Source organism: Lonchura striata, chromosome 9, assembly GCF_046129695.1.
Source record: "Lonchura striata isolate bLonStr1 chromosome 9, bLonStr1.mat, whole genome shotgun sequence".
NCBI lineage: Eukaryota > Metazoa > Chordata > Aves > Passeriformes > Estrildidae > Lonchura > Lonchura striata.
In genome coordinates this window covers 2,030,150-2,507,141 of record NC_134611.1, presented here as the reverse complement: position 1 = coordinate 2,507,141, position 476,992 = coordinate 2,030,150, and the positions used below count along the sequence as shown (strand labels likewise).

At 47.0% G+C, this 476,992-nt stretch overlaps 14 protein-coding genes, 1 long non-coding RNA gene and 1 other non-coding gene across 23 annotated transcripts; 9 read left to right on the top strand and 7 right to left on the bottom strand.

Moving 5' to 3' along the window:
- Nucleotides 1-9,292: 9,292 nt before the first annotated feature.
- On the bottom strand, nt 9,293-9,412 carry LOC116183921 (U2 spliceosomal RNA). Its single transcript, XR_004148632.2, has one exon. It is a non-coding gene; the product is annotated as a U2 spliceosomal RNA (small nuclear RNA).
- A 6,196-nt stretch (nt 9,413-15,608) lies between these two features.
- Nucleotides 15,609-21,326, bottom strand: NPHS2 (NPHS2 stomatin family member, podocin). The gene is made up of 8 exons (XM_021545998.3): nt 21,050-21,326; nt 19,394-19,497; nt 18,444-18,516; nt 18,040-18,122; nt 17,566-17,769; nt 17,206-17,261; nt 16,271-16,349; nt 15,609-15,887 (listed from the first exon to the last, which is right to left on the bottom strand). The coding sequence occupies exons 1-8, from the start codon at nt 21,324-21,326 to the stop codon at nt 15,609-15,611; spliced, it is 1,155 nt and encodes a 384-aa protein (XP_021401673.3).
- Nucleotides 21,327-23,927: 2,601 nt separating this feature from the next.
- Nucleotides 23,928-34,092, top strand: TDRD5 (tudor domain containing 5). Its single transcript, XM_077785518.1, has 10 exons — nt 23,928-24,028; nt 24,287-24,525; nt 25,477-25,886; nt 25,947-25,986; nt 26,793-26,923; nt 29,871-30,076; nt 30,748-30,954; nt 31,974-32,040; nt 32,967-33,167; nt 33,937-34,092. Exons 1-10 carry the CDS (start codon nt 23,928-23,930, stop codon nt 34,090-34,092), a joined length of 1,758 nt encoding a protein of 585 aa, XP_077641644.1.
- A 26,092-nt stretch (nt 34,093-60,184) lies between these two features.
- Nucleotides 60,185-63,097, top strand: LOC110478934 (protein FAM163A). The gene is made up of 2 exons (XM_021545862.2): nt 60,185-60,277; nt 61,116-63,097. The coding sequence occupies exons 1-2, from the start codon at nt 60,185-60,187 to the stop codon at nt 61,518-61,520; spliced, it is 498 nt and encodes a 165-aa protein (XP_021401537.2). The 3' UTR covers nt 61,521-63,097.
- A 1,513-nt stretch (nt 63,098-64,610) lies between these two features.
- On the bottom strand, nt 64,611-84,534 carry LOC110478992 (ADAMTS-like protein 2). Its single transcript, XM_077785517.1, is given in 19 exon segments — nt 64,611-64,729; nt 64,842-64,986; nt 65,666-65,842; nt 67,470-67,640; nt 68,020-68,175; nt 68,733-68,946; nt 69,275-69,404; nt 69,587-69,693; nt 70,454-70,862; nt 71,545-71,974; nt 72,218-72,393; nt 72,716-72,796; nt 74,049-74,172; nt 74,398-74,543; nt 75,199-75,301; nt 75,797-75,872; nt 77,975-78,112; nt 84,363-84,508; nt 84,511-84,534. Coding segments are annotated over 19 exon segments (3,072 nt in total).
- Nucleotides 84,535-89,632: 5,098 nt separating this feature from the next.
- On the bottom strand, nt 89,633-97,365 carry TOR1AIP2 (torsin 1A interacting protein 2). 2 transcript variants are annotated; one of them, XM_021545891.2, is made up of 6 exons: nt 97,214-97,365; nt 96,289-96,488; nt 94,345-94,704; nt 93,902-94,216; nt 93,384-93,548; nt 89,633-92,582 (listed from the first exon to the last, which is right to left on the bottom strand). In XM_021545891.2, the coding sequence occupies exons 2-6, from the start codon at nt 96,320-96,322 to the stop codon at nt 91,822-91,824; spliced, it is 1,635 nt and encodes a 544-aa protein (XP_021401566.2). In that variant the 5' UTR covers nt 96,323-96,488; nt 97,214-97,365; the 3' UTR covers nt 89,633-91,821. The 2 variants fall into 2 exon arrangements, with proteins under 2 accessions (XP_021401566.2, XP_021401567.2); XM_021545892.2 differs by having other exon boundaries at nt 93,450-93,548.
- Nucleotides 97,366-100,239: 2,874 nt separating this feature from the next.
- Nucleotides 100,240-111,348, top strand: LOC110478991 (torsin-1A-interacting protein 1). Its single transcript, XM_021545994.2, has 6 exons — nt 100,240-100,612; nt 100,826-100,894; nt 103,722-103,823; nt 105,127-105,186; nt 107,695-107,754; nt 108,785-111,348. Exons 1-6 carry the CDS (start codon nt 100,240-100,242, stop codon nt 109,579-109,581), a joined length of 1,461 nt encoding a protein of 486 aa, XP_021401669.2. The 3' UTR covers nt 109,582-111,348.
- A 4,384-nt stretch (nt 111,349-115,732) lies between these two features.
- On the top strand, nt 115,733-184,659 carry CEP350 (centrosomal protein 350). 5 transcript variants are annotated; one of them, XM_021545951.3, is made up of 39 exons: nt 115,733-115,817; nt 126,165-126,250; nt 127,871-127,914; nt 128,823-128,937; nt 129,552-129,684; nt 130,686-131,272; nt 131,795-131,905; nt 134,306-134,410; nt 137,654-137,797; nt 138,610-139,265; nt 139,612-139,733; nt 141,007-142,058; nt 142,655-142,808; nt 143,948-144,111; nt 145,018-145,207; nt 146,517-146,731; nt 146,887-147,050; nt 147,697-147,807; nt 148,052-148,183; nt 148,711-148,835; nt 149,215-149,334; nt 149,773-149,939; nt 150,413-150,609; nt 151,316-151,500; nt 152,411-152,498; nt 152,851-152,997; nt 153,787-153,944; nt 157,448-157,570; nt 161,096-161,295; nt 163,374-163,585; nt 164,785-164,929; nt 167,549-167,709; nt 168,308-168,447; nt 169,268-169,350; nt 169,981-172,031; nt 172,329-172,730; nt 172,819-172,965; nt 174,077-174,199; nt 180,579-184,659. In XM_021545951.3, exons 2-39 carry the CDS (start codon nt 126,178-126,180, stop codon nt 180,741-180,743), a joined length of 9,411 nt encoding a protein of 3,136 aa, XP_021401626.2. In that variant the 5' UTR covers nt 115,733-115,817; nt 126,165-126,177; the 3' UTR covers nt 180,744-184,659. The 5 variants fall into 5 exon arrangements, with proteins under 5 accessions (XP_021401626.2, XP_021401618.2, XP_021401628.2 ...); XM_021545943.3 differs by having other exon boundaries at nt 130,656-131,272; XM_021545944.3 differs by lacking the exon at nt 115,733-115,817 and adding an exon at nt 115,887-115,998 and having other exon boundaries at nt 130,656-131,272.
- A 7,048-nt stretch (nt 184,660-191,707) lies between these two features.
- QSOX1 (quiescin sulfhydryl oxidase 1) lies at nt 191,708-202,075 on the top strand. Its single transcript, XM_021545788.3, has 12 exons — nt 191,708-191,985; nt 194,094-194,194; nt 195,493-195,541; nt 195,722-195,824; nt 196,592-196,682; nt 196,890-197,035; nt 197,500-197,637; nt 197,752-197,881; nt 199,696-199,818; nt 199,928-200,072; nt 200,301-200,480; nt 200,816-202,075. The coding sequence occupies exons 1-12, from the start codon at nt 191,718-191,720 to the stop codon at nt 201,541-201,543; spliced, it is 2,202 nt and encodes a 733-aa protein (XP_021401463.3). The 5' UTR covers nt 191,708-191,717; the 3' UTR covers nt 201,544-202,075.
- A 5,286-nt stretch (nt 202,076-207,361) lies between these two features.
- LHX4 (LIM homeobox 4) lies at nt 207,362-217,389 on the top strand. Its single transcript, XM_077785237.1, has 6 exons — nt 207,362-207,452; nt 212,658-212,829; nt 215,776-215,978; nt 216,164-216,318; nt 216,730-216,901; nt 216,992-217,389. Exons 1-6 carry the CDS (start codon nt 207,377-207,379, stop codon nt 217,387-217,389), a joined length of 1,176 nt encoding a protein of 391 aa, XP_077641363.1. The 5' UTR covers nt 207,362-207,376.
- Nucleotides 217,390-221,146: 3,757 nt separating this feature from the next.
- Nucleotides 221,147-301,561, bottom strand: ACBD6 (acyl-CoA binding domain containing 6). The gene is made up of 8 exons (XM_021545838.3): nt 301,358-301,561; nt 294,999-295,063; nt 294,392-294,488; nt 276,481-276,566; nt 266,840-266,945; nt 260,382-260,471; nt 225,656-225,686; nt 221,147-221,732 (listed from the first exon to the last, which is right to left on the bottom strand). Exons 1-8 carry the CDS (start codon nt 301,544-301,546, stop codon nt 221,578-221,580), a joined length of 819 nt encoding a protein of 272 aa, XP_021401513.1. The 5' UTR covers nt 301,547-301,561; the 3' UTR covers nt 221,147-221,577.
- An 11,411-nt stretch (nt 301,562-312,972) lies between these two features.
- Nucleotides 312,973-318,937, bottom strand: LOC110478959 (uncharacterized). The gene is made up of 3 exons (XR_002466842.3): nt 318,558-318,937; nt 315,507-315,620; nt 312,973-313,235 (listed from the first exon to the last, which is right to left on the bottom strand). It is a non-coding gene; the product is annotated as an uncharacterized LOC110478959 (long non-coding RNA).
- On the top strand, nt 317,730-431,864 carry XPR1 (xenotropic and polytropic retrovirus receptor 1). The gene is made up of 15 exons (XM_021545923.3): nt 317,730-317,887; nt 324,931-324,982; nt 387,297-387,398; nt 393,606-393,829; nt 398,177-398,326; nt 398,852-398,935; nt 399,412-399,493; nt 402,356-402,543; nt 402,774-402,953; nt 407,727-407,892; nt 409,558-409,749; nt 422,758-422,924; nt 423,196-423,335; nt 424,247-424,468; nt 426,491-431,864. The coding sequence occupies exons 1-15, from the start codon at nt 317,819-317,821 to the stop codon at nt 426,549-426,551; spliced, it is 2,079 nt and encodes a 692-aa protein (XP_021401598.1). The 5' UTR covers nt 317,730-317,818; the 3' UTR covers nt 426,552-431,864.
- A 2,690-nt stretch (nt 431,865-434,554) lies between these two features.
- KIAA1614 (KIAA1614 ortholog) lies at nt 434,555-441,307 on the top strand. The gene is made up of 9 exons (XM_077785286.1): nt 434,555-435,155; nt 435,715-435,778; nt 436,900-437,049; nt 437,641-438,866; nt 438,942-439,071; nt 439,697-439,901; nt 440,246-440,358; nt 440,502-440,686; nt 440,988-441,307. The coding sequence occupies exons 1-9, from the start codon at nt 434,555-434,557 to the stop codon at nt 441,179-441,181; spliced, it is 2,868 nt and encodes a 955-aa protein (XP_077641412.1). The 3' UTR covers nt 441,182-441,307.
- An 800-nt stretch (nt 441,308-442,107) lies between these two features.
- STX6 (syntaxin 6) lies at nt 442,108-455,838 on the bottom strand. 3 transcript variants are annotated; one of them, XR_013340415.1, is made up of 9 exons: nt 455,756-455,838; nt 453,281-453,450; nt 452,628-452,722; nt 450,900-450,962; nt 448,711-448,833; nt 447,383-447,489; nt 445,801-445,895; nt 442,394-444,274; nt 442,108-442,355 (listed from the first exon to the last, which is right to left on the bottom strand). XR_013340415.1 is itself a non-coding variant. In XM_021545859.2 (8 exons), the coding sequence occupies exons 1-8, from the start codon at nt 455,788-455,790 to the stop codon at nt 444,198-444,200; spliced, it is 609 nt and encodes a 202-aa protein (XP_021401534.1). In that variant the 5' UTR covers nt 455,791-455,838; the 3' UTR covers nt 442,108-444,197. The 3 variants fall into 3 exon arrangements, 2 of the variants coding, with proteins under 2 accessions (XP_021401534.1, XP_021401533.1); XM_021545859.2 differs by lacking the exons at nt 450,900-450,962; nt 452,628-452,722 and adding exons at nt 452,280-452,337; nt 452,459-452,470 and having other exon boundaries at nt 442,108-444,274; nt 448,711-448,751; nt 453,267-453,450; XM_021545858.2 differs by having other exon boundaries at nt 442,108-444,274.
- Nucleotides 455,839-467,090: 11,252 nt separating this feature from the next.
- On the top strand, nt 467,091-467,988 carry IER5 (immediate early response 5). Its single transcript, XM_021545991.2, has one exon. The coding sequence runs from the start codon at nt 467,195-467,197 to the stop codon at nt 467,897-467,899; it is 705 nt and encodes a 234-aa protein (XP_021401666.1). The 5' UTR covers nt 467,091-467,194; the 3' UTR covers nt 467,900-467,988.
- Nucleotides 467,989-476,992: the final 9,004 nt, after the last annotated feature.

Sequence of the window (476,992 nt, the reverse complement as noted above, 5' to 3'; positions counted from 1 at the left end):
CCAGCCTCGCCTTGTCCCCTCTCCAAGTGCCCAGCCGTGGTGGCCTGTCCCTGGCTGTGGCAGAGGACACCTCAGCATTAGCCCTGGCGCTGGCACCAGCTGTTCCATGATGTAACCTGTACATGTTCTGTTGCATACAAGAGCTGTTTATAATCTACTGTATTACAGCAGTTAAAAAATATTTTGCTATTAGGGGAGGAAAAGAAATTGCTTTGGCCTGTTTTTTCTCTGAGGTACCTGTTTTGGGGGGAGTTACAAGAGGGCACAGAGGATGGGATTGGGAGCAAAGTAAGATATGTGGGGTTTCTCTCCTGAGAAAGGTGGCTGCTGTGGGGAGATGTTGTAAAGAGCCATGTGGAGGAAGGGAAGGCTGAAGCTGCCTGTGCCCACAGCTGTGACCTGGGTGGGGCTGTAAGTATCTCTTATTTTCCAAGAAGGGGAGGGGGATGGAGACATTCATGCCATAGCAGACCCAGGCTTAGCGGCACCAGGCATGATAATGGGATGGTAGAGGAGAGATCTTGGTTCGATGTGTGGGGAGAAATTTACACAAGCCCTTCTCGAGGTCCTGGAAACCAGTATGAAATGTCCAAGGTAAAACAGGTAAGAAGTGAAGTTGGGGTTTTCTAAACTTTGTATCATCACTGAGAGGGGAAAGTATATCCTTGAGTAGCACAGGGAAGGAGTCAGCTCCAGGAACAGACTAGAGTTTCTCACCTTTCCTGATTTAATACGCATCAAATTGGAGCAGCTGCCAAATGTGTATCATGTTGTTGACTTCTGCCTTTACTTTGGGCCTGAAAAGGGTTTGTGAGCCAAGAACTTAATGTGATCTTTTTCCAGCTGTGTATGTACCACATGCTCCAAAGACCTGTCTGTGTCCTTAAGCTGTAACAGCTACGGAGCAAGGCTATTAATCTTCCCATTCTTTCTGGTGGGAATAACAAGTACTGCCAAAGAGGTACAAGATGGAAAACAAAACTTCTGTAGAGATTTTTTGTATTTTCTTTCCAAGGAACCATTTGCACAGCAAGACAAGCAACTACCTGTCAGGGTTACTCCTAGATTATACCTACACCCACAAACATGTATCTGAAAGCAAAGAAATGTAATTAACATAATTAAAACCCACAGTACAGGATTGAGCTGATAAGGAGAATGCTTTATAGCAGAAGCATTTATAAAAATTTACTTGTTTGGCAAGGTTGGTAGGATAGAAAGGCTTCAGAAGAGAATTCATGGGGATTATGAAACTAATAGAAATATATTTCTTTTTCATTTGTAAGATACACCTCCAAGAAGAAAAAGTGATAAGATTAATAATTGGTGACAAATACCATTGAATCTTGGCCCAGTAAGGTCTATGAAAAAAACAGTTGTCCTTTAGGCAGTTTGGAGGGTACAGCAAAGCACTGGGGGCTCCTGAGCAGAAGCACAGAGTGTCAGGTGTAAGGGGGGTTTCCACTGTAAATAATAGCCAAAAAAATCCCCAAACCCTATGAAGTATAAATGTGGGCTTAATTCTGCTACTGGACCATTTGTTACTACAAATTTTCCTGGCTAAGCATTAAAAAAAAAACATTCACCATGCCTGCAAGTGGAGTTCCTGTTCCTGGACCAAAAGCCAATGGAAGGAAGCTGAGAGGAGCCATATGGTGAGGACTTGTCAGGTCTGAGCTGGAGGCTGTGGGGTTCTACATCTGACACTCCATCCTTCCAGCTTCCCTTTCATAGCAGATCTTTCCCTGAATTACATTCTGCCTTTATGCAATTGCTGGTGTTTTAGGGCACTCCCAACTCTGCAGGAAGCTGACTGCTAGCAGTCCACCAGAAGGAAAATGGCTTTACAGACACACAGACTAAAGTTGACTTAGAACATCCCTTGGTGTCCAGGCACCTGGAGCTTTATCTCCACAGGTAGCAGGTAGCTTGTCCTAGGCTTCACCAAAGATCTAAGAACCACTAAACATGGGATTAGCTGCCTGGTTTAGATGCTGCTTTGGAGTAAGAGACCAGGAATTTTGCCGCAGATTTTCTCAGCCCTAGGTTTTGCTTTCTCTTTTCACCAGCAGAGTAAATGCTGTTAAAATGGTTCTGATATGTTATTCTCCAGAGATGCCCAAGCTGAGGGATACCTCCATCCATGGTGTTTAACCACAAAAGGCTTTTTGTTTCTCCCTGGAGAGTCATTTTGTTCCAGAGGAGGTTTCCAAAGCCTAACCTGTGCCAGTGTTTCTCTCCACAGCCCAGGCAGGGTACTTATAGTCCCCACAAATCCACCAGAGCCTCAGGGGGTTTTGGAGTGAATGTTTCCATCTCCTGTCTTTTTTTCTGTGTAGAATAGTCCTCTCTAGGGCAACTCTTTGTTCCCTGGGCAAAAACTTTGCTGACCTCCTAAGACAAATTTATCCTATATTGCATCACGTTGCTGACTACACCATTTAACTCAGATTTGAAATGCTACCTTCCAGTCCCTGCACACATGCTCAGAAATGCCCTGTGCTGGGGTCAATCCCTTGCTGAGGTTTTGTCCGCTCTGGTTTCTTTAGCCTCAAGAAATAACAACACAGAGCTTGTTTAGATGGTCATCCTGACCTCTCCCACTCCCTGACGTGTTTCTTGCTCAATAGTGACAGCCACGTGTGCCTTGTCTGTGGAGCTGCCTGCAAATGTGAAATCAGCTTTGGCATTATCCTAATTGCTGGAGCAAATTCAGATACCTGACAGACCACCCTGTCAGTTTGATGGGCGCTGGAAGGTAGGCAAAGAAGGGATAAAGAGCCCAGGGCAGTGGAAAGACAGAGCTGAGAGCACACAGCAAGGTCTCTCCCTTGGTCTCTTCTGAGAGGTGGCTGTGCTGTCTGATGTGGCTGGATGAACAGACCAGCTGTCCTGTTAGAGTGTGGGCTAAGAGATCTGAGGGGATGATGTTTTGGGATTAATAAACAAAAGAGTTGCTAAATGAGAACTTCTTAGAACTATCCTTCTTCCAAAGGATGCTAGGCTGGTAGGCATGCTTTGTGATCCATGATTAAGAAAAGAAGCTCTCCTGGCTTTAATTGACTTAGCAGGGAATAGCTTTACACTTCTTTGTACATTAGCGATGCTTGACAGTGCTAGGAAGGGAGGAATGTTTTGGTTTGTAGGCAATAGGGCACTGGCAGCAGACTGAAAAATGGTCTTTGGCCAATCACAGGCAGTGCAAGCTTAATCTGCCTAAAAAACATGATCTCATCCATCTTTCTTGACCCAAGGGAGGGAGCTTTGGCTGTAAGGCTCGGGCTGGGTGTAGACTGATGTGTGGTTTAGGTTTGTAGTAAGGAAGTGCTGGGGTGCTGCAGAGTCACGCTTATTCCCATCAGTGCAGTCATTCAGCTGTTTATCTGGATCTGTCACTAGCTGGGAGAAGGAGCAGCCTCATACATGTGTCCTGGTGTTACCCTGATCCTAAAACTCATCAGCTTCCCTAGCACAGTTCAGCACTGGCTGTTTCCATCTGCTTTCAGATGTGGATTGTTTCTGTCAGGTTCTGAATCATGTAGTGGGAAAGGTAAAAGCAGAGTGAAAAAACACTATATGAGCTTCCCTCTCCTAGCTGGAGGGAAACAGGAGTATGTGCACATCTTTCATGTTTTTCCAAGGGAATGAAGTGATAGGACAAGGGGGAATGGCTTCAAACTGAAAGACAGCAGCTTCAGGTTAGATACTAGAAATAAGTACTTCCCTGTGAGGGTGGTGAGGCACTGGCACAGATTGTCCAGAGAAGCTGTGGCTGCCCCATCCTTGGAAGAGTCCTTGACTACTAACAGTTTTTCCTCAGCTGTCATCCCTTCTTTCCCTCTCCTTTAGCTACTTTCTGATGATGAAAAAACACTGGATGAAATCCTCCAAGACATCAAGGAGTTGATAAATGCAAGATTTTGGGGGTTGAACAATTATCAACAAGTATTTGACCTGTGTTAACTGAGCCCCAGGAGGCATCTAAGTTCATCACCGGTGTGAACAAAACTCAAACCTTTTGTGCTGAAGCTCAAGAGTCTCCACATGAGAAGTTATGATTGACTAATGCCATAGTTCAGGCAGTGCATTAAACTCAGTCCCATTTGAGCACTATCTGATCAAAAGCTCCGGTGACTAATAAATTACATTATCTTTAGAAATGCTCCGAACTGTCACAAGCAGATTTTCACTTTATTGTGCTACCTACTCACTGTGGCATCTTTATGCTCATTGATTCCTCATACTTCTCTTACCTGATTTCCATCACCTTTCTGTCATAGCCAAAGGCTTGTCCAGCTTTTGGGGGCACAGCAGGCTTGTGCTCTTCTTTCAGATGCTAAAAGCAGACCTAGAGCAGTAAGGAGGCATTGTCTCCATGGCAGCCTGCCCTGGAAGGAAAAACCAAAGGGCATGTAAACTACTGGGATTCCAATAGAAGGAAAAGTGGGGGGAATGGTAAGTCATAACCAATTTTGCAGTTCAGTCTTTAATTTGGGATATCAAGGGAGTAACAGATAATAAGGGACCACTTGACCTAATGTGTACTGGCCTTTTCCAAAGCTAAAGTATTTAGCTTTGGAAAAGGCCAGTATGGACCCCCAGATATGTGCTGAGAATCAAGAGCATTCCAGGGATAAACTCCAAGAAACTTGATTTGCAGTCACAGGTAAAAAAAATTCCTGTAATTTTAAATGTGATATAGTGCAAAGAACATGCAGTGCAGATATGACATAGGAAAATCAAATGTTCAGTGGGAGAGTGGGTGGTTTGTTATTATGTGGATGATTTATGGAAAAGAAAATAAAAGGAAAGGATGAACAGTTAAAATGTAGGGTAAACCATCACTTTGAAGATCATTAACCAGATAGCACTCTCTGAGGGTAATATTCTTTACCTTATCAGTAATGCAAAGTTATCTTCATTTAGATTCTGAATTATCCTGATAATAAAGTATGTAAGTAAATGTTTTCTTTGTTGATATCAATTTATCATCTGTTGTGTAAGATAACAAACAATTGTTGAGTAATTTGAACTAACCTTCTCAGCCTTTTCCTCTGCAAGACCTTGACTCGTTCCTGATTTCCAAAATGTTTCATCTTTGCTGGTTTTTTAATAATCTTATTTATTTTATTCAGACTAAAACTAAACTGCACGTGTGTTACTCAGGTTTGCTGAGCTGCTTCTCATATTGTCATCTTATTCCTTCACTCAGGGTTATCCTGTCCTTTTCCCTGCATTAGCTTATGCTACATGCCATATTGCAGCCTAGAAAAGGAGATGACATAGCTAAAGGAAAGAAATAAGTTGTTGTCCTAAGAAAGGGAGAGTGAGATGAAGGAATGGGGCTAGAATTGGCCAGACACCACCATGGTAAAAGGTTAACAGCAGATTGTCACAGTTAGCCATGGTCTGAGCACAGGCACAGTGTGGATATCTGATCCAAAATTTCTTCAGCCAGTAGAGCCCAGAAAAAGAAATCTTAGCTCATTTTCAGACTTTAGGAACTGGGCCACAGGCAAGCTATTCTCTTGATCCATACAAGGCAATGAGTTTTGAATGGCCTGGGTTCATTTTTGCATTGTAATGTAATGAATGGCCTTTCAACAGAAAACACAAGGTATCCTTTCTCTTTACAATGTTTTGGTTTTTTTTCTTTTTTTGTAAGAAACAGTGAAAATGAGAGAGAGATTATAAAGAATAGTTAAGAGACAATACTCAGAACATGGTACTTTTGTCCTGTAAGACAAGGGCCCTCAGTTAACTGAAGTATATATTCTATGATCCAATTACCTGATCTCATGCAGCATGTGACAGAAATACAAATTTTTGATGACGAGGATGAGGGAGGGAGAGAGAACAATGACAGATGAGATTGTTTTAGAAAGGACACATAAGAAAGTGCTTACAGGAAATTTTTAAGGTTTGGCTTGAGGTCTGAGCTTTTATTCAGTCTTCCTCAATCACTTCTTAAAGTTTTCACAGAGTACCTTCATTGTGAGAACAAGGTGTGGTTTTACACTGGAATTTGCACTTGGGACTAGAGTGACCTCTCCAGTGAGCTTCATTTAGGTCTATCTTTTTTTGGGTTTTAATTAAGTGCTAAGATCAATGCAATAACACAAGACAGCCTTCCCAAAGCTAGCTGCTATTTAGTAAGGATAACAAAATACTTGTAAGGGCTAATATGGCCAAACCCCATGGAAGTGCTCCCAAATGACTATTCTCCCTCATCCCATGCCCTCATGGGACCTACTTTATCTTTCCCCTTAAGATGATGCTGCACAGCAGGAAAACTTAAGCAATAATCATTCCTACTGCTTCTTTTTGGCCTCCTGATAATTCAAATCTAATGGCTGGTTGTGGAGCTTCCATTGTGCATTCTAAAAAGCTCCATCCTACAGAAGGTAAATTACTCCATTTCTTACCAATCTGGACATCCCAACTCTGCTTCATTGCACTTCTCCCAAACCAGAAGTTAACCAGCCCTACTGCACAGCTGTGCAGAGGGGAGACCAAGCTATGCATCAAAATCATGCATGGTTCATAAAAATCACTGAAATATAAAAGATCTGTCCTTCCCACTGTGTGCTTTATATGCCAACTTTGCTACAAGATGTTATGGAGACCAAGACCTCCCCAGGATTTTAGCTGAGGTTAAACATTGGCTATCAAGAGCAGGCATTGCTGTTACATCTCAAGCATATTCCCCAAAAAACAGGGGGAATCAGCATGTCTAGATAAGTGAATGGACAAGTAATTTATTACCTTATCCTGGCATTTTTCACATCTGCATCACCTGCTTCTTTGAAGAATGTGATTGTAACTGCAAGGCTCTTTTAAAAAGAATTATATTAAGCCTTTGTGCAATGAAGGAGCCAAATCTGCCAAGACAAGAAATCAGGGCTTTACATCAAACCTACTTTCTTTCAGCTTGCTTTGTATCCAGTGTTTATTAAACAGCTCATTCTCAATCCTGAGTGTAGCCAGTTCCCACATAGGCTGTTCATCCCTCTTGGCATCCCTCACAAAACCCAGTTTTGTTTTTGTTGGCTGAAGGAATTATAATTAAAGGTTGCATTTTCTTCCCCTGCAGGCACAGCTAGATTTTTGACAGCACTGGGTAGAAGTATTGAAGGTGTGAAAGTTGAAGTGAGGTCCTAGCATGCAGGAAGCCAAGCTCCCAGCATTTTATCACAAGATTCTTGCCTGACTGCCCCAGGCAGATGCAGTGAGGAGCTGTACAGGCTCCAGCCTATTGCAGGAAAGCTGAGAGTGATGATAAACCGCTCTTCTTGTAAGATATGGGTGTTAATTGCATCTGGGCTGCAATTAACTAATTAATTAGTTTTTAGAGAAAACTACTCTTGAAAAATGTCCTTTTGTGGGGCCCCTGGTGGAGTGGGATAAATGTGTTCAATTAAAGTGTTAAAGTGATTGGTGACTGCCTTTCATTTGCTTTGGTTTGGCAGCACCTATGGGTACAGCTGGAGATTTCAATATCCTTCCTGCAACACCCCCATCTTCCTCAGAACTGCCACCTGCTTTGGAAATCTTGACATTTGAAAAAAAAAAAAAAACAACACCAAAATGAGTGATTCATATGGAGTCAGATATGTGGGGGCATATTCTTCTCCATGGTGCTCCATTGTCTTTAGTAAACATCATCAAGAAATAAATAATTTGCAGAATACATCCATAATGTGGTTGTGCAAGATTCCTTGTGAATGCCAGGTTTGCCCACAATTAGAGAATTAACAAAAAAGCCTGTATCAGGTTTCCAGCATATGGTGTGCTTAAATATACTTGGGGCTTTTAAGCTGGGAAGCAAAAGATATCTTTGAGACAGGAAATTCTTCAGGTCTGGAGATCACTTTGCTTCTGGATTTGGGGCTTTCTTTGGTGGTACCTTGGGATTTTTTGTCAGATGATCCAGCAATGGGTTCCATTCTTGAATTAGGTTCTTCCTGAAAAAGGAAGCACAAGACTGCAGTTGCTAGGGCTAAGAGATTTCTATCTACCTCTGGCCAGAACACAGTTGTGAAGAGCACTTGTTTCTCTTTTGACTCTTTCCTATTTGAGTTGTGGTTTTTGTCTGCCAGCCAAAGGAGCAGAGGAAAGCTCCTCTAAAAATAGCTGCAAGGTCTCCTGTACAGTGCACAAGCACAAATTTATTGTTTTACCCTTAGTAAGAGTTCCTCTGGAATAACACTGATGTTTACCGTTCAGAGAGCAGTGGGGCCTGCTGGCTCTCTGTGGTTTTACTTCATTCTCCTAAGGCTGTGGATTCACAGAGTCACAGAATAATGAGGTTGGAAGAGACCTCTAAGATGATCAAGTCCCACAATTGCCCTAACACCTCAACTAGACTATAGCACCAAGTGCAATATCCAGTCTTTTTTTAAACACCTCCAGAGATGGTGATTCCACCACCTCCCTGGGAAGACAATTCCAGTACTTTATTATTCTTTTGGTGAAAATTTTTTTCCTAATATCCAGCCTATACCTTCCCTGATGTAGCTTGAGCCTGTGTCCGCTTGTTCTGTCAGTGCTGCCCAGTGGACGTGCTGCCTCCTCTGGACGTGCTCAAGCATCTCAACATCCTTCCCAAACTGAGGGGCCCAGAACTGGACACAGCACTCAAGATGCAGCCTCACCAGTGCTGAGTACAGGGGAAAAATGACCTCCCTGCTCTGCTGGTCACACAATTCCTAATGCAGGCCAGGATGCCACTGGCCTCCTTGGCCACCAAGGCACATTGCTGGCTTGTGTTCAGCTGGCTGTCACCCAGCACCCCCAGGTCCCTTTCTTCCTAAACACTGTCCAGCCACACTGTCCCCAGCTTGTAACCTTGTAGGGGATTTTTGTGGCCAAAATGTAGAACTGGGCACTTAGACTTATTAAACTTCATGCTGTTGGACTCTGCCCATCCATCCAACCGATCTAAGTCTCTCTGCAGAGCCCTTCTTCCTTCCAATAAATCAACACAAGCTCCCAGCTTAGTGTCGTCTGCAAATTTATTAATGAAGGACTTGATGCCCTCATCCATGTCATCTATAAAAATATTAAATAGAACTGGTCCCAGTAAAGACCCCTAAGGGACACCACGGGTGACTGTCCCCCAGCTGGATGCAGCACTGCTCACCATTCACCACCACTCTCTGGGCCAGCCATCCAGCCAGTTCTGAGCTCAGAAAAGAGTGCTTCTCCAGGAGTATGCTGTGGGACACAGGATCAAACGCCTTGCTAAAGTCTAAATAGACAACATTAAAAAAAAACAAAAAACACAAAAAAAGAAAAAACCCACCAAAAAAAATCAGTTTAATATGAAGTCCTCTCATCGAAGACGTATCAGATATTAAACTGATAAGAACAGATGCTACACTTGATCTTAGCCAAAATGCCAAGAACCAAATGAAGAATGAATAATGAATAAAATCCATATAATGAATATGGAAGAAAAAAAACTGTAAAAATAAATGTTTCTGTCATTGGATCAGTTTGCAAATTGAATGAGGTAGGACATTGACCTATGTAAAATACACCAACTTCAGATTACTTGGCAAGACCAGTCATTCATTAGTGGTTTTAAGTTTTCTCTGATGCTCTGTACAGGTGACTGAACTGCACAGAAACCTGGTCCTGTGGCTGGTGGATTTGCTGTGATGTGATAGCAGACTGCTTGTCGTGTGTCTCAGTTCTTTTGCCCTGGTAGATCAGTTCCCCATGGTGCATGATGGCTTTTGCTTCACCCATCGAGGTGCATTTTTGCTGCAATCTTTGTGCTTGTCTTGCCCAGGAGATCAGGTTGAGCTTCTGATTTAATTCCTTATGTGGAAGGATGTTTGAGACTGCCTGTGACAATGAGCTGCATTGTATAGATGGCTGGCCTGGCATTAGTCTGCTTTCGTGAAAAAGCAGGTTATTTACAGACAACAAGGAAATGGACTCAGATTTATTGTCTTGGACAATTTGCTCCCACTGGTTCTGAACTCAATCCCAAGGCAGAGTGATGTTGTTCCAGTGTACAGCCAGTGCTGAAGCACTCATACTGCCTCTCTTTTTCTGGCTGCTGATGTAATGTTAAGTAATTAGCATATTAATTTGTTGTTAATTAGCATATTAATTAGAAATATCTATACCCAGGACTCTCTAGGTGGCTTCAGTTTAAGTCTAGATAGCTGCAGGAGAAAGTCAGAGACTAGCTGGCTTTGCCTAGGTTATTTGGATGGACAAATGGAGTACATTACTAACCTGATTCTGATGGTGCCTTACAGGAATTGCAACTAAAGCTGAAGTTTAGGGACTTTAAGGACTACCATTTCTTCAACTCAAAAAGAGTTTGAAGGTGAAGATGCCAACACCAATAGGAAATCCGTAACAGAGAAAGAAAGATTAGAAGTAAAAGAGAAAGCTGCTATTATGCAGGTGACTGTAGTAGTTGCAATGTGCTACTTTCCAGCAGGACATTTTTATTTATTACTCACAGTGTGTGATGTGACATGTGGCCCTACAACTGCCCTCAATTCCACTAGGCTGGTGGTATCTCCTTGTTTTCTTTTTTCCTTTTCTCTTATTTCCTTTTCTCTCTCAGCAGCAGCCAGGTGCTGGTATGAATTATCTGACCAAGGGCAGCAGTTCTGCATGCCAGTGGAAGATGTAGGAGCATTTCTTTATGGAACTTTGATTTGTTTTACAGAAATAAATCCCTGTAAATCACAATTATCTTCCAAGGCTTAGAGCAGGAGCCTTCCAACAGTTACTTTTATTGAAAAATCATACTTGAAAGCTGATTTATGTCTGTTAAACCCTATAAGGAGCTGGTCCTTTCTGTTCTCCAAATATTTTGTTGTGTGTTTTGGGGTTTCTTTTGCTCCTGGTCAAGCTACAGCCATCTCCAACCTCTGTAACCCAGTGACTGCACCAGCAATCCAAGACTATGAGCCAGTGAGAGTTTCATATCTGCATCAGAAAAGGATCTTTGTCTGTTTTTAATGCCAAGATACATTCAGTGCCTGACCTGGCCTCTGATCTTCCATGTTTTGCTGACACAGAGCTCTTGCCTGGGTTGGGACTGTGAACTGAGACACCAGCATCAAACTCAAACCAGGCACAGTCTGTTTTGATTAAATGTGATTAAATGTGGCACTGTTGGTTTCACAGTCATTTAAAAAAAGGTTTTTTCCTTTCCAGCCAGAGGGAGGTGACTGCCAACAAGTCCTTCACTTCCTTTTCTCTGGAAGATTTTGAAGTCCTGGCAGCACTGGAATGTCTGCAAGTGCAGTTGTTTGAGTACTGGTCCTGTGCTGGAGGCCTGAGCAGGGCAGGGTTTCATTTCAGGCAGGTGTTTCTTTTGTCTGAGAGCTTGCATTAACCAGGGAAACCCCATCTCATTATCCCTGCTAATAGAACTGACTCTGCACTGTTTTTATCCTCTCACAGTGAAGATCAGCATTTCACCCTCTGCTAGCAAACACTCAATTTTATAATCAATTAAATTTGCAAGGTTTACATAGATGTACCATAAAATCCTTTGTAGATCTTTTAACAATGCCCTTCTCTGAAACCATAAGCATGTTTTATAGAGTCAGCCAATCCCACTGGACTCTTCAGCTCTCCACTTCTTTCTCTTGGGTCTCCTGAAAGCAGGTCCTTAGATTTCAGGTTTTTGCAATGACTTTGCCTCTGTGTTCCAAAGTAACAGAGATCCATGCTCAGAATGCAGAGGAAAGATTTGAAGGTATTGAAGAGAAGCAGGAAGAAGCTCTGCAGGGAATCAAGAGGTAGAGTGAGAACTGGAGAAAGATGAGGAAGGCATCCAAGAAGCAATAAACAAGAAAAGGCAGTCAGGACAATGAATATTCTGAACAGTTTTCCAGATTTGGAGACTGAAGCAATTTTTAGGACACCTCACTCATCTCAGAACCCTCCCCTGTTTGACACATCCTGGGGTTTTGTCTCACCTCTGTCAGTGGTCAAGCAAAGCGGCTGTTAACATGATTCTAGGTCAGGGCAGAAAAAACTGCTGAACTAATTTTGATTTTGATATGTAACATAGGGTATATATCTAGGAAATCACTGTAATTGGCATCACGTTCCTTGTGAGCGAGTACTCCCTGTGACAGTCAAGAAGATCTGTTTAGGATCACTGATTTTGGATTAGAAATAAATTCTGTTCCAGAGGCCACAGATCTTTTGTGCTTATAGCATGGGACACTCTTGCTTTCTCTAGGAGGTATTTGAACAATACTTACCTACTGTTCTTGCCCACATGGTGTGGCTGTTCCTTAGGTCACAAGCTTATTAAGTATGAAAGCATTTCCTTGTGTTCTTTCTCAACTAGATCCACAAGATTCAAATGTGGAGAAGGAGAAAGAATGGTAATTAACATTTCTTCCCTTAGTCCTTCAGTGTATCTTGTCCCTTTGACTTCAAAATGGGAGGAGGGGCTAACTTGTTTGTTAAGGATGTGACGCCTTGGGCATATTTTAACTCTGTGGTATTTTTAATGGCTTTGCCTTGATGTTTTTTATTTCTGAAAAATTTCCAAGAAAATATCTCAGAAGTCATAACCTGCTCAAGTCCCAAAGCTTCTACCTCTGGCCAGCCCAAGAGATCCAGAAAAAGCAAACACTGAAGAACAGCAATGGCTGAGTAGTGTCTTAGTACCCATTCCCAGTAGCATTTCACCCTGATCTGCTGCTGTTACTCCTTACCTACTATCCTGACATGTCTCTGCCATTTCAGCATTTATGCTGTTCTTCCTGCCTCTGCCACTTCCACAAGTGTCTTGTTTGACCTCTGCCTCCTCCCACAGTTCTAGCATCTGTACAGTTTGTTATCCTTATAAAACAATTGCTACTTCAACTATCTATGCAACACATCCTCTTGCCTGTGCCCCTCCTGTTTGCACTCATCAATCTCTTCTTGCTGCCTTATTTCCTTCTGTTTCATCCCTGATGGATCATGGAAGCAAGTTGTTTGCACCTCTTCCTTCTCATAACAAGAAGTTTTTACTCAGTGCCAGCATGGCCTGGTAATGTATATGATAGTGGGTACCTTCTTCTACCTCTGAGCTTCAGATGATTCAGCTACCAGCTGTCTCACTGATTAGGAGAAAAATGTACAAGAGTCAGGATGACTCTGCAATTTGAAACATTCTGGAGTTCGTGTTCAGGGGCCAGAGGCCCTGAGTGGGCAACTGCCTCCTGAAATTCTAAACGGTGCAGGATGTAACCCAGGCCAAACCTGCCACCACCTGGAACTTGTGCTGCCCTGACAGTCCCAAACGCATCCTGCAAATTGACATCAGGAACCTGGGCAGGTGACTTTTGTTTCACAGGGAAAAGGGCTGAAGAGCAGGCCGGGAAACTGTCAGCAATCACATAGCTCAGACAACACCTGCCCACTCCCTCAGAGTAAATTCTCTCTTGGAATCTTCTTTTACCACTAATCCTTATGTAAATTTTTAAACTAGGTTTTCCTTCTGCAAGGCTTTTGAGCATACTATCTCCTGGTGGTAAACTGACAAGTTTCTGCTGACTGTATATATAAAAGAGAGAAGATCCTGTTGGAACAAAGCAACTGAAGATGCTCTTAGCTATAATTTGCCTTTCTGTAAGAAAGTTACATATTTGAAAAACCCATGCCTGGCTTCTGCAAATACAAGTGCAAACAGAGTAATGGGTGTGCTCTGACGTAGTGTTGCCTGTCTCCTGACAGTCAGTTCTTGGGCTAGGTGTTGCTCCTTTGAGACTTTATCTGTAAAGCTGTTGGTCCTTCCTGTGCCAATAATCTTGGTGGAGATGGATCATTTTACACAGAGTTAGAAATGCAGCCAAAGAAGTGTTAAGTTAAGGGATCAGCTGCAGCTCTCTCTATAGTATTATGCCCTTTTGCCCTTGTGTCCTTGAGACTGGGAAAGAAGGCCTATTCCAGCAGCATGAGAAATTACTAGAACCAGCTTTAGGGAAGTAACTGCACAGCTCATGTTCCCCAGTGTAAGATGACAGATCTGTTCAACTTCCCAGAGTTTATTTTCCGTGAGCAGATTATTCCTGAGATGTATCACAGACACACCAGCAGGAGATACAGTGATGCTGCTGCCCCCTCCCCTACTGTAACCCTGGGAGGGTTACAGTAGCACACTATAAGTGGGAGGTTACACTTGGAGGTCAGGTGTTTGTGTGGTCACTGCCAAGTTCAGAGGTGGATTTTTCCCACTTCCCAGCCACTTGAAAGAGGGCTGGTTGGCCAGGTGTCCTTGCTGTAAAAATGCTGGCAAATACTTGTAGACTGTGGAGCAGTCATGGGAGCAGTTAGAGCTACCAGCAGGCAAAGAACTGTGAATAAATGAAAATTCAAGAGTGAGCGACTGGCTGAGTATCCCCTGCTAGGCATGGGTATCATGACCAACAATGTGGGGGCAATTAAGAGAAAGGCAACAAAGTGCCCTCTGTCTTGACCTGTGCAGGACACCAACAGCAGAACAGTGGTGCTGGGAATGGCTGTGCAGGGAGATCTGCTTTGAAGCAAGGGGAGATGCTGTAGGTTAAGTAGGGCAGGAGCAGAGATAACGTCAACATAAAGGGCACCAGGATCAGAAAATCTGAGTGCAGGGATATTTCCTTTGACAGTGCTCCAGATTTTTGCCAAGGACTGCAATACCTGTAGGTTCCTGGCCATTTCAAACAGCTGTAGGCAGGAAAGGTACAAAGGAGCTTTGCGGCTTCTAGGATTTTTGAGAACTCTCTCTGCTCATTCTCCGTGTGTGAAAATTACCAAGGCAGCTGCAGGCAAGGCAAAGGTGTTACCATTCCCGAGGCTCCTCAGCCAGTGGCACGGATTCCCCTTGTCAGCCCAGTGGGTGTTGCTTAAACAGGTAACTCTAACATTTTTAAGTGCCCACGAGCTCAGACGTTGTCCTGCCTCACCACCCTGTGGAAGTGAGCAGCAGCACAGCCTTTCCTCTGCACAGCAGATGTGCCCGGCAGGGAAGCACCAAGCTTTTAAAGCTTCCCTCTCCCCTTCTTCCTTTTCCTCCTACTTTGGAACAAGGGCTAAACGCCTTGGTTATGGGGATATATGTGGGTGGTTACTGAAATCCCATATCCAGGACAGCACAAGGACCCAGCTCTTTTCCTCCTTGCAGGACCACCAGGATGCAAGGTGGGAAACCTTTGCATTCTGCATCCTGCCTGTGTGCTGCTCCCCCACAGATTGTTATGCTCCCACTCCCACCTGCCTGGCTGTTTGGTTTGTGGATGGGAGGCATGTAAGGATATAGGGAAGGGTCTGTCCTTCCTTCCAATATGATGGGGCAAGATGGATCAGACCCTGGAAGCCAGGCTGTAACCTGTCAAGGTGCACCTGGCTCTGTGGAGGAGAAGGGATGACACCCCACTTCCCTCAACCCCCTGCTCACACATTTGTCAGGCCTGCCCATTGCACTTATTTTTTCCTTTCCAAAACAAGTAGAGGCTTTTTCCATGTACAATCCACTTTATATTGCAGGCCTGGGCTCCTTTCCCTCCTGCCTCCAGGTCAGAACCTGGTAGTGGGCCAGTCTTCTTGCTCCTTTCTGAGCAGGAGCAATATGGGAACCATTTCTCTCAGAGCATAGGTGAGTCCTTCTTGTCTTTTGGATTTTCTGGGAGCTTTGTGGTGCCCGTAAGAAGGCTGCTCACAGCTGGAGGGCTGTGGGTAGCTGGAGAGACCAGGTTCATGGCATCCAGAGGCAAGGGCAAGATGAAAGCAGCAGGTTTCTCTGTGGTAAGGGAATGCAGTGCATGGAGATAACGGAGCTGAGCAGCAGCTGGAGCACTGGACAGGATCTCAGCTGCCATCCGCAGGGACTCGGAAGCAGCCTTTTCCCCCTCTGCAGCAATCACCTACCAAGCAGGGGAAGAAGGAGGATTCTGTGAGGCTGGGAGTAAGGGGGCACAGATTGTTTGTTACAGAGAAAGGTTGTCATAATGAAATTTTCAGGGTCAGTGTGATTATAACACTCCTGCTACTTGAAGATCACAGCATGTACTAAGCTCTTGGCAGTGCCAGAAGTCTGGAAGCTCATGTCTGGCATGTTTTTACCAGGCCAATCGAGGCTCACAACTGAGCTCCCCTTTATAGCTCAGCTCTTATTCAGGAATTAAAGGAAACATATCAACCCTAAACTGTGTGACTGTGTGACACACACAGGGACCTCAAACCAGAGGTGGGAAAGGGAGGAGGAATGCTTTGCAAGGAGATGAGACGTGTTCAGATGTTGGCATACCCGCACTTTGGCCTGTCTCTGGGCCTCTGCTTCCACAGCCAGGGACTGACGGAGTTCAGCAGGCAGCTGCACGTTGTTGCTGTGGCAGTAAAGACAGACATTAGCTGGGCTCTTGGCTCTCCTAGCGACACTGGATGGCTGTGCAGGGACATCTGCTTCTTTGATCTGCTGCTCAGATGGTCAGTCTGAGGCTTGGGATGGGCTCATGGTCTCTGCAGAGCAGCTCATTTATATTCTTTGCCCCTGGGTGTCCCTCTTTGCATGTCTCACTGTAGCCTTCTACCTCCATTCCCAGACTTCTCTTTCAGCCTGGTTTTTTAGTGACCGGGCATGATCACCAGCCAGCAGGGAGACCTCTTTGTGTCTTTGAGGCTCATAGTTTAAGCTCACTCTTTGTGAGGCAGCAAAGACTCCACTAGGAGACATCTCTCACAACAGGAATGTTCCATTCCCAGATTTACTCATTCACTGCTTGGCTCTCACTTCCATGTTCCTCTGTGTGATCAGCAAGTCCCACCTTTCTGCACAGACTTGAGTGATGAGCCCATCCCTGCCAGTGCTGAGACCCCAGGCCCATTGATATAGAGTGGAACATGGAGAGTTCAGTGCCTTGCTGTGCCTTTTTGGGCTATCAGAATTGGGTGCAAACTCTGCCTGCAGCAGCAGCAGAAAGGTGATGAGATCCCAGCTAAGGATCCTGCTCTGGCTGTCAGGGCAGGAGAAAGAAGTCTTACACTTGGAAATTTTACATGAGACAGAGGCTGAAAAGGGCAGGGAAAATAGGAAGGTGAGAGATGAGGTTCTACCTTGTGCAGAACACCTGCAGGGAGAGAGCCAGAGGCAAAGCAAGAAGAGGAGCAGGAAACAACAAGCAGCATGGGACAAATACTTGCAAAGAGAGAGAGAATTCTCTTCTACCAGCATTTCCTACCTACATTTCTATTCTCTCCACTTTGATCCCCCAGCAGCCTGTGACCGCATCCAAAGCCACCTATGAAGACAAATATTTTTAGAGCATGGGGAGAACAGCAGCCCTTACAGGAAGCAAGACATGGCAGGGACTGTAAGGCAGATTTATCAGGTTCAGTGCTACTGGACAAGGCCTCTCAGAAATAAAATAACTGCCCTCACTTGCCATTTGTGTTAACCTCAGGGGTTTAGTGTAATTTAACTAGAGTCCACACTGATTCCAAGTCTGGAAGCCTTCTTCAAACCAGACTCTGAGGGTCCACCTGAGTTTCTTTTGGAGCCTCAATTCACCCCTTGCTTTGCTGTCTACCTCCCCACAGAAGCACCTTTATCTCCTGGCTGATGTTCTTCCTTTCCAGCAGAAGCTCAGAGAAGGCTTGGTGTGCCAGAAGGCGCTTAGTGGTGGTCTGCACCAGCAGCTGGATGGCACTGGAGATGCTGGTCAGGGTGGTGAGGAGAAGAGAGGCGTTTTCCAACCGGTAGTAGCAGACAGCATCTATCTCCAAAGTAACCATGTCTTTGGTCACCACCTAAATAGAAGACATTAGGGGAGATGGAGCTGGTTCTGGCAACTCTAAGGCAGCACAGAAAAGCACACCATTTAGAAAATGATGAAGACTGGCTGAATGGTTAAGTCTTTGTAGCTTCCACCTCTGCTACTGACTTATCTTGGGCAAACCAGAGGTTACTTTGAGATTTTTTTTTTCAAACTTTTCTTTGCAAGGATGAAGGTTGGAAACATAAGATTTAACATTTTAAAAGATCCCAAAATTAATATAGATGGGGAATGTCAGCCATACCTGATGGAAGGGGATCTCTAGGGTTTTGAGGCGGAGGTCTATCTTGTGATAGGTGTCCAAACAGGGAAGGAAAAAGAAAAGGCCTGCAAGAGGAAAAGAAAGCAGGTTCATCATCAGAACAGTTATCAGGTTCATCATCAGAAATATTACTTCTTCTGTTTTGGGGAATAGAAGAGGGTTCAGCATGCAGAACTACAAAAGAATAGCAATACACAGGCTCAAACTCTCAGGCTGCTTCTGTGATAGAAAAGCCATCAGAAACTACTGGCCCTTAAAAGGAAGGGAACAAAAACCATCAAATCTTCTGTCTGACCATATCTGCTTGGAGGCCAGCAGCATGTGAGTTTTGGGAAGGCATGCAGAAGAGGAGCAGCGGGGCTGGGGGGACCTCAGTAACACCTTACCAGGTCCTTTGGCTCTGCCAGGAAGGAGATGCCCGAGTCGGAAAACAATGGCTCTCTCATACTCCCTCACTACCTGCAGAGGAAAACAAATCTAGGCTGGAGAGGAAGAAGTAGGACTGGGAAAAGCAGCCTCACCAGCACAGGAGGAAGTTTATTCTGGAAAACCACTGCAAAGAAGGATTTCAGTGGTTGTGGCATCACCTTTCACTGAGTCACTTTACCCTTAACCCAGAACTGCTGGCCAGCCTTGAATATGAGCATCCCTGTGACAGAGATTTGGTGAGAGCAGCCCATGTTAGACCCACCTAAGGTTTCCCAGGATGATCCAACATTTTGTTTCCTTATAGCCTGGCCAAACTTAAATAACCCAAGTTAAAATGTTCCACATTGCTTGTTTCCCTCTAAGATAAACGTGTTCATCCTAAGAGCTGAGCTGTAATGCTGACATTCTTGTTGATAGCAAGACAAATGTGAAATTTCCTGAGAAGTGGGAAGCAAAATGCCTACTAGTTCCTACTTGTAGCCATGCTATAAATCTGAATAAAAATGAGAGGAAGAGGGAAAGTCTGCTATTAACTGAAAGATCAATATCATTTAAAATTTTGAATTTAAAGCCTATTTACCCTGCTGCTGTAATGCAGCCATGTCTGGGCTAGTTTGGCTGAAGGATGTGTCTGAAAGTGAACAGACTTAAAATTTGTTTTTAAAAAGAGAAAACTTTGTTCCTTCCTGCTGGTATTTCAGCAGGAGTATTTGACTGGCAATGGTTGGACCCCTGTGCTGTAGCAACATTGGATAAAGGACAAATCAAAATTAATGACAAGTTGAAGAGGTATAAATAGGGGCCTTATACCAAAAAAACCTTTATGCTCATGTCCAACGCATACTGAATCAGTGTGTGACATCCAGATCAGACACCAGATACTGAGAGGTCCCATGGCAATTCTCACCTTCATGCAGAACCAGACAGAAATGGGGAAGGTCATTATGATGAACAGGAAAGACAAGATGGTCAAAAGCCACTCACAGACACCCAGACCAGGAGACTTTACACCTAGGGAGAAATCACACAGGACTGTGTTAGAGGAGGACTGCTCTCAAAATAGTGATAGCCTGACAAGTGCCTGCACACATCAGCTTCACTGTTGTCCTTTGCCTGGCTTCACTGTAAATGAACCACTTGGCTCTCTCTGGAGGTGAGTTAAGGAACACTCCCTGCTTCAGATTGACAGGAGTAGCAAAGATGGATAGATAGATTTTGTCTCTGCTTTACTGACAAAAATTGAGCCATGCTTCTCCATGGTTGCTTGACTAGAGAACAGACTTTATCTTGAAGAATTGGGGCTACAAAGCAGGGTTGAAAGGCTTGGAATGGGCAGCTTTGCTGAGCTGGCATCCCTGATGTTTATCTGGAAAGATGAGCTAAAGACAAAGATTGTAAATAAGAGGGAGCTTTAAACATGCACAGCCTGAAGTGCCCTTCTCTATCAGAGTATTTCAGGTTGTTTTGGAATAGGATTTTAGTTGCATCCCAAATCCCTAATGTAGTGGGATGAAGCCTCTGGTGCCAGTAAAATCTTCCTATGTTTTAAGAAGTCACCCCAAGGTGCTGGAGGCTGACTGGTGTCATCAGCCCAGATTATTATTACTTTCTACATCTCCCCAAAGTGAGTATGGGTCATCTTGCTCTGGCTGCCCTTTGCTGTGCCCCTATCTGAGGGAAAAATCGGCAGGTATGGCATGAAAACAGATGGAGCCAGAGAGTGAATGAGGATTTCCAACAGTGAAGTTAGCATCCCTCCCATTTTTAATCCCTTCCAACCCTTCCATACCTGCCCCTTTGCCTTTCAAATATTTTGCAGAACCACCAGGTCCTGAGGGAGATACCAAGAACCTGTGTAGTCACTAGAGCACCTAAGAACTGCCCAATAGCTGTAATTCCTGTAATGGAGGCAAAAAGATGAAGCTGTGAAAAGCTTGTTCCCAGGGAATCAGGAGCAAGTCTGAACCTTTGTGTCACTCTGGAGCAGCAGAGGTGCTAGCATGGAAAGGCACAAGTGGTGCTGGATACTGTAATAGACATCTGCCATGCCTGTGGTGATGCTGGGTCCAAACAGGTTCAGTTGTACTGCCAAAAGGATCACAATGCTCCCTTCTATTGTAGCAGGCTGGGAGCGTGCCTAGCAAACACGTGGAGAGGAGCTGCTCTTAAAGGTTATCTGAGTGGCAAGTGTGCACCTCAAGGGCAGTTCTTCCTTGCAGTGAGGACCTTTGGGCTATGAACAGGCAGTAAGGCCAGTGCCATCCACCCAGAGGAGGCCAAGCAAGAAAAGGAAGAGACGAGAGCATGAACAGAACTGGAGAGTAGCAAGCTGAAGCATGAAGGATGCTGGGAATGTAACTGCTTGTATCCAGGTTCACTGCTTTGCTGGATGGTGCTAATAAGCCTGCAGAAGCTGTCTGGAGTTTCCTATGTCCTATCCTAAGAATAACTACACCTGTGCAAGGTGGGAGTGATGACACCTTGCAGAGAGCAGAGTCACACTGTGACCCACACAGCACCAAAAAGCCCAGTTTTCCAACCCCTTCCCTTCTTTAAGCCATACCTTCCTCTTGCTGCTCACTATCCAGCAATGCCATTGCCTCCATTTCTTCATCAGACACCACATCATCCACGTCCACCACTGTGGAGGTGTGCACCCTACCATCACTCCCCGCAGTGCTCTTGGTCTCCTTGGCTTTCTCCTGCTTTACATCTCCCTTCCCTTTGCCAGCTTCTCTGCTGCTCTCTCTCTTCCCTCGTTTGCTCTGTGCAGCCGGGGACTCTCTGCGTCTTCTATGGGACTCCCTGGAAGAGCTCCGAGACCTCTTCTCCATCCCCATCTGTGCCAAGGAGCACGCAGCTGCCCGGGGACTAGAATTGAGTACGTGCTCAAATTTATTGCTGCAGGCAGGAGAAGCAGGCAGGGGAGGAGAGAAGGGGAGGTGTCACATCAAGGAGGCTCGTTTCAAGTTCATTACAGGCTTGTCAGGCATAATAGACAGTGAAGTGAAAAAGCTGTTTCCAGCTGCTCTGCTCTCATCATGCACTGCTGTAGAGTTGGGAAGGAAAGTTACACTTGGACAAGGTGGATCCCAGGAGGACATTCTATTTGCATCTTCCTGCTTTTGGAAATTAAATACAATCAGAAGCACTCTGGTGATTTTTAGTAGATAGTTTCTGCAAAGCTGTTGAAAAGCAACCTAAAAATAACTGTCAGGCATGTGGCCCAAAAGATACCAAAAGGTGAGAGTGGCCCCCAATAGACACCAGGGTGAAAAACCTTTGCTGGTGAGGCCAGTGGCTCAGTCGGGAGTGGTTGGAGGGGCTGTTGTGGTGAGTGTCTGGGTAAGACCCTCTCACACTGCTCTGCTCTCCAGAAGCCCTTTGGCTGGCACTGTGAAGGGACATTGGCAGCAAACCCCCTCTCTCAAGGGTCACATTTTAGCAAGCAGGGAAAATAACTGGTCCCAGCTTTCCTGAATGGAAGTTCACATGAGAGCCATCACAGTTAGAGCTGTTGAATCTAAATTGCCAAAAGAGTTTGTGTCTAAATGGCTCCCTAGTTTTTCACAGCAGGAGCAAGGCAGAGCAAATATAGGAGCTTTCTCTTTTCATGCTGCTCAGCCTATGTTGACATCTGCAGAAACCTGTAGAAGAAACACCTTTAAAGTCACCAACTGTATTAAAGAAATCAGCCTCTGGCTAGATATTACACTACAGAAAGACACACCTGGGACATTAAGCAGGGCAGGGCTGAGCTCAGGGATTCCAATCTCTGGTGCGGAGGAGTGGCTGAAGGCAGCTGGGAAGACAGCTGGGGAGGTGCTGATCTTGTTTTTTCACAGATTCCTGTTTTATTGGAGACTTGTGCTCCACCTGGAGTCAGGATATTGCAGGCAGGGAGGGCAGGAGCAACAGCTGCCTGCTTTCTCTGCTGTACCGTGTCAGCAGATCACTAGGGAAGTGATGGATGGAAAGGGCTAAAGGCAGAGAAAAGTTGGGTGTAAATGGGGTGTAATTAATAAATTTATACAGTGTATATTCTTTGGAAGTGCTCCAGAAACCTTTTCCACTTTGTGTTTATCACTTGGCCAACATGGGACTGGCAGAGATAGTCTCCAGCTGCTGAAAAGGCAGGTGGTGTTCTAAGCAGCAGCAGCAAAAGGCAGCTCAGGTCTGGTATTGGATTCCAACTGGTGTCTTGTCAGAAGAATCCTGGCATGTTTAACACCTCCAAACCTGCAACATGCTGTTTTTGACTGATGTTTTATTCAAGCAGTGGGTCCTGACTCCACCATGCCAGGGAGATGTGTTTCATTACTAACTTTTGAAAAGAGGAGATTTTCTGAGAGCACATGCTGATGGGTGTTCCAAAATTCACAAGTTCGGCTCCTGTTTTAGTTTGAAAAATACTCCTGTATGGAAATCAGCTGTGCAGATCAGGGGGTTTCTCAGATATCTGTGAGCTCTTAGGAAACAGCCATTGCACCCCTCTTTAACTTCAGTCTGCTGGAAAGTCAATGTCTCCTCTGTGGATTTTCCTCTCAGATGAGACTGAAAACAATACAAGACTCCTCTTAATAACCACATCTGGTTTTAAATATTGTTACATTGATGGAACTGGTTTTGACTCTTTCCTAATGTGCTTTTTGTGTCTCCACTGTGGATTTTCCTCTTAGATGGGACAAAAAATAAATATATATAAATAAAGGCTCCTTACAATACAAGACTCCTCTTACAAAATACAAGACTCTTCTTAATTACATTAGGACATGGATGCTCTGGAGCAAGTCCGGAGAAGGACAATGGAGGTGGGGAAGGGTCTGGAACACAAGTGTGATGAGGAGTAGCTGGGGGAGCTGTGGGGAGCTCAGTCTGGAGAAAAGGAGGCTCAGGGAGGATTTTACCACCCTCTACACCCACAATTACGGCAGGGTGTACCCAGGCTTTTCACCCAGACAACCAGAGATAGGACAAGAGGACATAGGCTGCAGCTGCACCAGGAGAGGTTTGAGTTGGACTAGGGAGAAATTTCTTCACAGTAAGGAGTGGTTAGATACTGGAACAGGCTACCCAGGGAGGTGGGGACATCACGTGAAGGTGTTTAAGGAAAGCCTGGACATAGCACTCGATGCTCTGGTCTGGCTGACGTCGTGCTGTTGGGTCTTGGGTTGAACTCGATCATCTCAGAGATCTTCCCCCGTTTTTGGTGTTTTTGTTTTTTAAGAAGGCAGGGGCAGCATCTCCCGGCCGGTCCTCCGCAGCCCCGAGGCAGCGGGCAGCTCACCCCACGTCAGCGCTGAGGGCGGTGTCACCCGCTGCCCTCAGCGGCGCAGCAATGGCGGCCCGGCCGCGGTGAGGGGCAGGAGCGGCCCCGCCCCGCCCTCGCGCCCGGGAAAGGCGGGAAAGGCGCCGCGCATGCGCACGGGGCGGCCGGAGCGATGGCGGCGTGCGTGTGGGAGCGCGGGGAGTCCCGGCACGGGGCTGAGGGGAGCGGGGATGTTCGCGGGGGACCTGCGAGGCTGAGGGGCAAACCCCCGCCGTGGGGGTCACGGGGGTTTCTGCGAGGAGCAGCCGTCGGTGGGTGGGGTGTCTTCGGGCAGCAGTATGGACGCGCAGGGTGCCTGCACTGGCAGAGGTTTAAGAGTGCATTAAACTCCAGGGGTGCTGGCAAGTGAATGCAAGGGTTGTTCGCGAGCCTGCTGCCAGCTTTCAGGTGCTAGGTGGGACAAAGCTAGAATTCCATATGGTTAGGAGCAACTGTGGTACAAGTTGTCATCTTGCTTGTGTTCCCCTTTAGCACAGAGGCATCGAGGCAGGCGCAGCTGATGGAGGTGCTGAAGAAGGAGGTGAGGGCCATGCTGATAGCTGCCAAAGCGGGCTTGACGCCAGAGCAGCTGGAGGAGCAGTACATGGCCATGGTCTGCAAACCTCTCCCTCTGCGTGACCTGGGCTTCCAGTCCACCTTGGAGCTGGTGACACAAATGCCTGAAGCTGTCCAAATCTGTTCTTTTAAGAATGGTGCTTTAATACTCAAAGGTGAGGTTTTGTTTCCAAATGGGTGGAGGAGTTGTTTGGAACCTCATAGTGGAGTGAAGCGATGTTGGCGTGTGCAGAACTATGTCACATACCTGTTAATCTGTTTATCATACAACTCTGGTTATTTTTTTGCCTTTTTTTCTTGTATTTTTATCTGTCTTTTAACACTTTTGTGCTCTTCCCTCCTAAAAAAGTCACCCATGCTTCTAGTTATTTTTGTACACTTTTTCATTCTGCACTTGGTTTAGAAACTAACATAACATTTCCTTATGCATATGCCAGAACTGGTAAGTCTCACTTTTCCTGTAAATGCAGACTACAGCAGGAGCCAAAACCAGGGATGGGGCCTCTCGAGAGAAGCTTTGAAGGTTTCTGTACCTGACCACATAGGAAGCTTAGCTTGTATCAAAGAACCTTTTTAATTTTCTTTTTTCTTTGGGGAAGAGTTGTGACAACAAAAGGCAGTTGCAAAGAGTTCATTGGGAAGGGTAAAATGGCTGGGGCCTTTTTGAGTGCTACAGTAACACAAGCAAAAGTTGTTTAGAAGCTTGGAATAGACCTGGGCTGTTCTCCAGGGAGACCTTTGTTGGGCAGGGGGTGCTCTGTACTGAGAGTTTACTGTGATTCTGCTCTCCCAGCAAAACTCTCAGCAGCTTGGTTTTTGTTTGTGATCCTGCATCCAAGAATCTGACCTGCCTTCCTGCCTGGTCTGAATTTCTAGGGATGAGGGTGCAAACTGGTTGCTGGCTTTCAAAAATAGTTCAGTCCAGTTTGCAAAGGGTGAGGTTGCTGGAAATCAGCCATGGTTTAGTGTGATTGTTTTTGAAGGAGATAAATGCTTCTGGAAGGAATGTGGAGAAGAGGAAAGAAAGGAATGAAGATGAGCTTTGCCAGTGTGTAGCTTTTAATGGTTCATTGTTCTGGTTGTCTGTTTATTTCTTTCTGTTGCAGCCATTGCAGATGACTCCACCAAAGATATTGCCAAGCTGGTTGCCAACCAGAAGGTAAAGACACGTAAGGCATCAAAGAAAACTGCTACAAAGGCAAATGCTATTTTTCCCACTAAGAACTCTAAGAATCCACAGAGCTTCCAAACTCTGAGTGCCGGGATTCCTGTCCTGCCAGCAGTGGTGAAGGCTGAGCTGCAGGACCTGCTGAGCTCCTCACCGCTTCTGCTGGCCGACTTGGACAAGGCCTTCCACAGACGCTTTGGCCGGGTGTTCCAGTACAGGCAGTATGGATTTTTGTCCATGTTTGAAGTCCTCAGGAGCATGTCTGATACCATTGTTGTTGAGCAGACAAAGGCAGGTTCCATGCTGGTCCTGAGGAAGTACTTGGCAAGCAATATGGAACAGCAAGAGGTGTCTCAAGGTGAGGCTGAGGAAGAAGAGATGCCTCAGAGTGCAGCTGAGGAGGAAGAGGTGCCTCAAGATGAGGCTCAGGAGGAAGAGGTGCCTCAAGGTGAGGCTCAGGAAGAAGAGATGCTGCAAGGTAAGGTGATGTGTTTAACTGAAAGCACTTACAAGCTCTGTGGCCAAGCAACTGCCTTTCAAGTTTCTGTTGCTGCATTTCCCATTGCTGTAGAAGTCTTAATTCCCCTGGGGTTTGGCACAGGAGGTTGCTGAGTGCTGCAGAAGCAGTTGTCTTGGTAGCAGAGAATTTAACGGGGAGGTTTTTGCCACTGTTTTGTGGTGTAGGTGAAAGAAGGGCTGATTAGCCCATTCAGAGTATGGACTTGCTGAATGTGTGTGCAGGACTGGGAATTTCTAGTCATTCCAGGTAATAGGTGAAAAAACTAGAAGGCAAGAAGGGTCTTCACAATGTGTGCTCTGCAGGCTGGTAAAGCTTTTGCCATACACTTTTTGAGACTGAATATTTAACACTGGCCTGAAAGGTATGGCTACAGTGTTCTACAAAACAGGACTGCAGATGCCCTTATCATTTCCATAAAACCTATGGGACAGGGTGGGTAATTGCATACAGTTCCTGCCAATCTCACAGCTTTTCCAGAGAAAATACATTTTAACGTTTTCTAGCAATTAATTTTAACCTTCAGCTTGCTTACAAGAGCAAGTGATTCTTGTTTTGTTTTCACTTACTGACACAGTAAATACTCATTAATGTGGTGGCTGTGAATGCTACAAGTATTGAGGAAAACAGCACCAATGCTTTCAGACTTCCATTTTTTTAATGTTTTCCCTTTCTGCTTCATATGCAGCACTGTATCGGTCCAACAAAGAATAACAGCCAAATTATGGTCTTTGCAGCAGCGTCTGCAGCTGAGATGCCTCCTTTGGAACCCACCTGTGAGACAAAGAGCTGCTACCAGGAGGCACTTCTGATGGATTCGGAGCCAGAGCAAACACAAGCAGTAGATTTGGGTGATCACTTCAAACAGGTAAGTGGCTGGACAAATGATCTGTAGATTTTTTTGTGTCGATTTCAGGGGGTGATACTCCTTTTACTCTCGTCGTTTCTGTTGAGATTGCATTGTTGAGGCACTGCTGCTTCCAAACACTTTTGTACCTGTTTTAGATGTCTCTAGAGGCAAGCAGGCTCATCCAGCTGGTGGATAGCTTTATGTGCCATGCAAAGCCAGTCTTTTTTCTGGTCTCCTCATCTTCAGGTCTATCAGATCATCCCAGGCCAGTTAAGTGTTATCTTGCTCGCTTAGAAGAGTGGTGATACCTTTTGTTAGAGTTACTTGTAACTGGACTTTGATAACTTTGTTGTGAGACCAATTGTGTGGAATTTCCCCTGCTGCTGTTGACAGGGCTTCAGTGTCAACAGAACAGGACAGAGCTGGGGAATGTTCCTCAGTGACTTTGTTTACTGCAGTCTCAAGTCTGCTATTTGGTAGGAAATGATCATAAATTATCATTATTTTGTTTTCTTTAGCAGTGTGGTTTTAAAAGGGGCTGGAGAATAGTAGTGCAGAGACTTTGAACTGCCAAATCTTTTTGGCAGAATTTTTTTGTCCCTCCTTTTTTTTTTTTTTCTTTTGAGCATCTGTAGGCCTTCTTTTTCTTAGGAAAATCCTCCTGCTTAGAGTTGTTTCCTCTGCCAAGCTTGTCTTGTGGCTATACTCAGCTGTACAATTGGAGCTTAGAAGTAGGGAAGGGATCCCAAGGGTTCTTCCTGACTTTGGTGCTTTGTATACTAATGAGTTTGGAAGCCTGGAACTATGAGTTGAACTTTGTGTAACATTTGATAAGATTGTAGCACTTGAGAATTTTTTGCAGCCTGTTCTAATCCTTTTAAGAGATTTTAGTTTGGTGTGATGAGATCCACAGGGAGTTTCCCTGGGTCAAACCACTAGTCTGTTCTTGTGAAGGCAGTGAAAGAGGGGATATGGTCTAGGTAGCCCCAGATTTTTGTTCCTAGGTATTGGAGAAGGAACACATTTAAAGATCCTGGCAGGACAAAACTTGGAAGATGTTTGTACAACTCCTGTTTGTCATGAAACATGAAGTTTGCTGTTTTGTTTTAAAAAGCTCTAAAGGGGAGGGAAGTAGTTTAGAATGTGTTTGTTTAGGTGTGCAATGGACATTTGTACATCAGGATGCTGCAAGGTTGAGGGGAAGGATGCAACCTGATCCCTGCCCTGCTGCCAGGTATCCTGGAAGTGTTTTCAGGGCCAGGTGGGGCACAAGGGCTGAGTCCATCTGTTTGGTTCCAGGAAGGATAAAAAAGACAGAGCTGCTTCTCTCAGAAGCTTTTTCTTGCTGCCATGACAGAAGAAGTGTCACCCACACCACTCTTGGCAGCTGCCAGTCCAGCTTGGGGAAAGGAGTCAACCTTTCTTGCAAGTCATATCTCTTATAAAGCCTGGTTTTACACTGTGTATTCTTGCTTTATCTTTTTATAACTTTGTTGCATTTTGTGAGCTTCTTTTCAAGTGTACATCCCCTACATCTTTGAAAGAAATCTCTCTTGTCACTAACAATATGTGAGCTAGCATATAAAGCTCATGTGTGCCCTTAATAGTCTGATATGAAGAGCTTTATCAGAGCAAAATTGTCCTTTAGAAATGCCACCATTCATAGGGACTACACAGAGGAAATTTGTGAAATTGTAAGGGGAAATTTGTGAAATATTAAGGGGTTTTTAGAGGTGATGCTGCTGCTCAGGCCAGAATTCCCTCAGTTGCTCCTAGACTCAAAAATGTTAACTCATTGTATAATTCAAATGTTTTAGTCAAAATTTCTAGCTCCAAAACATTGGAGGGCATTAGGCTTTACTCAATCTGCAGAAGGAGGGACCAGGGAAGTGGTCACAGCACCAAGCCTGCCAGAATTCAAGAAACATTTGTGAAATCCTCTCAGGCACATGGTGGGATTCTTGGGGTGGTCCATTGCAGCTCTAGGAACTAGACTTTGGTGATTCTTGTGGGTGCCTTCTATCTCAGAATATTCTATTATCAGCACCTTTACAAAGTGATTAAGAGAGCCACTATTGCAAAACGCCATTGTTTGCAGTTGAATTTAGAAATAAGCAGCAGGGAGTGTGCTGGAATATGAATTGCCCACACCTTGCCTGATGCATGATGCAGTGATAATTTATACTGTGTTCACAATGAGTAAAATTGAAGTGTTTTTGACTTTAATCATTGGAGAAGTGCTGTCTGCTGGCAAAAAAAGAAAGCACTTGAGGCAGTGAAAGTGGCTGATGTTGGATTAAGGCTCTCATCCATACTACTTCAAGTAAAATAATGTTTTCAGCAGTTAGAATAATGAAAGAATGAAAGCTGTGTGAACAGCCTACTTGTACAAATTTGACCAAAGTGAGAAAATAACAGAAATTATAGATTTTGACTTGTTTTGTCTTTGGGAAGTAGCTCTAATGTGAAAGTGGGATGCATTCATGTCTTTTGTGACTTCAGAATCATTTTCAGATAGATTTGCTGGTTCAAATCATGTACTTTTTCATGGTCATGGAATATAGCAGTAATACCTTTTCAGAAAAATCCAGCAAAGAGATGGGTTGCGTCTGGGGCTTGATTTTGTTTTGCTTTTTTAGGCAGTAGTCATTCACTATTTTTGTCTAAATATGTGACCTGACTTGAATTTCTCTCCTTTATTGCTTGCAGGAATATGAGCAAGGTATTTTTGTTGCACCCCTCTTAACACTGGAGGGAAGAAGGAAAGAGTGTGAAAATGATTTTTTCTATCACAGGGAAGGTTTTCATCCAAGTTTACCCAGTCTGTTGGGGTTCACTGATATTCAGTAATTCACAAGTCCCCAGAAAAGCAAGAACTAATTTTTAAATTCATGCAAATGCCAGTTATGTGTGTTCAGTGCACGATGAGACATCTGAGTGCCACCTCCCACTTATTCCTTTGTAGCACCAAGGTTCTGAGCAGTTTCCAGCGACTCCAGAAATCCCTCCAGATGCTGTTCAGGACAGAAGCCTTTGCAGTTTGCCACCTCTGAAGAGAAGATGCTTGGTGGGAGTGATTGTGGAATTTGTCGTCTCTCCTAGCCAGTTCTACATCCACATCTGCAGCACGGAAGCATCCTATAAACTGCAGGATCTGATGTTTGAGATGAGGTGGGAGCATGCTATGGCAGTGCAGTGGGTGTTTGTGCTGAGGGAACAGGGCACCCAGCTCTTGCTGATGGTCACTGCTGGCTGCATGACATGGTACAGAGGTGCTGGTGCTATCCTGCAACACTACTCAAAATGTCCATTCCTTTTAACTGACAAGCAGTAGGTGTGGTCAGCAGCAGGTCCTGTGGTTTGTCTGTGTCCTAGCAGTTCTGAACTTCGTAAGCCTGGAAGGGTTATGGAAAGGAGCTTGGAGGGTTCCTGTGTCTTATCTGTGTAGCTGTTGCTAATGTGTTCAGTTATGGCTTTTATGTCCTCCTCCAACACTGCACCTGGGCCAATACTGCAAAACCTGGTTCATGAGAAATGCTGATATGTCAAGGTAATGGTAAAAAAGTGATTAGGATGACTGTGTTTAGCCTCTGATTAATCTCCATTAATTAACTTTTTGTTGGAACCCAAGAGTATCGTTGAAAGTTTGGGGTTGCAATTTGATTCCCATTTCAGTTTTAAGTGTGGCAGAACAGAGATATAAAGGGTCTATTAAAACAACTCCTGAAAATTCATGTCACGGGGACTTTAAAAAGTCAGGATTCTTTTGATGCCCCGTATATTTCTCCTTGTTCATCTCCTTCATCCTCCTAAGGCTGGTTTCTCACTGTGATCTTTTACAGACACGTTTACTCACACAAAGTTGCTTCTGATAAATACATCATGCCTGAGTCTGCAGTGCGGCCTGGGCAGCTCTGCTGTGTCATGGTCTCCAAGTGGTGGTACCGTGTCATCATCCACCGTGTGATCAATGACCAGGAGGTAGAGGTGTTCTATGCAGACTATGGACACCTCCAGATTGTCCAGAAGTCTTGGCTGAGATTCCTCAAGTAAGTGAATTACACATGGGCAACAGAGTCACAGAACAGCTGAGATTGGACTAGGCTTCTGGAGGTCATCCTGTCCAAGCTCCCTGCTGAAGTGGGGCTGTCTAGAACAGGCTGCCTAGCACCATGCTGAGATGGTTTTTGAATGTTTCCAAGGATGAAGATTCCATGACCTCTCTGGGCAACCCATTCCAGTGCTTGGTCACTCTCCTGGTAAAAATGAATCTTTCCAGTTGGTCCACACTGTGCTGATGCATGATGTTTTTCTCCCCCAAGTGCAGGACTTGGTTGAACTTTGTGAGGTTCCTGTCTGTACATTTCTCTATCCTGTCAAGATCTATCTGGATGGCAACCTGACCCTCTAGGGCATCAGCCTCTCCTGCCAGTTTTGTGTCCTCAGCAGACTGAGGGTAGACTCTCCCCCATCCCCCAGGATGATAATGAAGACATTGAGCAATACTGGACCCAGCACTGGCCCCTGGGGTACACTGCTAAATCCTTTCCTGTGTCTGCCTTCACTCTTCAGTCTGTCCTTTTACTGCTGTCTGTCGCCTTGGGGCAAGCTCCCTAATGCTCCTTCCTGGGTTACATGAATGGATATACACATTCTCCTGAAGGCACATCCCCCAAGTAACACTTGTTTGCAATGTCAGAGGTACTTTTTTCTGCAGTTCAGCAAATTTTCCATATTTGTGTCTTTCCTCTTGTTTGCCTCTCCTCTTGCCTGGCATTCTTTGGTTCAAAAGTCACAGCTCTCTGTAATTTTGTCTTCCATCTTTGATGGGAAGATGCTTGGGCCAGGGAATGCATAAGAGACCACTTGCTACTGCTGGCTTTGCTATGGCTATTCTCTGAATATGGAGTGTTTTCTGAAGTTGCTGTTGGGTTTTAATAATGAGTACGCAATCCAATGTATGCTTCTGCATTCCTAAACTGGTAGTAAAACCCAGAAGAGGAGGATGTTCTGCTCTTCTGCTGATTTATCCCTGCTTTTGTTGTAATGGTTTTGCTTTGTATTTTAGGTGGCACTACTTGAAGCTCCCTGCTCAGGCCATCCCCTGTTCCTTGGCATGGGTAAAACCCGTGGAGGTAGGTGTCCACTTGCAATTTTGTTCATTAACATATGTAGAGGAGTTATCAAGTAGAGGCTATCTATTTCTCCTGCCAAGGGCAAACATTTGGATGAAGTCAAGTGCTGCTGATATTTACAGCAGAATTAGTGCTGTTACATTCCAGCAGAGTGTGCTGGGTGAGTGTCTGCTCTATAAGCAATCACCCTTTCAGTGCTTTCCTTGCCATCAGAACATTCTTGCTTATATTCTTGCACAGCAAACTTGTTCCTCTCCCTGCCAATAGTACCCCAAGGTCCTTTTGAAGCCTTGGTATCTCCAGCCCTCTGTTTTAAAAACTTTGTAACAGAGCTTTAAGTGAGTTGGTTTGATGCAGTTAGCACAGCAGAGTTATTGAGGTCTTAAGAAGGTTTCTCTATGATGGGAAAATTCTTGACTAAGAAGCCTGAGAATACAATCTCTGAAGGAAAGCATGTGAGCAGAGTTGTTGCCTGTGTGTCTTTAAAGGTGTTGCTTTTAAAAAAGTTATTTCCCCTGGTTTTTGAGGGTTAATCAGAGTTTTCCTTGTGGTAAGGCTTAGCAGCATCTTAATAACTTTTGATACTTTTCATGTTTGTGAAGTCTTGTGATTCTAGGAGTTAAAAAAGAAACCCCAACAAACAAACTATTTTAGGCGCTTGGGATAAAATCACTGGTGAATGCCATGGATCTATGTTTGGAAGTAGGTATTTAGGGTGAAAGAGCATTCCCAGTGTAATGAGAATTTCATGCTTTGGGGTAGTTTGGTTAAGTTCCATGCTGGGAAGCTTGTCTGCCTGACTTTCCTGTATTTGTCACTAGCCTGGCCTAGCTCAGTTGGCTTTTGACAAGTGCCCACCACAAGGACAAGTCTCAGGTGGTAGATATTGGTCTGTTTATGGTAACTTTACATTGTTTCCTCTTCAGGGTACGTGGTCCAGTGCAGCAATTCTCCTGTTCAAGCATCTCTGCCGCTTCAAGGAATTTGTGGGCATCGTGGATGAATACGTGGATGGTGTTCTGTACCTCTTCCTGTGTGACACATCCACCAAGAAGGATGTCTACTTCCACTCTGTCTTGAGGGATATGGGATATGCTGATATCTGTGGAGAGAACATCCCTTCCCAGGTCAGGAGGGAGACGAGTGCTGCTGAAAGGAAGGGGAAGGGAAAGATCCCTTCTTGGGTGCCTGTAAATTGAAAGATTCTTACCTTGAAGCAAGTGGTTTTGTGAAGAGCAAAACTGGTATTCCCTGCTTTCCTGTAGCTTTTCATTTTGTGACTGCATCCCAGAGTGTCTAACTCTATGTAGAGAGCTTGCTTTTTGGTTAAGGTAGAATCTGATGATACAGCAATGTTCTGTTTAGTAGAACAAACTGTTTTCAGCCTGAATTCTAGCAAACAGTGCTGGATGGCATAACCATGGTAATTGCCTATTGTCACACCAATTGTAAGCCAGATCATTTGTGCTTTAGGCTTACCTGTTTGTATGTCTCAGCTCAGTTCCAGTGTGGATTACGCAAACCATTGGAAAGGTACTGCCATGATTTTATATTTCAGCAGAAAGCTGAGTATTGCAGCCTGAAGTGCTTCTATCTGTTTTATTCAGCAGATGCAGAATGCATGTTCTGGCAGGATTAGATTCTGTGATGGTATTTTTGCATGTGTAGGCCCAGTTTTATGGGAGAGGGGCATTGCTGAGAAATTTTGTTGCTGGCAAAAGAGGAGTTGATTTTCTTTATAAGGGTATTTGTGCAAGAATTTGGAGCTAACTCTTGGGTGTTGTGCACCTTCATCCATTTGCTGACGTGTCAGAGATTTGCTGCATCCTTTTAGTCTCAGTGGTAGTAACAATGTAGAGGTTTTTTACTGTTCTGGCATGGGTTTTTTTGTTCTAGGAATTTGAAGAACTGAATCCTTCAGCCTTGTATGTTCAGCCCAGTGGAATGCAGGGGAATGCTGAAGTGATGGAGCCAGACCTTCACTTGCAGCAGGAATCTCGAGATTCAAACAGTGGAACAGTGACCTTGAAGCTGAATGGGGCTGAGCTGTGACCAGGTGAGAGTTTGGCACAGCTGTCATTCCATGAAATCAGCTCCAGGGCTCAGCAGATGTGTCTTGTTTTAGTCCAGTGGAAGTTTTCTGTGGAGTTGGTTTTCTGCTTTTATAAAAAGCAAGCAGAAACGTAATATGAAAACTATTGTTTATATGGACCATAAATACCTTTCTAGCTGCCTGTTGTGTGATCCCTTTGCAAACTTCAGAGAGTCTGTGTGCCCTCTGTAACCTCCCATGTGTGCACCATAATTTTTCCATTTGAGAGTGGGCTCTGAGGACCTCAGAGCAGTGCCAGATTTTTGTGATCAGTTTGACTTGACACTTCCATGGTTTTGCACCCCTGGGAGCCAGGAAGTGTGTGTTTTCCTCTTAGATCTCTGGGGTTTGGTGAAGGATGTGTAGTAATTCAAGGTACTAGTCCGTAAATGCAGGGAAAAGACCACAAGTGCTAGTGGTGAATATTTGCAGTAAAGGGTCTTGCTCATCCTAAACTGACCTGAAAGGAAGTGATTTGCAGTCCTGGTTGTTTTTGGGGATAAGGTTCTGTACAACCACAGGTTTGTTAACAAAATAACTCTAAGGGTGAATGTAAAGCATATATATATGCTTTACACCTAGGGTTTCAGAGCATGTTCAAAGAGAAACCCTTGGCTATTTAACAGTTTGATCAGCTGCTGAACAGAGGGCTTAAACAGGGAGGAAACCCCAGGTCTTGAGTGCAGTCTAGAGTACTACCATTAGAAACACCAGGAACAGTTGTCTACAGGTGATTCTCTCCCCTTTTCTGTGTTATTTAAATTGTAGGATTTTTCATTAGACATTTTACTACGAGGACCAAAACAGCTTTCAAGCCAATGTCAATGCCAAGCCAATGTTGAAGTGGGCCTGCTCTGGGGCTGTTTCTGACACTGCTCAGAAAGAAGAGTAAAAACAAGTCTAATGCTAGTAACTTATAAAGTAGTCATTTTCTCTGTTTGGTTTTTTTTTTTTTTTCCTAGCCAAATTAGTTAGGTTTCTGTTCTAGAGAATCTCTGTGTAAGCTGTGTGTCTTGGATATTAATGTCCTTGCTCTGTCAATTTATCAAATGAACTGAAAGACACAAACCGTCATCTTATTGTATGTGTTTGGAAGAAGGTAATGTGGGGAAGAGTGGAAATCTTGAGTTTGTGTTTCAAGTGCAGGAATCTGAAGAGTTCCTTGCCTAGCTGACTAAAGCAAGATTCATAAATGTCAGATATAGGTGATGATTTGAAGACTAGAGGAATGTAAATGCATCCTGTCCCTCAGTGAGAATGGTGTGGGTGGCAAGAAGAGATAAAAATCATCGTTTAGCCTTGTCCTAACACTCAAAATTTTTCCTGCATGTTAAACAGAGGTGTTCAGTGGGCTGCTGGTATCCAGCTGAGTAGTTGGCTAATTGGGCTGTAGTGATGCCTGTCTTGGCATCCTGTCAGCACTGAATTCCTGCTGCCCAGCCATCCTTGCTGCTGCAGGAGTGCCTCACAATCCCCTCATGCCCTGACAACTGAAGCAGCCTAGAGAGCAAGTACCTGGTTTTGAACAGCTGTGGTTGAATTGCTGCTTGTCTGTCATTTCACTGGTTTTCTCCTCCATACTGAGTTAAAAAATACAAACATCAGCTCTCATCTCTGGCTGAGACATGAGTGAACATCCCTGAAATGGAAATTTAATTTGAATTCTTAAGCAAAAATGCAGAGGGGCTTCCTCTGACTCAGCTCCTGCTTCCTTGCAGAAACTCCCTCTGTCATTGCCATCACTGATTCTGCGTGGGGCTGCTGAGAGATGAGACAGCTGTTAATTCTTTGCTAAGATAAGGTGCCTTGTGTCTTGTAATAATCTATGGCTCCTTCCAGTTTGCTGTGGAGGAAAAGCTGCCCTTTGGCCAGGGGGACTGGGGGATTATTGTTGTGTAGTCTTGTTCTGGTTTTTTAATTATCCATTTGCTGACTTTCCACTTCTTTGTAAATTTTGAGAGATAATTAAGATCAGGGCAACTAATGAGCTGAATGTGCACTAATTGCACCTTCTAATTTTTTTTTACATACATTTGCTGGCATCTCATCTCTTGGAGAGTCCTCAGTGCCTGCTGTCTTAGTCAAGTCAGTGGAAGACCTTTACACCTCCTTTATTTACTCCAGGCAGCCAGCAGAAATGAAACAAGATGACCCAGATCAGATAAAAAGTTTTTCAAGCAGGGCCCAACTTCATGAAGCTGTACATCCCACTGTGGGACTCATGGCAGCACCATTCATGCTCTGCCCCCTTGATAGTATGAACAGATTCATCAGTCTGACTTGGCTGGCAGAAAGTTGAGCAGTGTGTTACTGTGCTGTGAGTTTTGCAGCCCCTCTTGTGTATCCTAAGGCTAGTGCTGCTGGAACAGATGGAAATGTTGGTGTTTCTGTTGGGCTGGAGATGCCACAATAATAAATTGCTGGATGCAATGAATCAGGTTGACCTTTGTGCAGCAAAATGGATTTCTAGTTGTTTAATGGGAACAAAATTTGAGGGTTAGTTCTCTCATTGTTGGGTTTTGTTCTCTTTTCTAGAGTTTCTGTTCCTTGCATGCAGAAGTATTTTTTCTCCACTGCAGTGTTCATTTCATACTGAGTTTCCCAGTCTCAACCATAGAGAGCTAAAGCATTTTGTAAACCCTATGAGTTCCTTGTGTGGGTGCTTATCTTCCATCTTCCAAATGATGGAAGAATTTACAACACCCATACAGGAGTTGCTCGATTTACAAGGTGGATTAAGTGACCTGCCAAAGGCAGTGGCTGTTTATGTCTTGGAACTTTCTCTCTAGAGTTCCCTAGACAAAACCTACTGAATTCACATCTGATTTCCCTCCTCTGGGGAAGTGGAGGTGGAGCAGCAGGAGGAGACGGAGTGCGGTCCTTGCATTATACCATGTCAGACTCATCAAACAGGTGTGCATTAGCAAGTCTTCTTTCCATGACCTGGTGAGGTCCAAGCAAAAGGGATTTCAGTCTAAACTGGAGCTCTTGGATTTACTTGTGTAGATTTGATCTTTCTTTTCTGTGTTCCTTTATGCAGATGAAGAAAAGTCCCATGGTTGGCCTCTGCCGTGCTCTGGGCTCTGTGACCAAGGGCCACCTCAGGAACTGTGTCCATCCTGCCCTGCTCTCTGCAGTGTTGGCAGCTGCATGATTGGCCACTTCACATGCCTACTTCCAGTGGCTGCCCAGCCTCAGAAGGAAGGTGTGATAGGAGAGGAGAAGCTGGAGCTGCTGCTGGAGGAGGAGGCTGTCTGGAGCAGCACAGGCTCTCTGTATGACCCTGCTGTCAGTTTTTTTTTGTTCAGAAACGTTTAATTTCTTGAAAAAGCCTGGAGTGTGGTATCTCAGGTGTGCCCAGCATGTGTGATAAATGTTAGTTTTACTTTCAGAAAAGTAGTTTGGTTTTGTTGTACCGGTGGTGTACTGAGTTACTGCTCTTTAATATAATGGTTCAGGAGAACATCCAAGTGTCACATTGTTTTATGTATCCTTTAAGTTTAAGAGAGGGAAATTGGCTGCCTATCCCTCCTTCCTTTAGTGCATGAGCTGTTTTGACATTATGTGGGGATGTGATTTTGGTTTTTAATACAGTGGCTGCTTTACACACTCCTTACTGTGAGGAGAGCCAAAGAAACCTCCTTCCCCAAGAAGAACAGGCTGTGATTTGTTGGATGTTGTGTGTACAAAGTGTCAGGAATCTCATCTTAACGATATGGAATAAAATCTGTAAGGAATCCAGTGAGAGAGCCTGAAGCTTGACTGTGTTTGTGTAGCTCCTTTCCTGTGGCAAGTGATCCTAATGGGTGTTAATGCAGAGAAAATCTGTGAAAACAGAAGTGCCCTGGTTAGGAATGCTGGCATCCAGCTGCTTTTCCTCACATCTTCAGGGGCTTCAAATGCTATTCTGTGCCCACCTGAAACCATGCCAGAGGTATCTTCCTCTGCAAACCAGCAAGAAAAGCTGAATTATACTAGCAGTAATATTGGAATGGGTAAAAGCCCAGCATAAGACATTTGTGGATTGGACTAGTTATCTTTAAAGCTCTCTTCCAACCCAAACCATTGTATTTTTCTTTCACTTTTTCTTTTTTTTTTTTTTTTAATTTCAGCATTTAAGTGTGGTTTGGTGGTTTGGGATGTGAAACAGTTAAAAATCTGTGGCTGGTTACAAAGCAGCTGCTGGGAAAGCTAATAAAGGAGATGGAAGGAGAAAGCTGAGGAGCAGTGGCCTGTCCAGCACTGTGGGGAGCTTCTCTGGTTTCCTGACTTCTCTGGTGCCACATTTGGGTTGGGGCAGTCACTGCACATTTTTGTCATTTATCACTGAGTTTGCTCAGAGCTCAGCCTCTACTGCAGAACCCCCTTTTGGTTTCAGGGAGGTGACAGCTGGGGCCACGGTGGGGTGTCCTGAGAAGATCCCCAGATCCTCTTTTTACTCAGGCTGTCGTGGCAGTGCCAAGTGCCTCCTGCAAACACATCAGCAAAGTGGGGTGGTGACTTGTTTCACAGGGAAGAGGGCTGGTGTTGGTGATCAGGGGCCTGTGGCCCTGAGTGGGCTCATGCCCCTTAAGGCAGTGGCCAAGAGGTGCAGGATGTCTCCCAGAGCCAACCTGCCACCGCCCTGTTATGCCTTGTGAAGGCTGACCTAGAACAGAGACTAGACGAAGCTAAAGAATAAGGTCCATTTGCATATTGGAGTTAATTGTCCAATTACAGCTTTAGCCCGTGAAGTCCCATCTTGTTTTTCTCTCTTCAGTCCACTGTTTGTGCTCTTGGGCCTGAGATCTGGATCATTTGTCCTTGGTTCCCAGCTGGAGAAGGAATTGTTTTGTCTCCCTACTCTGTGAAGAGATCTCACCATCCCCTAATGTGAAGGCCAGACCCACACACTAAAGCAGCCCAGAATCTGAAAAATATAAAAGCTCAAACCTGAGGCTGCAGCAGGGGCCGGAACTTGGAAGAGCTGTCGGTGTGTCCCTGCTGCTGCTGGGTCACTGCTAGGTGGCAGCCGAGGCCAGTGCTCAGCAGCTCAGCTCCCTGCAGCCTCAAACTCCTCCGGGGGCCTGGGAGGGCAAGGGAGGTGAAGAACATCCTGCTCAGTGGGCAGGTCCCTGTGCCCAGCAGGAGCTGCCTCTGTCCTGCTCCCTGCCTGGGGTGCAGCAGGACCCCAGGCTGCTTGGGCATGCAGCTGGGAGTTTTGGGGATGGGTCCCACTGCTGTCCCAGGAAATTGTGACTGGGGAGATGCTATGGGGTCTGGAAGGTGCTGTGGGAGTTTACATGTGCGCAGAAAGGTAGCAGCAAATTTGTGGGAGGGAGCCAGCAAGTTTTAAACCATATCCCTGTGATTTGGGAACTCCCAAACCTGCCAGTTTGAGTATGGAGGGAGCATATTCTGGGCACATCACTCTTTTCCCACCCTGGGTGCCTGTTGAAGATGGGCTACAGAGCCTTGCTGCTATTCCGTGTACCTTTCCTCATGCTGATCAGGATTTCATTTTTCTTTGAGGTTTTGTCATTCACACATTGTCTGCTAGTGCTTGGTTAGTTTTCCATGCACTTTCAATCTAGATAAAAGGTGAAGAAGTGAACCTTAACCCTGAGCCTGGACACCCCCACCCCAGCTGGACACCTGAGGGACAGAAAACCCACCTGGAGCTGCTCCCCTGCTCTGGGTGATGTGAGCTGCTCTTGCCAGCTCTGATGGCATCTCCCTTCCCAGAGCAGTTCAGCTCACATTCCTCATGCCCAGCAGGTCCCTGTTTGCACATTTGTTGCCTAAGGCAGTGGAAAAAAAGACAAAGATGCCTCAGGGACTGGAAAGTGATGCTGTATTCATGTCCTTACTCTTGGGCACTGCTGTGTGCCAGTGCCAGGTGGTGGGGAAGGAGGGGTAGCTGTGCCAGGCACTGGGATAAACCTTGTCAATTTTTGGGGAACCCAGACCCACAGAGGTGTCTGATGGAAGAACAAGGGTGCTCTGCTTTGCCACAGCCCTGTCCCTGTAGATGTCATGTCCCTCTGGAGGGATCTGGAGTTGTCTTCCTTCCTCCTCCTTGTGGAGCATCTCCATGGGGCACTGGGGAGGTGGGTGTGGATGTCCCTCATTCTAGGGTGTGCATGTAAAGGGGTCCTGCTCCTCCAAAGGAGCTTGGGGTGGGGCTGCTTTCCCCTCCTTTGCCCCTGGTTTTCCCCTTCCCCATAGCTGTACTGCCAGCAGAGGTGATTGACTCAGAGTCCCTGGGGAGAGGACCAAAATGTTTAGAGGAAATTAAAAATTGAAAGGCAACGTAGCTCTGCAGCTCTCCCTAAAAGCTGGGGCTAAGCCAAATACCAGCAAGATGTGTGCTCCAGGGATTTGCTAATGGACTCAGGGACGGGAGGGTCTGGGGTCAGCCCTGGCAGGTGGATGGAGCCATGGGCTGGGAGGCTCTTCCCCTGCTGGGCTGGTGGGAAACAGGTGCTGGAAACGTGGTGTTTCTGTGATTGGGGCCACACATGTGAGAGCAGAGCCACACCTGGACCACCTCAAGAAGGACCCAGGTACCCCTGGCACGTGGGTGGGTCTGGGAAGGGTGAGGAGCAGTACTCCAGGCAGGGATTTTTTTTTGAGGGTGTGTTCATGGAAGAGTTTCTCCCGGCTGCCTGGCTGCAGTGGTAATTGGGTACTTTGAGTTTTAAACGGGATGTCAGGAAGGATTTGCCTGGCGAGGAGGATGGGAAGTGACAGCTCGCTTTGGATGAGCAAAGTGCAGCAGAGGTGGCCAAACACCTCTGTCCCTCCCTGCCTCCCTTCCAGCACTGCAGGAGCAGAGCTCGGGGTTCCCAGGCTGCCCTCCGGGAACACGGGTGGTCCTGGGCTGGCCCTGCAGTGGTCACTGTGTCACCCTCAGTGAGGGTGACATTTTCCCAATCGATGCCTCAGCCCATCCCTCCCCACCCCTCTGCACTTTTGAGTCAAGCCATACTTTGCGACGTGGAGTTCAGTTGAGAAAATCATTTGGGCTTGAAAACTAAAATTGAGTGCTTCTGACCCTAAAAAATGTTTGTGTCTTTATTTTTAGATGGGTTTTTTTGAGATGGAAATTAAATCTTTTCCTTGTTTGGGGAGGATAAAAGTGCATCCAACCCTGCATCAGATTGTTTCACTTGACCCACGAGTAAATGCTTTTCTTTCCTCTGACCTGGAAGGCTTTCTTTTTCTTTCCATTTGGCAAGAAAAAGGGAAAAGCCAAATCTTGGTACAGGTCACTGCAAAATAAGGTCTGGAGCTGGAGCTTTTCAGCCTAAGCACTGTGCTGAGACCCATCAGCTCTTCCTGCCAGTCCCTGGAGTAGCTCTCTTTTTCTTGCAGTAAAAAGCCCTGGTTTTGCCTTGCATTTTGACAAAATGACTGCCAGGCAGGAGAGCGGCCTCTGGCTGCTGGGTTTCAGATGAGCAGAGATGGGGATGGTGCTTGTGCCTTGCTGGCCTTTTGGAAGGACATCCCTGGCATGGCTCATGCAAGCTGGCCACCACTGCATCTCTGCAAGGGCCCCTTTGGGTGGCTTCAGGGGAAATGCCAAGAGATTCCTGCTGGTAGGAAGGAAACATGGGAAAGCAATTCTGCTGGAATCCCTCGGTGGGAAATGGGTCAGTGCTGCCTTTTGGTTGGACCAGTGCTGTGCTCTGGGGCTTGGGGCTGGCTGCAAGGGTCTGTGCATACCCTGTCCCACAGAAACAGGGCTGTAGGTGTCCTGAGCACCCGTTGCATCCAAGTGAGGTCTCCTATCTTCTCTCCATCTTGGACCTAGCTGCTCAGGTGTCGTTTCCAGTGTCAGTGGCACCACTCTAAGCACAGCATTCAAAGGAGAGGGAGAAAGGAGGGAGCTCCTCGTGGGATGCTTTGACCTCGCAGGCAGCAAGAAGAAGGGGGGCAGATGTGTGGCCTGTTCTGCATCCAAAGTTTAGGACCACTTGGAATTGGGACTGCTGCTGGTGAAACCCTTTCCTGGTGCTGCTGCAGGAGGGGAAGATTGGCTCCTTCCTACTGACAGTGAGTTGGCAGGGCAAGTGAAGAGGGCTTAGGATGGACGAGGTTCCCCCTGGCCCCTGCTGCCCTCACCCTGCGTGAGCGGGCTCCTCATCCCCTCCCTGCTGCTATGAGGTTTCTTTTCTGATTCAGCTCTTCCAGGGCAGAAGCTGATTGCAGAGGGGTTGTGATCTCACTTGTGCTTTTAATCCCACTGCTGTCAAGCTCCATTAGGAGGTTCGGCATCATCTCACTACCTCTGGGGCTGGGCCGCCTTTTGCCCAGCCTGAAATGAGGACAAGTCTGGGCTACACTGGAGCAAGCAGGGGCTGGGGAGGCAGGGATGCTCTGGGGGCCGTGGCTGCCCCCACTGCTCTCCCCAGCACTTCCAGACATAGGAAGGGGCTGCGAGAAGTGTGAGCCCAGCTCGTTTGGGTGGCCTGGCCACTTTGGGAGCGGGATGGAGAGGAGCTGGGATGGCAGCGAGAGCCACTGCCCAGGCGCTGAAAGTGCTGGGAACCCTCCCGGCGCTGCAGCCTCAGCTCCGGCTGCGTTTGGGTGAGCCGGGGCCGACCTCCCCCCGCTGCCGCCGCACACGTGTGGCCGTGGCCGGGCTGCGTGCGGGGCCGGGCATCCCTCCCCTGCTGCCGCATGCTGCGGGAGGGGAAGCTGATGGGCTGCTGAGCCCCGGGAGCTGGGCTGAGCGTCCTTCCCAGCCTCACAAACCGGCCTGCACGGCTGGCAGTGCGAGGGGAAGGTGCTGTGGCTCCTCTCTGTCCCGGCCACCGCTGCCCCATGAGTAGCTCCGTAGATTTCCAGGCCCATATGCTGCAGGAGGCTGTTCTAGCACCAGCCTGGCGCATCATTGCTCTCCTGGGCTTGTTGTCAACCGTTTTGAAGCTCTGTCTGCCCATGTGCTTGCAGTTACCCCAAAAGGAGCTGACATATGACCAGAACATGAGGGAAGGTGGGAATGCAGAGCCAGAGCCATACAGGCTCCTGGGGGCTGTCTGGGTGGTCACTGGGGTAATGGCTCAATCTTCCCTGATTTCCCTCTCACCTATGCTGAAGAAGAGTAGAACCAGGCTTGTCAGCCCACAGCCAGGAGCAGCCAGTGCCAGGGTTTGGGCAGGCATTGCTATCTTGTGTATGGCCAGAGTGTGACTTTGAAAGGCTCCTGTGCAGCCAGGAAGGTTGGAGAGGGCTCTGCTCCCTAAAGAAAGAGGGGAGAAACCTTCCAGTGGAGGTCTTAGCCCTGCCCTGTGCTGGGGCTTAGGGTTCTGGTTGGAGCTGGGGTAACACCACTGCACCCCTTGCTCCTCACAGATGGCTCCTGAAGCTTGCCTGTACATGAGCCTGACTTCTTCCCTGTGGCTTTGCCCTGTGCTGCCTTGTCACATGGATGGCCAGTGGGTGATCCCTGGGAGGATGCTCCAGCCAAAACATGGAGCTTGTGTTTCCAGGAGCATGGAGGGGTGGTTGGTGTATGTGTGGTAAGGTCACATTTGGCTGCAAGGAGTTAATTTTCTACTCTGTGTTTCCTACTCCACTAAGCATCACCCAAACTCCCCCTTTGGGGTTGGGATGGGCTTTTCCCTGTGCCTGCTGCTGGCCCTGCTTGGAGCCACGTGAACCACAAATCCCGCTGGGCATGTTTTCCCTACCAACCCAGTGCTCTGGCTGTGCCCACAGTGATTGATGGGCCTCTGCCAAGACAAGCAGGGCTGTGGCTTGGCAGGCACAGAGACCCTTCAGCAATCGATGCACCAAGGAAATTCCTGGCTCTCATGAGAGGATCACGTCCCTGCAGCCCATCTCCCCTACCCAGGGGATCACTGGAACTGGGTAAAACCGCCTTGCTGGAGAGCCTTAGGTTGCTCACAAGGTGAAGCTTCCTTCCTGGAGCCAGGAAAAGCAGTTCAGATCCATCAAATATTTAGGCTTTGTGTTTGTGGGTAGGCAAAAGGGAAAGCTGTGTCTCATGCCAGAGCTGTATCCACTAATGATGGAAAGGGCATCAGCACTTTCCTCATGGGATCCCTGTGTTGGCTGGGAAAAACCCTACCTCTTCACATGTGCTGGGCAAGGAGGCTGAAAATCAACAGGTTTTTTAGTTTATCCAAGTTTTCTATGGGCACCATCATTCTTGTAGCTGTCCCAGTGGATACAGCTGGTGGTGCTGTCCCTTCCTCCTTTTTCAGCCCAAACTTGCCCAGAGCCCATGTGAGGAAGCCTGTCCCTTTTGTGTGGCTCACTCTGTGTCTGCTGGGGAGGATGAAACTGGAGGGATGTGTTTACTCAGCTCAGGGCAAGCATCCTAATTTTAGACTTAACAGTCTGAAATGTAATATGGGATATTTTCCCTACATCTGAACTATCTCAAGGTAAGGTAAAGTGCACCCTGGCAGGGTCTAGGAGCACACAGGTAAAGTACCCCATGGGCTACCCAGATTTACCTTCCACAGCTTTAAATCATGTCCCTTGATCCCCCTGGACTTTCTAGCTTTTTCCCATACCCCTGGGAGGGGAAGCCTGAGCCAGCTGAAGAAGGGAAGCACCTCTTGCTCCCAGGCTGATGCTCTGGGAGTGTGAGGGGTTAATACTACCCTGCTGCCTAATCACAGCCCGAAGCTGTAAACCCCCCACCCCGGGGGAACATCATTGCAGCTCTGGATGTAAAATACTCAAGCCTGAGCTCTCATGATATTTATCTTTGAGAAGGAGAAAGCATAACACTTGGCTAATGATATTAGCCAAGCTCATTCTGTCTCTCCTCCAGCACAGATGGATGGGCAGCCCTGTGTGTGTCCTGTGTGTCCTGTGCAGTGTGGACAGCCCTAGTGCTTGACACCGGGGCTGGAGTTCCTAGATAGCTGTAGTGGTGGAAAAAGATTCTTTTTTGGGTGGTGCACCCTCCCTTCAGCAGCTCCTGGGGGAAAGCACCCAAAGCACCCAGCTGCCCATTCCGTGGGTGTGCAGGTGCCACGGCACATCTCTCTCTGGCATGGGGGGTGTCTGCAGTCCCCCACACACATCAGACTGGGGGTGGTGCAGCCACACAGAGACCTTCCTGTGACACTGGTGCCTGGCTATGTGTGATCCCTGGGTGCAGGATGGGCATATCCCTCAGACAAGGGAGATGTCAGGGCTGCTGGGCAGCTCCTGCTGAATGTTCCTTGTGTGGCTGAGCTCATTTTTCAGTGTTTGTGCAGGCCAAAGAGACCCCACTGATGGCTAATGGATGCACATCTGACATGGGAAATGTGCTGTGTAGGGGGAAGCTGTGCATTAGTTCCCCTGAGCTCTCCCCAGCGAGCAGGAAGGCTTGGGAGGCTGTGGCCATGTGCTCCTGGGTGGGGATGAGAGGGATGAAGGTCCAGTGAGGGGTGAGGGTATCCCAGGATTGTGCTGAGACACTGTAACCTATTGCACACACTCACCCCCCCAAGCAGAGACACAGAAACACTCTCTGGCTGGCTCCTGAGAACCTTTCCATGTGCTAATCCCCCTATTTTCAGCCCAGAAGCCCTGATGTTGAGTGCATAAGGCAACTAGGGAGCTCGAAACCTGTGAGGAGCAGGTTAGATGCAGGTGAGGACAGAATTTGGCACTGTCAGGCATTTTTCTGATTGATACAGCAGCCTTGGGCTCTGCTAAAATGAAAATAAAAGCAAGATCTAGCATAGAATGAAATAAATTCTCCTGCCAGCAGCTGCGGGTTCAGCTCCTGAGCATCCTCCAGCATCAGCGTTTTGGGCTGGTGGAAATGCTGGCCTGAACAGGAAGGAAATGATTGATGTGCTGGAGTGCAGGGGGGGTGAGGTGTACCAAGGCAAGGGCACCCAGGAGCAGGACTCTGCAGCAGGGCTGGGGCTCTGTGCACACACCTGGGCATCTCGTGGGGTTTGCATGTGCAGATATTGTGGAAGAAGCACCTAAATTAAAGATTCACTGAGTTACTTACCTGACTGGTCATCCTCATGAATAAGGATGTGGAAAGAGAAGTCTGGGAGATGAGATTTTTTCACAACTGAGAAAAACCCAGAAGGAACCAAAAGTATTTTATGGTTTTGTTTTAAAACTAGTCAGTGAAATCCTTTCCAGCATGGGAAAGATGGAATTTTATAAAACCCATAAGAATTTCCCGTGCTGATACAGGATTAGCTGCAACACTTACAAGGTTTAAGGTCAATTGTGCATGGGGGTACTGCAACATCTGAGGGTAGCAGAGGATGAGAGTCTGGCAGGCTCATGATCCCTCTATTGCTGGGGTACCTGGGGCCTGGCATGCTGAGCTGTTTGTGGTGCCCTGGCAGCAGCTGATCCCGAAATGCCAGTAAGGCAGGATGTTTTGCAGGTGCTTTGTGTTGCTCTTGCCCCAAAACAAACTGAAATAAGAACTTGACAAGTATTTTGTATCAAACTGCTGCTTGATTTGCCAGTTGTGTTAACCTCAAACTCTGAACATGCCAGCTGAGCCTCCCAAACCATGTGTTTTATTTAAAACCACATTGATTGAAAACAAAAACTTTGGCTTTAATTTTCTTCCCCATTGCGGAGCATCTGGCGCTCTTGTTTCTGAGCTTTTCCCAGCCACCACAAAGTGGGAATCCCACCTTCTCTGTTCTGTTTGGTCACCCATGCATAGCTTTAAAAAATAATGTAACAACAATAGGAAAGACAGCTTGAGGGGGAAAAAAATGAGACCGGCATAGGAATCAGGCAAGCTGATAACCTGCTCACTGGAGCGATGCTGCTTCGCATTGGCTTTGTTGTGATCTCCTGCAGTGCCTGCCTGCTTTGGGCCAGAGCCACGGGGTGATGGAGGAGCATCATCTGGATCTGGGCAATCTCAGCTTTGTGTGAGCCAAGTGACTCCTTAAACCCAAAGAAACTCTTTTCCATGTCCAGCCATGGAAACGGCACAATGTCAGTTCCTGAATTAGCTGTAATAATGCCTCCCATGGCCCTGGCAGTGCTTGCTGAGGGGAGAAGTGGCTCTCCCTGCATCCTGGGCTGTCATCACCTCCTTGCATCCTGCCCAGAGCAGCCCAGGAAATGACTTTGTCACTTTTCTAGCCTCCTCCTCCTCCGTGCTCGCCTGGATGTCTCTAATTCCCATCCCTCCAGCCGCTCTGAAGCCCAGCTAACAGGAAAACGCATCTCTCCTACCCTGCTCAGAAATACTCGGCGTGCTCGCTTTTCTCACTCTGAGATCCTCTGTATTTGCTGGCCCTCTGATGTGCTGGAGTGGATGATGTGGATTCCTCTGTCGGCAGGGGGGTAGGGAGGCTGTCCCTGGCTGGGCTGAGTGCGGGTGTTTGCGTGTGCCACGCAGCCCTGCATCCCACAGCAGCCCTGCATCCCACAGCAGCCCTGCATCCCACAGCAGCCCTGCATCCCACAGCCAGCAGGCGCTTGGGTCCTGCAGCACACAGGGTAAGTGCTGTGGCAGGATCCACTTATCTGGCCTTTGCATTTCATAATTCATCCTGCCCTTTTGCTAAAGGCACAGAGCCCTTCACATCCAAACGAGCGTTCATTTCCTCCCAGCTCAGCTCTGCTGCTGGATCCCAGGGAGGAATCAGCGGGTTGGGCTCCTGGCACCACAACGAGCAGCTGCAAGGGCTGGGCTGGAAGAACAGGGAGAGCAATCTGTGCCCAGCAGGATGCCCTGACGGACGGCAAGGTGGCGGAGGAGAAGGTGAGTGGTGTTTTCTGCCCAGCTTTATAGCTTGCTCTGCAGGGAGGAAAAGTATCAGTAGTGTCTTGTCCTTAGAAACTGAAGCACAGGAGAGTTTGACTGCCTCGCTGTAGCAGATGTTCTGCATTGATCCCGCCAAGCTGCACTGCCTTGCCATGGCTTTTGTGCCCTGTTGAGACCAAAATCAGAGCGAAACAGGCAAACACATGTTCTCCTGGCACGGTAATCCTCACACTCTCCGCGGTCAGCTTGTGGTGCACGGCATGAGATTCAATTATCTTTATCATAGCTCGCAGCAGTGAGCAGCTCTCTGCTTCCATAGGTGATGCCAACTGCAAGCTGTACCTTCTCCAGCTTAAACTCCTGCTTGGAAGCTTCAAAACCTCCCAGCAGCTGGAAACTCTTACTGGGGACAATAGCATTTATGTGTGCGTGGATTCCCAGTGCCAGCTTGGGCTTGGGGCACACAGCAATGGGCTGAGTTTGCAGCAAAGCCAGCAGTGCCTCTGGCCTCGCACTGGGGAGCCAGTGTCTGCTAAGAGAGATGTGTTTTACAGGGAGTCGTGGGGAGGGGAGGTTGTTCTGTCTGAAACATGGTGGACAGGCTTGGCATCCCCACCCCTGGGGCTCATCCCTGTGGTGTGTGATGGGTTTTTCTCCTGGCTGTTTGCAGAGGCAGAGTACAAGTAGCTGGGACATGGTGAATGGATCAAGGCAGATCCTCTGGACACAGCCTGGGGCCGAGGCAGTGGTGACATCAGGAGACACTGTTAGGGATGGGAGTGCTCAGGGGACTGCAAGAGTGGCTCTGGGGTGCTGCAGGACCTGGGCATGGGGATGTTGCAGGTTTGACAGTGACTGGGGGTGCTGCAGGGCTTGCCTTTGGGGGTAGCCCTAAGGTACCCAAGAGTTCGAGGGTGCTGTCAGTGTGTGCTCCCCCGGGAGAGGATTAGGCTTTGTGTGTGTTGAATGGGTGTCCCCCCTCCTTCCCCTACCGTGGGGCCGGGGGCGGTGCTGGTGGCGGCAGCTCCGGCCCCGACAAACTCCACCCCCGCGGCCGGACCCGCCTGGGCGCTCCCGCTCCACCGCTCCGCTGATTATTCTTGCTATTATTTATTATTCCCGCTGTAACTGCTTTTGCCCTCCTCCTCTTCCTCCGGCCCTCCTCCGCCGTCCCGGCCCGTCCCCGCCGCCGCCGCGCTCCGGAGCCGCCGCCGCCCGCTCTGCCCGGCCCGGGCGCCCAGGTAGGGCTGGGGCACTCCGCTGCTCGCCTCCCCCGCTCCGCGGCTCGCCAGGGGCGCCGGGGCCAGGGAGAGGCTCTGCCAGGCATTGGGGCTGCCATGGGAAAGGGGGGAGCCCGAGTGGTGGGGAGCGCCGAGCACAACGGGGTGGGATGCTCCCAGCATCATCCTGACCCTGCATCCCGGGGCTGCTCCGGGTCCCTGCGCCACAGCTTCGTCCGGGCAAAAGCTCTGGGGTTGTGGTGCCCTACAAGATCCTGACACGTTTTCTCGGCGTTGTGTGGTCCAAATTAGCTCTGTGCTGGGTTTGTTGAGTCCCCGTGAACTCTGATGGCAGCTCGGGTGGGTAGGAGAGAGTTTTCCTGTCTCTAAATCTACTTCTTTGCAGCCACTTGAAGTTTTGGAAGTCCCAAGCCAGGGGCTTAGCCTCCTGCTCCCTCTCCTGGGGCCCAAAGCTTTGCCATTCATCAAGGACATGTCAGCCCATCAAATCCCCAAGCTCACCACCAAACCTCCCCAGAGAAATGGTGGCTGCCTTTGCTGAAGTGGAGGAAATCAAATCCTTGTGTTTATTCCAAAGGATCTCTGTTTTATCTCTCATTGGGCTGCAGTAATTAAAGGAGACCTGTGCTTGAGCTATTTGCCTGGCTTTTGTTTTCGCTTAAGGTTATCCTGGAGGATTTTATTCCCTCCAAAAGGGCATGTGGAAACATTTAGTGTTTTCAGCTGTATTTCATTTGTGTACTATTGATTGTCTCTCCAGCAGAGAAATTTTCTAAGGGGTGGTGGAATATTCCACCCCGACGGAGGCTTGTGTTTCTGGGGCTGTTTTTTTCCCCCTTCCCCAGCTTTGCCCCTTGCTTCCCTAAACCTCAGAATTCCCTGTGATGCTGTTTGAGGGATACTGTGTGTCCTGGGGCTGCTGGTTGGCATTCAGCTTTCTTCCTGCAGGATACAAAGGGTTCTAATCTGGGCTTTGCCAAGGACTGGGAGAAAAGGCTTTTCTTAGGAAGGACTTTTTCACCTGTTGAAAATCCAAGACAGGAGAGCATCAGTAGGCTGAACATCAGATCAGTGAGTCTGATCCTATTCCAGCACCATCTTTGCTGGGACATGAAATCCTCATCCATCTCTTTCCAAAGTGCTGGATTTCAGCCTGGCCACAGGCCTGAGGGCAGCCAGCTCCAGAGACCTGCTTAAGGAGACACAGCCCAGCCCAGCACTGTTCCAGCCCAAAACACTCTTTGCAGGGTGGAAATCAGGTGTGAAGGATTTTCCACTTGGCAAACCTTCTTCTGTGGAGAAATGCAGAGCATCCTCCACCATTTTGGATGGGGCATTTTGGGTGCGTGGACCAACAAGAGAGCTGGGCAGCTGTGTGTGTCTGCTGGGAAGAGTCAGGATGGAGCGTTGAGCTGCTCCCAGCTGGTGCATGATCCTTCAACTTAGCCATAGGCACAGACAGGAACATAAGGTATGCTCCTATTTCTGGGAGCTGCTTTGTGGTCATGCCTCAAATCCGATAGCCCCCAGAGCAAGTGGCAAACAGAAATAAGGTCAGGTTGTGGAATTCCCTTTGTTCCCTGCCCTGGCTGCCTCCAACTTCTCCCCCTGCATCCTCCCTCCCTGCTGTCCCCTATCCCTCCTGGCATGTCTGCCCTCCTAACCTTCCCTGTTGCTGCTTTCCCACCGAGATGAAATATTTATCGTGGCTCTGTTACCCTTGTTTTCTGGAAAACGAGTTTCACACTTCATTTGCAGGAGACATTTAGAGACTTCACAGTGGGTTTTCCTCCCCACTGGGTGAGTGAGGCAGTGTGTGTGTGACCACCCTGGCTGGCCCCGCTCCTGCCTGATGGGGCTGCTGAGGTGGAGCATCCTGAGTGATGGATGAGTCTGTAGCCCTGCTGTGTGATAAATCAACAAGAAAAAAAAAATATCTGAAATCCAGCAAAGAGGTTAGCTCTGCAGGGCCCAGTTGCATTGTGCCTCCTTGCTCTGTCTGGGATGCAGTGGGTGAAAGGGGTGTGAGTAGCAACTGCAAATGGGCTTTTCCTGTAGCTTTATGGAAAAGTTAGTCCGGGACCTGATCCTGGAATGACTCCACTTGAATTTACCACAAACAGTGTGGTTTGGGTCAGGTGCTGTGCCCTGTGTTTGACCCCAGAGCCATGTGTGGCCCCAGCTTTCCCTGGTGTGTACAGCCATGGGGCTGCGGTCCAGGATCCCAATGGATGGGCCATCTCTGAGAGATGAATTCCTGGTGGCTTGGAAAGCAGAGCTGTGGCTGGGTGACCCTGTCCATCCCACAGGGTGTCTGTTTCCAGATGGGCTGTCCTCCCACAGTACACCATCAGCATCATTGTGGGTACTGTGGTGTCTGAATTGCAGAGCAGGAAAGGGGACCTGTGGCTTTCCCATCTCTGCATGGGGCAACTTTCCAGGAGGAGAGAACCTCAGGTCCATGTCAGTGGCTTCACTCTGGTGAGAAGGGCAGGAGGGGGCTTCCCAGCATGTGTCCTGAGGATGGGGATCTCCGGAGGTCAGAGTGGCTGTAAACTCCTGTTCCCATGGGTGGCATGGCTGTCACTGGGTCTGCATCCCATTGGGAAGGATGAAATATGTGGGCTCCTCGTGGCTGGTGTCAGATTCCCTGGACTGCCAGTGGTGGGGTTTGGGCTGGCTGCCCTCCAGGCTGGCTGGTTTTTAGCATGGCCACTTTGTCGTGCCCTCTGGATGGGAGGAGCAGCTCATCCCTGTGTCATGTCCAGCTCTCTGCCAGGGTGACCTGCAGTGGCTCCTGTGCAAATCCCACCCTGCTCCTGCTATGGGGTCCTTGGAAGCCCAGGGGGAAATTACAAACATTTGTGTTCCCAAGGCTAGGAAATGGTCACCCAGAGGCCCTGGAGATGGGCATCCAATCTCTGGGCAAGTCACATCTCCTCCCTGGAGCTCAGAGATGAGCAGCTGGTGGCAGCTGCCACATCGGGCAGACAGAGGGAAATGAAGAGAAGATCAGAGAGTTTTCTGGGTTATTTTTTTGGATCCAAATCACAAAGCCACACTTCCAGAGCCAGCAGCTGGCCCTGATGTCTGGCCCCAAAAAGAGACAGTCTGTCTGCCTTGTGCTTTCGGGGAGGTTCTGAGAGCCCTCCCGACTGTAGTACTGGTGCACGTGGGAGGCTCCTCTCTCTGTATTGCTGCCTGAATGCAATTAGGCTTTAATGAGTCATTAAAATAAATCTCTGTTTCTACTCCAAGCAAACATGCCGGGGGGATGCTGACAGTCAGAGCAGCAGGTCTTGCATCATGCGGAGGAAGAGGCTGCCCTTCCCTGTGCCCTCCTTCCCAGGGCTGGCACCCTCCATCTCCCTTTCCCTTGGAAAAAAAGCCATTTCCCAAGCACCATGCAGATTAGCAGCTACTGTGAGAGTGGCATTAAAGTATAACCAGCCCTAGGGTTGAGCTTTTTGTTGGAGGAGCTGTGATCTGGGAGGTTATCTGTTCCCTGGTGCCAAAGGGCATCTGGCCAGCTGGAAGTGGGCAGAGATGTACTTGGTTTGTTAGAGATGCTGATGGCCATGTCCTGTTTAACCCTCACCCGGGTCTGGTATGCAGCTGGGAGAGATCTTAGCTGGTCCCATGGCTGGATGGAGATGCTGGTGAGGCAAGGAGCAAAGTGTGAAAGGGAAAGTGCAGTGATTCACCGATAGGCATCCATATAGTTTTCCTAACTGTAATGTAAGTGGGATTTAAAGACCTCCTGAGCCAAGAGGGGTGGTGGTGGCCCCTCACCTTATGGGCAAACACAAGGCTCATCTCTTGTCATTCCCCTTAACTGGTAAATAGTGCAATTACCCCTAATGATGTCAATGCTAATTGAATCCCTCCACAGTGGCTGTCTAGCTGGCACACTTGCAGGCAGGAGGGCAGATGCTGGCAGGACACGGAGGGACATCCCCTGCATGTCCCTGAGGAGCAGCACCCTTCAAACACCTGTCACTGTTTCAGCCACAGTCCCCAGGCTGCGGGAGGGCACGGGTTAAACCCAGGGGGTGAGACAGAGAATTTATTTTGTGTTTTATTTTAGCAAAACACGTAAACTGGGTGACGCTGTGGCACAACGGATCCGCCCCGATGTGCTGTGCCGGGGCACTGCAGCTGATGGGATTACAGAGGCTCCAGCCTCATCCAGAGCTTTTCCCCTGGGCTTTGCTTTCGGGAGCAGAGCTTGCTACTGCATGGAAAGGTTTTGCACAAGTTATGTTTCATGTGTCAGGCTGGGAGGAACTGGAATAGGGCAGTAAGGACAGATCCATGTGGGAACTGGGAAACTGGGGAAAGAGTTTTCATGGGAATGGTGGAAATGAAGTGGGAAGGGTGAGATGTCATCAATGTCCAGGGCAAGAAGGGTGACAATGAAGTGGTGCTTTGGAGGAGAAGTTGTCCTAGGGGTTATTTCACAGAAAGCTACTGAGAAACTTGCTTAATGGAAAAAAAAATCTTTGGAAGGAAACTCACTGCTCTGCTTGGCTGGATCTTGTTGAGGATGCACTGTGGGTTTTCTCTGAACAATGCTTCTGGGATTGAGCCTCTTCTTCCACTCTGTGCCTGGGATGAAGATGTGTTTGGTGACCCTGAGTCCTGGTGGAATTGCACCCACTGGGGAGCAGAGCATGCACCTTCCTGTGGGGAAGGAGCAAGACAATCAAACGGGGAGAAGATTATATATCCACAGAGTGTGTTTGCAGCCCCAAGGGAATTGAGAGATTTGGCTGAGGTCTTCATGTCCTTGGGGAAGAACCCGCTGGTGTGAGAAGTTAAAGGTTTCATCTTGAAGCAATGAGAGTGCTGGAAAGACCTGCCCAGGGCTGGGAATGAACTGTGGAGCATCCTTGGCAGGAGGCTGGCTGATCACACTGCTGGGGAGAGTGCTGGGAATGCTGGCTGGTGCTGGGGAACACCTGTGCTGTGTTGGTGCCTTGCCACGGGGTTAAATCAGTCATGGGGATACCCACAGCAGTGCAAGGCGCAAACATCAAGGGTGGAATCAGGGTGGAAGCAAATAACCTTTCCTGCTCCTTTCCAATCTCACAAGGATCCATCTTTTCCTGGATGTTGTAAGCACCCATTGTGACAGGGGCAACACGGGTGCAAGTAAGATCCAAGCCCTTGCTCTCCAGGTCTGTGTCCTCCAGGGATCCACAGCACAGCAGGATCCAGCCTGGGCTCTGGCTCTCCTCAGGCTGTGGCCATAGGAAGGTCCCAAGCCTTTTGCACACGTGTGTGGGGAAATTCCCCAGCGTTTTGGCCAGGGTCAGTCTCACCTGGGACACACCCAGCACCCCGGCTCGCTGCACTCCCGGCTGCTGCAGCTGCTCCTCACGGGGTGTGTGGGTGCTGGGAGGGACGGTGCCTGCAGCAGGGATGCTGGCCAGGTGCTGCCTGGCTCCGGAGCGCCCGTGGGGATCTGACGTGCGGGATAATCTCAAAAGCCTTTCTCTGTGTGACTTGGCTTCGTGCCACCGGTTTTGTCCCTGGTTATTTTGGGAGCGCGGCGGAGCGGCTCCCCGGCACACGTTCCTGGCCTCGGGCACACGGGGCTTTCGCCAGGTCCTGGCCCGGGAGGAGCCCTGGGCACGGCGGCGGGAGATGAGCCGGGTGGATTTTCGCATCCTGCATCCCGCTGTGACGCCTTCCCTGTGTCCTGGGCTGCTCACCGCCCTTCCCGGGACCGCATCCACCCGAGCTGGGCTGACTGGGAGCCGGCTGGGCGAACACAGCGGGCAGGAGACGTGCGGGGGGATGAGGAGGGAGCTGCCGTTCTCCCGCCCTGGGTTTTAAGCCGCCCTGCAATGAGGAGGAGCTGCAAATGGGGTTGTAATTCTATAGATTTGCCTTGATCCAGGTGTAGCCCTGGCTGAGCCCACGGGATTTGGTGTCTGGGTGTGTTTTTGGGGACAGGGTGGGGTGATTGTCCCTTCTGTGTCCCTCCGTCGTATCCACGGCTGCAGTTAATCCACGCAGGCAGGCGAGATGGGATCTGAATAGTAGCTTAAGGAGATAAAGGGCAGATGAGATGCTCAAGTAACGAGATACCAGGATAATCCGTGCCTGAGACGTCCCAGGCTACAAAGCTGTCCTTCCTCCAGAAGTCTGAGAAGTGCTGGGAGGTCTCCCAGGAGAGGAATGTAGCTGGTCCCAGGATGTGCCAGGGCTTCACACACTTGGACAGAGATGGGAGGGGGATGCTTGGTCCTTTGTGGCTGTAAAGACAAATTGCTGTTGGCAGGGGAGTTCTCCTGGGCTCCCACAGGGCAGGATGAGGCGTGGTGTGGGAGGCAGTGAACCTGGACGGGCAAGAAGGTGGTTTTTGGTCGAGTTTGATGGCCAGGAGAAGGGATCTCTTGGGCTCAGCAGGTCAGGAGCACAGTGTTACAGCAGGAGTGCAGCCCTTCTGCTCACCTGGGAGCTGGGGTCTGCCTGGCACCTTCCACTATTGAGGGTGTTTGATTTCTTTTTTTTAAATTGAGATTAATATTTTGCCTTTTCCACAAAGCTTTTGAAAGAAAAGAGCTGATTTCACATCCTTGTTGGTATTTTGTCTTTCCTATCCCTGGGCTGGGAAGAGGCAGTGAGGAGCCTTGGGGAGCTGGTCCAAGTCAGAGAGGGAAAGCAAGGGCAGATTTGCAGCAGTTCACAGAATTTTTGATTTTGATGACTGCCTGTGACTCACTGGAGCCTCAGCTGGGGGACAGTGTCACCTCTGCGACCTGGCTGCCCTTGTGGTAGCCAGGAGCAGGGTGTTGGCTGCAGCAAAACTGCTGGGAAAAACCCATGTGGCTCAAGGCACCAAAGGCATCACAGCAGGAAAAAGCCTTGGGGAGGAAATGGGTCCCACGAAAAACCATTTCTGCTGGGAAAAACCTTATTTGGAGATCTCTGCAGCAGGCAGAAATAAAAGTTTTCCCAACGGCTGCTGTGATTTCTGTCTGCAGACTGGTCCAGACTCTGGTATAACTCCAGCAGAGCCAGCAGCAGGTTCAGCTGATTTGGCTTCACAGTGACCCAGGGGTTTGCCACCTGGGCAGGAAGCCTGGAGACGAGCACTGGGACCAGAGGGAGGCTCCTGGGGGGCCGCCAGCCGCATCCCACCACATTGCCATTGCTCTGGGTAAAATTTCATTTGGCTCAGCTCGCTTGTGTGGTGGGGTCTCCTTGGCTCTGCCCCTCCATGGTTTGGTTTATCCCCTCATGCTTTGCAGTACAGAGCACCTGACATGCAGGGAGTTTGGGGGACCCCGGCCTTGCCTGAGCACCCATCCTGCCCCATGGCTGGGAGTTTGCAGCAGAGGGTTGATCCCCCTGAATCTCACTGGGCTGGGTCCGTGTGGGGCAGGTCGCAGCTGCCTGGGAGCTGCCCTGTTGCCTGCTGCCATAATCTGTTTTGAAAAGGCAGCCCCTGATGCTGGTTTTTTCCAATTAGGCCCTGGGAGATGACTCTGGTGAGGCAGCGGCTGGGCTAATTTACCAGGCAGACATTTCATTGAATTATCCCATGAGCTGCAGAGCAAAACCAGGAGAGCAGAGCTTAGGTTGGGGCAGGACTTGTGGCAAGGTTTGGCATGATGCTCTTGGTGTATAACCGTGCCCTGCCCCAGCCTAAACCTGCTCCTGAGCTCTGCTGGGAGTGCTTGACCCCTGTCGGGTGGCAGGGATGAGCTGAGGCTGCGGGGACAGCCAGGGTGAGAAAGGACGGCAGCGTCTCAGCTGGGCTGGGAGTGCTGGTGGCTGGCAAAAACCTCGCCATCGACTTGCAAACCGTGCAAATCTGCTATGGACGTCATTGAAGGAGAATAAATATAGAAGGCTGAGATGCCACTCGTTCGCAGAGTCACTTTTCAGGCCCTAACTTGGAGCAATTAAAGAAAATGTATCTCTGCAGCAAGCGGCTCTGCCCGCCTGCCCGGAGGAGTTCGACAGAGCCACGGACCCGCCGGGACCGGGGGACACCGCTCTGATCGCTCCCCGAAAGGCAGGGAGGACGGGAACGCAGCCCTGCTCGTAGAAATCCTGGTTTTATTCGGATGATCCGTGTGCCACAGGGTCCCCGCGGCCACCCGTGGGTTGTTGCCTCTCCCGGGGCACACGGGAGCGGGTGAGCAGCGAGTGCCAAGGCATCTGCTCGGCCTGGGATATTTAAATATTTAAACAACTCTCGACTCCCTTTTTAAGCCAGAAGGTGAAAGGGGGCTATGCCTCCAGGAATTGGATTTGTGCATCCCCCTCTGTGTCCTATCCTGTTCCTCTGTGTCTTATCCTGCTCAGCTCACAGTGCAGCCTAGGCTTTTAGAGGGTCCATAAAAATGTTTGGCCTTTTGTTGGGATGGAGTGGTGGGGCTGCGTGGAGCTGAGCCAGCAGAACCCAAAATCCTCCTTTCCCAGCAGGTGGGGATTTGTTTGGGAAGGGTGGATGGAAAAGGGGCATGGGCTGGTTCCTGGTGGCAGAGATGTGAAAAGGCTGCTGTAGCTGTCCTGCCCCTTTCTGAGCATACTTAATTTGTAATTCCCAAAACCTCAGTTACTGCTGAGACTATGGCTCTTTCTCCTTCCCTGGGAGGTGTTATATTCCCTTCTTCATCCATGCAGAAGAGAGCTGTGGGCTAGAGAAAGCTATTTTATAGTCACAAATGTGGTAGGAAATGAACTTCTGGGCTGCTGGTGGGTTGAGTTTGGGGAAGGGGAGAAGGGCAGGAACTTCCTCCTCTTGAAAAACACCCCCTCCAAAGAGAAGAGGAAAGGTAGCGCTTCTCTTGTGCTTCATTTTCATTTTTGCCTTTGTTTAACATTCACTATTTTAATAAGGAAGAGCTCAGTTCCTGGGCAGGACTAGTGAAATGCTGACCCCAGCATTCCCAGAAATGGTAACACCAGATATGGAGCATGTGGAAGCTCAGCCATCCTCTGAGACACTCAGGTCTCAGAGGTGACCAAATGATCCCCAAGGCTAGTCCCTCCTTGCCCAGGGTCATTCTCCAGGGCTGCCTGCTCACTCCAATCCTCAGGCTAATTGGATGCTGCTTTCTGAGCTCTAAATCAAATCACAGCTCCCATGAAATGAAGTTTTCTGGATGTGAACAGCTGCCTGCATCATCCATCACCGCCCAGCTTGTGGCGTGTCCGTCTTGGGGTCATCAAAGGTCAGCGTTTGCCATTTTCAGCCACACACTGTCACCTTTTCCCTGTTAAGGAAGGCACCTGGGGAGGTGACAACTGCACCAAAGGCTCCCTGTGTGTCCCTTCACACTCCTGGCAGTGGTTCAGGGTACAGTTTGGTAACAGGGAGCAGGAGCTGAGTGTGTTGGTCTCTATTATTAGCTCTGTGCTGGGTCTCCTGATGGATGGTGATATTAGCTGGGTTATGGACATATTGATTTCTTTGAGGTTTTTTTTTCCCTTTGTTTCATGTGCGAGAGCGGCTCAAGGAGGAAATCCAATGCGTGCTCGCCTTTTGGCTTCCTACAGGAACTTCCCATGAGCTGAAAATCAATTTGTGGCAGGGAGGATGTGCAAACCACCGCAGCAGAGTGAGGAGGGTGGGTGAATTTTGGGGACGAAGGTTCCACACCGTGCCTGCTGGGCCAGGGCAGAGTTGGGAAGGTCTCGCCTGGAAGCTGCCACCTCTCTCCGTCAATTAGGGCCGCATGGTGAGCGGGTAATTAGATCTCCTCAGCTGCAACGGGCTGGCACTTGGGCCCTATCAATTATCCCTGCTCTGGAGGAGGCACAGAGGGACGCAGGGGCCAGTAATGAAATGCAGCTGCGCTGCTATCGCCAGGGGGGTGGGGGGTGATGGGGCCATGGCTGCACCCACCTCTTGCTCCAAGTCCTCAGTTTTGGTGAAATGGCAGATTTGGGGCACTGCGTCATCCTTTCCTGGCAGTTTGCTTTACCCACTTTTGCAGCACCCACCTTTCCTGACAGTCTCCCTAAAATAACCGATTTATTTAGCCCCAGTGTGGTGACAGAGGTGGCATTGGTGGGGATGGGGACACTGGGCAGCCCCTTTGGGAAGGGGGATGAGATGACAGTGGAGTTTTTCTCCTTGCTCTCCCTCCCAGGGCTGCCGAGTCTCCCCGTGGCCATGTGGTGCTGCCTGACCCCACCGTCTGGTCCGGGACCAGCGTGACTGCAACATCCTGCCTGTCCTTTTCTGGGTAAGTGTCCATGGGGTGGGGGAGGATGCTGGGCCTTGCCTGTCCTGGAGAGGATGGAGGAGAGATTTCGTTTCCCAGTGGCACCTAAAACATCAGCACAATGATGCATCCGCCTTCCTTGTAACAAATTTTAAAGTGGAAAAGGCCAAGTGCTGACTAAGCCAGGCCTGCGCCCTGTTCCTTTAGAGCTTGGGAAATGCCTCCTTTCCCTGCTTCAAATTAAAGAAAATGACACGGGGGTGAAGCAGGGCTTCACATTGATCCCAAATCAAGGCAAATTTTTGGGAAATGGTGAAAAGCAGGCAGGTGCAAGGGGTGCTGTCAGGCCATGTCTAACCTCTTCCTCCACTTCTTCCAGGTCCAACGCCTCCGTCACTGAACGTGAGTATCCCCTGGATGCCATGGCATGGGGATGGGGCTGGGCGCTGCTTAGCCCTGCTTAGTGACTGACAGGCAGCTGGGGTGCAATTTTTAGGCTCAGGCTGTTGTGGAGTTCAGAGGCTCCCCTTTGGCTTTGCCTGGTGAAAAGTCCACGTTTGTTCCTGAAAATTGGATTTTCTGCCGGGAGGGTGGAAAGCATCCCTTTTGGCTCAGTAAAAGTAAGGTTTTGCCAGTGGGCTGTAGGGTGTTTGACAAAGACCCCAAGTCAGATTATCAGTAACAGTGAAGGCATGTGATGCTGCATCTCAGGTGTCCTCTCACTAAGAGGAGGAGAAGGAGGATAATATTGCTGATACTTTTCCAGCTGGGTAGAGGGTATATGAGAATGTAATATTTTGGGATGGTTTGTGGGGATCACATCCATGATGTGATGACAAAACCAGGCAAAGTGAGTTCTGTGTCCCTGCCTTCCAGAGTTTGATGGAGAATCGGTCGGATGACAGCGGGAACTGTTGTTATCACCGGGGGAATCCTAGCGACGGTGATCCTACTGTGCATCATTGCTGTGCTCTGCTACTGTAGGCTACAGGTGAGTCTCCTCTGCCTTGCCACCCCCACCTTGCACTGGAACGGGCTCCCCAGGGCAGTGGTCACAGCCCCAAGCCTCCCAGAGCTTAAGAAGTGCTTGGACACTGCTCTGAGGCACACGGTATGATTTTTGGGCTGTCCTGTGCAGGGTCAGGAGTTGGACTCTATCCTTCCAGCTTGGGATATTTTAGGATTCTGTGCTCCCCAAGCCAACGTGCTGCTGCAGGAAGGGTCTGGATGGATTTCTTTTTTTTTTTTGCCTGTGATGGCAGGGAGTTGAAACCTTCTATCCCCCCAGGTGCTGCAGTTATGTCCTTCCCTCCCCTAGGTGTGGGGGGTACTGCCCTGAGGCTTTTGAGGCTCTACAGCACTTGCTAATTGAGGTGCAGGCTTGGCTGGGTTTGCAATGCCAGATGGAGATTTTTATATAATTTTTTTCCCCCTTGTAAATTAACCGAGGAGGCTTTCAACAACGGCTAGCTACAAGCTCCTGCTCTTTAAAAGTTAATGTGAGGTCTGTGCCATGCAGCAATGCCCGTGTGATGAAAAGCACAGTGCTTACTTGGAGCAGTTTATCAGCTGGCAGGGTGAAATACCTTCCCCTTGCAAACCTCACAGGGGGATGGGGATGATTTCCCCAGCAGGTGCCTCCTGCAGCACGCTCAGGAACAGCTTTGGTCTGGCTTCTGCCGCTTCCCAGGGCGCAGGAATGATGGAGCAGATCCGTGAGTGGCCCCAGAGGGTTTCTCTGGCAGGGGCATGAGGGGAGTGGGGATGGGGCAGGGCTGCCCCACCAGCTGCTCCGCTTCCCCTCACACAACCCCTTCCCTTTCCCGCAGTACTACTGCTGCAAGCAAAATGACTCCGATGAGGAAGAGGAGGAGGAAGAGGAGGAGGAGGAGGAAGAGCCCGACCTGCCCACGCACTCGCACCTCGCCATGTGCAACGCCTGCAGCTCCCGCATGGTGGACGGGCAGGGCAGCCCCGCGCCGCTGCCCAGCGAGCTCAACCAGCACGGGGCTCGCACCTTCTGCCCGACCTGCTCCCCCTACGGCTCCCCCTTTTACATCCGGACTGCCGACATGGTGCGCAACGGGGGCGAGAGGGTCGCCTACACCCCCGCGTGCTGCAAGGAGATGGGGCCGGCCCTCAACATGGCCTCCCTGCAAAGCCGCACGGTGAGCCGCCACGGCCTCCTCCGCGACAGCTTCCCGAACCCGCGGGCCATCAGCACGGAGGTGTAGTCACCACTGCCGCTAGCACAGGGTGTCCCCAGCTGGCGCCGGCTCCAGGGAAGGGGATTTTCACTTGGCTTTGAGGAGAGGAGCCCGCAGCCCAGCCTGAGGCCACGCGCTCCTGCCGAGGCGCCCGGCACGGCCAAGCCTCGTGGGCCAGAAGGCGAGTGAGACCTCAAAGGGCAGCGTTGAACCGGCCACCTCCGAGCCCATCATAAGTGTCATTATTATCTACTCTCTCTCCCAAAGGGACTTGTCTAACGAGGGCTATGTACAGTACAACCTAATTTCATTTCCCCCGGCTCCCTGAGCCCAGTGAGGCCTTCGGTGTCCCCACGCAGCCAGCCGAGGTGATGCCCGCTGCCTCCGGCACACACAGCAATGGGACGATCGGCCAGGGCCAGCTGCCAGCCCCGGTGAATCCCAGTGCCCAGCAGGGCACGGCAGCGCTCCTCAGCCATGGGGAAGTGAAGAAGGGAAGATCCAGGTCGTCCTGCTCCCCTCGTGCTGCCGCTAGCAGTTAGCTTTTCTGTTCAAGTGTAAGATAGGGCACCATCTCCCACCTGCTTCGGTCTTTGCACGTGCTGAAGAAGTTCAGGACATGAATTTAGGTCACTGCCGGAGGAGGCAAAGTTCCTTGCAAAAATGCTCACCCATGCCAACAGGCACAGGCCAGTCCTTCTGCAGCCAAAGCCCCCACCTCTTCTACTCTTCACAAGCTTTCTTAGGAACAATTTTAACTCGGACCCATGAATATGGCAAGATTTTACTTTTGGGAAGAATTGAATTCCTGAATAAGCAGTTTTGGTCACCTTCAGCTTTCAAAGCCCCACCCTGACAGCTCCGACAGCCAGAGGAAAGTTTGCTTTAGGATGGATTTTGCTTTTGACAGCAACAGTAGAGCCCACTGGCTCATGTCTCCTTTGCAGGGCCCTCCCACTGGAGAGTGATGTTCAGATGGTTGGGGTCCCCCTGCTTTTGCTTCTGGAAGAAGAGGGAGCGAGACCCAATTGTGTCTTGAACATGTTGTGAACGTGGGTTCACAGGCACTGCAGCCAGCAATGACAGCCAATGACTCTGCCTTTCTGCAAAAATGAATGTGGGAAAGTTTCTTCTTCCTCCATAAATCAAATTAGGTGAAAAATTACTAAAGGGACATCTCCATCATTCCCAGGCACTTTGACAGCAACCAGTGCAGGACTGCTCTGCTGAGCACTTCCCATTCATGGCAGGGAGGAGGGACAGGGACAGCAATGATCCCTGCGGATGCTGTTGGAGGCAATGGCAGGAAACCCTTGCCATGCCTTTGCAATATAGGGTGGGACTGCTCAGAAAACGTGAGTGGTGGGATTTTATTTTCACCACTGCAATTTAGAAATCATCTCGCTGCTCACAGAAGGATTTGGACTTGACCTCCCCGTTCACACACAGAAAAAGTAGGTCTCAGCACAGAGACACACATTACCAGGCAAAAGGCTGATGTACACATTGGACCTCCCCATGCCTTGGCACTTCTGATCTGAAGAAAGGAGCCAAAACATCACAAAACATGGTGACGGTCCTTGTAACCAAACACCTTGCCCCAGCCTGCGTTTTACACACACTTCTGAGCAAATGTTATGCACCATCTCCCCCACCTCCAGCCCAAAAAGACATTGCATTTCCATTATCTGGAGACTCGGTCTGGCTGCATCGCTTTGAGAGTCTTTTTCCATTTTCCAAATAGTGATAGCAGGTTTTAATGTCCTCTCACATTAAGGGCAGGCAGGAGGGAAGATGGAAGTTACCAGCAGCAAAGCCCTCTGGATCCCACTGGTCAGCAGTCTGTGGCTCCTACTGCCTCCCATCTAGCCAGTGCTCCTCCCTGAAAAAATGGTCTGTAACTGGAAGAAAATCTTGGCTAACTTCATAAATCTCATTCCTTCCCACTAGAGCATCTGCTCAGCTAGGTCTCATCGTGCTGGGAGCCAGGAGAAGTTAATGTGTCCCAGCATGGTCTCTGCCAGACAGCCCCATGATGCCGTCCCGTGGGGGGCGCAGAGCCAGCACACGGACACGGCGGCTCCTGCCACCCAACTCTACCTCCTGGCACACAAAAAGGCTTTCCATGGCAGCGCTGTGACCTCCAGAGGGTCACCCGTGTGGTTGAAGGAAGGCCACTCCATTGTCATCTTCGTCACAAGCAAATTAAGTGTGACCTGTCATGGGCTAACGAGGCACCAATGCTGGGGAGGCAGTTCCAGAGCAGCCAGATGGCCAAGATGAGGGTTGGCCTTGCAGCAAACACACGCCCTGGGTCTGGCACAGCTACAGGGAAATGGGTGAGTCTGGACAGGCTGAAAACACAGGGATGCAGCTGAGAATTAGAAGGTTTGGGAGCTGGTGGAAGAACAGGATAGGGTAGGGGCAGGGATCCCAGGTTTTTTTCCACTTCAGATTCCTCCTGTTACTATTCTCTGTCTTTGTTGCTCAGCTATGGGTCCAAATTCAATGTCAGAAATAAATGAGGACTTTGAAATACAAACCAGGAGTGGTTTCTGTTCTTTTGGCAGGCAACACCAAAAGGGCTTTATCCAGTGCTGCCTGGAAGCTCTACTGGTGCAAGGATTTTTCCTCCCCACCCTTCCTGCTCCTGCTTTTGCTCCTCTTGTGTCCCCTGCTCCTCCCTGGGCTCTGGCCTAGGCACATGCATCCCAAATCCAGTTTTATAGTTTATCTCTTTATTGTGACTCAATTTTTCCGTGTGTTTTGGCATTTGCCCTTGTAGTAGGAAGCCTGCAGGGCAGAGCAGAGGGATGCTGCTGTCCCTGCCCTGCTGCAGGCTGGCCTCGGTGCCCTCGGAGGCGGTGACAGCAGGGACAGGCTCTCCCAACTCACTCCTCAGTAGCTTTCTAGGCACTGATGGTTTGTCTTGTGTAAAACCCTCTCAGTGGAGAGGGAACAGTGATGACTAAGTCATAAAAATCCTTCCTCACTGAGCAGGCTGCTCTACAGGGACTGGCTCCACAGCCAGGCCAAGTTGGGTGGCTTCAAGTGGAAAGTCTGGGTTGAGGGGGCTGCTGCCCCTGAACTTGGAAGGAAAGTAGGGCCTGGCAGCACTCAGGATGACTTGAGGCGACAGGACCAGCAGCAGGCCTTCCTGTAGTACCAGTGCGAGCACAGCTTCACCTTCAGCACCAGCACGCAGTTGGCCGTCGCTTTGTCTTCACAGGCATCTTCTGAGGAGCAGAAGCACACAGAGAAAGGGTTACAAAGGAATTGTGCTTCCCCAGCATGGACATCACGGACAAAGCCAAGGGCTCCTCCACCTCCCTGCCCTCCCAGACGTACCTGGTGCCTCCGTGGGGCACAGCTGGAGTTGGCACGTCTGCCTGGCCTCTGGTTTGGCAGAGGGGTCACAGCCCTGAGCCAGTGCTTCCCCCTGGTAGCACTTCACCTCCCGCAGTCGCACACCAGCACCACACGTCTTGCTGCACTGTCGGGGTCAAGAAACAGCAGAGAGAGCATGAGAGGCATTTTCTGGTTTTCTATAGCTCCCAAGATCTTTGTGCTGTTGAGGTCTCCCAGTCCCTGCTTTGGATCCCTGTTCTTGAGGAGGTTTGGGTCAAGTGCCACACTGATCTCAAACTTACTCTCCCTTTTTTTTTTTTTTTGCTGGAGGAAAGCATCCCTGAGTTGGGGTTGGGGCAGAATAAGGGAGAGATTGCTTTTCATCTCTTTGCTGCAGCTCAGAAATATTTTTGTTTGGAGCGTTGATGCTGTGACAGAAAATGGAGAAAATGGCTGCTATAAGCCAGACACAGCTCCTCAGCCTTCCCATACCCTAAATGTTCACCGGTTTCCCTCTTAAGGGAAAGAGGGAAAGACAAAACATAGACTTCTGGCAGTGGAGCAGACATGGCTGTATCCTGCATGCCTGGAGTGTGGTGCATGCTCTTCTTGAGGCAATAACCCCCATGCTTCAAGATTTTCTCCAGCCAGCTTGTGCCAGTCTCTCTGCTGCCTGTTCGGCAGAAGAGCAGAACTTGGGGTCTCATCCAGACTTGGCAAATCCTTGACAGAGCAGTCTGCCAGAGAGCCTCAGCACAGATCCTGCTCCACCAACCAGGGCTATGAGGTCTCCCCAGCCCCTTCCCCACCACCCCCAGCCCTACCTGGGACCAGGAGGTGGTGAACCACGTTGAACATGGCCTCCTGAAGCAGACAGCTTGTTCCTCAGGTTTTGGAGAGGTCTCACAGCGTTTCTCAGGGTACTCCCTGTACAGCCCGTTCTCCAGGCCCACGCACAGCACCAGCCGGGTCTTCATCCCTCGCCCACAGCTGGCGTCGCACTGTGAGGGAACAGAGCAGCCTGGTAACACATGATGCTCCAGCTCCAGGCAAGAGGGCATTCTGCTCAGAGGAAGGCTGAATGCCTGTGCTAAAACCAGTCTGACAGAGGGAAGTGCTGCCCAGGCCACAGGAGCAGGGGGTGTCTCCAGATTTCCCAGGAGCAGGGACAGATGCTGGTAATTAGTGTTCAGCTGAGTTCACCTTGGCTGGCCTCGAGAGCAGCTACTGCAGGGTGCCTGGAGCAGCCAAGCTAAGACTGGAAGAGGCTGTTTCTGTCTTATTTTATGTGTATCTCTGCTCTGAAAATCCACATAGCATGTGTATGTAGCAACCTACATAGTGGAGTATGGCCAAGCTTTGTGTGGGCCCAAGGGGCCCGAAGTGGTGCAGTGCAGGTGATGTGCACAGACAGGCACTGCTGAACCCAGAGCTATGCAGGCTGAGCTGGGAGGGCTCTCTCCCTCACAACATCACCAGGAAAAGCAGCAGGAGGCAGGATCTGCTCCCTGATGCCCATGCAGGCAGTTGCCAGTTTGAGATTTCACTGCTTTGCGTCCTTTTTCACCACAGCAGGGCCAGCACAACTGGCTTGCATCCATCCTCTAGTCATCCTGAGAACTCAGTGCTCATCAGTGGAGGGAACACAGCAAAGAAGCTGGCACGGGCAAAGGTGGGGAGCTCTGGTTCTTTCAGAGCTCTGATGAGTTTCACAGCCGGGTCACAGCTGAAAATGGCACTTCAGGACTGTGTGTGACCCACACAGAGGGTCAGAGCAGGGGAGGGCTACAGACTGCCGGTTTAACCAGCCTGTGCTTGTTACTGGTGCTGGAGGAAATTCAGCTGAATGCAGTCAGCAGCTATAAAGGGAGCAAAGTGAGAAGAGAGGCTTAGCCATGACTGGAGGGAAGAGGGCTTGGCTGCTTCCCTTATTTCCTAGAAACCTTCTTCTTTAGTGCTATACAGATCCCTGTTTTGTTCAAGAATTCAGAGAAAAAGCCCAAGCCTCACAACTGACTTAGTGTGTTTCTTTGGATACTCAGGGATTTGGATCAGCATGTATGGGGAAGCATGAAGTCTTTTGGCCTTGAGCAACAAAAACAGAGTAAAAAGATGTGCAGAGATTGAGTGTTGGGTGGAATAGAGCACCTGGACCACATTCACTGGACTGTAATCCCTGAAGCAAGTACTATTATGGTCTGGATGTGACTTTCAGCACAAGGATCTGGGCTGAGGTTCAGGTTTACCTCCAGCTGTTACGAAGCTGGTTTTGTTTAGACTTTCTCTTTACTGGTGGGAAACTCATGTCCTCCGTGGGGGTGAGTGAACAAGGCTCTGCTGAGGAGCCAGGTGAGAGAGCAGTTTCCTCAAGGTATTGCTGCCCTCCCGTGGAGCTCCTTGAGAAGGCAGCAAATGCCACAAACTTTGGGGTTTTCATGGGGTATGGCAGGGACAAGCTGGAATATTCACCACTCCTCCCCTCTTTCTCAAAGGAGCTGGGACAAGGATACAGATTCATGTCTGGAGGGTCACGCTGTACAATTGTGCTCTGCCAAGGGAACCAAGCTCCCACCACATCCTGTGGGATATGGGGTGGAAAGGAGGTGTGAGGGCTGGTTTTGGCTTTACCTGCTCCCACTCCTGCTCCACCCAGTGTGGGGGGCAGTTCTTGTCTCCACACGGGTGGACAGCCAGGGGCTTGGTGGCCGGGTCACACTGCGAGCTGGAGATCACCTTGCCCTCCAGGTTGCGACACGCGACGAAGCGGCTCATGCGCCCCTCGCCGCACGAACCTGAGCACTTGGAGAGCAAAAGGCATTTAGACACATCAGAAAGCAGGGAACTGGAGAGGTCAGGGTTGGTGGTGCCAGCAGGGTTGAGTCTAGCGTCCAGCCCTGACACTGGGACTGTTGCACTGGATCCCAAGGGGCTTTAGAGGTTCGTTTAGTCTGGGGCTTCCATTCTCCAGGCGCAGTGAGCTTCCCAGATTATTGACTAGAGCTCAGCTCACAGTTAACCAAAATAAACAGCGAGGAGAGGCAAAACCAGAGGTTATTTTAGTTTCTGTAGGTAGGGCTCCGCCAGAAGAGAGCCGACAGAGATCTGCAGCGCATCAGCCCCGCTGCTGCCACCCCCCAGCCCAGCGCTGGGTGCGAGGGGCGCAGCCGGGCGGACTCACGGGGCCCCAGTCGGAGGCGGTCCAGCGGCGGTCGCAGGGCGGGCCCGAGCACTCCTTCTGGCCGCTGGGCTTGCGGGACTCGTCGCACAGGGCGGCTTCCACCGAGCAGCGCACCTCGCGCTTCATCGTCCCCGCCGTGCCGCACCGCGCCGAGCACTGCAAGGGCCGCACCGAGTCAGCGCTCAGAGCGCAGCCAGCGGGGGAAGCGGCTGTGCCGCCTCCTGCTTTCCTCCTGCTGCTCTAGGAGAGAGGGGAAGGGCCCCAGCAGGGAGAGGAAAAGGTCTGTCCGCCCCTATCTTTGCTGCTCGTTTATTTTGGGACCTAGAGCTCCAACATATCAATGGGCTGATGCCTAAGCTGCTGTTCCAAGTCACTGGGCCACAACCCTTTGACTGCACTGGGCTTTCAGTTTTTTTGTATCTCCATGGTACTGTTTCCCAATTGCCCCTCAGTTTGTATCCTCCAGAAAAGGAAGCTTCTTGCTGGCAGGGCTTTCGTTTGGTCACTGTCCTGCTTTAGAAGTGACCTTACAAAAAATGTTTTGCAATGGAGTTTGTCTGCTGAGCAGTGCCAGAACAGGGCAGCTGCAGATACGCTCCTTGTTTCCCCAGGGTGCAGTCGGCCAGGGGCTTCCTCAGCACCCAACGCCTGCCAGCCACCTTCCTCCAGGCCCACCCCAGCCCTGGCTGCTCAGCTCCGGGAGCAAAACCTACCTCAGACCACTCAGAGAGCTCCCACTGGGGCCCACAGGCCTTGTTCTTGCAGGCTTTCCTCTCCATGGGCCTGGCCAGCCCTGCTGCCTCACAGAGGTCATCGTAGACGGAGCTGTCGAAGCCCGGCGCCAGCATCTTCCAGCAGCGCACGGTGCGGTACTGGAAGCCCTCGCCGCAGGTCCGGGAGCACTCGCTCCACCGGCTGGTCTCCCACCTCCACGAGCAGAGAAAGCACAAAGGAACACCCAGGTAAGGGGGACCAGGGGCATGGGGTGGCAGGGCTGCACCTGCACACCCTCACCCAGCAGCTGCTGCTGTGGTTCTGCTCATTGCACCTGAGTGAATGCGGTGCTGACCTTGAAACCAGCTTTGCCCTTAGCAGGCAATTCAGGTCCTGAATTTTTCCCCTCTTTTTGCTTGTAAGGGGATATGAGGTCTTCTTAGTTTAAGCATACCTTTCAGCCCAAAAACAGCTGTATGCCTTGAGCGGAAAATGATCCTTAGATATCTCCCTGTGGACAGTGGATGTCACTTCCACTCACCTAGGCTGGCAGTCTCTCCCTGTGCAAAATTCGTGAGTAGGTTCTGGTCGGGTCAGGGCATCACAGTAGGATTCATCCACCTCCACTCCATCGTAGCGCACACACATGGCATAGGAAGTGCTGATACCTGCTGGGCCAGCAACACCCTCAGCCGTGCTCCATCAGATCCAAGAGCCTCCTCCCACCAGCATTAAATAGCTGGAGTGCTCACTGCATCTGAAACTCCCCCTGTCATATAAAGAAATACCAGGATTCTCTCCCTCAATAGCCCAAAAAGACCTCACGTGATCAGTCAGCTTAAGCCAAACCTACCTGAAGTGCAGGTGGAGCTGCAGGGGGCATAAGCTGAGACTTTCCACCGATACATGTCAGCCAAGCTGATGTCGTCGTGGCCCACGGGGCTCACATCAAACTCATTGCTGTGGAAAAAGGAGGTAGTGTGAGCTAAAAATGAAAAAAAAAAAAAATGCTGCAAACATGAAATGTAGGGAAATTCCTCCTTGCTGTCTTTGCAGATGGAAAGAAAGCCAGTGTTCCTGCTTTCCATTTCCCCCACCTTGGGCAACTCAAACCACTGATAAACAGAGAGTGCAAAGCCTTGATCCACCTCCTGAATTCAACTAGCAAGGAGAAAGCATCGCTCATAGTGAGTGTTGTGTATATATCATGGTTTGTCAGCCACAGGGGTGCCCTCAGCCTCAGCTTGTACCTCACCCCTCAAGGCATGATTTGAGTTGGGAAGGGAAGCTCAAGCAAGGTCCCCCTCATATTATATAATGTGGTGGGGAGAGTTCATGTGTGGCTTGCCAGAAATACTTATAAACTGCTCCTCAGTCTCCTACCAGATGTTTACAGAAGCTTCAGAAGCTAATGTGCCCAGAGGAATGGGACAGGAGGGGTGTGACATGGTGGTATATGTGTATATGTGACACGCTATGGATTCCTGGCCTTGTTTACAGCCACACCAGGTCCTTCAGCACCCATTTAAATGGACCCTGAAATATGTTCCAGGAGCTCCGTGTCAGGCCAGTTTTAACAACCAGTCCTTGGAGGAAGCACCTACAGCAGCTTCCATGGATAGACACTGATGAATGGGGACATCAAGGACAGCAGGGGACTGGCTTGGCCCTCCCTCCCCAGCCAACCATGCTCTGTTTTGCCCAGGAAATCAGGGACCACCTTTCCGTGCCAGGGGCTCGCAGAGGCTCTGCCTGGCTGGTGTCGGCGGTCGGGCTGGCCCCGAGCAGAGGGCTCTCCACAGATGCCATCATGCTGCTGTTGGCTGCTTCGCCCTGACTCCCAGCAAACACCTCCACCTTCAAGTCCTCCAGCGAGTTCTTGCGAGCCAGGGCTCTGTGGAGGCCCTGTGGCCAGCGGGGCCGGAGCCCGGCCGTGGAGTTCCTGGGGGCCAGCCGGGCTGCCAGGGGCTGCAGCTCCCTGCAAAAGGCAGCGTTGTGAGGGCCTCGGTGACAGAGGCGCCTGAAGAGACGGAGCCTGGAGGATGTCACGCGGCTGTTCTCCGACAGCTCGGGTCTCCTCATGCTGTAGGGCACAGCTGTGCTGATGGAGATTTGGTTGAACCTGAGAGCTGGAATTAAAATACATGCTTTAACTATATGGGATGGCTTGTACTTCAGCGTGTGGCATTTAACAAGGCAAAAAACATTCAGTGTTCAGCCTAAAAATCAAAAATTTCTACCAGGGAGCATCAGCAGGCTTTAATTACCCTGGCCAACCCCTCACTTTGTCCGCCCACTGCTCTAGAGCCCCATTTAAGCTCCAGTCTGGGCCTTCAGTCCTGGGCTGCACAATGTTGCACATGTTCTTTGATCCTGAACTGTTGTATGGCTCTCCCAGATCGACCTCGGATTTGACTTGTCCCGTTGCTGTCCCCTGATGATCACTGGACTGTTGCTAGGCCCTGTTGCTGTCACTGCCCTGCCTGCCAAGCCCAGGCACCAAGTGAGTGCCCTGCCTAATCCATGTTTCAGGATCACAGAACCACAGAATGAACTGGGTTGGGAAAGACCTTTGATATCATCAAGTCCAACCTATGACCTAACACCTTCTCCCTGTGGCCTCCCCCTCACAGCCTCCCCTTCCCTCACAGAGCTACTGGCCCTTGCTGCTCCCTGACAGTCTCCACCCCACTATTTACCATCCTTCCCTCCTGTTCACCATGATGCTAAAGCCACCTCAGATTTCAAGACCACTGCAGAATGTCCGCTTCCAGTCAATACAACGGGGGAAGGAAGAACAAATCAACCAACCCAACTCTGTCTCTCCACCAACTGCTGCTGCTTCCTCCTCCTCTTCCTCTCCTGCTGTGTTTGCATGATAGACCTGTCTGATCTGAAAGTCGTACTTCTCCTTCTCTTCACTTTGTTCCCAGCCCCAGTCTCGGGTCTCACTGGTAGAGTTCTTCTGGAAGAAGTGCAGAGGACCAAAGTCTAATTCTTCTTGCCCTTCCCTTAGAGGAAGCTGTTCACTGGTGTCATCTGGTGACAGGGAGAGCCACGTGGCATTGAAGTCTGTCTGAGCAGCTCTGGAGTTGGCTGGAATGGGATGGCTCTGGCTGGTCACTGGTAGGTGGTGATAGAGAGGCCTGGCAAGAGCAGGGGCCGCAGTTCGGAGAGGCGGTGTCCGTGGGACAGTGTAGTCATAAGTTATGTGAGGCATTTTCCCATTAAAGTTATAGTACTGGAGGAAACGGGGAAAGAAAACAAAAGTGCTTTTATTTTAAGGGTGTGAATTTTCCAAAAGCGTTTTCTAGGGCATTAAGAGAAGACAGCATGCTCATCAATCCAAAAGGAAAGCCCCCACCCTCCTGTCTGGCTTCCTCAACCCACCTACACTCAGGTCTGGCTTGGGAACCAGGTTATACTCCTCTTATCTGAGGGAGGCAGGCAAGACAGGAAAGCCTAAAGCTGGTTCCTCACATACCATGGCATTCAGAGACTGGTTAGTGGGCCCATGAGCTATGATATACTCCAGCCCATCCGAGTTCAGGCTCGAGGGCCGCCGGTACTTGAAGACAGTGCCAGCCACCCTGAAGTTCTGAGGGTGGTCAATGGCAGAGTTGCCGTTGAAGAAGAAATGCCCGGATTCATCTGCAAGTGCTTGAAAGACAGAGAAAACAGACAAATGGGACATTCTGCAGAACTCTGGCACTGAGAACAGCAAAGAGCCCACGGATGAGGAAAGCCCAGCAGAAATAGAACCCCAGGCCCTGCCCCTAGCAAAGCTGGGTTCCAAGTGTCTCTCCTGGCACTGGAGATGTTGTAGCCTTGGTTTTTGGAGAGATGAAGCACCCACGTAGCTACCCTGGAGGAAATGCTCTCAGTAGCTCTCTCACAGCATAGGTGGGAGTGCACAGAGCCTCCTCCCACCTCCCAGGCAGCTGCACTGGGGTCTCCACAGCCATCCAGCTCTTCTGCTCACCCAGGATGTTTTCTGTTTTCCTGCGCTCAATGATGAGGATGTCTGTGGCACCAGCAGGGATGTTGGTGATGAACACGTAACCTGAGGAACAGAACAGAGCATGAGGAGACCCCAAGGGCAGAATAAAAATGTCTGGGTGGGAAAAGCAGCTCATGGGACAAGTGTCTTTGCAGGGAGACAGCACTGCCCTTCATGAGCAGGGTGCCAAGGACCTAAATACACATTGCACCAGTCTGGGAACTCTCATCCCAGATCTCCTCTGAAATCCCATTAACAGATCACCATTACGGATGTCAGTCTGAGCACTGCTGGGTTTGGAGTCGGGAAGGAACTGCACAATGAAACAGTCTGGCTTTGGGGGTGTGGATGAATGTGCTTTCACACTCTTTCTGGCAAGAGCACAGAAAAAAACGTAGTAGTGATCAGGCCTGATGCTGAACAGAGGGTGGAAAAAGACCATAAGTCCCCTTAGCTCCTGACTCCATGGAATTTGTCTCAGGAGTAACATAAAAATTGACCTTTAAAGGGAGAGGAAATAAGAGGCTTTAAAAGTTGCATGGTCTGGCAGTTTGTCTTTCCCACTGGAAACTGAGATCCTCTATGTTCTGCAAGATATTATGAGGGCTGGAATGGGAAGCCAAAACTGCACCCATACTGCTACAGAGGGTAAGACCATTACCCCTGCCCTGGAAAGGGTCCTGAGTGCTTTTCTAGGCTGCTGTTTGTAGGCAGTGAGGCAAACTAGTGAAACAACAACAGCGTGAAGTTTTGTTCCAAAACATCCTCAAACCACAATTAATTACTAATGAGCATACCACAGTCCATTCCTTCTGTGGCTGGAGGACAGGGCCACCAGGCTGCAGGGAACCTCAGCCTGATTTCAGAGGGGACTGTCCCTCAGCTGTGCCAGCCACAGGACTGGGGAAAGCAGGAGATTAAATGCAGGTTGAAAAAATGCTATGACCCTCATCATAGCTTAAGTTTCAAATGAACACGTAGCACAAATAAAAGAAGATTCATTGATCTCTTCACATTATCTGAGGTGGGCGAGATGCCAGAATCAATAGGAACAAATAGATCCCCAGCTGCTTCCTATTTTAAACAGGTGAAGGGAAACCTTACCAGCCTAATATAGAGCACATCAAACCAATCTCCTCTGATGATTAAGTGAGAAGGACAAAACACAGGCGTTTAAGCAGGAGTGGTGGCACTCCTCAATTCTTTCCACCAAGCAGCTGGCAAAGCTCCTACCCACGTTCAAGCCAGTCCCCCTCCGTGCCAGCTGGTGGTAAGAAGTAGCAGGTGAAGTCTCCAGACTGGTAGCAGGGAGTACCTATCTGTGAGATTGCCTTTCGGAAGGTGCCCGAGACACGGTGGCAAGTGCTGCCGTCCCCTCCACACACCCTGCATCTGTCCATGGTCCGGGGCGAGTACAGGCTCCCATCGCACCCAACTGGCTGCAAAGCACAAAACAAGAGAGGGTTTCCTGGGGCCAGCTTGTCTCCACAGGGTCATTCCCTGTGTGCTTTTTTGGGGAGGTTCTGGGGGATGGTAATGAATGAATCCAATGCAAGGCCTCCGTTTCAATTCCCTGCTGGGACCCCTTGGCTTTGTGATGACCAGGAGGTCCAGCCATGCAATTCAAATCCCAATTTCTCTACTGCTTCCTCCCAGGCCCTCACCTCACACTTCCCATTGATGCAGACCCCTTGATAGGTCCTGTCCTTGCAGGAGGTGCCATCCTGTGCTCGGGCCATCAGCTGCCTCTCTCCACTCCGGGTGGTACACTGGAGGTCACACGGCTTGTTGGAGATACTGGTGTAGTCATCTGCAGGGATAGAGGCACAGGGTCACCGGGCAGCTCAAGGTGCCCAGAGATGTGCAGTGAGGAAAGGGACCTTCCCCTTGTCCCTGCTGGTGGTTTGATGTCACCTTGGATGTTCTTGCTACTTGCGATGACACCCCAGGGCCACGGACTTTACAGCAGTGAAGGGGTCACGGTGTGAGGCTGCACTGGGGACCATGCCCAGCAGAAATACTTCCTGCTGGCAAAGCCTCTTCATTGCCATGCCCTTGTAGTGCCATCACTGTGCCCAACATGGCAATGTGCATCAGCAGATGCCAGGCCACACATAAATGCACAACAGCAAAAAAAAGGCTATAAGAGGGGCTTGGACTGTGTGGGCTGGTGGCCAGCTCTGCCCTGTTCACCTAAGCAGCTGCAGATGTTCCATATCCCCTTGGCAGATAATGGAAAAACAGGTGAGTCCAGAAACAGGGTAATATCTTAGGGGAACTCAGTCTGTGCCTCAAGGGACAACTGGACACCCATGTGAGGTCACTGTGTAGGAAATGGATCAGCATCCTGTTCAGAGCAACACAGAGCAGCCAGGAGCATCCCTCCCTTGTCCCCTAGGACTTTACTTTTCTGTGCCCAAGAAGATCCTGTGGGTGTTTTTCTGTGTGAAGTTGTGAAAACCCACCTGGATAGAGGGGCATCCAGTGGTAATAGTGCTTCCCAAAGGCTTTGGCATTGAAACTGGAGCACTGCTGCTGTTTGAAGCTTGCTGTGTTGGCTGGGCAGGGCTATGGAGGGAATAAATGCAATCAAAAAGCTCCTTATCTCACAGCCATTCTTGTGACAGCTGCTTGTCCCTGCTCCATCCTTGCAGGATGAAAATGCCCTGTCCACCCTGGAAGGAATTGCCTGAGAGGCAGAAAGGCCAGGCCTTTATTGCCCAGGCCCTCTCAAACAGCTGTGTTTAGCAGCCCTGCAAAAATTCCTCCTAGCAATGGGAAAAGCAGCAACAGGAAAAGCTGGAAAAACTTCCTCCCTCCCCTCACCCCACAACAAAAATGCTTTTACATCCTTTTGTTCTATCTCCCAGTGCCAAAGAGCAGAGCCCATCTCCCACATCCTCAAAGGCACATCATCCAGCCCAGGAGAGGATCATATCCTTGTCTCCATCCTCTGAGGGACCAATCCCACCCCCAGTGCTGGTGATTTTGCAGCTCCAAGTAGGACCCCCTGAGTCCCACACCCCCCAGTAAGGACCAGGCAGAATTGGAAGTGGTTCTCACCTGCTGCTGGCATAGTTGGTAGTGCTTGGCTTTACCAACACACATGGTGCTATTTGTTCCCTGAGGCATCTGGAGCCTGAAAAGCAGAACTTTCAGACATGAGCTGGAGGTTTCCCAGGTACTGAGGATGACACAGAAGTCAGGCCTGACTTACGTGGGAGAAACAAGGCAGGTGTTTCATCAGAGCAAAGCTTTCTGGATCTAGACTGGCCAACATCTCCTCTGAAACACATCTTCAGTGCTTTTAGTTGGGCTGTGATTTTAGGCTATTATTGTTTTGGGACGGGTTGAGCAGACAGGGAGCAATTGCAGTATTGGCACCCCTGTGTCCCTTCACCTCTGAGCTCCAAAAGGGCTGATGTGACCAAAAGACAATAGAACCTGGTGATCCATCATTCCTATGGATGTGCCCAGGATTTGCAGTGACTGGGGGAGGTGATTTCAGAATCCACTGTGCAATAGGCAGAGAGATGGTGCCTGTCAGGGGGACTGGCCACCCCAACAGATTATGAGAGAAGGCTTGGTGCAGGTGATGAACCAAAACCATAGGAGTTTCTCAACACTTGAATCTTTCACTCTGGCCAACATGAGCTATTCGGGAGATACTGGGCTGATGCAAAGACAGAAAAAATTCTTGAAGGCTATGAAGATATATGGAGAGTAGCTGAGACCACAGGTAAAGGCAATGCAGTGATTATCTGCAAAATAATTTAGGCAATGTGTAAAGATCTGTGGCAGACAATGGAAACTGAGGATCCAAGGAACAGCATAAGCATATTCAGGCTGGCCTGGCTGGAGGCACTGCAGCTGTGTCTCCAGAGCAATGCTTTACATGACACAGGCAGAGCCTAAATTTGCAGTAAGACTTCAAAAGTACCATGCCTTTCAGAAGCAGAGGCTTCCTGCAGACTCAGGCAGAAATTGCTTTGTGGCCATACCTGGCTCTCACTTAAGCCATTCACCTTAAAGCTGCAGAAACCTTTGGGCTGGGATTTCTCTCTTTTTAATTCAGATTTGATCCCTGGACTAAAACACCACAGCAAACCCTTCCCTCCCCAGCTGTGGAGTCAAGGACAGAGCTGGCATCAAATGGAGAGAAAAATCTCTCTTCTGGAAGCAGTCAAAGGGCAGAAGGACTGCTCTGGCTGTAGGGGTGCAGGACAGCCCCAGGCTCCCTCCCCGTGCTGTTCCCCACTGCTTTCCCAGCTCCGTGCTGGAGCAGAGGAGCAGCAGCAGCAGAGACATCCAGGGAGGGCACAGCCAGAGGGAAGGTCCTACAGCACATCTGGACCTTCACCACGCTGTCAACCAGCTCAGCAAAAAGAAGTTTTCTGCTGCAGGAAGGAGGGCAGGTCGGGGGCCCTGGTCTGAGCTTGCTCTGCTCAGGAGTGCATTCACGCAGAAGGGAAAGCTGTGCTGCAGGCTGCCTGCTCTCATTAACATCCCAGCAGCCTGGAGCAGCAGGTTACAGAGCTGCTGGAGGAGGAGGAGGAGGAGGAAGAGGAGGAGGGGGAATTGGTGGCAAGATAGCCCAGAGAGGAAAGAAGTTCAGGCAGCTGCGGTTCCCCTGCTCTCCCCGCTCCCACAAACTCAATCCGACTGATCCCAGGACTGTAACAGCTGTAGGGGACAAATGCAGATGCTGTCAGGTGACAGCCAGATTAATGACAGAGGGGAAAGAACTTGCCAGCTCTGCAGGGAATAAAGAGAGGAAATTGTCGAGATGTGGCTGAGCTGGCTTCTGCCAGGAGTAAATCAAGTCCCCATAAGGTGCCTGGCAGTATCTGCCCACATCCTGAGCACAGGAACTGGCCCCAAATCAGGGCTGGGCTGCTCAGAGCAGCCATGGCAATGAAGGTTTGTGAGGGAAAGGAGAAGAGGAAAAGAGCCAGCTCATAACCCTGTCATCTTCAGGACCCCAAGAGAAGACCAACCCCTTGCTCCCCATCAGACAAGTCAAGCTGAGTGAGTGACATGTTCAGGGAACCTGTCACCTGCCCACTGCTTCTCCTGTCACCCTTCCCCACCACTGCCCACAGACAAAGCTGCCTTCCTTCCTTCCCCAGAGGCCACAGATGAGGGAATGGCTGCCCCTGCAAACCCAGGAGGTTCAGCCCCAAACACAGGCCTGGGGCACCCCACTGCCCTGGCCAGGGCTCAGGCTGGCCCACAGCTCACCTCTGTCTCAAGCAGTGCCTCTCCTGGGACGTGACACCCCCTCCGCAGGACCGCGAGCACGTGGACCAGGAGCTCCACTCTCCCCACCACTTGGTGACTTCTTCATCCCAGGTGCCAGCTCCATCTGCTGCCTCACTACTGTCCTGACAGAAACAGAGCATTGTTAGCTGGAGAACCTGGCTGCTCACCACCCAAGGCAGCTGTCCTGTCACCTGGATGTCTCCTAAAGGCCCAGCAGTGGGACAAAGGTGCCAGGGTCTGAGCCCTGGGGGGCCACACCAGGATCTCAAAATTAAAGCTTCCCTCCAAGACTGAGTCCTGCATGGGAAGCAGGATTCCTTGGGATCTCATGGGATAGAGAGGGGCTGTAGGGCTGGACATGTGTGGCAGTAAAAGCAGCTGCAGCCTGGCCCCACAGCATCACTCCCAGCCTGGCTCAGGAGAGAAGAGGAAGAGCTGCAAGTTCTTGGCCTTGCAGGGAAGCTGGGAGTACACAGGTGTCAACCCTCAGAGCTGCATTTTCATGAATAACCTTCCCTTTGTGACTAAAGCAGTTCAGATCCAGGCTCCTCATCCCCCAATAATATTCAAGAGAGCTTCAGAACAAGAGCCTCTCCCCACAAACCCCACTATGTCCAGAGGAGGAATGCTCCTTCTCCCAGCACACCTTGCTGGGTCTCAGCCTTTAAATTTGGCAAACCTGAGTTCCTCTGGCCCCAGCAGGGTCCTTGCAGTAGGCTGCTGTTGGCTGTGCCTCCACAATTCCCAGCAGGTAAGCAATTCCATAGTTTAGTTGGGTTTTTTTTTCTTCCTGGCAGTATTTTCCTGTTTAGTGTCTGATGGTCTAAAAGCTCCCAGGGACTTTGGCAAACTTGTCTGTGCAAGAACTAATCTGCTGCTTAGTGAAACACAGCTGTGAGTAGTGTTGAATGCAGCCCTGAGTTTGTCACAGGACAGTGACTGGAAGGGATTTATCCAGCTAAAATGCCAAGTGTTTAAATAGTAATGGACAAAAATGAATACTCTGTGTGTGTCTGTGATGTGTGCTTTCTTAAAGCAAGGGCTCAGGGAAGTTGTGTCAGTGCTACTGTTAGCAAAACATGCTGGTTTTAGTTGGTCTTGTTGTAAACAACCCTCTGCAAAGCAGAACTGATGGATGGGAGAGAAAACTCTGCAGGGTTTGCTCATCACTAAATGTGCTCTGCTCACTACTTGGGCTGACTGTCTCTTGGCTTTATGCTCTTCCACGGTGTAATAAAGCCAAAGTGCTCTTCATTTTGTCGTGTAGTTCCTGCCTGAGAACTTGTGCTTCCTCAGTGCCTGCCAACAGAACAGCCTCTGGGCAGAGGGGATGCAGCTGGTTTATGCAAATGGTTTTAAGTTGTAACTTAAATGGTCAAAATGTGCATAATGCCCCTTTCTGATGGCCAACTCTGCTGCAAAAAAAGCACCATGTTACCTGATGCTTTGCTTTCCAGTGATTGCAATAGTTCATTTCAAAACAAGACAACAAAACTCTTTGTTGTACTTCAGTGTTCTGGCTGGAGCTGACAGGGACCAAATGCTGTGGCCAGCAGCTGAACTGCTCATTAGGAAAAGAAAAAGACATGTTTTTAAAAATACCTTTTACTGTTCTTCCAAACTATTATCTTAAGCAATCTCCTATGAGAATTTTTGTCTCACTGTGTATTATCATGTAAATGGAAATTCTGACTATGCAGCTTCCACATTTACAAAGGAAATAAACCAAAAGTCTCTCACTGCGAGGGATTTTCACCTAAAATCTTTCCCTGACCACTCCTATGCTTCTTTGTGACACATATTTCAAAGCTGGGGTGGAAGAGCTCTTCACAGCTGTCAGGAAGGAGAATCCCAGTGATTTATCTGGTGTCTGAGTGGAGAGCTCAGCACAAAATTGATTCTCCCATAGGTGGGGGGAAAACCAAAGCTGGTGTCTTACCTCTTCCATGAGGCACATGGACTACCTGGAACAGAAGGCACATGGGCCAAAGGCTGCAATATTTGCACAGCTTCTCCCCAAATGGCAATAAAAACTTGTAGCTGTATCCTACAAGGTAGTCCTGCCCTGAGGCTCTTGAGATCCCAGCAGGTGAGAAGGGGCAGGAAGAGAACAGGTGGAGTGAAATAGTCTGCTCTGTTTATTTACCCCAGATACAAAGTTTGTGTATTTGGAGTGGTGAGAAGCTGCAGGCTCCTTTTCAGGGTTCCTGCTCTTGGGGTGTTTTGCCTGGGTGCAAGGAGGTCAGGGATGTGGAGGCACAGCTGAGGTTTGGGTGAGATCAGCATCCCTGCCTTTGTGAGCTCCTTTCTGTGAGAATTAGGATAGGACATATCTCTGCACTGCACCTCACTGACAGGATGAAGAGTTATTGAAAGATGCTATTCAAGGAGATTTGTTCTTTTATCAGAATGTGTTCCCCCATATCCATAATCCCTGTTCCTGCTTCCTCTCTGCTGGAGGAATTAATCACTTTTCAAGCAGATTGATTTGTCTCTCAGGTTTTCCATGACCAAGCTCCCTTGCCAGACCTTCCCTAGGAGGATTTATTTTCTTGTGTAAGCAAGGACAATGCTGAGCTGTCCCCTTGGCCATGGCCCTTATGGCATGACTGCATCCGAGTCCTAGGCCTGGATTAGAAGGGGGAATTTCAGGTACTTAGAGCTGGGGCAGCTGGTTCCAATCTCTGCTGAATTTATTGTATTGTCAGAAATAAGTCTGCATTGACCATGACACAAAAATGGTTCTTGTTTTTAATTGAAGATAGATACATTTTCCAAAAGTCTAAATAATAAATTAAGGACTGTGGGACAGACTCCAGAGTAGATTAACTCCTAGCTTCAGTTTCCCAAGCCTCTCAACAAATCCCAAGAGTGAATTTTGGACAAATGGATCTCCCTACCCACCTACTCCTCACGAGGGAGAAATAAAAGGGGCTGAATTTTGAACTCTTTTGCACTGTGCTGGTTATGGGAGATGCTGCAGCTGTTCTAATGTACACTTTGCTGCAGAATCATGGAAAAGGAGCAGGCTAGAAACACCAGAGCACAGGAGATGCACATGGCTGGCTCTGCCTGTGTTTGGCCAGGAGCTCTTCCTAAAGGACAGATGATTCCTTAGGTGATGAGAATTTCCATCCCTAGAAAAGACAGACCATATTCCAGCTCAGCCAGGTGCTCTCCACAAGAATTTCCCCCGAGGTGCTTGTGGTTTGGCACCTGGTGGTCAGAGAGCTGCAGCTTTTCTTCTCTGAGGCTAACCAAGGAATTCCTTTGCCTCCACACCTGTGCTGGAGGTCATGGGAGGGCTGCCCTCCCGTCCCCTCACTGGGGGAGCAGAGCTGTGCACCCCAACCTGCAGGGAACTTTTCCAGGACTAAATGCCTGCCTCCAGACTTGCCAGTATCAAAGGAACATCACTCTCCAAGCCAGTGCTACTGAAAGCTCTTTCTGCCCAAGCCAAGGCCCAGCAGCTGCTTCCCCTCTCCCCCCTGCCAAACAAAGGCTGCCACAAGCAAAAAATGCTTCAGCCCTGCACAGAAGGGTGGGCCTGGCCTGACATCCTATCGGATTTCCAGGCGGCCTTTCTGAAGTTTAAAGGGATAAAATAAGTTCTCCACTGCCTCTCTGCCATGCCTTGCATCAGCTCAGAGCTGCACTGGGTTTCCCAGAGACCTGGGAATAACTGAAATCACCGTGTCGGTGGCCCAGTCCCCCGTGTTGCTTATTGTTGTGCCTAATCTTGAGATTCATCAGAGACTGGCTCCTGGATAAAAAGCTGTCTGGGAAGAGAGACCACAAACATGCCTCCTTAATAGAGGAGCTGGGGGAAAGGCTCTTTCTGCAGCCTTGAGGGCTGGCCCACCACTGAAGGGCACAGTAGCTGCCGTAAAATGTTCTGCTCAACTCTGTCTGAGCGTAGGACAACTCAAAACAGCAGCAGAAAATGAAATAAATTCTTCCCAGACCTTTTCTGGGGCCGTTAACTGTATGTCCTCTACCAAAAAATTTCCACGGTCCCTTTACTGAAGGGCTTCTCTCTACAGCAAACCACACCACTTACTGAAATACTAAGTAGCTTCAGATGTCTGAATGCCTGGAATGAATGGCAGATTATTATCTGGGAATGAATGACCCTGTTCAACGCCCCTGGTTTGGGTTCCCCATCTCGTTCTCTGACTAAAGCTGTGGTGATACACTCCACCAGAGCCCTGAGAAAAAAAACAATAGCAGTTGCAATTATGCCCCAATGTTTTACAAAAGAAGTGGGGTTTGTATAAAGCTATTTCTCATCCTGTCATTGTTTTGCGCTATTTATGTAGACTCAATAGTCTGTGTGAGAGATTCAATACTGGAAGCATACAGAAACCCAAATTTTCCTTAGAAAAGCTGAAACAAGGTATCTGAGGAGTTTTTCATAAGGGCAGGTATCCTGAGGTAAAACCAGCAACGCAGAATTATTTTTGAGGGATCAGGAAGAACGGTAATCTGTGGGAAAATGGAAGGGGATCCTTGTTAAGGATGTGGAATTGCAGCAGATAATTAACAAAAATCTGGACATATAATGAGGTACAGATGAAAAGCAAATTAGAAAATCAGTGAAGAGAAGTCAGTGGATAAACTACCAAGTTCTGTTCATAATCCTGCCATGACAGAAAGTTCACAGGCAAATGCTGCACATCATTACAAACCACTTCGTCCAGGTCAATTAGGTAATTCCCTGCAAGCAGGATAACACTCTTATCCTGGGGCAAGCTGCTAGAAAAGATGGAAAACTGTGAAGGAGGAGAAGGGAGTGAACATGAGACATGTCTACCACCAGGTTTTGGGGAGGCATTGAATGCAGTTAGGAAGGAAGTTCGTTTGGAAGCTGCTTGCACAAATTATGGATTGAGGTTTTCTGATGCTCTTTTTAAAGTGTTTTATATGGACAACGGGAGGGCAGGAAGAATTCCCCAATGAGCATTTTGTGTGCTGCCTTGCACCAGGTCTGTGATTGGATTGCTCCGTGGGGAGCAGGGGAATCTCAGGGCAGAGCTGGACACAGGGCTGGTGTGTGTTTGTCCTGGGGAGCCCTCCTCCCACCTGGGGATGCCTTTGTCCGAGGTGTTGTGCAAACACAGCTGCTGGGGACAGGGGGAATGGAGCAGCCAAGGCTTGTGCACACGTGTTGATGGAGGAGTCCATCCTGGTTGCTCCCGAATTAAGGACTTCACATCTGTTTAGCTTGACCTGGCTTGCTCTGCCTGAAGCTTCTGACTTAGCCCTGCAGCTCAGGGTAAACAGCACGGGCAGCAGATGTGCAGGAAGGTAAAAACAAAGTAGGAATGAGACACTCGAGCATCAAAATTAAGACAAACCCCAGAACAGGAGACACTGCTGCTCCTCAAAGCTGAGTTATCCCCAGTAAATCTGCAGTGTCTGGTCTTCTCTGTGTCTAAAATGGCTCATGTGGGATTGCTTTATCCCAGCCATGAGTCTGGGGGTGGGTAACACAACCTAAAACCCTCTTCCTTTAGCAGAGCAGAATTCCTTAGGCAGCAGAGAAATCCAGCCAGGCTCCCCTCGAGGAAACGGGAGCGCCGAGGCACAATGCAGGCAGTGACCCGTGGAGGCAGGGGCACTGCAGGCGCCCCACGAAGTTGGGATTTCTGCCGGCCCTGCCACGGGAACGGGGGCGATTCACCCCGGCTGCGCCTCGGGAAGGAGATGGGACGGGCACAGGGGTCTCGGTGCTGCGGTGAAACAAGTGCCACGGGAGGAGGGCCAGGCTGAGGGGTCCTTTGTGGAGGAGAAAGAGATGAGGGGAGCGCGGGGCTCTGATGTCTGGACAGGCACCCCATGGTTAGTGGGGAGAGCAGCTGCTCAAGTCATGCTGGGGGTGGCGCGGGGGGCGACAGGGAAGGGGAAAATCTGTTTGTTTCCAACCCTAAACTTGAGCCAACCTTCTGCTAGGGACGAACGTGGAGGGATGAACGTGGTGGGCAGTTTCGGGCGAACCCCCAGCCAGGGAACGGCGCCGCGCCCCCGCGGTCCCTCCGGTGATGCTGGGACCGCCTCGGTGCATCCTCACACCCCCATCAGCCTTTTGTTAGTGCCAAGCACGGCAAGAGGGCAAAGCCCGATCCTCGGGGTCAGCCTGGGGAAGAGGCAACGAAGCCCCCTTGCCAAGCAGCGCACGAGTGCGGGAGGGAAGCGCGGGGATCCCGCGGCACGGGAACCTGAAACCTGCGGGGACGGGCGAGGGGCCGCGGGTCGGACCCCTCTCCGTGCCTGCCCCACCGCGGCACCCGAGGGGAGGGAGGACGGGAAGGAAGGCAGGAGAGAGGGAGGGAGGGAGGGAGGGAGGCGCGGGGGGAGGCTCGCTTACCTTACCGCCGAGGGGGGCGGCGGCGCGGAGGAGGAGGAGGAGGAGGAGGAGGCGGCGGGGAGCGGCGGCCATGCCGCGCTGCTGCTGCCGCTGCCGCGGAGGAGGAGGCGGCTCGGCGGCCCACCAGCGGCGGCTGCGGGCGCGGCGGGGCCCGCGGAGCGCGGCCCGGCATGGCTGGGGGAGTTAATGACTTTACAACCTGCCGGGTGGCGGGCGGCGACCCGCGGCGCGGCCGCTCGGCGGGGGAGGGATGGGGCTGGGATTGGGATGGGATGGGATGGGATGGGATGGGATGGGATGGGATGGGATGGGATGGGATGGGATGGGATGGGATGGGATGGGATGGGATGGGATGGGATGGGATGGGATGGGATGGGATGGGATGGGATGGGGGCTCCTCGGGCCCCGCCGCGCCCCGCCTGCCCCTCGCACCGCCCTGCTGATCCTTTCCGAGCCCCCGCGGCGGCCCCGGCACCGAGAGGTCCCTGCGGAGCCACCCGCGCTGCCCCTCGCTCTCAAGCGGAGCGCTTCGTTCGTTTCCTCCCGCACAAAAGTCTTTTGCTGCCCGATTCCTCCTTCCTGCCCTCTGTAGGCAAGCTCTGCTTGCCAGGGCATCCCTCTGCCCACGCTGGAGCAGCCTGTGCTCCGTGCTGGGACAGAGCACAGCATCCCTCAGGACGCGGGGAGCTGCTCTTGCTGGGATGGTGGTTGAAACACAGAATCCTAGAATGGTTCGGGTTGGAAGGGACCTTAAGAGACCATCTTGTTCCACCCCCTGCCACGGGCAGAGACACCTTCCAATATCCCAGGTTGCTCCAAGCCCTGTCCAGCCTGGCCTTGGCACTTCCAGGGATGGGGCAGCCACAGTTTCCCTGGGCAACCTGTGCCATTGCCTCCTCACCCTCACAGGGAAGAATTTCTTCCCAATATCCCATCTAACCCAGCCCTCTGGCAGTTTCACGACATTCCCCCTTGTCCTGTCACTCCATGCCCTTAAGGAAACAGCTCTCTTGGAGCCCCTTTGGGCACTGGAAGAGGCTCTCAGATCTCTTGCCCTCTCCTTTCTGGGTTGCTGTGCTGGTGCTCCGAAGGCAGCTTTTGGCAAGATGCTGCCAGTAGCCGTGCTGGCACAGCTCGGCCCTCCCGGGAGCTGCCTGCTGTGATCCGTGGCCACAGGCTGTGCACAAATGGCATCAGGTGTCCCGGGCGGGGCGGGCAGCAGCGGCTCCTGCCTGCCAGATGTGCTGTAGTTAGTGCGGGAGGCGATCCGAGTCCTCATCGCTGCCTCACCGAGGGTTTCGGCCTCAAGGTGGAGGGAGGGAGGGCAGAGGAAGGCCAGGGATGTCAGCAGCGGGATGTCAGCTCCTGATCAAAGCTCTCCGCCGGCAGGGACGGGCAAGGGGAGGAGGGGCCGATCTGCTCCTGACCCAGCCGGAGAAAACGAGGGTGAGAAGCACTGACAAAGGACGCGGTCGTCGTGCCTACAAAAGCAGGGAGGGGAGAAAAGCTTCAGTCCTGCCCGTCCTGCCCTGCTGCAGCCCCGTGTAATGCTCCTCCGGAGCCAGCTCCTGCCCTGCAGATAAGAAAAATCGTGGAGGCGCACGGAGGTGGGGGAGAGGCTGTGCCTGAGAAGAAAAGGGGGCTGGCTGGCTCCAGCTGGGCGAGCTTCAGAGCGTCTGATCTTCTCCAGCCCCTCTCCAAAGCAGCGTCCGAGAGGAGCCCTGGTATCGCTGTCGAGGCAGGACGGGAATGAGAAGACTGACTCAGAAGGCTGCTGAGAGTAAAACTCCCATTTATTCAAATTACACCGCTCTTTTATACAGAGCTTCGCAAGGATCAAATTTGTTGGTTCTAAAGTAAAAACAACCTACACCATTGGTGCAGAGTGCTTGACGCACAGTGATAGAACTTAACTATAAACAATGTGAACAACAAGAGATAAATAATTATTTACATTCTTTCCCAGCTCTTTCTCAGGCTTTTGCCTGGCTAGAAACTCTCAGTTTCTTTCTTTGACTGAATCTGAGACCCACACCCTGGCAGGCAGGAGGAGGCTGTGCAGCAGGATGATTTGGAGAGGGGGATCTGCCTGTGAGGCTCTGCAGGAGCGGGATGGGGCAAATCCAAGTGGCCTCCGATGCTCTCCCCTCCAGGGCCCCTCCGTGCCCCTCTCTCCTGACCCTTTTTGCTAGTCCTGCTTTCATCCCCTCTCATCACTCCTGAGCCTCCTGTGCTCACTGGGGTGATACTAGTGCAGTGTGGAAGGCAGAAGGACGGTGTTTAAAATGCTGCTCTTGTCATTTCACATCCCGAATTCATGCAGTGTGGTTGTTTCCTCGAGGTGCAGAGGAGGTTTTGAATACTCTCAGTCAATGTGGGAACAAGAATATGGGAGAGAAAGGTTCCCTTGTAGTCTTGAGACACCCCCCCCCCCCCAACATTAATCTGTGTCTGGGAAGGTTTGGTAACTCAACTGATTAAATACATCTTAATTATTGTTAACAAAGCCACCACAACTTACTCCCAGCCTCTTAATAATTTCGAATCCAATACTCTCAATTATTTTTTTTTCCTTACTGTCTTTATCCAGACCACAAAGTAAAGCTGCCACTTTCCAGTTGGGCCAGCTGGCTCTGCTGTGGGATAAGTTATGTGTGAGCAGACTGAGCCTGGCATGTGCAGCAGCCCTTTGTGCCCTTGCATTCAGCTCTGCCCTCACAAGGGGCTTTCCCCTTGTTGTTTCCCAGTTTCATGTGTCCTGTTAACAGAGAGCAGGTCTGTACTGCCACCAGGCAGCGTTTAAAGGAATCATGAGTTTGAGGATCTCCCCTGTGGTAATGCCCATGGTTTCATCCCAGCTGTCTCTCCATAGCCAGTGTTTTCCATCATAGGATGCCAATCCTGATTGGGACTGATTCACACTCATCCCCTGCCCTCTGGAAGTTGCCTGGGGTTACTTTAACCTCTTGTTTCATTGAATTTGATTCCATCAGCCAACAGTTTCCCGAAAAATCTTCCAAACACAATCAGGAGGGGGACCACAGGCCTCTGGAATTGAGAAGCTGTGCCTGTGGTTGCTGTTGCATCAGGTCCTGGTGCATTCTGCTCCCAACTCACCTGTCACAGCTGCCTTCTCATGGGGAAAGTCTTGGGATCATCATTATGGAGGTTGAGAGTTAAGAAAAATGCATGTGAGACTGGCCTGGTGTGGAGAGGTCTTGAGGCACCTCTTTATTTCTCTGTGTTCCTGCTGCTGCCCAGCCTGCTGGAGGGAGCCTGGTGCTTGCCCCAGAGCAGGAACAATTGGGCTTTTCTCTCCCTGTGAGAAGGAACCTGTGTGGTCCAGGCACTCTGCAGACACAAGCTTTGCCCAGGACTGTGGCTGATCCTTGTTTCTACCGCTCTGAGCAACCCTAAAGACTCAACTCTGTTTACACAGAAATCAGGGGCTTCCTTCAGCCCAAGCTGTCATTGTCTGGCCAGGTCTGCTCCCCTGTGAACATTGCCATGTCCTGGTTTTTGTGTCCCAGAGGTGTCTGAGTGGTCCCTGGGCTGCTGGGGCAGGGCATGGAGCAGACCTCAAAGGACTGTGAGCTGTGTGGAGGCTGTTTCCATCCCTTGTGCTGTGCTGTCCTGATGCCTCTGCATTGGCTCCGAGAGGATCCTCAGCTCTTGAGTGCCCTCAGGAGGGATCTGCAGAGCCTCTCCTCAGCCTCAGCAGAACTGCACAGTCCAGCTGCAGCAGTGAGGGGCCAGGGGGTGCCTGCCATGGCTTAGCCCCCTCGCTCTGTGGGGAACACACCTTTAAGCTGCATTATTTGAGCCTTTTCATCGCAGGCTCTCGAATCCACATTCCACAGGCTGAGGCCAAGCTCCTTTGTGTGATTCATTGTACAGCTGCTTCCCCTGCAGAGTCTGAGGTGGGAAATAGAAACAGCTTCCAGCTCCCAATATCTGCAAATCTCAATTACAATGGAGGTTTTGTAGGCCAGAAAGTGGCCCCCGAGAGAGCAGCCCTATGCATGGAGCTGCAGGAGGGTCAAGCTGCAGACGAGCTCACAGGGGTTAAAGGAGAAATGTGGCTGAAGTGGGGTCACTCCTTTTGTGTCCTGCCTTCTTCCAGCTCCAGTGCTGGTGCAAAAATGTGAGAAGGGATGTGGCAGGGATGTACCTGTCACAGGGGCAGGGCTGCTGCAGCAGCACAGGCTGAGGTGCCACACCTGGGCAGCACTGCCTGCGCCACTTGGCTTTAAATGCTGAGGCTGACAAAGCTACATCTGCTCCCAGGACAGCAGCATATTCACAGGGTAATCTGATTTTGTGGTGGAGCAGTCCAGGCTGACCTTCCAGGACTGGTTTTGCCCCTCAGTTGTGCTCTTCTGTAATTTTCAAGGTGAATTTTAGGACTGAGTACCTCATGTCAACACATCCTTCCCTGTGGAACTGCTGCTGCAGAGATTGGGACTCAAAAAAACCTCACCAGTGCACCTTCCTGCCTCTGAGGTTGTTCAGCTGCTCCCTTTGCACTCACTTTTGGATTAATTTGCAAGACTTAAAAAAGCAGCCTGGTTTTTGCATCAGAAAACAGTGAGTTTTGCATCAAAAAACAGCATTGCTGTACCTGGGGGCACTGGATTTTCATGTAAATCTTTGATGTAAGACCAAATCTCCTCCTCTGGCATCAAACAGGAGATGGGTGATGTTTACTTCTGGCAATCAATCACATGGATGTCCATGTGAAGGCAGGTGCCATTGTTATGGCTATTGTTGTCAGGGGACTGAAGAAAATCCTTTGGTAAATCTTTTCTTTTCCAGACCTCTTTCTGTTTAGGCTAGAGCTGGGCAAAATAATTCATCACAAAAGTAAAAGTTTGAGTGTGCTGAGGTGGTGAAATATCAAGTGGAACCAATCTGTTGAAATGAGAAATATTTGCTTTTCGTATTTCTGAAACATTTCAGTTGTCAGTGGATTTCAGTTTCATTTGTTATCATTAAGAATTATGCAAACTCCTGTGTCCTTCAGCCTGGGTTGAATCCAGCAGCTCATTGGGGGTTTGTTTTTAATTTTGTCTCAGTTGAAAAAGCTGCAAATATTTGCCCCAAACAACTGAGGAAAATGTTGTTTTGAGTTTTTCCAGGAAAAGCAAATAATCACTTTGTTTGCACAGCTACAGCCCTGACCTCAATAAAACTTTGCCTAATAGGATGATCTCTTTGGCTTAATGAAATTAGCTGAAAAAAAAAGAATGGAATACAGTCAGACTCCAGTCTCACTTTGCTGGCTTCTTTCACAATCTCACCTTTTATTTTTAAATAGAAGTCCTGTTGCAGCAGCAAGCAGATATTTGTCTTTAAAAGGCTACAAAAATATCTCTGTATTGGAAGAACTCAGGTGGGTGACACTTCAGCAATGGGGAGTTGCCTTTGCATACCTGGGCTATGCCTTGTAAACACAGTATGTAAAACAGAAAGAGAGAATATTAAAATACAGATTTCCAACAAAATACTGGCATAGCATGATTAATGCTCTGCTGGTTCTTACATCAACATCCTGCAGAGCAGGACACAGTGTTTTCTCTCACCAAAGTAGTGTACAGCAATAGAAAAGAGGGGGAGGAGGAAGCCACCTGTGTCTTCTATCAAACCATGCCCTGAGCTCCAGCAGGTAGTTCTCATGCTTAGCCCAGGGTTTACCACGGTTAAAACCCCTGTGGTCTTGTCTTCACATCCCCAACCAACCAAAAATCTGTTCTTTGGCCAGAACATGAACAAATAACCCTCCCTCTTCCTTCATTTTGTCCCCTCCTCAAAGTTAAGGGCCACTAATCCCTTGGGACATGTCAAGGCACACGGCAGGGGGAAAGAAGAGACAGGCTGTGGTTTTTAGGGTGGAGGGCTGCCCCTCCCCAAGCCCTTGGTGGGGCAGGTCAGCAAGGCACTGTTGGCAGGAGACCCATCCAACACCAGGGTCCAGCTGCTGTAAGGAACACCCTGATGTGCAGCTGCTAAAAAACACCGTGGTGCTGTGGATTTGTTCTTGCTTGGACACAGAGCCTGGCTCTGCTACAGCTGCTCCTTCTGCACAGGCACCTGGGGCTGGTCCCTGGGGCTGCCCCTTGGGTTATAATAAATGCTGTAACCTGCACCTGCCCCTCCAGGTGTTCCTGAGCTGGCTGCTCTGCCCCACAGCACCTGCAAAAACAGTGTGTGGGGAAACCACAGTGTTTCTAGAAGTTGGATTTCTCTTCCTAGGATGCAGAAGAGAAGGCACGGAAAGAAATTAAACCTGCTTTGTCAAGGATTTTTAGTGTTAATGGCTGAGATTTTGTCTTTACCAGCTAACCCAGCTCTGCTTCTACTTGCTTTGGCAGATGCCAGAGCTCCATCTGCCTGGAAGGGAGGCAAATGTATCCTTGGAGGGCAAGGACCTGGTGTGCTACCCTACATGGTTTGAAATATCAGTGTTAACATCTACATTCATCAATAGAAGTCACCTGGAGAGAGGCTGACAGACAGGCTGCCAGTCCTGCACACAGACCAGAGATCCAGGTGAAGAACAATCTGTTGTGTGAGACCAAAGCATCAGCCAGAGGGGAGAATCACAGCCTTTGTGTGGCAAAGGGATCGAGTGGACTTGTTTTAGAGAGAGGAAGCATTAAATTACATTGTATTATTCATTTTTTAACCTGTGTAATCCCTTGAGGCTTCACACTATTACAGTGACAGCAACTGTTTCATTGCTCTGGCTCTGGAGCTTGTTCTCTGGCACTTGGGATCCCCTCATGGGATCCTTGCCATTAGGGTAGTGTTCAAGTGCTGACAACATGACATTTCTGGTAATTGATGTTCAGGAGGGCTATGAATTGCAAGTTTGTTTGAGGATCTGGGCTTTTTCTGGCATCAATCAGGCTGTGCAAGTGGGACACTACTGGGGCTGACAGGTCACACCCTTGACTGGCAAACTGCTTTTCTTTTTCAAGCATGCCTTCAAAATGGTGGGCTTTGAATAATTTGACCTTTCTGTGTTCCAGCAGCTCCCTGGATAAAGTATATTGTGAGACTGATGAACACAACTTTAGCAAGCTGAGGGGCAGGGAGAGATGAAAGAGCTGCTGAATCCCAGCATCCTTCTGCCATACTAGTTGTGAACATTATTAGTCTATTCCTTGATAGAAATGCTACCTGCCAGGTCCCATTTTCCTTCCTGCCTCCCCACACATTGATGTTCTCCTGTGGAACTCTAAAACACCCCCTGTGCCCATCTGCCAGAAGGAAACGTGTATCACTTCCAGGACTCAGCTTCCAAAATGTCCTAGATCAACATGCACCTGTCAAACTCTTCCCAGGAACCTACAAGAGTCAAATTGAAGAGAAGTAACACCAGTTGTGCCTCTGCCTGTACCAGAGCCAGCCAGGACCATCTTTCCAACCCTCCTCGGGGCTCTGGCCATTTTTGTCCCTAGGGTTTGGCATAGCAGCCGCCCTCCTCGATGGTCTGCACCGGGTGGATGGGTAGGACCAGGTGGGAGATGCGGCTCCACAGCCCGCTCAGCTTGTCAGAGTCCATGCGGTCGTAGGAGCTGGGGTTGCTGGTGCTGGTAAACTTGGCCCAGAGGAAGTCATGGACCTTCTCCTCCACCTGCTGGAGGCTGATGTGCCTCTCCAGCACGTCCTCCTCCAGCAGCACCGTCAGCAGCAGGGCCACGTCCTTGAAGGCGGCGCTCTCGTGGTCGCAGTACTTGTAGAAGATGAGGGTGGCCCCCGCGGGCAGCAGCTCGAAGCGGTGAACCACCGCGGCTCGGCCCCCGGCCTGGAAGGCCGAGCTCAGCTCCGAGTCCACCTCCAGCTTGGCCTGGTCGCTGTGGAGCCTGGCCTTGTCCCTGCCCTCGATCTGCACCGTGCCGCCGTGCAGGGCGGCCGAGTAGGAGTCGGCCAGGCGGGCGCTGAGGCAGCGCAGGGTCCGCTCGCCGCGGCGGGCGGCCGTGAGGATGATGATGGCCGGCTGCGTGGGCTGGGACGCGTTCAGGTGCTTCCGCAGGAACTTGCGCCCGCGGAGCCACAGGTCGGGGCTCTGGCCCGGGAACCTGTGCTGCAGCTGCTCGAACTGGGACAGGAATGCCTCCACCGTGGGGTTCTTGCGGGGCTGCTGCGAGCTGGAGCTCGGGCTGCCGAAGCAGAAGATGCACAAGCCCAGCACTATGAGGCCCACGATGAAAAGCCCTGTACAGCAGGGGAGAGACGAGACGGGGAACAGGAGTCAGTCCCAAGTGACCTGCAGTGACATGCTGGAAAGTACCTACAATGGCTCTTTCTCCCCTCTCAGAGCTTCCCCCCTGCACTAGGAAAGTGGAGCAAGTTGGCCTGGAAAGGTGAAGGGGCTGCTGGCTCTGTTGTGAGAGTCTCACTCCAATGTGCCAGGTGAGGGGGCTGCAGCTCCAGGGATGAGGGCAAGGTTACAGCATTGTGCAAACCCTCCTGAGAAAACTGCAGCTGACCACAAGCTTTCTTCTCTTTCCCCCTCCTCTGTTTTCTTTAGGGTTTATGACTGTTCAGAGCACCACATATGGAAGTGTCTGACCCAGGTAAAATCCTGCTTTCACTGCCCTCCTCCATGCTATGAGTGAACAAAGGCCATCAGTCTTCTGTTCAGAAAACAGAAGGCAGCAAGGTCCAGACACGATGGCTTGTTCCCTCTCCATGGCAAAGCAGAGTCTCCTTCTAACAGGAGAAATGTGTTGGTGCAGATCAGCATCACTGTTCCTGCTTAGAGCCCCATGACAGAGCAGAGCTGGGGAGTGGGACCCTCAGCACAGCAGCCCCCCAGACCTCCCAGGACATCCCAGGGCACTCACAGCATGATGACCACAATATGCCAGCTTTTGAGGCTGAAGAGCTGGAGGGAAAGCTGCCACTATAGGCTCAAACTGAGCCTGTATTTAAGGGGATGTTTTTTCTCTCAAACCCTCAGAAGAGGCTGTGAAAGGTCTCGAGAGAGAAGAGTAATTAAATGTGCTTCATTACTTGCTCCTGGAGGATCAGTGCCTTCTGGTCGATGAGTAACATGCAAGGGAAGCTTCTTTTCCTCACCTTTCCACAGGAGGGACTTTTTGGCCTTCTCCTGCTCTGTGTTTTGGGTAGTGATGTTCTGCAGGGAAGACAGAGTCTCTGGGTTTGGGGCTGTGTCCCCTGCAACAGGAGAAAAGAAATGAGCCACTCACTGCCGAGGGAATAGGTAAATGGAGCTGTAGTAAGCAAATCAGGAGCTCCCAGCTGAGGGAATACTGCTTTGGGTTAATACTGCCCTGAGTCTTGGGCTGGGCAAGGAGAAAGACAATGCAGAGTGCAGTGTGGCTTCATGCCTTTCAAAGCACAACAGGAGCCAAAGGTGAGAGAAGGAGAGAAGCCAATTAATTTCTTATACCTTCTTTGCTGCTTGACTCCAGGAAAAGTGACAATGGCTAAGAGACATCTCACCCAACTATTGCTCTAATGCCTGTGGGAAATGTAGGAAGTGGAAAAGCAGCAGTGCACCAGCTCACCTTTTGGTCTTTTCCTTAATGTGCCTTGGGACTCGCTCTCCTGTGCTTCTTGCTCTCTGAGTGCCTCTGGCTCCCAGTCTGGGAGAGTAGCACTGCTGCTCTTCTCTGCCAAGTGGCCCCTGGGGACATCTTCCACACCAGTCACATCCAAATGTGTCATTTCATTGTCAGAGCTCTGCACCTTGCTTGTTGATGAAGCATCTTTCTCTGCTTTGCAGAGGCTTTCACACTGCCCAGTTGTCTCCTGGTGCTCCCGTGTTTCCTGGTGGACAGGGCTGTCTCCTTTGCTTTCCACATTCTCATGGCCCAGCCCAGCTGTAGGGAATAAAATTCACAGACCTACACTTCATCTCTTAGCCCAAGAACCAAAAACTCTTTCTCCTGCTCTGCCTCCTCTAAGCCAAGGCCCAAATTATCTGACCCAAGGGTGGGGAGACACTCACCTTCATCCAAGTCCTCTTTTTCCACAGGTCTTTCTGAGACACCTTCTCTTGTCTTGTCAGATTCTTCTGGCAATACTTCAGTTTCCTGGGCAGCTTTCTCCTCTGGTGTGGGACCAGCTGAACCCAGGAGTGTTGTCTCTCTGCCATCAGCAGCTGATTCACACGCTGAAGAGCTCTCCTCTGGTTTGCAGGACGTCTCCAGCCACTTGCCTGTCACTTGGTGCCCAAGTGCTTCTTGCGTGGCCTCTTGGTGCACAGGTGTTTCCTGGGTGGCCTTTTGGTGCCCAGGCATTTCCTGGGTGGCCTCTTGGTGCCCAGGACACTCTGCTGTGCTCCCCACCTCACCCTGGGCTGGTCCAGCTGTTGGAATAAGCCCAGTGAGCCACACAAAAATACCAAGTGCTTTACCACCACCTACTCAACTCCCAGTTCTGGCACTGCAGAAGCATTTACCCCCAGTGAGATGGGAGCGAACAGAGTGACCAAGGTGAGAAAACTCTTGGGTTGAGATCCAGACAGCTGAGTGAAGGGAAGGAGGGAATCAGGATGCAAAGCAATCACTCGCCACCTGCTACAAGCAGACTGATGCCAGGCCAGTCATCCAGCAATGGCTACCTTGGAAGCCACCTCCTTCTCCCTTTCTTCCCTTGCCCCAGTTTTTGTTGCTGAGCATGATTTTATATTGTATTCAACAACCCTTTTCCCACCTTGGGTCCCTGCCCAATCTTCTTCCCACCCCAGGGTATTTGCTGGGCAAGGGCAGAAAGCCTTGATTCTGTGCCAGCGCTGGTCAGCAACAGCCATAACCCTGCTCTGTTTTCAACATTTTTTTTCTCTAAACCACAGACCTTACAGCTGCCATGCTAAAGCTAACTCAATCCCAGCTTATGTCCTAGGTGGGATGGGCAGGCAATTCTTTCCTTCAGTAGCAAAATATGTTACCACATCTTCCACAGATAGTGGGATTTCAGAGATAGTGATGGATTTGAAGAATTCCTAAGGCTGTTGTTAAGTACAGCTATGCCAATGCACCTCAAGCATCTGTCTGAATGTGATAGCTCTGCTCATGCTCTCTGTTTCTGTGCTGGAGCTGCTCTCCCAAAGAGCTATGGCAACATTTAATTAGAAACAAACACTGGAGTATAATTCAATAGAGAGATTCTGCAACTGAACAGCGTTTGTGACATATTCTGACTCTCACAGAACCAAAGTGCAGCTCAAATTTCAGGCACTATTTGTGAAAAATTGCTTATGAATGATCAAGCACTACATAAATGATTACGCTATAATTAGAATAAACACTGATAAAAAGGGTGAGGAACTCCCTTCTAATTTGAAAACAGAAACAAGGCTGCACTTATCACTTGTCAGAACGTGATTTTTACATTCTTTGTTGCTGATTATTACAGTGACACTTCTGACTGTCTAGGACAGACCTGAGGTGGTGATGGCATCACTTTATCACTGACATATTCATAGGTACTAGTCATAACAAGGCTCCTACAGAATGTAAGTACAGGGTAGAAACTGAAACATGAGGAACTTGGAGATATCCTGCTGTTCAAGCTGGGCACAAACTATTCCCTGCCCTGCCTCTTCTAGAGTTTTTCCAACCACAGGTGGTGGAAAAATGGCTTATTATTTAAGCATCTGCAGATGGGAAGCACCAGGATGTAGGGAAGAAAGGTCTTCCAGTCTGGATCTCTCTCTTCAGCATTCCTTGTGCTGCCATCTTGGGACACAGCATCTAAACCTGTTGCAGATCAGAAATGAAAACTAAAAGTAACTTTAAAAAATGATGGCAACTTGCTTTCCCTGGCCTGGAAAAGATGGGATTCTTTTACCGATTTTTTTTTAATTCTGCCCAGGTTTCTCATGTCACTGCTGAAAACTGGCAGCAAAGGGATTTTCCTAGCAGATGGAGTAAGCAAAGGATTCACTTACCTCCAAGCAGATCCGCACCTGGATTCTCTTCCATTTTCGTTTCCCCTGGAGCTCTGGCTTCCTCACTGTTTGGTTTCACTTTCTCCGACGTTCACACGGAGCTGTATCTCCCCGCTGCTCCAGAGGCTGACCAAGTCCTGCCCCCGTCGCAGCCACCATCCCGTCCCGGTCCGGCCAATCCCAACTACACGCCCACCAACCTGAGAAGCAGAAACACGGGAGCCGCGATTCAGGGCGGAGGAGGCTCCTCCTCCGTGATTCCCAAGGTGAAAACGGGCGGGTGCCGCCCCTAACCACGACCCTTCAGCCCGTGGGCTGTCAGCTGCTTTGCTTCCCGTGCGCGCAAAGGCAGAGCGGCAAAGCGCATTATCTTGGGACGTGCCAGCGGGGTGAGGCAGCGCTGTCTCATCCCTCAGCTTTGCTCCCGGACGCCAGGCCGGAGTCTGGGGCTGGGCGGGCTGCCTTTGGGCACACGGTAGCTTGCAGCCAGGCCGACACGGAGCAATGGTGCCCTGCTCCTCCTGTGCTCCCCCCGCCTGCCTGCAGCGTGTCGGAGCCGGCAGGAGCGCCCCGCGGGCTCAGCAGCGCCGGGCCGGGGGCTGCGAGCCCGGAGCCGCAGCCTGGCCCCGCACCCTCCAGCCACGACCCCCCGGCCAAAGCACTCGGGGCACAGACCGAGCTGGGCTCACTGAGGCGGATGGAAAACTCCCAGGAAACTTTCCCCGCGGGAGAGCGGTCCGTGCGGTTTCCTATACGTGTCTGCAGCCCAGCCTCCGAAAGCAGCAGCTTTGCGGCACAGGGGTCTCCAAGACACGGTCTGGGGCTGCCCCGCCGCCCCGCGCTCTTCCCTCCCCTCCCTGCTCCCGACGCTGACGCTCCAGCAGGAGAAGGAAGTCGGCAGAACAAAGTGGAGCCGGACGCTTACCCAGGCAGGCAGGTTCGGAGCCGGTCAGGGCGGCGATCAGAAGCAAAGAGGTGGCAAGAGGAGGCCAGCGCTGGCCTTTCCCCTTGCCCTCCGTCCCAGAGGCCCTTTGGTGGCAGGACACCAGCGCACACCCCGAATCCTCCGCTGGAAACGTGACGGTGAACTCTGCCCTTCCCTGGCTGCCTGCTGGGAGCTGTAGTTTTCCTTCCCGCAATCATTCCCGGGAGCCTTCCGGAAACAATAACTTCCTTTTTTTTTTTTGGCCGTGTTTCCGCGACTCTGTGTTTGTGCGCTTTTTTCCAGGCGCTCTGCATGACTGGCGGGTTCCTGCATTCAGTATCGGTGTTGCGGATTGAAGCGAGGAAACCGATAGTGAAAGGAGGGAACTGCTTTGGGAGATGATTTGGGAAAATTGCTACAAGAAAAGTTAACCCAAACACTTCGGCAGCAAAGCGCAGACTCTGGAAATGTCACGTTGCCAGTGCAGGGAGAATGGTGAGGACGGGAAATGGAGGGTCTCCAGCATCAGGCTGCGGAAAGGAATGCAGAGCCCACCCCGTGTTCCCTGAAGTGGGGAGAGAATGCAAAGCAGGGAAAGATCTGAGAGTGTGTCAGCCCTTGGCCTCATTTAGGCAGTGCTTTTCCCAAAAATATCTTCTAACGTGCTACCTGCACAGTGGCATGTATAGGCATGGGTGTGTTCCAACCTATTGCCCCTGCCCAGGACACCTTCCAAGGAAAGGAGCAGATGGAGCACTCCAAGGGAAAAGCAGCAGCACAAGGAGCAGCAGAACAGAGACAGCAATGCCCCTGGAACTCAGCTTCCTGCTTTTTCACCAGCATCCCCAGAGGAACCCAGGCTGAGACAAAACACAGGGAAAGGCAGCTGAAGCAGTGCTGGAAAGGCACTGAGTGTCTGGGACTCCTCAGTCTGGGGAGCAGAGGGCTGAAAGGGGGGATGGGTCTAATATGTTTGGTTTGTTTCAATTTTACTAAATAAAGCCCCCCTACATTGCTGGAGGCACTTTTAAAACAGGTAAGAGGTTGGGTTCAAAAGGGAAGAAAAAAGTACTTTTTTATGCTGTATGGAGGAACACTTACTGGCCCAGGGAGCACAGAGGCAGTGTCAGAGGGCTCAATAAAATGTGTGTGCCATGTTACCCGGGGGTGTCAGCATGTGCACAGGCATCAGTACTGACACTGCTCATGTCAGGAAGGTGATGAGAAGGCGAGGTGTGCTGGCCACTACATAACTACACCTCATTTCTGACAGTGGCTTCCTCTGTCACCCAAAGAGCCTGGGAGGGGACAGTGGCCATGGCAGACTCAGCACATTCCCTTGTCACGATCAACCTCTCACCAGACACAGCAGAGGCTGTAAAACCAGGAGAATGGAAAAGCAGGAAGGAAAAACTCGGCATGGCTGATTCACAGGGGCCAAGGTCACCTTGAGGGCCCTGCTCCTAGCTGCCATCAGCCTCACACCATGACTTGATCTCCCTCAGTAAGGAACAGCCAAGGAGCAGCAGAGAGGAGCTGCAGGTGGCAAGGGCTTCACGAAAATCCAAGTCTTTTCTATCCCTGTGTCTCTAAAACCATCCAGTCCCTTCAACAGAGTGTTTGGGGCTGAGGGGCCACCATTTCTGTGGAAGCACAAGTGTCGCGGAACTGGTGGCAAGTGTGTGACAAAATCAGGGGGTCATTTCAGCCTCTCCAGGTTGAGAACCTGGTTCCCAAAAAGTCATTTGGCAGGAAAATTAACTGTCTGGCCTAGGGCATGAAGTCATCACAAAACAGTTACAAAAAAGGATGTTGCCATTGTTATGGTGATTTTCTTTTCCTGATGTGGTATTTGTTACATCCTCTTTAATTTTTGCTTTAGAACACAATGCTCAATGTGTGTGTTTTGCTTTTAGGACTGAAAAGAATGACAATATTTACTGCTGGTACAGTAGGAGGTATCTCACAAATTATCTCACAAATACGCACTAGCTTTTGGGTGAAACTGCAACATTTATGATGTGTTAGTAAAGAACTTAGGGTATTTTCTATTTTGAAATCTTTGTACAGAGAAGACAGGCACAGGAGTGGAGGCTGAATGAGCTTCCCTCACCCAGCCTTCCGGCTGGATTGTATGGGAGTGCCAGACTCTCCTCAGTGACAGGACAAGGAGCAGTGGCCATAAACTAAAACACAAGAAGTTCCACCTCAACGTGAGGAAGAATTTCTTTACATTGAGGGTGGCAGAGCACTGGGAAAGGCTGCCCAGGGAGGGCGTGGGGTCTCCCTCTCTGGAGATATTCCAAACCGACCTGGACATGTTCCTGCCACCTGCTCCAGGTGACCCTGCCTTGGCAGGACTGGATGATGTTCAGACATCCCCTCCAATCAGAATAATTCTGTGAATTTGTAAAAGGGTCTCTATTTGCTTAGCAACTCATTTCCAAGCTGGTCTTGAGCTGCTAGGGAGGGAGTCTAGAGACCCTGTAGTCCTGTCAAATTGCATCTCCAAAATCTCCAGCCATAGGAATTCTACCACATGCCTGGGCAAAAATGCTTTATCAAGAATACAATCAAATGCATTTAAAAATCCCTATTTACCAGTAATGCATCTGAACAAACAGCTAAGAAAAGTGAAATGCCTAGTGAGATATTCCAGATCGAATTAACCAAAAGATTCCCACACTAAGGAACAAAGTAGTGAAGCGTTATCAGTGCCAGAGGACCTCACATCCCTGGAAGTACCTCGCTGTTTCCCCTCTCTGCTTTCAGCTATTTGTGCTTATTTCACAGGCTTTTCTGGCCTTGTTGCGCTACGACCGGCTCGCACGTGGCAAATACCCCGGCGCGGAGCGGCGGCGCCGGGCCGGGGCCGCCCTCGGGGGCCGCCCCCGCGGGGCCCCGCCGGTCCCGCATTTTTTTCACTGGGGGGCAGCAGCGGGGGGCGGGCGTTCGGCGGGCCGCTCCCGCCGGGCCGGGCCGATCCCGAGCCGCGGCACCGGGGCCGGTGCGGCCGCGCCGGGGCCATGGCGGAGCGGCCGCCATACCACGTGACGCCGCGGCGGCCGCTCCGCGCGCGGGCGGAAGCGGCGGGCGCGGGTCCCGCCCCGCGGGAAGTGAGGCCCGCGGAGCCGCCCCCGCCGCCGCGGGAAGGCGGCAGCTGCAGGCCCGGGCAGGCGGCGGTGGGCGGACGGGGAAGAGGAAGGGGCAGAGGACGAGGTCGGGGAAGGCGGCGCGGCGCGGCAGCGGGCGGCATGGTGGGCAGCGGCGACGATGAGGCGGCCCCGCCGGACGGCCCCGGGTTGAAGCGGCGGCGGAAGAGCCCCCGGCTGTCGGCGGCGCGGCCGGACGAGCCCGGGGACGAGGTGGACAGCGCGGCCCAGCCCGGCGCGCCGCACGGTAAGCGGCGCGGGCGGGCGCAGCGGCGCGCGGTGGATCATGTGGTTGAGGGCGCGGCGGGGCGGGCGGGCGCCGTGCGGGGCTGCCGGGGCGGGAGCGCGGGCTCCCGGCGAGCCCAGGGCTCCCGGTGAGCCCGGTGCTCCCGGTAGGCTGTCAGGCTGGTGGGCTGGAGCTGAGGTGCCGCCTGTGCCCCTCACCCGTTTCTCGTTTCAGGGGACGAGCATCCCTTCGGGACCCCGGACTCCCTGACGCGACCCCCTATAAGAGCGTACCGATCGCCAGGTAGGCTCCAGCTCCCCGAGCTCCCGGAGGGGCTGGCGTGCCCCACGCCCAGGGAAATGTGGTTTTTTTGGGTTCGAGCTCCTTGGCAGGTGTCACCGGGGCACATAGGTGAGGAAATGCCGCCGTGGCTCTTGTCCCCTACACCAGGGATGGAGGAGAAACGATCTCTAAAGGATGGGTGCGTGCAGAGCCCGCTGAAACCTCAGGCGGCTGGTTTTTGGTGGTTGTTTTTTCGTTCTGCATCGCTTGGAACAGTGTTTTACCCCAGCATTCAACTTTTACTAACACTGCTTTGTTTTGAAAGGCAGGGTTTAAACAGGGTTTACTGAGCTGAAGGAATCAATCCCTCACTGGCTGTGCTCCTTACCGGAGCAGCACTGCTTATGAGGAAGTGCATAGCTGGGATTTTTCTTCCTTTGAAACACCAAGGATGCTCCTGGACACTGGGCTGAACAAGCTGCTGTGTTAGGGCTGGGTGGCACCTACTTGTTACTTTAGTTGATTTTCATCAGCTGTGTCTTTCTCAAAACTATAGCAACATGCTAACTCAGTGTAACATAGTCACATGGCTTTAGCTTGCCATTCCACCAGGAAATTGTGAGTAAATTGTACTTCCTTCCTCTTTACTCTGTTTTGGAGTGTGGCAGTGCTCAGGGATGTGTTGGGCTAGCCTGGGACTGTTCTCCATTCCCATCTGTGTTTTTGTCACCAGGAATTGTCTGCCTGTATTCTGCTCCAGAAGCAGAATTTTCAGGAGGCATGGAAGAAGAAAAATCTTATCTTGAGGAAGGTTATGAGTATTTCTTTAGGCAGGTACTGAGGTTTGTCTGGGAAAAAATCTCCTGCTCCCACATGGTGGCTCACAGGGTATAATAGGCTTAGTGTTTTAAACGTGGCTGTGCTGTTCCAGGAGGTCCAGCTGAGGGTTGGATTTTTAATTAGATGGCTCTAAAAATGATGCTCCTCTCCCTCCCACCCTCCCCAGCTCTTAGCAGCTGCATTGGATTATAGGCACAACAGGTGTAAAAGTATGATAACAGACTCCAGTTGTTTATATAGAAGCAGAGGATTGGTTTCCCCCCCATCTATAGATATGCAGTATTGTGCTTTTCCTGCAGAGTTTAGGGGATGGTGAGGCAGGGGAATAAGCAGGCTGGGTTGTTGGGGGAGCATAATTGTCCTGCTCCTGAGAACAGAATGGAAGCAAAACCACACCTTAAGAAACTGGTTCCTGGCTTCTACTAAGAGGTTTTAAATACAGGTTAGGCATCTTGCTTGGGGAGCTGGAAAGCTTTAAGAGCTTTAAGAAGAGCTTGCAGAGTTTTAAGAGCCTAAAAACCCTTGCCCTGAATCAGGGCAGATTCTAAATCAGTGAGCTGAAGATACATGCTAGCAATCTTCATGGAAGTTGTCTTACATTGACTTTAGTACAGCTTCTAGGAAGTCTCTGTAACACAAATAATAGTGATTGATGCCAAGAAGGGAAGAGGAATTAAGAGTAGGGACTGCCTGAGTACCCCTATGTATATTCATAGATCTTTTTGGTCTTCTGGTCACAATTACTAGGGAGATTGTCCTTGTAAAACTTTGGTACCTAGTGAGATACTACAGATGTGTAGTTTGATGTTCCTGAAAATAAATTAATTTGTTGAGTATCTTTGTTCCGAGCTTTGTGGGCCCCATTAAGTTGGTGCAAATACTTAACTGTTACAGCTTTTTCCCTTTTTTTGTGGTTTGGATGGGTCTGGTGGTTTTGTTTTTCTCCTAAGTATGTTTGACATACACTGAAGTGCTGAAACTGCCAGAGCACATTAGAGAAAGGCTGTTTTCTTTGTTGAAGTAAAATTACTAAACACTAGGTGGCAAGCTGTGCATTGCCCTTGGCATGTGGTACAAGAGCTACAGAAACAAATTGAACGCCAGCAGAACCCTGGGCTGTTTAAAGACTAAAAGGGCCCAGAGTGAATGCTAGAAAAAAATTACATATTGTATTCTTCCCTTTGTTTGCTCTGCTGATGCTTGATAGCTGTGCCAAGATCTCTGTACCCAGCTGTAAACAGCTTTTTATTCTATCCTTGACCTTTTTCTTGTCAGCCCCTTGATTCTGGGATTGAACTTTAGCCTCTCCTGCATTTGGTTTCCCAGCCCTGACCTTTGCTCTGTGACCTCTGATATCCTACAGGGTTTACTCTTTATAGTTAGTGCCATTAACTAAGCTGGGTTTCATAGCTGAATGACTCTGTACTTTGGCAAATAGCTGAAAGATGTTGGTTTAGATTCTTCCCAGCTACCTGAGGGGTGAAATTAGGTTGCTGTTACAGATTAGGAGAGAATGAGACCTAACTAAAGGATGGCTTGGACTCCATTAAAAGGGAACTTATTTTCTGTATTTGCTTCTGTCTCTTTCCCCCTCTGCCCAATGCTGCATAAGACAGCACAATTATTGTTTGTAAGTTGAGTGCCCAAAGCTGTGGGAAAAACTCTCTATATTCCCATAGCGTTTACACTGAATCCCTTTAGTGTAAGGAATTTCTTGGCTCCTAATATTCAATGTTTTTAAGCCGAGACTTCCTAAAAAATATTTTTTTTAAAGAAGCATGTGGTGGTGTAGACAGCTGTATTTCTAGTGAACTCAAATTTACTATGAGCATCTCAAGTCTTAGTTGCTTTTTGTTGCATTTTAAGAGAGTAACTTTTGGGAGTTGACAACTTGGAAAATCACTGATTTAGGTCATGGATGTTCTGAAACTACAACTTGGTCCTTATGATTTACGATGTTGCCAATCCTCTTTTTATTTTTTTTTTTTTTTTTTTTTCCTCCTGGCAGGTGGTACTTCAGTTTACTTTGAAGAGAATCCAGTAAAGGAAAATGCAAAGGCTTATGACAGTAACAAAACTGAGAAACCACACATTTCTGCACCATTAAAAGGTAGCAGCTTTTATCAGTGCTTTTTCCATGGTGTAACAAATTATTGCTTAAATGTATTAAAATGACAATCATTCAGTTGTTTTAGAAAAGGTAGAGTTTTTGAGTTGAAATCTGAATAGATGAAAAAGGCTTTATTTTTAAAAAATGGTTTAAGTGTGTACTCCTGCCTGAGCCAAAGTAAAACTGGTTATAATATGATGATAATTTGATTGGGTGAAAAACCTTAAACTCAAGAAAAGGCAGATTTCAACTTCGATAAATACCCAAATGTGTGGTTTTTGAAAAGCAAAACAAAAAGAAGAGTAATATCATACCTGCTTCAAAAAACTTAGGAGAGTGGACCTTTAATTGCACTAGGCAAAGAAAACGAAAACTGTTCTTTTCCTGAAGAGGTGAGCTATCTTTGACTTTAGCATGGGCAATGACTACACCAAGTAATTTCAAGGTGAGGGAGCACTTTGCTCATTGCTCAGAGATTTTTCTCCATGTGCATTGCAGAAGCAATGGGGAGATACAGTGAGGGAAAAAATAGGATAATTTTTAGCCACAGAAAGAAATTATGTGTCTTTTTAAAAGAAGACATAAGAATGATTTGCCATATTGGCAAGAGCCTTGGTGTGAAGGGACATATTAAGCCCTTTCTGATAGATAACAGTAACTTTCTCCATCTCAGAGGGGTCCAAGAGGCTGTGCCTATGCTGCAGGGTTGGTTTGGCAGCTCAGCATATCCTCCTGCCCTAATAAGCTGTGAGGGTTTCACAGAAAGAGCTAGAAGCATGTATGGCTGGTCTGTCCTATTCTGACTTCTGATGTGGTAACTACAAATAATGCTTTTTCTCTTCAAGCTAGGTCTCACAAGCTCTCAGAAATAAGCATTATACCCTTGATAGCTCAGCTACCTCAGGTGGTATAAAAGAAGCAGGATGGCTCCTGTGACAGCGTTGGAAACAAAAAGTTTTAATAGAAGGGAAAATAAAAAAGCTCTTTACAGAGAAAAACCAAGCCAGGGCAAGAGGTTATTGCTCCTGCTAAAACACTTCACAAAAGAGCATTTACTTCTTTTCTTCTCTTCTTTTTTCTAGTGAATTGGTTAGGTGGGACTTTTTGGCTTCTGTTCAATTGGCTATCCTTAAGTTTGAGGTGAAGTCCCCAAGGTCCTATGAGGTGTCTTTTAACCAAATTGAGAAGAGAAACTTCTGGGCTTTTTTCCTTTCTAAGGGGACAAAGGGTAATTTGTTCACTCCATCAACAGGGGGCACATTCCTACAGTAACCGAGTTCTTCCATTTGTGCTTTGCTTTCAGAAATAAAGGCTGACTTCCTTGAGAAAAATCAAGAGTGCTACTCAACTTCTTTACCACAGAGTAAGTTAAACAAGAGAACCTAGTCTTTCCCAGTCATCAGATGAAAAGGACAGAGTTATTTTCCTTTCCTTTGCTTCTGGTTTTTCCTGTACCCTGGGACACTGTCTGGGAAGATGGGCATGTGCTCAGGAGGCAGATTCAAATAGAAACTGGAGAAGGCAGCATATTCCAGTCAGAGCCTTTCTGTGAGGTTATTCAGCTTGCTGACCACAGAAAATGCTTCACTTTCTCTTTTATTTTTCTTTTGGTGTTGACTCATGGGACAGTAAGTGCAGAGCATGGAGTAGAGGCATTGTGGGGTAAGCTGAGGAAAGGAACAAAACCTTCACCTTTTGGTGGCAGTGAATGTTAGTTTGTACACAAACCTTCCCTTTTATCCTTTCCCTGAGAAGTGGTGGCTTGCTGTGATTGAATTAGTTGTTCTATACTCCTGAAAAGGAGCAGCATTTTTCTTTGCTGGCAAAATCCAGTCTGCTCATCTAATGACTAGCTCCCAGTGTTTCAGACTTTTGGGGGCTGTTTTGGTTTTTTGGTTTTTTTTAGGGGGGGGGGTTGTGGTTTTTTTTAGTGTGTTTTTGTTTTGGTTTGGTTTGTGGGTTTTTTTCCTATTGAAAGAGTACTTGAAAGAAAATGTTCTGAATTCTTAGTAAAATCTGGGTCCTTGTTTCTGTGCTCAACAGGTATAGATACAGATAATTGAAGTTTTATAAATCAGATTTCAGTCTGAAGAACCTGCAGGGGTTGCTTTGGTTTTTTGTTTTCTTGTTTGTTTGTTTTTTAAACATGGTGCATTCAGGAAGAGAAGCTCATCTTGTGGTAGCTGCACATCTGTGAAATTCCTTTGAAAAATGAATTGGTGCAGAGAGTTCTATCTTGTCTGGTACTTTTACTTTTCTGTGCTGCTCCAGGTGCTGCAGGAGTGGTTAGTTGTGTGCAGGGTGAAGAACTTGGTAGATCACTTAAAACTTTGAAATCTTTAAGGTGTCTGCAGAAGTTAGACTTTTTGAATTAAGCAAGATAGAATTTACTGGGCCTTTGTACAAATTGTGTTGTAAATAATGCATAATTCTTAGGCAGAGTAAGATCTGGTTTTAGACTGTTTATTGAATTATATTTTCCTTTATTGTGTGAGTTACAGCTGTCACCCAAATATGAAACCTGCTCTGTGCAAACAGAGCTGTGATGTATTACAGAATCAGAGTGATTTTGAGCTGTTAACTCTTAGAAGATTGAGATAAGCTTAGCCAGTGACAAACTCCATGGCTGTGCCCTTTTGGGGTAGGGGGTTGAAATTACAGAATAGAGCAGTTCATTAAGCCAGTTAAGCCCCAGCTTAAACCAGAGCTGCTTTTAGCACCTTCTGCAATTACATTCATACAGAAACAAGGTTATGGAGTTTATTTCAGTGTCTTTAAATAACTACTGCAGGGTATGTTTGTTCAATTTATTCTCAATAGTGCCATTGACAGTGTCCTGATTTGGTTATATATTAAAGAGCCTTCAGCTCTGAACCAGTTGCTGTTCAACAAGGAGACATAAATTCTCCTGTCTTTTTAATTAACTGGCTGAATGTAGAAAACATGCTGACCAAAAATTGCACAGTACATATTCTGTTCTCTTGGGAAAGTTGTTCATAACACTTTATGGATAATGCCTCTTGTACTTTGCTGTCTGAGTCCATTTAAATAGACCAAAAGTATATTTTGAAGTTGAAACCTTGCATTTTGCTTTAAAAGCATAATTCATCCCAAGAAACTGACTGCTGATGAAGCAGATCTCCAACCCAAGCTACATGGAGAGGGAAAAGAAGACTGCATTTAACATATTGCTTTGTTTTTTCTATTTAGGTCTTGCATTATGTTGTTTATCTAGTGTGTCCATTAATTAAGTTTCCATTTTTACACCTCTCAAATTCTTGAGCAAAATCAGGAAGCTTAATTGGGACATGGGATCCTTGTGCAGAAAATAACAGCTTGTTAAATCTCTTCCATTTTATCATCTTGTACTTGAGTTTTATTTGCATAATTCTTCAAGAGTTGAAAATCTTTGGGGGTGATTTGTGGTAGGCTGGGGACTTGTGCTTTCTAGGCAAGATTGTCTGGATGGCTTTTGGCAAAGAGTAGAGATTGAGATTTGCTCTGACAGTTGAGTGAGACTTTCAGGCTGGTAATAGTGGTGAAGGTGTCATTTTCCTTGTTCAAGATGATTCTGTTGAGCATGATAGGGAGAATGATGCAGAAAGAAATTGAAAACCCTGAACTTGACCCAGCCCCACCTGGGATGAGGTGACAGCCTCACCTTTGCTCTGACCTAACAAGGCTGTGTTTGCTTCAGCAGGGTGCTTTGTTACCCTTCCTGTCAGCTTTGTGGAATTTTGCATGTAAAAACATAGCTAAGAACAGCTTTTCCTTGAAAATAATGCAGTTTGGTGATTTCAACTCCCTGCTGAAAGATTGATCATAATTGTCTTAGTGTTCTTCTCATGTTTCCTTCTTAATCTCTTAACAGGCAGAAGTAAATCTCGGTATCAGTCCAGTACAGAGAAGCAGCCACAGCCTTTGGTCAAAAGTAAGACTTCTGCTTTCACTTCTGTTTCATGTTTGTGCAACATTTAACCATTTTTATGCCTTTCTAAGTATTTCAGTTCCTGGGAGTTGGTGTTAAGCTGAGGGTCCTGATTGCTTGCTGGGACATGTCATCAGCATGAAGGAAGGAAGGGTGTTGTATAATGGATAACATTTTCACCTGAATTTGAGGTCTCTTATCTGTAATGTTTACAAGTTTAAAACTGAGGCAGGGCTAGTGGTGGTGTTATTTAACCATTGTTGTGTTGCTGTCCTGATAAAAGTTAGGGTGTAAAGAGGTAACAAAAGGAATGCAGTTCTTCCTGTTTCCACAAACATTGGTGTATTTTGTCACTCATTTTACTGGGAACAGAATTCTTTTCCTTGCAGAGCCTTTTGCTCACAGTGCATGAAATAAGTGTTAATTTAACTGTTCAAATATGAAACCAAATCAAAGTAGCTGATATTTTGTACACTTTGATTTGTGTACTTTGTGAAGCTCACTGATCCAAAGGCCACAACGCTCTCTGATAGTGTTGGCCACCAGTGTTAGAGATGCAAAAATTGCTGCAGGAACTATTTTTATCTTAAGGGAATAGGAAAGAGAAATAACACAGAAACCATTCTGGTGTAGCCAGGCTTTCTATAGGATCTTTTCTCCTGGCAGTAAATGTAGGAGAAGCTTTGACCTTTTTCAGAGCAGTTTTAAGCTCTTAGATTTAATAAAATTGAATGGAATATTGATGAACTTTAAGACTTTTTCAGAAGAAGGTATGATTTAGTCTTAGTCAATCTGGGAACATGTAAAAATGTTGGGTTTTTTAATGTTGTCACTTCACAAAGTGGCTTGAGTTCAAAACTGTGTTTTCTGATTTGTTTTTTTTTTTAACTAGATCATCTTTTCTATGCTTTTCAACTACTGTACCAGTATTGAGAATGAGATGATTTCACTGTTTCCTCTTATTTTCCCTTCACTTGTTGACTTCTGATGCCTTTTAAAACATTGTTTTCTTGTTTGCTCCATCTCTCTATAGATGATGGTGAATCGCATAATGGATTTCACAAGATCTGGACTTTGTTACTGGTTGTTCTGTTAATTTGTGTCCCGTTGCTTTATGTCCTGTGGAGTGGAATTCAAGGTGGAACCTCCTCAAGGAGAGATGCTGAAATTCTGCGAGAGTTTCGAGCCCGGATGGAGAAACTAAAAAATACTTACCAAAGCCAGGACCCCAAACTGTGGAGAAAAGCCCGTGTGTCCCTTGAGAAACGTCTTAACTCTTCCCACGTGCATCTGGAGCCTGCTATCCTGCTGCTCACAGCTGGCCAGGAAGCTGAGAAGGCCCTGAGGTGCCTGAGCAACGAGATTGCCAATGCTTTTGCCTCCTCCCAGAATGCCACCACAATCAGCATCGACGGGGTGGGCAAGGCTGTGCTGGACAGTGATGCTGTCAAGCAGGAGGTGGACACAGAGCTCAGCTCTGGCTTCAGTGAAGGCAAGAAGGTGGCAGTGGTGCATCGATTTGAGTCGCTGCCTGCAGGCTCCACCTTAATCTTTTACAAGTATTGTGACCATGAAAACGCAGCGTTTAAGGACGTGGCCCTTCTGCTGACAGTTCTCCTGGATGAGCAGTCACTGAGAAAGAGCCTCACCTTTCAAGAAGTGGAGGAGAAAGTCCGGGATTTCCTCTGGGCAAAGTTCACCAATTCAGATGTTCCTAGTTCTTACAACAGCATGGACACAGATAAGCTGAGTGGACTGTGGAGCCGGATATCTCATCTTGTGTTGCCTGTTTGGCCTGAAAAGGGCCTCCCTCTAGAGGGATGCACATAAAAGTTGCTGGTGAGCACTTGGGAAAGGAGGAAGACACAAAATGTGTGTTGCAAGGCAGAACAGGGAAGAACTTAAGTGTGGCTGCTGAGCTCAGGCAGCAGCAAACCAGTCCTTTCTGTGCAGAGACTTTCCACAAACTGGCAGGGTTGTTTCTGCCAAAGTAACTGGGACTTCTCTAAGTAAACTACAATGTGTAAGCAAGGGACTTGTTGGTAAATTGTATTCAGTGATTCATTCAGCCTTGTTATCCTGGAGCTGAACATTTCTGTGCCTCAGTTCAGAGTCACTCGTCTGCCTCTGAACCTGTGTTGAAGCACTGTTGGCCTTGCTGTGAGGATCCTTCTCTGGTGGTGCATAAAGCTGGTATCACTTTTGACAAGGTAACAGAATGTAAAACCATCACCTTCATCTCTCAGAATGACTGACTTTACTTCTAACATAAGAAATCAACTGAAAATGATGGTAAAGTGATGTGAGTCTAAGCACAAGCTTCTTCCTGATCCATTGGATCACAACATAGATGTCAGCTATCTCTGGCTACTTGTAGAAGTAGCATAATTGCTTGAAAAATCCGTGGTCTGTAGAGAGCCTTTTAGCAAGCAGTTCTTCTTCAAATGAGCCTGTCCCAAACAGTTCTGGAGAAAGAGGAAAGGTGAGGTACAAAGGTTGCTTAAAGTCAGTAATATTAATGTCAGTTAAATAATTCCTCAGTACCTCTTTGCCTGGCTGCTTGCAGGGGTTCTCTACTCTTCTTCAAAGTTTTTCAAGTTGTAAACTTTGGATGGAAATGATAAAATGTCATCCCCTTGTACACACTATCTCCTTTCCAAACAAAACTTTAGGAAGATATAGGTTATTTCTCCTTTTACTAAGATCATTATTTTTGCATTGAGAGAATTTATTTATTTGTGGTACTTGATATCCTAAAAAAATAACTTCTTGTATCTGTGTACAGCTGGCTGCTTGCTGTATAAATTTCTAGGAAAGAACAGATTTGCAGAGCATGCTTTTAAAATGTTTTTTAGTCTCTCATGTCAAGAGTTTCTCACAAGTACCTGTTTCTCTTGTTAAATACTTTGGGTAAAAAAATAAAGAGAATAGCAGCACTTCCATTTCATTGCTGTTGCTTCATGCTCTGAGCTATTGGTCTGTGTCCATTTGGTTTTGTTGAGTGTGAAGGAATGTGTGAAGATGCTCTCAAATTAATAGGATATTTTCTTGTAGCAGCTGAGAAATTAGGCCCATCTTTCATTCACAAGCCCTTTGAACTGTCCTGTTGCAAAAAAAAAAAAACAATTCATTTTCAACCAAGAAAATCTGTTGAGGAGCTGGAGCTTTTGGCTTCTTTCTGCTAGGCAGGGTTGGGGGTGTTAAGTGGAATTGACCAAAATCACCTGAAGCATACAAAAGAGCAGAGTTTGGGAGACACAGAGCTGTGGTCACTTAAGCCAGAGGTGGATTTGTTTAACTATTGAGATCCAGCAATGGATAATGCTTCCTATTTTAATGGGCAGAAATAAAAACAGTAAGAAGACATGGAAGTGCTGTTGTTCTGGATGTTTAACAGCTCAGGAAGGAAAAGATGGCATTTAAATTTTGAACATTTCACTGGACAAATATTTTTTATTAAAAAAAAAAAACAACTGTGACTTATTTTCAAATTTGTCCTCATAGCATATTTGTATATTATGTAAACTATTTTAGTAATGATTAAAAATAAACTTACTTGTTTGTTTTATAAAGCTGTTTGAAGACTTGCCCACTGAATTTTAAATGGTCAGACTTTTTTTTTTCCCTTGTTTAAATTTCACCTTCGACCAACTACAGATGCCTAAAATACAACCTTTTGCAAAATTCAGAACTTTTAAGAAACTTGAGTGGGGTGGTAGATACTGGGATGCAGATGCATGTATTTCATAATATCAGGGGTTTTGTCTGACAGGGAATGTTCCAGGAAATGGCTATGAATTGTCTTTTACTTGGTGTTCTTGTACTAATTCCCCAGTTCTGATTTCAGCTGGAACTAATGATAAGATATGGTTCACTTGTTTCATTAGCCCAATACAAGAGTCAGCAGCTGACAAAAGGGATGACTTCATCCTTGTTCCACTCCTGGCTGCATGTTCTGTACTTTTGGTGTACAAACCAGTGCACTGTGAACTGACTGGAAGAACAGTTTTACTGAAAAGTAACTTTAAAAAATTATCAGAACGGGCCATCACAAAAAAAAAAAGACAAAGTTGCTATATGAAGACAGGCGGTTGCATGCATATACAAATAAAACATATTTAATACAGGTTGTTTTCTGTTTCTAAAACTTCTCTGCCTTGTAGGTATTAAAGAGCTGTATTCCTGGTTCAGGAGAAAATAGGAAGGTGTCTGGAAACTAAAGACTTAATGTTGTGCTAGCCAAAGGAAAATCTTTTTTTGTTGTTGTGAACTGTAGGGAAAGCTACAAAGGTATATTTCCAAATATGTTGTGCTGCTTAGTCTAAAAAGAATTGAAAACAAGATTATATAGTCAGTTGCCCCTTCCATAGGAGGGGGAAAGGCTCGGAATTAGAGGACTCTTCCTGCTTTGAAGCAGCAAGTCCCTTTGTAGCTGTTTGTGGCTTTGTCCTTAAAAGGCTCTCATTAAATATCCACAGGTACTTAATGCAGATCTCATTAAGCAACTCCTACTCAGCCAGAGGTGAAGAGTAATGTCTGTCTGTGTTCCTCACAGGCAGCTGATTACTATCCTCCTTGTATAATTAGTTCATTGCCTGGGGCAAAAGGAGCCATTTGATGTTTTCCAAACTGCAAAATAGTTTGGCTCCTTCTAGAGAAATCTCACTTGTGAAGTTGAAGTGTCCCTGACTGTCAGCAGATCAGGAAATTAGTTTGTGACAGAAAAAAATGTGGTTTTACAGAGCAAAGACAGCCAATCTGGCCTTGAGACCAAGAAGGGGATTTTCCTTCTTCTGTGGCCTTTGGCAAAAAAACTTTTGAGTAGAACACGATCTTTTGAAGGAAGGATGAATCAGCTATGCACCAGGCTGCAAACAAGATTTCCAGCACTCTGCAAATTGGGCTGGAAATGGTCAAAGTGCTCCTTGGGTTGTGAGCAGACGGAGCTGCAGGTGGGAGGGGGAGTGTGACCCTTCTCCTGCTGTCACTTGTGGGCACCTGCAGGATGGAAATACCTTACTGCCTTCAGAGGTGGCTGTTGTGAAAGGGACCCAGAACAAAGCACTGCCCAGCTGGTGTTACCTTGTCTCTCACACCCTGCTCTGAGTCATGCTGTGCTGAGTGTTGGAGCATGCTAAGCAGGTTTGGAGAGAGGAATTAATATTTTCCCCCTTTTTTTCACATCAACAAAATCATACCCTTTCTGCAAATTAAATTAAAAAGTAAATTGTGGCTTTCATATCCTTGTTTTTGAAAATTATTTTGAATGCAAAGTCTAGCTTAAACTGAATACAAAAGGTAAGGTGAGAGCTCTGTGTTAAGGCAGGCATAAAATTATTTGCTGTACAGGACACAGCTATATGCACCATCTGCAGTGCAATTGCCAGCATGTTGTATTTAGGGAAAAGAAAACTAGTTTTGGAGGGGTGTAATGAAACATAAACAACTTGCCAGATTTTGTGTTAGGACCCTGTGGTACAGTTGGAAAACTGTGGGAAGAAATCTGAAGCGATGCCTTTATTTCATAAGAGAATAATTCTTCATGCATTATTTCTGCTATCAGATGGTCTGCAAAGTCGTAGGAGTACAGAGAAGGGAGGGGGGATGTCCTGTAGTCCTCACAGCTGTCTTGTGTCCTGTTTTATTGTCAGCTCCTGACAGTTGGATTTATAATTGTATGCCTGGAAAATCTCATTCCATGTCCAACAGGTGGAAGCACCCTTCCCCAAATTCCTCCCTGCCTCTTGGGAGCCACGTCAATCAGGGAAAGGGGGGAGGGAGTCTGGGGGCTCTTGGCTGCAGGAGCCAGCTGCCCCTTTCTAATTTTAGAAGGGGTGTGCAAGAGCAGTGTGGAGTGGAAAACTTTCCAAACCTCTTTCTTAAAGCTGCAATAAGCGAGTGAGTGAAAGATGAGAATGTGGCTCTTTGCTCTTCACTTGCTGAGCGCCTCCGTGCAGCGCCGGGGCAGCGCTCGCTGCTGTTCCCTGCCTTGCTTTGCCTTGTAGGGAGCTCGTCCAGCTGCAGTTCCACTCCTCCCGTCCTCCCACCTGGGGCTGTGTGCAGGTAAAAGCTTCCTTTATTTCTGAATTTCACAAGGCGACTGTGTTTTCCACGACAATGTCTTTCTCTTCTCAATGTCGGATGTTTGCCCATCAGAGCTTTCCACTTCGCTGCAAGGGAATCTTTGAAAGTGAAAAAGATTCACTTTCAAACCAGTTAGGTTCCACTGGCAGGTACGGAGAGCAAATAGGAGCAAAACTGGAATACAAACACTGCTTTCTAATTCCATTTAAACCAAATGATTTCCATGTTTCAGAAAATCCTAATGTGATGCCTAGTTTGCCTGGAGATGAGAAGGAGGAGCGTGAAACTAGACTAACTACTTCCAAGCAGAAAAGAGAAACTATGTTTAAAAGCATAATTAAAGAGGCAGTATATTACGAAAGTGCTGAATAATTTAAATAGGCTGCCAGTCCAGCAATATTAAGCAGTAAATTTAAGCAAACACTATGTGATGATGGGGAATGTAATAATTTCATTTGCCCTAGTCTGCAATCTCATACATTGCAGTAATATTGTTTTCATTGACTGAAATTGCCATTATTATTCTTATTACTTTCAGTCTCCTGCATTTGGGAGCAGCAAGTTTGCTCTTTGAGGACTCAGGAGGGAATTAGGCACTACTTGCCACTCTTTCCCACTGGACCAGTGCTTGTCCTTCCATGTTCGGGCATTTTTTTCTTCTCATCTGACAAAACAAAATAATTTCCAGAGGTTTAACCACTGACATCTTGAGTTTACCTCTTCTTTGAAAGGACATATGCTTATGCAGGAAAATGTACTCTGTAATTAGTTTGTATATGTAAAATACCCAAATTAAGGCTAAATTAGTATCCTGTAATTGTGATGTGATTAAATTCTGCATTGCCTCAACTTCATAGCTGTAATCTCTCAGTATTTAGGGTGTTTTCCTATGATGTTCCCATACTGGAATAATTTACATGCAAAATGATGACCATTTACTAGAGGAGGGGCTATGTACAAATAGGTTAATCCTTTCTAGTGAAGTAAAAAACCCAAATAGCTGTGACAGTTACCATGATCCTTTAGTGTTTGGGGTAGATAACTCTCCACCCCCATGCTCCCCCAAGAAATTTGGCACCAAACAATCACACTAATGACTGAAAACCAGACTGGGGAAGTTGCAGACAGGCCCTGAAGGGAACATTCCCAAAATAACTGTACAAAGAAACTCTTTTTTCCTATCCTAATAACTTTCCTTCTTCAGTGGAAATAATTTTGCTATAGCTGGATAATATCTTAGATCTATTTTTGAAGCGTGGGTGGTTTTAATGCATCTTCAGGGTGGAAGCTATGCATTAGAAGTCATGTATGCTAACAAATTCTTCCGTGTCTATAATGAGTGATAAAAGTGAAATGAAGCCCGTGGAACTCAGTCATGTCTCTGAAGTTCTGCGCAAATGTTTATTCAAATTTAAATTCGGGAGAGTGTAATTGGAGACGCTTTCATTTGCAAAAAAAAAAAAAAAAATTAATTATTTTTCTAGAGATTACTTAGCTGTGAACACAAATGACTAAAAAGCGGTGCCCTAGTTTCGGCTGGAGCCGCTTCAGGAATGTCAACATCAGCGCTGGGTTCAGTCAGCATTGCCAAGCCCTGGCCTTGCACCAACACCCAGGGCTGCGAATAGGAAACGCAAGGGCACGGACCCGGCAGGCCAAGCGTGTGGAGCTGCGAGGGGAGAAAGAAAAGCTCCGAGCGAACCCGCGGAGGACGAGGCCGTCCCGCGGCTGAGGGAGGGCAGCGCAGCGCGCCGCGCCCAAGATGGCGGCCGGCGCCATGCCGGGAAGGTCGGCGGCGGGCCGGTTCTCGCGAGAGTTTGCGGCGCGCCGCCGCCGCCGCCGCTCCGTGTCAGTTGCGGGCCGGTAATGGCGGCGCGGAGCGGCCGCTGAGGGGCCGCGCGCCGCGCTCGGGCCGCCCTCCCCGCGCCCGCCCTCCGCGGGATGCGCCGCGTCCTGCCGCCGGCGCAGCGGGCGTCCGCCAGGTGAGGAGGCGGCGGGAGCGGCCCGCGCCGCCGCCCCAGGCCGCGCTCGGCCGGCGGTGCCGCCCCGCCGGGGCGTCGGGCGAGGTGGGGCCGGGGCGGGCCCGGCCCGAGGAGCTGCCGGCTGTCACTTGGCTCGGCCTCTCCGCCCGGCTCCGGCGCCTCCGCGGCATCCGCTTCACCCGTTAAGTCTCTTTCTTTTTCTAGTTTTAATTTGTTTTCCGCTGCTTGTCGTGCCGGGGGGTGGCGGCTGAACGGAGAGGGTTGGGGTGCTCCGTTTCGCTGTTGTCTTTTTCGCTTTTGTCTCTGTGGCCCCGCTGCCCTCGGAGCCACCCCGAGCACGGGGGTGGCGCTTTTAAAGTTTAAATGTGCGCTTTGCTCCATGTGTGCCGGTGCTGTGCCAGGGCGTCCTGCCCCGGCATTGCGGCATCGCTCAAAGTCCTCCTGACATCCCCGGCAGCATCTGCCCCGAGCGCTCTCTGACTTCAGCGTGCCTTTCACTGTGCCTGTTGGAGCCATAGAGGCTTCTATGCGAGTATGACTGGGTTGGTTTGTTGTTTTTTGGGTTTTTTTTTTCACTGTGGATGCAGTTTTGTGTGGTATATTGCCTGCTCTCAGTGTAGTCTTTGTGGGATAGTTAGGGTAGTCAGGCAAGGAATAGGTTGCCCAGGGAGGTGGTGGAGTCATCATCCTCAGAGGTGTTTAAAATGTTTGATGATCTTAATGGTCTCCTCCAACCTTGACATTTGCTGATTCTCTGATTGTTTCTGTCTCTGGGTATAAGCTGTAGCTCAGCAGCTGAGCATCTCCTGGCACGGAGTAAGTGTAAGTTTGCAGGTGGAGGTTTGTCTGTCAAACAGCTTCATTGTGTAGATGAACAATCCACTGTCTTGAAATTGAAAATTTAACACTTGACTGGTCGGTTCTGGCTGGGAGGGGGTGTTTGTCATCTTAAACTGCTGATTTGAAAACTCAAAGTACGGTGACCAAAAGTGTTTGTGGGACAAACATGCAGAGTTGTATGTGATTCACTACTTTGCATGTAAGTTTTCAGTGTTCTGTCGGGCTGTCTGCACTGTCGGGATAAGTTCTGCTGTCTCTTTGCTATAGTTCTGGTTGCTTCAACAGTTTCATTAGGTAATGCTTGAGATAATGAGACACAACTGAGGGTGTGGCCAGGTGAACACTGTAAACTGTTGAAGGCTTCGGTTTCTGTGAGTGACGCTACTTTAAACAGAATATATCCTGCTCCCACTAAGCAGAGCAACTTAATTTATGGAGTATTGGCACATTTCTGCAAGGGGCCAGGGTACGGTGAAAATTAACAGGCATCCAAAGGAGTGAGTGTGGGCAGCATCTTGAGAGAGGTGATTGTGCCCCTCTGGTCCACTCTCATGAGACCTCACCTGGGGTGCTGTGTACAGTTCAGGTGTCCCCAGAAAGGACATGGAGCTGTTGGAACAAGTCCAGAGGAGGCCACAAAGTTGGTAAAAGAACTGGAGCACCTCTCCTGCAAAGACAGGCTGAGAACGTTGTGACTGTTCAGAGCAGGTTGGATGGAGACCTCACGGCATGTTCATTATCTGAAGGGACCTGCAAGCAAACCAGAGACTCTTTGTTGGGAACTATAGAGGTAGGACAAGTGGGAATGGCTTCAAACTGAAAGACTGGGTTTAGCTTAGGCACTGGGAAGAAATTCTTCTCTGTGAGGGTGGTGAGGCTCTCCACAGAGCTCACAGGGCTGTAGCTGCCCCTTCTCAGGAAGTACTCAGGACTAGATTGGATGGGTCTTGGAGCAGTCTGGGATAGTGGAAAGTGTCCATGGCCGGGAGTTGAACTTAATGATCTTTAAAGTCCCTTCCATCCCAAACCATTGTAGGATTCTGTGTTGCTGATTGGCATGGATCATCTTGCAGGCTGCCTAGGCTGGGTGTGATGGTGACTGAAAGAAAGTGATTTTAAAATTATAGAACATCTTGTTTGGGTGGGTTTGTTTTACTAAGCTTTGGTGCATAGCTCAGGTTTGAGCACTGTACTGATAAACCAGTCTCAACGTGGATCATGTCTTCTGTGTCTTGAAATAACTTTATTGGCAATTTCTGTCACCACGGCAAAAGCATCCCTTAAATGGGTAAGAATGTAATCTTGGAGTTGCTACATCTGTACTGAAGGTTTTGTTGACTTGGATGTAATGAACTTTGTGTCTCCTTTCACCCCTCTACCAGACATAGAGCTGCATTCTGCTAAAAAGGTTTCCATGTATCGAGCAGACTTGTGGATAAAGTCATTAATGGGTTTAGTCCCATGGACTGTAGAGTGCTCAGATGAGGCTGCAGTCCTATTAATGTGCTTCCCGTTAGGTTTGAAATCAGGAGTGTCAGTGCACACAGCACTGGATCTATTCTGTGTTACCATCTCTGGGAGGTGAATGAAGCTGCACGACATAACATGAATGGTGTGATGTGCCTGATGCTGCATCTTTCCTCCCAGTTTGCCTGTCCTGGCAACAACATGATAAACTGAAAGAAAAGTCACCATGAAAGAAAAATTGTTAATTTACTGCCAGGTTAGTGAGTTGAACTGGCTCAGGTAAGCATTGCATCTATGACAGAGTGACATGCTAGAGAAGGTAGCAAGGAGTATGTGGATCCCTTCATCACTGCTAAATCTGCTCAACTCCGCCTTGAAAACTTATATCAGAGAGCCACCTTTTTATCAGTACAGCAGAACTGTTTAACTCTGCTATTGATGTACTTAGACTAATTAGTGATATTCAAATCAATATGAGTGTTAATATAAGATCAGGTGTAGTGATACAGTAGTGATAAAAGGAGGACTTTGGTAGTTGAGTGCAGAAAGAAAACTTTCCCAGTGCAGTCAATATATTAAGCGTGTGGCTGGATTACAGCAGAAGTGTAAAATTTATCCATAGATGTAAGTACTTGGAGGATAGATGTGTATCATTGTGCTAATGATATAATAGGCTTTAATGGACTGCTCCATTGAGAATAAAATTACTTGTGTGCCTAAGTCTGAAACCTTTGTCAATATGCTAGAGAAAGAATAGAGCAAATAAATGAACTAATCAATTATACCAGGTCAATTGAAACTTAGTGAATGCTAACAGAAATTCTGGCTGGTTTAGCTTCCTAAGAACACTTCTCACCGATGGCAGAATTTCTCACTAGGTCACATCCATGGCAATGCACCATGTGGAGTTCTCATACTGAAACAGAAAAACTTTTAAAGGGATGGTGTTATTTAAACATGCTACTTTTAGCTAGATCAAGAAAAATTCTTTTAGCAGAGTACCGGTATCTGCCTTTGCAGTGCTGGATCAGAAACAGATCTGGTGGTCACTGCTCAGCTTGTCATGAAGTTTTTTTGTTTGGGGTGTTTTGACACCTTGTGTTGCTATTGAGATGCTCCTTCTAAATACAATTCTGAGGAAAGGCATCAAAGGTGAGAAGGTGGCTTTAGGAACATCTTCCCCAAAGTTTTCATGCACTTTATTCTGCTTTGAAAGAAAACAGTGGTCATCCTGCAGTTGACACAGCTGCAGGTAAAGTTGCTTCTCTGCTTATGGTTCTGTTGAGACATTGAAAGCTGCTGTCTTTGTCAAAATGAACAGGTCTGGTTCTTGTACCTGGCAGAGGGCATTGCCTGTCAGTTCTAAGAAGACTCCCTCACCGTGGAGTGTTCCTTGTGAGATGAGACAGAACCTGAAGAATTTGAGCATATTCTGCTGAATGGATTTATTATGGGCTGCAAGAATTGAAATCTCCTAATGTGCAGTTTCTGGTAACTGGAGGTGGAACCAGTGAATGAAGTCTTGTTTTGAAGGCTGAGGAAAGAAAATGCAGGAGTGTTTTATTGGTTCTAGGAACTGGGGTATTTTCTTCTCTCTCATAAATGCTAAGATCTTTGAAGTCAAAGAAAATACAGAACTTGTGAATGGATAGGCAAAGCCTTGTGTGCATCTCCTTAATAAATGGATGCATTCTCTGTGCCTTTGTACTCTGGTTTCTTCATGAACAATGAATCAAGTTACACTAGCTGTCACAACATTCATTTCAATAGATTTCCTCAGAGTACCTCCTGGCACATGGTGCAGCAGAGGAAGACATTCAATTTCAGTAGAACCACTAATCCCTTTTTAGGACCAGTTTTATTTTTTTATCACTTCTTCATCACTTGTGATGAAGCAGAGACACTTTTGTCTTTTCATAGCAAGAGAATGTGGTAAATGTCCATTCTCAGCATACAGTTGGAAAGAATCAGATACAGAAATGTTTCATTTACAGAGAAATCTGCACTATGGTTTGGATGCAAATTTAGTAGCTGGCTCGTGCCAGTGATTTAATCATAGAACTCAGGAAACATATTTGTATTTTCTACTGGGTTCTTTTGACATTTGATGGATGTGTGTTTATATAATTTATCTTCCTGGTTAAAATCTAGAGGTAGTGGCACATGCTTTGAAATGTTTAAGTGCTCTTCTGTCTGCAAGTGTGTGGTGTATCTTGATTGCTCTTTTTTGGTACTGCCTTAGTATCCTTAAAATTTTCTTGTTATCTAGCTTAAGACAGATCAAATTTAATTTCTTTTACTTATGAAGCTTTTGTTCTGTTTTAATTATTTTCCGAAGTAATGATATTTGGAATGTGAGTTCTTCTGGTATATATACTGCTTGTATTGCAAGACAAAATATTGAATATTATCTAAAATTAGATCACTCAGAGCAGCTAACATTCATGAGCTCCTTGGGCATTGCTGGTGTTCACTTCCTTTACATTTCATTTGCAAGCTTATTGTATAAATGAGCACTGGAAGAAGGTGGAGGGAGGACCTGCCTCATTCTGCAGTGTCAGCTGGAGATTCTGGAGATGTGGAGCTTTTTGGACAAACATGTCATGCATTTGTTTGTTGTGCTGGAATTTGTCCTTAGTCCTGAGGAAGGTCGGTACATTGCCTGCATCTGATAATGTTGAAAGGCAAAGTATGCTCAAAATATGCTCTGGCCAAAGAAAGAATATGTCACTCTTGTATCAAAAAACACTTTAGAAGCCCATATACATAACCAAAACAAGTCTTAGAACAATGTATTATGGTTAATTTTAACTCTCTTTAAGTGAGATAATGCAATATGGTAAGGACTTGGATTCTGGAAAAACGAGTAGGTTAATGTTATTTTTATTCCAGACTCAAGCATATAATAATAAATTGTATTTTGTGGTATTTGAGAAGACATGGGAAGTGTTTCTGGCATCTTTAAATATAATTTCCATCACTTTCAGTGGACTGGCTCAGCAAAGCAATTTGCTTGACTGGGTTTGCCTGTGCCTGTCTACCTGTGTCTGTTACTGCCAGCAGTGCAGAGCTTTAGCTGCACAGACAGGAGCTCCAGAGGGTCTTTTGAGATTCAAAAGTCACCTTTGTATTTATACATGGAAACTTAAAACGTTTTTGCAAACAGGAAAAACCGTCCCAAAAACCCATTATTTGTGTCTGTGTCCATTTCCTCCACAGACAAGTGTGCACTGTGTGATGTGTGGGTGCAGTGGGACACGCTGGCCAGGGTGTCCTTGAGCTCCAGTGCTATCTCCACTGGGGAGAAGAAGGTGAATGGTTCTTGTTTTGCTCAGTCCCACAAGAGCAGCTTGGCACATTTGCTCCTGGGGAGCAGCAGCCAGTACAGGACTGAGACTGATCCAGCTGTTCACCAGTGTTTCCATCCCTTCTCGTTCTGCTGGCATGGAAGGTGTTGCTTCCAGTATGACATAGGTAGAACTAATAAAGCAAAAAGAACAGGCAGAATTCTTTTAGCCTGTACCAGACTTCCAGTTCACTTTGCTTTACCACATAAGCCCATTGACTTTCTGCCTGAATAAGTTAAAGAGAGACCCAGGCATTAGAAAGGAAAAGATTATTTCTTTTATTGGCACTGATGCATTATTTTTGCTTAAACTGTATGAAATGTTGTCCTTGTGCACTGTGTACCCAGTTTGTAGCAAAATCTGCCACTACGTAGATAAAACATTTGAGAATAGCCCATAGAAGTCAATGTTAATAACTTGTTTCATTCCATACTTTTAGCAAACCTTCATATTTTCTTTTGTGGTATCCCTTTCATTTAGTATCCCTTGTATTTTTATAAGAAACAAAGCCTTGAGGAATACTGTTCCCTGTGCATACTCGGTTTTGTTTCTTTTTTCCCTTAACCATGTAATGTTAGTGAAAACAACAGTGGGTGATCTCTTGCTCACATTGTCTTCCTTCTCTGAATCTGCACAATTCAGTTTCCTCCTCCTTGTTCTAGTGCCATGACTTCTGAGTTTCCTCTTTCCTTTTCTTACTAAGTCTGTGCTGCTAAGGAAAAAAAGACTTACCAAGGGTCTTTGAAAAAACTTCCCAATTGGACCAATAAACAAGTTTCTTTTCTTCCTTTTTGCTGCTCTCTATGCCAGTTCTTTAAAAATTCTTTGCATTTCTCTCACCTTCCTAGCTTTCTCATTATCTTCCATTTTATATCCCTGTTGCTTCTCTCACAATTTTCTTTCTCTTTTTCCCAGTCTTGATTTTAATCTCTTAACATTTTTATGTATGTTTGGCAAGCATATTCTGCTTTTGTATCCCCTGCTCTTTTAATAATGCTGTGCTCTTAACTATGTTGACCCCTTGTACCTTTCAGTGCCACCCTGGGTATGTTCAGTATTAAATGTGTGGGTTTCTCATGTTCCTTTTTTACATGGCAGTGGTTTTCTCTTTGTTTCCATTTCCTCTTTTCCGGTGCTTTCTTGTGCATTTTCTGATCTGTCAGTTCTCTTCAGTGTCTTCTTGTAGGAGCAGTGTTTGTAGAAGAGAGTGGTTGTCAGGTCCTGTATCCATCCCCCCATCCAGTTTTTTCCAGGAGTTTGGAATATATTGTTTCCTTTCATGTCTCCTCTTAGATCCTCGTCTGTAGCAGTTCTGCTGTGCCTTCTCTTGTGTACTGGTTTTTTGGTTTTTTTTTTTGGACACGTGAATAAAGAATGAGATGAGCACTTGATGTGACATTGAAACATCAGAACACAATGGTGTTTGTATCTTAATCACTCACCCAAGGAGGGGCTTGGCAAGCCAGCCCTGAATGGACCTGTGTGGGATGTCTGTGTCTCCCAGGGAGCAATCCAATAACCATGAGATTAGTTCTGTTGATTTGTAGTCTTCCACCTTTTTTCCAACAATCTTAAGATTCTCAAAGCTTTATCCAGCCTGCAGATAACCTTTTGCCATCAGTGCTGTCTCCTCAGAAGTTCTTTGGCATTTCATCTTTTGAGTTCAGTCTCTTTGTTTAAGGTCAGTATTAAATAGAGATGGTGATTTAGTGTAGCAGAATGAGATTTCTTTGAAGCAATAATTTCAGAATGTAGTTTTTATGTATTTTATCAAAAAGTTATTCATGGGACTTTGAGACAACTTTGTATTGATGGAAAATGTATCTAAAAATAATTTTAATTTCCTTAATATAATTTTTTGCTTAGTAGTTATTCTCTGATCAGTATTAATTTCAATGTATTTTAGTGTTTAACTGGTTTATTATCCTGCATGCAAGTCCTATAAACAGACATGGTAACTGTGTCTGGATTTTTTTCTTTTTTTATTCCCCACCCCTTTTTGTACTCTTGGTAACATTAAAGAATATTCTCTGTCTACTTGAAATTTTTGCAGAGGCAGGATATTGAATTGTACTTTTTTTTTAATAGAGTGCTGCTTATTCATGTCAGCTGTAGCAACAGAGAGAAGTTATTTTAGTAATATCTAGGAATTCAAAAGCTTATGGGAATCAACACAATTTATCTGTATGTAGGTTTTGAAAAGCTCATCAATTTGCCCCACCCTTCCAAAGAATTGGGAGAGAGACACCTAAACCCCAAAACCTCAGAGTTATGCTTACATCAGGACTGAAAACTGCTGCAGTGTTGCCTTCCTGAAACTGTAGACAGCTCCAGAGTGCTCGGTTCTGGTGTGGCTTTTTTTTTCCCATCAGCAGCAGCCTGAGTTGAACAAAACTGCTCAGTGAATCTCAGGGGCTGCTCTGAAGCCAGTGAGGGTCCAACTTTACACTTGGAGCTGGTTCTGCAGGTGTGCCTTAGGATAAGTACAGCAAGATGCTTTCTGATTTCTTCCCAGCTTGGAGGAGAGCTTGAATGACCTTTTGCTCAGGGGCATGAGAGACTTCTGAAGGAGTTGAGATAGAATTATTGACCACTGGTGATCACCAGCACACACCTTGGGAATAACTCAGTGTCTGGTACACTGTGTATAAGGTGCACTATATAAGATCCTCTCTAAAGTGTTTTCACTGTCTGAATGAGTTCTGTGCTGCGCAGGTGAAGGACTGGCAGTTTTTTGTGTCAGGATGAGAGCTATTAACAAGCAATTTCAGATTGTTTAATCTGGTACTTTTCATATAGATTTAAGGAATACATAGAATGTGTTACAATTCTACATTCACAGGGCGTCCTAAAATAAACTATATATATTTGTACATGTAAAATAAAATGAACAATTGTGGTCCCTGATTAAGTTTTCTTATCTATACCAATACTTCTAATGATAAGAATAAATCCCAAGCAATTACATGAATATGGATATTTAATCCTTTAATAGATGTTTGCTTGTCCAGAAGTTATCCTATGCTAAGTATATATATTGAGTAGGCTTTGTTACCTATGTGTTTGGGCAAGAAACTGATACTCATATGATACAGTATTTTCAGCAGCTCTCAAAATCAGTTCTCTATGGAAAATTCCCTCATTTCTGTTAATATTTATTTTCTACATTTCTAGCCCAACAGCTCTTTTCTCCAATGATGGAGAGGATCAGCTGGATGATTTCCAGTGCAGGGCAGTGCTGTGATTTACAGCATGTATGATGTGAGGCACAAAGTGCTGTTCTGCATGCGTGAACTCTTCAGCACCTGTCCTAGGAGTAGAATTTTCTAACTACACTTGGCTTAATGCCCATAACTATTGGATACTTAAAAACTAACACCAACCCTTCCCTTCTAGAAGTTCTGAATTTTTGTGTTTCTGTACCTACATATATAAACTTACATGCCTTTTCCTTACTCTTTCAAACATTTACTTGAACTCATCAAAGGAAGTTACAACTAAAGGTCTTTTGAAGACTTGTGTTCTTATTATTGATAGCTTTTCCTGGGGCATAAAGCAGTTTTTTGAGACAATTTGCTACTTTAAATACAGGATATATGACTGAATGCAAGACCAAACTTTACTGCTGGTCACTATGAGTATCCTTAAAACCATGTATGATAAGAATCCTTGTCACAAAATATATGGGCAAAAGTCTCTTTCAGTAAGTAGTAGTTAGTGTTAATTTTGGTCTGCTTTTACCAGAAGATTGATCTTTATATTTGATTGCCTTTTTTATGTGGCACACAGTGTAGGGAAGTAAGAGCAAAAGAGATTTTCAGTAATTAAAAAATAAGGAAAATTACATCTGGGAGTTCATGAAAGAAGAGAGAAGAGAATGTGCTTTTATGACTCCTTCAGAGATCTGGAACTTCCTGTTGGAATTCTGTGGTCACTTGATTTTTTTCTTTCCATAGCAGAAGTGTTGTCAGTGTGTTATGAAGACAGCTCAGTAAGCATGTGCCGAGTTTTTGTTGTCTGCTTTTTTCCTTTTCTCCTTTATAAAAACTGCTTTGGTGATAGTGGCTGGGAGCTCACCCTAATTTCAGATTCAGGTGATAGTGGCTGGGAGTTTGCCCTAATTTCAGATTCACTGGGAGTCTTAACTTCAAAGTTCACAGGAAAACAACAGTGGCACCAGCCTTGTCTTTTTTCCTGGCTGTAGTGTCCTGGCACGCAATTCTGCTGTGCCTTTTCCTTTTACAGAGATTGGTGGCACATTCATTCTGTCACTGGTGGAGTTGGGTATTTTCCCCAAGCATTTATAGGTTCAAGACCTGTGCTGCTGTCTGTGTTAGGTCTGGGTGTGCAGTATTCCAGTGTGGACTTCTTCAGACTTGCTGCCATGCTTGTTACTCTGATCTAAATTGCATCGACCTCTGGGCCTCCTTTTATCAAGTTAATGTTTCTTGATGACAGAGAACAAAATCAAACCCTTCTTTATCCATGGAATTACATGGTTTCTGCAGGAAGCTGTGACTACATCTGTGATTTCATGCTGATTATCTGACCTTGTTAATGATGAAGGTTTTAAGTCATCAGAGGAGACAGACATTCATCATAATGATCAAGGTTATGTTCTCCTTAGACTAAGATAGATTTGCTTATACTTTATACCTCTTTGATTCTTACATGACTATTTTTTTTTTTTTAGGTAAATTGACACAATGTGGAGCAACAAATCTAATGAGGTGCCTCTACAAAATCTGAGGCATAACCAAAGCAAGGATTCTACCAGAGGTAAGGGTTTTCTCTGTTCTATTGCCTTGTTTGGGGAGATATTTTGTCATGAGTTGTTTGAAACTTTGGGGAATGGTTCCAGAAAGCATTCTCCTGCCTCAGTTTGGGAGCTAAGAGCATGTGTTCTGTGGCTTCTTTTTTGCAGATAGCAGTTTTGTACTCTGATCTCCAGAGTATTTGCTGATCTGCATTAGCAGTTGCCAGCCTGTGATACGGTTGCCAGGATGGCACAGAGACAGGTTTTTTTAAAGTGCCATAGAGGAGGAGCAGTGCAGGAGCAGAAATTGGGAACTGTTGGCTCTTGAAGGAAGTGAGGAAGAGCCTCTGACAGTTGCTCAGTTTCAGAGTAGTGAAGACATTTGAATAGCAGCACTGCATCTCCACAGTGTTTGACTTTTATAGCAGTTTTGTTTCCCTTAGTTGAAGAAATCGTTTAGCTTTTTACTGTTATGATTACTCTAATTTAGGAAGGGAGGGGGCAGAAAAATTTAAAAATTACAGTACTTCCCTGAAAAAATTTTCCCTGAAAGGAAGAAAGGTCTCCTATGTAGAGCAACTGAGTCGCGTGCTAAGCCTGTGGTTCGAGATCGATCATATGATCTCCAGTGTGACAAAACTGGACTCCAGAAGCTGTTTTGAAAGTAGAGAAAGATTATTATTTTACCTGTCAGAGAACATTATGGTGATTATTTCCTGTGGTATGATCAGTTTCTTTAAAAATTGCCTACTTTTTGAAGCTGTAGTGTTCTGTGGACAAGAAGCACCCATCTCTAGAAGTCAAAGCAAAGTTGTTTCTGTGCTGCTTCCCTAACCCTCTTCCTTTGTGTCGTTGTATCTTGCCTGAAATGAAATTGGCAGGTTTTTTACTATGAGGAAGAGATTATTTTATTCAAATCTGTTACTACTACTCTCCATGGTTCTGACGCGTGGATGTTGTGTTTTATAAACTATTAGATTGTAAGAACCATTAGAAAACAAAAGAGGGGAACTGAGGAAGTAAATATTTATAGAGGAAAACACTACTACATCCTCCTGAGCTCAATTGCTTATAGAATAAGTGCTGTCTGTTTAGATGAAAAGGCTTGGGTTAGTGCCTCCTGCTTGTTCACAAGCATTGTTTCTGTTTTGTTTGTAGGGTGTACAGTTCAGAAAAATTACTGTTCATAATTCTGCTGTTCGGAGCTTGGGTTTTGAGTAGAGTCTTTCAATGACCATGTATTCATGCTTAGTTTACTGGAGAAGAAAATGGAAGGGGGAAAGAAAAGGTAGTTAAACTGTAGTAGAATAGAAAAATAGAAAGTATTTATGTTGGGGTAGATAACCAGCTTCATTTTATCTTCTAAACATCTTCTATTATATGCGGTGGATTTGATTTCCGGTGTCATCATGCATTCAACCTAACTTAGTGAACTCATAATATATTACATTAAATACTTTATAGCTTTGCTAAGATGAGCTTTGACTGGTAGCAGTCTTTCATAGAGGAGATTTACAGGTGGGAACTGTGTTGTGAAAAGAACTTGATTAGCAAGAGCATGAAAATTGTTTTGAAGTAACATTTAATTTCATTGTTTCTCATGTACTAATGAGAAATTAATTCCTTTGTTTCTGCCCTGGAAGAGCTAACTGCAGCATGGGCCTCTTTTTCTCAGACTAAGGCTGCTGTAAGTACTTTTTTTTTTACTTCTTTTTTTTCCTTTGGGGTTGTTCAGTTTGGTTTTTTTAAACTCATTTTCAAATCAGTTAGTGTCTACAAAAGCTTTAACCAAAGCATTATTTTACTCAGTGATTGTTTCTTCAACAAGTTGTGAATAGCACAAAGCTGTTGGAGTATTTAAATGTTGAACATTGTTTTATCTTGGAAAAAGTTTTCTGCACACGAAGAGAAGCTTTTGCCACAGCAAGCTTAATACCTTTTTTATTTAACAAAGTGGCAATGTCATGTTTTTCTGAAAACTTGGAAAAATACCTCCCCCCTCCTCACTCAAACCAGTCAGAAACTGAGGCAACACCAATGTATTTAATAATTTTCCATTCTGAGCACTGGGGTTGCTGTATTTCTGTGGGAATTAACTTAGGTCCATAAGATGATGTAGTAGTTTCTGAAACCTGGCTTCAGTGAGGCCAAGCATTTTGCATTTGCATGGAATTCAGCTCTTTCCCATAGCCTTGTCCCTCTTTTTTCTCAGTAGCTGAGCATCAGTGTGAAATTTTACATGTGCAATTGGTATCATGCTCCATTTGTAAGGGAGTATTGCAGAATTTTTTTCAAGTGGAATTAATATTTTATTCAGGCCAAGCATTAAGTCTCTGAATGGCACATTATTAATTTTTTTCAAAACAGGTTATTTAAGAGAACAAAACCTAATTTAGATAATGTTATTAAACAAAACTTAATAGTAGTTTCTGGCCATAAGACCATACAGTTTTGCAATGTCTGCCTTCTGAAGTTGCTCTTGCCTGCAATTTGATTCATTGTGAGATAGGAAAAATTTGTCATGTTTGGGGGAAATAAAAATATAGCTTAAAACCAGAAAACAGTGTTCTAACTTGCATTATCTTCCTATTCTAGCTACGTCATATAGAGAACAAATTGGAAATAGCTCCCACCAGCACAGCTGTGTTCGATTCAGTCATGGATGCCAAGAAGCCCTCTGCTAGTGCCAGCAGGAAGAGCAGCAGGAAGGGTATGTATTATTGAGGAGAGAATGTGTAAGGCAGCATAAAGCCACTGCATTCTGGGAAAGCTTGGGTTCTCCCTGCCCCCAGCTTTTCTCCTGCCTGTGGTCTTTATTCCTGAGACTCTAATTGCCCAGAAGAAACCAATGTTTCCTTCTCTGAGCTTGGGAAGGAGAGTGTTCTATCCCAGTCTCTTGGTTAGAGAGGGTGACAGGACTTGCCCCACACTGTGAGTGACCAGTGATATCCCACTCTGACAGGAAGTTTGCTAAATCTGGTGCTTCTCTTATCTGACTGAAGGAGAGCATTTGCTTATAGGCAAATATATATAAGCCCTCATTTTATATACTAAGAGCATTCTGGTAGTGTGCTACTGATGAAGAGGCAGATCGACCTCTAGTGGCAACACAGCCAACTTTGCAGATTTAATTACTTATAATTAATCTTCAAGCTTTATTATCTCTCTTCAAGTATGGTCATTGTTTCAAGCCTTGCACCTAGTTGTTGAATCAGCTTGTTGAAAGAGAGAGCTGCTCCAACCCAAGAAAGACTGTCAATGATTCAACCCCAGGAGCTTTCTAGAGTGCCAGATAAATAGAACATTCATTGTTTTCTGCTTCAGGTTCCCGATCCTCCAGCCAAAATAAATCAAGCAAGGAGAAGTCTTCACGCAGCCCTCTTCGAGCAACCACTCTGGAAAGCAATGTGAAAAAATGCAGTCGTGTGGAATTTCGTGAGCCATTGGCTTCGTACAGGTCAGTGCTGGGACAGCTGACTATTGAAGAAAAACATGCTAAGATTAGATTTAAGCTAACAGTGGTGTTTTTGACACCTCCTCAAAAATTGGTTTGCTTCCTCCCACCTACCCACATGACAGCATGTGTTGTTGGACTTACTAGTAAATATTGCAAATTTATTTTTTACTCAGTGAATATGAGTTTAAAGTCAACTGTTTTGAAATGGGCCTGGGTCATCAAGTGGTATGACTGTGGCCTTAGTGACCTGATGGATTTGATAGGTATTTAGTTTCAGTAATAAGAACCAAAAATACTGTTTCCTTACACTTTTCCAGCTTTGTTTCATTAGTTCTTCAGCATATGTTCCCATATGTGTTACCAAGACAGTGTGGAGCAAGAGTAGTACTAGTGTTACTAGAACTAGTACTAAAGTTACATCCCATTTTTGTGAGTGTGAGAAACTCATATAAGAATAGCTTCTCATGGAACAAAAGTGGTACAGAACACAGAACAGGTCATGGAACATGATTATTATCCTGACATCAAAGTTTGGCCTCTTTTTCCACTACTTGAGTCAGCTGTGAGGTGGTCCTCCTTGTTGCATGTGAGACTGATTTGGGTCAATTCTGTTAATTGAGTAGCTCATGTACTAATTATGCTTAAGTTCTATATTTGTTATTTAAGGCTTTTTTAAGTTGAAGGGTGACATTACTGCTTGGTGATTTTCTAGTCTTCAATGTTATATATAGTTCTTTTCAGACAGCATGCAACAAATTGAAATTTTGAACACAAGTCTCTTTCTGTTTCATTAGACTTGCACTATTAAATGTGAGGTGATCAGACTTTAAAAGAACTTGCATTTTAAGTGGAGCCAAGGTAGAGGAAGTAATTTATTTAGTTGATGATTTATTGATGTGCTGATTGCTGAGTTTGAAGGTCCTATATTTATATTTCTGATGGTGAATTTTTTCCCCCTTCTGTTACATCAGGGATTTATATAGTTCTCTGTCTCACCACAGTTCTAGCCAGCTCGAGGCCAAACAACTGCTGTCTAGTTTGGAGCTGAGTGAAGCAGAAGGGAGGAGTGAACTCCCAGCCTGTCTGGCACATGAGCGGGACGAGCGGGATCGGCACAGCAGAGGCTTTGCCAGCCCCTTCCCTTCTGCTGCAGATGGGACCGTCGTGAGGTACCTGAATGACCAACCAACAATCAACGCCTTGCAGAGCAATGAGGCATTTCCTAGAGTTGCAGCACTTTCAAGACTGGAAGAAGAAAAAAGCAGTGGTTCCAGGGGAGATGAAAGTAGCACTAGAGCTTCTCAGAGTATCACGTCCCAGGACAGTGAGCTGAAAGCGTCTTCCTCTTCTGCCACGAGTATTTGCAGTGCTCATAGGCTGGAAATCCTGAAGCAGCGGCAGCACGATGCCAAGTTGGAAAAGCTGAAGGAGAGGATCCGAAAGCAGTGGGAGCATTCTGAGGAGCTCAGTGGCAGAGGGCAGCACTTGGGGTATGCTGAGCAACCTGTTGTGGTCACTAACGTGGAGAACACGGTGACTCCCAAGGTCAGGAAGGTGACAGCTGTGCCTGCTGCTCCATCATACAGAGGTACGGAGGTGCACATCCCCTCCCTGCAGCCTGTTCGGGGTGAGGGAGCAGAGCTCAATCCACTGAGCAACATTTCAAAGTATGGAACTGGCTCATAGCTCTCTTTGGGCAATATGGGGGGTGCATGGTTTGATCGCAGATCACAAGTAAAAAGAAATTCTTGCTAAATTACTGAAGTGCAAATTCCTTTGAGGCTGTTCCTGTCTTTTCTTAGAATTATTATAAAAAGAAGCTCACTGGTGTTTTGGTTGATTGCAATAATTTTTTTAATGGTCTCAGAGCTTAGCAACATTGTATTGACTCAAACAATCTTTCACATTTTTAATTATCTTTTCCTTACCCATTCTGCTGTTTTTCAACTGTGAGCAAGTGTCAGACTGGTATATTGCTTTCTTCTAATTTAGCATTAGAAATTGACATAGTTACTTTTTTTACTTGGCAGTTTCCCATCCCTTCCACTCTGACAAAGCTGTATTTACATTTTATGCAGTTATTTTAAACTCTTGAATCGTTTACGTTCAGGTTTCAATCCTGCTGAAACAAGGATTCGCACTCCAGATGGAAAGATCTGGCGTGCAGATGAGTTTCGTATTAGTCGGGAGCTTTACAGAGATATTGCACGCCAGTTAAAAGGTGAGCCACAAGTGGAATTGATTAAGCCACACAACCTTCTCTAATAGGCAGAGAAATATTTGTACATGTCTACAAAGTCATAGAAACAAAAAATTGAAGCAATGAGTGTTAAATATATTGTAATTCTCTCCACGGGAAGAATAATCTACTGAACACTAAAACAACAACAAAATAAGTTCTTCTCCCAGTTCTCTCATTCAAGTACTTCTAATAAAAAAAAACAGTACTGAAAAGAATGCCAAATAATGGCATTTCTTTGAAACAGGAAAAAGGAAAGTCTCCATTAGAATCACTTTTGTTTAATTTTGTGTCTTTTTTATATGTGTTTGCATGAATGAGTACAATGTACTGGTTTAAAGGCCAAGACCCACTTTTGGTTTCTGTTTTCAAATGTACTGCTCCAAGACACAATCTTTATTCATCTTTCACTCTGAAAAACTGCAGTACCATTGGCAGCTCTTTTTCTCTGGGTAAGCTGGAGGAGGATGCCCAAGTGTGCTTTTTTAATTTGCTAGGCTGGTTACAGTAAAGTGCTGTAAGCTTGAAATGCCTCTGACTGGCTGAGTTGGTGGAAGGGGAAGAGATCAGGTGAATAAAATGGAAGGGAATGGAAAATAAAAACCTCATAGAACCTCTAGTTTTACACTAAGAGCTTACTTATTAAGAATACCTTTTCTCTTTGCTCAAAACATTTAAGACTGAAGGAAAATGCATTGAGATTTAAATAGTAATAAACCAATTTGTCTTTTTTCCTTGTACAACTCGATAACTTACTGAGGACTTTTTATGGAATCACTCATTAAAAATAGATCAGAAAGAAGAGATGCTCCTTTTCAATAAAATTATTTTGCAAATATGCTGTTCAGTTCAGTCTGTGAAATTAATGCCAAATTTCCACAGACTTTTAATCTACACTAGCTTTCTTTTTTATTTTTGGCAAGCATAACAAGCTGTTTATAGAAATTCATTTTTTTTTAAAGCTTTGTTGAAGAGATCCAATTAAAAGGCATTTGGATCATGTGTCCAGTGCCTACAAAAGGAAGGAGCTGTGTGTGTTGATCCACACTTCTGTCCTGATGCCATGTGTAGAACAGCTGTTGTGGAACATGTCTCCTTTCAGAGCTGAAAAGATTATACTGAATGGCTGATTGCTAGTAAACAAATGCTGGTGCTGCACATAATATATACTGTAAATGTATTTTTAGGTTGTCAGATTATCTATCCATGTGTTACTTTTATATTAAATTTACACCATGTGGTGTTTTGGGTGTGTACAGTCAGTTGTATCAGAACTGTTCTTTGCTCTCTAGTGCTGAAATAATCTGTTATATCTCTAATATCTACAGCAGCACTGTTCTTTCCAACAGAAAGATTTTTATGTATGAGCACAGATCATACAGAATGTCTTCATCTTTGTATAGCAGTTAGGCTAAAGTATGGACCCCAAGTTTCCAGAAATTTTGTCTTAAAGATGTTCAGGATTTGCCATACTAGAACAAAATTGCTGTAACAGGAGCAGAGTGGGAAGCAGCCTGTACTTTATTGGAGTCAGGAAAGGGCTGTTTGTTGCTAAAAGAGGAGAGGAGGATGTTAACTTTCTGCAAATGCAATCTGAGGTTTCTGGTACTCAGTGCATTGATTTTTTTTACCTGCTTTTGTTGTCAGCCTTAAAGGCAGCTGGAAAATTTGTAAGGAAAGGGTCCTAAGGGTGAGAAAGACTCCAAAAATTCCATTCCTTCATCTTTGAAATATAACCTGTTCTGCCTCTGATGCTTCCATCAGAGAGTGGATTCACATGAAATTAGGGGCTGTAAATGTTTGCATTGGCATCTAAATAAAGGTTCAATCTATCCATAGAGGGGGTTGTATCTTCATTGTTTGAGGTTGTCTGATCCCGTTCTTTAGAGAGGAGGAACCAGAAAACAGTGGTAACAGTGGCCACAGAGTTCCTCTTGTGCTGAATGTGCTGTCATGTATTAATGTGGAAGCAGCAGCCCCTGTGTTCAGGAACTATATGTCTTTGTGGAACATTAGAGCAGTAAAATGTAATATCTGTAGCAGAAGAGAACCAAGTTGTTGTTTAATATAAACAGTTGTTTATAATTAAACTGCCAGCATTTCTTTTAGAATTTAAAATTAACTTTGTAAATATCTGTTATGGTCTTGCTGTGGCTTCACTGCCTTCCAGGGCATAGGTAAACAGACCTTGATTTAAAATTCCCATGCTGTGAGGATTTTAAAGTGCTGGACTGGAAGTCATTGATCTGGGTGTATAATCTGGGAAAGTCAGCGAATTCTATTGTGTTTCTCTGAGTTCTGGTTTTTCAAATGCTGAAGCAAGCTTGTTGTTCTATGTTCTCCCCTGTGGGATATCACTTAACAGCTTTTGTTTGTTTTTAGAGGATTCAACAGTGAAAGGAAAATCTAGTGAGAGAAACAAAGAGAAGAAAGCTACAAGACCAGTGCGGAAAGTGCAAAAACTGACAAGTCCAGAGTCCAAACAAGGTGACTGTTTTTGCTGTAGGGAGAGGATTGCTACATGTCCTTCAGAGATTAGTTTTGTCTCAAGAAAGAAAAATAGAAGTGTATTGCTTTAAAAGCTTTCTTAGATGTGCAACAGTGCTGTTGTAGTGAGTTTGTGCACTGTGCTGCATTAGGGGTTGTGTATGGTTTTGTTGTTGGTTGGCGGCTGTGTGCACTTTTTTTGTGGTTTAATTTTTTGCCTGTCCACTTGCTGTGTGCACCTTGATGAATCTGCTGTGGAATGTGAGTTTTTTGTGGGGAGAGGTATCCATAGGTATCTGTCAGGGTGATGTAGACAAAAAGAAGCAGTAGCTCTGCCCTGGATCCTGTTGCTCTTTGGCTTGTGATGAAGTTGGTCAAAGCCTGACCCATGGCTCAATCAGCATTGCTGAGACATGATATTAAAATCAGTGCCAGTGGGACTTGCTGAGTTGCTTTCCCATTAAATGTGGAGGGGCTGCAGTCAAAGGTGTTCTCTTGGATGATTTCTCAGTGGGGAAGCAGAGAACAGGATGCTCCTGGTTTTTCTCCTGGTTGTTGTTTTTCCACATTTCAAGTTGTTGCTATTCTGCACCTTCAATTCTGGCTTAACCCACTCCTGACTTTTTCATTTAGTGAAAGAATGTAAACACACATTCCCTGACTAGTCTTCCAAATCTTAGTGTTTTTAAAGAAATGTTTATTTCTTTTACCAACTGATAACTTTTTCCCTCACTGTTCTCTGACAATTCCAGTGATTATTAAATACAGTTTAATTATTTAGAGAAGATTATGCAAGCAGGTTTCTCTAGAAGAAAATAAAATTAAACACATGCGGAATTCTGACAGTTTCTTAGTTTTTCAGTAGTGTGAATCTTTGATACTGACAGCAAAATAATCAAGGTTTCCAGATATGCTTTGTATTTGGTTTTAGTTTTCATACAAAGTGAGTATCTGCAATCACACACACAGCAATTTATTTTCTTTAAATATATGTAAGTTTAGGCACCTTTTGACTCTCTCTTAAGGTTTTTTATTTTTCCTTATGTACAGTGACCCATAATCTGTAAACATTTTGAAGAAAAAAAAAGCAGCTTTAAAAATTACTGCAAAGGATTTTTAGAGAGTGAATATGTGCTTCTGCATGCTGTAAATCCTGCTTGTGAATATTTTGTGGTAAGGAATACTAATACTTGAAGTGATAAGCATGGATTTGCTCCCTCCTGTGCTGATTAATCCTTAGTTAAGGAATTGCACTCAGCTGCCTTATGTATTTATGACAGCTCCAAGTGAGGGAGGAGCTCAGTGCACAGGACAGCCCCAGCAATCCCACCCTGTGCCTGAAAGTGTTGCCCAAACCCTTCTTGAGCTCCGTGAGTCTTGGGACTGTGACCAGTTCCCTGGGGAGCCTGGTCAGTGCCCAAACACCCTCTGAATGAAGAATTTTTTCCTAATAGCCAACCTAACCCTCCCTGACACAACCTCAGGCCATTTCCTCAGGTCCTGTCACTGGTTACCATGGAGAGAAGATCAGTGCCCACGCCTCTACTTTCCCTTGTGAGGAAGCCCTCTATGCCTTCAAGGGAGTCAACAGCTCTAAGCTCCAGCCCTTCCATTATAGAAGAAGCCACCCCCTGTTATAATGAATTAAATCTATGCAAAATGATGGCCTGAAATCCCTGGAAGACACGAACCAGCTCTAAGTGACATGTCCATGCTCGTCCATCCTCCTCCAGTCATTGCAGTAAGAAACTGCTTACTATGGCCAAGGCTATTAATAGCCATGGCTCGTGTTCTGCCCCCTTGGCGTGTTTTAGTTAAACAGCTGACTTGAGATGGAAGATGACACTTTACACTGTCTCTTTAAACACACACAGAACTAATGTGAGAGCAGGGAGTTCTGCAGGAGAACCCCTTTGGCTGATGCTTCTGTTTCAGAGAGGCTTGTAGTGACATGCTTCAAGTGACAGCTCTTTCATAAAATACTTGGATAATTTACAATGCATGCAAGGAGTTCTGCTAGCAAAGGGTTGAGTACTGGGCTGCAGACTTCTAGGTTAAAATAACAACAAGAAAAGGGGTTGGAAACTGAGGACTGGGATTGCCAAAACAATTATTCTGCTGTGCTGGATTTCACTTTGACATTGTTGGTATCCTGTCTTCAAAGTGCTGTTGGGCCCAGTACAGTGCCTTTTTTGTTTGGCTGTGGTGATCTCATGCTGCAGTGGCTGGGTTCCTTTAGGCAGAGCACTTGGAGGTAGAGCCTGAAATGGAATTTTTAAAAGTCAACTGCAAATTATATATTCAAGTTAGGTACTTTTCTGGAAATTAAATACCCTTGAAAGATCTGATTAATTTACAGATCATTAATTATCTGAATTACCTAATTAAATTTTATTTTTTACGCTGTGTTTTTCTCCAAAGCACCTTTAAGGTCATTATTTAAAAAAAATATTAGTATTGGAAGTTAGTGTGTTGAAAGGGAATTGAATAAACCTATTGTTTAATCTACCCAATATTAGGTAAAGAAGCCACCATAACCAATTGTTATAATTTAATTATATGTTGGATGATAAAATAATCCTGTAATATTTTTATCGGGTTTCTGTCACCTGCAAGGTATTTTGTCCTTGAATTGAATATCAACTAATAGGGTATAATCTTAACTGTTTTCAGTGCTGGAACAGAAGTCCCAGCTAAGGGATAGTGAGTTAGCATTGGTGTAAAACATCTGCTGCTTGGTATTTTTAACCTACTCACAAGACGTATCTCGCCAGTTAATTATCTGTAAAAGCCTTTCAAGAAGTTTTTGGGTTTTTTTCCTAGAGTTTTGGCTAATACTATTTTGATAGGAAGGTTAAGGGGTTTTTATATCTCACCTTTATTTTTGTTCCTCTTATTACAACAATTTAGTTACTTTTATGTTTTTATTATTTTCCATATTTGAGTGGTGTTGAACTGCTCTAGAAATATTACTCCTGTCCCTAGTAAGGCTTGTTTGTATATTTTAGACCTGCAAAACCTGTTCTCCTTCTTTAAATCAGTTTTTGTAGGACTTTAATGTGCTGCAGTGTGTTTTGGGTGTTACATGGGGACGTCAGTGTCCTGGCTGTTTGTGTAACTGCAGCTGTACCACTAATGCAGAATTAAATGGTACAGAAATGATGAATGGATGCAATGATACTTCTTTTTGATACCATAGGAAATCCTCTAGAGCTTGACTTTTATTTATTCTTTACTTTGAAGGTGGAAACTATGTGATAAGTGCATCCTCCTGGCGGGAGGGACAAAAGCTGGTCAAAAAGATCCTGGGTCCAGCTCCCAGAATAGAACAGGACAGAAGAGCTGTATCCAGTGACAGAACAGGCCGAGAGAGAGCTGCCAAGTCTGGTAAGTTGTTCTTTTATCACTGAGCTTACTTCATTTTACTTTCTTATATAACACTGCATGTCTGCAGACTATAGCAGACTTCTGAGATAGAATGTTCTGAGATAGGAGTTTCTTACCAGAATTGCTCCTATTTTTAACCTGGAATTTGATGGAGGTCGGGGGAAATTTTGCTCACAGCCATGGCTGGGGTGCATAACCTCTGTTTCTGGGTGCATTATGGACTTTTTGTGGTGCCACAATCCCTGCACATGGGACTTGGGGAGTGGTACATACTGCAAGGGTGCTTGGGATGTCTGGAAAAGATGAGATATAGGCTGCAACCAAAAAAACTGGACCACCTGTGATCTGTCTTTGCCTCTTGAAGCCAGTGGGGAAAGGAATGGCTAGCAGTGATTCACAGGCTAGATGAATTTTGCAAGTGTGCTGTACATAATCGATAAGCTGTGATTGAGTACCCCAGTTTAACAGGAACTGTGGTTCTTCCAGATGCAGTACAATGTCATCCATGTGCATCATAAATATATCATTGATTCCTCCACCAGCCTTTTTCAGAATTTACCCAGAATCTCAGACAGGACAAATAAGGCATGCTGGGAAATGCTGTGCTTCTTATGCCTGTGAGGTGGTGAGGCTGGTAAGGAGTAGAAAGGGTGTGGGCTCAGTCTGAGCAAAGGCTGCCACATTGAGATTGTGACACCAGATGAAGCAATGACATGTTCACAGCAAGATCTGCACTCCTCCCTCATCCTTCTTTTTCCAGCTGTTTCCCAAATTTGATTGTTACCTGATATATTTGATATCTCATTCTTTAGCAGGCTGCATTGGAAGGACAGGTTCTGATTCTAGATTGGATGTTACCCGTAAAAGCTCTTCAAGAAGTTCCGAGAGGTCAAGAAGTAAAGTACGGTCTGATACCAATCTGAGAAAACTGGAAGCTGCTCTTCCAGATGATAACCAAGAAGATCATTCCTCTGTAAACAAGGATTTCCTGCCTGTGGAGATACGTGGAATTCTTGATGACCTGCAGTTGGATTCCATGAGTACAAAGCAAGAGACAGATGTGGAAAAGCAGAATCAAAAATCTGTTTTGCCTCCTCAAAATATGAGGAGCCACAGTCCAACCAAAAGGAAACCGGACAAGGTAGCGGCCAGTGAGGAGCCTCAGGTGATCTCTAAGAAACGCCACTATGACAGTGATGAGGTTCGTCAGTACATCATCAGGCAGCAGGAGGAGAGGAAGAAGAAGCAGAATGAAGAGAAGAAAGCACAAAAGGAGGCAACAGAACAGAAGAACAAAAGGCTCCAAGAGCTCTACAGAAAGCAGAAGGAGGCTGTTACTAAAGTGAAGAATGTGCCTCCTCCTGAGCCTTCAGCAGCCAAAAGGTTACAGGAAACCTATTCCAAACTCTTGCTGGAGCGAACACTTTTAGAAGAGCCACCTCAGCTGCCTACAGTGCAGGAAACACAGGTATAGCTGATTCACTAACTTAATGTCTTGCAGTTGTTTGCAGGAATAGGAGCTCCTATGCTTAGGCAGGTTGTGGCTTGTGCTGTTCTGGTGGTTATCAGTTAAGAAAAAAGAACAAATCAAAATGTAGATTTCCTTAAACATAGTGATTTCAATGTACAGCCTCTTTGCTAGTGGCTGCTTTTTGGCACAGCAAGGCCTATTAGAAAGTTGCCTGAAGATCATCTTCCTATTTTAAATAGAAGCTGAATTCTGGATATTAGTCTTTTCAATGGTAATGAGACAAGAGCTTCTAAACTCTGACAAACTTTAGAAAATGCATTTTTCTGGTTGTCTTCATCTCTAGCCCAGACCTGGTTACCAACCATCTGGGGAATCTGACAAAGAAAACAAGGCTCAAGAGCGTCCTCCGAGTGCATCTTCCAGCAGTGACATGTCCCTTTCAGAACCACCGCTGCCGCTACTGAGGTGAGCAGATGGGGCGTTGGGGGAGAGAGCAAAGTGCTCCTGCTTTCATCTCTGAGAGGAGAAAATAGCCTTGGCTCTTGACTTCCTGTTCCTGTGAGAGTAATTATCTTTAGGTCAATTACAGCATTTTCCTCGCAGTAAAGAGGAAGCTGATGCAGGAAACCATATGAAAATTTTGGCTATGGCTGATTTGTGAGTGTGTAAATAGATAAAGTGAATGGTGGTTGCTGGTAATGTTTTGTTGACATCAGTGGGTTGTGTATTTCATATTGGGACCCTCTTATTTCCTCTGCCATTGCCATTGGGGAAGAGAAGCTGATTGTATGAATGTATTTGTTGATTTTTCTTACTTGATTTGCTCAGTGTTGCTGTTTGATCTATTGTCTCAGATTCAGCCATTAGTTACTGTCTATGAATTACCAAACACCTCTGCTTCTGCTTGAAACTAGCCTTTCCCTATTTCTTTTCATGCAGCTTTCCCAATTTTGAATTTTTCAGTGTATTATCAAAGTTTTCTTACTGCAATTCAAGGTGCCTGCCCAACACTTAGCTGTAAGGAACTAAAAATCCTGAAGTTTCTTGGATATCCTTAATATCCCTCTTCTGCAAGTGTCTTCATTTTTTAACTACATCATGAATGTCTGCTTCTTAAATGTATACTTGCTTCAGTATCTGTACTCTGACTTAGTAAGTGCAATGAGACCCGTTTCCCTTCTGGAAAAGTTCAAGGAAGCTCACTGGGAATGCCATGTATTACTGCGTGTAGAATGAAAAGCTAAACCGTATGGTAAATACTGTTAGTGTAACATCATAAAGAAAACATGTAATTGCTAATAGTAGAGGAGAGATGAGACTCACAGGACTCATAAGGTATTCAGAGACCCCTGCAGTAATGAGAGAAGAAGTTTTTTGGGGGGACTTTTGAGGTGTTTTAGTGTTCTGGACATGGGCAGGTGATAAGGAAAAAGAATTCTCCCTTTTGGAGTCAGGAAGTGTTTGGAAAAGACTTACTGCTGACAGTGAAAAACCTCAGCTTGTTACAACCCTAAAACAAAGAGTACACATCAATGGCATTTCAGATTTGAGAGGTGCTGTGTTGTTTGGTTTGTTGGTTTTTTTACTAAATAACATTGTGTTTACTGTCCCATTCCCTGCCCCTCTGATTCCACCAAAAAGTATTTGGTCCCGAAATTAAATCTGTGACAACAATGCGCTTATCTAATACATCAATATTTATGTAAATCATCAACAGAAATGTTGACTTTCATTTCAGGAGTGATCTGATGGAGCCTCCATGGGTACAGCCAGACAGGTTGAGCCCAAGAGTTCAGCTTCCCCACCCACAAGCTCTCTTGGGCTCAGGTGGAGGCCCTTGTTCCCAGCACTGGAGTCTGGAGCAGATGGACCTTCTGTCAAAGGAGTGTGACGCGATGTTGGCAGGCAGGAGGAGCCATTCTGCCCCTGTGGGGTCCCTGATGCCTCAGTTGTACCTGAATTCATCTGCTGCACAGGAAAACCTCCTAGTAAAACCTTCTGCCAGTCAGTATAAGACCAAATTAGATCGCCTTGAAGCTTTGAAAGCTACAGCTGCTTCCCTTTCTAGCAGGATTGAAACTGAAGCCAAAAAGTTGGCTGGCGCTGGTCTCAACTATGGTACCATGTGGAACTCAGAATTTATGCAAGAAAACCAGGATGAGGGACGGTGGGCAAAGGCTGTGAGTCCTCCTGTGAGGGAGGAAAATGAAAATACTTTTTCAGCCAGAATTCAAAGGATGTTGGATGCCTGCGTGTCTCATACAGCCTTTGATGACAGCCTTCCTGGGGTAGGCAACCTTAGTGAGTTTAAAAAGCTCCCTGAGGCCATCAGACCTCTTACTGATGTAATCAGCCTTGGATTGAGGTCTCCTGCTGCTAACAGGCATGAAGGGATCCTGGGACATTTGTCCAAGAGGCAGATGGACTCCCCGGGGCGTGAGAACCAGGCATATCCTCTGAGCAAAGCTGTTACTCCTCACGAGTCCAGCATTGACTCCATCAGCGAAGGGCCTCTCCTGAGTGATGAAAACCTCTCAGAAGAGGAAGGAGGCCAGCACAAGCAGCTGCCACTGAAGATGTTGGAGACATTAAAAGAGAAGGATTTTTGCATTCGGGAGAGAAATGCTTTTGAGCCCATAAAGGAGTTTCAGAAAGCAGCTGAGAGGTACTCCCCACTTTTCACTCAGACAAGTGACACACACAGCAAGGGGCCTTGGGAGGAACTGGCAAAGGGAAGTCCCCACAGTGTCATCAACATCTTTGCTAAGAATTACCAACTTAATGGAAAAGGTAAAAATGGAAGCATTTCTCAAAGCTCTTGTGAATTGCTATTTTCCCAGTCCCACTGCTCCATGCACTTCATACTTCACTGTTAAGGAATGTGCTTTCAGAGGTCTCAAATATGAATCTGTGTAAATCATGATTTACAGCTGTCTCATGCAGTATGCTTTGTTTCATTTTCATTTTTTTTGTACAAATTTATTCCTCTTTTTTATGAGTACTTGGTCTCTGAGGAGGAACGTTTTCTGAGAAGTTGATTTCTGTCTTGTGTTTTTTCTCAATTCTTTTTACCTTCATATTATTTTCTTTAAAGATGATAGCATGCAATTTTCTGCAGATGACTACTCTAAAGCACTGTGCTCTTCAAGAATGTTTTGGTTAGGATATGTTAATGAAGTAAAGAATCTGATAATTTACAAAAAGAAGAAGACTATGCTTGTTATCTTGTGTTAAAACTGCCATGGAACAACTGTACTGCTGTTCTCCTGATGATTTTTTGTTTGAAAGGAAATCATTGTAACTCATGGTGGGGAGGATTTTAATTCCTATTACCTATATGATGTATGTTTGTATTTATTATAATTTTTGCCCTCTCCACACCTCAGTGTTTGAAGAAAGGCTGAACGGAGGCTCTGCCCTTCTGCGCCCTTTGCTCCCTGCCATGAGCCCTCCAGAGAGTGTGGCTTCTTATGAGGATGACTTTGCCTCATCACAGGGAAGCAGCACTTTAACAGACAAAAAGATTTCACGTGACCTCAGGTAACTGTGTTAGACTTTTTAGAAAAATAAAAATGCAGAATTCAAGAGAAAATAGTTAATACAAGGTTTGTTTCATAATATGCTGGATATCTTTTCTGCTGTGCTGTACTATACTGGTCAAAGTGATTAAGTACTTTCTTAGGCCCTGCAATTAATAGACCAGCCAACATAATGAAGGTGGAGTCCAGTATTTCTGTTCCATGTCTAACTTTTGCTGTTCTTTAGCCTGCACTGGTAGCTTTAGACAAGATTTTTATCCTTTGTAGTCTGGTGAAAATTAGTTCTCTGACTTGTGTGGCTGCAAGAATGCTCAGTTGAGTAATCTTGTAATTCAGAAAAAATATTAAAGATATTTTACGTCCAAAAATTACTTCAGTACTTCAAAACCTTGTGGTAAATATGTAATTGCTTTCAGCAAGCATTTGTCAGTACTTAATTAGTAGAATACATGATCTGTCTGTAAGAATTTCTAAAAGCTTTTGTTCAGATTAAAATTTGAAGACTGTAGATCCTAGACTCTCCATGTCTACTGCATGGGTTCCTGAATTTTCCAAGACCCTCTTTCTTGTATATTTATATCTTTTTGGCACCTTGTGGGAGGCCACAAGTGTGTTTATACCAGTGCTACTTCAGAAGAAAAGAAGTTAAATGGCACTTTGCACACTGAAAATTATTCTTTCTGATTAAAGCTTCTTTCTTCTGCTGGTATTAATTAGTGTATGATGCATTGGCATCTCTTTTTTGCAAGTATTTTGTGATCTTTTATTTAAAATTGCTTGTATTTCTGGCAATTGACATCTGTATGCCCAGAGATTATCTGAAATGCAGTCACAGTTTGAGTCATTCTTTTGTTGTTCAGGTATGGAGTCAAATAGCTCTTTAGAGTTAAAATTGGAAAGCACAATTGTTACCCATCTTATAGTCTTTCATATTATTGGAAGCATGTTTCAGTATGTTCAATATCATATCAAACTTCCCAATGCCTTAGCTGTCACAGTTTTTAATTCCAAAACCAATGCTTTTCTAGAAGGGTTGATTAGTGCAGTTTAGTAATCTGTCTCTAGTTCAAAGTGTGGTAGTTTCCTTGTGGTGCACGGGAGCTGAAAGTCCTTAATCACCAGCAATGTGCTCCTTTCTAGTGTTGGTGGCAGCAGTAATTCAAGCATTCAGGAAGAAATTCCCAGTGGGAAGTCTCCCCTTGAGGCTCGGTCTGTGGAGCTTGGTTCTCAGCACTCATCAGGACCCCGGTCTGCAGCATCTTCCCGCTCATCTGCTTCCTCCAGAAAGAGAGGGAAAAAGGAAAGTAAGTGCAATACTTGGCTGTGGAGGATCCTTTTTTATTAAGGCTTTTCTTGTTAGGAAAATTGCAGTCCTACGGATCTGGAAACTGTAATCTAATACTGATAGAATGATTGATTTATTCTTCCAGTGATTCCGTCTTAGATTGTTTTTGATTTTGGTTATTCTCTGACCTTAAAATACAGTAATTTAAAGTTAAATAAGCAAGAGGTTTTTAACAGCATTGAAAAGTTTCCTTTTCTAAACCAGCCTTCTAATAAATAAGTTAATTTTAACATTGTGTGGGAACTATCCTTAGATTCTATACTGAGAAAATGCCAATAGGTTTCTGAGTTATGGCCATGTTTGTGAAAGTGACAATAAATTTGCTTGAATGCCTTGTCTTTGGGTCACAGTTAGTTTTCACTAGTGCACAAATGAATAAATAGATCGGGTTTTGTGGTAACCTGTCCATTACAAAAGCATGAAGAAAATTGAGACGGTGCACCCATAGTATATAAGCAATGGATAAAAAATAGCTAGGTTTTAAGCCAATGGAAACATGACAAAAATAGGATTAGGCATTCTAAATGATCTCTCTTCCTATTTTTTCAAAGTTCTTTACCTTTCCCCCAAAAAGCTAGGCTGTATTCTGATTATTAGTAGTAAAGAATCAAATATGTATTTTCCTTATTTAAACTGATAGTGTGCTGAAATGAAAGCTGAGTGACAGTTTTGGCAGTGAACACAATATATAGAAGAAAACTTTATTGCCAGTTCTACATTTCTTGCTTGTTGGATCAATAGGCTTCTAACTCAGCGGCTTCTTGTATCAGGGAAAAACTTCTCAATTCATTGTTTTGGAGCTTGTGATAGTAAGGTATTCACATGTAGAACCAAGCAAACTTTTGACACTGTTGTTGCTTCTTAGGGTTGGACACTTTCAATGGAAGCTCTCACCACTTTTCTGTGGAAGAAGATAAAATACTGTCTGAATTAGAGAGGGGATCCCAGCAGGCTAAGAAGTCCTTATTGAGTAGCAGAATTTCTAATAAAGAGCATGAGCAGAACCCAGATACAGACAGCACACTGGAAAACTTGTCTGGACACTCCCTGATGAGGTAACAGGAATGTTATGAGACTTTATGCAAATATATTGATGCTTGGTAATGTTACTGACTGTGTCTTTGGACATGCAAAAGGGAAGTAACAGAAATGGCCAAATGGTAGTAGGATGTGCATCCAGAAAACATTTCTTCCCTGTATTTTAAATATGAAACTTGGTGTCCTGTCATGTTCCCTACCTCAAGCATTGAAATACAGTTTTTGTTTCCTTCTTCTAGAAAAAGCCAGTTAGAAATGTGTCAAGGTTTAATCAACCTGTGCAGTTACCTTTATTTTTTCAGTAGATACACAGACAATTTTGGCTGTACTTGTGTTCAGCTAATACTCACAAAGCCTACCCAGCTCTGTGAGTCGATGCCTTTTGAGAGATGAACCCATCCTTGGAAAAGAGTGCATTAAAAAAAGAAAGAAACATATGTTTTCTGTTGAAACCTCTTTTTGTCTAGCTAATTGTCTGCTAATTGTCCAGTGAAGGTGGTTATGAAACACTCAGTTTTCACTGCACTTTTTTCTAAAAAGCATCAAGCAATATGAGTGATAGCTCATTCTGTATTGGTTTAGGGCAATTCTGAGGTATTTGCTTATGTTGGTGCCTTTTGCTGACTTCTAGGATTGGGTTTGAAAGGTCTTTTGACCTCCTAAGATGTGCCAAGTAATGCAGAATGTTTTCGCAAAGGATTTAAGCAGCCACTGTTAATCCTCTTCAGCCTAATAAAATTGAAATAGTAAATTTAAGAAGCATCTGTATTATTTTCTCTGTTTAAAAAAGAAATGTCTTCTCTCAAAAAGTGTTACCATAGTATCTTAAGAATTGTTCAAGTCAAGTTTTTGCCTCCATTGCATTTTAGGAGAGAGATCGAGACTCAGGGCAGTGGCTTGTCACAATCAGTTGCATGCATGTGCTGATAGTAAATAGTTCAGTTTTTAAATGCACGTGCAGATTGATTGCATCCTGACTTTCTCATGCCAGGCACTGAAACGGCTTGTCTGGTCATGTAGAACATGAAGATACTGTGTTAATTAAAAAAAAAAAAAAAAAGTTTGTGTATGTGCTAACTAGGCTTAATAACTGGGGAAAAATAGAGTGCTCTGGAAACTTAACTCTGAACTGGGATTTAGGGACAAAACCCATCTCATGAGGCCATTTCCGGAAGACAGAGTGGGCATTTGCAAACTGAACAAACTGTGCCCTTTGCATGGATCTGTTTGTGTGTAGGAACAGAAGAACAAGATTATTCCTTTATTTTATCAAATAACTGGACTAGGAGAATTTTTGACTCCTTTTGGTTTTTGTTTCACTGTCAGTTTTTCAGACAAGGGAAGACCTCAGAAGACACCAACTTCTTCCCCATCTTCCAGCTCCCAAAAAATGTTGCAGCTGGATTCTGTAGGCAATACAGCAGAAAGAGTCAAGTCACCTTCTGGCTTTTGTGGAGGTGCAGCCCCAGGGCTGAAGCCAAACGTGGCCTTCCCTGACATGGGTCTGGGTACAAGCAGGGCTGCAGCAGCCTCAGCAAGCGGTGAGTGTTTGTAAAAACCATGCTGATGCTGCAGTGCTTTTCCTTGAGTTTTTGCTGTGGGACAGTGAGGTCTGTGGGGCAGTGAGATCTGTGGGATGGTGAGGTTTGTGGAACAGTGAGGTCTGTGAGGGTGAGCAGTGTTTGCTGTCCTGCAGGGTGCATGCGTTTCTCCCCCGCGGGGCTGCAGCACCGTTTGTCAGCGGAGCTGAACTACCTGAGCGCTATCGAGGAGTCCGTGCGGCAGCTCTCGGATCTGGAGCGGGTACGAGGCATTTCCCTCGCCCAGCAGGAGAGTGTTTCTTTGGCTCAGATTCTCAAGGTAATGGGGAAATATTTCTTTGTCTTAACCTTTGCCTTTTTTTTCTCTTGTATTGTTTGTTTGCAAAAAAATTAATTGAGTTAGGGCAAGTTAAGCTTTTGTTAGCAGTGCAGAGAAATCGTAATGGGCATGAGGAGGCATCTCTGATAATGGCCATTTTTTAGGGTGCATATTTATTACCTTTAAATTGACACCAAGGAAGTAGCTGCTCTGGAATAGGTGTCATTCATATACTCTTAGCTGGAATCACTGTTTTGGTTGTGTTCCTCCGATAAAAGCATGATTGTTTATTGGTATTGATGTTCAGTTCCGGTGCCATGCAGTGTAGTTGTTTGGGCTGGATTAATTGTTTTATTCCACTAAAACAATATTTTTGCCTGAAGTTTCCTTATGTTGACAAGATTGTTTATTCTAGTTTGTTGAATTAATTGATCTCCTAAATTCCTTTCTGCACTGTGGTGGAAGATTATGGGGAATGAGCATTGCCTCAGAGAGGGTCACTGGGTTGAAAATTCTGTTTCAAGCAGAAGAGACACCCCAGCAGAGTAGATCCAGATCTTTAAGAAGGCAGTTGCAACCAATAGCTAAGCAAATCACATCATTATGTTTAAATTGCATGGTTAAAACTTATTTTCCTGATCTTTAGGCACAACAGCAGCGCCATGAACGGGACTTGGCTCTTTGGAAAATCAAGGCTGAACAAGAAGCTTTAGAAAGTCAGAGACAACTGGAAGAGGCAAGGCAGAAGGCAGCTCAGGTAAGGCTGCCCTTCAAAAATATGGAGTGGGTAAGAGACAAAATGTTATAAGTAAATCCATGCCTACAGGTATTCTTAATTTGAATCTGTGAACCTATGAAAGTACCAAAAGGGTTTAATACAGCTAAAAGAAACCCTCAAGGGCCTGTTTCAAACCTTTATCTGCCAGATTTTGAGAAATAAATCTGTAGCTACTATAGCCAGACCATTTTGAAGACCTGAACTGTCTGTGTTTTCTGCACAGGTCCATGCAGAATCACTGCAGCAGCTGGTCCAGTCACGGCAGGAGGCTGGGCAGGAGCCCCCATGCATGGCTGCAGCCAAACAGGCAGAACCTGCACTGCTGTCTCCTGATGCAACTCACCAGCTCCGTGAGGTGAGGCCCCAGGGAGGGAGAAAAGCCATTTTATACTGAATTTTACTATTAAAACTACATTTTACTTTTTTGCCTTTTAAGTTATTTTCTGTTTGGTGTCATTCTTGGTACAACTTCTTCACTTTCATAACATGAAAAATGATAGGACTTCAAAGGAGCTGCTCTGGCATCGTTACTTAGAAGTCAATCAGTAGCTTTAAATCCCTGTTCCATATTCTTATGATCTTCCAGTTAATGAACTATTAAGAAGTTTGTTCTTCCAGGACAGATTGATGACAGTGAACATAGCATCTTCAGTTTGTAAGAGCTGCTCTCCATCAAGAATTGATCCTGTATCTGTTTCACATGCAAATTAAATTAGAAAAGCAAAGAATTGCAATTTTGCTTATTGCTGAAAGTAGAACAACAACAAATAAAATTTAAAAAATAGGAGAAGGGAGAATCTGCAGCCAGAGTGATTATTCTCTCCTCCAGAAGCATTTTGATGCTGATAAGCTGACTGTATCCCTTGTTTTTGCTGTACTCAGATGACAGAGTTAGCACGGGACGCTGTCAGTGCCCCAGCTGCTCCAGTCTCCTCCTTGTTTGACCACCAGCGGCAGCACCATTCAGAGTTCATGAAGCAGCTGAGGGCCCGAGCTGATACAAACAGGTTTGCCTTCATGTTTCACATCTTGGGAATGGGGAAGTAAGATTTGTTAGGCTTTGCTTCACCTATTCTTGCAGAAAATGTTAAGATGTCATCATGAGTAAGTATTTAAGATGAACTTGGATTCTATCTTTATGCCCTTAATAGCATACATACACAAAATGTGACATTAACTTGTTCTGTGAAACTCTACATAAAAAGAGTAGAAAAGGATTATCTAAATGTTTTGTGGGATGATATAACCTAGTTTAAGCCTTAGGAAATCTTTTAGCAGGAATTTTAGCTGTTACTACTTCTAGTAAACTGATGAAAGCTCATGAAAACTCTATTACTCCTATGTTTAAGACAATGCAGATTTATCCCAAATGCTTCTCGTTTCCAGAAAATGTGAGTCTGGTGCTATATCACAAGGTAAAGACGAGACAGGTGACTCAAAACAGACATACTCACCAATGTTTGATAGTTACTCTGAGTCCTCAAGATCAAAGGTTCATGATCAGAGGTAAGAAGCTTTTTGTATCCTCTTCACTTACCTGATCTAGTTAGGTCCCCTGAAGTTTCTCACAGCCCTTCTCTGATTTGAACTGGAAAAATGTTGTCTTCTGTAGTTCTCCTAACTTCTAAAACAGAATTTCTAACTTACTTATTCTTCTAAAATCTCAAAGAAGAGTTGTTTGCATTTGTTTATCATCACTACTCACTACCAGGTAAAGGATGTGCATACCTTCAGACCATATGGATTTTAAGCTAGAATAAAACCAGTAATCAGTAGTTTGATGAAACTTGGAATTTTAAAGTAGCCAAACTGCATTTTAAAACCAAACCCTCTGCATGTTGTTTATTGTTGTGATGTTAATCGTGGTGTGTACAGTAGTAATGTAACGTAAGTATTTTGAAATGTGCAAAGTATTTCTAAAAAAATAATCTCTGGATAACACAGTAGTACCAGCAGCCGCCAGGAGAGCCCTTCAGTTGCATCTTCTAAGGAGAATGAGAAAAAGCTTTCCCGTCGTGAAAAGACAGCCAGCAGTATTGAAGAACAGGTTCAGACTGCTGCAGATGATTCCTTGCCCAGTGACAGTGTTTTGTCCCTGCCAGATGAAAAAGGTTGGCTCTGCTGCTGGTGTGTGATGGGTCTGAAGGTGGTGAGGGGGGAGGGAGGGACGGTGGTGCTGTTTTAGAATGAATAATGAGGGAAAGGGGTGTGAAGAAAGCTGAGCCCCAAGTGAATTGTAGTCTCTTAAAAGGTAACAGAGAATGGCACAGTGAGATGGGAACCTTTGAGATTCTGTTGTGTTAGCTTAGCCACATGCTCACATGCTGAACCTGCAGGCACAACACCAAATGTGTCAGCAACTCCAGATGTGTTTATACCTGTGTACACAAATCTGCTATGTCTCTCAAAGCTGGATAACAGATGTCTTCTAACTCAAAATCATTCTTCCCTAAACACTCATTTTTCTACATTAGTTATCTCTCTGCCTTTCTGAGCCCCCTAACTTTAGTGAGATGAGACAGACTAAAATTTCATTCATGGTGCAAAACTGAGTGGAAAGCAGCTTTCCTGATTTCTTCCACAGATTCCGCTTCTGTTGCAACAGAATATTCCCTGAAATTTGATGAGTCCATGACAGAGGATGAGATTGAAGAAAAATCTTTTCGGTCTTTGCTGCCCTCTGAGAGTCATCGCAGAAATAATCTGGAGAAGAAGAGGGGCAGTCGTGATGATTCTGATGAGGAAGTGTCCCCAGACAAAACAGCTCTGTCATCTATCAAGGTAGATGAGGCAACCATATTTAAGTAAAATTAAATTAACTGATCTTTGGAATGTGTTTTCTCTTGAGACTCCAAACACAGCTGAATAAAACATCCCAAAGCAAGCAGTGCCACGCAAAGGCCACTTGTTCTTGGCTCCTTGGCAGCCTGTTTGCTTGCAGTCATTTGAGAAGCACATCTCCCACCCATGCATGTGTTTGAGTATGATGAAAATATACTTAGACATGGTTAAGCTGATAAGCTTCAAGTGGGCTGTTCTTAGCTGTGTTTGCAGGGTTGAGGGTTCTTTTCCTCCCTGTGGTTCTCTGAGCATCTCAAAACAGAGAGCTGTGTGAATCATGCTGTATGTCACTGTTGTACAAGTGTGATGACTTACGAAACAATCCATCCAGCCTCTACCTTGTGGCTTAGGAGGAGTGGCTTTTTGAGGCAGGTTTTACAAGTGGATTAAGTCCTCCAACTATGCTAACGCACAGCTAGGAAATACAAGAGGATGCTTCATCTCTCTGGCCAAAGTGGGGACCTCCCAAAACTGCCACACCGGGCAAAAATAGCTGGTCTGCACAAAGCTCAGAATAAAAACAGCTTCCCTTCCTGCATCTATTTTTGTGTATCTGTGTATATACACACACAGACGTGCACTTTGTAATTGAAAAAAAGCCATGGCGTTTCTGTGGTTTTGTGCCAACTTTTATCTTTCCTCCTAGGAGCTAAGCATGCCATTCTCAGGGGGGCAAGACAGTTTCTCTAAGTTTACCATGGAGATGGTAAGACAGTACATGAAAGAGGAGGAAATGCGAGCTGCTCATCAGTCCTCACTCCTCCGGCTCCGGGAGAAGGCTCTCAAAGAGAAGACCAAGGCTGAGCTGGCATGGCTGGAACACCAGAAAAAGTAAGGCAGCTCTGAATATACATAACTGCTGACTGACCATTTCCTTCTACTTTTCAAGGTTTTGTTTCCACCTTACAGCTCCTTTACTAAAGTATTAATGGTAGAACTAATCTTCTGACATCAGTATTCTGTACAGTTGTTACTGGGATTTGGAAAGAACAGGACCCAATTTATAAATGTGCTTTGGTATTTACATTGAATAGGATTTGATTAAGAATTTCACTGAAACAGTAGAAGAGCAGATATTTGGAGAAGGTAGTTGCCAGCCATTCCGCTACACATCTTAATTCAGGAAGATATAAAACTGTCAAACAGTTTGACCTTTCTTTGCTTGATGTGTATCTGAAGTAATTTTAGTTGACTTAGGCCACATTTTGTGAATCTGGATACATGCTGTACTTAGTGATTTGTTTCCAGTCTAAGATATGCTTTGTCCTGAAGTCCACTTGAAGTACTCACTGATGCTGGTAAACAGCAGTGGCCAGATTTAATCAGTAATTTTCTCTGCATGAGAGTACTATTGTTCAGCAGATATTTTCTTACCATTTCTTGTAATTGTGGATTTGACAAAATATTATTAGGTAGTGAGCCAAGTGTGCTTCCTTTTGTGTTTCTCAAATGGTGAGTGTGCTACCTCTGCAAAGCTTCTGCCCATTCTTGTGTGACCTCCTATTACCTGCACTGGCCTTTTTACTGTGCCTATTTGACTAAATGTTGCAAAATATTCCACCATAGAGCATGCCAGTGATTAAGGTTTATACCCTTCAGCAGAATAGAAAAAATAAACTTCTTTTTATTTTTCACTTTAAAGAATAAAAAAACCTGTTGTGCACTTTTAAAATATTACTTTATTATTTATTATTATTATTAAGTAATCTTATTACTTTATTTATACTTAATCTGTTTGTAGGCATTTGCGAGACAAGGGAGAGGATGATAAGATGCCTCCTATTCGAAAGAGGCAGCGTGGTCTGCTGCTGAGATTACAGCAGGAAAAGGTAAGGGATGCCCTCTAGGAAAATCCTGTTGAAAGCCACGTGTACCCATTAAAGGTTTCAGACACTGTAAATACAAGAATGGAGAACCAGCAATATTTCTTACCTGTAAGTTTTATTTGCATTTCAGTCACACTCAATATGTTGTTCTCAAGGGTCCTTCTCTAGCTGTAATCTCATGATTGAGACTCTGATTAATTAATCTCTAGTTCTTTGCTACTGAAATTCAGCCAAGTTCCTTCCTCTTGTAACTGCAGCCATGTCAAACCCATAGGAAGGGCACTGTAGCAGCTTTGAGTGTGTCCTTGAGAGAGGTCTGTCAGTGTTCTCATGCTGAACCTTTTCCACCTAAAAGGCAGAAATTAAACGTCTCCAGGAGGCAAACAAGGCTGCTCGGAAGGAGAGGCAGCTCATCCTTAAACAGCAGGCAGAAATCGAGCGAATCCGTCAGACTACAATGAAACTGCAGGAAAAACTGAAATCTGCAGGAGAAAACAAGCTGGTGAGTGTTCAGCATAGGAACTGGTGTCTTCCTTCCCTCTTCACCATGCAGCTTCGTTGTTATAGGAACAGAAGGCTACTAGATTGGACCTATCACTTGGAAGTTTTGTCTGCCTGATGAAAAAGGTTGGCTCTGCCAACCTTTACCTCAGCAATTTATGTTTAGTTTCTTTAGAGCATCATTTAAGGAAATGCCTTTGGAGAAGTTACAAAATAATTTAAATGCACAGTAGATGTGTTTGCTCATTCTCAGAGTGAACTAATGACTTTGGGAATGTGAATTTTTTGCTGCTTAGATCTCTCAGGCTTTGATTTTTGTTTGATTATTTGTCAGGCACAAAGTACTAAATATAAGCACTAACCCCAAAACTTCCTGCTGTGTGTGTTAGGGTAATTATGCTAACTTTCTTGCCCCTACTTGCCTCCTTACAAAATTTTAAAAAAACACAAGTTTAATAGTAGTACTGTAGAAAATATTGATTTCCTGTTTGGGTAACTGAGTTGTGGTGGTTTGTTGCTTTGGGGGGCTGTTTGTTTTGGTTTTGATTTTTTTGTTCTGGGTACAGTTAGGGGAAAACTTAAATTATGGAGAGAAAGGATGTGCTAAGAGCTTTGTGTCAAATAAAAATAAGGTTATGAAGTTAAATCTGCAAGTGGACAGACTTATCTAGAGCAGTATTTCATGCGATCTAGAGATTACAAGCTAAATTAACACAAATTAATACAATTTATAAAGGATTTTGGAATAGTCTTTTAATGGTTCTTTTTTATTTTAACCCTTTAATTGCAGGAGCTTCCCAGTGAGGATGACATCAAGCAGAGCAATGGTTCCAGCCCTCTTCCAACTGATGCAGAAACACGCAGCCCTTCCCCAATCTCCATCTCCAGCAGTGAGACCAGCAGCATTATGCAGAAACTTAAAAAAATGCGCAGCAGAATGGATGAAAAGTAACTATATCTTTTTTTTTCTTTTAAAAAAGTTTGCTATTTTAATGCAACAAGTTGGTTTGGCCCACATCTGCACTAAAAATGGCCATCAGAAATAGTGGTGGTGTTGATATCACACTTTGATCTGAAATGCCTGAAAAACAACTGATTGGAAGCATGTATAAAACTATATTAATCTTTGAACATAATAATTTAAAGGCTACAGTTCTTGCATGATTCAAACATTATGGTGGACCACGTGGTCGGGGTTTTACTGAAGAAGATTTGGTTTAATATTTTTTGTACTTGATTGAGTACTTAACAAGTGTTGGTATTTCTAGGTACAAGGAATATGGACAGGTTGTGACTTCACAGCACATCCTGTCAGAGTTTCTCTTGCAATGAGAGACTTGAAGTCAAATGGTCAAAATGATGCCTGTATTTTGTATCTTCCCTTTAATCTTAAAGAGTAAAAAAATACAGGGAGTGAGACTCTGGAATTACAGTGCCAATTTTTATTTGAGTTGAAATGTAACAGCAATTATCTTATACAAAAACTAGTAACTGAGTTTCAGATCTGGCTCACAGAAAGACACTGAGATTGTCAGGTATGTGAGTTCTATTTAATTATCCAGCTGCTGAATTTTAATTCTGCTTGCATTAAAATCAGGTAGGATGAACTCTTTAAATATTTTCTTTATTAATGGAGGCAATATGTATGTGGCTGAGAATCTATGTGGTTTACAGGTTGGAAAAATATTGAAAATGTTTCTTAGGCTCCAGAGGAAATAACAAAAGCTGTGTGCAGTTCCTATGTCTGAAAACCTAAAATGAATCTCCTGATTTCACATATGAAGTTGCTTCAGATAAAAAATTGTTTCTGCATCCTTTCAGTGTACCAATTGCTTTGTGTGCATGAAATATCCCAAACGTTTTACCTGCTTGTGCTTATTAGTTTGAAGCCCTAAATTCTTATTTGAGACTAATTCATTGAAAGTCTGGCTTCTGCCAGTTGCCACAAGAAAGTCTTTGCTTAAACAATTCTTCTGAGCTTAGAACCAAGACAGTCACTGCACTTCAGTCTGTGTGGGTGATCTTTGGAATGTGTCTTCTCTTGAGACTCCAAACACAGCTGGTTAAAACATCTCAAAGCAAGCAGTGCCACACAAAGGCCAGCTGTCCTTGGCTCCTTGGCAGCCTGTTTGCTTGCAGTCATTTGAGAAGCACATTTCCCACCCATGCATGTATTTGAGTATGATGAAAATAAAACCCAACAGCAGTTAGGGAGGCTTTGGTGTGAATAGGAAAAACTCAAAAAACTTGTTGTAGTTTCATGGCCTTTGTGTCTAGCCTGAGTTGATTGCTGTTTTATTCCGATTCCACTGGTGGCATCTGATAAACTGAACAGCCCAAATCACTGATGATTAAAAGTTTATGAGGTGTCATATTTCTAAAACTAAATTCCTGGGGTTCCAGATTGTATGAAAATCACCCCATCATCATAGTGGTAAATTTTCAAAGTATCTTTTGAGGCTGGTAAATGGCTTAAGATAGGGACTTGAAAAGCATGTGTGTTGTAGACCATGCTGACTTCTAGGGTTTCAAGAAACGAATTTTTTCTTCTAATCTTATTTTTTTCTTAAAAGAGGGTCTTTATCTCTTTTTTCCCCACAAATTCAACAAATTTCATATGGTGATAAAAAACAATCTGCAGCTTACAAATTTTGAGATAGAGTGATTTTGAGATACTAAAAGAGATGACAAACACTTGTCTATTCAAGACTCCTTTGCTATTTTTTATCAGCTAGTGACTTTGTCAGTATTGTTCTTGAAATCTTATTTCTTCAAAGTACATTCATTTCTAAGCAACACTTACAATTGCATAAAGACTTATATATTACAAGGGATAGTAGCAGATAAAAAGTATGTTCTACCTTTAGTGATATTTTAGTCATGAGTTAATTATTATTTTGTGTAGCTGGAAATATTCCTCACCTGGAGAATACTTTTCAAAAGCTGAATACCAAGATTTGAGATGGAACAATTACTTTTAGGCAGAACAAGAGGAAATTTTGTGTGATCTGTGTGGTCATGTGTTTTTGGTTTTATGGTTTTAAAAGTCTTGGATTGTTGTATATGTTCAAAGGAGGAAGTATATTGTGTAAGCATAAATAATCCTCTAAAACTTGATTTCCCTCTTGTACAGCTTTTGCACACGTTTGGCAGGTGTTTTGGTAGTGATAGCAGTCCTTATTGATTGAAAAACAGTGCTGACTCAGTATCTTATTTTTAATGTATTGATTTGTGAAACACAAAAATAGCAATAAGATGTTTGGTTTGGGGGGTAATGATATCAAGCTGCTATTTGAGGGGAAATCAGGATGGGAAATAGGGCTTAAGGGAAGAAGCTGGATGATAAATACAAAGGAGCTAGAGGAAGGAATTGGGAAAGCCTGCTATACTGGATTTGCTGTACTCCACAGGAAGCTGGAAATCCTTTGGCTACCTTACTTAGGAGGCAGCTTTAATATTTGTCTTGTGCTAAAAGGGGAATGAATGAATAGTTCTGTTTTCATTTTTACTGATGAGTCTGTGTAGCCTGCATGTGAACAGGAGCATGCTCTGTCAAAGAGAATTAACCACTTTCCCCTGGCTTTCCTTGCATATGCAGCATTAATGATAATCTGTGCAATAACAAATTAAATGCTTATTTTCATTTGCTTTTCCTTAGTGTGCTTCTTAGCTTGCATTGTAGTTCAAAGAGCTAAGTGGAGCATGGTATTTTTCTGTAAATTTCATAATTCACTAGGAATTAGCTTAAAAGGGTAATACTTTTAAGAAATAACATTTTAAGCAGAGCTGTAAATTATGTAGGTTTTTTTTTTAAATAGGTATTATTTTTCTGCAGTTAGTACTTCAAATGAAATATATGAGTATTCTGAGATCAAGTCTGTACTTTGTTGCAAAAAAATCCCAATTAGCAGCTATAATGTGAATGGCAGGTATATCTGGAATTGTCCATGTTTTGAAAGTAAACTATTTCATCTCTTTTTTCTTTGCTCTTTCACTGGTGTCTACCTTACTGTAGAAATAATTCTACTGAGGTTTCACCAGGTAAAGAAAATGTGTTTAAAGTTTCAGACCAGCAAATTGTTGATACTGCAAAACCAGCATGCTCTTTAATACCAATAACATACTCTTTTGAGAGAATAGCATGAGAAAGGGTCAGGCTGAGATATGTTAACTGGTGCCTGTGGAAATCTGCATCAAAGTAAAAATTTAAAGAAAAATACAGCAGTGTGAAAGTAGTTTGTCTTTCATTAACAGAAAACCAAGTGTTTTAAGTGTATGTTCTATAACCTTCTGCATAACAGTGTATAGTTTTTGTACTGCAGATGTTGGGTATTAACTATACAATGTTAAATGCAATTAATTTTAAAGTTCTTTGCCAGATGCTATCCTTTTCTCATTCTTTCTGCCTTAATTGCTATCTTAGTTTTAAACTCTTCCTCCTTATTTTGTAGACACTGCTCTCCTGTTCACTACTTCTTCTCTGTCTTTACGTCTCACCACTGGGCCTCTCTCAGTGTCTGTTTTCCCAACCTCCACCCCAAATTCCAGCTGTATATCTACAACCAATTGGTCAGGTAACTGTATATTTCTCCAGTGATAGACTCTTTGATAGAGCATGCTCTGTTCAGAACCTAGAGGTTCTTCAGCAGTGGACATGGTTGACACTTGCCTCCCTGTTTGCAGATCTTCATCAATGACATAAGACAGGGGGATCACTCCACCCTCAGCACCAGGCTGAGCAGTGCAGTTGATTTGCTGGAGGGAAAGAATGCCATCCAGAGGGATCTGGACAAGCTTGAGGAGTGGGTCAGCCCTGCACTTGGGTCAGGACAATCCCTGCTGTCAGTTCAGTCTGGGGAGTGAATGGATTGAGAGCAGATCTTCAGAGAAGGACTTGGAGGTGCTGATGGACCAAAAAATTGGGCGTGACTGCAGTGTGCACTTGCAGCCCAGAAAACCAACTCCATTTTGGGCTGCATGGAAAAACAGCAGGTCAAGGGAAGTGGTTCTACCCCTCTATTCCACTCTGGTGAGACTCCACCTGCAGTCCATTGTGCAGCTCTGGGGTCCCCAGTGTGAGAAGGACATGAACCTGTAGGAGCAGGTCCAGAGGAAGCCACGAAAAAAATGAAGGAGAGGGAACACCCTTCCTATGAAGAAAGGCTGAGAAAGTTGGACTTGTTCAGTCTGGAGAAGAGAAGGCTCCAGAGAGACCTTATTGTGCCTTTTTAGCATATACAGTGAGGTTATAAGAAAAATGGAGAGAGACTTACCAGGGCCTGTAGTGATAGGGCAAGGGGTAATGGTTTTAGGCTGAGAGAGGGTAGATCTAGATTAAATATAAGGAAGAAGTTCTTTGCTGTGAGGTTGGTGAAGCACTGGCACAAGTTGCCCAGAGAAACAACCTGTCCCATCCCTGGAAGTGTCCAGGTCAGCAGGGGCTTTGAGCAACCTGATCTAGCAAAAGGAGTCCCTGCCTATGGTAGAGGGGTGAATCTAGGTGATCTTTAATGTCCCTTCTGACCCAAACCATTCCAGGATTCTAATTTCTTATTCCTGCTATGCTCTGAGTGGCAAACAGTTCACTTTGCTCCCACTGTCTGGTTACTACTGCAGAATATTTGCTGAAACCTCATAGTTTGGGCTTATAGTCAATATACCTTAAAATGTGCAAATGCAGTTTAGAGCAGCAGGTTAATACTAATATTTGAAATGCATGGATAAAATGTGTGATGTTAGCATCAGAGAAGTAGATTTGAAGTCATGCTGCTGTAATCTGAGTGCTGCTGCTTCCTCATTGCTCCCCCACATTTCCAACTGCATAGATGCCAGATGTGCTTTTGCAAATTTGTTTTCTGCTTTTGAAGATAAATGTGTACGCTTGGTGTTGCAACTGGAACCCTCTAGAACCCCCTGCAGTAAATATTAAGGCAATGCATCTGCTGTTTTGTGGCTCTGGCCTTTAAAACTCCAGGGTTATGAAAGGGTCTGCATTTTTGGCCATGCTGCTTTGATCCTCCTCTTCTTGTGGGTTTTTTGTTGGAATCCTCTTTCTTTCCCATCACTTCTGTTGGCTTATCTTTCTTATTAAGTAGTTCTTCTGTGGTAATTATTTTCATGGCAATTTCATTAATTCTCCTGTTTGTGGCCTTCTGGGTTAATTCATTTAACATCTGCTTTTAAGGAGTACTGCTCTTTTGAATCCATTTATTTCAGCCTTTCTCATGCATTTATTTCAACTTGACATACCTCTCTCAGGACCCAGTAAACTGCAAAACTTCCTGATGAAATCAAACAGTAGGTGAATAAAGAAGAAAAAGTTGCTTTTTGCATTTAGGTCATTGTAATAATGACCTCTAAAACAAGTTCCACATGCATGAGCTGCTGGAGTAATTGGAACTGGTGTGTGTGTGAGTAAGAGTGGATAGATTTGATAGTGCTGGTGAAAGACACAACATTATCATGACTGTCTCTGTCATGTTTGTAATGCAATTGCTGTTGGTAGTTTGCTGTGTTAATGATACCAGCCTGTCAGTTTTGCATAAGTGTTGATGATGTTTGATGTTCGTCTATAGAAAGTGATGAGTATGCACAAAATCATGGAATCTGTCAGCTTTAAGGTGGCAGATATTCCAGAGATTCTGAGGTGCTTCTGTTTTTCATCTCCTCTTGCTTTGACCAAAAGAAAGGAGATTGTGAGCATTTCTAACTGGCTTCTGAAACTTTTCTCTTCATGTCATAACTTGCTCCCTTTGTCTGAATCTGTCTTAGAGAAGGATTTATCTGAATCTCAACCTTTCTGATCAACTGCCAGCTCACTTTTCCAGGGAACAGAACAAACATTGAGCAAATGAGAAATGTCCCTTAGCAGGCGAAACCTGCACATTAGTCACTTGATCATTCCAGTCTCTGTAAATAAAAGGGTTTTTTGAAACATGAGAGTGAAAAACCACAAATGAGATTATTATCTGCTTTGCAGCTTAAGCACTTTGATGCTAAGTGCTTGGGATGGCTTCAAAATTATAAGGACATTCACAAAAACAAAGTATCACAAGTCTTTGAAGACTGCCTTCTATAGCACAACTTCTGTACCAATGGCAAACTCTCTCTAGCTGGCAGACTATGGACCTTCTACAGAGTGATTCTGTGACATCTTAAAGTTTTCATTGTAGGAGATTAATAGATTGATAGACACTCTTCTCTAGATTTGGCATGCCAGAGGAAGTGTGTGCAATTGATGTTGAACTTGCTTCCAATTTACTGTCTGAAAGGTTAAGTGCTGTGGTTACTTCAGTGCTCAGAAATGAGACAGGAGCTGGCAAAGAGAACAAGTGTGTGTGCACAAACCTGTTCATACCTACCAGATCCTGTGAGAATTTTGTCAATTCTTAGGTTTCATGGATCACTTAAGAGCTCTTTGTCAGAAAGAAAATATCTGCAAATTTTCAGCAGGAGATTTAAATCTTATTTCTTCTTAAACTACCAGCTAGATACATTAGTAGCTGGGAAGAAACATTCTGGCATCATTATTCTCTTGATGCTCTCAGCTCACACTTAACATTCCAAGTGTACCAGTTTATAGAGATAATGCTTAAAGGAAGAAGGATGAAAGCTCCAGGAGGACTATTAATATAGAATCATCTTCTCTTATAATAACGTATTTGAAAAAAACCATGGGGCAGCTGAGGTTACAATTTTTCTGTCGTTGGTATTAGCAAGAAAGAAAAGTTCATTTTCAAATGGTCACGGCTTTCTAGAAGGTTCCAGTTTAATACCACAGGTACATTTCATGTCCTGAAATTGGGAACTTTTTTTCATTTAGTGCAGATGATTTTAATGATTTTGAAGATTTTTTAAAAATATAAACAGCCTCTTTACAGTATGATGTAGACATTACTTCCTGCAGAGAAAAGAACCCTTGTCTATTTGTGTGGTTTTTGCAGCAGCACATCAGAAGTCTGAGAGATAGCAGTTATTGTGGATATTATCCTAGAAAACAAACTGAACAACTGCAATAGTGAGAATGGTGGCAATGGAGCATCTGGGTGTTGGGGGCTGAGTGTGGCTGGTTTGGCATCGTCCTGTGCTCTGCCTGTCAGGTTCCTCACGAAGCGGGAGCAGAAGCTGATGCAGCGCCGGCAGCACGCCGAGGAGCTGCTGGAGTGGAAACGGCGCCTGGATGCAGAGGAGGCAGAAATCCGGAGGATGGAAAAGCAGGCTCTGGCTGCCTGGGACAAAGAGCTGCTCAAAACCAAGATAGCCAAGAAAGAGCTGGGGGATCAGAGTGCTGAGCCCAAAGGTAATGGGAGCTGGGGGGAGGTGACACATGACAAGAGTGAAGCATAATTTGACACAAGGATTGTTTAGGTTTGCAGTTGTTTCCTTTTCTGGTGTTTTGTGCTTTCTGGACACTCTCAGAATCCCAATTTCTGCACTCTGTTGCCTGTTTTACACCATAGTTAAATGTGTATTTCTCCTTTGCCATGTATCCTCCCAAATGAATGGTGCAGCATAAGCCCATCAGTCACTCATATATACAATTTTTAAACTGTATTTCTGTCTTTTGCAGTATGGCATGATTGTAGCAATGGAGCTGAACAACTTAGACTACAAGGTCTAATGGCACCAGCCATTTCACTTGTTACTGTTCTTATCAGGATTTTCTCGGGGCCCTCTGGAATTCACCAAGGTTACTAAGACACAAACTGTGCTAAAATAAGAAAGAAGAAGCTGAGAAATCAAATTCCAAAACCACAAGAACTCGATAACGGGGTGGCAAAGCACCTAGACTGTAACCAATCCCATATTTTGAGAAGTGCATGCAAAACACATGAACAATTTCTTTTAATAAGAAATCCATGATCAGCCTGTGCAGTAGAGTTAGAATGTATAAATAAGTGGATAATGTAAACAGTAAGCAGCTTTTACTTAATCATATTAATTAGTTGTCCAGGAGTCCTGAATTTCCCACACATGATCTTTTGCTGGTAGTCTTCTGAACTTGCTCTGTTAAAACTTATTTTCCCCAGTAGCAAGCAAAGTGTCTCTGCTTGTTAGCTTTAGTAATGCTGGTGAGGATGGCTCCTGTCAAGGGAGCCTGTCTGTGTTTTCAAAAAATGGAAAGAATTTTCTTCTTCCCTTTGTTGTTAATGCCACCTGTTTGAAATGTGTAGCTGTGGTAAAGTATGCTAGGATGTAATTAGTATAAATGATGCTATTATGAGGAAAAATTGAATTCCCAGATGTTGGAAGCTACAGCTTTACAGTTCTGTTTTAAGTGGATCATGCTGAAGCACAGGGAACTGAATTGCAGTGAGAGAAAGTGATTTCAGGGATTGTTCTAAAAACATATCTATTTTCCTTTTTTCCCCCACTTTACTGAAAGTAGGCAGCACATCCTTTGAATGTGTAAAGGGAATTCAGAGTAATGCCCTAGTACACTTGTTACTGAAAGCAGTCATGTGGATTTTAGGCATTGTAAGATATTTTAAAGATTGTATGTGTATGGGTCAGTAAGTTCCAATGAAAAAAATTCACCACAAATGCTGAATTCTTATCAATAAGTGAGAGCTGATTGTACCTACCAGTAAACATTGGAGCACAGCCCTGCTTCAGAAGAAAAAGTCCTTCTCCCCAGCCTTTACTCAAACACTGAATAGTTCTCCATGGCTGCCTCAGTAATGCCATGACTCCTGCAGAATTTAGTAAACAGGAATATTGAAAACCCAAATTATTATTTTCTTTGTTGCCATTTGAGAGACTCATGATGAAATCATAACATTAAAATGTTTTCTGCAACTACTGTAAAGGAAGCAATCAATTCTAAATTCAAGATCTGGCCTGCAGATTATATGCTCCTCCATGACTTCTTCAGACTAATAGTGACTCTTGCTTCTTTATGGTCAACTGGAAGGACAGGTTTCCCTAATAATCTTTTCAGAGTGTGTTGTCTGGAAAATGTTAAAATATCCTGAAAACCTCTTTATTTTAGATAGTCAGCAATCACTAAGAATGTTGGGCAGTTCTCACAGATGCACAGAATCAGTTGGATTGTAAAAATCCTTGTGAGTTCATAAAGTCCAACCTCTTACTGATACCACCTTGTGAACTAGACCATGGCACCAAGTGCCACATCCAGGTGTTTCTTGAACACAAATCATGTTTTAAATCATACTTCTCTGGTAAACAGGCTTGTTCTTGCTAAATACTTCACTGTCAGTGTCTAGGTGAGTGAAATAATGCATGTACAGCTAGCAGTTACTACTTTATCTGCAGACAGCATAGAAAGTTTGCCTTTCAACCTTATGCCTTCAGCTTCTGCATATGAGGTGGTTCTGATGTGCTTTTGTGCTTTTTTTTTCTTTCATTGACTCTCAGAAACAGCTAGTGAGGAGGAGTCTCCAGTGCCTTCTTGCTCTCATCTGAATAGTGAAAGCTCTATCCCAGAAGATCTTGGCAGTCTGGCTGCTGAGTCTGTCCCATCAGAGCCCATGGGCCATGGACAGCCAGAAAGCCCAGATCAGAGTACAATTAATGAAGAAATGGCTTATTCTGAAGATTTCAAGTCCTCTACATCACCTGGCAAACTGGTGAGTGAGCTGTTCTGCCTTAGGTACTCTTACACACTATCAGAGGAGTGGCAAAGACAGCAATCCCAGTTGTCAAAAGTAGAGATTGCACTATTAACTAAATGTGTTTTTTGTGTTTATGATACCATTTCACATTACTGTCAGTAATCATTGTGATCAGACATGTGCTTTGAAGTCTTGAGGAAATATTGTTTCCACATAGAGTTTAGATATTTTTAAAATTGTGGGTAGTCTTGCAAAACGTTTTGCGTATGTCACGCAGGTATGCAGTGCTAAGTGGTAGAATACTGACCCAGTTTAGCAGTGTGAATTAGCTGTAGGCTAGCTTGTTGCCATTGTATAAATTCTTTGAGGCCATGGAAGCTATGCTCTGTTTTTCCACTTTGCCTTATTTGCAAGTAATGTATCCCAAAGTGTAGCTATAGGATGAAGAAGCAGACCTGTAACCTCATGCACAGTCCTTTGGGTTTCAGATTGTGTCTGCTTGCTGCTTAATTCTGCCTTATTGTTCTATTCCAATTGTGATTTCTAGTTGGATGATAATTTTGATGAGTTTCATCCTGATAACTTTGCTCTGTGCTGTAGAAGACAGAAAATTCAGTGTCTGTAGGGTAAAAAACTGCTTATCTAGACAAATTACAAATAGTTTCTTGGCAAATTTGCTGAGGAGATAATAATAAAATGTCTAATGTGGGCCAGAGGTTATGTACAAGGTGTGTTAAAGGTAGGATAATGTTGAAGCATTAAGCAGCATTTTAGAAGAACATTTGCTCTTGGAGGTTTTGCCTGGCCTCAGAAAACTAGTGTTCTGTTGTTTCACTGATTCAGAATATTGTCTTGCACCCTTTACATGAAGTGGTTAGTTTTTATTAGTTTATTTAGTAGGAGTTCCTATTGCTGCAGATGACACAAATGTATTGAACCCATGTGAGTCAGAGCCATGTCAGTTCACTTAGGTGGTAGTAGAGTAGTCTAAGCAAGTTTATTGAAATCTAGGCTCAAAGTAAGCAGACAGCTGTTGCTGCTCTTGGTATTACTGTTTTATTGTCTAGCAAAGATTAAATTCTTCTTAAGATTGTTGTAAAGGTACCACTGTTTGATATGTCCTCTGTCCTGTTCTTTCCTTGTAAGTGGCTCCAGATGACAGTGGTCTTCTACTTTCAAACTGCAATTACTTATTTATCCTTTTCTTCTCTCAGTCTCCTCCCAAAAGCAGCATATCTGTATCAAAGCAAGACTCCAGCAAAGGCAGCCACAGAATTGGAGGACAGCTACATTCACCTGTGAAGTCCCACCAGACATCTCACAACTGGTCTGATGAATCTTTATCTATGACACAGTCAGGTAAGTGTAATACCCACTTGGCTTTATATTGCTTTTTCAAAGCTTTTGCTTTTAGCAAACTTGAAATGCAGACATAGATGTGGAGAGGCAGACAAATTCCTAGAAATCGCCAAGGCTTGGTGTTAGTGGGTGTATTATCCCATTATGTAATTTGATCTCTTCAGCTGAGGATCTTAATATAAGAAGGCTTTATATCCTCTTCTAGAAAGCTGTACAGGTTCTGCAAACACATGTGAAGAAGATAAGAGTCAACAGTTAAGGTGGTCCTAGGATTTAAAAATCCCTCCTTTTGCACCCAGCTCCAGAAGTAGAACAGCTCTGTTACATGGCAATATGGGAGAGACCTTTGGGGTTGCTCTGCCATGTGCAGAATCAGTGGATGCAGAATCAGTGGACATAGGGGTTTATTTTTGGAGGAGGGTTTGGTCTGTTAAAATAGGGCCTAGGGTGGCATTTTGAGCTATAAAATCTCCTGCATGGACTCATTATATCCTTTACCCAGTACCCAAGCTGCCTGCCAGTAAATGCTGAGGGGAGGAATGCTGGAAGTGAAATGGTACAGAGCAGCCCTTGCCCTGCTGTGCTCTCAGTCATGTGGATTGCAGGGGTTCCTGAGCTCCCTCCAGTGGGTCACCATCATCCTCTCTGTTCACCTGGGAAGTCTGTTTTGACTCTTTCCACAATTTTAGTCTCTAGAACATCTTGTTTTCCACAGTGCAATAGACAGAGCACCACAAAATACTTCTTAGCAAATGAGATAGCATTTTTCTTCTTGTTTTTTTTTTTTTTTTTTAATGGTAAGTCTTCAGTGGAAAAGAAATTTGCAGGTTCTCTTTTGTGTACTGTTTGTGGTAACCTACATATTTGCACTGAGTAATCTGTGTTGGGATTCTGTTTGGAGAGCAGTTTCCAACACAGTGAAGCTTTGAGCAGCTTGATAAAGTTATTTTAAAGCTCTGACTCAGCAGTCATGTAAGGAAACCATTATGAAATGTAGAACAGTCAACAGCAATCACAAAAATAAGCTTGTGTAAAACAAAATATTGACAGTCTTTGATTTCAAATTCTAAAGAAAGGTATATGAGGTGGGAAGCCAATCAGGATGGTGCTGGTTTCACAATAAATCATTCCATTGTAAAGAGACAAATGTTCTGGCCTGCTGAGTAACAACGAAGTCATTGCCCTGTCAGTCTGATGTAGGCGTGGACAAGATCGTCAAAGATGAAAGCATGTGCAGATCTTTCCCTTATGAGTTGATCGAGAAATGCTGTAATTACATAGTGGTCACTTACTGTTAGGGAGGAGCTGTTAATTACAGTGGCATCACAACGTGCTCCTGATTGCAAGTGAGATTCCATTCTTTTTGTTTGGGTTTTAGGGTTTTTTTTTTAAATCTTTGAATGGTTAACAACAGTTGTTAATGCAAAAAGAATAAAGGAGTTTGATTGCATTTACTGGCTGTTGTTAAGAATGGAATCCTTCATTATGGTGGTTTGTTATGTTCAGAAAAGAGGTGGATTAGGGAAATGTCAGCTGTTCCTGCTAGCTGACTAAAGCATATTGGTAACTGACTTTCTAAACTACCAAGTAAAGTAATTGGCATTTATGAACATCCAGAAAACACTACAGGTAATACTGAGCATTAGAAAAACAAGCCAGCCAAAACCCTCCTCTTGGGAGCTGCAGCTATAAAGAGGAAGGGGCTCATCAGTTCAAGGAGGAGCCCCCACTAAGGCTATGTCAGGTAATACTTTGAAGAGTTTTTGATAGTTAATCGTGGTAGTAACAATCTGGGACAAGGATCTTGTTTTGCACTATGTTAGTATACATTTAAAGCAAGAAACAATTGGACAAGGTAGGTGGCAAAAACCAACTAATAAGAGACTGAGGCAGTCTCTCTGTAGAGTCTGAGAGTTTAAGAGGAAATAAGGAAAGCTGTTACAGCAGAAATAAGAAAATCATCAGAGTTATTGGTAGAATTGGGTTACCATGCAGAGGTTAGATCTGAGTATCTGTGGAAGTGACAATCTCTGCCTTGTTCATACTGACTTCCCTTCCAGCTGTTGGCCAGTCAGCTCTGTATTTCATAGACGTATTTAGTCTAGGTGACAGAAAATCTGCATGGACCAGAAACTTGTACTTGGTTTGAAGTCCACTGTCCCAAGTGACATTCTCATCAATTAAGTGTATTCTGCAACTTAAAACTCTGTATTATATTGTAATTCTGTGTTTCAGATGTATTTTTGGTGTACAGCTCCGAGTTGTATTTTTAAATATAAAAATGAATTTCTGCAATACCCAACATGACAAGCAGCTAATGTTGAAGAGCATTAACATGTGGTTGGTGTGAATAAGCTTGGTAACAAGTTATTGTATCACAGCCTATCTCTTTTAAATTAAGCAAGATGAAACACCTTTTTATATCTTTCACACATAGTAGTGTTTAGAATCTGAAATCCTACCTTAAGAGTCTTGCTATGTTAAATAATATGTTGACATTACATTCTTTGACATTTTTCTTGCACTGTGTTTTGTAATTACTGAATGACTGTTTATTGCTTGGCTTAGAATTGTTTTGTGAGGTGCAAGTTTGTAAAGACTAAAACGGAACTTTTTCAGAAACCACCTCTGATCAAAGTGATATCGAAGGACGCATCAGGGCCCTGAAGGATGAACTACGGAAAAGGAAATCCGTGGTTTACCAGCTGAAAAAGGAGCAGAAAAAGAGACAAAAGGAGAGACTGAAAGCCCAGGAAGCCAGTTTGATCAAACAGCTGGAGGTCAGGAACAGAAGAAAGAAGGGCAAAGTAACAGATTGTTAGCCTTGGATAAATCTTGATAGTATGGATGTTGTTAGCAAAATACTGTATCAAAAGCTGTGAAATACACATTGTTGTGATAGCAGTGTGACTGTTACACAGAATCACAGAACAGCTGGGTTGGAAAGGACCTTGAAAATACTTTCATTCCAATCCCCCTGCTATGAGCAGGGGACACCTTCCACTAGACCAGGCTGCTCAAAGCCCCATCCAATCCAGCTATTTCACAATTTCCAATCATGAATCAGAGACTTGAGGCTAAAATACCATTCCCTTTTAAAATGTCTATCTGTAATAGGTTGCTTGCAGCATTCTGGGGGTTATGTACCTTTATACTCATTACTATCCTAGCTGGGATTAAAGATTGGTGCTCATGTAATTTGGTTTTGGAAGTAAAGTAATGAAACTTCTAGGACTTGCAGCTGTAGATTTTGGGAAAGTTAAATAGATTGGTTTATAGAGAAACTGAGTGTATTCTTTATTCACTTTATAGGTTTTGATTGTTGAATTGTAGTTGTGGTTCAGTGTATTAACAGCTGGAATTGTTTTCCATGTGCAGTCATATGATGAGTTTATCAAGAAGACTGAAGCAGAGCTGAGCCAAGATCTGGAGGCATCACCAACAGCTAAACCTCAGATTAAAACTCCATCCTCAGCTGCTGCTGAAAAACCTAAGATCAAGGCACCACCACTCCATAGGTAGCTGGGATTTCTCCTTCTTCTTTTTGAGATTATTGTGGAGCTGATTGCTGTTTTAGCCAAAACCATGGATGCAAGAAAAGCTACTAACTGCTGTGCCTTTAAGCACTGGACATTGGCAGTTTCCAATTGACCTATTTGCTGTTGTCACCAGACCCAAACAGATAAGATTTACCATGACTGTAATCTTATGCACCTCACTGTTATCCTGCCCAGCTTTCCAGGCTCTATTTTCAATTTAAAAAAAAAAAAAACAAAACTGTTGTTCAAGAATTCTGCCAGATACAGTGCATGGATTATTAGCCTGAATGCTTTTTTTTCCCATTTTGGTCACTCATTATGTCCACTGCACTGTGTAAGGCAAACCATTCATCTTTGCAACTTACATCTGGTATAGATCTTAGGTTTTAAAAAGTAGAGAATTCAACTGATCTTCTGCACTTCCTACTGTATTTTTAAGCATTAATTTTCTCCAGCAGATGGTGCAATTTTAGTGCATTCAAATTAAAAAAAAAAAAAATAACAGAAACAGCCCAATTTTTTTCTCTCCCTTTTTTTTTCCTGTAAGAGATAAAGTTTGATTAGTCTTTTAACAAAATTACTTTCCAGGACTCTGAAACTCTCCTCTGTCCCCATTCCCATTTTCTAAGGTCACAGTATGTTAACAAAGCAAACTACTTATGTTATAATTATAATGCCACATTGGTGTAGTGTTATAATTATACATGCCTGTATTTCTATTTTTATCTATTAAAAAAAACAACCAAACATCACCCTCTTGTGTAAATGTAATTCATGCAATTTGATTTTTCCAATTTAGGCCTGAGACAGCTAAAAACTGGAAATCACTGACTGAGTCAGAGAGATCCAGAGCATCTTTGGAATCTGTTTCAGAACTTGCAGGTAGGTAACTGGAAGAATCCATACTGCAGGTTAAGATCTTGAACACTGACTGTTTTAAACTTCTTGAACCTTTTCCTTTTTGATTCACAAAGAGGTTTTAAGAGAGGATGGAGACTCATAAAATGATAGTGATGGAGCTGTATTTTTTGCAATTTTATTTAGCAGGATTCTGTTTTTTGCAGAATACCTTGTGTATTCAGTATTTAGTTTACTCTTTTTGAGGTGTTTATGAAACCATAATTAAGGTTTAAGAAACCTTTTTACTTTCTTTTGTTTCTTGTTCCTTTACCACTTGAGTTCAGAAAATTTTGCACTGTTTTGCAGTTGATGATTATCTCATTATCTCCTGTTCTAATCTTTGTTGTATTTGTGGCTTGCAAACAAATAACTGAGTCCTTATCTTGGGATGCTGGTTAAAGGAACAGAAGTAGAAAGAAGGCTTTATAACTCTGGAATTGAAGTTGCTCATGTTCATAGGACAGCCAGAAGTATATGTCTCCAAGGCACCAGTTTGTATCATCTTTTAACACAGAAACCTTGATATTAATTTAGTTGCCTGTGATTGTAGTTTGCAATAAAACAATGTGTCTTATACAATCTGCTGAAATTCACTTTTTATTTTCCTTCAAGATGCTGTGTCATCAAGAACTGAGAGATCTGTGTCTATGCACACCAAGAAGGTGGCTGTGACAGCTGTCCATGCAGGAGAACCTTCTGGAAGGGCTTCCTTGGCTTCAGTGTTACCAAAGAGTTCCAGAGCAGGATCTGGTGATTCCTCAGATAGCTATTCAGCTCGTCCCAAAGATATGAAAGACATTAGCAGGATATCCCTTGAGTCAGTGAACAAAGTGGTAAACGCATCTGGTGTTGGTCCTACCATTAGCCATAAATCTGAGATTACAGAAGATCTGGAATACATAAAGTCAGAGGAATATGAGAGTGGAGGTTCTAATGTAAAGCCTGTGGAGAGTTCTGATGTCTTGCTGACATTAGATGAAGGACGGGAGAGTTCACTGGACCCCTGCTCTGAAAATAGACTCTCTCAGAAGGAACTGTTAGATGTAGCTGTGGAAAGTCTTCATGATACAGAAGAAATCTTTGAACAGAGACAGTCAAATAAAGACGATGTAAGTGGCCCAAGCATAGAGGAAACTTCTCACAAACTCAACAAATCTGCAGAGGAAAAAGGTGATCTGCTTTCTGAGCAGCTCTTGAGTCAAAAAGAGCCATCGTACCCTGAAGACTTTGAAGGATCCTCTTCCAGAAAACAGGCTTCATCTGAAGAAACACTGCCTAGAGAACATGACAGAGATGACTTTGAGGGATCCCTGCTCTCTGCTAACGGGAAGTCCCTGAGGGAGCAGTCCCAGCACAGCCAGGCCAGCCGAAGCAGATCCACCAGCCTGGGCAGCGATGGTGAAATCAGCGAGTGCCTCAGTGACAGGTCTCTCTCTGGCAGCATGCACTCAGAGAGGCTGCTGGAACTTAAGTCCCCAACAGAACTTATGAAAAATGCTGAACGCAGAGATGTGGAGCAAGAACAGGCTCCAGCTTGTTCTCCACTGTGGGCCTCGGCTTCAATCACAGAAGAAACAGATAGTTTGTCCAATTTCAACATTGGAGATAGAGTACTTGTGAGTAAAGTCCAGCCTGGAACATTGCGGTTCAAAGGGCTTACTAAATTTGCAAAAGGATTTTGGGCTGGTGTGGAGTTGGATAAACCTGAAGGGAACAATAATGGAACTTATGATGATATTAAATATTTTGATTGCAGAGAAAAGCATGGTATTTTTGCTCCTCCTCAGAAAATCTCTCACATTACAGAAAGTATCGATAGCCACTTAGACACAAATAAGGATGATGAAGACTCATTCTTTGATGATAGACTGGAGAAACAACACAAAGCTGAGCAGAAAGACAGGGAAAGTTCCAAACCTGGCAAAGAAGCTGAAAGCCAGAGCAGAAACACAACAGAAAACTATTCCCAGGATAAAGCTCCTGTGGACACAGCTGTTTCAGAAGCCTCAGCTGAGGGAAGGGTTGAAGAGGAGTTGTCATCTAAAGCAAACAGCATAAAAGAGATTTCTGTAGCTACTGGTTCATTTGCCCAGGAACAGTCAGTGGTGGATTACCTGAAGGATGCTGTAAAAGAGGAGGCCAGCCACACTCCTTTCACTTCTAGCATTGTGGATGAGGTTTCCACTGTTCAGTTGGATGACGTGTCAGATTTCCTTTCTGAAAAACTGGAGAGGCAGAAGACACTGGGAGAGGAATGTGCTGAAAAGTTAGATGATCTCTCTCCTGGCGTCGTGGAGAAGCCTGCAACCCCCCTGCTGGATTTGCTGACCAAAGAAAAGAACCAGTTAGAAGCACAGCTCAGCCTGCCTCTTAGAGAGGAAGAAAGGTCAAAAGACCAACTGGAAAAGGTCAGTTTGCTGACAGACAGTCTACTAAGAGATTTTGTGAAAGACACAGTCAATCAGTTACAGCAAATAAAGAAGATCAAAAATGAGAAAATCCAGCTCAGCAACCAGGAGCTCTGTGATGTGAAGGAGGAAGCCATTACTCCACCCCAGCAGGTGGAAAAGCAGATTCCAGATGGTCTGAATAACTTCTTCCTAAGTTCTGATTTGGAAGATGACAGAGAAGAGCTTTCCTCTCCAGACATGTGTCCCAGACCGGTGAGTAGCAGACTTCTTGCACTGATTTTAAGAGTTGATTGTGCCTTTGACTGGGGATGATTGAATGAAGAATGTGGTGTGACATCAGTTTTTCTCTCAGGTTCTACTGGATGATGTGGAGATTAACTGTATGCTCTGTATGTGTCTCATATGTTTTTGTGTATCCCAGTGTATGGCTTGTTTTAGTATAGTAACCATTTATCACCAACTACATCAGTAAAGCATTTAAAATGTAAGCTGAGGGACAGAGTGGTGTGACACGGCTTTCACATTTACTCTGTGGCTCTTGATCCACAGGAGAGTCCCGTGTTTGGTGCCAGTGGCCAGGAGGAGCTTGCCAAGAGACTGGCAGAGCTGGAGCTCAACCGGGAGTTCCTGAGTGTGCTGGGAGATGATCAAGACTGGTTTGATGAGGACTATGGCCTGAGTTCCAGTAAGCTGCAGCAGAAGCAAGCTGAGGAACCAGCAGTGCTGCCCCAGGCAGAGCCGCAGAAAGTGCCCACCAAGCCGAGCGAGGAGCCCCTGGCGGTCCCTCACACTGCAGTGGAGGTGGAAGGGATGGTGCACGCAGCAGCTGAGCAACTCTGGAAACTGAAAGAGCTGGGTCATGATCTTCAAAGCTGCAGCCTTAAAGCAGATCTCTGTGGTAACCTCCAAGAGCAGGACACAGATACCATAAACAAGCAGGTTTATAGAAAGGTATGGTCTTCAGACATTCTGGTCTTGCCCTCTGAAAGTTTATCATGGACAAAAGTAAGCCATAACTTTTACTTTTTCCTTTGTTCAGGTGGTATTTGATTTAACAAGAGAGATCTTTGGGGAAATCTTTGCTGAGGATCCTAATCTGAATCAGCCCATTTGGATGAAACCGTGTAGGATCGCGTCTGCTTATTTTCGCCGAGTCAAAGATCCAAATGATCTGGATGAAATCAAGGTAGGAAGAAATCTTTATTGAGCAGGGAAAGTAAGATGAAAAACACTGAACTGGCATTTACCTGAGTGTTAGAAGATCATAAGAGGTGAGCAAGAGATGAGTTCAGAACAGAAAGATTACCAACCTGAAAGAAAATTTGTCAGAATGGTCCATTTTTACTCAACAGATTAGCCTGCCTGTCCTTATGACTGCTACTGGTTGTTTTTAAACCTCAGTCCTCTGTGCAGAACTGCCAGGATGACCTTGATCTTATAAAATTGGTATACTGACAGTCTGCTGCTGTAGCAGATTTCTGTGGAGCTCTGTATGGCTAAATTGGAATGGATCCAACAGTAGGGCTGGGCCAAATGGGATGAACTAGATTTTTCACTCAGACACACACACCTATACCATCGTCTTGAGGACAGCAGGAGTTGCTCAGAGGAACCCAGAATTTGACTGGGAGGGCATTGTTATATTTGGCAAGCCAGAGGAGCCCTCCATGCTGTTGGTGGTAGGGCTTAAGGAAGGAGAAAATCACAGAGCCTGGGGGACAGATGAGAGCCTGACTGGATCTAGGTTAAACTTGCAGGGCTACACATTGGGAAAAAACTTGTCTCCCTTAAAGCCCTCCAAAAAGAACCTTCCATATGGCTCATCAGGACACAATTGAAAACTTCCACCTGCACGGTTTCTTCTGAAATTGAGGGAGTTTACTAAATTTTGATTAACCTGCTGAAGATACAGTTTATTAACTGTCTAGGAAAGCAAAGAAAATAAAGAAATAGTATTATCTAAATCACTCTGTTAGTTGAGAAGACTTTCAAAAACATGTAAGCATGTGGCTGGGGACAAAAGGGACACAGGACAAGGACACCAAATTCCCACCCTGCTTTTCTTTAATATTTTCCCATAAAATAAATTGTCGGAATCCTGTTTGTGTAGTGTTGAAAGTGTCTCTTCTCAAGATTGAAACAGCAGTGGGTGTCTTGTTTCCCCCCCGACTTCTGGGTTTAATAATTGTACTGCAAGCTGATGAATTCTATAGTGTGACTTTTCAGGGGAGCTGCTTTGTGCATGCCTTTAATTTCTTAGCTCAAATGTGATAAATCTCACCTTTACTGTTCTGTAGAACTTCATTGCAGCTGAAGTACTGAAGTTGTTCAGCCTGAGGAAAGAGCCTAACCACAAAACAGACTGGCAGAAGATGATGAAATTTGGGAGGAAGAAACGAGACCGGGTGGATCACATACTGGTAAGTGGATGAAAACAATCTTGTCAGATACTGTCCTCTAGACTGAAGTGTGGCATATGAATGTATTTTCAGTATTCAGTCATGCTGTTTAAAAAATACAAAGTGTACGTGAGGTGTCAGAAGTCCAGTGCCAGTGAGGGAAGGTGACTTGAGTTAATTGTGCCTACTCATTTGACTGCAGTATAAATTCACTCACTCCCAAAATGTTTAAAGTATGTATTTCCAGAAGGAAACAATGACAATTTGAACTATTTGAACTTTTTCTTTGAGATGGGAATATATTTTCCTCTTACTTTAATATAAAATGTTTTTATTTTTAAGTACTATTATTTAATTTGAGACAGTGATACAGAGAATGTAATTAAACTAGTGAATGCAGCTGCCACTGGGGCAGAGACCGTTCAGTGTTAAAACTGCCTAAGATGGAGCATGTCTGGCTGTGTACAGTTTTTGAAAGTTATTTTGTTGTCTTGTATTGCCAGGATGGTTAACATCTTTATTGGCTATAATGATAGTGAAGGTTCTGCTTGGGAATTTGAGTAGTCATTAACACTGCTTCACTTAATTACACCTGGAATTGATTCCATACAACGAGGCATATATGAGTAATTGGGAGTTGTGGGTCGTGTGGTCTTTTAATTGCCCATCACTGGAGGGTTTCCAACACAGGGGTTTAATTGTATGTAAATATAATATCTATTTATAAATCCCAGTACATCCTGATACACTTGATTCTGGGATATAGAGTTTGTTAAAGCACACACAAAGAAGTTCTATATTTAGATCCTCAAGGGAACTAATATTACAGCTATTATGTATGTATACCAACTTCCTAATTTTTTTGCTACATAGCTAGAAAGAAAGATTCCTGACTGGAAACATTTGTTCTAGTTGAAGGCATCCAGAGTGCTTCAGGTGATGTTTGAAGTTCAGACAGTCCAGTCTGTGATTTACATGTAGAGCCAGATATCAAAGATTAATTGAGCTTTGATAAGTTTGGCTTAATAAATAATGTGTTTAATTTTATTTTGTTTTCACAAGAATATGGTAATAAAACTTTAGCTGAAGATTCAGAGTAACTCTGTGAAGGTTGCAGCATGCTGTGCTTTAGGAATAAGGCAGTCTCAGGGGCATTTCTTACAAATGTATACTGTGATGTGAGGCACTGTCAGAGGAACTTTTAACTGAAAACCTAAGGAGATAAGGCAAGAGAAGCTGAACTCTATTTTATTAAAGTCTCTGTGGAACATGAAGTATTGGACAGCTGTCTCTGTCTCCTAGTCAGCCTCAGCCTAAAAAGTCATGTGGTAATACAGACCTGCTGCCCATCCCCAGTAGCTCATGGGGTAGCCCTAAACTGAGAGACCAGGTTTAGGATTCTCCACATTTTGCTGAAAGTGTATTCAAGTAGTACAAAAGAGCAATTTCCTGAAAGAGAAAATGAGATGTTTTTTTGTAGGTTTAGGCACTGTAGAATTGTCTTTGAAAACCACAATTCAAAATCCTTAGTTCCAGTTTGTGTGAAGATGTAGCCAGTATACACCACTGCAGTGTGCAGGGGATGTCATGTAAATACACACATGAGCTGACTGATTCCCCACCTTCCTTTGATGCTTGTAAAGACAATGATTGTTAGAATAAAACATGATCTTTTTAAACCAGAGGTGAATATTCTTAGGCTTCTGTTACTTGAATTTAAACTTACAGCACAGTTTCTTCCCAGTTACTTCATTTCCATTTTAAGTCAAATTAACCTCAAAATGAAAACATCCCTTCACAGTTTTCTGCTGAGACACCTGTGTATTTTAATGATACTTAGAAGCTTGAACACACCTGACTGTCCAGTTCTGTCTGACCCAGGAGCTGGGCATGACTCTTATTTCTTCTATAGGTGCAGAAGCAAATGCCAGGCTGTTTGACTGAACTTGTTCTCTCCCTGATTATACCTGGATGTGCTATTCTGGGTTTATAATATTAAACTTAATTCCCAGTGTAAGGTTCATGCCTGTGGGAAGGGGCACAGCAGGAGAAGCAGCACTGGTGATCTCTGTGACACTGGGACCTCTAGGCTGGCCATCACACCTCCTGGGAACAAAAGGGAGAACAGGATGGATTAATCCTTTGTTTCCTTGCTCTGCCTTGAGCTTTGCAACTTCCTCCAATTGCTGCACTTTTAGTTGCATTTTCACTTTGGTCTGTGCTTTCCCAGCACTGACACCAATGTGGTGAGTCGTTTTAATTCCAGTGACAAAAGAACATCTTCCTCTTCTCCGTTTTGCAGCATTCTTTTTTGTCTTCAATCAGGCATCTCTGTCCTCAGAAAAGAATTTATATTGGGATTCTTCAGGGATCCCTCTGATATGCTAGATATTTCCTCCAGTTACTAACATTGACAGCAAATCTTGGCTTTTAGTAAACATGTACAGGAGTTCACATTTTATGAAAAGCTACTTTGTTTAAAATCAAGTTAAAGGAATGTCTAAGTATTTGCTTTGTTCCCTTTTGTCCTTTCATGTTCTTCCTTTATCACATGTGTGCTGTCTGTTCTTTGTGGAGAATGTCAAATGTACATTTCGGTACACCAGGGCTGCCAGCACCTTTCAAAACCTGTTTTTAAACTACAGCAAGAACCCTCATATCTCCTTATTTAAATTCAGGTGCTGACAATAGATTGTTTCCACTGCTTTTTTTTTTCCTCTTGGCTCTTCAGCCAAAACTCCCTGTGCTGATCTGTTTGCATGGGGCTAGAACAAACTCTGCCATTGCTTTCCCTGCCAGCCCCCCTTCTCTTTTATGTGGAGCTTGAGAAAGCAGAGCTCACATGACACTTCCAAACCTATGTGTTTGGTTTTCACACCTGAGGAGCTTGCCAGCAGAGGCTGCAAAGTGCTTGATCTTCTGACCTGTTGATTTAACAGCCAAAATATTTCTCTCTGTGCAGAAGCTCTACAACAAAGCAGGGCTGTTCCTACCAAGCTGGCTTAATTGGAAAGCTTGAGATGCCACTGCTGCAGCACCCCAGATCTAAACCCAAAGGGAGTACACAGTAAGAAGAGACTGAAAGGCTGTTTGTATGCTGTGTCTTAAGGTTTCCAGGCACTCTGAGAGCAAAGGGCTGTGAGACTGCACCTGCCTGCCTTCCTCCTGCTGGCCTTCTTCCAAGACACTACTTTATACGTGGATGCTTTTTCTTTTCAGTCTCCCAAATAGTCTACTGACTCCTTAAATGTAGTATATTTTAGAGATATTCTTACTTTGAATAGGAATATCGAGAAATCAAAACATGCTAAGTCACTCTCTAAATTTCCTTCTGATTATATTACTTTATGTGGGTTTTTTTAGGTGCTATGACATTTAATAGAGGGCCAGCAAGATCATGTGACCATGTTATCTTCTGGTTTTTCTTTTGTGTGCATGCCTTCCTTCTTTAAATGTTTTTTTTTTAATAAAAAGTGTCCATACAAAAAAAAAAAAAAAAAAAAAGGTACAGAGAAAAAAATACCACACAGCCTTCTGCATTTCATCACTCTTTATGTTTTCATGTAGGGTAGAATTCAGTTTCATTAAAAGTGTAATTTTCCTGACTTCACCCAAATGCAGTTTCTTTCTGGTATAGAGATCTTTCTTCCTGGTATCAAATATGTGACGTTTTACTTTTGTCATAAGAAAGTGCAAAGCCCATTTCCATGCAAGCCATGATAGTTGTCAAATATTAAAGAAACTGTCTCAGTTACTTAGAAGCAGTTTGATCCACAACAAATGGATCAAATCTTTCCCAGACAAAGGAGTTGTAACTGCCTTGGCTCAGATGTGCAGCCAGGGCTGCAAAGCAGCACAGCAGTCTCCACATGTATAAACAAGACTTGCCTGCAGCTGCAAATTGCACATTCTCACAGTTTTCCAAAAATACGCTTGAGGAAGTCCTCCTAATGCCAAAGGAAATTGTGCACTCTGCCTCTGAGAGAGGGAGGAATGATACAGGCAAGAGAAAATTAATCATTGATACTGTTTTTCTTTCTGGTGTTATTAAACATCCAGCCTTTCTCTGCCTGGATCAAGTACCTTCTCCCCTCTTGTTTACTTTTACTTCTTTATCCTGTGTATCTCTTTTCACTGTTAAGCACAGTAAAGAAACTGTCTTATCACACAGTTGTCAGGGAGGCAGAATAAACAGTACCTTAGCGTGGATCTGGACACTGGGGTTTATTCAAGGCCAGTGAGATCAGAGTTTTTAACCTGCTTGATTATTTTACTCACTAGCTTCCCCCACCTTCAGTGTTACCTTCACTAAGTCTTGGCTTCACTTCTCAGCAGTGGAGTGGCCGCTGGCCTGGGAGGGCTGGGCAGAAAATCCAGCCAGTCCTATGGTGCAGCTGCTCCAGGTTACCAGCCTTGGTAGAGGTCCCCTGGCATCCCCTGGCATCCCCTGGCATTTGTCTCCACCCACCTCTTTTGTGTTCAGGATCTTCCCCTATTTCCAGGATTTTTCCTGCAGCAGCCCTTTGAGCCCCCTATTGTTTTTTCTCCAAATCACTTCTGCTTTGAGGGAATCCTTTTTCAACATCACCTCTTCCTTTCATGACCCCTGTCTCTTTCTTTTCCTTATCTAAATAATCTATGAAGCAGATACACAACACGTGATCAGTCTGCAAATTGCTGCTTCTATCTTATGCCTCTTTACTGATGGGAGGACTTGGGACATGCTGCTGTTTATCAGAATTTACAACCAGCACATACAGCTTGCAGGCAGCACATTTTTCTGTGAGAGTTCAGGAGTCTCTTTCAGATATTCACCCCCATACAAACCCACACCCAATTATCTACCACTTGTTAGCCTTCCATTTAAATTATCTTTCACCTACAGCACTCCTTCAAAGTTTGATTGCAAATAGTGTTGCTTCTTCCTTATTAGTAACAAGCCTAATAAAGCCATTAATGCCTTGTCCTTGACAGCTGTGTGGGAAAGAGGCACTTGCTGTAGTAGCACAGATTTGTAAGCAGGCACCGTGACTCTTCCAAAGCTGTTTGCAGGATGAGATCCCTGCCCCTCTCCCTGAGCTCTCTTAAGAGAGGGAGAAAGGAGCTGTCAGCCTGAAGCCCCGTGTCTAACCAGGACCTTATGAATGGCTGCAAACCCTGCAGCAGTGCCAGTTCCCTGGGCTTCCCATAGCAGGCTTTTATTGGGCTTCACACTCTGCTGGGGTTATTGAATCATCATTGTGCCACAGCAGCTGTCAGCTTCAAAACAGACCCGTTTCTGGGAGGTTTAGCTTTAGGCAAAAGGAAGAGCATGTGTTGGGGCTATGGTTCATGTTCTGTCTCAGAAAACAACTCTATTACATACTGACCCTGGGTTAGTGGATTTTTCAGTATGTTTAACCTTAGTTTGGCAGTGTTCAGGTGTCTGCCCCACTTGTACACTGTAAATGTATTTTGAGGTCAGAGTATAAGAGGTTTCTGCTGAAGCTGAGCAGAGACAGAGCCTTTAACAGGTTTTGTTTGTCATTTCAAATACAAGTGATGTTTGCATTCATTCCTTCTTTTCTAAAATGTTTGAGCTCTGTTAAGGTTTGTCTATAATACTGAAATGGTCAGTAAGACAAATTTTTAATAAATTTAATTGAAGATGTCCAATTTTGAGAGACTCTCAATAAGACTTGATTTGCTGGATGAAATTATATATTTCATTCTGATACTAGACCACCTATTTGTCAGTGAGCACTAAAAGGGAATTTTCTTTGTCAGCAATTTAGTAATAGAAGGAAATAAGTGCTCTTTGAATGTACTGTACAAAATTCCATTTGTAGTAATGCTGTCAAATCCAACGAAGCATGGAGTATTCTGTGCAAATGAGTTGTAATACCCTTGCAAGTATTTTGTCTTCCTATGCAGAAACATTGGAAGTTAGTTGTTTCCCTAAAGTTTTCTTATTATATTACAAACTGAAGTGCAGTGAAATGTTTTCTTATCCCCCTTGCCCTGTTCAAGGCCTTTCCATTATTTCTTACTAGTTTAAGCCACATGGAATCAACTTCTTGCAAAAACATAATTAGGAACTAATTAATTAATAGAGCTTCTACTGTTGGCCAAGGCTATCCCATTAGCTGAGTCCTTTCAAGTGAGAAACTTGTGCAGGAATGTGAAAGCCTTTAAAATGGATGCTACAGTGAAAAGTAGGAAACATTCATCCAGTGAAATAGCCTGGTTCAAGCAGATTTGCATTCGTTTTGCTATTCCAAGCGTTTCCTGTAATCTCTTACAAAGACAGATATGTTGTTGACAGACAGACTCTGCTTTGGACTCTTTCTGGAACTTTGCAGGCAATATTACTTTAAAGCAACAGAATTGTAATGTTTCTATTTTCTTTCTACCCTCCAAGGTACAGGAACTCCACGAGGAAGAAGCACAGTGGGTGAACTATGATGAGGATGAATTGTGTGTCAAGATGCAGTTGGCAGATGGGATCTTCGAGGCCTTAATCAGAGACACTGTTGATGTACTGAACCAGATAAACGAGAAACAGCGGAGGCTGCTGCTTGTCTGACAGTGCTGAAGTGAGCTCAGAGCTGCCAACCATGGAGTCACAGCCCTCTCTGACTCCTGACCTGCTCTCCTCCCTGCACGTGCTGCAGCTGAACTTCCACGTGTGGGGTTTCCCAGGCAGTTCAGATGGGATGAAAAGAACCTGAACTGGCTGCCAAGACCTCGCACCAGATTTATTGTTTGTAACAAGCTGATCCCTCACTTGAGGCTGCTTTGAGGAGTGCTCAAGACTGTTCATGTGCCAATGCAGTTATGTCCCATAACTGTCAGCAGTTGCCTGGGGCCCCGGCCTGTGGCTTAGACATGTTCAGCTTGTTCCCTGAAAGGGTTGGGTTAAGTTGGGATATTGGCTGTTTTGCTGGAATGGTGATCAGCCATCAGTACTCAACTTGTCTTTAGAAATGTGAGTAATTTGGAGAAGCAACAGTTTGGTCAGGTTTTTGTCCTAAACAGAGACTTACCATACTGAACAGTGTTATAATCTTAACACATCTTCTCCTGCAGCCCTAACAATGTGCATCAGTTCCTTCTGCTTCAGAGCCTATTTAATTCACTTCTCTGTGAAGCTGGTTTTCATCTTTCTTCTGTGATGTGGTACCAAGCATGGTGCCAGCCCAGTTCAGGGAAATTAGATGATGTTTCTTCCTGCCTACAGAATTCTTGCTGCTTTGCTCTGAGGCGGAGCAAGATAAAGCCTGCCTAAATGTCAAGTGTGAAAGATGAGCCCATGGACAACTTCAACTTCCCTCCTACCGTGTAGCACTTCTCTTCCTGGAGCACTTCTCTTCCTGCTCCCAGATAATGGATACTCAGGATTTCTCAGGCACGAGACATGCAGGAGTGGAAAACATTTCCTGACAAAAATTTGGCCTTCAATCCCTCAGCTTTCTCCCTTACTGTCACCTAATGAATTGGAGAAGCTGTTACTTGAACAATTTAGAGAACAGAGTGTATTCACCAAAGAAAGTGGTGTCTGGTGCTTGACTGTCTGCATGTTTTGTGCTTGTGGGTTTTTTATTTATTTTCAGATAATTTATTAAGTGGATTACAGGAGAGTGTCCAGTGCAGTTGGCTGCACTGTCTTGTGTTTTGAGACAGACAAACATGAGAGAGCATCTGGTTTGGAAACTTCCAGAGCCCTATATTCTTCACACAAAACCTCCAGCTTCATGAGGCAGGTACGAGGGGGTGAAGGTAGGAACAACCAAACCTCAGTGACCAAGGGTGGGACGCAAAGACAAGTCTAGGAGTGGAGCTTGAAAACCAAAGCAGCTGGTTTGGAGACAATGGAGAGTTGATGGGACTGAGCTGTAAAATTGTGTGAAAATTCCCAGCTCTTCCTATTCCCTTCCTTTCCCACAACTTCTGCACCATATTATGTGGTTGATTTTGGTTGATTTGGCTGGATTCATCTGCAGTGTTGTTTTGCTGAGTGCTGGTTCCTGACCTGTTCTTCCCGTTCTTGTGTTTTTCATGGAGGAACATGGACAATCTGGGGTCAAACGATGATGCCTTAATCCCTGTTTGCTAACCTGGGACAAGACCCAGAGGAAAATCAGATTCTCCAGGCACTGGAGTGTAGACAGACACTTTGAAGCCCTCAGAGGTGCCTCAAAGATGCTGCAGCCCACAACAGGCGTGGCAGGGGGCATCTCAATGTTTCATTGATGTGCTTGGTTCTTGGGCTTCCTGTGCTGTGCATACCTCTGCTACTGCTCCAGTTTGGTTTCTGTTTTCCACCTTTTTTTTTTTTTCTTTTTTTTGGGTTGCTTATTGTTTGGGATTTTTTGAAAGCTATCATTGGAATATTTGCATTTTGCACAATGACACACAGCTGGTAATTCTTCAGGGACAGCACTGGGAAATGTTGGATTTGCCAGAGGTCCATACAGATTCTCAGGTGTAGTGTTGCCAGCACCTCACTTGTGAGTTAGTGGTGAGCCATATCCATGGGAGCTCTGTGAGTGGAAGGACAAGGAGGAGGTTATGGTGGACAGGGACATCTCCAGTGGGAGTATGTATGTCTGTCCCTCAGTAGTGGGCCTTTTGGCTGGCTGGAAGTCAAATGGTCTTGGTGGAGCATCCCTCAGCTTTTTTTCTCAAGTGATTCATTTATTCATGTAAAATGTCATGATGCTGAACCAGGAAACCCTTGGATGCTTAAGACAGAAGCAAACTAAAGCTGCTAGATTTAACCAGCATGGTGTCACTGATTGGGTCACCACCTCAGATTCCCTTTCCTGAGTGTATCTCTTTCAATAGCAAGGATTGCTGTTTTTATAGATAGCAGCTGTGGAAAGAGGACAGAAACCTGCAGAGTTGGTTTGTACCTGGAGCATCAGGTCAGGTTCTGTTCTGTAGATTCTGTGGCCAGTGTTGAGAAGGTTGTCCTGCATCCCCAGGGCTTTTTGCTGTTCCGAGGGGCTCATGGGGTGTTTCTGGTCTGTCCAGCAGGAGTGGGGAGGTTGTGCAGTCAGGCCCAACAGGTTATGGGGGCTCGCTGGAGCTTGTGTGCCTGTTGTCTTTTGGCTGTAGTACCCTTCACAGAAGCACTGTTTTTAACAGGTGTTTGGACAGAAGGAAGCTGTGTCTAAGTAATGGCTTTGTTCCTTTGCAGACATCACTGATTTATTTTTGGTAGCAATCCTTGCTAGGAGCAACCCTAAAATGACTTGAACGTACGTGAATTACCTTCTCAATACCTCACGTGTGTTGAGTTGCTTTGAGTTGAGTGTATGTTCAAAACCTCAAGTGGGTTGAGTACTTGTGGACTGATGATTACTGCGATGAAGCAAGGGTCAGGCTGGGTCAGGCTGGTAGTGAGGAGATATGGGGAAGCCTGGGGTCCCACAAACAGGCTGAATTCTCTGCTTCTCTCCCCAACCTTCCCTTTGTAAGAACAAGATGCTATTTCTGCGTCCTGGTTATCTCAGTGCAACCACATAAGAAGATTCAAGGCTGGGACATTTTGCTGAGACCTGTGAGCTGTTTGCAGCTGTCATCACTGGGGACATGCTGCTCCATCTTTGGAAGGATCTCTGAGCCAGTTTGGAAAGCTCAAGCTTGTAGGAGCACTGAGTGTGAGTACCTCTGTAACAGCAGGACGCTCTGTGAGCCAAGCCCTGGAATATCAGTACTTCTGCCTTTCAGAGAAGGCTTGTTGCTCACAAGGTAGAATGAGGGATTGAAAAATCCCATCTTGTTCCTTTTCCTTTCTTGAAAAAGTGGCCTTAGCTTTTTGCAATACTTGAATAAGTGTGTACCTGCAGAAGACCTTCAGTAGCACAGTGAGAGAGACCTTTTAAGTGACTATTCTGCAAGGAACTGTGTGCAGTTCCAACTTTCATATCTCTTTGCTACCTTAAGAATATTAGGAAAACAAAGTACTTTTCAGCAGACAAACAGTTGTATCTTGCAAGGTATTTAGTGCATCTGAAGTGTTTACAAACCAAGTAAAATGGAGAAAAGCAAACTATTGAACTTATTTGTAATTTAAGTGTTAAATGCAAAATTATATACAGATGAAAAAGGAATACTGTAATTAACCTGCATTTACTAGGGTTTTTTTTTTCCTTCATTTTGCAGAGCCTTTTGATACACATTTGCAAAGCCACCTTTTGGGAGGCTTGGTCTCCCTGTGTATTGTGTTGTGGAGATGCTGAAAAGAAACCCATTTACTGTGTATGTGTAAATAACCTGGTAACTTGGGGTTTGGGCCAGTTTCAGCTCATGTTCACATCCACAGCAGCTTTGCACAGTAGAAGACCCAAGGATGTGGAGGGGTTGGGGAGGTTTTTTGTAATTAAGTACTGTAAAATAATCAGGATGGTCCCTGTGTACACCAGTGTAAATATCTTTGGTAACTGAAATGTACTTTAAGAGAACAAAATCTGTAAATAAACTGATTTATAAATTAATCTTGTTTCCTGGATTTTATAAAATGGAGCTTTCTAATTACACAAGCAGTTGCTAATTTTGATGGTGTCCTGGAAATTTGTCCCTTGTACGTTCCCCTTTCAGTCTGATGCTGTACTTGGGATGCCAATCACAGTCTGCAAAATCCCATTAGAGTTGCCTTAATTATAATCATAACTTTATTAAAATTTCCTTATTTTTAAAGCTGACTGTTGATAACACCAGAAGATAGCTTTGAACAATCATTGCTTAAGTTCACTGTGGAAGAAAAACTACTGCTTGCACATATTTATTTAAAATATGTTTTAAAAGCTCATGGTTTAAAACATTTATGTTAAACAACAGTTTTGGAATTAATTTCTTCAGAACCTCAGTCTTGTTTTGTATTCCTAAATTGGTACAGCTCTGTAGAGCAGCTTTTAGCAGCACCAATCCTGTCCTCACCAAAGGTCAAATATTGCTCCCTGGAAACTATGTGTTGGTGGAAATTTTCTAAATCTTTGCTGTTTTCTTTCCAGGACAAGAAAAAACTAAATCACTTTAGCACAGGGAAGGTCCTGGAGCTGTGTAAAAGGACAGCCAAGCACTTGCAGTGCCAAACCACAGGTGTGGGCACTTGGTGATGGAGTGGCAGTGTGAAGGTGTGAGCCAGGGAGCACAGGTGTTTATTGAGCCTCCTCAGTGCCTGCTCCAGTACCTCTGCTGTGTTTTGGTGCCTTTTATTAATGTACAGGCCAGGAGAAAAGGCTTTGCTTTCCATTTGCTGCAGACCCTGTATAAAACCCACCATTGGTCTTTCCAGCTTGGAGGACACTGTGTGGCCATCAACTCCTCACCTGCCTGGGAGGGCTGTTTGCATTAAATGGGGGGGACCTGTATGAGCTAAACCATTGCAGTTATTTGTTCTTTGCTTTTCTTTAGCAGAGGTACCTCATCCTGGAGGAGGATTTGCTGCATTCATGCTTCTATTATGGAGGCAGCTTTGCTGCAGTCCCGCAGTGACAGTGTGCCATAGGGCTGGTCCTTAGTGGAGTGTGCTGGGGACACTGTCACAGCCCTCAGACAGAGAGGAGGACATCACAGCCCTCAGACAGACAGGAAGACGTCACAGCCCTCAGATATCATCACAGCCCTCAGACAGACAGGAGGACGTCACAGCCCTCAGATATCGTCACAGCCCTCAGACACCGTCACAGCCCTCAGACAGGAGGACATCACAGCCCTCAGACACCATCACAGCCCTCAGACACCATCACAGCCCTCAGACAGACAGGAGGATGTCACAGCCCTCTGAGCTCAGTGGTTGAACCAGCCAAATGCAGTGGTGGGTCCTTGGATGTCCAAAGGGCTGAGGCCAAGTGGTGCTGCAGCCTCTGTGTCCTCATTAGTGAGCAGCAGGAGAGCAGTGCCTTTCCTTGCCTTGCAACGATTTTACTCCTTGAGTCCTGTATTTTTGGATAATTGTCTACTTGCATCCATCCCTGGAAGGGGCTCAGAGTGCATTTCATGTTGGAAAAAGAACTTGATCTGTGCTTCTCTGCTGAATAAGAGGCTTCCTTTAAAAACGGCTCAAGCTGTGGGAGTGCTGCCAAGGTGCTCTGGCCAGTGACGCAGCAAACTGCTGCATTGCTCCTGCTGTCCTTGCCCAGGATGCCCAGCAATCTGCATGATGAAGGCTCTCATTTCCTCATTTGCAAGTCTACGTTGCTTCACTTTGTCACTGACTTTCTACCCGTGCTGTTGGTGCAACTCTTCCCAGAATCGTTGGAGCACGCTTACCTTTGACAGCCGTTTCCCCTGTGGACCTGGTGAAACTCCTGGGTTGGGCAATGGCCAGCAGCTGCCTTCTCAATGGCACTCTGGATTGAGTGGGACTGTTTGGTGCCTCCCTTCCCAGGTACAGCCCACTCCCAGGTGCCTCCCTGGGGATGTGGTGCCAGCTGCAGCCATCCCACGTGCTAAAATGCCTGGCAGAGCACTGGAGCAATTGAAATGTTGACTCTGCTCCAGATGTGCTGTGCCCTGCCTAGCACAAGGGCTTCTGCAATGTCTAGGCTCTCATTAACACGGCCCTGAGAAGAAAAGGACTTGGTGGGGAGCCGCTGAACACCAGCAGCTCTTCAGAGTGCAGGAAGGAGAGGAGGGGGGCTGCCCAGCCACTGGCACCCAGCCCAGAGCATGGGCCATTGCCTGGTAGGAATGCAGATGAGATATAATGGAGTTTGAAAGTGTAGGGCACTCTCTGGGATGCCGGTCCTGTGGGGGAGGGAAAGGCATCCTGTGAGACCTGGAAACTGGACCAAACAAAACCCCTAGCCCCAGCTCTGTACCCTCCTGCCTCCTCATGAATAAGGTCTGCAGAAATTTGGGGAAAAGGAGGAAAATAGAGTAGCTCTGTTTAGGAGAGTGATGCTTGGGCAGGTTCAGGGGCATCGAGGAGACTCCTGGAGTACAGATATCTTCATTTGCCTGCCAAGAGTGCTGATGGCCTGGAGCAGGTGTTAGTTCCTGCTCTGAATGTTTCTCTTGGGCCCAGTTTTCCAGCCCTTTGCTCCACCCATACAAGACCTGCTGTGTCCCTTGGGCTCCCTGATGTGGCTTTCCAATGGCTTCCTCTTGAATGAAGTCTAGACTGACTCAAACTCAGATTTTTGTCTGAGAATTTGCTGGAGGTGGAAGTAACACAACTTCTGGGAAGTGTCACAGTTACGATTTGATTTTATTCCAGCAAAATAAAGGAGGCTGCAGGGGATCCCAGTGCTTACATGGCTCGGATTGAGGAGCTCAGCAAGGAGCCTGGTCCAGTGTCTGTGTCTGGCTGTGTTGCTCCGAGGACTGATGGAGCCAGCACTGCTCAGTGAACCTGTGATTGGGCACAGCAGTCCTTGGAAGGTGAGACCTTGCTTACGTTGCAGGACTGCTGTCAGAACAAGAGAGGAGTGCTCCGTTGTCATCCCTGTGGTATTCTCAGTTTCATGCACTGCAATTAAATCACCTGCCAAATAATGATGTGGCAAATCTGGGCGGTGTGGCCTCCTCCGATCTGCTCCTTAAAGCTGGGAACATGAGCTGGGCTGGAAAGCATGTGCTCTGTGCAGCCTGGGTCATGGTAATCATTTATGACTGTTAGCAGATCTGAAATTTGCAGGTAAAACGTTTCCTACCCAGACATACCAACGACAGTGCCAGTTCCTCCTGGTCTCCCTGGATTCTTCTGAAAAGAGCAAGGGCAGTGTGGCTGCTGTCCTTTGGAGCAGGGATGAATCAGCAGAGGGTGAATAGCAGGAGGCTGGTACTGCTGTATTCTCTCTGCAGATGCAAACTACGTGAACACATTCATCACATCCTGAGAATGCACCCCAGATTTGCTTTTGTGCCTCTTGTTATTACAGGCTGGTTGGGCTTGAAAGGTAGAAATCAACGATTTCAGACCAAGCCTGTCTTGTGGAGTCAGCAATTTCCAGCTGCCAGTGGGGGCTTTGAGGGGCCATCCTGGTCTTCACGGGTGTAAGCCTGGCAGAGCCAGTGCAGAGTGTGGGAAGCAGTCGGGATTCGCATCCGCTACGGGTGTCCTTCCCTGTCATGGCAAAGCTGGCAGGTTTGTGGCACAGATGCTGCCAAAGGTCTTGTCTGAAGCCATATCTCAGCTGAGGTGTGACTTGTGCCACCAAAGAAAAAGTGCCACCTGGATTGGAATGTCAGGGAGGTGGCAGGTGGCACAATTTTCCCTTGCTCTCTGAGGGAAGTGAGGCTTTTTATTCACAGAAGGATCACACTTTGAGCAGTGCTGTGCTGCAGATCAAAGAGGACTTTCTTGAGTTCATCATCTTGTGAAGTCTGGAGAAAGGAAAACTGTTGAGCTTCCTTTTCAGCTGGTATTTCCAAGGTGCCAGCAGGGGTGTTGGATGCAAACCTCTCTGCGCAGCCTGCGAAATGCCAGTGACGGGGCTCCGTGATTCTATCATGAGTCTTGCATTGGTTGCGTGTTTTCCTTGGAGTCAGTTCCTGGAATCACACAATTATGTAGGAACGTGTTCTATAATTTTCAAGGAAGAAAGTCCATTTCAGGATCTCCCTGTTGCCCTGAACCTTCACAACTAAAGGGGAATGAGGAGGTCCTGGTCTGCTTGCTTGGCCATTCGGAACATTTTATAGACAGATTTGTGCTTTTAAAAATGGACAATAAAAGCCTTTCTCCATTTTCTGAAACGTAGTCTTTTCCATCACTTCAAGGGCTAAACACATAAAATCTAACCACTCTTTCCTGGTCTCCTCTCTAACCCAGCACAGAGGTGATCTGAGTAGCTTTGTATCTGAAAATGATCCATTTTAGGTGCACGAAACAAGTTCTGCAGGGCTTAAATTATTTTGGCGAGATTGTGGCCGCCTTTTGAGGTTCTCAGCCTGTTGATGTTGCCCACGCCTCACTGACTTCAAGGAGATTCCTGCTGGGTGTTAGTCTGGGAAAGGAGATTTCATGAGCTTAATGAACTAAAGCCACTGCTCAGCTGCTGCAGAGAGAGAGAGAGAGATTGTGCAGCACAGGAATCTCTGTGGTCATCCCATGGCCTTGCTGTAGAATGAAGCACAACTCTCCCCAAAGTTAAAGGTGCCAAGGTAGGCACTGGAGGCTTTGCTGTGAAAACCAAGTAGGTTCCTAAATGTGCAGTGGGAGCCTAAAGCTGACCTTTTAGGACTGGCTGGGGTTCAGCAGGTGGACATCCAGCATCACCCAGCACCTGTGTCCTGGTTTTGCTACCTTGAAGGTTCCATTGGCAGCCAGAGACAACAAAAAGGCGTTTCTGAAACCTCCCCAGACTTCTGCTGGTTCTTGACTGCTATTATTTCATCTTAGTTGCTTTCAAATCCAACTTAAAAAAGAGTTGTTTCAAAGCCTTTGCTTCATCTTTGGCTTCCCATGCCCTGTGTCAGGGTGTTCTGCAGTGAAAATATCCCTCTTCCCAGTCTGAGGTGCAAGAAAAGCTTCACCTCTTGCTTTACAGAAGCATTCAAAGGAAAAAAAAACAAAATGGGCAGGTCTGTGCCTGGAAAACTCCACACCCTGCTACTGAAGGAGGCTATTACCTCGGGAGCCTTGAGGATGGGACGTGCCAGCTGGACAGTAGGGTGGTGGGTAGCAGCCCAGCAGTTCCCAGGGCAGCAGGAAGCAGGAGCATCCCCACCCCAGGGCTCTGGGGGATGAGCAATGGCATGGCTCACCTCCAAAGGAGCCGGAGCCCCGGGGTGTGGGCTCCTGCCTCTCTGCCTTGCTGTTAGATGCTGCTTTTGCATCTAAAAAAGGATTCAAGGAATTTGGGCTGCCTGGGAGGAAGGGGTGAGCTGGATGGGGAGGATGCTGGCAATTACGCTGGCGCTGAGCACCTCTCCTTTGCCTTGATAACCTAATCAAGCTGATGAGCCCTTAAAATAAGGCTTTAACCTAGGGTGAGATAACGGTGGTGATCGCCCTGAACATGGGGATTTTTGCATTTTAATCACCAGCTGGATGAGGACAAGTCCTGGCAAAGTATCTGTCAGTAGTGAGGGACTACGTTTCAGAATAGCCCTGCACAGGTTAGGCTGTGTCTCTCTGCCTCCTGGTTAGACAACAAGGCATGATAATCCCTTAAAGACTTAATTACAGTTGACAGGGCTGGAGCAAACCATTTTTGGCCCCATTCCCATCAGCCGGGACCCACAGAAGATGGGTGGATGGGAGCAATCCTGAGGGTTGTGTCCACCATGCTCTGTCCCCCCGGGCCAGCCTGTGCCAGGGAGCCCCATTTCCCAGAGCCATGCCCCGTGTGGAGCCCCTGCCTTCCACTGCCCTGGCGAGCCTGGGCCCTGGCAGGCTTGTTTTTCTAGCATGGCAAGTCCGCCTAAAATGCCTAGGTGGGGCTCAGCATGGATAATGGCCTTCCTGGGGACAGAGCCAGCAACAAGCCCTCAGCAGCCATGGGCACCCCTATTGCCAGAGGTTCCCTGGCCTCAGGGGCTGGGGAGGGAGTGGAGGGCTGGATTTTGGGGCTGTGTCCACCATGGCTCTGCCCCGGGGCACTGAGCAACGGGGCACCTTCCGTCTGGGTCTGGGAGCTGGTGACGTGTGTGTGTGTGTGTGCGTGAGCAAGGGCACGGCTTGGCCTGGCCGGGAGGATGGAATCTCAGAATCCTGGAATGGAAAGGATTGGAAAGGATCTTAAAGAGCATCTAGTTCCATCATGCTGTCAACCCTTCCACTAGACCAGGTTGCTCCAAGTTCCATCCAGCCTGACCCTGAACATCTCCAGAGATGGGGCATCCACAGCTTCTCTGGGCAGCCTGTGCCAGGGCCTCACCACCCTCACAGGGAAGATTTGGGGTTTTTTTTCTAATATCTAATCTAACCCTCAGTTTGAAGACATTCCAACGAAGGGGCCACTGGGGTTAGAAGGCTGGTTTTTTAGGTGTAGAGGTGGATTTTGTGGATATCCTTGGTGAGTATCGCTGGCTGGTTGGGGGAGAGGGCAGGGATGTCTCCAGGGTCCCCATTGCACGGCGTGTCCCGGTGGTGCCCAGTGACGCTGGCTAACATCAGCGCATCTGACCGGGCACTGCCCTCGGGGTGCCTGTCATGGTGACAGCGTTTTGGGGCTGAATCAGCTGCCTTCGCCACCGCAGAATCACAGGTTCATTTAGGCTGGAAAATACCTAAATCGCCGAGTCCAGCCTGTGACCCACCACCACCACCCTGCCAACCAGACCATGGCACTCAGCGCCAGGTCCACTCTTTCCTTAAAACACCTCCAGGGACCACGACTCCGCCACCTCCCTGGGCGGTCCTCACTTGACCAGAATCGCCTCATTTTATGCCATTTGTCCCCTCGAGGAAGGGAAGGCAGAAAAGGGGGGCGGAGGAGGAGGTGCGGGGGCCGGTGAGGCGGCAGGCCTGGGCCGGCGAGGGGCCGCGGCCGCTGAGGGATCCCCGCCCCGGCCCCGCCCCGGCCCCGCCCCGGGGGCGGCGCCACGGGCGGCTCCGGGCGCTAAAGGCGGCTCCGGGCGGCGCCGCCCGGCCTGGCGGGCGATGTGGCGGCGGCGGGCGCGGGCCGGGGGCCGCGGGGGGCCGGCGGCTCTCCCGCCGCTCCTGCTGCTTTTGCTGCTGCTCCGGGTGCCCGCGGCGCGGCCCGGCCGCCTCTACTCGGCCTCTGACCCCCTGGAGCTGCTGGGGCCGGGGGCGGAGGGGCGGCTGCTGGGCTCCAGCAGCGCCTGGGCCGTCGAGTTCTTCGCCTCCTGGTGCGGGCACTGCATCCACTTCGCGCCCACATGGCGGGCCCTGGCCCACGACATCCGCGGTGAGTCCCCGGCCGCGCTGCCCCCACAACCATCGGCTCCCCGATCCCTCCCTGTGCCCTTGACCTTGTTATCCCGCACCCCTTACCCCTGTGTCTGTTTTCTTCCGTCCGCACCCCGTGTCTCCCTCTGCCCCTGCACTCTCAAATTCCCCCTGCACCTCTGTTCACCTCTGTCTGCTTATCTCAGCACCCCTAAATCCTCCTCCCCCGTGCCCCTGCGCAGGGTGGTCCCGCTTCCCCCAAGACCGCCAGCATCCTGCAAGCCCTCCTGCGTCTTTGCCCCGTCGTCCTCCTCCTCCTCTCCTCTCCGCTCTTAAATCCTCCCTGCATCCCTGGCTCTGCATCCTCGTTCCCGTGAGCATCCCTATATCCTGTGTCCTTCCCACGCCGCCCCTCAGTCCGCTCTGCCCTCCCCTCTGCCAGCTCCCCGCGGTCCCCCTGCGGCCCAGCTCCAGCCTCCCTGGCACGCCAGCCGGCTGGGAAGGCCCAGCTCCCTGCCGGTGTCCGGGTTTCCCTCCCCTCCATACCCAGGCCTGGCTGGGAACCCCCTTTGGCAGGGAGAAGCTCGGGCTGAGCCTGCCCCAGGTATGGGGGATCCCGCTGCCCCCTGACTTTCCTCAGCCTCGCTCCTCCCGGTGCCTGCAGGGACAGGGGCGGCAGGTCGCTGGGCACTGATCCCAGCTGCTTTGTTCCCGACTTTGACCTTGGTGCCCGGCCTGGCCGGTGCCAGCCCCGCCCGGGGACCCGCACACCCCGCTGCCCGGCCCCTCGTCCTGCCGGGACTCGTCCTGCCTCCCCCGGCATCCCGGGGTGCTCGCGGCTTCTCCCTGTTATTGCACTAATTGATGCAGCGCGGTGGCTGCCGCATGAGTCAGGGCCCGGCCGGGCGGGCATCCCGTCCCTCCGAGGGGATGCCGTCCCTCCCTGGGGATGCCGTCAGAGCTGCCCGACGGGCAGGATGTGAGGAATGGGGTGCGTGCCCGGGCCCCGCGGGGCAATGCCGGCTCTCCTGGCCCCTCTCCAAAAGAGGGCTCCCCCAGGCTCTCCGCTCCAGAGGCCGGAGTGCGGACGGTGTGCCCGTGGAGGCAGGACGGGGAAGCCACCCCCGTGCTGCTCAGCATCCTCGCCGCCATTCCCACGGGGGGATTTTCCTAGGAGTGGGCTGGACGGGGAGGATGCTAGGGTGACCTGCAGACACCACGTGCAGATGAGTGTGGGAGCATGCCTGGCTCCCTGCAGCAGGGCTCATCACCAGTCCTCCTGTGCCACGAGTGCCACGGCAGTGGGAAACAGCTCACCTGTCCCGTCACCTGAGACACGGGACACTGTGTCCCTGCCTCCAGCATGCTCCTGCCTAGGCTAACATGGGCTCTATCTGCGTGCCAGCACCATGTCACTCCCTGTCCCACTCGAAGGATAAGGCAGGGCGTTCTCCAGCTTGTGTCCTTCACGTTAAAAAAAAAAAAAAAAAACATTTCAGAGCTTTATTCTCCCATTTTCCTGCTGGTTTTCAGAGGCTGCTGCTTAAAATATCTCCATGCCCCTTTTTGTTCAATTCTTTTACCCCAAGGGCATGCTGGTCTTCACTGGGGAGTCACAAATGAGGAGCGGATGCTCAGCACCTGGGCAGGCTCTGCTGTAGTGCCCTGGCTGCTGGTTTTGGGTGTTCCCTCTTGGTTATCAGCTATGCCCTTGGTCTGGGGTGAGACAAGGTGGAGCCTGTGCTCCTTGCTCTCCCCGAGCTGTGGCTAGCCATCCCTCCCCTTCTCCTGGTGTCCTCTTCCCAGGAGCTGGGGCAGAGGCTGGACAGGCAGAACCAGCCGGGCAGGCAGTGTTGGGTAGAGCTGCCTGTGCAAAGCCAGCTCCCGCCTCACACGGCTTTCCCTGTGTTCCTGCTGCCCGGAAAGTAGGGCACCACACACCAGTACAGAGCACAGCCCTGGTGTTCAGGCTTGGAAACCATCAGTCACTGTGCTGCGAGAGGCAAGCAGTGGTTTTGGGATCTGCCAGTGGATCTCTCCTGTTTCTGCAAGCACTCATGGGGAGGAGGGTGGTTTTTGGGGCTGTGGTGTGCTGAGCTGTGCTGACCTCGTCCTCTGTCCCCACAGAGTGGAGGCCTGCAGTGATCCTGGCCGCCATCGACTGTGCCGATGAGGACAACCAGCAAGTGTGCTCCGATTTCGGGATAACCGGCTTCCCCACCATGAAGGTGAGACTGTGTGTGCCAGCTTCTGGCTGGGCTTCACTGTGCTTTCCCTTCTGGCCTCTTCTCTCTTGCTCAATCTGATTGACACAGGGGTATTGCACCAAAATACTCCCCCTGGGGTTTTGCAGGCTGAAGCTGTTTCACCCTTCCCCAGAACAAAGTTGTGTCTTGGCTGCAGCCAGTGCAACTGCCGAGTGATGGAGCAACAAGGAGGGGGGAAGGCCAAAATGGTGTTTTGTGGTGAAACATAGGGGCTGGATCTCTGTTAAGATGAGGGAGACTCTGGCTTCTGAGTTGGAAACATTTAAGAAAGGGTGCTTGAGGGCAGAGAGAGGTTTCAGGTACAGGTTTTGGAGGAGGGCACAGGGATGCTGCGGGAGGTTGCAACTCCTGGGAGCCTCCTGTGGTGGCTGGCAAGGAGCCATTCCTCCTCCTGGGCCTGTGCCCAGCCCTTTAGCTGTGTCAACACTGCTCTGCAGAGCTTCCCGCTGCAAACGGAGCCTTGCTCCAACACAAGCAGTGAAGCCAAAGGACTCCAGGTGCCACAACCAGCAGTTAAAACCAGGATTGCCTTGAGATGAAATGGGCAGGGATGAAGGTTTTACCAGACATACCCTCACTCCCAGCTTACAGGCTCAGCTCCAGGTAGGGTCAGATTGGGGGTTTTTCTGGCAGGTTGGCTTGGCCCCAGCCCTGCGCTGGGGTCTCACCGAGTGCCCACTGCCCTGGAACACTGATGGAAATGTCTCCTGGGGTAGGGACGAGTGCTGATGTGGCCATGCCAAGACGTCACTTGCTTCACATCATGTGTCCCTGCTGAGCACCTTTTGCAAACAGTCCCAGCTCCCAGCCCAGCCTGCAAAGCAAACACCTGGCTGATGCAACCTAGTGTTGCTGCTCTGGCTCTGCCCTAGGTACTGGAGCCACTGTGGGAAGCCAGGAGTGGGAAAACCCCCTTTTTCCTACCTTCTCAGAGCTCTGGAGCAGGAACACTGGTTTGCAGGACTGGGAAGGTTCTAGCTGCCTCCCTGGGACCCCTGGAGACACTTGCCAGTGTCACCCTTGGCTGGACACGGCTCCCAGCCCATACCTGCATCCCTCCCCCCTGGGGATGCCCCAAAAGATGGGGACATGGCTGGGAGCTTCCTCTGTGCTGGCTGATGTCAATTAGCATGCTGCAGTATTGTGGGGAAACTGAGGCAGAGCTGGTCTGCAGGGAGCCTCAGCCTGCTGGGTTGCACTGCCTCCTGTCCCACTCCAAACACTCACTCCAATTTCCCCTTGTGTTTTTCCCCTTTCAGTTCTTCAGAGCTTTTAGCAATAAGCCAGAGGATGGGATAAGGATTACCAGTGAGTATTCAGAGCCATGGGGTTTTCTACCCTGGGTGTGAATGGCCCTGCTGCCCCCACCTCCCATACACTGCAATATCAGGGAGCTCTGGGGGGCAGCTCCAAGCAGCTTCCCTTGGCTCAGCCCCGCTGGGGTTGGCTTCCCCAGGACTGACCCCTTGGGGTCCTGTCCCCCTGCAGATCCCAGTGCCACTGTCGAGGACCTGCGTCACGCCATCATCACCAACCTTGAGCAGAGCCAGGATGCCTGGCCGCCCGCCTGTCCTCCGCTGGAGCCAGCAAGGTAGGGGCAGCAGGGGGCTGGGATAGCCTCTATCCCATGGGAAGCAGCTTTTGGGGAAATCCTGAGCCCAAAATGAGCAAGGAGCAGCTACTGCATCACCCACATCCCAGGGAGATTACCTGGGCAGTGTAGAACTGTTTCCATGGCCCAGAGGAGATGGACTGTGTTGTCACATCTCCTAACGAACCTGCTCATCAGCCTTACTTAGAGCAAGCAATTCCTGGGCCCCAAATTCTCTGGGTTATGGCAGTGTCATACCATGCTGAGTGAGGCTGTGTTAGAAGCTTTTTCCTGTCCTGAAAAGAGATTTTGTTGGTATCTGAGTAGTCCTTGCTGGATGCAGACAGTTGCTGCATTGTCCTGAGAAGGAACCTTTGGATTTCCCAGAGCAATGGTCGAGCCAGGTACATGCCTCAGGTACTCTGATGCCTCTGTGTCTTAGACAAAAAAAAAGCCAGCCCCGGTTCAAGTTCATTTCTGTTTTTTATCCCTGGACAAGTGTGCAGCTCCCTCCTGCCCTGCCTTGCCTGTGCTTTGTTTTCTACCTCCTTGGCCAAGCCCAGTGGGTTTTTCTCAAAGCCTGTGAACCAGAGCAGAAAACTAGGCTGGAAACTTCAGCAGGAGGAGTTGCCTGTTCATTGGGGCTGATCCTGCACCAGCATTCCCTGCCAAATCCCAGCGGGCAAGGCTGGAGCTCCTTGTGAGGGGGAGGGCAGAGCATCCAGCTGATGCCCAGGCACCTGCTGGCATCCTCCTGTCTCTTGCAGCGCTGAGGAGGTTCACACCTTCTTCCAGAGGAACAAGGACCAGTACTTGGCACTCATCTTTGAGAAGAGCAACTCCTTTGTGGGCAGAGAGGTGGGTATACTGCATTTATCCCCCATTTCTTTTTCCCTGCTGCCTGATAACTCCTGGGTGCCCGTGGCAGGGCAGCTCTCACTAGGAAGCCTCCCTGCCCAGCTTGCACCCAGCTTAGCCAGTGCCAGATGTTACACAGGGCACTAAACAGCTCTGCTGCCTCCCTGGTGGGGCTGTGCCCCCCACATCTGACCCTGGGGCTTGCAGGTGGCCCTGGACATGCTGCAGTACGAGAACATTGCAGTGAGGAGGGTGCTGAGCAGCGAGGAGGAACTCGTGCAGAAGTTTGGTGTCACCTCCTTCCCCTCTGGATACTTGCTCTTCCGCAATGGCTCCTTCTCCCGCCTGCCTGTGTGAGTGTGGGGCACGGCGGGGTGGCTCTGGGGATGTTGCTGGGGTGGCTCTGGGGATGCTCCTGGGGTGCCAGCCTTGTGCCCCGTCTCCCTGTGCTCCTTTGTACCTGTGGGAAGGTGCATTAGGAATGAGATTGGCTGAGTAGAGGAGGCTAGGTGGGAGGTTGTTGGTGGGCTCTGAACTGCACTGCCAACCCTGGCTGGAGCTGGAAGAAGGGAAGATCATGGTGACTGAGCCATTCTCTTCCCACATCTGCCTGGAGGTGGCATGATACGGCTTCCTGGGGCTCAGCTGTGCTCTAGGATGCATGTAAGGCTACCTACCCACTGCTGAGGCAGGTGGAGAGTGTGGAGCACCCCATGTTCCCTCCCCAGACCTGAGCTACCCACTTAGCTAAGCCTTCATCTCCTTGGCTGTCAGGCTTGGGAGGGACAAGGGATTTAGGGCTTCTCTTTCCTGGCAGGCACATAGAGGCGCGCTCCTTCTACACCTACTACCTGCGCACGCTGACGGGCATCGCCCGCGGCTCCTACAAGCTGAACGCCACGGCCAGCACCCTCAACGACACGGACCGCGTGTCACACCCTCTGCGAGCCGACCGGTCAGACCCCACCCCTGCTGGGCACAGGGCCGGGCGGGGGGCTGGGGCCTGGGGAAAGCCCTGGGGTGAGGATTAGCGGGCTGATGGAGCCTCGTGTTGCGCTGCCCTCCCCAGCTCCAAGCTGTACATGGCCGACCTGGAGTCCGCGCTGCACTACTCGCTGCGGGTGGAGGCTGCCCGTGCCTCCTCGCTGTCGGGAGCACAGCTGGCCGCCCTCAAGTGCTACGTGGCCACGCTGGTGAAGGTGAGGAGCTCTGGGTGTCAGGAGAGGAACTGCCTGTGCCTCCATTCGCCTGTTCGTGTAATGCAAACAGTGCGGGCCACCGTGCCCCAGCACTCGGCTAGTGAAGCGTGGCAGTCTGGTGTGGGCCCTGTGTCCTGGTGCTCAGTGTATCCCATGGCAGTCCTTGTCCTTCTGGATCTCCTAACTCAGCCCAGAGTCCCAGTGGGAGTTAAGAGGGGGTGCTGGAGTGTTTCAAACGAGATGTGTGTTGCCAGCTTTGATGGCAGTGGGATCATCATTTGCAGAAGGTGTTGAGGTCTTTTCAGAAGAGAGGCTGTCGCCTGCTGGGGTGTCAGAGATGGTCACAGAGGTTTGTCGCTCTGTTATGGATGCTCAGTTCAAGGAGCCAATCTCTGCAGGCTCCTTTGATAATAGTCCAGGAAAGGAACTCCCACACTGAGTCAGGCTCCAGACAAGTGTAATTTAAGGTCTCCTTTTTACTTCTATGTTGGGCCTGGCACAGCTGAAGTGACTGAGAGCTTTGAGCCAGCGCAAGCAGAGCAGTTTAATTTCCTGCTGTGATGGAGTCCTGCTGCATTTGGCTGGTTCCTCTACTGGGCCTGCAGGAATCCTGTCTCCAGCCCAATCCCTGTCACAGCCCAGGCTACTTGGCAGACTGGGGCTGTGCCTTCCTCCTTTGCTCCCTCTTTTGTCACCCAGGGTCACACACTCAGTTTGGACTTTGCTTGGCCCTCACTGATGTGCAAGACACCCCCTGCTCCCATCCCCATCTGCTCTCCCCCAGGAAAGAACTCCAGACATGTGCCTGAAGTCCTCAGACCTATATGTGGTTCCTCTGCCTGCCTCTGCTTGCCCTCACTCTTTCTCCCTTTAATATGAACTACAGAGATGGGGAAATAAATCCCTGTGGCACCAGCTCCCTGCCCAGGGGTGTAAGTGTGCTGGGGGGCGGGGAGCATCAATGGTTTTATTTTATCCATTTTTATTCTTCCTGCAAACCTTCCCCTCGATGAGCTGTGGCAGTGGGTGGTGGGTGCTGGTGCTTCCCCGGGATGCTGAGCCAGCACTGCCATTGCCCTGCTCATCCACAGGACGGAGCAGCATCCCCAGGATTGCCAGCCCAGGGCTCAGCCTGGGGGAGCTCAGCCAGCAGGTCCCAGCCTTAACTCTTGCGTTCCCAAGAGGTATTAAAGGAAAAGAGAGGGGGAAAAGTCCTAATGGGGGAAAAAGTGGTTCCTGGAGGCAGGAAGCTTCTGTCCAAGGAGTTGGGAGGACACTGTGTTTGCAGCACAACTGTCAGGTCACAGATAATTCCCCTGCAAATTTGGGTCTTTTTGTGTGATTCCTCATGGGCCTGGGAGGAAGAACAGCTCAGACTCAGCAAATTCCTCTTCCTTTTTGCTTCTCCCTCACTTCTCCTGTGTGCTGGTGTCCCCTCCTCCTTGCAGGTCGGTCCCTCTGTCTGTCTGTTGGTGCCAGGCTGCTTCTCTCCCAGGAGTGGTTTTAAAGTGCAGCTGCTAATCGGCTTTGCCAGACTTACGGACAGAGTGGCTTTTTGCCTCCCTCAGTTGGGGCTGGGGTTTGGAGCCTGAACATGCACACAGGGGACTTGCCACCCGGTGTGGGGGGACAAGCTGCAGCTCCCAGCCCCTCAGAGATAGGCACCAAAACCTTGCCAGGACCATGCTGCTCTCCAGCAGAGAGGATGCAGGTGCTGCCCCGTGCCTCTGCTGGTGAGCCAGGGGTGCCTGTGGGCTGCCCTGTTGCTCCCAGGATGAAATCTGTGTTTTCTCACCCCTCTCCCCACTCTGCAGTACTTCCCAGGGCGCCCCTGCGTGCAGACCTACCTGCAGACCCTGGATGCCTGGCTGAAGAACTGGACAGAGCCCGAGCTGCCCCGCACAGTTTTGAAGGAGGCCATGAAGAATAACAGAGATGTAAGATGCCCATGGGGACTCCCAGCCCCTGCTCTCCTTACCCCTGCCCCTTGTCCCCCAGCTGGCACTGCCTGTCAGCCCTGTCACACCGTGTCCATCTGTCCGCCAGGCCTCCCAGCCCTCAGTGCTCCCCACCAACGTGACCTGGGTGGGCTGCCAGGGCAGTGAACGCCACTTCCGTGGCTACCCCTGTGGGCTCTGGACCATCTTCCACCTGCTGACTGTCCAGGCTGCCCAGAATGGCCCTGACAAAGGTACTGGGGGCTCAGGGGCTCAGGGAGGGAATGTCCAGCTGAGCTCTGGCATGGGTAGGGATGCTGCGTGTGGACAAAGGCTTGTTTCCCCCCTCCTTCATCTCATCCAGGGGCAGTTCCCATGGGGACAAGAGACAGAGTTGGGGTGTGGGGTTGCTACCTCAGCCGTGGGACTGTGGTGGTGGCACAGGGAGGTCCAGACTCACCCCTGTGCTCTGCCTCCCCCAGAGTTACCCCTGGAGGTGCTGAGCACCATGCGCTGCTACGTCCGGCACTTCTTCGGCTGCCAGGAGTGCGCCGAGCACTTCGAGGCCATGGCGGCCAAGTCCATGGACAAGGTGGCCAGCAGGGAGGAGGCCGTCCTCTGGCTCTGGTCCCACCACAACGAGGTCAACGCTCGCCTGGCGGGTAAGGGGGGCTGCCACCAGGGGAGGTAAGGTGGAAGAACATCCCTCCTCCTGGATGGGTCTGGTAAATGGGTGTAGCAGTGGGGACATCCCGTTGTTACTGTCCCTGTCCCAGGGGACAGCAGCTGGTCATGCAGCATCAGACTGCCCCGGAGATAGAGTTGGATCTTACACGCTCCTTTCAGGGAGCTTCCCAAAGCTGCTGTTTGTCCTCCTCCGGAGGAGGCTCCTCCAGGTGTCCCCATCCCCAGCTGCTGGACTCTCCGTGGTGTTGATACAGGGGGAGGGTGCGTCACACGTCTCCTCTAACCCCCTTGCCGGCTCCGGTCCCTGCAGGAGGTGACACGGAGGACCCCAAGTTCCCCAAGCTGCAGTGGCCTCCGCCGGACTTGTGTCCCCAGTGCCACAAGGAGGAGCGGGGGGTCCATGCCTGGGAGGAGCCGGCCGTGGTCACGTTCCTCAAGGCACACTTCTCCCCGGCCAACATCTACATGGACTATGCCGAGCCCGACCCCATCCCCGTGGCCAGGGAGGGGACCGGCGCCAGGCTGGACACGGAGGGCTCGCGAGAGGAGAGGGGGAGAGGAGAAGCGGAGGAAAGGGAGACAGAGGGAGAGGCGAGAGTCCCGGGGCACCCGGGCTCCGCCGAGCCGTGGCGCCCCAGCATCGTGCGGCTGAACCCCAAGCTGCGGGAGGGGGGCGAGGACATCATGGACCTGGATTCCTTCAGCGAGCAGCACTTCAAGAGCCAGGCGCTGCGAGCGGCCGCGGGCCGGCGCCGCCGCATCAGCAAGCGGGACACCATGGCCCTGCCCCGCGGTGCCATGGTGGGCAGGGAGCGCCGGCGCGCCCCCGGCGTCCTGCTCCGCCACGAGGAGGAGGCTGGGGACGGCCTGCGGAGCAGCCCCTGGCTGCGGGTGCTCGGATTGGGCTTCTCCCGCCTGGACATCAGCCTCTGCGTGGCCCTCTACTTCCTCTCCTCCATGTGCCTCCTGGGCATGTACACCTTCTTCCGCCTCCGCACCCGCGCCCGGAAAGGCCGCCCTGGCTTCCCCATGGCCTGAGAGGGGTTGAGGGGCCCGGGGGTCTTCCTAGGGTGGGTGAGCTGCTGAGGCAGGACACCCCTGGGACAGCGTTTTGTCCCACGGCGGGCAGGGGTCTGGCACGTCCTGCTCCAGGCAGTTGCCTCACCGGGGGTAGGGGCTGGAAGGGAGGTGTCAGGGCATCCCCCTTTCAATTCACAGTGCCATGTTTTTAGGCGTGTGGGAGCTGGGACACAAAAAGTGGTTTGTGTTTTGGCACCCATCTGCTCTCAGAAGCTCCCTGGCACTGGGCTGGTTTCAAACTGGGAAGCCCAGTGCTGTGCTGGAGAGCAGCCCATTGGGGTCCAACCACTAGTGGGGCCAGGTGGGTGCAGGTTTAGCCCCCCAAAAAGGGGATGCTGCTGGGTGGGGCAGCAGTCATGGGTTCAGATGCATTTTGTGTCCCCCTTCTTTGAGATGTGGCCCAGGGCCTCCCCATCTTTCCCTGCCCCCTCCCCACGCTGTTGTTTGTTCTCTGCTTGTCTTAGTGGAATAAATTATTTTTGCCAATGCCTGCCCTGCTGTGTCGGCTGGTCCCTGCCACGTGGGCACGCTGGACTACCACGCCCCATTCCTGATGTCCCTGCTCCTGCCTCCACCTCACCCCAGGAAGAGCACTTGGTTTAAAAATCTGTTCAATGTTTTTAAATACTATTGTATGTTTTCTCCTGCCTTTCGCTTGGGGATAATGCACCTTTGGGCGGCTGCCCCCTGTACAGCTGGTGCATCCCCAGGGCTGGGGTGGCTCCTGGTTTCTCCTCAAGCAGGGGGAGGCAGAGGAAGTATGTGGGGGCCACAAAGCTGCTGGAAAAAAAAGTTGGAATGAGCTGTGTAGCTGCAGTTCAGTACTGACCATGCCCGTGGTCTGGAGCAAGGAGACACACGGCAGCATCCCTGGGGACCAGGACTTCCTTGGGTGTGGGCCCCCTGCGCCTGTCCCCGATTCTCTCTGCCCTTTTATCCTTGTTAGGAATCATTAAGGAAAATGGTTGTTTTTGAGAGCCAGGGCCGGGGCCATCTGCTCTCCCAGCGCTGTCTAAATCTCCCTGTAACAAATTCATTGGGATTACGCTGCCCTCCCCTAATCCTGGCCCATCCCCCCGCGTGGGGGATTTAAAAGGATTAGAGCCCGGCCGATAATAAACTTTATTAAGGGGGAGGGGGGGTGTCAATCCGATTTGGAGCCTTTTTCTTGATATCTTCACTTTGCCCAGGTGGGAGGTGAGGGCTGGCGGGATGGGGATGAGCTCCACCGCTGCCCTGGCTCGGGGAACTCTGGCTCCCCCAGCCCTTCCTCCCTCACCTGCCCGTGAAATCAGTTGTCTCCCTCTACCTTTCCTTTAATGTTCGCGCGTGGTCACGCTTCCAGGCGTTGTGGGGCTGGCACCCCTGTCCTCAACCTCTGCCGCACTCCCTGGAGCGGGTGCTCAGGGCCCCGTCCCAGCACGGAGCGGGGCTGGCTCCCCCGAGCCGGGTGCCGGCCCTGCCCACCGCCGGGTGATGGATGGGGAAGGTCTCATCGCTGCAGCCCTGCTGCCTTCTTCTCCTTGATTTCCCTGGGGGGTTCACCCCCAACATCAATAACCCCCCCCTCGCCAGCTGCTCCCCTGTGTGGGACCGAGGGATCGCGATGTGGGGCTGCCCGTGGTCACCTCAGCCCCAAAATATGCCGGTGGGGTGGGCAGGGGGTGCAGCAGGTGGAGGGAGAGGGGATTAGGGCTGGGGAGGTGGGCGCTGCCGGAAGGGGGTTAGCGGGATGCCCAGATTAGCATCTCCGCCGGGCCCGCAGCCTAAAGCCGCTGTGCGCGCAGGAAACAGAGAGTCTCGTAAATAGACTTTCCGTAATCCTGTTTGGTGGAGTCGCAATCCGCCCGGCCCCGGCTCTCCCGACCTGTGGCACCGGGGTGTCCCCCTGCAACACCTGGGGAGCCCCAGTGCAGGGCACAGCGGGGCTGCTGCAGGGCTCGGAGTGTCCCCCACGCTCTGTCCCCATCTCGGGATGATTTGGGGACAGGTCCCCCCTGAGCCCTGCAGAGCGGGAGCAGCAAGCTGCTGTGGCCACACTCGCAGGTGGCACAGGCTGTCCTGGGGACCCAGCCCAAGCCCCCGAGCTGCCCTCCCTGATGGACCCTGATGGGGTCACCCCTTCCCGGCACTGCCACGAGCCTGGGGGTCCCTGGGGCTAATTACCCAAATGGCCGCAGGCTGCCGCGGGGCGGCCGCTATTCCCTAATACAATTTACCCTCAAGTGCAATTTAATTTTCCTCCAGGCCGGTGGCCAGCCCCCCGCACACCCAGCCACCTTCCCACCCCTTCAGTGCTCGCTCCTTCCAGCCCTGCCCGACTTCCCTTTCCCTGCTCGGCACAGGGAAGAGCCTTTCTCCACCGGCATCCCGTCTCCACACGCGCCGCAGCCATAAAATCACCGGGGGTCCGCTGAGCGCCGATTAATTTTCAATTACAATTAGCAACGCCCCTGCCTGCGAGGGGAGAGGCTTTCCCTGGCTGCTGGTGAGTACCCGGCTCTCTCTCGATGTGCTTGTCCTCGCTCCAGGCCGGTCCTGCAGTAGGGATGGAAACGGGAGGGGGTAATTATTGGGATAATTCAGATTATTTATCTGGGGGGGCTCGGGGTACTACGGCCGATGCTGCCCAGGGGGGAGGTGGCCTCATGCCAAAAGGGCATGAAGCTGTGGCAGCTTTGGACTTGCAAGGATGTCCCCACTTTGGTCTGGAGGAGCAGGTTTTGTCACATGAGGGGACTCGGAGCTGGGCTGGCACCGGGCAAACTCTCTGCATGAGTGGCACAAAGCCTCAGCTCCCTGGCACCTCCAAATCTGTTTGGGGTTTGCTGACTGGGACAGAACTGCACTCGCAGCCCCCAGGCATGAGTCAGGACCTTATAGTTTCCAGTTTTCCTTATATTTCCTTATATTGCTTTACATCTCCCCAGTTCTGCCTAGAAACCCCCTTGTTGCACCAGGGGACAATGCACTGATGTCCCCCTCGGTGCCACAGTGTCCAAACCAACCCTAATTCTAATGTGCCCAGGGCTGGGGCACACACGGGGAGGCTGGCTCTGTGTTTTGTCACAGGCTCTGGGATTTACCTGCATTTTATTAACGATGAATCCCAGCAGGGAAGGTGTGGGAGCAGCATCCCTGCTCGTCTGTGGGTTTTGCATCATCTCCTCACGCTGCTCGTGTCTTCCTCTGGCTGCAGGGCCGGAGGGCTCCAGGCAATGCCAAGGAAGGAGCAGGGCATCTGTGTGGGGCCAGAGCCCCCCAAAAGTGCCCCAGAAATGCAACCTGATGAAAATCGACATTCACCCTTCTGCAGGATGGTCACCATGAGCCATAGCTCTGATTTAGCTCTGGGTGGAGGAGAAAGCCTGGAGGGGGAACATTTCACACCCACCACATATAACCCACTCTCTCTGGGCACCACCAGCACCCAGCAGCGTTTTGAGTGGCACAGAGAGGATTTACTGGGCAAGAACCTCATGCCCATCTGAACCGCCCTCTCCTTCCTGTGACATGGGAAAAACAAACTCAAAAGAGACCAGGAAGCCCAAAGTGATCTAAAAAATCCCTAAAGAGACCAAGAGATCTCCACCAACATAAGGAACAGATGGACAGCAGGAAGGATGGAGGGGAACAAAGCCGTGCTACCAAGGAGAGGAAGGGATGAAGGCGCTGCTGGGAAGATGTGTGAGCGAGCACAGGAAGATGCTGGTGGGGTGGTTTTTTTGGTGGTGGCAGCCCCCCGAATCCCTGCCTCTCCCCCGGCTTCCCCAAGGTGAAGGCTCGGTGCTGGGTGGCTCCTTTTGCCCGCTCACCACTTCCATGAGTGATCCAGTGCAGGGCAGAGGGGGCTGGATCAATCTGGCAAAGCAGAAAAATGAATGAAAATTGAATTCTCCGAGGAGAAGGGGGTGGAGGGAGCTGTTATCCCGGCTGAGAGATAAATCAGAGCGTGCCAGAGAGCTGGGAGAGCGCGGTGACTCCCAGCAGCGCTGGAATAATTAGGGAAATAGGTTGGAAATGCAAAGCAGCAGGACAGGGCAGCGATGGGGCAGGGTCCGTCTGTCCCTCTGTCCGCTCGTCCGGCTAAACTTCTCCCGTAAATCTGCCTTAGGGACCTGCCTTTCTGTGCGCTGGGGCCCCGCTGTGGCTGGCTGGCGACTGGGGGGGCACGGGGGCCCCCTCCCCAAGGGGCTGCGGAGCGCAGGTGGCCGGGGGCGACGGGGGTCTGGCCGTGCTTAATGCACTTAAGAGCTGCAGCGTGATTTAGGGGATGGGACGGGATGGGATGGGAGGGGTTGGGATTCACCTCCCTGTGATGGGAAGCAGATTATGGCGTTCGGTGAGCTGCAGGGTGGAGCTCACTCCGGTATGAGCGCACACCGGTCTCTGCACAGAGCTGCCATGTGAGGAGGACGGGGGTTTGCTGGTAAAAATGGAGCTTTGAGGGGGTCAAACCCCAGCATCTCATAGAAAAACTTAATTTTTTTCCTAAGGAACCATCAGTCTTAATACATTTTTTAGGGTTTATTGCTTTTATTTTTAAACATTTTTTTTCCAGATGCTGGCTTGTCCCATCTGCACATTTTCTGACGGAGCAGGGTTTCAGGATTTTTCAGGTGGGAAAATCCTCTTCCTAGCAGTGTAGAAACGAAGGCTTGGCATGGGAGCACCTGAGCTGAGGGTGGCCATGCTCTTGGCTGGGTGAGCATCTTCCCTCACCTGCCAGAAGCTGCCGTGTGCCACCTCGGGAGCCTCCCCCTGCTCTCTAAGCAGAGCGGGATGGCCCAGCACGTCGGGGCTGTTTGGTACCGCTGTCCCCGAGCTGGTGACACGGTGACCATCGGGAAGGTTGATGCTGGGGGCACCCCCCCTAACTTCAGCTCCATTTCGGTGAGTTTCCTTGCTCGGCCCGTGGCCGCCAGGTACAGCCACATCAGTGGCGGGGGCTGCGTTGTCTCAGGGCTTTCCCTCAGCAGAGCCCCACGGGGATGCTCATGGAGGCCGTAGCCACCTTTGCGCTGTGACTTCAGCATTGCCACCTTGTGCCACCGCGGCCCGGGGCTGTCGGGCTGGGCACGCCGCAGCGCTGCCGACTCGGTGTGTCCCCGGGGAGGCACCATGGGATGGGCCCAGGGATGTGTTACACGCCCTGTGGAAGCAGAGCGTGTCACGGCGGGGTGACAGCAGCTGGGCGACAGCTCGTGTTGGTGCGGGATGTGCCGCTGTCCTGCGGAGCCGGGGAAGCGGCCCTTGGCTAAGGCTCCATTCCCGGCGGCAGGAGGGACAGGGCAGGGGCTGTGCCTGAGGCCAGCGCCTTCCACGGAGCGGGAGAAGGGCCCTGAGTCCCGGGAGCGGAGCGGCCTTGGGGCCGTCCCTCCCTGTCCCCCTGTCCCCCTGTCCCCCTGTCCCCCTGTCCCTCCCTGTCCCCCTGTCCCCCTGTCCCCCTGTCCCCAGCGCCACCGCCGGCCCGGCCCCGCCCCTTCCGCGCAGGCCCCGCCCCCTCGGCCCAGGCCCCGCCCCCGGCGGCGCGGAGCGGGCGCTGATTGGCTGCGGGGGGCCCGGCCCGCCCCCGCCCCCCTGCGGGCGGTGACGTCAGGCGCGCTCCCCGCAGGGGAATGAATGGGAGGCGGGCGGCACCGGCGGGCACCGGCACCGGGACACGGCACCGGGACTCGGCACCGGGACACGGCACCGGGACACGGCACCTCCCGCCGCCGGCCTCCGCCGGCCCGGCCCGCGGCTCTCCCGCCCCTCTTCTCTCCCCTCCGCCGCCCCCCGGGCCAATAAAATGATGCAAAGCTCTGCGCTCGCTGCCGAAGGGGCTGTCAAGGGGCTTCCCGAGATCCTCGGTGTGCCGGTGCAACGTAAGGACGCTTTTCTCTTCTCCCTCCTTCGCTCCCTGCCGCAAAGGCGGCCCCGGGCCGGCGGGGCAGCGCCCTGCGGGTGGGCAGGTGCCTCCGCTCCCGTTCGCTCCCGGTTCTGCACTTTGTGTTTATTTTCCCCGGCGTGTAGCGCCGGTCACGGACGCGAAAATGCGGCGGGTGCGGAAGGGAGAGAGGTGCCCCGGGGCGGGCGGGTAGCGGAGCGATGCGGGCCTGGCCCCGACGGGGAGGACGGCGCGGCTCCGGCTGTGCGTGTGTGAGCGTGAATTCGAGTGTGAGAGTGTGTGTGTGTGAGTGTGTGTGTGTGTGTGTGTGTGTGTGTGTGTGTGTGTGTGTGTGTGCGGCCCCGGCCCCCGCCCGCCCCGCGCATCGCCGACCCGCAGCGCACGACTCCGCGCTTATATCGTTTATCGCGACAGGCGGCGAGCGGCGGCGGTGGGAAGGGGCTCAGGGCCGTGCGTGAGCGGTACCGGGATGGAGAGCCCGGCCGGGCGCCGCGCTGCCCCCGGAGCGATGCCGCGTCTGTCCAAAAATCACCTGCGTGTCTGTGTGCGCGTCTGTGGCCCTGCAGCTACAGGTAGCGTGTCCGTGGGGGTGCGCACAGGCACGGCGTGGGGGTGCGGGCACGGGTGGATGGAGCCCGCTGGGGATGGTGCACCCCGAGGGGGGATGCTGGCCCCGAGCTGTGAGTGAGCCACAGGGGCTGCCAGCCCCTCACAGGGCCGAGCCCCGCGCGGGGGCATCCCGTGGGCACTACGGATGCCCCCTTTGGATGGTGGGGCACGGCCGTGCCCCGGTGCGCCCTGCGGGGGGGCCTCCGCGGCGGCCACCTGCGCGGGTGTTGCTGCTGTTGTTATTCTCGTTGATATTTTTGTTATTATTATCATTTCTTCCGTTTGCAAACCGTTCCCGAGACCGGGGCGTCGCCGCGCTCCCGGAATGGGGGGGACCCCACCGGGGCCAAGAGGGCGATGCTCGACCCCCCCACAGCGGCGCCGAGAAAGTTGAGAGGAGGGGCGCGACGGGCCCGAGGTGCGGGACAGCCCGGCCGGGGTCCGGCCGCACGGGGGGACACGGGGGGCACGGGGTGTCCGCTCCGGGACAGGTTTCCCCCGCCTCCGGCCGCCGCCCCGCGGAGCCCCCGCGCCGTTCCGTGCCCCGCACGGGGCCCCGGCCCCCCGGGCGGCTGGGATTCGTTTTCCCTGGGTTTTTCGGTGGTGCCTCTTCCCGCGGCTCTTTGGGGGATCTGTCGCCGTTATCCCTCGGTTCGATCCCTTTGCCGAGCTGCGGGAGGGTTGAACAGGAGGACCCCGTTTAACCAATTTCACCGCAACAAGGGGGGAAATAAAATCGCGGTCAGGAGCACAGAGCCGGTGCAGGGACAGGGACCGGGACACGTGGGGTTTGTCCCAGTACCGTATCCCGAGTCACGCCGCCGATTCCGGGTCGCTGGGTCACTCCTATGGCCTCGGAATCCCTCGATTTAGGAAAAAAAATGAGATGCCCAAACCACCGTGGAGCAGCATTGCCCCAGCATAGTTCCCTGATCTGGCCCTCCTCGGGCTACCAAATTCCCTTGCCCCTGACATTGTCATGCGTGTACTGACTGATGGATATCAAGAATTAGCAGGAAATAATCAACGAGATTAAATTATTATTATTATTATTATTATTATTATTATTATTATTATTATTGCTATTTGTTTTTCTATTAATGCTATTATTATTAATAATTATTATTATTATCACTATTATACTTATTTATGCACAAATAAAATGGCAGAAAGAAAATAGATGAGGCTGGGCTGCTGAAAATCATCCTTCTGTGGTTTCCCCGCTGCCCCAGCCTGAGCCCTGAGGCCGCTGCCAGCTCCCAATCACCTGCTTTCATGTCGTGATAGATCTGGGGCCTGATCCTGCCTCAGTGACACAAAACTCAGCCCCCTTCGAGCCAAAGGAAACTGTCCCTGGGCAGGGAACCCCTTCCCAAGAAGGATCCAGGGTCTCCCCCCAGCCCCCAGCAGCACCTCGATATTTCATCGTGTGTGAGAGGAAAATCCGTGGCATTTTAATTTTTAATCGCTATTAAATCGCATTTTTTCCTCTCCCTTTAGCCACCAGCCTCATTATTTTAGCAGCGGCTGTGTCCTACAGCATCTTTTTCTGCAGGATTTTGGGGAGGTGAGAAGTCTCCCTCCACCATCCTCCCTCCCCCCCACCCGAAAGGCCTTGCTTAGCCTTGCAGACGGGATTGTTAAAAATAAAATTCCGAATATTATTTATGAATATTGTTTTGCAAATCTCACCGGAGTCAAAACTTGTGCCAAAGCCTGCGGGAACAGTGCCCGGCTGCCGGCAGGCGCTGGCCAAGGGGCTGGAGCTGGGGCAGTGATTAATCGCCGCCGAGAAAGTCGTTTGCCCGCAGCAGAGAAATGAATCGGAAGGTTTTTGCATGCGAAGGAATGAGGTTTCCTCCCCGCAGCAAGACTTCGGGAGGAATCCCCGGAGCGGTGCTTTGCTCGGGCTCGGTGCAGGCTCCGGTCCGGCGGCCCGGCCCGCCTCGGTGCTCCGCTTTCCCCCCGCACTCCCGGGCCCGATCCCGCCTCGGTGCTCCGCTTTCCCCCCGCACTCCCGGGCCCGATCCCGCCTCGGTGCTCCGCTTTCCCCCCGCACTCCCGGGCCCCGATCCCGCAGCACCGGGGGCTCCGTCCCCTCCCCGAGCAGGAGCCGAGCGCAGCCCCGGGGCCGGGGGTGTTCGTGCCCCGCGGGGCCCGGCGGGGAGCGCATCCCCCCGGCGCTGCCCCCGCATCTCCCCCCGCTCCTTTCCGAGGGGTTTTTGCGCTCTGAGCGATTCCTGAGGCCACCGGCCAGTTTGTTTCGTTTCGATCGATATTTCTTTAATTTTTCCCGTCGGGGAGAGAGGCGGGGAGGGGGGAATGGGAAGACGGACCCGCCGCTAATAAATCACGGTAGCGGCGGGGGCCCGTCGCTCGGTCCCCGTGCGTGGGAGGGTCCGCGGGGAGGCGGGGGGATTGCGGATCTGCCCACGGCCAAATCCCGCCTGGGGTGCTCATGGGCCATCCCCTCCCGGGCACATCACCCCGGAGCAGGGGGGACCCCCAAACTTCCCCCCTGCCCCGCAGAGAGGCTGGCACGGAGGCTGCACGGCCGGGGTGGTCCCCGGGCAAAGAGGGGTGACCCCGCGGCTGTGTCCCCCCGAGGACCACCCAAACCACCCTGTGCGCACAAACAGGGAGTGCTGGTGGGCACACGCAGCCTGGCAGCGCCTCGTTCCTGACGTACCGATTGTTCCCATTAACTTTATTCCTGTTCTATAAAATAATTCAGGTAAAACGAGCGCAATAAATGCGAGGCAGGGAGGAAGCCGCCTCTGTGGCAAAGCACAAAGCAGGGTGCAGGGCTTGAATTTAAGATATTTTCTCCCTGCAAACCAGAGGGACATCTCCTGGTTCCCCTGGCAGCTCTCCCTTTTGTTATTGTTGATATTATTTTATTATTATTATTATTATTATTATCATCCCCGTGTGTGCACACAGGCATCGTAGCACACGCAGGCACCTGTGCGTGCAGTTGGTGCCTTGCATCTACAGCGAAATCGGAAGGAAAATCTGTCTCCTCTTAAAAAAAAAATAGTTTTCTTTGGAAATTTGAAGGGAGATATCGTATCCTCGGCTGCGCTTGTTTTCTTGTTGAAATGGAGCTGCGTCGCTGCTTTTAGGAAGGGGAAAGCTCTTTGTTGGCTTGTGAGAGTGCATGTAAACACACAGGTGTTTACATAAACAATCATTTAGACACAGAACGTGCTTCCTGAAGATGCACACGCGTTTATGAAGCGGCCGAGAAGGATTTCCCGGTGCCAGCGGCGGTCGCGCTGCCCTCGAACGCTTTGAACAAACCCAGCGCGGAAAACGCGGGGCTGGAGGGAAGGCAGCGGAGCGTCCAGGTGTTCCCAAAACAAGAAGGGATAGAGGGACCTCTAGAAGCCGTAGAGCTATTCATTTTTAATTAATTGTGCGGTTAATGAGGCAGAGGCTTGGACGGCAGCAGCAGCCGCGCTCCGAGGGGCGCCCCGGGCAGGGGGGAATCAGCTGCCTTCGCGTGAGGTACGTGGCAGGACCCCGAAGCATCTTGAAATAATGTTGTGTGAGGCTGTAACAATATGAGATTTTCCTCTGCTCGTTTCCTCCTTCCCCCTCCTCTCTCTTTCCTCCTTTACCCGTTCGTTCCTCTTCCCCTCGCCCTTCTCTTCTTCCCCCTCTTTTTATTAATTTATTTCTTCTTTTTTACCCTTTCTCTTCCTGTACCCCCTTTTCCTTTTTTTCTTTTCCTTCCTTGTACCATTCCTTTCCTCTCTTCTCTCACGTTTTTTTTTTTTTTTTGTTTCTCCTCCTTTTGCTTTTCCTTTTTTTTCCTGTTTTATTTTCTCATTTTTCCTGTTTTGTTTTCGAATCTTTCCTTCCTTTTCCTTTAAAAAAAAAATTTCCTTCTTGTGAATTTTTTTCCTTCTTAAATATGTTTTCCTTTAAGAAATATTTTCCCTTTTCTATCTTCCTCGCTTTTAATGTATTTTAATTTTTTTTTCCTTTTTAAAAACCTATTTCATTCTATACCTTTTTCCTTTTTAAAAAAAGTTTTTCCTTTTTCATAATTTTCCTTTTTATTCCTATTTTTATCTTTTTTTTGTATTTTTAAATATATTTTTTCCTTTAAAAATTTTTTCTTCCCTTTTAAAATTTTCATTTTTTCCCCCTTGGTATTTTGTTTGTTTTAATATTTTTTCTTTTAAAGCCTTTTTCCTTTTTCTTTTTTTTTTTTTTTTTCCCCCAAATTCATCTACTTCCATATATGTGTGAGTCAATGGGGATCAACAAACGGTGTCCCTGCTTGGTGGCTGTGCCATTCCGGAGGGAAGGAGAGGCAGGCAGGGAAAACGCGTGACAGAGAGGAAAACACGGCCTGAAAAACGGGGTGCGGGAAGGGAAAGCGCCGCGTTTGCGTTTGTCCCAGCGCAGCCCTGGCTCGAGGTTTGCAGAGGGAGATGTTCCCGGAGCTGAGGGGTGGCATCTCCAAAAACCGCAGCGCGTGGCCGGGCAGGGTTTTGGGAGCCACGAGGGGGTTGCGGTGGCTGATTCCGTTCTTCTTTCCATCCTCTCCCCCCTGGAGCAGAGATCCCCCAGTGCGCCGGCTGCAACCAGCACATCCTGGACAAGTTCATCCTCAAGGTCCTGGACCGGCACTGGCACAGCTCCTGCCTCAAGTGCGCCGACTGCCAGATGCAGCTGGCCGACCGCTGCTTCTCCCGGGCCGGCAGCGTCTACTGCAAGGAGGATTTCTTCAAGTGAGTAACCCCCAAAAAGCAGCGCCTCCCTGCCCGCGGAGCAAGCACACAGCCGAATTCGAAGCATAATTTCTCCAGAATCCTCCTACGGCTTGTTGTTGTTGTTGTTGTTGTGGAAATAATAAAGGGGATGTCGGTGCTTTGTGGATGCTGCTTGTTGGGATTTAACCATGGGAAAGCCCCAGATGTCCCCGGTGCTCCTGTCCCTCCCCGGTGCTGGTGTTGAGGTCCCCGGGGTGACATCCTGCGGCGGTCCCGGCTCCGCTCGGAGCTAGAGGGCGGGAGAAACCCGCACAAGGCACCGGCAGCGCTGCCTCTTCCTCCCGGGTGCTTCCCTCGCCTCCTCGGGATTTGCTCATGCTGTTTCTCTCCCTTCACCTTTTACCTCTTTCTTTCTTTTTATTTTATTTTTTAAATTTTTTTTTTTTTTTTTTTTTTTTTTTCTCCCATTAATGTGAAAACCTCATTTGATTGCCTTGGCAGCTGCCTCTGAGCTGTGCGATGCCCCAGCCTTGGCATTTCCCTGCTCCCACGAGACAGGACAACCCGTTCCCCATTAAAAATGGACTTTGCCTTTAGGATGCTTTGGTCCCTGACTGCCGGTGAAATGTGGGAGTTTTCCCAAGGGATAGAGAAGGTTTTTTTGCTGGGACTGGATCGCCGTGAAGCAGAGGGGGTGGATCCTGGCCGAGGGATGCCTTTCACTGCTGGGATGCAGCAGCTGCTGCCCCTTGGGGACTAAAGCCACCTCCTCGTGCCATCATCTCCCACTCCGGACCAGCCACACGGGCTGTCCCCACTACCCCTCATCACAATCCTAAAGCCACTACCACTAGTCCCTAGACAGGACTTCCCTGCCTTCCCATCCCCAGGCTCTCCTAGATCCTCATCAGGCATCAGGACCAAAGATGCAGCTCGGATTTCTCCTTCCCGGAGACGGTCAAAGCGGCCACTCCAGCCTGGGTAATAACACTTCACTTCTGATATTTTCCAGCCTATTAATCTCCGAGTCATTTAAATAGTCGCCCAAAAGGTGCGGGTAATCAATGTTAATTGGAGTTGAAAGATCAGCGACTTTCTCAGATGAGGTCCTGCCTGGATTATTTGGTGCCAATCAATAGCAGCTCGGCGCTCGCACCTCACCTTTCCTTAACCGCTCATTGATCCGGGCTAGGGAACCTGCAGGGGACGTGAGGATTTCAGCCCAACAACTTCAGAGGCACTTGGCAATGCAGGAGCTGCTTTGGAAAGGATCAGATCGATTTTTTATTTTTTTGTCTTTTTTTTTTTCCTTCCCCCGAATTGCAGCTCTTGGTCCTAGGCTCTGTCCTGGGCCCTGTGATGATGTGGAAGCACCCCGGGGTGTCGGGACAGTTGTTAAAATGGCTTTTACAGAGATCTGTGAGAGGGGGTGAATGGGCAGTGGATGGGGGCTGCAGAGTGGGCACCAGCTCAGCCTTGAGAGCAGAAAAGCGTCCTCTGTTTATCCTATCCCTCTCTCCTGCCCGCCTTCCTCTTTCCCTCCATTCCCACCCTCCTCCCCTCCATTCCCACCCTCCCTGCATCCCTCCCTTTATCCTCCATTCTATCATTCCTCCCTCCCTCCCTTTCTCTTGTCCATCTCCTCTTCACCCCTCTCCCACTTTCTCCCTTCCTCTCCCACCTTCCCTCCCATCTGACTTCAGGAAAGCTGAGGTCTCCCCAGCAGATGTCCAGGGACTCTCTCTTTAGGATACAAGTCCAGAAAATGAGATAAACCAGGTTTTTCCTTCTCACCTTCTGCTTCCAACACCCCAAAATCGTGCTGGTACCACTCATGCCCAGTATCTGCCACCCATCCCTGGGTGACAGCTGCGTGGCTCAGGGACAGTCCCAGAGCCCCAGCCTCGGTGGCTGTGCCCTGGATTTCCGGAGGGGATGAGCAGCCATGGGGCTTGAGGGTGACTTTGCACGACCGGGGGATGTTCAGGCCTCAGGGGACAGCCAGAGGTGCCTGCAGTGGCTGCTCACCCTGGCACTCAAATGTCACTGCCTGTCCCCGCAGCCTCGGGGCTGGGGCCAAAGGGATGGGGTGTTCCTGTGCTGCCTCCTTCAAAGCAGACAGGGGCAGATTTATTCTGACAGCTTTGTCACCTGGGCTGCGGCACCGGGATGGCTCTGAGGAGTGGGGGAGACCTCGCAGAGCCCTGTGGTGCCAGTGGGAGGTGGGGATCTGCCCCAGCTCAGTCCCATAACATCTCTTGCCAAAAACACTGGTGGAACATCCACCTACTTTTGGCTTCCTCCTCATAGCACCTTTAATCCATTATTCAGTGATTTCTCCCCTTGCACACTTTTTGCACCATTCTTGCATATTCCTTTCGCATTTACTGCATGAATCTTCCACTCTCCTGCCGCCTTCTTGTGCCATCCTTGCACATTTCTTTCACGCTGCTCCCACACTCCTTGCACCGTGCTCCTTCCGAAATTCCTTTCCCATTTCCACCCTCACCTTGCATGCTGCTGCCACACTTCTCCCGTGTCCCTTGCACACTCCTGCAGCCGTGCTGGCAGCTTTGCTCGTGCCCCACACCAGCCCACCCCACGCCCCTGTCAGCCCATCGTTATGGTGTAAGAGCCCCATCATTCTGCATTAATCTGGGATTCATCATGCCAGCGGGGCTGCGTAATTAATTTATTTGGTATTAATGTGGATGAAATATGTACTGTCCTTGCAGGGGAAAAATCAGGCAGCCTATAAGCATTAGTTAAAAGAATCATTAAAATCAAACCTTCCTCGGCTCCATTAGGCCGGTCTCTCACTCTGAGGAAGATAAACCCCCGCCGTGTGAAGTGTCATGCATAATAAGGTTGATTGCTGGTTTAAACTCTGCCCTGTCTCCTGCCCCCCATCCCGGCGAACCCCACCTCGCCGGGGGGCTCAGGGTCGCCCGCTTCTCCTCGCAGGCGTTTCGGGACCAAATGCACGGCGTGCCAGCAGGGCATCCCCCCGACCCAGGTGGTCCGCAAAGCGCAGGACTTCGTGTACCACCTGCACTGCTTCGCCTGCATCATCTGCAGCCGGCAGCTGGCCACGGGCGACGAGTTCTACCTGATGGAGGACGGGCGGCTGGTCTGCAAGGAGGACTACGAGACTGCCAAGCAGAACGGTAGGCACCCCGGAAAGGCTGCGGGGGACACGGTAGGCACCCCGGAAAGGCTGCGGGGGGCACGGCAGGCACGGGGGCGGCCGTGCCCGCTGGGCTGCCTGCGGGAAGGTGCCGCTGCGGGCTCCGGGGCAGCCGCTTTTGGGGAGATGTTCCCCAGCGGCTGCTACCGCCTCCTTCGCCTGCAGATGACTCCGAGGCGGGCGCGAAGCGGCCCCGGACCACGATCACGGCCAAGCAGCTGGAAACGCTGAAGAACGCCTACAAAAACTCCCCCAAGCCCGCCCGCCACGTGCGGGAGCAGCTCTCCTCCGAGACGGGGCTTGACATGAGGGTCGTGCAGGTGAGGCCGCGGGTGCCCCTCTCCACCCTGCCCCAAGAGAAGGCGACCCTCTGTGAGGCTGGGTTTTAGGGGATGCGGAGGTCACGGGGGTATTGGGGTGATGGGAGCGCCTGGAAGCTGGGCTGCACGGCTGCGGGATTGCATGGGGGTGCGGGAGCTGGGGCTAGGAGTGTTGGCATGCAGGTTTGCAGGGTTTAGGGATGCTGGTGCTGCCATACCAGGGTGCTGGTGTGCCAGGGTGCTGGGATGGATGTAGGAGTGCTGGGGTGTAAGGGGTGCCGGGATGCTGGAGCGCTGGGTTTCACGGGTGCTGGGCTGCAGAGGCGCTGGATTACAGGGGTGCTGCCATGCAGGACTGCCAGGGTGGCGGGGGCGCCCCGGTGCCACCGATGTCCCCATTGCCCGCTCCAGGTGTGGTTCCAGAACCGGCGGGCCAAGGAGAAGCGGCTGAAGAAGGACGCGGGGCGGCATCGCTGGGGGCAGTTCTACAAGAGCGTGAAGCGGAGCCGCGGGGGAGGGAAGCTGGAGAAGGAGAGCTCGGCCGAGGACTGCGGCGTCAGCGACAGCGAGCTCAGCTTCCGCGGTGAGCGCGGCGCCCGAGCGGGGCCGGGGGGCGGCGGGGCTGCCCCCGGCGCTGACCCCCCGGCCCCGCTCTCCCTCCTGTCCCCGGCAGAAGACCAGATCCTCTCCGAGCTCGGCCACAACAACAGGGTTTACGGCTCCGTGGGGGACGTGGCGGGCGGACAGTTGCTGAACGGCGGCTTCTCGGTGGAGGGCACGGGACAGACGTACCAGGACTTGCGGGACGGCAGCCCCTACGGCCTCCCGCAGTCGCCGTCCTCCATCTCGTCCCTGCCGGCCCACCCGCCCTTGCTCAACGGGCTGGACTACGCCGTGGACGGCAGCCTGGGGCTGGTGGCCCACGGGGCGCAGGGGGTGAGTCAGACGCTGCGGGCCATGGCCGGGGGGGGCCCCACCTCCGACATCTCCACGGGGAGCAGCGTCGGGTACCCAGACTTTCCCACCAGCCCGGCCTCCTGGCTGGACGACATGGATCACCCCCCTTTCTAAGCGCTGCTCGCCCCCCGCCCCGGCCCCCCGCGCTCCCCCCGGCCCGCAAGCGCAGCACCGAGGGCACCCGCCGGCGGCTGAGCCTTCCGGAGATCCCACGGGAATCGGCCCTGGAGGGCTGCAGGGAGGGGGGCGGCACCGGCGCTGGCCGGGGTGGCCGTGCTGGGGCGGGGGGCGCGGATGCCTTTGGGTGTAAGCACAAGAGCGGCGGCGCTCGGCGAGGAGCCGGCCGCGGCGGGGCCGGCGGAGGGAAGGAAGAGCAGCCAGGGGCGGCAGAGCCCGGCCCGGCCCCCCCTGCCGAGCGCCGCTGCTGTCCTCAAGAGTTATTTTTCGATATGGTGTTGACACGCAGCCGGGCGCTGCCCGGAGCCTCCGCAGAAAGAGAAGTCTATATTGTAGAAGGGTTTATTTTGCCGGGGACACGTCCGGGCAGGGCCATTGCCCCGCTGCCCGGCGGCGATCCTGCCTGCTCCTGGCCTAGCGGCCGTGATTTATCCCTGGGCACGCAGGAGCGCCGCTGCTTTGTACCATGGTCACGCGAGGGGAAGGAATTGTAAAAATTGCCTCCAGCCCGGGATGCCCACCGGCCAAGCTGTGCCACGGCAGGGCCAGCCGGGGTGCCTGGGGCTGGCACCTGCAGAGCAGCCACTGGAGGGGTGGGTGACAGAGGTGGGCAACGTCTGAGGCCACTGCAAAATAATTCCTCCCAAGTAGGGGAGCAGGAATTGTGTCAGCTGCAAAAGCACCCGCGTGGTGGGAAGGGGAGGTGATTGGGGTGTGAGGTGCTCCTGGTCCAGCCGTGGGTCTGATGGTACCAGAGGGTGAGTGCGGGCAGCCAGGAAGGATCCCGGCGGCTTTGGCACGTCCCACAAGCTCCATGGGGTCTGCTCCTGGCCAGGCTCACTCAGCACTAGCCCCTGCTCAAAACCCACATGCCCATCTCCTCCAGCACAGCCACACCCCCTACCCTCAGACCTTCAGCCCCATGGATAAGATCCAGCTCCACACTCTCTGCCCAGGATGCCCAGCTCTGCCCCAGCCCCAAAGGGATGCCCCGGCCATGGAGTCCCTGCCATCCTCTCTGTCTCTGGGGTAATGCTGATGCTCTCAGGCTGCCCTTCAAGGGCGGGCTGGGGGTGGATTCACTTAGTCAGCTCCTTCTGGAGGTGTGGAGGCTCCAGAAGCAGAGGGATAAAAAGAATTTAAAAAAAATAAAAAAAAAAAAAAAAAAAAGAGAAAAGCCACATGAGAAAGCACATCACTGGTCTGTCCTTGTCCTTCCTTGCCCCCCCAGCTGGGTGCCTTGGTGCTGCAGGAGCTGCCCCATCTGCATCCACGTGCCTCCCCCTTCCCCAGCCTTGGGTGCTGCTTGGTGCCAAGCTCCCGGCCTTGCTGGCCCTGGTGGAGAGGGGGACGGGGCAGAGCTGTGCCTGCTGCTCCCCATCCCCCTTCGACAAGGCCAAATGCCTCCTCCCCTCGCTGTGTAAATTCTGTACAGTTCCAGAAAGTAAGAGTCTTGTTTCCTGGGGGAATAAAAAGGAAAAAAAAATAAAACCCAAGAAAAAAGAATAATAATAAAAAATTTTAAAGAATAAAACCTTATTTATTGCCATGTCTTGGGGAGAAATGACCTCCCCAAATTGCCCCCGGATTCGAGCCCAGGGCGTTGCTTTTGTACCCTGCCTCTAGTGTGTTGGCATGAGATGTGTACAGTCACCCCCTCGCCGTGAGGGAAAGCGATGGCAAATAAACTCGGGATGCTTTTTAGCAGCTGCTGTCTTTGGGATTTTCTTCCTTTGGGAGGGCAGTGCTTACCACTGGCACTGCCTGCTCTGGCACTGTTGGCTGTTGCTGGGGTCGTGTCTGGATGGTGGCACTGACATCCCTGGGTGATGGAACCAGTGGCACTGGTCATCGTGCCCTGGCTTTTTGCTGGCACAGAGAGGTTTGGGTGGGAATCTCCATGGCTGCCCAAGGTGGCACAGCTTTCCTGCCACCACGCAGCAGTGACAGTGGGTGCCTGGCCGTGCCACCACAGTGCTTGGTGGGCACAGGTGAGATGGAAGGGCCATGCCAGGCAGGAGGGGCAGAGGGGTGCAAGCCCCTCCATGGGCACCGGTGTGTTGGCTTTCTATATTTTAATCATTTTAACATTTAATGCTTCTCAATTAAAGTGATTTCCTGGAGTAGATGCCAAGCTTAGGGTGAATGCACATTAACCACTTTCTGTATCGGTAGTTAAAGGCACCAAGGGATTTAACAGCAATCTGCAAGGCTGCTGGGGAAAGGTTTGGCTGAATAAAGCAGATTATAAACAATAATATATGTCTTTCTCTCTTCCCCCTCCCCCCCACCCCTGCTTTCTTTTTTTTTGGAAAGGCTCCAACCTCACAAACAGACCTAAAGTGCTATAAACATCTCCAGGGCTGAGCGCTCGGGCCCCAAATGTGCTCTCTGAAAGCAGCGGCACCGTGGCTGCTGCTTTTCATCCCGGCTTTAACAGAGAGATTTTTTATTACCCAGCATGTCCATCAAGCCAGGGAGTGGCTGTGCATTACTGCCCTGCACAGGGGTGGCCTTGCTTGTCCCCAACCTTGGTGCCACCTCCCTCACAAAGTCAGTGTGACCCCAGTATTGGGGTTGGCGTCCTTGCTCCATCTGCATCCGCGTGCAAAAGCGCCAGGCTGTGATGAGCCCAGCCACTGCCAGCCTGCAGCTGCCCTGGGCAGGGGCAAGGGGAGCAGAAGCTATTGGGGGGTCTTGCTTAATATTAAGTTATTGGAAAATAACCTGCCCAGGCCGTTTTGTCCCCAGCATGGAGCCTGGCCTGTGCTCTGTGTGGTGTGGTGGCTGCTGGAGCCAGCGCGGTGATTTTGCAGGCGTCAGCAAACGCTGGCAGAGCCACAGACACCACGAGGGGCCAAAGCCCACGTGTGCCTGCTGCCCAGCCACTCCTTAGCCAAGCGAATGTTCCCATTTATTTTCCTGAGGCTGGATGTGCTGCAGAGCCTGATGGGGCAAGCAGCTCCCTGTCATAGCCACGGAGATTTCCTCTGCTCCCCCCAGACCGTCAATCTTGTCTGGGAAAAGCAAGCTCATGGCAATATCCCACAGGGAAGCCACGGGCTCCTCTTGCCACACACCCACCCAGTGCAGCAGCCTCCTCCCAGCTGGGAGCTATCCCACAGCACAAACCCACCCCTGGCAGCTCCGTGGACCCACTTTGGATGCTAATGAGGAAGCCAGTGAGGCAGCATTAAACCCCATCATCATCCCACATCACTCCAGCACTCAGGTATGGCCACAAGGCAGTTTTTCCCCCTTTCTGGGAACTTGGCAAGCTGAGATGATCATGAAGTGTCTGAGACAGACCCAGAAGGGTGACAGGGTGGGTACAGGTTTATCTGTGCTCAGCTCTTACCAGACCTCAGTCCTGGAAGAGCTGTTCCAGGGATGGACACACAGCAGGAGGCCCTGGAGCCACTGGCTGAGGTGGTGTTTAAAGCCATCCAATTCAGCAAAGCGGTTGAAGTCCTGTCAGCTTGGAGAGGCTGATTAGCAACACGTGTTGTGTGAGAACCAGAGGGACAGACAGACACCTGTATGACCCTGCTGTCTTTGCAGCTCTCCCTCCCCAGGACAAGAGCTCCAGCAGAACTTCCCAAGGGTTATGGCTGCACTGAGCTGCCTCCCATTCTTATGGCTTCCAAGTCACCCTCTGCAAAAAAACCCCAAAACTAAACAAACACACCGAGGCTTGATCCCAACACTGTGCTTTTATTTGTATTACTTGTTTGGACCCAGGGAAAAAAAAAAAACAAAACAACCAAAATTCAGCCTGAACGGGAGAGATGAGCATCTCACCTGGCCCTGCATCCCCACGGAGGAGCCGACAGGTCAGCCCACGCTGCTCTGGAGAGACAGCCCATACAGTACTCATGTTTGATCCATTAAAATAATACTTGGAGCCTCCTCCAGGCCCTCTCCCTCCCCCCTCAAACACTGATGAACGTCAGAGCATGCTGAGCTCTGACGCTGTCCTGCTCAGGGCATGAGCTTGGCCCTCGTGCTGGAGAGCCCAGCCAGACCCTGCGCTTTGAAAGGTCCCCTCGAAGCCCCGAGGTGTTTGGGGAGGGCAGTGGGGAGGAGGACGGGGTTTTATTGCAGGGCATCTCCGTGCCCCCGGGGTCAGGGCTCGGCGGGGCCGTGCTGCTGCAGAGCCGAAGTGATGGCTTTGGAGTCCGTCACCTCCTCGGGCAGGCAGCCCTCGTGGTCCCGCAGCCCGGGGTCAGCTCCCGACTGCAGCAGCAGCTCCACGATGTCCAAGAACTCACAGGTGGCGGCTGGGGGGAGAAAGGGAAGGGTTAGTGAGGGGATGCCGGCCCGAGGTGGCGGTGATGGGCGTTTCTGGAGTGGCAGCTGTGGCTGGCACTGCCCCGCGTGTGCCGGAGGCAGAAACGCCGGCGCAGCCGAGCAGGGCTGGGGCAGCGCCCAGGACACGATGGATCGCTGTGGATCTGACAGTGCAGAGGAAGGAGAAGGACAGAGTGACACCAATGCAAAGCCAGAAGTCCTGAGGGGGTGCCACTGGTGCAAGCAGCACCCAGAGCCCGCAGTCCAGGCAGAGGTGCTGGGAGCTGAGGGATCTGCAGGGACATGGAGGGAGCCTGGGCACAGCTTGGCTAAGGCTCACTCACATCCAGGACTGGAGACTGACCGTGGGACGGGCCCCAGAGTGCTACTGCAGCACTGCAGGGACCCCCAAAGTACCGACTGGGAAAGCATTCCCTGCCTGCTTTTGTACCCAGAATTTATAATGCATTCACCATCTGTAATGGATCTGTAAGCCCCTGCCCCTCACCTGCCTCCTGAATCTCCCAGGGAGCAGGCAGCACATCCCAGACATGACATCTTCAACTCTGCCTTGCTCCTGGCTTTTGTCCATCCCTTCTCTTTGCACAAAATTCAGATGGGTTATAGCTGCTGGCCACCACTTCCTGGAGCACCAGCTCCAGGTGACTGTGCCCATGGCTGGGACAGCTCTTAATGGCACACATTTTATTCCTCACACCTCTACTAGCACCTGTTTTTTCATCCCTCATTTTCTCTGCCAATATAGAGCCAAGTTTGACCTGAGCTCTTCTCTGTCCTAAGGATGCTAAAAGCAAAGAACCAGGAAAATCAGGAAAAATCTTAACACTGAACCACTGGTCTTGGCTGACATCGGCACCAGTCCCAGACTCTGGATTTTCCCTTCAGCCTGTGCAACGCAGACCCTAGTGAAGCCAAAACCTGCCTTACAAGGCCATGAAGCTGGCATCTTCCTCTTGCATTGGTAGCAATTGGTTTTAATTATATTTTGGGTGTTTTTATAAAGCAACTGACTGACTCCTTTAGTAATTAGAGTGTCTTTTGCATTACTCTGCAGTCTTCCACTGATCCAAAACGACAAGCAGTAATGTCTCATTAAAATAAATTCAATGTGTGATTGGAGTTTATATTGAAAGGATAAAAAAAGGGGTCAAAAAGGGGAAACAGGTTAGTGTGGAAGCAGGTGGAGGTGTGGGTGAGGCTGAGCTGAAGGGGGCACATCCCGATGCTGAAAATAGACTTCCAGAGATGCCAAGGAAGGTACGGTGGCAGCTTGTGGGGATGGGGAGCTGGTCCCCACAGGGAAAGGTGGCTTTCTTCTCTGGTGCCATGTCCTTGAGCAGGCTGGGGACATCCCTGGGGACGAGCACAGCTGCTGGATTTATCACACCCTGGGACCCTCGATTTGTCAAGGGCGAGAGCGGCAGCCCTGACACTGGCACGGGCGAAGATGAATTTCCATTCAGCGCAGTTTGCCTCCCGACTCCATTAATCCTCAGGGTTCAGATGATGAATTTTTTTTTATTATTTATTTTCCCTCCAGCGTCCCCTCCCACTGCCCTGCCACGGCGCAGACAGAGGCGAACAGATGGTGCTTTGCAGGGAAGCCGGAGTGCCCAGGAGGATACGGAGGCTGCCCACTCCAGAGCCACGCGGGCAGCACCGCTCGGAGAAGCCTTGATTTCCTCTGGGAGAGGCAGCAGCGATGATTGCAGCATTCCCCGTGGGTGCGGGGATGGCTGGCTGGATGGAGAGGAGCCGAGGAGAAGGGGATGCTCAGCAGGGGATGCACACAGCCGTGGGCTCTGGCCCCGAGCAGGGCTCCAGCCACGGGTCCCCCGGGGCCGCTGGGCTCCGCTTAAGCCCCGATTAAAGGCGGGGTCAGAGCGATCGGAAGGAGCCAGGATTTATAACCCCCAGCAGGATGCGGTTTGACACCGGCTGTAATCAGGAGAGCTGTCACCGCAAGGACAGCTGTCAGGCCACGCCGGCTCATAAAAAGGGATGCAGACACCCTAAAAGCAGGGGCTGCCTTGCTGATGGGATTTAACCCTTCCCTGAACTCCATGAACAGCCTCCAGCAAAAGGGAGGACCTTGTGAAGGCACTGCTCTGCTCAGCCGTGGTGTCCGAAGGAGCTCTCCTGCCTCCCCACTGCAATTAATGACTCGGTTCTGAAGTGCTGGCTGAAATGGGACTGGGAGGTGACAGTGAGTTCCAGTTTCAGGCCAACAGCCACCTGAGTCAAACCCAGTCACCCATTTAAGAAGCTGTTTCCAAGCTTGGGGTGGTTTATGGTCAGATCAGCAACAAAGGGAATGAGGATGCCCTGGGGGCAGTGATGGCCCCAGGAACAGCTGGGCACCCATGGGAACACCAGGCCTGTGTGACAGCAACCCAGAGAGGCTTCCCAAAGATGATATACAGGGAGGAGAAAGGGGATAATACTCAAGAGGAAGAAAAAATTTCAACACTTCACAAACATTTGGGAAGAAAATCCTGGGAAACTGTAGTTATTGAAACACCTGAGCTGGAATGGTAGATCAGAGAAACCATTTCTGAAATAATGTTCATTATAGCAGTTATGTTTGCTTGTGTTGAACAACCTGTCTCAGTCCCAGCCAGAGGGATCCATCTTCATGGAATTTAAACTCAGGTGATACATCCACCTTTTCCTTTCACATACTGAACTTGCTTGAAGTGAGTGCTCTTGGATAACTTAACATGTGCGCTATGCTTTTGGACAACCTATTATAATCTACTGCGAGCCCCTCAGGAGTTGGAAAAGCATCTTCCCAGAAGAGAGAATGCCCAAACTGTGGGATGCCTTAGGAAGAGAAAGAGGCAATGTTGCATTTTAAATGCTGTCCATCTGTGGGCAATGCTGCACGCAGCAACAGATTCACTATTCCAGGGACAGTGACAGGAATTTGACAAATTGAGTGTCCTCCAGGAAAGACCCCACAGGGAGAAATCACATATTTTTGTAACTACAGTCTCAGTTCAGGGGTCCTGGAATCTTGGAGTTTAGCTCCAGATCCAAATCCTGTGCCTTGGACTGATGTCTGCAAAGCAATTTTGCTATTCTGCTAATGTCCTTGTGGAGAGATCAAGAAGAGAGAGAAAGACACAAACACTTCAGAATGACAAGTATGCTCTTAATTACAGTGACAGGCATCAAGAGAGAGTACAATATAATAACTGGCTATGTCTTAATTTTGGGAAAAAGATTATGATCCAGATTAAATTGATACTTTTTTCCTATTCCCTGCACATCAGCACCGCACACATCACTTCAATCTCTGCTTTTCTCATTTGGAGATAGAACAATCTTTCAATTAAATCACGTATCTAATTAGCCTGTAATTGTAGGAGGGACACCAACTGTGACTTGCCTCTGCTGCTTTCGGTAGTAGAGAAGCTGCTGCTCTCTCAGCTGTGATCAAACAGGTTTCTCACCAGGACACATGAAGGAGGAGGCCACCTTATCTGTCCCCTTCCCCTGACCTGTGTGACCTGTTAAAACTGGCACAGATCCTCACTGAAGACCAAGAGATTTGGCATCCCCTAACCAGAGCCACTCCCGGGTCTGCAGGTGGCACACCAACATCCTGGAGACACAGAAGTGTACAGGGAAAATCTGCACCATTAATTGAGGGAAAAGGAATGCTTTAAGGTGACACCTGTAGAGGAGAACGAAGGGAGGGCAGCAATCTTCTCCCAAGGCTCCCAACCCTACCATGCTGGGATTTGCTAATGGAGGTGGCCACTGGTTAATCAAATCCAGCCTCCTTGCTCATTTTTCTCCTGGAGTTTGTTTTCTGTGTATAGAACATTTACACCAGCTACAAATCCACACTGCTAAGAAGGAACAGTCAAGCTCAGAGGCAGCTTACCATAATGGAGTGCAGTCTGGCCTTCCCCATCCTGAAAAAGAGAAAGAGACTTGATTTTAGAGGTGCAGGTAACATTGTGGTAATACAAATACATCCCAGTTTTAAATAAATAGGCAGAATCCCAGCAATGTTTTAATTGACCAGACAAACAGCCAGGACACCCAGCTACCTGACAGCTGGGATTTGAATCATCATCCACCATCACTCCCTATTGATGGATAATCAATATCTATCCACCCGTAAGAGTGCGTGGATCACATCATGACGTGAGTATAATTCAGTTCATACTGTTATCACTTCCAGCCCATAAAAATGAAGGATTTCAGTCCTATGGCCTCATTCTGGGATTCTTACTACTTCTGATGCTTTAGTACAAGATGCTTCAGTGCAAACCCAGATTTAGTCAACTACCTAAGAGAAGGATAAAGCGCTGGGATGCTCACACAGCTTAGTGCAGTGAGCTTTTCAGCACATGGGAGCACAGAGGGGAAAAAAACCCCAGCTCCTTCTACCTGAATAAATCTTAGCTCCCTGCCTTCAGAATTTAGGTCTACCCCAACACCCAGGTTAAGTTCTGCCAATTCAGGAAAGGGCAGAGTGCTCAGGGATGAAAGCAAGTTGCCAAACTCATCCTTGTGAAACACCTGCAGCACAAGGGCAAAGCAAAGTGTGTGATTTGTAGGTGTTGGCACACAGCTCCCTGTTCCAGCCAACACTTAAGCCACTGCATCAGCTGCAATGCTTTGGGAAGGGTGTCCCCTTCCCAGACTCCTGTGTCCCCTCCCCAGGCTTTGTCACAGTTGATGCTTCACATCCAGCATTGCAAACCCAGGCACCTCAACCTCACACAGCCTCATCCTGCCACCAGAACAGGTGAAATAACAGAAAGAAAGAATTACTGGCCCCTTTGCTTTCACTATCCCAACCAGGATTAGCCTCTAATTCAGTTCTTTGCCTCCTTAATTTATTTGCATCTGTCTATGGAGACTTAAGTTTTTAATTACCATCATCTTTGGGATTAAGGTGCAAATTCTACAGTTTGCTGTAGATTCTGGAGCAGGTGAAAGAGAAAAGAACAAGACAACAGGTAGAAATTCCACTCATAGCTGGAAGTCTTCTGGTTTCCCAGTGTGCTATTCTGTTTGATATTAAGCCTGTTGAGCTGAGGAATTAGGAATTACTTGTGTTTTGGGATAGGAGGTGCCATGCTTTGCACCAACATGACAACCATGGCAGCAACAGGGATAAAAAGCCAGATATAACAGGCATTTGCTGCCTAAATACCTATTCCATGTCTTTTCCAAGCAAAGGGGTGCGAGGATCAGATTTTTCCTTCCATATGCCACTACGTCCCCTTCATGTTACTCAGAGCAGTGTCTGAAGATGCCTCATTTCAGGAACCTATTTCTGCCCAGACCGTGGGAAGCATAATGCAAATGGGTGTCATTAGATGGTACCACAAACCAAAGAACTGAGGGAATCACAGCCAGCATCCATTGATTATTCCACACTAAGGTAACCAGTGTGAGCCAGTGCCCCTGAGCTCCCCTTAAGCACATGGCTGCTCAGAGGAGTGACAAGGCCAGCACTGACTTCAGCAAAATATGGAGCAGGGCTGGGGAAGGAGAGGCGGGAACGCTCAAATGAGTTATTGGAAAGGCAGGATGTCAAATGTGTGGGCTGGGGGATGGGAATCCAGCTCCCCTCTGCATCACCACCTCCAAGACTGCAGCCAACAAAACCCACAGGTGAATGGGACTTGAGCCATGCAGCAGAAACCCCTTCCCACGGGAGCTCTTTGCTGCAGAACTCCCTATTAAAACAGACAGGACTGCTCCAGGAATCCTATAGACATTTGTTCCTCTTCCAAAGGCCTTCAGAAAGCACTGCTGTTTCAGCAGCTGGCTGGGGATAACAAGGTTTTTTATTTCTCTTAGATGTACTTCCTGGCATCTGCTGGGCTAAGGAGGGAGCGCAGGTCTCGGCATAGGAAATGCATCCCTTTAATCCCAGTGTGGTTTTTAAAAAGAACTATTAATCCAATGTTATGCAAACATGGTTTGCACTTTATTTACGCTGCGGATTTCTCCCCTGCTTTGAGCCTGCCCAATGGCCAAATGCTATTTGTTACACTTCTCAGATGCCGTGCTGTTTGCTTCTATTTCCTCTGTGACAAATTTTAATCCAGGTAAATGGAAAAAGCTCTAGTGTGGTCACTCACTAAAGGCCTTGAAAGCCCTCGGGAAGCTGCTGATCTCAATCCCTCTTTGATTTGGCTTTTTGGAGCACCGTGGCTAATTGCAGCCTGATGTACCCAGATGCTCCAGGTATGGCAGCGCTGAGCCTTCAGAGCAAAATGGTCACACCTGGAGACTAATCAAAGATGGGCTGTGAAAGTCAGGATTACAGCTCCCTTTGTGGGAATTATGTGAAACAAATGTTGCCTGCCAGGCACTGGAAGTGTCTGTTTTGCAATCAAACACCATGTGCAGAAGATGAATCGTAGCCGGTCTTCATGCAAGGAGTATTTCCTGATGTGCAAGAGAAAGGAGAGGTCTCTTTGAGCATCTTATTGTCCTTCTCCTGAGATGTGCCTGTGTTAGGATGGATGATCCCAAACAAGGAATGGGCATGTACAAGCCTCTGTCCTCACCCCATTGGCATCAGCCAGGAACAGGGAATCTGGAGCGCATCCTCTGCAGCCGGGAGATGCCGGCAGTGATCAGATGGATCCTCTCAGCAGATGGACCAAAGAGAAGGTGCTGAGAAGGAAGCTGATGTTGAGTGGGGAAGAGGAGATAGGCAGCTCTAGGCCAACACTGAGGCAGGGTGCCTCTGAGAAGTGCCCCTTCATGCCTCTGTATCAGCTGGGAAAACGTCACTGTCATAGGTTAAAAAGGAGGAAACCTGCTCTGATTCGGTGAACTTCAACACAAAAAAGGCCCAAAGCCAAGCTCAAAGCAGCAATACACCTTCTGTAAAGGCTTGCAAGGCACTGGTAGGTCCTTGTCCCAGAGCCCTTTTAGCAATTCTCCATCTGTAAAAAGGAGGAGCTTGTGGAAATGGCAGAACTCACACAGGCAGAAAGTGACCAGCAGGGAAAGACCATGACACCCCCAAATGTAGGAGTGCTCAGTCCCAGACAACAGCTCTGATTCCAAGATTTCCTCTTGCCTCCTACTACCATGTGCCATCCCTGGTGTCTTCTACAGCTTCCTGGCACATCTGGCCATGTCAGGGTGACAGCTGAGCTGCATGGCCTTTCTGGGAGATGAAAACCCAAATGTCTACCAAACCCATCAAAACAAAGATAATACAAAATCACTGGTACTTCCTACGTGCATGGTCTGTGACAGATGTCACTCAATGAAAATCCAACTACCAGTGGATAACTTATTGGATAACAGGATTTTGTTCTGCTCCTGAGAAATTTAAGCAAGAGAAATGGGAGAAGACGGACCGAGCGCAGATGGACCAACTGTCTTATCTGCTAAGTGCTGCTGTGGCTGCTGCACATGAATTCTGTCTCGTAAGTGATAGGATTATATTGGTGTTGCCATCCTGTGTTCATTCCTTGGGAATTTCTGTTCCCTGCTTAACCTAACACAAGTTGTGGACTGAAGGGCAGAACCTGCTGAGATGCTGTGCACTCTGTAAGACACAATTTGCCATTTCAAGTACACTTTGGCCAGCATCTGACTGTGGTTTCACGGGACAGTTTTAAAACCAGTGCTGTATAAACACTGATAGCTCAGAGTTGCTTCATTCACCCTCCAGGCTGTGTGCAGTGGCAGGGTGGGCTGGAGGGAGATACCACGTCTTCCACCATCTCACATGTTTTGTTCAGCACCAGTGGAGAAAGAGGAAAAACAAATCCATTCTGGTTACCAGGGTAAGTTTTGGTCCAGCCTGACCCCATATTGGGGATGAAGCTGGGGCTGGACCCCCCACACCAGCACAAAGGGGAGCCCACACCTCCTTGAGTGCTGCTCCACATCGAGACCTCACCTCAACACCTTCAGTCACCTCCCCAAGCACAGACAGCAGGAGTGTGAAAAGCACAGCAGGAAACCTCTACACTAATCCTGCACTTTGGAGGGGTAGCACACGTGCTCTTTATTTTAAGGTATTTCCCCCCTATCTTCATTTTTCCCCTTCTGCTCATTTGTGGCACCTTTGAAGGTGCACTGCTCGTTCCCATTGACAGACTGGGAATGCTGGCAGGGATCGCAGGAGATAAGAACGATGAGGTGATAAGAGTGTTTAACAGCACTGGGTCCTGGGCAGCACGATGGGCCAGAGGGAAGATAAATATTTACACTACATCTTTAGAAGGTGAGTGAATAAAAAGGGCCAGAATAATACAGACTCTGAACAAGCACCGATGCTTAGGAGCTGTAATATAAATCTCTGCAGCCTCACGACACACACTCACTCAAGCCAGGGAGATGAAAAATAGCAAGAAAATACTTCCCTCCACTTTTAAAAAGGGTTTTATTTCTCATTTGTTTCTACTTTAGACTTCAACTTCCCAACAATTTACTTTAACCTCATCATCATTCTCTGAAATTTTCTCTCCAGGAAGACTGAGGGTAAGGCTACAACTCAACATACCATTATATTTACATGCTAATACCCACCAATACTAAAACCAGCCAATGGGGAAAATTTAACCAGTCTGAACTCCACCAGATGATTCAACAGGAGACATCCCCATGTGCATCCTTGGCCCCAACTCCAAGGCAGCTCAGGCACTCCCCAAGGATCAACATCGTGGGACAAAGGATACAGAGCAACCTCTGCTAGAAGCAAAACCAAAAAGCATGCGCTGGTCATGAACAACTGTTTTTTGGGGATTGCAAATAACCCAGGCTGACAAGTGCAGGGCATCCTCTTAAGCTTGGTTCCTCAATTAACTCTCCCACCTCCCCTGTGTGTGTGTGTGTGCAGGTTTGGAAGGGATCCCTTTCTTACTAAGCTGTGCCTCTCCAAGAGGTCTCAGCTCTCTCCTCTGCTCATTCCTCCCATTCTGACCATTTCCAGTGCCAGGCAGATATCCCCAAGGATGGAAGGTGCTAGACTGGTTTTTATCATCACCTCTTGGGCCCTTCTCCAGAGCCTACTGCCAGGCTATCATTTGGCCTATCTTCTAAGTGCCTCACAGATAAATTAGATCTGCATAGAGAAGCAATTATTACATTTCTAATGGCATGAACCCTTACAGCACAATCTGCTACTGAAAGGCAAAGAAAATTGCATTAGCTTTTGTTTGATTCAAAATTATGATCAAGGGAAGAGGGATGTTGAAGCCCTTTAAAGCCAAGCCTCTGAGCTGGGGATTTTTCTGTCTGGGGACCTCCCTGCTCATATTCACTGCTGGAGCTCATACTCGTGGTTCATTCAGAGGACTAATTTGGAGAAGCCTCTGCTTACAAAGCTGCAGTTAAAAGGAGATCTAAGAAAGCTCAGAGAGAAGAGGATGCCCAGGAACAACCACTGGCTCCCTCCTGAAGCCTGCATCTGCTAATGCTCCCAAACACCCCCAGCCCGAGGAGTTCAGTGTGCCAGGGTTATGCTAATCCCTCATCGCCCTAGTTTCTAACTGGTGCTGTACCTAAATTTCCAAGTGCAATTTCAGTGGGATTTATCACATCTACTATGATCAGCATGTAGTGCTGCTGGCACAGATACAGGCTCTCAATATCCCACTGCAGACATGGCTGTCATTAATTGCAGAACAAACTGATTTCTGAACCTATGCAGCAGCTCATGCAGCAACACTGAAGCTCTCAGGGATGTTTTGCTGTTGAGCATTTTCAACCCATTTTGCAGCCAGCACTCTGTGCCCAGCTGTGTATTTGGACATATTTATAGGTTATCCAAATAATATTTGCTACTGCCTGTTACTTTCAGCACCAGGCATCTTGCTGCTCATCAAACTGCCAGGAAGCTCAAAAATGTGTTTGGAGAAGTCAATGCCTAAAGCTGTAACAAGTGTCATGGCAAGCCATGATGGCAAATGCCATCCCAAGCTATGGACAGGATGATATTCCAAAGGGCAGGATGCTAAAAAACTCTTCTCAGGGTGCTTCCCTGCCCCCTCCCTGCATAAAAGTTAGTGCTCCTATACTGCTTTATCACTTTAGCATGGCTGAGGCAGATACCTGCTTATTTAAGGGGCAGGATAAATGGGCTGAGACAGCTTTCCCATCCCCAATTCACTAGGGAACGCTTGGAAATTCCACCTGACACGGGACCGCTCTGTGCTCTTAAACAATCTCCCGTCTGATCCGATTGTTCCCCAGTGGGGAGGCAGGCTGCAGCTAGCTCAAGAGTCATTGATTGGATTAACAGCCTAATTCCCAACAGATGAATAGAATACTGATGTCTTGTCAGCCCACATCATAGAAGGAAAACACAATCTGCTTCTACAGCCCCGAAATTTAACCCTTTGCTTCCCTGATCCCCCCTCCTTGGGGCTGGATGCAGGGTCCAGCACTTTCAGCTGGAAATCCTACCTATTTAAATGAGAAAAGATTTATTAACCTTTGGGACACTTTGCCTAATCATCGACATGCCATGAAATCACATGGTATTTTCTGCAAGAAACCCTCTTTTTCACTCTTTCCACACAGAAGAGATTAATACCAGGGACCTTTATTATTTTTTCTCCTCTCTTTTCCACCTGCCAATACAGAGAATGCTGTATGCTTCACAGTAAGCTGCTGAAAATTCATCAGCTCCGTGCCACTTATCCTGAAACATATTGAACGTTTTCTGGGTCTATCATTTGATCAGCAGGATGGATCTGCCTGGAAAGGAACATCCAGCTGTGCTGCAGGAGAGGCATCCCTGCAATGCCCTCTCCCTCCAACAGCTCTTGGCAAACCGTGGGGCAGGGGAATGAAGCTGGGCACATCACTTGTTCTTGGAGAGCTCCTGTTCTCCACCTCCTAATGGAGACACTAATGTTTTCTTACCTCATAGAAAGACTGTGATAAGAAATTAATTGCTACTGGTCAAATGTTCACTACCACAGAAGCAGGACTGTGTGCATATTAAAGAGATTCCCCAAGAAAAAAAATTATTTATGGAGTCCGTGGTACTGTCTGCATTTATTTCCTTTTTCAGGAGATGAGAAGAAATAGAAATCATCTGATTTTAAGGAATTAATTCAAAATGACCATATTTTTTTCTCAGATCACTGGGGTCCATAATGCTGTGTGTTTTTTTTTTATTTTTGCCTTCCAACACTCACCTTTTATGCTTGCATTTACAAAACAGGCAGGTATGTGAGGATGTTACTGTGAGGGTGGGGAGGCCCTGGCACAGTTTTCCCAGAGAAGCTGTGGCTGCCCCATCCCTGGAAGTGCTCCACGCTGGGCTGGATGGGGCTCTGGGCAACCTGGTCTAGTGGGAAGTGTCCTTGCCTATAGCTGGCAGTTGGATCTGTATAGTCTTTAAGGTCCCTTCCAACCCAAACCACTCTAAGATTCTATATATTTTTGAAGATTGCAAGGTGTGCATCACCCAGGGTGATAAGCCAGGTTGTGCTGCTGAAGCAGAAATAAGGTATTTCCAATTTTATTTGGATTTTACAGCTCATGTGCAGAGTGGAAACACTCCCTCCATCACTCTTTAACTGTAAGAAACTAATTAGCCCAGCACTAACATGACCAATAGGAAAGACAGCATGAAAGGATGGAAGTGCACACCCTTTTTCCCCCCTCTTCTATAACCATAGCTGCTAGTCGTGACAATTTTCTAGGCTACAGGGTCTCATAACATTATTATGCACATAATAAACTTGCTAGGAGACTGAATGAAATAAACAGTCCTTCCCTCTCCTGGCTTCCAGTACATCAACCTTACAGACAGTCCTCTCTTCAGAGAGTGTGCCCACAACATGGGCAGTGGGGAGGCATTAATGACAGAGATGCCCTAACCAAAATAATTAGCCAGAGACACTTCATCAACTCAAACAATTCAATTAATGCCCAATTATTAGTATTTTAAAGTGGTTTAAATTATTAGCTCTTTTCTAGGATTTGAAACCATAATGTTTAATTTTCATCCTAGATGTGAATTGTTCCAGAATGGCAATAAATCAATCAATCAATCCAACGAGCTCTGTCCATCTCAACCCCTGTCCTGCAATATGGGTGCATTGGATTCATGAATCCAGGTTAAGGATGGGGACTGGGGCAGTTGTGCCCTGGAACTAGCAGACTGCAGGTTTTATAAATACATACAGAAATAATTAAAATCTAAGGGGTTTAGAAGGGTTAATCTCCTTTAAATAATCTCTGCCACAAAGCCTGTAAAGTCACTGCTGGCATGATGCCCGCGTGGGACCGGCTGTCGGGTATCAGGACAGCACGTGTGGATGGGAGCAGGGAGATTAGGGGGCAGAGGTGGCCCATCAGTGCTGCTGCCCCTCAGATGGCTGCCCCAGGCACTGCAAACCTGCAGGAGCAGGGTTGGATTCAGCACCAACCAGCAAGTCAACATGCCACTTGCTCCACCTGATTAAAGAGAGAGAAGGACGCTTGATTAGGGAGAGCGTTGCTGCCACTGCTTGGTTCACCTCAGCCCGTGCTGACTGCAAGGTAAATGCTGGCTGATATTTATTTAAAGGGATTCAGGGCTTTGGAAGTAACTCCTTTTCCTCTGCAGGCTTGAACCTAAAGCCCTGCATGATGGAAGAGATGTTGCACTTTTAATTGTCAACTAGAATGGCTCAGAGCTGCCACTCTGCCTTTCCAGATGTCCTCTTTGTAGAAACTGGCATTTAAAGCCAACAACTGAGTGACCCAAAGAGAGAAGAAAATCCATAAAAAAGCAGAGAAACCACCCCTGCATGGGCTAAAGCAGTCCCTGTCCCAAACCCACGGGTTTGATTCCCTTGATTTGGGCAAAGGCAGGCTCAGCTGAAATGCCCAGGAATGCCATGGCAGAGCTGGAGCACTGTCAGAGAGGTTGTGTTGTGAGGACAGGCCTGGTTGCAATAAAAGCCAAGTCACAACATGCTGTAGGAGGAGCAGAGGTGTTGCTAACAGCCCAGGGAGCTTTTTCTCCTTCAAGTCAGTGAGGATAAAGACTTTGGAGACTCTTTTGGTGCCATAAACCTTCCTTGGCTTGGTGTGCAAAATCAGCACTTTCCATGTTGAGACATTCTGAAGCATCCTCTGAACTCATTAGATGAGAGCTGGATTTTAATAAGCCCAGCTTGAGAAAGCCTGGGCTAGCAGGGAAGCTGAGTTCCAATGGCACACAGCCCTCAGCACGAAAAGCACATTTTTATCTCTTCTCCTTTAGTGCCAGGAACCTTGCTCAGACATCTCAAAAGCACCTGAGGATAGTGCTGTGCCCTGCAGCCTGCAGACAGCCTTTCCTTTCCAAGCACGCCTGTTCCTTAAGGATGATGACTCCTCTTTGTGGCTAATCTGGAATTAGAGAGGACGTTTGCACACTCACAGCCGTCTGCCAGAGGGGGAAGGCATCAGAGCCTGGATCCTGCCTCGCAGTGGACCACTGCCAGGGAGAAGCCAACTGCATGTGTTGACTTAAGAAGCTCCCATCTCATCACCTCAAAGGGTTGCTGTTTTTGTGACCTCCAGCAGCCTTTTAGCAGCCTCTGTGAATTGCATTAGTAGCTGATTTACCATTTGTTATTTTATAAGGCATGAAGCTGCTCTTTCATTTGCTCATGCACCACCAAGTACAACTACACGTCAGACTGAAAACTCAGTCTGTGATCACTGGGGCTGTTTCCTGATGGAAGAAGGGAGGAATAAATAGTGAGGGGAAAAGGTTTATTAGTACTGCTTATTCACAGTCAGTCAGGTTTTCAAACAGCTATTAATGAAGTGCTGCTACTAAAGAAAGAAAAAAAAATGTCTGGAGAAAACTGCCTCAGGACATCATACTCTATCATAACTGGGATTTCTTGATGCAGCCACAGTGCCATTAAAATACAGCTGAACTAAGTACTTGCAGTTTGGTCTGTCATTAGGTATTTAGTGAGATGCAAAATTGATCTTCACTTTAAAGGGCTCTTTCAAAGTCCAGAGGCAACACTTGCTCTCTTTCTGTGCTGTATAATAGAGGAGTTCCTAATGAAATTCAGCAGGAACTGGAGGCAACCAGGGAAAACCACAGCCAACTTTATAACAGGCAGATTTATGTTCAGGGGTGTCCTGCTCTTCGAATGAGTTATTCTGCACAGGGCAGGGATAACAGGTTCTCCATTCATGGCTTGTACAAGCGTGGCAGAAGGTCAAGTTCCCTGGTGGTGCTGGGTCTGTGCTGAGGGCTGGGGCTGCTGTCACATCTGGGGCTGGGCTGAGCAGCTCCATCCCATTTCCCACTAAAGCAGCCCAGGGAGCCCACTGGGACCAGCTGGGCCTAGAACTGGGCCCAGCCCATTGGAGCAGATGGCAGGTGCTGGTGGTGGCAGCCCAAGTGGGGCAGTGCTGAACCAGTGACCTGGAGGTGAAAGGCTCCATATCTCCCATTATCAATCCCCAGAGCCCCGTCCAGAGTAAGTGTTGATACATTAATCTTTCTGACTGATGGAAGCAAACATTCCACAGGGGAATCTTTATTTATATTGAGCCCAAATCACACTTAAAAACATAAAGTTAAGGGCAGGCTTAGGTTTCAGCCTTCCATCAGAAACGTTCCTAGTTAATGCCACCCTTTTTCCCTTCCACGTACCAAATTCAAAGAGCACGTCATCATGCATTAGTCTGAGCACAGCCCCAGTGTGGATGGCTGCAGTAAATAATAAACTGGTGTTTGTGTTTCCTGCTGTGCATGCTGTCCTCCTAAATAGTTTAATAAAAGAGGAGTGTATTTCCAAGCACTGCTGGAGTGCCTCGATGAAGCATGTGGTGTAGGATAAATACCTCCACATCAGGACACTTTTCAAAGCCATCAGGCAGAAGGGTCAGTCTGTTGTGGGTTTTTTTAAAACTGCACAAGCTAATGCTTTAAGAGTGTCTTGATGGAATCAGGGAAATTGGATTGTCCCCCCATTTGCTGGCCTAAAACAAGCCTTTTTTTATTTATCCCATTAGAGGAACACAAGAGAAACCTTTTAAATGTCACTAAAATTTTCCCTGCATTGCAAAACCCAGTCAAAAGGGTTTTAATTTTCCCTGAGACCTCTTAAGTAATGCAGTATGTCAAGATTTAATACCTTGTGTGCAGGGGATTGTCTGTATTCTGTGCTGTTTCACCAGGGTGACTCCATAGGGTCGGTCCTGGTCACTGGATTTGGTCCCTGTCAGCACTGAGCTGCTCCAGCAGCCCACACCACTTCAGATCAGGTCTGCTGAACAAAAGGCAAGTGAAAATGAGATGAAGCTTTCCCTGGACTAGTCTGAGACTACCAAAAATTCAGCAGCGCTGCTCACTCTCCAGTGATTTGGTTTTTTGAGTTGGGACTCTCAGGTTTTGGAAAAGCCTGTCATTTTTAGGTTTTATTCACTTCTTTATAGGAGAGCCAGGGAGAATTGTCAAGAAGTGCTTTTGTACATAAGGCTCTACATTCCCCTGGGATATTGAAGAAGACAATCAGGGCAATATCACAAGCAGAGCCCAGGATTGTAAACTGGCAGTGCACAACACACTAAAGCACATTGGTTAGAGATGGCAACAGGACCACAACACCTTTGAAGGCTGGGCTGGTGCCTGTGCTGTCCCAAGGGCTGAGGGCATTAATGCCAAAACAGCTTCTCAGAGCCCCTTGGTGCTCATCCCACTGTCAGCCAGCCTGGGAGTTATGGGTGATCTGACCTCCCAAAGTAATCCCAACTAGTAAAATCTGCTACTAAAACACACCATTATTTGCTCCTGTGGGATATGGGAGTTCTCTATCCACGCTTCTTTTTGCAGACAGTGAACACGTCACACCACAGTGAAAGAGGACCTGGGATGCCAAATCATTTTGGGCTGAGTGTGTAATTCTCCCCCACCAGCCTGGTTTTGCAGAGAAAAGAGGAATTGGAGGACAATGAGCATCCAAGCTGGGGTATGTGAGCCTCCAGTCTCTTGTTCCAGAATTCACAGAGGTGCACTGAGAGCTGGGAAAGGTGAAGAGCCCAGGAGATCGAGCAAGAGGAGGCATATCCCAGCCTCTCAAACAGTCCCAACAAAACCCAGCCCTGAGACCAAGACACTGCCTACTGATCTTCCCTGTAGGGCTTCATAATCTATTTTACAAAATGTCAAAAATCCAGCATGAAAATTGAAAAAAAAAAAAAAAGGGGGTAGGGAGTAAAAGAAAAAAAAGCCAGACTGGCTGGTTATTGGACCAAGGGCTGTGTTAAAAGGATCAGGAGGTGGTGGGCCAAGCAGTGGGGGAGGGAATGGGATAAAGTAGTGGGTCTAATCAAATCAGTTGAAAAAGCTGCAGGCTCTCCGAGTTAACCTTGCCAATCAGGGAGGAGCGGGAGCATGTCTGCGCACACTAAAGCGGGAGCGCGTCCTTGAACCCGCGCGTTCTGTCCTCCCCAGCCCACGCACCCACACCCTGGGCAGGCAGCATCCGAAAAACCCAGGATTAGGCTCCTTCCTCAGCCTTGCTCAAGTGGAAATCAGCACTGCAAAGGCAGCTCAGATGCTGCCCTGTGATTAGAGGTGAGCCCATGGGATTAAGCCGGCAAGAGGTGGAGAAATGTTAAAAAACAAACAAACCAAAAAGCAAGGAACAAAAGGAGAAGCCCTCCTATTGACAAATGCTGTTGCATTGAGCCTGGCAGCTGTGAGAGGCATTACTAACCTTTGCTAATGACTAAGGGCACTGAAGTCTCTTTAAAATAAATATTCACTAGGAATTACACGGGTAATCTAAAGGGATTATCCTGCTGCCTTAACAGGTCCATAACCTAAACATTAAATGGTCTACACAAGTGTTTGCATTAATTTTGACCCAAATCAACCCTTCTGCTAAAAGCTTTGGAAAGCCAGATTAAATTTTGGAAATCACAGGTCTGCTCTGAGTTAGCTTTCTTATAAACTCCTCCAGATCCTCTGCTTTCTGAAGGAAAAAGAAGGCTGAGCTCTTGGAAGCCAGGAGCCTGCCAGCAGCCAGGGAAAGGCTTTAGCAGAAACACGCTCAGAACATGAAGCATCAAGCACAAATCCAGTCTGCCACAAAATCCAGTCCCTGTGGTAAAAGTTTTGTGTTCAGAGTCTTGGCTCCAGCCTGTCTTCCCTGGGGAAACAGGGAATGCCCAGCAAGGGGAGAAGGAGCTCTGCTGTAAAGAATGGGACAAACTGTGCCTCAGTTTCCCCACCTGTAAAATGTCATGTGCCTTCCATCTGGGGCACTCGTCCCTGTGCCTCAAACTCCTGGAGGGCAATTTCTGCTGGATCAGGGCTTTGTGTTTGAGTGAGGCTCAGCAGCTCATTTGCAGGGAGGTCAGGACAGCAGGAATTGAGGCCAGAGGGACTGAATGATGAGCTGAGAGCAGCTCCTATGCACCAGGTAAAGCTCCTGAGAATAACTTCATTGTCTGTGCCTGAAAAAGTACAGTCTACAAACACACAGATGCCTTAAAGACACCTACACAACACCTAAATTGCATTTGAATCCAAAGGTCCTATGAGACAGAAAGAGGGAATAAATAAAAGTACATCAATGATTCCTCCCAGCAGGCATTTCAGACCCAGAGCTGGATAAAGAACCCAGGGTCTTCCTCATTTCCCAGTCTTGTAGAAAATTAAGGAAAGTGAGAGACATGATCAGGATGTTTGAAGCACAAAAATATGCCACACCAATGGATCTGAAGTGCTTGTGGTCCTTCTGGGTCCTCTGTACAGCACAGTGTAAAGAAGAAGCCAACACAATGGGAAGGTGGCAGGGAAAACAGTCCAGAAAAAGCTCAACTTTTAAAAAGCTCGCTATTACTGATGAAGGGAAGAAAAACATGTGGAAGTTTAATATTTTCTAAAGACTTTTTTCAGAAGGTCCTACCTGTTTATTTTAAGTTAGAAAAAGCCACAAAACCACAATACCATGAAAATCTAACCTGGTAAAACCTAATTTCACAGGAAATTTTCTTTGAAAGCCGTGGCAATACAAGTGGAAGTGTTGTCTGAAGGCAGTATGGAAGAGTCCTCTAATAGCAGCATTTTAAACTCAAATGCCAGGCAAACAGTAAGAGCAGGTGAAGCCACTTTTACACACCCTCAAGTGAAAAATCATCCCACTAAATGAGATTTCTTCCCACTGAAATACCTATTTTTATGAACTCCTGAATATATGCTAGAAAAAAAATTAACAGATAAAACCATCTTCTGTCTTTAAAGAAGATGAATTCTCTCCCTTACTTTTTAAGTAAACAAATAACCTCAAAGTTTTCTTTATGTGCCAGGAACAAATGATAAACATCCTCCTCACTGAGGAGACCTGAAATGTTTAACAGGGATCCAGAGGACCTGCAGAGCACTGTGGGCTTAAAATTGGCAGGAATCACATTCAGGTGTCTGTGAGCAGGGAAAACTTGTGGGACTGACAAATATTTACTGGTTTGTGCTGCAGCCACCAAGGGTGTGAGTGGAAGGGGAGAGATTTTAGCAATCGCTTCTGCTGCAGCTTTTCTCAAATCAACAAGAAGGCTCCCAGACACGTTAAATATGGATATTCAACTATCAGCTGATTCTAGAAAAGCTCCATCAGAAAGCCATCAATCAGTCCAGGAAAACTCACCCTGAGCACATCCTGGTCATGCCACAAAACCTGCCAGCACCTAAAGCAGACTGGAAATGATGGCTCAAGAGCTCCAGTTTGTACTGAATGCAGCAGCCCTGGACACCTAATTCCATCTACTAAGAGTTTATGCAAGTAAAACCCTTCTGTGGGCTGCATCAATATCTGATGCCTAATGAATACTAAACTTGGATCTACAAATGTCCTGATCACTCTGTTTCTCTGGGTTGATACAGGCAGCAAAGTTGGGAAAAGCTGGGTAATATCTGGAAACTTTCATTTTCTTCCCAGGACACCCAAGGTTTCCTAGGGAAAATGGGTGATTATTGACTTTGACTTCCCTGCCTCATGAAACATTTTCTACAAAACTTCAAGTCTTGTAACCAGGACTTGTAGTTCCCACACTCCTTTTGCTATTCTATTAATTGTTCTGCAAAACATCTTGTGACCCTGTGAAGGGAGAAGTCCCCAAGTCCCTGTGATTTTTATGCAGTTGTAGCTCTCATCAGAGCAACTGTGCAACAGCATAAAATTCAAAGATAGACAGCTTCCTTGGGTGGCTTTTCACACCTTGAGTGCTCAGGAGACAATACCCTTCTCTGAGAGGAGGCACAGTACTGGGGAGAGATGGTACATATTAATTTCTAAAAGAGGATTTTGATCATGCAACGTCCTCTGCAGTCGCACAGAATTTAATCTCATTGCTGACAGTGGGTGATGGGGGAGCATGTTAAGTGGAAAAGTTGTATTCAAGACCTTCTTGCAGATATGTGCTACAAGCAGTCCCTTGGGAGGAAGAAAATGACCCAAACCTGTCTCTGTGGCTGCTGACCACCCTGGCCTGGGCCCCATCCATTCACAGAGCAGAAATTCAGGCACACTCCCAAAGTTCTGCACAAGGTTCAAGTACACGTGGTAATACAGTTAGCATTTATCAAGCCTTACTTTACAAATATTGATTTATTAATCTAGGCAAGACCCAGGGATATACACACATAGTATTCCCATGTTGGTTACAGAAACTGAGACACACAAAAAACCCCCACTGTCTGACTTGCTCAAGGTCAAACGAGGAAAAGCACCCACAGCCAGGATTAGTTTTGGGATGCTGAGCTCCCAGCGCTGTGCTGTGACTGTCAGGACACACTGTCCTTTCCCACACAAAGTCTTCCCTCTTCTAACATCTAGCTTCACCTAAATCTACATTGAAGGACACTCTCACTTTCGGAAGCAAACATTGAAGCTGAAAAGCAAAAGCTGAGAACTCAGACTCCCAGCTGCTACGGGAGAGACACCATGGCTGTGCTTTTGCACAGCTGTCTTCAGTCTTCTTCCTCCTCTGCTTGCAGGCAGCTTAACCACTCCTGGTCAATGAAACAATTAAGTGTTAAAGACATAAATCCCAAAGGAATTAATATAATTTATTTCACCAGTTTTTAATGGTGTTTGTACTTGGAATTTGTACAAACTTAAAGTTTGTATGTGGAATCATGAAACAATTCTTTTTTAGAGGCTTCCATGAGAGCAAAGAATGCTGGTGGCAATCAGTGCCTAGGATGGGTGAAATCCAATGCTTTTTTTGTCTCCCTAGAATAAGAAATACTTCCCTAATAGATTCAAAGTTAGGGCACCCCAAATGATGACCCAACCCAATTCCATAAAATCCATACATTCAGTGGAAAAGGATGTGTGCTTTCAAGCAGCACATATTTGACAGCTACTTTCTAAAGCAAGTCAAATGACTGACCAGGTAAGGCACCCTAAGCATTCTTTTGAGGTATTAGACTAGCTTTGGACTTCTAATGGATAAAAATTAAGTATGAGACAACAACAGATCTACTGGCTTTAAAATACTGAGGAATTGGAAAGAATGACCATACGCTTTTGTATACAAGAGCCTTTCCTGCAGTGTGGGAGAACTGTAAAAAGTTAAAGCATTTGAGTGATAAATACAGACTAAATCTGAAGGAATGGCTTTTAGAAGACAAGGAATTAGGCGAATCCTGCAGAACCCTGCAGGAAAGTCAAGGTAAGGCTCTAGGCACAATTCTCTGTGATTTATGCTGCTGAAGGCACGGGATGTTCTGTCCACTCTCAGCTGGCCTGGAACATGGGAAACGTTGCTGCTCAGCCAGCCAAAGTCCAGCCCAAAGTCTCAGGGTAGACAACAGACAGCACGAAAAAAGAGGATACAACTTTATCCAACACTGAATGCTTAATGATAGAATCAAGGCCTTTCTCCAGCTACTTTTCCTCCTGAAATCCTTGATTTTTGTTAACAAAACCTGAGGAAAGTTGACTACCTGAATGTGCCGGACATAGTCTCCTTTAAGTAGTAAGTAATTAATAAATACAAAGAAAATTCTATCTAGTTCTTCCTTTCAAAAAGACACCATACTTAAGATGTGATTTTAATTTATTTTCAAGAAGCATTTTAAAATTTCCTTGTAAAAATTTTTTAAAATTAAATTCTAATTCTATTCAGATGTACTTGAGCATAAGACAAAACAAAAAACCTAATAGTCTAACAGAGAAGAAATGTCTTATTTGCTGTTTTTTATCCTGATTAAAGTGTAAAAATTAAGAATCTTAATAGACTAGGTTAAACTACATAATTAAGCAAACACGGGCAGACATTGTGTACCTGATTAGCAAATGAAGAATTACATTTACTATAAAGGTTATGTTTAGCTGCAAATGAACACATTTTAATGACTACTAACCAATGAAAATCAACCTTTCCTTAGAAAAATAAGCAAGAACTAGATATAAATTGATTATTAAATCAATTAAGTCAATCTTAACCTGCCAGAATCTCCCTCATTAGAGTCACTGTTGGATGTAGAGCTGCTGCTCTATGGTATGGCCACACAGGCAAACACAAAATGATGCAGTGCCAAAGGTACAATCATACACAGCCCCTTCCCAGCACATTCACCCCAAATGACACCTCAGGCTCCCAAACTAAGCATATCCACTAATGCACGGAGCCTATTAATTTGTCCTATTTTCCTCTATTAAAAGAACAGAAAAAAAAATAAAGTAGGTCCCTGTAAGAGCCTGAACCATTTTGAGAATCTGGTGAAACCTGATTGACTTTTTATTTCTTAGGAAAAAAAGTGTTTAAATGTAAAGCAACTGGTTGCAGCATTGTGGGATTAGTTGGATGAATCCTTCTGTGGACATAATCAGCTTAATGGCAACAAAGATCACAGTGCAGTTAGTGCAGCTGTGACATTTCACCAAAGTGGAAGGTTTGCACCAGGCTGAAACAGTCCCTTTTTATTTCCAGCCTCTTTTATTTCCAGCCTCTTTCCCTCTCTCTCTCTCTCTCTCTCTCTCTGCAGTCAACATCCCATCATCTCCATTAGCATGAGAGAATTAAGGAGGGAAATGGGTAGGGTGGAGCAATTTACGTCTGTGGGTCAGCATACTTACACAGCGTCATATAATTCAATTAAATGGACAAATAAAGTGGTGCTAGTTGTTTTCCAAACTCAGGTTAATTTTAACTTAATTCCCACACTGCTGTGGGCCAAAGGGCTGTCTGAGGCTGCCTTACACATGGCTAAATGGACAGCTGGCTGCCATGGAACAGACATGCTCTTAAGAGCATCCTTACTCTCAGGATATTCTTAGTATCCTCATCTTCCCACAAAACCCCTAAACTTTAGACTGAAACTGAAGACTTTACTCCCCTAATTACAGCTCTATTTGCACTAGCAAATTAATTGCTTTATATTATACATTCTGTCACTGTTATATTGCAAAAACGCTCCAAACAGTAGAACATAATAGATGTGAGATTTTAGCTTGTCCTACAAGAAATTAAGAAATGCTATTTTCTACACTTCCTAAATTAAGACTTCCATCATTTAATCCCCTGATACGCCTATCACAGACAGTATTAATACTTACAAAAAAGAAACAACTAAATCCTAATTTATTGATCACTAACTACTCTCTTTATGGGTTTTGCTTCCTCCAGGAAAAATCCCCTGAGATGCAGGTGAATGCACTAATGACTGAAAACCACTGAGGATAAATAAAGAAGAGCCACAAATCTATTCTATGGAGGACAGTGATGGACATGTTGCTAAGCAGGAGCACCTTAAGAACAAGCTGTAGAGCTTGCTAAGCTTCTTCCCTCTCAGTTGGTACCACTCAGGCCCATGCAGCTGCACTATGGAACCAGACCTGTGAAGGAGAACTAATTTCCATTTCCAGAATAAAGACCTTTTTGAGTACCATAATGTTTTGAAGCCCTTAAAATAAATCAGTGCTTGAAGATCCACTGCACTTTCCATAAATAATGCAAGCGTTCCTCCTCTGCCTCGGCCAAAATTTCCTGCCTCCAAAACGTCAGTGCAACACCCTGCTGTCAACTTCTCCACCAGGAATACTTGCACTTCAGCACTTCTGCATGGATATAATTTGTAAAGTGCTAGGCAAATAAGCACACTCTGAATTGGGAAATGTTCTTGACAGACTACCTGGCACAAAGCTTTCAAGCCCACCAGGAATGTCGGGAGGCCAGAGCTGCACGTGTCAAGTCCATCACCTTAGGAGGCTTTCAAAGTTTTGCTTTTTGTGATGCTACAAAATACATCTCCACAGCCATTATATGAATTAGTTGGAAAGGGGTAGGGGGGGAAGAAGGAGTAGCTAAGAACAGCAATCCACCCTGTGAGGACATTTAGAGGCATCTGGCTCGGAGATATTAAGAAAGGAAGGAAAAATTAATCATGCCGGCTGGGAAAAAAAGCCTGGCATCAGCACAGCCACCTTGTCATAAGGCAGATATTAATAATGTGAACCCCCAGGGAACACTCAGACATCTGAAAGATCCACTTGTTGGCTCTCACTGAGCAGGCAGGTTTAACTGATGTCTCTTTGAAGCCTTCTGAATCTTATGCTAAAACACTGCTTAGGATTTTTCTTTTATTTTTTTTTTTTAAGCAGAAAAGAACCCTAAGTGCTAAAGATCAGATATTTCCTACATTCCTCTCTTTTTCCTAAATGGTATTGAAGAGACAACACCTAACATTTTGTAGACGTATAGCTATGAAGAACATGGGAGAGAAATGGAGGTGAAAACTGGTTGAGTGTTTTGAAAAGAGAAGAAGCAAAAAGGCTCTTGCTGGAACAAGAAAAACCACACCTGGCCAGGACACCACAATTTAGATACTGGATTAAATTAGGGTAGGATATAAATCAGTGGCAGTAAAAATAACTAGAACACACCTTTTCAAGAGAATTTCTTAAGCCAACAGAACAGGGTGAAACCCTTCTCTTTTGTGCCTTATTACTTCTCCACAGCAGCATTTCCTGAAAGCCAACATGATGAAAGAACTACTGATCTGCCCAGATTTTTGCTAAAAGCACACCAGGCACCCCCATAATTGTATTTCTGATTTTTTGGATCACCTGTGATTTGCTCCAACTCCAGATTCCTAGGACACACACCCGAGCCTTTAGAGTGTAGCACCAGCTACAAACCAAGTGTCTCAAAGACCAAATGATGATAAAAAAGATGTTTCTATGCTACCTGATGATGCAGGAGATGCTACCGTGAAGCTATCAAGCAGCCACATCAAACAAGATGGGTTGTGGTTGGCAAATCTAGAAAGACAATTCCCCCAGTTTGGGAATAGTGCTCAGAAATTCTTTGTTTAGAAACAGCCAAACTCCTGTGTTTAACTGGAAGCTGGTGTCCTGGAGACCAGAACTCTACCAGCTGTTTTCAGTAGCTGGGCACAAGACTGAAAGCGTCATCCATCCAGAAATGAGTGCCATTGTCTGCTTGAGCCAGAACCAATTTTGCAGCTGGGTGACTGTTTTTAAACCACCCTATCCCAGAAGGAAATATTTTCTGCATGGGGTACAGCTGTGATACATTCCTGTGCAAATGAAGCAATTTTCTCTTTTTCTCTATGAAAAATCTCCCATTTCTTCTCCATCACTAATTCTTCCTCCCAGTGGACCTGGTAAAATGCAGCACTTGCAGGGTTTTTTTTTTTAACTGATCCTAGCAAGGGACACACTCAGCCCTAGGACACATGCCAGTAAAAGTCCCATTGATTTAAGGGAAGAATTCACGTGTTTATCCTTTGCCAGAAGTCCTCAGTAATGACACCTTCCCATCCTTTAAATCCTCAGGAAGACTCCTTCTGCCATGACCCTCCGTGTCACCGCTGTCTGGCATCGCTTGGGGAAGCCATGAGCCAAGAATACCATTTTTCTGCTGATCTCTGTTTTGTTCTCTTCCTTCCATTCACTCAGTCTTTCCATTTGCACTACCTGTGGCACTGTATCTGATGCCAAGATCATCTCTTTGGGATAGGGATGGTCTTTGCTCTTGCTTAATGCCTTGACTTAAAATTTAAATAGGAACAAGAGGAACAGTTGGACTGACAGGCAAAAAAAGGATAATTTAAAATCCACGTCTAAATGACTAGATTATATAATCTTCCATTTTTGTCTCAATACACATTGATAACCTTTACATTATGGTTTATCCCAGCTGACTGGGCTTAGCAAGTTGTTTCTTTCCAGATGGTGAGAGCAAACTGACCACATCCACACTTAACTTTTCCTTTTGAGAGGGACAATGAATAATTTAAAGTCACCACAGCTCTGAGTTTTCCTGCTGCTGTGAAAGATCCAGATCAAAACTGCCTCCAAGGTTTAAATTAACCTCTTTTACTCTGCAATTAGTGCTGGAGGTAAGGGTGTATGTGATCACTTCCCATCACTTCAAAAACAAGCCCTTGGTCATTAAGCTGTGAAAAATGGATCATTTGCAATTGCTGAGCCGTAAATTTACAAATCTCTTCTGAGTATGACCACTGGAATTCAAAGTGTAATGCCCAATTTCATACCACTTCAGAAGCCAAATTACCATGTAATCTGTGAGCACTGCTTCAAAATATCCCTACAATAGCAGCAGGAATAGGACATCACAGAGAAGGGAACCAGGCAGCTTTGGCAGATCTGACTTCTGATTCAGATTTCATCTGCGCAGTCCAAACGTGATTAAAATTTGAGTTAAAAAAAAAACCAAAACAACCAAACTAAAAGAAAATAAGAGTAAATTTAGATTTCCTGAACACAGGTAACCTGGCCTCTGGCTGAGTCCCAGCACACATGTCAAAGTTTCTTTGGAGCATGTTCCAGCCTATTGCTTTCTGAAGTACTCTGCTTGTCTTCCTTTTGTGTTAGATAAAGTCAACCAGCCCAAACTCCTCCCTTCCTGTTTTGCTCATTAATCCCTACCTGGATTTGAGAGCTGTCCTGAGAGACTTTTTCATCCAGTCACCAAGCCAAGGAAGGAAAATGCCCACAGTCTGAGCTGGGGCTTTCCTCCTCTTCCAGCACCTCATACCCACACAAAGCTCATCAGCAACTGTGCTCAGCCTTGCTGCCAGCAGCAGGGACATGTGGGGTTTGCTCCACCAGACCTCCAACCCAATCCTGGACAAGAAAAACCTTCAACTTTATTCCCAGTATTTCCCCCTACCTCACAAAAATACTGCTGGATATACAGTAAAGGCAGGAAATATAACAGGGAGGGGGGAAAAAAGCAATTAAAATAAATTTGCAAACCATTGTGCTAGAGCATCTCGTTTAAAGCAGCCACTTTTTATCTGCAGGGCAAGTTAATTGCAGTACTATCGTGGCAGTAACATTGTGCATCATAGAAAGTGACAAAAATTTTAAGGGTATTTATTGTGAGGATACTAAATTCAGGACTGTACCCCACAAATTAATTTACAAGGGTGGCAGAAGTCAGCTGGCTAGAGCTGCTATTGCTAATAGCTAGAAAAGACCCACTTAATCACTTTGCATTTTTATTTGCAGAAGATAAAGAAACATTTCTTTCACTAATAGTTTCATGCTTGTTTCATCTCATTTTATCCGGACTGCAGGATCTGTTTAATTTCATTTCATCAGTTTTCTAAGGTTCTTAAAAGTACCATATTTTTATAATCTTGTTATATCCGTGAGATAAAAAACGATTATTTGCCCCACCATTTCCCAAATGGGAAACCATGGCAGAAAGGAATCAAGTGACTTGTTCAAGGTCACGCTGGGATTCTGTAGCAAAACTGGAGAATTAGAAACCTAAACTTGACTCTGAAATGAGACATAAACAGAATTTCTTCACTGAATCCACAGATATTTTACAGATCTGGACATCTACTGCTATGTTTTTTAATAACCTATATAACTGTGGAAACCCAGCTCTGAATGGACAGATCTTGTCATTTCTCTCAAATTAAAAAAAAACCAAAGCAAATTCTCTCACCTGCATCACAGGTGTGGCTCTATAAAGAGGAAAAAATGGTATTGTTCATATTCTAAATTATTTTCCTCCTAAACCTTAGAAGAACCATGGCTCAAACTAATGTGCAATTTTAAAGTTCTGTATATTCAAGATGCATGGCTCACGAGATCTTGCTGTTAGTCATGAATTGTTCAGTACTTGGATTTTTCTGTTAGTTTTTATATACAGCAAAATATATCACTTAACCCCTTCTCCCCTTGATAACAGTTGCCAGCACAGTTTTGCTTGCAGTGTTTAACAGCCTCAGGAACTTTTTGCTCTTGTACAGGCTGGGCAGGAATGAAACAGGAGCACACAAACAACCCAAGAATCTGGAGAGTCAAACCACCAGCTTGGAAGGAGGAGGTTGTGCCATGGACGGGACATGAATGAGATAATTTGTATATAGTAGAATAGCAAGTAGTAGATAATAACAGTAGTATATAGTAAAAGCAAGTGTATATGTGTGTGTAAATATATATAGTATATAAATATATATATATAAAAATATATATATAACAGCCACCTTGTTCACTGTATTCTGTCCACACAAAGCAAATGTCCTGCAGTAGAAAACAAGAGGTGCTTCCCAAAGACAGTTTCAAAAGGGTGTGAAGGTACAGAAGTACCATTTATACACCCAGAAAATGCAACAGTTGCTCATCACATTAAAACCTGACACCTCACCAGCCAAGGCTTTTGCCCTACACCTTGAAACCTGACCTGTGGAGACAAAGAGATCTTCTGAACATTTCTGGCAAGCTGGACAAGAAGAGATGCTTTAGCCTCATGCAGTGTTAATGGGAGGAGCAGGTGTGTCAAACCAAGTCCCTGGCTGGGTCCAAGCTGCGGTTTCCATCTCTCTTCCAAGCTGTGTTGAAGTGCATTGGCAGAACAACATCCATCTGGGATGTATTGAGTGCTGACCACAGCAGGATTTGTCCTCTGCAAAGAGGATATGAGCAGAACACTCCAATCTGCATAAACGTCGCATTAATAATGCCTAGGTGAAGATTGCATTTTAATTCTGAACTCCAGCTGAAGGACCTGCTTGATTCAAAGTTCAGAGAAGCTTCTTCAGCTGCTGGTATTGATGAGTATTTCAGTGCCCACTCCCAGGGAAAGCTGTGTGCCCAGTGCAAGGCCACAGGTCCCAGGCAGAATGTCAGGCTTCCTCTCTGGTTTAGGAGTTCAGGTAACACCCAAATTCATGCTTGGGCAAGGGCTTGGGAAACCAGCCATCCTTAGCACATGCAACCCCTTGGAACAGAACATTTTGGAGGTCACAGCAGACACTGGATGCTCTTCTGAAGAACAGGCAACACCACATCTGCCCCTGCTGTTTTCTCACACGCTACAAGCCCAACTTAATGATTATTTACACTTCCCTCTTCCAATCTTCCTCTGTCCTCCTATGTAAATGCACTATAAATACAGACTTGGCATAAAGCCCATCCATCCATGGTTCAGCTTCCCCTGATCCGAAAGGTCTTTTTCTGAACAAAATGTGATTTAGCTCCAAGTTCTTGTAAGCCTGAGCAACTTCTTTCAGCCTCCATCAGCACTAATGTGACACTTGCCCTTGTGCTACTGATGAGCCACCTGTACCTTGAGAAATCAAATTTCAGCATGACTCACATGGACTTCTGCATGGACACCATTCTCCTGAGGGTCCCATGAGTCCTTCAAGAGTTGTTTGGGGTTTTGGAGGGAACAGTGGCAAAAGTCACCCTCCACTGTACATGCCATAGGACTTTGCCCTGAACAAGACCAAGACCTCTGGCCAGTGTCAGATAATCCGTCACTATAAGCTACTTGCATCCAAGCCAGATATTTATTGCTATTGATCTGCCTGGTCCCAGAGAAAGACTTTTGTTCTTCCAACCCAGGACTTTGACCTCAATTAAGTTATGAATTTCAATCCGATAGACTGCTCCACTTACCCTGCTGCTCTCCCTGACTGGATTAATTAGAATTAGCTAGGCTGGGAGTCACCCCGAGCTCCTCATGGATCATGTTATTTTAATAATAAATAAAGAGACAGCAGTGGCATACAAGGAAAGATTTTGAAAAATTGTTCATCCAAGAGCATCATTCAAGACCTGCCAATACTAATTTCTCTGAGTTTGATTACCTCATTTACTTCTTTTTATTTCTATTCATTAATTGAGTTTTATCCCCCATTACTTCAGCTCCCCAAATGTGCCCTTCCTATAAAGGAACCAGATACACGCTTCGCTGTTACAAAGTTTTATTACTGCAGCTCATCAAAAGTATAGTTAGCAGGAATGGAATAGTCATTAAGCATTTAATAATCTAATAGTGCTCAAAAAAAAATATAATTGGGGAGGGGGAAGCAAGGGAGAGGGACAAGTCAGGCCTGTCTGTTGCCATAAAGTGTGCACTGAGGGCTGGCTAGTGGACAAACCCAAGAAGGTAACATCCAACACTGGAGAGAATGCATATATCCATCAGGATATTTTCTGACAGCACAATAATGCCTTTGGAACAAGCCTACAACTGGTTGAATACCAAAGGAATTTGATTGGCAAGGGAAAGTTTCTGAACTAGTGAGTCGGGGCCTGATAGCTGCATTATCCTTATTACTTCCCTTTCCCTATAAAAGCAATTACACATCCAGGGATGTCAGGCTGCCCAGGCCTGCCCTGAAATGGATTGTCTCAGGCAGCCATGTCACGGCCACACTCCAGAGTCACTGACCCATAAACAAACACCTATTTGTCATGCTCATTTTAATGTTTAATTGGCTGGAACAGCAGAAATGGATTTAGATGATGGAAGCTCAACAGTTCTTCCAATGCTGGTACCCAGCCTGCAGACAGGCACCTCCTAGCCTGAGAATGAACACCGTGCACAGTCTCAACACACCTTGTGGAACTTCAGGCCTTTGCTTTGTAACAAACTTCTATTCCAGCCAAGCTGAGCATTGCTAAAACAGGAGGGAAGACTCATTGCAATACAGAATGTCTAAGGTGGGACAGTCCATTGGTGTGTTAAATAAACTAGAAGATCACTCCAAGGTAAAATTTACTTGTTTTGTTACAAAAGGGTGCAACTGAGTAGTTTTTCTGTGACAGGTAGAGAGAAGATGGCACCAGCCCTTGCTACTCACCAAGACTTCTGCTGTCCCACACAAGTGAGGATGCTTGCTCACATGGATTTCCAAAAGCCTCTGGACACATTCTCTCACCAAAGACTATTAAATGATGCTATCATGATGCTTGAGAAGTGATTAAAAAACTAGAGCTTGAATAGGAGTAAACAACCAGCTTGCACAATTGTTGGTGAGAGCTGGAGCCTCTGAGGGATCTGTACAAGGGCCTGGGTTATTCAGCCCACAGAAGGGAACAGGGAAAGCAGGCTGGGAGTGAATTATCCAAGTCCTTTAAACCAAAAGCTATCTGTAAAATGCTACAAAAGGATCTAAATGTGACAGGGTGAAAAGCCTGCAGATGAAATTCAACTCTAAAAAACCACCAAGTAATGCACATATGGAATAACAATCTACAGTCTAAATCCAGAGCAATGGGCTCTGAACTAGCTATTACTACCAGTGCAGAGACAGATAATGAGTTATTACAGACAGCTCTGTAACACCAGCTCAGCATTCAACAGTAGATAATAAAAAACAAACAACAATGAGACATTGGGGGGGGGAAAAAGGAAATAAGAAAACATCACTATATTGCTTCATTACATTTCATATTGCACTTACAGCTTGGGCACTGGGAGAAATGCTGCTCCCTTCATCTGAGAGCAGTAAGGATGAACTAGAAATGACCCAAAGAATGGCAAGTGGCAGAGTTACTGAGCAGCTTCCAAATGGGGTAGGATTAAACAGATAAAACTCCTCAGACTGAAAAAGAAGTGATCAAGGGGAATCAAGGAGACCAATAAAGTCAAAAGCAGGACAGAGAAGGTAACTGGGGGAACAATTACTCTTTCTCATTACACAAGAAAAATAGGCTCTCATATGAAATGATCATGGCAAGAGCAAAGCAATGCACAGTTAAACTACAGGACTCCCACTATCATAAAATTTGGGAATTCAAAGAGGGATAAAAGAAATTTATCAAAGAAAAATCCAGAAGTGCAAAAATAGTAACAGTAGGTCAGGAAGCCTCCAAGCCTTGGATTCTGAGAGAATATATGAAATTACCACTGTTTGCTTACCCTACTCTGTCTCCTAAGCATTAGTTCTTCCCTGCCACCAGAGACACAACTCTGAGCTAGAAAAGTCTCCTGCACTGACACTGGATGCAAACACTGACATAGATGCAAAAGTAACATGTAAAAGTTGAGAAACAGGAACCTACTAAATTAACTTTCCCATTTTCAGTGCTGGTCTGCCACTTACAAACCATGGAGCTATAATAATAAAAAATCTTACTTAAAATCTAGCCAAAATAAGGTTAAAGAGTTACTGACCCAATATCTAAAGCATTAGAACAACCTTATTTAGCAAAACTTAAAAGTACTTTGTGCTGAATACTGCAAATTTGAGATGCCCCAATGATTTACCTAGAATTGTTTTTTTTTGTTGTTGTTGTTTTTTGTTCTGTATGGGTTTGTTGGTTTTGATTTTTAGAGCAAACCAGAAGAAACAACTGCCGACAACAGATGAATACAAAATTCCATTTGAAAGTAAAGCCTTGAGGCTTTTTTCAAATTGAGACGTCCTCAGGGAGAAGGTGAGTGGCAGAACTTCTTCAAAACAGGGAAAGCTTTTCCAAGAGGCTGATGGTAAAAGATGTTCTAGGAACAATCTCTCCTGAGCAAAGGGTAGCTGATGGCTTGGTTGTTCCTCTGGCAGGGAAGAGTGGCACCAAAGCCATAGGAAATGAAGCAAGGCTGGAGACCATTCCTAAGGTGATTAGAGACCATTCCTGGGGTGATTAGAGACCATTCCTGGGGTGATTCGTTCACCTGAAGAACCAGCTCGGCTGCCAGTGGTATCCTGTTTGTGCTGTTAAGCAAACACCTTAATGAGGGGCTAAAGCATTTCCAACAATGACCTCAGGAATTACAGGTGTTTTAACACATGCTGATTTCAAAGATGACCCTGGGACCAAGGGCCATGGGGCCACCCCATGTCCTCGAAGGGAGGCATTCAAGGTAAAGGCTCTTTCCTGCCTCTGCAGGGACACATGAACACAGTGGGGAGTAAGATGCCTGTTTCTCCTCCTCGGTGCCACCTGCACTGACCTCAAAGCTCAGTACTGCTGCTGGCTTCTGTCTACTGCAAGCATGACAGGGAGTGCTCCACAATAGAGCTGTGGTGTCAGGCATGGAATCAAGCAGAAGGCTCCCTGAGCTAAAACTGTGTGCCTTCTGCCAGACTGCATTCCTGGCCATGGAAATGCCTCCCTCTGCACAGCACAGCCCGCAGTACAAGGCCCACAAGCCACTAAAATGTGCCACTGTCCTCGGTCCTGGCTTTTTAAAGCCTGCCTTTTGATTACCCCAAAAGCAGACTTTCAGGGCAAAGCAGCAGAGACCACTGCGAGTTTTTTCAGGGCCAGCTCTTGGATTTCACTTTTCAAACGCTGGTTTTGCAGGACACAGGAGCTTGCAGCAGTTCCTGGCTGGTGAGCTGCTTTGCAGGCAGTGCTGCACATGGGCTGCCAGCGCAAGGGTGCCAACTGCTCTGCTGCACCAGCCATGAAACAATGATTCATCTGTCTACAGGGAGCAGAAGATACAAAGACTGGACGTGTCAAGCTGGAAGATAGGAAGAAACAATGCTAAAAAGTCCAGCCTGGACTAGCAGAAGGAAACATCTCATCAGCTGTACAACTGATGGTTAGTGTTGATGAGGCCTGAGGTGGGTCCAGAAGCTAAGGAGCAAACCAGGGATAAATCTCTGCCTTTCCCAGCATATATTTAGAGTGAAAATATTTTGCAAATGTTTCTGCTGAAAGGGACTTTTCTCCCAGTAGGTAAAAACAGCATCTGCTGAGTGGTGACCATTTAACATTCAACCTGCTGCCAATCTACATTCTACAGAGAGACCCGTAGGAGAGACATGGAGCTGTGCCACCTGTAATAACTGTGTGACTGGCACCATGTCAATGCTTTAATGTAGAAAGCTACCCTCTGTCACTAAGCAGATCTCTCCTTTCTTTTGCCTAATGGCTTTCACACCCACTGGCAGCAGTGTCAAAACTGAAGGGGTACGTGGCTGCAGAGTCTTCAGAGATTTGCTTAACAAACCTGACCATGGAAATACTGAGACAGGGATGGGGGGGTGGTTAAGGTAAGAAGAACACTAATGTGTTTAATAAATCTGCTCTCATTGGTTTGCTTTTCATCTCTGTTTAGTGTCCCCATGCATTTAGCACTGTAGCTCCCTCCCACAGCAGTACCTGTGACATCCTTTGCTTGCTGTGAGAATATCTGTGCTGAAGCCTCTGCTGCAGTATCAGGTCCAGGACAGGACCTCTCCTGCCTTTATGAGCCAGGCTTTTAGTACATTTAGGGAGAAATTGATCCTAGGGACATTAACTGCAAGGGCATGAGGCTGTTGTGTTCCTATTTAATCTCAGCCAGGTTTAGAGAATGGTCATAACAGCAGAGGACTTTGGCAGCTGGCACCCTACTCACCAGTGTGTTTGCATCCCCCATCTCACTGGGGAGGGGGAAAGAAGTGTAGATGGAGCCTGGTCCTTGGTCACAACAGTCAAAACATCCACATCAACTTCTCCATCTCCCTACAGGCACAGGATCATGAGGGCATGACTAATGCTTGGTGCAGGAGGCAGGGAAGGGATGCATATTTGCTGAAACCAGCTTAATTTTAAAATATCTACATGCCTCCAACACAGGACCCTTGCTGTGAAATCCAAATGAAGAAGGATGAAAAGAAAAAAAAGCAGGCATGCAAGCAGGCCTGACTATTCCTTGCTTCTTTTTACCCTCTACAGACACAAGCCTTTTAGGAGTCAGGCAGGAAAATAGAAAACTCACACAAACACACAAAACCAGCAGACCACCAATCTTAGCAATCTTCGACATATCCATAATTTTGACTTAATTTTTAGCTAATGGTGGAAATTAGTCTTTGGATAGTTGATAAAAATCAACCTGTCTCTGCTGGGTTAGTACCATGATCTGTGGCCCAGCAACTACTTCTAGTACAATTGATTTTCCTTTTTGGCAACCAATAGGTCAGTCAATAATAATGTTGTTTGAAAAGGATTGAGTCATGAGGGAGATGAACCCTCCCTGCCATTTATTATGTTTGTATTGTCTTCATTTGAAAAGGTTTTTTCTTTTTTTTATCCCCAGTTAGTGAAGGTATTACAAGGGGATGGCTGCTCCATGTTCCATGTCTCCAGGAACACTCTTATCACCAGTGTAAGGATGCAAATAGAGGAGGGAAGCTGGGAACTGGGAGAAAGACAGCCTGGGGAGGCAACCATGTTACTCTAAGTCCCTTAAAAAAAAAAAAAAGTAAAAAAACCCCAATCTAACTCAAAATATGCTGACAAGCACCACCTCAGTGCATAAATATGACTAAGCAGCCTTACATGAATTGGTACAAGATACAAATCCAACATTGGTACCAAAAATCAACCAATGCTCTCTGCAGACAGCACAGACACCAGATGCTTTTCACTGAAATTACTACTATATAGAAATGAATAAAATGAACCCCACATAGACAGATTTCTTAACCTGATGATTTTCAGCTTTGGTCTCAAGTTTCCTCCTCAAACACCTGAAGGGTCCACAAGTGACTACTGAGAGCTTGCTGACCAGTGGTTTAAAGTCTTAGTGCACTGATCTGCACTTTACCAGGGAAATAAAAAGTCAGGAAATAAAAACTGAAGATCAGTTACAGCTTTTTTCATCCTTTTAGTCAGAATTACAGAAAAAATTCAGCATAGAAAACAACCACCATAACATTGATAATTGCACAATAATGCAGTTTAAAATCATAAAATATTTAAATATGGTTTAAATTCAGCTACTCTAACTCATAGATATGTACACAGCCCTTAATTATCCTGTGTGTCAAGTGATACAGTTCCCTTTACAACTCACAATATATTTATATTAAGACTTCCTCACATGGCCAGACAGGCTTGAAAAGTTTACCAGAGTAAGCTGAGCTGCTGAGCACCACTCCCACATAGTTCCCCATATACTCCCAAGGTGATGCCATGAACAGTCTCCTGGATTATTATTTTGGAGTACGGAGTACCCACAATAGAAACAAAATGCAGTCACAGGAAGTCCAGGAGGAAAGTGTGTGGTTTATGTCCCCCAGATACACTAAAGGAGCTCCTCTGAAAGCTGCTCGAGTAGCACCTCATGTCCAGAAGGTGCTCTCCCCACAGAGGAAAGGGGTTTTCTTTTGTTGCTCATCCTCTGCAAGGAAAATGTCTGTCTTCTTATGTTTTAAAGCTAGAAATGGATATTATAATTGTGTTGCTGAGCCCCTTCATTACTCTTATGTTACCACTGTCTTATGCTTAGAATCTTTTACCTTAACATGATGTTACCAACTGTTACGTTGCTGCTTTAGGCAAGCAGCTCCAGTGAAGGAGGCTGTTCTCAGACTGAGCCCCAAGCTCTGGGTATTTCCAGCAGAGCTCCGAAACACCATCCCACCACCCACTTTGACATGGCCCCTGGCACTGGAGATTTAGGTAATTCAATTACACAAATGCCCCTTCTCAACAAAGCAGAGCAGCCTGTTGCCTTTCTGCATCCCCTAGCCCATGGTAATTGCTTTAGCACCTCTTTTCAAATGTGCTATTAGAGCTAATTATGAACTAGCAGAGAATTCAGTGGCTACAGCTTTTCAGTGACCACCCCTTGGAAACTGCAGCACCACTGCTGAAACAAAAAAGCACAGGCACTGGATCACTGCAGTCCAGGGGCATGAGGTTATTCCCAGAATTAAAGTGGGTTTGAGCATGCTACAAGAATGAGCAGAGCCAGGAGAACACTCTTCCTGCTCCCAAAGCTATTTATCAGCAAAGAGCAATAGGTTGACTCTTGCAGACCTTTTTGATCCAGACACTACAGTACTTTGACAACAGACAGTATGAAGGTAACTAAAATAAGGCAGCAAAAATGTATTAAGGCACATCTGCAGGCACAGTGAACAGTAAGACTTGCTCCAGGTCACTCAGCAGAGCACCACTGTCACTGCCTGCTTAGAGCAGCTAAATCCTTTAGCACACTGCAAAATGGAAGAACATTTAATAAAAAGGTAATGGAAGACAGCATAAATCTGTCATGCTGTTTGACTAAATTTTTAGAAGCATACTAAAACACAGGCAATTAAAAAAAAATTGGTCTGTAGCATTCCTCTCCCTCATAATCCCGAATTCATTCTTTCTCTCTCCTGCTGTCTGAATGACAGTGCTGCTGCAAAACTGAACTAGACAGAAGAATTCCTGACGACCTGGAGAGGCACGTGGGATTATGGGGGCTGCTTGGACAGAGGTGTGAAGGAAATCTCTGCTGGGAGCACATCACTCTGGAAAAACAGCATCACCCATTCACCAGATATCCCCTCAGACTGAACCCACTGTTCTTTACAGCCTACACATTAACTGATAGTGCCTTTGGTAATGTGTTATAGCAGGTACTGGTGTTTATGGCCTGTTAGGAAGCCAGAGTTCTCCCTCTCCCTTTTTCTTCTGGTTGTTCTAAAAATTTCTCCTGCTTTGGATGTGAATTCTTCCAGGGTAAAGGTCAAAATTGAAAAAAAAAGAAAAAAAGAAAAAAAAAGGAGAGAAATAAATATTAGGTCACAAAGTCTTGAAATGTTATTGCAATTTATATATGGCTGAGAATAAAAATATGTCTGCTTTCTCTGGGAACACACCTATGTGCAAGTAGAGACCTTTACAAAAAATTCTCCTTTATTACCTTGGTGGGGAAAACATATCAAAGATTGATTTTTCTTTTTATGACTATTATTAACCTTTTGTTACTGGCCAAAAATAATCTGGTTAGAAAATGTGCAATGCATCAAAAAGAAAAGAGAAGAATTTAACAGCAAATTAATACTCAGGGGAAAAAAATGCAATGATTCTCTCTTTTGCTTTTTCTTCTAAGAGTCAGACTTCACCTCCAATGGAATGAGACAAGTGTCAAAGAGAAGAGATGATTCAGAGAGAGCCCAGAACCATCTTCCAGGCTGTCAGGGTGAAGGAAATGGGCAGGAGCCTGATTCCACGCCTTCCCAATTTCAATGAAAAGTTGTTCCTGTCTGTATCCAGCACAGCAATCACTAGCTCTGACTGAAAGGAGATAGACAGGATATGGATTTTTATGCCCATTTGCACTGGCTTCACTCTACCCCTCTTCTGTGTAAGGAAAAACTCCTGTTAAATCCATTACAGCTGAAACCCTGGAGACCTAAGCACAAACATACATCAGGCATTGCAGAGTTGTGCTTCCTCATTCCCATCCCACCAGAAATTCTGCCCAGGAAGAGGAAGACAGACTTTTTTACCACAATTGGATGTGTGTGTAAATACCAACACAGCTATCTGTAGCTTGTGAACACTACAGCTCTGCCTACAAGCCTTCAGAGTGCAGCTCTGCTTCACGTCCACCTCTTACAAATTACCCAGGAATCTACTGAAGGCTGCTCAGATCTCACTGAGATCTGAGCTCAATGTTCAATGATTCATCAGCAAAGGTGTATTGATGTCCAAACTGGGAAGGAGAGAGGAGCCAAAAAATACCGTGATAGTCAATCATAATTTGACAGAAATATTTTGGACAATTATATCTGAATACAATCACACTTACACAGGCTAGCCCTTAATTACAACAAGCTGGCAGAACTGGGAGTGTTGACTCAGGAGCACAGGCAGAATGGTTGGCTGGAAGAAACTATTAGCAAAGTGGTTGCTGAACCAGTTTAGGTCAAAACCTGGTCTATTCAGATAGCCTAAAACTGGTGCTAGCTAAGCCATTTGGGCTGCAAACCTCAGTGGCTCAAAATCCTGTCATTCTTCTCAGGTGACCTTTTTTGTATGTTCTTATAAGAGAATCCCAGAATGGTTTGGGTTGAAAAGGACATTAGATATCTAGTTCCAAACCCCTGCTATGGGCAGCAACACCTTCCACTAGATTAGGCTCCTCCAAGATCTGTCCAAATTGGCCTTGAACACTTACAGGGAGGGGGAAGCCACAGCTTCTCTGGGTAACCCCAGGGCCTCCCCACCCTCACAGGGAAGATTTTTTTTCCTAATATCTAATATAAACCTAATCTCTTTCAGTTTAAGTCGTTTCCCCTTGTCCTGTCACTCCATGATCTTGTAAACAGTCTCTCTCTGTCTTTCTTGTAGATATTGGAAGGCTGCAATTAGGTCACCCTGAAGCCTTCTCTTTTCCAAGCTGAACAATCCCAGTTCTCTCAGCCTCATAGGAGAGGTGCTCCATCCCTCTAATCAACTTTGTGGCCTCCTCTGGACTTGCTCCAACAGGTCCATGTCCTTCCTGTGCTGGGGCCCCAGAGCTGGATACAGCATTGCAGGTGGGGTCTCACCAGAATGGAGCAGCTTTTCTGTGATAAATACCCCAAGAGAACTTGCTGTGGAGTTTGGGAAGAATTCAGTTTCATGGAAACATTTGGTCAGGAGGCTGTGTAACACATCAATCCAATTTACCTCTGTTCTCCCTCTTACCTGGATGTTCACATCAGCAGCATTCTGTAACAGAACTGAAACCAGCTCCTTGTGTCCTCTGTCACACGCCCAGTGGAGCAGAGCCCGGCCCTGAAACAGCCAGGAAAAAATTAACAAAGCCAAGCAAAAAAAAAAAAAAAAAAAAAAAAAAAAAAAAAAAAAAAAAAAAAAAATCCCATGGGAAATCAGTCTTGCCATTAAGTAATAAGCACCAATACCAAAATTAACACAGACTTAAAAAAAATCACAAAAAAATCACATAATACTAGTATGTCACTTACTATTACTGGTGATTTGGACTTCCACAATAACGCTGGAAATATCAAAAGTGACACGTTCAATGTTTCATTAATTTAGCACTACACCCACAAGCCAGCTAAAAATTTAGAGGGGAAAAGCAGCGAAGCATGAAACACAGGAGCCAGCACATTATTTGTTTTCCTATATAGATTTAGGAGTTTGGCACCTCTGACTTTTCTGGGAGCAATGACTTACACAGCAAGGGCAGGATATTCAGTGCTGTCTAAGTCACCTGGATGCCAAGTCCCCAAAAGCTCATTCTTCTGGCAGGTCTGAAGCACTCAAGCCATGGGTCATGCCTCTGCTGGAAGAGAAGATTAAAACTGGATGTCTGGGCAGGAACCCCTGACTATACTGTTCTGGGCAGGCTGCTGCATCCATACCTCCAGCACCTCCCAAACCTTCAGAGTTTGCTTCCCATCCCCTTTCTACAGGTGTCTGCCATCATGGGATGGATGTAATGGAAGTTCAGATCTTCCTGCATGCCCAAGGGCATGGGAGGTAGCTTAGGATCCCTGAGAAAGATAACTCAAAGTAGTTTGAGATGGCAAACAAAGAAGAAAACCATCTATGTACACTTTGCAAATTAGCCTTAATGTTCTACCAGCTTCTCCTGCTTTAGGACAGCACACAGCACACTTTTAAGGGATTTCTTGGAAATCACCCTACAGATGACCAGGAATCACCTTCCTCAAGCTGTGACACCATCAGACTGACCTGTGTTTTTCAATATGCCAAGGAAAACAGTCACAGACCCTGACAAAAGAAATCATTTAAATTAGCCCATGCCTAGCTATAAATCTCTTGACAAAGCAGAGGGGAACAAGGTGAGCCACTCATTTATCTGCTAATGGGAACTGTGAGCCAAATTTCCTGGCCACAGTGCCAGAAAGCAGGAGGGGCAGAAGACACCTGTGACCAAAGCTCACACTGCTTCTGCTGGATATTCCTCAGCGGAGGTAGAGAATGATTTTAAATCAGGAAATTCACACTTTTGACCCAGTGACTAATTAATTTGTAACATGTAATTTTAATGTTACACTGATTAACCTTGCATTAGAATGAATTTTCTGACAGTGACTTTCCATGGAAGCACTAATGACATCCACAGGCCATTTAATGATTTATATTCTTGCACTCAACACCCCTATCAAAGTCTACAAGGGGGGAAAAAGTACAACTTAAAACAATTGGTAAATATGGAGTGATCTTTAATTCACATTTAGCATCCTTAACTCATCTCTGGACTGGTAATTACTTAAGACTTAGGATTTCAGTTGGACAAATACCAACTTTTTTCAAGCCATAGATGTTTATCTCAAAATGAAGAGGCACATCTGAAATATGCACAACAGCAAGAAATACTTCAGTGTCTTGATATATGTGTAGAGGGATAATATCACAATTATTCAAATGTATTTATTACAATTACATGATAAAATAAAGACATTTTATCCTTTATATCAAAATTCATGCTACAGATTAGGGGCTTGCATTGGTCTCTGGACAAGGAGAATATTATTTCATTGGTGCTGTACTTGTCTGAGACCAATAAAGGAAAACCAAAAGTTAGTTGTGACAGCTCAGGGGTACCAGAGCACTGTGCAACTGGTCCTGCACATGACACGGGCAGGCTGGTTGTGCTACACATGGTGCCTACTGAACAAGACAAAACCCTGAGCCTGATCATCCACAGTCATTAAAGATCTCCTTGTGCTATTTGCAGGAGTATGGATTTCAAGTCTTGGGCCAATTCCACTTTGGGTAATTACACTCTGCTTACCTATATATTTTCTCCACAACTCTAAATGGATACAATATTTTCTAATTAGTGCCTCAAATGGCTCTGCATTGTAACTGTGCACTATTAAACAGCTGACACGTTCCACCCAAGAAATGTCTGCAGCATGCTACGCCCTCGACACGGGGTGCAAGGGGCTTTGGAGACCACCTGTGCAAGAGCACAACAGGAGATGTGGAAGGAAAAACACCTCCAGAAGAATCTCAACCCACTTATTGCATAACAAAAAGCATTACTACAAATTTGGTATTTAAAATGTTTGGACTTGATGATCTTAGAGGTCTTTTTCAACCTTAATGGCTCTATGGAAACTAGATAATATTCACAACTATTTGTAGAATATCAGAATAACAGTCAACAGCTCTAACTAACATACTTAGGCAGCTATACAGCTACAAAATCCACTTGTTTCCCATGTCTTTCTTAAAATAAACTTCAGTGATAAGTCAAGCTAAATTGAACATACAGTCCCAGTCTTTGTTTAGCAGGGATATCACCTCTGCACACTGAAAAACTCTTCAGTCTGCCCAGCTGTTGCTTTATATCAGCATACAGCATGTGTTTGTGTGTTTAAATAATGTGGCAGAAATCTTAAGGGCCACAGATTGAGCTTTCCCAAAACAATTCCCACATGACTATTTCATTAAGCAGTGAGAGACTCAAAGCAACATGAATAATTTCATGTAGGAAAGCGCTGCAGCAGTGAGATCTTGGCTAGATGCAGTCAAACATCAAGGTATTCCCTCCCTGCAATTCAAACACAACAGTTGTTGCAGAGCTCACTTGGGAGGATGCATTTCCCCCCCTCCTTGAAGCACAAAAAAAAAAAAAAAAAGCATAAAAATAGCCCCAGTGCACTAACCCTGCCTCTTAAATCTTCTGTGCTTTGCTTGGCTAACTGCTGCCTGCTTGGCCAGCTCCTGCAGCAGTTTCTCAAGCCAACAGCACATCAATTCTGCTCAGCTCCAAGTCACAGGGTGTTCACAAACAAAGCACAGGACAGGGATTTGTCTCCCATACACTGAGTCGGCAGACAAATGGATGGGAATGATTTTCACATCAATTAGCCTGAGCAGAGAAAGGGGAGAACAAAGCCAAACCGAATGGATCTGCTACAGTATAAAACTACACTTCCAGGCACGTTGTTTGCAGCTATAATGGCTGGGTAGCAATGAGCCACTCTACCTTGTGGCAAGTGCTCTATGAGCAGTAATTAAGAAAAGACAGATATCTACAGAATGGCTGCATCCCCCTGTGACAGCAGAAACAGTGAATGGAAGGGTTGCTGTTACAATTACACAGGTAAACTTGACTTGGAAGTCAATCACTTTCAGAGCTCTGAAATGTTTGGTGAAGCTTTTGTAATGGGAGAAAGCCTATAAATCCAGAAGTATGTGACCCTTCTTCAAATATATTTTCCCCTTGTCCTTTCCTTGGCAAGCTGGCACCAGTTTGGCACTTGCTGTCTCAAAAGCACAAGGATCAGGGACTAAGTGAGCATCCTATCAGATGCCTTTCATTAAAGTTTTTGGCAAGGGCTTAAACATTGCACACAGGTAACATGTTTGTTTACTGTGATTTAACCAACAATTAAAAAAAATTATGTAGCTACAACCTCCACATACCTCGGCACAAATTACAAAAGCAACTCATCTCTGCCTTTGAGCAGCTGCTGGTTTGTTAGAAGGTGAAGAAATACTATTTTCAAAAAGGCAGCAAGTGAGCCACACTCCCAGGATGTGCCTGGGGTGACTTCACAGCCACAGTCCATTTCTTATTCCATTACTCCTGCTGACATACACAAGGAAAACAGGTTGTTTTAATCTGTGCTACTTCTTATAAGTGAGTGCAAGTGATTCTGTTCAACTCTGTTGAACCCTAGATACAGTAAATGGAGGCTTGTACATGATTACTGTCATTAGGTTCTTTGTTTAATTCTAAATTGAAGTTTACTATATCCAAACTGTTAGCAGTATGCTGGCTTGAATGCTGCACATGAAGAGGTTTACTTCTTCTGGGGAGAAGGAAGCTTTGGAAGTTTCCCAGTGCATCTATCTAAACCCCAGGGTCTTCTCCTCCTGCCCTTTCTGAAATCCTTTTAATTTGACTAAGTTGGCTTATCCACACTTTACGTTTTTATTCTTGATTTCCTTTCTCCTTTCACAGACTTCTTCCAGGTTTGCACAACATGGGGGATACAATTAGATGGAGTACTACCATACCACAGAAAAATAAAATCTAAACACCCTACAACCCCAGCCAAGTCTTTATTGTCTAAGAAAAGGCTGAGCTGAGTGTCTTTGCAGCTTAGCATGAGCCTATTTGTTGCTTCAGTAGATTTTGTTTCATAAGAAATTAACTCTTTGTATGTACCCTGCTGGCATTTTCAATTTATGGGTAGTTAAATTGAAGGATTGATAGTGTGAATTATCTCCAGAAGCCAGGTGAGGCAGCTTTTGGATTTGGCAGGATGTATTTACACAGCAACACTTAAATAGTTAATAAAAATGACAAGATTGTGCTTGTGTACACTTCACAAAAGGCTCAGTCTGGGTCATCTCGAGTCTAAAATGGGTTTTAAAACTTCAATCAACCTGCATGACACTGGAAAAGAAGTTACTTCCCAGACTGGGAAGAACCTGTTTGGATACCAAACAAGACCAGCAATGTTTTCAGTTCCATAATATATAATGAAACAACAATTTCTTTCAGATTCTTCCTTTTGATACACTTTTTTTTTTTTTTTTTGGTTGCTGAGCATTTGTTGGGGTAAACCAAAATTGTTGAAGCTGGGAGAATTTAGTCTCAGTGGGAATCCTCTCACAAGTCCTTCACAGGTAGGCAGACTTTTTGGCTCCTGCCTGTGCTGAATCAATCCCATACTCTGCAACAGCAATCTGCTAATATCCATCAGTTAGAAACAGGACTTTTTTTTACATCAGGGACTCATGGATCACTCCCAAAGAGAATGTAATCTGGTAGTTTTTTACATAGTTTAGATACTTCAGCTTCCACAAAATATTTTTTGAAAACAAGCATATTTGAACAGAACAAACACATTACTTGAACAGAAAGGAAAAACCAAGCTTCTAAATGCTGCTAATTACAAAGAGTATCTTGCCAGTGGAAACAAAGCAATGCTAACATGCATTTATTGTAAGCATGTGATCCTAAAAATGAGCTTTTATTAATTAACAGACTCCAGCTGCATTTTCTGTGGGACTGCCCTGGACATCTCCTCCTGTAACCTGTGATCAGCAGGAGGAGGATGGAGCTCAGGAACAGTGCTGTTGCAGTGACTGTATGGCACATGACAGTTTCAGTTCATTGAATTTATGATGTGAAATTCCAATCCTGATTGTGAACATCCTCCCTCCTCTCCTCTGAAAATTAATTCACATGAACTCCTGATTAATAATAAAAGGCCCTGCCATCAGCATTCAGAGCCCCAGCCGGGGCTGTCATGGCTCAGAGGGCAGAAATCTGCTTAGAGCTACAGGAGAACCCAACTGAATTTGTGGCGTCTCAGTCTATGAATGTCTAAGCACTTCATCTGTTCACCAAAACACAACGTGCTGGAAGGAGCTGTGCTCAGGCTGGACCAGGGACAGGGCTAGGTGGCACTGTGCAAGCAGGGAAGCCAAGGTGACAAACCTGGTACAGCCACAACTCCTGAAGGTTCAACAGGAAACTGCCCCCACCAGGTGTGTACTCTTATGAAAAAAAGGATTAAGCCAATTCACAGTTTTAGACTGTTTTTTTTCTTGGGGTTTCTGGCAATGCCTGTATTACCTCCCTGTGGTGGATTGGTGTTTTGAGTTTGATAAGTAGAGAAAAACTGGACAATGTCACTGTTTCCGGGAAGCTGGAAAGACAGTGTCACTCATTTCCCCTCTGTCTGAGAATGATGAAAACCTGTGGTATGTGAGAAATTCTCCTTCAACCTGAAGGTTCATAGGTCAAAAAAGCTGTTTCACTCACTTCCTACTTCTGTTCAACCACACTTAGTGTATAAAGTGGGGAAAGAGAGGTATTCAGAAGATCTTACTCTTAAGATCAGGTATTCAGATGATCTTACTCTTATACTCAATACTAGTGGCTGCTGGTATTGCTGAAAATAACATGGAAACTAAGTTTGTGATCTGACATGCTACAGCCCCACAGTTGGACATCCACACTATCAGAAATCCAGTGGAAAGTTGTTTCCAAATAGATTACCCTGTCTCAATGACCAAGTATTTGTCCAACTGTTGCAGTACCTTGTTACAATTTCATCTATGGAATTTTAAAAAGGAGTAGCAGTGAATTAATACACAAAACAGATAAAAGATTGATGGTCCTTATCTTTTCTCCATACCTCCTCATCTGTGACATTCACATCCACTTTTTTTGATTGAATGGCTTTGGTTACATAGTCAATGTTGTTTTCTCTGCAGTAATCAAAAATGTTCTTGTCCTCTTCCCTATTCAGGAAACAAAAGCAAAAGAGGCACCATGTTACTACACAACACAAAGGCCACACACACATTATATGCTCTAACCTTGTTACAGACATTTCAGTGCTGTCATTGGATCAAAACAGCCATCTAGTATTGCACGTGCAGAATAATGTACTTTTTCCCCACCTCCCTCAATTTAAGAAACAGAAGATCCTGCTTCCTAGAAAAACAAAGGTTGTTTTTAACATATTATGCCCAGACAAGTGTCAGTTTATTCCTGTGAGATGGCACAAGAAATGTATGAAGTTAGCTAGAAAAATCCTTGTTCAAGTTTTGGTATAAATGACTGCAATCCCACAGAAGATAAAAGGCTGAAGCTGCTGTTCTTGTAAGAGCCACTCTAGGTCACAACAAAGTCCCATCCAATGCCATCCACCCTGGACAGAGGCCACTAACGTGGCTTGGAGAAAACAGGAGGAACAACAGCAGACCTTCAAAACAATCTGTCCCTAAACACACGTTGGATCCTGGATACAACACCAGTAGGGGCTTGCTTAGAACTGCTTGAAGGAAGAAAGATCAAATGATGGTGTCACAGGTGCTTGAGTCACACCTACAGTTCCTCTTAACAGCTGTACTCTAGCTTCAGACACAGTAAAACTTCCATCCTTACCTGCCAAACAAACAGCACCTCTAAAGAATTTAAGACCCTTCGCAGATTCTTACAAGAATAATACCTTTAGGCCTAACTACAGTGATGTCACTGTGCTGCTAGCAGGGAATAATGAAAAAAGGCCATTGGTTTTCCAGAAGCAAGCCAAAAAGCCCACATAATCCTCTCTCTTTCTGGTTTCTAGATGAAAACCATGGTTCAAATTAGCCCATCAGCATTGCTATGGGACTTGGCAGCTTCACAAGAGTTAAGCACAGAGCTGTTGCCTCACATGACATCCCCAGTTTTCAATCACCTTAACTAAAGAGTTTATGGATGCTCAGCAGAACTCAGACTGACAGCCTCAGTTACCCAGAGAAAAGGAAGCTTGCTGGACCTGGTCAGACCCAGTAAGGAGGTCAGTCTGCTGTGGGCAGGAGAAATTCAACAGGGAAATTTAAGGACTGATCCCCTGCTGCTAAAAAGCAACAGCATTTCTGTTCACCTGCATTGCTCTTTAACTTGCAGGCTGAAGAACGCCAGGAAGGAAAAGTAAAATCTAGGTAACATTTGCATTTCTGAGCAATGGGTTACAAACAAAAAGTGACAGTCTTCAACCTGCAGTCCCCCAAAAATGAAATGCCAGCAAGGCCATGTCCTCTGCAGAGCACCATGACCCAACTTTGACTTTGATTTTTATTGTTACGCATCTGGCTTGCTGAGTTACAGCCTGATTCTTCAGGCCTCAAGCATCTGTGTCTTGCCATGGTGCCAGAAAAAGGTGGGAAAAAGCACTGATACTTGCTCCAGTGGCAGATCACTGCTTTCTCCAAAGAATTTACTTTCTCTGCTCTCCCTCTCACCTTGCTCCCTCAGTAGCACTGCTCTCCAGCACATCACCACTACTCTTTGTACAGAGGCAGTCCCTGCAAAGACACCTGGGCTGCACCTTTCTAGTGAAGAGCTGGGAGCCACAGAGGATTCCACACTGTGTTTAGGCCTAAGGACATTACAGGAGGCTCCCAGTTTCTTGACCAACTCATTTGTTGGAGGTCTTGCCCGCTCGTTACACATAAGCTCCTGGGAAACAGATCACTGAATTCTTTAAATGCAATTACCTTGAATTCCAGGAAAAAAAAGAATCTCACAGCAGGATTAGAAAAAGCAGAATCTTATACTGCTCGAGATGGAGCTTGACAGACTCATGATGGAGGTCACAAGACATGCCTGCCCCTGCTAACAAGGGCTGATGTGATATGCTGGGAAGCCCCTCCAGTCCTACCTTGTTAGTCCAACCTCTCCAGCACAGCCCTGGCAGCCTTTTGGGAGAAGCTGCTTTTCAAACAATGCTGTACAGGAATTTGGTTCCCCACTGCACAGCCACACCTCCCTCATTTATTACAGATCACACTTCCTTCCATAACACCACAGCAAACCCCAGTGCCTTCTCACTAGGGAGGCCCACAACCATCCCCAGCTACTCCTGGGTGATTTTCCATGACACAATCATGAGCCCCAGGCTGTGCCCTTCCCTCCCTGGCAGTGATGCCACCTGGTCATTCCACATGCTGCAGAGCCCTGGCAGAGCTCACAGGGCAGCACCAGAGGTATCAGCAGGGATGTGGCAGCCATAAAGCACCTGACTGTGCTCCACAGGGAGTACGTGTAGGGTCTGTGCCAGCAGAGAGGGAACAGCAACCCTGACCTACCACAACCAGCCCATTTTCCCACCACAGCCTCCAGACAGGACTTCTAAAGTCTTTCCTGAGGATATTATTGTCTGTAAGGGGAAAATGACCTGACACAGCTATTTGGATACGATTTAGTTTTCTGGAATAACCAACTCTGCAAATCTCTATATATCCCCATTCCAAAAAACCACTTTTCTTTCAGAAGTCTCCACAATGGAATTAATCCAGAATACTAATTTCCCCACCTGAAGATAGGTTTCGGGAAATTTTGTTCTTCTACTCTGCATTTATTTCTCAATCTTTAAACCATTCCTTTGCTCCTGATGCCCTCCTGAAAAAAAAATTAAGCATATATTATATCCAATTTTTCTATAAATATTAATGAAGAGAAACAAGCCCTTTCTGGTCACAATGAGAACATTTTACCTACAAATGAAGTAATCATATGAAGCTGCACTCCAGACATTTAAAAAAATCTGATACAGCTAAAACAAGAAGGGAAACTGAGGAAAGAGCTTAAAGGAGTTAATCCCAGATTTTTCGAGGGACCAATATTAGAGAAGACATTCTTCTTGCAGGTGTGAATGGAATAACAATAAGTTACTGTTATGTGCTGACTTTGCATTGAAAACCATACAGTACAAATAAGAAACAGAGCTTGGAAACTTGGCAACACGTTTTTTTCCCTTTCTTTATGTGTATGTGTATATAATAATACCTCCACTGTAGCAGGAAAAGAAAAAGGATGCAATGATTTTATCAGCCTGTTCCTAAGCAGGAATTTGTACTCTTCATAAAACTGGTAGGAGACAGCAGCAAGGCCCAGAAAGTGGTAGAAACAGGCAAAAATCAAACAAATGTGAGAAATACAGAAGTGCCAATGCAAAGACATGCTTAGATCATGTTAGGGGGGAGAGAACCCATAGCATTTCCATCAGTATTTTCAGAAAAATCTCAATTTACATAAAAGATACAGTATTCAGGACTGCTTCAGATGAGAGACACCATGAAACTCAACCTAATGGAGATGTGTACAATGATGCAAAACCTGTAGCTAATGTCAAATTGCTGAGATTAAAAGGAGTCTTGAAGTCAGCAAGCACCTGACTGTCAGCAAAGGCAGGTAGAGCTTTTATATCTGTTTCCTGAGGACGGCCAGAGGGTTTCTCTCCTCCCTTGCTGATGGCCCCCAAAGCTATTTCCTTTGCTCTCCTCCATCCCAGTAAGAGACACTAATTCTGATTTAAAGATGAGTTGAAGCATACCCGTTGCCTGCAAATAACACATGGGCAGCTTTTTCCATCCTTGAATAAAAGACTTTGGAAGAACTTAAACTAAGTTATCTCTCCCCAGGCTTAGAAGGCTTTGCAAGCTTTCTCCATAGGCTGTCCAAAACACGTGTTGAACCAACAGGTTTGAAACAGCTCATGGAAAAAATCTGCTGCCAGTTGATCACTTCCTTCTTATCTGGAGTGGTGTAAAACTCCTTGCTTTCCAAACAGCACCAAGGCTGCCACTGAAAAGGGCATAGAAGAGATTTGAAATTCCCATTAATTTACCCTTGTGCAGAGAACACCCTCCAGGTTTGCCCTGTCCCCTTCCTCCCCCCTCCACAGGTTACCTCCAGCGCAAGGCTCAGGGCAGAGGACTGAGACCAGGTTCTACTCTGGGCATCCTCTCCTGTTTTCCTGGGACTGGTCCAAGGCACATCCCAGTGGATTTGCTGTGGAGTGGCCCCGAGTGTCACTAACAGGTGGCTTCACCCGTGTGCTTGGCACGGCACGGCGGCGGAGCGGAACGGGACGTGCGCAGGGAACCGAGAGGCACTCAACACTCGCTGTTTATGTCAAGGCCCTCGGCCCCCCAAGGGACCCATTTTCACATAATCTATAATTATCTCTTCGCTTTAATCGCCTCGTCACTTCGGAGGCTCTCCTGGGCACAGGAAGAGGAAAAGCTCATTAACTGAACCTTTTCTCCTCTCTCCAGCCACCCATAGCTTTTAATTGCTTGGTGTTGTTATTATCTATCAGTGCAACTGGGATCATTTTCATAAGAAAGGGTGGTGGGAGGGAGGGAGGTAGGAGCAGGTCCCTGAGGTACGCTCCACAGACAAACCTTTGCTTTCTCAATTATTTATGCCAGCTGAGGTTTTACAAGTTGAATAAATCCATAACTCAAGTTTATTTTGAGCCGGCAGGCCGTCCCGAGGGAAGTGTTGCCCACTTGCTGGCACACTCGTGTGCCATCCCTCCGAGAGCCGCTGGGACATGGCGGGACATGTGTCATCCAATTCCCCACCCACCGCACACGCTACAGCGCCGCAGAGGAGGCGGCCAGGAAAATGCTGAGTGGGAGCCACCACAGAAGGATGTGCTCTCCAAAGGGAAGGCAGGCCTGAGCCCTTTGCACAACAAAGCAAAGCCCCAAAGGTCATTGCTCCGGGGACAGTAAAAAGGGGGAAGCAATAAACTTGGCAATCATCTTGAAGTCAAAAGATTGGTCTGCTGAACATCACCATGACAGCAGCCCTTTCGAAGCAACACTGACCTGAAAAACCCCAAGTCCCATCTGCCAGGACCCACAGGTGTTTTGCTTGGGCACATCATGGGCTCCACAGAACCAGGAAAGCTCTTCCACAGGGATTGCACAGCTATCAGTGACACATCTGTGGCACAACCACCCACACACACCACCAGCCCATAACTCCCAACACGTATGCCACACGACTCTGCAGCTTTACATTCATTTTCAGTGCTGGTGCTCCCAAAAGTAGGACTGGAGGGAGATAACAAAACCCCAACCGTGCACTGGAGCACTGGGCTCATCCCAAAAGCCATCGCTGCTCTGAAGCAGCATCCTTGCAACGGATGCTGGAAGCAGCTCTTTAAAATTCAGCAGCCTTTGTGCCTGACCACATGCAGCGACCTCTGGTATTTTCTGCCAAAACAGTTCATTTGTCTCGCACAACAACTAATCAATTCCCAAGGCCATCCATCACGGGGGCTCACACGAGCCGGCCCGGCAGCGGGACCAGATGGTGGCTGCGTTAGTGGGATTAATACAATTCTGATGGATTGCACAGCATCAGGCAGGTCCTGCACACCAGGGGTGCCCGCTCCGCACCCACGTCCTAAATGGTTGCCCCACTCGTGATTGGGGTAGCTCCCAAATGTCTGGGGAAGGGTGGTATTTTGATCAAAAAGAGCTTCTTCAGCATCCCTCTGGATGGAAGAGGTAAAACACAGCTCAAGAAGGCCTCTGTGCTGACTGGCAGATGTCATTCCCATCCTGGCATGCCAAAGCCCTCAGGAAGCAGCTCATGGCAGAGTGCAAGAGGGCTCCTCCAGTGGAAGTGGAAAGGGACACGGACATTTGGCAAGGTTATTCCTCATTCTCCACCTGCCAAATCAATGTATTTGTTTCCTGAAAACACTTACAAACTGTCTACTCCTTGCCCCGGCTAAAAAATAATACTGAAAAATAAAGCTGGATTTCCAAGGCTCTGGTATTTTTGGTGTATCTCTCAGATTGTGTCTTGGATGAGATTTATACTGGTAACGCATGAGTCAACCTCAGATCACTGGTCATTTCCCAGGTTTGTGAAAGTCCAATTAGAGTGCTTTGATCATGAAAGAGCTCCACTACTACTGCTTTGTTCTGGTAATAAAACCAGAAAAGGGACATAAAGCTTTACGTAGCAGTAAAAAACCCAAACCACCACTATACCCAGCCTGAAATCACTGATAATTTCTAAATTTTTCCTTCCAAGGGAACCTCCAAGTCCCATCATCAGTCACCAGCATCCAGGAGTTTTATGCAATGCCTGAGGGGAGATAAGTGATTTGCAGAGAAACCCAGAGGCAGAGCACTATGCTAATACATCCTGCAACTGCTCCCCATTACTCACTGGGGGTACTTGAGCTCTTTATTGCCAGGGTTTATTAATGACTCCTAATTGATGACCAGTGCCCAGTACCCCAAAGTAAATAACTGCTAAGCCTCATTAGCTCAAGAGACCTTCTCCTGATTTGAGGGCTGATCTATGAACACACAAATTGCACTGATTTACCCGAATCTCTCTCTAAATTGATTCAATTAGATCGGTATAACCTGTTTCTGTGGATGGTCTTGACTTCATTTGGAATCAGTGCAACATACTGTGAGCCAGACTGACCATTTTTCTATCTTGTTCTCAATTAGAAACATTTGAGATAATTAGTGATAAAGAAAAAGTGGCCCTGGCACCACTGGAGTTTCTCCTACTGCTGATTCACTTTAGGACAGGGTATGGTAAACTTCACTTCGTCCATCATTTAGATCTGCATCCTAAACCCCAAGCATTTCATTCCATAAAAGGAATGTAAGTGTTATTTAGGAATCATTTTAGACACTCATTTGAAATCAATGGCACTGCTGCTTTGTTGCTAAGTACTGCTGATGGCAAACTAGGGGTTTATTCTATTTAAAATATATTCTATTTAAAACATTCTATTCTATTTCTTTCCACTTCATATTACACAGCATCAGCTTGGAGGGCTTTAATTGTTTGATAAACTGTTCAGAATGTTCTGGTAAAGAATAAAACAAGTGAACCTGCTTAGGTGACCCTTCAAAACTCTGCACCTGCCTGCTTCTTGTCTCTCTCCTGGTGCAAGCTGAGGTCGTGGCTCCAGATAAATCAACAGCCTTTTCCTGCCTTTGGATCAGCAGAATCCTAAAGGGCACACGGTAGGCTGTTTGGCAGAGTAATACCTGCTGAGAAATTGCTTCTAGCAGTCTGTCAGGACTCAGGGCTGATGAGGAGTTGACTTTTAGCTTTTAGTACACAAAACAAGGGGGTTTTCTTAGTTATTCTGGGCTTCTTTAGTGATCCTCTAACAAGAAAATACTTAATCCTATCAACAGTTATGGGAAAAAAACGGAAGTGGTTTGATTTCTATTCAAATTTTTGCAAGCTTGTTGGACCCATCATGGACAACTGAGTCAATAAAAGAGTCTGCACCAAAGTTTCTTTTCTCAGACAGGAGGTTTTGAGGGAGCACACATATACCCACTGAACTGATAGCACTGCATTTACCCAGAGCTATCAGTGTGTTAAAGTTTATCTTGGCTTAAGCTAATCAGTTTCCTTCCCCTTAAAATGTTTAGTCTTACTTCCTCTACAGAAAATGCTTCATTTTTTAAATGATAACATTCTGTTTTATGAAGAATTACTAAATGCTAAGCTTATGTTTTTTTAAGTAACCACTCACAGCCTCACAAAAGTCATTCTCCTCAGGTACAGGTATGGAACCAATACCTGCTCTAGACAAACCTGGACACCAAACCTCTTTGGTTTATCTGCTTGCAGGTTTGGTACCAGAGCAATTTTGCTGTTTAAGGCTATGCTTTTATGAGTGGAATTATCACACTAGAGATATGCCTAAACTTGCATGTTTATTCCCTGTTCCAGGAAGAGAATGAAGAGTAAACAAAAGAACCAGGAAATGTGAAGCTGTCCAGCTCTGTGGATAGATGATGTGACACTTGCTCATTCCCTTCTTGCAAGGAAGACACTGATGTCTGGCAATCAAATTGAGCTGACAGACTACATGAGTTTCCACCCTGGCAGCACAGTCAGGACACTTCAACAAATTTCAGCAGAACCACCCTATTCCAGATGTGTGGGAGACTGCACCTGCCTACAGCCTCATTTGTAAGGACAGCTGTGCTGTGCTAAACAAACAGCACCTATGTTCCTCATGGTATGTTTGGAAAAATGTATTTGCAGCTGTACTCTTGGAAATAAAAACAAACACATGAAAAAATTACGCTGGTCAAGTCAACCAGAGCAAACTGTTTTTTCTGTACATTATTCTGTCTTTCAAACCAAAGAAAGGGCATAGGCAGCACTTGGGATAACCAAGACTTTTTCAGCACTGTGGGGATTTGCTCTACCCCTAAAAGGAGAGCTTGAACAGGATTTAAACCACAAACTGTGAGATCAAGGATATTGGCTGAGACCTGCACTGATGGAGCAGGGTCAAAAAAAGAGCTGGTGGCCAGCAGCAGTGCCATTCCTCAGTGTATTAAACCAAGGTCATACCTGACCACCTCTACTCAAGGGCCAGGGCAAGTCAAAGATGTGCTGGCTCTCCATGCAAGGGAAAGAAACTATTCCTGGCCAAATATTCCCCTCCACTCCACTCCACAGTGGATTGCATCCCCAGGGAAATGCCTGCATTATTGCCAAGCACACAGCTGCCACCCTGCCTGCTCACAACAGCTGCCTCCATTCCTACCTGAGCCCTTTGCAAAGGGTTTGGAGCCACCTGATCGACATTTCTGTTGGTTGGTTTGTGACAACAAGTCAAAAGAAATGCTGTGCTAGAGTTTTAACTCTTCAGGTAAGTTCCCAGCTGGAGACTGCATGTTGAGAAATCAATGTTTACATTTCCTGGATGTAAAATGATGCAAGACATTCATTAAAAAACAGGAACATACACACGTAAATGAGTGACATGATGGGAAACACTGTCAAAAATTTAGTCTTCTCTGACTGTTTATTTTAACTAAAAATATGATACTAAAATTTCCTCCACAAAATCATTTAGGTATTGGTATATTATACCCATGATTAGTAGACTGGAACAGCAAAAAAATAAACCAAATGAAAATCATCCAGGTGTCCTTATTCAGTAGCTAATGTCACTTATTACTTGTACCTTGACACTTTTAAGTAGCAGCCACTCTAGTTCAGTAAATGCAGAGCTGGCTTTTCTAACTGCAGAGCCTAGAAAACAATTAATTTGATATAAGGCACAAACTGTCCGTGAAGGCAAACATTGTCCAACACTAAAGCCTTCACTGAACAGTCCCTAACGAATATATTGGTAAAGAAATAACTATTTGAAAAAGGTAGTGCCTGAATAGCTTTCTATAAAAAATATCCAATATTACCCTTTTTTTTTTAAGCCATATAACTGAAAAATGGGAAGCCTTACCCTTCCCCCACATCTTGTGCTAGGGAAAGGTTACTACCTGGCAATGATACAGGCAGATATTGATTTAAATGATTATGGACCTGAAAAGTTCTTTCCTGTCATTTATTATTCTGTTGTAGTTGCCCCCACACTTGTGCAATATTAAAAAAAAAAAAAAAAAAGAAAAAGACACCTTAAAAATGACATTAGGAAAACACAGTTTTTATCTGAATTCCAGCACAGATAATCACCTGATGATTTCTTCTTCTTGATATAATGAGCTGATGACTGGGCCTCCAAATACAGTTTTGCTTTCCTTTCCCCTCTTCTCTGGTGTCTGAAAGAAAAAAAAAAAAGATTGGTCCAGCATCCTGGCTCCCACCATATTGCCAACTCTCATTCCCAACCCTGGCCCCTCAGGACCCAAAAGCTGAGCCTCTGTGAGGCAGCATAATATTCTGTTACTAGATTGCAAAGCTTGCCTTTATAAATCTATTTAATATAGATTTAAAATTAAATTTTATAATGGGCAGCATTTCCAAATGATTTACTCCCAGGAACTCTAGGATTCTGAATGATTCCCACCATAATAGAAATGAACAATTAGAATAATGATTGATCGATATGGAGCCCCAGGCCTACCTTTTCAAAAAACCATCCTGCAGCCTGGCTTCTTCAATTGCCTGACTTTACATTGATGCCAGACTTTCAGCAGGGGTAAGTGCCTGCTGTCTGAAAGCCTGACCCAATTAGGGGGTGCAGGGAACCAGAAACCCCAACTCTTCCATAGCATTAAGTATTTTGGTTTTCAGATAAGCAGCCAGAACTGGTTTGGAATTTGCAGCAGCAATTCCTTACAAAACCAGCCCATTCCTTGCAGCTTGCTGCTGCCAGTGAACAGGTCTGAGGCTTTCTGGGATGGCAGAGGGTCACACCTAGGGTGATAAAGATCAGCAGCAAAATCCCAGCCTCTTGCAGCTTCTCTGTAGCTGCAATACACAGAACCACAGAAACCTAGAATGATTTGGGTTAGAAGGGACCTTGAAAATAATCTAGTTTCACTCTCCTGTCATGAGCAGGGACACCTTTTACTGGACCAGGTTGCTCCAAGCCCCATGCAGCCTGGCCTGGAACACTCCCAGGGATCCAGGGGCAGCCACAGGACAGCCTGTGTCAGGCCCTCCCCAACCTCAGAGGGGAGAATTTTTTTAATGATATCTAATCTAAACCTACTCTCTTTCAATTTGAAGTAATTCCCCTTGTCCTGTCACTCCAGCTATTGTAAATAGTCTTTCTGCATCTTTCTTGTAGGTTCCCTTCAGGTACTGGAAGGGCACAATTAGATCACCCCAAAGCCTTGTCTTGTCCACTGAACAATCCCAGTTCTCTCAGCCTTTCCTCACAGCAGAGGTGCTCCATCCCTCTCATCAGCTTCATTACACCCAAAAGCATTGCTGTCCCATCAGAATTCTACCTAGAAAGATGTTGTGGGGTTTCTTTTTATTAAAACATACTTATATTTGTCTTTCTTCCTACTCCTCAGGTTGCTTTTGTTTTAAATCAATATATTAGCTCCCTATAATACATTCACATTCTGCCCAGCCTTAGCCAACCAGTTCCACCTTTCAGTTCTCCTGTACCAGCCCAAAGCCATAACACGAGGTTTGCAGATATCACAGACAAACTTTGTAAGAACACACAGAAAGGAAATTGGCTTTGAAGACCATTCCATGGCAAGTAGGCTCTCTCTAATTTAGAGCAGAAAGTGACATGAAGTTCTCCTTTTTCAAGGGAAAGGGCTTCAGAGTCCTTACAGTGCAGTGCCCCTCTTAAAAAATTATTTAGCAGGGAACCTTACTGTCCATCAATTACTTAGATTCCATTAATAAAATAAAATTAATTTCAGATCACCTGAAAGTGCACAGAAGAGTTATTCCTATACAATGAAGCTATACTCACTACTAGTCTATCCTGTTTGACACAGAGGGATGATGGGCATTCAATCAGTGTCAGAAACGGCACAAAATTTTTAATCTATATTATTTTATCTCTGGCCACTCTAGTTCTTGGTTGTTGCTTTTTTTCCAAGTCAGAAAAAACATTTGAAAAAATACATTTAATCTTTCTAGAAGCAGAGATTTAAAAAAAAAAAAAGAAAAAAAAAAGATTTCTAGGATTAAGTTCACCTTCTTTGCACAATGGATACATTTCTACCAAAGATTAATCACGTTGATTAAGTACACATAAGGTCAACGGGGAACTTAGTGATAAAGGCTTTCTTGGGGAAGAAACACTCAAGCAAAAACTTCTTTGATTTTTAATCCATATACAAGTTACTTTGTCCAAGTAGCTTTTATCTCATATCTTTCACACAGAAATAGGTAATTCAATATTCAATTTATGAATATTGAAGCAAGCTTATTCCACCACAGTCCTTGATATGTAGAACAAGTTTATGAAGAAGGCACAGGAAAATATTCTGTTTTCTCAGTATTTAGCCATGAAAACAAAGACAAGGCTCCACCATTCATCCTCAATGGGCTTTCAAAGGGGAATGTGTCCAAGCTTCCCAAAAAAGTTAACTCTGCTGACGCACAAACTGGTTTCTTCCAAGGCAGACACAAACTGGTTTCTTTCCAGCTGACTTTGACAACCTGCCTATCCATGAGCTCATTGCTCACTTCCAAAATCCTTGCAGCCCAGCCTGCCAGAACTCCCATACAATATCTGAGCACGATGTTCCAAGCTCAGTGACACAAAAAGTGGAGCAAGGAGCAGCAGTTCCCTCCAAATCACGTCACAGCTACTGACAGCACTGACAACAACTGGTGTTTTTATTTCTTGCTCATCCTGAAGGGATCAGTAACAGACAGATGCCCTTTTCTTTCTTAAATATTTTGAAATTTTTACAGCAAAAGAGAGCTTTTAGGGCTACTTATATGCAGGTAATGACTCATGAGTTTAAAGTCACATTCTCCCACAAACCACAATGAAATTAAAAACTGACACTGCAAATTTCCTGTCTCCTCCGTTAAAAAGGCACTAATAATTAACTATGTGGCTCTCAATTAAGCCAGCTCAATTTCTTTCACTGCTGGCAGCACTGTCCAGAAGCACTGCAGATGCACATGTAACTAATAATAGTTAAGGAATAGCAGGATCCCGGGCTTCCATAATCTGGAACCTGGACCCAAGGGAGATGACAGCATCCACAGGTGGACCATGCAGGAGAGGTGCTGTAGGAATGGCAAAATTGCTGTGAACTCCATGAGGACATTGCTCCATGCCAGTTAAAAACTGTGGGAATAATGAGGAATTTGTGCCAGCATGTGAAGACACCTTGGAGGATTGCACTTGTGTGCCAAAGCCAAGGCAGTGGCATGTAAGAAACAGGGGAAAAGATGATAGAGAAGTGCAAGACATGCCTTAAACAGTGAAATTTCTCATGTTTTCCCCTTGCCCACTGATTCTTTGTGGCTGGTGTACAATTAAGGCTGATGTCAAAATCACTGCTCCTGTGACAGTTAGCTTTGGTGGGTGGGTCTGGCTGGCCAAAACCAGCATAAACCACAGGCAAATCTGGGCTTCAGTATGCAGCAAATGTACTCCTGAAGAGACACCTTCAACCCCCCTGACTTCAGATGGGCTCAGGGACTGGCACAGGGAACTCCACTAAGCCCAGAACTACTCTTTTCAAATGTCACCAGGAGTGCCAGGAGAAAAGCAGATGCTCCAGAACAGACATTGGAGCATCCCTGTCCCTGCCTCAGTGCACTGACTTTGTCAATAACAGCCCAGCTCGATCCAAGGGACAATGGCATCCCGGCTGGCTGTCACTGGCAATGCTGCTCCAGGCAGCCTCAAAGCCTGACAACCACTTTCAGAGCAAAATGGAAATACAGGGACTAATATTTGCTAACATCATTAATTCTTTTTTTCTTCTCCACCCCCCCTTCTTCCTTTATCCACCATGTCAAGATGTATACTTTTAAATTGTTGTCAGCCATAAAACAGACGTCGTGTCCCAGTTCAGAGGTTAACATATAATGACAGACACATTAAAAACCCTGTCCAATGTCTCACTGAAAATTTCAGCTCCATCTTCTCTTCAACAAGACAGTGGCTCAAACTCACTTATAAGCTTTAACAACATTAAAGCCTAATCATGATTGAAAAATAAAGGAGAAAGAGAAGATGGTTTTATCATACTAAGCATTATGGAAATGCAGAACAATTAGAGACAAACATTTTCTTTGCAAGGGTTTTGTCACAAAACTCTCCCATGATTGCAATAATGATCCATTTTTCCTTTGGCATTTTTGAGGAGTGGGAAGAAAATTATCATTTAGGAGGAGGAGCAGTAGTTTCCTGATGGGGGTTGGTTTGGTGGATCACTCTCTTGCCCTATCCCTGAAGACAGGACAGGGATGGATTGTTTTTCATTTCCACAACCAAGGTTTATTCCAATCTACACAAAAAAGGCTACAACAGATTTAACAAGATGGCAAATTCATGGGTCCTCCCAATGACCCACTTCAAGCTCGAGAGCCAGAAGTAGCTATAGATATGCAAATTAACTCACTCTCAGTGATTAGTTGGGATGGAATGGGACACAGCTATTTACATGCAGGGCAAGGGACTCCTAATTCTGACAGAAGGTACAGAGAAGTCCTACAGAAATACTACAAAACGGCAGGAACAGCACAAGTTTCAGTAAAGCCTAATGAAAGACCATAATTTTGAGCTAACAGAAGAGCTAGATCCCAGGCATGGGTTAAACGTAGGGCATCCCAGTTTTATCCAGAGCAACATGGGAACTCTGCCTTGCTGGTTTTGCATGCCCAGACACCCAGCAAACACAGCAATAGCTATTTGACAAGGCAGGTGGCCGTGTTGCACTGCACATCTATCATCCCTCCAGTCCCCACACATGTCGCTCTGGCTTTTCTCCACACCCAAAATCCTTAAATAACTTCCCATAAATAGATATTTCAAAAGAAGAGAAAGCCATCAGCAAAAAAAGTTCATCTCTTCAAAATGCTTATCTTCAAAGTTACCCTGGCTAATACCTTAAAATGGTCAAGACTGAAGTTTTTCAGCACCTTGGAAACAGAAAAGTAAGACAACTTAAATGAGAGTGATGCATCAGGACCCACCTGAGCCACCACACCACATGGAAGAAGTTTGCACTACTTGTTGTATTATTTTCCTCTTCCTTTGAGCCTGATGGAGCTTGAGCCAGAGCAGCAGTTGTATCCAGCTTTGTGGGATGCAGACAAGGAATACACCTAACAAAATTACTCTAGTCAAAGCTTCTCAAGCATTTCTGCAGCAGCAAATGTGTAGTGCAGATTCCAATCTGCATTTGTGCTGCACAACTCACCTTTCTCCAGCTTACCTGTGCCTCCAGTGCAGTGTCAGCCTGGCACATTCCCTGGCCTTCCTGCATGGTCAGGCACAGAACCCAGCCCTGGGGACAGGCACATATCACCTTGCTCTGTACCTGTCTACAGGGTGCACACACAGCAGCACTCTCCTTGGCAGGAATGTGGTAGTCTTCAGCAGCCACCAAAGAAGCCACCAAAATCTGTCATGGCCTTTCAAAGTGCTGCAGGGCTTAGAAGTGCAACCAAGGGGTCCTGAGCCACCAAGCCTGGAGGAGCTGCAGTTGCTGGATGTTCATACAGGTCTGCTTGGCAGGGGTAGGAGAAACCCTGGCCCATGTCCCAGCTCCCCAAACTACACCTGGGAGGTGTAGCAAATCTAGTCTGTTGTTACAGCAGGATAGGTGATATGCTGGAGCCCTGTCAGGCTCACAGGAAAGTACAAGTAAATCCCTGATATGTGCTGATATTGATTTGTAATTAAACTGGTATAGTGTCAGGTGAGAAATTTTACAGAAGACACTTCAGATCCAAGAGCAGACCTGCTCTGCTGTTCCCCTAATGCTCTGGATTAACATTTCTTTATTTGAGGAGTGAAGATTATTGGGGAGACAACAAGAAAATGCAAACTCTCCTAAAGTTTCAGACACTCGCCCCCCTCCTCTCCCTGTGTGCCACGGCCTGGCCATCCCCCTGGGAAGGGAACTTGGGCAGAGACTAATTGTATTTGACAGCAGCAATTACACACAAGGCTGGAGATTAGAAGCTCGTTAATTGTGTGTGCCATAATTGCCGCCGTCTTTTCCTTTGCTAGTTAAGGCCAGTGCCAGGAGAGCCGAGGGGAGGAGGGTGCTGTCCACCCCAAACGCAGGTGGTCCGAAGATGAGAGCCCTGGGATGGGGAGGAGATGTCCCTTGTCCCCGTAACAATGCGGGAGGCTCCTGACCCCGGAACAAAGCGGGAGGCTCCTCCGGCAGCGCGGCTAATGAGGCGTGAAATGAGGACAAACAATGTTCTCTTCCAAAGGTATTTTCCACCTGTATCCTTCTGACTTTACAGCTCGGCTGCACTTCGCGCTACCTGCAGCGGGAGCGAAGGGAAATATTAACCCTTTGGAGGTGATGAAATATATCTTTAACAGGAAAGATCACAGGAAATATAACTTTAACCATTTATAAAATTGGGCGTTGACATAGTTTAAATTCATCAAATGCTTCCTTCCTGACTAAGATATGAGCTCAGCGTTTCTCACTCTCTTTTACTGACCACTGTAAGGCAATAACACCCAAATAAGATACAAATCCCTCCTGGCTGAGCCTCTGCAAAGCCACCTTTCACAGGAGGCTGCCGTACCCTCCACACCAGCCCTATTAATGACTGTCATAAACAGACTATTTTAATATTCCTCGCTCAACAATCCTTCTTGGCTCCCAGCAGCAGCTCGGCCCCAGCACGCACATGACTCAGCACCTGGAGCCTTTTCAAGAGCCCACTGAGGATCTGAACAATCTGAGCAAACTGCCCGTGAAAAATGCCAGCACTCTGCAGGATAACGTGGGGTCGAGGTGGGTTGGTTTTTTTTGTTTTAAATATTGAAGTTAATATTCCAATACATTAAATATTTCGTTAATAATATTTAAATATTTAGTTGACATTCCCATAATGTCTACGTAAACTTTTCCAGTTCTTTTAAGTCTCATCACAGAATTTCCCTTTAAGAAACACAATTTAAGACAGGGAAAATATTTTCCAGATTACAGTCAAAAAATAAAAACCAACATACTATAACTAATGTCATAATTAAACAGTGCTCTGATCTAAAGCAAAGCTTTGCAGATTACTCATTTAACTATAACGACTTAATTAATAACTGCACCATAATCACAGTTGGAAATTAGTAGTAAAGACAGTCAGGAGAAGGGAAATAAATGTAAAATGTGTAACATAATTTTGAGCAGGTCTTATGCTTACTAGGAGCTGTGATTTCATGACTCACTGTACACATTTTGGTGTATGCGTGGAAGGAAATACTACGCTCAAAAAAAGCCCTAAAGCAGTGGCTTCCCACAGTTTTTGGTTTGTGGGGCACTTTTTTAAGAGGAAAAGCAGACATGGAGGTGGCAAAGACCACCAGCAGGCTCCTTTCCTGACGTTCTTTTCATGGACTATGCCAAAACTTGCATATTCCCAGTGCCTGCAGCCCAAAGGGTGACGTGAGTGGTGTTTGGACCCTGCCAGCATGAAGGAAACCAGGTCAGTCCTGGAGCAATCAATTCCTTCTGTCCCATCACCTGTATGAAAATCCATGGATGTCCAAGCAGAGGGGATGAAACACAAACACAAACACAGCCTGTACTGCAATTGTTGGGGGGTTTTGTCAATCTAATACAAGATATTTATAGAGATTTACACAGACATTTGCAGGAGCAAGAAATATATTCTGAGCCATGCTGGAAATACTGAGTAACTCACTCCATGGCTTGGGATGAAACAGGTACTGTGAAGCCTGAAAACTGAAGGCAACCCTAACTTTTGGTAAATAAAGGACATCAGCAGCCATCCTCTGCTTTGTGGAGTGACATTGGCCAGACACCACTGGCAAAAGGAACAGCTCTGAGGCTGCTAGACCAGTGCCATGGACACTTCCCACAGCACATCTCGGTTGTGAAGGCAGAGGGTGGATTTATGAGGTCTGCAGGCACAGAAATGGCAGAATGAAGAGATCTTCACTGGTCCCAAGCAGGAACAAGGAGATTTCCAAACATACAGTGCAACCCTTGGCAGGCTTAGCCAGAGGGATGCAGGATCTGGAAGCAGCTGCCTGTGGAGCAGCCCTTAGTGCTGAGCACTGAGGCTGTGCCTGAGCCTTTCCCTGCCTTGTGTTGGTTAGCTCAGCTCAAAGTACCTCTAGGATGCTCCAGAGATGTTTGAGGAGTGCCACCTTTCCTTAGAACAGGAGTAATTTGCTACAACAGTGTCCAAGCATCAGAGTAGGAGACAATAGCTGCCCTTTTAAAGGAAAACTTTTTCCAATCTAAGAGACAAATAGCGTTTACATGACATTAACCAATCTGTTAGTTAACATCCAAACAAAATCTCAATCTCCAGTAATTACACTCAATACTTCCTTGATATTTCCTGTAAATTGCAAGCTAAACATAACCACTTAACCTTTTTCTAATTCAGAAAGCAGTATTTTCACAAAAGAAGCAGCTTACTTATGATATAGCTTATGCTGGACACAAAAAAATTACAGCTGGTTTCTTCTACCCAAAAGCATATGCTATTCTTAATTAACACACTCTTTCTTGTAAACCAGCCTTTGCCCTGCCATGTGAAGCAGCAGGGTACACAGACCTTTCCTGTGTTTGAATACTTTCAAGTGAATGTCTACAGCTCCACACCTAAACATCAATATATTACACATTCCACAGTAAGAACCTGCAATTTCTACCCAAATTCCTGAATTTTTTAAAAGCCTCTGATACAACAAGCTGAGAGTCTTGCAACAACTTCAATTACTTGGAAAAATCAAATTCTTTTGTAATTAGAGGTTGAGTCCTTCCCAATTTAAAACAGTAAAGCTGCCAGCCCAGCCTGGTGGTTTTCTGGCCAAAATAGGAGTAGGAGCTCCACGAGCAGAGCATGCAAGAGAGCAGCAGAGCAAGTCAAAGCCCCCCTCTGGAATGGCCACCAAGTGCCATGAGCAGAGGAGTCAGTTCCTGCTCCCCCCACCCTCACTCACCACCTCACTTGGCTATCCCAAAATAGGATTTTCCACATTTCTGGGCACTCTGGGTAAACTTTGGGATCTATGGGTGTCAGGAAGGCTCTCTCCTGCTCAGGAAGTGACTTGGGAAGTTGGAATCATCACAGAACCACAGAATGGTTTGGGTAGGAAAGCACCTTAAAGGTCACCTAGTTCCAACCCCAGCTAAAACTAGGCAGAGAAAGCAGATCTGGTCCCCCATCTCACTTTGCAATTTCCTATTTGTTTTTCCTCCCCTTCCAAACCTCCTGTTCCACCAGAGGCTCTGCTCTCTGCCCGAGCTCCTGAACTGCCCATGGCAGCCTCCTGCTTGGTTCAACACCTCTCCTCTGCCAGCCCATCCTGCAGCTTTCCCAGCCCCCAGTTTTGTCATGTCAGCACTTCCAAAAGCATCATGCACGGATTTGTTTCAGCCAGAGGAGTTTTCAGTACAGAAATGAACCTCACTGGAAAGTTTTGATGGCTGGTGGAGTCACTTCTCATGTCATAACACTGCTCTTTCCTGCTTCCAGCCTCACACAGCCACTTCAAAAAATCAAATTTTCAATGCTTTTGTCACTCACATTTTTGTGGCTGAGGAGCAGCAGCATTGCTGCTAAAATCTGCAACAAATAAAAACTGCATTTGGCATTCACACACCTTCCTTGCCTTGCCAGAAACTGCCACCTCAAGGCAGAAATGACAGAGGGCACCTCTGGTTGCATCTCAGTCATTTCAGCTTCTAGTCTGAAATTTTACCAAATTCAACCTTGCCATCTCAGTTTAAGCCAAGATCCCTGGAAATAGCAGTATTTAACCATTTTCTGTCAACTCAGCCACAGAAGCAACAACCTTCAGCAGAGGATCTGCAGCAACTGACACCTGATCTGGTGATCAGGTCCCTGACACTGAGATGCTTCCTCAGCTAGGAGAGCAATTGCTCAAGTGAAGTTTTAAGGTCCCAGAGCTCAGCTGCATCCCGTGCTTCCAATCCCACAGCCATGGGATCACAGAAGAACCAGGTGCTGTGGGACTGCAGGCAGACAGCAGAACCTGTTACTTCTGGACAAGTAACAATTATTACAGGGATAACAAAAAAGCAACAAATCCCTTGCTGCACAGAAAGTTACACAGTAAAGTGTTTTGTCTCACTCTGTTACATCTTGTCATCGCTGTATGCCACTAGTTTGAGAATATATATATATAAATTTACTTGCTCTTTTTTTCCAATTGCCTCTGGTGTATCTGGCTAGCATGCAGTGCCTTCATCCACCTGCAAGCCAGGAATCATGATGCTGGGATACCACATGCATCACTTTGCTGCAGCAGCACACTCAGCAAGGCAGAGCTATGCCTCTATTATTCCTTTTCTCTGAATATATCCCAAATAGTATATTCTATAATATTTCTGTAATCAGTGCAAGGTGGTGAAAATTAATTCTGTGATGTATTTGAAACAAAAAAAAACTAATATTAATATTCAACCAAAATCACTAATGGTGACACCCCCCACCCCCCCACCCCAACCAATTCCAATTTCTTGGTTGGAATTCTCAAAACCCACTACTGTTACATCCAAGTAGCTGCAAGAGAATATGTTATGCTACTCACAGCCACTGACAAAAGAGTGCATCAACACTGCTGGGTCTGAGCTGGAAAAATGAGGACTAGCATCTCTGCAAGCCAAAGTTAGCCCTTAGAGGGCTGGTAAGATTGCATATTTAACATACAGTATACTTTCAGCAAGAACAGGCAGCCTAAGAGAAGGGACAGAGAAGAGGCATAACCCTTGTCATGATAATTCTCTCCTTTGAACAAGCTTAGGGGCATAGAAATGTGGGCAACCTCTGTTACAGGATTCCAGTGCAGCCTTCAATCCATGACTGCATTGCTGCTTTGCCTCCTGAACTTCAGCCTCTCTGAAATACAGACTTGCAGCTTGGCACTGTTGTATTTCAATCAATCGCTTGGTCGAGGATCAGAATGTCATAAATAAAAGGAGCCGAGACCATAAATTTCTGCAGAGATGTAAAATCAAAGAGAACAATCCAACACACTCCCAGGGGGGAGGAGGCTGACACATATTCCAGCTGTTTATATTTCTAGTATGAGATGCTTGTTCATTTTAACTTCTTCACTTCTGCACAGCTTGCCAGAGCCACAATTCCAAACAACAGTCTGGGTCTGGCATTTTGTTTTGTGCTCTACTATAAAAGGCTGCAGGAGATAAAAAACCCTGTGATTGATCAAACTTGTCCACAAGCAAAATCTAAGTCCCACCAGCACAGCACCCCAGGGCCTGGCAGGTGAGTCACTTGCAAAGAAGGGACAGAAAGGCAACAAATTACCTGTGGACAGCCTTGTTTGTGAGTAGGACCTGTATCAGGGACTTAAAGCATCAGCACACACTCCTCATAAGAAGATGCAGCAAAACAACACTACCTACCTTCATTGTGGAAGAATGGGGAAATTTAGTTCATGTTTGTAGTGTGGTATTTTAGTTTCTGACACAACAGGAACTACAAAACATCCCATTGCTAATAAGAAAAGTTCATTCTGAAAGCGCGCTCCAAAAACAAAGCACTTTAATTGTGCAGATAACAAAGTGCCTTTTTTCCAACTTGGGTAAAATAAGGTGTGGGACTCTAATCTCACAAGTAGGAGTGAAGTGTAAACAAACTGCAAGTTTTTGTGAGCCCTGCATGTAAATAACTGCACCCTCCACTAACCCCACTTGCATGGTAGAGATTGTCCCTCATACATCTGGCAAAAGGCAGCATGGCAGAAGGATCCCTCTGTGTGTTAACATCTAAACCTGCTCAGGATATAAAAACCCTCAAAAACTATTACATACCCCAATTCAAAAAGAACAACTCAGCAGTTTGTCTAAAACCAGAGGACACTGTAGTCTTACATGCCCCAAAGCCAGAAGCCTGGGGTGGATCAATTTTCTGGTTTTAATCCTAATTTCTAGTGCTTAGTTTTCTCCTAAAAGAATAATAATTTAAAAAAACCCAAAAAAAACAGTCCTGATGATTTGGCTTTGTTCTGTTTTGTTTTCAAAGGGGAAGAGCTTGATCAGAGTTTACAGCTTGTTTCAGTGATATGCTTCTTCCAATGTGGTCACCACTGAAGAGCTTTCAAGAAACAATGTAGAGCAAACAGTCAGCTTTGTTTTCCATATTTTGTTAGAAATTATTGTTATCAACAACATTTGGATTAAAAAAAAACACAAACAAAAAGTCAGATATGAAATCCCCTAAGGATCAAGTGCCACAGCAGGATCCATACAAAGAAATGTGCAAAGCCCCTGCAGCACTGTTCCACAGCTCCTCTTCCCAGTGTGCTGCATTAGCACAGGGCAGCAAGCTTTAGGGAGCACAGCCATAATTTGATTAGTGCCCACTTTACACGATGCAATTAAATGGCTTTTATACTACAAAAGAAATAAAGTCGTTATTTTTCAAAGTTTTTGACCTCACAGCAGAGCAAGCCATAAATTGAGATATTTCCCCAAACAGAGCAGGTATCTGAGCTCAATGCAGCTGGTGACAGGCAGAGAGAGACCTAAACAGGTCCCTTCCCTTCCTGCTCTTCCCATCCCCCTTGTAATCCTGCCCACACCGCTCTGCTGCTCTTTCCCAAGCACAAACAGTGGCTGCTGGGCCAGATTATCAAGGGAGACATCTGTTTGACTGATAGGCAAAACAGGAAAACACGATGGGTGCACTCATTTTGTTTACAGACAACTGTTTTTCTAATGCATCTCTTAATTTCCAGAAGAAATTCTGCTGGCCTGCAGAACTAACCAAGAAATCCACAGATTTCAGCCTGAAACTGCATTTACCAGCTACTAATCTAATCCTTAGAAGTTGACCAGACATAAAACCTGCAAACTGCAAAAGATCAAAGCTTCTTGTTCCAGATATCAACAGGGCAGACTTGAGCAATGAATCCAAATTTAAGAAAAATTCAAGTTTTGATTTCCAAGTTTTTTTTTTTAATGTCATTGGAAACAGAGTTTGTATTTGAGTCATTATAGAAATTTTTCAGTTCTCTTGGAGACCCTACACTACAGAGATTCTAAGCTGCCTTGGAGAGCTTACTTAAATACAAGAGGCTCATTAATTTAAATCAATTATTAAAATAATTCAGTTAACACCTGGTGCAGCCTGCCAAAAGCACACATAGACATCAGCTCGTCTGCAAATCTGGGAATTGTTTCTCCTGCTTTTCACTGTACCCCTGAACTGCAAATTCTCTTTCCCACATTTAAGTTTCAACTTGCTTATTGCATATAAATGTGACAGAGAAAGGTTATTTCATCAGAAGGGATGGAGCCCAGCCCTGGGCACAGGGTACCTGGCCACCCACCTTATCAAATATTGCCCCCTGCAGTACTTCCTGCAAAAACACCCAATGGACAAATCCATTTGTTTTATTCCCAAAGGTTTTCCTGCTTACTGGACTGCTCCGAGACTGCAGCAATTGTGCATTTGCTATTTTATCCACTCTGAAGTTTGTTGTCCATTTCATGAGCCTTTTTGTCTCCCAAGGGTCCTCTCCTGGCATGATCTGCTGCTCCCACACCAACCCAGCAGAGATTTTACTCCCATTCACTATTTGGGCCAGACTACAGAGAATTAAATCCTCTCCTATTCAAACAAGGCACAGAATAGTACTTAAAAAAAACCACAAACAAGCTTCTCCCCTGTAAACATCAGAAGTGGGACTTCACACCTTTAAGAGCCTAAAAAGATGTTTGGTGAATATCTATTTTCTTTGAAGTGGAGCTCTCTTTCCCTCAGAGAGAAGTCTCTGCTCTTCAGATTCTTATCTCCAACTTTCCTCATTACACAGCAGAAATTTTACTAACTGCATTATTGGTGAAGCCGAGTCGAACAAGTTAAAATGCCAACTTTTTAAACTTTGATATATAAATAGAAAATCTTTAAGTCCTCTTGTGAGTTTCAGCACTCAAAGCAAATAGGAAGAGGCGTGTAAGTATTTGGGAAAGGATGCCACTGAAGTTAGTAGTGACAAGCTGTTCAGATTTGAACCGGTAAATACGCAATATATGAAATAGGAAAAGGAAATATTTCGAACTGAGCGATGCCAAAATTGCAATCAGTAAATGGAAGGCTAAATGTGCTGAGCAAATCTGGATGCTTTTTTTATTATTTATTTTTATTGTTTGAGCTGTGCCATATAACCATCTCGTTACAAGAACGGATCAATAACAGCTCCCGGCCACCCCGCTGCAGTGTCGTGTCACACCTCCACCCACGGCCCCTGCGACAGGATTTCAGTGCAAAGGACGTGTTCAAGGCTGCTGAGAAAGGAAGTGCTGGCCTGCTTCTGCTCCTTTGGGCTTGAAAAACTTGAAGCCAGTGGGGATTTGTGACATCCAATACACAAGAGAGATGAGAATTTGGGAATGTGTGGGGGACTGCAAACAGCCACTATGACTCTCAAAAGCTGCAAGTACTGGAGTGCCCAATTACACAGCGATGCACAACAAGTGACTGCATGAAGGTGACACCCATCTTCTGAAGGTGACATTCCCCAAATCCCTGAGCCCACTGCTGAGGCTGCAGGACAGCACCAGGGCAGTGGGAAGGCAGAGCCAGAGGGACAGGCACGTGGTGGCTGGCAGAGAGGGCAGGTGAGTGTCACCACCATGCTCACACCAGCCAAAGCCACCAAAAGCAATTGTCATTTGCTGCCAGTAAAGCAGGAATAGGACAGGTGAACATAGGAGAAGAGAAGCAGCAGGGACACATCTTCCTTTGTAAAGGACCCAAAGCACTGGGAGGTGTTGACGGCATGAAATGTTTCTGTTTCAAGGCTGGAGAATGCAAAAGAATGGCTTCATAAATTATTCTCTGTTCTGGAGGAAGAGTGAATAGACTTGAAGGACAGGTGATGTCTCTGAAATATGCAAATAAAGCATAGCTGGTCCAAGCAATTACCTTTCCACTGCCTGGAACTTCAGACTGAAAGGAATGACTCACAAGAAACAAAAGATGTGCTAAAAGGTAGAAGATGAGAAGGAAGACTGCATCAAGAGGAGAATGGAGACAGCATGGAAAAGAATATTCCTGACCTCCTACTAACAGCTGTTCTTGGGAAAAGAAAAAAACAACCCACAACACATAGTAAGACCATGCCACACAGAAGGGCTGAATTCCAGAACATCCTGAAAAGCAATTGTTATTACTGGTTCTAGACCAACACAGCCTTGAGATTCCCGTGGCTTCATGGATATAAGGACAACGGACCTCACCTCAAATATCCTCGAGGTTACCTGTTAATTTAAAAGATTTTAAAGCAAATTAAATTGCTGAAAATAAGTGCAGTATGATAATTTTTTTCCCAGGTTTTTGACAAAGCTTTGAAAGAGAATATTAGGCAGGATTATGAGACAGCCTGCAGGCAGCAAGGGTGTAAAAGAAACGAAACCACATTGGAAATAGCCAAGCAGATACAGTCAAAAATGGCACACAAACTTCAGAGAGCAGAGAACAGCTATGCTGCTGCCTCTCTACATTCAGCTGTCTCCTAATGAAGTGTGGGCACTCCAAAGTCAGTGCAGGAGTAGGAAGCAGCAGGTGAGATCTGGGCTGCTGTTAGAGTTCTCATTGCATCTGGACACAAATTCACAGCAGACCTACTGCATCAGAACCCTTTTACTTTGGTTTTTTTTTTTTTTTTTTTCATCCAAAACAAAGATAATAAATTAAAGCAGGTAAATCTGATGCTGGAAGTGTACTAATGAAGAAACTTCAGTATGAAGGAACGAATCAATGGAGAAACAAGAAAAAGGAATGAAGAAGTGGATCTATTTGGACTGCAAAAGAAATACTGCATTTAGTTTCATTCTATTTATTAACAAGGACACTGACAGCTTGAAGGCTGCAGAACAGCAGCAAATTTGCTGAGGAAAAAATGAACCTATGAAAAAAATAAGCAGTTTTAAGCTTAAAATTTTACTGAAGGATAAAGATAATAAAGCCCTTTTCCAAATATATCAAACAGGAGACTGAGGAGGATTTAAAATAACACAAAAGAACAACTTTAATGGATGAGATGAATGGTCGAAGAAAAAGTAAGCTGGGAACATTGAAAAAGTTTTAAATACCAAAATTCACAACGGTGCACAACAAGAAATTGAACACTTTTGTACTGTAATTACAATTTATGATCCATAATTATATGAAAGCCAAACTTTTAATATTTGTAATGTGCACTTTATACTGCTTTTAAACCAAGAATTTGGAATATTTAATTCAGAATCTATGAAAAGTAAGAAAAATCTGAAGGAACCCAGCAGGTGAGCATATAAAGGAGACACAATGACAGTGATGAAGGACCTTGTAATGTACCCACAGCTCTTTTCTATAAATCCAATTTGAAATTTGAAGACTAAAGTAGCTATTTTATCTCCATCCCCTGACACATCCATCTCCATAATTTTAAAGAACAGAGCTCCCTCTCGTGGCTCCAGAACGTGGATTTGGTGGGGAGAAGGAAAAACAGCACGAGATGCATCAGGGAGGATTCCTGAGAGTATTTTGGTCCTATAAAAGCGGAATTAAAAGGATGATATAATAAGAAAGACAGGTGAATTCGTTGTGAAGAAAGCAAAGCCACCTTTATTTCAATGCTGACTTTTAAATTACATTTTCTGCTAAGGTAACCTCATACCTTAGGGGAAGAGGAGAGGAACAGTGCTGCCAATCTTTCTGTGTTTGCTGCATGGGTTCTTTAAAATATTTGATTTGTAAAAACATATTACCCCTTTTCTCTGGCTGACAGTTTTGTAACCTGAAGCTCACAGCTCTGACAGTGAGTATTTCTCTGAGGCAAGGAAGTGAAGGGAATACAAAAAAGCTAAACCTGGCACCACGTTGAACAATTTGTTCAAGAAAGCACTGACTATTTTGTTTGATTTTTTTTTCATTTTCAAATTAATATTCACATGCTTCACTTGACACTTCATTCAGGGTTATACATAGATTTTTACAAATTACTTTATTTCTGTATGAGAATTTTAGCCCAGACAAGAATTTACCCAGCAAGCAGCCAACTTTGGCATACTGCACAGCACATAAAACTATTTTCTCCAAGGGTATTAAAAAGGATTTTTCACAAATGACAACCTTTCTTTGCTGCAAAAACACGATGAATGGCATGGAACATGAACTAGTGAAGGAAAAAAAACCCTAACCTTAAATCTCAAGAACAGCATCAGAAGATTAACTCAAAATCAAATTCTTGGTTCACAGGATTGTGCCCACAGAAGATTTTGCTTCCAAAGCACGGGACCATGGAAGAACAAATTGCCTACCATTAGAAATTACCATGCCTTCAGCATTTTACTATTAGTGAAATATCTCCACTCTATTTCCAAAGGCTATACTTTTTCTAAAGAGCAATCCTCTTTAAAAATCGTATAAAAGTGAGTCTATAAACAGGAGATATCCTTAAGGATTCAGTCAAGTAATAAACCTAGTAGATGAAAGACAAATTAATTAAAATGACAGTACAGTCTCCCTATAACACACAGATACAGACTTGTTATGTTGGAGTACCTAATCATAATCAGATTTGGTAATTTGCTGCATGGAAACAAAAAGGAAACATTTTTAGAATTGATCATTCAGTTCATGTCACTTTCATGGAGATTGCTTTCTATTGATCAACATTTAAAGAGTAGTTGAAAAGAGAAGGATGAGAAAAGGATAAAAAGTATCTTTACATGCTAAATACAGCATGAACCAATAAGAGCAAAATAAATTAGATCACTACAGCCAAACCAACCCTGTGCATGTGCTGGCTGTAATGAAGATCATTATGAATGAAAGAGATGGTTCTTCATGCTTCAGTCACAACAAAAGGAGAATTTTAGAAATAATTTTAGACTTTAATCTGCTCAAAATGAAGTTTGCCATGCAGCAATTAAAGCCTGTAAGCTTCAAAAAGCCAAATGCTGGTTTGTTTTCCAAATGCTGTTTCCACGCTTCCTACCTGTGGATTCCAACTGGGGTCGAGTTTTTTCACTGCAGCGATGTACTCCTGCATAGCTTGGTGAGGGCTGGTATCTCCCAGGGCTTTCCAAGCCTCCCTAGGAGCAACAGCAAACCATCAGTGAGCCCCTCAGAGACAGCACAAGGTGTTTTTATAGTGCCATCAGTGGAACACAGCAAACAGATTCATCAAAACCCTTTCATCAGGGCATGCAAAGCCATCTTTCATTCAGCTTGAAACGGTCAACTTCTCTCTGAGGCCATGAATGGCTACTGTCAGTGCAGTTCTGTTGTGAAAGGATCTTTCAGAGGGGATCCTGATCCAGGCTGGAACACAGTTTGTATTCACAGAGCTGCAGCTATTTTCACATTTTTGCTGTATTGCATGCCAGTTCAGGATGAAGGCAGTAAATAAAGGATTCTGGTATTTCACATCTGTATCAGGCATAGCAAACATTTCCTTGTTTAAAAAAAGGCTTTAAAAAAGCCATTTCAGTGGCAACTCTCCGAGCTGACATCCCCTAGATCCATAATTTGTCAACAGATGAAACAAGATGGAACAAAAAGTAGAGCCAGAATTGCTAGGAATGACAAGGATTTCCTCTTACCATTTCTGCTTTCCTTCAAAATCAAAGAAGCTTGGCTTGGGAGTGTTACAGGTTCCAAGTTTCACCTAAAGAAAAGAAATTTCCTTTTGTCAGAACGAAACAAAGGGAACTTGCGCAAGGAAAATTCTGTGTTCTGATGGTTTCAGGGTAACAGTGTCATAAGGCCAGAAAAAAGGGTTTTTTGGAAAAAAACTTCATCAACCCCATCTCACCCCTGCTTCCCTGGGTTTTCTTTGCATGATGCACAGGAAGCAATTTTGTTGTGCAGCTCATTTCTTTTGCATGCATTACCCACAGGGATAACCAGCGAGTGATTTCTCACTAATGTTATGTTTATTACCCAGCCAAATGCCTCATCCTCCACCAGGATAAAGAAAAATTCTGTTGATTAGGGTTTCTACAAGAGATGATTATTCATTATGGCTGAAGTTTACCTGCTTCCGCACAAGGCTCGAGTAAACAGATTTGCTTAATTATTTTCAAGGTCCTCTGGAAGGCAAGGGGACAAACTTGGAGCAAAGGAATGCCAGGCAGCTCCTGAATTTGCTCCGAGGCACCTGGCTGCAGGAAGCACTGCATGAGAGACAAGTCAAGGCCTGAGTGCCAGAGATGAGCCAATCTGCCAGAAGCAAGGCAGAAATGAAAATGTGTGTGGGGAGGTAAAATTAAAAAACACAAGCAAGAAAGGGAACGAGCCAGAACCCAGGGACAGATCTATGGAAAAAAGTGTCATAGCCAGTGTAAAACAAACTTGGTGCTAGTGGGATTAAGGCAGTTTTCCATGTGTAAAAGTTTTAAACACAGGATGATGGGTGAAAGGCTGGAAGTCCCAGCTGAGCCAGAGCAGCAGCTCCTGGGAAGCAGTTACCACAGCAAGTCCCCCTAAGACAGGACACAGCACAGATGGGGACCCCAGGGAGGGGACACAGGTACATCCTGGAGGTGGACAAAAGCTGCTGGGGAAATGTTTTGTTAGCCAAGCAAAACCAAACTGCATCCACCAAATGTTTTATGAAATATGCTCAAGTGCTCAGGCAGGTGAAGTGCTTAAATCAACGAACAATTCTTCACCTTAACAGGGTGGGGATTTTATGCTGAGGATGGAAGCATTAATCAGGCTTTAAAGAGAGCATGCCCGTGCTGAGAGATATTTATTAGTTATACTATGTTTTCATTTAAACTGTTAGAGGATATGAGTGACTGTAACTGAAATTAATTTTCTGTACATCTGACTGTCTCCCAGTGAGCAATTCATCCAAATTAGAACACCTTAGCTGGCCTTAAAAACAACATATTGCATTTCAGGGAGAAATAGGAGAATAGGCTAGCAACAGTTAAGTTGTATAAGTCAGTCACAATTCATGTAGTCTAAATGTTTTTTTTTTTTCTATGCTCTGAGGTGGATTAGACCACTTGTTTTAAAAGGCAAAACAAACTAGGGAATAAAATGTAAATTCATTATCTGTATGGAAAATGCCTGCTTGGCAATTCTTTAGTTCAACAGCCAACCTGCAGAAATTGGCCAAGATAGATAAAAAAAATAAATCTGTTTTAATATTAATTTTCTACTGCCATCATCAAAACACGACAGCAGTTTCCTCTCTGGAGATTTGGCACTCAAAGGCTGTTCTAGCATTGGGGAAGACTGATAGTAACATTGATAGTAATACAAATCAAGGAATAGTAGTTAAATTTCATCCATCAAAAGGGGAAAAAAGTGCACTTGTGCCCTGCTTGCTATTTTAAGGTACATTAAAAAGGCCTGCAGTGGTTTTGTTGGAAAGAATAAAACACAAGATTTTGGCTCCCATCTTTTTACCACAAGACTCACAATGCAGGAGAAACCAACGAGGAATTTAACATAAAAGGGGACCTGAGCCTGACAGCTAAGGAAGGGGAGTGAAACATGCCAATACTGACAAAAAAAGGCAAAATTTTGTGCAGGATTCTGTCCTTCTGCTACTTCCCTAGAAGACCTCAAAAGCTGTTTTACTCCACAGCCAGCATGAAGCCAAGAGCCTGTATTAGTATTTTAAATTAAGACTTTCTCATTCTGTGCCCAGAAAATAATTATTGAAGGTCTCTAGGGTGCTGACTGGTCACTTGATGCTCAGCTCTCCTCACTTACAGTTCATCAGCTGCATTAAAAGAACATGACAGGCAGAATGCATTAAAAACTTCCTAGTATTGCCTTTCTGCATGCAGAGTTGCCTGCAGGCACTATTCTCCTGAGTGGCACAAACATGACCCAGGCAGCCCCAAACAGGCAGCGTCTGCAGCCATCTCCACCTGTGGCCAAAATAAATTTGGAAACCTTGGATGAGGCCTTCACCTGAGAGCTGAAGGTCAATGACATTTAGAAGAGAGAGAGATGCTCAGAGATGTGTTAATGCTGTTCACCATCCCCATACACCTTCAGCTGCTGCTCTGCACTGTGTGAAACCTTGAGATTCTCCTCACACCTTACTCCACAACAGGTTCTCCCTCCCTAGTGGTGGTTAAATGGCTCTTTGCTAATTTTTCTGCCAATATATTTATACAGCAAGGTGTTCCAGCCAAATATTCCGACCTGATTGTAAATCTTGTAAGGTGAATTGTATTTGCAGCCTCCCTATGGAGCAATAACAGGAACAGAACCTCCATGGACAGCAGCACTGTACACAAGCCAAGTAAGCTAAACTGCTTTTGCAAGACAGCAATTCCTGCCTGTTCCTGTCCACAGCTCTGTCCCAACCCATGGGGAAGCCCTGACTGAAAATGGGGTGTAAGGAAGGACAAGCAAACACCAAACACAGAAGGGGGGGTCATGATGACCAAGGGACTGCATGTCCCAGAGGGACAGAGAGTGACACTGGTAGCAACCAAGTCAGTGCCATGGCATGGCTCCATGCAACAGGGAACTGCAGGTGGAAATTCCTGTGTTCAGGGCAGGTTTGTGGCATCATGTCCCACAATACTTGAAAGACATAATGAAAAATTGGTATTATATCCTTGAGCCCACACTCAGAGACAGTACAGGCCCCGTTTTGCCATCAACAGGGGATTTCCAGCTTGCCAGCACCTCTCAACGTTTACATTGACACATCCTCCTTCTGGCAGGGCAGTTTTCCCAGTCCAGTAATTTCCAGCAAGTTCTGGATCCCCTCCCCTATCTAAATCACCACTGCTACACTGATCTCCTTCTGAACATCAGATTTTTCATCCTCCACATGATGGGCAAGCACTCCCTTCACCACTACAGACACAAGGCCCAGACTAGTGATTTGCCCAAAGCCACACAGAAAGTAGTGGAAGGGAAGAAAAACCAGTCCCAGTCCAGAGCCTTATGGACTAGTCTGTTCCTCCTGTTGTGGGCCAGAGTCATAAACTCAGCAACATCTTCTAAAAACCTCACTGGAGATGACAACTAAGCAATTCCCTTATTTTCAGATCTCTGACACATAAACAAAATCAGAGAGAAAAGTAATAAAATCCTGAAATGGCCTCCAATAAAAGATAATAAAATTCCAGGAAAATGCCTATATACCCAAACAGTTTGAAATAAATTACACACAGTATTTTAACAGAGAGCTCAGCTGTTACTGTCACCTCTTTTATGACGGTGCTGTATCTTAAATCAAAGCCTTTAGTGACACAAAACACTAAACTGGGAAAAGACAAGGATGCCAAATCAAGGACAGTGGACAGATCTGAGTCAGCACCTTTTGTGTGCCAGCAATTCCACCATCCACCGGGGTAATATATTAGCAGCTCATTATGCATCCTGATATGGCTGCTGTAATTAAACACAGAAAACTTGCATTCAACGCCCCCGTTTTGATTTAAAGCACAAAACGCTGCAAAAGTTAAAGTTAGCAGGATATAATCCTGCAGTGGCTGTGCTGGCAAACCTCTCCCATCTCCAGTGCCAGCACTGCACTGCCAGGCACTCTGTGACAGGGAGGGCACCTTCTGAACTGGGAAGGCACAGAAATCCAGGAGCCAAGCACAGCCTGAAACCAAGGAGCACAAAGGCACTTGCTGTCACATCCCAGTTGGTCAGGGACACAGGAGTGCCCTGTTCTTCTCAGTGGAAAGCAAGTGGAAATCTGTGCTGACAAAGTGTTAATTGTCAGCTTTTCCTGACTTGTATCAAAACTCTTGTGAAATAGCTTCTAATTTTGCCATTTTTAACCTTAAACTCCTTATTGGTTTTACAGAGCTAATACCAGGAAACCCTCTGTAGTCTGTGGACAATCAAGCTGACAAGCAAGCAATTCCTTCCCATTTCCACCCAGGATAGTCACAAAGCAGAGCAAAAAAGAAAGATTTGATTTGCAACAAGCATCCTGAGAATACAGAATTATTAAAAATTATAGAAGAGACACCTTTTTCCTCTCATCCTGGAAATTGTAAAATTCTCCTTGTATTTTTTTTCCTACCCTCCTTTTTCTCACAAGGGAAAGAGAAACCTGCAGTCCTGTTTAAGCACTAAGCACAGTCTGAAAACAAAACCTCACGTGACCAGCCTGCTTTTAACATAATTACTGGTTCACAAACCACAGCCTGGGAGCTGCCAGCTTAGAGGATAATTAAATATTGCACTAAAAAATTGAGAGCAAATACACATGGCAGTAGTAGGACACAGGTAATCCATATATGGAAGATCTGCACACCCAATTTTTCTGTTCATCCAAATGAGTGGGATTTAGTTCTCAAGCTGAGGCAGCACCTCCTGCCACACACTTGAGCCATAGAATCACAGAATGGTTTGGGTTGAAAGATCACCTAGTTCCAACCCCCTGGCACAGACAGGGACACCTTCCACCACAACTGGTTGCTCAGAGCTCCATCCAGCCTAAATTTATAGTTTTATTCTTTAATATTCTGGGTGTTACAACACTTACAGTTTTGTGTTTCAATGACTGAAGTGATTGTGACAGTCCTTTGCAACCAGTGCTTTGTTTGGTTTGTTTTATGTAACTTCTCCCACAGGAGCAGGAAGAAGCTGCATCGTGTATCCCAACAGGATGCACCCCACAGCTTGCTCAGTTCACACAGACTGAAGGGGAATTGGGGGCTGTGTTCAAGGTTACCACCAGAACCAACCAGCTCAGTTGTGGTGCTGTTCCTCCACAGCAATTGCAACCCCTGTGGACTCTGCCAAGGCCAAACCAACGCCACAGGATCATTAATGGAGGAAAAGACCTCCACGATCATTCAGTCCAACCAGCATTCCCATATGGCAAAACCCTGCTTCTTCTTGGTTTCTGGATATTTCCAGGGATGGTCATTCCACCACTTCTCTGGGCAGCCCATTCCAGTGCCCACAGCCCTTTCTTTGCCCACTCTTTCAGGCAAGAAGTCTTTCCTAATATCCAACCTGGATCTCTGCTGGCAGAACTTGAGTCTGCTTGCTGTTGTTCAAAGGATGCAGTGTTAGGGCCACCCACACTGAGCAAGGGTGAGAGGTGAGGAACAACCAGCAGGGGGATGGATTTACAGAATCATTTGGTTTGGAAAAGACCTCCGAGATCACCGAGTCCAACCTTAGACCGACCCCTGCCCTGACAACCACACCACGGTGCCAAGGGTCACGTCCAGTGATTTCTTGGGCATCTCCAAGATCAGTGACTCCATCTCCTTCCCTGGGCAGCCCCTTCCAATGCCTGACCACCCTTCCAGTGAGGAACCTTCCCTGATGTCCAACCTGAACAGCACCTGGCCCAGCTTAAGGCCCTTTCCTTTTGTCCTCTCACATGTTACTCGGGAGCAGAACCCGACCTCCACCTGGCCACAATCTCCTCTCAGCTGGCTGTAGAAAGCAACAACGTTCCCCCTGAGCCTCCTTTACTACAGACCAAACCTCTTCACCAGACTTGTGCTCCAGACCCTTCCCCATCCCTGTTCCCTTCTCTGGACACGCTCCACCACCTCAGCGTCCTCCCTGAACCGAGGAGTCCAAAAGCGAACCCAGAATTTGAGATGCAGCTTCACCCCTGCCCACTGCAGGGCGTCGCTCACTGCGCTGGTCCTGCTGGAACCGAAAATTTGTTTCTGTTTTATTTATCACCGATACAGCCCTTGGCCTTCTCGGGCTCATGTTTAGCTGCTGTCGACAAGCACGGCCAGCTCCTTTCCCGCTGGGACACTTCCCAACCACTTTCCCCCAGATTTCGGGGGGGTCTGTCCCAGCGGACTCCATCTACCCCCACCGCAGGCGCAGCCGGCGCTGTCCCGGAGGGAGACCCCGCCGCTCCCGCCATCACCCCGGGACGCAACTTCGCTCCCTGACACTGCTGCCACGTTTTGGGCCGCGGCACCGCTCCGCTCCCGCCGCCCAGCCCGGCCCGCCCGGCCCGGGGCCGGTCCCGCCTCACCTGCTTGTAGCGGGCGTACAGATAGAGCAGCTGCTCCTTGCTGGCAGCGGGCAGCAGCGAGGGGAGCCGCTCGGCCGCCTGCTCGAAGAGGGCGGGCAGGTCCCGGGCGGGCAGCGCTGCCGCCGGCTCGGAGCCCGAGCTGAGCTCGCCGCCGCTGCCGCCCGCCGCCGACAGCGGGGGCGACGCCATGGCGGCCGGTCCGCCCGCCAAGCGCTCCCCCGCCGCGCCTCGGTACGCGCCCGCGCCGCCCGCGGGAAACGCGCGCCGCGGGCCAGGGTTCCGGGGGCCGCCGACAGGACAGGGAGCGACAGAATCCGCCGGATTGGGGAACAGCTCCGAGATCAGCGAGTCCAAACCCTCCCCCAGCAGCACCGAGGTGTTGGCCACCAAACCGTGACCCCAGGTGCCACAGCCAACCGTTTGTGGACGGCTTACAGGGATGGTGCCTGCCCTGGGCAGCCTGTCCCAAAGACTCACCAAAGACCCCCTCCACATAAAAACCTTCCTGTTATCAAATCGAAACCTCCCCTGCCGCAACCCGAGGCTGTTTCCTCTCATCCTGTCGCTTGTTACTGGGAGAAGAGGCTGACACTGAGCTCATTCCACCGTCCTGTTAGGGGGTTGTTCCCTGAGCCGCTCCTCACCAGAATTTTGCTCCAGAGCCTTCCCCAGCTCTGTTCCCTTCTCTGGAGTTGCTCCAGCCCCTCAGTGTCCTTCCCGAGTTCAGTGGTCCAGAATTGGATGCAGGATTCGAGCTGTGACCTCCCCAGGGCCCAGCACAGGTTAAGAGGGTGGATCTCAGAGCCGACCCAGTCCCACTCCCCACCATGGCCAGGTGTAGCAGGCACATTTCTCTCCCTCTTAGGATTTTTCAGAGAGGTGTACAGAGAAAAATGAACGAGAAAACAATTTCTATTTCTGCTATTTGTTTTTCTTACGTGGAATGTGTTTAGAGAATTGTTTACTTGGAGTGAGTTTTTGATTAGATTCTGGCGACAATTGTTTGAGCCTGATGGTTAATCTAATTTACCTGTGTTTAGACTCTCGGGAGAGGGTCGTGAGTTGTGTTAGAGATAGAATTAGAAAAAGTAGTATGTAGTTTTAATATATTCCTTTTTATATAGTATATTAATGTATTTTAACCATAGTTATAATAAAGAAATCATCCAGCCTGAGTCAAACATCGTCATTTCTTCCCATTAGGTTCACCTACATTTACAACAGCCAGGGTGCTCCAAGCTCCATCCAGCCGGGCGTCGAGCACTTCCAGGGCTGGGGCAGCCACAGCTTCTCAGGCCAACCCTTCCCGCACCCAAAACCAAACCCCTCTGCGCCCGCCGCCGACCGCTCCTCCTCCTCTTCTTCCTCCTCCTCTTCTTCCTCCTCCTCTTCTTCCTCCCGGGAGCACAGGAGGGCGCTCGCGGGCCGCTCCGGGGCGATCCGGGCGAGCGTGGGGCGAGTGCCGGGGACACCGGGACACAGCGCCCGGTGTCAGCCGGAATCCTCCGGGGACACAGCGCCCGGTGTCTGCTGGGATCCCCGGGACACAGCGCCCGGTACCGGCCGGAATCCCCCGGGACACAGCGCCCGGTACCGGCCGGGATCACCCGGGACACAGCGCCCGGTGTTAGCCGGGATCCCCGGGACACAGCGCCCGGTGTTAGCCGGGATCCCCCGGGACACAGCGCCCGGTGTTAGCCGGGATCCCCGGGACACAGCGCCCGGTGTTAGCCGGGATCCCCGGGACACAGCGCCCGGTGTTAGCCGGGATCCCCCGGGACACAGCGCCCGGTGTTAGCCGGGATCCCCGGGACGCAGCGCCCGGTGTTAGCCGGGATCCCCGGGACACAGCGCCCGGTGCCAGCCGGATCCCCCGGGACACAGCGCCCGGTACCGGCCGGGATCCCCGGGACACAGCGCCCGGTGCCAGCCGGATCCCCCGGGATGCGGTGCCGCGTTCCCAGGGGTGAGCCTGCCCTGCCCGGGGGTCCCAGCCAAGAGCCGTCCCAAAGGCGGTTTATATTTATCCCGGTATCTGCTTCGGGCGGAAAGCTTCCCTCTCCCGGGCACAGCTGTCGAGTCCCGTCTCCCTCCTTCCTCCAGCCCCGAGTGCCCCGGGGAGCCCTCGGCCCGCTCCGTGCTGTGGGGGCTGAGAGCTGGGGCTCTCGGTTTTGGGGTCCCTGTGTCACCCCGAGGCGCCGGGTGATGATGAGGATGAAGGCGCTTCCCGCACATGCCGTGGTGCCTCCGTGTGGCATCTCCCAGCCGCATCCGACTCACCGACAGAACAGAAAATATCCTGAGCTGGAAGGGACGCACAAAGATCATCGAGTCCCCCTCTTGGCCCTGCCCAGAGCAGCCCCAAGAGTCACGCCATGTGCTGTTCAAATGTTTCTTGAGCTCTGTCAGCCTTGATGCTGTGCTCACCTCCCTGGGGAGCCTGTTTGGTGCCCAGCCACCCTCGGGGTGAGGAACCTTTCTCTAATATCCAGTTTAACTCTCCCCTGACACAGCTCCATGCCATTCCCTCGGGGCCTGTCACTCTGATGCTCCAGCTTGCTGCTTTGTCTGTGTTGGGGTTTTTTCCACCTCTAAGAAAAGCCTCTGGCACCCAGTGAGGCTGTGAAGAGAGTAAGAGGAGAAAAGCCAACCTTTTCCATTCAGCAGCCTGTGAGCAATGCATGAACCTGCTTTTCCATCCATTTTCCAGAGGAAAATGCAGGAGCTGTAGAAAAAAAATAAAAAAAGACATTGCATGAGAGGCAGGAATAGTCTGTCTTTTATACTCTTGCTGTCTTAACAGCCTTACTGGGTGCTGGAGGCTTTTCTTAGGGGGAGAAAAGCCCCCAAATAGTCAAGGCAGCAAGCTGGAGCATCACAGTGACAGCCCCTGAGGGAATGGCATGGAGCTGTGTCATGGGAGGGTTAGGATCAAAGCTCCTCACCCCGAGGGTGTTGGGCACTGGAACAGGGTCCCCAGGGAAGTGGTCACAGCACCAAGCCTCGCAGAATTCCAGAAACATTGGCACAACTCTCTCAGGCACATGATGGGATATTTGGGGCTATCCTGTGCAGGGCCAGGAGCTGGACTCGATCCCTGTGTGCCCCTTCCCACTCAGAATATTCGATGTTTCTGTGATCACTGAAGCACCTGGACACAGCCAGGGCCACCAGGGCCACCAGAGCGTGTCCCTGGCCCTGAAGCGGGATGAATGCAGGTACACCACAGCCCTCCATGGAGCAGGAGGGGATCCCTGCACCCCAACGTGCCCGAGTGGGGCACTGGGGTCCCCCCCTCTGCTCAGCATCACACTGGGGAAAGATTCAGCTGTGCCAGAGCCAGGAACGCGCCCACTCTTCCCCCAGCTGCTTTCTGCAGGGACAAAGGGTACCCTGCTAGTCTGTGACCCCCCCAGCCTGTGCAGGGGGTGTGAAGCACTGGTTTGAACTGGGAAGGGGGGGGAAAGGCTGAACCAACTTGGCTCTGTCACTTAAAAAAAAATTTAAAAATATATATATATATGTATGTGTATATATATATATATATATATATATATATATATATATATATATACACGTGTGTGTGTGTGTGTGTGTATCTGTGTATATATATATATATATATATATACACATACATATGTGTGTGTGTGTGTGTATGTGTGTATGTATATGTATATGTATATGTATACGTATATGTATACGTATGACTGACTAACACCCAGCCTGGTCAACAAACTGCAATATTAATTTATAAGAAATATATATTATAATTATTATATTAATAGAATATATTAATAGATCATATACATATGTTAATATATTATATAAATATATAATATATTAATATATTATATACATATACATAATAGATAATAGATATTTTATATATGGCATAATATATTAATATATATTATAATACATACTATAAATATATATCTATAATTAAATATTTATTTATAATAAAATAATTTTATTATTATAAAATTTATTATAAAACATTATAAAACATGTAAAATACATTTAACATATTCTAAAGTATAAAAATATTATAAATTATTATACTATTATTATAGAAATTTAAATTTATTTTTTAAATTCTAATTGATTTTTATTTTTTTTATTACTTCTGTTCCCACCACTCCCCAGCAGCCCCGTTCAGCTTCACCAGCTGTGCCGGCTCTCTTTCACTTTTTCCTTGCCTTTTTATTCTTTAATTTTTGTTCAAAAGAGGGACTGCATGGAGGGTCTCATGCTTCCTCCCACTCCCTCGGTCTGGCAGGCATGGGAGCATGAGTAATAAAAAAATAAAAATCAGTTAGAAATTTAAAAATAAATTAAAATTTCTATAATGAGACGACAAGAATTTATAATATTTTAGAATATTTAAATGTTTTTTGCATGTTTTATAATATTTTATAAAGAAGTCTAAAAAGTGGAGGTTTTGGGAGCCTGGTGTGGAGATGCTGAGTTTGGGGATGCTGGCTCAGACTGCTGCTCCTGCTCTGCTGGATAATGTCGATGTCGTTGCTGGGATAGAGCAGGATGGGAGCCCAGCCCTTCTGCTGGATGCACCAAACCCTCACAAACACAAGGTGGGGCAGGGCTGGGACAGCTCCCAGTCCCCCCAGTATGAGCCAGGTGAAATTCAGCCCATTCCCCCAGCTCTGCACTGCAGAGAACACAAATCCAGCAGCATTACAAGCACCGAGGAGTCAAAAAAAAAATCATGCAGGGGCCTTGCACAGGCTGTGTGTGTGGGTCTGGGATAGCAAAGACACAATAACAGGCTGTGACCAGCAGTGCCAAGCAGGGAAAAAATATCCCTGCATAATTATCATCTCCATCCTGCTGGTCAGCCTGGAGACCTGTCATTGTCCCTGTGCAGAGGGCAGAGGCCAGCACACACACCAAGCCTGAAAGCTACATCTGAAAGGATCCCTGCCAGCTAAGCTATGATTACTTTTTTTTTTTTTTCCCCACAACAAAAGGAGAATGAGGCAATTAGGAGCTGGTTCGTTTGTGGACGTGCCTTTTACAGTGGGAGACACCTGCCTGTGGAGGAGGAGCAGGCTGGGGATGTGTGTGGCTCCCGAGGGTGAGTGGCACGGGGAACCAGTGGCACTCCCCTCCTCTGGCACAGCCCCCAGCACACGTCTGATGCTTTGTCAAGGCTGACCTGGAACAGAGACATTTCTTTATTCTTTAGCTTTAGACACAGCTAAAGAATAAAGCAGGGATTTATTAAAGGGCCTCAATGGATCCACCTTGGGCAGTGCAAGATCCCAGCCAGGGCTGCACCCAAATGAACCAAAAATGGTCACAAAATGGACAGCCAGTCATGGGGGCTCTCACTTTTATAAGTTCTGCTCCATTTGCACATTGGAGTTAATTGTCTGATTCCAGCTTCAGCCCATGCAGTCCCATCCTGCTTGTTTTTCTCTCTTCAGCCCACGTTGTTTGTGCTCTTGGGCCTGAGATTTGGATCATTTGTCCTTGGTCCCCAGCTGGAGAAGGAATTGTTTTGTCTCCCTGCTCTGTGAAGAGAGCCACCATCCCCTAATATGAAGCTCAGAAGAGCACACTAAAGCAGCAGAGAATCTGAAAAATACAAAAGCTAAAACCTGAGGCATCACATCAACCTGGCATAGCTGCTCCTGTGGTTAATAAATGTCCCCTCCTGTCCCCTGAGCTCCTCCAGGCTACCCATTGCATATATTCTCCTCCTGCCACTCTTCTTTTCTTTGTCCCCCTCATCACTTTTTGGGTGATTTGATCCCTGCAGCGACGTCCCAGGGGGAGAACCCTCCTCTCCATTGTGCCTCCCACCATCCTCCTGCGAGGGCATAGCAGGAACCAAGAGGGACTCACTCCTGACTGAGCTTTTGCCAAACATCCCTGTAGGGCACCACCAAGCCCGGTCAAAGCCAAGCAACCCCACGCCTTGACTGCTTACGGAGCCTGGAGCTGCGTGGGTGGCAGCTGCCTGCCAAAGCCATTTCTTGGCAAAACACGAGCTTAATGCCTGAGAACTTTTTCCCTGGCCCTCAAGCTGACAAAATCCTCACTGTGAAAACCCAAGCTGTGCTGCCAGTTTCGGGCAGGCAGCACTCGGGTGCGACGCTTGGGGCTTCATGCTTTACCCCACCTTCCCTTCCATGCTGCTACCACCTCTTGTAGCAGCGTGGAACAGAACCTCTGCTCTGTGTCCTGCACCCAGAAGGTCCTTTCCCTGCTCTGGTGGCTCCCCAGATCCCAAATGCCTCGTGCAGAAAGCAGACCCAGAGCACAGAGCCCTGCATGGAGCAGAGCCACCCTCCTTCCCCGACTGGAGCACAGGGGCACTGGCGTGGGGCTCAGGCTCCCAGGGCACTGTGTGCCTGTGATTTCCTTTAGGAATATTGATTTTTCAAATGTATTGCTACACATATCACAGTACCTGGCTCACCTTCACCCCTGCTCTCTGCACGCTCACTGTTTTAGCAGAGAGATAAAAAAACCCTGCTCCTTCTTCCCCCTGTGTGTCCCCTCTCAGCAAGGCACAGCAAATGCACACCCTGATCAGTGTTTTTGGGAAACAATACCTGTTGTAGCAGCCAGGACCCCACAGTGTGGGCCTGGTTTCCGTGAAATGGAAATGGAGTCACAGGCAACAGGAAAGCAAGATTCAGTACTGGCTAGGGAAGAGGTTAAACAAAGAACTGAGGTCTCTGCCCTGGCTCCCCTCTCATGCATCACCTCCAAGGAGTCTGGCTCCGTTGCACATTTTCCCTGCATTTGTTAAAGCAGCAGGGCCATTTTTTTGTGTGTAATAAAGGGAGTCTGGGAGAAAAAATGTGCAATTAGCACATCCATCATATAGGTTTTTTTATATATCAATAAAACATCGATCCCCTCCTTCCATAAATCCCTGCACTGTGCTGAATACAAATCAGTGGCAATGCATAACCCCCCTCAGATGTGCATAAATCTGCCTTCTCCTGGCATAACATTAAACCTCTGAAATGCTGATGGAAAAACTCCTCTGGTAGGTGCTGAGCACTGATCCCCAAGCATGCCCCAAGCCCTGCTGGGCTGACATCAGCACCAGTGTGGTTGCAACACAGAAACTGGCCAGAGGTGCAAAGGTTGTAGCTGGAGTTGTGCAAATAGTGAATCTTTCTGTGGAGAGAAATATCTCAGCTCTAAGTTTTTTGGTTTGGAGCAGCCAGATGAAATGTTGTGTGTATTCTGTTTTCTAAATGGAAATTAAAAGGAGAAATTTTGGTTTGGTTGACCTAGAGTATTTTGTTTGGTGTGAAGAAAACACCACAACATTTCTTTTTGTTTCATTTTATTCAGCTATACTTAATCTATCCTCTTTCCTTTTTTTTTTTTTTTTTTTTTTTTTTCATCCAGCAGGAAAATCTGGCTGTTGGACCTGGAGAAAAGGAGTGTCAGGGGAGACCTTATTGCTCTCTATAACTCCCTAAAAGGAGGTTGTGGCCAGGTGGAGATCAGTCTGGTTGCAAGAGACAGGATGAGAGGAAATGGCCTCAAGCTGCACTAAGAGAGGCTCAGGTTAGGAAAACATTTTTCAGGAAAATGGTTGCAAATGCTGGAATAGGCTGCTCAGGGATGTAGTGAGGTCACCACACAACAACCACAGCAGAGCCCTTAGCTGTGAAACAAATCCCACATGGTTTTTTACTGAAAAGAATGAAAGAAAAAGTCACTTCTTATGTGTGGGGTTTTTCACCAGGATAATGATGAAATTTAGCTCAGTTTTGATGTTTCAGTTGCCCAGAAATTTTGTGGAGAAGACAGAGCTGAGGTGTTCAGCAGGAAAGCCCAGCTGAATTTGGGCTGCCACTTGCACACTGCCCTCAGCTCACATTGAGTGAATAATGCTTTTATTTGTCACTGCCCTGTCACTGCAAGACTGTGGATGTCCCTCCTTCCCTTCTCCATCTCCCCAGGCAGGGTTCTCTGCATGCCTCGGGTACCCAGCTCCCAGATTCCCTGGCAGCTTGCTGGCCACTGCTGAGCTGCCTGGAGCACACCAAACACCCCCCAGGCAGGAGATCTGGTCTGTGCTGCTGGAAAGAAGTGCCCAGCAGTGATCCTGCTGGGATGCTGTCCCCACCTGCCCCCCACCCTGGCCTTACCCGGGGGCACCAGGAGAGTTTCTCCCCAGTGAGTGCTTGGACCTGCTGTTCATCCCTGCAGAGCCCCTGGATAATCCCCTGTCCTCTGTCCTCTCCAGGGAGATGAACACCACCAGATGAGCTCTCCTTACATCCTGCATCCCTCCCCAAACCCTCCTTGCTCCCACATTCTTCCCTGGAAGCCTCCCTGCACTGGGGCAGGGATGCAGCTCTGGAAAAGCTGCTCCTGCTGCCGGCTCAGCTCTCCTGCAGCGTGCAGAAATGGAAGGGAGTGCCTGTAATTGCAGCTGTCAGGAGTAACAATCACAGGGCTGCTGTTATAAATGGCTCCAGCCTGACTTTTACTTACAGATTTCCCTCACGTGATGCCACGAACCACAAAAGATAAAACCTGCACCACAGAAAGGTAATTTCAGCTTCTGGCTCTGTGGAGGGGGATTTGTGCCTTGTTTTGGCTGTAAAATAAAGCAGGCATGGTGTGTTGGGGAGTTTTCATGAACAGGGTGGGACTGCTGGGGTATGTCTTTGAGTTTTATTTGCAGCATCAGCCTCATTACACGGTTGAGACAATGGAAAGATGGCAAAAGCTCACGTACAACTAGCAGTAGCTAGAGATTTATTTGCTGCAGAGCATTTTAAAAACTTTCTGGCCAACAGCATATTGCCAAAGCTTACAGATAGTTGTTCTAGTTAATTACTAAAAGCACACCTACACCTGCTTCACACAATGCTTGCTTGTCTGCTCTCTATTAACAATACACAATACACAAGTTCAGAGTTTTCTATTCTTTCTCTTTCTAAAGCCAACTTTTCCCAGCTTTCTAAAAATCTTATTACCTTTACTATTTCCCACAGCATGGCTTGGGCTGCAGGTCAGCATGTCCTGGTGGGGCTGGGGTGGCTCAGAAGAAGGGGACACCCAGTGTCTCCTCCACGTCACCCTGCAGGGGCTGAGCCCAGGTGTGAGAGCCCCTGCCCATTCAGTGGCCCCTGTTAGCCAGAGAAGGGTTTTAGGCTAATTCCTGCCAGATTTGTAAAAATTGTGATGATGTCTGGAGACAGAGAGGATCTGCAGGGCATGGGGGTCTCAGGCTGTGAGGGTGACCCTTGCCAAATCTGCTGGCATTGCTTGGAGGCCTGAAGAAATTCCAGGGAGTCCCACATAGGTGTGGTTTGTTCCAGGGCTAATTTCTGTGGTGAGGACAAAGCCAGGCTGTGTCTGGCTCACAGCTGCCATCAGAAACCAGAGATCCAGCAGAGCATGGAGCTCCCAGCATGGACTTATCCAGAGCTGGGATGAGAACCCACCTGATGTGCTGCCCTCTCTCTCTGCCCTGATGGCACAAGGACCTCTGGAACACATCCCTACTTGCTTTAAATGATTGTTTCTGATCTGACATCTGTCCTGAGGCTGCAGGACCTGGACCTGCATGTTGTGGTACCTGTGGATGATCCAGACTCAGCCCTGGTGCATAAGGAAATGATCCTGAGGTATGTGATTTCCTTCTCCAGGCCAAATGAGACCTCCAGGGAGGAACAGACAACCTAATGCTGTCCCAAGAGATGTCCCAGCTGACTGGAGCACAATGTCTGGCACCTGCAGCCCACTGGGGACATCAGCAGGAGATGAAACCCTAAGGATTCTCTTGACTCAGGGCTCAAGCTAGGCAGGGTCAAGCCAGGTTTGGCAGGAGCAGCTGTTCTTTCCCTAAAACCACAGGATCATTCAGGTTGGATAAACCTCTAAGACCACTGAGTCCAACCATTAACTCAGGACTGCCTTGTTCACCACAAAACATGTTCCTAAGCATCACATCCACACTTTTTTTGAACAATTCTAGGGACCTGGGTTCTACCACTGCCCTGGTTTGCCTGTTCCAGTTCTTGAGCACAATTTCAGTGGAGAAATTTTTCCTAATATCCAATCTAAATCTCCTCTGGAGCAGCCTGAGGCCATTTCCTCCAGTCCTGTCAGAGAGGAGAAGAGATTTACTCCCACCTGGCTATAGCCTCTGACCACAGCCCTTGCAAATAGGAAGCCTGTGGCCTTTTGTGCACTTTGATAAGGTCCAGAGGTCGTTAGAAAACCCACAAAGCTATGTCAGGATTTCCAAAAACTCTTAGGAAGTCCAGCCAGCTTTAGAAGTCTCTGCCACAGCTATTACCACACACCTCAAGCTCTCTGGCACTCAGTTTTCATTGTCATTATTGACACACTGGATAAGAGACACAAGTTCAATGCAGAGAATTGCAGTGACATCCTCCAGCATGTACCAGCTCTGGTGTCACACAGGGACATGGGCTGCTCTTCCCAGCAGGACCTCTCACACGGCATGACCCCAGTCCTTGGCTGTGTCATGGGAGTGGCACAGGAAAGAGGAGTTCCCCCAGCTTTTTCACTGTGCTTGTGGCAGCTTGGTGCCTGCAGCATCGATGCACCAAGAAATGCCAATATCTTGTGTTTCCAGCACAGCTTGCTGTGACTCTGGTGTGACAGTGGCACTGGCTGTGTGACCCAGCAGCAGCTCCATGGATGCTGTTTCTCATCCCAGGTCACCTCCATTCCTGCTGTTTGGTGGGTTTCCTTCACTCCCCTCATGTGGTGTATTCCCCTGGGAAAGGGCCAGCGGTCAGGGAGGCAGGAGTGTGTTTAACAAGGCAGGTGAGATTGGTGTAAACAGGACAGGAACGGTCCCAAGGCCACCTGGCACTATACCAGCCCCTGTTCCCTGGAAAACATCCCAAAGGGATAAGGGTCTGTGCTGCTCCAGAGCACGGTGGGGTAATCTATGCATGGTGAGGTGCAGTGGGGACAGCTTCAGCAGGGGGATTTAGTAGTGCAGCAGTCCTGGAGATGGATCAGGGATGCTGGAGGCACTTCCCAAGCTCTCCTGGAAGCAGCCCAGGCAGCCCTGGGGCTTGGAGGAAGCAGCTCTTATTTCTTCTCTAGTTTTAGACCTTTTCAGTGCGTTCAGTTTTCTTAACCACTGGTCAGCTGCTGTCTTCTCACACAAAGCAAGCGTGCAGAAATTAAAGCAGGCACGTATATGTGGGTTGGAAAGCATCCAGGAGCAATCACTTACACACCAGGGAAGGGCGTGAAACCCCCCCCATCTGCTCCCGGATTGAGGCAGCACAGCGAGTCCCCAGCCCTGGCACAGCTCCCAGGGGCTCATCCCAGCGGGGCACGCTGCGCTCCTGGCAGCCCCAGGGCAGGGAACCGCCGGGGAGGAGGGCTGATTTCGGAATTTCCAGGCAGGATGCTGCCGAGGGGACACGTGTGAGCTGCCAGGAGCTGCCGGGAGTCAGACCAGGAAAGGTCACCCGGTGCAGAGGCAGCTCTGCTCCCAGCACAGGGCACGCTCCTGGGAAAAGGGAGCTGCTTCTTTCCCCCTGTAGCTGCATCCCTGAGTGTTCCAGCAGCAGCCAAACCTATAAATGGGTTTCCAGTCAGGGCGATGTTGTTGCCTGGTGTTGGGACTTTTAACCTCAGGTGTGTAGCCACGCATGGGAAAAATCCTCTCTTGATGATGTGCAAGCTCAGCAGGGCATGGTTACAGCTCACAGACCCATGTCTGCATGAGCTGCCCCATCCATGTGGGGAATTTTGAGTCCTAAATCCACATCTGAGATGGACTCAAGTCCCAAAGGATCAAATTCAGTCAGTCAAATTCAAATTGACCCTGCTGCATCCAAGGTGGAGGAAAGCACAACCCCTCCTGGCAGGTCTCCTCCTGAAACAGGGAGAAAAGCATCATCTTACCCACCTTGGAAAATCTGCAGGAGCTGCCAAGGCAGTGTGTAGAAGAAGATGGATGGATACCAACATCCCTGCCACTGGAATCAGATCAATCCACTGCATTATTATGTCCTGGAAGCCACTGTTTCCCCTGGCTTTACAGAACTTCCTGCAGGCGGCTAACCTGGCTGTATAAACACTCTGCTCCCAGTCTGACCTTGTGCACTGCCTCTTCCCTGGGGTCTGGGACCCCCCCAGCTTCTAGTGCTCATCATCACACCCTCATTCGTGCTCCAGGGAGAAGAAATATGAGAAAAATCAATAGCTCCAGCTCAGGGGGATATGTGCATTTTTGCACTGGGAAATCTGATATATCGACCCCGTTCCTCAAGACAGCCATCGATGGAGCTGGTAATGGGAGGGCTCAGGGCTGGGGGTTCCAAGGCCAGGGCTGATGCTCTATTGATCCTGGCAGTCAGGGCAGCTTCTCTTGGTGTGATTTACTCAATTCTCTTGTTGTTCCACATCAAGCTTGTTCCCAATTTGCTTTTACGTCTGTATTTATTTATTCCTTGTTTTCCTTGCCAAGCAGTGGCAGTGAAGCCTCTGGGTCATCCCTCTGGAGCAGGAATCCCCACATGGGCAGGGCAGGGCAGGGCAGGGCAATGAAGGATGCAAAGAGCAGCGTTTGGCCCTCCTGATGCCTCCCCTGCCTCTGCACCAAGGCTGGGATGGTCTACTGCTCCCAAAACCCTGGGATTGGGCATTACTTCTTTTGTTTTCAGTGGAAAATTGACTTTATCTGCTCAGATTCCACGGATGTTGAATGACAAGGGAATTTAGGGCATTTTGTAAATCACACCAATCCCCCTGACCCCATGGTCCAGGCTCAGCCAATCCTGCTCTGCTCATGGGGCCAGGGATGGTCATGCACTTCCTCCCATGCCAAGTGGAGCCCCTAAATATCCAGGCATCTTAAAATCCTTTTGCCTGGGGAAAAGGTGGGAGGAGGTCCATGGGTTTCTTGCATTGTCTCCTGTGATGGAAAACCCTCCTCTTTGTGATTTTATGAATGTCAGTAAAGCAAATTTTCCCTTGGCAAGACTATTTTTTCTAAAGCCTTTTTTTTAAGACTTCTTTTCCCCAGCGATGCAGAAGCTTTAAAAGTATAATTATATATTTTAAAAAAATCCCACCATGCTATTTATAAATTATTCTATATGCTCCCAACAAAGCAAGTGCCAGACTGCACTGGCGGAAAGCCCACTCCTTGCTTGGTTTTAAAATGCAAATAACATTGCTTCTGTGATTTTTTTTTTCCTAACTACAACAGCATGGGGGAAATCACAATGCAAACTCTTTCCTGGAAAAAGGAGAGAGAGAGATGAGGAAAACGTGGCAGCCTTGTGCAAGGGAGGTATGGGGAGTGAGATTCAGACCTGAGGTACAGAGACTGGGATCCAAACTTGGGCTGTGGGGACAGAGATCCAGACCCAAGACTAAGATTTTTGGGCCCAGCATCCCTCCTCAGTGCTGCCTGGATTCCCCCTGCCTGCCCTCCACCCAGCCGTGGGCGGAAGGCAGTAGAGGCATGGAAGAGTGGTGGCCTTTTCTCTTTCATTTAAGGCTTCTCCTTGCCCTCTCTCCCTTCCTGCATTCCTCCCCCAAGCCTGGATGTGCAGACCTACGAGTTTTGAAACCTTTAGAGGAGTTGGAAAGCCCCAAGTCCCAGCAGAGCAGTGAAACACGAGGATGCTTAGTGTGGTCCCAAGGGGTATCTGATAACGGGAGGCAGGGATTTGCCAATCAGATATTTGAATGGAGCTGTTTCTACTGGGCAATGGTGAGCAAAGAACCCAGCTTCTGCTCTGCCTCCCCTGTTACCATCTGTCTTCATTTAATGATAAAAAAATAGCATTTATTGATATAAAATAAATAAAGGGTGGGGGGGATTGCTGGTTATTTTCCATCATGAAAATCACCAGCTGTCGTATCAGAAGACATTAATTTATTATACACCCCAGTACGTATCCCAGGCAATGCCTCCCGCAAATAACAAAGAGAATATTTATTTCTTAATCCTCTTTTCTGCCCCCCCCGCTGCAAGTTATCTCCGGGAGCCCGACAGGATTCAAAGGGTCGGGCTGTGACATGCCAGCTGTGACATGCCAGCTCCCCGGGGCTGGAGCAGGCTCGGCCCGGGGCGATGTCACCGGTGTTATCAGGCACAGCTGATGCCAAGGTGAGGCATGGAAAAGCCACTGACCTGCGAAATGTAAGTCAAGCTGTGCCACTCGTGCCAGGGCCAGCGCCGGGCAGGCTCGCTGAGCGCCAAGCGTCGCAGCGAGGGCACGAAAGCTCCGCTCGTTTAAAGGGTTTGCTGCAAGCGTAATTAAGAGATGGTATCAGCGAGAGCCAGGCGAATCTCAGCCCTCGCAAATCACAGATCCCCGAGCCTGCACAGGACCCCCATAAATCTGAGCAGCAAACGAGCTCTGCGGGTGTCAGGGGGAGGGATGCTCCGGCAGCTGCTGCCAGGGAGGGACCTTGTGGTGCCGAGGGGATGGGATCGGCCCTGCCGAGGGTGGGAAAAAGATGAAAACTGTCACACCAAAGGTTGGGAGGCTTGAAGGAAACCAAAATTCATTTCAAAGGAGGTAAAGCCCCAAAAACAAGCAGCTGGGGAGTGGCAGGGTTAGGGCCACTGAGGATCTTTGGGATAACCAAGGGTTGCAGCCCCCTGCCAAGTGGCTCCAGTTTGGTCCCTCAGGCCATGATCCAGTGGGTGCCAAATCCCCAGCTCCAGGGGTGTCTGTTCCATGGCAGACATGGCCCTGTGCAGGTGGGTTTGCTCCAACAGCTGCCCTGGAGTCCCTACTCCCCTCATCCCAGCCTGGCACTGATGGGCAGTACAAGGGCAAAGGCGGTGGAGATCATGCAGCTTTTGGAAAATTTTCCCTTTCCTCTCCACACCCTTTATTTTCCCCTCTTATCTTTCTTTCCCTTTTTTGCTGGTCTCGTGTGGCCCGTCAGACCAGCTTCCCTTCTCCCTCAATCCTTACTTACTCTTTCCTGCAGTTTCTCCTATTCTTTCTCCCATCTTCACCTCTGTTCTCTGTCTTTCCTCTCCTTGATCCCTTCCCATTCTGCCACTTCTTTTCTCCCATGTGCACCACTCTCCCTGCTACACTTCTCCCCTTCTCATCCCCTTCCCATTTCACCTCATCTTCACACCATTCCCTTTTCATCACATCCCGTCCACATCCCATCATATGCTAATCTCATCCCATCCTATTCCTTTTCCAATACCATTCCAATACCATTCCCATTCCCATTCCCTTCCCATCTCATCCCTGTCCCCATCCCCACTCTCATCCTATCCCATCCCATTCTCATCTCCTTTCCATCTCATCCCCATCTCATTCCCATCTCCATTCCCATTCCCATTCCCATTCCCATTCCCATTCCCATTCCCATTCCCATTCCCGTCCCCATCCCCATTCTCATTCCGTTCCCCTTCCTGTTCCCATTCCCGTTCCCATCCTCATTCACCTTCCTGTTCCTATTCCATGCTCCTGTTCCCATTCCCATTCCCATTCCTATTCCCATTCTCGTTGCCATCCCCAGTTGCATGCCCGTTCCAATCCCCGTTCCTGTTCCCATTCCCATTCCCATTCCCATTCCTGTTCCCATTCCTGTTCCCATCCTCGTTCACCTAACCGTTCTTATTCCATATTCCCATCCCCATTCCCATTCCCATCCCCATTCCCATTCCCATTCCCATTCCCATTCCCATTCCCATTCCATATTCCCATTCCCATTCCCATTCCCATTCCCATTCCATATTCCCATTCCCATTCCATATTCCCATTCCCATTCCCATCCCCGTCGCAATTCCCATCCCCATTCCCATCCCCATCCCCATTCCCATTCCCATTCCCATTCCCATTCCCATTCCCATTCCCATTCCCATTCCCATTCCCCGTTCCCGTCCCCGTCCCCGTCCCCGTTCCCGGACATCCCCGCACTCCCGGGGCTCGCGGGTGACGCTCCCGCGCCCCAAACCGGACCCCGACCGCGCGCGAACCGCGGCGCCCCCCGGCGGCGAGCGCGGGAACGGCGCGTCCCGCGGGCGGAGCCGGGCGCGGGCCCCGCCCCGGGGCGGCGGTGCCGGGGACGGGCCCGGGGCGGAGCCGGGTTCAGGCCCGCCCCGGGGCGGCGGGGCGGCGGTGCCGGGGACGGGCCCGGGGCGGAGCCGGGCGCAGGCCCCGCCCCGCGGCGGTGGGCGGGCGGCGGTGCCGGGGCCGCGCGGTGCCGGTGCCGGTTGGCTGCGGGCGGTGACGGCGGGAGGCGGTGGCGAACATGGCGGCGGCGGCGGCCGGGGAGGCGGCGGCAGCGGCGGGGCGGCGCTGAGGAGGCCCGAGGCGGGCTGAGGAGTGGCGGGGCGGGCGGGCGGGGGCCCATGTGCGGTGGCGGCGGACCCCCCCCGCCCCCCACTACCGACGCCCGGTCGCAGCCAGGCGCCGCCGAGGCGGCTCTGCGGGCGCGCAGCGAGCGCGGCCCCGGCCCGCCGGCAGGATGAAGTTCGCCGAGCACCTCGCGGCGCACATCACCCCCGAGTGGCGGAAGCAGTACATCCAGTACGAGGTACGGCCCCGGGCACCGGCCCCGCGCCGCGGGGCGGTGCTGATGGAGAGGCGGCGTGTGCGTGTGTGTGTGTCCGCCGCGGCGGGCAGGCTGCGGCGCTGGGCACCCCCCGGCCGTCCGCTTCGTTAATTACGGAATTAATTACCGCCCGTAAGCTCTTGCCGGGGGACGGAGGTCCGGGCACACGCGCGGCACCGGGCACCCCCCCGGCCCCGGCGGGGGCTCGGCACCAGCGCCGGTTCCCGGAGGAGCGGTGACTTTGAGCGCTCCCGGCCTCCCAAGGGCGATCCCGCTGGGCTGGGCAGCTCCCGGCGCCCTCCCTGCCCTGCCGGCGGCCACCGGCACCGCTCTGGGCTCCCCCGAGCCCCCCAAACTGGCTCCGAACCCCCTTCAACTCCCCGAGCCCCCCAAAACTGGCTCCAAACCCCCTTCTACTCCCCGAGCCCCTCAAAACAAGCTCCAAACCCCCTTAAACTCCCCGAGCCCCCCAAAACTGGCTCCGAACCCCCTTCAACTCCCCGAGCCCCCCAAAACTGGCTCCGAACCCCCTTCAACTCCCCGAGCCCCCCAAAACTGGCTCCGAACCCCCTTCAACTCCCCGAGCCCCCCAAAACTGGCTCCGAACCCCCTTCAACTCCCCGAGCCCCCCAAAACGAGGAAGGCAGCAAACCTGCATCAGCTCCGGTTTTATGATGGTTTTTAAGTAAGGCTCTGCAGCTCGCTGTTCCACACTCCAGTCGGGGCGTTTATGAGCACTGTTTGCACCAAGTTCTGCTGCATTAATCGTGAATTATCTGCAGAACACAGCTTTTTCGGGCTTTATCACGGCAGCCTGCTAAAGGTCATGCTGATTGCTTCGTTTCGGATTTATCACACCGATTCTGGGCTTGGTTGGAACTGGACGGAGCTGGAGGTGGTTATTTGTAGTAAAACCATTTCCTATTTCAATGTCAGCAGTAAAAGTGGCAGGTGCCAGCGATGTCTTTTCCACAAGTAATAATTAAATCTAGACAACGGAAAGCTGATTATAGGACAGCCACGATCAGCAAAACTTCTTGACTGATTGACTCAGTGAAAACCACGCAACATTTGTTGTTGTTTGAGGGCCTGTATTTTATCCCTAGGACTATAATAGCAATTTATTTATGCTATCCATATTAATCTGTCTGCATTGGCAAGGAAAGCCACATTTATCTTAGCTTGCTTTGTTATAATGTCGAGCTTGAGAAGTTTATATCTATCCTTTTCATTCTTCCTTTGTTTTCCTTTACCTGACTGCAGAGGAACGGATGTTTAAATAAAAGCTGCAGTTGGATTTGGCTTTACAACAATATTGTGATCTCCTTGAATTATGTGGAAAGCTAGATGGCCAGATAATGCTATCAGTCTTTGAGGTGGAGGAAAACCATTGTCCTGGTAAAATAAAGGGCCAGCTTAGTTCCGCATCGTGTCTCTAATGGGTTATCCCTGTGAGAGTTGTCTTCTGTTCCTGAAAACAGAAAACTTGGGTATCTTCCTAAGAGCAGCTTTGGAGATGTGTTGGAGAGGAAGGCAAAGGGGAAATAAAAGGGTGAAAGATCTAGCTGCATGCTGAGCAAACAGCTGTGCAGAGAGGGGAAGGAGACCCAGTGAACTACGACACCTCGATTAATGTGTGAAGAGCTCTGCTGCTCGTCGGCCGCTGTTTTCATTATGGGAGGTTAATTTTCAGCCGTTTTAACTAGGGCACTATGATTATGTCATTCTCCCTTCCTGCAGCCCAGTTTAAGATGTAGATTTCAGTAAAAACTTCCTTCAAGTCGTTGCTCTTTCTAATCACAAGTAATCCCCTCCTTGGATAGACAGCTTAATGTGGAGTGAAGGAAAATACCAACCTCACCTTCCCTTTCAGTTATAACTTTCAAACTCTTTGTTTGCCTTGTTGCAGCTGGCTGGATGCGAGTCAGCCTCCTGCTTGTGCATATTAGACTGATGGAATAGCCTGGCATTTATTATTCAGTAACTGGTGGTCGAGTGGGTGCAGTGCATAAAAGCCCAGCACCACCTCCATTTACTTGTTGATTATACCTGGAGCAAAAAGCACCCAGCCTTCCTTTGTCCAGAAAAATTCCCAGGTGTTGATTGGCAACTGTGAGGGTTAAACTTTGCCTGTGTTACTTGTGTGCAGTGCTGCTTTACAGAAGGTGTCACAGTAACATTTTCAAAGGTTATTTGTATATTTAATAGTGTTATAATGTTTCTTCTCCTCACAGTTTATATGTTTTCCTTCTTAATTAACACAGGAACCACCTGAGTTCAGAGATCTTCTTGGGTAGGTTTTTAACTCTGAAAAGATTCTTCCTGTTTCCAGGATTTCACATTCAACATCACAGAATTCTGGAATGATTTGGGTTGGAAGGGACCTTAAAGATCATCTTGTCCCATCCCCTGCCATGGGAAGGGGCAGCTTCCACTATTCCAGCTTGTTCCAAGCTCCATCCAGCCTGCCCTTGGACACTCCCAGGGATCCAGGGGCAGCCACAGCTTCTCTGGGCAACCTTTGCCAGGGCCTCCCTACCCTCAGGGAAGATTTTTTGCCTCATATCTGATCTAAGCCTGCTGTCTTTCAGTTTGAAGCTGTTCCCCATGAGAGGACTAAAAGATGATGCAGAAATTGCTTTCTCTAAGTCGTTCTGTATCATAAAGCTTACACGCCCTCATCTTTATTTTCCACTCTGGTATTTGTGGTCATTTCCACTGGAGAGCAGGTGATTCCTGGAGCCTGGCAGGACCCAGGTAACCTGTGAGATCCTTCCATGGGATTTGGAGCAAGCTTTGCCTGTCAGACCAGGTGTAATCTGTTGGTGATAACCTTGGAAAGAGGAATGGGATTGTTGCGTTTTCAATACCTAAAAGTGTAGTTTCACTTTCAGGTGGTGTTAACCAATTGACAGCCCTCAAAACTTCTGACCATCCACATGCTCTTTCCCTCCAAAAAGAATCAGTTTAAATATTCTAAGTGTGCTTGTAGGAAATGTGGTAGTTGCCTGAGCTTAGGGCTGGCAGTCAGGGTGAGAGCTTTAGGGAGAGCAAAAAACATTCATTTTCTTTAAACAGACATAAGTAAGATATATTTTGGTATTATTTGCTTTCAGTAAAAGCTCTGCAGTGACCATTACTGTACGTCTAAGCTCTTTGAGAAGGAGCACTTGGTTTACAGAAAAGAGGGAAAATGGCAGTGAATGCTATTCTGTTTCATTCAGCTTTTCCCAAAGACATTTACCATGACTGAGCCAACAATAATGTGGAGCTTTAAACCATGATGGACTTGATTTGGCTTTCCATTCCAAATTTCCATTCTAAAGATTGCATGAAATGATGTGGATGTGCCTCACCCTGGCGGCAGCAGTGGAGGGCTTTGCTCACCTTGTTTTAGGGGGTCTGGCAGTGCATTTTCTTCTGTAAAGTGAGTCACATTTTCCTAGCCTGTTAAACTACAGCTGTGATATGCACTGCTTCGGTGTACATTTTTGCCTTGAGAATTTTGGGCCACTCACTTACCCCTCAGTTCCTTTGGAAAAATATGAAAATGAAAAAAATGGAAAACAGGAAAAACATGAAAACAAACACAATCCCAACTTTTTGTGTCAGATGACTGAATTCTCATTTCCACATAGTACTGAACAAATTCAGGTAACTCTTGCATGAATTTCAGCTGATGCTTTCTTTTTTTTTTTTTTTGGCTAGGAGTGTGCTCTGCTGCATATAATGCTCATTTTTGATGCAGGGAAATATTTGGGTTGCTAGTCCTCTATCCAGAAATCCTCCTGGGTTCCTTTGCTCTCGTGTCCCTCTCTGGATTGCTTTCAGGAGGAGAGCATTGCTCAGACTTCTAAATGTAAATGTGTATCTGCACATCCAGCTGATGGAACTGTACAACTCACTTGTCCAGTTGCCAGATGGCTGTTTGGTTGCAGTAAATCTGGCCTGAAATTGTTTCTCAGCAGAAGTTTGATGGCATTTTTATAGGAAAAATACATAATACCTTTGAAATCACAACAGCTGTGGAGGGAGGAGCAGAACAATTATTACAGGTGCAAAGTTCATGGGAGAGTTGGGTAAAGGTGTGAGCAGGTGACCTCCCTTCCCTTTTTTTAATGGTTTTAAGTCATTTTGCTGTTGCAGAAGAGGAACAGGTTGCTAAGTTTTAGGCGACATTTCTCCCAGACACCACCTGCAGCAGGAAGTGGGTGGGGGCAGAGGATAGCTGAGGTTGCCTGCTTGCCTTCAGAGTGTCTCTTGCAGAAACGCTTTCAGTTTTTGGGAGGTGGCCAATTCTGCTGTCAAACCCAGCTTCATGATAGGCAGTTCACACCCAGGCTTGCCACCTCCTGACACAAATCTGTTGTGCTATTTCACTATTTGTCCTTCGGGCTGTTAGCAGACGAGCTAAGTGGTTTGAAAGACTCCTTTAAAACAGTGGGTTGTTTTTTTTTGAACGTTTTAAGGTTTTTGTCCTTGATTTTGTTCACTGATAAGGTCTAATGGTTGCATTTTCAAGTGTTTTCTTTTTGCCTTTTTTTTTTTTTTTGTTCCCTTATATGTATTTACACAAGTTGACTGATGGTGTAAGGTGTAGCACTGGCACAATCTAAAGCAGGGAAATAACCCATTTTGTTTAGTTTGAGGGCACAAACAGTAATTCTTGAATGTTTCACATTGACAGTGATGGATAACTTTTGTAAATGATCGGTTCTAAGATTCTGTAATCTAGAGGACTAAATAGTTTAGGTGTGAAGGAGCACTGAGTGTTTAACTTTCAGGTTATTGGTTTATTTATATAGGTCAGGAAAGCAGTAACAAAATCTGCTGCCCTGCAGCTGCCAGATTGTACTATGTCAGTCTGCATGGGGAGAGGTCTGTGGGACGACTGACACCTTCAGCTTTCAAGATTATTTAGTGCAGGACTGTCAATGTTGTCCTTTGTAATTTGTGTTTTTAAAAAATGACTGATAAAACCAGAGATAGGCATTATACCGGGTTTACCTCTGGTTAAGAGATGAGTTGTTACTACAGTGACTTTCAATATGCTGTCTCTTCTGGTTTGTTTGTCTTGTGTCACGTCGTGGTTCATGGAAAAAGTTACAGGTAGGTGAGGATGATGACTGGGATGGAAAAGGAGGAAGATTTTTTGGCTATTTGGTGTGCAGAGACAGATCATGTGCTGCTGACCAGTGAGTCCTGGGGGGAAGGGACTGAAGTGGCCAGTGCTCCTGAGCAATTTTAGAAAAGCACCAAGAGCAGAGGAGAGCTGTGCTGCTGGCATGAGGATCATCCAGCAGTGGCTCAGTTGGGAAAACAATTATGCAAGTGACCTTTGCTGAGACCTCTGTGGACTCAGGAGCCAGACCTTTGGGAGATGCCAGAGCTGCCGGTGTAAGCAGCCACCTTGGGTATCTTGTGATAAACAGACTTGTCCTTTAGACCTTGTGTTTACCCAATGTGTTACAACAGCATTCAGTTCCCTGCTGCTGAGCTGATGGTTTTTACCTCCAGGGTGTTGGGGGATTTGTCATTTAACCTAGGAGGTTTTATCCTGGGGCACTGTGACACACACCTCTGCTTCTGCTATCTTTTGGGGTTATGGAAGTATGGGATATGCTAAGAATCAGGCAGAATAGATAGGAACTGAGAAGACCTGAATTACTTTTTTTGTTTTACATTTCTGTGGGCTCAAAAATGAGGGAATAAGGTCAGTTTTTTGTGGTGGTGGAGGAGGGTACTCATGTTCAGTATGGGTATTAAGGTGTGAGGTGTGTATAAGCAAATCACTTTGCAGTAGGAATGGGTTCTTTGCTCTGGCTTTTAGTTCCAAAGTTATGGCTAAGGTTATTCATGAAGTCCTAGAATGCTTTGGGTTGGAAGGGACATTTAAGATCCTCTTGTTCCAACTCCCTGCCATGGGCAGGGAAACTTTCCACTAGACCAGGCTGTTCCAACCCTGTCCAACTTCAAGGGATGGGGCAGCCACAGCTTCTCTGGACAACCTGTGCCAGGGCCTTACCATTCTCACAGTAAAGATTTTTTCCCTTATATCTTACTCCAACCTGCTTCTGTCAGTTTGAATCCATTTCCTCTTGTCCTGTCATTCCTGGCCATTGTCCAGATGTTCCTCAGTTCTCTTGGAACCCCTTTAGGCACTGGAAGGGGCTCTAAGGGCTCCCTGGAGCCTTCTCTTCTCCAGCTGAACACCCCCAGCTCTCTTACCTTGTCTCCATAGCAGAGGTGCTCCCACCCTCTGAGCATCATTGTGACCCTCCCCTGAGCTCACCTCATTCCTTCAGTCTTTGGTCTGAATTCAGTTTATGTGGATGTGAGTGAGCAAATCTCTATCCTGTGTCTGGAGTAATACCAGCACTTTCACAACTGCGTGGGAAGAAGCCTTCCAGAAAGGAGCTGCAAGGCAGCTCATGGTGCCTCCAGGACCTGAAACCTGATTCATTAATTAATTCTGGCTGGTGTTAATGTTGCCCTTCAGTTCCCACCTGTAGAGAAGGCCATCACCCTTGGTTCCCTAATCTCCTTTATCATGTTGTCTTCAGCTTTTAGAATCGATGTGTTTTTTGTGATCCTGTATAACAGTGATGAAAAATCCCTGAGGCTGCTTTTCCTCCATTTGCTTTGACAAACTCCTCTGTGTCACGCAACACTTCAGGTTTGGTTGTTATTTCTTCCATTTTTTTTTAATGTAAAGCCCTTAGCATCCTACCAACTGGGAAACATTTTTCCAAAGGAAGATGCTGAAATGTACACTTGGAATAAATTTTATAGATTAGTAAGATACCAGGCTTTAGACAAAGCAGTCAGTAAACATGAACCCGTTTCACTTGTGAACAGAAATACGTGTGATAGCCTTGACATTATGTACTATAGCTTTCTGTGCCAGTCTGCAGGATAAAAGGGCTTTAATTGCTTTTGTTTTTAAACAGGCATATCAAAACAGTGTAATTTTTTTCCTCTTTTAATACTAACTGTGTTTCTTGTTCTCTGCCTCTCCCTTGCAGGCTTTGAAAGAGATGCTATATGCAGCTGTGGACCAGGCCCCTTCTATAGAAGGTAAGCAAATTGTAACCCATAGTTGTGTTTTTCTTGGCACTGGGTGCTGGACACGTAGTCCTGCTACTTTTCTGTCCTCAGTCCTCCTAAATTGGTAAACTTAATATCCTGATGGGCAAATGCCTGGCCTTTCGCAGCCTGCATGCTATATTTGATTGTTAGGACTCTTTGTCCTCTTTCCTTGGGACAATAAATGTCTTTGTATAGTTTGAGACAGCAACAGCTGGATTCCTCTTGCTTATAAGGTCATTCAGTGGTGGAAGTATTTTCTTCATTGCTTGAGAATAAAGCTTTGTTTTCCTGTGAGAGCCTGCCACTCTGGGAGATAGCTGGGCTGGAGAGACACTGGTTCCTGGTTTGTTACTGGTGATTTGAGCTGGAAGAGTCTCATCCTTTTGTTCTGTGTCCTCCCTGAATGCTGTGCTGCCTCTCCCATGTGGGCATGAGTATATCTTCTTGTTTGCATGTGCTTATTGCCTCTGACTACTCTAGCTTATTCTAGTAAGGTGTTTGGTTTTAACCTCACTGAATGTTAAATGGTTTGTTTAATTAAGTGATGATCTGTGCAAAATTTCTTAATAGAGCCTTTTACTTTCTGTATCCTTCTTCCTTTTGTTGTCTTTTAAGTACTGAAGCCTCTGTGTTGCTTCCTTATTTTCTTGCCCTTCATGTGGATTTCCAACTGCTTTATAACCTCCTTACCTTTATTATTTTCACTTTTATTGCAGAGTTAATTTTACTAATTTCTGAACGTGGCTCTGAGCTTCTTGTATATTTATAGAGCAGGAGAACAAGTGTTGGTGTAGTCGGTTGTCTAACACCAGTAATACTGGTCACTCTAAATGTTAGGCCATTAATTACTTTCCTTTTGTTGATTAGAACTGGGAAATGAGGTGTGATGTAGTTAATGTGATTTGTTTTTTAAATTTAACTCGACTCCACCTGTTCTTCGATTAGAATTTTAAAACCAGAGCTGCAATAATTTGTAGTTTAAGAGAGTGTATGTGGGATGGGGCAGTCTGTCCTTAAACTCTTCAGAGATGCATTCCAAGCTGAAAACTTTGTGGAAGCAATGCTCAGGCAAGTGTAATTTTTAGATTTAATCTGACACTTAGCAGCTCACTCAACTCATCATGCTGATTTTGTTAGAAGAATCATACTTTTCTCTAAAGTACAGGTCCTGGAACTAGGTTTCTAAAGATTATGGTCCTAGAATCCAGAATCTGTGGGTTATCTTTGGAAAACTCAGCATACAATGGCAAAGACTAAGTCTTGCTTTATTATTTTAAAGTAGCAAAATTCCATAAAACTCACCACAAAACTTTCTCTCCAAGAGCATAAGACTAAGAGGAGCTGAAGTCTTCTGTGTAGGCCAAACTGACTATAGTAACTTTTAAAGACAACTTACTGATGTTATTGAAAACCCAGCAATATTTTTATGGGAGACTGGAGCAATTATAAGACCTTTCTTTCCCCTCTTTTCTGTCCATTGATTTATTGACAGTGGGAGCAGATGGTGTCTGTGCTAATAGAACTTTGCAGTCTAATGTTGGAATGTGACTTCCTGGGCTTGACTAGGGTTATCTAGGATTTCAAGGTGGGCTTGAGTTGCTCATTGTAAAGTGTTATAATTCAGCATTTTGATTTCTTTCTGTAGTGTGCTGTGATGTTTGTGTGTAAACATATTTGGCCAAGCAAGAGGAGGTGAAGAATAAAATTATATATTTGTGCTCTTTTAAACACTGTTAGAATTTTAACCTGTACTTCTGCTTCCTCTGGTGCTTTAAAGGCCTCAACAAAAGGAAAGCAATGACTTAAGACAGTTTCCATCAGTAGAACAGTGTTTTGTTCATTTTTGGAGGGTCTTTTCCTCTGTACTGTAGAGAATATAATCCAAACTGTTTTGAACCACTCCTATATAAATTTGACTGCCTGACCTACCCTTAAGTGGAGAGCAGTTACACTAATTCCTTCACCTTTTGTGCTGGAAATGAAACAACAGCTTTTTTCCATCCCTATTGCTTACATCCTTCTCTTTTTTAGGCCCTTCTGCCTTTGTTCATAGGAACTTTAGGCCAGGTTTAGTACATGACTTCACACAAACCTTACCCAGAACACTGCTCTAGTCCCTGTCACAGGACATGGAGCAAGTTCCTTGCATTTTGGGAGGGAATGGAGTAGCTGTTGTCAGGGGCTGGCTGTTGGCGTGCATGTTTCCAGTTGAATATGGATTTTGCAATGGATACTTCTGTGTTGTTTTGGGCTTAGCACAGAAACTACAGGGCTGTGCTACTGAAACCCAGCCTCCCAGTATGAGCCTAATGTAATCTCGTTTTAGACTGGTCTAACTAAAATCCATTTGCTAATTGATCTCGTTGATCACAGACATGCTGCAGAGCTCCAGAGCTGGCTTTGATTTACCTTGCATGAATTGTAAGCTAATCTTTGGATCATATATTGGATTGTGAAGACAAGGGAGTTTTGTACAGCAGAGCTGAGGCTTTTCCTGGTTCTTATTCTGCTTGGCTGGATGTGTGATCTGGCATTTGTGAATGAATTTCTTAGATTTCTGCTGCAGGCTGCTTACTATGTCAGTCAGTAAAATTTGTGTATAGACAGAAATGCTTCCTATTGCTTAGTAGAATGCTGAAAGCACTTTGGAAAGTCTTTAAAACAACAAAAAAGTGCTACTCTCTTAAGGCATGTTGTAAATAATAGGCAAGGCAGGTAATAGGTGAGCCATCCATCATGAGCAGCTTTCTTTGGGTTTGTATTTGGTCATTTTCTGTTTGTGGATGGGTAAACAAACCTAACTTCAAAATGACTTCTAAAGTTTTGCAAAGGACAGTTGCTTGTGCTACTCTAGTGGACAAAGTGCTGCTGAGAAGAGGGTCTTGGCTCTAAATTGTACAGGTTTTTCTGTGGATATATGGTGACCATTCTCCCTGTGCTACATTGAATCACCCTATGTCTACCTGTTTTTTCCTATTTTTGGGTAATAAATAGACTGTGATCTTAATAAAAAACATTGTAGAGGTGGATAAGCAAAACCTCTCACAGCTGTATGGTAGGAGGAGGTTGTTTATAGCTGTCCCCTGACACAATTGCAAGGTGCTGTGGCTCCCTGTGTTCCATGAGGGTTATTCCAGACTGTAGCATGTCTTTTCTGGCAGTTCCTAGCTGCACACATATATTTCTCTAATCTGTTCAAAGATACATTTTTTTCATCCATCTGTCTCCTTTGTAATGGCAGTTTTTATATGCCAGTGTTATTCCTCCAGATGCTCCTCATCTTTTTACAAGGCAATCCCCTGATGAAACCTGCACCATCCTTCCACCTGAGCAACATCTGTACTAAATTAGTGTTCAGTGTGTTAATTCAATCCCGTGCACATCACTGGAAGAGGTATCAAATGATGCTGGATCCCCAGCTGTACGATGAGACTTGCTTGGCTTTCTGGAGAGTTCTTTGGCGTGTGTTTGCTTCGTTAGCTGTTGCATTCTGCTCACTGTTACCAGAACAACAACTGAGGAATGAGTGGATGCTGCTCCCAGGATACCATTCCCAGCTCCCTGAGGCACAGCTGGAAGGCCTGAATGCAAGTGTGCCAGACCACGCACCCTTTTTTGACCCTAAGATACCTTTAGCAAGAATCTGTCATCATTTAGAGGTTAAACTAGAGCATAGTTCTGCTTTCCTCTGAGGCAGAACGTGCAGTACTGCAAAAGCATGAAATTCTGACCTCACTGGGAGCATGCTGGGTTTTTTTGGTTGACTCCTTGTCCTCCCACTGCTTTCTGTTCCATTTGTCACCTAGTAAAGCAGGTTAGTGGACCACTCTTGCTCGGAATGCTCCTGATTATTCCACTTGGTGAGCAGATGTGTCGGCATCTCCCCAAGCTCCTTACGGTGCTGCTCTGCTCGGCTGCAGCGGACACGAAAGTGCAGCTGTAAATTATTCATCCTCATTATCTGCTCCAATGGACAGGGGCCACTCTAAATGTTATTTCTTAAAATATGTGCCTTTCAGATATTTAAATTTATCCTCCCTTTAATAGTTGTGTGAACAAATATCATTGTTGTAGTATCAGATGATACAAGAGCGTCCTGTTGTATCCTCCTATTATGGAAATTACTTAACCCCAATCCTGAATTCCAGTGGCACCTTTCAAACAAGGATCACAATGGCTCTATGGGAAAGGAATGGTGTATCAGGGTAGGAGTGGGGAGTACAGGTGCTCGCTCTAGGGTAAAATTCAAACCCAGAGGTAAGAGGTGGTGCTAAAGCAGCATTAATTGGTAGGGGAGAAGCTTCAGTGGTGACAGATATGCTCTGCTGGTGCCTGTAATCTTTGTGGTTGCCTGTTTACTCGTGGTGGATTAGGAAAGCAAGAGATGCAAGTTTGGGACATTCTGAGAGTGCCAGCAGTGGCAGCGTGTCCCATGTTATCCCACCCTTGTTTCTGCTTTCATTTGTAAGGCACTTGCCCTGTTAACTGACAGCTACAGGTCTTTAGTGTGGATTTATTTCTGTTGCAGGATAAACAAAAGAGTATTCTTCAGGGGCATAAATAATCTTGGTGAATAAGTAGGGTGTAGGACATCACATTAGTTTTCTTTCCAGAGGAAGTTATGAGCCTGACAGTTTTTGTTATATGCAGACATGCTTTGTAAGGTTGATCAAAGGCTTATGATTTGTCTGTATATATGCAGATGCCTTCTTTTTATTTCAAAATAAACATTTATTTCCAATTGCACAAGATCACTTTGTAGCAGCTTGAGGTTTTGTTTACATGGGAATGCTTAAGGCTTAAAAGAGTCTTAAACAGAAGTGCTGCACATCAGAAGCAGTCACAAAGAGATTAATACTTTGTCTTTATTTCAGCATTTGTCACACACCCATGAGGACATGGGGGTTGGTGTCCTACACCCCAGAGGCAGGTCCTTGGTTCTGCTTAGGCTGTAATTCAGCCTCTGTATTTATAATTAGTATGTAAACTAACAAAAAAAAAATAATCCCATGACAATCCTCTTCTGAGTTGGAGACCTGATGCCAGGTATTGGATTAGCTGTAAAAAACAGGTTATTGGGCTTGTGGAAAACGTTAGCTCCCAGAGTGTGCCAACGGTGGACAGGAGGAGAACTTGGCAGCACACCAGCATTTAGAGAAGGAGATGATGTCTGGTTTCTCTTCCCCTGGAGCAATAAAATTTGAAAGGTAAACAGTGCATATGGTTGGAGTAGGGTCCAGAGAGAACAGCTGGATGCTCACTAAAATATTTGGAGCACAGATGCCTGTGTGAAAACGTGGAGTACCGTGTGTTCATGTAAAAGTCATTTTGCCGTCGGGAGCGGTTCAGTGCTCACAGCGAGTCAGCACAGAGACTGCTTTGTACCCAGCCCTGCCACTTTCTGTGCCTCCAGAGCACTGTACCACACTGCTGGTACAGTGACTTCCTCTGAGGTGACGAGCACCAAGAGGCTGAATTGTGCTTAACCAGTCATGAGTGTAACATGGATGTGGAATAAAGGTCAGGTAAGGCACAGAGCTGGAGTCACAGAATGGAATCAGAGAGTGGTTTGGGTTGAAAGGGATCTATGAAGGTCATCCAGCCCTCCTGCCATGGGCCAGGACACTTTCCACTAGACCAGGCTGCTTCAAGCATGTCCATCCTGGCCTTGAACACTTTCAGGGATGGGGCATCCATAGCTTCTGTGGGCAACCCATGCCAGGGCCTGCCCACCATCACCATGAATAAAACCCATTTTATATGTAATCTAAACTGACCCTCTCTCAGATTAAAACTATTACCCCCTGTCCTAACACAACAGGCTCTGCCAGAAAGTCTGTCCCCAGGCTAATTGGGTGACTGAAAGTGACTTGTTGATTGTGGAGACAATCATAGCCAATATGAGGTTTGATGTCATTACTGTCCTGTAGATCACAGGTTCTCAAGTTGTGGTCTGAGAGTACATTCAAGGCCTGCTGGTGTGCTCAGGGGCCTGTCCTGCCTACAGATACTGTGAACTCTTTCACTAATGATAAACCAGAAAGTCTCCTGGAGCCAGTGGGAGCCTCTCTGGGGCTCAGGGTGCTGTGGAACCATGCAGGGTAACCAAGAAGGTCATGAGGGGTAGGTGGTTTAGCAGCTTGATCACCATTTCGTTATGAAGGAAGCCTGTGATTGTGGTCAGTGGAAATGCTGGACTTCCTCACCCTTTCCATTTGCCCCATGGGCAGCTCATGGCTGATTCTCTGCTTCATCTGTGTGGACAAGCTGGAAACTTGTGCTGCTGCTGAGCAAGCCTTCAGCCTTTTCCTGTTTTGTGGTGTGTTCTGTGCAGCTTCAGCAGCAGCTCAGATTGCTCTGGCACATTCGTGTTGTGTGAAGAACTCGAGTCCTAAGCATACCAAAGAACAGGCTCAAGGCTTAGGAAGAGGCAGTTAATTGAATCATAGAAGGTTCTGAGTTGGAAGTGTTGTGGAGTCCCAACTCTTATTGCCCCTGCACAGGACCATCCCCAAGAGTCACACCATGTGCCTGAGAGCACTGTCCAAATGCTCCTTGAGCTCTGTCAGGCTTAGTGCTGGGACCAGTTCCCTGGGGAGCCTGTTCAGTGCCCATCCACCCTCTGAATGAAGAACCTTTTCCTAATATCCACCCTAACCCTCCCCTGACACAGCTCCAGGCCATTTCCTCAGGTCCTGTCACTGGGCACCAGAGGGCAGAGATCAGTGCCTGCCCCTCTCCTGTCCCTCATGAGGAAGCTGAAGGCTGTGCTGAGTCTCCTTTTCTCCAGGCTGAACAAACCCTGTAAGCTCAGCCTCTCCTCAGATGCTTTCCCCTCTAGACCCTTCACTGTTTTGCTCTGTAATTTTGTCCTGTGTCCTTTTTTCCTTTACTTCAGCATCCTTTGGTATTGAGTGCTAAAAGGTGTGAAACCCAGGATAATCCAAGAGCAGGAGATAATGGTGGAAGCTGGACCTGGCAGTCCAGGCTGACCCACAGGAAAGGGCTGGACCTAGAGCCAGGTCTGCAAACCTTCTGCTGCAGAAGGGATGTACAAGATTTCTTAATGACGTGTGTAGGATAACAGCAACATCAGAAATGCTCAGCTGTGCCTTTTTCTTTCTCTCTCTCTCTTTTTTTTTTTCCCTTTCTCCTTCCTGCATTTGCTTTCCCATACAGTAAGATGCCAGTCTGCACTTAGAGGAATTAACAGTGCTTGTCATTTAGCTGGAATGTGCCAAGTTTCACGTTAATGGTCAGAACTCAAGGGTTGGAAAGTAGATTTGTAATGTTGGAAGACTGACAGCCAGCACTCCTGGGACAGCAGTGAGATATCAGTCAGCAGTGAGGTATCAGGCTGTACACATGAGAGCACTGCACATGTTTATGCAAGAAGCCAGTATTTATTGCTTTGTTTCAAAAAAAGGCTTCTCTAGACATCTTAAGAGCAAGATTTAGTGTGTGTGTGTGAGGCAGCCTCTGGCTTTCTAGTCATTCCTTTGGCGCCGTTTGATATAGGTGACTTGAATTATTAGACAATTAGGATTTTTGGATGAGACTGTAGCTACTCAGTGAACAATGCAACATGAATTAAGGTTGATTGGCTTCTCTCTCTTTAAAAATGCATGCTGTGGACAAGGGAATGAGCAGAGTGTCCCTGGAAGGAGATCTCATTCTTCTACATCACAGCTGCTTGCAAGATACTTGAGAAAAATGGCCAACATGCCAGTGGCCATGGAGTGGTGACATCTCTGTGTGACCAAAGGCTGTCCCTCTTCCTAGAGTGGTCCTTTGTGTTCTCTTAATCTGCTTTAAGGCCACACCACACAGGAAGTATTGCACAATTGATCTCTCAACATGAGAAGGTCTCTCTTGGATTAGGTAATTTTACAACTAGCAACAACGTGGCAAAAAGTCAACCCAGTCCTAGTGACGTCTGATTTCTGAAGTAAAATTGAAAGCTAGTTGCATATTTCACCTGTGTTGGGTTTTTTTTTTTAACATTGTATCTGTAGCCTTACAGCTTGACATCAAGCAGATAAAGAATCAATTTTAAAATGTGCTTTTTGCAAATACATAATCTTTAACTTCAGTCACAGCTTAAAACTGCAAAACTACAGCATCTTGGATTTAGAAAGCCACTGTTAAAAAAAATTACTTCAAAAATTTCTATATTATTCTATTTATTACACAGCCATGTAGTTAAGATATTTTAGATTGTTTTATGCTGCCTTTGAGTGTGATAACCTTTTTTCCCTGAATTAGTACAGCCTCAGTGTGAAAGCCTGATCCTATAGTTCAGTTCTTTTGGGAACTGGGAAGGGGAAACCATGGAGAGGTATAAAGCATTATTTTACTGACCTCTGGTATGACAAGAGTACATAAAATTCCTTAGTTGAAAGGCAGCAGCACCATGAGTCAGAGTTGTCTATGTTTAACTAAAAATCAGAAAGAAGACTGCCTGAAAATGCATCAACTTACTTTTTAAAGTGGTTTTTCTCTGTCCAGGGTGGTGACTGGGATCACAGAGGGCAGAGACATCACTGGAATGGTGCAAAGCCTTTCTGGGCACTGACTCTTCTCGAACTGTGCACTCAGCAGCTTGGCTTCCCCTCTGCAAGGCGGGGGGAAACCTTGTTTATCTCCTAGGAGATGGAAAACCAATTTCTACTTCTTGATGAGAAGCTGGCAGGCTATTTGACTAAACAAGAGAAGCAAGGCAGTGTGGCTGAGAAGAGGGGAATATAAATACCAATATAAATGCAATTTATTTTGCATGTGCTATATAGCCCCAAGCACACGTTTTAGAGGGGGAGTGAGAATTTTTTGCATGTTGAAATGCCAGCTCTAAATAGAAAAAGAGGCAAATTTGACATCCAGACTGTGTTTATAACCTTGGTTTTATTTTTACTGTAATTGCTTTTGCATGCTTTTATAAATGCTCCTAATGTCTTCGTGGGGCAAAGTGCAGAGGAGCTGCAAAGATCAGTGTGGGTGAGCTGATAATTTGGGATCTGTCTTGTCCCACAGTTCCAGACTTGTTGTGATGTGTGGCCAAGGCTGCTATTCTGGAAGCTCTGAGAGTCAGAGAGTTCAGTGCCTCTCTGCTTGTCAGTCCTCTCATGGGTCAGCTGCAGGGGAAAAATGGGCACTGCTGGTCTAAACCCCCATTTTTAATTTTCATTCTCGCCTGTTCCAGCTGATTGATCATTTGTATGAGTTTGTCATGAATTTCTTTGGTTAGAATGCTGTGTGTCAGGGCATTGGTGTGGCTGCTGAGAGTGAACCCAAGTCCTTTATGGGCTCAGCTGCAGGAGTGAGTCACAGGTGAGGCAGTAAAATGGGATAATAATGAGCAGAATTGGCTGATGGACCTATAAAGTGAATTCTATAAAGAGCTTAATAGAATTTGGCTTGTCCTTCAGTGTTTTGGTGTGGCTTTGTCTTCCTTAATCAGAAGCAGCAATCAGGAAGCGAGGAGAGAAATAATCTGAGAGCCTGATATGGCATTCCATGTTATTTCATGGTCCCTGAGCTCTGCAGTAGTCCTAGGCAAAGATTCACTTTCTCCCCTGTCCAGCCACAGGAAAACACTTGGAAGCCTTGGTTGGGGCTGCACCTTGGTGAACAAAGGTGCAGGAAAACAGCTTTTGGAAGTTTCATGTGCTTCTGAAGCCTTTGGGAGATTGCAGTTCACTATCATCCAGAGACAAGAGAGCTTCCCAGGGAGGATGAAGGAAAGGAAAAATCAAAATACCTTGTGCTTGTCTGTGATCAAGCTAGATTAAATCGTGCTCACAAGTGGTATTTGTGAATATAGAGATTGCATTTTGGATGCTGGAGGTGATGATTTTGACAGTCATTTATGGTGTGGATTTAATTAATACAACATCAATAAGACTAGTTGATTAAAGCTTCATGTTTCAAAGGATAAGCCAGCAAAATATAGATTGTAAATGGAATTTTGAGCAATTGGAGGCAGAGAGGACAGAAACAGGATTCTGAGCTTGAAGGGCTCACCACACCTGATCAGCCCCATATGCTGCCTGATCCTGCTGAAAAGTGACTGCTGGTTCTGGTCAGCACTTCAGATCCTGCAAAAATACCCCATGCATCAGGTGTGAGTTTTAGCAATACATCAGCAGCAGGGAGCCTGACACAGCTTTATTGCTGTTCCCTTCAGCAGATGTCCTCTTTGTGGTGAGCCTTGGGAAGGGAAGGAGTGAGGAGGTGGCGAGGGGAGGGTTCAGCTGTGTGCAGCCAACACACTGGAGCTCAGGGCTCCAGTCCTGCTGCCTGGCTCACATTTCCAGGGTGTGAGGGCACTGCTCTCTGCCTTTGGTGGATTCAAGGTCTCAGACCAAGTCCTGTGTTTAATTCTAAGCTTTGGCTTACAATCCCAAAGTTCTGAGAGTTCCCTGCATTTCAGATTGCAGCATCTCCCCCTTCTTTTTGCACCACAAACACTCCTTTGATGGCTTTGTCAATCATCTTTCATGTGCATTGGAGCAGGCAAGGCACAGCTATCAATCTTAAAATCTTCCCACCACGCTGCAAGGCTCAATTTATCGAGTAGATCATCCAACTCTGGTGCATCATTTTGCCTCTGTGTTATCTGCACCCATGTCTTCTTGGAGGGGAATATCAGTTTGCTGCCAGTGATGTTAAATAGGACTTTAAACTCAAGCTCAAGGACTCCAAAAGTCCTGACAAAAGAGCTTTCAAATCTTCCCTTACTGTTTTAGAGATCCAAATGCAGCTCGGCTAGAATTGATCTGTACCAGTTTCACTTTCAGTTTCTTCTGCTTTCAAGCAGCTCCTCCAGGTTCAGTTCCAGTTGTTCTCAGAGTTGATGTGGTGGTAGCACTCGAGATGGAGCAGATGTTCATCCAGCTCAGGAGGAATCCACCATTGGAAGGAGCCTGGTCTGGGCTTGGACTTACCTAAGCACAAATAATGTAATGAATTAGTCATCAGGCAGAGAATTCACTTCCCTGGGGACATGGAGAGGGAGGCTGGTACAGCCCAGCTGTCAGTCAGGAATTGCTGATGCAGGAACTCTTCACCAGCTGAGAAGGTTCCCCCTCCTGTTGGTAATATAATCTATTAAGGCTCAGTTGCCAAATCCTTTAGTTTGGCATTTCAGTAGTAACACGAGGCCTTCATGGCGAGTCTATGGTCTCTTTAGCTAACCTACAGAGATAGTTAACTGCAAACCTCAATTGCAGAACTCTGCTGTTTTCTACATGGGAGGCAATTTTATTGGATTCTTTTTGTGTGGTCAGCAGGGTGTGCCAGAGGGTTTTGCCATCTCCATCTGTTTTGGGAGTGATTTCATGGTTACTGAGGTATATGGGTCACAATGGGGTGAGTTTGGGATGAGATGTTTCTGCTCTGTCACCCTTGTACCACCTTGGCAGCGATTCTCATTTTGTTTTGGTTTAATTTTCCTCTCTTGTTTTGCATTCAGCAGTAGCATGTGGCTCATGGTGGCTGTTCTCATGTGTGATAATTATTTTCTGAGATGTTTGGAAGCTTTATCAAGTGAGGAAGGGGAATTACAGCTGTAATTGTGTGCTGTTCTGTACATAATTAGCTTGACGTCTTGTTGAGATTTTCACTTACATGCACCGTTTCTGTCTTTAGAGTGGTTAAAAAGGCTTCTATCAATATTCTTGTCCTGCCTTCTGAATTTCCCCAGCATAACTCCCAGCTATCCTGATCCTCTGGGGAGTTGCCCTTATGGCTCTTGGCCAAACTCTCAATTTTTCTGTTACCTTTGCTGGACAAGCACCACATGCAGTAGCAGATAAATGAGTGGTTCTCAGCTGTAGCAAGGGGAAGTGGCACAAGAACTTCAAGATAATGGTTGTTATTGTGGGCTTTTTTCTTTTTTTTTTAATAGTGAATGGAACCTTCCAAACTTCAGCTTCAAGTTTGCCTTAAATTTCTGGTACCCAAGGGGCTTTATTTTTAAGTCCTATACTGAACTGTGTTGGAAGTACAAAATAAAAATATTGCAGGGGGATTTATTCCGTACACTGCAGATGAGATTTCTGTGAAACTTTTTACTTGCACTCTTTGCTCTGAATATTTTGCAGTTACTTTAGCCAAGAGTTTGAAAATGGTCTTCTTGTGAGAGCAGAGTCTAGAGAATGAAGTGTTCAGTTTCTGTTGCTGTAATGTTGCCTGTATCATTACTTTATACTAATTGCAGGAGATCCACTTGAAATAATCTAAATTTTGAAAAAAGGAGGGGGAAGAAGTTTAGATAAAATGCTAAATTCACAACTTCCTTGAGTTCTTTTGCAAATGCCTATCAGACCTTGCAGTCCTCACGTGATCCTGCTGTTGGGAGATTTTTAAATAGAGGAAGTAAAACTGAACCTCTTAGAATAATATCTGAGGTCAGTGCAGGGTTCTGTCTTTTAGGAGTTTCTTGTAACTGTAACTCAAAGAAGTGGTATTATTTTAATTAATTATTTTTTGTCAGATGAAAACAGTTGTAACAGAATGGAGAAAACTGCCACTATGAGTTCTCTTCCCATTCTTATCTTTAAATTTTCCAGTCTATAGGCTAGGCTAAGGCAATACGTCTTGGACTGCTTGGGAACTGGTGTTTTGTCATTCTCTGTTTTTCAATTTTAAGTTTATTTACAGAAATCAGCAAAAATAAGGAAGTGCTTCATGTGCAATGCTTAGTCACTTGACTGTTATGTATGGTCAGAGCTGACAACTTCTCTTTCTAAGGGGCTGGGTACAGATTTGTGTTGGGTCATTCAGTTTTTAATCTTTCAACACTGGCATTATTGATATTTTTTAATACTGACTCCTATTTCTGGATTTTTAGTTTGACTCTAGTTCTGCTGTGTTGGAAGTGATCGCAGCTGCTTCGCACTTGGGTTGTGCAGCACTAATTCTTTCTGCTCTGCACAACTTCCTTGGAAAGTTGATTTATCTAGATCTTTAGTTTCTCCCCTTGGAGGGTGACTCGAGGTTATTTGAACTGAAAACAAAGGCTCAAATAGCTATTTGAAATCTAAACAGAGCAGGGAGTGTGCCATCTGAGAGCCAGTTCTCTCTGCTTTATCCAGTGCTGCTCTTGCATACCACACTTGGGGGAATTTTTTGCTGGTGGGGAGGAAAGTTCCCAGTTGGGTTGCAAAACCTGTAGCTGTTTTCTGAGGAGAGGAAAAGAGGAGGCAGAATCCATCCACCTCTGCCCAACAACCTTAAATTCATCTCCTGGGCTTCCCTTCAGTGCGTGGGAGAAAAACTATCTGCTCAGATCCTACCAAGAAATGGCCTATTTAATAAGCATTCTGTAGATCTATTTATTTACAAATATTCCTGGTCTGTAATTAAGGAAGGCTGGTGCTCACTTCCAGGCTGGGAGCTGCACGGGATGAGTGACTGCAGGCGGTGACGGCTCCGCGCATCCGTCTGTTCCAAACAAGCAGCTCTGCAGCTGATCAAAGCAGCAGGATTAGGCTGCTCCTGTGGAATTCAACTGGAGAGGAGGGCATAAATAGCAGCTCTGAAGCAGACCTACCTGAACTGACAGCTTTTGTTGTCAACGGGATAATGGGAATCACTTGGTGTTTTGTTTTGTTTAGTTTTTAACAGAGGTGCTGTTTCTTTCTAGTGGAATAGTTGCTCTTCAAAGCCCAAACAACTGGGTTACTCCTGATGCAAAGCTGCACTGCACACAGTTCCATATGCAGGGAAAAGTTTATCTTCACCAAGCTGTAAGAAATGCAGGGCATCCTTTGTGGGTGTGGGTTTTCCAAACATTTTTCTTATAAAGGGGGTTTTTGGTTCACACAAATTAATAGTATTAATAGTATGATTGTATTAATAGTCTGAATTACAACCTGTATCAATACTCTTATGTCTGTCTTATAAAGCAGCATATTTATCTCAGACATGGAGAAGAACAGGAGCTAGCAGTATGTCATGGATTACACTTGCCTTTTGGGCTCTGGATGACAAGTCAGGTTGTAATTCCCCCCACCACATTTCTGCTTTTTAAATTCAGATATTCTGAATATCTGAACATCTGATATTCTCACCTAAATGGCACTTATTTAGGTAGCCCTATTCAAAGGCAGCCCTTTTGTTTTCTCTTTAATACTGCTTTTTATTAATCCAAAGTGCACCTCTATGCATAGTAAGTACTTGATATGATCCCATATAATCATCTTAATGTAAAAATAAATAGCTTTTAGAACAAATACATTTTTTCACGTTCTGCACTTAAGCATTTAAAATTATTTCCAGAAACCTAGTTTTCTTAGGTTGAATTGAAGCTTATGCAAGTCTTACAGTTTTGGTCACCTATTAAGTAATAAAATAAATTAATGAACAGCACAAACTTTGATATATTGTTTTTAGAATTGTGTCTGTGGAAATGCCACTGTCCCTGTCCAGAAAGAGCCAGTGGAAGAATTAACCAGCTGCTGTCAGCTGTGGACTCCTCTTTGGTGCACAGTGAGGTTCTTGTCTCTTCTCTTTAATTGTTGTTTTATTTCAGGTCAGAAACCAGTAAAAAGTCAGAGTTCCCTGTTAAATCAGGAGTAGAAATACGTCAGTGTGTCTACTACAATCTGTTTCCGCTTACTGCTCCTGTCAAATTGGTTGCATTCACAAAGTACAAGTAGCATTTGTGGTACAGGATCATTTTAAAAGGCAGATTTTGTATAATAGCTTTTCCTTGTCATTTTATTTTTATTACAGCTTTCTTCTTACTGCATAGTGAGGAATTTTATGTCTGGAATAGGATTCGGTGTCTGATTCTTTGACAAGCTCATTTTGAGTCGGGCTGTGTCTTATTTTTATCGATTACAGTATTTCTTTTATATTTTTTTTGGTACCTAATTTAGTAGCTGGTAATTGAAAACACTTCTGTATTCTGTAAAATTTCAGTGTGAGATTTGAACTTGGATTATTTGCTGCTGTTATGGAGTGGAGGAGGAAGAGGAAGAGGCAGAAAAGTGTGGTTTACTTTCTGGGCAAGGAGTGAATTCCTGCAGAAGGCATGGCAGTGGGCAAGGGGAAAAACCAGGACTGATGGTCCTGAGCCCTTTCACTCCTTGTGTTGGCTAAATCTTGTAAAATTGTTGGAACTGTGACTCTCTTACAGAGTAAAATAACATAAGTTCAGAGCCTTTACTCCCTTACATTGTTGATACAGGACATTTTTTCCTTGTTATTGTTAAAACAGGCCTGCTAGACTACCTTAAATGTATCTCACTTATCTCCTATGGAAAACTCTCAGTTCTGGGGATAAGGTCTGTCCTGCCTTGCCTCTGAAGTTAAATTAGCTGGTTTGGTGTATGGGCTGTTTCTTGTAACATTTTCTGTGGAATTTTATGGAAGTGTTGAAAGTGTGAGTATGAGTGTAGGATTATCAAGGCAGGCTTTGATGTGAGCCTTGTTAGACATCATCATCCTTATTGCCTGTAAATGGAGGCCACTGAAAGAATACAGCAACATTCTCCTAGAAACCATGAACTCCATGAATCTCCAGACCAAGGCTGCAGAAAATGGCTTGTGATGTTTGTCACGATTGGGAAGCAGAAGGAGATTTGGTGATAGGTCCTGAGCAACTTATAGCTTGTTCCCAAATTATTTTTGCTTCAAAATCGCCTTCTGTGGCATTTGTTCAGTTAAGCCACTGGGTGTTTTCTGTTTTCCATGAGCTGCACTCTCCTGAGCTTTCCCCTTTGTGTCTTTTCCCTGGAAATGATCCTTTCAGTGTAGTGATTGGACTAATTTAGTTTTGTGAGCATCTTATGCCAGTCATTCCTGTTCTGGCTGTGAGCAGGACCTCTTCCATAACAGCCAGGTTGCACCTCATCCCATGATCCACTGCTGTGGCTGGTTCTGGTGTCAAAATTTACTTACAATGAACTTCATTTTAATTTCCCCTAGCAGTTGGTGCTGGCAGAGAGCAAGGATCTGATGTTCTGATTTGAGAGAGCAGGAGGGAATTTGTTCTCTGCTGCTTTATGCCCCTCACCAGAGGTGTGAGACCTGCAGGTTTTGCATCTCCTGCTCTGCCTTGGGTCTGATGGAATTTCTTGTGCTGTGCATTAGCATTTTAACTTTTTATTTTTAACCTGTTTAACATTCCACTTTACATCTTTCAAGCATTTCCTGTTGGGGGAGAAGTGGTATTTGTTTGATTTGGAATCAGTGTTTAGCTTTAATCAACAGTGTGGCATTAAGAACTTTATCACAGTATAAGCCTGAGGGCTTAAAAAAAATTGGTGACTTCTTTCTGTTCTTGCTGTTTGTGTATGGAAGTGTGTTGGAATGTTCCCTGGTGGTGCTGGTGCTTCATTTGAATAACTTGGAAGTGTGGTTTCTTATAATGAGTAAATTTATCCTGTGGAAGGAACTTTAATAATCTAATTTTTTTTTTTTTTTTTTTTGCATTACTTCCTCACACCTAGTTGGAAATTCATGAAACCTGGTGGAGTTTCCAGGACCCTTAAGGACTTGCAATGTTAAAATCGTTCATTAACTGTTCTAATTATGTGACTTCTAAGGCATGCCTGTGTGCTTCAGGGCAAGCAGATATAATGACAAATATGTGACACCTGGCCTAAATTGCAGAAACACGGAATCATTAAGGCTGGAAAAGACCTCTGAGATCCCCGAGTCCAACTGTGAATCATGTTCACCACTAAAACCATGTCCCCAGGTGCCACATTTATATATTTTTTGAATACTTCCAGTGATTGTGATTCCAATACTTCCTTGGGCAGCCTGTTCCAAAGCCTGACCAGCCTTTTAGTGAAGAAGTTTTTTGCAATATCCAATCTAAGCCTCCTCTAGCTGAGCCTTTTTCCTCTGTCCTGGGAGAAGAGGCTGACTGAGAAATGAAGGCTTCTCCTTAAATGCATCTGGACAGATGATGTGACTATTAAAAATGTTAGGGAAAGACAAAAAAAGGAACAAAATATAGAGGTAGATCAGATGGTGATACATGGGCAGTGTACATGGATATTCTTATTTGTCAGATATTTATCTGAAGGGCTGAAAGACTTGGCACAGGGTTTTCTCCCAAGTGTTAATGGGGGATTTGGTTTGTTGGTGTTCTGTTTTTAAAATCAACAGAGACAGTTTTTAAGAAATTTTCTTTTACACCTGCAAAGGCAAAAATATTTTCCTAGACCAGCTAACAGATCTATATTTTCCTGTGATTGATGTAGGCTGATATAGGTGGCATTTGAAATTCAAACTGCAGACAGCTTCTGACATCTCTGTTGCAGGTGGCTTCTCTGAGGTGGATGTGTAGATAAGGTTGCTGTGTAGGCCTCTTCCAACATTTAATGTCAGAAAGGTGAACTAAAATGAGTTAATTTTATTAACAGTGGTAAGTTTCAATGATAAAAGGAGGTGGTAGTTTGTTAAAAGTGTTTTTTAAAGAGCATCAACCTGAGTCTTTGCATTCAGGAGGGGTAAAACATCAGTAGCTGGAAACAAGAATAACAAAAGTTTGTTTTTCAAGGTAAAAGAGAAGCAGTTCATCTAACAAAAACCATAAAATGTCAGGAGCAGAGATAAACCAGCTTCTTGAGAGAAGTTGTATCTGCTGGTTTGTCTTGTAATGCTGCAGGAGTTTGGCTGCTTGTGGATTTTCACTGAGCAGTGGAGTAAATTCCCTTAGACTTGGCTGGTAATTGGCTTCACCTGTGCTTTGTCACCGAGTGCTGAAAGGAAGGCACGCTGGCACCACAAAGTTTGTTTAGATTTGCCCAAATGGAGTTTTAGTGTCCGTTATAAATTAATTGTGGTACCAAGCATATCTCTTGAAAGTGCTTGTTGGAAGGTTGCCTTTTGTGCTGGAGTGAGGGGGGAGAAGTTATCCTGTTGATATAGCTGTAAACTGAAAATAAACCTAAAATTGAACTTAAAAGTAATTTTCTGTTTCTGCATCTGGAAGTGATCATTTGGAGCCTGCAATGCTCCACAGGGGATAACAGAACCAGTCCCATTGGAATTAGTAGGAAATTAGAGCTGTACAAGCAGATCACATCTGAGAACCAAACACTGAACCACCACCTCCACTCGTGGCTTCTATTTCTGTTGCTTTCTTTCCTCTTGCCACGCTGGGATGGGAAGTCCCCAGTGACATTTCTCACAAAGGCAGAGTGTTCCTAGGAAAAACGCTGCTGTTGGAGCCAGCCATGAGTTGTGGTGCCTCAGTAACCATGGGATACTTGAACAATACAGAGAGGTATCTGGAAGACAGCACACACTGGTTTTCTTGCATTTCCTTTAGAGAAACAATCAGGCTTGTTAAGATGATTAATTAGCAGAGTTTTCAGCCATTAATCATTCCAAAGACCAATATGGGTAGCCCGCAGTAAAATCCAATAACATGCCGTGACCCTGTGCTAATTGTTAAACTCTTGCTCTGTGAACAGCTCAGAGCTGAGGTAGAGGCACGTGGATGGCAATGGGGTAAGAATGGCTCCCTCACCTATGGAAATACTGAATTATTGATAAAACTTGTAATAATGCTGGCTCTCTTGCTCTTTGGTTGTTGACTGATTTAAGCAGAGTGTGTCATTAATGCTATTAAAGTTATTAAGTAGGAGGGAGGAAGACATGATATGGAAAGGGGAAAATTGGGGCATCATTACCTGGTATAACCTTGGCCTCATGTCAGGCTGATGCATATGAGAACTCATTTAAAACTTGTTTGTTTAAACTATTTGACATACAGTTCACTGGGTTTGGAAAATAAAGATGAGGGAAAAATAAGCACAGTCAATGTTTCAGATGAACCACGGGTTTCATGTGACTGTGATTCGAGTGACTCCAGTACAGTGGAAATAAGTGCCCAAATGGACTTGCTAACTGAAGGCAGTCTTTCAAAACCTAGGCAAAATGTCAGTGAGAGCTACAGACAAACTTTGCAGGACCTCTTTGCCACCACTCTTTTACAGGAATTATGTGAATACCTACTTAAAGTAAAAATACAATGGGCTTAAAAGGATAGATAGTGCTTGAACTTAATAGAGAATAATATTGAAGGTTAAGATGGCTGCAGTGACCAAAATATTGATGTAAGGCAATGCTGATCTCCAAAATGATGGGTAAGATCCCATGCATTTTGGTTAGAGAAGTATGTGAATATCTTCATGTTCCTAATTGTATCAAAAGTGGTTGTTTACATCTTGTAAATTGATGTTTCAGGTTTGAGTCCACAGGGTGTTGTTTCTTGATGCTGTTCAGTTGATTGTGGAAGCTAATTAGGGGAGAAAGACTTCTGGCAACATTTACTCTCGGTCTCAGTATGTTTTCATTTGAGTCAATTGAGAGCAAGACACTGACCTTCTCTTATAAAAAATTCAGGTGAACTCAAGATTCAGCTAAAAAAAACCCAAACCAAAACAACGAACAGACCAAACAAAGAAAACTCCACCAAACACACACCCTCACTGTTATAACACATCAGGTTTAGACAAAAAGATTTGTAGCTGAACAGTAAAATCCTTTACTGCAGGAAGACTTAGTTTTATAGGAGCTGCTATTTAGGGTGTGCAATAGTGGTGAATTCTCGTTAAGGTAATGGCAAAGCTCTGATTTACTTCAAGACTCAAGAATTTGAGTTTGATTTACTTCTCCTCAGAGTGCTGCTGGTGCTGTCAGTACTGTAAATGCTTGGACATCCATGAGGACAAGTCTGCTCTTGCCATGGCAGCAAGCCTGATGCTGCTTTACAGTCCTCTGTTTGAAACTCTCTGATGTTTTTTCTGGGGTGCTTTTGGTCTCTCAACTTCCAGGAAACTTTTTGAAACTTCCTTATAGAGCTCCAACTTCAATGGATGTTAAATATAATTTGTCCAATGCAAGCCATCCGTTATCTGTTTCAGCAGCCTTCAGATAGCAGCATTCAAAGAAAGAAAAATGCTTCCCTCAGTCCTGTGGTTTTTTGCTTTACTGTCTTCAAACAAGTTAATTTTGTGATGTTCATCCATTTGCCCAAGTTTCTTATCTCTGCAATCCAGGCTTGAGGATTCACTTGCAGACCTGGTGTTTTGGGATGTGGAGGGGTTAGGTTTGAGGGTTAGAAGTACTGTTATCTCAATTATTGGTTACTTTTGCATTTCTTCTGTTAATCTTTGTTACTACTACAGAACTGCTTAAAACTGTGCATTTTAACTGACTAAATTGTGAGAAATTGAGTTCTGTGCTGTCACAAATGCTGGCATTCCTGTGCCACTTGAATCGAGCTGAAGAGTGGGGCTGTAGTTTTGTGACACAGGCTATGAGCAAGTCTGATGGTTCAGTTCTTTGGACCTCTGCAACTCTAGCTCAGCTCATTTGGTCCCAGTTTCACCCTGTGCTGGTATTTCTCCACCCCTAGAATGTGTGCACACGGAAGAAAGTACTCCTAGGAGAAAAAAATCCTATTTATACCCCCAGAACACCCTGCTCAGTTGTAGGAGGGAAGTGCATGTTCATTATATATATTGAATAATATAAACATTAATTCCAGGGTTCCCTTTCCTCACATCACTGGTTTCCCATGGCTTTTAGGCAAGCTGATGATAAACTGGGGCTGGTGTAAAGGAATCTGATCTGCCAGGGTTCCACCAGCTTCATGTGGGTGAGGTGGGCCAGCAAATGGTGAGGCTTTTGTCTTACAACCAGTCTCACAGCCAAAGTGAGTTTTTTGGAGCTCATGTTACCCTTGAGAAGAGGATGTCAGGTCTTTTAAGATGCTTTCAGGTTGGCATGAAGCAATTGAGGTTTCTGTTAGAGTTGTGGGCAGTTTTTTGGCAAAAGCCCTCCAAGGTACTTCTACATTTGCAGACAAGTTGAACTCCTTGCTTGTCATGGAGTGGAGGAAAGTGGAATAGATAGGAGCCTGAAAGGTTTTGTGTGGCATTAAAAAAAAATTGTTTGGCTTCCATAAAAATGTTATTTGAGGAATGCATAGACTTTTCCCAGCCCAGAAAATGTGGGATTTTTTTCTGTACTCTGCGCAATTACTGAAGGGACTTGGTTCATGCTTCAAAAACATGACTTGTATTGGCAGCAGAGCCCAGGAATCTAACTTTCTGAAAGTTTGGATCATGTGAGAATTCTCTGTGATAAAACAGTAAAACTGTTAATTTTATACTAGCAATTGGGTCATCTTTCACTGAAAAATGAGTTTAAAATAACCAAAAACCTTGCTCAGAGAGGAATGTTTGGTAATAGGTTTAGTGCAGGCAGATTCACAGCATTTCATCACATGAGAGTTTGGGACTTATTATTTAGTGCAGTTTCAAGCACAAGGAACTTCAAATCTAAATTTGATTCCTACATAGAAATTAGACATCTTTAGAAGCTGGAATGTATTCTCACAACAACTTTCATCTTATTTTAGATGAGCATCTCCTGAGGTCACTCCTCTTTCTGTTTTGAAGCTCACACTGCCACAACATCATAATTAAATGGGATGCTTTTTCTAACTTTAACATGTATTATTTGATGGGGTTTTTTAAGACATCAGAAACTGGAATAGCTTAAATTAGAATGGTGAGAGAAAAACAGATTGCTGTTCATTGAAAAATAGAAGGAATCGAGCCAGTATTTATTTTGCATTTATAGCTGGTGATTTATTTAAGGTCCACGGCAGTGAGCAATCAGCTGTTTTATCTATCTGTAGTCAAGTTAAGGAAAGCTGCTGACATGATCTCCAGTTAATCTCTGTGCTCATCTGAGACTTAAGAGCTGCTGAAATAATGAGAACATATATTCTCTGTTACAGCATTTGAAGTGGTGGGTTTTTAGTATCCATACAACATTGCACAAGGTAGTGAAATCTCATAATTCTTTTTAAACAAAACCCGTCTACTTGGTTGATCATTTGGATAGGGTGGGTAATGCAAGATAGCTTGAAATGTAATTCTGTCAGAAAGAATTATTTGAAAATTGATCTTTTCTAGCCTACAGTGTCTGAATAGTTCTGGTGCTTGAGGTGTCTTCTCTGGCGATCAGCAAAGCACATTCTTCAGTAACTTCTAGAGAATGAAGAAGCAATTGTGCCAAAAACTGTTAAAGTGTCCTTGCCTTAGCTGTCCTGCTTGGAGAGAAAATTGCTATTCTAGGTAGGTAATACTGATGTTAACTGGAGTGTAGGAAAGAAGAGGGGAAAACCTGTGCTGTGGTATGAAGATCTACCCTAAGTTTCATCTCTGTTGCCATTTTTGGGATTATTTGATAGCACTAAGACCCCACGTATCAGAAAAGAAGTAGACAAGAATTTCTCTCTTGGCACTCCTTTGTTCAGACATCGTAAAAAGCTTTGGGTAGTTTTGCTGGAGGTTCAGCACTTCGTATTTCTCAGGTGCTAAGAGGTAAGGAGCTGAAATCTGTTTTGGAGCCCTGGTGTGTTATTTTAGTGTACTGGCTTGGTCACCACCCCTGCTATCTGATAGCCTTAATCCATCATGGAAACCTCCTGGCTCATGGCTTTCAGCTCTGCTGTCTTGTCATGAATGATTATTTCCACTTGCCTGTGCCTTTGGATGTGGTGCCTTATGCTGCCTTTCCTGAACCTGAGTCACTCTGGGTGTCTCATTAGCAAAACCTAGTAACTGCCTAGGCTGGTGATGCTGAATTGTTGATGTACTTGAGATTCAGCTGTTGCTGTCTCAGTAGGGTTTGGGTGGCCTTCATGTGCAGCTGTCACACAATGGAATGTGTGTGGTAGAATCTGGCCCATGTACCCATTATTCTCCAGCTTCTGAATATTGATGGATTACTATATAACTCTTAAAGAAATAAAAAAAAAAAATCCCTGTTTTGGGAAAAAAATTTCCTGGTTTTGTTCCTGAGCTCTGGAACTGATATTTTTTTTTCCCCTCACATTTTTCTTAAATGGTGTTTTGAGTGTCTGACACCAGTACAAGCTCACACCAAGTTTTTTCTTTACTAGTCATAAACATGTCTGAACAGGCCTCCAGGAAGTATCATTCTCTCCTCTCTACCTACTTCCTTGTCTTATTTGAGGAAGGTGCTGATAAAACTTTGAGGCATGGGGTGAGGGAGGTATCACTGGAAGGCAGATGTGCAGGAACTGGGCTGAAATGGTCACACATTCTGGACCTAAACTGATGGAGATGGACAAAGAGATGGGGTCTCCATGATTTACATACATGAAGCTGTTTATTGATACACACAGCTGAGTTTATACACCTTTTCAGCTATAGCTCAAAATAGCACAACCATAACATTTATATTACTTGATGCCTTGAGAGGGCTGAGCTAGGGAAGTGTCTAGACACAGTTAAAGAATAAAGCAGGGATTTTTTAAGGGGCCTCAATGGATCCACCTTGGTCAGCACAAGAGCCCAGGAAGGGCTACACCCAGAATGGACCCAAAATGGTCACAAAATGGACAGGCAGTCAGGGGTCTCTCACTTTTGTAAGTTCTGCTCCATTTGCATATTGGAGTTAATTGGCCAGTTATACCTTTAGGGTTATGAAGTCCCATCCTGCTTGTTTTTCTCTCTTCAGTCCATGTTGTTTATGCTCTTGGGCCTGAGATTTGGATCATTTGTCTGTGGTCCTCAGCTGGAGAAGGAATTGTTTTGTCTCCCTACTCTGTGCAGAGAGCCACCATCCCCTAATGTGAAGCCCAGACCCACACACCAAAGCAGCACAGAGTCTGAAAAATATAAAAGCTAAAAACTGAGGCATCAAACTAAGTAACATTACTTAATCAAAGCTTCATACAGACCTGCACAGGCAGGTACAGTCTTGCAGGGTTTCTGCATACCAAACACACCCAGGTACCCCGTTACCTTCCTCAGGGTTCTGCTCTCTTTACCAGGCTTACAGCCTCCTAAAGCTAGCACATCCACTTGTGTCATGAGCTGAGCAGTGCTCCCAGCTCTGCTCTCTACCTGCATTCCCACACTAAACCTGTCTCATTTAGACTCCTGAACAGCTGATTTGTTCAATATCCACATACAGCCTTATCTTCAGATGTGTCTGCCTTCCTGTTACCTACACCTGACTTGCTAATTGCTGCACTGATTGATTTCCAGCAGCACAGATAGCTGGAGCAGCTTCATTAGCAAGGAAATGGGTTGTTGAAATTGAGACTTGCTGAAGGGTTAAGCATTGGTACATGGTCACCACCTGTAGATTCCTACATTTCCCTGAGGAGATGTCACTGCTGTGTTGTAACTTAGTGACAATTGCTCTATTAGGCTTGGCTTTGTCAAAAAGAGACCTCATTTGGAGAAATCCACCCAGTAAGGATTTTTTCAGGAAGATTCTATTTTAGTTTTTTATACAGCAGATATTCTGTAACATATTTTTGCAAGCATTTCTTTTTCAGGTCTAGCACAAGTAACATAATAAACAACTTTAAGCTTAATGAAGTGGAGCATGGATAATTCTGCAAAGTTGATTTCCTGTAGTAGTTAAGAGGAGGTCTCTGAAGTAGAGAATCAAGACGTTTTGTGGGAGGCCCATTATGGTCATCTGAAGTTTTCCATCTCCCCCATTTATTCCTCTTCAGGGTTTTTCTTTATTCTTTATTTTTCTTGTCTTCACCTTACAAATGCTCTCCCAGAATAAATGTACCTGTGTTTTACAAGGGGAATTCTTTATTTTTAAAGAGCTGACACAGATGAGTGGGCCTGTCTCAGATTTGTGTCCTACTTTCATGTGCTTTTCTGATGGGTCACTGGAACCTGACCTCACTTATGCTGGGCACATGTGCTTTTAAAAACACTAAACAGAGGAATCTGAGGCAGCAGAACATTCTCCTGGAAACTGGTGACTTGGAGGCTGAAATAGGATTTGGGTACCAGGTTGTGGCTTACTTTAAAAACCACATTTAGGCATAAAATAGTACTAGCAGTCAGGATTTCAAAACAATTCACTCAAGAGAAGAGTAAAGACCAAATAACTTGTAGAGACTTTGCTTAAGCAGATTAGTTAAACATTTTGTAGACATTTCCCCCCTTTTCAAGCACTGGCTGTTAATTCTACCATGACTCCTTTATTCAGTAACTCCCCAAGCCAGACCTGTATCTGATGCAAGTTGTAAATCTGCCTCAGATGATGGTGAGAAAAGATTCCCACTTAATCAGATGTGGATTTTCAAGGTAATGGCCCTGACCCATACAATGAAAGGTCAGTGAATGCAACATGCACTAAAGCAACAAAGTGAGGCTCATATGATGGGCACCCATGATGAAAACTCAGATTTTTTTTTTTTATTAAATTGTGGTTTTGTGTATAGTACAGCACAATGTAGAATTTTAAGTGTGACAGTGCAGCATATTACAAAAACTTAAAGCTTTTTTCCCCCAGTTTTGCTGAGGTTTCTGACACAACATTTCTGAACTGATACCATGAGACCAGATGCTGTCAGAAAGTTGGTGATGTGGAGCAGCCTCTCCTGGCTTTGTGCGGTTTTTTGGTTTTTTTTGGTTTTGTTTTTTTTTTACTGCTTGAGGACATCTGGCTGGTGCTGCAAAACTTTATATGGTATTTTGTAATAGTTATTAGAGGCTGGTGACCTTCTAGACTCGTGTCAAGATCCACACACACACTTCTGTTTTTTCTTAAAATCCTCTAGGAACCAGGTTACCATGAATAAAAATAAATGCAATATTCCAACCAAGAACTGTTTGTTGGTCAGTATTTAACTGTCTTGTCTTGATATTCTCCTTATAAATGTTAGAGGATTTTTCTTAAATAGTTGTGAAATAAAGGTGGAAAAGAAAGTACTTTTCCTTTTGCTAACAATGGTATAGTGTGAGCTGAGTTACTTTAGGAAATCTGTGTGCATCTTTCTGAGAAGCAGCTGGTAAAATTCCAGGCTGAGCAAGTGAATAGAGAGCAGAGATCACTGCTGGTGTATTTATTGCAAAGTTGTTTCCCTGGACTGATGTGGTCTTTAACTTCTGAACATCTCTGGCCCTGTAATGTTGTCGTCTTGTCTCTGGTGCCAGCTTCAAAACTGTAACTGCCCAGTTTGTCCACCTAAGCCTCCCACCTAGTAATTTGGCTTCTCTTAATTGATGGAACAGAGTAAAAGTTCTCTATATTTGACTCCTATTTACTTTAATTATAGTAAATTTTGTCAGAAATAAAATATCGCTGTGCTTTATATGTTACAAAGCTCATCTCAAGGAGCTTTGTGTTCTCCCATGGATGGAAGTTGTTCTCCCCATCAGCTTTGAAGCTAAATGGAAACTGCACCTGTGTTAATGCTGGAACCAGGAACTTTGCTGTTGCCTTGAGACTTGGCAGCACAACGTGTTTTTCAGCCACAAAAACCTGCATACTGCAAGTGTGAAAGCTGTAGGTGAGATTTGGTTATGAACCACAATCACCTGGAGCCCAGATCTGTGCACTTTAACCAAACAATGCTGTACTGAGCTTACCTGCTCTGTGTTTATCTTCTTTGTGTCTTGAGCCCTTGGTGTTTATGGGACAGGAATTTTTTAGGGCATCCTTAACTATCAGGTGTTGTAGAGGCACTGTGATCATGGGTACAAAAACATTTGTGGAGATGTAAAAAATTCATTGGTAGAGGATGGGATTTATGTTTTTTAATGTTTCTTTGCTCTCAGGTACAATGAGTTAGTTGCTCTACTTGTACTTTTCATGGTCGATTCAGTAATGAATGCCATTTGCAGCTTTGTTTTGGGGTGTTTTTAATCATCCTTGTGCCTTTGGTCTCCAGAAGTGCTGGCACAGCCAGCCAGGGAGGCACTGCTTCTCCAGAATAATATTACCCTGAGTTACTCTTTCATGTAGTAACTGGAGGGATAATATTCCCAAGTTCCACACACAATAATAGGAGTGTGTGGCAGGTATAAGCATGCCTTTTATGATCCACTAAATGTGAAGAGCTCCAGGCAGGCTGTTTGTCTTGTAGCCCTCAGCTTTGACACAGCTATTACTGAGACTGGCTTTGGCTAGTTGTGTAATTCTGTAATGCTGTTGTGGCTGCCTGGCTCACCTCCATAACCAAAATGAAGGTAAATTACAGCATTCAGCACAGAAATGGATCACAAGTTAACAATGCTTGTGTTTATAATGCAGTTGGAAATTGATATTTGAGATGTCCTGGTAATGGTGTCTTATTGTTCTAGCTTGTTGGTGCCTATCCTGTGATCTTGGGATTCAGGAATACCTGAGTCAGTCTTTGGTAGTGTGCTAGAAGAAAAGAGAGGTGGGAGGCTTTGAAAAATAGAGATATTTAGTCATTGGGTCTTAGGAAGAAATGCTTCCCTGTGAGAGTGGTGAGGCCCTGGCACAGATTGACCAGAGAAGCTGTGGCTGCCTCTGGATCTCTGGAAGTGTCCAAGGCCAGGTTGGAAGGGGCTTGGAGCAACCTGGGATAGTGGAAGGTGTCCCTGCCCATGGAACAAGATGATCTTTAAGGTCCTTTCCATTCCCAAACTATTGGAATCTGTGATTAACTACTGGAGTGGGGATAGGTTGTGGCTGTAGGGGGAATGCTGTTGGTTCTTTTGCACATTGTTACAGTGGTCATGGGTACAGCTCCTTGGGGAGACAGCAGTTTAAAAAAATTATAATTTTTATCCTCTGTGGTGAGTTAGGAATAGCTGTGTCCTTGAAGAACATCTTGACTCTTTATGGCTGTGGAAAAAGATTTCCCTAAAAGCTTTTAAATCTTTACTTTAGCAACAAGAGAATATAGTTGCTAAAAGGAACTCCTCAAGTTTGAGTTTATTATATCTGTGAGACTGGAGGGGTGGAGATGGAATGTCCAAGGGAATTGTCTGTAATGAGGCCCTGGCAGCAGATTTTGCTGTCCTTCAGCTGTCCTTCGTGGACAGATGAGGGGCATGGCTTTTAGGTATGGATGGAAAAACCATGTCTCACTTCTTGTTCTATTTCCCCATGACTGTTGAATCGAGTGCTGCTCAGCCCTGAGTCACTGGGTGTTATTCATGGTGGAATTTACTGAGGCCAGCAGAGCTGTTATTGGCATCATCTCAGTGTCTGTGGGGTACATGAAGCCATGTGGTGGTGTGAGGACTGGAGGGTGTAGGCAGACCCTTCAGAGTGTGCAGTGTTTCAAAACTTGGTGTTTATCCTTCCAGAATAACATCAGGCCCCGTTCCCTTTGCGGATTGTGCCTGACACCCAGCTTCGATGAGTGGGCAGTGAGGAGGTGACTTGCAGGATCTTTAAGTGATTTTTTTTCAAGACTGAGATACCAATATCTTGACATAAAAAGACTTCTTACTGTCAAAATTGGGGAGGAAAGGTTAAGGGGATATCCAGAAACAATGTCAGACTGTGACCTTTGGAGGCAGACCTTCACCAGGCATTTCTTCATAAATATATTTTAGTTAAGTGTGAGGTGGCTTAGATGTAGGTCATAGTACCAAGCTCCTGAGGGCTTCCACAGGGTATAGAAGAGGATCCTCAAAATTTCCTAGTATTATTTCCTTTGAAATCACCTTTGAATATCATGATGGGCTTCCATAATTTAAAAATGTCTCCAGAAACCCAGGATGGAGTGATGTTGGACATGGGATCTATCAGAGATACTGTCTGATTAATCCTGAGAAGTGTGTGTTTTCCCACTTGCTTTAGAACTTAATTTAGATAAGAGCTTCTTCTAGCTTCTCCTACCTCTGCTCTGGCTGATGTAATTCAAGCCAGAAATGAGTATCCACGCTTATGTCCAGAACTTCAGGCTTTGCTTGTTCAAGATGCATCAGATTTTCTGCGTATCATCAGTGCACGTGGGCAGTAAAACAAATGGTGATTTCAGCATTTGTGGGAAGCATCCTACATGTTTGGCTGCAACTCCTGGACAAATGAATCTTCACTCTACTTGGACAGGTTTTCTGGGGTGGAAGGGAGAATGCTCTGGGAAACATGGCATGGTTCTATTTCTGTTGTGTTCCTGAAACATCCTACTGGTGGCTGATGGCCTTTGGAACAACTTCTTTTCAGGCAGCCTGAACTTGACACAAGGAATCTTTCATTTAAACTGTCAGCTCTCCTCTTGACCTGGAGAAGTGAAGTTCTCATAAAAATGTGTTACATGTAATTGTAAATATGTCCATGACCAGGATATCCCATACAGCTGTTACCCAAACCTCAAGTAGGAGCAGATGTGAAATGTATACCTCCATGATGCCTGCAAGTCATGTGCAAACAAAACTTATTTCTGGATCTCATTCTTTTAGCTCCAGAATACCGGAAGGGGCTGGGAATGGGGAATTCCCAAAGGAGTGACTAACTTTCACTGGGAAAAGAAACAGAGGAAATACCTTAAGAAACCAGTCTGCCCAATGCTAGCAAGCATCACCATTATTATTTTAGGGTGATCGTGTTTTCCATATGTTTGTCAAAAGAAAAGAAACCTGTCAGAATGGAATAGATTTGTGGAAGCCACTTTCAGGAACAGGGAAACACCTTTCTAAGAACTACTGGAAGTCAGTGAAAGAACATATCCTTCTTTTTGGCTGTGTTCCTAGAAAATGCAGGCTTTGTTGGTGAAGACATAGCAGGGATGACCTTAGCAGTGGGTTTATATATGTTTAAAGATTTAACCCATTGCATTTTGTGGAAGAAAGTGGGTTCATGTCTGTATGGATGTGATCTTTGTCCTTGATGTATAAACCCACTGAGACTGTCAGAAGGGTAGCCAAGGATAAACCCAAATAAAAGGAAAATTTGGATTTGTCAGAAAACAGTCCCTTTCTTTCAGTAAAACTGTAAGTTAATAATAATAATAATTATAATAATGTTAATAATGTTAATAATAATGTTGTATTCCTCCATGCCTTGTGGATGTGCTCACTGGGAGCTGGCTGAAAGGTTCAGAATAGCTGGAGAAGGTGTTTAAAAGAAATAAAATGGATCTAATATTGTTGTTGCTTTCCTGTCACTTCATAGTTTTAATACTTTTTGGTTTGGAAGCTAGGACCTCTGAATGCATTATTTTGAATCTTTCTCCCAGCTGGGATGTAGGAAGCCAGATCACGTTTGATGACTGCTCAGGGCCACAGAGATTCCTATTTGTTTTATTACTGGTTGTAGAAGAGAGTTACTGCATCTAACTGCTTCAGCAATCAAAAGCAGTTAATGCTGTAAAGTGAAGAGACTTCCACTCTGACTTCAGATGTTGTAAAATTTTGCAGCTGATAACCCAAGAGAGGGAATGAGGGAAATAAATAAATCTATTGTGTTACAGACTGGCATGTGAGCCCTGTGTCATTGACAGGGGAAGGACATCAGAGGGCAGGAGCCTCTCTGCTCTGGGGACAGGCTGGGAGAGCTGGGGGTGTTCAGCTGGAGAGGACAAGGCTCCAGGGAGACCTCAGAGCCTTTTCCAGTGCCTAAAGGGGCTCCAGGAAAGCTGGAGGGGGACTTTGGAAAAGGGCCTGGAATGCTAGGACAAGGGGGAATGGTTTCAAATCGACACATACCAGAGTTACATGGGTTATTGGGAAGAAATACTTCCCAGTGAGGATGCTGAGGCCCTGGCAGAGGTGTTCCTGCCCATGGTAGGAGGTTGAAACCCAATGGTCTTTAGGGTCTCCTCCAACCCAAACCATTCTAGGATTCCTTGGTGTTGGGACAAGACAGATGATGGACCTGGCTAGCATAAGAGATTTGATAGACAAAATGCCTTGGCAAGAGCAAACTTTGAGGATTAAATCAAGATTGCAAGAAGATTAAATCAGATGGGCTCACAAGAAAAAAAATATACATCTAGACTTCTGCAAGCAAGAGATATTTAAAATGTTTAAGTTTGTTTATGTGATGATTAACCCAATCATTATAGTAAAATATTACTAGTCTTCCTAAAATGGTATATAAGCACATGTTGCCCACAGTAAAATCGGATTCTTTGACCTTCTCAAAGTCTTCCCTGTCTCTCCTATTGCTGATACTTTGGTTCTGTGATTCTCGTTATTCCAAGAACTGGTCGTGATGCTGGAGATAATTTTATTAAAGGAATTAGGCAGAGGTGTGAGTAGTCTTGTCCTTTGCAGCCACAAATGCCTTTCAGAGAATCTTTCCACATGAATACTTGCAGGAATATGATCTGCAAGGACAGCAGTCTTGTAAGAATCGACATAGGAGCAAAACTCTCTTTGCCATTAAGAAGTGTGCTAAGTGTTTGGATTTCCTGTTTTGCAGCAAAGAATTGACTTAGTGTCTTGGCTTTCTCCATTCAGTTCTGTTCTTGCAAGCAAAATATGAAAGCATTCACTGCACTCCTCTTGTTATCAATCCTTAAGAAAGAGGAGGTAGGGAATCTTGTCATGGCAGCTGGATTCCAGGCACAGGTAGATGCTGAGGATGACGTTTGTGTGGGCTGAAATTGGAGTTTATTTTTCTTTTTGATGTGTCTTTTGTTATAGATTGGTTCTCATCTCCCTGGAAACTGAGGAATTGGAACAGCAGTCACAGAAGTAACAGAGGAGCAGGTTTTAGGAAAAGGAAAAGCTTATTAGGAACTGGGAGATCACCTGTCTAGTAAACACCTGAAAAGGAATATACTTTCCTTATACTAACCATGCATTCAATGTAGCAGTTGTTGCTGTGGTTTTTTTTGTCTTTGAGATGATTGTGTTTTTATATATATATTATTTTTTTCCCTATTCCTTGAGATTTACAATGAGCTTACTGCAGACTTCTGCATTGCCTCCCACCCCCGAGCCTGCCTCTGTCCTTGAACTCTCCTTGCTTTCTGAATGCACCAGCAACACTTCATGGAAAGATCCAGGCTTTTTGCACTTGAGACGTGGAGATGTGTTCAGTGGAGTCACTTAATGTTGTACTGTGCCAGTTACTTGAATACATATTTTCTTTAATACTTCTGGATGTTGTTTGTTCATTTTATATACCAGACTAAACTGTTTCAAAAAAGACAAGAATTCCACTTGGAAGTTTAATGGTAGATTTGGGAGGATGCTACAGCTTTGTAATGCCCAGGTGCTTTGTATTGATGCCTAAGTGCTTTGTGCTGAATGTTAAAGGTGTGTGTATGGGGAGTCTGTGAATAATTAATAAAATCTGTGTGCTTCATTTTCTTTTGATTGACTGAACAGGAGGACCCAAAGTGAGTTCAGCATTCCATCTTCTTGCTCTGTGTTGATTTACCACTTTGATTATTAATCTTACTGAGCTGAATTTTATGCAAGTTGTCTCTCGCATCCCTGTGAAGCAACAAAATGTTGCTATAATAGTTATCCAACTGTGGAAATTAAGATCAAAAAACTACAACAACTTTCTTGCATATTATTTTCACAGTTTTGGCTTTTGTTTTATCAAGGACAGCACACTTAAATGACTGATTGAGATCCCTAGAGACTCCTAGCATGACAAGAATGGGTACCAAATAAGTCCTTCCTGGTTTTATCTGTAGTTGATCTTATTTTTTTCTTTGTCTGTCAGCATATTATGTTGAATGTCTGTGTGTTTCTTCTTGGCATGCTGGGTTGCAGTGAAGTGTGTAAATGCACCGTGGTGAGTGAATGTGTGTGTGAAAGCACCTGAATGAGTAGGAGCTGACCATGATGCACAATCCTTTACTTTCTACCTGGGAGAGACACAGCTGGTTGAGGGGTTGGAAAAGTGAAAATGTGACAGCAAGGCTGCTGGGAAAAGGTGGCATTTTTTTAGTAGACTGGTTTTGTGTAGATCTGGTGTTGCTCTTCTTCCCCTCCTGTGTATCCTGCTTCAAGAGGTTTGGACAAAGCATGGAAAGGTGCAAAGGAAGACACAAAGGATGAATGAATAATGGCTTTGGTGTGATTGTGTTCATTAGCACTATTCAGCCTTGAGTAAGAGAACTGAGAGAGGTCTGTGTGATTAAAAACATGAGAGGTTTGTTCTTCTGAAACAAGAACTAGGGGACATCAAAGGGAAGCAGCAGCTGCTAGATGCAGAGCAAAAGGAGTAAATAATTCTGTTGCAGGTGTAGAGGATGTTAGGAGGAGTCTGTGAGATCAAAAAGGGATTCAGTAAATTCTATTGGACACAAATATATTTAAGCTGTGGAAGGCTCTTGACCATAAATAGCTACTTCTGGAGAGGTTATTTACAGCAAGCTTCATTTACACAGTTTCTTTGTCATTGCATCTTTCTCAAGTCAAAGCACAAAGGTTGTAAGAAGTTTTTATTAATTATTGTGAGATGACTTGCAGCAATCTTTGAGCATTTAGTCTGGTGTTTTGTTTACTTCATTAGTGCTCCTGTTGCTGTATGAGAGCATGTAGGAACTGTAAAATTTGCTTGTTACTAGAGGGTCCTGGCAATGCAGACCACTGAGGGTGTCCCTTTTTGCACATTTTAATTTATGTGCAGTCTTCCTTTCACATCTCAAAAAGGGGTTTAACTGCATCTATTTGTACAAAACAGGAAAAATAATTGTGTAGGCAGATGTCTGTTACAGCTCCTGGAAGTTATTAATGAAGAGGGTGGGACTGTTACACCCCCTCTGCTTGCTTTAAATTAAAGAGGGATATGGTGGGGCAGATGTCAGTCCCTGTGTCTGGGAATGCTACATAAATTTTACTCTGTCTTTTGGCAAAGCAGCCAAGTGCTATAAAGGCATGGGATTTATCTGCAGGCATGGTGAGGCTTATTGTGGGCTGGTCTGGGGCTTGGATTTAGTGTGTCTTCTGCAATCAGAAACAAGAAACGACGTCTTTAAAAAGGTGTGTTAAACACTCTAAAAACTCTTTCACTTGACATGGCAAGCTTTCCTACCTATGGACACAGGAAATTTGGCAGTCATTGTGAGCCATTTCCTCAAATAAATGAATCCCAGTATTTTAGGACTTGTTTAGTAAGTGCTGTTGGTAGTTCTTTCTTTCTGGAGAACGGTGAATTATCATTTTATACAACATCTGGTAATGAGACATTGTCCATCACTTGATGTAGAACAGTTATCCCCAGGGCTCTCCAGCTCCTTCCCATCCCCAAAGCAGGGGGAACTTGTCTCACTGGCTCCTCTTGGTGAGATGCTGAACATCCAAGGGCTGCTGATAGTCTTTGTCTGCTCTGATTACAGACATCTGATGATACAAAAGCTCTCTCTTAATGTGCTGGGCATAATGTAGGTGAGCTGGGATGCCTGGCTTTAAATATTCAACTTTGTCCTGAACAGCCTGATGATTGTATTAATGCTGCAAGCCTGGGTGCTGCTGGCTTGTCTAATCAGCCCCTTGTTCAGAGGCTGGCAGCAATCAGAGGAGTGCTGCTGCCTTTGGGGAGAGCCTGTTCTGATGCTGACCCATAGAAATGGGGTGTTTCTAATTGAGCAGGGCTGGCACAGGGAGATGGATGCATGCTCACGTCCCCTGGCAGCTGTTTGTCAGGTGGGAAGCTGTGCTCAGTGGGGATGGTCCCCAGGGCTGCAGTGCACCTGCCTGCCCATGGGGATTGCCATGTTGTCTTACTGTTTAAAAGCTCATTAAAGTTGCATCTCCCATTCCTAGTTCCCTCCTTGCCCCCTCTGGCTAGCTGTCCAGGCTTTTGTGAGCAAACTAGAATTGATCATAGCAATTAGCTAAGCCCAGGGGACATTTTGAAATGTTAATGTATATGGTTTTTTCCTCGCTCTTAGATAGCTCTTTGCTACTGCCAATGATTTGTGCTTTCTTACTTTGATGCATTTGCTCTTCTTCCCTTTTAGAGTTCTTAGTAGAATGGTATTTAGGTAACATAGTGCCCTCAAGATGTTTGTTTAGCCTTAGATTTCCAAGTCAGTATTAAACTGGTGATATTTCCAGCAGCTGTTAAAATTCTGCTTGTGTTTTTCCTCCTGAATTGTGTCTCTTACACAAAAGATGCGGAGCAAGTGGCATTTAATTTATCTAAAAGATGAGTGGCACAGGTAAAGACTTTGTATACTCAGAAATAACCCTAGATCCAAGCTGCTATAGGCTTTTAGAGGAGCTGGGTTGTTTGGAGCTGTTTCTTAGTTGTAACTTTCTTACCTTGAAACAAATCCAGTAATAAAGAAAAATGTGTAAATATTTGGTTAAGAGGTGATGGGGAGCTACTGTCTGAACCCTAAAGCTATGACTATTATGTGTGCCCTAACAAGCATGTAATTTGCCTTTTCTTGGAAAATATTTTTTTCCTACAGAAGCAGCATTCAGTGTCCTTTTCCAACTGATTTCCTCCTTTTTTTGGCCCAAGTTCAGCATTAACTTTGGTTCTGAAGAAGTGGAAACTCAAGAGAAAGTTGTGGCTTGTCAATTGAGAATCTCAACTGAGGTGGTGGTTTTGTAGTATTGACTTCATGTGGCAGTTCTAATCAAAATAAGCACAGCTCACCCTGGGAACTGGATGCTTGCCTTGGAAAATAGGATTAAAGAAATCAAAGCTTTAGTATTTTAGTCTTCAGGATGTAATTGTAAACACTTAAAACAGCAAAGTTGTTATGTATGCAGTTGCCTCTCCTTAGTGTCACAAGTAAGCCCATCTTCTTTTAGGCTAATCTGAATTTTTCCTTAAAGAGTATTAGTTATTAAAGCTCTTATCCATTTCTGGGGCTGGTAGAAGTCACCACATGCTGCATATTTAAGGATGTGGGAACATCTTGTATCAATACCTTTCTTAAACTATTTTTGTTTTAGAAAAATGCTTGACTAGCTTGGTATATTTCCCAGTTCACACCATTATGGTGCTCTGTTAGTTTGCTCAATTATTATATGTGTTTTTAATGTGAGTTTGTGGACATTGAGGATTTAATCATTTCTACCTTGATAACCAGACTCAGTTTTACATTCTATACTTTTATAACAAGGTGTGAAGTGTTTCTGCTCACTCTCAGTATAGAATTAATTCTGGTACAACCTCTGTACCCAGCCATTTGATGCTCTTTTTTTGGGTTGCATCTTTTTGATGTGAGAGCAGATATTTTAACTGGTGAACTTGTCTCCTAACACTTTGGTGATGGCTTAGGTAGGTGGCTTGTATAACTTAAATTTTCAAGGTTCTCCCCTCCCAGTTTTGTACTTTGTTCTCAGTATTAGGGAGAATTCTTGGGTGCCAGCACTAATTTGTAGAGTAACAGGTTGCACAGAGAAGCTGTGGCTGCCTCATCCCTGGAAGTGTCCAAGGCCAGGTTGGATGGGGCTTGGAGCAACCTGGGATAGTGGAAGGTGTCCCTGCCCATGGCAGGGGCTTGGAAAGAGATGATCTTTAAGGTTCCTCCCAACCCAAACCACTCCATGATTCTGTAATTAAAAGAGCAGCAATGCTTAGTAGAACTATTGCAGGTTTGAGTCAAAGGCCAAACCAGTGGCAGGTGAGGAGGTGGTGGTGACCTTCACATCCCTAGGAGGACTCTAGCCCTTCTCTTGCTTTTTGTGTCTAAGTGGGGATTTTTTTCCTCTCTTTTTGCCCTTCCTCTTCCCTCCATGTGAATTCTGATTATTTCTTCTATTTTGACTCCTAACCAGGGTCATCTTCTGGTTCCAACTCACACACTGAATTTGGTGTTTTTGTGATATGAATATCACTTCCCGTCTTGTCAGCAGCATTAGGACTATAAAAAGTACTCTGGAAACCTCAGAAGCATCCTCCACAAATATATTTAATTAAACCCATAGTTTCCAATATGCCTCAAACACATATATTGTTCCAACTCATGACATAGTGATGATAAGATGACAGCTTTAAAATGTGCTGCTTTGGCTAAGCCCTCTCCTTCCCATCTTCCTTTGTGGTTTTTAGAGGCTATTGATGTTACAGCCTTCTTATGGCACATGAATTCTTTGGCACAGTTTCCTCTGCTTGCAGTCCAGACCTTGACTGCTGCTCTTCTCACACATTAAAATGTTGGGGTGGTTATATTCCATTTTTTGTAGCCTTGTTGTGCCTTGTTAGCCACAAGGGATAAATAGTTATTGCTTTAGGTATTCACAAGAAATACAGTTCTTGCATTTCTACTTTGCCTGGTCATGTTTTTTTTTTCTCCTTCATTGTTCTCTGGAGAAGTCTTCACCATGAGGGAGGCCCTCAACTCAACCCTGCTTCTTTCATTCTACCTCACCTTTCTGTAAAGGGGATGCAGTTTTTTTCCTTAAAAAGTAAAGACCTCTTGGGTTGAAGATGTAAAAATAAAATCCAAAAATGCCTCCGTTTTCTGAGTAGAAACGTGGAGCATTTTTTCTGTGGTAGGGTGCAGATGGAGGTCACATGGTGGCCTGGAGATGAAATTACCTGTCTTGTGTTATATATTTAATTGTCAGTCGGCTCTTTGGTTGTGATTTTGTAGGCACTGGATGATGTGGGTGCTCTTCCTTCTGCCCACAAAAGCCTCCAGCCCCCAGGATTGGTGCCTGGTTGCTATCTGCAGTGTGGAAATGCCAGCAGCAGAGCAATTCATCATGAGGGGGTAACAAATGCATTGAAATGCCCAACATATGGATTGCTTTGGGAATGGGAAATGTCAGGGAACTTGCAGAAGACTAATCAGGTTTGGGACCAATAAAACTGAAGTTGATTTATAGGTTTTTAATCAAACATGTTGCTACTCAGACTTGTTTTTTTCCAAAAGTAAAAGCAAGGTCAGAGACTAGATTTCCTGCTTTTCCTGGCTTTTAGCAATGACTCTGTAGCTTGGTAAAAAGAGTCTTCATTGCCCTCAATGGCAGTGTGGAGTTGGCAGCAGCTCCAGGGCTATTGCTTGTGCCACCCATACAGCTGGAACAGTGCTGACACCCAGCTCCAAAGCTCAGCTTTGGAATCCTGCCAGGTAGGTGGCTTTGCCTGCTTCCAAAATGTGGAGTCACCTGCTGCTCTCAATTGTAGATGGAAGTGGAGGGGTTTTTTGGAGATACCTCTCACCTTTGGGTAGCCCCAAGCTAAAGGGAGAGGGAGATGCTCCTCATACTCTCCTCTCTCCATGGGACTTGATCCAGAATTTCAATTCATAAATCAGATTATTCCTATCGCCCTCATTTTCTAATGGAGAAATAACTTGGAGAAGAAAGTTTTGGATGGGGATGGGTGTGATGTGCTGAGATGGATCAGAGCTCTCTCTGCAGCAGTGGGTTCACATTTATCCAGGCATTCACTCTGAATTGTGTGCTGCAGCCCTGGGCAGAGACAGGACTCTAATTTTGGGGTTTGAGAGATGGACTTAGCCAGGACTGCCACATATACTGTCTTAAGAGGCACTACAAATGCTGCCCTGAGGATAACAATGTATTTCATTATCATTTCTCTAGGTAATTATTTTAAATTATGCAAGGGGGAGTTTATTTCTGCAAATTAAAGCAATTAGACTGTGACTCTCCGCACAGACTTGCGGGGAGGTTAGTGAAGCCTGTCCAGTTCCATGCACACTCACCTCAACACCACGTGTGTTATTTCAGTGTCATGGCAAAGCTTTTCTGTCCTGGAGATCCATGGACAGTGGGAATTCAGCCTGACCAGGAGCAGGGGCACGTTCTCTGCCCTCAGCTCTGGCTTTTTTCTTTTATGATGTAGATAAACATCTACATCTGTTGATAAACATCTGTAGATAAACATCATCATCATTCTGATTATAATTTTAAACCTTCAACTTAGATTTCTGAGCTACAAGTTTTGATCCGAAATGAACGGATTTTTCATCCCCTGCAGTATTCCCATAAAGCACTTTTGAAGTCAAGGAAAGGGAGTTTTACTTTGAAAAGGACAAGATATTGTTTATCAGTACAACAGTACTCCAGATCCTTTTCTGGATAAGCAGAAGGGCATTTGGAAGGTGGTTTCCTGCTTTTCTTCCTGCAGGTTCTACAGGATGTAGAGCATCTACCATGAAGGGGAGATTGGGGGAGAAGTATATGGTTTTCCTTTTTGCTTTCAGTATCTTTGAGACCTCTCCAGTGATACCTTTTCTTCTTGCTCTGGAGGTCTTTGGTCCAAGATCATGCTCCAAGCAAATCGAGCTAGATGAGGTAGGTGAGGGTTTCATCTAACAGAGCCTTGATTATCTGCAAGGATGGAGATGCCACCACCTCTCTGGACAGTCACTCAGTTCTCCACCATCATCATGCTGAAAACATCTTCTCTAGCTGGGTTTCCTAGGTTGCACTGTCCATGGCCTCATGTCCTTCTGCTGTGCACCTCCAGGAAGAGTCTGGCTCCATCTTCTCTGTGCCCTCTGATTACAAAGCTGCAGTAAGGTTTGGTCATTGAGCATCTCAATGCTGAATAAACCTGATCTTCTTAGGTTGTCTCAGCTTGGCTAATTGGGTGTTTTTGTAAGAGGTGCAGATGATCTAGAGGTCTTTGGGCCTTTCAGCTGCTTCTTTACTTTTTGAGATGAATCACTGGAAAAGTACCAATTTGTGAAAGACTGCTGGGACGTCCCTTTCTTATTCCACATGACAAATCTCAACAGCTTTCCCTTGCAGACATCAGTTACCTTGTCTTGTTTCATTTCTGAATAAGCCCAACTCAAGAGGAACTTGGTGACCTCCCAGACAGATGGTTTGTATCCACAATAGTTGAGTATTGCCACAGCATTCAGTCTGTGCAGTTAGAAATAAAGCTCTGCTTTAAAAGCAAGATGTTCTTTGTATGTTCAGACAGATTTTTAAAGATTTACACTTTTTCTTTTAGACTTGTATGTTTTGAATGTTTTGAACTTGTAGGTTTTGAATGTACATTAATGTGTCTTTCAGAAGTAGAGTCACAGTAAGGAAAGGTGTTGAACACCCAAAATATCTTCTCTAGTTTCTCCTGGCAGATGCAGCATGCTTGCTGACTTATTTATTTAGTTAGTTAGTTATTTCTTAGGGAACAGGGCAAAACTTCTCCCATTCAGAGTTCAGCCTTGCAAATAGTTGGGCTGAAATAACACAGGCAGATTCTGGACTGGAAGGAGTAGGACGGGGTCAAAGACCTGGGGCACAGAGGCAGGAAGGTCACAAAGGTGGTTTTAACAGGTTCTTTGTAATGGTTGCACTCTCAGAACTAACCCAGAGCTACTTGCCAGTTCTGTTATTAATTATATTTGCCTAGACTTTTTATGACAAGTTTATTTGCAAACATGGTGTGGGAATTCTAATATTTGCTCTTGGTATGTTTAAGATCTGAGAACGCTTAATCTTTTTGTTTTCTTTTTCATTTTTAAGCTAGATCTTAATTTCTTTGAGCACCTCACCTTAAATAATATTGTTTTAAGAAAACAAAAACAACCCCCCAGGGCAAATCTCAGTAAATTTCATAACTGAATCAACTGGATGCTGGTTCTTCATAATTTTTTCCACGTATAGCACTGCCATGGGAAAGACCTGCTCTAGCATAAATCCCTTCCTAAACAAGCTTTTCTGTCCCTGTGTCCATTTTTCTGCATTGCTTAATATTCAAGAAACTGCTGTTGCTTCCTAGGGGGTCCTGGTTTTGCTTCAGACTGCCTTGCAGCATGCTTTGTTCTTGTTGCAAAAGCATCATAATTGGTTAATCCTGCCCTTACACTCCTGTAGTCTAATGTCTTTGTTTTTTACTGTTTAATGTGCTTAGTAATGTCAACTTAGCCTTGAACCTATTAAAAGATTGTATTGCTTTGTTTTTAACCTTTTCTCCCCTCACTGTGATGTCAGTATATGCTCGGTATCCACAATGCTGTTTCACAGCCCTGTTATCTCTCATCTTTTCTCTTCCTTTGAGATTGGTCTAAAGGGTTTTCAGAGTTTTTAATTTAAAAAAAATGTTTTATTTCTGTCTTTAGGGACTTATTCAAAGTGGTCATTTACTCCTTGTCAGTTGTCTTGTTTGGGATACCAAAAGGATTTTGAAGGGAATTGAAGATTATTTGGCTTATTTTGAAAGAAAACCATTTAACTGAAGAAATGCCTGTTTCCTCTGGGACCTTTGCTCTTGCATCTGTAATTTGGGAGTACAAGTGTCAAAGGTAGAGACAACTGGCTTAAGTACTTATCTAGGAACATGGATAACAAGACTGTTGCAGAGCTTTCCTTATGTTTTCTGGCAGGAAAAAAATTGCACGTACTTGTTGTAGATAAGCCAGGCTTTTTAGTCATAGCTGTAGACTTGGTTTGTCAATTTGGATGGCTGAACTAAATTTCAGTTTCCTCAGTCTGCTTTCTTCCCAGGTTTGAGGACACATGGGATAAATGCTTCTTATAGCAGAGGAGGCTGTCACTTCCATTCTCGAGGTGCTCTGGTATCCTGTGATATGCAGCAAAACATGATCAGGATGTCACAGGGGATTTTCACCTTTCCAGCCCTTTTCCAATCCCCATTTTTCCTCCTGTCACTGCTTTGTTTCCAGCTCGTGGTGGAAGAGAACAGCTTCTCTTCCAGCTTTCTGCAGGCAGCTTGAAATTTGAAATTCAAAGTGAAAAGGGGTCTCTGGAGTTGGTACAGAATGTTGCTTCTTTTCTCATCCCCATAGCTTTAAATTTCTGCCATGAAGTGTTTTGCAGAATAAACAAGCAGTACTGGCCTCATCTGCTGTCGTTGGTTTTGCAAAGCTTTGTTGGAACGACTCTTTGAAGAAAGAACAATTCTGCAATTAGTAGGATTTTTCTTGGTGTTAAAGGTTGAAAATCTTGCTGGCAAGGAAACTGGGCTTGTGCCAGAACATGCTTTTAAATATCTGTATTCTGATCCCGTTTCCAAAGGCAATAGTAAGAAAGCCCAACCCCTTTACTTGGCTGCTGGGGAGAAAACGCCGTGCTGGAAGGAATCCATCTTATCAGCTTGTGCCCTTTTTCTTTGAAGAGGAGCTCTTTGTCCTTTGCCTTTCTGAGAGCCTCCTACCAGCAGAGAGAGGTTCCTTGGCTATTTTGTCCCTCCCTGAGTGCCTCATTAGTACAAGGGGTGAGGCAGGACAGCATTCCCTGGTCCTGCCTGCTCTCCATCCCCTGCTGTTTGTGTCTGAGCCTCCTCATCCACAGGGATGGAGCATCTTTGCCATCATCACTGGCATAAAAACCACGTCCCTGAATTTCTTTTGTCAGCCCTGACTCTCACCAGAGATCTTATGTGTGATCACCAGGTTGGGATCCTTGTGACAAGGACATTGAGGGGCTGGAGAGTGTCCAGAGAAGGGAATGGAGCTGGGGAAAGGTCTGGAGCACAAGGCTGATGAGAAGCAGCTGGAGGAGCACAGCCTTGAGAAAATGAGGCTGGGGAAAGATATTTTTGCTCTGTACAACCACCTGAAGGTTGTAGACAGATGAAGGAAGACCTGTTCTCCCAGGTAGTAAGTGACAGGATGGGAGGAAACTACCTCAAGATGATGTTTTATGTGGATATTAGGAGAAAAAAAAACAAAACACTGGAAGGGTTGTCAAGTATTGGAAGAGACTGCCCAGAGAAGTGAAGAATCTCCAGCCCTGGAGGGATTTAAAAGATACATAGATATGGCACTTGGGGACATGGTTTAGTAGTGGCCTTGGCACTGCTGGGTTAACAGCTGGGCTCAATGATTTTGCAGGTCTTTTCCAACCTAAACAATTCTGATTCCATGAGAAAGAGGCACGTGAATTCTCAGCTTCCACCCTCAGTAGATGCTGATGGTGCACGTGAGCATGTCCAGCCATGTCTAGTTCCTCAGAAACAGATGAACATAAAACAGCATCATGGGACTAGAATTTTATTAGTTATCATTGTTCTTGTGCTTTGGAAAATTAATTTAATTTGAGATAACTAATGAAAAAGTCGTAGGGGAGCCTTTCCCGCGGCGGCTTTGCTGCAACTGTGTCTCTGCCATTTGCTGGGCAGGTTGCTCTTAATATATCCATTAACATGATTCTTCTTGGATGGGGTGAGCTGCTGGCTGCTCTGTCTGCTGCTGTCAGTTCCTGATGTGGAGCATGAACCTGTGAGCCATTATGCCACTAATAACCAAAAAGGCCTCTTTGAGTGCTTTTTCCTGGTGTGCAGCTACTCTTTCTGCAGGCTTGGAGGATGGAAGGGATGGGTGAGCCAGGTGTATCAGGCTTGCAGGAGGTGTTTTTCCCTGCTCTGTAGGACAAATTTGGGAACATGTAGTCTGGGCATGTTTATTTTCAGGCACACAGCAGCAATTCTTGCCATGTTTTAAAAACTGACTCTTGAGTTGCTATGTATTACAATATTGATGTCTTTCAAAGAAAGCTGCCAAAGAGAAATTATCAAAGCAGAGCAAAGACAAAACACACACTCGGAGCATTCGAGTTTACTGACCTCATTACCTTGTCTCCAGCACTTTAAATTAAGCTGTTTAGATGACAAAATTCAATCTTCCTGCAACTGAGAATGGGCTTTGACAGCACACTGAAATTGTAGTGTCTGCTACCTCTGGCCCATACTGCATAATTCATAATATCTTCTTTACCTAAGCCTTAATTAAACCTCCAGATAAGTTGGGTTTTAGTGCTATTTACACATTCTGACAAGAAGAGCCTTACTTTCATGCCGGTGTCACCGTTTCCCACGGATTTTTGAGCAGGGAGCAAATGGATCAGCTTGTGTCCTTTCACGTCTCTATTTGCCAGATGATTTTTTCGTTGTTACCAAGGCAACCCTTCTACCCACCCCCCGACAGGCAAGCACTCAATACAATGTAAGTTATTGTCTGGAGCAATTATTAGGCTATTATTAAAGCCCTATTGAGATATGTCAGTATCCCATAGGAATTTTAAACAAGTGGGAGCAGAGACAATAGCGAGCATTGGAGGATGGCGAACTCGTGCTGCTGGTAGCGTGGGGAGGGTGCCCTTAGCCCTCCTAACAACATCTAAAAACTATGAGCAGTCTGCCCAAACTGACAGAAGTCAGGATGTGCCACTGTGGATTAAGATGGAAAGGGAAAAGAGGGGAAAGTGCTCTGCCAGGGCTTTTGGGCTGCGTGCTGCTCCTTGCACGGGTGCTGTGCGTGCCAAGCATCTTCGCGTGAGCGCAGTACAGCCCACGGGGACGTGCTGTAGCACTGAGTGTATTGTTGTGATGGAGATGATAGTAAAATATCCCCATCCCACGTGGATGGGAGAGTGTTCTTTGTTAGAAAGTCTTCTGCATTCATGATCCCTGTTATTGTGCCCTGAATTTGAAAGGGAATTATTCATCAGCAGTGGCAGGATATGTGGGAGCTGGGCAGCGAGCAGATAAAATAAGAAAGTGGCTCTTGACCTGATATGTTTATTTGTTTATAGATTACAGCATGGTGTTTCTTTTCCCGAGGAAGGCTTTTCCAGTTTCCCAGCAATAGGAATTCAGGAGATCCAGGAGCAGAACTTGCCTTGCAGTCTCCTCTTGCCATACATTCCCTGCCAGTGCCACTGGGGTTGTATTCATGAAGCCACCACTGCTCATGCAGCCATAACAGCCCAGCCTTTTCTATCCTATCCCATATCCTGGGACTGCATTTTCTGTCACCTTTGTCTTGCTGATGCAGTCCTTCTGTTAAGCAATAGCAGAACTGACAGGGTTTTATAGCACTGTATTGATTTCTTCCAGGAATTTCTTTCCAAGAAGCCGCAGTGTTGTCATGGGTCAAAGATGTCACCAGACTGATTTGGCGCTTCATTTGTGACAGTTGTCAGAAGAGGCTGTGGCTTGCCCAGAACATCTTTGTCTTGGGCTGTGCAAATGTTAAGAGCAGTTGTGAGTGCAGATGGAGAATCCATTAATGAGCTGCATATGGAAAGGAAGGGAAAAAAAAAAAAATCAGGAGAGTTTGCAAGAACCTTTTTTCTGGCTGTTGGAAAGTGAGGTTCTTTCTGGTTATTTAAAGGCTCATTTCTCTGAGAAGCTTACTTGTAACTCCTGTAAATAAAGATCCACCTCCACAATTTCTCCTTCCCACTGCTTGAGAAAGGTCTCCCAAGGTGTCTCCATCCTCCACTTAGCACAGAAATGGATGGGATTTGCCTCATCCCTCTGTACAGCAGTTCTATTTATGTATTGTCAGCAATATTGTGACAATATTTATTGTCACAATAAATATTTGGGGACATGTTTTTGTGTCTCCTGTTTGGTGTTCCTCTCAGCATTGTAAGGCTGTAATGCTTAGTCTGATGCAGAACAAGTTTCTTGGTTCTCATTTATGGTTTTTCTGTGGTTTAATTCTCACACAGATTTTGTGTCCGTGGATAGCAGCAATGAGGGCTTCCCAGCTAGCAGAGACATCCAAGTGCATCTGAACCTATCTGCTGCTGGCATCTGGCAGCTGTCTGTCAGGTGAAGCCTTTTTCCAGCTCCTACATCATTCCAGTGCTCTGCTCCCCTGGCTGTTTTCCTGACCTCTGCTGAAATAAGGGGTGGGAGTTGTGGTTACCCATAGGTTTGTGGATAGCAGCACAAAAGGATGCAAACACTCCTACCTCAGCTGCTCAGAGCTTTTTGTGTTTCAGTGGTGTTGGAGGCATCTCACCCCAGCTCATTAATGAACACTGCAGCGAGGCAAAAGTTGGTTCATAGAGACTTCGTTAAAGACTTGTTAAAGGAAATCAGGTTTCATTGCTAATGGCACTGGAATATCTATCAGCATATGTCTTTTGACAGTGTTACCATTTCAGGCTCTGAAAATGATGTAACTATTTTACTGTAATAAAATAATTACAATTTTCAGAGAGGAATCTAGGGCAGTAGGCTATGGTTCATAAAAACACTTGCTTTGGCAAACATTTTACCACTCAAAATAAAAAGTGATTATTTAAAATTATAAAATCTCTTTTGCACAGTGTTGCAAACCTTATTTTAAGTACTGGCAGCATTCCTGAATGTGTCTGAGCACACCATCACCTCTATGGAACACAGTTTAAGTCTTGTCAAATTTGCCCACTCGAAACTTTGTTGTGAATATTTTAAACATAGGCTGTTGCTGTTGAGCCTTTGCTGCTAGTTATAGAGGTGACGTGTATTTATACTACATTTGCAGGGAAAGAGTTTATTTTTCATCTTTCAGTGCTAATTAAGCTGCTGCTGAGGAGAGAGACATAGTTGGTGGGTATCCAAAGAACAATTCACACAGGTAATTTCTTAAGTCGTATTAAACAACATGCCAATAAGGCATGCTAGGTGGTTGTGCTGGTGGGTCTTTAATTGCAAACAGCAGAAGCAAACCCAAAATAATTAAATTCTTTGCTGTTAGCTGCAAAAGTGCTTTCGCATAAAATGTCACTTGCTATAAATTCCCTAAATTTGCTCTTTTACAATAAGCACAAATGATACCCGTTAGCTCAGCAGCAGCCGCTCGCTCAGCTTGGTCTTTTCAAGCTTGTTCTTAAGAAGCAAGACTGATTTAATGTTCAGTGACTTTGTATGGAGGCTGCCTGTGTACCATAGTGTTCTGTGCCTTGTGGGGATCCTCCTGTCCCTCAAAAAAATCCCCTGTAACTGATAGCTGAGCCCAGTGTTCTCTGTTGAGGGTATCCATACATCCCTGAGGAAGGGAAACTGCTTTTTTCCCAAAAAATGATTACAGTTCCTTCAAATGTATTTGCATTTTATTCTGTATCACTTTTCCTTGCTGCCTTTGGTACCTTGTGTTGATGTGTTTGTGCTGTACAAACCTCATAGGTTGGGTATATTAACACCAAATGGACCTTTCAGATGTCAGGGTGATTATAACAAATGCTCAGCTCAGTCCTGGTTACAAGTCTCTAATGTTATTTAGACTCCCTGTCTGTATGAAGAATGAGACCAGACTTGCTTCTGCTGTGCCCAGTGTTACCTGGGTGTGTGTGACAGCCTGCAAGTGCTTGTCAGGTGAGCTCTGAAGTTGAAAACCCTTTCCCCAGAATGAACTGTGTGTTCATTCTGAGTCTATCCCTTACAGAAAACACTGTGTCTTGGCCTCTGGTGCAGGTTATTTTCTTTGTGCCAGCAGTTCCTCTTGGAATGGTCTCCAAATTCAGGATGACTTCTTTCTGTGTCTCAGGGTTTAATGATACTTGGTTAAGTTTACATCCTAGTCTCAGGAGTCTCCTTTGGTGTTAAATGCAGTTTTCCTTCATCCAGCTGAATTTGAGATGACAGTAATGGAAGTTCTCACCTCTGGACAGCAAAGATGTGATAAAGCTTTTGGTGGAACACCTATCAGTATAGTTTGGAATTTTTTTATTTTTTTTTTTTTTAACAAAGAGTTGTTGGAATCCTTCTGGCAACCCCATCTTGTATTTCTGCTGAATTCTGACTGTTTTGTCATCTGCATGCTACCTGCCATGTGGCACATTTCATGTACTTGTTTGGCAAAGGAGAGGAAAATACATCCATGTTCTGCTTTAAAAATAGCGTCGCCGTCTGTAAGACCACTTGTGTTGTGTGGGGGGATTGCCCTGCTAACACTGTCTCTGGAGGCAGATTGATAGCTACAGAATTGCAGTTTCGGGCTCTGTGTGTGTGAATCAAGTGATAAAACAGCCAGGAAACATGAAAATTAATTCATATGTTCTGTGTAAGTTTGCTGAGTGGGGGGGCTTTAATCTTTTGGACTACTTTTTTGGTTAAAAATTACCATTGTTTCAGAGGAAGGGCAAGAAGCTTCATGAGAAGCTGAGTTGACTTGGGTCAAAAGAGGTGGCTGAGACCTTGTTTAGCAAGAACAGAGGCTGTGTTTCTAACCCAGGGTAAAGGAGACCAAGCCAGAAGCAAGTAACTCTTGTTGGCAGCATCAGCAGCTTCCCTCCAGAGAGACACAGAGGGCAGGCACACAAGTAGCATTACTATCAGGAATAGAAATAAATATACATTTGTCTGTATATTGGAAATCAGGGTGGCTTAGTGTTGGCAAACATGAAGGTTTTTCACTTTGAGACGTTTCTTTGAGCTTAGTTGTGGGCTTTGTCCTTCAGGAGGCTCTGTGGACATTTTGCTTGTGTCTCTAGCTTGTATTTCCACTTCATTCATTCCATCCTGTGCCTCCTAACCCATCCCTGTGTTCTTTCATGACTGTAATGAATTAATGATTTTATGTAAATGTGGTGTTTGATGGACTGAGGAGGTGTGCCTTGGGACTTGTTTAAGCTATCACATAGGAAATGCATCATCTGCTTCATGTTTTCTGCAATTGCACTTGGTTTGATTTTTCTTTTATTGCTTTATCTTATTTTCTAATTATTTTTCTTCTCAAAACAGTTTTTTACGCATGTTTAGACCTTTTGCCTAAGGATTTAATTCTTTTTCCATCCCTGTGCCCCACCCCTTATTTTCCACCCTAAATGCAAAGGGGAAAAAGCAACTTCCCTGCATTACATACCTGATTGCTATTCAGTTCCCAGGGGAGAGGCACTGAGAGCTAAATGCAAGGGCTGGAGGTCTGGGCTCTCTGGTTAGATTCACTGAATGTCACTAATTAGAGCAGAGTAGTCACTTACATATTTATTCATGTTTCAGAACAGTTAGTGAATCAATTGAGTGAATGAACTGGGGCAGCTTCAGTTCTTCTTGTGTTGAATTTGCTGAAGAACCAACCCCCAAACCTTACATGCTTAACCCCCAAATCTATTGAAGTTGGTTCTTTGTGCCTTGCTGGTGCAGACCAGAATGGATGTAACAAAATTTCATTTCTGTGTGACTTTCACACGATGCTTTTTTCCACTCCCTTGTGGAAAAGGAGCTGATTCCCACCTCTGAAATACTTGCCAGAAATAATTTATTCTGGTGAGAAGAAAATAACATTACCTTTAAGGCCATCCTCACCATTCTTGATGGATTAATATGCCTAAAGCTTAAATTAAAATCCTTGCAGGACTTGAAATCAGGACAACAACCACTTGTGCTGGTGCACGAACAAACCAGCCCAGAACAACCTTGCAGCACACAGTGAATTTTTTTTAGTCGGTGCAGATGGATTTCCCCCATAAACACCTTGAAGTGTTGCCTTTCACCAAAATCCTGTCTGAATTTAGCTCCTAACTGATAATAGCTCATTTACAGGGTGGGAGCAGGCTGGTGACAGCCTCCTGGTCCCCCCTCCCTGGGAGATTTGCATTCCATCTGCTCTGGCTGTTGATTAGCAGCATGCCGGCTACATGAGCAGTGCTTCTGGATGCTGTGGTCATCTGTTGTGATAAAATTCTTCTGTGAGGACACAACCACAAAGCTCAAAGCATGGTTAGGGCACTGAGGATATCCATTTTGGGGCTTGCTGCTCTGGGGAATTTAGCTGGAATGTGCATGGCTGGCTCCAGGTTTCCAGGAGCACAGCAAAAGTTTTGGTGGACAAAACTTTTTCAAGCTTTGGTGGACAAAACTCAGAGCTCCTCCCTACTTCTTGCAGCTGCACTTTGGGATGCTTGTCTTTCACATTCTAGTTGTATCCCCATGTTTCAAATAAGGATCAGCCTTTAATTTTACAGGTTTTACAAAGAAGGTTTCAGGTCAACCAGAATTTCAAAGTGGGCAGGGTCTCATTAGCTGCTACCTGGCGAAGTTGCTGTGTACAGCACACAGGTTTCTTTGGGAAGGTGTCCACAGATGTTTTTTTGTTCAAGTTTATTGGAAGTCCTGTTGTTCAGTCCGTTTGCACAGCTGATGCTGCAACTGGGTCTTAAATTTAGGCTTTTTGCCACTGTCAGAAAAAGGGGTAAAATAGAATTAAATGTGGTGGCTCTGTAACACGTCCTTTGAAATGTAAATAAGAAGTGACTTAGGAAGTTGGGCCATTGAGTGTTTTACCCTCAGCATACTTGGAGTTTGTGTTTGGATGCAAAACCTTTCTGTTGGCAGTTAATTCTGCAGTTTGTGTATTCCTTTCCAACCAGGTTTTTTTTTTTTTTTGGGAAGTAATAGAAATTACTGAATGGTTCCTTTTGCCTTTTTATTTAGCAAGTGCCAGCAATGCTGTGTATTGAGCCTGGGGGAAATGTTGGGGGGGGAGGGGGGGAAATCACATGCCTCTCAATCTTTCTTCTTATTTGGGGTGTAAAAATCCTTTTCAGAAGGATTCATTCCAGTTCCAGTCTGGCAGGGATGCTCCAAGATGAGATACCCAGCCTGTGTGGTTTCTGGCTAGGGACTTGTGCTGGGCAAAATAAAAGAGATTAACTTGGAAAACAGAAAACAAACAAGTGCAGTCCTGATCTCTGCTGCATTTTAATCTTAAACTAAAATTACCCCTGGAACACAGTAGCTCTGTTGAGGAGTTGAAGTGGGCATTTCAAATCAATCCCTCTGAAAGACTATCTTTTCTCCCCTTGAAGGAATGACGTTTGAACTGGAGCTTATTCCTTCCATGTACTTAAATCATAGCAAAGTGGCATCTGAGGAATGCTGCTTTTGCTAGAATTGGATTTAAACAAACCCTTAAAGTGCAGTGCTGAAAAGGAAAGGCAAGGGATGCTACCTGGGCATAGGGAAAAACACAACTCCAAACTTGTGGGGACCTGCACTGGAGAGCTTCTGCTTATCTTGAATTTACCACAGTGTCTCCAGGCGTGCTTCAATCCATGTGTTTTAATTAATACAGCAGGGTAGAGCTCAGCTGGGTGGCTGTGCACTGCATGAACAAGGAGGAATATAACCTTGGGTAGGCTTTGTAGTGTTGTGGAGAGGATCCTACAACATCTGTTGCTGTAATAATATAAGAATTAAAACAGAAGTATTACTGCCGTGAGTGGAGAAGCAGCTGCCTTAATGTTAATTTGCTGGTGTTTTAGCTCGAGTTATATAATTTTAAAAGAAAAATATTGGTTTAAATTGTGCAAAATGATTAGGAGGGTGCTGTTGTAAACATTTATGAGAACTAACAATCTGTTCTGTTCCTGAGCATGGTCTGACTGTAAGCCCTCTGGTAAAATCTTGCACTGAGCCACTCTCGAGCCCTGTGTCATTGCTCTGAGATACCTCAAAAATATTTTTTTCTTCATCTGATAACTACTTGCTTATTATCTTCTTGCCAACTGTTTGCCTTTACTAGCTAGTAAAATAAAAAAAGGAAAAATGAATTTGAGTAGTGTTGGCTCCCTGGGGGGAAATGAAACCACTGAGAGCACGTTTGAAGTAGGTTTGTCTTTGTACCATGTGCTCGCTGTTGTTGTTTCTGCATCATTTGTTTTGTCTTTCTGGTTGTTCTTAATATTAATTGAAGTCTTTCCCAAGACAGTTCTGTTAATCTTTCTTTTGTCATTTCCCTCCTACTCCTGCCCTCAATATCTCCAATGAGCATGTTCTCCTGTGTCTGAAAAGAGCTCTAAAAGTAGCATTGTTGTTGCTTTTTTAGTGCTGACAGTACATTTATTCACCTGTTTGTTTTTTTTTCCCCACCAGTGTTAATCTTTCTAATTGTTTGCTTAGCATCTGAATTTTATATGTGCTGTAATTGTTATAAGGATGCAAACAGCTTCCTGGAGTGATGGGTATATGTCTCTTATCAGCTCCAATTATGCAAAATGTTTTCAATTAGCTGTAATTCCCTTCCCTGCCTCCCCTCAAACACAGGGAGTTGAGCAGGGTCTCTCCAGGGACATTGGTGTGCTTTTCTGGAGCAGCCTTTCCCCTTCCACATCCCATCCTGTTCTGGCAGCCTTAGGATCAGGAAGCACACTGTGCTACTCCTGTTTTACAGAAGTTAAAATACTCTTAACCACCATTTCCCTGAAAGTTTCCAGTATTTTAAAGGAAGAGATAGTCACTCCATCCTTATAATCCTACAATTTTGCCATCAGCAATGGAAACACCCTGAACTGTGAAACTTATCCTTGAGCTTATCCTTTGCTGTGCAGAGCCATAGCAGGTAGTAAAGTGCTTTTTACAGTTCTGGTACCCACCAAAGGGGGATGCTTTGGTAGATGGGCTGATGGCTAAATGGGGAAGGGCAGTTTCTGTGGTGTCTTTGCACAGATCAGTTGGTGAGAACTGACCAAAATGTTTCTGTGAGCCTTGAGGTGGTTCTGGCTCTGAGGTCACCACTTCCATGTCTGCTGGAAGATGTCCCTGCCCATGGCAAAGGGCTTGGAACGAGATGGTCTTTGAGGTCCTTTCCAACCCTAACCATTCCATGAGGATCATGTACAGTGGCAGAGGACAGCAAGGAGGAAGCAGAGGTGTGTCCTGACAGAAAGAGTTGCTGTATGGAGGCTTTATAGAAAAAGAACTGTGGATGTGGATGGTGTTTGCTTGGGTAATGCAAAGAAGAAGTCCATGCCTTCTGCCTAGTATGGAAAAGATTCCTGTGTTCAAAACAGAGCTAACTCTGGCTTGCCAGTGAACCACTGCAACAGGATGAAGTACCAGTGTTTAAATAGCTTCACCTCTCAAAAGAAATATTTTGAAGCCCTCTAAACACTTCTTCTGTAGTTGGAGTATACTTTTCTTCCTATTCTGCCTCAAAGTGACCTCAGTGTTTGTTTTAGGCCTTATCTTGGCCCTCATTACTCCCTGCCTGGCAGAATCCAGCAGGGAACTGAGGTCAGGGCTCACCTTTTCCAGCACATTGTCGTGGGTTTGCTGGGTGCAGGGACTCAAAGAACTGCTGGAGTCAGAGCAGTGTTTTTTAAAACCTAATTTGATGCCTCTACTTCTGTGTTACTCATCAAGGACAAAAGGTGGGTCCAGTGTGTGGGTTCAGTTTCTGCAGCTGTTGAAGCTCTCCCCAAGAAAAGTGAGCTGGGTTTAATCCTGCAGCACCACACAGGGTTTGGACAAGCATGGCTTTAATGCTGAAATATGGCATTTCTTAAAGCTCTCAGAGTGTGCATCCTGCTGGTGGCCACCTGTAAGTCTTAATGAATAGCAGAGCTCTTGGAATTCCCAGTCTCAGTTTGGATGAGCGTGGCCAGGGCGCAGTGGCTGGTGGTGCAGCACAGGTGATCTGCTTGTCAGGCTGCATTTGCAGGGATAGCTTTATCACTGGGAAAGTGCTGATAGGATCTGGGCTTTTTGTTTCAGCATAAATTAGCACTTTTCTTGTTGCATTTGCTCGTGCACAACCTGATTTTTGCCAGCAATTTAAAAAGAAAAATCAAATGTATGTGTAGTCTGCAGAGTATGTTTGGTGGAAGGAGAGAAAGAAAGTACTGAAAGAACAGGACTAAAACTCTTATTTCAAGATGATTCTGCCCTGCATTTACCTTGTTCATCAGATGTGTGGGTGACAGTTCAAGTCTGTTATTAGACCCAGCAGAAGACATACCTGAAGGATACCTGTGGAGGGGACAATGGCCATCCTGTCCAAGAATACTTTGATCAAGGCATTGCTCATTTCAAATGTCCAGCTTGCATAATAAAATGTTGCTGCAATCACGTCACAGCAGATTCTGTTTACTTGGCTTTCCATCTTATTTCTTCTTTTGAGCATTTTATACTTTTACACCACAAGTGTTTGATGGGGCTCTGAGCAACCTGGTCTGGTTGAAGGTGTCCCTGTTCATTGCAGGGGGTTGGCCTAGGTGGCCTTTCAAAGTCCTCTTGAACCCAAATCATTCTGTGACTCTGTGATTTTTATTTTTATGCAAAATAGCTTAAAGCAGACTGAAATATCTCAAAAATGTCTGAACATCAGTTGTGCTGGAGGACACAGAACCAGCCAGTTTACATCCAACATAGGGATGGCTTTTCCCCATGAAGGTGTCATGAGAGAGTTGGAGAAGGCAGGGCTGGAGGCACATGGGGTGTTGGCAGGAGGGGAGATGCTGCTGGGAGAGAGACACCAAAGCTTGGATGAGTTCAATCTGTTTTAATTCAATAACCCAGACATGTCCTGTGCTTGTATCAAGGGTATAGGCATGTGAATCTAACTCCAGTGAGTTTTATTGGCTTCTCTAACATCTCCTTGTCAGCTGAGCTGTGGGGTGAGTGCCTTGAGTCATCTCCCATCTCAGAAGTCCAAGCAGGTGATGTGATATTCCATTTAAATCAATCTAGCAGGTTGCTGCTGCCAGAGGAGGAATCTCACTCTTACCACCTCCTCCCTGCATGCAAGGAGTTCTTTCAGAGGGCTAAACCACAGGAAACAACTTTATTGATCAGTTTGGTTTTTAATGCCTTTCAGTTTTAATGCCTGGCTAGTTCTTTAAATACCAGATTAACTTCCTGAACTGGTTCACTGTGATCTTGGATAAGCAGCAGCACCAGAGCAAGGAAAAGGGCATCATGTGTTTGTGTGGGAGAGAGGGCATAAAGGACAGCTATAACTACTGCTAAAATTCCCCATAACTCCTCCTCCATGTGGTTTTCCTAGGAAAAACTTCATACATATATACATAAAAAATACACTGTACCAACGTTTCTTTAACTGACTGTAATCTCAGTTTTGTTTTAGTTCTTTTCTTCTTTTGGTTATGTCAAATGCTCTGACAGTTTTTGGTGTAGTTTTAATGAGAAGGTAATTGTTGCTGCTCAGTAAAATTCTGGAATAAAACTAAGAAAGCTGGAGGCTCAATAAAAGGAGCATAAACAGTCATTTTATTATGAAGCTTTATTTCCTGACAGAAACATTTTTGGCTTGATTAAAATATTCACAATATCAAACTATTTTTTCTTGATAAATAAGAATGCACATTAAAGAAAATTAGAAATTTTCCTTTTCTGTTTCTTTCCATGCCACCTTCCATCTTCATTCAGGAGATGGGGCAGAGAAAGAATATTTGTGGATTTTAGGGTGATGGATCTCTGCTGCATTCAGCACTGTTTGAATTTACTTTCATTTCCTCTTGCTCTACTGCATTTCCAGTCTCCATGGGTTCCAAGGTTTTCTCCTCATGCAAGTCCCCAGTGATCATCACTGCTTTGGGGGCTGGCCCAGAACTCCACAACTTGAGGTGATTTTGCCTTACCTTTCCTGGAGCCTGCATTTATTTTTGTTTAATTGTTGCTTGGCTGAAAGGTTGGGAGACTTGTCCTGATAATCAGGAGAGGGTTTGCTGAATGCACTGAGTTTTGCCAGGCTGAAGGGAGACGTGTGGGGAAGGTGATTGTGTAGAAAAGCTTAATTTTGAACTCTGAGCACCTGATTTGATACCAACAATTCTAGTCTTGGTTTTCCATGCTGCTGTGTGCTTTTCTTTTATATATATCTTTCTTGTTTAAGGAACAAACTGGGCAACTTAGGGAAGTGTCCTTATTTCCATCCATGTGTTCTAGCAGAAGGAAGTTTTTCCAGACAGGTTTTGTAGCTTCATAAAGCACAGCTGTGCTTATTTACTTGAGGTGCATTCAGTAGATCTTTAAAAGCATGAACAAAGTATTGCTAAGTTTTTTATTTGGTGGCCCTCTCGTATAATGAAAAGGGAAAAAATACCAACTTGGATGCAACATTGCCCAGAGTGAAGGCTGATTAAGAGGGAATGTAATTGATTTTTTTTTTCATCACTTTTCTTCCCTGCGGATTTTTCTGGCTCCTAGTTTCTTTCATTATCTCTATTTCTTCAGGGAGGTCCCAGCCCTGATAGGTGTCCTCCTCACATGGGTCACCACTAAATGTTTTTATCTTTTTTTTTGTAAAGGTTGGGATTAAATGTTTGAGATGGTATTTTTGGTTTGGTTTTAGCTGTTTATTAATTCTTATCTATATTACAGTCTCACAAGTCGTGAGTTTTATAGTATTTCATTTTAATAAGCTAAAAATGGAGACGAATTTCTCTTTCTACGAGTTTTTTTAATGATAAACTGTCTAATTAAAAAATTATACTGACATGATTTTTATTTTTAACTTAATAACTAACTACTTGTGGTTTGTAATGTGGACTTTATTATTTAATTATACAATACTACTTGAACTCATGAAGAAGAAAGTGAAGAAGGTAAAGAAGCAAGACTAGTTTTTGCCCTAAAAATTCTATCTTCCTGTGTATATTACTATATTCTAAAACCTTAAACTTTAAGTTTTCCACCATGTGATATTACACACTTCTATTTAAACTACAATACTATTTAAACTACTATAATCTTAGTTTTATCCTTCCATTTTGGAAGCCTTCTCCATGGCCTGAGGTCAAATGCAGTGTTCTCCTGGGGGTCAGTGCCCAGAAAGTGTAAAATTCCCACTAAGCAGGGTTCCAGCAGGAATGGATGGCAGTGCTGAGCTCTTGTCTCATGTGGCATCAGCCAGAGGGGCAGGGGCCAGTTCAGATCTCATCCCTAAGAAGCTGGAATATCTCTGCTTTCCTTCACCAAAATGTGCTGTGGGGTTTTTGTGCAACCGTCATTGCAGCTCTCTTGTCTTGCTGTAATGAAAACCAGAGCTGGAGGCAGCAGGTGAGCAGCTGCAGGAAGGTGCCAGGTGTGTTATGGAAGCTGGGAATGTCCCGGTGTGATCCCAGTAATCTGTAGGATCTCTGTTGGCATCGCTGCCTGCTTGGCACAACCCAGCAGACGTGGCCTGGGCAGGTCCTGGTATGTCCCAGCTGAGTAACTCAAGCCTGGTGTTCTCCACTCTTTGTCCTGGAGTAAAGGTCAGTGTGAAATTTGACTCTCAGTTCCTGTTGACTGTCTCTCCTTCACCCTGGGGTGTGTTGCAGTATTTCAGGTCCAGCTTATTGTGAGGCTTCTGCATAAGCACATGGAAATCTTCACTTTCTTTCTTGAAAAGAGAGAAATTTCAGGGTGGTTGTTAGCCAGGGAAAGTGGGTATTGAGTGCTTTCCCTGTATGATGTCTCCTGCCATCCAGGTCTGTCATCCTTTATTTATCAGTATTTTTATGGTAGGTTTTGAAATACTGCTGGGCATTTGTGCTGCTTTTCTTTAATTTTTTTTTTTTTTTTTCTATCACAAGCTTCTGCCTAGTTGCCCTTCAAATCTGAGCTCTACCCCATAGCCTCAGTTTTACAATTCTTCTGGGAAGAGTGACTCTCTTAATGGCACAGAAGTGAAGCATTAAGGACTCTCCTGGAACAGCTGACAAAGACCAGCACTGCCTCCCTTGCTTGCAGAAGGAGTGATTATGAGTGCTGGATGCTTGTTTAAAGAAGAGCACCTGTAAACTTGCAAAACCTGGCACTTGGAGCTGTCTTCTCACACATGGCTACTTTGTGGCCTGGTTTTTCTGCACCTGAAGTTCATACCAGGATGCTGTCATTGCTTTGAAATCTGTGTTTACAGAGCCACTTCTATAAATAATTTATAGTAGACACTTGGTTGGATGTCTAGCTTGTAGGCATGTTGTGGAGGTTGCTTTTTCTCTCCAACTAAACAAACCAGAATCTGGCTGGTTTCCTTGTAAGATTTCAGTGATAGAATCTAAAAACTAAAGCAGCAGGATTTTTATCAATCTGAAAATTGTAGTTTCTAAAGGTATTTTGGAGTAGGTCTTGTTCACTCTGGGTTAATTGGTAAAAACAGCAAAATGGTGAAACAAAACCTGAGAGAAGTTGTGTTGGTGACTGGCAGCAGTTCTTGTCCCCTCCTTCCCCATGCCACACACAAACACTGCATGTGCAGGCAATGCCAGCCTCATTTGCTACCTGAGTGGTCATTTTTTATTGCTACATTTAAGACAATAATTCAATAACCAGATCTAATTTGGGCTAAAGGATTTGTTAAGTGGAGAGATGACCAGCTCATCTGTGCTGGCTCAGAAAAGCAGGTAAAGCCTGCTTTGAATTTTCTTGACGTTATTTTGAATATCAACTAGCTCATGAAACTTCTTCCCTGATGATTTGACAGTATTTTAATTCCAGGTCCACTTTTGGTGGATGGGATAAATTCCAGAAGAGATGCACACCATTACATGTGCAGTTTGCAGCTCAGATGTAAGGGTGGAATAGTATGCAGATAAATGTTCTTTATTTGCAAGCAGAGTTCGCTTCCTTCTTCTTCCTACAGCAAGAATAAGTCCTAGGAAGACATTTCTATAGCTCTACTTAAGGCATGTAAAAGTCTGTACAAGCAAATTTTTATTTGCCCCAAGATGGGACATAAAAGTTCATGGTGAGTAATTAATTTACTAAAAGTTTCAGTAAATAATCCAATTTGCAGCTGACCCAAGTGAGAAAGGGAGTTGCCTTGTGGAAAAACTTTTCCTTTGGAAAAATACCCCAATAAACACCAGGAGTCTAAGGATAATAATCTCTGTCCTTGCATTAAGGGACTTGACCGTGATTTTTTTACCTGCAGAATTTCCGTGCTGTGTAAAAAGATTGGGGAAATGAGAATGTTGGTGCTGCAGATCTGTCCAAGGGTATGAGAGAATTGTGATGGTTGAGTAGACAAACAAAGCTGATGGGATTTTGGAGATATACATGTTTTCATTATAGTAACCCACTTTTTAGCATTTTGAGTAGCAATAAAAGTGGCTTTTTCTTCTTTTTTTTTTTTTTTTTTTTCCTGGTGTGTCACTGGGCCTAGAAATATAAGCAGTTACTGTCTTTATGGAAACAAGAAAACTATCTTTTAACTCTTGTTAATTTTTCATGACACAGATCTGTTGCTGTACTCCTAGTTGAGTGCTGGGTACAGGGTATGGAAGAATTTTAAAAATTAGTGTATTCAAAGTGGTGCTGATGTTCATCTTGTGACCACCTGTTCAGTATTATTTGATGTATTTAATGCCAATGTTGAGCTTAATTTTTATTTTTATTTCACTGACTAGATTTCAGATCCCTCCTCATAAATCAAATTCTCTCCTTTGTAGCTAAAGTGTTGCAATAATATTACTCAGATGGAGCTGTTTTGTGGCAAACAGAAGGTGATTCAGAGAAGTACACCTGTGCTGATCTCATAACAAAGCTAATTAATCTTTTAAAATTAAATGCTCTTTAAAATTCAACATGATAAAGAGTAGAGGACTTATTAAAAACTATTACTTTTAAAGGGCACTGCTCTAACAAAGAAAACATTTACTGGTGTTTTCTTGCAAGGGAGTGAGTGAGCAGAGCTACCTGGGATGCTGATCATTTCTTTATATACTACAGCTGCAGAAAATGAGAAATTAAATGAAAAGTTGAGAGGAGCACTGAGAAACGAGTGCTTGGTACAATTTAGGGATGTAATCTGGATGTTAATTTTTCAACTTCACGTTCTGTTTTAGGTGTGCCAGCATCTGAGCACCCTGCAATCCTGAAAATGTGGCAGCAGGGAGTACATCTGGATTGCTGCTGCTTTGGGCTTTGCAAGTAAAAGCAAAAGATTTGCAACCTTCCTGTGGGTGTTTTTTTTTAAATTCAGGACAGGGAATCCATAGGAGGATGAGGTCTGGAAGGTGCAGTATTGATCAGACAAGTCTGCTTGGCCGCTCAGTGGAACTGAGGGTAAAATGGAGTATGAATTCTATAGAAAAAGAACAAAAGGAAGGTTAGGCCAGCCCTCCTTGGCAGCTAGAGCTGGATGCCTTTTAGAAACAGCCCCTGTTGTCATGGAGCTCCTGAAGCCAAGGCCGGGCTCTGGCACTGTGATTTTCTCATGGCAAAACAGCCTTGTCCTGTCCTAGCCTTGGGGAGGAAATAAATAAATATATAAATAAATAAAGGCAGTAGCCTTGGCAGCACTTGTCTATTATTGCAGCTCAATGACTGAACTGCACTGGGACCAGAACCAAAGGGAAACCTTTTCTTCACAAAGATTCCCGATTTTTTAATTTATTTTTTTTTTAAGTCTGACATCTACCCTGGTCTGCAAAATATCTTTTATAAGGCAGCATTTGACAATTGGAGAAGGATTTTGAATAGTTTATGTAGAACTTGCTTTTCTCTGAGTCAGCAGTGTTTTGAGGTTGAGATAGAGACCTGAATTCCTAATCTCTCAAGGGTTTTGGAAGGGCTTCTAATAGGAGTTGATTTGTGTTCAAAGCCCATTTTCCTGTTCCAAACTTTAGATTATGGTGAAACTGTTCAACACACTCATTTGTAATTTCTTGAACTGGTCAATAATTTACAAAATAAGCTATTAATTGTGTTATTTGGCATTGATTATGCTAGTTTGCCTCTGTCTTGCTTTACTGAACTTTTTGGTCTCTTAGAAGGTGCTATTTTGTTTGCACAGAAATATTCATGCTTGACTTTATTGACAAAAAGTATATTCATGCTTAAAGACATTTTCTTTTTTTTTTTTATCCTTTGGTAGTTCCAGTGCAAGTAAGTTTAAAAAAATTGCTTGGTCTTACTATTACTTTGTGAGTGTACTGAAACATAAAAACAAGCAATGGCAGAAGAGATTTGGTGTTTCTACAGGAGGAAAGCAGTAAGACTGCATGCTTTTATTTCTTTATGACTTATTTTTAAGTGCAGGAAATGATGGTTCCCCCATGTCAGAAAGCATGTCTAGATAAACTTTTCTGCTAGACATGGATAAACTCTGTGCTGGAGAATTTGCCTTTCAGGTCCATCCTTAAGAGTCAGCTCTGGTTTGGTACCTCCTGATTATTATTATTTGCAAAGTTTCAGGTATCTGGTGAATAAAATCTCTGTATTTTTAGTATTGCATAGTCATTTCTGCTGCTTCACCCCCCCTTCCCTTGTTTGTACTTTGCTGTCAGGTCAAAGATTTGGAAGTTTTGGAGGCAAGTTCAGATCAGCCTTACTGGGAGGGCCCCAGGCTGGGATGTTGCAACTGCTGTGACTCTGCTGTTAGGAGTCAGCAGCCCTGAAGCAGAATTGTTTTCTTATTTTGTGTCCCTGTGGTGCTCAGGCTGCCCAGAAGGAGGGATCCATGTGGGATGGGATTGCTCATCCTTGGTCCAGAGCCCTCGAGCAGGACTGGAGTGACACTCCAGAGTTCTCCTTCAGCAAAGAGGAGCCCAAGAGGAACCCTGTCATCCCCAGGGTTGGTTTGCTCCAGGGAGGGAGTCCTCATCCTCAGGAGTAGCCACAGAGCTGCAAATATAATGATTGGACAAGAAAGGAACCCTGGGAGCCAAAGCTTGGAGTTTGGAACAGGCTTCAGGGCCCTTGAGAATTCTTCTCTACAAGCCCTTGGGCAGTGGAGTTATAAACACCAGGCAGAACTGGTTATTTTCTCTCTGTTTACTCTTCAAAGCATCATCAGACTCCAAAAGAAGACAGACTTCTTCCACAAAGTTGCCCCTGCACTGCAGTTTTGTGTTGTGTTCTTTGCTCTTTCCATACCATCCCTTAAAAATGGTACTGACACGTGTGTAGGTTTGTGGTGCTTAATATCAGAACCAAAGCAGAAAAATTGAAAAGTTGAAATTTTGTGTTTAAATATTCTCTAGAGGTTGGTTAATGCTAAAAGAAAAAGATTTCTTGGTTGCGACAGTCCAATATGTGTATGTGATAGTGAATGAAACTTCTGTGTAGTCATTTGTCTTCTGAATTTAATAACGTTAAATTAAAGTAAAAACACCTGTTTAAATCTGGTAGAATCAGCATTCCTGGAAGGGTTCCAAAAACGTGTGGATGTGTCACTTGGAGACGTGGTTTAGTGGTGGGCTTGACAATGAATTCACTCATCTTAATCCAACCTGAAGCAATTCTGTGGTTCTATGATCTACTTCTCAGTGTTGTTGAGACCATAATAAAATCTTAATTTTCCTGTTTGTGTTAACACTAACCCTTGCAATCTGTGAGAGTGCATGAAGATTCAGGGGTTGTAACTATGGGAGGGTATGAAGAGTCTGCTTTGCTTCAGCATTAGGAACATTTGGTTTTTGACAGTACTGAAATTGGTAATTATAGCCTGTCTTGATTTTTTTTTTTTTTTACTCATTAAACTAATTTCTTAATTACCAGAAAATGCATTCTGTCTTTGAGATTCTGCACTATCTTTTTTATAAAAAGGTGACTATTGCTGCCTTCATTTCAAGTTTTGACTTTAATTATGGAATTGTCTGTAGTTCTTGCAAAAGAATTAAAGCTGTTCCAGAGCAGTGGGGTGAAGGAGAGTTGTGGATCTGATCACAATCACCATAATTTAGGCCTTTTCCTTTCAGCTTTGCTTATGAGAAAAGCTTTTATTTTCCAGGAGTGAAGCTTCCACACAGTTTTCTGTATGGATTTTAGGATGCTGTGGTGCTGTTTGTATTTGCAGGATTACCCTGATGAGGAGGTGGGAATGGTGGCTGAAGGCAGTGAGTCTTCCTGGAAGGTCAGGAGAAGGCTTCAGTTAAAAACTGGGTATTTTCCTTCTGAGCACAAATGTTTGCTAAGCTGGAATGAACGCTTAGGGTCAGATTCAGTCTTTGAAGCAAAAATGGAGTTGTGAGGTCTGAAATAGCACTTGGAGGACAAAAAAGATTATGATAACTTTGGTCAGGATGCTGTTATGAGTGTGTCCCTCTCTGTTTTGGTGCAATTCCTTTTACAAGCCAATATGTGTTCCCTGCAGCCCTTTGGACTTGGTTCTTCTTCCTCTGCATGACAGAGATGATGGATTTACTCTGAAGAACTATTTCCATGGCAGCCACTTGTAAAATTGTCCTTATGTCCTTCTGTTACAACTTCTTTGTTTTTCTGTTTTGTTTTGTAGACACAGATGAGGACACGGTGAAAAGATGTTTTGCCACGTTTGAAGAGAAATTCTTCCAAACCTGTGAGAAAGAACTTGCCAAAATCAACATTTTCTATTCAGGTAAAGTGCTTATTTTGTGTGTATTTGTGGAAAATTCAACAACAGAAAAAGGGCCTGAAGGTCCCAAACTTTCAGGATAACCACAGTGGTGATGCAGGTCTACCATCAGGTAATTAGAGGGAGGGTTTGTTTGGGAAACTGCTTTGGTTTAATCACAGATCTGAAGCTAAACCCTGGCATTAACCTGGCTAACCCTGGCTGGAGGGAGAATGAGTGGCAGGTGATTTAATTTCTTTGAACTTTCAAGGTATCCTGCTGAACTTTATGGAGATGCTCTTCAAACTAAAGGGCACAGTCTTTCAGTTTATCCATGCTGACAATCTCCTGGCCACGTTTTAGGTGTGCTGAGCCTCCTAGCTGGTGTTTCCTGAGCTTCTGCAGCAGCAGCTCTCATGGGCTGGCCTGTGTATGGTAGCTGGATCATCTTGATGGGTCCAACAAATTTTTAAACACTGAGCTCTCACTGAAACCCCTGCAGCTGTCTGGAGTACAAAATCCAGCAGCAATTGCCATGGACTTTGTGTTTTGAGTAAAAACATTGTGATGGTAAGAGTGGGGAGTCATATACCAAGTGCTGTTTTTTGTTGTTTCCTCTGAAAAAGTTGCCTTCCCACCGTGTGTTTTGAAAACAACTTTAGAAAGGGTTAATTTGAAATTCCCCCTGTAAAATTGCTACAAAAGGCTTGGTGTGCTCTGGCTCCTCCTGCCACCACACTTCAGATGATTTTCAGCCTCTTTTGGTGAGGTTTAAAATGGGGTTTCAACCAGAAAATCATTTAAATGTGGAAACAGCAGTGTATTGCCTTCCTCTTAACATGTTGATTTATTAACTTAGTGCTATAAACAGGATTTGCACCACAATATGGTAGCCTTTTCTAGTTCTGATTTTAATCTGATAACAAAGGCACAGCTGAATTGTGCAAAAATATTTTCATAACCATTGGGTGATGAGTTTATTGCTGGCTCTTTTACTGCCAGCCAGGATCTGGGTTGTGAACTTGAAGATAGCTGAAAGCATGATGGATGCAGTGGCTGAGCACTGTAGTTTCCCTCTGCTCAGCTTCCATCTAGGGAAGTAAATCTCCTTGGGGCTGGCTGTGCCTGCTCTCCCAGCTCCCTGGAGCAGTGTGGGTATGAGGACAAGAGGCAGTTTTTTAGGTAAAACTGATATTTTTTTACTGGGTCAGTTGGGTTTTACACTTTATAGTCATTTTCCTGCATGCAGTTCATATGTATTTAACTCAGAGCACTGCTCTGTGCTGTTTCCCTGGGACATCTTGTGCTTCTATCCCAGATCTGAGGTTTTTATGCTCAGAAACTTCCTTTCTGAGCCATATCAGATCCTGTACACTGGGAACTAGACTCTGTGCAGGAAGTTCTGTCAATTTAGATGCACAATACAGATTATAATTTCCTCTAATGAAGACCTGCTGCCACACGTGCACCCACATACACACACCCATTCCAGCATTGTTTAAAATGGCATTAATAACATAGGGTAGGGTTGGTTTTTTTTTCCCCAGCTAGCTGTCATTTCAAAAAGTTCCAGGAGAGAATACATGTAATTTGAAAATCTCCTGTGATAAGATTAAAATAAGTCTTTTATTTGCAGGAGAGCGACGTGACTTTCATAGAATGGAAACCTGCTATTAGGGTTATTAGCATTGAGCTGCAGCAAGAAATGTTCCATCAGTGGTTCCTACCCTTGATCCTGTCAGAAATTTGTCATGTTGGACCCTATTGTAACTCCAGGCATGTGTTGGTTTGGATTATGACCTGGCACATCCTATTTATGATAGGTTTGTTACACAGCTTATTACACCCCTGTCTTTATTACAGTAAATATTGTTAATTTTTCAAGAAAATCAAATTTTCTGTTGATCTGTGCTTCATTTCCTCATCATCTTTCCCTAGGCTGAAGGCTCCTTAGTGAGCATCACTCACAGCACAAACAACCTCATCCTCTTGGGGTGGCCTGGTCCTGAACCCCAATTCCTCCATGGAGCACTCAGAGCTGGAGTGGCTGCTGCAAAAACCTTTCCTTTGCCCTTCCTTGTGTGCTCCCCTCAAACATTCCCTTAATTCTCTAGCTCAGTGGAAAGGAAAACTGCCATTAGCTAAATCAGATTTGATAAACAATTTGCCATTTTTTGACTATGCTCAAGAAGAACCATCCCCAGCTGAAAGACAGAAGAATTGCAGTAAAAATTTTCTGGTGGTTCCAGCAGAGGGATGCCTAGTAAATGCCTACACTCTTTTTGCTAAAAGTTCTTACCATGTTATAGAAATAAAAGTAGAAAACAACCATATAAAACCCTACACAACAGATTATAAAAGTTAAATCTGGCCTGAGCCACATTTCTAGCACTGAAGAGACTGATAAGAGACTAAATAAGTCAAGCTACAAACTACAAAAAAAGACTTTCTTAGTTTATCATCTCTTTTAGAACAACAAAAGGTTTTATTGTTTAATATTATTAATTTTTTTCAGACTAGTAAGTACTTTACCTATAAAATAAACAGGTTTTTTCCACTTTTCTCCAAAGAAGTATTTTTATGAACCAATTAAGAAAAAAGTGATTAAATCTACTTTTAAAAAAAAACAACTTCAAAAGTTCTCTCCCAAATTTACCCTAAAATAAAACACTCTTCAAGTGCTATAAGTTTTATCTGTGGCCAGTTTTGGTTTGTTTTTGGAATTTTCTAGATGACAGGTTTGTTATATTTTAAATTGCCATCATCAGGTCTTGGCTAAACAGTAGCCAGCATAATTTCCATGGTTAATTTAGGAAATCATTATTTGTAGGAAACTCTGGCTTTAAATTGGGAAGCAAAATATTGAACATGTCATATACAAGTAGGAAAGGGAAGGAATGCTAAAACTAAAATGTGTAGCTGGCAGGAGGTTCAGGCTGTTGATCACCTCCTGTCTGATGGAAGAGGCTTTGATCACACCCATGCCCATGTAAATTGAAATTTGGGGGGAAATTTTCCTGGTACTTTGGTGCAAGAGTATTTTTTCCATCATCTTGATGTGTGAACTTTCATTTTAAACTTGGAAAATGAAGTCAAAAGCCAACTTGGAACTGCATAGTTGAGGTGATAACACTTTTAGCAGTATCTAGCAGCATTTTTTAGGCCAAGCTGCTGCTTTGTGGCAAGCATTTTGTTGAAGTCTGCCACTATTGGTTTTGGATTTCTTGCTAGTCTTTGCCATGAAATTATGCTTGAGCTGAGGGCTTGTGGGCATCAGGTCATGCAAAATGCTGCAACACAAGAGTGGTTCCAGTTTCTAAGCTTTTTTTTAGCTCTCTTGAGCGACATATTTTTTAAAGTCACTTTTCAGAATGTTAAATTAGTGATAGACAGTGCTAAATTAGTGATAGTGGTATATGACACTTCAATGATTTTAAAGTACACTGCAAACTGAGAAATTAATTTCTATTCTGCTTTGCTTTTTCCTTGGGCAATTCCCTAGGAGATTTTTGGAACAGCAGCACACTTTGTTTTGTTTTGTTTTGCTTCTGAATTGAGTCTGGATGGTAAAAAAAAAAAATCATACTTTAAGATGAAATGATTTGTGGATGGGATAACTAAAGTCAGTGCAGGAGAGAGAAGGTGGTGACAGGATGGTTGTTTCTCAGGAGGGGCATTTTTTATGGATAGCTGCAGTCATAAATATTTCAAGGCATTGTATTTTTTTTAAATATTGTGTTACTAGGCTGATGGATGTTAGGATTTTTCTGGACATAGGGACAATGGAACAGTGCTTTCAATTGAAAATATTAATTTAAACTCTTCCATATCTACTGATTTGATTTACAGGAAATTTCAGTGTATCACAGATGGTTTAATAAATGTTTTCAATATAAGAGAGTGAACTTGTAAGCTTTATTTATATGAAGGCTTTTGATTTGAACAGATATCTGTTCCTTCTTCCCAAGGGAGTTCCCAAAGTGGGGAGGGATTATTGTTTTGGCAGTTCTGATCTTGTGGTAAATGTTATGTGGTTGTAGGCTGTGGGCAGACAATTCTCACTGTGGGCTGCATTGCCTCTGTTTGCTGGAGTCCTTGCAGCTCTGGAAGTTGTCAGAGAGGAGTTGCCCTTCCCTGCATTTTAAATATTCTTCCTTTGTTAAAGTTTATAAGGAAGAAGTGTAGAATTTCAGGCTCCTCTGTACTTGATTTCCTATATTGATCCCCATTTTCTGTTTGGAAAGGCATTCTCCTTCTGGCAAATTCCTTATGCACTGTAAAATTATTTATAGAGTAGTTTTGCTCTTAAAATTAAGCAGAATTGAGTTAGACAAAGGAAAAGAGTAAATCACAGTAAATATGGACGGGGAGCAATTGAGAATTATCACTGAGTTGTGTAAGATACTAATGAAGATAATTATATTGACATCCAGGAGACTGTGGGGCAGAGCTTTGTGTAGCAGGGGGACCTTGTGGTTTCTTGTGCAGTGCTGGGTGTCCTGCTGGGCGCAGGTGGCTCCAACACCTTGAACCTGGTCAGCATCTTCCTGCCCATGGTCTGTGACCCTGCTTACCAACAGAGATGCCAAAGCTGTGCCTGAAGCTTAACAAGGGAAAAAAAAGCCTGGAAGGAACCAGTTGTACAGAACAAAGAGAACCATAGTGGTCTTAACTATGCTGGTTTTAGCTTTAAAAGGTTGTTATTTAGCCAAAAATACTGTTTTCTGAGAGTACCTAAAGCAGTATGTTTAAAGGATCACCTTCTGCATACTTGAGGTGTGAGGAAGACAGAGAGGCTTGTTCTGAAAACACATCAAAATGGCATTTAAGTGCAGGCTGATGGCTTCTTTAACCAGTAAATAATGAGGCAATGCTTCTAAAGTGAGGAAAAGAGGAATAAATGATTCCAGTGGATCATGTACAGCATCCAGCAGTGTTGTAACTCCTGATCAAAGCAGAGCTGTGTTTGTCTGTCGCTGGGAGCTTGGCAGAGGGGCCGTGCTGCTCTCTGAGCAACAAAATTCAGTGTCACATTTGAAGTGTGGGGTTTGTCTTCTTTGATTTCCCTACTGTCACTTGAAAAGATAGTAAACACATAGTCGGTAATGGGTGCACAGATCTGAAAAATGCTTTGCTTACTCACTGTCATGTTTTATAATATTGTCTAACAGGATTTTTCTCTAATGCTCCTGGTGCACTTGATTTATGTGGGAAAGAAGAGCAGCTTTTCTGTTGCGCTCAGAGTAGATGTGTGGTCAGTGCTTTGGTATTTGCACGAGACACTAAATAAAGCAGAATTAATTTAGGGTCCAGCCAGTGTGGGGATGCCTGCCCCACTGTCCTTGTCCTGGTTTGCAGTCCTCAGGTACAGGCTGGGCCTCTTCCATCCCTAACAGGTATTTGTGTGGTGCTGGACTGAACATCCTCTAGAAAACAAAGCTGGGATGGAAGCTGAGAGGTCTCAGTTCCTGGCTGCTTTAGTCTGTGCTGAAGGGACAGCCCCATGATTTTGACTATATATATTTTTTTTTTTTTTTTCTTAAGAACTAGCGTGTTTTACGTATGTTTAATGAGGAAAGCTTTCTCTTCTCTGTCCCTGTGAGACAACATCTGGAGTTCTGCATCCAGGTCCAGGGCTCACAGCACAAGAAGGACACAGAGCCAAGAAGGACAAACACCCATTAGAGTGGGTCCAGAGGACTGGAGCACCTCTGCTCAGAGACAGGCGGGGAGAGCTGGGGGCATTCAGCTGGAGAAGGCTCCAGGAATCCCCTACAGCCCCTTCCTGTGCCTAAAGGGTCCAAGAGAGTTGGAGAGGGACTTTGGGCAGGGGCTTGGAGTGCCAGGACAAGGGAAAATGGCTTCACAGTGACAGAGGGCAGGTTTAAATTGTCATGAAGAAGAAATTCTTCCCTGTGAGGGTGCTGAGATCCTGGCTCAGGTCTGCCCAGAGAAGCCATGGCTGCCCAATCCCTGGAGGTGTTCAAGGCCAGGTTGGACAAGGAATGAGCTGGGGTTGAAATGAGCTGGTCTTTAACCCCAGGCAGTCTTTGATTGCATCCTGTGAAAAGAGAAACACGCAGAGCGCTTGAGTTTAACACACGATATGGGGAGGCCGTGCAGTGGGGTGCATTTCACCCCCAGGCGCGTTCCTTGGTTTCTGGGGTGTTTTTGGGGCTGGCTGGGCCGTGTGTGACCTTCGCAGGTGACGTTTCCCTCTGCCGCCCACAGAGAAGCTTGCGGAGGCGCAGCGCAGGTTCACCACGCTGCGCACCGAGCTGCAGTCCACCTTGGACGCGCAGAAGGAGGCCAGCGGGGCGCCCGCGCTGCAGCGGCGCCGAAAGCCCGTCTTCCACCTGTCCCACGAGGAGCGCGTCCAGCACAGGAACATCCGGGACCTGAAACTGGCCTTCAGCGAGCTCTACCTCAGCCTCATCCTGCTGCAGAACTATCAGGTACCCTGCCCTGAGCCTCTCTGTGCTCGTGCGTCCTTGGATGCCTCAGGCTCAGCTTTTATGGTTTTCAGATCCTGGGCTGCTTTAGTGTGTGGGTCTGGGCTTCTTATGAGGGGATGGTGGCTCTCTGCACAGAGCAGGGAGACAAAACAATTCCTTCTCCAGCTGGGCACCAAGGACAAATGATCCAAATCTCAGGCCCAAGAGCACAAACAACGTGGGCTGGACAGAGAAAAACAAGAAGGGTGGGATGTCACAATCTAAAACTGTAATTAACTCCAATCTGCAAAGAGAGCAGAACTTATAAAAGTGAGAGACCCCGTGACCAGTCATGCATTTTGTGACCATTTTGGGTTCATTTTGGATGCAGCCCTGGTCAGGCTCTTGTGCTGCCCAAGGTGGATCCATTGAGGCCTCTTAATAAATCCCTACTTTATTTAACTTTGCCTAGCCTCTGTTCTCAGTCAGCCTTCATAAGGCATCACCTTGAGTTGCCTTGTGGGTCTCAGATTCAGTCAAAGAGAGAAACTGAGAGTTTCTAGCCAGGCAGAAGCCTGGGAAAAAGTTAAAAAAAGTATGTAAATAATTCTTTATCTCTCTTGTTGTTCACATTGTTTATAGTTAAGTTCTATCACTGTGTGTCAAGCACTGTGCACCAATGGTTTGGAGTGTTTTCACTTCAGGACCAATGGAGTTGGTCCTCATGAAGCTCTGTACAAAAGAGCGGGGTATTTTGAATAAATCAGAGTTTTACTCTCATGCAGCCTCTGGTCAGAGTCTTCTCATTCCCGTTCTGCCTCAACAGCGACATTGCCTCACTCAGTTTTTCATTTATTTCTTCCTTTTTCAGGGGGGCCCTAAACACTTCTAAAGGAAAGGCAGGTAGCAGTGTACACCTGGTTGCTTTTACATGAGCTAGAATTGCTAAGCTGACCTGCTGAAGGACTTTTCCTTCTTTCTTTTCTGGGCTGGATGACCCCAGCACCTTTTTCCAAGCAGGACCTCTTCCTTCTGTAATGTGTTGTTCTATGCAGGGCAGGTTGGGGAAGAAGCTCTTTTATCTTGTATTTGTCCTGGAACTTGAAGTCCCAATGTACTGTTTCCTCTTGGCGTTACCATAGTAGTGGCTGTGACCTTGCTGTATCAGAATTTCTTGCTAAAACATCAATTAAAAAAAATATATATTTTGATTTCTGCAGGATACAGGCTCATTTGCCTTGAGGTATGAAAACAAATGTATCTTTAGTTGTACTTGGATTTTTGGCTTGGTTGTAGATGCTGATCTTGTTCCAAAAATCTGGAAATAAAAATCTGAAACTGTTAATATATTTTTGGCTGAGCTACCTCTTCTGGAGTTAAATGCTTTGAAATGCTTCTAAGTGTTTTACTGTGAGGGGTTTTAGCTTGTTAAATAAGAGTGTTGGAGCTTAAATTGACTACATCTGTATTTAGATCTTTGACAGATCTTCACTGCAGAATTTTACTAAACAAAATTCTGTCAGAACAAATTGAATACTACTCTGCTGTATGGACAGAACTTAGTCTCCCAAAATTCTGAGTATTTGTACCTCTCCTAGAGTCATGTTATGTTTGAGCATCTGTCTGGAAACTCTGGGTTTCTTAATAAAACACTTTAACTATTAGTGGTAGTTCCTAGTGCAAATTCCTGGGAAAGGTGGAGTATCTGTAGCTTTTTAGGAATGGAGTGAAGCAGCATCACCTGCTGTGATTTCGTCCCTTACATTTATTTTCTCTTTTAACAGAAGGCAGCTATACTTTTAATTACAAAAAAATCAATTCTGAAGCTTGATGAGGAGTTTAAATAGGGGCAGATGTGGGTCATTCCTTCGGGAATTTTTTTCCTCCTATCCCTCAGTGAAGAAAGGGAGGTTGCACCCTGATATTTTTGCTTTTTGCTACAATGAGTCCAGACCCACTGTAAGTGTACAAAATATTGATCTAAACCCCTCTGGTTTTGATACCTTTCACACTTTGCAGAGGCAGCAGAGCTGCTTTCTACAACACAGCTCCAGAGAGAGAACAAGAAGAATTCCTTCAAATTGGTATTGAAGTTGAGGACAAGGAATACAAACACGAAAACAGACGTAAAACTAAATCCCAGAGTACTACTGTTGTTAATCACTCTTGAGCTTAGAATATAACGAGGAATAGTCAAGCTCTTGCAGTTTTGCAGAGAAGAAAAAACAATAACCTGGTGGGAGGATGATGTACCTGAGCCCTTCATGTAGGAGATAAAAAATGAAATCAGCAGCAGCATTATAGATATCAAACTAGCTTTGATGAAATGCTGATGCCTTGAGTTAGGTTCCTGAGGAAGGAAAATCCACCTGAAGCAAATTCCTCAGTCTCTTAGGGATGAACAAATGAATTCATTCCTGAGGTACACAAACCAAACGCCAAATGAAATTACAAGCAGTCTTCAGGGCAGCTCTTGCATGTTTAAATCATTAAACTTCTGATAAAATTACAGTTGCCAGCAATGTATTATTCTGGAGTGTGTACATACATTAACAAAAAAAATCTATTTGAAATGCTGTGTTTTAGGACAAACAAATGCTGAGAAATTAAGCATGTAAGATTTAGTTACTTATTCTGTATATAATATAGCACATTTATTGGGTGAATAATAGAGGCTGAACCAGTTTTATTAAATTAACTTGCTGGTGCATTTCCTAATGTATATGAGCAAAGATTTTTGAGTCCTCTATTTGATTCTACTTGATGTTGCATTATATTATTGCCTAAGTTGCACTGTTCGTTGTTTGTGGAGGATATTTGATTGTTTTTGGTTGTTTTAGGTTTTTATTGGGGGGAGGAGATTTTTTTTTTTTCTTTTTTGTTGGGTTTCTTTGGTTTTGTTTTCACAAAATGCAGCAGAAATGGAAGTCAGGCTTGGAGATGGCCTCTTGCCAAATAAAAGCAGCAAGAATAGAAAAATATCAGAGCACATAAATGATGTTTGTTCTGTTCCACAGTCCCATCACTGTGTGTTTCTTGTCAGAAACATCACTGTGACCAACAGTGCTTTTATCATGCACCTTGAGGTTGCAGAATTTTTACAGCCAGAGGATGAAATGCCACTGCAGAAGTTTTAGGGTGTCTGGTATAAACATATCCCAGCCAGCCAGGACACCCAGATTTAAGCTGGGCTTGTACCCATGGCAGATGAAGGGATGTTATTTCAGGCCACTGAGAGGTCCCTGACCAAAACTGTCCTTTTCTTGCAGCTTTTCATGTGAAATTTCTGTTCTCCTTGGGGTGGAGTGCTGGTTTTTCCAATAGAAAGTAATTAAAGTCTCTTGTCTGCAATAAGGCAGGTCATTAATGCTTTGGCTTCCTGCTCCTGTCTCCCCAGTCTCATTTCCCACCTAGATAAGAGGGTCTGGCATTAAATCCCTTTAAGCATAATTACATTGAAAATGTACTGAGTAGTTGGTGCCTCTCCCCAGGGTATTAGATTTTGATGTTTTCTCTGGTTTTCTTTCTAAACTGCTCTCTAAGCTTTTTCAGAAGTGAGTCTTGTCACAGTCTCTGTGTTTCTGCTGTTGTTTGAATGAAAATATTGAGTGTTTTAGGCAGCACTTTGTGCACAATGAAATCCAGGATTGCAAATACATTGTGCCACAGCAATTGCTACTGTATTATGAGCTCTGCCTGTCTTAGGTACTGTGCACGGGTGTTGAATTAGGGATCATCTATAACTTGGAAATCAACAGTTGCTTCTTGTTTTAAGCATTGTGTGTTTATCTCTACAGACTGGAGGGTTACATCTCCCACATCTGCAAGCCTAAGCTGGCTTTGCTGTCATTGTGCAGCGTACTCTGTGAAAAAGCATGCTGCTGTGGGGATGCACTTGTCTGGATTTAATCTGCAGCACTGACAACTTACATACCAAGATTTCCCTTCTATAAAGAATTTAGCTGGACAACTTGATTTGAAACCAGTGTCAAGTTTAAAGAAGTCATTAGCTTGGATTTTTCAGGAGGGGAAACCCCTTAAGGGTTATTTATCTTCAAGGTAGCATAAGGTCACTTCTTGCATAAAGGAAGAAGGTGGAAGTTATCTGGCTTTTCAGGAAATAAAAAGCTTTAGGTAGCTTCTTTTTTTATGCCACATTTTTAAATTTATTTGCTAGGATTATATCTTCTTTATAATAAAGTAAGAACTTGGAAGCTTCCTGACAAGGAATGCAATAATTTTGATTCTTATTAACGACTCCTTTCTTGCTAGGACTGGGGAGAGACCCATTTCTTTTTCTTGGGAGATGGCTGGGGTTTAAGAGATGGCTGGGGTTTAAAAGCCAGCATGTTCTTTCCCTTCCTGCAGAACCTGAACTTCACCGGCTTCCGCAAGATCCTGAAGAAGCATGACAAGAACCTGGAGACAGCGCGGGGGGCGGAGTGGAGGGTGGCCGAGGTGGAGGTGGCCCCCTTCTACACCTGCAAGAAGATCAACCAGCTTATCTCCGAAACAGAGGTGAAGAGGCTGGCCTGGGCACTGCCAAAAATCCACAGAAATGGGGTTTTGGTCACTGCTGTTTTCTGGAAGTGTTCAAGCATGGGTTGGATGCAGCTCTGAGCAAACTTGTTCTAGTGGAAAGTTCCCCTGCCCGTGGCAGCGGGCTGGACCAGGATCTTTAGGTCCCTTCCAACCAAAACTGTTCTATGACACTGTAATTGCCACAGTGTTTTGTCCTCTCTATAGCTTGTATTTACCACCAAGATGGCTAATAATTGATTTTGAAATGCCACTGACTTCTGGCACTGCTTACATGAGTATGGGTATGTTCTCTTTGGCTGGGAACTTTCCCTTGACAAAGCCTAGTGCAGCCTTAACTTCTGCTGTGAAGGAGCTTGGTGCAGCATGCTGAGCTATTCTTTTGTGTTAAAAGCATACTGGGCCAGGGCTCACCTCTGACATGGAAACCAACCTTTAGTTTTGGTTTGACCACGTGCTCATCATCCAGATGACCTTCAGTGGTGTGTATCTTTGTCTCCTTAGGAAGTGGTGACCAACGAGTTGGAAGATGGAGACAGACAGAAGGCAATGAAACGTCTGCGTGTTCCACCCTTAGGAGCAGCTCAGGTGAGAGATGGGAGTTGTGGAGCAAAGCTGCTCCTCCAACTTGTCAAAGTGCCAAATCAGATTCAACATCTGAAAGAAACAGGGGAAATAATTGATGTAAGCGTGCATGGGGCAGGGCCAGATAATCTGCTTTAGTTCCGGAAGGTTTGGAAATAGGTTACTGCTCCTGATGCGTGCAGACAAGGTAATGAAGGGAGGAGATAAATGGTAAAAGGAAGTTTATGCTAATAAAAGCATGTGCTTAGTGTTTGTGTGGTCTGGAATATTTTTCAGGGCCACTGAGACTCTCAAGCTGTTTCAACATGGCAAGAATATTACACAGCATTTTCAGTTTAAAAAATCCTCACTTCCAGAGCAAGAGTGCAGTCAGGGTTCAGGAGCTTGTGTTTGTGATTTTAAGTTTGCTCTGCAAACTAATCTGACTGTGCTGATAACCAGTTTACCTCACCATGATTCTGCTGTGGTTTTATTCGCAGCCTGTACCAGCCTGGACTACATTCAGGGTTGGATTGTTCTGCGGGTTGTTCATTGCACTGAACGTCACTGTCATACTTTCAGGTAGGTGTCCTGCCCTGCCTGGGTTTGGTGTATTCTCCTCACTTAAGGAGCACCTGGACCTGGATGTTCTGGGTTAAATCAGAGCCTATCACATTGGTGTGAGCCACTAGTTCTGCTCAGCAGTAGGTTATGGTTTTTCTCATGCTGTATGTATCAGTGTTGAAGACAAAAATCCTTTTCTTATGGTTTCCTCCTTATTTTTGGAGGGATATTCTGAGGGTGCAACATCTATGTGTAAAAATGGAAATGGATTTTTGTTATCATTCTGGGAGCACACAGCCTGTGCCAACCTTGAGACGGGTGCTTGTAGAACTTGAGCTTTGCATGGTATTGATGCCCTAAAGAAGAGACCACCAGACACAGAGCCATGTGACCAGATGCCACTCGGGATGAAAATCAGGAATTAATGTGGAAATTCTGAGGATTTCAATGCCTGGAGTCTGCTAATGGAATTAATTGACTTTTTCTTATTGGCAGTTGTTGGCAAGATTGTTTAAAAGCTACAATTAATGGGTGCATCTCTGGCTTTATTCTGCTTTGTGCCTTCTGAGTTTGGCCCCTGATTAGAGTAAGATCCACGTTAGTGCTGCAGATCCAGACACAGAGCTTAATCACAAGCGGCTTTACTAATTGTGTGTGTGATTTCTGGAGTGTTGTAACTTGCTTAAGCAGTACAAAGGAAAAGGCTTAAATCAACTTATGAGCTCTTGCATTAGGGAAAGCCCATGTCTGTGTTTTTATGACTTAAAAGAATTTTTAATCTGATGTTTCTGTAAGTGGATCCAGCCATCTCTTGGGCTAAAATGCCTCTGTTTGAGGAGCTGTTTGCAGTGCTTCTCGTTTGGTCTTCCCGTGGTAGAGGCATAAAGTTGACCCATCTGCATGAAGGCACTGTTTAATATGTAGAAACTGTTCTTTATTCATAATTTCTGTTACTTAAATGTTTGATCTCTGTGTGAGATGCAAAGTGATTGAAGCCAGTTGTGTTTGCTTTCCCGCTCGGCGCCGAGAATGAAAAAGTGAGGCAGTTGTGAGAAGGAATTCATAAAAATGATTACATCTCTAGAGCAGGTGTTGCTAACCCAGTGTGGGTAATAGGTGTGTTGTATCAGCAGGCATGATCTGATAGCTGAACATTACTGCAGATATTGGGCAAAAACCTGGATTCCAAGTGCAGAGTGGGTGTTTTTAAGTGGCTCATACTTTGCTAACCTCTCAGCTGCTTTTGCCAAATTGTTTCTGTGCTTTGATCAGCTAAGATAGGATTTTAGTGTTCTATGTGGAGAATTTGTGAAGCAGCATCAGAACATGGCTTCTGTCAGTAACCCAGTGCTGTACTGCCTGATTTGAGAACTACAGCAGCAGCATTTTACAGAGATGAGTTCATCATCACTTGGGGTCTGTTAAAGGCTGCAGCTACAAGTGGATCCCTGGAGGGTGTCACCCTAAAGAGGACAAATTCTGAGCCTTCACTGTTTCTGTTTGGGCTTCCCTAGGTGCCAAGCTAGTGTGTGAGGTTGGAATTTCACAGAAATGTGCATTCGTTTTATTAGCCAGAAACCTGCAAGGTTTCATGCAAAGTCTCACACCCTTACTGTGGTCCTGCTCTTGTTTGAGAATTGGGCTGCCATTAGACTTTTCACCAGGAATATTTTCACTTTTTAGTCAGTATTTTTGGGGCTACTCTGCCCTGTTTGGAGTTTTGATCAGATGACCTATTGTGGTTCCTTCCAACCTTACCCATTGTAATTTCCCTTGGTTTTCTGCTAAAAATTTGAAACTCTTTACAATTCCACATTTAAGACTAATTTCTTCCAGCTTTTTTCGGGGTGTGTCATTTCTGTCCAAAAGTTGACTCTGTTTTACCTGAATCCAGGAATCTAAAGTTTAAAACTTAAAGCAGCAGTTCTTGCACGGCCTTTTCTCTGTAAGTTATGAAGTAAGTTATAAAGTGTAGATGCTGAACACATGAAATTACCTATGGATTTTACTTTCTCTGAGAAAAAATGTGAAAAACCTGTAGCTGTAATTTAGGCAGGTCTGTGGGAATAAATTCTCAGCCTCAGTTCTGTAAAGTGCAGGTTCTTTCTTTTACCTCTCTTAGAAAGCACATGGATGTGAAACTCTCAGTGAAACTAAAACTGAGGATTTTGAATAACTGTATTTTACTTATGCTTTTCTCATCAAACCTGTACCTAGTGACCAGTCCATTGCAAAGAGGTTTATGCTGGAGAAAGCTGCTCCTGTATAAGGCTGTTCATTGCTTGAAATGAAGTACATTTTGTTTCCAAACCCCTGAAAACTGAACAAAAGAAGCAACAGGCTTTCCAGCACTGCTGGAAATCCCTTGTGCTGGGATTTCTGTTTGGGTGGGGCTGGCTGTTGTAATGGTGACCATGAATATGTATTGCATTACCATTGTACTGAGTCCGGTGATGGGGCGAGTTTAGCATTATTTTAAATGCTGTAAATGGTTCCTCTTGGTTTTGTGGGGAGCTGAAGTGTTTGTGTATGTCTGTTGGGATTTCGTCTCTATTAAACCAGAATATTTAAGTGTCTCTAGTCAGATTTATGCTGGTGCTGTCCCTTGTGCCTGTAGTGTGAGGCAGGGCTGCTGCTAATGACTCAATTACAGCAGCTGGAAAGGGAATTTTCCCCTGAATACCCCTAAATCCTCTGACAGGCTAGGCAAAAAGTCCTCCACTTGCTGGAACAAGCAGTTGTGTACACGTGTACCTGTTTTCTCAGGGTACAGCCAAACATCTGAGATCCAGGATAAAACCTTGCTTTGTGACACGGCCTCTGCTATCCCTAAAATCCTTACTTTTATTATTTTTTTTTTTTTAATTTTGTCTTTGCCAGGTGTGGCTTTTATAGATGGACCAAATGTGTGGCCACTGGTGAGAATCTATCGAGGTGGCTTTCTCCTGATAGAATTCCTCTTTCTCCTGGGTATCAACACATATGGCTGGAGACAGGCTGGAGTCAACCACGTCCTCATCTTCGAACTCAACCCCCGCAGCAACTTGTCCCATCAACATCTCTTTGAGGTGAACAGGAGGGATTTTAGAGTGGCTGAGCCATGCTGAGGATCAGCAGGATAAATCCTGTGCTGTTTCCTGGCAAGGACTCCTAATACAATTAGAAGAGGAAGTTGCTGAAGTCTGATTAGATTACAGGATTGAGCACTGCTCTCCCTTTTCTTCTAATGAGAACACATTGCAGGTTTCAGGGCTGTGTTTTCATTAGGTGTCTGTTTGTTTGGTTTTTTTTCCTGCAGATTGCTGGTTTCCTGGGCGTTTTGTGGTGCCTGAGCCTGCTGGCATGTATATATGGTAAATTCACCTACATCCCCATGCAGGTGAACCCACTCATCTTGTACGGCTTCATGTTGCTTTTTCTCATCAACCCTACCAAAACCTTATATTACAAGTCCCGTTTTTGGCTGCTCAAACTATTGGTAAGTGTCAAAGGTGGTTGAAATAAGTAATTTTTTGTTTAAATGCTGTGACTGAGCAGTAGCTGTGAAGTGTATACAAGTGTCACTAAGCCTCAGGAAGGAGGGATGCTGGGTGATGCTTATACCACTGTGATTTATAGAGCAGACCTGATCAGGTGTTGACTGTAGATAGTTTTTGAGGATGAGTTTGCAGAAGCATATTCTGCTTCCTGTACCAATTGACTTGTTAACCTTCCTGTAGACAGCTGCTTACAAACTTTTTCCATGTATGGGAACCCTTGGATGTCTTTGAGTGTTTGTTCCTTAATCTAGTAAAACAGATTGATTAGAGGTCCAGTGCTCTAAGGCAAGGCTGCATGGATGCTCCTCAGCCCAAACTGGGGTAGTGCCAACGTTGAGAGGGTTCACTGGTGGAGAAAGAACCTTTGGAAAAGTTGCTGCCTATAAAATTATGTTCACGAGTGGAGTTTTTTCTGTTTGTGCTCTTAAACAAACTGAGACCAAGCTCTTTATTTTCCTGTAAGATAAGTCTGGTAAATTCAATGTAAATATGTGTGCTGCTTCAGTGTTCCAGTTATAGGTGGGAGCTCTGGAAGAACAGTTTTCAGTTTTGCTGGGTGACTCATGAGTTTCTTCCCAAATGGCTGTTTCATATGCTCTTCCTCACCCTGTGCACTCCTTTTAAATTTGCTTTAATCAAGCTGATTCCCCTGACACCTTCTTCTTGCTGGCACTGCTCTGAGAGCTTTGGGCAGAAGAGGGTTTGGCTGGCTGGTTTTCTTCATAGAATCATTTCAATAACAATTAAAACAATTAACTTTATCTGGAACGTGGCAAAGATGAGACACAGCAGCATGCTTTGAGGACGTGCGTGCAGGTATACACAGGGTGAATTAACCTCTCTGTGCTCACCTCTGTTATTTGATTTGCTGGCTTGCTGCTATCCCAGCTTCTTCCTTTGTGCCTTCCAGCACTCAGCCATCCCTCTCAGAGGTACCTTTAGTCCCAGGCCTTATTAGTCTGGCTGCTGTCCCCTGGTGTGAGGGGAAGCACTGGATGTGCTTTAACCACATGAGCAATATCCATGTTAATTTACCTTAATATCTTGCCAGGGTGAGATTCTCAGTTTCCACAGAGCTGTTAGGCTGTTTGCAGCTCCTGCCCTGTCCCAGCAATCTCCACTATGCTGCAGTCTGGGATAGAGTTGTAGGATCATGGAATAGCCTGAGTTGGAAGGGACCTTAAAGATCATGGAGTTCCAAGCCCTCTGCCACAGGCAGGGACATTTTCCACGATCTCTGAGCCCTGTCCAACCTGGCCTTGAACACTTCCAGGGATGGGGCAGCCACAGCTTCTTTGGGCAACCTGTGCCAAGGCCTCACCACCCTCACAGGGAAGAATTTCTTCCTTGTCTCTAATCTAAACCTACACTCTTTGAGTTTTAAGCCATTCCCCCTTGTCCCATCACTAAATGGCCTTGTAAGCAGTCTCTCTCCAGCAAACCTGAACCATGGAGTATCTTGAGTTGGAAGGGATCCATAAGGTTCATTGAGTACCTCGAGTGTGCAGAGGCCAGTTCGTCCCAAGGTCTCCTAGGGGAAAAAGGCTTCATCAAAATGCAAGATGACCTTAATAGTGGGAAATGACATGGCACTTGTGTGCATTATGTAGAAGGAGGAAGGGGAAAGAAGAGGCCAGACCACATAAAGAGCAGCTTTTATTGTGTGTACTTGACCAGCTGGGTGTATTTTATTTCTCCATGCAGCTGCCAGCAGCTCTCTGGGTGAAAGGAGGTTTAAATAATGCAAAGTCTTAGAACTGTGCTGCTGACACAAAATTATGTTTGGTGAGCATTTTTTTTTCACATGCTTCATATGTTTCATTTCCAGCCAAAACAAAATCTGACATATCAGGTGTAGCAGAGCATCACTGGCACTTTCAATTTTTCTGTAACCAAGTCAGGGGTATAATTGAGTGTGTTGTAGCATTTCCTCATGGATCTAGGAATCTTCCTGTCTCCACCTGTGACCAACATCAACTGCTGGTTGAGGGTGGGATCTCTTGTGGGAGAGGGATGGCAAAACATCAGAATTGATCTTTGTCTGAGTGAAAAAAGTTATTTACCCTGTAGTAAAGTCTAATTCCCCTGCCAGGCTCATCTTTCTTGCCTGAGTGCTTAGGTGAGCATTCTTTGTGCTTTGCTGCCAGATGAGAAGCCCCTGGGTGCCCTTGTGTGAGCTGGGGAGAGCAGCTCGCAGGGAGGAATTGGATCTGAGGGCAGGGAATGTCCCCGTGCCCACACGAAAAGTAGTCACAAAGTAAAAGGAAGAATTTTTGAGTGCTGTACAGGGGGGTTTTAAGTCCTGTACAGGGGGCGTTGGTTTTGTACATGGGAGTCAGAAGTTTTAAGATGGAGGGATCTGGGCCTGTCCTCTCCTCCCTCTTTCTCCTTCCTTACCTCCATGTTCTTGGTGATGTTGGCACTCACAGATTGGTTTAGAGTAGAAAATCACCATTTAATATAGGTAATGGGCATTGGGGAAAAACTGTAAACATGTAACACGTAATGTACCATATAAAAGATAGAAAAGCACCATTTAATATAGGTAATAGGCATTGGGGAAAAAAAGTGCAAACATGTAACACGTAATGTACCATATAAAAGAGAGCAGCAGCCCTGGGTGGGGGGAGAGAAGAAGTCAGGGGACAGAGAGGATGTCAGGGTGTGTGTGCGCCTCTGCCTGAGCTGTGAGCAAACCACAGCAGCCCAAGAAAACATTTTCGATAACTTGCAATACATAACCATGAGACCAAACAACAGAAGACTTCTGAGGTTTTTTTTTTGAAAGCAGGGGTTGGAGGAGAGATTTTTCCACCACACAGAGCCACCCCTGACCTAGAGGTGAGCTCCAGCACACACTCTCTGCAGGAGCTCAGTGGCCACACCAGTGCAGGGAGCCTGTCTGTGAGAGGTGAAAAGCTAGCAGGAGTTCAGCTCAGCTCAGATATCTGGCATCTCAGCATGAATCAAAAGTGCAGGGATCAGCAGCAGGAAGTCTGTGCTCAGGCTGTGGGATTGTTGATAGAGAATTGCAAGGGGTTATTGAAACTGAGGTGCAGCTCTGGTGTTTTATGACTTTATCCTTATCTGGAGGATGTTGCAGACACTTCTCAGCTGGGAAGCGAGGAGCTGGCTGTGGTACCTCCACTGGAATTGGGGCTGCAGCTCCAGCTGTGCCTGGGCAGCAGGCAGAAGCCCCAGTGCCTGGCACGTGGCATTGGGAGGGTTCAGGTGGCAGCTCAGGTTCTGGAGGAGGGTTCACTCAGATGCCAGTGCCAGATATGTTGTGGATCCATCTGTTGACTCCTCCTCAGCTGTAACTTGCAGGTGGAAAACTTCTACTCTCTTTAAAGTTTTATGCCGTCACCTGGCACTGCTGAAGTACTTCTCCGTAAATTAAATAACAAGAATATTATTATTTCTTTTTTCTTGGTGTTTTGTTTATTTGGTTTTTTTAGGGACATCTGTCTGTAAAGCTATTTTCACATTTCATTTGCTTAGCTAGTCTTTATTCATGGACAAAACAATGGTCTGTGATGAAACAGATAAAGATAATATCAGGGAGTGTTGGGAAAAGGGAGGAAAGATTTTTTTGTAAGGGAAGGCTGGTGTGGTTTTTGACCTCTGTTCTGCAGCTGGGCCCCTTTGAAGGCAGTCCTCCCTAAAGGCTGGCCTTGTTTGACCCTTGGGAATAGGTGCCATCCAATATGAGCACAGAGCTTTCTGGGTCAAGATCCATATCTGCTTTATGCCACTAACTCTTAATGCCCTATTTGGCTTTGAAATTTTAGGAGCAGAGCCTTAAATCTGCATTACAGGCTGATGGGGTTGTGCCAGTCCTTTCCTGACTTTCTGCAGATGTGCCACTTCAGGTTAATAAGGAGAGCAGTATAAAAGATCAGTGTTAGCCTGTGCTTTCATTAATTTAAAGGTTCATAAATCCCAGAATGACCGGATGGTGCTGGTGCCATCTCTGTGAGAAATTGGCCATTAGTAACTACAACTAACTGGGTAGGGAGAGGGGTAATCAGAGGTAATGAAGCAGAAAACTGTCTGCTTGGGAAGGAGCAAAACTGCTCTTCAGGCTTAGAGGGAAAGTGGCCTGGGATTGAGGGGGAGTCCAACTGACAGGCAATAGGATTTCCACTGCCTTTTCTTTAACCCTTTCCCTGCTGGAGGCATTGGCAGACCCAGTAACAATCCTCACTGTCACAACTTCTAACACCAAAGAACAACTCATGAGTTAAGTAAACCAAGGCATAACCAGACTAATGGCTGTGCTGAGGGTCTAAATCCATCTGACATTAAGTGTGAGGGGGAAGGTAAGTGTGGAAGATGTCAATGGACACGATGTAAGTGCCTGAAAGAAAGTGCTGATCAAAGTGAGGGGCAATGAGAGAAATGGAGCTGTGTAGAGCTCTTAAATGGAGACTGGGAGTTTCTGGGAAAGAGCTTGGTTAGAGGAGACTGGACTGTTCTGCCAGTAAAAAACAAAAGACTGGGGGGGCACAGGAGGAGGAAAGCAGGAATGTTCTTTGTACTGAGAGTGAGGAGACAGTTATCCTTTTTTGTCAGCAGGAGCAGAAGGTCAGCAATAAGTCTTCAAGTGTTTCTGTTATTTCCATATTTGTTCAGTACTGTGATGTCCTGCCACTGCATTTGGATGCCTTTGACACAGCCATGAGTTATTCCTGCTTTGTTTTTCCTGACAGTTTCGAGTATTCACTGCTCCCTTCCATAAGGTAGGCTTCGCAGATTTCTGGCTGGCTGATCAGCTCAACAGCCTGGTTGTGATACTTATGGATTTGGAATACATGATCTGCTTCTACAGCTTTGAGGTTCAGTGGGAGGACAATGCTGGACTTCTGGCAGATACAGGTAGAGTAATGCTGATGAGCCCTGGGAATGGGGTCAAGATGACCTGAGAAACACTGAGCCAGGCAACTTCCTAATTGTCTGTTTTAAAGAGGATTATTAATAGTACAGGAAACCAAAATAATTGGCATTTCTTGTAAATGTGGCATTAGTGAGATTCCCCACTTTCCTACTTCCATCCAGAGAAATGGAATTTCACATCAGTGTTCATTTCCTAATCCAGTCATTTGGCTCGATGTATATATCCATCAAAGAATTTAGACACAGTGCTCCTGATTGGAAAGAGAAATCCATTTTCCTGGCATTGTTATTTTATTTCATAGTAGTTTAACCATGCATTTGCCTTTAGCCTCTTCCTGTTGCTCATCATGAAAATCCTGAGCTTGTTGAGCACAGCTTTCTGTGCTGTAGCCTGGTTCTTACAGGCTCCATTCCAAAGCAAGAGAGGCTGGAGAAGCTCCTTAGTGCCACCTTTTACTTGATTTGAGTTGATGCTGCTCTGCCAGGGTTGTCCATGCTCTGTCTTCCCTTATTTTCTAGCCAGAAGGAACACAGAGCTGGAATGTGAATTTTGACTTTGGCCTTCCCAGTGGCAAAACAGTACCTGTCTCCTCACTGTTGACTTTCCATTTTAAGCAGTGACTGGTGGCAAATCGTATTGTCTGATGGTTTTGACACTTGCTGAGAGAATTTGCTGTATGCCTCAATAAGCATCAGTGTTCACTTTGTTCTTCCAATCTGTCTGATCTTTGCTTTCATTTTAAAAGCATTGCGAGCAGCTAAATATTTACTTATTAAAAATATAATTTAAATACATAAAGCAACAGTGTGCATAACAATTTGTCCTCTTCCAGTCTGAGCAGTGGAATGATAGCACAGTGTTTTGGGATAAATATCAGCTAATAGTGTGCCTCTCTTAGTGTGAATAAGAAACAAATGAATGTTAGGCAGCAGTGTGTTTGGTTTAGATGTGCTCAGACAGCAAAAGAATATGGAGTTCTCGGGGGGTTCCAGGAAAAGCTGAGGGTTTCCTGGTCATTGTCTTAATAAAAAGAAGGCTTTCAAACACGGAGGAGGGGACACAATGGCATTGTGGTGTGGTTGCTTCTCATCTCAGTTTTTGAAACCAGACTATGCCTTGGCATTGCTTTTTAAAACACAAAGTGAAGAACACCAAACCCAGTCCCGTACTGAAATATGTTTTTTCCTATTACAATGCGCAAGGAAAATGGGTCAAGGACATCTTAGGCAAAGTAGCCTTTTAGAGCTGTCCTGCAGAGTTTCTAAGTGCTCTCCCATTTATGCACAAAAATCCAGTGTCGAAGGCCTTTTGTAATTCCATCCTTAATTTGATTATTCACAGTCCCACCAACAGCGCTGAGCACATTTAAAAATAGCTAATTTATAATGTAGAATATTGGTTATGCTGGCAGGACTGAGGGAATTATATGGTGATCTGTCTGGATGTGTTATTGATACCATGTCACCTGAAAAACTCCAAGATGGAATATTGAGCTGCTTTGGGCTTCTTGCTGTTTGTGTGCCTCGGTACCAGCTGTTGCTGGGGAATCGATGCCATAAAATTATATTGCAGACAGGAAGACAATAGCAGTTCTTAAACTTAAAAACTCTTTGCCTTAACAGCTTCAACTCCTCTTTTTCTTGCAGATAATCAGATTTGTAACAGCTACTCCTACGGAGTGAGAGCAGTTGTCCAGTGCATCCCTGCTTGGTTGCGATTCATCCAGTGCCTGCGCCGTTACCGCGATAACAAACGGGCCTTTCATCTGGTTAACGCTGGAAAATATTCCACCACCTTCTTCGTGGTGACATTTGCAGCCCTCTACAGCACTCACAAAGGTATTGGTGATTTTGGAGAATCCTGTTCAGCCCTTGGGGTTTGCTTTTTTACACGAGAGAAGCTCAGAATCTGGCATCCCATTGAAACGTGAGCTTTTTGTGTTTTGGCACCTGTGAGACATCTTTGGAGAAAGGCAGGGGCCTGCCCAGCTTGTAAAGAGTGGTTTAGGATCTTTCTTTAGGTGTTTTTCACATCTCTGGTCTGCTTAGAATTGCACTTAGGGAGCGGGGGGAGGGAATTTTGAGGTTTGTCTTTTGAAAGCTGAAATACCTGTCAGGTTTTGCTTGAAGGCAGGTGAATGGGAGGGAGATATATGAGGAAAGGGATAGCATAGCAAATACTTCTCTCTTAACATTGATGAATATTTAACCTGGATCATCTAAATAATCGGTCCATCATTCCTAAATGTGAAGGCATGTGCACGGTGCCAGGAAAAAATGCTCCCTCTGATTTTTCTGTGTGATTCTATCCATGTTTTTTCAGCAGCTGGTAAGGAGTTGTTTCCAATCCATTTAACTGCAGATTGAGCTCTGATCCCCGAAGTTCCTCATCTCCCTGGAAACGACAATTACTTGATTCTACTCTTGTTCTGAAGGAAAAAGCTTTTAGTTTCTGCACTTCAGGCAGTCGCCCTGCCCTGCCTTTCATTGTTCTGAAGCCCTAAAAGCTGTATTCTTTCATTTGAGAATATCTCCCTTTTATATACCCAGAAATTAGCAACCACACACAGTTGAGAGCAATTACTTAGCCTGGAATATTCCTGTGGTAAGGCAGGGAGAAGTGTTGAAGGCATGATTCTAGTTAATATGCTCAGTTTTTTGGAGGGGTGTGGGGTTGTTAGAAACCTTCCCGTGGCCAAGAAAAGTCTGTTTTGACATAGCTGGGCCCAGAGTCACTCTGATGATGTTTGTCAGTGTGTTTTAATGGCAGGGAGGAGCAGTGGCCCAAGCTGGCTGAAGGCTGGGAGTTGGGCTCTGTATCCAGGAGAGCTGGTGTGGGAGCATCCTCTGGGAGCATCCCCTGTGCATCTCCTCCCCGCTGCCATGGCCCTGAAGCTCGTTCCTGTTTTAACTTGTTTGCTCAGTGACATTCTGCAGCCCTGCAGTCCAGTTAGTCACCACTGCCAGAGCCTGGGATTGAGGCACAGGCAGATTCCCTGGCTCCAGAATTACTGCTTACATCTTCTGTAGCCAGAGCTGCTCTGAGGAGGCTGACTAATGCTTCTGCCTCCCTCAGGGGGTACACATTGCCAGAGCCTTCAGCTGGGGTAGGGTTGTGTCTTGGTTTGAAAAGACAGGTGTCTGCTCAGGAAGGCAGGAGCCTCCCTAGAAATGGAAAATGCAAATCCCTCCCTCCGAATTATTATGATTTTGAAATTAAGGGGCTCTCAGGCAAAGATATGGGAATAGGAATAACAGTTCTATATTAGGAAAATTAAAATACAAATGCAATAGTGCAAATAAAACCTTTCTGCCAGAGCCAGAACAGGCCCTGTCACCCTGTGGGTCAGGGAGGAGGCTCAGCCCCATCCCAGGGTGGCTCAGCCCTCCTGCAGTGCCAGCTGTGCTTCTGCTGGAGCAGGATCCTGGGCAAGGGGGGAGTTTTCCTTGGAGCTCCAGGGCTGGGGGAGATGGGCCTGGGCTCCTCTGGGAATGCAGGGGGAAGAAAGCTGCTCCTCTGGGAATGCAGGGGGAAGAAAGCTGCTCCTCTGGGAATGCAGGGGGAAGAAAGCTGCTCCTCTGGGAATGCAGGGGGAAGAAAGCTGCTCCTCTGGGAATGCAGGGGGCAAAGGCTGCTGTGCTGTTCCCAGGTCAGATTGGATCCAGGTAGGAATGCTTGGCTCCTCCCCTGGGCAGAGCATCTCCCCATGGATGATGGAATTTTCTCAGCCATGCAGGGACACTCAGTGGCCATGGACAGCAGAGATCTCCTGGAGGGAGGATTGGCTGTGGGAGAGATAAAGAAAAAAAACTGCCCAATGAACAGAACTGCCCCACTTGTAACAGATGGCAATAGAATACACACATATCCTAAAACCCAGGACAGATTAGAACCAAGAGAAAAACCAGCCTCTGTCTAAAGGTCCTGTTGAAGAGTTTGACCTCTTTCTGCTGCCCTTGAAGTTGTTCATCCATGGCCATGCTGCTACTCCAGTTCTGGTCGCTGCCACACATGACTGGTGTCCCCTTTCCCAGTCTGGCAGGGAGTGGGCTGTAATGAGGTGTTTATGAGCCTTGTTCCAGTTGCTGTGAGATGTTCCTGACTCCCAGCTTTTGTCTGTCCAGTTTTGTCAGTGGCACGTAGTTGTTGGTGTCACACGAAGAAAAGATTTGGAAGCTTTGTGGCCTTTGGAAATTACATGTTAGCAGAGATTGGTAAATGTCACTGTGCTGGGCTTTTCAGAGGGCTGCCTAAAGCTCTGGTCATGTCCCCTCAGGCCTGTAGGCCTATTCCCATCCTGCCATAAATAAACACACTTTCTCATGTGCTGTACCTGTTAAGAAGCCAGTTTTATCAAAGTGCTTTACATAGATTGCCAGTTTGTTTGGAACTTGGAATCAGATGGTCTGTTATGAAGTTGTTATGATGCTACTGTTGAAAATAGATGTGCTGCTCACTCACACCTTCCCTGTGTCTGCCCAAGGGTAGCAAACACCCATCTCTTACCTCCCAAACATCTGTTGGGGGGAGCTGTGCGTCCTGAAGAAAGTGCTGCCCACCCCAAAAGAGGTGTCACATTGGTGAAGATCCTCGCTCCTCAGACCTGCTCTAAATTTCAGTAAGAAAACTATTAATTGCTGTGGTATCAAGGGTTTTATTTAAACATTCTTCCGTGCCTGTGCTTGCAAGCCTATGACTTACAGTTCTGGAATGAGAGCTTTTGGCTGCCAGGAGAAGAGGGCAATCCCTGCCCTTTCCTTGGGAGGTCAGGTAATGGACAGCAGTGCCTGTTCTCCACTCGGGAGGCCTGGGAACATCACAGCCCTCTGAGAAGTCTCATCTTCCTCCCTTCATTTGGACACTGGATAGTTTGTAGCTGCTTTGTGGGTTTAGGTCAGTGCCTGCCAGCCATGTGAGAAATGGACTGTGTGTTTGGGAGGGTTTGCTGGTGTGGAGAGCAGCTAATTCATACACAGTGCACTGACAGCATTCTGTGTTTTCCTGGGCTTGCTGCTGGAAAACAAACTAAACAAATGTACAAATGTCACCTTATTAAGTGATGCTTCTGTTCTAGTCCTGCATTGTATTCCCTACTCCAAACCTCCTCTAGTGAAGGATCCCCCCCAGTAGCACCATGTACTGCGGGCTCTTGGCAAGTATCTGTTTCTCCAGAATATCCCTGTTTAATAATTCATATTGCTCAGGCAGTGCATAATTCCAATTCTTTCTTCCCTGGGAGAAGCCATTTCTTTCCTTTCCTTTCCTTCCCTTGGATTCAGATGCAATTTTCTCTACTAATTGCAGTTTGGATGTCAGAGCACTAATAGAGCAAAGTGAATTCTGTTAGGCTTTTGCTCCGAAACTTGCAATGCTGTTGGTCTGGGACCAGACCAGCTTTACAGGGGTAACTCCAAGCTGTCATCTTGATATTCAGGTATCATTGGGTTTAGTGAAGCTACCCCAGAACATCATACTGGAGCAAGCAGTGGTGGTGTAGATGAGTGCAGACTCCAGCACGGCTCGCAAGCACAGCCACGTTTCAGGGACGACAGCAACAACACGAGGACAACTGTTGCCGAGTTCCCAGAGGAGGAATTCTCAGTATTTTTAACATTCCCAAAGGAACTGGAAGCAAAGGCCGTGTTCTGTAAATATAGTGCTGCAGGGTGTGTTTGCTCAGGCAAATGAGGCATGGCTGTAACTCGAAGCTACCTGCCAACGGGGGAGCCGCCGGTCCCTGCCTGCTCTGTCCCCTTCTTTCCCACCCTTGCTTTGCACTAAGGAGCTCAGGGCTGGCATTAAGTTCCCTGCCAGTGCTGAGTAGCTTTCCCCAGAGCCAGCCAACAGGGTATTACATTGCCTTATTTAATCCCTACGGAAACCTACGTGCTGCTGGGGAAGCAGATGATTAAGCCCAAGCCTGCGGCGGAATATTCACCCTGAGCGCGGCGTTGTTTTGACACGCAACTGCTTTCTGCTGTGTTTTCACTCTGCCAAAAGCAGATGTGCCCTGCTTGACAAGTGCACCACTAAAGAGGTTCCCACTTCAGTCCACATTATCACAGCATTTGTGGAATCATAGAGAGATTTGGCTTGGAAGGGTCCCTAAAGATCATGGAGTTCCAGCCCCCAGACTTTACACTCTCTGAGGTTGCTCCAAGCCCCGTTCAGCCTGGCCTTGAACACTTCCAGGGATGTGTTCCACAGCTTCTGTGGACAACCTGTTCCAGGGCCTCACTACCATCACAGGGGAAGAATTTCTTCATAACATCTAATCTGACCCTGCCCTCTGACAGTTTGTAGCTGTTCCTCTCTGTCCTGTCACTCCAGACCCTTGTCCAAAGTCCCTCTCCAGCTCTCTTTGAGCCTCTTTAGGCACTGCAAGGGGTTCTAAGGTTTCACCAGAGCCATCTGGTCACCTGTCCAGGCTGAACACTCCCAGCTCTCTCAGCATGTCCCCGTAGCAGAGGTGCTTCATCCCTCTGAGCATCTTCATGGCCTCCTGTCTACTCACTCCAGCAGATCCTCCTTACACAGAGGGGATCCCAGAGAGGGAAATCCAGGGGCATCCCTTCTTGTATAAATTGTGCTTGCATTAAAGGAGGCACACTGACGTATTTGGAATAGCCAGCTTTTGTTTCACTCCTCACTCAGACCTGACTCAGGCTGTGTAGGATAGGATTGTTATATTTAGGTGTTCAGCTCTTCTAAGAAACAGTTGTGTTGTACTACTCAAGGAGTGCTGGTCACTTATGAAGCTTCAGTCATGATTTTTGCTGCAACTTTATTCCTTTTAAAATGAGACATCATGGTTTTGCTGCTGACAGTTTTCTCACCTTGATGCAGCTTGCTCACATGGTGTCATTGGAAATACCAAAATATAGGTTTGGCTTCTGTGCTTGAAGAACTGAGCTTCTTGAGTGACTCTCTTTCCTAATTTTCTTGTTTTGTGGGATTTGCTGGTTCAGTGTGACCATTTTTGTTTACCTTGCTATTGGCTGTGTGGGATTTTATCCTTTAACTGAAAGGCAGGATGGTTTATGGACATTGTCAGTTTGATTTACACACCTTATTCAATGAAATCCTTGTGTTCTAAGTGCAATCCTGCTATTTATTAACCTCTGAATTATTGCAAAGTTAATCCTCATGGCCTGGAAACTTGAGTAAGCATCTCTTCTTCCATCCTGCTCCCATGGTTTTTCCAAATGAGCCTGCTGAGCACCAGTTGCCGTTGGCTTGGGGTGCCCTGGAGAGCCCTAGGTCAGTCTAAGATAATGGAACTGCCATGCACTTTCTCATTAAACAGCCCAGGAAATGGGCAGTAATTAAAAATATGGAAGTTAACTAAATAGGACTGTCTCTGAAGGGCAGCACTTCTGTCTGTGCCCTCCCCATCACTTCAGAAAGAGGCTTCTCTGCAGTAATGTCTAATTTATGATTTTTAAAGGCAGCCCTAAGAGAAAAGGGCCAAGGAATAGAGATGTGGAGTGTCAGGGCGAAAGCCATCCTGCGATTAATGGAAGGTGTTGGACTGTCCCTTGTTGACAGAGAGCTTCAAGCAGGTCTGACCAGGGGAGGATGAATGGGAAATGTGCAGCTTTTGGAAAATGCAGTGGGAGATTCCCAGGTCTCTCCCTGCTGCCCACTCCTCATTAATCACGACGGCTTCGGCCGTTCCCAGCGGTGACACCGGTCACTGCTTCTGCCACTCTCTGTCCCCATGCAGGGCCCTGGGGAGGGCTCTGACTTCTCTACAGAGGTAGACTCTAGGCTAGAAGAAGATATGAGGTGTTGCCTCTTGACAGTTCTTCACTGCTGCTTTGCTTAAATTGTGCCCGGAGGCGGCTGCAGAGGTTTCTGATCACTGTTAATGCCCGGCAGGCTGGGGTGAGATCCAGCTGTACCACTGGGGGCTGCAGGAGGTACCTGGCTGCACCTGAGCTCTGTGGGTGGTTGGTTGTGTCACTTAGCCCTTGTCATTGCTGTGTTGGAAGCTGCAGGCTGCAGCCCCCGTGGAGTGAGGCTGCTGGTAGGTGAGACAATAAAGCACTGTGATCCTACATGTTTACAGCAGGAGACAGTGAGGTGATGTGAGATACTGGGACTGAAATTACATCAGTGCAACAGTGTATAGTCCCCCAACTGAGTTCATTTTTAGGGGGTGGGGCAGGGCAAAATAAGTGAAAATGTAAAATTTTTGTAAGCATGAAACTTAAAAAAAAAAATCACAAAAGAATGAAGCAAATAGCATTTGTGAGATCCTGTTCCCTCACTTGTGTTGGTACAAGATCTCCCATCTCTTCCTCGGAGCTGTCAGCATTTGATTTAGGTGTCACAAGAGCCTTATAGAGTGCTTGGATTGAGCTCTTGAAGTAAAACAAACTTTGTAATGGGATTAACTGGCTTCTTTCTTAATACTTGCCGTTTTCACACGCCTTCCCTTAGCACAGCACACTGGCAGCTCCAGCAGGATGATTATTTGGAGCCAAAACATGCACTGTCTGTCACATTGCTGTGAGCTAGGATGAATTTTTGTCTGAAACTGTCATCCCATGCCCAGGAGGCCTCCAGTAATGAGTTGTGTTCATTAGGCAGTCTTTCTGATCCTTTCCATCAGAGCAGCAGCAGTGTCATTAGTGAGGAATTGGGAGGCATTGCCATGGGCAAACATTTCTTATCCTGGCCTCTGACCTCCTCAGGGCTCGGTGGCACCCTGGTTTCTCCTGGTTTCCTGTTAGCTCAGCTGATTGCTGACACCCATCCCAGTGATGGTGCTTGGGGTGGAGCTGGGAGGAGCCAGGAGCATCCCTGGAATGCTGCAGCAGAAGCAGCCACATTTATATTTTTAATTTTGGTTTTACTAATGGTTAATATTAAGTTTAGTATGTCTTACATATTGGGTTTTTTTTTAATTTTCAAATAATTTCTTTATTTTTAAATGTGATCTTTGCTTTTTTGTTGTTTTAGTGAATTCTTACCCAACAGTGCCTTTGGAGAGTTGGGTATATACAAAAGCTTAGAAATCTTCATTTGTTTTCTAAGTTTATATTTCGATGGTTTGGAAAAATATGCTTTTTTAGATTGCTTAGTTGCCCTCTTACTATAACATAATTATTTGTTACAGGTATTAAGGTTTTATTTAATACTGAGTATGTTGCTGCCATGTCTACTAAAAATTTATTTTCTTAGTCTTGATTTTTTTACTTTATTTAACATTTTGCTTTAATTTAAAAGTCTTGGAGTATAAAAATAGGTTGAGTACACTCAGGTTTAGTTATTTTTGTTGGGTTTCTTAAATTATTTGAAACTTTCGTTGTTAATAATTTAAATTCTTTATTACTTTTTTGCTGTTTACGACTGGTTGTTACTAAAATTTTTATAATTCTCTGATAGCTTTTGTTTTTTTTTAGAATAACAAATGTCACTTATTATGCCATTGTGTTAAAGGTGGCTGGGAAAATGGGAATGCTAATGAATGAGGTATAAGTAAAAAGGGTGACCTACTGGTACTTAATTTCACAGGCAGTTAAGGTGGGAAGCCTGACCCTTTTTTTAATGGAACATTTTAAGAAAAGCAAGTGGCTGCATTACAAGCAATCTTCCTGTCAGATACATGCAGGTCTGGAGTCTGTGGTGGTGCAGAAATGTAGGAGATGCAATCATCTAACAATCTTTTGCTTTAAAAAGAAGTAAATTTTGAAGCTTGCTGTTGGATGTCAAAGCACTATAGAGGTAGCAGATGACATTGTGTCCCCCATCCCCATGCTCTTAATTTCTGATCATGAATCCAGATATTCTTATTAGTGAGACTTCTGGCAAATTGGAAACCCCATCCTTCTCAAGGTAGAGTTAAACTTTCCCTAAGAGCACTTCTCAAAAGCTACAGAAGGCACCAGAAAAGAACCAGCTCAAATCTCAGCCACGACTGATATCCTTCCTCCTGTTTGCAGTTAAATCACACTTGTCACTTTGTGAGCTACAAGCCAGGAGTTTGCTGCCATGTCTTGAAATTAGACACAAACCAACGCAAACCTGCAGAGGGTTTTTAATCCAAACACGATTTTGGGATTTCCCTACTCTGCAAATGTAGACTCTTGGCTAAAAGAAGATATGAGATGTTGCCTCTTGACAGTTCTTCGCTGCTGCTTTGCTTAAATCGTGCCTGGAGGCGACTGCAGAGGTTTGCACAATCCAAGGGAAGGTTCTGGCAGAAGAGGCAGTGTTTGGCAGGGCCCATCAGTGCTGCACAGTCCTGCGTGTGCTCCTGTGGGTTATTTTTGCCTTTTAACCGCATCAGTTCTCCTGTCATGTCCTGGATCTGCCATTGATCAGTGCTAAGCAGCAGGACGTGCTGGCTGGGCAGAAAGGCAGCGCTACCCGCTCATTAAGATATCTAATTACTGAGGGGAGAGGTAATGCTGTGCTTTGAGCACTGAGATGTTAGACAAATGCTTGGGGATGTCACTGCGATGGCAGTTCTTATGTAGATAAGTCACTTCTGGCTGTCACCCTGCTCTGTGGTGTGCTGGGATGGAGTTAATGGGCACACACCATCCCTAAACCTGCTCAGAGCTGTGCTTGCCTTGCACTCTGAATACATTGGTGCTTTGCTTCTGCTTAAATCTGTGCTTGAGGCTGGCTCTGGTGAGCCTGGACTGAGAGTTATTTAGTTGGCAGAGTTGCTGTGGTGTGTTCTGTATAGCAGGGCTTACCTGGCTGTGTTCCCTGATAACCTCCAGCTTTTATCAGAGCGCTCCCCATCAGCACAACCCAGGGTGGGTGACATGCCAGGAATGCTTATCAAGGGCCATTGTGCTCTTATCCAGCCCTTCAATAATACATGGCATTGATTTTTGCTGTGTTGAATACTATATAGTGTTTACATTCCCCAGAATAATTCAGCAGGGTAAACAGCTGAATTCTTTGGAGGTAAAGTCAATATTAACAACGTTCAGGAGAGCGCTCGCTGTCTCTCTTTGATGGAAAGCAACCTTTTCTCTTGCCTGTGCTTCCAAGGGGCTGTAATTCCTGCAGAGCAGTGCTCCCTCAGAATGCCAGTCAGATACTGTGGCCCCTGGGGCTGGTCTGGGGATCCAGGATATTGCCTATCAGCAGTTTTTGCAGGCAGTAAATTCTGCTGCTGCAAGTGCCTTTGGCTGTTTTCTGGGACTGTGGCCATTCACAGCTTCAGTTCAAAGGTGGAAGCCATCCATTATTTATCTAGTTGACCTTCTGGAGCAATTTGAGGTGTATTTGTGCAGAGGATCTGCTGGAATTGCATGTTGCAGGGTAAACTGAGGATGCTAATGGAAATTCTGTGGTGAAGGCTGCAAACAGCCCCTATGGCACACTGTTTCCCACAGGCTTGGTGGCAAGTGGAGGAGCATTGTGGACTCAGCCTCTGACATAACTGCACACCTCCAGGCTGCAGACATAGCAATGTGAGCACTGAAATCAGCCCATCCTCAGGCTTAGAGCTGTACCTGCAGCTTCAGAGGTTTTGTGCTGCTGCTGTTTTGTCCTGCACGTGCTGCTTTGAATAACAGCTGCCCAGGAAGTTGCTCCGTGGTGGTGCCCTTTGGAGCATGGAGTAGGAAGGTCCTTCATGCCTCCCTTGGGGGGATGTCACTGGTGCCATGGGGTATTGAAAACTTCCCCTTTTTGCCTTCCTGGAGAGGCTGAGATCTGTCAGAGTGCTTCTCTCATCCAGAGCCTCTCTCCCATGGTTTTTGGTGTTTTCTAGCACCTCATTAAACAAAGAAAAAACACACAGTATGAAACAGTTCCTGCTTAAATAGACCCTGACATCATCATAAATATGCAGGGCTCTGTATTGGTCCTGGAAAACCGGCAGGCCAGGAGTTGATGGAGCCTCTGGGCAGAATATGAATGCCTTGATTTTCTCTCCCCCTGAGCAGCACTGAAGAGGGCTGCTAGGACCAGCCAGCAGAGACCCAGCTATAATTGCTTGCCTGGAGCAGTAACATATTTCTGCACACCAGCTGAATACCAATGAGGACAGAAGGAAGGAAGGTATCAAACAGAACTGCAAGCAGGAGGAAAAGGAGGATAAGTGATTAAAGGAAGGACTTGGAGGCCAATAATGAAGACAATAGGCTAGTTCTGATTAGGGCATTTTACCAGGGAGTGATTTGGGTTTTTAATGAATGTTTTCAGGAGCTGAATGCATTGCAGAGCTGGTTGGTGAGAAGAGGGAAGAAGGGGCCAAGCAGTGTGACCCCAGGTGCCACTGAAAAGGCTGCTGCAAAGACAGAGGCAGGGAATGGGGAACTGAGCCCAGGATAACTTCATTGAAAGCAAGCACATCCTTTTGAGATTGGTGAGATTAGATTTCTCAATTGGGCCTTTTCCTTCCCAGTTCTCCTCTCTGTAATTGCTCACAAGAGCCTGTGCCACATGCTCTGGGATGACCCTGCTTGAGCAGACAGGTTGGAGCAGGTGACCCACTGTCCCTTCCAACCTGAGCCGTTTGGGATTTAGATTTAAGCAGCAAGAACCTTTGAAATCCCCTTCCGCTGTAATTGCCAACTTAGGATAGGGTTTTGTTTGCCCCTTGTGTACTTGGAGATGAGAATCAGGGGGCAGAGTGACCCCTCCATGACCACAGAGCTTCAAAAGAGCTGCCCAGCAATGCTTCCCTGTTCTCCTGCCTGCTCCTGCAGGGGAGGGCTCAGGATGGTTCTGGCTGCACTGCCTTCTCCATGGCTGCTGCATCAAGGAATGGAATAAGACTCAGTTTATTTGAATTCTGTCCTTAAGGGGAAGAAAAAAAAAATAAAATTAAAAAATAAGAACCCAACTGAAAGCAGCATGATGTAACTTTCAAGCCTCAGGTGAGAGGAAGCACTGCAGCTTCACAGGATGTTTTGGAGCATTTTTTAGGTGCTTTGAAAGCACATACAACCCATGAACTGCCTCTGAATTATCCTTTAGGGTCTGGTAATGGGAACTAAACATGGAGATCTAATGAGCTAAAAATAATTCTGGAAAGAACAGGCTTAGTGTCTCATGAGTCACCGAATGTCAGCATCTGCCTTTTCTTCCTGAAATAATGTTGTGGAGGCTTTGGAGGAGCTGAGGAAGGGAGGAATGAAACCTGGCAGTGCAAAGCTCCAAAATCCTCACCTGTGTCCCTTTCTGTGGGCAGCTGCACGTTAAAAATAGCCTGGGAGAGGCTGTTTCCAGGCAGCAGCAGCGTTTGAGGTACCTGGGCATCTGTGAGCGCTGCTCCCGGGTGACGTCAGCGCTCTGCAGGGACCAGGAATGCGATGCTGGACCTGAGCCCTGGCCAGGCTGAGGATGTGGGGAGAGCTCAAAGGCTCCCAGCCTCGCCCCAAAGCAGGGAAGCTGCTCAGAGCTGGGAGCTGCAGCGATCCCATGCCCCTTTCCTGTGCAAAACGGGCTTTGCTGCATCAATGCCGTTCAGAGGTTTGCCTTAGGGGGGTGTTTTGAGAGGGGAAGGAGCGTGTGGGTTTGACCTATATCCTGCACATCATGTCCAGGAAGCCTGAAAGGCGTAATGGGAGGAATGTGCTCTCATTTTCACCTCCATTAATTTTATCGGATCGCCGCGTTACATCTAATCGTAATTGCTGGAAATACAGAGGGGAGGAGAGGGAAAACTGTCCTGTTGCTCCCTGGCTGATCAGCTGCAGGGATTCTGTTGTTTTAAAGCCACATAAATAGAAAAAGGTGCTGTCGTGTAGTGTGGCATTGGACTCGGGCTGAAAACATCTTTTTTGTACTGGAAATGTTATTTGCTTTGTTAGAGGGAATCGGTGAATGAGCAATTGCTGAGGCTGCACAGAAAGGAGAGATTCCTGCTAGCAGCCAGGTGCAAAATGTCTCTGCCTTCTGAAGCATCATAATGGGGTTTATTTGCATGATTTTTTGGAGCCAGCTTTCCAAAAGCAAACACAAATACCAAACTCTCTGTTTGGTTTTCCCCAGCCAGCTGATGTAGGGAATTGTAGCCAAATTGAGAGCAATGTAACCTTTTCAGGGGGGAGTGGGAAACAACATTGGAATAAACCTATCCCCAGCTGAGCAGATGGCGGGCCCACAGTCTGCTGTTTCTGAAGAGGAGCTCTATATGTGTATTTAAAACTCCATATAGAGCCTACTTTAGGATTTGTACATCTTAATGCACTGCTACCTTTTCCCTTGCCACCACAAGCTCTGAAATGGCTGGGGGTAATTCCTGTACTGCCCATGCTCTTCAGGCTTTTAGTGCACTAATTCACAGTTGTTGGTTAATACAAACTCAAATATTTTCTCACCAAACCCTCCTAACTGAGCTCTGCGTCAGTGCTGTGTCCTTTGTACGAGCCCACGTCCTTTGCAAAATGTGGCCCTCAGCTTCCACCTGCTGTTCAGAGCCAGAACGGCAGCTCTGCCATGAATCCAGGAAAATAAAAATCATGGAATATCCTGAGCTAGAACCCACAAGGATCCTCGAGTCCAGCTCCTGGCCCTGCATAGCACCATCCCCAAGAATCCCACCATGTGCCTCGGGGTGTTCCCCAAATGCTTCCTGAATTCTGGCAGGCTTGGGACTGTGACCATTTCCCTGGGAGCCTGTTCCAAATATTAATGTAAATTTCAATCCCAATGCTGAAAGTTTAATGAGATGAAAGTGGAATTTGAATAACAATATAAAGCAGGTCCTGCTAAGGCTGTTGGTTTGGCTCAGATTAGTATTTGGTGTATTTTCCCAAAACTTGGATAGAAGAGATGATTTCCACTACTGAAATGAGGCAGTTTGTAGCTGTTTTAAGGAATGTGCTCTCAGTTCTACAGAAGTGTGTTGTTCTTCTCTTTTCCAGCTAAAAACCACAGTGACACCCAAGTGTTCTTCTACCTGTGGATTATCTTCTGTTTCATCAGCTCTTGCTATACCCTCATTTGGGACCTGAAGATGGACTGGGGTCTCTTTGACAAAAATGCTGGTGAAAATACCTTTCTCCGAGAAGGAATTGTCTACCCACAGAAAGTGCGTATGCCACCTGCTCTTACCTTAGCACAGGCTTGTAACATTTTAACCAAACTTGCTGAGTTTAGAGCATGTTGCAGTTGCCCACTGAAGCATTTCAGTGCTACAGGCTGGGATTTTCCAGCAGCGGAGCTGATTTGTTTCCAAGAGATCATTTCTTTTTGTTTTGCTTGAGTTTGAGCAGCAGATTCTGTAGCTTCCTGAAGACCTGATGAGGTCTTTTGGATGCAGAAGGTGTTTGTTGAGCTGCTTTGTTCTTGTTGCTCCTCAGGCATACTACTATTGTGCCATTGTAGAAGACGTCATCCTGCGTTTTGCGTGGACCATCCAGATCTCCCTCACTTCCATGCAAATCTTTCCCTATGCTGCAGACATCATTTCTACTGTATTTGCCCCACTTGAGGTGTTCCGGTAAGGCTGCTGGGCTGAGCAGCTCATTTCTCTTGTTTTTATTTTCACTTTTTTGTTCTGTAACGTCAGCATGGGGGGGAAGCACCTGGATCCTTGAACGTGGAGTATACTGGTTTTTATTTCAAGGAGACCAGCATTAACAGGAATATTTAATCCAAACGGGGTGCTGAGTGAAGAAAAGGGTAGAGGGCTCTGCCACAGTGTAGAGCTGAATCCTTCACACTGTGTTTGCAGTTCCTCCTAAACCATGACATAATTTTGAGGGGTTAATTTTTACCAAATTTCTCCTTGAAATTTCCAGTTGAAACTTTGCTTGATTCTCAAGTTTCCAATTTTCAAACCTCTTTGTATTCTGTGTCATCGATTTGGATCCTGCAAGCTTCCAGGACTTTTAAACACTTTTTACTGTAGCTGGAAACCCACCCCTACAGCTTCTTGGGAAGAACCTGAAGCTGACCCTCACTCATGTAGATGCTGGAGGTGGCCTTTGGCTTGTAATGCTTGGTTACCTCCATGCTGTCCATATTAGGATAAGGAATTAGCCTGACAGGTTCTGTTGTTCTCCAGAGGAAAGATGTTGTTGTTAGCCACTGGATGCTTCTCCAGTGCTTTGCCAAATGCAGTAAATACCTGTAAAAGGGGAACTCAGTTGGTAATTCTCCTTTTTCTCTCCATCCGTCCATCCATCCGTCCATCCATCCATCATCCATCATCCATCCATTCATCCATCCATGGATTCCATCCATACATCCATCCATCATCCATCCATCATCCATACATCCATCCATCATCCATACATCCATCCATCATCCATCCATGGATTCCATCCATCCATCCATCCATGGATTCCATCCATCCATCCATCCATCCATCCATCCATCCATCCATCCATCATCCATCCATCCGTGCAGGCGGTTCGTGTGGAACTTCTTCCGTCTGGAGAACGAGCACCTGAACAACTGCGGCGAGTTCCGTGCCGTGAGGGACATCTCGGTGGCGCCGCTCAACGCCGACGACCTGACGCTCCTGGACCAGATGATGGACCAGGAGGACGGCGTCCGGAACCGCCGCAAGAACAAGCAGTGGAAGCGCAGCCTGAGCGTGTCCCTGCGCAGGCCTCGCCTCGCCTCACAGTACGTTGGGCCTCTGCACTGACACAAAACCCTGCCCTGCAGCTGTTGTTAAAGCCTGCTGGGCGGTTACAGACCGGGAGTCATGGACTTGTTTGGAACACAAGCCCTGTGAGGAGTGTTTGAGGGAGTTGGGGTTGTTTAGCCTGGAGAAGAGGAGGCTTAGAGGTGACCTTATTGCTCTCTACAGCTCCTGAAGGGAGGTTGCAGACAGGTGGGGTTGGTCTCTTCCACTGGGCAGCACTGGCAGAACAAGAGGACACAGTCTCAAGCTACGTCAGGGAAGGTTGATATTAGGAAAAAATATCAGGTTGGATATTAGGAAAAAAATTTTCACCAAAATAATAATAAAGTACTGGAATTGTCTTCCCAGGGAGGTGGTGGAATCACCATCTCAAGATGTGTTCAAAAAAAGACTGGGCATGGCACTTGGTGCTATAGTCTGGTTGAGGTGTTAGGGCATAGGTGGGACTTGATGATCTTAGAGGTCTCTCATTATTCTGTGATTCTGTGCCTGGTAGTCCTGGAGTGGGAATCGTGCAAAGGTTTCAAAATGGCACAAAAATTTTCAAAGCCGTCAAAGGGAGGGCAGCTCCAATTAGTTAGACGAGCGTGCCTCTCTCTGCCAGGGAATTAATCCATCCTTTATGCATTTAGGGTTCTGGTAAACCATCAGGAAAGGGAGTTCCCTTTTTACAAGGCCCCTCCCTTGCAGAAATAATCTGCCAGAGGTTATAAATGCAAACTGCAGGAGAAGTTCTCCCCAACCAGACATTTCTGAAAAAGAGGGAGAGGGACTCTGTATGCCTCATAGTGACAGAAGGGACAATGGTTTTAAACTGACAGAGGGCAGGGGCAGATTAGATATTAAGAAGAAATTCTTCTCTGTGAGAATGGTAAGGCCTGGCACAGGTTGCCCAGAGAAGCTGTGGATGCCCCATCCCTGAAAATGTTCAAGGCCAGGCTGGATTTGGCCCTCAGCAATATGGTCTATGGATGTCACTCACGTCCCTGCCTCTGGCAGGAAGGCTGGAACCAGATGATCTTTAAGGTCCCTTCCAATCCAAACCATTCCATGACTCTGTATGATTCCAGTTATTCTTTGGTTAAGGTTCATATGTAAGATCTCAGACTCCTTCCTCTCTCAAATCCCAACCCATACATTTTTTCCTTCCCACCCATCATTTTTGCACCCCAAATGTTTCCCCAGCCTGCACCCCAGCCCCTGAACGTGTCCACTGTGTGTTTTCCCTGCAGTGTTGCTCCAGTGTCCCTCCTGCCCTGGCAGCACAGCTGTGCAGCCCTGCCCTTTGGCTGGGGAACAAGCCCAGGCTCCTCAGGGATGCTGAGGCACAGCAGGTCAGGAGTGTTGTGCAATCCCTGCAGCACTGCCTGGGAGGAGGAGGAGGAGGAGAAGGGTGTGCTCCGGCCTCAGGGCTGTGCTTGGCTCTCATCCCTGCACGGATGGGACCAATACCAACAGCCTTAGAGACTGAAAAATATTATGCAAAGGGAATGTGAGCCAAAGCCTGGTGGAATTCCCTCCAGCCATGCCCATTGATCCCTCAGACATGCAGTGAGTGGAGATGTGCCAGGCATATCCCTGGAGATGCCTGGGAGATGGAGCAGGAACACTCCTCTGGATCCTGCAAGGGTTTGGTGGAGTTCTGTGGGGAGGGCTGGGCAGGTGCCCACATCCAGCAGTGCCGTGTCCCAGCCATGGCACAGCCTGGCAGGTGACACTGGCCATGGGCAGAGCGTGCCCAGCATGGTGTGGAGTGGGCAGTGCCACAGGAGGAGGCTGCTGAGGGACAGCTGGGGCATCTTTACAAGGCTCTGCTATTCCCAGGGTGAGTGGGAGGGTGTGAAACAATGCAACAGTAGATTGTTTATTTCCCCTCTGTGTAAGAAAGACATCGTTTTCCCTTTTTTTATTCCCCCAAGTGCACTGTGGGTTTGCTGTCTGCACGTCATTCCAGGAATTCCTTCTCCCCAGTGAGTGTTTTGTGTTTTGTTTTTTTCCAGGTCCAAGGCTTCTGACACAAAGGTATTGATAGAGGACCTAGCAAACGAAGTGAACACATGAGATGGCCACATTCTCTTATTCCACATCTTTTGTTTTCTCATTCTGTTTCCCTCCTCCCCAAGTAACCCGAGCTCTGGTACAGATCCAGCTGAAAACAGGAGAAAACACTGAACACGTTTTCTGAGCTCTTCCAGACCAGATCCTATGGACTCCAACAAGCTCACTGTGTTTCATTTCTTTTCTTCTGGGTTAATTTTAATGTTCTATTTTAAACAAACAAACAAACAAAAATAAAATATTTTACTTTGTTTTGCCAATAAAGAGGACAGTTCAGGAAAGAAGGATTGTTTACAGTCTCAACAAGGACATAAACCTTATCTGGATAACGAAGCATCATAGGGACTCCCTCACGGGACAGTGCCAAGAGCACACTCAGTTTCTGCTTGGCCCGGTTTTGACTGGTTGAAACCGGACTTTTTAAATCTGATTTTTGTTGTTGGTTTTGTTTTTTTTTTCCAGTTGTTTGGTTTTATCCTTCATATCCAGCGCTGAGGCACTGGCTGCACTTGCAGGGAAAGTGCACTTAGAGCAGTATCTTCATTCATGAAGCTACTTTTTAATTTGATGTAACTTTTCTTATAATTTTTTGGAAATATGATGTATCGGTTGCGTATAGTTTTCACATTATTTATGAAACTTAACGACCATATGAGAGTGATTTTGAGTCCTGTGCAATGAAGGTTGTAACGGTAAAACAAAGTGGGGAATGTAGATCTGCATCTCCAGGGTTGTGGGGTGATGCCCCTGCAAATGCCCCTTTAGTGAGACAACTTGCACCTGTGTGTACCTTCTCTCTCTTTTATTTCTTTTCAATTTTATTTTAAACCAAAGTTTCTCTTTGTGATATTTTTTTTTAGTTGCTGCTACTGCTTCTGGGCATGTCTCTCGTGCCAGTTCAAAGCCAACTTCTCCATGTGTGCAAGTGGTGCAGATGATCCTAAGGAAAGGAGAGTTGGTTCCCACCAACAGCACAAAACACTGGGTGAACCAAGGCTTTGGAACTTCATTCTCCAGATCAAAAAGTACTTTTCCAAGCCTTAGGTGTGTCATGAGGGCATCTCAGTCCGAGCAGGGAGCTTTTCAGGAGTTCTCCAGCAGCCCAGCAAAGAGGGACAAGGCAAGGAGGTGACAGTTCTCATGGGACAGAGGAGGTTCATCAGGCTGGGGCTTAGCAGTGGTGGTGTGTTTCAGGGAGCATGGAAAGAACTGGTGTGTGCCCACCTGATGGGGCAGGTGAGATGGAAAACAGCTCTTCTGTGGCTTCTGGTGTAGCAAAAAGCCTCTGTTGGGCACCGTCCTGGTCATCTGCCCCTTGACTCATCTCATTCTCCAAGTTTGGGAAGTGGGATACTTGAGCAGTTAATGGACAGCTGGGCAAATCATGCTGGAAGAGAAATGTTAATTCAATGATCTCGTTGGTCTCCCCTCCTCCTGGGAGGGAGCCATGGAGGCCTCAGAGTCCTGTCATCCTTCCCTTGGCATGCTTTGTTCTCCCTGGGTCTGCAGGGGGAGGTTGAAACTCCTGAAGGAGGATCCTCAGCTGGCTGGTGACAGTTTGGGCAGTGGAATGGCAGGAATCTCTCCTCAGTGGCTGTTTGGTGGTTGTTTCCCTTAATCAGCACCGTGTTCCCCACAGGTAGTATGTTGCATTTCCTCGGTTTGCCTGCTGTGCCTCTTGCCCAGAGGAACTGAAGAAGAAACTTGGTTCACTTCATTTAGTTGGAAATAGATTAAACCCCTTAAAATAGATTAAAACCCTGTTGTGGTGCTGCTCCTCTCATCTCCCTCTGTGTGGGGCTGCTCTGGTGGGAGCAGAGCTGGCTGAGCTGGGGCTGTGCTGTCCATCTCCCCTGGACTCCCTTTACCTCCCTTAGGCCAGCTCATACTTAAAACAGAGCCTTGCCATTCCCATGGAAGTGCAGTCTGGGATAAAGCCCCTTGCAATATTTCAGGTTCCTAATTTGCATTGGTGCCATGTCCAAACCATGTGTAGGTACTTCCAGCAGTGGGGAATGGAGCCATCCCTGCCTGGGGAGCTTAGGGGAGAGCAGTTGCACTGGGAGGGAGGCAATCCAAAATTATCTGGATTCATTTAAATGACGTAGCACCACTGGGTGTTACTTTAAGCAAGTGGGGGTTTTTAATACAAAGAATCTGAGCTTTCAGAAGGAAATTAAAAATACAGAGAGACACAGTACAGTAAGCAATTTGACCTAGTGGAGGGTGTCCCTGCCCTTGGCAGGGGGTTGGAAATATATAGTCCTTAAGGTCACTTCCAACCCAGACCATCCCATGGTTCTGTGATTTGGAAGTGCCCTGGGAGCACTCTGCCTTCCTCAGCTGGGCTGGGGAGGGCAGGGCACGGCTGGGTGGCCTGTGTCCATCTGTCCATCCCACTGCTGCACCCCCCACCCTCTGCTTCCCAACGGGATGGGGTGGGTCAGGTTGCAAGTGATTAAATTCTTATTCTGTAGTTTACCCAAATCCTTGTGGGAAGCAAGAATTCAGTGTGTCCATCTGCTCTGCTCCTTGCTCTGCTCTTTCTCTTCCCTTTTTCTGTCTTTGCTGGCAGGAGAAGTAAGGAAAACAAAAAGGGAGGTGGCGTGCTATGACCAGCAAACACTATCTCCTAAAATAAAGCATGGTCCCTTTTGGCAGTGGAGATACTGTCTCAGGGGAAAGCAGCCTGAATTCCCAGAAGTGTGGCTTTTCGAAGCTCCTAGCTCCCAGCCCTGCATCTGCCTCTTCCCTCCCTCCCAGAGATTTCTGAGAAGTCAGGCGTGCAGATTCCTCCTGAGAGCGAGCACTAAAGCTGGGATGGCTCCACGTCTACGAGAACATCTGGCCAATAAAGGGAGACCTAATGAAGCAGAGCAGATGGTGAGAGAAAATAGCCCTGTCCCTCCTTGGGAGCAGCAGGGGCCAGGGCAGTGGGGACATTCCCAGGGTGGCAGCATCTCCTGAGCTGGGCTTTGCTCATGGGTGCTTGAGAACACTCCTGGAGGGACAGCAGCAGGGTGGCAGAGCAGAAGGACAGAGCAGCATCAAAAGGAGCTGGGGATGAGGGGTTTATCCACTGCTTTTATTGTTGGGATGCAGCTGGATGGGAGGTGGAAACTGGGGAAGGTCTTTAAGCCGTGGATTTCAGGTGTTGGGCTGTGCCTCGTGATTCAGTGGAGGTTGGATTGTACAGCTCTGAGGGTGGTGTGGAGCTGCTTTGGTCTGGTGAAACCCATCAGGTGCAGTCTAAGGAGAGGAGATGCCACCCTGTGGCATTTGTGACTTTTGAAGATTCCCTTTGAACTTGCTTCTCCCTGCTGATTCCCTCCTGCTTTCCATCCTGCTGCTCCCCTGGGCGTTTTGTGGTTGCAGGGTGAGGTGTTGCAGCATGCAGAGTTTATTTGCTGGCTGGGGTTCCCTGTGTGGCTTTGGGATGGTGTCACCAGAAACTCCAGGTCCCTGTGCTTGGGCAGGGCAATGCCACGTGCCATGGGTGTGTTCCTGACAGGACAGCAGGGCAGGATTGGGATCTTTGGACTCTGCAAGCAGGAGTGGGGGCTCTCCAATGAGAACCCGTGCTGTCCCATCACATTTTAAAAGAAATACATTTGCAGCAGTCCTGGCTGCAGCCTGTATGTATCCAGGAAGCTCCTACCTCTCTCATCCAGGTGCATTCCCAAAGTCAGCTGGTGTTCAGCCTACACCTTTCCCAACCCTGCTCCTGCCCCTCCTCATTCTCTCTGTGTCTTTGCTGTTTGATCCCAATGAAAGAAACTGGCAGCAGCCTTCAGCATGAACACCTTGGAATGGCAGAGATCTCTGGTGGAAATCTCAGCAGAGTTGGATCCTGCTGCTCCCATTTCCCTAAAAACTCTTGTGCTGCTCGTTGTGCCTCTGTACTGGTGCTCAGCTGCAGCGCCAGTGTGGCAGGCAGGGAGGGAAAACCCGTTCCTGGTTCAGGAGAAAACAATCCCTGGGGATTTTATTTCCAGCCAGCAGTGGGGACAACGTGAAGCCTTTGCTGTGTTTGAACGGCCGAGTGGGTTTGGCCTTGTCCTGCAGGATGCTGCCCTGCTCTGCTCGCTGGGCTTCAGGGGCTGTGTCCCAGCGCCAGGCCACGTGCTGGGAAGTGTCCTGGGGCTGGGACATGGCTTGGCAAGCTGGGGACACAAACTCCACTTTGCTCACATGCTGCATCCCGGCTCCATGTCCTCCGTCCTCTCCTCCGCCCTTCTGCTTTGCACTTGCAGAGGGAAGGTGATTTCTGCCTTAATGTTTTTTTTTTTTAAATTAACATTTTTATTCCAGAAGGCAATCTGATTGTTTTGTCTCCTTGGAAAAGAGGGGCTGAGGCTCTTGGGGGAAGAGTGGGAAATCCCTACGGTACCTCTGCAGCAGTCACGGCTGGGCTCAGTGGCTGTCACCTCATCAAACCTTGCCTCCTTTACATGACCCCAATCCCAAACTCTGCACCTTGGGGCGAGTGTCCCCTCCTGCCACCGTGGGCTAAACTGGTGTGTCACCATCCCTGGGGGCTTCGATCCCTGCTGCAACACCTTGGAAAAGGAGAGGGAAGGGGCACAACACGGGAAGTTCCCCGATGCTGACACCCCAGCCCTGTTCCCGGTGGGAGCCAGAGGCTGCCCTGGCCCGGGCACAGCCCCTGCCTGGCGAGGTGCCCTGCAGCCTGACGGTCCCTCAAGCTCTGTAAACCAAATTGCAAACTCTTCACTCCAGAGGAGAAATTGGGCATCCTGGCAGAACTTGCCATGACCTCTCCATCCCGAAGGATCGGCGCTCGGAAGGGGCCCGGAGTGGAAATGCCAAATTCCCCCCGGGCCCCGCTGCCGCCTTCCTCTCCCCCTCCCCACTGTGTTGGTCTAAATGATCTTTCTATGAAGCCCTGTAGATGTCAAAAGTAATTATGGAGTGTGATTAGTCCTCTGTGGGTGCTTTCTTTCTTCCCCCCTCCTTTCTCTTTTGCTATCCCCTTCTCCACTCTTCTGTTTTGGCTCAGTGGAAAAGGTGAGGACAAAGATTTGCCGCTTGCTTGGACTCATGATGTATCTGTGACTGCGCTATTAGCTGTCTCCTCCTTCCTCCCCAAATGGATATAATTTTTGAAGTGTGGAATTCCCTTCTTGATAAGTAGGTTAAAAAAAAAAAAAATACTGCACAATGTGATACTGTTTCATAGTTTCTAGGTGGTTGTATACAGCGAAGTTACTGTGATTGTGTTTTTTCAAAGGAAAAAGTGATTGGTTACGAAATCTGTCCTTTTTTCATTATTACAAGCTCTTTGTTTTCCAATGATCTGATGGCTCTTTTGTCCCTGGTCTGTGTGTGTGTCTTCCCAAGTCTCACCCCTGTGCTGCATCCACCCATGGAGCATTGGCTCCTGCTGCTGTCGCTCCCTTGGGAGCTGTGGGATGTCGCTGGTGGCTGGAGGTGGAGGACATCCATGTCCTGGGAGGAGGAGGAGGTGCTTGGAGGAGGGAGATGTCTGAGGAGAGGTTGGAGGGGCTCACAGGAAGCAGCCCAGGTTTCCTCCAGTACCAGCCCAGCTCACACCCAACATGCCAGGTCTGGCACTGGAGGAGACCTCCTGCCCAGACTGTGCTGTGCTGGCCAAAGGCTCGTGGTCCTTTTGGGAGCCTTTGGTTGCCCCTCTCCAGCTGATCTCCAGTCCAAGGTGGTGTCCTGCCAGCACAATGTGTGACCAGAGGCTGAACAGCCCAGCCCTGGGTTGTCTGGGGTCTGTGCTTTTATTTTGCTCTTTAAATCTCTTCATTGCCTCTTGCAATCAATCTCCCTCCAGAAGAGAGCCCAGAGCCTTGCAATCGCTCTAAGCCTGTTGCTGCTCACAGCAGCCACTTCCCAGAGGTTTAATCCCAGCCACAGCTCCCTGCTGGCTTTCCTGGCTGGTGGCAGGAGCCCTCCTGCTGCCCCAGCTTTGGCACCTCACCCCAGCTCCGTGGGGACATCTCCCAGGCGTGTCACCTCTACAGCCCAGGCCAAGGAGCCAGCTTCCCTTTCTGGAATGGCCCGCAGGTAAGGATGGGTCCTGGCATCACAGGGGAGGTTGGACCCCAGTGCCCCAGGGGGACAGGACGAGGGTGGTTCCTCTGCCCTGGGCTGTTCCACACAGAGCTCTCAGCTGGCCCTTCCTGCCTGGAAGCAGCCAAGTGAAGATGCTCCTGTCCCCCATGGAGTCACCCCTGTTGTCACCCCCCGTGGGGCAGGAGGCCCTTGGGCTCAGGTTTGGCTGTGCTGAGAGCCCCAGGGCCACCAGGGTGGCTGGGGATATTTTAAGAAGATAAAAGTGATTTCTTGCTGCTCGTGCTGGCAGGGGCTGGTGTGGCCAGAGCCAGGGGGATTAAAACAATTTCATAATCCTGGTGATTTCCTTTTGATCGGGATTATGAAACCAATCACGAATATCAAAAGCCAGAGCTTAAAGCGGCAGCCGGAGCGGGGCTGGGACACCCTGGGCCCCCTCAGACCCCCAGGGACGCAGCCCTGGCACCTGCAGGTAAGCATTGCCCACCCGGGACCCGTCCTGGGCCTCGGGGTGGGGGACAGAACGGGGGTGTTGGTGTGGGGGGGCAGGCACGTGTGGCATGCCGGGTTTGGGGGTAGGGATGTGCAGGATGCGCCCAGCTCGGCTCCCTGGAAATGCCACGGGCCTGGCTGCCCGTGGGTCCAAGCAGGGGAATTTAGCACAGCTGCAAACGTGTGATGCTCGCAGGAAGGTGCCGAGAGCCGGCGGGTTTTGCTGCTGGAGAAATGCCCCCGCACCGCCGGGAGCACCGGCCCCATGCCGGGGTGCGGGACAGCCGCCCCGGCAGCGGGCACGGCCCGGCCCCGCAGCCCAAAGGGATTCCTGGGGTCGGGCCAGGGCAGCCGGGATCCTCCGTGCTGCTGGCTCCCTTCTCTGGAGTTCCCTGGTCCAGCGCGGGGTCACCCCTGTCCCCAGCGAGCCCCGGCCCTGCGGTCCCGGGCCGGCTTTGGCCCGGTGCGCGGAGAGGAGGAGGAGGAGGAGGAGGAGGAGGAGGAGGCCGGGGCGGGAGGCAGGGCCAGCCACGGCCCCACAGCCCAGCCAAGCGGCTGAGCTCGGGCTCGTCTGGAGGGGCTGGGATTTGCTGGTTTGGCCGTTGTTTTTTTTTTTTTTAATTTCTTTTTTTCCCTCCCCTCCTTCCTTCCCTTCTTCCGCTTTCTTCTCCTTCTTCCCAGCCCTCTCCCGATGCTGCTCCGGGGGTAAGGACTGCCCTGGCATCCCGCCCGTGGCCCCGTCCCGCTCAGGCTGGGGCAGTGAGGGGCTGCGGGGAGCTGGGGGCCCGGGGGGTGCCCCGGGGATGCTCCGGAGCCCCGGCCGCGGGGGAGGCTCCTCCAGGGCTGCCAGCGGGGACGGGACGGGACGGGATGCTGCCGGCGGGGTGTAGGAGGGCAGCGGCTCCTCGGTGCCACCGGGACGCGAGGCGGGCGCAGGACGAGTGCCACGTGTGGCCCCGGGGGCAGGGGCGGAGCAGGGGCTGGCGTCTGTCTGGTGGCACCTTCGGCGAGTTGTCGCCGGGAGGGATTTGTGTCCCGCGGAGGTTTGGGGCCCTGGTTTAGCTCAGGAAGTGTCAGTTCCCTCCGGGTCTTCTTGCTGGGTGCCCCAGGGCACCTGGAGCAGTGTGGGCGGGCACTCGCACTGCAGCCCAGCCCCTGGCCACCCGTTTTGGGGAACCACCGATCCCTCATTGCTGCCCCGTTCCCCCCTGCCCCATTGATGCCCCATTCCTCCTGCTCCCCAGTGATGCCGGCGGAGCGTCGGTGCTCAGGGTGGACGGGTGGCCTCTGTGTCACCTCCCCGTGCCCTTCCTCTCCAGGCACACGCCGGTGGCATCGCGTGCTCTAACCCCCCAGGTCGGGCGGGGTGATGCCCTGTGCGGGTGGGTGGGCGCTGAGGAGGGCGAGGGCAGTGCAGGGGTCACGCCCAGGGTTTTATCCCTACAGGAATGATGGAGAGGAGCCCTCCCGCTGAGGCGCGGCGCCTGCCGCGGCCCCCCAAGCCGCAGCCGCAGGGCGGCCGCAGCCCTGCCCCGCTGGAGCGCCCCGAGGCCGCCCGCGGCCCCCACGCCGTCCTGGAGGGGAAGGTGAAGGCGCTGAAGGAGAAGCGGGGCGGGCGGCCGGGCACCCCCGCGGCCGCCCCCGAGCGCCCCTCGCCCAAGAAGCCGCGGCCCCGGCGGGGGAAGGCGGGCCCGGAGGAGCCGCGGGCGCAGCTCCGCACCTACCTGACGGACGGGCTGCTGGACGGCGGCGGCAGCGCCCCCGGCCCCGCGCCCCGCGCCGCCACCGCGGGGCTCTGGAGGGTCCCGGGCCCCGGGGGAGACGTGCCGGGAGGCGCCGAGCTCCCCCCGGACGAGGGCAGCAGGTCCTGGCACTGTGTCCCCCTCCGTGAGAGACCCTCCCTGGATGAGGAGGCTCGAACCCCGCTGCGGGACCGGGGCCGCCCCTCCGTGCCCGGCCCCGCGGCGCAGAGCTGGGAGAGGCTCTCGCTGGCTGAGCGGGTGGAGAGGAACCGGCGGCTGCTGCAGGAGGTGCTGGGCCTTGCCGCTCCCGGTGGGTGTTTTGGGAAGGTGGTGGCTCGCTCAGGACAGCTGGGGGAAGCGGGAGGGAAAACCTTTGGGATGGCGGGAGTCCTCAGGACCAGCCTCCAGCCTCCCACGCTGCAGGTGCAGCTCCCTGCTGCCTCACACCCCAGGGCTGCCCCATCCCCTTTACCGGGATGTAGGAGGTGCTCGCGAGATGCTCTGGGTGATACCCGTCAGTCCCCTCTGGTGCCCCGGTGAGGAATTTCACTGCCGAAGCAAGAGCAAGGAAATTTCGGGGACACGCCAGATCTGTGGGCATCACTGTCCCTTTGCAAACTGCCACCAGAAAAGAGAATACATTTCTCCTTTGATAGCATCTGCCCTGATGACCCCATATCCCCATCCCCACAGTCCCACACCTACAGCCAGGTGCTGTTGCCCCACGTTCCACTCCTTTGGGATCTCTCAGAGCCAAATATCTGGGAGAGCCCGCAGAGGGTGTTGGGATGGGATGTATGGGGGGTGCTATCAAGAGGATGGGGGTGCCATCCAACCAGGCTAATACCTTGTCCTGTCCTGCATTTCAGAGATGCCAGCGAGCGATGGGGACTGGGACTCAGGGGTTTCGCTGCAGGATGCTGAGGGCTGCAGGTAGGTCAGTTCCAGTGTGGCAGAAGTGGACATTTCCCTCTTTCCCACTCCCCAGTCTTGTATTTTAAATGCACATTTTGAAGCAGCTCCAGGGGAGGGCTGTGGGGCAGCTGGTGAGGGAGTGTGGCTGGGCTCCAGTGATGCTTCCGTGGGACAAGGGGCAGGAACTGGGTGTCTCCCTGGTGTCTGAGCTCAGGACATCCCTGCCAGGACACCAGAGCAGGAAGGGAACTGGGGAAGAGGATGGGACAGAAATTTGCTCCAGGTGCTTAAGAGGATCGAGGCAGCAGGAGTGTGTAATCTTGTTGGACTAATGAAAAACCTTAGAGGAATGGACTAAAAATAAGGAGGTGGCAAAGGCAGGTGAGAGGCTGGAAAGGGCAGAACCGTGAGCAGGGAAACCCCCCCCCCCCACCCCCAGTCTTGTGGTAACTGCCTCTGCTCTGCTCTGGCAGCTGGATCAGTGATGAGGGTGCAAGGCAGAGCTGGGGATGCAGCACCTCCTGTGAGCAGGGCAGCCAAAGCCTGGGGGAGGCCTGTGCTGCCCATGGTGCTGCTGGGGAGGCAGCGTGTGCCCACCGTGCTGCACTGAAGAGGTTAAGGCTGGGCTTCCCGAGGAGACTGCCTGAGCTGATTATTTTAATCAGGAGGATTAGGGCCATGGCCAACCAGGAAGGCAGTGGTGCAGCAGGGAGAGCTGTCAGATCCCTCACCCTGCAGTCAGAGGGGGATAGGGATGTGGGGAAAGATCCCCTGCAAGGAAGGGAAGGCAGCAAGACAATCAAACCTCCCTGCCTCCCCATCGCCACAGGATTGACGGGAACGGGAAGTGGTGCCTACCACCATTTCCCTGTCCACCTCAGGGATGCCCGTGGCACAAAGCACTGGCTCGGCTGAGCCTTTGCCCGAGCTGTGTGGGTGCTGAAACTGCCCCAAAATCTCACCTGGCGCCAGGGGGTGAAGGGTGCCTGCCCGGCCATCCCCCGGCGCGGCCGCCAGCCCGCCCATGAATGGCGGCCAAGCCCCGTTTTCCCTGGGCAGAGCAGCCTCGTCATTGCTGTTAAAGCACGCCTAATCCCTGTTATTTTTTCCTAATCCCCCTGCCCGCTGCGGGGCCGCAGGGCCTTTGTGGCCGGGCAGGAGCTCGAGCTGAGCCCGCGGCACGAGCAGGCCAAGCAGCTGCTGCAGCGCGCCCGCATGAAGGCTCGGACGAACCCGCTGCGCGCCAGCCACGACATCCTCCTCGTCCCCGCCGCCGTCCCACAGCCCAGGTCAGTGCCACCCCCTGTCCCCACGGTGTTCCCAGGCCCCCAGCCGGGTTTGGGGCACGTCCACGCCGTGTTTGGAGCGGGCACACGTGTGCAGGCGTGCGTGCGTGCGGAGCCGCGATCCGACCTGCCGCACACGCAGTGCGGCCTCGTACCCTGGACGTGCCCAACCACTTCCCCAGCGTTTGGGGGTGTTCAGTTAATTGTGGTTTACGATCACACGGAAATATCAGTGGTGGGAGGATGGCGTTTCCCAGCTGATGGGGAATGTTTTCCCGGGCGAGACTCGCTGCTGGAGGCTGGACCAAGCAGAGTCTCGCCAGGTCATGTGCGATGTGGTGTTCCTGGAATGATTAACCACACACCTCGGGCAGGGAAGGGCCGATGGAGGTCGAGCCGTGGCAGCAGGGGGGTGCCGCAGCCTCTTCGGAATTCAGCTTCAGGCTGGAGGGAAGCAGGGCTGTGCACAGCCAGGGAGCACCGGGCAGACTTTCCTCCTTGCTCTGTCTTTTGCACTGGGCTTTCGCCCTCCCGCCCTGCATCCCCAGAGCAGCCCCTGCAGGGCGTCCGTCCGTCTGTCTGTCCCCGTGGCAGGGAGCCCAGCGGGAGGCCGAGCGTCGCCCCGCGGGACGGCGGGAGCCTGAGCGACTCGTCCAGCGGGGAGTCGAGCTGCGGGCGGCCGCGGCGGCCGCGGGGACCGTCCCCGTCCCGCGTCCGCTTCGAGGACGAGTCGGCCCGGGACGCCGAGGTGCGGTACCTGGAGCGGCTGCAGCTGCGGCACCGGCGGGCGCTGGGCTCGGCGGTCACACCGGAGCCGGCCGGCAGCAGGCAGCCGGGCGACGGCGCTGGCCAGCCCAAAGCCCGCAGCGGCGACCTCGTGGCCGGGGGCAAGTGCAGCGCCTGCGGCTCCTTCCTCGGTGCTGCCGCCGGCCGGGGCACGGACGCGCAAGCTGCCCCCGACCTGGCTAAAAGTAGCCCTGCGGCACAAAGAAGCGTCCCAGGGGATAGCAGAGGGCCGAGCGCTGCCCAGACAGAGCCTAAAATCAGGCCTCTGGGCCCCGGAGGGTCCCCGCTGTGGATCCTACCCTCCCGGCAGCGCATCCACACCGAGAAGATCAAGGAGACCTACATCGGGGATGTCACCTACATCGACGAGGTGGACTCGGCCCTGGAGAGCACGGACACCTCCGACGGCTGCCGGACGGACAGCGAGGAGGCAGGACCCCGCAGCCCCCACCTGCGGGGGCACCGGGACCCCCGCGCTCGCGGGCACAGAGCTCCCCGCGCCGCCCCGCAGCCGGAGGCGAGGGCCAGGAGGGGCACCTGTGTGGCCAGCGCTGGCCCCGAGGACGGGCGCTCGGCTCCGGGGCCTGTTTGCCCCCCACCGCCGGGAAGAGCCAGCAGCCGGGAAGATGGGGAACCCCATCAACATCTGGGGGGCAGCAAGGGAGTGGGGAACACGGCTCGCCACCCACAGCAGCCCAGTGAGCCCCTGGAGCCTTCCTCGCAGCTGAGGACCAGCACCCCCATCCCAGGCACCCACGTCCCTGCTCCCCCTCCTACCAAGAAGGCCTGTGCCCAGATGCCTTGCAGGAAAGCCCTGTTGGCCAGCAGCAGCCGCCAGGCGCCGAGCCAAGGACTCCGGGGCCCGGAGCCGGATGCTGGCAGCGCAGCCCCAGCACAGCCCGGGGGCACGGCGGCGCCGGCCGAGCGGCGGAGCCCCTGCAGCCCCAGGTGGCTCCCGGGGAGCCCCCTCCGTGCCTTGTCCACCAACAACTGCAACAACACCCACGGGCAGGACGCCTCAGGGACGGGCAGAGGTAAGAAACCCACACATGGAGTGTTGTGGGGGTCCCCAGGGAAACAGGTATGTGACTGTCTCTCTGTGGTCGCAGGGACACTGTCACACCCTGCTGCCAGCCCTGTCACCGCCGTGCCCCTGGAGGATGCTCATCCTGCCGGGGAAAGTGCCAGGACGTCGGGAGTGCAGCCACAGGGGCAGCTGGCCGGGAGCGTGGCACACGGGTGAGTGAGCACGGGCAGCCCTGAGCATCCCTCCTGGCCACTGCAGGATGCTGCTGAGTTGAGCTCCCTGGCTCCAAAAACCTCCCAAAAACCACAGCGTGGGGGTTACAATGTGCCCGTGTGTTGCTGTGGGTTTGGGGGAGCTGCGTTTCCCCACATCTGGTTCTGCCAGGGATGTTAGAGCAGATGTGACAGAGGTGTTTCGCTGGTGTCGGGTTCTTCCTTTTTGAGGAAAATCAGCTGCCTTGGGGCTTTCCAAGTGCGATCCTGCTAGCCCTGTGCCTGGTGCTGCATGTCTCAGCCTGGCAGGAGAATTCCAAGGTGTTGCTGGGTCCTCTGAGCCCAGGATCTGATCCCTTGGGGCACAGCAGGGGACTTCTGAGATGTGTTAAACCCCTGAAATAATGGAGAAAACAGGGAGGGGGGCCCTTCAGGTCACTTTGGGTAGTGACAAACTTGGGTCACTGCTGCGGGGAGGAGGCTGCCCCCAATCTCACCGTGCACCCCGATGTCACCGTGCTGCAGCTCTCACGGCTGCCAAGGCGGGTGCAGGATGCACCCCCTGCCCAGAGGCAGCTGCAGGCCCCAGACACCCGGTGTGTGAGCACCACGCCTCTCCACCCAGGGAGCCGGGGCAGCCCGTGAGCCGCAAGGGCAGCAGCGCCTCGGCGTTGGGGCTGAAGAAGCTGCTGTGCAGCCTGAGCCAAAGCACCAAGCAGCGCCTGGGCCGCTTCCGCTGCTACAGCATGGAGCAGCTCCCGGCCCCCGGCGGCTCCCCGCCAGGCAGCCCTGGTGTCAAGAAGTCACCGTCCCTGCAGTCTCTGCAGCTGGTGAGCTTGGACATCGCCCCATGCGGGGGTGCCCGTGGGGAGACTGGGGTGGCACAAGGGAAAGGATGCTGGGCTGGGATTAAGTGTTCCTGAGTGTGGATTTGTGGCTCAGGCCGTCCTGGAGGGGGCGTGGGGGGATGCACCGCTCCAAACCTGCTGCGAGGAGGGAGAGAGGGGTGGTGGTGGAAGAGCAGGTATGCTTGTGCCTCCTCAGCAGTGAGCTGGGGTGTGCTCCAGGGGGGTGGGATGTCCCGATTTCCTCCACTCCCTGGGCACATCAGTGGGTGAAGCACTGTGATGCTGCACAGTGTTTGTCCCCATCTCAGCCAGGTGTTTCTCCACAGGTGTCACCTTTCTGCCAGCCCCAGAAAGCTGCCTCTATCCAGAGCCTGCATCCCCGACTAGGAAAGGCACGCCGTGCCAGTGCCTACCTCCTGCCCCAGACCACGGGTGACAGGTAGGATGGGGCCTGGCACATCCCTGTGGTGCCCAGGACGCTGTTCTGGGCTGCTGTGGTGGCTCAGTGCTGCCAGGGGCTGCATCACCTGGTCTCCAGCAGCCTCCCTTGTCCCCACTCACCCATCTTCCCTCTCCCCACAGGAAGGGGGGCTCAGGGCCGCAGCGCTCGCTGAGTGTGGAGGACATCGGGGCGCCCGGCCAGCTGCGCGCCGTGGGGCGCGTGGTTGAGGTCTTCCCTGATGGCACCAGCCAGCTGGAGCTGCAGCGACCCCCCGACGGCGCCTTCGGCTTCTCCGTCACCTCCGGCCACGGCCGGCCTGACACAGGTATGGTGGGATCATCCCAAAGCCGTGGCACTCCGTGGTCTCTCCACGGTGGCTCTTGTCCCACCCCAGGGGTGAGCTCAGGCACGGGTGCAGGAGGTTGCTCCATTGCTGCTGAGCCACAGGGAGGTGATGCAAGTGGGGGGACGCTGTCACGTGTGGCTTTGGCCACGCACAGTCCTGTGTGTCCATCAGCACTTGGCTTGGGACGTGCAGCCCACAGCAAAGGCTGTTTACCACAGGCTTGTTTCTGCGCAGCTCCTGGGCCAGGAAGGGCTCTCATCCATCCCTGTTCCCTCCACAGGTGTCTACGTGCAGGAGATGGCGGATGCTGGCACGGCCAAGCTCTACGCGGGGCTCCTGGGCGTGGGGGACGAGATCCTGCAGGTGAACGGCGCGGCCGTCTCGGGGCTGGGGCTGGCACACATCCGCCAGCTGCTGCTGCGGGCCGACAGCCTGGCCCTGCGCGTGCTGCGGCACCGCCCCGCGCCGCGCTAGCCCTGGCACCGCTCCCGCCGAGCCCGGCAAGAGGAGGAGACGTCCCAGTGCTGGCAGAAGGAGCACGTCCCACTGATGTCCCGGGATGCTGCAGAAGGCACGGCATGGACCAAGCTGCCTCGCAGCGCCAGGAGCTGCCCGGCCGCACTGCAGTGGGGGCAGGTGGCTTTGTGTGTCCCCCTGGAGGGAGTGTGGGACCAAGGATCCCCCCAGAGTCTCCAGGAGCTGCCCAGGTGTGGGGGACAGGGGACAGCCTGGCCCCGACAGACCTGGGTGGGTGTGTCTTGCTGGGCACTGGGGTGACCAGCATGAGGACACCCCATCTCTGTGACCCCAGGAGACAGAGGGCTTCCTGCCAGCACTGCCACCTCGTGCTGGAGGGCTGGTGAGGCTCTTTTAAATTATTTCAAACTGAAACCCAAAAATACATCTCTGCAACAAGAAAACAGTGCCCTTGGCTTGTGGCATGGAGGGGGTGGGGGGTGCATGTGCCCACAGGGCCTTTACTACTTGTTTCTTCCCATGGCCCTGCTGCTCCACCAGCCACCTCCTGACCGTGCTGTGGTGCTGGGGGGCCCTGGGCAGATAGGTGGGGGCGCTCAGCCACCTGCAGGGCTCCTCGGGGATTTTGAGGGGTTCTTTTTTCCAGCCATGGAAGACAAAACACATCCTTGGAATGTCTCCAGCAGCAGTGGCTGCCCTCTGTACGGTGGTGCCCCACATTTGGGTACCGCTGTCTGCAGGAACTCCACAGCTGGGCACAGCTGCCCACAATGCTGAACTGACCCCAGAAACTGCAGATGCTGCTTATGTCTCAAAAACCAGGACGGTGATGCCTGGCAAATGCTGGTGGGAGAACTTTTCCCACTCCCTGGTGCCAGGGAACCTGAAGTTTGTCCCAGGACCAAGAGTCAGGCAAGGAGGAGTGGAGATCTACGCTGCTGCACCTTTATTTAGTGTTAAAGGGAAGGGCACCACCAGCGACAGAAAAGCAAATGTACATGGGGAAAGGGACCAGAGACACTGGGGTGGTTTGTGGTGATGTCAGCAGCTGGGCCACCCCCTGGACTACGAAAGGAGCAGTCCTACATGGGAGTCACTCCTGAAGGATGCACAAACACACTGGAAGTAACATGGGGATCAGAGGTGTGCAAACAGCAGCCAGCAGCGAGCCCTGCTCCCAGGAACCTGGGAACCCGTGCTCCTGGGAGCCTGCTCCTGGAGAGGTACAGACCCACGGAGTCCGTAAGCAGACAGCACCTATTCCCTGCAGGGATGCTCTGCAAGGATAAGGAGCCACTCGAATCCCGAGTGCGGGTGGGCGCCGAGGCACCACGTGTGCGTGACTGAGGAGCAGCCGGGCGGGCTGGAGGCTCCGGCCGGCCCCGCCCGGCTGCGGAAGGCACCGAGCCGCCGGCTGCGCATCCAGCGCCTGCGGGAGGGACTGCGGCACGCAGACCTCGGAGGGAGCCACGAAGCCGGGGGGGAGGAGTGTTCAGTTCCGGAGGTAAAGCCGTCCGGTGGCAAGATTCTAAGGCGAGGGGGATGATTTTGGGGGTGATTTGCAATTTCAGCAGAAGTCTTTGCGTCAGTGCCAATTAACTTCCTCCCACAGCTCCATCTGGGAGCCATAAGCCAGCCTGTGCTGAGTCTTTTCATGTTTGCAACTTAAAATATGGGAGCAGAGTGAGTAAGAAAATGTTTTTGCTTTCTTCAAGAATCACCCCCTATCCCACAATTGGTGCTTGCAGCACGGTCCCTCTGCCTGTTCTCTGCAGTGATACTGCCTAGGGGAACTCTTTTCAACACATTTTTGGTATTGCCCACCTGGCTACTTCACATTCCCTCTAGGGAATCCAACACTGCTGAGACAACTTAGTGACAAACAACTGGGACGTAACAAAAGGACTGGGAAGGAATATGGAAACATGATCTAGCTTTGAATCTCCTGCCTTTTGGTTGCTTACAATGGAGGTGTCCAAAAAATAGCGGTTGGGAAAAAATAAGACATCTATTTACAAGTTCATATACACTTAAAATACATCACTGAGCACTGTTCCTCTGATCATGTGTGTCGTGCACCCGCAGAGAGAACGTGGCTCTAATGGTCATCAAAAAAAATCTTTAAAGTTTTTTTTTTCTTAAAAAAAATAAGTTATTTTAGACTTGGCAAATCACTTGCCAAAGGGAAGCAGCTGTTAAACAGAAGCAGTGACTCAGTTACAGAAGGGCAAAGAAAGCATCAGTCAATGAGCTTTAGAGGCCTGTATAATGAGGGAGGCAAGTTTAAAAGCTTCAAGACTCTCCCTCTCTGGCTCACGGCTGATTGCCAGTGCTCGGTGTGCAGCACCCCAGGTTTAAAGCTCTGGGGTGTCTGACGGGGCCTGGGTGGCCGATGGCAGGGCACGAGACCCTACAGCTCTGTCATCTGCCCAGGTAGAGGGCAGGAAAGCTCTGGTAGGACTCACCGTGCTCTCTCGGCAGACAACTGGTGCTACAGAGCCCGCCCACAGAAGGCAGGGGGGGGCACGGGGAGCAGGGCCAGGGCTCCCCTCCCTTGCTGCGGCTTGGGGGGGGTTTCACTGTTCCCAGTAACGCTTGAGGCTGGCACTGGCAGCGCAGTTTGTAATGCTCAGTGAATTCAGTAACTCCTCCCCCGTCACATCCTCCTCAGGGCTCGCTGCTCTGTGTCCGCCTCTCAGCGGCTCCTACCTGCACCGGGTGGAAGCGCGGGGGTCAGGTCCCCCTGCAGCTCAGGGATGCAGACCCGGAGCTGGGGTCAGACTGCACCGCAGCAGGGCAGGAGCAGCTCCAGCGCTCCGCCCTCTCTCCCCGGGCCAGGGGAGATGCCAGCGCAGCTGAGCCGCAGTCCTTGGAGGAGGATGGTGAGAGCCGGGCGCGGGTGTTCCTGCCAGGGATCTCTGAGGGCGGACGGAAATGGGGAGAGTTTCATTTCCCCGCGCTGCCAGGGCAAGGGGGCGGGGAGGGGGCGTCCCAGGAAGTTCAGTTTTTGTCATCACAGGACAAAAAACAGGATGAGCACCACTAGCAAGATGACGAAGAGGACAACAATTGCACACCACTGCCGTCGATCTGGAAAGAAAAGGAAGCATCAGTTTTCCTGCTTTAGTGGAGAAGGTAAATTGGAGGAGCATTTTTCTCTGTGTACTGCTAGGAACCAAATTCAAGCTTAAGCCACAAAAAGCCAAAACACCAGTTCCTGTGGGAGAAAGGCTATGGCACTGAATATTGCAGTGAGGCATTCTCCTCCAGGATACACTGGGGTTTGGGAACAGCTGTGGGAATTCTGAGGCTACTTCCCAACCAAGTTCAAACAGCTTTGAAAAGCTGGCTCAAAAGCAATTGGGAGGAGCAAGCAGAGAGCTGCTGTGTTTGCTGTTCATTCATGGAGTAATCTGTTTGCCAGAGGAACAGGAAGGGATCTGGTGAAAGCTGCCCTGAGGAGCTCTGCCAGGAAGAGATTGTGGCAGCTTCCCTTAGGACAGGGCCAGGAATTAGGTTTCCCTGGACATCTTTACACCTCATTGGCTCAACACACCTCTGAGACTGGCTCACATCACCTCTGAGAGCCATCTTCCCCATGAGATGATGGTGCAGCAGTGGGGACACGGCTGCTGGCACCCCTTCAACTCCTAGGCACAGAAGTTACCCAGAAAGAGCCCTCCTGCTCTCCCTGGCATAGGTGACTCCAGCAGAAATGCTCTTTCACAACACTCAGAAACACTCGGCAGAGATCCACGGGTTTTCCCACAGGAAAGGGCAGAGACATAGTGTTCACCCGTGGTAGTGCTGCTGCTGAGCTATTGTTGACCCAAAGTGCACTGCCAGCACTCCAAGTGGTCTCTCTGGGGCTGTATCCCCACTACCTCATAAATCCCAGATAGACTAATGCTGCAGAGCAGGAATGCTTTTCCTCCTGACAGGCTGCTGCCTTCCCAAGGTCCTGAGCACCCAAGGGACAGGGGTGCTGGAGGAGGCGCTGGCCGGGCACGGAGCCAGGCTCAGAGGCAGCCGGCAGCAGCACTTCCCAGCAGCCAGGCCGGGCTTCCTGTTTGCTCTGCCCCCGGCTTCAGGCACAGCCTTATAAGGACTTTTCTGTGGGTTCAGTGCAGAATTCAGCCCTTTCCTCTACCAGCTGAGACAGATGTGACCGACAAACAGCCTGCAGGCACCAGCAGCCCCAGGGCAGGTCGGATTTGGGAAGGGGATTGCTGCAGGCATTCTGGTGCAGGGTAGGCCACACACAGTGGCCCGTGTTTAATGGCACCTTGACAGCTTTTGTTCCACAGGCAGCCCGGGAAACTGCAGCAGAGCAGGAGGTTGCAGAGCATCCCCTCCCACCAGCTAGAGGGGGATTTTCCCAGCAGCAGCAGCATAAATAGAAAGGCATCTGTAAATAAAACAAAGGGAGGGGACAGGCAGCAGAGCAGTGTCTGGGCAGGAGCAGCTGCCGGGCTTGGAAACCTTCCCCTTCTTTCAAGAACTGAGAGCTGCTCCCTCCCCTTGGCTGGATGGGTGGGAGCACAGTGTCCCAGCCTGAAGATCCAAGGGCTTGTCTGTCCCTTTCCAGGGACTGGATCCCACTTCCTAGGACCTACCACTCGTCATGTGAGACACTTTGGCCAGCTTCTTCATGACGTTATCAAGGCGCGACTGAGTGCTGTCTAACTCGTGGGAGAAGTCATCCAGCATCCTGAGGACACAGAAGCAGGGCACTGGTCAGCACGTGGCACATCCCTTGGGCATTCTGCAGCACGCTCACACACGTGGATCAAAACACTGATGTGAGCAGAGTATTACACCTTGGCAGACAAAATGAATGGGGCCTCCCCTCCTGGAAGCACCCGAGGGTGGGGAAAAAACCTGCTGAAACAGCAGCTCTGCTTTGGTGGGAATCCTGCCAGATCCTCCCTGGGTGATTGTGGCTGATCTCTACACACATCTGCAAGGTAAGGAGTGGGGGAACAGCTTCCTCCTTATAAAAGGAGTCTCACTTATAATCTGTGATTAGCATCTATGTGTCAGCTTGGATTTTAAATCTCTCTTCTTGTTCAGGGCTTGCAGTATAAACTAAAATCTTGTTTCAGTAATGTATCAAGTGGGAACAAGATCTGCAGTTGCTTTTAAGGTGTTTTTCAAGCTCTGCGTGGAAGTTACCCTTTTACTTCCTCCACACAGTGACTGTAATGAATCTGGAAGCCTTCCTGAATCCATGCTTTGTCAATGCCAGTGCGTATCCAGAGTCAAGGTACTAATCCAATTGTCTCCAGCCAGTGGGACTTTAAAGCGAAATGCATTTAAAAGGACAGACTCCTTCATTTGGAGTGCCAGGGCACTTGTTAAACCTTCATTCAGTGGGGAAAACCTCACTGTAGTAGTTATGAGCTAATCTTGCAAGCACTGATGGCTTGTGTGATGATCCAGAAACAGACACACTACACCAATCTCCTCTCCGAGAGCAGAGGATTCTCATGCTGTACAACTTGACACAGGAGGGAAGTTGAAAGCCTCCAAAGCCTCCTCTCCATTCAATATGAAATCACTTCACAAGAGACATGGCCCTCCAGACTCCTACCAGCCAAACAAGGAGGGGTTTTAGGCATGAACCCTTCAAGCCTTTCTGGAAGCATAGCTGTTAGCCTGCACAACTGGGAACTTGTTTGCAAAGGACAAGAACTGGGAAAGAAATCTAATTTTTATGTAAATGGATGGATGAAGAATGACTTTGTGAGCTGCCCTTTAACCCTTTGCGTGGGTGAGGGTTATTTTTAGCTTCAGTGATGAAGAGCAGCACTGTGCTGTGTGTTTCAGGGCACAGCTGAGAGCTTCTGGCCCCAGCAGTTGTCCAGGGGCAGCACAAAACCCTGTAGAGTGGAGAAGTGGCCAGCATCTGCATTGCACAGCACCTCTCTCCTTTATCTACTGGCTGCCCGAGGGGGGAACATGTGAAAAGGAGAGGAGGAAAGGTTTAAGCCTGCCCTAGATGCAGGCTTCTAAAGGAAGGAGGTTGCAGTTGGATCCTTGCAGTACAAAATGCTTTCCACGGGCTGGCAGGGAGAGGCTGCCTGAGGGACCAGTGAATTCCAGGCTCTACCAGAGGCAGAGATAGGTGTGTGAGGACATCCAGCCATGTTGCAGCCAGCCCCATGCCAGGTTTTTGCCACCATGTCTCGCACTTACACTGCTTGCTCTTCCAGCTCCCCACCAATGCGCTGGGACATGTTCTTCAGCACCCCGATGCTGCCAGAGACCAGCTCCAACTGCTCATCCTGCTGCTCCACAATCAACTGGGGCCAAAGAGAAGAGAAATGTGCAATTACAGATCTGCTTCCTGCAGCTGGGCTGGAGCCAGCCCATCCAGTGGACAAGTACTTGCTGCTCAGCCAACATCAGATGTGAGACCCGGGCTCAGACCTAAGCCACCAGGAATGAGGTCTGCATTCCTAAGAAATGCTGGAGAGGAGACAACCAGAGGAAAGTTTCCATGGCGTGGCATCCCCATAGCACAGCAGGCTGCAGTCTCCAGACATCCCTGCAAATCCAGCCTCAGCTCATCCATGCTGCGTGCACAGCTAAAGTGACTTTGGAAAGATCCAAGGGCTAGTCATAAAAACCTTGGCCAGGGAGGCACACTGATGCTATGCCTGGGAACCACATGGAATGTGCTGCAGGTAACAGGGAGTTAATGCAAGCAGAAGGTTGTTGCAGCTTCTAGAGCTAAAAATAGCCAGCCTGGCTCTGAGTGTGCCAAAGGAATAAGTCTGCTGCTGTTTTAAGTCATTTTCAGGGCACAGTCACGCTAAGGATTAGCTTTACCCTAGTTACCTATTTCTGAAGCTATTTATCCCCCTGGAGTCAGTAGGTAAAACATGTCTGGAAGCCAAGGTGGCAGCACTGGTCAGGAGCTTTTGCAGAGTTTGCCACCTCCGAGTCACTGCCTGTGTCAAGGCCCTGCAGTTCTCCAGTCTGTGCCTGGCCTGGGCACTTCTCCAGGCAAACTCCCCTGTCAGCTGGGAAGTGCAGCTGGGAAGTGTCTCACCAGGGGTTCTCCCAAGCCCTCACACAGCCTTTCTCACTAATCTCACGGTGACAAAAGCAGGAAAAGGAAGCAGGCGCGTGCTCCTGCTCCCAGCCTGTTCAGATGGGAGATGCACACAAAACAACACCAAAGAATTTTAACTAGGGGAAGTTGCATAAGACAAACGGGCCCTTTTCTTTTTGCAGCGTTTCTACTCTCCCGAGGATTTCAACAATCTTGCACTATTAAATCCTAGTGTGCTACATCTTCCAGATTGTGCCTACTGCCTCCTAAACACAGCAGAAGCCCCACGCCTCCAGGGTTAAAAGCCTTGTGTCAAGATCACCCAAAGCTGTGCTGCACAGGAAATGCATGCACAGACACATGCCACAAGCAAAGAGAGAACTGTCAGGCTCCTGGAGCCAGACAAGTCCCCCTGGCACCCATTTGGCAAGCAAAGCCATTTAGTCTGTGATGCCAGCTGCCTTACCTGTTGTTGAGCTTGCTGCTCCTCGATGAAATGTGAATTTGCTAATTGCAGCTCCCGGTCCAGACGGCTGTATTTGTCAGGTCCAGAGCTCCAACTCTGACTCCCACTCTCTCCCAGGAGTGCCTGAACAGATGCAGACAGCTCTTAGCAACACCCTTGTGTCTGCTCCCAGACCATCTACACGGTGAGGTGGGAAGGCTGACAAGGCAACACTTGTGCACACACGTGCACAGCATCCCCTTCCTCCTGCTCTGCTGCTACTCAGTCAAAGTGCTGTCATGAACTAAACCCAGAGACAAAATGCCAGCCTGGGAAGTCTCTGCAGCCTGGAATTGCAGAGATGCCTCTCCAGCAGCAGGAGAGCTGGAGCGTGGTCGACTGACAGTGTGTGCAGGAGGCCTGCACTGCACAAAGGACTGGCAGAGGCCTGCTCAAGAGGCAGCACTGTGTGCTAGGACATGTGAGCTGGGAAGTGTCTGGGTATATTGTGTTAACAGATGTACAGCTCCATCTGAGCACTCTGCTGCTAATGACAGGGGCTTAAGAGGGTCTGGATAAAGTACTTAACCAGGTGAGCTGACAGTAAAATAATGCAATATATAACCAGAGCAGTGCTGTATGCTTATGGTCTATGATCCAGGCTGCCTATCCCTCCAGCAAGCTCTTTGGCTGCCAGCATACATATTCTTGCTACTTTCCTAAAGCCTGGACAGACAGGTTCCTGCAAAGCCTGCAAAGATGTGGCTTTTCAACCAAATATGTCTGGTCCCAGCAAGAGGAATAACCCAAGCTACAGATGCTGGAGAATGAACATGACCTGCAAGTGAGGAACTGCACCCTGCAGCACTAGGGAAGGGTTAGGGACTGTGCCCTCCAGTGTGGAAGGCAGGCTGACTTGTAATGAGACCACCCTGCAATTCCTGGTTGTGGGCAGGATGGAATGACTGAGTATTTGTGAAGAACGGCAAGACAATGACCAGGCTACTCTGTCAGGCTGAAAACCAGACAGGGTCTATGGTTCATCTGACTTATAAAGTTCAAGGTGGGGTGAGGATAGCTGACTGACCATGCAGGAAGCCAGCAGGACATCTGGCTGTTCCTGCCCCCGAGACACTGAGCAAGCTCCTGGTCCCTCCAGTTTGTGACAAAGGCAGCTAGTTTTTATTTAATTCAGTTCACTAGCTTTGCCTGCAGCTTCAATAGAAAGGGTCTGTTTGCCAGCTTGGGCTGTGAGGGTCAGGCCACTGCCAGCCAGCCCCTCAGACACAAAGCCCAGCACAAGCCTTGCAGTCTGGAATGAAGGCGAGGGGCTTGGAAAGGAGAGGAAGGCAGCAAGGGGAAGTCAGTTTTCCTGACCAGATGTCACTACATGAGCTGGGCCATATGGTCTCCTGCAGCTATCACGAGCCTCATGCAAAGGAAAGCAGCAAATTGCAGGAAAGCTACAGACTTGTTTGAGCAAGGGTGTCAGGGACTTTGTTGCTGGGAGTGTTTGCCAAGCACATCAATTAACCCTGTGACAAACTCAGGAATGAGTTCTGTGCATCTCAGTTTGTTGGTTTTGCCACGTGTGGCAAGGCTGATGCAGTACAGACAATTAACTGTATGAAGCACACATCAGCTTTTACTGGAGCGGGTCTGGAAGTCAGCCCCAGTATCTCCTTACAGCCTCTCCACCAGCCAGGAAGGAGCACAAGCTGCATCTGTTTCTATTCCTTAGATTACAAGTGCAGACAACATGAGACTTCTGGAGCTCCTTCCATCTTCTTACACAGCTATTACAAGAACCAGCTGCATGAAAGGATATTACACCATCTTGGCTCCTAAATCCAGCACAGCACAGGATTACGTTCATTGACATGGATTCTGAGCTGCTTCCCCCCGAGGAGGAGGAGGAGGGAGATTTCCCTTTCCATGGGATGGTGCAATGCTGACAGTTGTAAACAACCAGCTCTGAAGACAGAGACAGATGGTGAGTGCTGACTTACTGCTCTGAGAGAGGCTTGGGAGAGGCTGGCAGCAACGTGCCTGTGAGAAGCAGCTCTCCCAGGGCAGCCAAATGGACACGGCTCAAACACGGCTTGGCTGCAGCATGGGAGCCCCTTCCCACACCCAAGGTTTGCAAGGGGAGGGACTCCAGACAGCACATACATTGTAGCAGAAATCCATTGCCTGTTTCTGGTTCTCACCTGCCTGTTTTTTCTTTCAGCCAGTGCTTGCACGGAAGAGTTTGACATCTGATCCTTCATGTCCTGTTCATTCAACAAAAGAAGAAGCATGTGAGCATTGGACAGGCAAATTCAGGGTGCTACAGAGCTGTCTATACCCAGCAAGGGTTCTACAAGGGGGAAAGAGGGAAGAGATATTTTCTTTGAAAACCCACACTTTTTGAAGAGTTTGGAAACATATTGTAGAAAGTTTCATTATTATACTAATACTGGAATCAACAGCATTGGGATATTTTGAAAATATTTCTCACTCACTACTCATTTTTCTCTACTACAACCAGAACCACGTTGATTTGTATAATAAACTAATGTTCCTGTTGACAGAATGTGTTTGTCAAGGCATTGAAGCCTATAACCTCCTCTGCTTTATTTCCAACTGCATCTGGTTTTATATTCCGTAGTATAAGGTAGATTTCCTGTGCTGTGGCCATCCTCTCTGACTGTGTCAATGTTCTCTCCTACCAATTAATTTTTGCTGTGGAACTCCTCCAGAAGGTCACTAACCACAGAAGGCTCCCCATCACAATGTAACATAACCTAGTTTTCATAAATTAGTAACTAGTCAATGTCATCTGGCAGAGGCTGATCCACCAGCAGAGTTCTGATGTGTTTTACTGTTCAGAGATGTGCAGCACATCACTGAAGAGCACCACCACATCTCGCCTGGTTAATTCTCACTGGCTGCAGTGCATCACAAATTCCTCCATGGAAAGTGGAAGTCAGCTGCACAGGGCCACTTATAAATTTCATTTCCCAGTGGGAGACACTGCTCCAAAAGCCATTAGCCAGCATTTTTCAGCCAGGAGGAGAGGACCAGAGATCAGGTTTGCCTGATCCTGCCCATGAGGGAGCGGACTAGACTGAGAACAAGACAGCAAGCATATGCCTGCTACCTGGGGCCACTGTGGTTTTGGGATCAGTTTCCAGGCAGAAAGCCTTAGGAACTGCATCCAGACCACAGGACTGAAGGTAGGGTGACAGGCTTGCTGCCAGCCACACCAGTGCATTTTGTGGAGCAGGAACATCAGAGTCATGAGGGGCAGCAGAAACTCAGTGTAGCTATTAATAGACAGAAAACTTCCTAACTAGCAGCTTGCTACCAGGCAGTGAAGCTTTTGGAAAGATATTTCTTCTCTATTTTTTACCACCAAGTTGTTAAAATCCCCTTTTTGCTTCTCAAGCATAAGCTTAAACTAGAAAAAAAATCTTCCTCAAGTTAAAAATAAATCCAGTGGTTGTTTGGACTATTTTGCAGGGATAGGAAGTTGAAGTCACCATGTCAGTAACACCAGGCTTTAACCATCTGTCAGTGCTCAAAGTGGTCTCCCTGTTGCTGAAAACTCAGTGCTACAGTCGAGATTTCCCTCAGCTCTGAAGGGAGGCTCCACATTGCAGCTGGCTCTTCACTCTTCCTCCCGTTACCACAGGCTCCCAGCTCACTGTTGCCAGAGCAGTGTGAAGACTTCAAGGGTCAGCAGCATAAAAGGAGGGAATTCCATGGGGCACCTGCACCCGCACACCCTTCCAGGCAGCTCCAGGAGGGAACACACGGGGAAGAGGAGTACGCCTGAGACTCAGCAGGTGGCAGGCTTATTCTCTGCTCTCCATTCCACCACAGCACAGCCCCAAGATTTCCTTTTTTAACCACCAATTCCCCGCAGGCCCTGAGCCCAAGGGCAGGTTCCTTACCCTGACCACCTGCCGCGTGCTGGTGATGAAGGCTTTGCGGATTCCCAGCTCCGTGGCATCGAGGTTGAATTTCCGTGGGTTTGCCTCCACGATGCCTGGGCACCGAGTCAAGGAGTGCCCGAAGTGGGCTGGTTGCCCACATGGATACACAAACCCCAAGCCTGCCAAGGGGCCCCTGTATTCTGCCTCTTCCCAAAATCTGATTAGCAAAGAACTGCAGGCTGGATGGAAAAGGAGACATGGCAGGAATGTGCTGTGAAGCACACACACAAGGTTTCTCTTTTCCATGTGGTTTTTTGGTTCTGTGATGCTGGGCAGTGTTTTCAGGAGCACTCAGAGGAGCACGAGGGACAAGGAGTATTTCTGGAAGGCAGCCTAGAAAATGAACTGAGCCTGCAGAAATGCAGATTCACACAACACAACAGGCTTTCTAAAACAAAGCCTCTTAGAATATACCTTGCAAAAAGGGAGACAAAAAGACAAAAGGAAAATCCTTTACTTAATTTCTCATTTGCAATTTGAGAAAAGCCAATGTGAATGCAAAATTCAATCCCAAACAGTCCTGATTTTTGCAGAGGAACAAGCACTGGGACTTTGCTATTTAGTACAACCTGAGAACTGCAACTACCTCCAAAGGGCCAAAAAAAGGATATTAATGGTTTCATCCAGGTCTTCCAGGTCCCACTCGATGCTTCGCAGGTTGTTCCTGAGCTCATTAGTAGTCCAGTCGATTTCTTCTCTTGTGGCAATGGAGGGATCTTGCAAGAGCTCTGTCCACCTCTGGAAGAGCCCCTGGGCAGTGTTCACAGCTTTCTGCACCTCCCTGCAGGTGAGTGAAGAGAAGCCAAGAATTATCACTAGCTGCCCTGCAGCAGTGACACTGGGACAGCCCCGTGTCCAGCTGAGCAGGAATGCCACAGCTTCCTCCCAAACACCCCTCCTTCCAACAACTGCGTGTTTATTTTGTAAAATAAAGATCTGCCCTGAATCTCACTGCAGCATGAAGTTATTCATGAAGGGACCTATTTCTTCAGGGGAAGCTGCTGAGTGTCACCCAGGCAAGCCAGGGCAGAGGGTCTGAACAAGGCAGCTCTTTGGCAATCCACACTTTGCATTCCTCTCTCTACAGTTTTCCTCTCAAGGCCCTTAAGTACCCATGTAAGATACCCCAAGGGCACACAGAATTACAGGAACTGTCCCCGCAGCACAGCCAGGCAGACTGTTGAATGCAGAACTGTTTATTTTAATTCAGCATTTAAAAAAAATACACAGGCCTACTACGCTGGCTTAGGAAACACAAGTTTTTTCTGCTGCTCTAAGCTCTTTTGGAGACGAATGCATTCACAGCGGGGGAAGGCACTGCTGACACATCTGGTTTGGGGCAAGCAGGTTTGTAAATTTGGGTCACAGACTCTCAGTGTGGCTATGTGCATTTACAAACTCTGCGGTCCCAAGCTCTGAACTGCTCCCCCAGGTTCACCGGGGAGATCAGATGATGTGCTGGTGTCCAAGGAGGCCACCATGAGCTTGCACACAGCAGTCAGGTGTTTCACCCCAGTGAAGGAAAGCAGGGGAGGCCCAGGGCAGATGAACTGACGTGCCAGGACTGCACCTCTGTAAGTTCCACCAGGGCCTGATCCAGCTGGTCCTCCAGTTGCTGTCTAAGCTGCAGTTTCTCAGCACTCTGATGCATGTCCCTCCTCTTCTCACACGCCTACAGCTCCGAGTCTGCCACTCTGAGTGCCCTAAAGCCAGCAGCCTGCACTGAGGATCTGGAAAAATTCATTCCCTCCTCTACTTGCCAGCACAAGTTTTGATTTTATTTGGCTGGGTTTGTTTTTCCCCACACTTGTGGAAGTCCCCAGCAGCAAGAATGTAAAGCAGAGCTGGGTGTCCTCTGATGGGAGGAGTTACAGACACCAGAAAAGCAAACTAGTAGCAATTCTGGTGGCTACACCACCGGCAGCCCCTCCGACCTGCCAGGTAATAATTAACTGTGGGAGCGGCAGCACATCCCCTTCCCCCTCCCTGCCCTTCCCCACCGCTGCAGGAACATCTCTGGAAAGTTTGACAGGACGTTTGCTCCCCACCCATGGCGACTCCTACACTTTCCTCTAAGCACGAGTTTATCCTGGTGAAGGGATTCATTTTCCCTGGCTGTACCAATATCCATTCCCACACTTCTTCTCACATGGCTCTCCCAAAACACCCCACCAGGAGCCCCTCTGCTGCTCCTTGGGGCTGTCTCGCTGTGACAAGGGGCAGGAGAGCAGCCCCCAGCACAAGCTGAAGGTGGCCCGAGGGCAGTGTTCAGTGATGGAGCTGCTTTCACAGAATCACAGAATTGCTGGTGCTCTGTGGGTCATCCAGTCCAAACCCCCTGTCATTCACTGTCACCTAGAGCAGGGATACCTCCAGATGGGTTTGGAATGTCTGCAGCAAACTCCATGAAGCCTTTTCCAGTGCTCTGCCACCCTCACTGGAAAGAAGTTCTTCCTCACCTTGAGGTGGAACTTCTTGAATTTCAGTTTATGGCCTGTTGCTGTAAAGGGTCTGGCACCATCCTCATAACACGCCTTAGAGACATTTGTATGGAGTGATGAGATCCCCTCTGTCTTCTCTGGGCTAAACAGGCCCAGCTCGTCTAGTGTCTCCTCACCAGAGAGATGCTCCAGACCCCAAATCATCTAGGTGGCCTCCACTGGACCCTCTGCAGTAGCTCCAACACAGCTCCTTTCACCCTATTAATGACAATTTTCCTTCGGCTGGTATTTCCCTGCGTTCAGGCTCTTCGCTGCAGGCTTCCTCTCACGGCCATTGTTTATCCCACAGCTCGCTCCCTGCTCCCTGCACCTTTCCCACTGTCCCCAAGCCGCACCTGCAGCCAGGCCCGGGCCCAGGCCTCACGGCAGCGCCCCCGCACCGGCGAACAGGCCCCGGACCGGCGCGGAGCCCTCACAGCCCGGGGGCCGCCGCCATCTTCCCCCCCTCACAGACCCCCGCCGCCGCTCGCCCCCGCTCCGCCGGCCTCCCGAGCCTCGCCGCGGCCCTGCCCGCCCCCTCCGCGCCGCCGGCGGGTTACGCGTCCCCGCGGCCGCGTCCCGGCGGGCGCGGGGCGCGGGGCTCACCCCTTCACCACGAAGAAGGGGTCCTCCATCGACATGGCGCTGCCGCCGCCGCGCGCCTCGGCCGCCGCCAGGCCCCGCCCGGCCCGGCCCCGCCCGCCCGCGCCCTCCGCCAGCCCCGCCCGCCGGGGGCGTGGCCGGGTGACGTCAGCGCGCACGGCGCCGCGGGGCGGGAGCGCTGAGGGGGCGGGAGCGCTGAGGGGGCGGGAGCGCTGAGGGGGCGGGAGCGCTGAGGGAGCGGGAGCGCTGAGGGAGCGGGGGCGCTGAGGGGCCGCGGCTTCGTCCCGGTGCTGCCCGGGCAGTCCCGCAGCTCCTCCCGTAGCTCCTCCCGCAGTGCCCCCTGTCCCTCCCACCTGAAGGAACCCAGGCCTGGTTCAGGAGTTACATGTGGTGGAAAAGTCTCTCTTCCAACCCGTGCTTCCAAAGAAAACTCAGCAGTCTCTGCTGTCCGGTCTCAAGGCAGTTTATTGCGAGTTATCTAAAAGATTTTCTTCTCTGCTGCTGTGGTTTGCTCAGAGCTCAGGCAGAGGCACACACACACCCTGACATCCTCTCTGACTCCCGACTGCTTCTTCTCTCCCCGCCCAGGGCTGCTGCTCTCGTTTATATGGTACATTGCGTGTGACATGTTTACAATTTTTCCCAATGCCCATTACCTATATTAAATGGTGATTTTCTATCTTTTATATGGTACATTACATGTTACATGGTTACAGTTTTCCCCCAATGCCTATTACCTGTATTAAATGGTGCTTTTCTATCTTTTATATGGTACATTACATGTTACATGGTTACAGTTTTCCCCCAATGCCTATTACCTGTATTAAATGGTGCTTTTCTATCTTTTATATGGTACATTACGTGTTACATGCTTACAGTTTTTCCCCAATGCCTATTACCTATATTAAATGGTGCTTTTCTACTCTAAACCAATCTGAGAGTGCCAACATCACCAAGAACATGGAGGTAAGGAAGAAGAAAGAGGAGGAAAAGGACCGGCCTGCATTCCTCCATCTTAAAACCTCTGACCCCCATGTACAGAACAAAAAACCCCCATGTACAGGTGTTAAAACCCGCTTGTACAATACTAAAAAATTCTCCCCTCTACTTTATAACCACTTCTACTATAACATTTAAACTTTCGTGACTTCTTGTTCTTCCTGCAAGGTTGGTAACTCATTCCATGGCTCAAACCCAAAATCACAGCTGTTTCCAGCTGCCTGCCAGGGTCTCAAATGCTTCTGACCGGGGCCTGGAACCTCCAAAAATGTCTGAGGGACATTTTGAGTTCCCACAGCCACCCAGCGCATCACGCCCAGCATGGCTCAGGGTGGAAGGGAACTCGGCGGTGCCGCCTCCCTTCTCACCCCCGAGCACGTGGCACGGGTTGTGTCCCCATGGACCTCTCTGGGCCATCTGTTCCATTGCCCTGAAACGTAAATTTTAAGGGGTTTAGAGATTTTAGAGGAGCTAAGATTTTAGTTAGAGATAAGCCCTACTAGAGTTAATTAAAATAAATGAGTAGGCCTTGATGAAGTTAAGAGTTAGCAGTTGACTAATAATTGATTGCTTGTCAGCACAATGTTGTCGCCCTGATTTTTAAGATTTTCTTAAGCCTTCTGAGTTTACATTCTGTTAGAGAACTTTCTCACACAACTTTCTGCAAACAACCTATTGTTTTGCATTCCTTCACAGAGGTGGAGAAACTTGATGTACTGGTAGTTTGTCCAATGTCATTGGAGAGGTGGCACCTTCACCCTCCAATCCACTGTCACCTTTGGAAAAGTATAAATGCTGGAGTCAGAAAATAAACTTCCTCTTTTTCACCTTTGCAATAGCAGCGACTCGCATCGTGCTTTTACGTGTCCTATAGTGACACAATGTTTAGTTAGCTGGGTTTATAATGAAGAATACAGAGACTGACAAACAGCTTTTAGGAACATAAGACAATTGTGGGCCTCGTCTGTTCTGAAACCAATTGAAGACAAGGAATGGGAGTTCTACCAAGATTCATTTGTCATATTTGCATTGAAAAGGTAGAAAGGTCAGAAGGAGGAAGACTTCATTGACTTCCTCATTTTGGGACCCCTCCCCATGAAAGGGACACCGACCCATTTCAAGGGACAAACCACGCGTGCTGAATGGCTTTTGGAGTGATTAGCATACAAAGCGAGGAATGGGATGTACCAAAATGATGAATATGTATTTGTATTTTGTGTATTCAATACTTGTATGGATAAAAAGGCTCTGTAACCACCTGGAAGGTGCAGTGTGGATTTGGGAGCGATCCCGCACAAAATAAACACACACCTTTAACTTTATACTGTTAGAGAGTTTTTGTCCTTGACTGTTGGATATCAGTACTAGATCAATATCCACATTTTTTTAATAAATCAGCCCTGTGAAAAATGCATATTATATGGCTCTATGCAGATAGCTGCTATATGTATTACGCTATATTGATTAGTTGTGCTTTTGTAGTTAATATGAAGACTTTAGGAGTTAAAAAAAAATAAAGACTCTGTATGTGGGGGGGAAGGTTTTTTCTGGTTTTTTCTTTTTTTTTTTAGGAATGAGACACTCACTTCGAGGAACACCTAAATCTTCCAAAGGAGAGGAATTTATGGCTTTTTATCAGAAGAAACTAATTTCTTCAGGCCTTGTTCAGAACCAAAGATGCCAGGGGGATTAAAGGAAACATACGTCAGAGTTTCTTGCTTAGAATAGAATGTATGCATAACCATGAAGGATGTATGAATATGCAACAAGTGTATTGGTTTAAGGGTGATTCCCTTGTTCACAAGACTTAGTGTCCGAGAGCATCTGGACGTTGTCGTAATTCTTTGCTTTTTATTGTCTTGTAATTGTCCTGACTCTAAACTTTATTACTCTAATTGCATTACTATTTTTATAACCATTTTATTATTAAACTTTTAAAATTTTTAAAAACCAAGTGATTGGCATTTTTCACAGCCTGGTTACTCCTACAGTGACAGAGCTTCCTTCTGTTCATGTGGAACTTGCTGAACATCGGTTCCTGCCCCTTTCCTCCTGTGTCCTGATGGTTGGCACCACCGAGCGGAGTCTGGCTCCATCTTCTTGGCAGCCCTTCCTTAGAGCCCAGAGGTGCACACAGCACCCCAAAAATGCTCTCATCAGGGCTGAATAGGGCTGCAGGATTGCTGAGTCCAACACTTCTCTCAGCAGCCCTATAATGACAGAGGTGGTTACACGTTCCTGTGTTCCCCTTGCCACAATGGTCCACAGTCCTTAGCACCAGCGAGACCATGCAGAAGGTGGTGTGTGTGCCATTCTTTGGGTTATATGGATTAAAGATAATAATTTTTTTATTTTGGAGAACTAAAAGCAGCCTGCTCAGTGCAGAGAGGAAGTGAGGTAAGGTGTTCGAGCACCATCTTCTCACACACCTGCAGTTAGCAGCAGTGTTGTTCATGTCCGGCTCCTCTGTTGGGAAGGAATTTTGTGCTTTATGCTAAAGCCAGGAGACTAAACCCCTTCCTTCTCACAAGATTTGCAGTCTTTCAAACCTCATATAAACCAGCCAGCTGGCCTCCTTCACCCGGTTTCACAGAGCAAAACCTTGGCACTGTGGGGCCCTGTCCCTGGCACGGGGTGCCCGGCAGGAGTGGCCCAGGCAGGCTGTGTTCCCAGGCAGTGAGGGAGGAAGCAGGAGGGAGTGACAGGCAGCCTGCTCGGCTCCTGCTGCCCTTCCTGCCCTGCAGAGGCACAGGCACGGCTTCCTTCCTCCCCTTCTGTGGGGTGAGAACAGCCCTGTGTCGCTTGGATGCTGTCCATGCCCGGGTGGGGATCCCTCATTCCCACCTCTCTCAAATCTCTGGGCTCTTTAGGAGCTGAGCACAGGTAGCCCTGGGCTTGCAGCAGCTGGCAGGAGAGGGATGGTGCCTGCAGAGCTCTGGGAGATGTCCCCATCCACATACACACAGCCTTACTCCCACGTGAGTTGATTTTGCAGAGGCTTGGCCAGGAGGAATCCCCCAAATTTTAAGCAAAGAGCACATCCTGGCCTGTGCTTCCCAAAGGTGGCAGTGGCCCAGCATCCCGAGCAAAGGCAGGGAATGGGCACAAACCCCATTTGCAGTGGTGCCTCCTCAGCATGGGAACAGGAGAGCCAGCTTTTGCAATCCCAGCAGCTTTCCTCACGCTCAGCCTGGGGTGGGAAGGCTGCGGCACACGTTGAACCGGTTCCTGCATTTCTTGGGCTCAGAAATCCACCTCCTGCTCCGGCCAGCCCCACACCAGGAGTGCTGCAACAGGTGGCAGCTTTAGGGCTGGCATTTGCTGGCCCTTCCTTGCTGAATTTGGGATGACTTTCCCACGCTGGCAGGATTTGGGGCGTCCCTGCCAAAGGTGTGCTTAGCGTGGGAGGTTCCCTCCAGGAACAAACAAGAGTTCCAAGGAGTCGCTGCTCCAGTTTGTCTGTCCCTGTCCCACAGAGACCTTGTGCTTGCCCAAAACCTCATGATCCTCCTGTGACTTCCAGCTGTGCCCAAAACCTTTGCTGCACTGGGAATGGAAATGGGAAAATATCCTGTAGCCTACTAGAATGACTAGCCAGGACTTGCAGAAATCCTTCAATAAATTATGTGAATGCTTTATTCACGTATTTGAAAGTATCTTTATTTCTTATTTTACAGAATCACAGAATTGGGTTGGAAAATACCTAAGATCGTTGAGTCCATTTGCAAAAAGGTGTAAAGCTTCACAGAGCTGAGAGGGCTGAAAATAAGGATTTTTACCAAAATCTAAGAAAGTTGTAAACTTTCAAGGGATAAAAGAGGCAGCCTGGTCTTTTATGCTAGAACTTAATTTACGTGATGTAGTGAATAATTTAGATTTTCACCTGAAAGCCACTCCAGCCATGCTGTGGTTTGTATCTTTTAGAATGAGGCTATTTTTTGCTATCCCATATGGGAAGCTCTGATCTGGGGCTTGGAGGCAGCGAGGAGTTTTTTGGGAGTTCTTCAGCATGCTCAGCTAAGCAATTCCTGCTGGGAGAGGAGAGCTGGGTGCAGGGCACACAGCTGCAGAACTGGTCAGGAAAGATCTGATGAAACGTTTCTGCAGCGTGAAAAGTGCCAACTCATCAGAATCCCAGCTGTCTGCAGGGAAGAGCTGGGCTCCCTGGAACTTCTATCAGGAAAATCTTTCTGGCATGTGTGTACATGCACAGGGGGGTGTGTGATCCCATCCTAGCTTGGTGCAAAGAATGTGCATTTGGTGTGGAAGAAGTGCCTTTTCTTCTCAGGGAAAAGCTGGATCGGTTTGAATTTGGATTTATAAAAGTAGAGGGGACTTTCCCTTCCCCACCCCTGAAAAGGCTTTATAGCTAAAGGAACATGCCATAAAGGTTTTCAGATGCTTTGGTGGTTTTCCTCCTCATTTTCACTTTTAGTGATAGTTGAAAATTGCCAGTAGTGGTTTTAAGATGATTAAGGCAGGAATGACGATACAAAACACTGGTCTGGAGTTGAATATTCAGTGTTCTGGTGAATAAAATGGGGAAATGAAATTGAGGAAAGGCAGCATTTCTTTCTGCAGGATGAATCTCTGGGATTGCCTGCTGTGGGATGCCAGGGATGCTGAGATCTTGCAAAGAGATCGTTCAATTGCAGCAGCGAGGTGCTGGACTGCCAGGGTCCTTGTTATGGGTGAAATTAGAAGGATTTAAACCCTAACAACTTCCTCATAATCCCCGTGTCCATGGATGATCTATCTCTGTGGGCTCTGGGCTCCCCACCAGCCTTGAGAAGGACAAGGTGGTTGAAGGAAGAGGGAAGGGGCAGGGATCAGCAGGAGCTGAGGCAGTCAGCCCTGCCGCCAGGCACAGATGTTTCGTTTCTCAGTTTCCCTTGGTGGGAGGAGGGATTTGACACAGAGAGGATCTGCTCTGCCCTTGCAGAGGATCTGCTCTGCCCTTGCTGCTCTCAGCGGTGGCTGCTACTCTGTGCTGTGATTTTCTGGCAGGTCCCAAGGTCCCGGGGGAGCTGGAAGCAGAGCAGGCATCTCCATGGCTGGGGAGCATCCCTGTGCCACCTCCCCATCCCGCCTAAGCGGGAAGCAATGGCACCGAGGACACATCTGCACTCTGGGAACGCGGCTGTCGTTTGCCCCGTGGCTACGAGGAAGGTGACATTGAGATACAGGGAGAGGGGGGGGAAAATAATTAGGCAGAGCCTCCTTTGGGCAGACAAAGCACCCTGCGGATTGCCGGGCTGCGCCTGCGGAGCTCCCGTGATTAATTGGAGATGTTTAGCCCCTGTCACCGAGGCTGCTGCCTGCTTCAGCTCAGAGTTTGCTGGGGAGAAAATCACTCCGGTGAAAAACACGGGCTTTGCATCCCAGGGCTGGCCTGTTTCTTTATGCCCTGGACACAAGGCAGCCTTTGGATGTGGCACAGGACCCATTGCAGGCCTATCAGAGAGGGCAAAAAACATACAGGAAGGTGGACTACAATAGGAGGGTTGTCTGATAGGAAACCCCAGACAAATAAATGCATTTTTTCCCCAGGAAACCCAAACCAGTACCATAACCCACTGAAAGATGAGGGGGTCACATTTTTTCCAAGGGAAACAGATGCCTAAAGAAGCTGATAGCTGGGAGTGGGATTTTTTTTCCCCCTCATTGTGTTTGGAGAGGTTGTTGGAGGAGCAGCAGGATATCTGATGGGCAGAGGGACAGGTCACTGTTCTCCAGGGGAGCAGAGGGAAATCCCAGGCCAGTGGCTCAGAAGGAGAGAAGGGAAATTTTAAATCATTTGTGCAGGAGGAATCCCAGATCACTGGTGAAAATTAAAAAAAAAAAAAAAGTGTAGGAAAGAGTCTTGCCTGCCTGGGATAGTAGCACTATGATCTCTGCCATGGGAAGGGGGTTTTAACCCTGGAAAACCCCTTTGCTTTCTAGTACACGGCTGTGCTGCAGGCTCACACCTCACTGTGGTTTTGGGGCGGGTGTCTCAGCGCTCTCAGAAGCCAGGGGAGCTGCTTCCTCTCCTCTGGGTTTAGGTTTGTATTGATTTGTTTGTATTTGTTTCACTTGTGTTTGTTTTTCATTCATCAGCGATTAGTGTTTGGCTCTCTGGGCTGTGTTTTGGGATGTTTCCCAGCTTTTCTGACCTTATCTCCAAGCAAGGATAAAGCAGAGCAGTTGGGAACCCTGGGGGATTAGTTACCAATATCCGATTGTGGCACGTCCAGACTGCATCCACGTGAATCATTGATTTTTCTGGGGAAAAAACCCAACCCAAGACAACCTTCCTCTCTTACTCCTGAGCCCCACATGGGTGCCTTGCAATTAGATGTTTATTCCCATCCAGAAATGAACTCAAGCTGCGGATAGATTCCCATTTGGAAACGTTCTTCCCGGTCCTGTTTTGTTTACGTCAGCAATCACTGGGGGACGTGCCTGGATCTCCCTGGGGTTTTGGCTGTCCTGAAGTTCTGTTTTTGCTCCAGGCAGCTGTTGGTGCCAAGGCTTTTGCCTCAGCACCGCTGGTGGTGAGGGGCTTTTGATGGATTTGTTCACATCCTCCTCTCAGGATGGGTCTAATTCATGAATCCTGGTGCGAATAGAAGAGAGAGGCATCGATGCACGGCAGCAGCACTGGGACAGCCGCTGGTGGATGACTTCAGCGTGTGCTTCGAGGACACCCTAATTTCACTGTCCATCCCAGCTGGAGGGTTTTCCACCTCTTTCCTGCATCCGGCTTCCCCCTGGGGCCTGGGCCGCACATTTGGTGACAGCGAGGAGCTGGCGGGGGGCTGAGGAAGGGGTCAGGCGCCGCTGTCGGAACAGGATCTCGCTAACCACATCCTCATTCCGCGGGGGGCCGTGCTGGGAGCCAGATGGCCGGGCCGGGCCGGGATGGGAAGGGCCGGGACGGAGCTCAGCCAGGCTCGGGGACCGGCAGAGCCGCGATGCTGCCGGAGCTGGGGCTCCCCCAGCATCCCCCGCCGCTCCCGGCCAAGATGCGACCGCACGAATCCCCAGCGAGCATCCCGGCGCCGACCTCCTCTGCTCGGAATTGAAACGCTTCCAAAAAAGCCGGGGGCGTGCGCGCAGCCCTCTGCAATTATTAGTCGTACCACAAGCTGCTTCCTCCCTCCCTCGAGCCGCTTTTATGTCGCATTGTTTTCCTTTCCAGGTGGCCCACCGGGGCTGCCTCCTCGCCACCGCGCCGGCCGCAGCTCTGCTGGCGGAGAGGCCACCTTTGTCTGCCAGCCAGCCCGGCCCTTCCTCCCCCTTCCTCCTCCTCCTCCTGCTCCCGTGCCAGAGCTATTTCGGGAAACAGCAGCTGAGCCGGAGGATTGTTAATTGTTCGTCAAACCCCTTCCAACCCCGCCGGATCACATGCGGAGATTAGAGCGGCCGGTCACACCCTTTCCCTCCGCCTCCTTCTCCTGGATCCCCCCCTGACCCGCAGGGCTGGGGGCGATGTCCCTTCCGCGGGGCGGGCGGAGGGATGGACCGGGGGGTGCATCCAGCTGTGCCCAGCTGTGGGAAGCGCGGCGATGCCGAGCCGCGGCTAGCAGCGGATCGCCGTGCTCGGAGGGCAGCCCCGGGCGCGGGCAGGAGCCTCGGGGCAGCCACAAGGAAGGCAGACAAAGCCACCCCAGGCGCTGACCTCAGAAGCCGCCATGTGACTCGGCCTCAAAGTTACTAAAGCATGACATCAGCCGGGGAGGGAGCGGCAGAGCTGCCACCAAAATATGCCTGCCTTCAACCGGCTGCTCGTCCTCGCCCGTGGATCCCCCCCACTCCCGAGGATAATTGCCATTCATGGTAGTTCCTGCTGGAAAACAAATGGAAAAGATCGCTTTGACACGCAAAAAGCCAGCCTAGTCTTTGGGTCGTTCCCAGGGATAAGAATGTGTCTGTGAAGCAACCCACTTTAGATAATGATATACGTATTGATATAGTGTGTGTGTGCACCTTTGCTTTGGCAAATGTCCTGGACCGTGATTCTGAGATGAGATGTTGTTGTGGAAAAGGAAAAACCATCATCCCACCTCTGCAAAGGGCACGGAGAGCAGGCAGATGTCGAGGCAGAGCTTTGGTGCCCTAGGAATACCGTGCTGATGGTTGTGCCTGACACCAGACGTGGTGTTGGTGGGTGAAACTCGTGGTGCTGGGTGCCAGCTCTCCTGCACCTCTGCCCCTCCCTGCTGGTGCTCTGTCTGAGCACTGAGAGGGACGAGGGATCACTCAGTCCCCATCCCCATCCTGCTAATCCCTGGCCAGAGCCGGGAGGGGCTGCTGGCCCGCCTGCTCCCAGGCAGGGTAGCGGCCAAAAGGCAGTGCCTGCAGAGAAGTGGTGCCTCATGCCATGGGGGTGAGGTGGTGAGCAGCAGAACAGGTCAGTCTGCTCCGATCCAGGCATCTTCACCCCGCAGAGCTCCCACGCTCTGCCTCCTCCACCCGCCTTGGGCTTTTCCCAGCTGGTGTGATGACTTTGCACTGCTGCTTTTAGTCCCCGAGTTGGGATATGCCTAGCTGAGAGATGCATCAAATCTGACTTTCTGACCCTTTGCTGAAGATGCAAGTGCCCAGATCTGGCAAACAGTAGTCCCAGAGCTGGCCTTGCATCTCCCAGGCACACAGCCAGCCCTGTGCCACCAAGGGGACACTGGTGGCGGGTGAAGAGCCGTGACTGCACTCGCAGGCATGCAAGCCCAGAGCTGCCCTGGCTGGTTAGGCTGACCCGAGGGCTCAGGACAGGGTGTTGCTGGCCCTGCGAGGGGCGGGGAGCAGGTTTGGCAGGTCGGGAAAGCCTCGGTTCCCACCGCTGGAGCTCGCGTCCCTCCGGCCTCCCACGCCGGGTGTGGAGGGGACAGCCCCGCTCCCTGCGGCCAGGACAGGCTCTCCCTGCTGTGGGCTAAGCTGGGACCTTGTGTCTGTGGGACTTTTTGTCTGTGGGGGAAGCCAGGCTTGGCTGTTTTGGCCGTGTGGCTGAGAGTGCCCCGCTCGGGTCACTTCAGATGGAGCACGGCAGGTTTGGTGGAGAAGGGCTGGGCATTTTGAGATGTCAACATCCAGGCTGAGATGCTATTGTGTCTGACACCCAGAGAGTGACATTTTGAGGTTTACCATCTGTGTTTGACCAGGAGGAAAACATACATTTGTCCTGAGCACGGTTTTTTTTTTTTGAAGAAGGCTCTTGCTATGTCAACTATGCATTGGTGTGGCCTCATCTTCACTTTTTTTTTTTTTTGTTACCTCTGTGACCCGCCACCCTTTTTTCCTTCTAGAAGGCCAGGACATGGCGACAGGTTGTGCCAACAAAACATCATGATAGCCTGTGGCTTTCCCTTGGGGGAGTTTGTGGATTCATCCCCTGGGGAAAAAAGGGATGGAAGCAAGTTGTTATATGTCATCTGGGAATGGAAACTGATACTCTGGGGCAGCATGTTGAACTTCCTTAATTTTAGGCCCTTTCACTTCTTTTCTGTTTGCAAGTGGTGGTTAGTCCTTGGTGGAAGGAGGAAGGTCTGCACACCAAGCTCTGAAACACCCTCCAAGCTTTCTTGGATGCCTCCCTGGTGCCTGCAGCTGTGTCTGGGGGCTGCATGTGTTGTCTCCTCTGTCCCTCAGCCACCTGGATGATCCTGCCACCAGCTTTCACAGTAAGATTCCAGCTCCCAAACAAGATGCTCCAGTTTGCCGTGGTCCCCATCACACTTGGAGATGCTCTATTTGCCCTCCCCTACAGCCTTTCCCAGCCCTGTTGTGGATCTTCTCTCTGCCCTGGGCTTTCTGGGAGCTTCACTGCCAGGCCCCTGGAGCAGAATTCTGCCTGGCAGCTGGGCAAGCACGGCTTTGTTCCACATCAGGGCAGATTTTCCCTGAAATCCTCACAGACACATTTCACCCTCCAGCCATCACCACCACCAGCTCCTTCTCTAGCGCAGTAAGATCCCAGACAAGGGGCTGAAATTGCGGGAAACGTCCCCAACCTGACAAAACGGAGGCTGCGCTGGGTTGGATTTGTTTTGTTCGGTTTGTTGTCTGTTGTTTTTCCCTCCCCAGGGAAACGTTTCCATCGCTTTGGCCGAAATTCCCCGCGCCGCCCGCGTGGGGTTCCGCGGTGGGCCCCACCCGCGCGGCGCGCTGGCGTTGCCGCTTTAAGAGCCCTCTCCGCGGGGCGAGCTTTCGAACGCGCTGCCCTGCGCCGCCATTGGCCGGAGCGCGCGCGCGGGGGCCAGCCGGCGGTTGGAGCGGCCGGCGGCGCTCCCTGATTGGCCGAGGCGGGGGCGGTATAAAAGGCGGGCGGGCGCGTGGGCTCGCTCAGTCTGCGGCGCGAAGGGGCGGCGTGCGGAGCTGGGGTGAGGCACGGGTCGCCGCTCGGCTCGGGGTTTTAACTGTTTTTTTTTAAATCACCCCCCCCTTCGCCCACCTGCTTTCCCCATGGAGTTCAAGCTGGAGGCGCATCGCATCGTCAGCATCTCTCTAGGCAAGATCTACAGCGCGCGGGGCCAGCGCGGCGGCCTGAAGCTGCACAAGAACCTCCTGGTGTCGCTGGTGCTGCGCAGCGCCCGACAGGTCTACCTGAGCGAGCCGGGCTGCCCGCCCGAGCCGCCCCCCGCGCCCGCCGGCCACCCCGAGGAGGAGCCGCCGCCCCGCACCGCCGCCTGGGCGGCCGAGGAGCCGCCGCCGCCCCCGCAGGACGAGGCGGGCAGGGACTGCCAGGGCCCCCGGCCGCGGCGCTGTTGCTGCGGCGAGAACCGCGGGGGCTGCGCCGGGGCCCCCCCGCCGCCGCACTGCCCCCGCAAGCGGAGCGCCGGCGAGCGCGGCCAGGCGGGCTCCCCGGTGAAGAAGCCCCGCCGCGAGGAGGAGGAGCCGCCGCCGCTGCCACCGCCGCCCTCGCCGCCGTGCGAGCAGGAGGACATGGAGACGGGCAACGTGGCCAGCCTCATCAGCATCTTCGGCTCCAGCTTCTCGGGACTGCTCAGCAAGGAGCCCAAGGGCCGGCGGCGACCGCCTCTGGACGGCGGCGAAGCGGCGGCGGGCACGGCGCCCGCCGAGGCGGCGGCCGAGCCGGGACAGATCTGCTGCGACGAGCCGGTGCTGCGGACCCTCAACCCCTGGAGCACGGCCATCGTGGCCTTCTGATGGCCCGGCCGCAGAGACTGGCTCCCCGCCGCGGGCCGCGGGGCCCGGAGGTGACACCCACCGAGCGCCGCGGGGCTCCGGCGCCGGCCAGACCCGGCGCCCTGCGCCGCCGCACGGGAGGGACCGCGGGGCAGCGGCGGCAGCGCTTCCCCGTTCCCCGCCGGGTCCCGGCTGCCGGCACCCGCCCTGGGAGCGCCCCCGGCCCTGCCCTCCCGGAATTCCCCTTCCCGGCAGAGCCGCCGCCGCCCTCCCCGGCGCCCGGGGGAGGCTCCTCGGCTGCCGCCGACCCCGGGGGCGCCCCCGGCGGGTGATATTTTAAGCTTGGAAAGTATTAAGTTTATTAAATAAAGTCTCTATTTTGGAAAGGTTTAGGTCAGAACTATTACATGGTGCTTTTTAAAAGTGTTTATTGAGAGGAACGAAGTTTACAGACGCTCTGACGGAAAGTCCTTGAGCCTGTTTGTTAGGCTTGGTAACTCCCGGTCTTTGTTGTATAAAGGCTTGGGGCTCCCGTAGGGAATTTTGTACAGTGTTCTCCTTCAGTGATGTATCATGTTTTGTATAAAATGTAATTTCTACGTGTACAACACGTATTAAATATTTTCAAGTGTATGAGCCTAGTTCCTGTTTGTGCCCCACTGGCTCGAGGGGGAGGAGGGCAGGCAGCAGCCGGGGTGTGGTTCTGCATGTCTGTGGCTGGATCCACCCAGCCTCGCCAGAGGCTTGGGGTGGGTTGGAGTCCAGCTCTTCTGGGAGCTGGGGAAGAAAGGGAACTTATGTCAGGGTGCCTGGAGTCCTTCCCAGGATCTTCCAGGTGCTCCCGCTGCTCTTCTGGCTACAGCCTCTTCTCGGGGCCGGTGCTGCTGTGGCATTTGAGGTCTTGCTCTGAAAGTACCTAATGTGCAGAGTCACTGTCTGTGGGTGGAAAGCGGTTGCTAAATCCCTGAGGAGCAGCTGGGTGCAGTCTGACCAGGCCTGTGGCGCAGCTGGGCTGAGCGCTGGCTTCCAGCATTGCCTGATCGGAGATCTGGGTTTGGGGCTGTGCGAGTGGATTTTACCCGGCAGAACACAGCTACTGCTCTGCAAGAAGTGTTTCTGTGCCTCTTCTTTGCTGTTACTTGCAGAATAGTTCAAACGATAAATATCAGGAGGGTTTTTTTTCCCTTTCATTATCAGTAAAACTATAACTGGGTTAAAGTTCCTGCTGTTAGGGGTGGGGAGAAAAAGTTTGGCCTCGGCTTCGCAGTGAATGGAGTGCCCCAAGGCGTTGTAATTACACTGAATTGTGGGGGAATTTTTTTTTTTTTCCTGCTTCTTGCTGGAAGATTCACTAGAGGCTTCTCTGCTCCTAATTAATGAACTTTTCAACTGGGGATTGCATTTCTGGCAAGTCGAAGATGTTTGTTTGCTATGAAATGCAGCCTGGGATATCTGGCTGAGCCTTGGGAACCTGTTTTGGGGATGAGCATGAAAAGTGGCCAGCGAAGGGTTTTTAACACCTTGGTCCTGTGAGAAACTGGAGATGTTGGGCTGGGTCATCCCAAAGCAGGAGGATGGGAGAGATTAGGAGAAAGTGCCTGGTCTGGGGTGGCTTTGAGGCAGCTCTGCTACTTGGTGTACAATTTAATAGCTCCTTATTCTTCAGTAAAAGTCCTACCATCTTAATTTTCTAGGTAATTGCACCTAATGGTGGCACAATTTCAGTCTGGTAGATGACACAAGGAAATGGGGTGTGATGAGACATTTCACTCTCTGACCTTTGGGAAGTGATGGGAAGGTGTTTTCCAGGAGAACCTCACACTCTCATTCCTGTCTCAAGGGAGATGAGGAGGATATCCAGTGAGAGGAGACTGGGAGGAGAAGGAGGATGGCTACACAGTACTATCCCCCCCAGCTCTCCTGCCCTTAGGGTCAGAAGCTGGGCTGGAGGATGGAAACAGCCTCTTTTCCTACACCAGCAGAGTTTCCTTCCCAAGGCTGAGGAGAGCAGCTTTTAGTCCTGCTCCTTCTCCACCAGCAACATCTCCATGGAAGTGAATGATTTTGCCCAGTATCCAAATCCCAAAATGGGATGGGGGCATTCCTGATTTTGGCATTTCCAAGCATTTTCTGGGCATCCAGCCCCTGGAAGATCACCTGGTCCTGCTGGTTTGTGTGGCCCTGGTGTCCCTACACAGGCAAGACCCAACCTCCCTCTGGCACAGAGCACCCAGCAGCGCTCGTATCTACTCTGTCTTCCAGAGGAGAGTTGTGCAACACCTTAATTGCTGCTGGCCCCTGCCAACAGGGCAGAGACTGCCCACAGATGCCCACGCAGCTCCCTCGGGATCGTGTGACCTCCCGTGGAGATACCTGAGGTGAGCCAGTTCTCCCCAGCTCATGGCCATGGAGCCGTGTCCCCGAAAGACCCGGCCCAGCTCCATCTGCTGTGCTGACACACGCCTCGTTTGATCCCCTGGCTGGGTTTTGACGTGTGGGGTTTGCTCCCTGGGACCTCTGGCTGCTGTGGTTCAGGCACAGAAAAAAATCAAAAAATAACAGAGATGTGATAGCTGCTGGTGAGCTCTGCTGAGGGGTCTGGACCAAACCAGCCTCAAATTGAAAAGATTCCAAATAATGGTACTGTGTTACTTTTGGAATAATTTTTTCTGCTCTGTTTAATTCTATTTTTTACTCACCAAGTGCCTTTTTTTTCTTTTTTTTTTTTTTTTTTTTTTTTTTTTTCAATTCCTATAATCACTTTTATCTAAGCTGGGTTTGTTTACCTTAACTCATCTGTTCTGTTGTGCTGCTTGTACCCCTGGACTTTTCCTTCTGCTCACAGAACTACAGAGATGAGGCTGATGGAGGGGACAGGGAATGAGCTCAAGCTGAGGCTAATGACCCAAACTGACTGCTCAGGCCAATGATGAAGGAGGGAAGAGAAGTGCATAAATAAGCCAGATAAAAATAAAAACTTCCATCACTTGGGACAGAGGGTGACTCCTATGGAAACTGCCCCACCGGGTCGAGGAGGAGATGACTTAATGGGAAGATGGCAGGATCCTACCCTTCCTAGAATAGTAACGAGCCGCTGGAAGCGCTCGCCTCGGCTGCTGCCCTTCCTCCAGTTGGGGTCAGGTCCCGTGGGAGAGGAGAAGTGCTGGGAAAATCCTTCAGCACAGCCGGAGGCTGGGAGAGATGCTGGCAGAGGGAGTGCGGCAGCTGGGCTGCCGGGGTGATGCTTGGGAAGGAAGGAGGGTGGGCAGCAGCTTTTCACTTTTCTCCTGCTGGAATCATCCAGGAGCAATCCCCGGCTGCAGCTCTCCTCAGGGATTCCTTCTGGGGAGAGGGAACGACTTAAAACCGGCTCTCGCTAATAAGAGAGTGTCAAAGGTGTGAATCATCTCGGCCTTTAAAGGTGTCTGGCCCGGGCCAGGTGCCAGCAGGGGCTGCTGGAAACCCTCGGGGCTGGGAGCCCATGGGCAGCCAGGGATCCGCAGGAGCTCCGCGTTTCACTCCGGCTGCTCTCGCTCCTTCCTAACCTGATGCAACCCGGCCATCCCTCCTCTCCTGGGGCATGGGAAGAGGAGGAAGGCCCTGCACACTCACCGCTGCAGCATCCTGTGTCAGCGCTCAGGAATCCGGCAGGCTGCAGGGAGGGGGGCGGGAGGCAGGCCAGCAGCGGGGCTGCGCCTGCTGGGGCCTCTCCCTCCTTGGGGAGCCCGAGGGTACCGGAGCATCGCTGGGGGCTGCACCTTCCGGGGTCTCTCGCTGCCCAGAGGGACTGGAGCATCCTTGGGGGCTGCAACTCCCGGGGTCTCTCCCTGCTTTGGAGTACTGGAGCATCCCAGGGGGCTGCATCTCCCGGGGTCTCTCCCTGCCCAGAAAAACTGGATCATCCCTGGGGGCTGCATCTCCTGGGATCTCTCGCTGCCCAGAGGGACTGAAGCATCCTTGGGGGCTGCAACTCCTGGGGTCTCTCCCTGTCTTGGGGTACTGAATCAGCCCTGGGGGCTGCAACTCCTGGGGTCTCTCCTTGCCTGGGGGTACTGGAGCATCCCTGGGGGCTGCAACTCCTGGGGTCTCTCCCTGCCCAGAGGGACTGGAGCATCCCTGGGGACTGCACCTCCTGGGGTTTCTCCCTGTCTTGGGGTACTGAATCAGCCCTGGGGACTGCTGCTCCTGGGGTCTCTCCCTGCCCAGAAGGATTGGATCATTCCTAGGGGCTGTACCTCCTGCCTGGGCAGCCCGGAGACATCAGAGCAGCTCTGGCAGGAAGCTTTGCCGAAGGCTAAACCCCCAGGACAGGTTTCTGTGCGGGAAAGGAGGGGTGAGGATGTACTGTGGCACAGCGCTGCGTGCTTAGATGATCGTTCCAAAAGCTGAGGAGAGGCACGCCTGGATCTCCCGTACTGCTGCGGGGCTTGCATCTGTCTCCAATGTACTGTGCTTGCCGGTGATGCTCTGCCAATGTATATTTAGGGTGGGTGGGGGGACCCCCCTCCCCGGTCCCCAGAGGGTTGGGGGGCTCTTGCAGGGGAGCAGGGAGAGGCTCCGTGTTTTCCTGGGCAGGGTGGTTCAGCCCAGGGGGAGGGGGAAGGCGGTGCAGCTTGCTGGCAGGGCTAAGGCTCATGGAAAACTCCAGGGCTTCTTCCAAGGAGGATCCTTTGAGAGGCTGGAGCGGGGCAGAGGGAGGGCTTGGCACGGCGAGGGGATGGCTGGAATGGGGAGAAGCTGGCTGGAAGGTGCCCAGAGTTGCCTTGGCAAGGAGGAAACCCAACAGAAGAGAGTTACTCCAGGCCAGCACGGGTTCCTGGAGGCAGGGTCAGGGCCAGGCGAGCACCGGGATGAGCGACAAACACAAACAACTCCCTTCTCTCGGTCTTCTGGTTGTGATTTCTGCTCCCGACATGCAAACCCTGAGGGGGCCCCCCTCCCCTCCCTCCTTCTCCCCAGCTGGGCGAGGGCTGGCCTGGCTGCCTAATGAAATGCAGAGCTCCTTGGGAGAGCAGGGGAAAAAAAAAAGGCTCTGTTCGAGGTTTTGTGCCTCTGGTTTCCTCTGGCCCTCTCTCCCAGCGGGGTGATTTATTGGTGATGGAGCCTGGGGAGAGGGGGAGGGAAGGGCTTAGAGCTGCAGGCAAATAGTCATCGTTTATTTCCCAAGCACTCACGCGAGGCAAAGAGAAAAAGGGGAGGAGAGGGAGGTAAACTGCCTGGGCAGGGCTGAGGAGCATCATTTACTGGAGCTGAGCTCTCCCAGTTTCTCCCAGTTGCTCTGAGGTGGTATTTGAGCACTTTGCACACCAGAGGACCGGCTTTGAGGTGGATGCCCTCTCCCTCTATCCCAACTTTCCCACTCTCCCTCCCTCCCAGGCAGTGAGGTGCTGAAAGCTGCCTGCAGGCATCTGGGCTGGCTCTCGTGGCCCTGCACTCTCTTCTTAGGTGCAGCCACAGGGGACACCTCATCCTTTTCCCCTTTCCTGCAGCCACAGCCAAAGAGGCCAGCCAGCCCTTTCCCAGGCTGGCAGAAAAGCAGAGGTACCCATTGTCCCTGACCTGTTTTCGGGCAGCTGCATGTCCCAGAAGTGACGTGCTGTGACCTGCCTGGCTGCAGATGCATTTGCTGCCTGCAGCTACCCTGGCTCACACCGGCCTTGTACTTAAGCCAGGCTTTAGGCTCTGCAGCACTGCCAGCACTGAGGTGTCCCCGTCCTGCGGGATGCTCCGCTGTGTGGCAGGGTGACCTCCTGCTCAGGAGAAGCAGCCAGGGCTGTCTTTTTTCATACTCGCTGCTCTGGTTGGGAACGAATGTGGTTTCCTAGGGGGAAGGTCTCCTCCTCCTCCTCCTCCTCCTCCTCTTTGCCTCTGCTGACAGCGTCTGACCTCAGCTGTCGTCCCTGGCCGTGCAGGGGATTAATCTGAGCCTCGGGACAGGTTGAAGCTTGTCCAAGGCGGAGGAGAGCTTCATGCGTACAGACACAGAGGAAGGAACAAAAACAATTCCCAGGGAAATATTTTCCTGCTGCTTTTCCTGGCAGCGAGCAAAGCGGGAGGAAAAGACCTTGCTTTAAATTGCTTGCAGGAGAACTCCAGCCGGGGATCGGCTTTCCCTTGGCCCTCCCGCACCTCGTGAAGCTCAGCCCCCACCCACCCCAACCCACAGGAGGGATGGCACAAAGGGTGCTTGTCGGATGAAGAACAACCACTTGAATCACGGAATAATGTATTTTGTAATTTTTTTTTTAATTTTGTAAAGCTTAATTAAGGTAATTGAAAAAAAAAAAAAAGGTAAATAGGTAATACAAATTAATTTCCCACAGGTGCTCAGCCCCTCGAGGCTCTGCTCAGCATCCCAGGCTCTGCTGAGCCAAGGATTGCCTCTGACTCCCGCTGCCTGCCAAGCTCCGGAGCATTTGGCAAGCGAGGGGAAGGAACCTCCCCAGCGCAGAGCTGCGGCCGCGGGTGGACTCTGCCCTTCGCCCGCTCCGGCCTCGGCCGCCCTCCTCCTCCTCCTCCTCCTCCTCCTCCTCCTCCTCCTCCTCCTCCTCCTCGTGTGCTGTTTGCTTTGGCAAGCCCCAGCCTCCGCCCTGCCAGCGGAGCCCTGCGCTCCCGGCGGGCGGAGCGGAGGGAGGCAGGGAATGGGCAACAGGGAGGGAATGGGGATGGGGAGGGAATGGGAATGGGGAATAAAGAGGGGAATGGGGGACAGGGAGGGAATGGGGAACAGGGAGGGAATGGGGAATAAAAGGGGAATGGAGAACAGGGAGGGAATGTGGAATAAGGAGAGAATGGGGGACAGCGGGGGAAAGGGGACAGAGGGGGAATGGGGAATAAGGAGGGGATGGGGAATAGCGGGGGAAGGGGACATTGAGGGAATGGGGAATAAGGAGGGGAATGGGGAACAGGGAGGGAATAGGGATGGGGAATAAAGAGGGGAATGGGGAATAGGGAGGGAATAGGGACAGGGAGGGAATGGGGAACGGGAGGGAATGGGGACAGGGAGGGAATGGGGAACAAGGAGGGAATGGGGAACGGGAGGGAATGGGGAATAAAAGGGGAATGGAGAACAGGGAGGGAATGGAGAATAAGGAGGGAATGGGGGACAGCAGGGGAAAGGGGACAGAGGGGGAATGGGGAATAAGTAGGGGATGGGGAATAGGGAGGGAATGGAGAACAGGGAGGGAATGGGGACAGGGAACAGGGGGGGAAGGGGACATTGAGGGAATGGGGAATAGGGAGGGAATGGGGAACAGGGAGGGAATGGGGAATGAGGAGGGAATAGGGAACAGGGAGGGAATGGGGAATGAGGAGGGGAATGGAGAAGCAGACGGCTGCCTGGGCGGATGGGACATGCCGGCCCTGCTGTGAAGGGCAGGAAGGACACGGCTCACTCGGATATCTGGAGGGTGGGCTGGGAGAGGCAGGAAAGGGGAGAGAGAGCAGGAAGCAGGGAGCATGGCCAGAGTGGGATGCAGAGGTGGGAGCCCCAGTGCTTGCTCTGTGGGAGTCCTGTGGGTGTCCACTCAAGGGTGCCTTGCTCTCCTCCTGGAAGCAGCAGAGGATGCTGGCAGTGTGGCACAGCAGCAGTGGATCCCCCTGGCACTGTCCCTCATGGAGCTGGGGTCCCAGCTGGAGCGTGGCTGGAACATCCCTCGGGGAAAAAAGGGAGGAAGTGGCTGTTTCAGCCGTGTCCCACTCAGTTTCTCAGATCTATTCCTACTACCTTGGGCATCGAGCAGTGCAGGCAGGTGGGCTTTGCCAGCACACATGGTTCTCCATCCCAGCTGCTCCCATCCAGCATGGGTGGTGGCAGTGTGTGTTGGTGGAAGTGCCAAGCCAGGAGCCAGGGCAGCACTTGGGGCAGTTTGTCCCCAAAGCACGGTGCTGAGGGCACCAAGTGTCCCTGCCTTGCCTCCACAAAGGAGGCTGTGGGAGCAGTGCAGTGCTCTATCTCCATGGCAATGGGACTGCTGTTTTTTAAGGCAGGAAGAACTGATGTGGTTTTTTTTTGCCCAAAACTGGCCCAGGGCAGTTTTACAGAAGTCAGAGTGAAATGTCAACAAGCATCTAGAGTCCTGTGGGAGTGGGAAGCTTGTGAGGGGCAATGGGATACCCTCACCTCTCTGGGGTGAGAGAGAAACCCCTGGAGCCCAGACTCACCCCCAGCCCAGGGCTGAGTGGACGGAAAACTCTCAGGACAAGGGTGTGGGGAGGGCAGAGCTGGCCACTGTCCTTTGCAGCCTTGTGTGCTGGGGTGGGAATGTCTGACCTGGTGAGCCCTTGACATGGTGGGGAGGCTGGGAGGAGCCACATCCGGAGGAAGGCACAACTCCCATGGGAAGGCAGGAAGGACGGAAGGACGGACAGGGGAGGGAACTTTTCTTCCTGTGCTTTGGAACAGGTTTCCTAGATAAATGGATGTCCTATCCCTGGAAGTGTCCAAGGCCAGGTTGGATGGGGTTTGGAGCAACCTGAGATAGAAGAAAGTGTCCCTGCACAGGGCGGGAGGATTGGATCTTTACTTCCAGCTCAAACTATTCAATGATTCCCTCTGTGGTGTGGCATGGGTGGCCAGGGAGAGTTGTAAAACCCTGTCTGGTGTTTTCAAGCAGGGATTTACCCTGTACCACACTCGCCTTCCCAGTTCTGGCACCCAGCAAGGGCCATGGGAGCACCCAGCTTGTGCCACTTCCTTCAATGCTGTGTCCCTGCCCTGTGGCTTTGCTGTTAATGGAAAGCAAATGTCAGCAGGATGTAAACCCTGGGCTATAACCCCCCCTGGATATTCGTGGTGTTGTTCTCCCATCCCTTCTTGGAGTGTGGCTCTGTCCTTAAAGGACAGCACTGGTGAGACGGTTGCTGTTGATATTTCTCCCAGCCTTGTTCTTGTTGTGGTTTTCCAGGAGGAATTGTTTTGTGTTAAAGGGCCAATGTGCAGGGTGGTGGCCAGGGTGACACATGCCTCGTGCTTGACCTTGTCTCCCTTTGGTGCTGGCAGTGCTCCCTGCACTGGGCTCACTGAAATTCCCTTCCTGGAAACAGCAGAGGAGCGAGCTTTGCCTCCAGCTCGGGAGAGTGTGACGCGATGTCCCTGGTCGGTGGCCAGGTGGG

Excerpts from the sequence above, each read along its gene's own strand:
- KIAA1614 (XM_077785286.1), top strand. The coding sequence starts at position 434,555 with ATGGAGAGGAGCCCTCCCGCTGAGGCGCGGCGCCTGCCGCGGCCCCCC. Across the intron at positions 435,156-435,714 it reads GCTGGGCCTTGCCGCTCCCG|AGATGCCAGCGAGCGATGGG; the intron begins GTGGGTGTTTTG and ends CCTGCATTTCAG. Across the intron at positions 439,072-439,696 it reads GCCGGGAGCGTGGCACACGG|GGAGCCGGGGCAGCCCGTGA; the intron begins GTGAGTGAGCAC and ends CTCTCCACCCAG.
- LOC110478934 (XM_021545862.2), top strand. The coding sequence starts at position 60,185 with ATGACAGCGGGAACTGTTGTTATCACCGGGGGAATCCTAGCGACGGTG. Across the intron at positions 60,278-61,115 it reads TCTGCTACTGTAGGCTACAG|TACTACTGCTGCAAGCAAAA; the intron begins GTGAGTCTCCTC and ends CCTTTCCCGCAG.
- LHX4 (XM_077785237.1), top strand. The coding sequence starts at position 207,377 with ATGATGCAAAGCTCTGCGCTCGCTGCCGAAGGGGCTGTCAAGGGGCTT. Across the intron at positions 207,453-212,657 it reads CCTCGGTGTGCCGGTGCAAC|AGATCCCCCAGTGCGCCGGC; the intron begins GTAAGGACGCTT and ends CCCCTGGAGCAG. Across the intron at positions 216,319-216,729 it reads TTGACATGAGGGTCGTGCAG|GTGTGGTTCCAGAACCGGCG; the intron begins GTGAGGCCGCGG and ends TGCCCGCTCCAG.
- XPR1 (XM_021545923.3), top strand. The coding sequence starts at position 317,819 with ATGAAGTTCGCCGAGCACCTCGCGGCGCACATCACCCCCGAGTGGCGG. Across the intron at positions 317,888-324,930 it reads AGCAGTACATCCAGTACGAG|GCTTTGAAAGAGATGCTATA; the intron begins GTACGGCCCCGG and ends TCTCCCTTGCAG. Across the intron at positions 398,936-399,411 it reads CACCCTTAGGAGCAGCTCAG|CCTGTACCAGCCTGGACTAC; the intron begins GTGAGAGATGGG and ends TTTTATTCGCAG.
- IER5 (XM_021545991.2), top strand. The coding sequence starts at position 467,195 with ATGGAGTTCAAGCTGGAGGCGCATCGCATCGTCAGCATCTCTCTAGGC.
- STX6 (XM_021545858.2), bottom strand. The coding sequence starts at position 455,790 with ATGTCGATGGAGGACCCCTTCTTCGTGGTGAAGGG. Across the intron at positions 453,451-455,755 it reads CCCTTCTTCGTGGTGAAGGG|GGAGGTGCAGAAAGCTGTGA; the intron begins GTGAGCCCCGCG and ends ACTCACCTGCAG. Across the intron at positions 447,490-448,710 it reads AGCAGCAAGCTCAACAACAG|TTGATTGTGGAGCAGCAGGA; the intron begins GTAAGGCAGCTG and ends CTTTGGCCCCAG.
- NPHS2 (XM_021545998.3), bottom strand. The coding sequence starts at position 21,326 with ATGGGGATGGAGAAGAGGTCTCGGAGCTCTTCCAGGGAGTCCCATAGA. Across the intron at positions 19,498-21,049 it reads TAGTGAGCAGCAAGAGGAAG|GTGTAAAGTCTCCTGGTCTG; the intron begins GTATGGCTTAAA and ends ATTTCTCCCTAG. Across the intron at positions 18,517-19,393 it reads CTGTCTGGTTCTGCATGAAG|GTAGTGAGGGAGTATGAGAG; the intron begins GTGAGAATTGCC and ends TTTCCTCTGCAG.
- TOR1AIP2 (XM_021545891.2), bottom strand. The coding sequence starts at position 96,322 with ATGGAAGAGAATCCAGGTGCGGATCTGCTTGGAG. Across the intron at positions 94,217-94,344 it reads AAAAGAGGACTTGGATGAAG|CTGGGCTGGGCCATGAGAAT; the intron begins GTGAGTGTCTCC and ends TATTCCCTACAG. Across the intron at positions 93,549-93,901 it reads ATTAAGGAAAAGACCAAAAG|GGGACACAGCCCCAAACCCA; the intron begins GTGAGCTGGTGC and ends CTCCTGTTGCAG.
- TDRD5 (XM_077785518.1), top strand. The coding sequence starts at position 23,928 with ATGGCGGCGTGCGTGTGGGAGCGCGGGGAGTCCCGGCACGGGGCTGAG. Across the intron at positions 24,526-25,476 it reads TGGTGCTTTAATACTCAAAG|CCATTGCAGATGACTCCACC; the intron begins GTGAGGTTTTGT and ends TTTCTGTTGCAG. Across the intron at positions 26,924-29,870 it reads TGGGTGATCACTTCAAACAG|CACCAAGGTTCTGAGCAGTT; the intron begins GTAAGTGGCTGG and ends ATTCCTTTGTAG.
- QSOX1 (XM_021545788.3), top strand. The coding sequence starts at position 191,718 with ATGTGGCGGCGGCGGGCGCGGGCCGGGGGCCGCGGGGGGCCGGCGGCT. Across the intron at positions 191,986-194,093 it reads CCTGGCCCACGACATCCGCG|AGTGGAGGCCTGCAGTGATC; the intron begins GTGAGTCCCCGG and ends CTGTCCCCACAG. Across the intron at positions 197,882-199,695 it reads ACGTGGCCACGCTGGTGAAG|TACTTCCCAGGGCGCCCCTG; the intron begins GTGAGGAGCTCT and ends CCCACTCTGCAG.
- LOC110478991 (XM_021545994.2), top strand. The coding sequence starts at position 100,240 with ATGGCGGAGCGGCCGCCATACCACGTGACGCCGCGGCGGCCGCTCCGC. Across the intron at positions 100,613-100,825 it reads CCAGCCCGGCGCGCCGCACG|GGGACGAGCATCCCTTCGGG; the intron begins GTAAGCGGCGCG and ends TTCTCGTTTCAG. Across the intron at positions 103,824-105,126 it reads CATTTCTGCACCATTAAAAG|AAATAAAGGCTGACTTCCTT; the intron begins GTAGCAGCTTTT and ends CTTTGCTTTCAG.
- CEP350 (XM_021545943.3), top strand. The coding sequence starts at position 126,178 with ATGTGGAGCAACAAATCTAATGAGGTGCCTCTACAAAATCTGAGGCAT. Across the intron at positions 142,059-142,654 it reads TTACCAACTTAATGGAAAAG|TGTTTGAAGAAAGGCTGAAC; the intron begins GTAAAAATGGAA and ends TCCACACCTCAG. Across the intron at positions 152,998-153,786 it reads CTGCAGGAGAAAACAAGCTG|GAGCTTCCCAGTGAGGATGA; the intron begins GTGAGTGTTCAG and ends CTTTAATTGCAG.
- ACBD6 (XM_021545838.3), bottom strand. The coding sequence starts at position 301,546 with ATGGCGTCGCCCCCGCTGTCGGCGGCGGGCGGCAGCGGCGGCGAGCTC. Across the intron at positions 276,567-294,391 it reads ACCCCAGTTGGAATCCACAG|ACACCAGAGAAGAGGGGAAA; the intron begins GTAGGAAGCGTG and ends TTTTTCTTTCAG. Across the intron at positions 225,687-260,381 it reads CTGCTGATGTGAACATCCAG|GATGGGGAAGGCCAGACTGC; the intron begins GTAAGAGGGAGA and ends TCTCTTTTTCAG.